This window comes from Stenella coeruleoalba (genome assembly GCF_951394435.1).
Source record: "Stenella coeruleoalba genome assembly, chromosome: 4".
Classification (NCBI taxonomy): Eukaryota; Metazoa; Chordata; class Mammalia; order Artiodactyla; family Delphinidae; genus Stenella; species Stenella coeruleoalba.
In genome coordinates, this window is record NC_137149.1 from 112,092,228 (window position 1) to 112,668,943 (window position 576,716).

At 37.6% G+C, this 576,716-nt stretch overlaps 2 protein-coding genes, 1 long non-coding RNA gene and 1 pseudogene across 12 annotated transcripts; 2 read left to right on the forward strand and 2 right to left on the reverse strand.

Moving 5' to 3' along the window:
* Positions 1-15,413: 15,413 nt before the first annotated feature.
* CDS1 (CDP-diacylglycerol synthase 1) lies at positions 15,414-83,954 on the forward strand. Of its 3 annotated transcripts, XM_079919190.1 has the most exons (14): positions 15,518-15,543; positions 35,585-35,649; positions 38,877-39,004; positions 44,794-44,890; positions 49,809-49,906; positions 52,330-52,469; positions 62,235-62,293; positions 64,007-64,089; positions 65,854-65,941; positions 68,553-68,621; positions 71,394-71,546; positions 73,127-73,246; positions 75,317-75,420; positions 80,912-83,954. In XM_079919190.1, exons 2-14 carry the CDS (start codon positions 35,617-35,619, stop codon positions 81,039-81,041), a joined length of 1,302 nt encoding a protein of 433 aa, XP_079775316.1. In that variant the 5' UTR covers positions 15,518-15,543; positions 35,585-35,616; the 3' UTR covers positions 81,042-83,954. The 3 variants fall into 3 exon arrangements, with proteins under 3 accessions (XP_079775314.1, XP_079775315.1, XP_079775316.1); XM_079919188.1 differs by lacking the exon at positions 35,585-35,649 and having other exon boundaries at positions 15,414-15,543; XM_079919189.1 differs by lacking the exon at positions 35,585-35,649 and having other exon boundaries at positions 15,414-15,543; positions 68,568-68,621.
* Positions 83,955-95,049: 11,095 nt separating this feature from the next.
* WDFY3 (WD repeat and FYVE domain containing 3) lies at positions 95,050-361,693 on the reverse strand. Of its 6 annotated transcripts, none has more exons than XM_079921132.1 (67): positions 361,486-361,693; positions 329,247-329,340; positions 273,681-273,891; positions 262,435-262,558; positions 251,109-251,218; positions 247,147-247,308; positions 243,089-243,281; positions 241,593-241,779; positions 239,717-239,883; positions 231,154-231,621; positions 230,146-230,247; positions 226,420-226,613; positions 222,543-223,000; positions 220,614-220,697; positions 215,990-216,167; positions 214,967-215,181; positions 212,778-212,890; positions 210,361-210,592; positions 208,770-208,870; positions 208,401-208,619; positions 204,048-204,229; positions 201,934-202,165; positions 200,414-200,574; positions 198,448-198,559; positions 195,776-195,966; positions 194,501-194,653; positions 190,359-190,432; positions 190,114-190,275; positions 188,657-188,751; positions 185,552-185,672; positions 185,117-185,334; positions 180,708-180,943; positions 179,372-179,506; positions 176,742-176,921; positions 175,132-175,365; positions 168,066-168,165; positions 166,322-166,482; positions 165,081-165,310; positions 163,866-163,975; positions 162,071-162,253; positions 160,560-160,717; positions 159,385-159,462; positions 157,448-157,675; positions 151,312-151,365; positions 148,923-149,091; positions 146,372-146,535; positions 143,683-143,831; positions 141,851-141,971; positions 141,252-141,337; positions 139,652-139,732; positions 131,932-131,986; positions 131,554-131,673; positions 129,590-129,707; positions 128,426-128,532; positions 126,741-126,894; positions 121,210-121,301; positions 120,773-120,985; positions 117,997-118,144; positions 116,130-116,284; positions 115,042-115,200; positions 112,573-112,752; positions 109,605-109,787; positions 108,348-108,444; positions 105,757-106,080; positions 105,029-105,140; positions 104,381-104,578; positions 95,050-100,671 (listed from the first exon to the last, which is right to left on the reverse strand). In XM_079921132.1, exons 3-67 carry the CDS (start codon positions 273,858-273,860, stop codon positions 100,548-100,550), a joined length of 10,584 nt encoding a protein of 3,527 aa, XP_079777258.1. In that variant the 5' UTR covers positions 273,861-273,891; positions 329,247-329,340; positions 361,486-361,693; the 3' UTR covers positions 95,050-100,547. The 6 variants fall into 6 exon arrangements, with proteins under 6 accessions (XP_079777258.1, XP_079777255.1, XP_079777253.1 ...); XM_079921129.1 differs by having other exon boundaries at positions 180,753-180,943; positions 361,486-361,508; XM_079921127.1 differs by lacking the exon at positions 361,486-361,693 and adding an exon at positions 279,844-279,931 and having other exon boundaries at positions 329,247-329,323.
* A 23,983-nt stretch (positions 361,694-385,676) lies between these two features.
* Positions 385,677-386,100, reverse strand: LOC307185825 (tumor suppressor candidate 2-like; annotated as a pseudogene). The gene has a single exon. The product of its transcript is annotated as a tumor suppressor candidate 2-like (transcript).
* Positions 386,101-468,500: 82,400 nt separating this feature from the next.
* LOC307186186 lies at positions 468,501-484,137 on the forward strand. 2 transcript variants are annotated; one of them, XR_013828265.1, is made up of 5 exons: positions 468,501-468,581; positions 469,845-469,960; positions 476,694-476,725; positions 477,015-477,045; positions 483,946-484,137. It is a non-coding gene; the product is annotated as an uncharacterized lncRNA (long non-coding RNA). The 2 variants fall into 2 exon arrangements; XR_013828266.1 differs by lacking the exon at positions 477,015-477,045.
* Positions 484,138-576,716: the final 92,579 nt, after the last annotated feature.

Below are 576,716 nucleotides of genomic sequence, written 5' to 3' on the forward strand. Positions count from 1 at the left end.
TTGAGAAGAATGTATATTCTGCTGCTTTTGGATGGAATGTTTTATATATATATATCTATCTATTAATCCATTTGGCCTAATGTGTCATTTAAGACCAGTGTATTCTTATTGATTTTCTGTCTGGGTGATCTGTCCATTGATGTAAGTTGGGTTATTATTATTAACACACTACTATTATTGTGTTACTGTCAGTTTCTCCCTTTATGTCTGTTAATATTTGCTTTGTGTATTTAGGTGTTTCTATGTTGGGTGCATATGTATTTACAATTGTTATATCTTCTTCTTGGATTGATCCCTTGATTATATCATTATGTAATGTCACACTTTTTCTCTTGTAATGGTCTTAAAGTCTATTTTGTCTGATTCAAGTATTGCTACCCTGGCTTTCTTTTGATTTCCATTTGCATTGAATACCTTTTTCCATCCCTTCACTTTCAGTCTGTGTGTGTCTTTAGATTTAAAGTGAGTCTCTTATAAGCAGCATATATACAGGCCTTGTTTTTGTATCCATTCAGTCACTCTATGTGTTTTGGTTGGAACATTTAGTCTATTTACACTGAAAGTACCTATTGATACATATGTTCTTATTGCTATTTTGTTAATTGTTTGGGAGTTGTTTTTGTAGTTCATTTTTGTTCTCTTTTTCTTCTGTTCTTGTATGATTTGATGACTATCTTTAGTGTTATGCCTGGATTCTTTTCTTGTTTTTGTGTGTGTATCTATTATTGATTTTTGGCTTGTGTTTACCATGAGATTTATACACAGATATAAAAAAATCACAGATATTTATATCTATCTGTCTATCTATCCATCTAGCTATCTATCTACATATGTATGATTGTTATAACAATCATATCTATATATAGCTCTGTGATTTTTCTAAGTTGATAAACTTTTAATTTCAAACACATTTTATGAAAACTGTGTTTATACTCTCCTCTCCTCACAATTACTGTTTTTGACAATATATTTTACATCTAATTGTTTTGTGTATCCCTTATCTGCTTATCCTGGATATAGATGATTTTACTACTTTTGTCTGCTAACCTTCCTACTACCTTTGTATGTGGTTGATTTTCTAACTTTACTGTATATTTGCCTTTACTGATGAGCTTTTTCATTTGTAATTTTCATGTTTCTCATGGCCTTTACTTTTTGCTTAGAGAAATCCCTTTAACATTGCTCATAAACTCATTTGGTGGTGCCAAACTCTTTTAGATTTCATTTGTTTGTTGCTCTCTCCATGAAATCTGAACAAGAGACTTGCTGTGTAGAATATTCTTTGTTGTAGGTTTTTCTCTTCCATCACTTTATGTATATTGTGACACTCCCTTCTGGACTTCAGAGTTTCTGCTGAAAAGTCAGCTAATAGCCTTGTGGGAATTCCTTTTTATACAACTTACTGCTTCTCCTTGTTGTTTTTAATAATCTCTCTTCATCTTTAATTTTTGCCATTTTAGTTGCAATGTATCTTGGCATGTTCCTCTTTGGGTTGATCCTGTATGGGACTCTGTACTTTCTGAACTTGGAAATCTGTTTCCTTTCCCAGGTTTGGGAAGTTTTCAGCCCTTATGTCTAATATGTTCTCTGCCCCTTTCTCTCTTTCTTCTGGGACTCTTATAATGTGAATGTTAGTATGCTTGATGTTGTCGCAGAGTTCTCTTAAACTGTCCTCATTTGTTTTTATTCTTTTTTCGTTTTTCTGTTCACCTTCAGTGATTTCCACTGTCTTCCAGCTTGTGGATCCATTCCTCTGTATCATTTAATCTACTGTTGATTGCTTCTAGTGTATTTTTCATTTCAATTACTGTATTCTTCATCTCTGTTTGGTTCTTCTTTATATTTTCCAACTATTTGTTTAAAACTTCTAACTTCTTGCTCTGTGTATCCTCTGGAGTTCTTTGATCATCTTTACCCTGAACTCTTTCTTGGGTAGATTGTCTATCTCCACTTCACTTAGTTCCCTTCATTTGGAATATTCCTTTGTTGACTCATTTTGCCTAACTTACTGTTATTTTCTTTTCTATATATGCGGTAGGTTGGTTACATTGTCCTGCCTTGGAGAAGTGGCCTTTTGTAGGAGATGTCCTGTGCATCTCAGCAGTGCACTGCCCTCTGGTCATCAGAGTTATATGTTATAGGTGCCCCCTCTTTGGGCTGTGTGGATCCTTCTGTTGTGGTGGACTGACAATTGTGTTTGGTTTGGTAGGCTTGGTTGGCCCCTGGTCTGGTTGGTTGCCAGGGCATGCCTCATGTGGAGCCTTCCAGCTGCTGGCTGATGTGCCAATTTGGGGTCCAGGAGATCCCAGGGCTGGTGTCTGCCCACCAGAATGTAAAATCAGACCTGCGTCTAGTGCCAGCCCACTGGCAGAGCCAGGTCCTGGGGTCTGGTTGCAGGGCCCAGGGGTCCTAGAGCTGGTGTTGGACCACTGATGGGGGGGTGTCAGCTCCTGATGCAGCTGGCTGTAGGGTCCAGGGTATCCTGAAACTTGTTTTGGCCTTCTTGTAGGTGGGGTCAGGGCCCAGCCAGTCCCGGGGCAGGTGTTGGCCTGCTGACTGGTGGGCTGGGTCTGTGGGCTGTGGAGCTGTTGTTGTCCTGGAGCTGGTGTCTGCCTGCTGGTGGGTTAGGCTGGTCCCAAGGCTAGGCATGCTTCATGGTGGTTGGGGCTTGGTATTTTGGGGTTGATACCTGCCCACTGGTGGATGGAGCTGGGTCATAGGGTTTCTGGATGCAGGGCCCTAGGGGTCCGGAGTCTAGTGCCTGCACACTAGTGTGTGGGACCAGGTCCTGGACTCTCTGGTGGGCAGGGCTGTGCCCAGGGGAAGCTGTGGGCTGAGGGAGTTTTAAGGCAGGCTCTCTTCTGGTGGATGGGGCTGTGTGCCTGCCCAGTTAGTTGCTTGGCCTGAGGTGCCCCAGTACTGGTGCCTACAGGTGGTAGGCAGGGGAGTGGGGCTGGGTCCCAAGGTCAGTACGCTAAAGGGAGGATTCCAGAATGGTGCTTGCCAGCCCCAGTGTCCATGTGGTAGAACAAACTCCCAATAATGGCTTCTACCAGTGTCTGTGTCCCCAGGTTAAGCTCCAGTTGCCTCCTGCTGCTCTTAGAGACTCACCAAGATTAGCATGTAGGTCTGACCCAGGCTGTTATCAAATTACTGCTTCTGCCCTGGGTCCCAGAGCATGAGATTTTGTGCGTGCCCTTAAGAGTGGAGTTTCTATGTCCCACAGCCCTCTGGGTCTTTCAAAAGTAAGCCCCGCTGGCCTTCAAAGCCAAGCGTTCTGAGGTTCATCTACTTGGCACAGGACCCTTGGGCTCGGTAACCTGATGTGGAGTTAGACCCATCACTCCTTAGAAGGAACCTCTGCAGTTGTAGTCATTCTCCTGTTTGTGGGTCACCCACCTGGCAGTATGGGACTTGACTATACCTCAACTCTGCCCATCCCACTTGTCTTGGGGTTCCTTCTTTTTTTTTTTTTTTGCAGTACGCGGGCCTCTCACTGCTGTGGCCTCTCCCGTTGCGGAGCACAGGCTCCGGATGCGCAGGCTCAGCGGCCATGGCTCACGGGCCCAGCCACTCCGCGGCATGTGGGATCTTCCCGGACCGGGGCACGAACCCGTGTCCCCTGCATCGGCAGGCGGACTCTCAACCACTGCGCCACCAGGGAAGCCCTGGGGTTCCTTCTTTATATCTTTAGTTGTAGACAGTCTTTTCTGGCAGGTTCCAATCTTCTTCACTGATGATTGTTCTGTGAATAGTTGTAATTTTGCTGTGCCCATGAGAAGAGGTGCACTTAGGGTCTTTCTATGCTGCCATCTTGGCTGATCCTCTGCAATCACATTTCTTTCTGATTAGATTTTTAAAATAGTTTTATAGATAAGGAAAAGGGTCTGAAATTAGTATAGTATATAGAGAGTGAGAAAGTGGGTAACCCAGTAGACAATTAGGTTACCTCAAGACTTAAACCGGATGCTTAAAACTAAAAACGAAAGGCTCTGGAGGGACTTCAAATAGTTATTTACTTGATTTAAATAAATTCGAAAATGTCAGAAATGACCGTAATTTTCAATTAGATAGATTTAGCCAGTGAATACTCAAATTCACTATGAAACCAGACAGCTGCAAGTCACCCAGATTCAAATTACAGCACAAATAAAATTTCATTCTATGTTAGCTGCATCTCCATGCTCCTTTGCCTGGGGAATGTGGGCGTCCTTGCACATAGCATCAGAGTACTCAGGAAATGTGGTTTATAAATATCTCCAGGTGAGTTCAAATGGAACAGCCTTTCAGATGCACCATTTTGCACCATTTCTCATTTTGTACCATGAATTACTGGGTTGTATTAATTTGAATTGCCAACTCCAAAAAAAATGACCTGAATTCATAGTCTGGTATAGTTGCCAGATAAAATACAGGATGCCTAGTTAAATTTCAATTTCAGATAAACAGTGAATATTTATTTTTAGTATAAGTATGTTCCAAATACTGCATGGGACATACTTATACTAAAAAAAAATTATTTTTTAACTGAAATTCAAATGGGCATCCTTTATTTTTATTTGCTAAATCTGGCCACCCTACCTTCTGCTCATAATAAAAACATAAAATTTCCCTTTAACCACTGCTCCCGTATCCATTCATGGATGAGGGGAGGAGAGAATACTAGTTTAAGAGGTGATGGAAAATATTTACTATTTGTCCTGGCTTTGAGCAGACAGAAAAGAAATAGAGAAGGAAAAAAGTAAAGAATACCTACATGACTGACAGTTTTGCCACATTAAGGACAGTCAGCTATTTTCTAATATTAACTAAAATCTGCTCAACGAAGACTATTGGGACCTTCAGAAACTTTAACTTCCCTGCAATGGTTGAGAAGAACAAAAATGAGAAAAGGCAGCAGGAGACCATGGAATGGATAAGATGTTAGGATTTTCTGAGAGGCTGAGCCTGCAAGGTGGACACAGTGTAAGGAGACAGCTGACACAGGTTAAGACGTTGGCTTTCAAAGTTTCATCCCGTGGAATATATTGCAGAGTGAGAAAGGGCTCGATGTTTCTTAACTGCTGAAATGGAATAATGGCTTCCCTCCACCCCCTTAACCTTTTTTTATATAAACTCTGGAACAGAATGACAGAGTTCAAATCTCAGCTCCATTACTTAACCATGTAGTTTTGGGTGAGTTACATAACACTTCTCTATATTTTATTTGGGGATAGTAGACCTTCAGAGTGTGGAAAATTCAGTAAGTATATAAAAGACACGTAACAGAGCCTGGTATGCAATGAGGATTAAATAATTGCACAGAAACTCTGGATTCTCAAATGCATCCTGTAGAGTAGTGTGAAGGAACTTGGATTTTTAGGGTCCTAGTAGTCTTGATTTGACTACCAGCTCTATGACTTCAGACAAAATTATGTAAGCTTCCTAAGTCAGTTTCCTCATTAGTGAGAAGAGGTATAATAACAGTACTTCAATCATATAGTTATTGAGAATTTCAACTGAAATAATGCATGCTATTATTAAAAGCTCATAAATGTTAGCTACTGTTTTTGTTGAATGTTTTTCTTGTTTGGCTTCCATATTGCTGTAACATTCTGATTCTCTTCTTACCTCTCCGTCCTTTCTTTGCTTGTTGTTGTCTTGGATTCTTTCTCTTTGCCCTGCCTCACTCAATCAACATTTTGCATGTATTCTCTGAGGGAGTCTCTCCAGTCTCTCTGCTCCAGCCCACACCTATATGCTGTCAATTCCTAAGTCTTTTATCTTCAATCTTTTTCCCTCCACTTATACCACACTCATATACAATTTCTACTACCCTAATGTTTTACTTCAGAGTATTACTATCATCTCAAAATGTGCATGTCCAAAATAAAATTCTCAGTTCCCACCCACCACTAATTTCCATTGGGATTAGGGAGGAAGTAGCAGCTTTTTCCAATTTCCCTGTTTTTGGTGAACATGACCATTCTCTTGTCGTCCCCAATGTCAAGACCTTGTAGTCATCCTTGACACATCCATTCCTATCATCCTTCATATCCAGTCAATCACCAAAGCACTAAGCAACCTCCCAAATACCAGGAAAAGAGAAGTAAAAATCCTTGAAAAACAAAAACAAAACTAACTTACAAAGACACATCTTATAGGAAAACAAAATTAGTTATTATTTAAAATTACCCTCCTGCTCCATACACACACTTCCAACCACCCTTCCCAGGAGGATGAATATTGGTTGGTAATTGAAATATCTTTTGCTTGTCATCTTCAGGATAAATGTTTTTGCATATTTGAAATAGTAGGAGTAGGAAGGACAACTGAGACAGCTGGGACAGAGCTAAGTTGTACTGTATGAAAAGGAGGAGAGATGAGGGGGTCAAGAAGGTGATGATGGGGAGGTAGAGACGCTGCAAGGGAAGGCTAAGGAGACCACTTCAGCAGCACGTAGCTGAAGATGAACTGCAGGAGAAAACAGAAGTAGTGCTGACAAACTCTTCCATTAAGCGTGGGACCTGGTTTGGTCCCGGCTGTACCACTGTGATGGTTAATTTTATGTGTCAGCTTGACTGGGATAAGGAATGCCCAGACAGCTGGTAAAACATTATTTCTTGGTGTGTTTGTGAGGGTGTTTCCAGAAGAGATTAGCATTTGAATCTGTAGACTGAGTAAAGGTTGCCCTCACCAATGTGGGTAGCATCATTCAATCCTTTGAAGGCCTAATAGAAAGAAGTAGTGGAGGACGAGTGAATTTGTTCTCTTGCTTGAGCTAGGGCATCCATCTTCTCCTACCCTTGGACATCCACACTCCTGGTTCTTGGGCCTTCAGACTCAGATGGGGATTTACACCATTGGCTTCCCTGGTTCTCAGGCCTTTGGGTTTGTACTGGAACTACATCACCCAGCTTCCCTAAGCTTCCAGCTTGCAGACAGCAAATAGACAGTAGGACTTCTCTATCAGACAAAATTCACTTACATTGCCATGAACAAGAACCATATGCATGGTTATCAGTTTTCCACAGATTAACTTTCATCCCTACAGAGTTGTAAAATAGCCTAATTAGATCAAAGGCAATTGCTATAGACTGAATGTTTGTGTCCCCCCCCCACCACCCAACAAATTCAAATACTGAACCCCTACCTCCCATGTGATGGTATTAGGCAGTGGGGCCTTTGGGAGGTAATTAGGATGAGATGAGGGTGGAGTCTTTATGAATTGGATTAGTGACATTACAAGAGTCATGTGAGAGCTGGTTTTCTCTCTCTGCTCTCTATTATGTGAGAATACAAGGAGAAGTCAGCAGTCTACAACATGAAAGAGGGCCCTCACAAGAACTCAACCATGCTGGCACCCTGATCTTGGATGTCCAGCCTCCAAAACTACAAGAAGTAAACTTCTGTTTATAAGTCACCTGGTCTATGGTATTTTTGTCATGGCGGCCTGATCTAAGACAACAAAGGTGCATCCCTCTTTAGTATCAGATAATCCTCAGCAGGACTGCTAGGTAATGCCTAACGCCTACTGCAAGGACAGCCAGGGACCCTTTGCTCATTACTGAAGCTTTGTCAATTTTTCCTGACATTGTTATATTAACAATTTTCTTGGTGTTTTGAAGCACTTATAAACCTCTTTTCTAGTATATGTCAATGATTGCATAGTTTTGAGTAATTTCTTTAATCTATATTTATGCAGAGTGATACTATTCATGCATTCTCTTGACTGGATTGCCAAATGACAAGGTTGTCTAAATTTGCTCCGCAAGTAAGCTAATTGAAAGTCTTGCCTTATAAAAAACTCAGTGTCCTTGCACTGGATTTTTAAATCAATAAAATGTTTTCATTGCACCACTAATTCCTCCTCAAACATACTGGAAATAACTTGGCAGAACCAGTTAGTAAGTCATTTTGGCATTTCTTCCCTGAACACAGCAGTACAGTATTTACCGTCTGAGTGGTATGTTGCTGAAGCCACGTTTGTTGAGAAAAAAACACACACTGCAGTATTAGGTCCTTCTTAAGCATATTAGGTTAACAACCTCTTCTGGTCCACCCAAAGATACTCTAATCGATTTCCTGCTTTAGGCTCTTCCCAACTTCCTGGGGGGCACAGTGAAGGCCACAGCCCCTTCCCACTCCCATACATCAACCCATACCAGTTAAATGCAGAAAATGCATCAGATACTAAATGATCAAGGCACAAATTATTGTTATTAAGAAGATGGATGAGATTGATTTATGTCCATGATAATTTAGGATATTAATATTAATTCGGGGAGCAAATCAATTAAATCTCTTAATATATGATAAATATATTTTTTCTAAATCAAACTGTGAGAAAAGAGGAGCAACAGACAATAGGCATTACTAGAAATACATCTAATTTTAAAAGCCTTTTGTAATATGCGGGAATAAAATAGATTCACTACTGAAATAATCTTTTTTTTTTTTTTTGGGGGGTGGGGTACGCGGGCCTCTCACTGTTGTGGCCTCTCCCGTCGCAGAACACAGGCTCTGGACGCGCAGGCTCAGCAGCCATGGCTCACAGGCCTAGCCGCTCTGAGGCATGTGGGATCTTCCCGGACCGGGGCACGAACCTGTGTCCTCTGCATCGGCAGGCGGACTCTCAACCCCTGCGCCACCAGGGAAGCCCTGAAATAATCTTTTAAGCATGCTTGCTGACGATATTTTCCAAACCAAAAATTAGGCTTCATAAAGTCTAGCAAAATGTATCTTTTGTTTTTGTTTTTTGCTATGAGAATATAAAGACATGGGAAAGTTTTGTAGATTTTTTAAAACCATTGTCATACATGGTTATATATTTAATAAATACACTTACTGAAAAAAATACATATAATTGGGACGATCTGGAAAAATCCAAGATGTGTAATCTTCCTGACCAACAATAGTCAATCTTTAAAGTGCTGTATTTCATTGACTCAATTAAACCATCATCTAAAAATCTCACCATTATTTTATGTACTGCTAAGAAAAATAAAATGGCCAATTAAAATATAAAACAATGTTTTCTTATTACTTATTATTCTTATCAACTGTAAGACACACTATGATTTCAGAGAGGTTAAAATGTAAATTAAAAAGGGTGTCTTAGAAGAGATATGGTATTTGATATGGCTTCAACAGACATGAATCGTTTAGCTTTTATTTCTCTGATCAGTAAGGCTTTTTTCACAAAGAGATCTTATGGCTATTATTGCGTCTTATAAGGAAATGATTCCATTGTAAAAGTATAAGTATACAAGAGTTTGTAAAATAAAACATAAGTGGGAAAGGTGAGCTATGGCAACGGTGGCACCCAGTGGCTGGCGCCCTCACAGTGATGGTGCAAGCTGTGGTGGTCTGTGCCAGTGGGTCTAGCAATGTGGGCCCTAGTTGGCTGGTATGGGTATGGCTTTGACTATGGTCCTTGCTGCTGCTGGGCATCCTTTGTTTCTGCCAGTTTTCTATGCTGGGTCCTCCAGCTTTCCAAAGAGTTCTGTGAGCTTCTTATTAACCTTTCAATAAATTCTTTGCCTAAGTCAGCCAGACTTGCATCTAAGGACCTTGACTGATACTTCTGGATTTCAGCCATTTGTTGAACAGAGATAATTGATATAATTTGAAGCAAATCAGTGATTTACTCTTCTAAGGACAGTTACCAATCTCTTCCACTTCTCTAAATGACCATCTCCAAAAAAGATATAAATCCAGCTATATTCAACATTTAAAAAATAGTTGAATCATGCAGTATCAAAAGCACACATACACCCATTCTTTTAGAATATAACTTACAAAGTCCTAGAAGGAATAGGGACTTCCCTGGTGGTGCAGTGGTTAAGAAACCACCTGCCAATGCAGGGGACACGGGTTCAAGCCCTGGTCTGGGAAGATCCCACATGCCGCAGAGCAGCTAAGCCCAACTAAGTCCACAACTACTGAGCCTGTGCTCTAGAGCCCAGAAGCCACAACTACTGAGTCTGCATGCCTAGAGACTGTGCTCTGCAACAAGAGAAGCCACCGCAATGAGAAGCCCACACACCGCAACGAAGAGTAGCCCCCGCTCACCGCAACTAGAGAAAGCCCGCACGCAGCAACAGAGACCCAATGCAGCCAAAAATAAATAAATAAGGAATATACTACCTATTTTACAAAGGAATTAAATCACCAAAATATAATTTGCTCAGATTTACTATGATTCAGTGGAGAAGCTAGAAATGGAAGGAATTCTGCAGTCATCATAAATATGCAAACTACATGGTAGTAAATTGATTCTAGTTCTTACTACTGCTGAAGGATAAAGCAAAAATTAATTAATTTGATAGGCTGATGATTTCTTTGCAATTATTTGCAAAGTTTCCCTACCTCATTTCATAATTTCTATGCACTTTACCAAAGCAATGTCAGCATGTCCCTTTTTCTTCAAAGTCTTCTGGGGTGTTGCAGCTTTAGTGAGTTTAGAAGCTGAATATTGCTCTCCTTGAGACATGCAGCTTTTAATAATATATTGATAAATGGTAATAATAGGTAACACCTGTATAGTGCTTCATTAGGCCCAAGCATTGTTCTAAGTACTTTACGTATATTAACCAATTCAATCTTCATAAGAATTCTGGGAGGAAAATAGTATCTCCCTTATCCTCATTTTTTTTTTTTTTTTTTTGCGGTACGCGGGCCTCCCACTGCCACGGCCCCTCCTGCCGCTCCGCGGCATGCGGGACCCTCCCGTACCGGGGCACGAACCCACATCCCTCCCCCGCCTCGGCAGGCAGACCCGCAACCACTGCGCCACCAGGGAAGCCCACCTTTATCCTCATTTTATGCATGAGGACACTGAGGCACAGAGGGGTTAAGTTACCTGACTGGTGACACGGGCCAGTAGGTGGCAGAGCTGGGACTTGAATTCAGGCAGGTTTGCTGATGAATTCCTGTGCTTAATTGTTATAACAAGTTGTCTTCTCTTAGAATTTACTTGTTTTTGCTACTACTTACTTGCAGTACATAGTGAACCTGACAGAATTTAAAATACAAAAAACCTGGGTTTCAATTCCAAATTTCCTTGGCAAACCTGGGTAGTTTACAGGCTGAACCTCATATTTTTTTCCATGTAAAATAAGAATAGGGCTTCCCTGGTGGCGCAGTGGTTGAGAGTCCGCCTTCCGATGCAGGGGACACGGGTTCGTGCCCCGGTCCGGGAGGATCCCACATGCCGCGGAGCGGCTGGGCCCGTGAGCCATGGCCGCTGAGCCTGTGCGTCCGGAGCCTGTGCTCTGCAATGGGAGAGGCCACAGCAGTGAGAGGCCCACGTACCGCAAAAAAAAAAAAAAAAAAAAAAAAGAATAATAATATTTGTCTTGCCTACTTAATAGGTTGTTGACTAGAATAAATAAAATCATGTGAAAATGCTTTTTAAAGTGTTACATAAAGAGTTATTACTTAAACTTTGGGCACGTCAGTTAGGATGTACCTTCAGCTGTGTGTGATCAAATGTTCTATAAATTTAATTGGGTCACACCTAGAAGATGGCGGAGCTATGACTTGAAACCAGGGTCGCCCGTATATAAAACCGTGCTTCTTACTATATCACTGTACTTGCTCCTCTGATAGTCAGATGTAATTGATGGTACACTGTTGTTTTCCTGTGCAGTTTCATTGAAAATAAGAATGTAAACATAAATTGTCCTTCAATAATTTACCACAAAATGTTTCTCTGGTTGGCCTAAATCATAAATTTCTATCTCTGACTTACAGATGGAACTGGACGGAGGGCAACAGAGGAAGATAGGTCAAGCGACAAAAACTATAATGCGGGTGTCCAAGCAACCAGAAACGCTTGGCTGAGGAAGATTTCTTCTTTCCCTGGCAGGCTGGGGACATTCCAGTTGAGCGCCTTTGAGCCTCTGATGTGGAAAGCAGCTCAAATCCCCACACAAGAGGGGAATGTTTATCACTCTGGGAACATTTTGAGGGTACTCAGGGAAGAGGGTGATAAGGGGTCTCTCCATCTCATAAGCTTACTACTTCGGGCAAGGTCCCTCCATCTTTGGGCAAAAGCGGAGGTAAAAAAAACAATCTAATAAAAATCATATAAATAGTTAGGACTTTCTCTTTCCTCTTTAGCAAATGCCTTGCTAAGAGTTACAAATCATTTCAATATCACTAAAGTAGAAAATCTATAAATCAACCAAGAAATGTTGGCCGAGTGTCTCCTGTGATTAGCCTATGCATGTGCTTTGAGTTTACATGGTGCCCTTTAGCAGATTAAATTCTTTTTTTTTTTTAATTACTTATTTATTTATGGCTGTGTTGGCTCTTCATTTCTGTGCGAGGCTTTCTCCAGTTGCGGCAAGTGGGGGCCACTTCTCATCGCGGTGCGCGGGCCTCTCACTATCGCGGCCTCTCTTGTTGCGGAGCACAGGCTCCAGACGCGCAGGCTCAGTAATTATGGCTCACGGGGCTAGTTGCTGCACGGTATGTGGGATCTTCCCAGACCAGGGCTCGAACCCGTGTCCCCTGCAATGGCAGGCAGATTCTCAACCACTGCGCCACCAGGGAAGCCCTAGCAGATTAAATTCTTATAAACCTAACAGGTGAGGCCTTAGAAACCATTACGTGCCAGATTTTGTGTCATCGAACATAAATGTAATAAACTTTGAGAACGTAAGCTCTCTGAATGAAGAAAAATGAAAGATAAAAATGAAAAAGAAAAGAAGACGTTAAAAAAGTTTGAGACTATAGGGCTCAGTAAGGCCAGTTCTGGTTGACTATATCATAATATACCTTAAGTAAACTGCACCAGTCATTACTGTAACCCCGTTTTAATACATCTTAAAATCAATCTTTCTCCTTTTCACATAAAGTGAAAACAAAGACACGTGAGTACCTTTCTAAGACTAATATAGACCTTTTTAGTTAAAAAAAATACAAATACTATATATCTTTCCCTGGTTATGCTATACCTCTGCCATTCATTCATTCCTTCGTTCATTTTTTCAACAAAAGTGTTGACTGTATGAGAGTGGGGACCAGCCCTGTGGCAAGGGATTGGGCTGTGAAGATGAATAAACAGTGGTTCCGTCTGTCTGGGTTCAGTGTAATCACTCAACGAGTGGCAATAACTATAATGAAGGCAGAAAGAAATGACCATTTCCACTGAAATACAGAGCTTAAAGAAGGGTGAGATAAAGTAGTAAACCACTCTAGTCTGGCAGTCTCTGCCCTGGTCCCACATTTCCTGGGTCAGGGAATACTATTTCGCGTGGCGTGCATTCCTGTCCTCTGTTGTTCCCTCCTGCCACTTTTCTCATTACCACTTTTTCTCCTGCAGCAAAGGGTGGAGAAAGTCAATGGAGCTATTGGGTTTACTAGGGGAAGGGGAAGGAGGAAATCATTCAGGTGCAATGCTAGGTCCCCTTTTCTTGAGGCATGGGAGAAAGGAAGGTCTGGGTTCTGATAGAGAGAGGCTTTAGTTGCAGAATCGTGTGTAAGCTGGAAGGGACCACAGAGGCCATCCTCCTTACTATCCACTTCATAGTTGGTGACATTGAGGCTTAATGACTTATCCAAGGCCACACCCAGTTAGTGGCATTGGTGGAACTAGGACTCAGGTGGGAAACTCCACCACTGCCTTCAGCAGTCTCTTCAACCTTATGTTCCTGACCATCAGGCAGTGTTTCATCTCTGGTCCTCCAAAGAAATGAAGAACAATTGATTAAACTAGTCACCCCATAGTCTTCTGTTCCTTAAGGAAAACCGCACCATGACTGTGACTCAAAGGACTTATTTGCATATCTTTTGTCATTTTTGTTACTCTTCCCATAAGACTGACTGATTCTTCTCTCTATCCCTTTGATAATATGGTGACCTAATCTGAGCTCAGAGCTTTAAAGATTTGTTTGATGAAGTAAAATAATGTCTTTGTGCTCTGCTTTTCAATGCCTCCTACTTTGACTTTCTGTTTTTGCTTGTTATTCAATTTTCGGAACAACCTTACTTATTTTCAGGGTGTCAGTAATGACCTGAAGAAATTTCTATTGTTGATTTATTTCTATAAGGGTGCTTTCCTGAACGTTGTCCTGTTTGTATGACGGCCTGTCTCCTCCCCCCGCCTCCCATTTGTCAGCTTGTCAGTAATGACCAGGTGGTACATACATGTCAAGAAAACTAATCACCTTCTAACAGGATTTGGAACGGAATTAATGCGGATCTTGTGCCCTTCCTGTTCCAACTTTAGCAGCCCAAGGTCTATGACTGCTTAGAGATTAGCTGGTTGGCAACTGCATCCCCTGGCACCTCAGGGTCTTGGTTCTCTCTTCAGGCCCTAGGCAGTGAATTTTGAGAGATTCAATACTCGAGTTCCTTGGAGACAGAGTTTGGGTATGTGGTTGAAACTGGCCAACCCGGGACGCCCAGTGAGGCAAAGGCATCTCCTATTTTGCAAGCGATGCCACTGGGTCACAATGCCGCGAAGTCATCGAGTTCCTCCTGCCAGACAAGTTTCTGCTTCTGGTCGCCTCTGAACCTCCGACACTCCGCGGTGTATCAAGCTGCGGCGGCCGCGGAGCCGTTCGAAGGGGTAGTGCTGAGTGCTGTCAGTATTGACCAGGCGTCTTCGAGTAGTTCTTTCAGCCCAGTTGCTCCGTGACGAGTCCACAAGTTCTCACGCCTCACTTCTAAGCAAGCTGCTCATCCCTCCTCCACCTCCCTGCTCCTCACCTTTGTTCCAGCCCGCACATTTTCTCAGCGCCGCCACCTGTGTGCTCGCAGAGACCCGGGCGGAGCCTCGGTCCGGACCCATGACGTCACCCCTCCGCGATGGAGGCGGGGCTGTGGGAACCGCAGTGCAGCGCAGAGGGGCGGGGTGGGGCGGGGCTTGCGGCGCGTGACCTGGCTGCGGGAGGCAGCAACCCAGAGAAAGGTGTAGGGGGGCCGGGACCTGCCGACTCCTGAGTCTGGGGGCGGGGCGGGGAGTGGCAGGGCCCGGGCGGCCGGAGCCCGGTGAAGCGCTAAAACGGGTCACGCTTCCTCCTTCCCTCCCCGTCCTTTCTTCTCCTCCCACCTGGGCCTCTGCGTGGGGACGCGCACCTGGCAACCAGCGGCCGCGCTCCGCCGCGCCCCCACCTTCTCCGCTCGGGCCGGGCGCCCCGAGCCTGCCCCGCACTCCGAGCTCGCCCCCGGCTCCCGCCCCTCTTCTCTCTACCGGCCCCGCGCTCGCAGGGGGCGGCCTCGAGCGCTCGCTCGTTGATGCCGTTTTGGGGGTGACCCGGCGCGGCAGGAGGCGGCGGCGGCGCCTCCACGGTGGGGGCGTGTTAGTGGCCGTGGCTTTGCGGGACGTCGGGTGTGTAGCTGCGGGGTGGCAGGGCGGCCAGCCGGCGAGTCCGCGCGTGCAGCTCGGGTTTCGGGACGCTGGAGGAGAGCGCCACGGCCGCGCGGGAGCGGGACATGTGGGAGCTCAGGCACCGGGGAGGCTGCCCCGGCCCCGTGGGAGCGGTGGCGCCGCCACCCCGCGAGGGAGAGGCGGCCGGCGGCGACCACGAAACCGAGAGCACCAGTGACAAAGTAAGTAGAGCCGCGAGAGGCGCACACCCGCGCCCCGGCTGGGTCCTGGCTGGGGCCGGGACACCTGGGAGGGAGGGTGGGGCCCCACTGAATGTCAGGTGAAGTTGCGGGCTGCGCCGCCCTCCCGGCCTGGCTTTGTTTCCTTCTCCCTCAAGTGGGACCCGGACCCTAGCGATGGTGCGTTTCCCAGTATGACCTCGACCGCTGCCAGGGTAGCTGGATAATTCAACTTGACTCTAATTTAGTTTCTGCCCATTCCAGTCGCCCTTCCCGGGATCTGGGGCCGACGCTAGAATCGGGATGGAGCCTGCCACCCTGAGAGCTGCAGCTTTCTAGTAGCTGCCACTTCACACCTCTTCTCGGGAGAGGAACACAGTTAGTAAGAACTAAACTTAAGTCATGCACCTTCGCTTCTAACATGTCATTGGATCCTGACGCTGGAGGCTTGGCTTCTCGCGCTCCCCCATCAGCACTTTCGTTTCCTCTATCCTTTTTCAGTATAATAGATTTTGGACGTTTGAGAGGCTCCTACACGTGACCCAGTTGTGACCCTCCACGGCCGACAGTGCAGCAGTAGATTTCATTTTACCTGACACGTTAATTCATGAGGACTTTTAAAATTCCCATTTCTGTAGATTGCCTTTGTAAGCAGATGTAATGCCACTATTCTTTTTAAAGGTAGAAGAAAGTCAAAGTGCAGCTTATTTGGTAATAAGTTTAGGAAATTGGGCCAGGCAATAGATTGTTTTATGAAATCTTCTGTTTATAAAATTCCATTTTATCTTAGAAACTCAAAGCACTTAAGCTATTCCTAGAAGCATTCTTTTTTGGAAGCAGGTATTGCAGTTTGAATTACAGAAGTGAAGTAGATTGCTCAAGGTCAAGTCGGTGGCCTTTTGGAACTAGAAACTGTTTCCTGATTCCCTTTTTTCTGGTTTGCACTGTTGCTGAGACTCACTCACTCATCAGAACTCAGAAGTTCTGATTTGGGGGAGGTTCCACCTGGAACTTGCTGTTGATGAACTTGAGGTCACCCCTTATAAAGCTCTGGCAGGAACATATCCCACAATATCATGAAATAATAAATTTAACAGTGATTTTAGGCATGAAACTTTAGAATCAATGGGAAGACAGATCCTATTTTTCCCCCTACCCTTGATAGGCAGGTGGAATACAATGAGTCTGTGATAGAACATATGTATCAAGGAATTATACAAAGTGTAACAGTTTCTAGCTTCTGAAGGTTGATGTTACAAAGCTAAAAAGAGTGGGCAAAGAATAGTTTTTGTGAAAACTGCCTTGGAAACTAGAACAAAAATAGAATTAATTAGGTTGGGGTTTGTTTTGTTTTAGCACTGATACAGTTTAGAATCAAGGAAATACCAGCTTCCCCATGTTCACTTCCTTAACTGGAACAAGCTTTTAATAAGAAAAAACATGTTCAAGGAAGCCATCCATAAAATAACTTTTGAATTAATTAGTTTCTTAACACCCTAATATATTTAAAATGGAAACTACTTCTCTGGTTTGATTTGACTCATTAGAACTGTTGTCTCTAGCTATCTGTGAGTGGGTTACCTCACTGCATATTTATTTATTTATTTATAGATGCCACACTATTGGTTTTCATTAATACATACCCAGCGGGATTTTTTTCCTGAGAGTAGGTGTTGCCATGTGTAACCTGTTCTGTTAAGATTTCTTAGACAAGGATGAGCATTTTCTAAACCATATCTAAAATAGTGCATACTTTTAGAGTTTATTGCAAGGAACTTTTGACTTGGCAAGCTTTGTGTCACTGAACTCTATCCTCTGTATGTCCTTTCTTATCAGGGTGTATATTTGAATGCACCTGTATTTCCAGGTCAAGGACCATTATAAAATCAGTTTGCACATCGGAGGCTGGTTAATATTTGGTCCATTGAAATTCTTTTAAGTGCCTTCTCCATTCAAGTTGCAGTAAAGGCAAAACTCTTATGGAATTAATGAAAGAAGTGCAGGAAGTGTGTTATATTCTGCTGTTATGGTATACTCCTGTGCCATTTTGTAGTCTTTTCTTATAACGGCATTATTAACATGACCTTCTCATTGTTTAGGACCTGGAGACATACTGAGAGAAAGTTCTGTGGTCCAGAGAATTGCTTAGAGGATATTCTCACTAGTATTTAGAAATGAGGAAGGGGCAGAGAACATGGAATTTAGCAAAAGATCTTTTATATTTTTATAATACTCATTCATTTAATTTCCCTCTCAATTTCTTTCTTTATTTTTATTTATGGCTGCATTGGGTCTTCGTTGCTGTGCACAGGCTTTCTCTAGTTGCGGCAAGTGGGGGCTACTCTTCGTTGTGGTGCACGAGGTTCTCATTGCAGTGGCTTCTTTTGTTGCAGAGCACGGGCTCTAGGCGCGTGGGCTTCAGTAGTTGCAGCACACGGGCTCAGTAGTTGTGGTACACGGGCTTAGTTGCTCTGTGGCATGTGGGGTCTTCCCGGACCAGGGCTCGAACCCGTGTCCCCTGCATTGGCAGACGGATTCTTAACCACTGTGCCATCAGGGAAGTCCCAGCAAAAGATCTTAAGAGAAGCCACGTTTTAGGCCGAGGAATGTGAGATGTAAAATATTGGTAGTAATTGTAGGAAGTGCCGGTGGAAGGGAGTACAGGATAGCAGCTAGAGAGGACTTGGAGGATCAAGTGAAAATATCCTTTTTCAAAGAAGGGAAGATAGGTATTCATATAAAGAAGTCAGTGGACTTCTGGTGGTGCAGTGGTTAAGAATCCGCCTGCCGATGCAGGGGATACGGGTTCAAGCCCTGGTCCGGGAAGAACCCACATGCCCCAGAGCATCTAAGCCCGCGCGCCACAACTACTGAGCCTGTGCTCTAGAGCCTGCAAGCCACAACTACTGAAGCCTGCATGCTGCAACTACTGAAGCCCACGTGTCTAGAGCCTGTGCCCCACAACATAGGCAAGCTACCGCAATGAGAAGCTCGTGCACCTCAACTAGAGAAGGCCCGTGTGCAGCAAAGAAGACCCAACGCAGCCAAAGATAAAGAAAGAAAGAAAGAGAGAGAGGGAGGGAGGGAGAAAGAAAGAGAGGAAGGGAGGGAGAGAGGGAGGAAGAAAGGAGGAAGGAAGGAAGGAAGGAAGGAGGAAAGAAGTGGGAGTGCAGATGCTGATATGAGGGTGGGCAGTCCCTAGGAAAAAGAAAGTAGACATGGTGTGGAGAGTACAGGTGGTTGGAGTATTCAAGGAAAGGAAAGAAGGAATCGAGGTTAGATACAGAAACATTTTGAAAAGCAGAAGAGGAGAGATCAGTGTTTGATGCTTTAAATTTTCCCAGTAAAGTAGGGTCTGAGAAACACAGAGCTTCAAGAGATCTTAGAAACAATTTAGTTCAACCATACATATATACATATATATGTGTGTGAGTGTGTATATATATGTGTGTGTGTGTGTGTATTTTTAAATAATAAACTTGCCCTAGACTGTGTTTGTTATTGCCCGAAATGACCTTAAATGGGTAGCAGAGCTGGAACTAGAGCTCATCTCTGACTGGGACACCTTTGGAATGTCATTTTAGAGAGTGTGATGTAAGATGACCAAGAGGCAACTGGCAGAATTATCAAACTCAGTGAAGCTTCAGTTGAAGTAAAATAACACAAATTTGTTACGTATTGAATTAGCATGGTTCTTAACTCAGTAGCAGTAGTAGTCATAATAGTTGATGCTTGTAGAGTGATTTAGAGAAAACAGTAATTTCACATCTTTCTTTTTTTGTTCCTCAGCTATATGGGTTAGGAATATTTCCCATTTAATAACTGAGAATAAGAAAGGCACTGGGAGTGATTGTGGTCGGGAATGCCAGGACAAGGATGCCAGAGAGGAGTGAGTGAGCCAGGGGGGCCAGGATTGAACACAGTTAGGGTAGGCAAGAAAGTGGACGGAAGCTCAAAGAGGGCTGTTGAAGCCCTGGATGGATTGAGAGAGATTGAGCAATTGAAGTGAAGCTAAGACCTAACTGACTGGACCGGAAGTGGGAGAGAAGGGGGTGCACAGGGAATCGTGGCCAGTACAGGGAGCACAGGTGGAATAGTGCACTGGTCAGACGAGGACCCCATGTACTCATATGTGGGGATGCTACTCTGATACAGATTTGGGTTTGCGAAGTTGAGGGTGAAACAGTCTGGAGGTCAATTAACTTCTGTCCTTCCTCATTTGAGATGGGTGTAGTTTCTTTCAAAAATATTCTAATATTTAAAAAATAAATTTTTAATTTTGGAACTTGTATTTCCATAAATTCTTCACTTTGGTACACTTCACTGTGAGTTGTCTTGGTGTCACTTGAAGGTGTACTAAACATTTTCTATATTTTTTCCATCTAAATATAGGCCATTAATAAAATATGAATATGTAGATCTAGATGTCCAGAATAAAATGTAAGTTGGTATTCCCCAATTGTTCATCAATTGTTAGTCACTGTTATCACCCAAATAAGTTTCCATGTTGTCATTTGCAGCATATTCATTTTATTTAACAACAGTTTTTGAATGCTGGCTCCCCAGATATCACCAACCCACCAGCTGATAAGACAAAGTTGAGTTTATTGCTTCCTGTGGTGAGGAAAAACACCACCTCAATACTAAGCTTTGGCAGAGCTTGGAGGGGGAAAGGCAAGGTTGGATTTTATTGAGAATTGGAAGTTTGGTTTAAGGCAGGTCTTTCAATGCAGGGTCTTGATCAGGACTGGGTAAGGATCACAATGTAACAGTTTGGGATTGGTGGCAATTGCCAGGCAAGGACTTTGAGGCAAGGGATCAAAGAGTTTTAGGAGGAAACTTGTTCGTTGGTGCTTCCTATTAAAGGATTGATGTTTTTCAGAAGTTCTTGTGATGAACAGTTAGCTCCAGAGCAAGCATCTGGGAATAGTAAAGCTATGGTAATGAAGATGATTGGATTCTAAAGTCATGTTCATGGAGGCAGTAAGCTTTGTGGGGTGAAGGCATGTAGTTTCTTTCTCACATCTTTAAAATACATGGAAACAATGAAGAGACTGAGAGAAAATGCTGAAATGAGTAGTATAACCTACCATTCTTTCAAGTAAGACCTGTTTAGCTTCAAGATTTTTAAAAGGCCCCCTCCTTTTAGGCACAGAGCTCTGTGTCATTTGAGGGTTTCCTTTCGCTTGTTTGCAATTTTAATGCTGTACTAGGTACAGCATGGGATCAGTGTGAACCTCAAGGGACCTAGAGTGGAGAAGCTGACCCTGATTGACTCACTTTTTATGGGACCAGGTGTAAAAGGGGTGGAAATTGTGATTGATTTAGTACGTTATCCTTTGTTTCATTCTAAACTGCTGCTTACCTTCATTAGTTTAGAGACTTTGGAGCCATCATCTTGAATGGTCTGGAATCCCATGCCCTTGTTCTTCCTGCTTTCCATTCTCCAGTATTGAGAAGCACCTCAGTCCTCTTTCCTTGTCCGCTGGCTCCTGCGCACTCTTCAGGAGTCACCATAGCTACAAGTGACAAACACTAAAGTGACCATACTTACACTGTGCAGTTGGACATGTGCAACACTGATGAGTTCATCACTGCAGTAAAGATGATGAACAAACCCTGTCACCACTAAAAGTCTGCTCCTGCCCTTCTGTAATTCCCCTTCTACACCTTGATAACCACTGATCTGCTTTTTGGCACTATAGATGAGTATGTATTTTCTAGAATGTTATATAAGTGGAATTCTAAACATACGTGTATGCATATACACATATGCATATGTATGTTTACATATACGTACTATATGTACATTTTGTCTGGCTTCTTTTATTTGTTTATTTTTAATTTATTTTTTGGCTGCATTGGGTCTTCATTGCTGTGCGCAGGCTTTCTCTAGTTGCAGTGAGCAGGGGCTACTCTTCATTGCAGTGTGGGGGCTTCTCATTGCGGTGGCTTCTCTTGTTGCGGAGCACGAGCTCTAGGCGCATGGGCTTCAGTAGTTGTGGCTTGTGGGCTCAGTAGTTGTGACTCGTGAGCTCTAGAGCACAGGCTCAGTAGTTGTGGTGCACGGGCTTTGCTGCTCCGTGGCATGTGGGATCTTCCCGGACCAGGGCTCGAACCTGTGTCCCCCGCGTTGGCAGGCGGATTCTTAACCACTGCCCCACCAGGTAAGTCCATGTCTGGCTTCTTTTTACTGAGCATAATTTTGAAATTCATCCATATTGTTGCATACTTCAATAGTTCATTTTTGTTGCCGAGTAGTATTCCACTGTATGGATGTAGCCCAATTCGTTTTTTTCAACATTTGAGTTGTTTCCAGTTTGGAGCTATTACAAATATAGCTGCCATGAACATTGTGTACAGTCTTTGTGTGGATATATACTTTCATTTATTTGGGGCAGATACCTAGGAATGAAATGACTATGTCATAGGGTGGATGTATTACTTAACTTTTTAAGAAACTGCCAAACTGCTTTCCAAAGTGGTTGTACCATTTCACACTTCCACCAGCAGTGTGTGAGAGGTCCAGTTTCAACACATCTTCTCTGAGACTTGGTATGTTCAGTTTTAAATTTTAGCTATGCTAGAAGATGTGTCATAGTATCTTACTGCGGTTTTGATTTGCATTTCCCTAGTAACTAAGATGTTGAACATTTCTTCATATGCTAATTTGCCATCTGTGTATTGCCTTTGGTGAGATGTCTGTTCAAATATTTTGCCCATGTATTTTAATTGAGTTGATTGTTTCCTTATTGAATTTTGAGAATTCTTTATGTGTTCTGGACACAAGACCTTTATTTGACATGTGATTTGCAAATATCTTTTCCCAGTCTATAGCTGTTTTTTCATTCTCTTAACACTGTCTTTTTTTTTTTAATAATGATTTTGGAAATCTTCTAGGATTTACTATTTATTTATTTTTAAAATTTTATTTACTTATTTTTGGCTGTGTTGGGTCTTCATTGCTGCATGCGGGCTTTCTCTAGTTGCAGAGAGCGGGGGGCTACTCTTCGTTGCAGTGCACGGGCTTCTCATTGCGGTGGCTTCCCTTGTTGTGGAGCACGGGCTCTAGGCGTGCAGGCTTCAATAGTTGTGGCTTGCGGGCTCTAGAGCACAGGCTCAGTAGTTGTGGCACACGGGCCTAGTTGGTCTGCAGCATGTGGGATCTTCCCGGACCAGGGCTTGAACCCGTGTCCCCCGTGTTGGCAGGTGGATTCTTAACCACTGTGCCACCAGGGAAGCCCAACACTTTCTTTTGAAAAGCAGAAAATTTTAATTTTGAAGTACTTTTATTTATCAGTTTTTCTTATATAAATCATACTTGTCATATTTAAGAAATCTTTGCCTAACCCTAGGTCCCAAAGATTTTATGGAATTTTTATATCTTTATGTAAATGTCTATGATTTGTTTTGAATTAATTTTTGTAAATGGTGTGAAGTACAGATCAAAGTTTTTTCTTCTTCCTTCCTTCCTTTCACATATGGATATTTAATTATTCCAGCATCATGTATTGAATTTACCTTTCAACTTTGTTGAAATCAGTTGGCCATAGAAATGTGGATTTATTTCTGGACTCTGTCTTCTGTTCCATTGACATTTTTTTTTCTTTTATGCCAGTACCGCAGTAACAACTTTATAATAACTTTTGAAAACAGGTAGTGTAAGTCCTTCAGTTTTAGTTCTTTTCCCCAGGTGGTTTTCGCTCTTCTAGGTCCTTTGCATTTTCGTATAAATTTTAGAATCAGTCTGTACATTTCCACACACAAAAAAAGCCTAATGAGATGATTGCGGTTGCATTGAATTTGTAGATCACTTTGGAGGAAAATTGTCATTTTAATTTCCTTTCTGCATCCTGGCTACATTGCTTAGAGCTGTGTAAACTTGGACACTTTACTTAACCTTTCTGAGCCTAAATTTTTTCAGTTACAAAAAGGATGTGATTACTTATCTGTAAGGTAATGTGAGGTATAAATAAATCAATATTTGTAAAGTACTTTTGCTCTTATTTTCTAAGTACATTTCACTGTAGGAATTAGATTTACAGGGTAATAAAGAAAATTTAATTTTTTCAACTTTCATCCACCATTTACCAGAAATATTTTCATTATCATTTTACATTTGGAAAAGAGTAGTCTTTCATAGTCAGAAGCCCTCATTTTATGTAAGTGCTACTGAGCTCCCAAGCAAGGTGACTTGGCCAAAATTACTCACCTAGCAAGAACAGTTGAGAACTATTTTAATCTTAAATGTTAGCATGAGCTGACAGACTCAGTTCATTCAACACATATTTACATAGTGCCTAATAAATGCCAGCCACTGCGCAAGGTCGTCTGCCAGCCTCTTGTGAGTCAAAAGTGAGGCCAATAGTATTTCTTCTTCTCACAAAGCTTATGAACTACTGGGGAGGGTTGTGGCACATCACCATTATTGCCAAGTGGACTTTGAGGTGGTGTGCTGAAAGTCCAATGGCTTTATTTTTTAAGGAAACCAAGGGCTGAGTTTCTTTAGGGTTAAGTGTTTTGCCTTTTGTCATAGTGCTAGTTAGAGGTGGAATCAGTACTGTCAGCCCTCATATCCGTGGGTTGCAAATCTGTGGATTCAACCAACTGTGGATCAAGATATTTGAAAAAAAAAAAAAAAATCCTAGACGGTTCCAACAAGCAAAACTTGAATTTTCTGCATACTCACAACTGTTTACATTGTACTTACAACTATTTACATTGTATTGGGTTTTATAAGTAATCTAGAGATGATTTAAAGTGTATGAGAGGATTGTGTAGGTTATATTCTCTGATTTTTGTATCTGAGGGTGTCCAGGAACTATTCCCCACCCCCCTTCCCCTACTCCCACCAGGTACTGAGTGATCACTGTACTTGCAACTCCTGACTCCTAGTCTGGTGCTCTTTCTGCAACCTGGTCATGTGCCCTTATGGAGCCATTTCCATTAGTCACTGTCTCGACTACCACTCACACTAAGTCTGCAACGCTCTGGGTTACTGAAGGTGAAAAAAAAGAGAGCAAAGCATAGAAAAAAATGTGATGTGTTCCATCATTCTAGATGTCAAAAACCTGCTGGCACATCCGACTAACAGCAGGTTCCCTGATGTTTTCAGGAGATGTCCTGTCTGGTGGTTTACTAGTCAACATCTCTCTTTGTTTAAGTTGCTGTGGGGCCAACTGACTCAGTGTCACAGTGGAAATGTGACATTTGTTTCATTTGTCATTTTTGGTATAATGTCACATTTAATTTTATAATTGTTTAGTAAGAAAGTTGTAGTTAGTAAACAAAAGTTTATTATTGCTTTATGAAAACTGATAATACAGCCTCAAGGCTAACATTTTATTTGTTAAGCCACTTAATGAGGAATTGGATTCGATAGTAATAATAGCTTACTATTTCATTGACTTAACTGAGTCCTTGGCATTATATTAAATGTTTCCATTTTATGGATAAAGGATCAGTTAGAAGGGGTGATGAAATTTGCCAAAACCTTGGTGCTAATAAAGCCTGAGTTCGGTTTGAGATTCCTAAACGTTTTGAATCCCTAGGCGCTTTCATTCCTAGTATCACTTCTGGCCCAAGATTCTGCTCAATGCTCCTTCTGCCTGTATTCACCTCCTGTGAATATTCTCTTCCCTCTGACCCAGTTCAGTCCCCTTCCCCCAATTCCCCCCTCAGTAAACCACTCTCCCAAAGCATTTGTGTGTGTAGCACTCTTTAATGAAGGTTGCTGCTAGGGGTGGGTATAGGAGACGGGAGGACATAGGAGTGGAGGCTGTTCCTTACAGCAGAATGAACAACTTCAAAACTGAGCATGAGGCAACTCTTTTCTTAAAATTCCTTAGCCACTCTATCCCTGGAGGTTCTACAGTGACCATCTGTGTGTAACGGCCCCAGCATACACACATAGTTCTTGTCCATGCACTCTTAGAAGTCAGTTTGGGTTTTAAATAACTTTATAAAAAATCACACCACCAGAGCAAATGCTTTTGATCACAGTTTACCTATAAGTAAAACAGCAATGATAGTGTCTGTTTGACCTGTTTCATTAGGATTGTCTCCTTTTTTGAAAAAATATATTTTTTTTCTGTACCTTATATCCTTGTAGTTATTTACTTTATACACAGTAATTGGTACCTTTTATCCCCTACCCCTATCACGCCTGTCTCCCCTTCCCTCTCCCCCCTGGTAACCAGTAGTCTGTTCTCTATATCTGTGAGTCTGTTTCTGTTTTGTTAGCTTCATGTTTTTTGTTTTGTTTTGTTTTTGTTTGTTTGTTTTAGAGTCCGCAGGTAATTGATAAGATGCACTGTTTGTCTTTCTCTGTTTGACTTATTTCACTAAGCATAATACACTCCAGGTCCATCCACGTTGTTACAAATGGCAAAATTTATTCTTTTTATGGTTGAGTAGCATTCCATTGTATATATATATATACACCACATCTTCTTTATCCATTCATTGGTTGATGACACCTAGCTTGCTTCCATATGTTGGCTATTGTAAATAATGCTGCTTTGAACATTGGGGTGCATGTATCTTTTTTAATTAGTGTTTTTGATTTTTTCAGATATATACCCAGAAGTGGAATTGCTGGATCATATGGTAGTTCTATTTTTAGTTTTTTCAGAAACCTCTGTACTGTTTCCACAGTGCCTATACCGATTTACAATCCCACCAACAGTGCACAGAGTTCCTTTTTCTCCATATCCTTGACAACATTTGTTATTTGTGGTCTTTTTGACGATAGTCATTCTGACAGGTGTGAGATGATATATCATTGTGGTTTTGATTTGCATTTCTATGATAATTAGTAATGTTGAGCACCTTTTCATGTGCCTTTTGGCCATTCCTATCTCTTCTTTGGAAAAATGTCTATACAAGTCTTCTGCCTATTTTTTGATTGAGTTGTTTAGATTTTTTGATATTGAGTTGTATGAGCTGTTTATATATTTTGGATATTAATCCCTTATCAGTCACAACATTTGCATATATTTTCTCTCATTCAGTAGGTTGTCTTTTTGTTTTGTTGATGGTTTTCACTGCTGTGCAAAAGTCTTTAAGTTTAATTAGGTCTCATTTATTTATTTTTGCTTTTATTTCCTTGCTTTAGGAAACTGATCCAAAAAAATACTGCTACAATTTATGTCAAAGAGTGTTCTGCCAGTGTTTTCTTATAGGATTTTTATGATTTCCAGTCTTACATTTAGGTCTTTAATCCATTTTGAGTTTATTTTTGTATATGGTATGAGAAAACGTTATAATTGCACTCTTTCACATGTAGCTGCCCAGTTTCCAGCACCAGTTATTGAAGAGACTGTTTTTTCTCCATTGTATATTCTTGCCTCCTTTGTCATAGATTAATTGACCATAAGTGCCTGGGTTTACTTCTAGGCTCTCTATTCTGTTCCATTGATCTATGTGTCTGTTCTTGTGCCAGTACTATACTGTTTTGATGACTGTGGCTTTGTAGTATAGTATGAAGTCAGGGAATGTGATGCTTCCAGCTCCATTCTTCTTTCTCAAGATTGTTTTGACTATTTGGGGTCTTTTGTGATTCCATACAAATTTTAAAATTATTTGTTCTACTTTTGTGAAAAATGCCATTGGTATTTTGTTAGGGATTGCATTGAATCTGTAGATTGCCTTGGGTAGTATGGTCATTTTAACAATATTAGTCTTCCAAATTCATGAACATGGTATATCTTTCCATCTGTTTGTGTCATCTTCAATTTCTTTCATCAGTGTCTTATGGTTTCCTGAGTACAGGTCTTTTATTTCCTTAGGAAAGTTTATTCCTAGGTATTTTATTCTTTTTGATGTGATTGTAAATGGGATAGTTTCCTCAATTTCTCTTTCTGGTAGTTCACTGTTAGTGTACAGAAATGCAATAGGTTTTTGTATATTAATTTTGTATTCTCCAACTTTATCATCATTGATGAGCCCTAGTAGTTTTTTAGTGGCATCCTTAGGGTTTTCTGTGTATAATATGTCAACTGCAAACAGTAACAGTTTTACTTCTTCCTTTCCAGTTTGGATTCCTTTTATTTCTTTTTCTTGTTTGATTGCTATGGCTAGGACTTCCAATACTGTGTTGAATAAAAGTGGCAAGAGTGGGCATCCTCACCCTGTTCCTGATCTTAGAGGAAACGCTTTCAGCTTTTCACTGTTAGGTATGATGTTAGCTGTGGGCTTATCATATATGGCCTGTATTATGTTGAGGTATGCTCCCTGTATACTTACTTTGTTGACAGTTTTTGTCATAAATGGGTGTTTTACATAAAAATTTTTGTCAAAAACTTTTTCTGCATCTATTGAGACAATCATATGATTTTTATTATTCAGTCTATTAATTTGTTGTTGTATCATGTTGATTGATTTGTGGATATTGAAAAATCCTTGCATCTGAGACAGATCCCACTTGATCATGGTGTATGATCTTTTAAATATATTGTTGGATTCAGTTTGCTAATATTTTGTTGAGGATTTCTGCATCTATGTTTATCAGTGATATTGACCTGTAATTTTCATTTTTTGTGATATCTTTCTCTGGATTTGGTATCAGGGTGATGCTGGTACCATAGAATGAGTTTGGAAGCATTCCTTCTTCTGCAAATTTTTGGAATAGTTTGAGAAAAATAGATGGTAACTCTTCCCTAAATGTTTGGTTAGAATTCACTTGTGAAGCCATCTGGTCCTGGACATTTTTGTTGGAGTTTTTTTCAAATAAATTTATTTATTTATTTATTTATTTTTGGCTGCATTGATTTCTTCAGTGAGCCATTGGTTGTTTAGTAGCATATTGTTTAGCCTTTTGTGTTTAGCCACGTGTTTGTGGTTTTTTGCATTTTTTTCTTGTAATTGAAATAGTGTTGTAGTCAGAAATGATGCTTGATATGATTTCAGTTTCCTTAAATTTATCAAGGCTTGTTTTGTGCCCTAACACGTGCAGCTTGTGATCTATCCTAGAGAATGTATTCTACGTGCACTTGAAAAGAATGTGTATTCTGCTGCTTTTGGATGGTATGTTCTATATATATCTATTAAATTCATTTGGCTTAATGTGTCATTTAAGGCCAGTGTTTCCTTATTGACTTTCTGTCTGAATGATCTGTCCATTAATATAAGTGGGGTGTTAAGGTCCCCTACTATTTTTGTGTTACTGTCAATTTCTCCCTTTATGTCTGTTAATATTTGCCTTATTTATTTAGGTGTTCCTATGTTGGGTGCATATGTATTTGCAATTGTTATATCTTCTTGAATTGATCACTTGATAATATCATTATGTAATATTCTTTGTCTCTTATAACAGTCTTTGTCTTAAAGTCTATTTTTGTCTGATATAATTATTACTTCCCTGGCTTTCTTTTGATTTCCATTTGCATGGAATACCTTTTTCCCTCTCCTCACTTTTAGTCTTGTGTGTGTCTTTAGATCTGAAGTGAGTCTCTTATAGGCAGCATATATACAGGCCTTGTTTTTATATGCATTCTGTCACTTTGTGACTTTTGATTGGAGCATTTGGTCCATTTACATTGAAAGTAGTTATTGATATGTATGTTCTTGGTGCCATTTTTTAAATTGTTTTTGCAGTTCTTTTTTGTTCCTTTCTTCTTTTGTTGTCTCTTATGATTTGATGATTATCTTTAGTGTTATGTTTGGATTATTTCCTCTTTTTTTTGTGTGTGTCTATTTTTGATTTTTGGTTTCTAGTTATCATCAGGTTTATACATAGCAATCTGTATACATACATGATTGTCTTAAGTTGCGGATTTCTTAATTTCAAATACATTTTAACAACAGTGCATTTGTTCTCACCAACCCTTACAATGACTGTTTTCAACATTATATTTTACATCTTTTTGTTTTGTGTATTCCTTGACTCCTTATTACAGACATAGATGATTTTACTAGTTTTGTCTTTTAGCCTTCCTACTAGCTTTGTATGTAGTTGATTTACTACCTTTACTATATATTTGCCTTTACCAATGAGCTTTTTCCTTTGTAGTTTTCATGTTTCTAGTTGTGGCCTTTTCTTTTTCTCTTAGAGAAGTCCTTGTGACTTTTCTTGTAAAGATGATTTGGTGGTGTTGAACTCTTCTAGCTTTTGCTTGTCTGCAAAACTTTTCATCTCTTCATCAAATCTGAATGAAAGCCTTCCCAGGTAGAGTATTCCTGGTGCTAGGTTTTCCCCTTTCAACACTTTAAGTATATCATGCCACTCCCTTCTGGCCTGCAGAGTTTGTGCTGAAAAGTCAGTTGATAAACTTATGGGAGTTCCTTTTTATATAACTTGTTGATTTTTACCTTGCTGCTTTTAATATTCTCTCTTTATCTTTAATTTTTGCCATTTTAATTATGATGTGTCTTGGTGTGTTCCTCTTTGGGTTGATCCTGTATGGGATGCCCTGTGCTTCCTGGACCTGTATGTTTGCTTCCTATTCCAGGTTAGGGAACTTTTCAGCTATTATGTCTGCCAATATGTTCTCTGCCCCTTTCTATTTCTCTTCTCCTTCTGGGACCTCTGTGATGCAAATATTAGTATGCCTGATGTTGAAGTGGAGCTCTCTTAAACTGTTCTCATTTCTTTTTGTTTGTTTTTCTTTTTTCTGTTCAGCTTCAGTGGTATCCACTATTCTGTCTTCCAGTTCACTGATCTGTTCCCTTGTATCATTTAATCTACTGTTGATTCCTTCTAGTGTATTTTTCATTACAGTTATTGTGTTCTTCATCTCTTTTTGGTTCTCCTTTATATCTTCTAACTCTTTGTTATGAACTTCTAACTTCTCACTCATCCATTCTTCTTCCAAGTTCTTTGATAGTCTTATGATCATTACCCTGAACTCTTTCTTGGGTAGATTGCCTATCTCCACTTCACTTAGCCTTCTTCCAGGGTTTTATCTTGTTTCTTCATTTGGAACATGTTCCTCTGTTGCCTCATTTTGCCTAATTTGCTGTTATTATTTCTGTGTATCTGGTAGACACATTTGACCTTGGAGAAGTGGCTCTTTGTAGGAGATGTCCTATCAGCACATTCCCCTCTGATCATCAGAGCTATATACTATAAGCATGCCCCCTATGTGGACTGCATGGCACCTTCTCTCATGGAGGGCTGTCTAATGGGGGTGGTCTGGTTGGCATGGCTGGCCCCTCGTCCAGTTGGTTGCTGGACCCTGCCATGTGCACAGGCTGCCAGCTGCTGTTTGGCAGGGCTGGGTCACAAGGTCACTGGGTGCAGAACCCCAGGGGGTCCCAGGGCTAGTGCTGGCTCACTGATGAGCAGAGCGAGATTCTGGGGTGGGAGGTTGTGGGGCCTAGGCATCAGAACTGGTGTCAGACTGCTATTGGGTGGGACTGGTTCCTGACATAGCTGGTGTGGAACCCAGGGTGTCCAGAAGCTTGTGTCAGCCCCCTGGTTAGTGGGGCCAGATCCAGGAGTGACTGGCTGAGGGGTGTCTCAGAGCTGGTGTTGTCCTGCTGGTGGGTGTGGCTGACTTGTCCTGAGGCTAGAGGTGGCTCACTGGTGGGCAGGGCCTAAACCCATAGCATTTGGGGGCCAGTGCCTGCTCACTGGTGTGTGGAGCTGGGTTCCAGGGTCTCTGGCTGTAGGGCCATGGGGGTTCTGAGTCTAGTGCCTGGGCACCGGTGTATGGCGCCAGGTCCTGGGCCCTCTGGTGGACAGGGATGTGTCCAGGGGTGGCTGTGGGCTCAGAGGGGCTGCAAGTAACATGCTCAGCTACTTACTAGGCTTGACGTATCCCAGTACTGGTGCCTGTAGCCTGGTGGGTGGGGGTGGGGTGGGGTGGCAGACGGGGTCCCAAGGCTAGTAAGCTAGAAGGAGAATTCCAGATGGACATTTGCCAGCATCCAGCATCACTCGACAGCATCAGAATTCTAGATGGACACTTCTACATGGTAGAAGGAGCTCCCCAAGATGGCTGCCACCAGTGTCTGTTTCCCTGGGGCAAACTCCAGTTGTCTCCTGCCTCTACTTGAGACTTGCCAACATTAGCAGATGGATCTGATCCAGGCTCCCTTCAAATTAGTGCCTCTGTCCTGGGTCCCAGAGTGTGAGAAGTTTTCTGTGCACTCTTTAAGAATGGAGTTTCTATTTCCCACAGCCTCTGGGTCTCCCAAAAGTAAGTCCACCGGCCTTCAAAGCCAAGTGTTCTGAGGGCTCGTTTTCCCCGTGTAAAACCCCCAGGCTGGGGAGCCTAATGTGTGGGGCTCAGACCCTTCACTCCTAGGGGAGAACCTCTGCAATTGTAATTATTCTTCTGTTTGTGGGTTGCCCACCTAGTGGTATGGCTCTTGACTATACCACAACACTGCCCCTACCCATCTCCTGTGGTTCCTTCTTTGGATCTTTAGTTGTAGAAGATCTTTTCTGGTAGATTCTATCACTCTCATCAGTAGTTGTTCTGTTAATAGTTGTAAAGTTGGTGTGCCCATGAAAGGAGGTGAGCTCAAGGTTTTTGTACTCCACCGTCTTGGCCGTGATTGTCTCTTGAGGGTCTAATAAAATGATGGAAGTTTAAACACTTAAAAAAACTATATATGTGTGTGTGTGTATATATATATATATATTCATACATATATATATGTGTGTATATCTATATATCTACATATCTATACCTATCTATCGATTGATACAGAGCAGGGCCCTGTGGGGCTCTTGGGCACAAAGACTTTCTGAGTCCCCCATTTCTTTGATTACAGGAAATAGCCTTCATTCAGCCTCCATGACTTTCCCTGAGTTCCAGTGAGCAGATTCAAGCAGTTGTTAATTAGGGAAGGGAAGGGATGTGAGACAAGAGAGAAACAGTCAAGAGACACAATAGTGCAGGCTTGGGGCAAGGTCCTGGTTCCCCATCAATGGATACACACAACCATACCTTTGAGCTGTTTTGCAGATACTGAAATCCCCTCCAGGTGGGAAGTGCTAACAAGTAATGATGGTATGCTTCCCACAAGCATGTAGACCCCAGACCAGTTGGAACCTGAAGGTTGATGATGCTGACTCCTACTTAGCTCACTGCCAACCAACCAATCAGAAGAATGTCCACAAGCTGATCACACCCCATTACTGTAAAACTTCTCACTACCCTCTCCAAGTTGGGACACACGGTTTTGAGGGCATTAGCCTGCTGTGGCCCCCTTTGCCTGGCAAAGCAATAAAGCTATTCTTTTCTACTTCACCCAAAACTCTGTCTCCAAGATTTAACTTGGTGTCGGGGTACAGAGGCCGGATTTGGCTTCAATTTTGGTGTGCAGCGTGGGACTGACTTAGGGACAGTCCCAGGTCGGGGTGGGGGGGTCCCTTGGCTTGATTGGACGCTCCGAGGTTTTCTCCATGCCAGCCTCTTTAAAGAGAGCAGAAGGTTGGAGAATTCCTTTAGAGGCCAGATCGCCTGGGACTCTTGCCTGGAAAGGCCAAGCCCCAGTTTATCCTGTCCGCCATCCTGGCAGCTGGAACTCCAAGGCGGGAGTAGGGCAGAAGAGGGACCACCCTAGCAGCTGCCAAGGCCATCTCTGCCTTGAGGACATTCCTCTCTTCCTCCCCCCTCACTGCCCTGGACTTCCTACTCCAAGGAATTGTTTTGGGGAAGCAGAAAAGTAGCGTTTGGGATGTTACGACACCTCTGCCAGTGTTTTGGTAAGCCCCCTCAGCTTGCATGCTGAGGCCACTTGGTTTGGTCTGTTTGGCGAACCTCTGGTTCCCGTTTGGGGATTTTTCCATTAGGAAGATCCAAGGCCACCGGGTTAGTGGGAGTTGGAAGCCAGTTTGAGCCTTGGGCTGTTTGTTTCTTTTTGTGTGTGTGTGGCTTCTGTTTGGCGGCAAGGATTCTGGTTTTGCTTTCCATTTTGTGTGCGAGGCTGTTTAATTTGACTCAACATGGGAAGCACTTCTTCTTGTATTCCATCTGATAGCCCCCCGGGAAAATGTTGGCAGATTAGTCGACCTATAACTATGAATCTATGACTAAAAAGAATAAGGTTCTATTGTAATTCTGTTTGGCCAAAGTATATTCTTAAAAGTGAGGAGAGGTGGCCTTTGCATGGTGGCCTAAATTATTATACTATTCTTCAGGTAGAATTGTTTTGTCACAGGAATGGAAAGGCTGGGAATTCTCTCCACTCCATCTGGGCTAGCCACTCTGGGCTCCCTGAGAGCCACCTCCGGGTTTGTTCTCGTTCAAGAACTGACCCAATCTATTTGCAAGCCTTTCTCTGGGAATGGAAGTGGAATTTTTAAACTATACCTCCTCTGATATTCTGTCTGTGTGGCCGTAGTTTATCTGTTGTTTGTGTTTTTGTGGATATTGTTTTGGGGTAAGCCACTCAGGCTTGCACAGGATGGGAAAATTCTACCCAATCATTGCAAGCCATTTTGAGTTCTCAGTCTGGGAGTGGAAATGGAATCTTTGGGCTACACCTTGTCTGATCTTTTGTTTGTGGGACCGTGTTTGTTGTTTGTATGTATGTGTGTCAGTACTTATATTGACTGGTCGAGATGTCTTTGCTAAATAACAGGGCTCACATGAGACAATACCAGGGAATCCTTCCCTGTAGTGTCAGGCTTTGCCTGTGGCAGAATGCTGGTTGGGATTTTCCCTTTGGGACAAGCCTTGTTATGGGTAACCAGAGTTCTGTTCCATCTTGTAACCGCCCCCCGCCCCCCAGGGTATTGTTACAAAACTTCGAGAGACCACTGTGCCCAGACCCTCAGGAATACTTATCTTATCTAGACTATCTGTAGAAAAAAAAAAAAAAAGATGGGGGGCAGAGGGGGGAAGCCTTTTTAAAATCAAGTGGAAAAACTGAGATTCTGGTTGTCTTTATGTAAAAGTTAACTTGTAAATGAGCTCTATTTAATTCACTTAAAATTGAGCACTTACAAATTAAATCTAAATGTGTAGAAAATGGCCAAGATAAATTTTGGGACCACATGATCTGGGGATTATTCAGTACTGAACTGATATTTGCTATTGAAGGTGGCTTAAGCTTGTTGGTTTGATTAATATAGACATTTCTTTAGAGTTATCAATGTTAAGTAATGCAAGTGAGATAAGAGCTTTTGGGTAAAACTCTTTAGGAATAATTGTTTTAGGAATGTGTACTTAAGAATAATCTTTTCAGCTGCTTGGTAGCTTAATAATTTAGAGTTAAGTTAAATGATGGAAGTTTATTGAATAGGTAGATCATTTCCAAATAAAATATTAAGATACTGAAACATTAATTAGTGAATGTTGGCTTCCCTTGGCAGAGAGGAGACTAAAGGTATTTAGGAATCTAAAGGTATTTGGTGCCACCCTGGGATATTCTCCATAAGAAAGCACATGTTTTGAGAATTGTGCGCGGTCAGGATTTTCTAAGATTGGATTATTAAATCTAGTTAGGTAGATGGATTTTGTTGGGAGTGGGCTAGAGCAAGACCAGATTCAGATTCGGTTTCTCCCTTCAAAGTTTTCTTAGAATACTGCTTTTGACGACAGCTCGTGAGTTTCTTTGCCTTTAAGCGATCTATATTTGCTTTTGAAGTCTCTTCACTTTGGTTAAATGAAATAAGTATTGTGTGACAGATTCTAAAAGTTCTTTCAACCTCCAACTAACGTTAAGATGCTTTAGAAGGCCGAGGCATCTCAGAGAGAAATATTTAATTAGTATGTTAAATTACATGGCATTCCTAAAAATCTAGTATGTCCTTGTAAAATGTTATCAGTCGTAATTCTAGTTATTTAAAAATGTTGCACGTTACAGCAATAACTAAGTTTCTTTTTGTCAATCCCATTGTGATCAAATGTTTAACCATGACTTTTTAAGTCTATGATTTGTAGACAGTTATTATTTTGTATTTTGATAAATCTCAGGTTGTACTGGGAAACTGGGTAAGAAATTAAAAAAAAAAATCCTAAGGGAAAGCTTGATGGTTTCATAAAAAGTTAACAAGAGGATTGGTTACTAAATGAACTGGTGAATATGGTTATAATTTTTATGGGTTTTGTCTGAAATGTTACTGGCTTTGATCTGTGTTTTCCAGATATAGGAAAAAAACTTCCCCTCAAGTTGGTTATGATTTGCAACAATTTGGTAAATTACACCTCTGTGAGTAAAATTGAGATATTTTTCTTTTCCCTCTGCCTGTTCCCTTCAAAAATTGGAGACTCTTGGGTTCTGAGCAGCCTTATCAGGCGAATGAGAAAAACTGTCTCCTGGCATGTGCAGAAATCTTGATATTTTGGGGACCTCTAAAAGAGAGAAATCAACCTAGGCAAAATCTGATGGCAGGCCTTTGATATGGCTTTCTTGGCCTTGAGAGGCCTTTTGGAAATTTAGTCTGAGACTTCTTCTGAGGAATTACACCAGAGTCAATGTGGAAGAACCTATGTGGTCAATGGACCAATCTTATTTTAGAAACAAATTAGTCTTGGCTATACTTGATGAACATGGGGGCAATTTTAGAAAAAAATTATGTTTCACTGAATATTAAATTCTAGTTTTGTTAATTAATGTCTGTGCTTACCAAGACTTACTTCCCAGATAGTTCCTTGTGGTTATGTTATATTGTTCCAAAATTTAATTAAATTGTCAGAAGAACACTCTAAGTTTGTTTCTGAAGCCTAACTTTGTAATCAGTCTTTGGATAAAGATCAGATGCTCCATGATCTAGGAGATTAACACCAGGAGATTAACACCAGGTTATGTTCATTCAAATTTAAAGGGTCACTTATGTTGGGGACAATTAAACCCATACTAGGGATAACCAGACTAGTAACACTAGGAAACTGGGCTGGGTGCCTTATGGATAATGCCAATATATAATTTCCCTTAAAGATGAGGATTGGTACAGAACAGACTAAGTCAGAAGACCTGGGATATACTGGGCTGCACCTAATGGAAGTTCTTAACTTATATTCTGAATTATGACCTTACTAATCTGCTAGCTATATTGTTTTTTATATTGCCTGTTTTGCAAAATTGTTGTTTCTTGCATTACCAAATGTGTGACTGAGCCTCTGATAAAATGATGATGTATAGTTCCATATGAGATCAATGATTGTAATAGTGTAACTAGATATGGGAAGAAGCAACAAGAGGGAATAGTTTCCTGGACCATAAGAGACTAGTAAGACAGGTGGCCCAGAGACTTTTGGTTACTAGTAAGGCCTAGTCCAGTAAGTAAGAGCACATTGAGTGGCCTATCAGCAAAATCTTTGCCAGACCTGGGAATGAGCATTCCTAGCACTGTGGGACAAAATGGTCATGAAATGCCCCCCAAACCATGGTCAAGTTTATGATCCTGAAGGGGCTCTGCCAACTGCAAATTGCCATCTGCCTCTGCAAGGATTAGACCAATGGCCACTGTGGCCACTGACCTTCAACACCCCCTGAAAGGAATTCAGGGTGGAGATCAGGAATGAGTCACTCTGCTCTGAGAAAAACTGGCAGAACAGGGCTTTAGATAGTTAGATATTTTCAGAAGATTTTATGAGCCCAAATTCTTGCATCTTCTCATATCTAGAAAAGCACCGAAATCATTAACGGTGACATCTGCTTTGGCCATTAAGAAGAGAAATGCAATTGGAAGTCAAAATGGAGGAGCTGTTGGTTCAGACATATGGATGTGATTTCAGACATGTTCCTGTATTGCTGAGAGCTTGAATTTTCTGAGCTGTGTCAGACCTAGGGGATGGCACCAGCCAATCTCAAAACAGTGTCCACTGGTACCTGCAACCTTATGGTTTCAAGGTATCCCCTTGTAACTATTAAACTTTTTAGACAATAAAATTGCTTTAGATCAGATATTAACAACAAACGAGGAGACATATTTAATGGCCAATGGCTCCTGTTATATATATCTGAATACCATATCAGAAGTTAAAACCTAGTTAGATAAAATTAGACAACTGGCTACCTGGCTACAAGTCTCCCTTAAAGAGCCAGGTCCAGACTGGGTTTCAGGCTTAAATTCCCAGGGGATTGAGACCTTAATCATACTAAACTCAGATCCAGGACTTGGAACTCAGTAATATTTCCAACTCGGTGTCCCAAATTGAGGCAGGACTATGCCCCATTTCAGCTGGAAGTAGTCAGAGCGGTTGTCACCCTATTCCCTAAAAGATTCAGGGAAAGTTAAAAAAGGGAGATTAAAACCAAGTCCCCTGAAACCAAGTTCCTCTGCTGAGTTTATGATTAATGTCTCTATCCAAAACAGTTATTCCCTTCCTTGTCCAACATCTGTTCTCAAGATTGAGGAATATCAAAGAAAAGGGGGGATTGATACTGAGCAGGGCCCTGTGGGGCTCTTGGGCACAAAGACTTTCTGTGTCCCCCCATTTCTCTGATTGCAGAAAATAGCCTTCATTCAGCTTCCATGACCTTCTCTGAGTTCCAATGGGCAGATTCAAGCAGTTGTTAATTAGGGAATGGAGGGGATGTGAGACAAGGGAGAAACAGTCAAGAGAAACAATAGTGCAGCCTTGGGGCAGGGTCCTGGTTCCCCATCAATGGATACACACAACAGTATCTTGAGCTGTTTTGCAGATACTGAAACCCCCTCCAAGTGGGAAGAGTTAACAATTAATGACAGTATGCTTCCCACAAGCACGTAGACCCCAGACCAGTTGGAACCTTAAGGTTGATGATGCTGACTTCTACTTACCACATCAACCAACCAATCAGAAGAATGTCCACAAGCTGATCACACCCCATTACTGTAAAACTTCTCACTACCCTCTCCAAGTTGGGACACATGGGTTTTGAGGGCATTAGCCCACTGTGGCCCCCTTTGCCTGGCAAAGCAATAAAGCTATTCTTTTCTACTTCACCCAGAACTGTCTGAGATTTAACTCAGGGTCGGGGTACAGAGGCTGGATTCGGCTTCTCTATCTATCTATCTATCTAAAATGCTATGCCAGTGTAAGACATTTCTCTTGTTGTTGATGCTTTGATTGTAATCAAATAAAAAAAGAGACTATGTACAGTTGATCAGAATCTATGTGGCATTAACACCATATTCTTTGTTAAGTAGAAAAACAATGAATGTTTGATTCTGTGGAAAATTTCTGATTTGGATAATATAAGAGTTTCTTTTTGTGTCTTTTGTTTAAATTAATCCTTTATATTGATAGACTTTAGCAAAGATAATCAAACTTTCCTAACTAGGATGTACAACAGTGCTTGGATATTCAAGGTAAGTTAATAGTTATTTTTTTGTTTTAAGTTATGTAAATGAGAGTTGGCACACTGAGCAATAAATAAATGCATTGGCAAGCATGTGCTTTTTCTTCCTTTTATTTTGCAAAGTGATTTTCTTTTTTCTTTAATTTCAGGAAACAGATATTGATGACAGATATGGAGATTTGGATTCCAGAACAGATTCTGATATTCCAGAAATTCCACCATCCTCAGATAGAACCCCTGAGATCCTCAAGAAAGCTCTATCTGGTTTGTCTTCAAGGTATGGTTGGTTGAAGATGAATCTAATGGGTACACAGGATAAACTGTGAGGTTATCCTGGACCATGTCCAATGTAATAAATTTCACTTTTGGTGAGTTTTAGAGCTATGAGAGGAGGCTTTACACTTTTTCACCATATATGAGCACAGTATTAGAGGCTTGATGTACATCCTTTCGTTCATCCTTAAAATCTTGTTAAGTGTGAGAAAACCAAGTCTGAGAGGTTAACTGGTGAAGGTTACAGAGCTAGCAAGTTGTGGACCTGGCATTTCTGCCCTTGTCTGACAGGTTTCTGAAGCCAGTGACCCATTTACCAAATCAGGTTGCCTTTTCTGGTATTGGAACATCTAAAAAAGAAAATTCTATATTCTCTGTTCCCTGTTTTTCAAATGCCAGATGGAAATAGGTATTTTTTTTCCTTTTAACAGAGTTTAAAATCATTGTCCAAAACTCTACAACCCTTTACCACTTTATATTTGTGCTATACTTTTAAATGTTTGATAACCACCCAATTTCAGCTAATTTTATATTGCCCTTCATTGTAGTCTTTGTAATATGAATTATAAAATTTATAAAAGCAAAATAAATACAATATCCAGATTAACATATGAAACCTGAAATATTGGTACAGAACACTCTTTTTTCAAGTTTTTAATACTGTTACACACGGTAAGAGGTCCATTTTACACCATGCCCCAAGAGACACACAAATGTATATTTTAACTGCTGTAAAAATGTTATAAAGCAATTCTTGCCATTGCTATGTGTGATGCTCTCTGATTTCTTTTATTTTTGATAGCTGTTCTATGTTATTGAACAAAAATATGCTGGATTACTAAATTGATTTTACTACCCATGGGTCATAAATTGGAGTTTGAAAAATACTGATTTAGTCATATCTAGTGAATATAATGTGAGCTTTTCTGATTTTTAATTTCCTAGAGGATGATCATAGTAGAATAAATTGGTTCAAAACAAAGTTTTCATATTTTTTAGCCAATAGATATATAGTTTTTTGCTGTCCATTATTAAAAGCATGGTTATCATTTTAGTAGTTCTTGTTCCCAGTTGTTTTCATGACCTAGTTCACAGATGTACCTTTTTTTAAAAATCTCACCTGGTCTTTCTCAGATCTGGATTTTTTTTCATATTGATGTTATATAAGAATAATGCTGGATTCCTTTGTGTCACTCATAACAAGATTTTCCTTAATAATTTTTTTTTCCTGGCATAAAGCAACAATGGCAAGTAGTAGTAGCTGGTATTTATTGAGCATGTATATTTGCTAGGTGCTGCTCCAAGCACTTTATATGTGTTGACTAATTTATTCTCACAACAACCCTGTAACTGTATAAATGGAGAAACTGAAGCACAGAAATGTTTTATATCAAGGGTCGTGTAGCTAGCAAGTGATAGAGCCACATTCTGAACCTAGGCATTGTGCTCTATTTATGAAAGAATTGGTTTTAACAGCAGATAATATATGACTAGTTTCAATCTTTTCGAGAAACTTCTCTGTAAAGATTAAATAAATGTTTTAAAATCTACATTTTACACATTTTAGCCTCTTTTTAATATCCCAAATAGTCTGCCTTACAAAGATTTAGAAATTGTAGATGCATAGGATTAAAAATACTAATTATATAAGGAATGTACATGGTTTGTCGAAGAAAACCCTATAATCCTCCTACCAAGACATTAATATTTAAAATACTGTGATGTTTATCTTTGAAACTTTTTTGTTTTTTACATTGTGTGCATGTGTGTGCCTGTGTGTGTAATGTAAAAATAGCACTGTACTGTTTTCTGCCTTGTTATTTTCATTTTCATTCCATGGTATTAGGAGCAACATCCTGAAATATGTGTAAATATTTTAATGACTGTATGATATATTTCTTTGTAGAGCTATAGTTCAACTTACTTAACTTAAACAGCAACTGCTAGACATTTAGCCAATTTCTAAATTTTCACAAAACCAACTCTGCTTTAAATATATTTCTTTATAGCTAACTTTTATTTAGAATCAATAATTATTTTCTTAGTATAAAACTTTAAAAGTGAAATTCCTTGGTCAAAATTTATGTTCATTTTTTAAGGCTCTAATATATAATGCCAGAAAGAGCATAAGCCATTGAAATTGGAAAGAGTGTGAAAGGTCTTCAGTCACTTGGCAGTTGTCCCAGTCTGTTTCTTGACCCGTGTATGGGTCTGTGGAAATGAATATTCATTAGCTAGTGAAGTCTGGCTGTCTCCTTTAGTAAAGAGCTTCTTCAGCAATGAGTCTAACTTAGTAGTTCTCTCTGGAAGGGGCAATGCCTTGGATTTTGTACCTTCCCCCAACCAGTGAACATTTGGCAGTGTCTGGAGACATTTTAGGTTGTCACAATAAGAGATGGTGCTGCTGGGGCTTCCCTGGTAGCGCAGTGGTTGAGAGTCCGCCTGCCGATGCAGGGGACACGGGTTCGTGCCCCAGTCCGGGAAGATCCCACATGCCGTGGAGCGGCTGGGCCCATGAGCCATGGCCGCTGAGCCTGTGCGTCCGGAGCCTGTGCTCCACAACGGGAGAGGCCACAGCCGTGAGAGGCCCGCATACTGCAAAAAAAAAAAAAAAAAAAGAGATGGTGCTGCTGGCACTTAGTAGGTAGAGGCCAGGGAAGATCCTACAGTACACAGAACAACTCTTCACAACAAAGAATGATCTGGCTCAAATGTTACTAGTGAAGGTTGAGAAACCGTGGAAATACCCAGGCATAGTCTTGCTGGTGCTCTTGTACTCTATAATGCCATCTTCTTTGTCCCTGGGAACCTGCACACATCCCGTTAACTTCCTTCTAAGGCTGGTAGATAAACTTTCTCAAAACCCCTGCTCTTTGCTAGATGGCCCACCAAGTTCTTGTTTGTTCTTGAAGAGTGCTTCTGTGCCCTAATTCTTGGCTCAGGTGAACTGCCTTGCCAACCTAGGTCTTTCTCATTATGCTTGTACCACTAGGAAAATTTTTTAAAAAATTTTGTTACTTTTGGGACTTCCCCAGCGGTCCAGTGGTTAAAACTCCGCATTTCCACTGCAAGGGGCATGGGTTCGATCCCTGGTCGAGGAACTAGGATCCCACATGCTGTGTGGCATGGCCAAAAAAAAAAAGCCAATAAATTTTTATTACTTTTTTTGTTTTTGCGGTACGCAGGCCTCTCACTGTTGTGGCCTCTCCTGTCGCGGAGCACAGGCTCCGGACGCACAGGCTCAGCGGCCAGGGCTCACGGGCCCAGCCGCTCCGCGGCATGTGGGATCTTCCCGGACCAGGGCACGAACCCGTGTCCCCTGCATCGGCAGGCGGACTATCAACCACTGCGCCACCAGGGAAGCCCAAATTTTTATTACTTTTGAAATAAAAACCCCTTAAGAGTTGTAGTAACAGTAAGACATTGTGCATCACATAACTGATTTGAGCAATAAATGTGTAACCACTTTAGATAATCACTTAAAAGGACGCTGCTTAATTATATACTTTTTAGAAATTTCATTTCTAGCTCATATAGGTCCTGGAAACATGAGACTTGAATGGATTTCTCTACTGATTCTGAGTTCCTTTACCTAAAACAATCTGTGAGGTGATGACTTGGACTCAAAATTAAGGCTTACTCTAATGTGATCATGGTGGCATGGTAAAGGAAATCAAGAATTTTGAATTCGGAACCAGACTTTCCTCTGGATTTTAGTTACAATGGTACATATTCTTTTACGTATCAGTGCTCTGTAATATTCTTTTACGTATCAGTGCTCTTTTACGAACTCAGTGCTTCTCCCCTGAGAGATAACTTTGGGTTACTGTATCAATGGATATATATATTAAGTTTAAGTGTGTGCTTTTATGTGCTTAACTTTGTGTTAGGTATTCTTGGGAGATTTGGGGAGTCATTTAAATTAAAATAAGGCAATTAAGTCTTGTTGGGGAGGGGAATTTTTCTGCCTGGAGTAACATCTGTATAATAAAAGAGAGTAGGTCTTTGTTTAAATCTCTGGTTCTCAGAAGCTACCGTTCTCTGCTGGTCAGAGCCACCCCTTTAACATTAGAGGTACACTTGGCCCTTTCAACTCCCACCAGAGTCTGATTTCTGACACTTGGGTAGTATCCTCTTTTCTAGAAGAGGTTCTCAGTAATTCTGAGTCTGAGAATCAGTTATGAAGGAGGGCTAAGTACATTTCTGAGGTTCGTGCAAGGAAGACAGGATTATTATCAGGAGACTGGCTTATGGTCTTTTATTTACCTCTGACTAGCTGTGCGACCTAGCCCAGTTTCCTAATCCATTCATTCATCCTCAAAGAGTTCGTTCTATTAAGTCAAATAGAACCTTTCAGCTGTAGCATTTTTGATTCTGCATTCATTTCAGTTCAGCCCCAAAGCTTACAGTCTCATGAAAAATGTATGAGTCTACATACTTATAACAGTAGAGGGAAATAAAGTTGGGTAAGTACAATTTGACCACCATGTGAAAAACCTTGGAAACTATATAAAAGAGTTTGGACTTACTGTTGGCATTTTAGGTCTTGTGTGGACATGATCAAAGGGATATTTGAGGAAGAGTAGTTAGGGGTATCTAGGCTATATAGGAGAGTGATTGAAAGCAGGGAGTGTAATCAGTATTCGATAAATGGATGAAATCAGCTAATATTTCTGTTACAGAGAGGAGAACGAGGGCTTGTGCTTAGAATACAGTGCATATATGCTACTATACGTTGGGTCAAAATCTCTTGTGATATAATTTAAATGTTAGCATTTGAATTAGTAGAAATCAGAAAATTATTTAAAAACTTTACTGTGAGTATAATGTAAAATGAGTGTAGAATGAATAAACTCAGAGGGCAGCAGTTTTAGATTCAGAAAGCATCATGCTTCTATAGGTGTTGTTAGAACGATCTGAGGTGTTTCATACAGTGGCTGCTGACATTTCTTATGACGTAGCCACATAAAGAGTGAAAATATTTGTAAGGTACACTGGGGGTGAAGTGTGAGGCTCCTGCGATGATGGAGGGCAGGCAGATGGGCTCCCCAGGCTCTTACTGACAGCAGAGGGTCGAGGAGGTCAATTCTCAGTCTACCGGGGACCAGCCAGGTGTGCCTCAGGGAAGCTGTGCTCTAAGCACCAGCAGAGGCCCAAGGAGAAGAGAATACTTTTCTACGAAAGGCTCTGTCCTCGCAGGAAAGCAGGCAGCACACGCTGAGCAACAGAAAGAACTGACCTTCAGTCTGGCCTTGCCCTCAATGACGGACCTCCCCACACCTTCCTCATTTCCTTGAAATCATGGTGCTTTCCAGTTTCAGTTCCGCATTTTCCTTTCTTTACTTTTTCTCACTGCAAGGCCGTGCTCTCTGTTCTACACCACCTTAAAATCCGTACTCTTTTTATCCACCACACAGAAGGACAGACACCCTTTGGGAGGGCTGTGCACCTGGCCCCTCCTTCCCACCTGAGTGGCCCCGGGCAGACACGTGCGCACACCTGCGTTGGCCACCTCACCTCCCAGCCTCGCGATTCATCCTGTTCACATGGAGCAAAAACTAGTTCTTTTCTTCGGCTAACAGGATTTTTACATTTCCTTTAGCTCTCAGTGAGTGAGCGAATGCTATTGGTTTGTTTGGTTGGTTTGCGTTGTTGTTATTGTATAAGGTAAAGTATAGGGGATTCCTAAAATATAGTTAAGGGAAACCTGTAAGTCTGGCAACTCATTACTATAACAACACACAGAAATTTAAGAACACGTTAATGCTAACTCTACAAATATTTCCTTTTTAGGTGGAAAAACTGGTGGATTCGTGGAATCCTTACTCTAACTATGATTTCATTGTTTTTCCTGATCATCTATATGGGATCCTTTATGCTGATGCTTCTTGTAAGTGTTTGCCCAAGTGTCTCTTCTTTGTTTTTCAGCACTGATATTGAAGTAAATTTGAGCATGTCATGAAAAAGAAGGTGGTTCAAGACTTGACAGCAACAAATTTAGTTCCTTTAAGCATCTTCTAGTTCATGAAATGACCTGGACTAATCTTTTCCATTTGCAAATTGGCCATTCAGTGTGTATCAAGTATACGTGATATTCAGTAGATACACAACTTTGTGTCAGACATTGCACCAAGCATTAGGTAGAACAGAAACACACGACTTCAACGTATATGACTGTTAGCTAGATCCCTGACTTCAGGGGACTCATTCTAATGGCAGAGACATGTAAGTAACCATATGAATAAATGGTGTAGTAAATGAGTGGAATAAACCCCATGATAGATCTTGTTGGAAGAGCACAGCAAAAAAATGACCTCATCCAGTGTGAGAGAGAGATGAGGGAAGACTTCCAGAGGAGGTGATGTGAAAGCTGAGTCATAAAGAAGCACTGGATGGGGGAGGGCATTCCAAGTTGGGGATATCAGGGGCAGGGGTGTAGTAAGGAGAGATTGTGGTCCGTTGGGGGGTTTGTGAGTTATACATGTGGAGAGTGTCTAGGGATGAGACTAGAGAGGCAAGCAAAAGCCATTCTGGGAGTTGGATTTTGTTGTATATGGGAAGCCCAACAAGTTATGAAGTCAGACACATTTTTTCAGCTTTTTAATTCATTCATTTAACACATGCTTCAGGATGCCTGCTACATGCCAGGCAGTTCTGGGGAATGATGCAGTCATGCTGAGAAAAATGCACCTGTGTCTGCCCTCATGGAGCTTACTGTCTACATATTAAAGAACTGATCAGATATGTAATCATAAACTGCAGTAAGCATTTGAAAACAAGAATTGGATGCTATGAGAGCAAAGGAGGGGAGCCAGGAGACTTTCCAGACTTTATCCAGTGCCCAGCATCTGCACTGCGGTCTTGAAAGTTGAGTAGGATTCACTGGGGTGAAGGGAGACCTTGGAGGAAGGATTTTGCTTTTTGCGGTACGCGGGCCTCTCACTGTTGTGGCCTCTCCCGTTGCGGAGCACAGGCTCCGGATGCGCAGGCTCAGCGGCCATGGCTCATGGGCCCAGCCACTCCGTGGCATGTGGGATCTTCCCGGACCGGGGCACGAACCCATGTCCCCTGCATTGGCAGGCGGACTCTCAACCACTGCGCCACCAGGGAAGCCCCTGGAGGAAGGATTTTCACAGCAAACGATTCCCTGTGTATAAAAGCCTTTATATCTAAAGAAGTATGAAACACTTGAAGCCCAAAGTGATAGAAGTAAGAAGGAGAAATACATTCATGACAAACATCACGCATTTCCTGGGTGCTGAACATGGTTTAGCAGTGAACAGCGAGGGCCTGCTCTCGGGGATATGTACAGTGTCCCTCCTTTTTATTATTTGTCTTCATCCATCGCAATTGTATTTATGATGTTTATGTTAAGGGAATATGAATGGATATACACACACTTGGTGCTCAATTGATACTACCTTTATGTGTTTTAAGGTATTATTTACATTCACAACCCTGACTAGGTCATTTATATTTTGAGAAGTACATTTTGTACCTAGCTTGCATTTGCCTTATAATATCAGCACTCAAAAATGACGAATTCAAGAGAGTTTTATTAAAAACTTACTTCTAGCAAATGATAGTTACTATTTTAAGATGGAACTCATACTCATATTCCTTAAAATAAAAGGAGTTTTTTCCCTCCAACCTTCTATTTATAGTGCTTTAATTGTTGCAGTCACAGCTTGGAATCACGCTTTCTAAGTGATGGAGTTGCTAAAGCGTATTTTGATTTAAAGGTAGATGTGAACATATAAAAGATATGAGGTTCCCCCACCCCTTCCTGGAACTCCTATAATAACTGTTTTAATTCACATTATTTAACTTATTTTTAAATAGTGCATTAGTTTTTTTCCCATTGTGAGAGTTATAAAAGTATATTGAAATTACTTTGGAGAAGAGATAATTAAAAAAAAAATCACCCCAACCCTATCATCAACCACCACAACTCAATTAATACTGCCATTTGATGTATTTCCTTTCATCTTTTTTTTCTTTTAAAAACCATGATTGTAATTATAGTGTGACTAAAATTTTGTATCCTTTTTAAACTAAATATTGAATGTTTTGTGTTGCTCCACGGTCTTTATAGCCATCAACTTTAATACCTTCATCTACTCAATGAAATGTAGTACATCATAAGTTATTTAGAGCAGCGTGTTATTTTTAGACATTCAGGTTATAGTCTGGTTTTTATTTATTGTGAATGACATTATCCTAAACATATTAGAATATAAAGCTTTTTCATATGCAGGATTATTTTCTTCAAATAGATTCCTAGAGTGAAAATAGGCACTTTTATTTGGATAACACATAGTTCCAGCTCAACATATCTAAATCTGAACTTCTGTTCTATCGCCAGCCATTCTGCATAACTCTATCTACTTTTCCAAGCCTTCCCTGGTGTTGTCCTGCATTTCCCTCTCTCCCTTAGCTCCCCAGTTTCCTCAAGCACCAAATCCAGTCAGTTCTACCTCCTTGATGTCTCTCATTCCTTATACTCCACCCTCTTCTGGCACTTATCCATACTCACCTGGATGGTGGTATCTTGCCTGCCTTACTGTCTCTTCTCTTGCTGCTTCTCCAGTCAGTTCTTTCTACCTCTGTTATCCCCAGAAATTCACGTCTGATCACGTCCTTTCATGATCGGCACCAACTCCTTTGTGCAGCCTTTCATGCTGTTTCCTGTGGTGCTGTGACCAGACTCATCTCTCTCTACTTCTCACCCCAGCTTTGTGTTCCAGCAGCTCTGGACTACTTGTAGTTCCCTTAACATCCTCCTCCTCTCCTATGTACATGACTCTGTACATCCTTCTCCTTCACCCCAACTGGGCCCATCCCCACCCTTACCACAGGTTTTTTGTCTGCCTGTGCTTATATCCATGTGGCTGTTTCCATGTAGCTGGTAAGCTATAAGTGACAACCATATACATGGATGTGTGTGATATTAAAAATTCTTTTTTTCTTCTTTCAGTGAAACACCATATATAGTGCTAATGGTTGCTCTTGAACAAATGTATTCATAGAAGTAGCATCAGTTTATTTGATATTCTAAAAGCCCTTGGTTCTATAAATAACATGACTTTGCCATTTTATCTTAACATCTAGCATTGTCCCCATTCTCGGATTATTATTGTTAAAAAAATGACTTGATGTTATACACAAAGGCTATTTGAAGGACAGTATTTAAATTTCCTCTTGTGTTTATAATATAACACATTTATGAGTTTTTCTTAAAAGAACTATTTGTAATAGTTAGGCATAATATTTTCTTACTGTATGGCTGAGGGGACACAACTACTTCTTTTAAGTATGTCATTGGACATGTACTAGGTATAGTGGGAAAAAATAGCTTAAGAATATCCTGGGTAGTAGGATTGGGAAAGCTGGTTTGTGGCGATGTCAAAAAGAAATCCCAAAGTATATTCTTTGGCAGACTTTGGTTAGCTCTTTCTGTAAAGGACCAGATTGTTGTATTTTAGGCTTTAAGGAGCCACATATGTGTCTGTCATATAATCTTTGTTTTTTATTTTTAACTCTTTAAAAATATAAAATCCAGGGTCTTCCCTGGTGGCGCAGTGGTTGAGAGTCCGCCTGCCGATGCAGGGGACACGGGTTCGTGCCCCGGTCCGGGAAGATCCCACATGCCGCAGAGTGGCTGGGCCCATGAGCCATGGCCGTTGAGCCTGTGCGTCCGGAGCCTGTGCTCCGCAACGGAAGAGGTCACAACAGTGAGAGGCCCGCGTACCGCAAAAAAAAAAAAAAAAAAAAAAAAAAAAAAAAAAAATATATATATATATATATATATATATATATATATATATATATAAAATCCATTCTTAACTCCAGGGTTGTACAAAAACAAGCCCTTGGGTATATTCTCTAGAGGTTGAAAAAGTCTGCTATATTCACAAAGCTGTTAGTTTACGGTGATGAGTGTTCAGCTTGCCATTTGCTCTTTGAGTCTTGGAATTGTCTTAAGCCAAACACTGGATATGATGCTACAGTCTCAGAAATTACCTTTACCCAGATTGGTGGATTTAGCAGTTTGAAGGACAGCTACATAGACCATCAAAAAGGGATTCTTGAATATAAACCCATTTACTAGGCATGTGTATTGGACACTATTCAGAGAGAACCGCATGGACTCACTTGACTGGCCAGTGGGGCTGCAGATGTAGAAGGCTGCTTATAATTTGTCAAGGAAGCACTGCTTGGGTTGATCAGAGATGTGTGTAGCTGGCTATGGGAGAGTTGGCATGGAGGGAAGAATGAAAAGCTCATGCCCAAACCCCTGGGTGACTGGGTAAAGATATTTTAGCCATTTGTCCTGATAGTATCTTTATCCTTGGCAAGAATACCAGGTTGAACGGTTAAAAATATATACAAGCAAACTTTCACTTATGATCATTTTCCTAGGATAACTCAAGAAACAAATGGACAGAAAGACCATCCATCTTGAGATGGACAACCACAAGAAATGAAGCAGTAATTAGGGATAAAGCCTAGTCAGCTGTGATCCCAATCAGACTACACCCCTCAAACTCTAAACTACAATGCCACCTCCTACCCCGGGAAGGATCTCTCAAACTTTTTGAATAAAACATTGTTTTGCTTGCCTCTTTGGGATATCACTTGATTATAGAGAAGTTGAATATTGAATTTTTGCTGCTGATATTTAGACTAACTAAAAGTGGGTAGGCTGAAGATTTTTAAAATACATGTGACAACAAGCTACTTATTAAATAACTAACCATAAATGTAAATATTGAGAAATGTATGTTAATGTTTTCTCTTGGTTTCAGGTTCTAGGCATCCAAGTGAAATGCTTCCATGAAATTATCACTATAGGTTACAGAGTCTATCGTTCTTATGACCTACCTTGGTTTAGAACACTAAGCTGGTAAGTGACTTAAAACTGTTTCAGATATGAAAATCTGATTCTTTTCTGAAGTTTGTAAGGAAGCATCCTGATCAATCAGTATCTACATGGTTGACCTTATAGATTGATTTTAAATAAATATAAAAAAGAATGAAATTGAATTTTGAAAGAAGGAAATTACCTTTAACTCTCCCATTTCAACACAACTATTTTCATATCTCATCTTTCACTCTTTGTAGAGATACCTGATTTAAATTGAATATAAACATTATTCTTGTGCCCTTTTTAAAAACCTCAGCATTATATTCGACACATTTTTATATCCTTTATAATTACAATTTTAACAGAAAGTTTCATTTTGTAAAATGTTATGAATATGTGTAATCTTTTGCCTTATTTCCCCTCAGTTGATATGAGACCACACACAAAATCTGATATTTCTACAAAGACTTGAAGATGAGATATGAAAATAGTTTGGGGTTTTTTTGTTTTGTTTTGTCTTTTTTTTTTTTTTTTTTTGAGTGATCAGTGGTTTATTCAGAACGGGAAAGCCCAAGCTGAATGTCTGTCTCCCTCCTCCCCTCCCATCCACCCCTGCAGGCTGGCCCACCTTCTCCAAAGCCCCCATAGGCCCCAGGATGCCGTTGGGGGGTGAGGGGCAGGGCAGTGAGAGGAGGGATGACCTCACCTTTGCTGCTTCTGGTTTGGTCTCCTCCAGGCCCTGGGCCCTGTGACATGCAACAAGGAGGGTAGTCAGAGGGATGAGGAAGACTCTGGGGTCAGTGCGTAAGGCACCCTGCTAAATATTTCAGGGCAGTTACCAGCCTCTGAAATATTGTATATGTACAGATGCATGTAAAATTAGTAAATAAAAATCACCAAATAATTTTAATATTTAAAGCTTTATATATTTTTAAAACTTTCTAGGTTTCTTAGTTATCAGGACCTTGACCATGAAACATGATAATATGATAGTTCATAATTAACCTAACAGGCCATGTCTTTGAATATAGTTGTTTGATTAGTATCAGCCAGAGGGGCCAGTGTCTTATTATAACAAACGTATCACTTTTTGGGTTTACAGTAGTCAAAAACAGTTTCTTGGTTTTGTTAACACTTAATTTTTCCTTCTGGAAAGTTTCTTCATGAGTGGCAGTGTGTACAGGGAGTGTTAGGTAGATTAAGTAGTCGGAGAGTAATTAAAAGCTAAACTGTGCAGGATTGATTTTAAGTGTAGGGGGAAGAAAAAGGTAGGTCAAGATGGGCTCCAGTGATTGTAGAGGCTTCTTGGAGAAGGTGAGAGAGAAACTGTTACTTGAAATAAAGACAGGCTTTGGCTAGAGAAGAGTGTTCTGGGTTGGGGAAGCAGCATCCATCAGGTTTCAGATGCGGGACAGAGGAGGCATGTGCCACAGATGGTGAGATCTTCCTGGCCCTCCTGAGCAGAAGGTGTATATTTATTAGGAAGTAGTGGCCAAAAAGTTGGATTGGTGGCTGGAGTAGGCTTTGACAGCCTTACAGAGGCGACACAGACAGTTTCCATTGTAGGAGAGAGAAAAATGGTAATACAGCTGATAAAAATTAAAATACTTCCCTTTGGGAACAGTAGGGTATAATTCCATTCATGAGAACCAGAGGGAAACCACCCCTTTCATCTTCTACTGCCCTCCTGGCTGCCTAGGACTCTGCCCTTCTAAGGAGGATTCCGGGAGGAACCCTAAGGCAGTGTTTCTCAGCCTTTTTTTCTGGCTCACACATGCTCCCATCAGCAAAATCTCACGGGTTCAACTTCTCCCCGGGGACAAAGATATACCAGAACTGGGAGAAGGGATAGGCCATTTATCAAGTTTTTAAAGTTTTTCCAGAGATTTTTACCCGCTGCTAGCTCCGTTCCCCACAACTACCCTTTTTGAGTCACTGCTCAACTAGAGTGCATCTGGAGCATTGAGAAGAGGGGGCAAGACCCCAGTATGTGCAGGGCAGGAGGGTGAGGTTAGAGGTCAAATTACCTCTACCTTCTTTTCCTGTTGATCTTCCCTAGGGCAGGTGGGAATTTGGCTTAGGATCTTTACAAAGCATTAGACCTGTGAGTAGCTGGGAGTGAATTTTCATTATAAACTTAATGCTGTGTGTGTGTGTGTCTGAGAGTGTATGAGAGTGAGTGTATGTCTAGTATTTTCTACAATGTTTCCTAATTATCTGTTTCTGGCATTTAGATATTGAGCTAAATAAAGGCATGAACTATTCAGTAAGTTTTTATTGACTGATAAGTTTGAAATTAAGTTTAAAACAGGAAAAAAAGCATTTGGTGGAATATATCATGAACTGGTCTTCTCGACTTGGTTCTGAACTTTTTGTCATCATCAAACTGTAGAAAATAGTTTTGTTGAGTTTGAGGGGGAAAAAATTCAAATCTAAAGAAGCTAATTGTTTTAAAATTATAGGTACTTTCTACTGTGTGTAAACTACTTTTTCTATGGAGAGACTGTAGCTGATTATTTTGCTACATTTGTTCAAAGAGAAGAGCAACTTCAGTTCCTCATTCGCTACCACAGATTTATATCATTTGCCCTCTATCTGGCAGGTAAGTTAAGGAAAAGTCTTTATTGATATGTAGCCAATATATGTTACATGCTTATTTTTATTTAAATTTATAACATCCTTTATTTGTTACATTTTAATCCAGCTTCTCTTTGTAAAAAGTCTCATATATAAAGCTATTTCTTTCATCACAGTCTTAAGCAGTAGTCACTCCCTAACGGTGGTTTAAAAAAAAGTACTTGCTTAATAGTCACTCCATATATTTGAAAATTTTCTTCACAAATTATAGTAAAGGCACTTTTAAATATATGGGTTATTTACCAAGTATAATTTACAAAGAAACTTTCACATATGTATTGCTTTATTTGTTCCTGGGAAATAGAGTTTTCATATAGAATTATTCGGGGTACTTAGTTTTCCTGACATGGTTTATTATATGTTCATTTATATATATATATATATATATAAAATATACATATTTGTTTATAGTAGGCTATGCCACATGTTTTTATGATTTTAGATTAAGAATCAGATAGTTAGGATAACATTAGAATTAATAGATTTGTTTTCCATTTAAAGTTTACCAATCATAAAAGAAATTTCTGAGAAATTGATTTAGATATGTACCGTTTAAAAATCAGATTGCCAGTATGAATCCTGGTTCCACCCTTTACTAGCTGAATAAACCTTGGGAAATTTAATTAATTTACCTGTGCCTCAGTTTCTTTGTCAAGCACTTAGAACAGTACCTGGTACTATTTAAGTATTTATCATTATCATTATTTCCACTTTTAAAGGAGGAAATGAAATTTATTTGTGAGTTTTCACTTTAGCTTTTAATAGTTACTGTTTTAGCTCTTAGGAGTTTCTCATAAATAAATTCTTCTCCAGTTAATACAATTCTGGAAACTGAATATAATATGGATGACTTCCATTTCTCATTAAACAAAAAATATACAGAATATGTGGGGAAGAATGTCCAGTCCTTTAAAAGTATGTCATTTATATTCAGTAATTATGATCTTTTTCATGGTGTTCAATTTTAATAAACATCTCTGCAGATCTTGGTCTCTATTTTATTTCTGATTCTAGGAAGCCAGAGCATGAAATACAATCTGAAATGATAATGGTAATTTTCAGAGAATCATTTTTGGGGCAGGGGAACCTACATTTCCCAAAGAAATTGCCTGTTTTACATTCAGGTTTTTTGTTAAGTCCAGTTTTCTCAGTCCATTACTTAATTTTTTAAAATTATAAATGATATGTCTAACATACATTCTTGGAAATAGATATTGAATGTAGGTATCTTCATTCTTGGAAATAGATATTGAAAAGTATTTTTGTTCTTTCAAGGGCAAAAGAAGTTATTCATTCTAAGGTAGCTATTTCATTTTAAATTCTAATCAGTTTAGAAGAATCATGATTATTAGAGAGATTAATTATGACTGCTAACAGCTAAAATTTTGGAGAATAATATGCTTGACTCTGATTTTACGTTCATTAAACATCATCTGTGACATTTTTTTTCATGGTAGAAAGAAATTTTGCATAGTTTCTCTTATCAAACAAACACGTTTGATTCATTTTGTTAAATGTAAGGTAAATTCTGGGATGGATTCTTTACTATTACAGGAGAGAAGCATACTGTACCTTCTTAGTCTATATTTTTACAGGCAAGACTTCTTATTAGCAAGAAAAGTGTCTGTAATAACAATAACTTTATTTCATATATAATTCTTATAATTAATAGTAAAATTGTGATTAATTAAAATATAAATCATTAACATATGTGCATTAGTTAAAAAATCTGATATGTCAAAAGAATCTGATAATGTTATTGTTAATGTAAACAATAACCCTGCACCCCAACACTTGCAGATTGTTTTCATTTTTCTAAGTAATATGCCTATTTCTTAATTTATTTAGGCATTATCTATTGACTTCCTGTAATAACCTCTGTCTCTTCTCCATACTCAGTTTTTTATTGTCATTATTTATATTATTAAATAGGTACCTAAAATATCACTTTCTATAGAGCCAGATAGTATCTTTGATTACATTTCCATTCTTTTACGATTTTTTGCTTTTCCTGCCCTTAATAGCTGCTCTTTACCTTTTCTTTTCCACCTTCATAAATTTCTGTGTAGGAATCCTTAATTTTCCTTTTGAGTCTGTCCCACGTCTGTTGGTCATTTTTTCAGATGTTCACAGAAATCAGAGAGTTCATTAGTTCCCGTTTTTCCTGGTGACCTTTATCCCAGGGACGTCTGGGCTCCTGTTCCTGTTTGGACTGGCTGCTTGTAGGCCTGCTGTCAGCTGTCCCCTCATGATTTGGCTTTTCCTGTGTCTTCCAATTTCTAGGATAACACCCTCATTCTGCTGCAGCATAGCCTCTAATAGTTTCCTATGAAATGTGCTTAGAAGGTAAATATTTTATGTTCATACATTTCTAATAATATCTTTGTTCTGTTCTCACAATTGACTGCTTTGGCTAGGGTTCCACTTACTAGTAGTAGACTTGTACTTAGTCCTCTAGTTTAGAAGCCCAAGCCTTAACCTTGCCTTCCAGTGAGCCTTTCCTGTTCAGTTTACTCTAGAAAATACTTCTACTTGTCCCTGATTTCTCAGATCTGCTGAAAGTCATCCAGTTGGTTTTCCAGCTTCCAAACTTTGTAGCCATTTTTCTTCTTTTTTCCTTGACATTTCTTCAATTCTCTTTGCTCTGTAGGTTTTTGCCTTAATTTCTTTTAACATGATTTAGTGGGCTACCAGGACGGAAGAGAAAGAAATGTAATACATGAACAATCAACCATTTAAAAACAGAAATCCTTGATTAGTATTTTATTTTTCCCTTGGCTTAAAACAACAACTAATTTTTTTCTCCTGGTCCTGTGGATTGACTGGGCTTCACTGGGCAGTTCTAACTTAAGACCTCCCCTACAGTTGCAGTCAGATGGCGGTAGTGCTGGTCATGTGTGTCCTAAGTGGGCTAGACGTCCAAGGTGGCTCACTCTCACGGGCACGGTTAGTTCTGGCTGGTGACCCGTAGTGCTGGCTGGTGACCCGTAGTGCTGGCTGGTGACCTGGGCACCCGAGTGTGGGCTCTCCATGGGGCTTGGCTCTCTCAGCACCACGCCTGAGTTCTGAATAGGGAGGGCACCAAAAGCCAAGCATCTCAAGAGTCCTTACCTAGGATGTTTTGTTTTGTTTTGTTTTGTTTTTGTGGTACACGGGCCTCTCACTGTTGTGGCCTCTCCCATTGCGGAGCACAGGCTCCGGACGCGCAGGCTCAGCGGCCATGGCTTATGGGCCCAGCCGCTCCACGGTATGTGGGATCTTCCCGGACCGGGGCACGAATCCGTGTCCCCTGCATCGGCAGGCGGACTCTCAACCACTGCGCCACCAGGGAAGCCCCCTAGGATGGTTTTTTAACACTAGTTTTTAAAAATGAAAACATAATACGTTCCCACAGTAAAAATTCGGGCTGAAAAGGAGTATTCCATGATATCTCCCTCCCCGCTCAGAGCCTTACTTACTCTTTCCAGGGGCTTCCTACCACTATTCAGACATTATCTGAGTATTCAAGCTTATATGTTTATATCCTCCTTCCCTCATTTTTGTACACAAATGAGAGCAGACCATCCTGTACCTGTTTTTTCCCACTTAATGTAGCTTATTTTTGGTTTTATATTGGCACATCTAAACTTATCTCACTTTTTCCGTATCTGCAGTTACATCTGATGTGCATACAGCAAAATTTGATGGGTAGCATGTCAGAAAATAAGGCAACTACTATTTCCTTGCTTTGCATTTGCTCTAACTTATACTTGAAAATAACTTCTCAATTGAGAGGGTAAAGACAATATAATTTATTTTCTTTCTTGTTTCTTTTTATAACATTGTATACATGATAGCCTCCCAACCAACCCTTTTCAGTCATTGTTTCTTCATTCCCTAAAATTTCTGACTCTACTTTTATAAAACAAAATCAGTATTTCTTCTTTTTTCTAACTGATTTCCACCATGGACATAGCTTACCACTTGCTCTTTTATAGAATCATGGAAGCTTATTGAAAATCATCAGTGTTGTTCCTTCAACAAACATTTGAGTGCCTTCCAAGTGCCAGTACTGTACATGGTGTTGAGGATACCAAGGGAAATAGGCTGGTAGCGTGCCTTCCAGGGTATTGCAACTGCTGAGACACATGTCCCCTAGTTCATTGCTGGAATGTGAACAAGGACCTCTAAGAGCATAAAGAAGGGGAAGGAGGGCCTTGCTTTGCGGGGGTGGGAAGGCCATAGAACACCTTGAAGAAGAGATGACAGGTGTCGTGAGAAGCAAAGAACAATCAGGTGTTTGCCAGGTGGACAGAAGGAAAGGGCATTCCAGGAGGAGGGAACAGCTGTACAGTCTTGAGAACGAGAGAGGGTGGCGTGTTCAGGACCAGTGAGAGGCAGTGCAGGTTGCAGAGGTAAGCAGGAGCCCCGTCTTGAGAAGCTTTGTGTATTCTGGGAAGAGTTTGGGCTTTATCCCAGGAAAACTACTGGAGGATTTTAAGCTAAGAGATGATATAACCAGATCTGTAATTAAATGAAGGATGAGTTGGATAACGTTAATAGAGTGACAAGATAGGAACCTGTTGCTCTAATTCATACTAAATATAATGTAGGCTTGGCCTGAGGTTTATATTTAATAGTAAGAGGGTTATAAATTTTAAAAAATTATGGGACTTCCCTGGCGGTCCAGTGGTTAAGACTCCGAGCTCCCACTGCAGGGTGCGGGTGTTCATTCCCTGGTTGGGGAACTAAGATCCCACATGCTGCGTGGCACAGCCAAAAAATTAAAAAAAAAAAAACCTAAAATACTGTGGGCTGATCTTAGAAACCAACTGCTATTTATGATAGTCTATGAAAAATTGCTTTTGTATCCCAAATTATTGGCTTGAAATGTACTTTTTGTTGAGATAATTATGTATTTCCATGTAGTTTTAAGAAATAATAGAGAGTCCTTTATGCACTTTGCCTAGTTTCCACTAATGGTAATATTTTGAAAAATTACAGTGTAAGATAACACCAGGATATTGACATTATTACAGTCTTACAGAAGTATTTTTAAAGCAAAACTTTTTTTTGTTTTAAAGTGTAGTTGATTTACAATGTTGTGTTAGTTTCTGGTGTACATCAAAGTGATTCATATATAAATTCTTTTTCATGTTCTTTTCCATTTTGGTTTGTTATAGGGTATTGAATATAGTTCCCTGTGTTATACAGTTGGCCCTTGTTGTTTATCTATTTTATATATATTTTATAGATTGCATCTGCTAACCCCCAAATCCTAATTTATCCCTTCCCCACCCCTTTTCCTCTTTGGTAACTGTAAGTTTGTTTTTTATGTCTGTGAGTCTGTTTCTGTAAAACACAACTTTGTAGTAAGCTAGGAGCTACTGGGATAAGAGATGAAACTTCCAATATAAATTATTCATAGTATTCTATATCTGTTATCATTTTACACGTGTCCTAAATATGGTCCTATTAAATGACCATAAGCACTCACTTTATGTTTCTCTTGTTTTTTTAATTTCCAGTGCCTAGCACAGGGTCTGGCATTTAGGTTCCCAATACACATTTACTAGATGAATGATCAGAGGCTGAGAACATGCACATCCACACACAGTGCTTTTTAGAGAGATTTTTTTTCAGCATCAGTGTTTTGGTTGCTGGGTCTTGAGGCCTTACTGGTGATTCTTGAAGTGATTAGCAACATTCATGAGCTTAGTCTAGCAAATGAAGGTAGACTTTAAAACAGGAGTAAGGAAATAGAAAGTGTGCTCTGTTGAGAGATTTGTACCTTTCTCTCAAATTATGCTGATAAAAATCTCTGGAATTCTTCTCGTTAAACAGCATTCCAAGGGTCCTGCCCAAATTTTAGTTCTGCAGTGGTCAAATGACTTTTATAGGTCTTAGCAGATTTAAAAACCAGAGACAACACAAGCTCTTTCATTGACGTTGAATTTTATTAAAATAAAATGTATGTATATCCAGGTCTGACCCACTCACCAAGGCCCACCACATTAAATGACGTATTTAATATTACACCAGATGACTCACTGACTAGGACCTGGAAATCATCCTGACACTTAGATAATTTTGTTGTAAAATGAATTTGAGTGATAGCAAAAAGAAAATTATAGGAACAACATTTTCTCTAGAGTCTGGATATATTTTAAAAAGATCTTGGGGCCTTGGATTTGGGGCTCTTTAGAAACCAGAGCAACTATGTGATTACATGTCTAGTAATGATGGGTGAATAAGCTTAAGATGTTGGACCCTTAATATCATCACCTTAAGATCTCTTTATCCAACCAGTGATAGGCATATTAAAGGCGTATTAAGTTCAGTGGTTTGGTTGTTTTGTTTTGTTTTGTTTTTGCTTGTATTTGTGCATGGCTAACTGTTTTGACTTCTTTTTAAAAACCCTTAAGGGTAAGTTATAACTTGAATATAATACTTTGAATTCAAGAAAAATCAATGGACTTATAAGATTAAATTATAGCTAAAATTAATGCATGATTAAGAATGTTTTTCCAAATATCCTGAATATGTTTTATCTCAAAGGATGGTGATGAAATCTTTGAAAGATGTCACAAACAACTGTTCATAAAGGACTGTATCTTCAAAACCACTTACAGTTTTTAAATTCAGATGATTAGAATCTATACACATATCAGTCTTGTTCTATACCTTAAACTCACCGTGCAGATTAAGAGAAAACTTTTCTCTATCTTAGCCAATATAATGGTTGGTTTGTGTGAATTTCTACAGTGCACGTTCAAACTTTTTTAAAACAACTCAGTTGTATTCTAGTGGCTGAATATGGGCACACATAATGCAGTGTGCTTCTGAATTTGTTGAACATGATGTTTGAAATGTTTTGGAGTTAGATTAGCTAGGGAAGTGTAATGAAAAATACAGCCATGTGAAAGTAAAGGATGAGTCAGTAAGCTCCAGTATTTAATCCTGGGTCCATCTTTGTTTTTTGAGTTAAGGACTGCATGTGTTTACTGAATTGGTTAATCACCAATAAGAAATTTTAAAAATAACTTGATTATTTCTTTATATTTTCCTGTCTCTTCAACTAGATTATGAGCTCCTTGAGTGGAATGCCTATCTTATCCATTTTTTTGTATCTTGTGTCTAGTGCTCCATAAATATTTTTTGATTGTCCATTTTTTCGGAAATTTCCTCTATCCCATCTTTTGGACTTTTCAGTGTCTTTTTTTTTCCCTTCACTTCTCCTGACTGCTTTAGAAATCTCATTCTTTTTTGTTCTTTTTGAATATAATTGTCTGTAATCTGTTGGGTAACTGGCTCTCCCTAACCACCTGGGAACTCCTTGATACTGGGCAACAGGATATACACATCTTTGCATGGACAGCACAGTGCTGTTTATATAAATGGTGATCAGTAAGTGTAACTAAACATAATTATATATCAAGAACTGTATGTTAGGAAACTTTTTCAATGAATACTTTTGTTTACAATACTGTAACAAATCCTATGATTTTAATTGGAAATATAACCGTACAAATGTTCTTTGTTAATTGGGGAAAAAGTAAAACTATGGATCTAAATGTATAAAGTTATGCTTTCCATAGATTTATTGAAATATAGCATGTATGTATTTTTACACGGTTAAACATAAAATATACACATAGCTAGATGGTTGTGAATGAAAAAGTAAACTTATGTTTCTTTTTTGGATTCTTTTTCTTTGAAAATAATATTTAACCTTAGATATGCTAGGAAAACACTTTACATCCTCCTCTTCCATATTCAGAGAACTGTATTATTTTAATGTATCTAGGAGTCAGATAATTATATCCTTTATTAGAGCACCCTAAACAGCTGCATTGCTACTGGTTGATTTAACAGTGAAATTGGATCAGGTAAAAGTGAGTTGCCAAGACTGTCCTGGATAAAAATCATCATTAGGAAAGTACTGAATAAGTCTGCTGGTAATTTTATTTGAAGAAGTGCTTAAGGGTGAACGGTATTATATAATTTCAAGAAAGAGACCAACCAAACGTGTTGTACTAGTATTTGTGAAGAGGTAATTCATAGTTAATGATGTTGAGAGGTTCCCGAGGCTGTGCAGGGAGAGCCAGAGAGGTCCGTTTGGACAGAAGGGGAGGGTCCAGAGGCATCTGTCTTGCCTCTGCTTTGCTTTTACCCTATTAGCCTCTGAACCAAGTCCAATCTACCTTTAACCATGGACCAATGGCATAAAGCAGCATAGAAATTTCATTATTCCTTAAGCAAAAAAATAAATCTACCTGCTATTGAAGAGAAATTTAAAAGCAATGATTTTTAAAGAGGTCTTTTATGCTACTGGTGATTTCAGTGCCATGAATTCCATGTTTTAATCTCCCCCTGCCCCACCTTGCTTTCTTTTTCTCAAGAAAGTGACATATGGCTGTCAGTTTGCCTCTACTCAGAGAATGTTTCCATATTTCTTTTGCAGTTCAATCAGTTAGATTCTATAGGTGACAAATAGGAGGTGAGGTAGGATCTGGGAGCCAGTGTGCATTCTCTTCCTTTATCATTATCCTTTACACTGACATTACAAATCGGTCATCAAAAAATAGCTGCCGGCAGCTGCTGTTTGATTCTTTGCTCTGGTCAGAGTAGTATCAACCTTGCTTACTCCAGTGGGTAGAATTGCCTTGGTAAGTATAACTTAGATATACAAAGTCTAGTACTTTATTTCATATGGGATAGATTAGGTGACAGTTCGTTTTCTATCTTAGAGAACTCTCTAAAGATATTGCAGAATAGAATGCATGAGTAGCTGTTTAGCTGAAATTAAACTTGGCTTATGCATTTCCAGTATCTACTTCTGTAAAAAAATAATTATCTTTAAAACTTCACAGATATATTGGGCAAAAAGTGCTTCATATTGCCTCCCATTACTTAGTATATAACTATTAGATTTCATTTCATTAGGTAGAATTTTTATTTAGTAAAATTTTATGGTAATAAATTTGTAGGATATAAACAGAAACACAAATACTGTTTGTACATCATGAAATTATTAAGAGTATTATGTTTTACTGTAATTATTATAACATGGGTCTGAGAAATTTCAAATCACTCTTAACCTGAATCTTGCTGATGATAGTTTATGGAACCACAAGACTCTTGAGAGTCATTAGGATCTAAGGGTTTAACTCTTTTCTAGCGCTGTGATCCCCAGTAAATTAATGAAGTCCTTTGTGTATTTTTCTTCATCTGTAAATTGGAGATGATAATGGGTACTTACATCATAGGAAGGTTGGAAGGGTTAAATGAGTTAATGCTTCTCAAATGCTTATACAAGAGCCTGGAACATAGTAAGTGTTCAGTAGATGTCAGCTGCCATAATAATTATTATTAATTTTTATATTATATAGAGATTGAAACATTCTACACAGACATTTGATGGATTGACTAGCAAATAAATTTTAGTGAACTGAAATTCAGGATCTGTTTTTCCATGTCCACACATTAGCAAGGGACTAATTCACTTAATTAATGTAGAAGATGTTTATTGAATTTATGCCATGGACTATATTAGGCATTTTGAAGAATACAGGGTCATTTCCCTCTAGAAGCTTTTACTTAAAATGCTTAATAGAAGAGCAGGAGAGCGTATGAGTGAGTAGCTAAAGCATAGCTAGATGTGGTGTAGAAATTTGGCTTATATGAGCTCAGTGAATCTTAAACTTTGTAACAAATTATACAATAAGCCATGTTTTTTGTTCTTGAACAGGTTTCTGCATGTTTGTGCTGAGCTTGGTGAAGAAACATTATCGTCTGCAGTTTTATATGGTGTGTATTAACCATGATTCTGTAGTCACTGTATGTAATAAAAACCTTTACCTTTATTTTTTTCTGTGGTGAGAAGATATAATCTAATCTTCTAGTTGCCTAAATGTGAGGGATATTTGAATTTTGGATTACTATTATATATAAAAAGTTGAAGTTGAAAATTTTTTGAGGATTTAAAAATTTTAACTGTTTCCAAAGTTTTCCTAAAAACTTTTTCTTTGAATATTTTCAAAGGCTATAAAATTAAATTCAAGTATTTGGGTTCCCTAAATTTGTAGAAATTTGAGGTGTTTCCACAGTCTCCTGGACAGTTAGTAAGTCTTGGAAACATCTACCATCTTTTTGTATGGAAAGTAGCTATGTTTACTTGCCCTTAGCCTGGGCATAAGGGGAACAGAGCTTACATTTTCTTGGCAGCTATAGTTAGTTATACAGTCACATGATTCTTCGTGGCCAAAGATACTTCATTCAGTGTATCATTGAACAGTGTTCAGTGTTTTATGAAGTTTATCATTGTACATGATGACCTTCTCTTATTTCCTTAAAAGGTAGCTAATTATAAGACTGTAAAACGCAAAATGTAGTATTTAGATCTGTGAATTCATGTATTAGTAAGGCTTGTTTTGGATTTGGGGTATATTTCCTATTTTTCATGCTGTGCTTTTTCCCATTAAGACATCCTGCTGAGCACCATAGCTGGGAAATTGTAGTATTTCTTACATTTCTAATTTCTGGGGGTCTTGAGAGGAAAGAGTAGAATTCTCAGTGAAAATCTAGAAACCATCAAGACAATTAGAAATACTAGAATCTGCTATGAAAATATAAATGGTTCCTACTGGAAAAAATCATTTATGCATTTGGAAGCAATCAGGGTAGAAGAGAATTGGATTGTATAAGCAGATGAAAATTAAAAAAAAAAACCCAACCAATATAATATATTTTTTGCTGAAATGGAAAATAGGTTTATTTTGAATAAATCAAAATCCTAAGAATTTTGAAAAGTCATAACTTCCAATAAAAATTATGAGACTAGTACATAGAAATGTTAGCGCTTTTTGTTCACAATTTGCTTATACTAATGATGCTAAAAGTGGTTAAAGTGGCCATCTCTCAGGCTAGATGGAATTGATGAAACACAGAGGACTTTGAAATTTGAAATGGAGTACTGTCATTGCACAGAGCTGTGAAGATCAACTTTCAAGTATGAAAAGATTGAGTTTAAGGGCAATTGATTCCTGCTGGTTTGAATCATTTGAAGTTAGAAATAACTCTTTATTGGAAAATGGTACCATAGTGAACTCAGAGAAAAATCGTTTTTAGCACTTCTAATAACTAGAGAATGCAGCCAGAGTAGAGTTTTAGCTCCTATCTAAATGCCATAGCAACAGCATAAACTTCTCATTATCATTTTAATCTCATGATTCAAGATTATGTTTTTTTTAATATGTCTTTTTTAAACTTAGTAGTGTATCTCAATATTATTAGCATTCGATTTGTGTATAAATTAAGGTTACTTTGTTAAATGTGTTCATGGTTTTCAGATCTCAGTAGGCACTAAAATTAATATAATTTACTAACGGCATTTATTTTGTATGACCTTATCTTATGAAATGTGACCAACAGTCATGCTAGAAATTTGTGTTTCAGAATTGCTTCCTGGGCTGCACTGATCCGTTGTGTTCACTAATTGTTGTATTGTTGTGCTATTAACAGTTCGCATGGACTCATGTCACTTTACTGATAACAGTTACTCAGTCACATCTTGTCATCCAAAATCTGTTTGAAGGCATGATATGGTAAGGGGACAGTATTATGCTGCTTTATATTTAAGTCATAGCACTTTTAAAGCTCTTTTACATTCGACAATGTCTTACAGATTTCTACTAAAATGTACTATTTGTTGTTGCTCTATTCCATTAAAATAGCTTACTGAGTTTTGCTTACTGTTTGACAACTGAAGACAAATGCTTTGTTAACAACTGGAAAGCTTCCTTATTCAGGTTTCAAATAAAATGCAGGAAGTCCTCATAAAAGCACCGAACAATTAATTACATTTTCAGGTGTTACTACACCTTAATATGACTTTTTTTAAAAAAACAAAGAATTGTGTTTAAAAAGAGTGTATTGTTTATGTGGGATGCAAAAAAAAAAAAAAAGAAAAAAGGGAAAGTTTGCTTTTCGGCAAACAATGTGAAAGTTGGGTAAGTTCTACTCTGCCTTTATAATAGGAGTTGGTGTCCAGATTTCGGGTATTTGGAGTTACTTGCTATATAAGCAGTGGGTTGCAGATTCAGAAAGCATTTTTATCAGTTAAAAATTAACTTAAATTATAACAATTATTATAAATTAAAAATAAGAGTGGAGAAAAACTTAAGATTTTAAGAAATCTGGCTATATTTTCTCCACATTCTTTTAAAATACAGTAATTAAAATCTTCTATAATTGATGGGTTTATTCAAGATAAATTTGTTCCCTTGACAGGTTTGTGTTTTTTTAACCAAGATATGTATGTGTGTGTAAACAATTGGAATCATTTTAAGATTGTCTTCCATATACAAACTTTTAGTTGATGGGAGGCAGTTACTGAAATTAGTAGGTTCTGTACAGTTAGTAGGGTTTTAATGCAACTACAGGCTAAGATAGTATTAAAATAATTTTTCCTGAAGGAGTTTGTATTAAGAGCTTGGTGTAAGTTTATCAGATTATACTGTCTGAACAATTGACTCATTTCTCTTTTGAAAGGCTGTTTTTAAAAAATTATACCATTGTAACTTGTTCCTGTCAGCTGAAAAAAATGCACAACGTGAACGTTGTGAGTTAAGTTTTATTTGGAGCCAAATGAGGACTATAGCCTGGGAGAACAGCCTCTCAGATAGCTCTGAGGACCTGCTGCGAAGAGGTCGGAGGGGAGGTCAGTAATACTTGGTTTTAGTGAAGGGGGCACGTGCCAGCAAGCACACATTTTGGCAGAAGGTTGCTGCTGGTCATGGGGAGCAGACGCTTCCGTTAATGATTTTAGTGCTTTTCTAGATATGAGAAGATGTAAGAAATGGGGCTCATAAAATCTTCTCCTAAAAAATATCTAACTCTCTGAAGGACTGTTCTGCCAGTGTTTCCCAGAGCACACAAGTGCCTCATTCCTGATCTCAGTGCTGAACTCCTTTCAGGGTGTGTTGGAGGTCAGCGACTGCAGTGGCTAGTGACCTAATCCTTGTAGAGCCAGATGGCGAGTGACAGTTTTTAGTTGGCATTCCTCATAAAACTGAAATTTGAAAGTCCATAGCTATAGAAATTGATTGTTTAATTTTAAAGTTAAGTTGATTATTTAATATTTTCATTAGCAATATTCTTCTCGTATGTTTATAGATTTTGCTCTGCTTAATTGCTAAATGGGCAAATTTGGTTGGTATTTATTGTGTCTGTTAATTAATCTTTTAGTACGTGCTGTGTTCTGGGCTAGGCTGCAATGTAATCCAAAGGATTATTGCATTGGTTCATTATGAGTCATAAGCTGTAGAAATAGTTGCCACTTAATCATACGGACTTTTTTTTTTTTTAAGGTTCCTTGTTCCAATATCAAGTGTTATTTGCAATGACATAACTGCTTACCTTTTTGGATTTTTTTTTGGAAGAACTCCATTAATTAAGGTAATGGAAAAATACCACAAGCAAACCCTGACCATAACTTAAAAGATTAGCCACTGGAGAAATTCCCAGCCATTTGGTGCTGTTGCACATTTTTGATTTGTGAGGTGCTTTGATTTTCCTTAGTTGCCCTCAGCAGCCACAGTGCAGAGGCAGTGATCTGTATTTCCCAATGATTCCGTCTGGTTCTTCATCAGATACTCTCTTGGCTCCTTGGTCATTTCCCCTCTCTCGTGAAGGCTCATGTCATCTTTTTGCTGGTTTCTTTCCCTTGGCTGTTGTGCGGTTCTTTATTCTGCTTCCCAACAACCCTCTAAACAGGCCTGTCCTTGACTCTGCTTTCCTCTCAAGCCATCTCATTTGTCTCCTCCTTCACCAGATTGTTTGAAAGTGTATATTATACCATTGTCACATACTCATGTCCATTTGAAAGACTTTTATACCCAAATTTGTTTTAAGAAAAAATTTGAGGTCCTACAATAAAACACTGATGAATGATGCAAGTGATAAGGAAAAGTGAAGATAAGGGACAGGAAAGTACACATGAGGAGACCATGTAGTTTTGCCTTAGATTTGGTTCTGTTTATAGTCAGTGGAGGCAAAGAAGAAAATGAAGTAATTTATACAGTTCCCATCTTGGGAAAGAAAGAAAGAAACCAACTCCTCATGGAAAAACAGACCTTTTTCTAGAACTGATTTCTTTTAAAAATAAAAATAAAAAAGCTTTTCACGTTGGGGCTACATAGAGGATTCACTCAGTTCAGATATTGGGCAAAGTCTTTTATAACATTCTGACAAATGCATTAATTGGCTATTTTGATGTAATCACATGAAGGCATTTATGGAGGGACTGAGACAATTGTTGAGATAGAAAACCTGTTTTGTTCAGAGTGATGTAAGGATAGTTTATCATTCCTAGAGGAGTGCGTGGACGGCCTGTCCTTCAAAAACACCTTCCTTAAATTCTTCCCCACATAGGAGTCCAGCACACAGCATTAAGCTGAGCTGTGGGGATACTGGCCAGTAAGCTATATACATTTTTAAAGTCTCTAAAGCTTATTTCAGCACAAGAGCAAGTGGTGAAGTAGTCAAGGATTTTATACCAGCTGAGAAGTTGTTGGCTTAGGAGCCCTCAGAGGCTGTAGAAGAATCTCACTGTCTGATTTTGAACATCAATTTCTAGTGAATTACCAGGCTGGATTAGTTGTATAATATACGCAGATGTAATTAAGCAAGTTAACCCCTAAATCAGTATGATATGGGGGGCTTCCCTGGTGGCGCAGTGGTTGAGAGTCCGCCTGCCGATGCAGGGGACACGGGTTCGTGCCCTGGTCTGGGAAGATCCCACATGCCGCGGAGTGGCTAGGCCCATGAGCCATGGCCGCTGAGCCTGTGCATCCAGAGCCTGTGCTCCGCAACGGGAGAGGCCACAACAGTGAGAGGCCCACGTACCACAAAAAGAAAAAAATTAAAATAAAAAAATATATATATATATGATATGGGTCAATTTAATTCGATGAGCTATCTTTAAAATAATCAGCAGGCACTTCTGAATTTGAGTCAACTCCTACTTCATGACAATAATATTGAATTATCCTAGGAGACATTGTATATCAGTCACTTCTCTATGGCGGAATTGTTGTCAGATTGGTCAAGAAAGCCTTGGTACTTTATAAACTTCAGGACAAGCGCTCATGTAGTTTAGCATATCACCCATTTCTATCTCAGAAACTTCCCTCCGATATTTATTTGGCTTCTGTTCCCATTGATCCACTGAAAGGAACATCACAGAGGCCGTCACTGATCTCCTGACGATCATAGCCCTGTACTGAGTCCTTATCTTACAGAGCACCTCAGCCAGTTAGCACTGTCTACTCCTAAATCTTTTTCTCCTGCCCCTGCTTCACCAAGTTCTAGACTTTCCTCCAGATTTCTCTCCCTGAATGCTCCATGGACTAATAAACAATAGCCGGAATTTGAAACAAACAGTATTCTCAGAAGCCCAATATGTTTCTTCATGGAGAAAGACATATATAGTGACTAAAGGAGGGAGGATATGTGCATACTTGTGAGGCAAATACTGTACCTAGGGCTGTGGAGCTTTTTGCCATTTCAGAAAGAGGACTGTTGTAAGCTTGGCATTTGGGAATATATGAAAATCTGGGGTGCTGCAGAATCCATGTTTTGTTATACTCATTCTATTTTTGATCAGTAGTAGGTCAACACAGACCATGTATACTTAGAATGAATGAATATGTCTCATCCTTATTACATTATTCTGGGGGTTTATATAAGCATGAACATTATGGGACAATTATTTCAGCATAGAGTTTATAGTCCTTTGAGTGAAAAAAGCAAATTGAGGCTATTTACAGAAACAAACATATTCACAGTATGTAGGATGTCTGAAGGCCTAATATGTGTTCGACTCTACTAGAGAGATTTGCACAAATAAATCACCATCATGGACTGAAGGAAAAAGGGTTGCAAAGCCTTTCCAATATGAAAAAAAGAAGGAGAGAGGTACAAGGTATTATGGGAATTTATTGAACATATGTATCTGTGTGTTTTGTGAGTGCAGTAACTCTTTCTAATTCTATTTGGCCTTTTTCAGTTGTCTCCTAAAAAGACTTGGGAAGGATTCATTGGCGGTTTCTTTTCCACAGTCATCTTTGGATTCATTGTGAGTTTCACTAAGATTTTTATTTTATTTATATTTTGAAAAGTGGTAGCAAGTTTATTAGTCTATTCTGAACCTAAAAGAATTAAATCAGAAAATGCTAATAATGTATTAACTGAAGCCCACTAGACGGAATCCACAGGCATACCTCAGAGATATTGCAGCTTCAGTTCCAGGCCACCACAATAAAGCAAGTATTGCTATAACGCAAGTCACGTGAATGTTTTGGTTTCCCAATGCATATAAAAGTTACAGTTACATTATACTGTAGTCTATTAAGTGTGTACTAGATTAAGTCTAAAAAAAACAGTGTATATGCCTTAATTTAAAATATTTTATGGCTAAAAAGTGCTAAGCATCATCTGTGCCTTCGTTGAGTCATAATCTTTTTGCTGGCGGGGGGTCTTGCCCGGATGTTGATGCTGCTGACTGATCAGGGTGGTGGTTGCTGAAGGTGGGTGGCTGAGGCAGTCTCTTGAATAAGACAGCAAGGAGGTCTGCCACATCGATCGTCTCTTCTTTCATGAAGGATTTCTCTGTAGCATGCAAGGCTGTTTGATAGCACTTTACCCTGCTCAGTAGAACTTCTTTCAGAATTGGAGTCAACCTTCTCAAACGCTGCAACTGCTTTACCAACTACGTTTATGTAATATTCTAAATCCTTTGTTGTCATTTCAACAGTCTTCACAGCATCTTCACCAGGAATAGAGTTCATCTCAAGAAACCACTTTGTTTACTCATTCATAAGTAATTCCTCATCCGTGAACGTTTTATAATGAGATTGCAGCAATTCATTCCCCTCTTCAGGCTCCACTTCTAATTCTCTTGCTATTTTACCACATCTGTAGTTACTTCCTCCACTGAAGTCTTGCAGTTGGAAGAATGGTGCCATTAGACTTGTTTGAGGCAGGGTTGCCATAGACCTTCAATTTGTGAAAAACACAGTACCTGTGAAGCACAATAAAGTGAGTGCAATAAAATGAGGTATGCCTGCATTCTATAGCCCAGTAACTCTCATCGTGGCCTCATAACAGAACCACCTGGGGAGCTTACACAACACCTATGTCCCAGCCCTCTTCCAGGTCAATTAACTCCCTCAGCTGATTCTCATATAAAGCTAGGCTTGAGACCTGCCGTTGTGTTTTGGTAGTTTCTAACAGCTGTTCTGCCTTGTGGGTGCACAGGTGCTGGGACGGGTGGTGGCTTTGAATAAAAGCAGAGAATGCAAATGATATTGAAGAGTTCTGTCTCTTTAACACGTACCAGCTGCTTGGCCTAGTGGGTGCTTACTGCTGTGAGTCCAGTTTACAGAAAAAGCTTGTTAAAAATAATTGATGTTTACTTTTAGCTATGAATAATGGATATTGTTAATGTTTTAAAAATTAGTGTACAGTTATGGAATTTATGTTTTTATTCAAAGGTGTCTTGTGAGAAATCAAAAAAGGTACAGAAAAATGGCTGGATATAAGATAAATATACCAAAAAAAATTACTGTCAGGAAGTTTAATTTTTTAAGAGTCTTGTCCCTAACAGTTCTAGAATATATTCTATAGCCAAATATAGAGTGACTAATAACAACATGGAGCTTTGAGAGGGAGCAAATATACGAATAAATGGAAATGGGCCAGGCTGGAGGGGAAAACCACCATAATTCCTGTGTATCAGTGTAGTTCATTCTCAATGAAAATTGCGATAGAATTAAAAAAATTATTCCAGTGTTTATTTGTTAGAATATCAATGAGGTAATAACTGATGAACAGAATAATGAAAAGGGATCTGGTCCTGTCCAATGATTATACATTACGAAGAAGGGATTATTAAGTTAAATACTACTACAAGAATCTAGTATCATTAAAGACAATTTAGAAATACTACAAGAACAGCCATATCATTGGAAGAAAATAAAGAGCTATCCTATAAGAATGTAATGCATGATGAAATAAGCAGGAGGGAGCTTATATATTTTTTAATAAGTAATTTTGAGGAAACTGGTTGTTTGGAAGCAAAATCAACTTATATCCATTTCTAGTGTCATATTTGCACTTCTATCAACCATTTTTGAGCAGTATAATGGTGTGAATGTCTGTAAAAGAAAGAAAATGAACTATTATATAGCAATTTAAATTTGTAATAAGATATTTTGTTTTTATGTATCTTCTTCCATGGCTGAGGACAGCTAGTTTTAAAAATTGCAGTGATGTGTCCAGGGAAAGAATAATTTAGTCAACATTGTCTGGGTTGGTTAAGAACAATGGTGTTTTTCACCTGTGCTGTTTTCTTAGTAATTTTGAATCACTGTTTATTTTTTTAATTGATGAAATTAATATAACCTTTATGCAAGAAACTTTAGTCCTGTACTCTCCCATACCTTTATAATTGTTAGCTTCTGCTGACATTAAATGTGTTCTTAAAAAAAGTAAAACCTTGCTATAATTCTTGTCTAAATGTTCAAATCGGCTTCTTTTTCTAACTTTCCCCTTCCCTCTTTTCCTATACTGAGATTATAATTATACGGATTTCCAAAAAGTTTTGTTTTCTAATGGCTTTTTAAAGTTTTTTATTCCATCAGTTATGGTCAGTTAACTTTGAAAATACATGGCAGGATGTGAATGCGAGGAAAATTTGGCATTCTGTTTCTGGCCTTTCTGACACATAACATATATACGTTTAAAAAATTTTATATATATACACACACGCGCACACACACACACACACACACATACACATACATATATTTTCATGCAATGTTTTACAAACGCTTGCTTTGTTATTTAGGCCGCTTACGTGTTATCCAAATACCAGTACTTTGTCTGCCCAGTGGAATACCGAAGTGATGTAAACTCCTTCGTTACAGAATGTGAACCCTCAGAACTTTTCCAGCTTCAGAGTTATTCACTTCCTCCCTTTTTGAAGGCATTGTTGAGACGGGTAAGATAAACATGGTGGGGATCCTCCCTCCCAAAAATTAAGCTTCATTTATTGCAAGAGATCGATTTCTGCAGAATTTTTAACTCTGTAATACAGATCACTGTCTGCTTGACATCAATCATATATTCTATCCCCTTGTGATTTCCCTTTTTTGTATATAAAGTGAATATTACTGTCACAAACCAGTTGTCTGTTAGAAACTTACTTGCCTAATGGTTTGAATACTGGTGGTAATTTATCTTGAAAACATTTTTAAATGTCTCTTAGATTTCTACAAATCAAACGAGTTATAATGAGTTTCACGTGTAACTGGTATAAATTGACTCAATTTAAAACTTAATTAAAATTCACCAGCTCAAAAATTACTTGATTTTTAGGGGACTTTTACTAGTACAGAAAGCTGCTGTTTCTAAAAATCACTTTCCCTTCCAAAAACACTGCTGCCATTTAAAGGTAACCTTGAAGGATGTTGACATGCTGTCCAGTAGATCCCTGCTGATCTATGCTACCAGGACTAGTGGGTGGTTGGTTAAAGTGGGGAATCAAATAATTGTGTGTGTGTACACATGAATGCATCTGAAACATTTATTATTTATTTATTTATTTGGCCGTGCTACACAGCTTGCGGGATCTTAGTTCCCTGACCAGGAATTGAACCCTGGGCTCTGGCAGTGAAAGCACCAAGTCCTAATCACTGGACCTCCAGGGAATTCCCTGAAATATTTAACTTTTAACTAAAGTTACTTTTTAAGAAGAAGGTTAACCAACAAATTATTTCTCTACTTGAGGGCTCAATACATTGATTCCAAGAATTTTTTCAGTGTCCAAGCCATCTATTATCTGCTGTAAAACTCTTTGATACTGCTAATCTTTGATTGGGGCAAGGCCGTTCCTTTGCGAACAGGTCCAAAGATTGGAGTTCTTAGTGATCTTTCTTAAACCACACCCATTATGCACTCTCTACAATTTGTAGTTTCAGTCTATTTAAAGTGGAATAAGAACTAAGAATTTACAAAATAATTTGGCTGCAGAATTCTTCTCAACTTTTCATAATTGTCTTGCTGATGTTAATTTTGGTAGAAAATAAAGCATTTTATTTTCAGGTGTTTCCACAGCATTTAACTTAATTTTAAGAGAAAGACCAACTTTCCCATCATTTGTCATATAAAATTAAAGTGAAATAAAATACAAGTACAAAATACATTATATAATTACAAAAACAAAGTGCTACTGGTAAAAAACAATGTCAGAAATTAACTGATTCTTGGTAAGCCTATGACCCAAGTGATGTAGAAGTTTCTAGACAAATTAGAAAAGTAGCCTATCAGATTTTAGCACACCAGGCGCTTTCAGTACGCTTACACAGGGAATAGGGAGTGCTGGCTGAATAAGCAGAGTGGTAACGAGAGCTTACACATTTATTTTTTCCTATGATCTTGAAAGTTTGTGAAATTAACAAAAATATGGCATGTGCTTTGACTTAGTGTTTAGATATAATGGCTCTGAGTTTAGGTGGCGTGCTCGAATACATTTTTCATGCAGTTAGCCCCAACCCCTCTCCTTTTTTCTTCCCTCTTTAGGAAACAATAAGCTTGTATCCTTTCCAGATACACAGCATTGCTCTTTCCACATTTGCATCTTTGATTGGCCCATTCGGAGGATTCTTTGCCAGCGGATTCAAAAGAGCTTTCAAAATCAAGGTGTGTGTTTTAGATTCTTTGTTACAGTGTTACAGAATATAATTAGAGAATGTAATATAGTTGGAATTTGGTTCTCTTTTGGTCTCCCGCATTAAGCCCCTGGGCAAAAACTTTTCCACCCTATTTGTGTCAGCCTCACAGAGTATATATTCTTTCTTGTTAGGTTTTGGTCATGCCGTGTTAATACATTTTAAAGTGGTATATCACCCTTTTTTCTAGAAATGGCATGTGTCACTTGATGCTGGGACAGACACAGAATCTTGGTCCTTCAAGTGTTCATCCAAGAATCCAGCTATGAATTGTCTAAGTTTAGTGTCCTGTCACAGTCTCAAGTGAAGGGAAGTGCAAGAGTGCCTTTGGATATGTAACTCTCCATTCTGCTGGACCAGGGGTCAGCAAACTCTTTCTGTAAAGGGCCAAATCATACGCTAATAGCAGCAATATCGCAAACTACTCAGTTCTGAAGTCTTCCACCATAGTGTGAGAGCCCCATGGACAATACATCAATGAGTGAGTGTGGCTGGGTTCTAATAAAACTTTACTTACAAGAAACAGGCAGCAGGCTGGAATTGGTCTGTGGGACATAGTTTGCTGATCCCTGTTCCAGATACTTAAAATTAGCCCTATGTTTTGTTTACCTTAAATTCTCGTAAAGTGAGATATATTTGGCCTATTATCTCAACTCTCCTCACATGGCTTCACTAAGTTAAGACTGAATGTGTGCCATTGGGAGTTAGAGAGTGTCTACTGAAGGTGGGGTGCTCAGGGCAAGCTTCTCTGAGGAGGTGGCGTTTAAGCAGGGATACCAGGAAAGGAAGAGAATGAGTCCTGCAGAGAAATTGAAGGAAGGGAGTTCCAGCAAGTGCAAAGGAGTAGAGGAGATCAGCTGCTGGAAGGGGAAGAGGAACACTGTGGCCATGGTAGGGAGTAGGTGGTCAGACTACAGAGAGTGGTGGCCAGATCCCAGAGGCCAGGGAAATAAATACGCGAACTCAGCGAGCACTTGCAATGGGGAAGATACTACCTTAGGTGGAATGCAATATGCAAAAGTGTACAAGATGTTGTCCCTGTTCTCATGATGCTCACCACCGACTAGGGGAGATAATACACATCCACAAAGAATCGTAGCAATAGCTATGCAAGACGAGAAGCCTGTAAAGGCTGCAAACAGCCAAGTGGGATGGAGTTACCACGGCTCTATTGTGCTTGGGTTAGTAGGGAAGAGAAGGAAGGAAATGTGTTGGCAAAAATTAACCAAAGAGTTTTTCAATAGTTGTTTTAAACAGAGAAATGTTATGTTTAGAATGGTCTTTAATGGTCTCCAATCCAAGGTTTCTTGGTGAATGGTGAGGTTTCTTTTCATGTCTGAAATGAAGGTAGAATCGCTGTTGCATTTTAGAGGTTTTTAGGCTGCTTGAGTAAACGAGAAGGACAATTAGTCATTTACATTTCCTGGGCCCTGACACGTGTAGATGGATCTATACAGGGTCAATCTGCAGAGGCTTACTAACCATTCCCTTAATTTGGCCATTTAATGGACTAACATGTCCCAAATGAACTATCTATTTTGATTTCCTTTTTACCCCAACACATAAAAAAAAGAAATATTTATCACAGTAGTAAAATATTTATTTCAGAGTAAGAACCATTAGGATAAACATGAGCTAGAACCAGTTGTATATCTGTCAACAACACTAAAATAGCTCCCCAAATAGTTTCTGATTAAACAGAAGAGCCAGCTATAAGATTAGATTAGTAATAGCTGATAGCATTTTTGATTTAGAAAATGTTTTATTAACTAAAAAAAGTTAGTGCTAGATTTAATTAATATTTAATTAGTGTTATTTGAAAGCTGTGTGTCAATTCAATAGTCATTCTAACATAGGCACATATTCCAACATGCAGTTTTAATCTGTTGGACATGTTCTAATAAGTTTGTATTTAGTGGGAAAATCCAATAGTAAAGTATTTTCCTTCAAGTCCATGATGTCAAGGAGACATTTACAGGTAGGAATTTTAGAGCAGGTGATTTTTTTGAAAAGTTACTAATATGTTTGTTTTTTTCTGAAGGATTTTGCAAACACCATTCCTGGACATGGAGGGATAATGGACAGATTTGATTGTCAGTATTTGATGGCAACTTTTGTGCATGTGTACATCACAAGTTTTATAAGGTACTTCTAGATTTTTAAAAAATGTTTTATTAGATGATTTCTTGGAGTTCTCATTTCGATAGGCATTAGTTTGAATTCGTTACTTTTTTTGTCATTGGTAATCTATAATAGCGAAGGGAACGGTGGCTCCTGGAACCGTGTCACACTGTAGCCTTGGGCAGTATGATTAAATTATAATTATTTCCCTTACATTTGAACAAGTTAAAAAAATAGTATATGTCATAGTCTAATAGGGCTGAGTTAAGATTCAGTTAGAGTGGGTGAATGGTACTAGATTTGGAACAGCAGGAGATTTAATTTCTCAACTGTGGACATTGTGGTGACAGTGAACCCTAAGAGTTACTTAAAAAGGAGGAGGACATAATGATTCATCCAGTCCACCAGTTATTGCTTGAGTGCCTGTTATGTGTTGGGGCATGTTCTGGGCATGGATATAGCAGAGAACAAAACAAACCAAGTTCCTGTCCTCAGGGCTTATTTTCTTCCTGGGGAGTTGGAGGGAGAAGGGGCAGAAGTGGAGAACAAACAAATGTAGCTTGTCTGGTGGTTATAAGAGCCATGGAGAAAAACAGAGCAGTCCGCAGGATTATGGGTGTGTATGTGGTGGGGGTGGGGGGTGGAGAGGCGGGGAGGGGTAGGTGGAGGGTGTTGCTGTTTTATATGGGGTGCTTTATTCTCATTACTAAACTTTAATGTTTTGGATCTGCCCTGAAATGCCAGTTTGAGGTGTGAAAGCTAACCACATCAACCACATGTTTACTTTATATGCCATGGCCTCTACTGGTGTCTGAGCCTAGAAAACCTGTATTTCCTTTAGAGTTATGTGGATTGAAACTCATATTTATAGGTCTCTAAATATGCATTTTAAATATATACTCATAGTAGTGTGAGCATTTTTGTATTAACTTTTATTTTCCTTGAGCCGTCTTGTTAGGAGTTTATCTATTTCATTAATCTTTTCAAAGAATCAAATTCTGACTTCACCTTTCTCTGTTGTGTATTTGTTTTCTATTTCATTGATGTCTACTCTCATCTTTCATTCCTTTATCTTTTTTAAAAACTGTATTGCCGTATAGCTGATTTACAATGCTGTGCTAGTTTCAGGTGTAGAGCAAAGTGATTCAGTTTTACAAATATTCATTCTTTTTCAGACTATTTACCCATATAAGTTATTATAGAATATTGAGTAGAGTTCCCTGTGCTATACAGTAGGTCCTTGTTGGTTATCTATTTTATATATAGTAGTGTGTGTATGTTAATCACAAGCTCCTAATTTATCGGCCCCCCACACCATGTTTCGCCTTTGGTAACCATAAGTTTGTTTTCGAAATCTGTGAGTCTGTTTCTGTTTTGTAAATAAGTTCATTTGTAAAAATTAGATTCCATATATGAGTGATATCATATGGTATTTGTCCTTGTCTGACTTACTTCACTTACTTTACTTAGTATGATAATCTCTAGGTCCATCCGTGTTGCTGCAAATGGCATTATTTTGTTTTTTTATGGCTGAGTAATATTCCATTGTATATATGTACATCTTCTTTATCTACTCCTCTGTCAATGAACATGTAGGTTACTTCCATGTCTTGGCTATTGTACCATAGTGCTGCAGTGAATATTGGGGTTGCATGTATCTTTTTGAATTATGGTTTTCTCTGAATATATGCCCAGGAGTTGGATTGCTGGATCATATGGTAGTTCTATTTTTAATTTTTTAAGGAACCTCTGTAGTGTTCTCCACAGTGGGTTTACCAATTTACATTCCCACCAACAGTGTAGGAGGGTTCCCTTTTCTCCACACCCTCTTTAGCATTTATTGTTTGTGGACTTCTTGATGATGGGCATTCTGACTGGTGTGAGGTGATACTTCATTGTAGTTTTTTAATTTTTTAATTTTATTTTTTTATACAGTAGGTTCTTATTAGTTATCCATTTTATACATATTAGTGTATACATGTCAATCCCAATCTCTCCATTCATCGCACCACCACCACCACCACCCCACCAGTTTCCCCCCTTGGTGTCCATACGTTTGTTCTCTACATCTGTGTCTCTGTTTCTGCCCTGCAAACCGGTTCATCTGTACCATTTTTCTAGGTTCCACATATATGCATTAATATACGGTATTTGCTTTTCTCTTTCTGACTTACTTCACTCTGTATGACAGTCTCTAGATCCATCCACGTCTCTACAAATGACCCAGTTTTGTTCCTTTTTCTGGCTGTACCTCACTGTAGTTTTGATTTGCATTTCTCTGATAATTAATGATGTTGAGCATCTTTCCATGTGCTTCTTGGCCATCTGTATGTCTTCTTTGGAGAAATGTCTATTTAGATCTTCTGCCCATTTTTTGACTGGGTTGTGTTTTTTTGACATAGAGCTGCATGAGTTGTTTGTATATTTTGGAGATTAATCCCTTGTTAGTCTCTTCATTTGCAAATATTTTCTCCCATTCTGTGGGATGTCTTTTCGTTTTGTTTGTGGTTTCCTTTTTCTGTGGAAAAGCTTTTAAGTTTAATTAGGTCTCATTTGTTTATTTATTTTTGTTTTTATTTTCAGTACTCTAGGAGGTGGATCCCAAAAGATATTGCTGCAATTTATGTCAAAGAGTGTTCTCCCTATGTTTTCCGCTCAGAGTTTTATAGTGTTCGGCCTTATATTTAGGTCTTTGATCCATTTTGAGTTTATTTTTGTGTATGTATAGTGTTAGAGAATGTTCTAATTTCATTCTTTTACATGTAGCTGTCCAGTTTTCCCAGCACCACTTATTGAAGAGACTGTCTTTTCTCCATTGTATATTCTTGCCTCCTTTGTCACAGATTAATTGACCATAGGCGTGTGGGTTTACTTCTGGGCTTTCTATCCTGTTCCATTGATCTATATTTCTGGTTTTGCATCCTTTATCTTTCTTTAGGTTCAATTTTCTGTTCCTTCTCAAGCTTCTTGAGATAAAGCTTAGATTACTGATTTTCAGCTTTCTTGTGTAATATATTTATCTAACATTATATATTTCCTCTTAACTACTGCTTTTTGAGTGCTCTTTTTAAGTACTTTCAAGTATTCTCATCCCACATGTTATATGTGTAGTTTCATTTTTCAGATACAAATATTTTCTGATTTCCAGTTCTATATCTTCTTTGACATGGGATTATTTAGAAGTATATTAGAAGTATATTGATTTGCTTCCAAAGAAATGGAGATTTTCTCATTCTCCTTCCTTTTTTGATTTTTGCTTTAATTCCACTGTGGTCAGAAAACATACTCTTTATTACTTCAGTATTAATATTTGTCATGACTTCCTTTGTGCCCAGGCACATTGTCTACTCAGATATACATTGTATGTACACATGAATCAAATATGCATTGTGCAGTTTCAGGATTAGTGTTGTAAGTCAACTGGGTGAAGTTTAGCTAAATCTTCTGTACTGAATTTTTTGGTTTGTTTTTCCATCTGCTTGTTCTGTATCAGTTACGAAGAGAGCTTTGTCAGAATCTCCCAGTTTTTGCTTTATATACGTTGAGGTTGTATTAGGTGTCCACACATTTAGAACTCGTGTCTCACTGTTGAATCACTCTTAGTATCATTCTATAATGCCCATCTTTATATACTACTTGTTTAAAGCTTATTTTGTTGAATATAAGTATAGCTACATCAGCCTTCTTCTTAATTGTGTTTGCATAATATTTCTTTGTCTATCCTTTTATTTTTTGTGTGCCTTTTTCCTTATATTTAAAGTGTGTTTCACTCTTTTCTTCTCACAAGGATTTTCTTTTTTTTATAACCCAGCTGACAATCTTTGTCTTTTTAATTGGAGTATTTAATCCATTTGCATATGATTTATTTACTGATATATTTGAGTATTAGTAATTAGTGGCTTTAAATCCTTAGAACTCTTTATCTGCAGAAGATGGCAGCTTTTAGAGCATTAACTCATACTTTTTTTTTTTTTTTTGATCTGCTGTTCTCTCAGTAGGGAAAAGTTGTGCTGAGCCATGTTGTCCTCCATTTGAAAGTACACATTTAGACGATTAGAAATACAGTGCTAGAGCCAGAGTGCAACTAGCTGGAAGCCCCTGCTGACAATTTTGCATTTAGCTGAAGTTGCTAGAATAGCATTCCTTTTCTCTGTGGGCCCTACTCTGGGTTTATGTTAGGAAGTTGCTGAATCTTTTGAAGAAACGTAAGGCAAGTTGTGTCCTGACTTGAGTAGACTGTAGCTGCGAGAGACATATGGCTTCAGTTTCTGGCAAATGAGTTGAGCCACGTGTACAAAGGTGACCCATGGGACAGCTAATCCGTGCTATTGTGCAATAAGTCATAAATTTAATTACCCATGTAGATGTCTTTCTCAGAATTCTGTGCCATTCTCCATCTTGCTTTTTCTCATTGGATTTCCCTAATCCCTCTCCACAAAATGTAAGCCCACTCTGCTTTTCCTATTCAAGTGGATTGTAGAAATTGCAAAGAACAATACATCTACATCACAGTTTGAATTAGGTTCATTCTGAATTTAACAAAATAGCACTTTAGCAGTGTAAGTGCAGAAACACAAGTGATCTCCAGCTTATAAATGGGTTGAGTTCTAGTGTGCAAAGATAGGAAATTGCAATCCCCTTACTGTCATGGTGTCTCTGGAGGGTGGGAATCCTGGTTGGGGTCTTTTCTGACCCAGAGTGCACCATCAGAAGGTGCAGAGAGAAGGGCTGGCATGGGGATGTTGGAGGAGCTTCCCCAGAAGGAGCCACCCAGGGAGAGGCCCCTGCACAGGCTGGTATGATACCTGTTGGAGAGCAGTGTCACTGCCCAGTGGATACTTTACTTAACAATGCCTGGGCTTATTTCCTCCCCAGTGGGGATGCTGGGCAAGACGGGCAGGGCTCTCCACCTGCTAAAGGAGATCCGCTTTTATTTTGTTTCCTATATTGGGGTTTACCTAAGACCTTCTTTGAAAAAAGGCTGTTGTTCCCATTGTAGATCCCAGGTGGGGGCTTCAGGGCTGGGCTCGGGAAGTGTTCCCCGATGGTATTTCTTCAACAGGGTACCTTCCCTGTCTGACGTTTCTTTGAAGCTAAAGACTTAAATTATGTCTTCATGTTCTCTTTTAGTTTATCCTCATCAGGAATGGTCCTTTTTTTTACAGAATGGTTTCCGTGTCTTGTCCAATCTCAGGATTTGCCTTTTTGCAGATTTTTGTGGAACTTAGATCTGCACTCCCTAAATTGCCTCGTGTTCCTGTCTTCTGTGTTTGCACATTCTTCCCACATCTAGACTGTATGCCTCTCAATGCAGATAGTTCTAGGGTTTTTTTTTTTTCTCCCTTTGACACTAACGTTGGGCATTAAAGTGGGCTCTGATCAAGAGCTGTTCCGATTCTGTAAAGATTGATCCTCTGCACTTAAATGCATGGTTTATTTTAAATTACAAGTATATGCTTCCTTTAGCTCTCTTAAAATAATAGTGTGAACTTTGTCTTTTCTGCTCTGTTATCAGGGGTCCAAATCCCAGCAAAGTGCTACAGCAGTTGTTGGTGCTTCAACCAGAACAGCAGTTAAATATATACAAAACGCTGAAGACTCATCTCATTGAGAAGGGAATCCTACAGCCCACCTTGAAGGTATAACTGGATCTGGAGAGGGAAGGACTGACAGTAAAGAATTCTACAGGAAAGCACCGACAGATGACATTTTGTAATTGTACAGAAAAGTGTCGAAAATGCAATAGATTGAAGTTTTACAGACATGAATGTTTCTTCTCTGAAATTACTGTGAATATTTAACACTTACTTGATCTAAGTTATGAAATAAGTAGCAAATGCCAGGCAAAATATCCTGTACTTTTTCTAAGTGTATTTTCTGATGTTAACTTCCTTCCCATTACTTGCTAGGTTTCATCACTTAAAAGACTTGTGTTTTAAAGAGTCACAACACTATGAGTAAATTGAGGATGTCTTGAGATTGCACCTGGCAAAGTGCCCTTTGCACAAATATTTACTTTTGTAGTCGGAGTGGCTCTTCATTTCAGCAAAATGTTTTATGTAAGGCACGATAGGAAGTTAGTTCTCCTCTACTTCCTCCTCTTTCAGTCTGAAGTATTTTCTGAAGGGCTGAGTTGGATCCAAAAAAGAAAGACTGTCCACTTTTCAAAGAAGTAAGTAATCATTTGCCAGCGAAAAACATTCCACTTTTAGGTGAGTTTGAAATTCAAGAGAGAGGCTGAAATTTCTACCATTATTGGTTTGCCAGAAAGAGCAGACATCAGACTCTACTTTGATTGAATTGTCTGGAAAAACATAACCTTCTCAAAAACTTTCAAGAGAAACACAGGAGAATTCTGCTATGAAGAACATATGTTCCCATCCTCCACCCATGATCACAACAGACAGTAGCTCAGGAGGCAGCACTGGATGATGACACATGCATAGCCCACCTCTTGGTTGAGTTCTCCACTTTTGTTTCCCTGTGAACTGGTTTCCATAAGTTCTGTAGCCACGAGCATCAGTACATAGGGTAGTGAGTAGGGGTGGTGAATGAGGCAGAGAAGGGGGTGCTCAGCTGAGCCAGAGTGACCCGTCCCTGGATGCGGCTCAGCACACCTGGGTCCTAGGCACCTACCTCTTGGTTCCCGTGAAGCCCACTGGACCCTCACCTGGGAAGAAGCGAGATCTGCCTGGAAACCCATTCCCAGACTAACTCCATGGTAGCAGCTAATTTTTATCACATTCTTCTTTCACATCATGTCAGAAAATCTGAGGCCATCAGCTGATTTTTTTTTTTTTCTTTCAACAATGAAAATCAAGCAGAAGTGATTCCCACCAAGAACAAAAAGCACACGAATGCCAAACCTTTCCTTTGGGGGACTGGACACTGTAACCAGATGAGAATAAATTTCTTCTCAGTGGATGTAAATAAGCTATTGTTGCTGTGTGCTCTCTACAGCTGTATTTATTGTATTGTACAGTCAGCACTGAAACCTTCAAAAATTGCCTAGTGCTCCTTGGCTAAATGTTCAGAGGAAAAATAGATATATTTTAAAGAATGTTTTGCTAATGAAAAGAGTAAATATTTTTGTTTAAATCAGAAACAAATTTTAATTCTTTTATATTTCTGTTCTATTACTCAAAAAAAAAAAAATTGCAGATATGCCTGGGTTCCACAGATGTCATCTATAACTAGCAGCCTCATCATGTGTACTACAGGATTATGGTGGATATAGTTAAAGTCAGTCCCAAGAGTCTCATTTCTTGGCGTGGCATGCACTCAGTCAATTCATCGCCACTGGATGTGTGCAGTCAGCATTATTTCACACTATTCCATAAAAATTTAGAATTGGCATTGGAGGTATTATTACAGAAGGAAGTGATTATTTTTAAAATCAGGCTACCTTTAAGTTAATTTTCAACATTGCTCATTTTTACTTGCTGCATTAAAAGCTCCAAATGTAGATCATAAAAGAATTTACTTACCAAAATTTAAAAAATAAAATTAAAATTTTGTAATAGGAACTTATGTTGAAAACATGGTGAATTGCACCGTAAGAACTTGGAGATATGCAGTTCCCTCTGCATTTTTCTTTAAAGTGATGAGTGAGGCACTGCAAAACAGAATTATGAGCACATTACTGAATACGTATTATAAAATCAATATTATGGTAAACAAAATATGAAGCTAGAAATATTTGGGGTCACAGTAATAGCTATCCTCAAATACATTTAGAGTTGGATGATGTATATTATTCTATATGTAAAAAAGTAAATTCTTAATTTTAACAACACTCTAAAGGTTGACGTTTTTAGTGTACTTTTATAGCATGTATATTAAAATAGAATATATTTTATCAAGAATATACTTTAGGGCTTCCCTGGTGGCGCAGTGGTTGAGAGTCCGCCTGCCGATGCAGGGGACACGGGTTCGTGCCCCGGTCCGGGAAGATCCCACATGCCGCGGAGCGGCTGGGCCCGTGAGCCATGGCCGCTGAGCCTGCGCGTCTGGAGCCTGTGCTCCGCAACGGAAGAGGCCACAACAGTGAGAGGCCCGTGTACCGCAAAAAAAAAAAAGAAAAAAAGGAAATAAAAAAATATACTTTAGCTAAGATTGCCATAAAACCCTGACTTTGATCATTTTTATATTTGCACTCTGAAGAGGGTTTATATTCCAGTGTAGCAATGTGATGGCAGAAAAATGAAAGACTAGGAACTTCCTTTACAGTAATGGCTAATTGTTCCAAATTTGCTGTTTGGAGAGGTACTCTAATGGTACTAACTGCTTAGTACAAATGTTTCCTCAGTGCTTTTCCCCTTGTGGTGGTGGGTATACATTTTACTGTCTGAGAATAAAAAGACCACACCCACACACACGCACACACCACTGTTTTATTCTCTTTTATAGTATCTCTTCATTTGTAATTTGGTTTGAACAAAGATAGTACCACCTTGTTCAGGGGAAAAGAAAAAGTGGAAACAGTGTATACTGTATATGGGTGGGAGATAGCTTTTGATATGTGTCAATCAGTTCGCTGAACCTTTTACTGAAACTGAGATAGGAAAATAAAACTGAAACAAATCACATTTTGACTCTGTTGTGCCATTTTCTCTTTGGAGAGGAAACATTCATTCAACTAGTGTTTACAAAATGACAAATACAGAAATACTGTATGCTGTGTATATTTCATCACCGATACCTACAGTGACATCTTCAGGGCTGGGAATAAATAAGTTCTGGTGATCACTGAACATGTGTGTTTGTCTAGAGGTGATGTCCTCTTAATTGAAAGAGCACCGAATTTCTAGGGTACTTTTTAGTTTATAATTACGTATTTATTTTTGTGAATCTTTGATCCAGTCACCACTAGAGCTTTAAGCTACTTGGACAGTGAGAGGCGTCTGTTTTGATGGCCACTGTGTTCTGGCTCAATGCCGGCAACTCCCTAGGCCCTCAAGCTTCTGAACAAATGAAAGGTTTGGGGTCTGAAGACCCAACTGTGTACATTCCCATTTGTGTCTCTTGGACAGCCCCTCCACACTCATCCCAGTTTTCAATTTTGTGTGGTTCTAAGACAGGCTTCATTATTCTTAGTTCCTAGGGTTGTTTTAAGGGTTAAGTGAAAACTCATATGAATGTGCCTTTGTGTTCAACATAGAGGAGTTGATCCTGAGTTCCTTCCTTCTTCCTATCTGCTCCTTTCCTGTTGTCCGTCTCCACTGGGAAGAGACAGTTTGATAGGACCGAACAGAAAGGTAAGCACGTCTCTGGTCACATCTGATTTAGGTAGTGTTAATGTAAGTGTTCCTTGAATGGACACCATCATTCTGACCTCCATGGAGGAGCTGTCTGTCCTACAGAAAGTCCACAGCCAGATCTTGCCACTGGCTCCTGAAACTTAAGAGCTTACAATTCACTCCTTGGGCGGAGGGGGGCTCTATTTGGGAATCTGCGTGTAGTGGCTGCAAATAAAAGCAGATCTAGACAATTTAACCAAAATCAAAAGCCTGTCCTACCTTAATTCCATTGTCTTCCTGCACAGAAGGGGAGAAGGTTTTAGAATCATCAGATAACAAGGAGAGTCATTTAGTAAGGGCCGATAAACGGAATGTTATCTGTTGATGGCAAATTGAGTTTCCAAAATGAGCTGAGAGAATACAGTCTGGTCCTCTAATGTGTACAACGGACATGGGCGGTAAAGCAGCCTTGTTTCCCAGAGAGAGAAAATCATTGAGGGACAGCCTGCCCAAAGATGTCCTCTTGGGGAGAGAATGAAATGTCAAACTGCTCTGTCAAACTTACAGGACGACAGGTTATGGATTTGGGGTTTAAGCTCTTAGACTCTCCTTTTCCACTGTGTGTCCAGCTTGAGTTTAATGGATCCAGGTGGTTTTCAAGAAGGTTCATTGTCAAACTTTAGACAGGACTTAGAAAAGTGATAAGTTTGGAGAACATTCTTGAGTAATAAGTATATTTTTGATCAGTTTTAATAAATCTCAAAACTTTGTGAAGGAACCAGAAGCTTCAGCTAGTACAGGTAAGATAGACACATTTGAATCATTAGCAATTCTGTTTTTTTTCAATAGCTTTATTGAGATATAGTTTATGTACCATAACACTGTGCAACTATTACCACCTCTGATTTGAGAATATTTCCATCACTCCAAAAAATTCCCTGATGCCCATTTGCAGTTAATCGTCACTCCAACCCCCAGCTTTAGGCAACCACTGATTTGCTTTCTGTCTCTATAAATTTGCCTTTTCTGGACATTGCGTGTAAATAGAATCATACACTATGTAGTGTTCTGTGTCTGGCATAATATTTTTGCATGTATCAGTACTTTGTTCTGTTTTATTAATACCGTATTTTGATGACCCATTTTCCTGTTGATTATTTGGGTTATTTCCAATTTTTGGTTCTTATGAGAAATGCTGCTGTAAATACTTGTGGACATGTCGTGTGGGCATGTCTGCATTTCTGTCAGATTTCTAGGGTGGAATTCCTGGGCCGTATAGTAAGTTTATGTTTAACTTTTAAAGAAATGGCCAAACTGTCCAAAGTGGCTATACAATCTTACATTCCTACTGCAGTGTACAAGGTTCCAGTTTCCTTACATCCTCACCAAAACTCAGCTTTGTCTTTTTAAAGATAGCCTTTCTAGCTGGTGTCCAAGGTGGTTTTAGTTTGCATTTCCCCAATGGCTATTGGTATTGAGCATCTTTTCATGTGCCACTTGTATACCTTCTTTGATAAAATGTTCATATCTTTGCACATTTTTACATTTGATGTTTTTTCTTAAGTTGTAAGACATCGTTATATATCCTGGAATATAAATCCCTTATCAGATATATGACAACAAATATTTTCTCCAAGGCTGTGGCTTTTTTCTTTTTTCCTTCATTCTTAAGACAATTTAGAGCAGTTTAAGGTTCATGGGGAAACTGGGGGGAAGGTACAGAGATTGCCCATATACCCTCTGCTCTGCCCCACCCTCCAGCCCTGCCTACCACATGCAGAGCCTCTCCCACTGTCAGTATCCCCAACCAGAATGGTACGTTTCTTACAACTGATAAACCTACAGTGACACATCAAAGTCACCCAAAGTGCATAGTTCACATTATGGCTCATTCTTGGTAGTGTACATTCTTTGGATTTGGAGAAATGTATGACATGTACCCATCACTATCGTTCCATACAGAGGATTTTCACTGCCCTAAAAATCCTCTGTGCTTCCCCTATTCATTCCTCCTACACACCCCCAACCCCTGATCTTTTTACCGTCTCCATTGTTTTGCCTTTTCCAGAATGTCATACAGTTAGAATCATACAGTATGCAGCCTTTTCAGATTGGCTTCTTTCACTTAGTAATATGCATTTAAGATTCTTCCATGTCTTTTCATGGCTTTAACTCATTTCTTTTTAGTGCTAAATGATATTCCATTGTCTGGATGTACCATAGTTATTTACCCATTCACCTACTGAAGGAATCTTGCTTGCTTCCAAGTTTTGGCAAAAATGAATAACGCTGCTGTCAACATCAGTGTGCAGGTTTTATTTATTTATTTATTTATTTATTTATTTATTTATTTTTGCGGTACGCGTGTTTCTCACTGTTTTGGCCTCTCCCGTTGCGGAGCACAGGCTCCGGACGCGCAGGCTCAGCGGCCATGGCTCACGGCCCAGCCGCTCCGCGGCATGTGGGATCTTCCCGGACCAGGGCACGAACCCGTGTCCCCTGCATCGGCAGGCAGACTCTTGACCACTGCGCCACCAGGGAAGACCAGTGTGCAGGTTTTTTGACGGACATAATTTTTCAACTCCTTTGGGTAAATACCAAGAATTGTGGTTGCTTGATCACATGGTAAGAATATGTTCAGTTTTGTCAGAAACCACCAAACTGTCTTCCAAAGTGGCTGTACCATTTTGCATTCTCACCATCAATGAATGAGGGTTCCTATTGTTCCACACCCTTGTCAGCATTTGGTTCTGTCAGTGTTCTGGATTTTGGTCATTTTATACATAATGTAATGTTTTAACTTGCATTTCCCTGATGACATATGGTGTGGAGCATCTTTTCATATGCTTATTTGCTATCCGTATATCTTCTTTGGTGAGGTGTCTGTTAATGTCTTCAGCCCATTTTAAAATCAGGTTATTTTCTTACTGTTGAGTTTTAAGTGTTCATGGTATATTTTAGATAACAGTCCTTCATCACATTTGTCTTTTGCAAATATTTTCTACTAATCTGTGGCTTGTCTTCTCCTTCTCTTGACAGTATGTTTTGCAGGACAAAAGTTTTTACTTTTAATGAAGTCTGCTTTACCAATTCTTTCTTTCATGGATTGTGCCTTTGATGTTGTAACCATGATGTACCAACAATTTTAATGTTGTAAATCACTGCCATACCCAAGGTTATCTAGGTTTTCTGTTAAATTCTAGTTTTATAATTTTGCATTTTACATTTAGGTTTATGAACCATCTTGAGTTAATTTTTCTAAAAGGTGTAAGGTCTGTGACTAGATTCATTTTTTTGCATGTGGATGACCAGTTGTTCCAGTACCATTTGTTAAAAGACTATCTTTGCTCCATTGTGTAGGCTTTGTTCCTTTGTCAAAGATCTGTTGACTGTATTTATGTGCTTCCATTTCTGGGCTCTGTATTCTGTTCCATCGATCTATTTCTCTGTTCTTTCACCAATACCACACTGTCTTGATGATTGTAGCTTTATGGTAAGTCTTGAGGTCAGGTAGTGTCGGTCCTCTAAGTTAGTTTTCCTACAGTATTGTCCTGGTATTCTAGGTCTTTTGCCTCTCCATATGAACTTTAGAATCAGTTCACTGATAGCCACAAAATAACTTGGGATTTTGATTGGGATTGCATTGAATCTACAGATCAAGTAGGGAAGAAGTGATATCTTGACAATATTGAGTTTTCCTATCCATGAACATGGAATCTCTCTCTCCATTTATTTATTCTTTGATTTCATATACAGACACACCTCATTTTATTGCACTTTGCAGATTTTGTGTTTTTTTTTTTTTTTACAGATTGAGGTTTAGTGACAGCCCTGCATTGAGCAAGGGTTGGAGCTATTGGAGCTATTTTTCCAACAGCATTTGTTCACTTGGAGTCTCTGTATCACAAATTGGTAATTCTCGTGATATTTTAAACTTTTTCATTATTATATTTGTTATAAATATCAAACTAATGGATGACGAGTTGCTTCTTATGGATGAGAAGTGGTTCCTTGAGATAGAATCTACTCCCGGTGAAGATGTGAAGACACAAAGGATTTAGAATGTTACATAAAGCGATTCATAAAGCAGCAGCAGGGTGTGAGAGGACTGACTCTAATTTTGAAAGAAATTCTGCTAAGGGTAAAGTGCTATCAAACAGCATTGCATGCTACAGAGAAATCGATTATGAAAGGAAAAGTCAATCATCAATGGGGCAAAATCATCATTATTTTAAGAAATTGCCTCAGCCACCCCAACCTCAGCAACCACCACCCTGATCAGTCAGCAGCATCAACACTGAGGCAAGATCCTCCAGCAGCAAAAAGATTGCAGCTCACTGAAGGCTCAGGTGATGGTTAGCATTTTTAGCAATAAACTAGTTTTCTTTTGGCTGCACAGCATGCAGGATCTTAGTTCCCCAAACAGGGATCAAACCCCCTGTGGTGGAAGTGCAGTCTTAAGCACTGGACTGCCAGAGAAGTCCCTATACCTAAGTATTTTATTTTGGGGGTTGCTAATGTAAATGGAATTGTGTTTTTAATTTCAAATTTCACTTGTTCATTGCTGGTATATAGGAAAGTGATTGACTGTTTTATACTACCCTTATAATCTGCAAACTTCCTATAATTGCTTATTAGTTCTAGGAGTTTTTGATCAAGTTTTTGGGGGGTTTTCTACATACGATCCTGTCATCTGCCAACAAAAACAGTCATGTTCCCTGCTGTATACTTATTTCTTTTTTGTGTCTTATTGCATTAGGTAGAACTTCCAGTATGATGTTGAGGAGCAGTGAGACATCCTTGCTTTGTAGCTGATTTTAGTGATAAAGCTTTGAGTTTCTCACCATTGAGTACAATGTTAGCTGTAGTATTTTTAAAGATAGCCTTTATCAAGTTGAGGTGGTTCTCCTTCTATTCCTATTTTACTGAGAGTTTTTTTTTTTTATCATGAATGAGTTGGATTTTGTCAAATGCTTTTTTATTTTTGCATATGATATGACCATGTGATTTTTCTTTTTCAGCTAAATGATGTGATGGATTACATTAATTGATTTTCAAATGGTGAACCAGTCTTGAACACTTGAAATAAATCTCACTTGGTTATGGTACATAATTCTTTTTATACATTGTTGGATTTGATTTGCTAATATTTTGTTGAGGATTTTGCACCTATGTTCATGAGAGATTGGTCTGTAGTTTTCTTATAATGTCTTTGTCTGGTTTTGGTACTAGGGTAATGCTAGCCTCATAGAATGAGTTAGGAAGTATTCCCTCTGCTTCTGTCCTCTGAATAAGATTGTAGAGAATTGGTGTAATTTCTCCTTGTTTGGTAGAATTCACCAGTGAACCCACCTGGGCCTGTTGTTTTCTGTTTTAGAAGGTTATTATTTCTTTGATAGATATACGCCTATTCAGACAATTTCTTCTTGTGTGAGCTTTGGCAATTTGTGCCTTTCAAGGAATTGGTCCATTTCATCTAGGTTATCAAATTTGTGGGCATAGAGTTGTTCACAGTGTTGCTTTATTATCTTTTTAATTTCACAGGATCTGCAGTGATGGCCTCTATTTCTTTTCTAATATCAGTAATTGGTGTCTTCCCTCCTTCTTCCTCTCTTTCTCCTTTTTTTCTTTTAAGGTAGACTGGCTAGAGGCTTATTGATTTTTATTGGTATTTTCAAAGAGCCAGATTTTGGTTTCACTGATTTTTTGGTATTGATTTCCTATTTTCAATTTCACTAATTTCTGATCTAATTCATATCATTTCTCTTCTTCTGCTTACTTTGGATTTAATTTGCTCTTCTTTTCCTGGTTTCCTAAGGTGAAACCTTAGGTTATTGATTTTTTGTCTTCTCTAATACATGCATTCAATGGTATAAATCTCCCTCTATGCACTACTTTCACTTACAAATTTTGGTAAGTTGCGTTTTCATTTAGCTCAAAATATTTTAAAATTTCTTTTGAGATTTCTTCTTTGGCTGATGTGTTATTTAGAAGTGTGGTGTTTAATCTCCATATATTTGGGGATTTCTAGTTTAATTCCTTTGTGGTCTGAGAGCGGACATTATATGATTTCATTCCTTTTAAATTAAGATGTATTTTATGGCCCAGAATGTGGTCTATTTTGGTGAATTGCATGGGAGCTTGAGAAGAATGTGTATTCTGCTGTTGTTGGGTGTATATGGGTGTCAATTTTATCCAGTTGATTGACGGTGCTGTTGAGTTCAACTATGTCTGTACTGAATTTCTGTCTGCTGCCTCTGTCCATTTCTGATAGTGAGGTGTTGAGGTCTCCAACTATGATAGTGTATCCATCTGTTTCTCCTTGAAGTTCTATCTCATCATTCCCAGGGTGCTAGTGCAGGCTGTTGCCGTCAGCTACTTTCTTAACAGATACCTTCTTGAGAGTATATTCAAAAGTGGCCTGTCTCTAAATCAAAGAAACATTTTAAAGAGGGCTTGTAGGTGACCGAGAAAGGAGTGAGGGTTGGTTGGTGCTGTTCCCTGAGAATAAAAACCAGTTGGACGCATTGCTGGAGTGAATGTAAAACAGTTTGATGGTTCCTCAACATGCTAAAGATTTACCATATGATCCAGCAATTCCAGTCTTTGGTATATACCCAAGAGAAATGAAAATGCCCATCCACACAAAAACCTGTACATGAATGTTTACAACAGCATTACCTACAATAGTAAGAAAGTAGAAGCAAACTAAATGTCCATCAAGTGGGAAATGGATAAATAAAATGTGGTATATCCACACAATGGACTAAAGTACTTGGCAATACAAAGGAAGGAAGTTCTGATACATGCTACAATATGAATGAATCTCCAAACTACTATGTTCACTGAAATGAGATAGTTCCTAAAGACCACATATTACACAATTCCATTATACAAAATGTCCAGAATAGGCAAATCTATAGACAGAGGGTAGATTAGTGGCTGCCAGGGGGTGGGGAAAGAGAGAATGGGGAGTGACGGCAAAAGGTGTGAGGTTTCCTTTGGTGTGATGAAAATGTTCTGAAATTAGACGATAGTGATAGTTGCACAACTGTAAAGATACTAAACCCATTAAGTTGCATACTTTGATGAATTTTACAGTATGTTAATTATATCTCAATATAGTTGTTTAAAAATCTGACTAGAGAATCTGTAATGGTAGGATCTACAGAGGAAGGTGTTTCGGGTCTGGGGAGGGGTGGGAAAGGGATGCCAGTTGACTCTGCCACTGGGGACCCCACAGCTTGTTCAGTCTCCCATCCTTGCTATCTGATGGGCAGCGCTGAGGGATGGGTGGCTCAATACTGCAGGGTGGTCAGGGAAGGCTTCCCTTAGAAGGTGACCATTGAGACATGACTGAAACGGGTGAGGGGTTGGGGGAGCACAGCTGGGTTAGGAGCCACAAGGCAGAGGTTACGGTGGGGCGGGGGGGGGGGGGCGGGTGCGGGCGCAGGCGTGGCAAGTATTCGAGCAGACTAGCAGAGTGAAAGAGGGGAGGAGGTGAGGAGACCTGCAGGGTTTTAAGCAGGGACTGACAGGATCAGGTATCTTAGTGGGCTTGCCTGGCTGCTGAGTTGAGAATGGACCATAGCGGCAAAGGCAGAGGTAGAAAAATATTCACTTTGCTGTACAGCAGAAACTAACACAACATTGTCAATCAACTATACTCCAATAAAGACTAATAAAAAAAAGAAGCCCACAGCCAGCCCCAAACTAAGGATGAATTCACTCACACTTTATGTCAGCAAATGCAAAGTCTGGGTTGGAGTATCCACATTTAAAAGGAGGAATATGCAAATTAATGCTATGACACCAACACAAAACAAAGGCAGGCAGGTAAGAAGGCAGGAAAGTATTCACACATGACCAAGAACCCAGTCTGGAGGGAAAACAACCCTAAAAGAAGAGAATTTTCTGGAAAGCCTTTGTATTATGTAACTTACTGAAAACATATATGAATTCAATAAAGGATCAAAGATGAGATGATATAAAAATACAATGATATGAAAATGAAGATCACAGAGCTAAGAAAACCAGTTGTGATGACAGTGTCCTTCTTACTGAATTAGACACGGTGAGAAATGTAATAGACTTGCTGAAAATTCAGTTACAGATACTATACCTACATGAAGGCAAGCCCCTGGTTTATAGGCTAGACAGTTCTTGAACAGGGTAGTTATGTCATTTTTATATTATCCTCAAGGCTCAGTGTAATATGTATCATCAAGGACATGTAAATTGCTACCTTAAGAGAAGGGAAAATAAATCTACGTGGGTGGATCCAAACTTGAGCCACAAGCATACTCGATAACATTGCTGGAGTCTGTCTGTGTTCCTTCCTCTTAGCAGAATCAGCCCGCAGGGCCAGACTGTAATGATCCTTAAGTTTACAGCCAGGCTCCTTAGGTTGACCTTTGCTCCCTGGTTTATTTCTGTCTAAATCAGTTTGCAAAGGAGTGTCTGGCTTTTATGAACAGAAAGTGTTTTTAGGATATAACTTTTGTTTGAAATGGACAGCAGTGCTTCAGAGCAAGATCAAGAAGGATTTGTTTTCCTTTAATGGTCCTCTGTTCTGGAATGCAGCTTGCAACTTTCCTTTGTCTTTGTTGAGCAGGAAGTGTAATACTGCAGTTGAAGGCCAAGGTTGAAGTTCCAACCCTTTATCTTCATGATAAAGCAGGGCAGGATGGTAGGGAAATGATATCCTAAGTACATTTTCATTGTAGTCCCCACTCCTACAAAAAAAAAAAAAAAAGACCTGGAAGCTGTTTCTAAAGATCATTGGCCTGAGAGTCCGAAGTTTAGGGGTAGAGCAGGGAGTTAAACTTAACAAGCAACAGGGCTTTGGGAATGTCAAAACATCTGAGTCCCTTTCCTCTTGTGCTAAATGAGGGTTTGGGCGGCATGATTTCCCAGGGCTCTTTCCAGGCTAACATTCTGCCTGCTGTGTACCTGACTGAAGACAAACTCCCCATCAGTGGATTTAAATATTTAGGCTTTAGGAAATGTTCTAGTGCACCACTTCATGTTCATATTTCTAAATTAATGCTACAATATATTGAGAACATCTGGTCAAGCACTACATGTCCTACATATATTACCTGATTTAATCTTTGTAACAATTGTCTGGAGGCAGGTATCATAATACAAAATTTACTTATGAGGAAGCTCAGATGTGGAGAAGTGGCCTAATATCACACAGTAAGTGGTAGAACGAGAACTTAAATCCCAGACTGACTCTTGGTCATCAATCTCCTGATCAGTGCACCATATTAGGTAGAACAGTATCCAGTATCAAAGGATTACAGTTTTTTTTTTTTTACATTATCAAAAATTTGGAGTCTTGACTAGAAGAATGTTACTATAAAAAGACCTTCTTAGAAACTCCAGCACTTCAGAGATGCACTCTTGGTCCCTGTGTGCTTTGGGCTGGGGAGGCAGTATTCCAGCAGATGGCCATGGCCCCAGTGGCGAGCCCAGTGAGGCAGGGCCTGGTCTTGCACTTGGCAGGTTTCAACAGGAGCCCCGCTGAAAGCCCTGGGTCTATGATTAGGAACACTGTTCCCTGATGAGATTCAGACCTGCCGCTTTACAATTTAGGGATCATCTCACGTATCTTCTCCTTGGACCACTGCTTCTCAAAGTCTGGGAGTCCCAGACCCCTGGGAGTCCTGAAGATCCTTTCATGGGGTCTACAAGATGAAGACTATTTTCATAATAATATTGAAATGTTGTTTGCCTTTTTTACTGCATTGATATTTGTACAGAACTCAGGTGCAACAGCAACAGTGAGTAAAACTGCTGGAATCCAAGCATGAAATCAGGCAGTGGCACCAAACTACTACTAGTCATCATCAAGCACTCCCAGTAGAAAGAAGGCTCTGTTTCGCTTAAGCATGTCCTTGGAGAAGCAGTAAAATTACTACTTTTATTAAACCTTGAACCTTAAGTTATGTGACACAAAATGAGAGGTACCCACAAGGCGTCTGCATCCTTAAGTACAATGTTTGTCTCGAAGTACTTGTGCAATTGAGTTGCGGCTGGCCTGCTGCTTTTCTCACAGCACATCTTTTCGCCCTGAAAGAACAGCTGACAAACCACGGTTCTTTGACAGAAATATTCTTGAAATTAACAGAGTGAGACTATTGCTTCAAAGAAAACAGCAAACAGTGACTGGTGCCAATGAAAAAATGTTAGGTTTTAATCAAAAATTCTAATTTTGAAAAACCTGTGATATCCACAACTGTTTGACTTAGAATTTTCTGAGACTGCTGGAGATATTCTGATATTATGTATGATGTGATTTTTTTGATGTATTACAGAATAAAACGTCTTGGAAGATGTACACACACTGTAGTAGTAGTAATGATGTAGTGCTAAATGGCCAATGGGTGCTATAAAATTACATATTGGTGGGGCTTCCCTGGTGGCGCAGTGGTTGAGAGTCCGCCTGCCGATGCAGGGGACGCGGGTTCGTGCCCCGGTCCGGGAAGATCCCACATGCCGCGGAGCGGCTGGGCCCGTGAGCCATGGCCGCTGAGCCTGCGCGTCCGGAGCCTGTGCTCCGCAACGGGAGAGGCCACAACAGTGAGAGGCCCGCGTACCGCAAAAAAAAAAAAAAAAAAAAAAAAAAAAAAAAAAAAATTACATATTGGTAAAAGATAGATTCAATGTACCAGACAGACTAATGGAGTTTAAAGTAGTAGAGTATAAAAAGTTCACTGATGTAGTTTCAAATGCCACATAGTGATCAATCTTTAAGAAACTGAAAGCTATTCAGAAACAATGACCTGCATAAGGTATTAAAATATCCTTCTCCCCGCCCCCTTTTAACCACATACCTGTGTGAGACTGGATTTTCCTCATATGCTTCAACCAAAACGAAGAATCACAAGAGACTGAATGTAGGAGCAGATATGAGAATCCACCTGTGTTCAATTAAGCCAGACATAAAAGAGATTTGCAAAATCGTAAAACCATTCCACTCTCTTCACTAATATTTTTTGTTTATTTGGAAAAGTTTTTTTTCATATAAACACGTAATTGATGTTATTGCATAATAGTTTCATCATTGCTACTTCTAAATAAATTATTTTTAAGATCTCAGTTTTGATCTCTAATACAATGACTACTTATAGATGCAGCCCCTATAAACAAAAATGGTTGGAGGCCTCAAGTTTTTAAGGATCAAAAGGTCTTAAGACCAGAAAGTTGAAAAAGCATTACTTTAGTCTCATCCCATTCTCAGGGTCAGTGTTGACACAGGAAACCTGGTGCACCAAGAGGGATCACATGAGGGGCTTCGGAAGTCCACAAGCTGGGGAGAGCTGCAGGCTCCATCTCTGAATTACTGTGCCAGGGCTCTCCCAACACCATGCTATCTCTGAGTGTGGTAGCTTGGTTTGGTGCCATTTCTAGCAAAAGTCAACAGGAACAATAAATAAATAAAAAGGAGCTTTGCAATGGGTGGGAGAAAATGAGAATATTGATAAGACAAAAAAGGCTAAGCTAGTGCTAAGCCAATTCCATTGGACTGCTTCTTCAACACTCCAAAAGGGCCAAAATGAGGGCTGAAGAGGAAATTTTATTAAAGATGAGAAGCAAATGGCAGAAAAGGGACTCACTGAAGATCATTTGCACATTTAAACCCTGAAAAGAATTTTTGCAAGCCCGTATTTGATAGCAACTCTTCTTGAGGTCATTAGAATTATGAGTAGTATTGCATTAAAACAATGAGAACTGCCCTAGGTTTTCTCTCTTACCACTGAGTTATTTTTGAAGAAATATCTACTGTCATAGAAGTTGTTAGCATTCTCTATCTTCTGCCTCTGAAGTGGAGTTGCACTGGGGTGGAATTTGTAATAAGCACAATATCCTCAAATGTGGAACTCTGCTGATCATACTTAAAATGAACTGGGAATTTTGTTAGTATCTTTAGAAAGAAGAAAAATCACTAAAGCACCCTAAATAAACTTAAAAATTGTTTTCTACATTCTCCTGTTCTGGGAAGTCAATTTTCAAACCAAATAAGTGAGTAACTATAAAAACGGATGTAAGTTGCTAACACTCTCAAAGACTGAAATGGCAAATTATCTAGCTAATGACAGTGGGGCACTGTGCTTCCAGAAAGGGGGGGCAGGACACCAGAGTATTCCTGATGTGAATATGGCAGGGGCGGGAAATAGACAGTTAGATGTATAATTTATTACTGCTTACTTTCCACAATATGATGGGTAGAGAATAGGCTCAGGGAAAAGGAGCCCAAACCATGCGATGCAGTCCTTTTCCACAGGTCCATTCAAGTCTGAGGGTTGTGTCTCCCAGAAGCCACTTGCCTCTCCCTGCGGCTGTGCACACAGCCCCAGGAGTCCAGCACAACTGGGAAGCTCAGGATGCAGAAAGCCTGGTTTTTAAAGATGGATCGCACTAGAACTGGAACCAGACCCTAGCAGCCAACAACTCTGCAAGCAGAGACTTTAAGCAGGCACTTCTGAAAGATATATTCACAACTAGAAAAGAACTACACAAAGTTTTATTAGACCTCAGTTTTGTTTTGTTTGTTTTTCCTCCCCTGAAGAGCTGGCTTAAAAACTTTCCTTTTTCTTTTCTTTTTTTTTGGGAGGGGGGTGAGAAGGGGTGGTGGTAGATAGTAGGTATTTATTTGAAATGAAAAAAAAAAAGTATCTGGACTATTGCATTTAATCATGTATTGTAATTGTGTTACTCTACCTTTTTGCATCAGAGACAGATATACAATGAACATTCAGTTATCACAGATTGCACACTAGATAGTAATTCTTCAGGCCTTTTACATAACCACCAAAGAACAGATATTGGATTCTGCAATATAGTACAAAAGTCCACAATCAATCCAGTCTTAGCCAGTATCTTCAATTTACTTCTGTTGCTGTACAAATAATTGGCCATTACTAGGGCTTACAAGTTAATAACAGGACAAAAAAATATACATTGCACTGACACAAAAAGTCAGCTGTGTTAATAGTCATGCAACAAGTAACCAAACTTGCTGAAATTAAAAATACTTTCTAAAAACAGTTTTAATGGCATAAATATTTTATACACAGTTCATTTACCAAAACAAAATGTATTTAAATGATACAAAGGAAAAATAAGTTTCTACCAACTTTATACATAAGAAAGTGCAAAATAACTTATCTAGAGTGTTTTGCTATCATTCAGATGGATGGCTGCTAGGGGCAGCTATTCTTCTCTTCAAAAGCATGACATTACAGTTGCACAATACACACGAATGTTAGAGGACATGGATGGATGGATGGATGGACAAACTACAAAGATCAGGCAGAAGCCCTGTGAGGTACTCTCAGAGAAAGAATATGGACCACACAAAGGTGGATGTACATGCTGAGAATATATGTTGGTAAACAAATTTACATGGAACAAAGAAGGACATTCAGAGGAACGATTAGTTTACGTGAGTGTACTTGTATGTGTGAGTGATTAGTGATTTCTACATTAAAAGCAAAAAGAAAAGAAACCCACTGAACAAAACAGTTGCCCACAGCACCAGCTGCCAGAGGAAATACTATCATGAGGGTTTTGGTTTCCACCTTCTAGTTATGGAAGTTGTGTTGGAAAGTTTAAAAGTGTTCATCCCATATAACTTCATATCACATAGAGGAATAACCTTTAAATAGCTACATACAGACATTCATATATTCAAGTCTTTAAAGAACATCTCTGCCATTGGGTTTGGGGTAAACATGGTTTGTGGACACAAGGAGGACGCCTCTTTTAAAAAGTGTAGAATAACACTGCTACAACTCATCTCTAGGGCCGGACAGGGGCAAAGCCCATGATTATGTGAGAGCACAAGTCCTGCAACTGTTGAACATCCAGCATTATTTATTAGAATTGAAGAAAGAAGGTGAGGGGGGAAGAGGAAGGTGGGGAGGAGTGAGACACAGAAAGGAAAACAGAACACAACTTTTCTTCAAGTTAAAGTATTAATGCCAATAATCCTTTTATTAACAAGTATATTTGAACTTTTAGAAATGGAAGTGTTTTAATCAATTTTGATATGTAATCATAAATAGACTGTAGGCTCAAACCTAGGTAAATAAAGGTTTAAATTTAGTAAGCATAAGGCACTAAAGCAGCCTTTATATTTTCTCTTGGAGACCTAGTTATCAGGAAGAACAAATTTGTTCTTAAGCTGGTTTCAGCCCATTAGGTACAAGATTACTATTGTACCAATGCCTATTTTTGAATGCATGTGCATATATGTGCATTTTAGTGCATAAGTGTGCCTGTCACCAGGGCCTAAAGATGAAAAATCGGGAAAGCCAAAGCCGCTGTCCTTCATATGATAACTCCATGAGGTGTGAAGGCCTCTCCTTCCTTTCTTGGGCCATAAATGCTTCTACATTTTCCAAATCACAGGGCTTTTAGAATTGTTCGTAATATTATCACTAAATATCTGAAAATGTTAAAATCTAGATTAATTGTTTCATTTGTTTTATATATATATATTTATATATGTACATAACACACATTTAAAAAAATCCCACCACCAAAGCTTTTTTTCTGTAAACTAATCTCTTAGCCCCCACCAGCTTTAGTCTCCCTGGATTTGTGTGTTCTGTATCCAACTAGAACAAATTAAATAACTAAATATTAAAATACTGTAATTATATTCATAGCAAAAACAAAAAAATAGACATTGATACAGTATAAATCTCACTGTTTTCAGGTAGATGGCATTAAATGGTAAAGGTTAATTATAAGCAGTTCTGACATGATTCAGTTTTACAACAAGGTTTATATGTTAATTCTGTACACTTCTTTTTTTAACCCTTTTTTGAAAATAAGCTATAGTAGAACATTAGTGTCACCAAAGACACATACCTCTTATGTTCTATGCAGGAGAAGTTAAAGTGGGTTACATGCAAATATGTTTCCATTAGCTGAGGCAGGGCTGTTTCCTGCACTGCGTCGATTGCCCGACCACCGCTATGTAGTGCTAAGAGGGGACGCTATGACCAAAGGGCAGTCCAAAGAGAAGTTTACAAGGGGCCTTATGACATTAGAACAACACTGAGGTGGTGCGTAGCCACGTGTGAGATGTAGCCACGTATGACATGCCCAAAGATTTCCAGGGTATCTCATGACCAGACTCTTATTCTCCCACACTGTTTCCTAAAGAAGGTCCACATGACACTGTTTTGGTTACTAGCTTAGGTTAAGTGGAGATACTGCGGGCAACTTGAAAGAAATGACATCAGGCACATGGGCTGGGTTTGAAAGGGGGGGGGGGCGGAAAGACCACAGATAACGTCTCTGAGGATTAAAAAATAAAACATATTTATAATTAATTGGTAAGCAATGTCAGACAAACCATACGTATTTCATTGAGTTAGTGGTTTAGTTTGAAGTCTCATGTTACAGGCAGTTAAGTCCTTATTTAGAAAAAAGGCCTTTGTACCTATTTACAATATACACAGTTACTTGCAAAGAAGTCAGATTTACAACTATTTTCTAAAAGCCTTTTTTTTTTTTTTTTTTTTTGTAGTCGTTGGTTTTTCCAAATAAGGATGAGGAGCTCTACAAAAATGAGACGCAAGAAAAGGGCAGTTAATACATGAGGATTTTCTCTTGGAGACAGCTATTGTTAAGGGAGAATCGGATATTGAAATGTTGCTCCTAGGAACCACCTTGTATTCTTCTTGTGCTGTTCACCTGAATAGTGTCTGCCCCATGACTGTACTCTACACCCGTTTATTCAATGTTCCCTTTGAATCCCACACTTCAAACACGTGGTATGAAGAGATGTGTAAACGGAGACTGTTTTGATGCCTTCCGAGCTGCGAGTTGTGACAGGGGAATAGGGAAGGGGGTCTACAGACCGTGGTCTCCAATCGGCTTGTTGAATCTTCAGCAATTTCGAGGCCCATCTTCTGAACCTCTCTCATGCTGTAAATTGTAATAACAGTTCTGACAAACACGTACCGGGGATGAGATTTTCAAGCGTTTGATTTCTGACTGAAATCGGCTGCACCTAAAGGAAAGGCAAAATGAGGTAGTTATGGGTCTTCTCCATGTTTGATCACTGGGCTCAGAAACACGAATTTAAAATCTGAATGGACAGCTTGCGGTATAACACCCAAGACTGTACGGGGCCAGAAGAATGCCCAGAGCCATACTGGTTTGGGTCATGTGGTTTGACCAAGGACCAAAATGAGTGCTGTATTATTTGTGTCATTCTATGAAAAAAAGTAACATTAAACCAAGGCAAGCCATTTATTTGACTGCAGAGAATTTAAAAAAAAAAAAAAAAAGATTTTTCTACAGGATGAAGCCAAGGAAGTGAACATCTATGAGGCTACTCTTCCTGTGCAGGATGGAAATGCATTCTTCCTCATGCCCTATAAACTTGGGCAGTATGCCAATGTCTTTACTTGGAGCCTTTTTTCTCTTGGCAAGAGAGGACTTACCACCCATTTCAAAAGACACTTTGGTCACTATCAACTTCCTTTGGGCTTTTAAACACTTTGGTTCACTCCTCAGTCATTTCTTAAACAGGTAGTTTGGCTTTTCTGTCTGGCCCAAATTTTCTCATTTTCTGTTTATCTTGACAGAATTCCCTGAAGTGGACTATACTTAGCGATGTCAGAGTCCTTCATAGAAAGCACTCCTATTCCCAGCCTAAGGCAGGGTATGACCTTGGGTGTGGCACTTCATCACTTTGACCTTGGCTCTTCATAAGACTGAAACAGTTTTATTTCTTCCATTAGACCAGTAAAAGTAGCCAGAGAATACATGAAGTGCAAGCAGCCTAGGGGGTTTAAGGAACTGGACTTTGAGGAGACCCTCAAGAATGAAGGCTGGCAAGCTCCCTCAGCAACAGAAGGGCACAAAGATCACGGTAGAGCTACGCCCTCCTGGACAGCATTCCTGCTGTGCCTGCTCTGTCATAATCAATCACTTGTTTGGTTTGTTTTTCAAATAAAGCCTCCCTCCCACATTTGAGAGCAATAGCTAATTTAAAGAATTACCTACATTTAAACAGTACTTTACAAATTAAACTCTATAAAGAACAGATGTGTGCCAGCATGCAAATGGAGGTGCTATCAGAAATTATTAGATTGGGGACTTCCCTGGTGGCACAGTGGTTAAGACTCTGTGCTCCCGAAGCAGGGGGCCCTGGTTCAATCCCTGGTCAGGGAACTAGATCCCATATGCATGCTGCAACTAGGAGCTTGCATGCCACAACTAAGGAGGTGGTGAGCTGCAACTAAGGAGCCCACGTGCTGCAACTAAGGAGCCTGCCTGCCACAATTAAGACCCGGTGCAATCAAATAACTAACTAACTAAATAAACATTAAAAAAAAAAAGAAATTATCAGATCACTAGGCTTTACAGAGTGGGTGTCTCAAAGCACAGGACCGCAAGACAGAATCCTCTGCCAGCCTCATAGAAATTCCTATAAGAAACGGCTGGCAGCAACATTCTGCTGCTTCATCTTGAATAAGAATTCCCAGGAGAAAAGGAAGACATTAGTCTGAAAAAAATTAATAATTATAATAACACTTCTTACTGAACACCTATATCACCAGACTTTGCACCTGGTGCTTTACAAAACTCATACACGATTTCATTTAATTCTCTCAACACCTCTATTGGGCAGGTGTAATTATCCACATTTTACAGATGAAGAAACTGAAGCTCAGAGAGGTTAGTAACGTGCCTGAGATGGCACAATGGACAGCAGCCCAGGGAGCATTTGTCAGTGTAAACCCAAGGCCACCCCCTTTCCAATAAGCCAATGCCCCTCAATAACTAACTCAGAAGCAATGATATAATTTGCGTTTTCTGTGAAAGCATCTCTCTAGTAAGGCAATATAAGCATTAGAGGGTACTGCCCATGGGATCTTTTCTGTTGTCTGCCATGGAAAGGACTGTACATGCATATGTGGGACCCCAGGGTATAACAGAGAAGGTATCCAAATCAATGGTGATGGGACAGCTGACTCTTCATACTGGGGAAATATAAGTGATCCCCACCCCATGTCATACTCTCAAATAAATTCCAAATGGATTTGGACCTAAAGACCTCAACATGAAAAACAAAACTTTGAGGACTTCCCTGGTGGCGCAGTGGTTAAGGATCTGCCTGCCAATGCGGGGGACATGGGTTCGAGCCCTGGTCCGGGAAGATCCCACATGCTGTAGGGCAACTAAGCCAGTGTGCGCCACAACTACTGAGCCTGTGCTCTAGCGCCCGAGAGCCACAACTACTGAGCAGCCCGAGTGCCACAACTACTGAACCCTGCGTGCCTCGAGCCGGTGCTCTGCAACAAAAGAAGCCACCGCAATTAGAAGCCCGCGAACCGCAACAAAGAGTAGCCCCAGCTTGCCACAACTACAGAAAGCCCGTGCATAGCAACGAAGACCCAATGCAGCCAAGAATAAATTAAAAAAATAATAATAAAAAAATAAAAATAAATACCAGGTGCTTTGCACATATTAGCAAAAAAAAAAGAAAAAAGAAAAACAAAACTTTGAAACTTTTAAAAGAAAATAAATAAGGCTATCTTTATGACCACAGGACAGGGAAAGATTTTTTAAGACCAAAAAACAGCAAAAGTCATAAAAAGCAATACATGCTACTACATCAAAATTAAAAACTTGTGTGACAGAAAAAACATACATAAAGTTAAAACACAAGCCACAGACTGGCAGAAGGTATCTGCAAGACATGTGAAAGACAAAGGATTAGAGCCCAGAATACATAAAACAACTCCTCAAGTAGGGGGAAAAAAATCGAAGAGCAAACGCAAAAGGAAACTGGGCCAAGTTACCCAAGAGGAAACTCAAACTGGCAATAAGCATATGAAAAGATGTTCAACCTCAGAAGCACTGCAAGTTAAAACAACAAAGCACTACTGGCTATCAGATTGGCAAAAGTGGAAAAGTTTGGCAATACCAGGTGTGAATAAGAACAGGGAGAATTTGCATATCCTGCTGGCGGTGGAGTAAACTAGCACTACTGTTCTGGAGAGTATTTTGAATACCTAGTTAAGCTCACGAGTATGTCTACCATCTTCAAGTCCGTTCTGTGGTATCTCCTCTAGGGAAACTCTGGCTTGTGTATTAAGAGGGCATTTATACGGGTGTGCATTGCAGCATTGTTTGTAGTACTGATAAAATGAAAGAAAATCCTTTAACAGTCCATCAAAAGGGAAGGAGATAAATACTGATATATTCATACAAAAAAATATGACAGCAGTTAAGATGAAATTATTAGAATAATAGTTATTTATGTGAATGAATTTCAAAAACAATGTTGAGTAAAAAAAAAAATAAGTTACGGAGGGGTACAGACAGTATGCTACATTTATGTAAAACTGAAAACACAATAAACAATAATATAGTGTTATCTATGAACACAACGTATGCACTCAAAGTAAAAACACATGGAGAAGAGGGTGTGATGGGTGAGGGTGAAGAGAGGACCTAAAATGAATCTGTACTGTTTTATATGCAAATGTGATCAAATGTTAGCACCTTCCCAGCCTGAGTCACGGGTGGCCATGTGTTTGTGATGATTACCTCTGTATTTTCCAATGTGACAAATATTTCACAATGGCAGTAAAAAAGAACAAGGAGGAAGTGAAGGCTGGTTTAGACAGACACAGCGTATGGGCATAACGCACATCCTCAGAGCTTAACCCACAGACACTCAGGAAGCTTGTATCTCATCTTACTTCTGGCAGAAGAGCTGACCGCAGTTCCTGCAATGGTGCCGTCTTTCCGTGAGAGAAAACCGCACGGAGCAGCCCGAACAGCTGTCCCCTCCTTCGTCCTTCACCCAGTGGTCAGCGGCGGAACGGCCCGGCTGGTCACTCACAGACCAGCTGAAAACCCGGCCTCGACTATCGCCCACGAGGATCCTACTGTGGTCCCTGCAGGAGACACGACGCAGAGTCACCGCATGGAAGGCCCCGGCCCCCAGCCCCGCCATGCGGCCGGAGAGCTTCCGGTGACGCCAGTTCCCAGGGGGCGTGTGCGCTGGGGAGGGGGTCGTGCGTGCAAAGGGACAAAAATGGGACTGAGCCCGAATGTGCGCTTCCGTTTCAGCTCCCCTGGAATCGAACCGTGCCGTACCTTTGAAGAACACAGAAGGTGAAGTTTTCGTTTTTGTTTTATTTTTTTTTGAAGGCAAAGCTTTTTGGTTTTTGACATTCGGAAGTGAAATCCACACACCGGCAGGTTTCTTCTTCTGATTCGTCTGTTGGAGCCACACATGATGATGCAGATGAAACCTGTGCTCCCAGAGACTGCCTGAGTGTGTGCGCCCAGGCTGAGCAAATGGCCCCGTGGGGAAGAGTGGCCAGAAGAGCTTGGACACTTACTTGGAGACGCCCAGGGCAGTGATCTCGGCCGGGTGTGCGTTGTCCTTCCGGTCAAAGGCCGTGTGCATAGTCAGCTTACTCCTGAACACCAGCTGCCGTTCCCACCGGTACCCTGGGGTGGAAAAGTGCGACGTGTGACTGACAAAGTGAGGGGAGCCAGCGTTTGTTAGGTGCACCCTAACCTGCTGCCCTCAAACGTCAGGGTGCTGCAACACACAGCTCCGGCAGCCTCTCTGTTCTTGGCAGCTGCTGCCTCAGTTAGAGGCACAGAAGTCTGGCTTGACACTGACCATGGACCAGTTCAGGCCTTCACAAAGACACACACGGAGAAGGGGAAATCCTCAGTGCAAGAAGACACAATTTCTCCGGTTGAGGACCCTGCCCCAACTCTATCATAGGCAAAGTTACCCGTGAATACAATTTTATCTATTTATCTATAATCAACAGCTTGCCCATTTTCAAAGGCTTTCATAATCTGTGAATGAACTAAGTTTTGGTCTGAGGTGTTATTCTTTAAAAAAATGCCCAACGTATTGCAAACACCATGGTAGGAGAGAATGCCCAAGGGCCTTTAAGTCTGCCTTACACAAGAAGAAACTTGAGGCCCTCTTTGTGGGGGGTCTTTGTCACAGGAATGGGGCAAGGGAGAGCTACAGCTCACTGCCTCTGTCCACCAACCCTCGCGCCACCCACAAGAGGTGAGAAACAGACACCAGGCTTCAAGTTACCGGGCTTCAATCTGCTGAAATTCCGCGCTTCAGCGGGATTGGGGTGGGGGTGATTAAGGGGAGCCTGCAGGTGAGGTCTGGTCTGGCCCTCTGAATAGTTCACAAATACGAAGCCGTCTTTCTCATCGAGGCTGAGCTGGTCGGACCAGCGCCTGGAGTCATCGGAGCCACTGTCATTACACCAGGTGGCCGTGGCTCGGCAGGAGGCCGCCCGGGGCCTGTGGCTGGTGCTGCTGGGCTGGCTGGGAGTGTCCCCGGGGTCCTGGATGACGCTCTGCTCATCTGCTTCGGAGTCGCTGCTGTCCTCTTCCTGGGCTTCTGGCCCTGGGTATTGCGGTGGGAGAATTAGAGAACACACACACATTAGAGTTAGACCCAGTGTTGTCCCGTTGGTATTTTTCCTCTACTAGTTAAGACACAAGAGACATACTATTTTAAGCTCAATATTACAGTAAGAGAAAATAAATTGCCAGAATTTCCAGCTAGGTACAGATATCAAAACGGTAGAATTCCGGAGTTCACAGAATGCTTCTGGCCAAAATCCTTAGCTTGGCATTCATTCTTTCACAATCTGGCCCAAACCTGCCTTTGTGGATTCTCACTACCTGCCTCACATTTCTACCACAGTTCAGCTGGATGGTGCCAACTCTGCTCTCCACGCAGCCTGGCTGCTCCTCTGTAGAGCTAATTTTGCACACTCGGGTTGGCCCTACCTAGACTCACCTTCCCAATCTCTGTGTGTTCCGATGTTACCTATCTTTGAAAGCACAGCTTAAATACTTCTTTCTCTAAAATCTTACCTGGTTCCTGCAACAGAAAGTAACTCTCTCTTCTGGACTCCTTTAACAGCTGTATGGCTCTCACATATTTAAAATTTTCACCCCAAACTATTACTTTCCGTCATTCTTTCTACAACACAGTGGTCAGTTGGAGAGAAGGGGTCCCAAGCACAGTGCCTTCCATACAGCAGTCAATATAAATGACAACATAGATGAACGAACTGTGGATGTAAGCTTTAATTTAGAGCTTTGTTCTTCCTCCTCTTTCCATTGTTACTGTGCATTTCTTCATCTCAATTCCCTTGCAGTAAAGTCTACTGCAGGGAAAATTTATGGGAAATAAATATATGTAACTGGAAAAAAGGAGAGCAAGAACAAGTGAGCAAGCACCAGCCCACTACAAGTATTTTTTAGCAAGACAAATACTTAATTTGGCTTATGATCATGAAAGTCTTCAAACAGCAGTCTTTGAAGCAGCTTTGATTTCCAGAGAACCATTAGCTTATCTTCCCTTTCACCCAGGCCACTGTCCTCAAGTCCCACCACTTCGACACCGTCCCAAGTCATTCCTTCCTGTGGGCTGCTCTCCCCTCTGCCGCTTCTGCCAAACTTCGTCCACAGTGTGAAACATAAGGAAGACGAAGACATACAAATGTCTCTCCTCCCCAAATCCAACCCCTTCTTCTATCTCTCTTATTCATCTTTCGCTGTTATCTACTTAACACGCTTTGTTAAAAGGAAGGGAAGGGACCCACTTCTCACTGGACCACACAATCCAATGTCTGACACACAATAGCTATTAACCCCCAAATACTAACTGAATTGAACTGAATTTTTAGGTCCCCAAATGCCCAGATGACTTTCTCAGTGGAGCTACATTTGACTATGGAAATTTACATGCATTAAAGTAATACAAGCTTTAAAATGTTCTGTCCACCGGTTCTGGCAAAGAAAGTAAAGACTACTTTCAGCTTACGAGGGCAGGGGATTTGTGTCTCTCTGATAATGAGCCTTTTTCCTTAACAACTCCCTCACATCGTCAAATTCACGCTGAATTCCCAGTGTACAAAAATTAACCATGGAGAGACGATTTAGAGGTTGAACTTAAAAAAAAAAAACCCTGTTCCTTTCTATGAAGTGTCTTACACCAACTGTTCTAAATTGATGAGGGGTAACTTCTCTGGAATTCAGTAACCCAAAGCACATCTTAGCCTGATTCTCTGGCATTGTTTCCAAACATTCTGCATAAATATAATCTATCTTTATATTTCACGGGAAAATTTTAAAGTGCTTCACAAATAACAGATAGCAGAATACAGATCACCAAGCTTCTGTTTGATGAATGTTCTTCTTGAGCAGGTCCAGGGCGTGGACCCTGGTCTGCCTCTGTGAATAGTTTATAAACACGATACTGCCCTGTCACTCATAGGGAGCTGTTCAAGTGAAGGGTGAGACAGATGTGGGACTGAGGTGTGGCCCTCTGACTCATCCAACACTGTGCCCTCTGGATCTGCTTTGTATTTTTCAGAACTGAAAGCCCAAGCCTCTGGTATTCCAGGAAGCTTGTAACTGTATTTATTATGGGATGTGGAAGCCGACCACAAAGACACTACCACAAGGGTTGCTGCCTGGTGAACCACACAGAACTTTGCATGCCTGCTCAGCTGGCTTACTAGGCAGTGATCCTGCTTCTGACAGCAACGCCCAGCCTCAGGCTCTTGCTTATCTTGGTTGATGTAAGTTTACGCATAATGACTTAAAAAAAAAGAAACATGAAAACTATTGAAAAACTTTTTAGAAAGTATTAAATACCTATTTGTGCTTCTGGACAGTCTTCCTGCATTTCTAGGACTTCAACAGTCTCAGGAGCTGGTGTTTCAGGAACTTGCAAAAATTCCATTCTCCAAAACTGAATTTAAGTAAGTATGGAAATGAAAAACAGTTGAACTGATTACAGAAACAATTTACCAGTTACTGGATGAAGATTGGTTCGCAGGGTTAAACAGATAACTTAATTCCTATTATTGTGTATAGTTAATTTCCCTGTATCTTGAAAAATGTGGCAGGGACTGCTTACAAATAAACAGTTCTCCCCAAACCGTGTTCCATGAGATATGAGTGGGTGTTTCATGGTCGACAGAAAAGGACTGGGGTCAAAGAGATTTCAAAAACATAGTTCAACTAAGTACACGTCTTTGGTTCTGACAAAGAACCTTGCATATACTAACATATACTCTAGATCTCCAAGAAGGCATACAGGAAGCAGGATCCTCAGACATATTTGGCTACGGAGCTCTTCACGATGCCCCACAGATGGGGTAATGTGGAATGCTGCTCTGCAGACTTTAGGGTGTGCCTGCTGTCTGAGGTGCAGGGTGTGGCGTGGGATTGGCCGATGGCCTCATCGTTGCTCAGCATGTGACTGTGATTACAAGGGCAGCAGCCAGCTGCTCTCTGCTTTTATAGAGTGCAGTTAATGAAGAAAGACACAAAGAAAAATCTCCCGAGAGAAAAACCCAAATATTAGAACAGGCTACAAAGGTAAATACTCTGTGGATTTCATTTTCGGTAGAGGCCCAAGGCATGAAAACTAAGAAAAGGATAAAGTATCTAGGATTCAGGTGAAATCATACAGGATCCTAGACAGGGAATGAATGGATGACCTGAGGCCCCTGGAAGCATTTTCTAGCTCAGTGATTCTCTGTAGAGGAGACACAGTCCCCGTTTTCCCTAAGAAGCCGTTTGACAAGCTAAAAAGCCAATACTTATGCAAGTGACATTTTTAGCAATCCCGAGGTGACATGGAAATCGTGTTTAAGTGATCTGCTTGTGTCAAGCTGTCAAGTGGTTAGCGGCACTAATAGATCTACTTAATGGGAAGAAAAGAAGCTGAGTCACTGATGTTCTCTGCGTCTGATAACCCAATGGACAATGTTTCTTTCCATCTGAGTGAGAGTTTGCTGAGCAATACGACAACCTCCAGGTGTCCTTCAACTGTGGACAGCTTCAGAAGTTTCAGGTGAACCACGGCAGCAAATACTCTAATGCGTTTCCTCACGGCCGACTTACCCGGACCACACCGTCTGAGTGTCCTGTGACTATGACATTCTGTGTGTCCCACTCGTTCATCTCCGACACGCAGCAGCAGATGATCTGCTGGCTCCTGCCTGTGAATGTGTTCACACTCACGACAGGGTTCCCATTGATGCTCCACACATGGATGTACGTGCCAGCGCAGGACACAATGTCCCCCTGAGAAGGTGAAGAGAAACTTCACTCACTCCAGATTACATTCTAATTTCAGAAGCAAACTGAATCCTTGGCTTTGCTCTTTGGAACCCTCTCAGTCCTCTGACTAGTGACTGAGGAATTTCTGAGGTAGACAGGAATCCAGTGCTTGCTGACTTAAAAAACAGAGGCCTCTTTAAGAATCTAAGGTTGCATGGAGGCTGCGGCTGAGGTGATCTCGCGTGGAGATGGGGCAGGAGCCCTTCCACGCTCCCAGCCTATGCCCCGACGCAGTGCTGAGCCCCGCTTCATTCCAAGTCAAAGCTACCTGTAATCTGAGGGTTGATGAACTGCTCTTTTTCCTCCCAGTATTTACAAAATCTATTTATACCTTCCACTGAGAGGTAGGAATCCACTTAGTTTTATCAAATGAGCCAAATCACCAAAACCATAGGGTAGAAGAGAAATCTGTCAGTCCATGTACAGCTGTAACTCTCTCCAATAAGTGCAAAGATGAAATCCTGGTAACACCGTAACACCCTATTAAAAAATTTGTTATTCACAATAAGAGTGGGGGAATGAGGAAAAAAAGAAGAAAACTAGTATATAGGTCATTTCTTGGCAAACTGAATAAACCCTAAGAACTCTCTCAGCTGATAGCTCAGGTTTTCATGAGTTCTAAAGATGGGAAAAAAACTAACCTTTTCCTTCAAATTCTACCAGGTTGGGGGGAATACAACCTGGTGAGAATACTATCCACTACTGTTAAAGGAAATAAGACACTTCCTGAAGCATCTACTCTGTGTCAGTTAGTGTGGTGGACCCTTTAGACATCCCAAAACTTATTCACCATCTCATGCGGCCTCCCTTACCCCTGAGACAGCCTGACTGGCCTGATGCTAGGTAGTGACTTCAGAAATGATTCGGTGAGTTTCAGTACATGTAGTAGGCACATGAGAACCTACAGAAATTGGCAGATGGTCATCAAAAGCAGAGGGAAGTTAGACACTGAACAGCAGTGCTAACACAAGAAAGAAGGTAAAGGGGAGGCAGGGGTGGCATGATAAGGCGGCCTGGGGCTTTTCCAAACCACTGTCTGTGCTGGTCTTGCTACTGTTTTCTCCCCCCGCCCCCACCCCACCCCCCTCCTCCCTCTGCCCTTAGTCTACCAAGGTGGCAAGAAGCAAACCAAAACCCAAACAAAAATAATACTTAGCAAAGCACTGCTGTGTCTACCTCTGTATCAGCCCTGAACCACCTCTGACAATGCGTGTCAGCAGCTGAATTTTAATCAATGGCCTCAGTCTCTGCAGGAGACAGGAGAGAGCCACTCCACGGTGCACTATGCAAGACCTTCTGCAATTACTCCAGGGTGCCTCCATTAGAGCAAACCCTGTGCTTATGAGGGCTGAGAGTAAGAAGAAGAATCAAGGGCAGCTGCAATGTAGCTTACGCCCAAAGTGCAGAATGAAGTAAAGTAGGCTTGACAATGGCTGAAAAAACATAACAAACAGAAATCTTTTCATGAGTTATGAAGAGATTACAAAAGCATCTTAAAAGGGAAAAATCAAACACATCCATAGTGTCCGCAGCAACTACTAAAATCCAATGGGTGTATGCTGGCTCAAATAACAACTAACGATAAATAAAATTGTCAGCATTTGAGTTAAGAACAACCCCAAAACAGAGTGCTTGAAATAGTACAATTAAGCATTTGACTCAGAGCAACACAGCGGGGATCAGAGTGGTTCCGTTGCACTGACATTTCCATAAACCTCTTACGTGCACTCGTAGGACCAACCCAAGGTGCTGTTCTAAAGACATTTTAAGCCTTTCAAATATACCAGAAGCAAATTTGACTCTTTTTCCCCACACGCTCCCACTCATTCCCAACTCTGATTACTCTTATTATTATGAGACATTCCAAGTGCCATTAACTAGAACTCAGTTAACTTCCCTTTTCCTTTGAATGACTACAAGGTATCTGACTAAAAGCATAGTACTTAGCATCTTCTGGTAGAAATTAAAGATGTAGCCTCCCTCAAAAGGAAAGCTGCCTGTGGGTGATGATACGACATGGCTAGAACTACTCTGCGTCATGTAGGATGATCCCAGGCAGGGCTAAGGGGAAGAGTTGGAATGGATATTTAGAGCTAAGAAGTGATGAGGCTGTGGGGGAGCTGGTTGATTTGCAAGACTGATCTGCCTATGTGATCATCTGTCCCTTGGACACAGAGACCTCAGTCTCTCAAAACCTATCATTAGCATCCCCTGTTTACCAATACGACTTGCAATGACTATCCTCCCCTCCCTGCTCAGTCTGCATGGGGGGTTTCTACACCAGTGCATTTATTTTCTTCTGATTCACTGTATTTGAAAAAAGATAATTTCTTTGATAACTTTGGAATCTGTTTAGAAAACAGTTTTACAAGAATTTTTCTCGTTTGGGTACCCAAATGTTACTCTTTTCACTTTATATAATAATTACTTTGAGTATACTTCATAAAACTTCAACAATTTTGACAAATCCCACAAATTCCTCACCTTAAAAAAAAGCGTATTCTAGAATGTTTAATTTTGTAATAAATCTTGCTCTTTAAAGTATGTTGCAGTGACTGGATTTGAAGACAAAATTGCTCTCTGGGGTACAAACTTTAATATCCATTCGCTTTTGCAAACAACATCTAAAACAAGTGGCTTTTATAAAATGCATGCCTATCAACTTAGAAAACAGAGTCATTTTTTATTTATGTAGGCCAGAGCTATTTGTCTTCCTACATATAAACCAAGTGGCCAATTTACTACTTACTGTTAATTCATTGATACAGAGAGCAGAAACGGGAGCCCGATGGCCTCGGAGCTGGGTTAGGAACGACAGTTTGTTCAGATCCCAAATGATGCAGGTTCGGTCACGGGACCCGCTGACGATGATGTGATAGGCTAATGATGCGGTGGCACAGGTGACAGTATCAGTGTGGCCAAGTAAGGCCTAAAAGGAGAACAGACAAAACCAGGCTGACCACAGTGGCAGTGCTCCTCACGGGACTCCAGGAGAGCCGGACGCGCTGGGAGCTGACAGGTGCACGTACTGGGAGGGGGTGCCTTGCATAGCAGTATCTGGAAGGTCTTCATTCTCTTCTTGCCACTGTCCCTGCCTCATCCCACCAGGGGGAAGGGAGAAGTCTGGAGGACTCTGGAGGCTCTAATCTCCATTTTTATATTACTTCTCTCCTGGACTCGGGCCAGTACCTTAGAAGGAAAGGAGAATGGCAACTGCAACCCAGCTGGGGTTTCTTCATACCTTTTACACATGGAGATGTATCGATTATGGCCCCCAAATTCAGAATTTAAACTCAGAATCTATTCTTTTGTGCCATCAACTCCTCTAAGTCCATTCTAAGGAACTACAATTGGATGGATTTTTAAAAATCCTAGTGCATGGGTGTAGTACGTGGTCCCAGAAAGATACAGGAAAATGCAGTCCTGATGCGTCTGCTGAGCGTCTGTTACTGAACTGGAGACACCTGGACATCTCCTGTGCCTGAGAGGGACCCCTTCTTCAAACTAGAATAAAAGCTTCTCTTTTGCTGGAATATGAAGAGAAACAGGATCCAGGGAAATGGCAACGTGGGAAAATAAACATTTTGAAGGAAAAGATTCAGATTACTGTTACGAATTCCTGAGTATTTACTATTTACTTAATGAGCTGGCTTAAAATTTTGGTGATGCAGACACCCTTACTGTATACTTAGCAAACGCCAGAAGGCTGTTTTAAGTAAGAAGTACTTTCTACTGAGGGGTTACAGGCACACTAGCTTTGAAGTCCATTTTCTAAACTGAAAACACTGGAAGCAGGAGCGTTTGGATCAGCAAACTGCACTGTCAGCCTTTTACCTGTTCACGTCGAGACCGTGTCTCTTATGGGCTTCCCTTTTTTTTTTTTAAATCTTTTTTGTCTTTTTTTGCGGTACGCGGGCCTCTCACTGTTGTGGCCTCTCCCGCTGCGGAGCACAGGCTCCAGATGCACAGGCCCACGTACTGCAAAAAAAAAAAAAGCTTGGGGCTTCCCTGGTGGCAGAGTGGTTGGGAATCCGCCTGTCAATGCAGGGCACACGGGATTGGGCCCTGGCCTGGGAAGATCCCACATGCCGCAGAGCTGCTAAGCCCGTGTGCCACAACTACTGAGCCTGCGCTCTAGAGCCCACGTGCCACAACTACTGAGCCCACGTGCCACAACTACTGAGCCCACGTGCCACAACTACTGAGCCCTCTCACCACAACTACTGAGGCCCGCGCACCACAACTACTGAGGCCCACGCACCTAGGGCCCGTGCTACACAACAAGAGAGGCCACCGCAGTGAAAGGCCCACACACCGCAACAAAGAGTAGCCCCCGCTCAATGCAACTAGAGAAAGCCTGAGTGCAGTGGCAAAGACCCAATGCAGCCATACATACATACATACATACGTACATACATACATAAGTAGAAACCTTTATGGTAAATTCACATATCAAATATTAAAAGATGATGGCTTAATTATAAAAGGATTCTTGCTTTGATTAAAAATTTATAATAGTACATAACAAGTGATCAAAAATATTTGTTAATAATATCATCAGTGTTTCTTCTGAATACATTCATGAGTTTGTCAGGTTCTTAAGCATTACGATAAATGAAGAAACAGAAAAACAAAAGAATCAAAGATTGAATGGTCTAGATGAATGAAAATCATCCAAAAGAAGTTATTATGAATCAATAGCAAATATAACTTGGTTTGCAAAAATTTAACCTACATATAACTTCTGAGAAACATTTATATTACTTAAATATATTAAAAAAATATCACCTAAAGACAACTTACTTCAGATTTTTAAAAAGGACAGCTTGGATCATTTTCAGAAATAGTATCTTCTGATTTCATTTCCTTTTTAAATTATTTATTTATTTATGCAGTATGCGGGCCTCTCACCATTGTGGCCTCTCCCGTTGTGGAGCACAGGCTCCGGACGCGCAGGCTCAGTGGCCATGGCTCACGGGCCCAGCCTCTCCGCGGCATGCGGGATCCTCCCGGACCGGGGCACGAACCCGCGTCCCCTGCATCGGCAGGCAGACTCAACTACTGCACCACTAGGGAAGCCCCATTTCCTTTTTTTAAGACCCACTTCTAGCAAAAGAACATACAGTGTTTGCTTTTGTCCATTTATGTCTAAATCACCTTGGAATTAACGACAGTTTTCAGTTTCTCTAGAGTGTGGGCAGCTGGGATGGACTGTTACCTGTTTGAGAGTGAGGGTCTTAGCCTTTTCTTTTGAGGCACCCATCTCCCACACACACACGACCGTGCTTGTTCCACCTGTGATGACCAGCTTGGGGTTGGGGCAGATTGCACAGAGAATCTGGGCCCACTCTGACAAACATTCATAAACTGTCACTACCTGTGAAATAGAACAGATGTGAGACACGCATGCCATTAAGCACTACAAACTCCTGGGACAGAACGAGCATACCAAGCAAAGGAGAACCTCTATGTAGGTCCCCGCCAGGCAAATAGCTGCGCATGTGCTGGGCTGGCTTCAGCTTAGCAACACTTTACTGAAACTCTACTCTGAACTCCTCCCTACAGCCTCCCAACTATAGTTGCTGTTAAAAACCATAATAAGAACTTTGCTCATAATGGGGGTCTCCAGTTTCTCCAGTCTGGGAAAATGACGTTCAGATTGTGTGATGCTCTGTGAGATGCAGGGGGTGATCTGGTGAAAGGATGCGTCTGCTGGAGCCAGGTAGAATATAAAAGGAAAGCATGAGTGCTGCTGTTCATGACAGCGTGACTAAATAGAACTGTTACTGACTTGCACAGACTATGCCCCTCGTGCGTTCAGGAGAGGACTGTCAAGGGCAAACAGAGGGCACCAAAGGATCACTACATGCTGCCTCTCCAAGAGATGCTTATGGGACTCAAAACAGTAGCTGCTGCTTCTTGGGGGAAGGGGGGCAGGTATTCTGCCAGCCATTTAAGAGTAGTGAAATGATTAGAGGGCCGGATGGTGACTCAAAAGGAAGCTCTTCTGGTTGGCAGAAATATTAAATACCTGGTTGGCTAGGACCTCCTGGAGGAATTCTTTGAGTGGGGGGAAATTGCTAGCCCCTAGTACACAACCTTCCAAGAGAGGCTTTTCTGCAGGAAACATGACTTGTCCACTAGCTCCTTTATCCTGATCTGATGCAGTGAAGCTCTCCTTTCCTCTGGGCTGTGGAGAAACAGCTGAGAAGCCCTTGGCCTGAGCTCTCCCCATCCCCATTTAAGCAGGATATCCAGACCACGGAAGAGCAACATTAAATGAGCGAGCCAAGAAACAATGCAAACCTTGTCTGACTCATAGGTTCCTAGCCTGCAGCTGAGGTCTGCGTAGCCCCATGCAAAAGTTTTGTTCCAGGTTGGTGGGATGAGAACCTTATTCTGTTCTACTGCAAGAATGCCTTTGTCTGTGCAGACGATTTGTCCCACAGGCTCTTTGAGTTCTATAAAAAACAATCAACACATTAGAACAAGGACAGGGAAAACTAACTTCATTATCCCATAGGGGATGGTAAAGGGATCTCAAATATTCATACAAATGAAGCATCTTGACACCTACATTAATAAAAAATGACCTTAGAAGTAAGTAGGGCTTGCGTTTTGAGTCTTCTGCAGACCTGCTGGGCGGACATCGACCCTGACTGGTGTCTCCAGTCTGCCTGTTTCTGGACACTTGCTTGGGTTTGGTTCCCAGCCATCAGGGCCGCCTTCTTGATCTTCAGGACTGCCAGAGTGATGTGGGATGCTCCCCAGAATGCTGTACAGACCGTCAATCAACCTAGGCCTTCAGGACCTCCCAGCCTGAAGCTTCTTGAAGGAAGGCTGTGACGTTCCCCAAGAAGCCCGACTCTGCCAGAGGACTCTGCCGACTGACCACACCAGTGTTCCACAACCATCTCTGGGCAGTGGCTGGAGCTGGCATGGGGCAGAGTCTCTGGAATGAGACAAATGGCAGAGAGCTTGTAGCCAATCCAATTAACCAGACTTTGATGCTCCAAGTTTTGGATTTAAGTGACAACTTCAAGACTCTGTAAACCAGTTTTTCATTCTAAGTGAAACGGAGAAGAACCCTGTGGTCCTTGCCCCCCATGTCCTCTGCCTGCCTTTTGTCTGTGGAAAAACTTTAGCCAAAGAATAAGTTTAATCAGAGAAGTGAGAAAATACAGAAGCAAAGGAAAACAGTCAAAGGAAACCAAATAATAATAGTCTAGTCATTAAGCATAGTCAAGGACCTTTAGTTCCTCCTCAAGGGCTCTAGATAATGTTCTGAGCCGTGTCCTGTGAGCTGTCTTGTAGATACTGAAACCCACACCCAGTGGAAGAAGTTAACTACACGATGACCAGACTGTAGCCATGACGTAAGCTGCCAAAATTCTGAGAACTGGCCCCAAGGAAACGGGAACAAACCAACCTTGGAACTGAACTGATTAACTGTACTTAAAACAATCAAGATGATGCTGGTCAGACCACTGCACAAGCAATTTCAAGATGACTGTCAGAGCTGACTGTGCTATTTCTGCATGTAGTCCCCTCCCTCCATCTACAAAAGCTCTTGCCCACTGGTTGTCAGTGCCGGGGTTGGGGGGTTGCCTTTGGACAGGAGTCCCCCCCGGGTCCCCACAGTTGCTGGCATCCAAAACAAAGTAAACTTCCCTTTCCACCAACCTTGCCTCTTTATTGGCTTTTGAGAGGTGAGCAGCTGGACCCCACTTTCGGTTACACAAGGGAAAAAAAATCTACTTGGAAAAGTAATTTAAGATAACTTAAGATAACATTAGATAAAAGACAGAGGCTTTTAGTTGGCATATTAAAAGCGTAGTCTTCTTACTGCTCTAAATTGGTGGAACGTGTGTAAATGAAGATGACAGAAGTTTTTCTACATGTAGAATATAAAGTTGAACTATAAGGTTTGGTATATTAGAGTTTTTACTATCCTACCAGAGAGGAGAAACTTGTTGGGTTCTTTTTGATGCAAAATCCAATAGGCCCAAAGAAGAAAACAGAAAAGGAAAAAGAGAATCTAACAAGTATTTGGTGATTTACCACTTATTACAAATTATGCTATTGTTGAGAAGCAAATTTATTATTCCTAAACTAGGATTATTAAATATTCCCACAGAATCATGAATCAAAAGCTTATTTCCTGCCATTTTACCTTTTACAGGTGTTAGAGAAGGCCTCAAGTTGTCTAGATGATGAAAAAAGATCTTGTCACTGGTAGATCCTGGTGGGACCAAGATCCCTGCATTGTCTCCGTTGAGTCGACTCCTGACTCGCTTCGGTGGATGAGGTTTTTTAAATAACTGGTATGAGAGATAATGACACATTTTATACCGAAGCTAACATTTATTAAGCCCTTTTATATGCCAAGTATTTTGTTGTTATTTCACTTAAGCTTCACAACAACCATTAGGTATCACATTATCACATTTGACACTGGAGGAAAGAAATTTAAAAAGGCTCAGAAGGTTGCCAGAGACCTCATGCCGCAGTCAGTGGGGACAGGACTCCTACACAAAACCTTGGGTTACCAGCATGCTCTATGCTACACTGAGCTCATAAGAATTTTTCAAAAGGAAATTAATCTCCTCAAATGATAGTAGGTTGACAACTATTTTCCAGTGATGTTTAAAAATTAACCAATTTCTTAGAACGCGATACCATTCTGTGCCACTGAGGGCAGGCAGCCATTCTCTCTAACCGGGTTACTTCTGGCTCCAACATGGGCTTTCTGTATGTGACATCATTTCTGTATCGTTTAGGTGCTACTAATTTGCTGACAGTGTGAGCATTGTTGTCTTCTTTTTACTTTGCAATGTTGTAAAGGAAAAAAAGAAAAGAAGATCTTTGGCATTTCTGTTCAGTATTTCTAAAGAACTGAAAAGTCTTAATATACATTTAAGATAACTGTTCTTAAAATACCATAGATCGGGCTTCCCTGGTGGCGCAGTGGTTGAGAGTCCGCCTGCCGATGCAGGGGACAGGGGTTCGTGCCCCGGTCTGGGAAGATCCCACACGCCGCGGAGCGGCTAGGCCCATGAGCCATGGCTGCTGGGCCTGCGTGCCTGGAGCCTGTGCTCTGCAATGGGAGAGGCCGCAGCAGTGAGAGGCCCGCGTACCGCAAAAAAAAAAAAAAAGAAAAAAAAATACCATAGATCATCAAAATAGGCAGACTCTTTTTCGATGGACAACTGATATTTGAAGAAGTTATCTGTAAAACCTTAGATGAAATGAGATTTAAGATGACTACAACACCATCACACTCTGTGAATTTGACATTCTGGATTTCCAGGAGAAGTAACAGAAAAAAATGCTTTGTATAGAGAAAGATACACATTTTAGGCTCCCAAAACTTTAAACATATAACTCCCATTTTATCTACATACAGGGCTTAGGATCAGGGTTCTGCTATTTCTCATAAATGATAATAATGAGATAAGACTCTGAAGTTCTATAAAAAGACTCACATACTTTAAAGCATGTTCATGAAAGAACATTTACCAAAGAACTTTACAAGGACCTGAGGACAGAGCAGGCCAGGCTAGCGTATATAAGGATATATCAATATGGTGATCACAAAGCTTAGCTGTTTCTAGGATGGTTACACTTGGAAGTACTCTCTATTAGTTCCTGTAATGTCCTACAAATATGTTAGTATCCTAACTCTTCTATCTCCCAGACTATTTGTCTCTTAAACTCAAAAGTGGAACAAAAATCCTGCAACAGTGCATGTGTCTAGATTTTTTTGTTCAGAGTATTTGTTTCCCAGAAGGTATGAAACACGGTTCCCGCACTTGTAACCCTCAAAAAATGGCTAAGGTTCTTCTGCTATGATTAGAGTTTATCAACAAACATTTCACTTTAAAAGTAAACATGGTTCCTGCATTGGGGAATCAGATTACACTGTAAGTGGTGCAGTTACAGGGTGTCCCGCTGTCTATCATGGCTTTTCCACGAACAAAGACTTGCCATTGTTCTGTGTTTCCAACTGTCAACCCCGGAAACCTCAAAGTTGGTTAACCTAAGAAAAGGGATTCCAGGAGAGATGTCTGAAGCAGGAACAAAGAAGGGTAGCCAGGGCCAAAATGCAGAGGCCAGGGCACTAGGGAAAAGGTGGTGGTCTAAACGGGCGGCAGAGCTAGCCTTCTCCACTGTGCTGCAGTTTCTTCTGGTGCACCCTGCCCTCCTGGTGTGCCTGAGACAATGAGGATGGAGGAAGGGACGAACTCCCTTAACAGAGGTTCGCTCATTGCCCAAGGTGAGAGATCTACAGCATCTGGGTGCTGAGGGGGTCTGGGTCTTCCTCGCCAGGTTCCAGATAGTGGTTGGAGCAGCTGGTGCAGGGCCGGGCCTAGGCGTTACCATGGTGTGCACTCTCACACCCCAGCACCTGTCAGACCTACACCAATAATCAAATCCAAACCGCTCCTATCTGTCTGTTCCCTGAACCACTGTGAGAGCTTCCTGCTCCTCATTTGGCTCCCCTACAGCATGTGCATGTGTAAGATTGTGACCAGAGGGATCTCTAAAGTCTAAATATGACTTTATATGACAATGCTTAAAGTCAGCATTGGTTTTTTACTGGCCGTGGGATGAAACCCCATCTCTGTGTATCCTGTGGCCTCCAAGGCCACATCTGCTTCCCTGACCATGCTCTTCCCGTCTTCCTGCCAGGAATTGTGTGGGTAAGCACTAGCCTGTGAGGAAAACTGCTCTTTGACCAGCAAAGTTTCTGTTTATCTAGACTGTAAAAGGGAGGAGAAAGTAATAATCTAGGGACCTACTGAAACTATTGGGTGATATTTATGGTTCTTAATTAAAAACTCTGTCTAAACTTAATTATTATATGGTCATCTACCATCTATAGAAATATTACAGAGCTTAAAAAAATGTAACAGAAAATATCAGTGATAAGGAAAAAACATCCATACCTGTTTAGGGATCTGACCAAAGTTATTAATGAACCCTATGGTGGCTGTCTCCTTTAGTGGGTCATTTATGTTGTAGATATCCACTTGACCCTCGTAAAAAAGATGATGGAAGACATTTACAGCTTCTACTGCAGCAGGACCTTGCTGTTTATAGCCGAAGATTAAGTCAATCCACTCATGCAGATGGGCACTCACATAGTCACATTCCAAAGCCTGTAATTTCAAAACACAGGTTCAGTCGCTGGCTGGCTTTTATTACTTCCTTAGAAAATAAAACAATTCATCAGTGGTCTATAGGAACCAGAATAACTAAAATTCATACGAACAACATTAGTAACTTAAACACATGGGGGATACATTGCTCAAGGTCTTCTCTTTGTACTGTGGTCAGTGACCCAGTGAGATCTCAGTTCAACTGTAGAGCGTACTGCCATTACCTCACGGTGCACTCGGATGAATTCTCGTGGGTCCCCTTTTGCCCAGGGTGGAAGGATAACATCTCCAAGCTTGGTGCCATTTTGTTTACAACCTGTGTAATTGGATATATTAAAAAGAAAATAAAAGAATGAGAAAAATAGTAAAGTAACAGAGAAATAGTGGGTTAGTTTCATTACCAGGACTATAAAATTTTACCACAGAAAGGACCCTCAGAGATATCTACTCTGGTATTTCCCCAAGACGACTCCTCCGAGCACTCCCTCAGAGAAATTAACTGAGTGTCAGCAAAACTGAGGGGCTCCCGCTGTCAAATGACTTCAGGGAATGCTGAGCTATGCAAGCTTAAACATGTTTCTTTCCTGCAAGACTCCTTGGAGGCACTGCTCTTCTCTAGGAAGGACATTAGATACAACATTTCTGAAACTTAATTGAGGACAGGAATGAAACATTTTATGGGTCTACTGTTTTGAGTTTGGAAAAACTGCTCAAATCAATTTTTAAGCCCCTTAAGACCACTCATTTGTAAGACCATTAGCAATTTCTCAAAAACTGTTCATTTAGGCTTTTCCAGAATGCTTTAAGCTTGGTGAGTCAATAGCAGTTACCTAGTACTGAATTTCTTGTCTGGTCTGCCATTCACATGGAAGAGGTTATTGAAAGGATATCTAACTCCTCAGCCATTTTCAGTCTGAATGCTCTCTTGGCTTAAGGGAAAATAAAAGTACCACAGTCTCCTAGAAATATTTGCAATACATGTGTTCACTCATATTTCTGATTCTTAAATTCTTGAGAGAGCTCTGTAGAACCCACATGTATTTTGCTGTAAGGATTCTCATTAATAAAATAAAATAAAATCTGAAACAATATAACTTTTGGCTGTTATATCATTTAACAGAAAAAAAATTGGGGGAAGACTATGTGGCTACGGGGGGAATTTTAATAATTTATAACAAAGTAATATTTATTCCACGTAAACTGTTATTTTAAGTCATAGCCAGATAATCTCTAAAATATTAAAGAAACCGTTTGCTATGAAATCTATTGACAACAAAACACATTAAATGGGACTGGTATCTGAGGAAATAGGTTTTTTTCTTCTTTTCGAAATAACATCAAAAAGTTAATTTTAGCTTACAGAGTTTTCCTAGGCACAAATCAGACGGTCACTGTAAAAAAATGGCTCTATAAATAATGTTGACTCATTAGCTTAATGGCAGATGGTTAGATAAAAAGCTGAATTATAAATTTTCATAGGGAAGTATAATTGTTCACATTTTAGAACACAAAAGGCAGTTTCCAAGTAAGGGCCAGTAAAAATATTTCCTTTAGAAATAATCTTGTTTTCATCATTGCAATTTGATGGCTTCTTTACAATGTGATATAAGTGAGAGATACAAAAATCAGTTTATTGTTTAAAGGAATGTCTTGACTTAGTTGGAAAAATTACCATATAACTTAAAAAAAAATAAAACAATCAAGTTATTACAGCCCCTCCCCTCTCTCTCAGGCCCTTACCCCACCTCCCTTGAAATGCCCTCTAGGCCTACAAGAATAAGAAGCAAGTAATAATTTTTTTTGATAAAAAGAAGCAAGTAATAATCCCCAGGCTACCTGAGATATAATCTACTTTTCAAAATTTTGCTCATAATCCCTAAATACTGTGTGATATAAGTTTATTTTACCAGCACTATCTATAATTTAAAAATGTCATTTAAAGGGAACAGTCTGTAGAAAAGTCTTGGTCTGATTCTGCTACTCTGCAGTTCCCCTCCATGTATATCCAAGGGTACAAAGATAAGAAGACCAGACAAAAAAACCTAATTGCTCCAGAGCCAGGGGAAAAAACCTAAGTGCTTTCTTTTATATCATTTACCATCTTTTCTGGGTGGAGAGATCAACAGTGTTTTGTTTGATTTTCTTTATATTGAGGTAAAGTTCACATAACATAAAATCAACCTTTTTTTTTTTTTTTCCTGTATGCGGGCCTCTCACTGTTGTGGCCTCTCCCGTTGTGGAGCACAGGCTCCGGATGCGCAAGCTCAGCGGCCATGGCTCACGGCCCCAGCCGCTCTGCGGCATGTGGGATCTTCCCGGAACGGGGCACGAACCTGTGTCGCCTGCATCGGCAGGTGGACTCTCAACCACTGCGCCACCAGGGAAGCCCAAAATCAACCATTTTAAAGTGAACAATTCAGTGGCATTTCGTACGTTCACAATATTGTGCAACTACCATTTCTATCTAGTCCTAAAACATTTTCATCACATCAAAAAGAAATCTTAGGGCTTCCCTTCCCTGGTGGCGCGGTAGTTGAGGGTCCGCCTGCCGATTCAGGGGATAGGGGTTTGTGCCCCGGTCCGGGAAGATCCCACATGCCGCGGAGCAGCTGGGCCCGTGAGCCATGGCCGCTGGGCCTGTGCGTCCGGAGCCTGTGCTCCGCAATGGGAGAGGCCGCAACAGTGAGAGGCCCGCGTACCACAAAAAAAAAAAAAGAAATCTTAAAAGAATCAAACAGTTGTTCCCCATTCCTCCCCACCCCTGCTCCCATTCCCTGGTAACCACCAATCTGTGTTCTGTCTCTCTAGATTTACCTATTCTGGACATTCCATGTAAGTGGAAATCATACATTATGTGACCTTTTGTGTCTGGCTTCTTTTACTTGGTGCAATGTTTTTGAGGTTCATCCATGTTGTAGCATTTATCATTATTTCATACCATTTTATGGCTGAATAATATTCCATTATATGTATATTCCACAATTTGTTTATCCATTGATAGGTATGTGGGCTGTTTCTGCCATCTGGCTATTCTGAATAATGCTGCAATGAATGTGCATGTACAGGTCTTTGTTTAAGTCCCTGTTTTCAGTTCTTCTGGACAGTTCTTGGAGTGGATTTGCTTGGTCATATGGCAATTCAACATTTCCTACCAAACTGCTTCCCACAGTGCCAAACCATTTTACATTCTGACAAGAAACATACAAAGGTTCTACTTTCTCCATATCCTCACTAGCCCTTGTCATCTTCTGTTTGTGTGCTTTTTTTTCATCACAGCCACCCTAGTGAATGTGAAGTGGTACCTCACTGTGGTTTTGACATGCATTTCCTTAATGACTAATGATCTTTTCGTATGCTTATTGGCCATTTGTATAACTTCTTTGGAGAAATGGCTATTCAGGTCTTTTGCCCTTTTGCTTAACCTATTGCTGTTAAGTTGTAAGAGTTCTTTATATTCTGAATATTAGACCCTTATAAGATACATCATTTGCAAATATTTTCTCGCATTCTGTAGGTTTTCTTCATAATGCCCTTGGATGCAGAAGTTTTAAATTTTGATAAAGTCCAATTTATCTTTTTTTGTTGCTTTTGCTTATGCTGTTGATCCAAATCCAAGATCATGAGGATTTACCCCTATGTTTTCTTTTGAGTTTTATAGCTTTAGCTCTTACATGCAAATAGTGTTTTTTAACGTGTGTGATTTCAAGGAGGGAAGATGAAGGTGAGCATGACAAACATACATGACCTTTCTTTTATTTACTTATTTAAAAATAGATGATTTGGTTGGGTTTGTAAGTAGTCTGGCTAGAACATTTCTGCGACATAGATTATTATAACGGACTGTTTCTGGAATATTGAGGGTATCTCTTTCTTTCTGCACCTCTCCGTTATCTGTCTCTTTGAAAGTGATGTCCTTAGGGAAGAAAGTAGCATTCTCCAAAGGTGAATTATAAGTGAACATAATAAAACACTAACGTGCATTCATATTCAAATGCTGTGCACACATTTGTTGTTTTTCCCTGTTCACCATCTACTCTATTTCTTTGAGGAACTGCCACTCCCTTCGACTCTAAGTGTTAGAACTTGATGTCTTTAGCTGCTCAAGGGTGAGCTCCAGGCCCAATCAGAGGTAATGAGACTCAGTTTCAGGCCTTTTGCTGGGGTTATTGAGAGTCTTACTGCCTTTCCTATTGCACCTAGACCTACAATTTCACAAGGTTCAAGCTGCTGATGAACAATTAAATAAAAATTATATTACAAAGAAAAAACACTCAAATATATTGGATATGAATATTCCTTGAATTTTCCATTAATGAATTTTATGAGGTAGTATAGTAATGGTTTATATGTTGAACTCTTAAATACAGTATGATACAGAGCATGAAAAAAGTATGAAAACAGAACAATATCTGGCACTAATATTCTAAAGTGAAACAACGGAATTTTGATATGTCGTAAAAATAAATATTCAGAAACATAGATCAGCAAACTGTCTTCCAAGAAACTGTAGTCAAGGTCAAATCTACTTCCTGAAACTGCTGGACAATATAAAGAGAGAAGAGTACCGAGGAAATTTCTCTCCTTTTTGTAAGTGTTGATTTGGTTCTGTTTTTCTAGAAAATAGTACCCTAACAGGATGAAGAAAGGGATTTACCTAAAGTTATTCTGAAATTCTAACTTTAAATTTTATTAGCATGTAAGCTGAGAATGCTTCAGGCAATACAAAAGATTTAAACAATACATGAAAAATATGGATATGCCACTCTTGGCTGTGAGTTTCAATCATATTAATTTTCAAACAAAATTTCACCTCACCTTTGTTTTCACTGAAATAAATAATGATATTCTGACCATTAGATGTAATTTGTTAATTCTTAATTTTTCCCCAAACTATAGGTTTGAAACAGCTTATTTGGGGGCATAAATCTATTTTCCTTTGTTATATTTACTCTCATACACCCAGTTGTAATTAGCAGCAGCTAAACTCACAAGGAAATAGAAACCAAGCAGGAACCTGCAAGGCCTTCCCAAGAACAATACTCCCTTGCCCCCCAACATGTCCCCTGCCTCTTGTTTGCAGAAAAGCTTTAGCCTCCTAGGCCTACCCCAAGTTCCAAAGAGTAAATTTAATCAGAGAAGTAAGAAAATGCAGAAACAAAGGAAAACACTCAAGCAAGACAAAATAATATTAGTTTAGCCATAGAGCAAAGTCAAGGATCTTTAGTTCCTCCTCAAGGGCTACAGACAATATCCTGAGCCATGTCCTTGAGCTGTTTTGCAGATACTAAAACCCCTACCAGGTGGACAAAGTTAACTACACCAGCACACAGACCCCAGACCAGTTGGAACCAGAAGGTTGATGACTGATATTCCCGAAACATCACCCTGTTACCCTCACTGTCAACCAATCGTAGACTTGTGCACAAGCTGAATGCATATCATGTGACCCTCTCCCTCACACTTTTTAAAAACCCTCCTCTGAAAGCCATCACTGGGAAGTTCAGGCCTTTTCAGCATGAGCTGCCCATTCTCCTTGCTTGGCCCTGCAATAAGTGCTGTCCTTTCCCTTCACCATGACCAACCCAGTGTCAGTAGATTGGCTTTGCTGCATGTTGGGTGAGTGGATCCAAGTTTGGTCTGGAAACAAAATCTTTTCTTGTCAGTGTGTACTACAGACAATCGTCAGAAAACTGACTTATTTCTGTTGGTCTTTTCCTGGCTAACGATCCTAAGATAGTGCCATAGTGCTACATACCTAGATCAAAGTTGTTGGAATTGAACAGGAATTCTGGTAAGTAAAAAAATTCTGGGATAAGTTCCTTTACATCTGCCATGTTGTGCTTTGATGCTGAATACCAGGCCTCGCGTACACTGTGAAACATCCGGTCAGCCAGGTCAAAATGGCCTCCCTGTGGGCAGAACGAGAAGGCACCTTTCTGTTAGAGAACCACTCCCACCTCACAGCTTCCAAGTTCAAGGGCTTGAAACCCAAGTAAATATGTTTGATGACAACTCAATTTCCCATCATCCTATGTTAAATACACAAAATTTTAAATAATCACAGAAAGAAAATTAATCTAATTCTTTTCGGGGTACTCCTTACCAAGGGTGCTCTTGCTCTGTATCAAAGTGAAATCCAAGTACAAAGACTTTAAAAAGTCATTAAAAAAAAAGATCAGTTTTTAGAGAGGGCAAGACTATAAGGAAATTGAGGAGTTCCTCCATTGTTTGATAATGCTCTCCTAAAAAAAAAAGATTCTAATGTAGCCATCTACAGTTGGAAATATTCAGTTTATATATGTATTTGACTAATTTTATAAATTAACATGACATTCAGGTTCTCACACCAATGAGAATTAAGTGGAGAACTCGGAAGGTGATCAAAAAGTTATAGATTGATAAAACAAATTTAAATAGAAAAGGGATTTCTTTTGCTTACACAGCCTCACAGATAACACCACTCCCTTCCTCAGTCCAACTCCCTATGCTGCGTTTGAGTGAATACAGTGTGTTTGTCTTTACAATGACGTTCACTGTGTAAAAATGCTGAAGTCCATACAATGGCCACCAAGGCCTACCACCATCTGGCCCCTGCTACCTCTCTGACCTCATCCCCTATTGCTTTCCCCTGCAGTCACTCTGCTCCAGACATACTGGCTTCCTTGCTGTTCCTCAAGCATCTCAGGGATATGCCTGACTCAGGGCCCCTCATAGGCCGTTCTCTCTGCCTGGAACATACTTTCTCCAGATATCTGCACCAGTAACTCCCTCACCTCCTTCAAGTTTCTGTTCAGACATCACCTTTTCAAGGAGACCTACTCTGACCATCATGTCCTCCTCCACCTCCCATTCCTGTACTTCCCATTCCGTTTCCCTGACCTACATTTTTCTGATAGCACTTATCACATTCTGAAACATTTTACAATATACTTATTTTGTTTGTCTGTCTCCCTCAACTAAAATATATAAATTCCATAAGGCAGGACTTTTGTCTTTATTCACTGATATCTCTAAGCACGTAGACCAGTGCCTGGAATACAGTAAGTATTCAACAAATATTTGCTGAATAAATGAAAGAGAATGTGGAGAAAGGCAATTATAATACAGAAGACAGCAAATGAGCTAGACAGTATTACTCTTTTTTAAATGTTTGTTGAATTCAACCAGTTAAGGCTGAATTCCATATACCTGGCTGGAAAGCATATGTTACTTGCTTATTTGACTAAAGGACCCTGGCACTTGTTTAGTGTAAACAAATTCTAGTTTATTTATCAATTTTGGTCCAGTGAAATTCCACTTTCACTATGTTTTGACTACTTTTGTGACTAAAAACTTCACAGGGCTTCTTGTCAGGCAAGGTAACAACATTAAAGAAAAAAGCAACAATCTTAAATAAAAGGCTTGAATAAAATGCAAAAATTCTAAACTTAAGAGTTTTACCTGTAGCCTTAGGAATATCTGTGTGAAGGGCTCCATCCTTACTAGGTACGAAGCCACAATCATTGCAGATGAATAGTGTGTCCCATAGTGGTAGGCTGGAGTTTCTCCTTGCCAAGAAAATTAAAGCATAATTGAAAATGAAAGAGTAATATGAAAAATAAAATTTGCATTCATCAATAGACTTGAAAATGCTAACGTATGTGATAACTGTGACACTAAGTGCAATTAGCACTGGCATTTGCAGCATGAAAACTTTATGATGACACTGCAACCTCTCACTTATATGTTTGGCAGTTATCCAGTTTAGTATAATTCTGTGCCTTTCCCCCAAACTGAGCACATCTAGCAATTCATGTTTTGAGGCTAACTGTAACAGGTAATCCTTAATAGCAAACCATCTTTGACTGAAGCAAGATAATGAGCAACTTTTTATTAGGTTCTAGCTTTGCAACAGTATAAATTTCTCTAAATTGTTGTCTTCGAATATTATGCAATTTTTATTACATAGTCTCCTTGCAGGAAAAAGAAAGGATTCCACACAGGGAATATAGTTAGGCTTAGTTTTTTTCTCTTTTGTTTGTTTTGCCTGTTTGAAGGGGATACATGATAAACATTAAACATAAAAAAACATAAGTAGGTAAACTGTAGTATTTTAGAAGGTAATCAACTATAATTTTTTAATGCAAAAGGTTTCTAAAAAGTGCCTCAATAAAATTAAAAGAACCTATAATGGAAAACAATCTGAAAAAACTGAATGACTGAATCACTTTGCTGTACACCTGAAACACTGTAAATCAACTATACTTCAATTAAAAAAAATTAAAAGAGTCAATAAAGGAAAGTTTAGTTTCTGGCCTAAATACGATTAGAGATAATGGCATATTATGATGGGAAATTTCCACCCTAGACAAAGCAGACATACTTTGCTTTCTGCCAGTACCTGACAAGCTACCTAAAAAATGCCTTCTAAGCATGGCCATCAGTTGGCATGCAAAACCTCATTCTTCTACTCTGATAGTTGTGTATTAAGTGTGCATACGCAACATATATAGATATAATGATATATAAGCAATCTGGGGAAAGATGGAAGGGCATCAGACCGCTAAATAATGGCTTACTTTTGAAACTTGGGTACAAAGTCCCATGACAGGAAAAGTTACTTACCATTAGGATCTTCCCAGTCTTTATATCGCTTCTTATACTGAGCTAATCGTTCATCTGTCTGTGCTCCCATTGGCTTAGCCAGGTTTCTAAATGTCTTGGGATTAGTAAGATCTACCTCCTAAAATACAAAACGAAACCCAATTCCAAATTACTATACATCCTCTATTCTCACCAATGTAGACACAGTGGCTATAGCAATGATGATCTGTAAATGTGCTAGTATCTATGGGGTCACACCAGCAGAACTGGACTCCAAGACAATGCCATGCACCTACTGGTTATCCATATTTTATGGACAGGCACATGGCAGTTTGTTAATTGGTTTGGCTTGAAGACAACTGTTTTGGAAATTAAGTGTTCACAGAGGAAGGCACTCAGGATCCAGGTTTGGAGATGAGGAATAAGAGGGAAAACTGTTCCCAGTCTTGGCAAGGGCACAGCAGGAGACTTTGGACTCAAAAGCTCCAATTCATCTTTATCCTCTGTCACCCACATAACTGGAGGATCAAATCTCCTTTTTGTTCTCTTCCCCTCTCCCCCATTTCACTCCAACTTCACTTCTGAGCATTTTCTTCCTAGAGGTGAAAGGGAAGTGAAATAAACTAGAGCACTCAGTAATTTGTTCACCTCCAAAAGACAACATCATACCAGATCAAGTGACTCCAAATGAGATGGTTTCTTTCAGTCTACCAGAGATTATTTTAAAAGCTCATTTCTAGCTGACCTAATTCATGTATTTAAAAGGAAACCAAAATTTACCTCCTGAGGGTTTTAAAAGTAGAAATTTGAAGTACATACCCATGGGATACGTAATTTGTGTCATTTCTATAGGGCATCATGGCCCACCAATTTTGCCAACTTATATTTTAAAAGTCTTGAACAGGAGAAACTGATCCACATTACCAATATAAGTCAAGTTAGTATTTGTCCTCTGAAAATCTACATGTAAAATACCTCATTCACACTTTTTTTGGTTATTTCAACAAAGATTAAAAGTATTTACTAAGAACCGGGCATTGCTCTAGAGCAGCGGTCCCCAACCTTTTTGGCACCAGGGACCGTTTTCATGGAAGACAATTTTTCCAAGGCCCGGTGGGGGGGAGGATGGTTTTGGGATGATTCAAGCGCATTACATTTATTGTGTACTTTACTTCTATTATTATTACATCAGCTCCACCTCAGATCATCAGGCATCAGATCCTGGGGGCTGGGGACCCCTTCTCTAGAGGTTGGAACTTAAGAGCTACATAAGATAGTCTTTGTTTTTAAGGACCTCATAGTTGAGTACGGTCAGACAAAAATCATGACTACAACATGCTGTAAAAGAAAGCAGCATGATACAGCTACAAGGCAGTGTGGGAACAGAGGAAGAAGGAAGAGGACAGAAGGCTCCCCGGAGGTATACTGGAGTGTGTCCTGCAGGATGAAATACAGCTAGCCAGAGGAACCTGTCAGCAGGAGAGAAGATGGGCATGGGCATGGGGAGAAGTGCAGGCAGGGAGAGCAGCACAGGCAGAGCTGCTGAGAGAGAACGGGGTAGCCCAGGACAGCGGTTCTCGAAGCACAGGAGGGAGATCTATGTATCAGCTACTTTGTGAAGGGTGCTATACCGAGGTTCTAAAATTCTCTCCAAATTGTGATGATGATTTATGCAATAATTTAAAACTGAGGAATGACTCAATTAGATTTGTTCCTGCTGGCTGCAGTGTAGAGGACAGTGACATCCTCCAGTGGATACAAATTTATTAGCACTTTAGGAAATTCAATAGATATCATGAATCCAAGAAGTTCATCAAGTATCCAAACTTTGTACAAGTCTAAGCTAAAGCTCTTCTCATCTTCTTGGGAGTAAGTCCCCTTTGAGAACTTAAACTATAAAGCATATAAATCATTTCAGCCACTGCATTATCTTTTAATTACTTTCGAGAATGTGTTCCACTTTCACAAAATGATTTGAAATTTACCTCTGAGTCGTAATCTGCAAGGATCCAGGGGAAGACAGGATACTGCATGAGGTCATTATATGATCTGCCAGCCAAAGTGTTCAAGTGCATCAAATACTGAAAGTTGCTGATTTCACCTCTCTTGGGAAAGATAAATAGATTCATTTTAAAGCAATCAAATATTTCTGCTACATTCAATTTTAAAAATTTATATGCAAAATGAGGTAAAGGATAATTTCTTGCAGATTTCAGAATAAAGCATTTTTTTCCCTTAAAAACAAAAACAAAACTTTTTTTCTATGGTATATATTTTATAAATTATTAAAGTACTTTTAACTGTATGACTTATACTTTCTAGCTACAAATTACGAAGGAAGCTTACATTTTCATTGAACTTACCTCCCATCTCTGAGTCACAGACTTCTCTCCAACCAGAGTGCTAAGCAACCCAGATCTAAAAATGATAAATAATAAATTGTAGGCAACATAACTTTAAAAATATGTGTAATTACAAAGCTGAAAATTTTAAGTCAATGGTCCACGAATTTTTCAAACTATGGAGGACAACCTATTAGTGGGTCATGAAATCAGTTTAGGGGGTTGTGAACAGCATTTTGAATTATGAAATAACAGAATCAAATAGAAGAAAATAGAAAACATTGGAAGGCACTACATGCAGGAAGGAAAAATCTCTTCTGTGAATTTTATTGTACTATTTGTAACTAAGTTTGTGTGAGTTGGGATGCAATGTAGTATTTTTTTTTTTTTTTTGCGTTACGCGGGCCTCTCACTGTTGTGGCCCCTCCCATCGCAGAGCACAGGCTCCAGACGCGCAGGCCCAGTGGCCATGGCCCACGGGCCCAGCCGCTCCGTGGCACGTGGGATCCTCCCGGACTGGGTCACGAACCCATGTCCCCTGCATTGGCAGGCGGATTCTCAACCACTGCACCACCGGGGAAGCCCACAATGTAGTATTTTTTACCGTGGGTTACAGAAAATGAGTTTGAAAAACATTGATCTAGTTCAACTTTCTAACCTTTACAATAATTTCTATATAAACTGATCTAAAGACATTAAATTGGAATAACTGATAAGAGTATACAATATTTTGTACATAGTAGGTGCACAGTACATTTCCTAAAAGAGGTGTTGAAAAAGTGAATGAAAATATAAATATTTTATGACAGGAAAGTCACTGCTGTTCAGAAAATTATAGAACATTTTCTATAGCAGATTTTCTAGAATGCTATAAAACCTTAAGGTTATAATATTGATAATTATTAATCTGAAGATTGTGAGTTGACCACTGAACAAGTAGGAAAGCACTTAACTATATATTTTATTGTCTGAAAGGAAATTAAGAGATTTGTAAACCTTAGTTCATAAACATATCTAGGTCAAAGGTACAGATACCACTTTTCACTTCCAGATAAATTCTTCCCTTCAGGCAAATTGAATGCATAGGGTACTCTCCCTGGAAAAAGAGCTATGATCATTCCTCAACATTGTAGGAAAGGGAACAATTGAAAAGAAGATTAAAGTTGGGAATGAATTTCTGCTTCTTGTCTTTGAGTTTTCAATAGTTCTTCAAGAACTGCCAACTCAGCACAGACAGTAGTAAGAACAATGAAATAGCAAGCTGAAGATTATCTAGGCAAGCAAAAGTACTAGCAATTTGCTTACAACTAGAAAAAAGGCTTAGTATGCTTTAAGGGAGCCTTTCACTTCCTATATTTATCTTAACAGCAACACAAACGATTAGGAATAGAACAGGTTTCTAAGGTTAACAAAAGCATATAAGCAGCATTTGTAAATCTCAGCTAAAGAAAAATAAAAGCAGTAAGTTAAAGAGAAATACACAAATTAATATATTTAGACACATATAGATTGAAATAAAATTTTATTTACAAATTACAGAATCCCCAGAAGTTTTAAGTTATTTTCTTGCATGTTGTTAATAATTAATTTGTAGCCCCAAAGCACTGCTTCTTTTTCTTTTGAATTTTATTTATTTTTTTATACAGCAGGTTCTTATTAGTTATCTATTTTATACATATTAGAGTATATATGTCCATCCCAATCTCCCAATTCATCCCACCCACCCCGGCTCTGCCCTCTTGGTGTCCATACATTTGTTCTCTACATCTGTGTCTCTATTTCTGCTTTGCAAACTGGTTCATCTGTACCATTTTTCTAGATTCTACATATATGCGTTAATATACAATATTTGTTTTTCACTTTAGTTTGCTTCCATGTCTTGGCTATTGAAAACAGTGTGGCAATGAACACTGGGTGCATGTGTCTTTTTGAATTAAGGTTTCCTCTAGGTATATGCCCAGTAGTGGGACTGCTGGGTCATATGGTAGTTCTATTTTCAGGAACCTCCATAGTGGCTGTATCAATTTACATTCCCACCAACAGTGCAAGAGGGTTCCCTTTTCTCCACACCCTCTGCAGTTTTTCTTGTTTGTAGATTTTCTGATGATGCCCATTCTAACTGGTGTGACGTGATACCTCACTGTAGTTTTCATTTGCATTTCTTTAATAATTAGTGATGTTGAGCAGCTTTTCATTTGTCTGTTAGCCATCTGTATGTCTTCTTTGGAGAAATGTCTATTTAGGTCTTCTGCCCAATTTTTTGATTAGGTTGTTTGTTTTTTTAATATTGAGCTGCATGAGCGGCTTATATATTTTGGAGATTAATCTTTTGTCTGCTGATTTGTTTGCAAATATTTTCTCCCATTCTAAGCGTTGTCTTTTCATCTTGTTTACAGTTTCCGTTACTGTACAAAAGCTTTTAAGTTTCACTAGGTCCCATTTGTTTATTTTTATTTCCATTACTCTAGGAGGTGGGTCAAAAAAGATCTTGCTGTGATTTATGTCAAAGAGTGTTGTTATTCCTATGCTTTCCTCTATGAGTTTAATAGTGTCTGGTCTTACATTTAGGTCTTTAATCCACTTTGAGTTTATTTTTGTGTATGGTGATAGGGATTGTTCTAATTTCATTCTTTTACATGTAGTCCAGTTTCCCCAGCACCACTTACTGAAGAGGCTGTCTTTTCTCCATTATATATTCTTGCCTCTTTTATCAAAGATAAGGTGACTGTATGTGCATGGTTTTATCTCTGGGCTTTCTATCCTGTTCCATTGATCTATATTTCTGTTTTTGTGCCAGTACCGTACTGTCTTGATTACTGTGGCTTTGTAGTATCCTCTGAGGTCAGGGAGCCTGATTCCTCCAGCTCCATTTTGCTTTCTCAAGATCGCTTTGGCTATTCGGGGCCTTTGTGTTTCCATACAAATTGTGAATTTTTTTGTTCTAGTTCTGTGAAAAATGCCATTGGTAGCTTGATAGGGATTGCATTGAATTTGCAGATTGCTTTGGGTAGTATAGTTATTTTCACAATGTTGATTCTTCCAATCCAAGAACATGGTATATCTCTACATCTGTTGGTGTCATCTTTGATTTCTTTCATCAGTGTCTTACAGTTTTCTGAGTACAGGTCTTTTACCTCCTTAGGTAGGTTTATTCCTAGGTATTTTATTCTTTTTGTTGCAGTGGTGAATGGGATTGTTTCCTTAATTTCCCCTTCTGATCTTTTGTTGTTAAGTGTATAGGAATGCAAGAGATTTCTGTGTATTAATTTTGTATCCTGCAACTTTTACCAAATTCATTGATTAGCTCTAGCAATTTTCTGGTGGCATCTTTAGGATTCTGTATGTATAGTATCATGTCATCTGCAAACAGTGACAGTTTTACTTCTTCTTTTCCAATTCGTATTCCTCTAATTTCTTTTTCTTCTCTTATTGCCATGGCTAGGACTTCCAAAACAATGTTGAATAACAGTGGTGAGAGTGGACATCCTTGTCTTGTTCCTGATCTTAGAGGAAATGCTTTCAGTTTTTCACCATTGAGAATGATGTTTGCTGTGGGTTTGTCGTATATGGCCTTTGTTACGTTGAGGTAGGTTCCCTCTATGCCCACTTTCTGGAGAGGTTTTATCATAAATGAGTGTTGAATTTTGTCAAAAGCTTTTTCTATGTCTATTGAGATGATTATATGGTTTTTATTCTTCAATTTGTTAATACAGTGTATCAAATTGATTGATTTGCATATATTGAAGAATTCTCGCATCCCTGGGATAAATCCCACTTGATCATGGTGTATGATCCTTTTAATGTGCTGATGGATTCTGTTTGCTAGAATTCTGTTAAGGATTTTTGCATCTATATTCATCAGGGATATTGGTCTATAATTTTTTTTTTTTTGTAGTATCTCTGTCTGGTTTTGGTATCAGGGTGATGGTGGCCTTGTAGAATGAGTTTGGGAGTGTTCCTTCCTCTGCAATTTTTTTGAAGAGTTTAAGAAGGATGGGTGTTAGCTCTTCTCTAAATATTTGACAGAATTCACCTGTGAAGCCATCTGGTCCTGGACTTTTGTTTGTTGGAAGATTTTAAATCACAGTTTCAATTTCATTACTTGTGATTGGTCTGTTCATATTTTCTATTTCTTCCTGGTTCAGTCTCGGAAGGTTATACCTTTCTAAGAATTTGTCCATTTCTTCCAGGTTGTCCATTTTATTGGCATAGAGCTGCTTGCAGTAGTCTCTTATGATTCTTTGTATTTCTGCGGTGTCCATTGTAACTTTTCCTTTTTCATTTCTAAGTTTATTGATTTGAGTTCTCTCCCTCTTTTTCCTGATGAGTCTGGCTAATGGTTTATCAATTTTGTTTATCTTCTCAAAGAACCAGCTTTTAGTTTTATTGATCTTTGCTACTGTTTTCTTTGTTTCTATTTCATTTATTTCTGCTCTGATCTTTATGATTTCTTTCCTTCTCCTAACTTTGGGTTTAATTTGTTCTTCTTTCTCTAGTTGCTTCAGGTGTAAGGTTAGATTGTTTATTTGAGATATTTCTTGTTTCTTGAGGTAGGACTGTATTGCTATAAACTTCTGTCTTAGAACTGCTTTTGCTGCATCCCATAGGTTTTGGATCATCGTGTTTTTGTTGTCAGTGGACTCCAGGTATTTTTTGATTTCCTCTTTGATTTCTTCAGTGATCTCTTGGTTATTTAGTAATGTATTGTTTAGCCTCCATGTGTCTGTGTTATGTTTTTTCCCTGTAATTTATTTCTAATCTCATAGCATTGTGGTCGGAAAAAATGCTTGATATGATTTCAATTTTCTTAAATTTACCAAGGCTTGATTTGTGACCCAAGATTTGATCTATCCTGGAGAATGTTCCATGTGCACTTGAGAAGAAAGTGTAATCTGCTGTTTTTGGATGGAATGTCCTATAAATATCAATTAAATCCATCTGGTCTCTTGTGTCTTTTAAAGCTTGTGTTTCCTTATTAATCTTCTGTCTGGATGATCTGTCCATTGGTGTAGTTGAGGTGTTAAAGTCCCCCACTATTATTGTGTTACTGTCAATTTCCTCTTTTATAGCTTTTAGCATTTGCCTTATGTATTGAGGTACTCCTATGCTGGGTGCATATATATTTATAATTGTTACATCTTCTTCATGGATTTATCCCTTGATCATTATGTAGTATCCTTCCTTGTCTCTTGTAACATTATTTTAAAGTGTATTTTATCTGATATGAGTATTGCTACTCCAGCTTTCTTTTGATTTCCATTTGCATGGAATATCTTTTTCCATTCCCTCACTTTCAGTCTGTATGTGTCCCTAGGTCTGAAGTGGGTCTCTTGTAGACAGCATATATATGGGTCTTGCTTTTGTATCCATTCAGCGAGCCTGTGTCTTTTGGTTGGAGCATTTAATCCATTCACATTTAAGGTTATTATCAATATGTATGTTCCTATTATCATTTTCTTAATTGTTTTGGGTTTGTTTGTAGGTCCTTTTCTTCTCTTGTTTTTCCCACTTAGAGAAGTCCCTTTAGCATTTGTTGTAGAGCTGGTTTGGTGGTGCTGAATTCTCTTAGCTTTGCTTGTCTGTAAAGCTTTTGATTTCTCCATTGAATCAGAATGAGTTCCTTGCTGGGTAGAGTAATCTTGGTTGTAGGTTCTTCCCTTTCATCACTTTAAATATATTGTGCCACTCCCTTGTGGCTTGTAGAGTTTCTGCTGAGAAATCAGCTGTTAACCTTATGGGAGTTCCCTTGTATGTTACTTGTCATTTTTCCCTTGTTGCTTTTAATAATTTTTGTCTTTAATTTTTGTCAATTTGATTACTATGTGTCTTGGTGTTCTCCTTGGGTTTATCCTGCCTGGGACTCTCTGTGCTTCCTAGATTTGCTATTTTCTTGCCCAAGTTCAGGAAGTTTTTGACTATAACCTCTTCAAATATTTTCTTGGTTCCTTTCTCTCTCTCTTCTTCTGGGACACCTATAATGCAAATGTTGATGCATTTAATGTTGTCCCAGAGGTCTCTTAGGCTGTCTTTATTTCTTTTCATTCTTTTCCCTTTATTCTGTTCCCCGGCAGTGAATTCCACCATTCTGTCTTCCAGGTCACTTACCCATTCTTCTGCCTCAGTTATTCTGCTATTGATTCCTTCTAGTATATTTTTCATTTCAGTTATTGTATTGTTCATCTCTGTTTGTCTGTTCTTTAATTCTTTTAGGTGTTTGTTCTTCAATTCTTCTAGGTCTTTGTTAAACATTTCTTGCGTCTTCTCGATCTTTGCTGCCATTCTTTTTCCGAGGTCCTGGATCATCTTCACTATCATTATTCTGAATTCTTTTTCTGGAAGGTTGCCTAGGTCCACTTCATTTAGTTGTTTTTCTGGGGTTTTGTCTTGTTCCTTCATGTGGCACATAGTCCTTTGCCTTTTCATTTTGTCTATCTTTCTGTGAATGTGGCTTTCTTTCCACAGGCTGCAGGATTGTAGTTCTTCTTGCTTCTGCTGTCTACTGCTTCTTTTCTAATGGATTATAAAGGGCTACCAGTTCCTGAGTACCCGAAAATGAAGCTAGGTATACAGATTCTTGAAATGGCTTTATCATCCAAAAGACTTCCTAAGATTAAAAGCAGCTGAAAAGAGCACAAAGGAACCACTGATAGGTTTGAACACAAAAAAACAGAAGTTTATTTTTAAATGTAAGAAAAAAAAATTAAGAGAAAATTTGGCAATTTGTAACAAATATGACAAGCAAAGGGATAATATGCTATTACCAAAAAATCTCATGCACATTGATAATAAGGATTCAGAGGAAATGTTAACTAGACTTACTGAGGTGGTCATTTCACAATATATACAAAATTGAATTATTATATTGTTCACCTAAAACTAATGTAATGTCAATTATATCTGGAAAAAAAAAAAAAACTACAAAAAAACCCAAACTGCCACCACCACCAATAAAGAACTCAGTGGAAAAAAATGGGCAAAAGTTACAGATAACTCATAAATGATAATTTTAAATGGCTAACAAATATATACAGAGCTCAAGATTTCTAATATGAAAAGAAATGCACATTTAAAAACAAAACATCTTTAAACATCGGTAAAAGTGAAAAAGTAAATATAAAAAGCTGGTATCTATTGAGATAAGCTAACTTATCCACTATCGGTGGAATATAGATGTGTATAATTTTTATAGAAATCTAGTTGGTTTTGCATATTAAGAGTCTTAAAATTCATACTATTTTACTACGGGAATTTTATCCTAAAAAAATAATGAGGTATCACATTTCCATTATTATAACAGGGAAACCTGATAAAGATGAAATATCCAAGAACAAGAGAATGCTTTATACATATGATGAAGGGCTAGTAAATAAAGGCAAAGTTTCTAAAGAATTTTTTTAAAACCAGGAGGCAATATTTACATATAAGACTGAATAAAAGACGCAGAATAAAAATCTGTGTTTTTAGTATGGACTCAATTGTGCACATAGGAATATATGCATGCTTAAAAGATTAAAGGGAATTGATCAAAATGTGATCAATTTGACACTGATCTGACATGAGCCACCATGCATACATTTTCTTTTTTTTTTTTCTAGTTTTCAGTAGTTAAAATTTTTTGCAAACCCCTGGGGGTTGGGGTGGGGTGGCAGAACACTCATTAAAAATATTAAATAGTACTGTCCAGATAGAAATGATCCAACTGCAGTATTAAACTATAATGTGCAAGAAGCAAGCAACCTACCCCTGCTCCACGCTTGTGTTTGGTCGTTGCCCAGACACAGACTCTGAACTGTCAGTTAGAGATGGCACTACAGCCAAAAACCTGGAAAATTTAAAAACAGTATAAAATTGCAAATGATGTTTCAGTCAGGATCTAATGGGAACTTACAAAAGCATGATTCATTTAGATCTTAATTGCTGCATTTACCCCACCACTACTCAGTAAATGGCAGGCAAAGGGAATATACAATAATTAGAACATTCTTTAACAAAAAAGGGTAGGATGACGGCTTCCAAAGCCAAATATAAAGATCCATAGCAAAATCTGTCATTTTGGATTTTTACATATGCTGCCACATTACTTGAAGAAAAGCCCTGACACACTGAATCACAGGAATTAACTCAACTTAATGATGTCCTAAAGAGTGATTAAAAGCTAAATATTCACATGACAGTCAGTAGTGCTAACAGCTAAACAAATGATAGGACAGAGACATCTCTAACAAATGAAAATATATACATGATAAGAACCTTTATGTGACACTACTATAATTATTTTCAGAGTTGCTCATAATGTCAACATACATTTTTTAAGAGCAAAAAAGAATTGTGGGAAAATTCTTGGAATGAATGTGGACCTTGAACTTGGCATATACACAGACATTTCTCATATAAAGACAATCTCATCTCCTTGCCACAGGTTCTAGTTGGGAAGAGCAGATAATTTATTAACACCGAAAGCAATATCACCTTTAGAAATTCATAAGATAGGTAACTAAAATTTCAGTCATTTACTTAGCTCTTCCCAATCAACATCCACAGGCACTTTATTTGAAGAAACTCCCTCATTTCCCTCGTGCTCACAGGTAGTATTACTGTACTGCAATGATAAGCAATGTTGCTTGGTATTAGTTATTCCTCACTTGAAATACAAAACTTCTCTAATAGAGGGATTGCCAGGATCTACACCACTCTTCAAAGAATAAGAGGGCTCTCCTATTATATTATGATAAGTTCATAAAAGCCTTACTATTCACATGCCAACAGAAGTATTTTGAAGCACATGGAAATATACTATTTTTCTTTTATAAGATAAAATTTAAACACAGTTTACCAAAAATGAAATATGGTTAGATTACATCATCTGCTTTACTTGGCTATGCTACTTTTTCAAGAATGAAGGTATCCAACTTCTCTTCCAAAGTCAGCAAAGTTTCATATGAATACAAATTCTAAGGAAACTCAGGCTCTGCATTCAATAGCAAGGTATGACACTGTCTTCATTTTGGTAAATATGAAAGAAGCCTATTTTGAATCTGAAGTATTATTTTTTTAAGCTCCAGTTTCATCATCCTTTTACACTGAGAGACATGGGACTTTATCACTAAGGTGGCTTTTGATGATATCTACTACAAGTTACCAGAAAGAAAAATGTGATTTCAAAATAGAATAGCATCAGAAGAATCACATTTCAAGAGGCTGGCAAAAATGAAACAAACATTTTCTTCAAAGAAGTTAATTCATGGATTTAACAGATTTTTAAAAAACTAGCTGAACTGGCAATGCTTTACCTCCCATTTCTTCCCATGACAGCATTATGAAGTATTTCTAATAAACAATACCTTTGATAGACTTTGTTTCTAATTCCTTTTTGAAAAGCAAGGAGGTAATTCCGTCCATCTCCAGAGAAAACTTCCACAGCAATAGGCTGAAATGATCAGAGAGAAAAACATTAAGAAAAAACACAAATAGGGTTATATATTAACTTTTCCACTATGAATTTCTATAATGCTGAAGAATTAACTTGTTGACTGAAGAACATTTTTAGAGTCATGAATTCCCAGCAAATTAAATTACACAATAAACAGTGCCAGTTTATTCTGCTCAATTTGTTTCTAAAAACGTTAACAGAATAATGGTAAAATAATTATAAAATTTTGTAAATTTATAGTGAGAATGCAATTTTTATATACAAAGAAAATTATAATATAAATTTGGATAGCTATAGGGAAAGATGGATAACAACATATCACTCAAAGTTTTAGGTTTTTTTTTTTATTAAGAAGGGGGATGTATTGTAAAGTTATGCACCCATGTGACATGAGCTTGTCTATCATACAACCAAATCTAATACTCTAAGGAATAATGTGGATCCTATCATGTATACATCCTCTAAGTAAAGGAACCTGACAAAACATTGTTTACTACTAAATCAACCCACCTGTAGGAGATACCTCCTTTTATGAACTTCCTTGATATCTTCATAGGCAAAAATGCTGCATGTTCTCTTGAGTTGACTGGGGCCTTGCCTGGCTCCTCTAGGGATAATTGGCTCATGCATACTATAGGCAGCCCAGAGAAAGGAGATAATAAAAACACAGCAAGAGGTAAACTCACTGTTCAATAAAGAGTGTGTTATTTTCAACATGTGAAGAGAAGCAGGAATCGATATATCTGAATATTTAGTTCAAAAAAGACTTACCTTTAAGAGAATAATTTGGTAGCTATTCAGTATACCAGAAACCCCCTTTGATGAATATAACTTTAAAAAAATACTATTCATGCTGTCAGGGCTTATTTTTCAGGCACAGCTGGCAAGTGCCAAGGCCTATATTCTTTTAGGCGGGCCAAGAAAATGTTTTAATTTCTTTTAAAATCAAGAGAAAAAACAACTTTTTTTTGTTGTTGTTGTGGTATGCGGGCCTCTCCCTGCTGTGGCCTCTCCCGCTGCGGAGCAACAGGCTCCGGACGCGCAGGCTCAGCGGCCATGGCTCACGGGCACAGCTGCTCCGTGGCACATGGGATCCTCCCGGACCAGGGCACGAACCCATGTCCCCTGAATCGGCAGGCGGACTCTCAACCACTGCGCCACCAGGGAAGCCCAAAAAACTGAATTTTTAGGTAGAAGAAAATGTTTAAATATATAATATGAATATATTCATCTTTAAACCAACACAGTCAGAAAAACATCATTTTAGGTATCTTTATATGTAGGAAGAGGACCGTAAAAGTCATAATGTGGCCCTGACTGCTACTGAAAGTAATTATTTGAAATATCTCCTAGCAATGAAGATGACCATGTCCACATTCACAGTGCATGTTAGGTGTTCAAAATGTTAAAAGAAGAGAAGAGCATGTTGATTTTCTAAGCTTTAAGCTTTTTCATCTTCCTTTGGGCTTTGTCTGTCTCTGGGTTTTCCATTACCCACTATCACGTCCATCATAGGGCTGGCAGAAGAAAAGGAAGATGGATAAACTCAGTTAATTCCTGCCTGTGCTTCAGTCACACTGCTTCTAGGGTACTCAGAGGACATGGATACTTTTACATTTGTTAGAGTATTATATAACTGCCTGTATGTTCTCTACAACTGTGTTCGCACTGAAATTTGAAAAAAAGAACAATTTACAAATTCATAATAACTTTATAAATATATAGATTATAATACAAGGAACTTGTATTATATCTAGTGCTATTAAATGCATAGCAATAAATTTTATTTAGTTTTCGTTTTGATAAATAAGGTAAATTTGTCTCTTATAGCCTTGAAATAACTATTACTCTGGTGAATATTTAATGATGGATGCACAAAAACTGAGAGATAACATTACTTGAAACACAATTTTTGCATTAAAAAAAACTATGTAGGACTTTCCTCGTGGCACAGTGGTTAAGAATCCGTGTGCCAAACAGGGGACGCAGTTTTGAGCCCTGGTCTGGGAAGATCCCACATGCTGCAGAGCAACTAAGCCCGTGTGCTACAACTACTGAGCCTGCGCTCTAGAGCCTGTGAGCCACAACTACTGAGCCTGCGTGCCACAACTACTGAAGCCTGCGCACCTAGAGCCCATGCTCCGCAACAAGAGAAGCCACTGCAGTGAGAAGCCTGCGCACCACAACGAAGAGTAGCCCCCGCTCGCCGCAACTAGAGAAAGCCTGCGGCGCAGCAATGAAGACCCAATGCAGCCAAAAAAAAAAGAAAAAAAGCAAACAAACCCATGTAGATGTATTGCTTTCTAAAGATAGCTGTACTTTGTATCTCTTCATTCACTTACTTTGGAGGTAAGGTTTCAATATCTCTTATTTCCCTGGTTGCTGTCATTGTAAATCCGTCAATCACATAAAAATGCTCTTTACCAAAAAGAAGTAGCCCTTCACTGGTATCTAGGCCCTGGACTCGAGCACAGCGGTACATGTGTTGGATCTAAAAAGAAAACCATAAACATTCATTAATATAGTTTTTAAAAATCAGGTAATTTCTGTTTTTGATATAAATGAAGCAAAATGTCTTTAAACATGGATTTAATGGGCAAACAAGATTTTATGAAGATGTCACTCTGTGATGGCATCCCCTGAGCTAAGCATATTAACCAGAGTTTAAGCATATTAAAAAGAATAGCTAAGATTGCAGTCTGAGTTGCAGCTGACTTTAGTAAAAGGAAACAACCATTACTCATATCCATCCACCCAATCCACTTATCCTAATATTCACTGATTACTAACTCCGTGCTAGGCACATGTGTACTAGGCTCTACAGTCAATGAACAAGTTAGAAAAGGAAGGAGACAGACACAAACTTTGCAGGAAAGAGAATTGAGGCATACATGCGAGGAGATTAGGATTGTGCCCTGGGCCAGGCAGGATGATACAGAGTGAAAAAGGTATGCAGAGCCTGACAATCCTGAGTGAATTCCCAGTTCTGTTGTTTAACTATAGATTTGGTCAAATTTCTTAATGTTTCTGGGCTTCTGTGTCTTCATATAAGTTTCAAATATACTTCATTGGTTTGTCATGAGAGTTAGTGAGACAATGTACATAATCACGTTAGGAATTGTTGGCTGTCTTCTCTTCCACATAGCTTACTTTCCTCTTTTTCCATAACAACCCCTGGAACTGGAGTTGTGGAATTTGTCTCTATTTGCTCTCCACTGGAGTCTGCCTGCCTGGCAGCCTGTTGTGCCATTGTAAAAAGCCAAACTTGGCAGAAGTTGCATTTTCCTCATAGAAGGAAGGACTTGCTAAATCTCTCAACGTTAGCAGTGTTTTCTTTCCAACAGGCAGGATCTAGTCCTTAGTAAAAATTCTTTCTTGCACTCAGTTCAACACGAATCAAGGAAAAAAAATCAGCAATTAAATCAGAGTCAAACAAATGTCAAATAAATGTCAGTCTAAATACACCTCCTTCACTATTCAAACTTAAAGCAATTAGAGCAAAACCTGTACTCATGAGTTTAAAAAGTTAAAAAAATGACAGCATCAGAAAATAGATTTTCTAAAATATGCAAATATAAGTTAATTTTCATCACCACATCTGAACTACTTCAATAATAAAAACTTAGAATGTTACAGGAGAAAAACTGACATACTTTTCAAATAACTCTATTGTAATAATACACACAGAAAAAAATGTTTATTTCATAAGTGCATAGCTTGATGAATTTTCAAATGCTTAAAATATGATGCAACCAGCATCCAGATCAAGAAACAGAACATTCCCAAGACCCTAGAAGCCTCTCTTGTACTTCCTTCAGATCTAATGGACTTTTATAGTTACATACTTTTTTCTTTTTATGTTTTCATTTAAGATTAATCAGGCCATATATTTGAACAGAATTTAAAAAATTAAACCCTAATTTCTAGTTACTATTTCTTAGTGGATAAGATTTCAAGTGTTATACCAAGATCTAATATAATAGGCAAAACAACCTTTAAAAAGGTGATACTCACTATACATTCAATTCATTCATTCCTTTACTCATTTATCCCTTTATTTATTCAACCAATCACTCCTTCATTCAAGGTTTACTGAGTTTCTATCAGGTGAGTGAAACTGTGTAAAGCACTGGGACAGAAATAAGAAACAGTGCCTGCCTCAAAAGAGCTCACTATCTAGGTGAAGAGACAGACACAGGAACAAATAATAATAACATGATAAAATGAGTGATATATATAAGGTGCTATAAAAGCATAGAGGAGGGTGTCTAACTAAGCCTGAGCTGGCAAGACAGTGAAGGAAAGCTTCCTCTGTGTGAGCGTTAAAGACATCCAGATAAATGATGTTGTATCAAATGGGAGTTACTAGGACAGAGGTTATGCAAGTGATGGAAAGAGGGGCATTTAGGCAGAGAACACAATGAGTAAAGCGCAGAGTAAAGAAATATCATGGATGTACCGAACTGCAAGGACAAAATGCAAGGGACAAAATGCAGGGGGCTCAGGCTACATGGCAGAGTCAGTAAAGTGAGCCTGGAGGGGTCGCAGGGTATAAGAGGCTGAGAGAAACAGGAAGGCAAAGCAGTCTTTTGTGAATGAAGCAAAGCAGGGGTTAAGTACAAGGCTGGGGATGATGGGCTAGTTGAAGTTGCTTGTGTGGTTACTGGAATTACAGAGGTATAGGAAAAAATACAGGGCCAAATTACCGAATGGGTTGTGTACATGGGTTTGAAACGAGAATTATGGCAAGAGTTGCAGCCTAATGAAGGGTTTAGAGGAAGACAGTGAACTAGGTGTCAACTGTTAATACTATATCTGATGCAACTTCTTGCTGTTCAGCGTGTTCAGAGAGGTCAGAAAACCCTACAGATGACAGACGCAGAGTTTTGAACCCAAAAGGGCACCTAATACTGATTTCACTGCAGAGGCTAAAATACTTACCTTTGGCTGCCAGATAAATACCCTTCAACTAGTCTTGTAAAATGGAAACAAACCACTTAATACAATCCCTCCTTTTCAGAAGTAAGGTACCTTTTCTCCCTCTTCTAATAGGCGCAGCAGGGTGGCATTGTCCGTCTTCTCCTCCTCTTCTATAGAGCTACCCTCAGCAATCTGGTCTTGTAGCTGCTCCTGGGTCTCCTCATCTCCTCCATCAGGTGCAGATCGAGACCGTTTTAGAGGCGGCTTGACCAGTCCTGCAGGGTAAGAGCCAAGAGGGTCATGTGGTCTTGCTGGGGTCATTTGAGAGCCGTTTAGTCTCATGTAGTCCCTCCTCTACATTTCCAATTTGAGATAGTTCTGAAAGGTATGGGGAGGCAGCACAGTTCAGTGGTCAACAGCACAGGCTCTGGAGTTAAACAGCTGCATGACCCTGGAGTATTATTTGTCCCCTCTGAACCTCAGTTTCTCATCTATAAAACCGGGACAAGAATACTATCTATCATGGATACCAGGAGGATTGTTGGAGGACTAAATGAGGTAATTCATGTAAAGTGTTTAGTATCATGCATAATAAATAGTAAATTCTCAGTAAGTGTCAGATGATGATGATAAACAGAGGTCTTATCATAATTAATGGTAAAAGTGGTGATGCTAATGGGCAGGTGTCATTGAGGGGATATCCTCAATAAATGATCAGTCATTATCAGAAACAAAAATTAGGACAGCAAGTTATAAACATGATTATAAGAGATTCCACCTACTTGGAGGGCCCATGAGGACTACTTCAAGACTCATATTACAAGTGGCAGTATGGTCATTCATACATGAATGAATTTGATTAAATCATCAGGTCATAAAGAATAAGAAAACAATTCTTTTAAAAATATAGGGCCAGACAATTTAATGTGCCATGTAAGTTATCATTTTACTGCCTACATTTTGATAATTTTATTGATAATCACAGATGAAATTAAAATCAGCTGATGAAAGTAACCACTGATAACCCAGAGTATGGGAAGCACTCAAAATAAACTCTAAATCTCACATTTAATTTCATATTCTTTAGTTCTGTACCAAAAAAAGTAATGTTGTATCTACCAACGATAGTTACACTAAGAATTTTGGATAAACGTAAATCAGCCTGTTAGAATCCTAGCCTTTGAACACAAGTTATCAGAGGTTCTGCTCTGCCTTGGGAAGAACCTCATTTTCACATGTGAAAGAGTATAATAAATAAACAAGAAAGATCAAGTCTTGCTGAGAATATCCACAAGGCGAAAAGCTTCCAGCTGCTTTATTTTTAGTTTGACGAATCAAAACCTCCAACTCTATGTCTAGCATAGCATCTTGCATATCATAGTAGTGACACCAAAATTTGTGGTTTTAGCTCAATTAGACATTAGGAAAATGAGGCCAAGAGAAGTTAAATGCCAATGACCCAAACACAAGACATCACAAACTCTGTGAATTATACACCTTGGTTATAGCCAGGAAATACAACTTTGGACCCATCTCAATAACTTTGCTGATGCAGTGTCAAGAAATGATAAGGCTGAAAACTTTGTTCAACTAATAAAAGTTTCAGTGATTCTATGAAAATGTTAGATGGATTATGAAATCTTTAGTAATTCATAGTTATCACAGGAGAGAACAGGTATAATGTAATAGGAGAAACCGATCACAACAGCAGATAAATTTTTTTGTTGACATGGTCATATACTGTTAGTTTTTTATCAATGAGATCTGAAAATAATTTTTAATTTAGAGTTCTTAATTTATATTCTAGGGTTTTATCTATAGACTATGCCAAGACTTTTGAATTTATGATAAATCAGAGGCTTAAAAAATTAAAACAATGTACTGATTTACTTATTGAATATTGACTGAATTCCCATTTTGTGCCAGGCATGTGCCAAAATCTATAGAGTAAGAGGAGAAATAATCTCTGCCCCTGAGAAACTTATAATTTAGGAAAACATAAATCAGTGAAAGAAATCACCGAAACTGCTATAAAAGATATGAGCAAAGTGCTACTGGAGGACAGCGGAGTTGGAAAAGCCTTCAGAGGAGGACAGTTTGACCAGTATCTTCAAGACTGGGTAGGTCCAGATCACAAAGAAGCTGTAGCAAGAGGGCAGGGGGCACACATATGCAGAAGTACAAATCAAAAAGTCCATGGCCATTTTAGTCCAATTCATCACCATATGCATGTCTTTCTAGGCTCATAAAGTATAGCTTTGGAATAATCTGTCTTAGCTCATTAGAAGAAAGACCATTATTTCTTACTGTTAGCCAACATGCACTAATGACACATTTAGTGGTTGTTTTAGTTTTATATATATTTATTTAGTTTTCAGGGCCTTAACTTAAATATCAGGCACCACTGAGAATTCTGCCAGATACAGTGAAAAAAAATTATCAAGCCAACAGGCACATTACATTCATCTGTAGGCAATAAAGAAGAGACAGTCTCTTTAGTTCTGATATAGAAATCAATCTTTAAGAAGGATGTGATAGTAAAATATGTACGGATACTTTTAGGTTGACCCTACTGTTTATAGTTGCTAATATTTTCATATAGATTCAAGTAAAAGGAATGCTCCCAAATGGTTTTTAATTAAAATCAGAGAGGAAGGCTGACCTTTGACTTTAGCAATAGTGTCTTCACCATGCTCTGGTTCTTGTTGAGTAGCTTCACCTTCCGAACTCTCTACGATGGCATCTTGGACAATGGCTGGGTTGCCAGAGGCTAGTCGCTTGTAGTATTCTTTACTGTCATAACTTACAGCTCTTCTGTATCGAGCAGGTTTCTAAGAAACAACAAAAGGAAAGGACTCAGATAATTTATCTTCAAGAATTAATAGACTGTATTTATACAGGGTAAATCCACAGTCTTTTGGGTTAAGTTTCTCTATTTTTAAATTGCACTGATTTAAAAAAAATATATATAAAACAATATTAGAAGTTTTGTTCCTCCCGAAAAAAGAAACACATCATCTTTAGCCAAATGTTTCCATGTTAGTATAGTACAGCCTTACTGATGCATCAGTACAGTAGAGAGAATGCCCAGTGTCGGAGAGTATCAAGTTGCAAGGGGATGTCTAGTTTCTGAGGAGCCTGAAACCTTGCTTCCACCCCAAGTAAATAGGCCTAAAGGGCCATCCATTCAGTTGGAATTACCTGTGTGAGTGTTTACTTCAGATATTTGGAGGTAGGGACCCAGAACTGCCCTGTTCCCATATTCCCATGTCTCTCTGGAACTCTGGAAATGGCCCAAACCTTCAGAGAGTCCTGACCCAATATGGAATCGACCGACTTCAGGCCAGATGACACTGTTTGGTTGGCCTGCCACTCCGAGCTGGTATGTCTAATTTGCTAAAACATCCTGTTGTTTGTGTGTAAAAGAATGTGATCCATAAACTTACTAACTAAATGAGTATATCAAGAACATATAAGTCCATTCTGAAGAAGAAATTAATTATGTAGAAACATTAGAAAAGATTTACCTTTTTGGTGTATGATACAAGAGCATTTCCTTTTCAGAATAATTTTTATCCTAAAAACAGGTTCTCCAATTGACCCAAAGTTTTTTTTTTCTTAAAACAATAGTTAATGAAAAATTAAGGTCTAAAATTTCCTACAAAAATGTAAAACCATAGGGAAAAATTTATATGTATACACGTTGATCATAATGAGACCCAGACTTTAAATTAACAATTAAGAAAACGACAGGGTTTGAAACATGCTTAAAGACCTTCCCTTTCTAAACATTATCTTACCTTTCTTTTCCTATGAATGTCTAATTGAAAGTATTCTATCAGCCTAACTCTTCGACTCAGGTAGTTATATGTATTGTCTACAATAATGCTTATTTTAAGCAAGACCTTTTTAAAAAAATGATTTTCAACTAAAGTAGAAAACAAGTGTCCAACAGGAATATTTAGACTAAAATAGTGAACCAATTTTGAGATGAAAAGATGCCTAACTCAAGCCACCATTACCCTTCTTTTAACTTCAGGTATAAAGTTAGAGAATGAAGAGAGCTGCAAGCTACTTTGATGAATGATATGCAGCAAATGGAAACTGAAATACATAACACAGGAAAGTACTGAAATGCTATTTAAAAAAATTACAGTTATGGAAGGAAGGATCTGATGAACCAACTAATAATACTGCAATATTTTTGAAATGAAAGCAGGGTAGTAAATTTTGTACTATAACAATTCTCTACATGAGATCTAACAATTATCTTCAACTCATAACTGTTCATTTTTAAAAAGATGAAAGCATAGTTAGTGATGGGCAAGACAATGAATTAACAGATGTGGGACAACATCTTGGTTACTGACTTCATACCTGACTTGAACTTGGAACTATAAGCATTTTCCCTTAAATATTTTGAGGTATATTTCTGTGACATTTCTGAACTGCATTTTTTTTTTTTTTTACTTTATTATGTACTGAATCCTTCTGGAAAAAGAAAACAATTATATAAATTTAAATTAATTAAAATAAATTAAAATTGTATTTTAAAAAGTGGTCATATATGCTTAGTTTCCATTTAGTTCCTTCTGATTGAAAAAGTAATTTTAAAAGAGAATACACCTGCATTCTCAAAATATATACTGTTTAATATCTAGAAGAATAAAATGAGTAATTGAAAAAAAAAGTTGGTAGTGTCAGGCTGCCCATTACTAACATGCCTTGGGACTTGTTAGTTTAAGTGTGAAGCAGTACACATTTCATGGTGAGAGCAGTGAATACTCAGCCTGTTAGTGAGCAACATACAGACCCTACAAAGCTAATCAGAACAAAGCAAGAGAGACGAGGACATCTCTCAGCATGAATGAAATTCACTTTTCAACTCTAAGGAACTTATAGAAACAACAAATCGAAAGTCAACCCTTTAGGTTAGTCTAGTCTACCATGCACTAAAATAAAACAAAATAAAACAAAACAAAATAACACAAAGGAAAAAAAAAACAAAACTGCAAGTATTTTGCATTCTTTTATGGTATTTTGTGTTTTACCTTTTGAGGAATGATATCATCGGGTGTCTCAGGCTGTTTACTTGGGATCTCAGACTGAAAACAGGGTATTAAGTATAGACACATCAGAAAAAAATAACAAAGAACAACACAAAAATAAAATATTCTTGAGGACTGTATGGAATATGGAAGATACACTCACACAAAATTAATATGATATCCTAAGCTGCTTGAAATAATCACTTAGCATCTTGTGATTATTTTCTCACTTATCCAAAGTAGTTTTAAAGTAAAAGAAACTACACTAAAATTCTCAAGGCTACTGAACAGGACAAACTTAAAAATCACAGAGACAAAACTTCACCACAGGCTGCCAGTGTCATGGATGATTTACAGGCAACTCTTTATATGGCTTCAAAGGAAAAAACAGAAAACCAGATAATAGAACCTAGTGCTAGCTATCACCTTCCACCTACCTTTTACTGTGTTTATCCCTAGATCTGTTTTGTAACAGAAGCAACTGGTTTAAACTATTATCTGCAATATCCCATACCACAGAAATCACTAAGTGCTTGTTAGTGAAAAAACACCTTCCCCTAAAAGCCCAAGGACCTATTTCCTTTGCTACCTTCACAGCTATGACCTCAGAAAGGCTGAAAGCAGAAGGAAGCCTGGATCATCACCTTCCAAACCAAAAGTTTTTGTAAAAATTACTTTCTAAAGAATTAGGTAGTTACTCTATATTTTATTCTCAATAAAATCTCGACTAACAAGAAGGCAGTAACTGTTGAGCTGGAGTGTGTGACTTGTGCGTGTAAACACACAGACAGCTACAGACAGACAGTAACACATCCAAGAATCATTCCAATTTTTCTTCCTTTTCACAGTTTGTACCTGGAGATGACTTCTAGTACCTTTCCCTAGAGTAAATATGAGCAAGCAAAATGCTTTTACAGATGTTTGCTTCCCCTGGCAAAACAAACATTGAACTACTGGGCATACTTTCAAATACTTAATATGGTTTTAATAAACCTCTCTCCTTAAAAGCAAACTTTTAAAAGCATACCTTATGTTGAAGGATAATCTTGAAAATATACATCTATGTTCTCAATCTTGGTAAAGATTTGGGTTACATGAGTATTACTACACGTTTGTTAAAACTCACTGAACGGTACACTTAGAATTTATATATTTCAATATATTAAAATTTATGTCAATAAAAAAGAATTATGAACAAATGTTGAACTCTATTGATATGCATGGGGAAGTATTTAGGGGTGAAGGGTACTGACTCTGCAACTCATTTTGAAATTAATAAAAAAACAAGGTGGATCACTGGATAGATATGTGATAAACCAATATAGCAAAATGACCAATTACTATTGTCAAACCCAATTCTGATGTCCACTATATATCCCCAACCAGAATGTGGGCAGGGTCTGAACATGTACACAATTGTATTTTCCATGCAGCACAGGGCACAGTGCTAGTTTAATACATATTTGCTCACTGAACCACTTACTGACTGAGGATCTTATTTTACTAAAAGGTACAACATTCATTAGCGAAGATATATGTTATACTAATAATTTTAGTATTATCATAGCGCTCTTTAAACTTTTATAACTGAATTATTATTATAATTATGTTTATATAGAAACCTAAATTTTTCAAAGTCAGAATTTGTAGAAAATAATTTTATATTCCCTTTACTTCCAATTTTTCTATATTGCTGGCAATGGAATTTCTTGAATGAGTTGCTTAGTTCCTATGAGTCCTGTGATATCTATATATTATATAAAAATATATGTGGAGGCACCCACATGAGACTCCCTTAATTAGAAAAGGAACTTCAGGTAAGTCATTTACCCTTCTGCCCCAAGCAGTCCAACCCAACATTAACAGGAAACGGTGAGGTCTTTGCCCCAATGATATTTGCAAAGAATAGTCAATTTGTTTGAGATTATTATTCTGTGATTATTATTCTGTGAAAATAAGGGGATTACAGAACTAAAACCTGGTTTTAGTACTTAAATATAACTTCTTAAATGGCAAGATATGGAATTTTAGTCTCATTCCTTAGGATTCAGAGTAATTAGACAACTGCTTAAAAACAACCATATTTTGTATTTTCATCATATCCCAGGCTCACATCTTAATATTTATAACTAATACTACCACTTAAAATACAGAATTACAGTGCAATTCAGTATAGCTATTTTAGTTTTGAAAATGGTCCCCTAAGGAAAGTCCCTGTGCAAAGGGGATAAATTATTTTTTTGTGAGATAGGAGAATTTTCCACATGTATATAACTTTTCTCAGGACAAAAAAAATATTGTTGTTCTCATTAAAACAATTTTAGTTGATAAACTTTCAAGGCTTTTAAGTCGGTGGCAAATGAAACACTCACATATGTTCTACATTCTATAAATAAACAACTAATTTAAAAATAAAATTCAAAACTAATAATAAAGGGTAAGCTATTTTTTAATACAGTATGTAGCATTATCCAGGTTTAAGAAATAAAACTTTAATAACGAAAGAAATAATCACTTGATTCTAACACATCAAAGATTTTAAAACAAGAAATAACTTTTAAATCATCACTCTATTTCTTAGTTCAATTAAGAGGCCTAAAGATTTAAATTTTACTTAAAACAATAATTGTTCTTCATAAATAAAGCAAAGATCAAATCATTTGTCCTTACTCCTGGCAAAGCCTGTTTTACCTATCAAGAGGCCTTAAAAGCAATTTTCAGTTTGTACCTGTTATACCTGAAATACCTGTAACGTCGCAAAAAGTACTGCCTATATATTTTATAAACATGGGTGCAAGGAGGGCAACACGTTTATGGGAGCTGAAAGGGAAGACGTGACTGATCTCTAACTCTGGGAGGCAATATTTAATACAGCTCAGACCACAGGAGGATTTATGGTGAAATTAATGAAGCATATACCTCAACAGCCGTCACTTCCCATGGGCTCCTTTCAAAGTCCTGGAAGTGGGGCCCTAGTAATTTTGTATTCATAATTTTGTACTCTTTTTCTTATAGTGCCTCCCCAAGTTATATAAACTTCACACCCCATAAAATTTGACTCTAGCCCTTTTTAGTGGAAAAATAGGAAAATTCTATAAGCATGCTGAATGGGAAGCAATGGATAAACTCTAACTTAGGAAGAAAGAGTGCTGGTAAGTCCATTCACTCAACATTAAGTTCTAGATATTCTTTAGCATTAGAGAGACAAAACCTAGTATTGGGTTGGCCAAAAAGTTCGTGTAGGTTTTTCCATAAGACATTACGGAAAAACCCACACGAGCTTTTTGGCCAACCCAATATGTGGTTCTGTCTGGAAGAAATTCACTGTCCACTGACAACTTCTCAAAACCACCAAAGATTGGAATCCTTTTTCAAGAGTGAGGAACGTCTGAGGAACTGTCAATCTATAGTCATTATATCTTGCTCCAGTACTTAGCATGACCTAGAAGGTGTTCCTTAATTTTCTAGGCTTCTATTTATCATCTGTGGAATTGGGATAATAATATAATTATACTTCAGAGGGCTGTCATGAGACATACAGGAAACTGCAAGTGACCGCTCTGCAGACTATCAAGGCTCACTGTGCTTCGTTAAATATCTGCTCTCCTTTTTTGATTTCACAACAGAAGTTAGTGGGATAGCAGCTGCTCTACTTTTTGGAATTTTCTTTGCTGTTGATATTGCCAGACTGCATATTCCATAAGAAAAAAAGTGGACATTTAATGGGGTTTCAAATTTACAAAAGAGTTTGAACGAGCAACACCAAAATCATTATTCATTCAGAAAACTTCATCATAGCAGATTAACCTTGACTTGTGCATGAACTTAAGCAGCAGCATGAATTCTACAATCTGTAGTCATCTCCCCTTCCCACCTGCTTTTTCCTTTTTTGTAAACGTATCTCTAACATTTCTTGACTGCCTTGTATTTCCCAATATGTAACCCATCTGGTTTAAAAAAAAAAAAAAGTTCCGTATGGTTCATACTTATTTCTGAGACTGTCTGTTGAGATTTCACAGACTGATGAACTCCTTGGCTTAGGTAAAATGCTAATGATATTAAGGTTGTAAGTGTGGACTCTGAATAGGTTATTTTGTTTTTATCTGATACAGAACTTCAAATATACTTTTGTAAAACAAATGACACTGTTATAAAGAAGGAAAGATGTAGACACAATAAAAAAAAATACTATGGTTATGTAACTCAAAAAGTATATGCCTCAGTTATATAGAAATAGTGAATGGTCACGTATTTAGGAGAGCACATCTTCTATTTTCCTATCCCTGAATGGATTCAATTTGAATGAGTGTTGACTCAGTAAGAAATATTTTATCAAATTGCTACAGGCTTAAACTCTTATTCAATTATTTATTTGGGGAAAATGGATGAAGAATAGAGATTATATTGCTAGTCTGATCTGACAAATGTAGGTGCTATTAAAAGGCTGCAAAAATATGGGTGGATTTTTTTTTCTACATAGTGTGCTAGTATTAGAAATTACAGTGCTTTAAATTAAAATTTATCAAGTATGGCATTCTTTTTTTATTTTATTTTTATTATTTTTTAAAAGTCTTTATTGAATTTGTTCTTCTGTTTTAAAATTTTACTTTATTTTTTATTTATTTATTTTTGGTTGCATTGGGTGTTTGTTGCTGCACACGGGCTTTCTCTAGTTGTGGCGAGCGGGGGCTACTCTTCGTTGTGGTGCATGGGCTTCTCATTGCGGTGGCTTCTCTTGCTGAGGAGCATGGGCTCTAGGCACACAGGCTTCAGTAGTTGTGGCTCGCAAGCTCTAGGGCCCAGGCTCAGTAGTTGTGGCACACGGGCTTAGCTGCTCTGCGGCATGTGGGATCTTTCCGGACCAAGGATCGAACACATGTCCCCTGCATTGGCAGGCAGATTCTTAACCACTGTGCCATCAGGGAAGTCCCGATATGCTTTGGGTTTTTGGCCACAAGGCATGTGTGATCTTAGCTCTTTGACCAGGGAGCCAATCCACGCCCCCTGCATTGGAAAGCGAAGTCTTAACCAGGGAAGTCCCCCAAGTACGGCATTCTTGACAGAACGGAATAATTTTGAGAAAAGTAAACTTCAGGGAGCTATCTTAAAAAAAAAAAAACTTAAATAACTATATATTAGCAGGTCTAAGGCCTATATTCTAAGTAGCATCAGGACAAATGTATAGTCAATTAGCACAAGATAAATGGAGCCAGGGTTTTGGTTGGGAAAAAAAGAGACACTGGAACAATGCAAGTTGTCTCATGTTATATGATCTGAACTACTTACTAGAAGACACATGTGTCAAGTCTTCTTTATAAATCTTAGTTTCTTCAATTGTTGAGAGAATCATATTAAAGTCAAGTATGTGAAAGTACTTAAACCATGAAGGGTTTCTCTTCCAAATTTGCAGTGACTTTATTGGGGAAGACTGTATTTTCCCGAACACAAAAACATGATTCCTAGATCATGATTATTTCAGACAAAATTTTTATGGTCAGTGCAAAAACCTGAATGAAGGCTTTAGGAAGGGCAACCTGTCTGAATAAAAAGGAACTTGAGGGGCAAATGTTGTTTGTTTTATACCCGTGGAGCCAGTGATGAAGCTTCTCAATATAAATGGGAAGATCTATACACTCAGGCTATCATTATTCTTTAACTGTGCTCTGTATTTCTTCAAAGAATATTGCTTAGTGGCAATGTTTATTTTATTAACACTCACTTATATAGTGCTTATTCTGTGCCAGACACTATTCTAAGTACTTTATTAATTTTAATTAACTTAATCCTCCCAATAGCTTCTAAGATGGAACTGTTATTTTCTCCATTTTAGGCATAAAGAAAGCAGAAGCTGAAGAGGTTAACGTGGCCGGTACAAGGTCACCAGCTAGTGAAGGGGCAGAGGCAGGTTTCAAACCTGGCAGCTGGCTCCAAGGTCTAAGATCCAAATCACTTCACTGTGAAGGCTCCCTGCTGCACCTTTTCATTCCACCGCCAGCACCCTGGCATTATCAACTTATTATAGTTCATCAAATCTTCTAAATTAGGTGTTTTTCGTAATTAACCAAATAAGGGAAAACGCTTACAAAAAAGAAGAAAGACATGGAAGCGTCACTACAAACGCTGAATTCTGCGCACTCACCGCCACATTTGTCTCTTGTTCCGTTTCCGGCACGTAAGGGTAATGGGTGTAAAACATATCATTCCGCACCATTTTCTTCCTCATTCTGCAGGGCCCTTCCGTCATCTCCAACATCCATTTGTCGAGATGGGAACCAATAGGGGGGCCCCAGAGCCCCCGCTCCCGCAGCAGCTCGTACTCGATTTGGCACCACTCCTCCGTCACGTACTTCAGGGCATTTTGCTGACGCTAACAAGAGGGAGTCCAGGTTGGTTTTCAAGCAAAAGCACAAGCAACAATGAACAGTCTACAAGTACCTTGAAACCAAGTTATTCTTTGGAAACAAAAACCAATCCAGGTAATTTCAGGCAATATTATAAAAGTAAAGTTACATTTATTTATGGTTAAAGTAAGCTGCCGATCTTGTGAGAAGGTGGGGTTTTAGTGATGGCTCGATTATTTTAGCACCAAGTATACAATACATGGAAGATCCCTACAGGGTAGCGTGTGCAGTACACCTGACCAGAGTGCTGAAGGAACTTGTAGCTCAGGGACAGGGACGATGGTAATATTACTTATGAAAATACATGGAAATGGTTTGTCCAGTGTGAGTTAATAAAGACAGTAATTTAAGGATGAAACCCCTTCCCCACCCCCAATTGTAAAACAGTTACTAGAACATGAATAAAAGAAAATCTAGAAAGCCACATCAAGAAATATTGCCAACACACTAGATTCCTGGTAATCACCGTAACATTTCCAATAATTTTAGGTAAAGAATATACACATGCATCTCTGATAGGGAACTTAACATTCATATAAAAATTAAAGGAAAACCATTGTTACTTGGCCCTGGTATAGATCCAAACCACCTTACTTAAATGGAAATTTATGACTTGGAATAACTTCTTTCTATTTGTCAAATGTCAAAATGTGTAACATTTCAACAGTAGATGCTTAAAACTAAGCACCTAATGATTAGATGCTTATCTAATAATTCATGGAATATAAGTATACAATTTAAGAATAAAGATCCCTTTATACTGTACAACTAACACTAATGATTACTGAAGGAGTAATCTTGATATTATAATGATACCATCATAGTACTTATGTGTTCCTGGCAGGAGGAAATCCCCTGTAACAACTAAGTATCTAGTATCATGCCCATAAAATATTAGCAGCTTATCATTCAGAAATCTTTAATAAGATATAACTCAGCTGCCATGGAAATAAAATATTTCGAATAAGTTGTTGAGTAACTATGAATTCATCAAGAGGATTTCACTGAAAATATTTCTTACTGACAAAATCACCAAGCACTTGTAATAAAAAATACCTTTATCTTTTAATTTTTTAGAATTTTAGAGACTTCTTAGAGATTTTGATGCACATTTTCATGGTCTCCTTGTTAAGTATGAAAGAAAGGGATCTTTCCAATATTTTAATTTTTATTAAGAACAGACACATGCAATATGTTGGTAGTGAATGTCATTAGGATTCAGCTGTGCTGATCTCCAGTCTGTCACTTTTTAATGCAGTTTGCCTGTAGGAAGTTCCAGTCTTTCTATGTTAAAACCAATGGCCAAAGTAGCTGCTGGCAGGGATAATCAAAAACATTATCTGGGCTTCCCTGTGGCGCAGTGGTTGAGAGTCCGCCTGCCGATGCCGGGGACACGGGTTCGTGCCCCGGTCCGGGAAGATCCCACATGCTGCGGAGTGGCTACGCCCGTGAGCCATGGCCATTGAGCCTGCGCGTCCGGAGCCTGTGCTCCGCAACGGGAGAGGCCACAACATGAGAGGCATGCGTACCGCAAAAAAAACAAAACAAAACATTATCTCATGATAAATTCAGTTCAGCAACTTATTCTTAAAAGCAGGAGGAAGATACCAAGGGAAACAATCTTTTCTCACTCAAAGAATGCAAAACAAACCATTATTATGATTATGATTCTTACCTCCTGATATTCCTTATATTGTGTGTCTACTAAGTCACGAACAACCGCGATGTGTGTAAACATCCACTGAGAAATCTCCTAACAATGAGTGGAAAAAGTCTTAATATTTCATGATTTCCTGGAAAAAAATGTTAACTAGCCTTGAAATAATGCCCCCAAGTTAGTTAAAATTCTATTAAAGTCATCACAACAACACCCAAAAAACCCCACAGAAAACTCTGAAAAATTAATTATATAATGAATCTGATAGAGGCTTATGTGATGGACACAGATCCATATACCCCCCATCCCCCAGTGCCCCTTTCAAGGAAGGGCTCACTGCCACAACTTCTGGGAGCGCTGTCAGTATTTCAGGGATCTCCTCAGCTGCAGAGAGCTGTGGGCACCCCACAATCACTGGCTGATTTGGAGGCAAGCAGGCTCAGCCATTTCAGCTCAGTAAAGGTCAACTCTGACAGGTCATTTTGGTACCAAAGCTCCACCTGGGTCACAGCTGGGTCTGTTGCCAGACCTGCATTGTAGCCTGACATTTCCCTGTGACCAATCCTGCTTCCTTCTTCTCCCATCCACAAATATCAAGGGCACCCCTAATAAACATCCTGCACACTAAACTCCCTCTCAGAGTGTGCTTCCTGGGGAACCCAACCTGACACATGGAATGACTCATACACATGGTTTCTCCCAGGCCCTTTTCACAGCTGCCACTAATATTCTGCGATGGCAAAGACAGTATGATGAGGAAGAAATTAATGCTGGAGGTAGATGAGTTAAAAAAAAAAAATCAATCTCAGGCATGTACAACAAAATTATAAAAAATAAAAAGCTATTTTGTCTGCTGTTGCTTTAAAATTTATATAACTATTAATAAAATGGAAGGTTTGGGAGAGCTGAGAAAAAATTATCCATAGTCTATCATATATCAATATCTGAATCTCATCTTATGTCCAGTTATGCAATGGATGTAAATACATAACACTCATAGTGCAATTTTATAATAAAATGGGAGAAGGCTCCACAACCTGAGTTACTTCTCTCTTCTGTCTAAAGCAAAAATGCAGAAAAGTTCCATTTCAAATCATATGCTTGCACGTATTCAGTGTATTATATAAAACACTACAACTAAACCTTGAATTACAAATTTCTAATCATATCATTAATAAAACGAAACAATGTACCTGGGTGGAAAGACTGTGTTTATGAAGCCCACTTTCCTTTCGATTCCTTCTCGATCCCGTTAACTTGGAAAGACCAAAACCACTGCTGACACGGGACAATTTGGATTGTGTGGTGGGCGCTAAAGCTTCTCCTCGACTTATGCATTTCTTTTCATGGGCTACAAAATTAAAATTAGAGTATTTTACAGTTTCTCCATGTATTTATTAGCCTTACTTTTAATACTTTGGCATAATAGTTACAAACCACAATTCTGTAGTTATCAAAAGCAGCTTATGTTACAGATGCAGACACTCTCAGATATTATATTTACTTATCTTGTATAAGGATAGCTGCATGACATTTATTGTACTAGTTGAACTCACATTTGCTTGAAACCTCATAGCTCTGCAGTAATATGCAAATTTATTTTAACTGTAATCAGTTTCTATGTTAATAACAATTCACAGTCCCCTACCTAAAATCTTTGGTGTTGTGTATACTTTGGAATTTAGAATTTTAAGAAAGTGATACACTGGCTTCCCTGGTGGCGCAGTGGTTGATAGTCTGCCTGCCGATGCAGGGGACACGGGTTCGTGCCCCGGTCCGGGAAGATCCCACATGCTGCGGAGCGGCTGGGCCCGTGAGCCATGGCCACTGAGCCTGCACGTCCGGAGCCTGTGCTCCGCAACAGGAGAGGCCACAACGGTGAGAGGCCCGCATACCGCAAAAAAAAAAAAAAAAAAAAAAAAAAAAAAAAAAAAATGGTGATACAGTACATGTACTGTATCACCCTAGACCACCAGAAGGTCTAAGGTAACAAACAATAATTAATAATATAATAATTAATATTTCTGCAGCAAAATGTATTAATATTAATGCCTAGTAGGATAAACAAAGATAGGTTAGGTTTTGCTACCAAGTGAGTTTTGGCATCAAATTAATAATAACACCTTGGGTTTTCAGGGCTTTTTGAATTTCAGAATTATAGATAAGGGATGTAGACTCATAACCAAGATGGTGACCATACTAAAGTTGTGAGCAATGTATTATTTACCAAGCTCATAGATGCCTGATGTATAACACATATAAAAAAAAAATTTTTTTTTTAAATTAAAAGAGGGCTTCCCTGGTGGCGCAGTGGTTGAGCCTGCTGATGCGGGGGACATGAGTTCGTGCCCCGGTCTGGGAAGATCCCACATACTGCGGAGTGGCTGGGCCCATGAGCCATGGCTGCTGAGCATGCGCGTCCAGAGCCTGTGCTCCACAATGAGAGAGGCCACAACAGTGAGAGGCCCGCGTACCGCAAAAAAAAAAAAAAACAAACAAAAACAAAATAAAATTAAAAGAAAAATCTAAGAAGAAAAGCCTAATCTCAGCATAATCATTCTAGAATGGGCTATACTGTATTGATTTTCATTTCTATTGTCATAATATCTTTCGGGGAAAGTTTTAATTTCATATCCAAAGTGCACCCATGTATGATAGTTGTATGTAAGTCCCTTTGTCACATGATATCTGTAAACTGTCTTACCTAGATGATTCTGCCAACATTTCAAACCGGCTTCTTCAATGAGCGGCTTTGCTATAGCTATGTCCACATGGCCTCTTTCATTCACTGGTAGAGTGACTTTGAAAAGCTCCTCCAAGGTTTGTTTCTTACTATGAATCAATTCAGTCCAAACTCTGTTGACAGCTTTTATGAGAAGCTGACGCCCTAGGAAATAAAAAACAGCAACTGATCAAAAAGAATATAAAGGTAGTTAGTATTTTTTTTCTTTTTTATTGAAGAATTTCAACTTAGATGTATAGTACTTAATTGTCCAAAAAATGCTTCATATCATAGCCAGTTCAGTAAAAAAGGATTATTCACGGCTTCCCTGGTGGCGCAGTGGTTGAGAGTCCGCCTGCCGATGCAGGGGACATGGGATCGTGCCCCGGTCCGGGAAGATCCCACATGCCGCGGAGCGGCTGGGCCTGTGAGCCATGGCTGCTGAGCCTGCGCGTCCGGAGCCTGTGCTTCGCTACGTGAGAGGCCCGCGTACCACAAAAACAAACAAACAAACCAAAAAAAAAAACCAAAACAACAAAAAAAGGATTATTCAGATAACCAAAAATGCGATTGGCTACTTGGAAAACTTAAAAAAAAAACCAAAAAACTTTATATCAAGCAAAAAGACTACATATTTATTTATAAAACTGGAAATTACATATATATTTCATTGTCTAGCTTCTTCTATAAAAGAAAAGAACTTATTCTCCACTTAAAAGTAAATTTTAGATCTAAATATTTAAGGTATATTCACAAATAAGTTAATTGTTCTTGATGATTTTGCAAAAGGAAAGAAATAGTAAACAAATATTTTTAGAGCTTTTACTATTAAATTCCATCTTGCTTTGGACTCCTTGCTAATTTGTCCGACTCCTGCTCTAGGCCAGTCCATCTTTAGCAAGCATCAAAATCACCTGGGAGGTTGTTCAAACAGATTGCTGGTCTTCATCCCCCAGAGTATCTGAGTACTGAGTACTCAGTAGATCTGAATGGGGCCAGAGAATCTGCTTTTCTAACTAGTTCCCAAATGATGTCAATGTTACTAGTCTGAGCACCTCACTTTGAGAACCAGTGTTCTAGACTGTTAGTTCCTTGGGGGGTGAAAACAATCACTGTGTCCTTAGTGTCTGGGGTTTAAGAAATTTTAGTGAAAGAACAGAGAACAAATTAATGCTTAAATGAATGAAAGAATGAGTGCTGGACCTACAAAGGATAAAATCATATGCAAAACTACCACACTAAATATTGCTGGAGAGACAAACACTTCTGTAATTATCTAATCTTTTCAACTGAACAACGTTGGAAATTAGAAATCAATCCACCCAAAGACTCTCATATGCACGATAATTACAAAATCAGTGGGAAAACTAGATTTAAAAAAGGGAGAAAGAATAAAAATGGTAGTACTGACAATCTGTCTCAAGCAATATTTGCCTCTACTGTGATTGGCCTAATACTATCAATAGCCAGCTCTCTTAATAGTAAGCGCCAAGTTAGTATCATATTTACACTACTGCTTGTGCAAATGTAAGTATCACCAAGTTTCCTGGTGTTACTATAAAATGTGGAGGGCGAGCAATATCAGGGGTTTACTCATCCTGGCATAAGGAGATGTACAGCTAGCACGTTGGTATATGCTGGCGGGCATATTGGTATATGTTCAGGTATGCCCTATGGAGAGATTGGTTGTCAATGTTGGCGGTTTCTGAAGTCGGATTTTTTGGTTATATCTTAGAAATGAGTGGAGAGAAAAGGGGGAAAAAATTGAGATAACTACCTTCACTAATATCTTGGCTGTAACCACCATCTGGTTCAATGTCCGAGGGGATCATAATGTGCCATGTAGTCATGCGGGCTTCTGCTTCCAGTCCAAACCCATCCACATTGCTGAAAAATTCCAGTCAGTTTAAACTATATGAAGGAAATTACTGCAGCTGTAAACTGTGATGACTAAGTACTACTCTGCCGACACAAGTAAACGCTGGCTCTGTCACAGAGCTCCATAAGTGGCAGACATTTGGCAGATGCACAGAACAGAACTTATAGTTTATCATGAAAATGCCATTTTTAAGCAATGATGTCACAAATCCACTCGACTGAATGTAATTAAACTAAATTACAGCATTAAGAGGAGAATCGTACTATTTAAGACACTTTTTTTATCACTATTAACATTTTTACCTAAAAATTACGAAAAGTTCATTTAAGAACATTCTCCTCCTATGACTGTGCCCCCTTTCCCATATCTTATCTCACCACTCTTTGCTCCAGCAGCAGTGAAATACCTGCAGTTTCCTACATGTGCCATATTCTTTTTGCCCTCTGGGCAATCGCATAGATGACTCTTTCTTCCCACATCACTCTTCCCCATTCTCGTTGGAGGATTAACTTCATCCTCAACCAGGTTCAAGCTGTAACTCAGCAGGTGTCTCTCCCAGGCTAGGGGCACCTGTTATGTGTTCCCAAAGCACCGTGCTTGTAGCAAGAGCACATTGCTTAGTTATGGATCCTCCCTCGTAGACTGCATGCTCCAAGACCTGCCACAGGGTCTGTCTCATTCACATTTCATCCCAGTCCCTAATCCAATGCCTGGCCCCCAGCAGACACCAAAGAAATACCTTGCAAAGCAATCAGTGGCAAAATACTAATTTTACCCATTTAACATATATTGCATTTATTTACTGCATTCTTATCTTTTTACCCCTCTTAACCTCCAACAGTGTGTATCTAATTTACTTGAAAAGCAAACTCTTATTTAAAAATTATATATGTGACATGTGATTAACAAAAAATTTAAAGATACAGAAAATTAAAGCAAAAATATACTCATTATTTCACTGCAGAAATTCAACCCTTGTCTTTTACCTTCTCATGAAGTTTTAAGTAAAACCGAGATTAAAGAAAAAAGAAATGTTATAATCAGAAAAGTAGAACAAAGAGTTCTGGTAGAAAAATATCAAAGACAAATTCAAACTGAACCTAAAAGAGTTACCTTCCAACATGCAGGTTAATGAGGCAGTGAGCCAGACAGCTAATGAATTCTTGGTCATGGTTCCCAGGGCCCAGGATCAAGTTCCTGTTTACAGTCAGGACCCTGAGTGAATCAAGGAGAGCTACTTGCTGCGGGACTGTTTTGTGTGCCCGGGAGAACTGGTACAATATGGTCCTATTGAGGCAGTGATAAACCGCATCCAGTGACAATCCCTGGGATCTTCTTTTTGACTAAAGATATGAGAGATACTTTAATAAAATGGACAAAAAAAGTCTGCTTATCATTCACACATGAACATTTATTAGGTTTATTATGTATCAGACACCATGCTAAGTACTGGGGTGCTAAGATAAAAAATACAAAGCTCTTGCTATTATGAGGTTCAGAACCCACGAGACACATAAATGTAATGAGATGAGTGCTGTGTGTATATACAGCTGTGTTCAGAGCAGCCTCCCTCAGAACACGGGCAAGTGCCATCTGGGTAGAGACTCCTACCCCACAAGTTTTGTAAGGGTGATCAATCGCTACTCAAAATTACTAAAAAAAAAAAAATTACCTAAAATGTTAGTAAAGAACTTCTGACGTTGTTTCATCTCACGTGAGAACTTTTCTCTTTGGCTTAAATACAAATTTATTCTTAAAAAATTCTTGGGTGACATGTGTGTGTCTAATAACATGACAACAGTATTTCCTACTTTCTACATCGTGTGTTGAATAAGATTTATCACTTGTGCCAAACCGGAAAAGGTACCACAAACACACACTAATATGACATCTTCAAAGGAACAAGGACTACAGTGAACTTTGTAAAGATTCAATTACAAGAAGAGAATACTCCTCTAATATCAACTCTTCATGCTCTGTTAAATCTTGACACACTGATGCATCATACTATGAAAATCTATCAAATCGTATTAACTTAAGGTCTTTAAACCAACAGGAAGCTGTCCAGCTATGTGGTTAGCAATGAGCAATGCCAGTGAGGAAGGCAGTGGGAGCCCACAGCCTGAGAGAATGAGGAAGCTTTACATATTGGACACACTGGCACCGGGCCACGGGTAAGGGGGGGAATGGTTACAGACCTACGTTTTATTCACTTCTAATAAGCTGAACTTTACATTAAAATGTCAACATTCATTATCTTACTAGTTACACTTATTTCCAACAATTTTGACACCCGAGGCAAAGTTTTTCAATAGGAAAACATGTACTCTACAACTAATGTGACAATGGATTACCTGTGCAATTAGTTGAATTATAAAATCTATAAGAAGTTTAGATTCTTTGTTGAACATGCCTTGCCAAAGCTTGTCCACCACACGTTGTGTGAAATAAAACACATTGTTCACCAATACTTGGTAGCTCCCTCCACTGGTAATAGGCAGAGATGCATCTTCCCCTAAATTCCAGCAGGAAAAAAATGTCTTAAGAAAATTGATGTCCACCAGCCTAAGACCAGACCCTCCAACAAATCAGGCTAAGGCAAGATGAGTACATCTACTACCGTTAGAAATAAGACCATTAGCTCTTATGTACTACTTTAAGCAAAATGATGTTCATGGCCAGAAGTCATGATAAATGTTGGAAGAAATAATTTCTGCAGGATAAAAGTGTTATGGATGGAGACTGAAGTTTCTTACTGACTTAAGACAGTCTGTGATAAGCAAACAGTTCGTCAACTGTCAGTGACACATAGCCTCCCTTTGAGAGAAAAATTAAGTCAGTTTATTAGTTGTAAATTGATTCTGTCTAACTACTAAAGGGCAAAACAAATCATCAAACAAAACTTTAAGCACAATGAAGTAATGGAGGCAAAAGAGAGGTCCAAAAGAACTGTAAAACACAGAGTACCATCAGTGGTGGTGGTGCCATGGGGTACCTCTCACCCCTTCCATGATTCCCATCAGCACTGTTCTCTTCTACAAGCTGCCCCGGTGGCTTCAGTGTGCTCGCTGTGTACATACTGCCTCAACACTAATCCTCCTGGCTCCTCCTCCAACAGAATGCCCCCTTTAAGCCCCTCCCTCCTTTCTAGAAATTAGGAGCCTTAACTGACTGTAATTATTATTCCCACCTAACTCTAAATCACTACACAATGCAAAACTCTTCGTTTTGTGTCTTTATGTAGTAAGTCTGATGTTACTTAAGATTCTCAAGCGATAAGAACAAATACAAAAGTCTGACTTGACACCACAGTTTGAGAGTTGCATGTTATGACAACACTAAAGATTTTCTTGGCAAACTTACTTTGTTAAAAAAAAATGATAATGTAATAGCATGGAGGTTCTATGATTTATATAATTACCAGAAATTCAAGTAGCAAATATGCTAAATCATTACTTTTCCTTCTTTAAATTTTGTCATTGTTTTACATATAAATGTTAGCTCCACTGTAAATGTATCAAGTTTTGTAGTTTTATTGTAACTAGAGACATACAGGAAAAACATTTTAATGTGCTTTGAATTTACATCCTGAAAGCCATTCTAAAGAATAACATAGATACCTATAACTGAATAATTCCACTAATAGGTATAGTTTCTGAGGGTGCTGGTAATGCATTTCTGAGTGCTCTTATACAGGCATGTTGCCTGGGTGGTAATTCAGAGTGCTACATTTGTAACTTATTTGTAAGTATATCACAGTAATTTTTAAAAGTATTAGATAATTCATAAAAATATACTGTTCACATAATATGGTTTTAAAAACATTTTTTCTCTTTCCTTGTCCTCTTCCTGCCACCTCTGAGCATATGAACGTGGACAAGCAGCTTAAGTACTCCCTGTTGTTGATCCTTTATCCCAGGTTCAAAGGAAGGAGATAGATGGGCCTTTTCCTCATTATAGGAAAATACCAATAAGGGGAAAATGCACAGAAAAGAAGGAAAAAGATGAAGTTAAAAAAGTGGTATACTTGGGGTTTAGATAGAGAAGGGAAGTGATTATAGGTACTTTTAACAGAGTGAAAATAAAACATGATATTACCCAATAAAACATCAGCTGCAAGCAAATGGTCCATCACACTATCCAAAATATAAGTCTGAAATTCTTTTTGCTGAGTTCTTGTCGATCTTTCAGGGGAAGCCTAATCAATAAAATTTAGAATTAGAAACAGAACCCAGTAAACAAAGGTAAGGCTCATCAACCATAGTTATATTAAAAAAAAACTACTGGTAAGTAGTAGAATATGTCACAAGAGATGGTATATATGCTTATACTCTCTTATTTTTCTGACCATAGATTAAAAAACAAATAGAAGCAAAGGTGAAACAATACCTTCTTTTGAATCCTTTCCTCCAAAAGCAGTATTCTAAACATTTTAAGTATTTAATAAATATTTGATATCTATTATCCATCTACCTCACTTCCAAAAGAGATCTGGCAGTTTCTAATGAGATACAGATAAAATAAATCATAAAGCCATTTAAACAAACACAAAAGCTCAGGAGTCTAGTAACCAAGAAGGTAAAGTCAATGGGGAGGCAAGTATTTATATCAAAAAAATCAATTAAGCACACAATTTTGCTTTGAGCTTCCTAGGGTCAAGAAGGAGAAAAAATAATAATATGACTTACAAAGCCTTTAATTATCTATAAAAAAGGAAGCATACTATATAGTCAGCAAAGATGTTTTCCTAAGATTGTTCTGAGAAGAATGTTCCCTGTGGGTTTTTATAAAGAGGACAATGAACAGCCCTGTAGGTTGTACCTTTGATAATGGTTTTATACAGTACAAAGACGATTTTTAAAATTATCTTGAATAAAAGTTTAGGGCACAAAGTTAAACTATAGTTCTCTGATGGCAGTTCTTTTGGTAATTAGGGTGGTATGATCCAGGTGCATAACTTTCAAGTCTCTAGCCTGAGAGGTGGTAAAGCACTGGGAACACAGGGATGAAAGGTAGGAAAGATCTTTTTGTCATTCTTCTCAAATGCCAGTCATGTTAGCTGGCTTTGGATAGGAGCTGGATATTGAACGATTCAATAAACTGACATAAATTTGTTTCTTAAAAAGAGATCTGGATGTTGTAGTTACAAGCAGAGTACTGATGCTTTGCAAGTGAAGTTAAAGAATCTATTTCTTCTCGCACAGACAGGTCCAGGACTATGTTTATGACCATGCCGCAAAAGTGGGCTATAGAACACTGTTCTGCTTTATGCATTTAAAGTTAAAATCTGTTCCACTGGGGAAAAACCCACTTCTTTCTATTCTGATTTTCAAAGTGGTGCTGGTGAAGATTTTAAAAAAGCAGTTAAAATTGGAATCCTATATTCAGATCAAAGATATTATTCTAAGGATTCAAAAACCAACCAAAGTTGTAATGAACGTTTCTCTGTTTTTCTGATAAAACATATTTTGTTTTAAAATGAAAAACATGGGCCTAGCAACAGTTAAAAGAATATTAGTTCTTAGGAGTTTGGTTTGGCATTAGAATAATTTGGGAAAAAGTGAAGGTCATGACATGTTGTTTATAATCTTTTTTTAGAAAATTTATTTATTGATTTATTTTTGACTGCGTTGGGTCTTCATTGCTGCGCGTGGGCTTTCTCTAGTTATGGTGTGCGGGCTTCTAATTGCAGTGGCTTCTCTTGTTGCGGAGCACGGGCTCTAGGTGTGCATGCTTCAGTAGTTGTGGCACACAGGCTCAGTAGTTATGGCACACAGGCTCAGTAGTTGTGGCTTGTGGGCTCTAGAGAGCAGGCTCAGTAGTTGTGGCACACAGGCTCAGTAGTTGTGGCTCGTGGGCCCTAGAGCACAGGCTCAGTAGTTGTGGCTAGCAGGCTCTAGAGCGCAGGCTCAGTAGTTGTGGTGCACAGGCTTAGCTGCTCTGCGGCATGTGGGATCTTCCCGGACCAGGGCTCGAACCCGTGTCCCCTGCATTGGCAGACGGATTCTTAATGACTGAGACACCAAGGAAGTCCTTGTTTATAATCTTAATACATTTTCCTGTGTAGAACAGACTAATACAATGGTCAGCAGAAGAGTTGGGGCCAAGGCCTGCCTATTCCTCATGCTGACAGTACATCAAGACCCCACCCCTGTTAACGGAAGGAAAGCGAGGACCTTCAAGTGGTTAAGTGACAAGACAGATTGATAGGTCTGAGGACTACCCTGCAATCAGATAAGAGACCATTTTCAAACAGCTTGAGTGATCAAAATTTACGAAGGAGTAAGGCTCTCCACTCACAGGAGGATTTAAATACCCCTGAGGATGGCAATACTCATTCAGGATTATAATCAACTCAATGTGGCTAATGGGATAAGTAATAATGAGTAGGGTTTACAAAATCTTAATTAGACAAAGTTTTGGAGTATGTAAAACAGGGAACATAGAACATAGAGAAGTAGTTTGATCTGTCAACAATAGTTATTTTTACTTAATTAGAAAGTATTCTTTTGTATTCTATAAGGATTTAAGGCTGGCTCAGTCACCAACAGGCGTATTTAATCCTCTGATTCCTCTCACTGAAACTGTTTCATGAATGATCATGACCCAGAATTAACTCTGTTATTGGCTCTAACTGCCAAGTTCAAATGTTCTTGCTGATACTCATAGTAGCCTAACTTTTAACGGACTTAAGACTTTATGAGTGCATGCATAGTTTTCTTGGGTGTTTTTTTCTTTTTTTAAAACAATTCACTGGACTACAATTATGTAACTACACAGTGCTTAGTTTTATGTACCTTATCTCATTGTGCACAATATCCTTTTGAAGTAGATACTATCATCTCCACTTTAGAAATAAGGTAATTGAGGCTTTGAGAGGTCAAGTCACTTGGTCAAGTCACAACTAGGTTTCAAACGTCAGTTTCTTTGACGCCAAAGTTCAGCACTTCACCTGCCATTCCATACTCTTCCAGCCCTACTAAAAATCTCCATACTGAAGTTAACAAATGCACAACAAGAGCAATTCAGCCACAAGCTCTCCATTTTTTTAGATAAACCTGGTTGGCCCACCAGACAACCAGGATGAATTCAGGGTCGAAGGAAGAGAGGGTGAGCCCTATGCTCTGCTCTGCCTGTGAGATCTGTCTTCCCAGAGAAGACAGTGAAGCCAGTCAACAACACGAGTCTTCAAAGACTCAAAGCGTCCTTTTTGAGGCCTGGGAACACCATGCAGAGTCGTCGTGGGCACATGTGCTGCCCGTGGCTGAGAGCCCTCTGGCTCTGCGGGGGAGGCCTTTAGTGCTCCGTAACAGGAAAAGCCTTCAAGGAAGAGGGGTTTGCGCTCTGTCCTTCTGACTGCAGAAGCCTGACTGGCTTCTCTTCTCTCAGTTATTTCATAGCACTCTCTTTGCCCACTTTTGCCACTTCTTTTGGTTTGTTTATTGCTCTGCAGGGGGCGCTGCACTCTGATGGGAACGGGGAGGTCTTTTAGAAGATGGCGGGAGCAGAAAGCAGCGAACTCCTCAGACAGGCACACACTCCAAATCAGCCTCCTTTGTTTCATCATATTTCTTTCCTTCAGGTATATACAAGTACTTTTTGATCTGTTCTCAGGTACTTTCCTTCCGTGGCCACATGCAGCAAATTCATTTGGCCTTTCATTAGATGCCTGGTGGTGACAGCAGAGGACGCTGGTGATTGTATAAGCCACCACAGGCCATTTGATTTTTGAGCAGGTCTTACGTGCCAGGCACTGTGTTATGAATCTTATATATATTACCTTACTTAATTCTCACAACAGTCCTCAGAGACAGGTTCTATTTTTATGCTATCTTAAAGATGGGCAAACTGTAAGGGGTGAGGAGAACTAAGCTGGGCCAAGGTTACACAGCTATAAGCAGCACATGTTTAATTTCTCAAAATAGTTTTGCTGGGTGATTTATATATATTTAACTGTCACAAAAATCATGCAGGGGAGATAGTATATAACATCATTCTCTAGAGGATGAATTTAGCTCAGTGAGAATAAAATGTTTACATAATAAACCACAGGGCCAGAATTCAAACCAGGTCCTTCTATGACACCACACTGCTTCCCTTGTATTTGGCCTGACTCACACTCAAGCCAGTCTATATGAATGGGAAGCTTTTATTTTTATAGACTGCTAATAAAGATAACTTCACACATTCTTTTATAGATACAATCAAGTAAGTAGACACTCTTACGATGACATCCCAACAATAAGACTGAAAATGGCCTGGCTTGAGCATATCAGCCCAAAAATCAGTTGGTTCAAACACCTTCCTTCACGTAGGTAAATGGTAAATATATAGGATAGTTCTTCTGTTGACTTTCTTCAGAGATAGACTTCATAATTGTAACATTCAGAATCATATGCTTGTAATTTATTATTTTACACCATGGGAAGACATGGAATGCAACAGCATTTCCACTAAATATTTTTTGTATGTGTATTCTGTGTTTGTGTATTAGATTTGAAGTTCCTCAAAGCACTGATTTTTAAAAGCAAATTTCTCTCTTTCTTATTAGATGGTATCATATCTTCCTGTTTGGGAACTGCCAGGGATATAGTTATAGTTAAATAATTCAAAAAAACTTAAAGAACACACCAAGGCACTGAGCTAACTTTGTGAGAGACAAAAGGACACATGAAAGTTGGTCCCTAACTTTAAAGAGTTGATAATCTATTTGGGAAATTCAATCTTTACACTCCCTGGTTCTTCCTAAAATACTACCACCCCTGACTCCCTAATGCAATCAGATAAAATTCCACTTCAGGGCAAGTTAGTGTCCACAATAATGAGAATGTTATCTCAAGGTTAATACATGTCATATCAAACTTTCCTTACTGAAAAATACAGAAAACCAAAATAAAAGACAATTATACAATTTACCCGTTGCTAGTTAATTAGCTATTAGGATTCCTACAAGACTGTTATTACTGAATACATACACTTACCCCATTTACTCTACATATGTGTATTTTATTTTTTGGCTCAGTTATGCTTTCTTACACACACCTATTCTTAACTTTATCCTGTTATTTTCTGAAAACCATTTTATTTTGCACAGAATGCTTCAAATTCTTACCCCATGCACTAAAACACTAGCCATCTCTCTTCTTAAAGTTTCCAAAGAGGACAAGCTCCACCAGGCAGGCTTTTAAATTCTACCAGATGAATTCTTGATGAAATCAATTATTTTTCTGCCAATATTGAACACTGTGGTCCCGGTTAACACGCTTTGCATAGGACTTCCCTGGTGGCGCAGTGGTTAAGAATCTGCCTGCCGATGCAGGGGACTCGGGTTTGAGCCCTGGTGCAGGAAGATCCCACATGCCGCAGAGCAGCTAAGCCTGTGCGCCACAACTACTGAGCCTGCGCTCTATCTAGAGCCCGTGAGCCACAACTACTGAGCCCGAGTGCTGCAACTACTGAAGCCCACGTGCCTAGAGCCCGTGCTCTGCAGCAAGAGAAGCCACTGCAATGAGAAGCCCGCTCACCACAACGAAGAGTAGCCCCCGCTCGCCGCAACTAGAGAAAGCCCGCACGCAGCAACGAAGACCCAAAGCGGCCAAAGATATATAAATAAATAATAAATAAATTAAAAAATGCTTTAAAGTGCTTAGCGTGACTGGTACCTAAATTACACTGATTTCTTTTAATTGATCAAACAGGTATTTTCACATGAATAAGATAAAACATTTGCTGGGATTTTAAGGTTTCAAATAAAAAGTTAACTGTTTTCGCCACTAGAGGGAGCAGAGAAAGTGCAGGTTCAGTTGTCAAACTGCTGAGGGCGGCATGTGGAAAGCTCCTCACAGAGAGAAGCAGTTAGTCTTTTACACTGATTGAATCTTTCATAAAACATTATTTTCAGAGCTCTGGCATGTACTGCTTGACCCTATTTATATGAATTGGCCAAAAGAATGAATGTATAGGCAACTAATTATATATTAGATCCCCTTCAATGATCTTCTATTTTTTCTTGAGATTTTTCTAGGTGAACATTTGGTTTTCAGGGATGGTCAATTTCTAGAGCCAGCAGTGTGACCACTTTAGGGTTTGTTTTCTGATGCATCAGCTAGTTCTTATCACTTATCAGGAGAATTAGCAAGTGCAATGGACTAAATGTTTGTGTCCCCCCGCAAAATTCATAAATTAAGCCCTAACCCTCAATGTGATGATATTACAGAGGTGGAGCTTTCTGGAGGTAATTAGGTTTAGATGAGGTCATGGGGAGTCCACATGAGGGGATTCATGCCCTTATAAGAAGAGGAATAAGCACCTGAGGTCTTTCTCTGCCATGTGAGAGCAAGGCAGCCATCTGCAAGCCAGGAAGAGGGCCCTCACCACAACCTGACCAAGCTGGCATCCTGACGTCAGACTTCTCAGTCTCCAGAACTGTGAGAAATGACTGTCTGCTACTGAAGCCACCCAGTCTATGGTATTTTGTTATAGGAGCCTGAGCTCAGATACCAAACAACCTACAAGTTTGCTGCCTTGGGGAAAATTCAGTAAGTGCATATTGAGCACCTATTATGTGCAATGCACCACACCTTAAGCCCCACAGGACACTAAAAGCAATAATACCGGAAGTGATAAATAAGAGGGACTGAAGTAGGAAGTTATAAGCTAAGGAGACAATGCTGCTGTAAATGACTAGGGAAGGAGCTGTAACACTAAGGTCCATGGGCCAAATTCAGCCTATAGTTGTTACTGTACATAAAGTTGTACTGGAACACGGCCACGCTCACTCATTTATGTATTGTCTGTGGCTGCTTTCTCATTAATGGCAGAGTGAAGTAGTTGTGAGAGACTGTACAGCCCACAAAGCTGAAAATATTTACTATTTGGCCCTTTACAGAAAACGTTTGTCAATTCCTGGTCTATCCAGGGGAAGGGTGATAAAGGACTAAATTAAGGACATACCAAGAGGAATAGAAAGAAGAGAAACAAATTGATAGGGTGTATATTAGCACATTTGTGATAAAAAATTCCCATAGCTCATGATATGTTCTGCCTTTACAACCCAAAAGAATTAGAAATCTGAAAGGTATGTGGCATAAAACTTGCTTGGTTATTAACGCTCTCATTATAAAAACAAATTGAAAGAGATGTAAATGCATTTCTTTGTCTTTACCTCCAACAAAAGATCAATTAGTGGAGTCTGCTTGCTGGCAGGGGTAAGACAGAGGTTGTCTATTATTAAGACCCGCATGAAGTCAAAAACGAACTTTTTAGCAGGGTGATTGGTCAGGTATGTCTTGACACCCACGTTGCAGTACTCTGATTGGCTTCTGTTCATCCCTGTGTCTGCTGCAAAGGCTTTAAACTCTTCTGCTGGAGATCCAACTTCATCATCAAGATCAGTCACCTAGTAAAATCAAGTGGAAATATATCCTAGTCACATTCGATTTCATTTGATATTTTTACTTCCACCAAATTGTAGCAGCAACAGTATTTTTGTTCAGTGTTTCCCTCCTATTAAGCTATTCAGTGCATTACATCGTTCACTTTGCTTTACTTATTTTCTCTTTTCAGGGTGGTAATTGGGCACCATATGTCACGATTACTCAACACATGCTCTTTCTAATATTAAACTACTCACTGGCCACTAACCATATAACTGCTTTATGTTGAATTTTATCTCTATTGTGGATAACTGAACTTGAAATAAATGAAATAATAAAATGAGAATGACTATATTTGCTTATTTAAAACATACCTACTGAGAAGTCAAGTGTTATAGACTTTCAGATAAAGATCTGGCATAATGATTGCACCCAAGGGCTGACCCATTTTTGTAGGTTAAAAAAAAAAAAAAAACCCAAATAAGTAAGCAATACAAAACTAGTACCAAGTTTGAGCCAACAGAAAAAGAAAGAAGGATTAGAAGACAGATTACAAGATGCCGACAAGGAAAATACATCGAAATATTACTAAAATCTTTTTTTACCAAAAATGTGGATTCTAAAATTATAAACAAGCCATGGTGTTAAGGTTATGTGCTATACTTGCTTTTTTCCTAAAAATCGCCATAATTTTAGAACGAGTATTTCAACATTATACATGAAGAAAAATTAGTATGAAGAAGATACCTTATTCCAGCCTCTTGAGTAAGTGGTAGAAGTAAGACAAAACATCATGAAATTCTGAAGTTCTATGGAAGAACAACTGTCTTTTGGGTTCGTTTTAAAGGACAAAAGAAGTATTTATACTATGTATGATTACAGTCTAATAACTTTCTCTTTAGTGCAAAATATGAAAAATAACCGTTGAACAAAATAGAAAAAGTTGAACAGAAGGGACAAACACACATGTCATTTCTTATAAAGACAATCAATCCTGTAATTAATTTGCAAACACTAAATGCAGGAGATGCCTAATTCCTGAGATAAATGAAGTGGAAATAAATTTGGCCTGACTAGAGTTCTGTAACCTGATTTCACAACTATACAGCTATCATTAAATATAAGAAGAAATGGATCAACAACTGCATGAAGATGGAATTCACTAATGAGGGACTTACAAGAATATGGTAAATGAAAATAGGAAGTAGAATTCACTGTTATTTCAAGGGAAAGCAGAAGGAGCATGTGGGGAGCCAGATACCAGATAATGATGTAAGAGATGAAGCAGAAAGTTATGAAACTGTAACTTGGTGAGAAGCTTAAAAGATTGGCCAAAAAAATCTGCTAACCATTGGAGCAGACTAATTCCAGTTTTGATATTTTCCTCCCCCTTTCCTACCATCTCTGAGTAAGGGCGAATGTTGAAGGGGAAGACCGTGGCTGCTAATGCACACAGGAAGTCGGGGCTCATCCACATGGAGGCCAGGTCTGGGACATTGTGATACAAGTATCTAAAGAACTGCATCAGGGTCACAGGATATTCCCGGAGCCAAGATCCCTCTTCTTCTGACTGCCAAGGCTGTCATGGGGACAAGAGAGGAAACAACATGTTAGAAAAACTGACACTACTAAAAGTTACTCACTACTCTTCTAAAAACGGATAAATTGATGGTCCAGAACTCTTGTAAACCACACACAGGAGCAAACACACAGGCCAACAAATCTAGAAATAAGCTAAAACAAAGGTGATACCCCTAGAAACTGACAGGATATTTTTCTATTCATTTCAGTACTCACAGCTCAGTAACTAGAGTCAATGGTTTTGATTATTCATCGTTATCAACATGAGTATGGCTGGAGCCAGTAGTGGCTCTATTCCCATCAAAGTTGCCCCATCCTCCATCACGCCAGAGAGTTAGGATTAAGATAAAAATGGGGAAGTTGGGCTTCCCTGGTGGCGCAGTGGTTGAGAGTCCGCCTGCCGATGCAGGGGAAACGGGTTCGTGCCCCGGTCCGGGAAGATCCCACATGCCGCGGAGTGGCTGGGCCTGTGAGCCATGGCCGCTGAGCCTGCGCGTCCGGAGCCTGTGCTCCGCAACGGGAGAGGCCACAACAGTGAGAGGCCCACGTACCGAAAAAAAAAAAAAAAAAAAAAAAAAAAAAGAGGAAGTTACTTGACCTTTCTGAGCCTCCTACTGTCATATAAAAAATGAGAACAGTGCTCTTAACCATTATGCAACTGTGATATTGTGATTCATAATAAGAAATATATATTTAGTCTTTGTTCCATTTCAGGCACAGAGATCCTAAAACCCTTGGCATTTCCTAAGTGATAAAAGAGCCATAAATGTGTCTTTTTGTTAATCATAACAAGCTGCTTTCCACCACACTTGAGTTTATGTTGATGGGCTGTCTTGCCAGGGGAACCAACCATGGCACTAGAAGGCTGGAAGTTAACCGAACCTGTTCCCCACAGCCCCCAGGGACGAAGAGGGGCTGGAGACCAGGCTCAGTCACCAGTGACCAATGATTTAATTAATCATGCCTGTGTAATCAAGGTGCCATAAAAATAAAAAATATGGGGTTCAGAAAGCTTCTGGACTGATGAACACGTGGAGGTGCTGGGAGAGTAGCAGGACGGAGAGGGCATGGAGGCTCCGTGTCCCTTCCCACCTTGCCCTATGCACCTCTTCCAGCTGGTTGTTCCTGAGATACGTCCTTTTATAATAAACTGGTAATCTAGGAGGTAAAATGTTTTCCTCAGTCACGGGAACCTGAAATTTATAACTGGTGAGTCAGAAACACAGGTAACAACCTGGACTTGTGACTGGCATTTGAAGTGGGGCAGGGTTGGTGGGGGGGAGGGGTATCTTGTGAGACTGAGCCCTCAACCTGTGGTACCCGATGCTACCTCCCAGTAGATAGTGTCAGAACTGAATTGAACTGTTGAACACCCAGCTGGTGTGGTGAAACCTTCCACATACTTGGTGACCAGAAGTGTCAGAAGTAAAGTAGCGTTGTAGTAGAATATTGAATAAAGTAGACACATAGGAGTTGTTTTTCCTTAAAAGCCTTACAACAATAACAGTGATGATGATGATAAAAGAGTAACAAAAAAAGAATATATTTCAACAATGCTTATCTTCTGATACTTCCCCAGAGAGTGGCTTCTTTTTCAGCTTAGATTTTTATAATTGTTTATGAATAAAAACCAAAACAAGAATGGCAAAGCATTCTAAATTAACACATTTAATAGTAACATTCTTTTCTTAGATGGCATAAGAATAGTTTTGACTAAAATCAGATTTATCAGGTACTTGTAATCCAAAGTGTCTGGTTAATAATTCCTCTTACAATGTGATCCTAAATCGTGTAAACAAATTAAATCATTATTCACGGTATTCCTGTAAGAAAGGTAGGAACATACATTTTGTCATTTACTCTTTCAATTTTTCATATCTAAGTTAGAAATAATTAGAATAGAAAACATAAAAACAAATACAAAATAAAACTTGCACTGATAACATTTTAAATCTCTAAATGAGAGTGATTTTAAAAGTTCAAACAACATATTGCAATGACATTCAGTACAATATATATTCGTTATATACACTTATACATTGAAATATGTATTTTATAGCGCTAACAGCATCAGTTAACACTTATGAAGTGCTTACTCTACACCAGGCACTCTTGTAAGTGCTTTGTGTATATACTAACTCATACATCCTCACAAGAGTCCTAAGAGATAAATTCTATTATTACCAGCATTTTATACATAAGGAAACTGACGCACATGAGGTTAGTATGTCTGAAGTACCAGAGTAGGGATTCTGAACCTAGCTCCCGAGCTCAGGATCTTAACAACTGCATGGTCTTTCCTTACACTAAAGATAACAAAACACAGAGGCTGAGGTTCCAGAGACCACATAGTAAATAAAGAGTTATGACAGCAAAGGATTCTTCTATTTTAAAAAATATCACAGGCAGGAAGAACTACCGACAGGTATCAGTATCTCAGGAACTTACTGAATTCAGCATGCTGCGGAGCATCCCCAATAATAAAAAAGCAGCTTCTGTGCATACGTTATGGATAGAAGAGACCACAGTTCCACTGGAGGCAGGCACTCCAAAGATAAATGTCCAAATGGAATCTAAATCAAACTGCAGAGGTGAAAGTGAATAAAGATTAGCCATTGCCAATTTTTTTCAGTAGAGACCCTCAAAAGTTCTAATATTCTAAAATTTCTTTCAAATTAATTAGTTTTTTCCAAAGTTTTCTTTGGAAAGTTTTCTCCAAAGAGATAGAGACCTAGCACTCCTCCCTCCTATATTTTAAAACTCATTTTTATATTTACAAGGCAAAGTGAATATTATGTATCATCCCGTCTTAGATCTATGTTAAAAACATAATTTTCTTTTTTTTCCCTAAGGAAAACAAACAAAAATAAAATACTTGCTAATTAGCTAGGCGATGAAATTAAAGAACTGATGGTCTTAAGCAGGATCTTTTTAAAAAGCACATTGAACTTACTCTTTCCCCCACTCTCAGCAATGTTCTAATTCACTTTTAGGTTACATACAGATGAAGATTTGATGAAATAAAAATCAGTTTGAGGAGATTTATTCATAGTAGTTTTATATAACACTTTATGACTATGGTGTCATGCTTATTTTGAAAATTACATAACCAACCAAACTCTGCTAAGCATGAATCTGTACTGTGACTTAATGTATGGGTACAGACTCAGCGTTTTCATTTAAAAGGTTTTGTCAATGACTAGAGTTGATTTGAATAGCATTTTGGCATTATTATGGAAGTATAACTGAGTTTAAAACTAAATTCCTATGTCTTTGCAGTGCCACAAACATGAACTATATAGAAATATCCATGACGGTCTCAGATTAGAAATCAGGTAAAGCCTTATTGTTTTCCTAACGTGGACATTATCTATCATTGAGAATTTAAAAACATTTTTCTAATCAGACTTGTACTAAGAATCCTTTCATACCCACCCAATTTATGGTATGTACACTACTCCATTTTTAATTCTACAGAAATTATATTTCTAGATAAAATCATGTTACTCAAAAGAATTCTTTTGATCACCATTAAAATATCATCCAAAGTCTTCACGCATATATAATCATATAGAGTAACCATAAAGAGAAAAAGACCAAATAGGTACAAAGGACTTCTTTTTGGGAAAATTGTCTATGGTACTTTCCGATTTTTATGTTCCAAATCAAATCCCAAACGTGAGAAAGGGATGGAACCAGTTGATTTTAGTGTGATTAACCCATCACCCTGCGGTGACTTTCTAACAAATGTAATTACACTTACACCCTACTAGATAATTCCTACCTGGCAACCCTGCTTACATCGGCTGCTGATGACAGGCACACTGACCTGCAGGTTCTCAGGCAGCTCACTAACTGGCTGCTGCAGAAACAATGCCATGAGGAGAAAATAGAGGGCAGGGACATTAGTGTGTTTAGGAAGGAATGACTGAAGAACTGGAAAACCAGGAAAATGACAAGCATCCCGGTTAATCTCCCTGACAGTCGATCTCCCACCAGCACTCCTGCCCACGTTGAATCCTAAGAGAAGAGGAAACAACGATAAGGACAAAATTAATAATCGATTACCATGCTACATTAACAAAGAAAGGAGTAATTCAGCATATGTGACATTTCCATCCAGAACATTCACATTAATATAAGTAATTAACTATTCAACTGTTGAATTAATCTTTCAGTCAAAAGTTTTACTTTACTATCTCTTTGACTTTGGCAAGCCTGTCTATTAGGATACATGTCTCAAAACACAGCTGAGGCAGTCAGATACAAGAGGTAGTATAAATTCTACTCATTAAAAGAATGACCTCCAAAGAGCTCTAACATTTCCCTAAGAAGAAAGTAATATTCAAAACAGCCAGAATTTAAGATGCTACAAAAAAATGTAACTTAAAAATATAGTTAATATATTTCATTTGTCCTGAAAATCATGATAAACTAATTACCTTAAATGATCTATGAATCAAGAGACAAGACAAAATGAATATGCAAAATAATCTTTCCTCACAACATGATCTGTAACTCTGCTGGAAAGCTGTCTGGCAGTGGGATAGCAAGTCTGAACCCACTGTCACTGTGGTTATCTGAACATCCAAAATCTGTTCTAGAACCACAGCTCTACCAGGAGATGATCACTGCTTATTAATGTGGCTTACAGCACCAGCCTTTCTATCAATCCTGTTTCCTCCTTTATATAACTAACTAACTAACTTTGGGAAACAACTCAAACATCTAGTTGTTTTTGTTTTTTTTTGCGGTACGCAGGCCTCTCCCATTGCTGAGCACAGGCTCCGGACGCGCAGGCTTAGAGGCCATGGCTCACAGGCCCAGCTGCTCTGCGGCATGTGGGATCTTCCTGGACCGGGGCACGAACCTGTGTCCCCTGCATCGGCAGGCGGACTCTCAACCAGTGCGCCACCAGGGAAGCCCTCAAACATCTAGTTCTTTTGCCACCCCAAACCTAGTACAGTGCTCAGTACAGAAGAAATGTTGGCTAGAGATTCAATGGAAAACTTCTGCAAACAGCAAGATGAAAGATTGACTTTTACTCTGAAACAATTTTTATTTCAAATTAATATTCACATTTTTTTCCAAGTTCTTTTTTCTATGATGAAGTAAGCACATACTTGTTACTACTTAAAATAATGAAAGAGAAATTTGTATCTAGGTGGCTTTTTAAACAGTTCATCCAAATCAATTGCTCAGTGTGATATGAATTAATCTTCTAAAGCATGCTCTTCTAATTAACAAAAAATTGGACAGCAAATTACCAACCTCTTTCATGTATCATCTCATTTCTTAGACAATGGGCATGTAAGAAACTGCTATTATCCTTTTTATAATGTAGAAAATATGCGATTTGTTCTAAGTCATAAAGTTAATGAGTGGTGGCACCAGGACTTGAAGCCTGTAAAGCTAAACTGTCTCCGTTGGCCTTCTCAATGACATTGTCACATTTCTGAAAAACTGGCTGCATTAGGATGCTGGGTGATTTTTGTTTGTAGTAAATTCTAAATGAAATCATGAATATAAAAACGTCTGAGCCTTAAGAAATCAAAAAACATAAAGTGGTATTTTATACATTAAGTAGGAAAAGAAATTTTGATCAAATTATATGTCCTAAATGAAAACCAATACTAGCATTAATTTTCCTTTCCAAATTTTCACACTCTATTTCCACCCCATAATTGATATTAAAGAATATCTAATATGTTATTAGCAATTAAGCATTCATTTAGATTCAAGTTACAGCTACATGGAAGGTATTTTTATAAAGAAAAATCTGACAAAAAACTAAGAAATATGAATAAAATATTCAAAAACTTTAGGTTGTTCATCATATCAAAGAGAAACAGAATCAAATGAGATGATATATCTATATATATGTAGATATAGATATACATCCGTATATATACACAAGTATGTATGTATCAGATATTCAGGGAAAGTTATATTAAATTTAATCAAATTTAAATTAAACTTAAATACCTAGATTTCTCTTTTAGAACCAAAGCAGCATATGCAATATACAAGCAGGTATCAATGAAGCACAAATAAATTCTAAGACATGAAGTCAGGTAGGTCAGATAAGTTAAAAGCACCTTTTCCTGATATTACTGAAGTGATGTAGGACAGAAAAAAGGACAGAACTGACTGTCAGAAGACAGATACTCAGACATATTACTGTCTGACACAGGAAGCTTATGTATTTAACAGTATTATTTTCCTAATTAGAGAGAAATTAATTCTTAATGTATACTCATTAGGTTTATTTCCTATAATATATAACTTATATACCATAAAGTACATACACCCGTATCTGGAATCCTGAAGGCAAGTGAGATGACATATGTTAAATAATTTTGCAAACTGCAAAGTCCTAGGTATTATTTTGGCCTTCAGTGAGAAGCAGTGCTGTCAATTAGCATTTAAAACTCTTACATTCTCTGAACTCACACTGAATTGTGCCTTTCACTGTTTATTCTCTTAGTAGCTACTAGCTACTATTAAGGTCAAAAAGCTAAATTTCTTGCTACGAAACTGTTTATGACACTTGTTGGCTATATCTTTCTCCCAGAGTCAATGCAAAACAGCAATCTATTTTTCAGATCATAAAGTCTCTATAATGATAATAATTTAAAATGCATTTTTTTTTTTTTTTTTGCGGTACGCGGGCCTCTCACTGTTGTGGCCTCTCCCGTTGCAGAGCACAGGCTCCGGATGCGCAGGCTCAGCGGCCATGGCTCACAGGTCCAGCCGCTCCGCGGCATGTGGGATCTTCCCGGACCGGGGCACGAACTCGTGTCCCCTGCATTGGCAGGCAGACAGACTCTCAACCACTGTGCCACCAGGGAAGCCCTAAAATGCATATTTTAAAGCAGACAATTTTCTTGAGAAATCACTTCACAGTGAATTTCTTTCTTCATCACAAAGTTCCTTGAGACGTTTTTCACATGTGAAATAACAATAAAATAATCCTATGGTGTAAGCTCTATCTTCCTACCATTTGCTTTAACATTTGACAAAGTAGTGCAGGTTGCACCTAGGTATTGATACTTGAACATTTTTTTTTTAACAGATAAATTACATATTAAATTCTGATACCTAATTTTTCCACCTGACAGGGTAAATAGTTATTCTTAATGCTCATTGCAGAATACAATTATATATGATTTTAAACTGTAATGTTATAAAGACAAATATATTTTTTAAATACTTTAAGAACTGAATGACTATAATTTTCAATAGAAACATTATCTTAAATATATATTTTCCAAAATAAGATCATTAATATGAACAGAAATATATACCAGTTCAAATAAATCTAACACAGGAAACTGTAATTTTCTAATATTGTTTAAATGCTCAGTTCCGTGTTGAAAACAGCATAGAACCAGTAAGCAGAGAATAAGGAGCTTTGGCTGAAACTTCAATGAGCTTAAATATTTGTGTGGCAATATAACATAACTATTAAAAGCATGGGTTTTGGATTGAGCGACCTGGATTCAGATTTTTTTTTTTTTTTTTTTGAGGTACACGGGCCTCTCACTGTTTTGGCCTCTCCTGTTGCGGAGCACAGGCTCCGGACGCGCAGGCTCAGCGGCCATGGCTCATGGGCCCAGCCACTCCGGAGCATGTGGGATCTTCCCGGATCGGGGAACGAACCCGTGTCCCCTGCATTGGCAGGCGGACTCTCAACCACTGCGCCACCAGGGAAGCCCTGGATTCAGATTTTGACACTTCTTACCTGACAAGTGACTTCACCCCTATGCCTTGACTTTCTCATCTGTAAAATGGGTATTTATATATCATAGTGTTACTGTGAAAATGAAATAAGTTATTGTGAAACTGAAAAGTGTTTGTAACTGGTACAGAATAGATGCTCAAAATATTATTATTAATTCAGTTCTGATAATTTGCAAATTATTTATAGATCAGAAAGAGGACTATACAACAAAAAGAAATCATAAGAAATTTACTTGAGTTTTCACATCTTAATATCCTGTCTCTGACTTCAGTTTGATTTGCAATTAAAAAAGCCAAATTTGAAACTTTTTATTCTTTTTACTCTATCATTAATCAAAATTCATGACTCAATGGTTGTTAGACAAACTGAAGAGTATAAGCTTATATAAGATTTAAAAACAAAACACAAAACAGCTTATTTCAAAGCAGCCGACTGTAAAAGTCCCATACCTAATACAGTCCCGATCTTATTGGTTAAGACGGAATCTGTCTGTTCCAGCCACCCTCCACCACTGAGTCCTTCCTTGAACTTGATGAGAATAGATTGATTACTCAGTAGGACGACAAGAATCCTCATGGCTGCCGTAACTGTGGTGGAATGCAAGTGTTCTTCCATAAACATCATAATCCAGTCAAAACCCAGCGTCCTGACCAGCTCTTCGCAAGCTCTATTCAAAGATAGATGGATTGAACAAAACAAACATTAATTTAAAGGATTATGATTTCAAATTAAAAAAAATAAGACTAGTTTCATTCTTGAGATACAATAAATTTCAGGGTTTAAAAAAAATCTATTAAAAGTCAGTGGCAAATCTTTCTTTTGTCTACCATGAATTAACTAGTAGTAGCAACTATTACCATCAATGCTCAAAAGATTTTACTTACTGCAAATTAATGCTTGTCTTTTCTTTAGATGTGTAAACCAGTTTTAGTAAGATATCTAGAAGTCTGTTCCTCAAAAGTATAAGATTGGCAGATACAAGACCTCCAAACTCTTCTTCAGTTCCTACAATGAAAATAAATACATTAAATTGCCCTAGCTGATAAACTAGGATAAAATATCCAACACTGTTCTAGGAAATCTCACTGAAACACACCTTTCAGAAAACATTTTCTCTAGGAGTACTTTCCACTCAAGTGAACAAGAAAAAGGGTCCAACATTTCTCTTTAGAATCCTGAAAACTGTTCATTTACTTATGAAATTATCTAAACAAGTGATAATAAAGACTGTGAACCCTTTTTTATATTAATATTCCCTTCTCCTACCAACAGGGGTAAAGTAATCAAACGAGGATCACACGAACAAAAATAACAATGCAAACCCTTAATTTCTAGTCTTTTTGAAGGACTTAAATGGTTAAAATTTCCAGATTTAAAAATGAAAAGAGGAAGCATAAATTATTCAATAATTATAATACATAAAGTAAAGTGAGAATTAAATAGCACAGACAAGAGGGAAAGGCACACAAATGCACAGGAGAACTTGGGGAAGAAAGGAAGGAAGACATAAAGCTTACGGTTCTCAATGGATAGTACTGGAAGCACAAGGGACTGGGATCAATGGCCTAGTGTTGCAGGCCCAGCTCTGCCACTAAGAGCTCGGGGTTAGTAAGTCACAATCCACATGCTTTCTTTCCTTTATTCTATAATTGAAGCTCAGGCTAAAGTTTAATGACCATGGTTATATGCTTTTACTTGTTTGGGCAAGGGACTATTTTTACTTTTAAATAGTATCTTTTAAAATGCTAACTTAGTGCCTTAATCATTGAGAAGGGTGCTTTAAGCTTACCAAGGGGAACTCAAGATTCCCTCCCAGGCTAACAGGCATAGGACTGGTAATTTACAAATTGCCTTGTGACAAATGGAATGGACAACCTAAATTGACAAATGAATTACTTCCTTTCAATAAAATGACAATCCACATAGAAATTAAGAATTCTCCTTAGTTTTTATGCCTATTTTTTTCACTGTCAGTTATGTCCCGCTAATTTTCAAATACAGTTTAAAACAATTAACTCTGAAAGAAATTTCCAGGTTAACTTCTTTCCATTCGAACTGATGCTTTACTCCACGTTGCACTGTGCTTTCATGCAATTTATTTTATTTTGCATTAATTATTGTATCACCGTTCACCATTATTCAAGCCATTTTTTTGGCAGGTGTATCCTGAAGACTATGTAAGCTACATGAAAGAAAAAATTATGGTTTTAATTTTTTGGAACATCCTGTTATACTTAAGACGGTCCAGTCCACACAATTAAACAATCAAGGTCATATACTAACAAGATCAGCAATATGCTCCTGACTTTCTCTATTCTTTCAAATGGCAATAAATTGATGAGGAGACTAGTCTAATCAACTTGGCAGATCAAGAGAAAATTTTCCTAATTTATACATCCCTGCTACTGTGCTCTTGTCAAAAAAAGTTTACAGCACTAGTTGTAGTTATTGAATTCAATAGCCAGCAAGAAATATGGAGACTAGAGAAATATTTTTCCCATATCTTTTTTTTTATACTTGAAATAAACATGTTATACAGTTCCAAAGATTTTAAAAGGACTTTCCTTTTTTTTTTTGGCCGCATGGCACAGCATGTAGGATCTTAGTTCCCTGACCAGGGATCGAACCCGATCCCCCTGCAGTGGAAGTGTGGAGTGTTAACCACTGGACTGCTAGGAAAGTCCCAGGACTTCCCTTTTTAATTCCTATTTACTTGGCTTATATTAATTCAGAACTTAGAAATAATCTTTGTATAAGGTAGAATAGTGCAGTGGTTTAGAATGTTAGTATTCAGGATGGCTTAGAATGTTGGACTACCTGAGTTCAAATGCAGTAGTACGATCTCAGGTAAGTTTCTCTTAAACCTTCTGGGCCTCAGTGTCCTCACTTTTTGTAAAACTGTGATAACAACAGGACCAATTTCATAGGACTGTTGTAAGATTATATAGAGCACTTAACAGTGCCTGGCAAATATTAAGCACTAAATAAGTGTTATCCATTGATTTGATCCATACGTTTCTCACCCACTGCTAATTTGCTTCACCAAAGAAATATCAACATTCTTCCAAATGGTAGGAAGTAAGTGGTTACTGGCCTTATATTTTGCTCTATGATTAGTAGAAGTCAGCCTCTCAAATCTCTGTTTCACCTTTGGAAAACATAATTACACCACTTTCTCTTCTTATTCATGAAGCACCAGAGAGGCTGTGCTCTGATTGATATAGCCAACGTGGAAGAGAACTCCCAGATGGATAGGGTCATAAGAGTTTTAAAGGAAATCATTTATGTGACATAATTTGGGAATAATGTAACAGGATAATAATGTAAATAATGCTGAACAAATATAAAATATTGTGAATTTAATTACAGGTTAATCTAAAGGTCCTTTTGATGTTTTCCAAGCAAATCTCCTGCTCTAGAATACACAACTGGAAAAATACATTCTAACAAGAGAAAAATATGCTTCAAGGGAGGAAAGTTTTTTTTTCAAAAAAAAAAGTGGTTGTCATGGGCCCAGGAACTACAACTTAAGAAAATTTTATTCTACACTTACATAAAGTGAGTCTAGTAAAATGTTCTTTCCCTCAATGACTATTAAATATTTAACAGGGAAATAAAAATAACCGCAATATAGATACAATTCACTTTAGCAAGAATCGATGTTTCTGAAGAGTTTTACATAAATTAAAAAAAAATGTTCAAAAATTAACTGGAAGAGTTTATTATTTAAAGGAACATTGCTATAAATCCTGTAAAAATAAGAAAGATTTTATTTTTAAAGTAAATTCACACCCTATTCAATTTGTAGGTAATTCTGTACTTCTGCATATTGTAGAGCCTTGGTCTAAGACAAATACATCTGTGAAAGACCAAAAAAAGTAATGTAAGGAGAAAAGTAATATAACAGTGTCACATATAATTCAGGTCTAACTTGTGTCAGAAGAAAACAGGGTATAGTAATTAGGTTCCAAGCTCCAGAACTGACTCACCAGTGTCAGGCTTCTCTTCATGGTTTATTTCCATAACTACAAATTTCTCACAAACTGCGAAGGTTGGTAAAGTAGAAGAAATAAACTGGCCAAACCTTTAAATACAAGAAAAAAGAGGTTATAGATTTTATTTTTTCTCTCTCCGAAACAAACAATACTAAGAAACAAAAAGCAAAGAAATGGAAACCAAAATAGTACTTCTTATTTTAACTAATCTTTTACAGACCTCACATGATTGTATTTCATTTGCTTCCCCTCGAACTGTTGCAATTAACATTATATGTTATAATGTTTTAAAATACGTATAGGGAAAAATACACTTCATCAGAAATATGAGTCCTTTAATGCACTAATCTAAATTTCAAAAACCAAATGGTATGATCCAAATTAAAATGTCCTAACATTATTTATATGGATCTACTGTAGCCTAGTAGTCAAGTACTTGGGTTTTGGAAACACAGGTAAGATCAAAATCCTAGCTCTATCAGTTTTTAATCATGTTACTTGGGGCAAGTAGCTTAACCTCTCTGGGCTTTAATTTCTTAATTTGTAATGCAGAGAAAAATAAAAGCCTTGATAGGTTTCAGTGGTAATTTCAGCAAAGTGATCATCATAACACCAGGATAAGACCTAAATAAATATTGTTAATAATAATGACAAGCTCCAAAATAATTTTTAAACTCCAGTTTTAAATCTGTCACCAAGTTAAAAAAAAATGCTTTCAAGATAACTGTATATAAAATGAGTGATTTATGTGCTACATCAATTAGAGATTAGTTTACTGGGAATACTCTAGCAATAATGTGTGATTTCACCTGTAATACCTGAGCAATTACATGACAAGCAGTGATTAAGTCTAATTTAAGCAGTTATCTACTTGGAAAATATCTTAGGTAGTTTTTTTCCTTCCATTTTCAGTCAAGATGAGAATTATCATGTGCCTATTAGAACAGTTCTACATACACTCCATAAATATGTCTTAAGCCATATTTCACACTGGCAGCAAAATAATACTCATATAAAAGGTCTGAATATACAACAATAAAATACCACCATCAGTTTGGGTGATAGAGAACAAATACAAAAGACATGGCATGTCCACTTTGGGTGTACGTGCATGTGTATATGTGCTTCTGCACGTACATTTGAGAAGTAGCAAGGCTTGGGGAAGAGGGCTGTGGACCAAGAATTCCTACACTGAACGTTTTTATGTCCAGGACAATCAGCCTCACTGGGCTAATTTTAACAACTTTTCTCACCAGAATTCTATTATTCGCTAGTGACAACAACTGGCTTTGCAAGATACATTCATGTTTTCCACGCCTTACAAATATCTTGAATAGTATTACTTTTACACGTGTTACCTAGGCATAGGAACCAATTATGTTCATCTCAATCATCTTAACCTCGTTGGTACTTTTAGTTAACAAACAAACAAATACAGAAGTTTTCACTACCTGAGCAGATCATTGCTGTTGGGAAAACCTTGCAGTAAGAAGCTCAGCACATTACTAATAGCAGCAATTGTAGGCTGGGATAAAGACATATCTCGAAGAGTCAGTAGTAGCTTTGGGATTAGCTGGAATTCCCTCATTAACTTGGCATTCTTTGAAGCTTCACTATAAGAGAAGGAAGATTTTATACACTGTACTAGTATCTCTTCTATAACTGAACAGCTAACAATTTAGGTATCAACTAATACCTGGACTCTGTGAGCAATTCAATGAAGTGTTCAAATAAGGAAAGGTGAAGTTCATACGGTGCATGGAGCCAGACCTATAATAAAATAAAGACCAGTGGTATATTTAGGGTTAAAAATACCCCAAGTTCCAATCCAATAAGCGCAAATGCAGCACATATAACTTATTTCACTTAATTAATTGAATATAACCACTTCATTAGTTTTTATTTATTGTAGCCCTTTAAAACTGCCTGTATATAGGACTTCTGGTTCTGTTCATAAAGAGATAATTGCTGTGGAAATTACCCTCCTAGAGTAAACAACTAGAAAGGCAAGATCTATAGAAAATTTCTCTGGAATCAATGACTGAATACTATTAGTGAATACTGAATACAATATACTGAATAGAATGAATACGGAATACAAAAACTGAATGACAGGAATCTTGTGTGGGTCCAAAACTGGAAATAACCACTGCAAACTGGCACAGCAAACAATTCCTAAAACTCACAAAGGGCTGAAACTACTTTGCACTCCCACCAACCAGTATAGAGACTTCAAAATACATGGGAAGGTTGGGTAGAGGTCTCAGAAGTGTAATACCTTAGTAGGGGGGCTAAATTACCACTAAAGATTAATCAAAGTCCACCCTAACAAAGCTTAAAAGCATGCCTCAAAAGAATCAAGATAACTGCAATACTAGAGCAAAGTTTAATACTCTTTAAAATAATAAAACAAAATTTAGCATTCAACAATGTAAAATTCAGCATCCAATCAAGTTCCCAAGAATGCAAAAAAAAGGGAAAATATGAGCCATAAGTAGGAGAAAAAAACCCAATCATTATAAATAGGCCCAGAAATGACAGAGATGATAGAATTATTGAGATCTTTAAAAAGCTATTAAATATGCTCCATAAGCTAAAGAATGTAACAAAAAATATGAAAATGATGAGGAGAGATATAGAAGATAACCAAGATCCAAAATGAACTTCTACAGATGAGAAATAAAATATTCAAAATGAAAAACAGAGGCTTCCCTGGTGGCGCAATGGTTGAGAGTCCGCCTGCTGATGCAGGGGACACGGGTTCGTGACCCGGTCCGGGAAGATCCCACATGCCGCGGAGCGGCTAGGCCCATGAGCCATGGCCGCTGAGCCTGCGCGTCTGGAGCCTGTGCTCCGCAACGGGAGAGGCCACAACAGTGAGAGGCCTGCGTACCGCAAAAAAACAAACAAACAAAAAAAAGAAAAACATACTGGATGGGACTAACAGAGGATTAGACACTGCAGGAAAAATGTTCGGTAAACTCAAAGACATAACAACAGAAACTATTCAAAATGAAGCATGAGAAAAAAATACTGAAAATAAATGACTAGACAGAGTATTAGTGACTTGTGGGACAACAGCCAGGAACCTAAGATACATGTTAACTGCAGTCCAAAAAAGGTGTGTGTGAGTGGTGGCGCTGGAGGGGTGCGGGTGTCGACCAGGGAAAACAGCTGAAGAAATGATGGCTAAAAAATTTCCCATTTGATAAAAATGAGAAACTCACCAACTTAAAAAAGTCAACAAAGCCCAGGCAGAAGAAACATAAAGACAAGGGAATAACTGACAATTTTAAAGTATGAAAAGAATAAAAATCATCAACTAGAATTCTATTCTATGCAAAAATATCCTTCAAAAAAGAAGGAAGAATACTTATTCAGATGGGACAATTTATCACCAGTAAACATGCACTACAAGAAATGTTACAGCAAGTTTTTCAGGCAGACATATCATTCCATTACAAGATGGAAGTCTGGATCTACACAAAGGAATAAAAAATGCCATAAATACTGTTTGCTGCATATACTATGTGGGCAACTATAAAAAATTTTTAATGCCTTTAAAAGATAATCGACTATTTAAAGCAAAAATAATACAAATATTCTGGGGATTATAAACATATAGAAGTAAAATGTATGACAACAATGGCACAAAGGACAGGAAGGGAGAAATGGAAGGGTACCATCGCAAGGTTTTTACACTATAGGTGAAGTGGTATAATGTACTTTGAAGACAGACTGAATTGTTATACATGTATATTGCAAATTCTAGAACAACCATTAAAAAAGAAAATGCTTGGATGCTATTACAATTATTTTACTTATATTGTCAAAGAGCTGTTCTAAAAATAGGGTAAATTAAGTATTTATTGACCACTACAGTTTGGGGTTATTAGGAATGCCATATGAAGCCACAAAGGGAGCAGAGTACTATAAAATGAAGCCAAAATTTGTCAAGCAACTAAATTTCTGATGTTTATATACTGAATTTCAGTCAGAAATCTGAAACTAAAGATAATGTGTCAATTACCACATGTATACAAAGCTAGGCTTATTAAGTAGGTCCCTTAGTACTCTCATAATCCTCTCTGCATACCTTTACCTCTGTGCTTTCACAAAATTTTTATTGTCTATTTGCTTTTCTCTTCTAATGCACTAAATGCCTTGAGGCATGGACTCTACCTTTTATTTTCACATCCTTAGCACCTAATACAGTGCTTGGCTCAAACATATTCAATAATTATTTTCTAACAGAATGAGAGGTCTGTGTATCAGAACTTTGCATATCAGGCTGAGAAATGTGTATTTTATTGTGTAGGAAAGAAAAAGCACTGCAAGTTTTTTAATAAGTTATATGATTATATCTCAGAAAGAATGAGGTTAAAAAAATATAAGGTAGATTGAGGAAAGGGAGAAAGAACTGATCATTATTTTAGTAAGAATAGAATTGATTAGGGCTTGGATTAGGATGTAGCAGGAGAAAGAGAAAACACAGACCACATGAAATGTGGAAGCAGAATCTATATGACTTAATATGGGCTGTTTATAAACAGTGAGGAAGGAGGAAGCTGATTTTTCAACTTCAAGCCTCAGTGAATGGGGGAATGGTGGTGCTATTAATAGAAACAGAAGTTAAAAGGAAGCTCTAACTTGGGGAAGGATGTTAAGTTCGGCGTAGGTGTTGCTGGGATATAAAAATGGAAATGTTGAGGAAGAAGTTAGAAATAAGCCTGGAGTTCAGATATCAAGCTAAAGATTTAGGTTTGTGAGTCACCTCTGTAGAAATGAGGCTGTGGGACTGGGTGAGAATCTAAAGGAAAGAAAACAACAAATAAAGGAAAGGATAAAGCAGCAAAGGTGGACACTTTTATACAAAGTAATGAAAAGTCTATAACCAGAAAATTATGGGGAAAGTAGTGAGCAAGATATATGAACCAGGAGAGTGATGCCTAAAAGCTAGTGAAAGAACTAGGAGATGCAAGAAGAGGGAAATGGACTGCATCAGATGCTGCTGAGAGCTAGGGGTACTGAGAACTGAGTAGATGCCATGGATTTTTATTTAGAAGAGGGCTGCTAATAAGCTTTCAAATAAAGTTTCAGAAAAGCAATTCGGGCACATAGTCTGTTTATTGGAGATTTAAAATAACTGACAAGATCGAGCTTATAAGAGTTACAAAGAAGAAGAGTGAGGGCCAGACATCACAGCAAACACCAAGTGCTAGGCACCATTCTGGGTGGTAGGGATACAAAGATGAAGATAGACATGATCTCTGCATTCATAAAGCCTTCAGCCTCACAGGGGGAGATTTTATACAGTGATGAGTATGCAAAGTGCTGTGAACAAGAAATGAAATGGAGAAAGGATATGCAAGATTAAGTGATGCCTTGAGAGGACAGAGTGGAAGCTGTTATGGTAATAAGACAGTAGAAATAAAAATTTTGCTATTTTGGCGAAAAGAATATTTTCCTATACAGCTACTAGTAACCAAAATTTCAGATCTAGCTCCTATTTATTGAGGAAAAGTTACTATCAAAATTTTTTGGTGAAAATATGTTTGCCTCTACTGTAATGCCAGTGGCAACAGCAAACTGGCTATAGTTAGGCATATGCATTGCACCATTTCACTTCTATACTACTTGTAAAATGGAATATCTTTGGGAAGAAGGAACCCAATCACTACCTTACTTTGTATATTTTACATTAACATGAGCATCATAAAATTTTAGAACATAAACACATCTTAGAGACAAAACTGTTCAATAGTTAACTCTATCAATATACAGAATAAGAAATCAGTTCCTTGATTATATATTACCAGTTAGTGTTTATATACATACTTCAAAATCACAAAGTAGATCCTGGAAAGCAGTTGAATTTGGAATAATGGAGGTCTCGTGTCCACTGTCAACAGTTCCCACCAAGGAAAAAGTTAGATGGAGAATGTGGCTGTTAAGAAGGGAACGTTTCTTCTTAAGCAGCATTGCCAGCAACTAAAAGAAAGCAACACCAAATGCCTGTCGGTCAATCATCATATACACATATACGCACACACACATACACACACACAAACACACATTGGAGAACACTAAGTAAAGCAATTCCTGAGACTTCTATGCTGGTTTCTAAATTTTTACTATGACAACGCAACATCAGAGAAAATCTGAAAAGCAGGGTAATCCCATCATCCTCTTATTAAAATATCCACTTTTACATAAACTATTCACACAGAAATATTTAAATTGTTGCCAACATGTGTATACAATTTTTTACTCTTGTTCTCTACATAACATTTTATCCAAAGGATTTTTTTTCTTTTGCAACCTAGTTTCCATAATTATAATTTTAAAAGGTTGAATGATATGTGAGATGGTTATAGTATTATTAGTCATTCTCATACTACTGGAACGTTTAGATTATTCCTATTTTTTCATGATAAACAATGCTGCAATTATCATTTTGAAAGTTTTGCAAAACAAAACATCAAATTAAAAAAAAAAACATCAAATTAGGTAATTAAATCTACAGAAAACACTACAGTAAACAGCTTATCTACTACCAGTGAACTACTGGCTAAAGTTAAGAGAAGAAGGCATTTGTACTTCATCTACACTAGAGGAATTTAATCTTGCTCCAAATACTTGTTCCTCTTCTTATAAGTAACTTTCTGCCTAAACCTAGTAGAGATTGTAAATACATGAACACAACATATTTTTTAATCCCACATGCGTTTTCAGGACTAGTAATGGCACACAGTGGCTCTCACATGCCCTAGGTAAGTAAGGGGGCGGGGCGAGTAAAAGATGACTGGGTGTGGAGGGGAGAGACGAGGGTAACGAGGAGAACTCTGGATCTATTAACAACTTGGCAGTCTCTAGAGCAGGTGGTTATACGACCCTATTTAATTTAATTCCTGTTTCCACAGAAAAAAATAACTCCAAACTAACAACTTATATTCTCACTCGAAATATGTTAGTTTTAATAAAAACTACCAACTTCTAAAGTTTACTTGGACAATACTATTCTTCCAGAGTTTGAAACTACATGAACTACAATGAAAATTAGAAGATTTTTAATGCAAAGTAAAGTGAAGACCAAGCTTTATGGTTACAAACCTGGTAGCCCTTGATTCTTTCCATCTCTTTGCTGGCTAGTGGGTTACTCTTGACCACACAAACCAGGGCTTTGACTGCTGCATATAGCCCTTCCACATCAGAAGCCATGGCCACCAGGCCCAGGATGGCTGCAGCTCCACCAATGTACTGCAAAGTAGTGGCAACAGGCTTAGGAACAAATGTTCTTACTCCTGATTAAAAGACAGTGAAAAATAATTAAAATAAATTCCCAACTGTAAACAAGAACTGAATAAATCATCTTAAGAAATATTTAATTTATTATAAATTATACCTAAAACCAAAATACCCTTCTATCCTAAAATAAAAATTCTAGGGCTTCCCTGGTGGTGCAGTGGTTGAGAGTTTGCCTGCTAATGCAGGGGACATGGGTTCGAGCCCTGGTCTGGGAGGATCCCACATGCCGTGGAGCAACTAGGCCCGTGAGTCACAACTACTGAGCCTGCGCGTCTGGAGCCTGTGCTCCGCAACAAGAGAGGCTGCGATAGTGAGAGGCCTGCGCACCGTGATGAAGAGTGGCCCCCGCTTGCTGCAACTAGAGAAAGCCCTCGCACAGATACGACCCAACACAGCCAAATAAATAAATTAATTAATAAACACCTACACCCAACATCAAAAGAAAAAAATTCTAAAAAAAAAAAATTCAGGGCTTCCCTGGTGGCGCAGTGGTTGAGTCTGCCTGCCGATGCAGGAGACACGGGTTCGTGCCCCGGTCCGGGAAGATCCCACATGCTGCAGAACGGCTGGATCTGTGAGCCATGGCCGCTGAGCCTGCGCGTCCGGAGCCTGTGCTCCGCAACAGGAGAGGCCACAACAGTGAGAGGCCCGCGTACCACAAAAAAAAAAAAAAAAATTCAAGGTAGAATTTGGGAGAAGGCAATAAATGCTGATATATATACTTTCAGAGAAGAGTTGGGAGTAAAGGAGCGAATAGAGAAGAGCGGGTTTGAGAGCAAGCACAAGTGTTTCTACTCTATAGCTTTGGGCATGTAAAGACTCAAGTACAGAGGCCTTGGGAATATATTTCTGAAGTAAGGGAGAATGCCTTACTAGGTACTGCTGGAGAATAAACTTGGGGAGAGCAAAAGCACTTCATCTCTGTGAAATGGGGAATGGGATGGAGAAGCCACCCTGGCAAGGATGAAGTATTCCCTATAGAAAAGCCAAACAGAGCGCATTCCTGACCACTGCTCAAAGCTTCTCTTAGTTATGTAATCTGAGTAACAGTACATCAGTGACCCTGAAGAGCATAAATATGTGGAAAAACAGTACTGGAACTAACTTTGTCAATTAAAAAAAAAATTCACATCTACATTCCTAATCTTGTTTTTTTTTTTTTTTTTTTGCGGTACGCAGACCTCTCACTGCTGTTGCCTCTCTCATTGCGGAGCACAGGCTCCAGACGCGCAGGCTCAGCGGCCATGGCTCACGGGCCTAGCCGCTCCGCGGCATGTGGGATCTTCCCGGACCGGGTCACGAACCCGCATCCCCTGCATCGGCAGGCGGACTCTCAACCGCTGCGCCACCAGGGAAGCCCCCTAACCTTGTTTTTTAAAAAAGACATTGAATGTCTTAATCTACCAATTAAGATTGAGTTTTTAAAAAATAAAGCTAATATGCATTTTATATTTCTGTGTGCTCTCTAGTATCCACAGTACTTTCATATATTATGGCACTGGATTTTGAAAGCTACCTTCTAAGGTAATTAGGGCCAGTATTACTAGTTTGTAGATAAGAAAATTGACATCCATGGAGCTCAATGTCTGGCTTAAATCCACACAGTGACAGAACAGGGGTTAGAACCTAAATCTCTGAACTCTTCATTCACTGCTCTTTCTACTATACCACAGTGCTGCTGTATTTTTGCAAAGGACATAGAGCAGTGCTCATTAAATATTTGCTGAATCGAAAAAAGAAAAACTACCATGTGCCTTAGCATAAAGGAAACTTTTATCAATGCAACATAGCCAAAAAAGAAAAACAAAGTTAAGAGATGTGCACATTGCTGGGACAATAATAATCACCTGATAAACATGTAGGATGCTGACCAGCACAACACTTTTTATTTTAAAAGGAACCAATATTCTGTACTGATTTGTACATTAAAATACATAATTGCTAGCTCTGAATTTTAGATGGCATTATTGGGTTATGCCTCAAAATTCTACCTAACCAAAACAATCAATTCTTTCTATGCAGACATTGGGTAAGAGGCTCTGCAGCTCTGACTTTTATTATAGTTGGATCCACAGTGCTCATATTCTGAAGCTATTTCTAGCTCATTTCCAAATAAAAAGCACCATGAGTGTCACCACTGCAGCACCAAACCATGTAACAATAGCAATCATCAGTTATTTCCAAGTCTTTACATCTGTCCCTAAGTGTAGTGTGATCTTTACCTTGAAATTATGTAGACGTATACAGTCAGTGCTCATCAGTGTTGACAAAAGAGGGGAAAAGTTAATGGAATTTTATAAAAGATTATAATTTTTAAAGTTGACTGGAGTTTGGGATTGACATTAATCTCTAAATATTGTAAGAACATTACAGGTCAGCACTATCGAATATGAACTTAAAACACCACACTCAAGTGAAGAAAGTGAACGCAGATTTGAAGGCAAATAAGTCTGAAAGACAAAGGCAATCTGACTCACCCAAGTATCCAATCAGAGTAGCCCCAACTGTCCGTGCTGGTCCATTAAGATGCCCTGCTGAGTTGTGTATCAACTTCACAGGAGTGGCATTCTCATGGGAGGAAATGCCTAACTGAAGAATAGGAAAGGGAAAAATGTAACTATACAGGAACAGTCTGAACATTTTGACTGGGAAAGAAAAAAGAACATGATGGGGAACATATCTTTTCTCTCTCCATAACAGAATATTAAAAACATGAGTATTCATTTTTTAAAAAATGTGCAAATACTTCCAAAGGTGTGGAAACTCAGAGGTACCTGAGTAGACTCAGTTAAATACAGTCTACTGAGAGAAAGATGGTGAGGGGGTCTTGGAAAACAGCCTCAGGGGTCCTTCTGAATGAGACTGTTGTGGTTTAAAGGTTCTTATCACTCGCTGCCTCACAGTATTTCTGATTAGTGAATATAATACTTGCCTTACTCCATAGCCAAGTAAATGTCACATAGATTATCCAAAAGTTTATGGATAAAACATGCCCTGTACACAAAATAAATGTTAAATTTTGCACATACATACACAGTGTGCTTTTAAAGCAAATATAAGGCATAGACTTAATTCTGTTGTTACCGGTAGAATAAATTTATGTAGTTAATATTCCTTAGGCAAACCTCTGCAAAAGAGCTTGTCAATACTTACTATTCCCAAATCCTTTCCCTTCCAGCCTCTTGATTTCCTTCCCCTTAGCTTTGCCTCCTCTAATCAGCCAAAACGTCTTGTCAAGCTCACTGATGACTTCTACCTTCCTAAACCCGATGGCCAGCCTTCATCTTTCTGACTGCTCTAACACATCTGCCACAGTGAATAAGACTTCTACAACACCAGATTCTCCTAGTTTTTCTCCATTCTTGCCGGCTCCATAGTCTTTTCTGCTGGTTCTTCATCATCTTCCCAACGCTGTCACACTGGAATATCCCAGGTCTCCATCTGTAAACCTTTCCTCATCTCCATCTCCATCTCCTCTTTGGTAAGTGTACCTAGTCTTGTGGCCTTACCACCACCTAATGAACACCCGTGGCATTCGAACCTCTCCCCTGAACTCAGATTCATATTTCCAATGATGTCCCCCGCTAAGATGTCTAATATGTTTCTCAAACTTTTGCAAAACTTAATTCTCAGTACCTCCTCCACCCCCCAACTACTCTTCCTATCGTTTTCTCCATATCAGAAAAAGTGACTCTACTTTTGCCTCACCTACCCCGCAGGCCTTCTCTTGTTTTGTTTAGCCACACCTGCCTCTGTGGCAGGCATGCACTTTCCTCAGGGCCTTAGCACTTGTATTTCTGGAATGCAAACCCCACCTGCCCATACATGCATCTTATTCTCCATATTCTCATGCTTTGCTGCCTCATCTGTTTCAAAGGCTGCTCCAATTTCACCTTCTCAGTGAGGCTTCCTCTGACCATCCTACTTAAAACTGTAAGCTTCTTTCTCTCACCTTTCCTGCTTTATTTTTCCACATAGCACTCTTCATCTTCTAACATACTCTATGATCAGGTTATTTCTTTAGCTATTATTGTATGCCTCTTCCACTAGAATGTAAGAACCTTAATAAAGGCAGGGATTTTCTCTTTATCTACTGCTATGTCATGAACAAAATGGTGCCCGGCATTTAGTAGGTTATCCAGAAAAAAATTACAGCCTTAAAAATAGCAATTGTTGCCTTTAGTTTCCTAAAGTTCGATTTCTTAATTGCCAATAAAAATATAAGAATTAATATAAACTATGCACTTGAATTCTCACTCTTCCAAATTAAACTATATATCTAAATATGTTTTGGCTTAAATTCAAAGGCAAATAAACCAAAACAATGTATGAAAGGCATTGTTTTTAGCAAGCACTCATACTTGTGTGGTGCCCAGAAGGAAGCTCTGCAACATCTTTCCAGTGAGAATCAGCAGCAGCCCACTGGGGAATCAATCTGCTTACCTGTTTAGCGATGGCTTTGCTGTCCAACTTGTTGTACACTTTCCGGATTCTTGCCACCGTTAGGGCGGACACAGACAGTGCATAAAGGCCAAATGACACCTTTTCCTCTGGCACTAACGACACAGGAGACGGGACCACACCTTCGGATTTTGCATCTTTACCTTCAAAAGAAGAATAATCCTTTTCAAAATCGTCAGTTTTTCTCCTGATCCTAACACAACTTTTTAATTCTTATTATCATTTTTAAATGGGTAGCCTTGAAAATCTTTTAAAGTGGAACAAGGGAGCTAAATTTAAAAACTGTTTTATTTAATTTCCAGCTCTTCATTTATTTCTTTAATTAGAAAATAAGGAAAAGCATCCAGTCATAAAGCTTTACATCCTAAGTTTTACTCTTCAAATATACTTAATATACAGCATAATGTAAAGGAAGAGGAAGAGTTTTAACTGTTACCAAACAAATCACAAAACACTTCCCCTTGGTTCCAAGGAACAAGGGAATGAAAATGAGTGGAATGTCTATGAGCTTTGTAGCACTAGGTCTCCTTCCCAATGAGAGCCCTCATATATGCCTCTCTTTATTCTTCCAGACAACATGGCAAAGTAGTTTTAAAGCGAGATGGTTTAAGTTTGAACCTCTGCTTTATCACTTAAAAGCTGTGTGACCTGTACATCGCTGTACCTCAGTTTCCTCATCTGTAAAATGGGGATGCAAACAACAGCCCCTAAGTCCCAGTGTTTTGAGGTGATGAATAAATACTTGTGAAGGGCTCAGAGTAGCTATGTCCTTCATGCATATTAACTTATTCAGCACACATTAAGTGCTCAGTCAGTGTTAGCTATTATCAGACACTCTGAATCAAGAACCTGAGTGAAAGAGAAATTACTTAGCCATAAGATTATTACCATTTACAACATATTTGTCCCAACTCTTCTGAGAACTTTGGCAGAATGAGAACAAGGGAATGGAAGACATCATTTGGAAAGAGTACTACAAAGGAACTGTAGCTTAACATCAACTCTCTGATTCTAAATTCCTTTTGGGAGAATGGATAACAGGAGTGGACTGCAGGAATAAAGACACGAGGAAAATTGATGTTAACTGGTCTAACCTAAAGAATACACGTGTGTATTTTCTAGACCCATCTTTCTTTCCTTTAACCAGAGTAGATATACTTTAAACTGCTTCATGTAATAGGAGAAATGACAGAGAGAAGAAGGCTGGGGTTAGACTGTTAGAAAGTATATACCCACATCTTGAAGCCAACAAGAGAAACTGGAAAACTAGCGACTAGGCATGAAGACAAGAAACAAGAAAGCATAGGATGACCAGTGGAGGACAGCATTTTGAATAGGAGTGAGTGGTCAATAGTATCATGCTGAAGAAAAGTGGAGGAGAAGGCCCTTTTTTTTGATAAATGTAATGTATAACCTAATCTACACATATGCACTTATTCATGCATCTATACCACAGGAGGTAAGTTTTATACAACTATATGAACAAAGAATATGTTACTCACATGGCATACATACGGCCTGAAAGCTTCCAACATAATTTGGTCCTAGTTCATAAATGGTAGTAACATTTGAAGGAGGTAAAACTTCTTCTAGAAAGTGCGTGGGTCCCAAGCGCCAAACCAACGAAGCGATTTGGCGTTGGGCGGGTGGAGTACCAATGTATGCATAGACTGTGCTAACCACCGGCGGATTGGCAGAGCCTGAGCCCCCGGGAGTACTGTGAACATAATGCAGCTGTAAAGAAAATGAAAGCAAATGTGTGAAATTCAACCCCAAAACACTTTCACCAGGAAAATAACCACTTTTTGTGTATATTTTCATTATCCCAAGACCATGCAACTTTATGAATGTACAAAAGCTGTTGAGCAGAGAAACGTAAGGGCAGGCCAAGATTCTAGAACCCGAACAGCAAGTTGGAAATTTGTAATCCAACTCTGTAATACAGATTAATACAGATAAACTATCTAACGCTAGAAAGGGCAACAGTCAAATATAGGGATTCTGTTACTATCTGGTTGGTTTGCATACCAAATTAACGATGCTGCTATGAAATTTTCAGGTTGATATAAAAACAGCTTTCCAACTATGATATTCAGGCAGTCTTGAAATTAGTTATGATACCTTCAGTATGAGTCTGTTAAATAAAATTATTCATGCAAAGTGTTTTATAATGCGTGAAGGGTTATAAAAGTATTAGAAAAATAGTCTATGTTATAATTTATACACACACGGTTTAATCTCAGTGAAAAATATATTCTCAGATTTGAAATTACACTGACAAGATGCTTAAATTATCATTCAGTTCATTACAATAAATAGATAATTAGAGCGTAAGAGGTTAGGAAATCAAGTTGCTTCTTGCGGTACAGGCAGCCTTCATCGCTTGACAGAATGAGTAACATTCCCATAGATTGTTTTGTCATAACACTGTCCTAGCTTCAGATCATATTTATTATTCCATATATCAAAGAACAACTCCTTGTGATGTTAATAGTATGAGTATGAAGACCAACGTTTGACGTAAAGTTGGTTTCACAGGACTGTGACTTCTCACAGGCACAGTAATGATGATGATGTAAATATATTAATAATAAATCTCCTACGTCTCAATTCTAGAAGTTGAGGACATTTTTATTTTCAATGATACTAAAAATAATGAAGGAGCAACCTACTAAAGAATCTACAAGCCCATTTCAAACACAATCCTGTATACAAAGAAAATAAATGACTATTCCCAGAGTTCATTTTAGGGTTTATCATACTGAAACACAATGTCACAATAAAATATCATTAAGGAAGGAAATGTATTCAAAAAGGCTGCCCATTTCACTGCTTTTAAAACTTCAATTCACACAAAAGGTAGACCTTTGCTGCTTCTTTTAAGTGATATCACTATAAAAATGGATACCATCTTTTAGAAGTTAAAGAATTTTAAGAGCTTGCTAGCTCAATTCGGTAGAAAGTAACTAGTAGCATTCATCCTGATTCACAAAAAGAACTTGATTCTTTACTGGTTGCTTTAATTCTGTTGCCTCTCCTCTGAATACTGTAGTATAGCTATCTAGAGTAATATTTATACATTCATTTATTCAACAAACAATAAGGGAACACCTTATTACTATTATTATCAGGGACTAATCTGGGTGATCTGAAAACAAGGATGAATAAAAACAGTTCCAGCTCTAAAGGAGCACAGAATCTACTGGACTGCATACAGTAATAACAATGAAGTGACAAAATACTGTGTTCATCATTTATTTAATTTAGGCATCCATCTGGTTTCCAACCATCCAACTGGTTTCTCTCTGGTGAAAAAGCACTTAACAATCTGGCTCAAGCACTGACATATTCGCTAACATCTTTAGTACCCTGTAACCCCTCCTTTCGAGTCTTTTCTTTTTTTTTTTTTTTTTTTCCGAGTCTTTTCTAATCAAGTGACTTGAATTAACCAGCCACATGACTCTCACATATTGTTTAAATGGGTACTGAAGGTCAACTTAAAATTAAGACAGCAATTTAAAACAATACCCCTGCAAACACACATACAGGCAAACACACCCACCCCTAAACTGTCTTATAAAAGCAGGTTGAGATTTATAAGCACAAGTATGCTCACCTTCACGGTGCTAACAAGCTGTCCATCAATGTAGAGGGCTGCAGTGCTGTTCTTCAGCATCCCTCTGCTCATCACCAGAACCAGATGATGCCACTGTCCCTCAATGATCAGTTCTCCACAGCGGAAGCGAGCGCAGCATGGCAGAATCTCATAAAAAGAGGATTCTTCACTAAAATCATCAACTAAAATGAAGAGGGGAAAGAAATTAAAAACTTAACATCATCCTCATTCTAACAATTATTCACATCTAGACTTTGACTCTATGTTAAAATAATATGATGATGATGTAAATGAAAATACCCTATTCATTCAATAACTACCTAAAACCTGGGATATATTGTGCTTTGTTCTGTTCAAGATACATATAGTTATAATCAAATAAAGTTATAATAACTAATGAAATAAAAAATAAATAAAATAGACAGTAAAATAAAGTTACAATAGACAACAACAAAAAGAGATTAGTTGATTATTACCTGTCATGGTCTGTTATAAAAGGTCTTTTAAAATCCTAGTTTGAGATGAATTTGATTATAGCACTGGTTAGACAAACAACAAAGAAAATCAAAAATTTTATTCTTACTTTATGCTCTCAATGATACAAGGGGGCAACTATCTGCTTTTAGTTTGTGGTTGTACCGCCCTGACCCTTGTCTAACAATAGCTGGTAGTAAGGAGGTGATTTATGGAGTGGAAAGGTTATTTTTTTGGTCCAAGTTTCCTGTTTTACCTGACAACTCTGGTGATTTGCTAACATTTGCAATCACTATTGACTCTAATCTGGCTTGTCTCTGCTACCCTGTATGTTGTCAAATCATGCCAGGAAATAATGGGTTAAGTATTAACTTAATGTTAAGATAGTTAAAAATTAATTTATCTTTAATAAGAATTCAAGAGAAGGTGGGACAGCAGCAGAAATCCAGATGTTAAAAATTAATTCCTTCCCCCACCCCAAGAAAAATTTTTTAAAAAGAGCTAATCTTAACCATATATCTTAAAGCAGACCCACCAGTTTTCAGTACAAGCACATATAATATACTGAAAGTTAAAAGTTTAAATTATTTGAAGAAAGAATCACAAAAATATTCTACTTCTGGAATCTTAAAATATTTGCATATACTGAAATGTCAAGATTATTATTATTTTTAAATTAATTAATTAATTTTTGGCTGCATTGGGTCTTCGTTGCTGTGCTCGGGCTTCCTCTAGTAGTGGTGAGCGGGGGCTACTCTTCGTTGCGGTGTGTGGGCTTCTCATTGCAGTGGCTTCTCTTGTTGCAAAGCACGGGCTCTAGGCACATGGGCTTCAGTAGTTGTGGCACACGGGCTCAGTAGTTGTGGCTCATGGGTTCTAGAGCACAGGCTCAGTAGTTGTGGTGCATGGGCTTAGTTGCTCCGCGGCATGTGGGATCTTCCTGGATCAGGGATCGAACCCATATCCCCTGAACTGGCAGGTGGATTCTTAACCACTGTGCCACCAGGGAAGTCCCCCAAGATTATATTTTTAAATGACAATTCAGAAGATACATCTACTGATGAGTTAAGACCACTACAAAGACAGCATCTTATCCATAGGTGACCTAATTAGGAAGAGACTTGAATAAACTAGGCAAAAAGCAGGGTCAAATAGCTTTGAAAGGTCTAGTGTTATGGACCAAGGGATGTGAATGAAAAGATAAAAGGTTATGGGTGAAACCAAGAACTGTTCCCTCTCCCTTCCCCAGTTATTAGACTTAATCTTCTTGAGAACTATAGAAGATATTACTTATGAAAATTTTCTGAGGGCTTCACATTCTGACTCAGGCTTAAACTAAGATATACCCAGCATTCAGTGGTGTGTCAGGATATTTGGTAAGCCAACTGGTTTCTGACAGCTTTTAGTTACCTAGGCATCTTAATGGACTATAGCTGTTCAGAGGACAAATGCTTGTAATAGTAGCATCGTTTGTATTACTAAGGTATATGTTACTATAATTTCTAGTTATATATAGACTATCGTAGTCTTGAAAATTACATTTAGTGAAAATGATATAGTTAGAAAACATTTTTTATTGAAATATCCCTAGATCTAATCCTAACTTTTCCATTAAATTCTATCTTCTTTCCAAATTCTCCATTATTATTCACTTTTCTCATTATTTCCCTTTCAAGTCATCTGTGTTTTTCTTCCTTTATTTTTCCTTCTTCTCATTCATTCATTTATACTTTTATATAATATTTGTGGGCCTAATATATGCTAGGCACTATTTTCGGTGGCAGGGCCTAGATTACAAAGATAGTGACATTGTGTGTGGGAACTTAAGAGTTCTAGTAAGGTAGACAGACAAAAACAAAACAAAGAATTAAAATCCAGATAAGTGATAAAGAATATTAAACAAAGGCTATGACAGTGGACATAGGGAGGAAAGGAAGATTCAAGAAATGTTAAGGAGGCATAATAAAGTAAGACTTAGTAGAAGGGGTGGTATTTTCAAGGATGACTTGAGGTTTCTAGATGGGATAACAGCTAGTGAGGGTGTCATTTACCAAGACAGGAAAATAGAAGGAGATACAGATTTTATGAACAAATATTACAGTTTGAAGTTTTTCAGGAGGACTATTCATATTAAGATATTTAATATGCAGTTGAAAATATGAGGACAAAGCCTGGGACACAGACATACTAAAATTTTTTAACTTCAGAGTCCCTGAGGGTAAAAAGACCTAATGCTAAAAGAAATTGATGTTTTCTCATGAAGAACAGGTTGAGTACAAAGACTAAACATAAGAGCTTGAAGAATACTAATTTTAAGGGGAAGATGGAAGAGAAAGCTGTTGAAAGAAATTGCAAGAGAGGTCAGAGAAATAGTGAAAGAACAAGGAATGGGTATCTCAAATTGAAGACTGCAGATAGTTTTAATTAGGAAGAAAACATCAATAGGATCAAATGCCACAGAAGGGGCAAATAAAGCATCCACTAGGATTTTAAAGCACTTACTGTATTGATGCCTAACTCTGTGCTGATTGTGATGAAGAATCCTAAGTAAGACAAAAAGCCTTACAATCAAACTGAGGAGCTAACATTCATATTCAATTAATATGTGAATACCAACCACAGGGGAAGCAATATGTGCTATTATTTTATTTAGTCAGTTAAAAGACAAAAATCAGATGATAAAAAAGAGGTATATATATATATATATATACATATATATATACACACACACATACACAAATGCTTATATTCGGAGCAAAGAAAATTCAGTGAACTGAGATTTCTATTTTATGTTACTCATATCATTTAGGAAGGTATTCATGAATGCCTTGAGTTTGAAGTTCTATTGCATAGTAACATTAACATTATGGCACATTGGAGGGAATTAGTGAATTAGGATTATTAAATGGACTGTATTAAGTCTTGAAGGTAAGTGATGAATAAAGTAATTAAAATGTTATTGTGTCTAGCACAGAGTGGCACATATGGTAGGCAGGTGCTCAATGAATATTCATTAGTTAAGCAGAATTCACAGCCAATGAAAATCCCTACTAAAATATATTAAACAAGCATCCTGCATTCCTAGCAAAAGCTGTGATTTCCTGGCAAGTAGAGATGAATCCTTATTTTAGGAATTCTCTCCACTGTTTTCTATCTAAGTCTCTTTTGAAAGTGAAGGTGCCTTAAAATTTCACTGGTAAACAATATTCAAGATTTTATACAACCTGTTCTTTTCTGTAATAATTTAAATTAGAAAAGAATTACCAGCTGGACCTTAAAACCAACCATTAAAATGAAGTTTGCTCAGCCATAAAAAGAAACGAAATTAAGCTCTTTGTAATGAGGTGGATAGACCTAGAGTCTGTCATACAGAGTGAAGTAAGTCAGAAAGAGAAAGACAAATACCGTATGCTAACACATATATATGGAATTTAAGAAAAAAAAGTCATGAAGAACCTAGGGGTAAGACAGGAATAAAGACACAGACCTACTAGAGAATGGACTTGAGGATATGGGGAGGGGGAAGGGTAAGCTGTGACAAAGCGAAAGAGAGGCATGGACATATATACACTACCAAACGTAAGGTAGATAGCTAGTGGGAAGCAACCGCATAGCACAGGGAGATCAGCTCGGTGCTTTGTGACCGCCTGGAGGGGTGGGATAGGGAGGGTGGGAGGGAGGGAGATGCAAGAGGGAAGAGATATGGGAACATATGTATATGTATAACTGATTCACTTCGTTATAAAGCAGAAACTAACACACCATTGTAAAGCAATTATACTCCAATAAAGATGTATAAAACAAAATTAAAAAAAAATAAAATGAAGTTTGCTACTTTTAATAGTCACAAGAAGCAAAAAGAAAAAGACAGATACTGACCATAGTTTTGGAGTAGTTCCTCTTTGGTGGAGACAATCAGCGATCGGTCTTTTGCTGATAGAACTATGGCAAGGCACACATAATGCTGCTCGGAAGAATTCGCTCGGCGAACAATAGTAAGAAGTCTGACAGGGTGGTTATTTGGAGGAGAACTGAAATGTTCAATGCAAAACCAGCTGGAGTAGCTTAAGCCAGATGGAGGAGGGAAGAATCTTTCACCTAAAGTGAAAATAGAAAAGTAACAATGAAAGAGCTTGTGTTGACTCATATTTATATTTTAAAAAGATGCCAAGAAAAGCAAAATCTCTAAATAAAATATAATCTACTGGGGGAAAGAAAAATCTCATAAGCAGATAAAGTAATATTTACCGGAACCAATGCCACTGACCACGGCCCCATCAGTAAGACCTGTTGTGACGGCATTGTTTGTAGGGGCATTATGAGGGGCCAAACTGGGCAGAAACAGGCAGCTGTTAAAGAAAAGAAAATGCACATATTAGAGAGCAACTGTTTTCTTCTCTTATTACTATGTACTTACCACAGTGGAATAAACTACCATTATTTAAGGGTAACCAGAGATAAGAGATCATGGAATAAGTTTGGATGCCTAACAAAGTCTTTCCTTTCTTTCAATTGTGAGTACCAAAAGATATATTTAAAAAATCTCCATTTTAAAAAATTTAAATTAAAAAAGATCATAGTATAATTTGCACATGGTAAAATGCACCAAAGTATAACCTTGTTCAAGACATTGGAAATTTTTCATCACCGCAGAAAAATTCCCCTGTGCCCCTTTCTAGTGAGTCACTCTCCTCTGTTACACTGTCCTGATTAGTTTTGCCCAGTCCCAAATATGTTTTAATTCATTGTTCGATACTAACCCACGACAATGTTCTTAAAATACAATTTATAGTTTTAGATCAATGTAGAAGAATCCCACAAACAACCAGTATAGACATAGGTCTTCTCTCTTAGCGTTTATGTCCATTTTGAGGACGACAGACTTTATAAATATACTCTTCTAGATTCGCTGTAGATTTTTTTTAAATGATTAATATACTTTATTATAGACAGACTTTATAAATATACTCTTCTAGATTCGCTATAGATTCTTTTTTTTAAATGGTTAATATACTTTATTATAGAGCTTTTTTTAACTTATTTTTTATAAGCAGAGGAGAATCTCTCTCTCTTTTTGTTTTTCGCCATGCGGCTTATGGGATCTCAGTTCCCCAACCATGGGTTGAACCCGGGCGAAGGCAGTGAAAGCCCAGAATCTTAACCACTAGGCCACCAGGGAACTCCCTAGATTCTTTGTTACTTCTGCTGTTTAAGTTTTTCTGCCACTTCAAAGTATTTATTCATTTAATGTGATAGTAACTGAATACTTATAATGTATAAAATACTAATATTTATAATGTATAAGATACTAAGTTAGGTAATTTGAGAGAAAAAAGGACAAAACCTAGCCAAAGAGCTTTTAATCTAATTTTAATTTGCATATTATCTGTAACTTTATTGTACTAAATCAGAAGTTGACAAACATTTTCTAGAGTGGGCCAGAGTATAAATATTTTATGCTTTGCAGACCAGATAGCCTCCATCATGACTTTGCAGTCTAGCATGAAAGCAGCCATAGATAACACATATACATAAATGAATGTGGCTGTGTTACCATGAAACTTTACAAAAAGAGAAAAAAAGAGAATTTACAAAAACAGATTTGGACTGTGCACCTTAGATTGCTGACTCTTATACCATATCAATTTATTTAGTATAATAAACAATTAAGAACAATTAAATCCAAAAATCTTAACATGCTCAAGGAACTCAATCATTTGAAAATATATAGCATATACTAAATTTTAATCAAGTAGATTTAAAACCAAAGATCTATTTCTCAAAGGCAAGACTGAGGCATGAAATATAATATAGCTTGGCTACCTGGCAAATTTCTTACCCAAACCCTTCAAGGGATGTGTCAAATTCAACAAAAGTCGGAGTAACTGATGACCCATGAAGTCTGATGTCATGTGGGGTTGTCATGGAGACCAAGCACTTCACCCTGGTCAGGGGTACAGTACTTCCTTCTGCAGATTTCACTAGGCTCTTGCTTATGCGGTAATGGTGATCTTCATGTAAGCTGAAGACACTATCAGAACCCAGACCTTCCATAGATGTGATCATACTACCTGTAAGTCAAAGAAAATCTCTTGAGAAAAATATCATATAGATTTCTAAAATAGTGACTTTAACAAGGCTGATTAATTTTAAATACACTCTTCAGTTTCAATATATACAATAATTTTATTTTTAAACTCCAAAGCTAAATAATTTTTAGCTTTTAATTTTATTTTTAAACTCCAAAAAAAACAGTTGTTTTTTTTTTTTTTTTTTGTGTACACGGGCCTCTCACTGTTGTGGCCTCTCCCATTGCGGAGCACAGGCTCCGGACGCGCAGGGTCAGTGGCCATGGCTCACGGGCCCAGCCGCTCCACGGCATGTGGGATCCTCCCGGACCGGGGCACGAACCCAAGTCCCCTGCATCAGCAGGCGGACTCTCAACCACTGCGCCACCAGGGATGCCCTCTCCCCATTTTTAATTCTTTCCATATAGCTATTAAAATTAGACACGTGATCACAAAAATACTTGAATTTTAAATTTCCTATATGCATGCAAATGGTAACACTTTTAAGAACAAAAAAATAAAATTTAAACAAGCTATTCTATTCTTTCAGGAATACATTATAAATGTAATGGAGAAAATATTCCCTCTCAAGATAAACCACATGAATTTAATTATTTCCCTCTTAAGTGTGCTAAGCAGTCAGGCAACCATAAAAATATTTCAATATTCTTAGAGAAAGGAACTATTTTTTGTCAATTCTAAGGAACTGCGTAAAGTACAAAAACAACAACAACAAAAATATATACATGCAGGTGATGTATATTAATTGATAAGAAAAATTGAAATACTGTTTTCCAATAAAACTGTGTTGGAACTCAAAAGGTCTTAGTGTTTCCAAAACACAGTATTCACTTATCACTGATAATAAATTGTAGGAGGAAATATTGAGGTTGAAATAATGGTTGAAGGTTGTTTAATCTCTTTGATTCTCACCTGAAAAAAAAAAAAGCTTGAACTAAATGATTACTATGTGCTTGAACAACAGGCATTCTACTCTTCTAGGTTCCATTCTTTCCTGCTTCACTAGTAACGGTTATTTCAATCCATTAACACAAATGCCTTAACTATGGCTAACAACAAGACAAAACAAATTGTAAAGTTAAAACCCACCAAACTATAGAATTAACACTGGGAGGAAATCCAGGGCATCTGAGCTCTCTATTGAGAGTACTCTTTCCCCACAGCTCTTGAGTGGATGGAATCTGACGCTCCTCCATGGTCTATGCCGGATGGGTAGGCAGTGCCTACATTCTAACACACCCCTCTCCATCATCCTTGCATCAGCCTAATGCAAAAACTTCTCTTCCTTGGAGGTTCTGCATCAGCAATCCTATCACACACCTCTCTATGAAACTGCCACCTACTAATGCTGGCATTTCATTCTCACCTCTTCCTTGTACTAATTCTTACCAGTGCACTGGGGGATCTCAAGGTCCACATGAACAACCTATCTAACACCTCCCTTCTATGATCACCTTTCCTCCAATAAGCTTTACCTCTACTTTACTCCAGAGCCAAATTTTGGGCACAGTCCTTTTCTTTGCTTTTTCTCACCGCTCCAATTTTGATTGCCATTACCCTACCTCATTCCTCCAGTTTACCCATTCTTTTTCTCTCACTACATTTGCTTTTTAGCCTAGCCATTCTTCTCCAGCCCAGTGATCTATCCCTTTTCTCCCAGCCTATCACTAGCTGCTTGACTTTACTTCTTCCCCTATCTATCCTATACTCCTTGGTGTTTCTCTTTGACTACTTTTATTAGTATTTTAAATTTCCTGTCCTCCATGTCCTCCTGCACCAACTGTCCTGCAAAGCCACAGCCTGTGAATAGTCCAGTCAACCACTCTAGTTCAGGCAGCAAAGGCTAACTGAGAAAGGTAAAGAAATTACAGATCTTCTGAGAAAGAGGTATTCCCCCTTCCAAGCCAAGGGTTATTCTGCACATAGTTCTCACCTCCTCTGGATCTTGCTTGTATCACTGATTCCTTTGCCACCCCCATCTGCCCGCTTCTCCAGTCAAACAATGAGATCTTACGTTTTTCTATTTAAATAACAACAAATGAAAAACAACAACAAACCCTTCCCTTTCTTTTTTTTTACAGTCGAACTTCTTGAAATAATTTTCTTCCCTTACATGATTTTCATTTATAAGATAAACCAAAAAAGGGAACTTCAAAGGTCAACTTACTTCTCATCTCTGGCTCATAACTCAGTGAACTTGGTTTGTGGACCCGATATTGTTTTAGCAGTTTTTTGTCCCAGGCACCACAATTTAATGGACTTGCCAAACGTAAAAACTCCCTGAAGAAGAGACAAAGCAAAGTTATTCCTTGATTGGGAACATTATATAATTCATAAACTAAACACACAAAAAATGTGACTTAATGAATTATAACAGACTAATTAAAAATACTAAAGCAATCTGAACAGTTACTATAATATACAATGCTAATTTTATGTTTTAATTCATCAAGCAGTGAAAAGAGCACCAAGTATTGTGAAAAGTTACAAAGGAAACCTGAGGAGCATGTTCTCCTGGAATGTGATGGGCAGAAATATAGTGAATTGTCAAGGGGTTACAAAAATAGAAGCCCTTTATATCCAGTCATTTACAGCATCATGTAAAAGGAAAAAAATAAAAAAAAGAATACTTCTCTGAATTTTCAATTACCTACAGCAGAAAAAACAAATATTTAAAGGTCAGGTACCCTTTGCCAGTTTTTCACATAGAGTGTGATATACAATTAGCTCATAATCTATGGCTTGCCAGCAGCTAGGTGCCTATACCATCATGTGACCTTTGCATTCATCTAATTCATTCACTGTGAAAACTGAGCATGTCCAAATGGTTGGTTTCCATTGCTTCCTCTGTTTACCTAAGTAGCCGGTACAAGTTATTTAGTAAAATACAAGCATTAGGTATGAGATAGTCTCTTTTTCTCATTCAGTCTCTCTACTTTTAAAGTAGCAGATCATCAAAAAGGATCATGGGAAAATCTCCATGCTGTTTTCAAAACTTTAGGTCTCTGAATACATTCATAATGTGACAAAGTGAGCAGAGACTGTGTCATTCATCTTCATATTACTAAGGCCTGGCACACTGCCCTGTACAATACTGTTTAACAAATGTTAACCACAGAGGTTTTTCTTAGCTTGGAGTCAGTTAAAAAATATAAATTACAAATAGAGTCCAACCATTCTTAAGAAAGTTCCAAAAGTTTTATGAAAAAGGAGTACTTTAACAGCAGAAAAAAATTATTTTATTTATTTAAAAATATATATATTTATTTATTTATTTACACTGGGCCTTAGTTGCAGTAGGCGGGCTCCTCAGTTGCAGCTGAAAGTAACAAGATATTTGAGAGTATTTTTTTAAGGAAGGACAAGATGATTTAAACATTAAATCTGTTTGGCTAGGTAATTTCAAGGAAAGTTTTTTTTTTTAATGTTGTTTTATCCCTAAAACACAGAGCACTGTTTCTCTTATATTAAAAAAGGTTATTCAAATATACCTATTTCTCAAATGGCTAAACTGTGCAAGGTATATCCACACCATGGACTACAACTCAGCAATAGAAAGAAACAAACTCTTGATACATAACAATCTAGATGCATCTCAAAGGCGCTATAACGAGTGAAAAAAGCTAATCACAAAAGGTCATATACTGTATGATTCAATTTACATAACATTTTCAAAGTGACAAAATTACGGAGATGGAGAACAGAGTTGTTTCTAGGGGTTAGAGATGGCGGGGGTTAGGGAAGTGGCTATGATAATAAAGAGGGAGCACTGGGGAGGTCTTTGTGACATCTTAATTGCGTGATGGCACATCAATCTGACACAAGTGATAAATAACAGGGGAACTGTAGCATACGTGGATACATTGTACCAATGTCCGTTTCTTGGCTTTGATACTGTCCTGTAGTTACATAAGATGTAACCACTGGGGGAAACTGGATGCTGGGGACACAGAATCTCTCTGATCTACCTTTACAACTTCCTCTGAATCTCTAATTATTTTAAAATTTAAAAAGTGTTTCTTAAAAGAGTTCGTCCACATAAAACGTTCTTATCTATAAAGTAGATGCAAGTCATACAAATATAACATGACTCCATTTTTAAAGGGAAGTGAGAGTTTGCTGGATTCAAGCAGAAGAAATGACCAATGGACAAAAACATCCTGTTTACTAATAACTAGATTGATCTGTTTCTAAGTGCGATATTTTGGGCATTTTGCCCATTTTCGTGGTGTTTTGGTTTTGCCCACAGATAACTGAATATATGTTTATTAAAGCAAGACTCTTGACTATAAAGACTCTAGAAACGGCCATTACTAATGGTGGCTTATTTGAATGTGAAGAAGAGAACATACTGACCTCAGCACCATGGGCTCCAGAGCCTGAGAGGCTAATCGTTCAAACATCCGCTGGAGGGGCGGGTGCAGTGAGTGGTCCTCATCAGCCAGCGCAGCACTGCACCGCTGCAGCAGTCGCGCATGGAGACCAGCTTCACACATGACTTGCTGGTTTCTTTCTGTGTGCACCAGTGATTGTAAAATATTTGCCACGGCAAGTTGAAGGTCCAAAGCATGCTGGAGTTAACAAAGAAATTCATGCCACCAGGGCATTCTTAATAAGATAGGTGATAGTTCTCTCCTTTTAAGAGTTGAAGCACACCTTTAATTTTAATATGAGGTCTCTACATGCTTCAAATTACATTCAGATGAATTAAGTAGCTGACTTAGAGGGACACAGCAACTCCAGAACAGGGCCAGGGAAATATTTCTGGTCTTCATTCTGTTAGAAGCATACCTAGCTCAACTCCATTTTCTTCCAAGTCTTTCATATTACATGACTATATGTAACTAATAATATTTTTATTTTTATAGAAATAGTGGGTATAAAGTAAATATTTTTCATGGTAAGTAAATAATCAGTTTAAAGAATGACCTATTGTTAACATTTGTTACACTTTAGGCCTTCGAAACCATACAACATTTTAAACAAAACTAGTCACCCAAACTCCAGTTCACCCAAACTCCTGAGTGTTACAAATGAAAATACATAAATAGCCTCAAAATGGTACCTTCAGTCATTTTTCTTCCTGTATTATTTATTAACAACTTCCACTGCTGAGCAGGATTTACAAGGAGAAAGGGAATTATTTTAGTACCAGAAGTAACTGCATTTTAACAAATGAGTTGTATTCTAAAACATACGTATCTACTACTCATTAGGAAAGTTAAGACTCAAACACGAAAATCCTGTTTTTTTCCTTTACCTACTTCAGTATGTGACACAGAAAGGTTCCATGTTACCTTCTTGGTCCCACTCCCTTGCTCATGCAGTCACACCTTCCACTCATTAAAGACGGGAAGGAACCAATCTATCCAAGCTTACTTCTGGTTGTGTCACTGACCCAACAGAGGCCAGGAGGTCCAGCATAGAAAGCATGGCTCCAGGATGGATGATGACAGCATCAGAACTCTGGAGAGATGAAGTTGCCACATGTAGTTTCAGGTCAGCAACATTTTTAGGAGGGTAGACAGGGGGAGTTGAAACAGAATGATATGCATGCCTATGAAAAGAAAGAAGGGTAATTGGGTATTTAATTCAATCACATTCTCTGTTCATTTTCTTCATCTTCTACTACCTTTCTCCACTGAGTAAAAAAAAGCCTTATAATTAGGGGTTGGGTAACAAAACACCTTAACGTTGGGAAATTAAAAAACAATATATTATCAATTCTTGAGTCACATATAGACAACTTATCAAGTCTTTTAGGCTCTTATATGTTTTTATCACTTACTATTTGGAGTGTTTCATTAAAGAATGGCACATGATGACTAGTTAATATTACTCTATGGTGTATTTGAAAGTTGCTAAAAGAGTAGATCCTAGAAGTTCTCATCACAAGGAAGAAACCATTTTTTCCTTGAATCTATGTAAGGTGATGGATGTTAACTAAACCTACTGTAGTAATCATTTTGCAACACATGTAAGCCAAGTCATTATGATGTACACCTTAAACGTTATACAGTGCAGTATATCAATTATATCTCAGTAAAACTGAAAAAAAGAAAAACAAAAAGAATAACATACATGACAGCAGATATAAAGAATAGGTGAAATTACAGTGAGTCAAAGCTCTAAGAAAGATGATATTTCTGATAATTTGTGATGAGAGTACAAGTTATATTAAGTGCCTCAGTGAGAGTGTTTTCTTTGAAATTTCCTACGTGTTTTTAACCTTTCCTTAAACCATGGGTAATATAATCAAGAACAAACAAGATCAAAGCGGCCTACTCTATAACTGGTTCAACTGAGTCAGAGTTGGCTCAGAATGCTGGCCACATGTCAATAAATGTATTAAGAATCAAGGGAGTTCTCCTTTCGCTTATTTGGAACTACATTCATGCTCTTTTGCATTATCCTCCCTACCACTGAGAATATTCACAATTTTTAAAAACTTGGGATATTTTACGTAACAAGCTTCCATGAGTTAGAAAGCCTAGCCATGCCCTTGAATGCACAACATTTCTTCTCATCAATGATCTCCACCGTCTATTTCATACTCTTCTTCTGCAATTCATGAGTTTTGCACATTTTGTATCTTGGCACAAGGAAACAGATGCTTGTGGGTTCAGCCTATGGGAGCTCTTTGTTCCAATGAATTGGTTTCAGCATAATTTGTCTAATGTTGAGCTCTGTCACTGACAGCAGCGCAGTTTCAGCTCTCTGGCACAAGAGCAGCTTGGGAAACAGATGCTTTAAGTCACTGATTTAGTAGCAAAGAATTGGCACTGCCTTTTTTTTTTTTTTTTAAAGTACCATTCTCTTTTTAACAGAGATTCTAGGAAAGTATTCAGCTTCACTTAAAAAAAAGAAAAAAAAACACACGTGCGCTACTGTTTAAAGTCAGCATATCCTCCACCTACTCTTTTCCACTCCCTGTTTTTTTTTTCTGTTTTTGTTCAGAAAGATTTAATTTCTAAACTTACTACAATAGTTTTCTAAATGTTTATTAACAACAGGTATCCTCCTCCCATGTTTCTCCCTTTATTCTTTAAAATATTTTGACCTAACTAGAAAAAAAAAAAGATTCCTAATTCCTCTATTGTGTAATAGGAACTTCAAACCATTAAGAAATTTCATAAAAATTGTTTTCATTACACATAAAAACTAATGCAATTTTGAGAAAAAACATCAATTCTAATTGTATATTCTAGTTACAGGCCTTCCGAAATTATTTCTTAGTTGCCTGATTTAATATACATTTGAACTTAAATTACTGATATGTATAGCTAGGAAGAAGTCCTTTATGTCTTTGGAAACTGAACTCTACTAATATGTAACTATTAAAGTAGTAAACTTTTAAATCTTATATAGAAAAATATTCTAATGTAGGAATTACATTATTCTTCTCAAACTAGTAAAATACTGCAAACATTGTAGAAATCTAAAGTATGGTATTTATTAAGTAAAATTAGGTCTATTTTAACAGCCATTATATAACATTAATTCTTACTAAGTCACTTAGGTATTACCACTTTTTACATTTAGAGACTGTGGTAAGCTTATTAAATTGGTAACTACCAACCAAGACCTAACCATTTGCAAAGACAGGATAAAATGACATTGCAAAATTTAGTTAATTTTTATGTTGCAGTTACTTTTAAAGCTTAAAGAAATCGCTACTTAATATTTCAATCTAAATTCTCATATATACTTAAGACTTATCTACCTCTTTTGGGAATATATACTGAAATATTTAAATTCTGAATTTGCTTTGCCTTAATTATCAAGCATGTATAGGCACTAAGTAATGGACACCATGTTCGAAAGATAACTAGTACTCGCCACCTATTTTGCAATTGCAGATATGTTCTGAGAGTCTTGATTACTACTTTGTATTTTGTTTTCACCTCCTCTGACTGTGATTGAATATTGTTCAGCATAATTCTGTTCCATTATTCCTTCTGAATAATGAAAAAAATTTTGAATTTTAGTTTTCCAAAATAAGGTTTCCTAGTTCTTCTTCCTCCGAGTCTTCAAATAGAGAAGAATCTCCAAGATTTTACTTGCCAGACAAGTATCACAAGTTGAAATTTCCTTAGTACCTTAATCTCCACAAGCCATAAAACTAACACAATGTTGGTTTTTCCTTTTGCAAACAAAACAAGACAAAACATGTTTTGCCACAAGAAAAAAGATGCCCATAAGCTGATGTAATTTGAGATGTTCTTGAGATATTCTAACTTCAAAAATTACTATACTGTGAAGTAAAAAAAGTTTTTATTAGCTTATGATTCTTATCACTGAGCAAAATGTATGTAACCTGACCAGAATGGCAAGCTACACTGATCTTATTATTAGCATGAACAGCACTGGGAGCTTCCTTGGGGTAACATCAACTTGTAAGCCTGATTAGAATTCCCATGGATAAGATACACTCAACTACAACTGCTGATTCAGTGACAGTTTCCCCTTAGGTCAAAGACAGGACATCCTTATATGTAGCTATGTTGCAAAAGATGAAAAAATGTTTTTGATCGAAGGCCTTAAATAACTACCATATAGAATAAAATGCTGTTTTCCCTTTGTCAAACTACTATTTAAATAAATAATAGGTTCTAATAGATTTTTAAATATTTGTCCCCTTAATCTGTGAATCCCTATTGAAAGTATTGTAATTTTTGGTTAATACTTAATGAATTTAAACACAGCAATTTTTAAGCCTTTACCACGTATGACAGAATCATAAATATGATTTTTTTAATGATTAAAACTATTTAGTAATTGAAACTATTTTTCTAACATCCAGTAGTTCTCTGGGATAGTAAGCACACATGAATCTTGCAACACAAAGTATACCTTTTACCTTATTCATTTTAGCAACAGAAAAATATACTAGGTCAACTCAAATTGATTTCATAATATCTTGAATCAAGAACTGCTCTTACAAAAACAAAAAAGAAACAGTAGTTTTTAAATACAAATACATTGAACAATACTAAATTGATTTACTAGAAGAAAATGAGCTGTAAGCCCCAGTGTAAATTTAAAAGAAAAGGAAAATATAAGCCCATATACCTAATGAATATAACTCTTAAAATGTATTGAAATACCAATTTATAACAAATACTTCAAATTTAGTACTAAATTAACCACAACTGTGTTCAAGTTTCAAAATCTGAACAACAGAAATAAAATTAAACAACAACATAGCAGAACCTCAGGATTCATTTTTAAAAAGCCATAGTGGGAGAAAATTAATACAAGACTTAAGGACTTGCACTTGCTTATGAGGAAAACAGGGGCAGGAAGAGTATTTGGTGCCAAGTGCACAGACTATGATCATTTTAAGTACAGGTCGCAAATGGAATCTCAAATGGATCTTAATTGTACTCTTGTCAATCAACTGCTGGTTCTTTATAGTCATAAGCATTATATATGAGGTAGACTACATCAGTTTAGAAAGAGATTTACACACAACTGATGAAAACAGGAGCTAGGGGAGATTTTTTTTATTCACTTTTTCAAAGGTTAGCCTGCATCACATTTCAACTGGTTGAACCCGATTGAGAAAATACACATTTCCTCAGCCAGTGCTGGGATGTTCATTTTGAAGTAATACTAAAAGCCAAAGAATGATCCCAAGCACATTTAAAGTGAAAAGAAAAGGGAGAAAAGTATTCTAGTTAAAGAGTAGAGGCATTACATCCTCATTTCTAAATTAATTTTAATAAAATACATGCTGGCTCTAAAATGCATATTTTAGTCCAAATAATAGAGTTGGATGACAAAATGCTACATGTCCTTCATATCTTCATAGCATCAACACATTTTACTCTCATAAATACACTCGGCAGAAGCTGACAGTTTTAAAAAACAAAAACAAAGATATCAAATAGAAAGAAAATAATTAAAGTTACAAAGCACAAAATCCACATTAATATATAACTGAACACAGAAGAAAAAAACCCACACAAGTAAAGATTGACTTCTGTTATTAGATCAGTACCTTTTCCTGGACAAAGCTGGTGTACCCCAAGGAGAGGGGAGAGAAGACTCACTTGTCAGGCAAGGAGGGATCTGTTCTGCACGACTACAGACAACAAAACAGGGTGGTTTAGAAAGGTTAGAACAGGACACAGTTGGTTGGCAGTTGGTTAGTTTCACAAGAAATACCAGTAAAAGTTTAATAGGGAACATCCTCCATACTCAGCGGGAACAAGGAACAAGACTACAACACATGCACTGAGGGAAACAGAAAAGCATGCTTAAGGCAGATGCTTATTCATTAATGTTAACATGTAACATATTTGAAAACAGAGTACTATAGGCCTTGTTTCTTGAGGAAGCAAACTAAAAATAAGGTATACTAACTAGGATAAGTTAGAAAACAAGGGAAAAGAGGTTGAATCTAAATACACAAAATTTAATTTTAAAAAACACCTTGTTCCCTCAACACTACACTCTCCCATGGTTTCTATAAGTTAACAATATATATCCATTTTTATTTTCAAGGCAGGGAAAATCTGCAAACCTTTTTTACATTACCTGTGTTTTCTATCTGAATACTAAGGCCAAAGAAATAATAAGAAACAAGAAACATCTCAGTAGGTATTTCAAAGTAGATAATTTTATAGTTAAGGATATAAAAGCTTTTAGCTCTACCCAATAGAGTTACTTGCTTTATTTATGGGGCCATTATAGAAACGATTCACTTGTTTTATGAAGTAAAACTATGGTAATGGTTAAAAGTGATAATGCTTGGGGCAAATTAGCAGCATGATCAGCATGATCACTCTCACATTATTTTCAAAGTGAGAGCTTAATTGAAAACACACTTTAAGAACTGAAAATAAGTGATTTAGGTAAAGCAGACTTATGATCTTAGAACCCTGGATTTTCCACATCATAGATTTTATCACAATATGTTATTGTTTATTCATGTGTTTGTATTTAAGGTAAAGGATGGATATAACCAAAGTAGCCTTGTGCTGAGTTGCACCCTCAATGCCTAGCATGATGGCATGCGATAGGTGTTTGTTAAGTACTTATTTAATGAAGGAATGAGTAAATTAATCTGATGGATTCTTGAACTATCAATGTCTCCCAGGGAGATATATCATTTTTTGAGGATTATAAAATGTTAGGAATGATTATGAATGTTGAGACTACATCATCTGTCTGAAAATACATGTAATCATAACTATGTTCTATTGATAACTAATATCAGTAAGTCTGGATGTACCTAACGTTCTTGAGAATAAAGAGGAAAAAGAAAACATAGGAAACACCACCATGAAAAGTAAACTTCAGGGACTTCCCTGGTGGCACAGTGGTTAAGAATCTGCCTGCCAATGCAGGGGATATGGGTTTGATCCCTGGTCTGGGAAGATCCCATATGCTGTGGAACAACTAAGCCCATATGCCACAACTAGTGGGCCTGTGCTCTAGAGTCCACGCACCACAACTACGAAGCCTGCGCACCCTAGAGCCCGTGCGCTGCAACTACTGAGCCTGCGTGCTGCAACTACTGAAGCCCGTGTGCCTAGAGCCGGTGCTTCACAAGAAGAGAAGCGACCACAATGAGAAGCCCACGCACCGCAACGAAGAGTAGCCCCCGCTCGCCGCAAATAGAGAAAGCCCCCGCGTAGCAACTGAGACCCAACATGGGGGGAAAAAAAAGTAAACTTCATTGAAACTGCTCCGTTAACTGCATAGAGAGCTTAACTCTAACCTGGTTTTACAAATAATACACAGATGTCCATGCTGAAAAGCTTAAGATCAGAGCAATAGTAATATTCACAAATAAAGTGATAAGTAAATGAGAGAGAAGATTCATTTGTTTTCATTTTCTTTCAGATTAAATTATAATTTAAGCCTTAATGTTGAAGTCATACATAGTATACCCTTTAATTCAGAGCACAGAGCAGAGCCATACCTGTCAAAAGAATCTGTGGCTACTTTGTAGAGATAAATAAAGAGTTTACTGCAGTGCCGTAGAGTGGGTGACACTGAATCCATCAAGATTACGTCTTCCTCTAAAAGTCTCTGAAATGGCTGTGTATTTGAGGGGAAGACATTCATGGGGCTTATTTTTCTTAGGTCTGAGAAACAGCCAAGAAATCGAACGGCATCTGCCAACTTCTCATACTGAATCTCTGTTTTGAAGAAATGAGAGTTGGCCGGCTCATAGCGCATTGCTGCAGTCAATGTGCAGAACACAGTGTGGAGAAGTTCAAACACTTGATTCTGGTTCACTTTCTCCCAGCCATTCTTGGGTGGTGAGCTCAAAGATCTTTCCATAGCAACAAGCAAGGACGTAATGTACACAAATCCTCCAACTTTCCTAAAAACTGTTCTTGAACGATGGCTTTCTCGAAGGACTGACAGGAGCGCCTACAGGGGACAAAGAAACAACACAAACAAACACAAACTTATAATTCAAATTAAAGAAAAATAACTGTACATGAATGTCAAAGGGGAATGCCATTCTGTGAACATCTGATATGAGTATTTTTGTCATTTACCGAATAAGCAGTCTTATGAAGCACGCCAAATATTTTGCTAATTAAAAAGTGCCATATTAAAAGCAGAAGATCGTTTTAGAAAACACTATCGCATACTGCTTTTGACAGAATAATGGATATATCCAAATCCTGGCCGAAAAACTTTTCCTATATAGTTGATGAATAATGACATCAATGAATTCAGTGATTTTTACAAAGTAATTTTATTAAATAAGTAAAATACATATTCAAGTATAATTTTACACAATCATGAAAACTTACGACTGTGTGTATACAAAATGATTTATTCTAGAAAGGATCAGAGAGATGATCAGGGAAGCCAAGAGCTGAAGTATTCCGATTCATATAAAATGACCATATCCCGATGCTTTGGAAAGAGCAGTCACTTCAGAGGAGTTATTAGACATTCTCTCTTGCAAAGTGAACTGCGGCCTGAGGGCTGAAAGCATGCTCTCCCAGAATAGCTGTTAAGGCCAAACAGGTAAAACAATCTTTTATAACTATAAGTTATTTTCTGAAGTGTCATACTTTTAACATAGTTTATTATTAAAAATAACACATTATAAAATTACTTAACATTTTATGGGGCACTTACTATGTATTAGGTATTTCTTTAAGTGCTTTAATACATTAGCTTATTTAATTCTCGGAACTATTATTATCCGCACTTTAGAGATGAAAAATTGAGGCCCCACGTGGTTAAATAATTTGCCAAAGGCTTATACAATGGCAAAGATAGGATTTAAATCCAGGCAGTCTGATTCCCCTACTCATGCACTTAACCACGAAGCTATACTGCCCCAAACAGCAATTCGAAATCTGTTTGCAGATACACAGGCTCCTTTTCCCTGTTTCAGCAACTGAAACACCATGAGAACTTAATTTTGCTTAAGATACAATTTACAATCTTCCCAGTCATTACATTTGAAAAGGCCATTTTATTAAAATATCTCATACATTTCTAATAGTATTTGCAAAAGGGAAAAGCTAAATATTCATATATATAATTACCTTTTTCAAATATACTATTGATACTTTAGAAATTATGAGATTCCACTGTACATACCTATACCTTATTATTTTAAAAGACAGAAAATGTACAATCTGTATATGTAAATAAAATTTAGAAATACAGTGTATTTCTTCCATTATTCTGCAGTTAGTTTCGTTTCCGTATCTTCTCAAATTTAATAAACTGTACTCATAATATCAACTCCTATTTACAACAAGACTTCATAAATTTTTGTTATTTTTAAGCATCTTATAACCTAGCCTGAAGGTTAAATGCAAGGGCTAGAGTTAGAACGCTTGGGTGGAAATTTTGACCCCAACATTAAAAATCATTTCACTGTGGTCAGTTGCTTAACCTTTCTGTGCCAGAGTTTCCTCTTATGTAAAATCTAGACAATAATAAGAACTTACTTTACAGGAAATATATGTAAAACCCTTAGCAAAGTGCCTGGCATAAAAACCCATAACCATCATCATCTTCAAAAACACACTGGGGAAAAACTGGACATGTATTATTTTATATATGAGGAAGCACGAGTTAGGAGTCAAAGTAATATGTACAAAATTGTATCGCTGGTCAGAATTATGATAGGGGTCAGAAAAACAGTGCTTATTAATCCTTAGTCCAAAAGTACTCTATGTTGTGTGTTTCTGGGTAAGTTCACCTCCTACTGCCTCAAAACTGGTTACTCTGTTGGCACTGTGACATTATCACAGCATAATCTCGGTATCTGAAAATTTCAGATACCATGAATAACTTAATATCCTGCTTAAATCAATAATTAATGATAATGTAGCAAATGCCAAAGTTACAAGGAGATATAGATGCGAGGTGGTTAATTAGGCAAAATCATCAGCTACATATTCACTCCATTTGCATAAATCTAATGCTTACAATTCAAATTTGTACATTGGCAGAATTATAAAATACTACATATTACAAATTAAACTACATAGGTCTGTGGTTGTCTCAACTGAATGGAGAGAGTGAAAAGCAATTCTGAATGAAGCAAAAATGGAAACTGAAACTGGAATCCCAAATCCTCCTCGCTGCTTTCCAACACTACTTCATGCCCTCAAAGCAGTGGAATGCTGGAGCCAGCTCATACTGGTCTGGAGAGCCAACAGTTTTATTTTTGGAATTCTGCATACCAGTTGTTAAAAACATAACCATAATTAAAAATTAAGTTCTATAAATTTAAAACTAAATTAATTATTGCAAAAACAAAAGTGGTAAATACTCAAAACTGTACTTCTTAGTTATTTTCTATATTTTATTATTATTTGTGCCCTTGAGATATTATACAATGGGGTGCTACTGTATACCTCTTCCCAAGCCACATTCAGTAACACATTAGCTGCCTGAAACAGGTCACAGTGGGAGTATTGACACCATGGAAATCAGTAAATGCAGCAATATCAGGACCCCCTCCTGTCTTCCTCCTGTCTCAGAGTCAGTTACCACCATTTACCAGAACAACACTGTTTCAAAATTACAGGTCAGTTAATTGCCTCTTGTTGGCTTTATCTACCAATATTTTACAAATCCAATTACAAAGGTACCAAGAAAGGAGGAAAATGTATGTTTAAAAAGCTGGCAACCTTAATGACTTTTGAAGGCACTTGTTTTTACCCCACAATCCCCTCAAATATACAAATGTTCCTCAATATTGATATGCATGTGGATGTCTTCCTTGTCTAAGAGATAAATTGTGGTCAGATTATTCTTGCTTTTAAGTTAAAATGCACACTCAAAACTGTCATTATGGGAATTCCCTGGCGGTCCAGTGGTTAGGACTCCTGGCTTTCACTGTCAGGGCCTGGGTTGAATCCCTGGTCGGGGAACTAAGATCCCACAAGCCATGCAGCCAGGCCAGAAAAAAAAAATTGTCATTATGCTCAAAACAGGGTGAAACATACAACAGCATAAAGAAAAACACACAAATTTCTCATTATTGATGAGAAATTAACTGAATAAAGCAAAAGTTTAATAAAAGAAATACATGATTCTAGAAGGGAGCTATACTTCCTGTCATGTGTGTGCCAGGAACAGGGTGAGGGTCCCAGGAGAGGAAGTCAGAGGGAAAAGAGATAGCTGTCATCCCCAGGGCCCTTGGAGGTCAGGTTAGAGACACTGGCTTTTCTTCAATTATTATTTTGACATAATTTTAGACTTGACGAAAAATTGCAAGAATAGTTCATAATAGTTTTAAGTCATTTAAAAACAGCCACAGATTTTAGTAGTAAAAATCATACCAACACACTTATCAAACTTACTCTTAGGATGTCAGTCTTCAGCTGCAGTTCTGTTGGTGGGGCTGAGTGCATCAACCCCAGGAGCGTGCCCATGTCATCATCCCCATTTGGAGAAAGCACCAACTGCTGGATCATCATCAGGGCATGCTGCCGACATTGTGGGTACCTTACTATATTATGTGCACATCTTGCACCTCCAAATTCTCGAAAAATTCCTTGGAGGAAGGAGAAAAAAGAACAATATGGGCTAACTTAAAACATTCTAAGCCAAATGAATTAAAACCTGATCTTTTTGTAGAAAGAATAACTCTGAAGAATGCACATAAAATCCACCCAGCTATTTCACTTTTCAAATTACAATAGAAAAATCTCCTTTTAAATTTACAATTACAATACAATACAAAACTGTGGGTTGTCAGCAAAGGCATATACAAATTTTCGTAGATTTCCTTTACGCAAGAATACCCTGGGGCTTCCCTCGTAGCGCAGTGGTTAAGAATCTGCAACTAAGCCCACGCGCCACAGCTACTGAAGCCCGTGTGCCTAGAGCCTGTGCTCTGCAACAAGAGAAGCCCACACACCTCAATGAAGAGTAGCCCCCGCTCACTGAAACCAGAGAAAAGCCAGAGCGCAGCAACGAAGACCCAATGCAGTAAAAAATAAAATAAATAAATTTGAAAATAAAAGAAAAGGAGAGAGAGGGAGCAACTGTAAAAAAAGGAAAAAAAGAAAAAAAGCATGTCCTGGTATGATCAACATGTCCAACTTCTCCAAATCCAGACTATTCGGAAATTTCATAGGTAGATACCAAAGAGGCCAATATTTTTATGTAGAGGCTTTACTGAACAATACTTGAAATCAGTTTAGTAAAAGGCTTTTAGGGGCTTCCCTGGTGGTGCAGTGGTTGAGAGTCCGCCTGCCGGTGCAGGGGACATGAGTTCGTGCCCCAGTCCGGGAGGATCCCGCATGCTGCGGAGCGGCTGGGCCCGTGAGCCATGGCCGCTGAGCCTCCGCGCTGCAACGGGAGAGGCCACAACAGTGAGAGGCCCGCGTACCGCAAAGGTTAAAAAAAAAAAAAAGGCTTTTAGATGAACAATATTCCAAATAAATGAGGTTTAAACTGAACAAGGCTTCTAAAACAGTAGCAAGAAAACAATGGAATAAATTATTCTGCAATGAGAAAAATTACAAGGAACCAAATTTTATTAGTTAGTAGAGCACACAAACAAAAAGAAGACAAACGCTATAAACAGAAAGCATTAGGCACTGCTCTGTCCCAAAGGCTTTACGTAGATTGATTTATTTAATCCTCACCCCCTACTACACAGATGAACATATGAGACACACAGAAGTTGAGTAACTTCTCAAGAAGTTGAGTGGCCAAGGTCAGCCATACAGCTAGCAAACAGCCAGCAGGATTTATGCCTATATAGGCGCGTTCTATAGCCTGTGCTTTTGACCATGAATGATACTATTCTTATGTCAAATACCATCTTTTGAGTATATAAAAAAAATGGACCAAGTGATCTAAATCATCAATTAGTATTTCCTCCAAAGTAACTGTTCTATCCTTTATACTTTCAGAGTACCTTGTATATGCCACTATTGTAATAGTTTGTATCAAACCGTCTTAATATTATTTGCTTATATATTTGGTCCCCCGTTAATTTGATATCTTTTTTTTTTTTTTTTTTACATCTTTATTGGAGTATAATTGCTTTACAATGGTATGTTAGTTTCTGCTTTATTTCCTTCTGGTCTGTGTTTCAAAAAGTGTTTCCTGAAGGAATAAATGTCAAGTATATTTTGTGGAAGTGGCCACTGTTCTCTCTATTTAGTGACTTTCTATTTGCTAACTTCATAAGAATTCTATAACCTTGAAGTGAGTGTAAGTCATGTGCCTGAGAGTTAGCACATGGAAGGCCAGGTTTATTTACTTCCTGGTGGTCAAGTAGTGCCCATTAGACAATCATAATAGCTAATAATTTTTGAATACTTACTATGAGTGAAATACTATTTTAAGTGCTTGAGATCACACAGCTAATAACATCGCTCTTAAGAAGGAAAAGACAGTCAATAAGCAAAGAACTTTGTGAAAATGTCTGGCATGCTGGGAGATGGATTAAGCGACATTTGGTCTTATAGGGTCAACTCTTCAGTGGAATTGTTCAGTCTCTTCCTATGTAACTCTAGATCATGTCATAAAAAGCTAATTTGCGAAATAAATTGTTAGTACATCCTCATTACATTTCTATTTCAGCTAACTAAATTTAGTTAGTGGAAATAAGGAGATTATGATACCACAGACAAAATGTTAGTATCATACCCATTAAATTTTATCACACTTATTGTTTGTATTACCTTCTAAATTCATTCAACTCTGTACTGGCATTTACCAAAACTGTACTTAAATAATTACTTATACAATTATGTGTTTACATCTTTCTTCATCAGGTTGTAATTCCTTTGGGGCAAGAATTATCCTTTTTTGTGAGGCTGCCTTGGGTCTTTGTTGCTGCGCGCGGGCCTTCTCTAGTTGCGGTGAGCGGGGGCTACTCTTCGTTGTGGTGCGCGGGCTTCTCATTGAGGTGGCTTCTCTTGTTGTGGAGCATGGGCTCTAGGCGCGTGGGCTTCAGTAGTTGCCACACGTGGGCTCAGTAGTTGCAGAACTAGGCCCTAGAGCGCACAGGCTTCAGTAGTTGTGGTGTGTGGGCTCAGTAGTTGCAGTGCGCGGGCTCTAGAACACAGGCTCAGTGGTTGTGGCGCGCGGGCTTAGTTGCTCCGTGGCATGTGGGATCTTCCCAGACCAGGGATCGAACCCGTGTCCCCTGCATTGGATTCTTAACCACTGTACCACCAGGGAAGTCCAAGAATTATCTCTGCATTTTGAACGCCTAGCATGGTGTCTAGGACACATGATATATTTTATATGTTGCATGTTGGGCTCCTCCGCATTCAGGCAAATAGGCATGCATTTGTGTGTTTGCTAGTTCATTTATTTGTTCATTAACTCATTCATTTCTAGCTTGCCATAACACTTAAAATACAATTCAAGTTCCTCAGCATGGCCTAAAAAAGCTCTATATGATCTGGGCTCAGCCTACTCATCTGAACTCACCTCCTCATCACTTATTCCTTTCAAGTTGTATTGACATTGGTGCCTGGGAGGTTTCTGACATTGGCTGAAATTTTAAGTAAACTTTTTCAAAAGCAAGTGTGATATTTTATGAATACAGTTGGACCGTTTATTAATGACAGGTAGAAAAAGAATGAAGAAAAGTTGAGATTAAAGATAAACAAAAGATTTACTGAATCCATTTTTACCTGGGAGAGGCAAGTTTTATTCTTTTCAGTATTTCCCTAAGGTTGTAACATTATAATACTCTGACTTGAATTACTAAATAATTAAGAGAATCACCATGTTTTGGAAAATATTTAAATAAGCAAAGTTATTTGATGAAGAGTCTGTACTATATAAGTAAAAAAACAGAAAAAGAATACTTCAAACACAAGGCATACAATAAAATATAAGAATATATTTTGAAGTAATAATAATGTTATATATTTTGCCATTCATAAACTTAGGAAGGTCAAAAGTATTGCATTTCTAGAGATATGATAGTGCCATCACTGAATCAGTAGTTTTTCCTCTAAGAGACAGGAGCATTTCAGAAGCAAGAATCATTACAGAAGACAGACCAGAGGTAATATCCTCCCAAAGCATTTGCTAGAAAATTTTCTAATTACCTGCATTTGTGTTTGATCCTTGAAGAAGCACTGTCAAGGTCTCCATGACCAACAAAGCCAGGTGTTTTTGGTCTTCAAATGAACTATTATTTCTTGAGTCCCCTAGGAAAAAAGAATTAAAGGTCCAAATCACAGAAGTTATAAGCTTACTTTTTTCTGGATTTAGCATTTTTTAAATAATTTTAAAAATAATTCCTATCACTTTTACCATCAACACAACTTACATAATACAGCCTTTAAAAACGATACACATGTCTACCAACTACCAAAAGTGAAGTCAAAATCAATGTTCATAGATTTCATTTTGGTGTGGCTAGAAAGCTAGAGCTACCTAACAAATATTAAAAAGGAAAATGCCAATCAAAGTAAAATGTATCCTTCTCACAGGTGCTTTCCTCATCAAGGAGGTCAACAGAAGAATGCTAGATTTTAATGCACCAAAGAGAATGAAGAGTTTATGAATAGTGCTGTCTATTCAACTTGCATTAATTCATTCAACATGTTTAATACTAAGTGCCAGATACTACTATGCTTTAAACAGATTTATCAGGAAGGACGAAAAACATCAAATTTAAGGTACCTAATGATAATACATATGTGTATATATAATATCACTAAAAAGATATATTTATTTGCTCTCTATAATTAATAAAAACATTTCAAGGCACCTAAACATCCCAACTGTTTCTAGAAGCATTTTTTTTTCCCTCTTAGAAACAAAGTAGTAGACATTGGTCACGTGGATCATAAATGTTTTCCTCAGTTTTTACCTTAAATTCTCTTCCACCCCGACATACTTCTGTACCCCCCAACCCCCTGCCTTTCCCCAATTCCCTAACAGAGGTTGAATGAACAAGTTAACCTGTGGGAAACATTCACAAGGATCTCATAATAAAGCACATTATTAAGTAATTCAAATCAATAACAAAATGACAGGCAAAACATGAACAAAACACCCTGCTCAAACCCCTTTGTCAAATAAAAATAAAATTATGGAAAGTGCTTTACCTTGTTCATGTAGTGCCTGAGTTGGATCCTTCAAGAGGGCAGCATATTTGTGCAAAAGGTTTACCATGACCTCCAGAAGGCCCACCTCCCTGAACACGTCTTTAAATATGTAGTCATGTCGTGTAAACTTAAGAAGTGTTTTCATTGCAATAATGCTACAGTGGTAAGAAGAGCTAGATTTTAAGAGGATGCTAACACTAATAAGTTCTTTACAAGGGATATAATTTAAGCTAAAAACGACAAACTCCAGCATCTCGAAGTATTTGTTTTGTACTTCTGGGAGTTTAGAAATCTTTTCTGCAAACTGTGACAGTGTGTGCTGTGACTCTAGGATGAAATAATTGGCATTGTCAGCCATGTAAATATTTGTGATGGCATCAAGAATGATGTGGGCAAGGAAGTTGGTTTTTGCTTTTAAAAATGCATTCTGAAGAACTGCAAAGGCCTGGACGTTTCTCACACTGTGACCTAAAATAGAAAACAAGAACACAAAAGTCAGTGCTATGTGATATTTTCAACATGGCAAACAAGTCTATTTATTTATTTTTAAAATATGGAATTTAATAAATTTATTTATTTTTGGCTGCATTGGGTCTTTGTTGCTACACGCAGGCTTTCTCCAGCTGCGGCGAGTGGGGCCTACTCTTCGTTGTGATGTGCTGCCTTCTCATTGCGGTGACTTCTCTTGTTGTGGAGCACGGGCTCTAGGCGCACGGGCTTCAGTAGCTGTGGCACACGGGCTCAGCAGTTGTGGCTCGCGGGCTCTAGAGCACAAGCTCAATAGTTGTGGCGCATGGGCTCAGCTGCTCTGAGGCATGTGGGATCTTCCTGGACCAGGGCTTGAACCCCTGTCCCCTGCATTGGCAGGCAGATTCTTTTTTTCTTTTTTTGGTAAGCAAAATAATATCTTTATTAATTTAATTTTTAACACCTTTATTGGAGTATAATAGCTTTACAATTGTGTGTTAGTTTCTGCTTTATAACAACGTGAATCAGTTATACATATACATATGTCCCCATATCTCTTCCCTCTTGCATCTCCCTCCCTCCTACCCTCCCTATCCCACTGCTCTAGGTGGTCACAAAGCACCAAGCTGATCTCCCTGGCAGGCAGATTCTTAACCACTGTGCCACCAGGGAAGTCCCAAAAGAAGTCTATTTAAACAGATTATGAATTGTAACATCTATCAACTATTTACTAAGAATACATCCTGTTTTCACAAAAGGTCTTCTTTGTCTTCAACAGGTTCAGTCATTTAATTAAAAATAAATAACACTAATTAAGCTTTTAATGCAGCATTATGAATATTCTGATTCCAGAATAGTATATATTGAAACATCAGACTGTTTTAGAAAAAATAAAGCAAATTATACAGGTCTAGGCTTCAGAGTTTGGAAATGTGCAGGAGTGTTACTTTTTATTATCTGTAAGATTGACCTTGACTATAAGAACAGTTACCTCTCAATGTGAAAAGACTTTCAGGCTGAAGAGGTAACAGGCATGAGAACAGCAAAAATGGCAGCAGGAAAACAGGAGGGGAAAAAAATTCTCTAAGTTCCAGTTTTACATTTTTAATTATAACATTAGAACTTTCATGAAATTTTAATTCGGAAATTTATTTTGTTTTCAAGCTGGAAGTGCAATTTGTTTACATACACATTTGTTAAAGCAATTTATGGCCAGCTACTAGCTATATTTATAAATATCTGATTTTCAAACACACCAACTAGAAAAAACAAAAATCTGTATATAATAGCTCCTGTGAGGCAAATTAGTGACAATCATTATAAAGAAATTAACATAGGAAATATGTGAGGCAAATGAAAACAAGCGTTTGTCTATAAAAACTGTCCCCAGGTTCACAACCATTAGGAATATAAAGCATTTGCAAGAGTGACCAAACAGTTAACACAGAGCCTTACAGAATCAGCTGCATTTTAGAAATAGGATAAACACAGAACGAGGAAAAATATAAAATGGGTTAGAAAGACTGCTCAGAAATTCTGGTTTGGACATTATCTGAAAAATGCAAAGATTTAAAAAAATCTTCAGTCTATACGTGACTTTAAATTTGTTTGTTTATAACATACAAACTTATTCCATGTGTGCCAAATATCAAATCCTTACTTCCAGTTCCTTATTAATGTGATGCTTGCTCTTTTTGAGTACATCTTTACTTTTTATTACCTGCAGGTAGTCAAAAACCAAGCTTTGATAGACTGATGAACATACAAATGTACAAGTCTGACTACGTGTGATTAATAAGGTTAAAGAATAACTCTAATCAATATTTTGCATCTTTGGGCTATATGACAATATCATTTCTCACCATAAAGAAAGGAGTTAGAAAGAGCTGAACTTAGGGTAATGTGGGAAAATTTAGATTTTTCCGAGTTTAATTTTCGTGATCTGGTTTTAAGTGATGTCACTGACAAAACATAAGGCATGGGGCTTCCCTGGTGGCGCAGTGGTTGAGAGTCCACCTGCCGATGCAGGGGACACAGGTTCGTGCCCCAGTCCGGGAAGATCCCACATGCCACGGAGCGGCTGGGCCCGTGAGCCATGGCCGCTGAGCCTGCGCGTCCGGAGCCTGTGCTCCGCAACGGGAGAGGCCACAACATTGAGAGGCCCGCGTACCGCCAAAAAAAAAAAAAAAAAAATGGATAAGGCATATTAACCACCAACCCCAAAGAGCTGAACTGAACACAATATGTAAAAATACACACAATTAAAAGTCAAATGTAAAATGTGGTAATCCTCGCATATAAAGATAACAGTAGAAATGCAGTGGTCAGAGGAATTTTGGCTCTTTGTAATTTCTTTTTACTTACAGTAAGTAAGTAATGAATCTGCTCTGATTCATTACTTACTCCTTAATCCCCCTTTTTATCCAATTCATCTAGGGGCCATTAGCAAGTAGTTAAAGTAGGTTGATCAGAGTAAATGACCAAGGAACATCAAGACTAACTGGTCTCCAAGACCAGCTTCAAGAGCAGAGCATTTTAACCAATGCAATCAGTCTTATAGTAACATGTAAAATTCAATCATTCCTGTGACTAATCCAGAAAAAGATTCTGTAATATTATTTCCAAATTTAGTACACCTTATATACAATGAAACTAAACAGAATCTAATAATTTGGCTTTCTATCAGGAAAAACGATCTAAAGGAATGTCAGAACTCTAATTCCAAAATTAGTGGCATACACATTTGAAGTGTTGATGGTATCAGGAGTAATTATTCAGGACTGTCATAGCCATTAAATTCCTACAATATTTAATTGGGAAGGGAGCATAATTAAATCTAAAAGATAATTAAAAGATTGCTCTATATGAGACAGGAATATCCCCTAAATATTGACACATAAATACTCTAATATTTTAACTAAACAGATATATCCTGTATAAGTTTCAAAATTTGCATTAACTGACTAAAATCTGTTTAGCACACAAATAACTAAAATAAGAGTAAAGTAAGGAAATCATTCTTACAGATGACAATCACCATCTCATTACTCTCAAGTCTATATAAGCAGAAACAAAAGAAACTAATTATTCTAAGGTTTAGAAGAACAAGTGTATATACAACAAAGAATAGAGCTTTCCTATTTTCAGAATCTAATGTAAAAGTGAACGCTTGAAAAAAGAGCTTATATGACACAAGCATAAGCAAAATGTAAAATGAAGTAAGAATAAAGGTCTGAATAAAGAAATGCAAGCATTCATTCAGTAAACACACACTGAATATTATTTTTCAGATTCCAAGTCACCAGAGTTAGATTCCATGCAACACTGCAGAGGACGGCTCTGAGGAGTAGAGATGAATAGAAAGGTGAACAGTTACAAAGACACCTATGGTAATCCAGGTCAGTGATCTGTACAGCCTCAACTAAGGTAGTGGCAGTAGGGCTGTTACCAGAAGGGAGGAAATTAATAAACGTTTAGGAAGTATAAGACAGAAAGTAACGAATGAATTACACATGTGAGTGACCAATCAGAATGACAGCTGGCTATAAACAATCCTCAGGGTTATACTCCCGCAAGCCAGCTGAACATCAGCCCTGGCCACATTGGCATCCAATATAAAGTGAACCAGAATAGATAACAAGCTCTCAAAAGTAAACCCATGGGGCTTCCCTGGTGGCGCAGTGGTTGAGAGTCCGCCTGCCGATACGGCGACACGGGTTCGTTCCCCGGTCCGGGAAGATCCCACATGCCGCGGAGCGGCTAGGCCCGTGAGCCATGGCCGCTGAGCCTGCGCGTCTGGAGCCTGCGCTCCGCAACGGGAGAGGCCACAACCGTGAGAGGCCCGCGTACCGCAAAAAAATAAAAAAAGTAAACCCATGATGAACAACGCAAGGCACTTTGGTTACTAGCGTGAACAAAAATACGAGAAAGGAAAAAATACATTATCCTTTTATATTGGTTAATGTGTTATGAGAATTAATGTGTTACAAGACAATGTTTGTAAAGGTGAAGCCACAGAAAAGTTCTGAAAAAGACAGGTATGGTCTTTTTTTATGAAGAGATATATTCTCTATTAAACATGTATTAAAAGAACTCGCTGTGTTTAGGGAACAAATTTGGAAGCTATGAATTACAGAGTACAACCTTGCAAAGATGTTTCTAGCATAGTTAAGGTAAAAAACCACCATGGCGTTGTTATTAAACAGAAGGACTGCTACATTTTTCTTTAATTTCCTTCTTTAGAAAAATCTATCTGCTGGTGAGGATACAAAGTTTTATAAAAAGCATTTTCTATATAATATAGAAACAGGAGTCATTTTCAAGCTTTAACATACACACACAGATACATTTACCAGCTTCACTAATAACTCAGTCTACTTTTTCTTTTAAATTTTATATTTCTATACTGTTTCACTTGACCTAAAATCAGCAGTAAAAATAAGGTAGGTAAACTGTATCTATGTATAGAGCAATATAAGGCAGATATATTCATGTTTTCTCTTTTAAATGTAATTATCAATGAATGGGTAAAAATTCCTTGGTAACAGGAATTTTCTTTTCATAGATAATGAAAGGGAAACCAGTGACGTCAAAGAAAATATTCCCCAAAGTACCGCTAGGAAATAACTGACAAAAAGTATGATAGTGTCAAATATATCAGAATATACACAGCTCCAACTTATAAATAATCCAGACCAAAGAGTTAAAATCTGTAAAGGACTATCACTGCCTCATTCTATCAATGTTTAATAAACATGGCCTCATCACAGCTGGATTTCCTCATCTCCATTCCTGTGCAATAGTCCATTATCTCTTCTATAAACTACAACAAGCAATCCAAAATGAAATTACAAAAACAATTTTATTCACAACAGTATCAAAAAGAATAAAATATTTAAGAATAAATTTAACAAAAGAATTTAAAGTTCTATACAATGGACACTATAAAACATTGCTGAGAGAAAATACTAGGACTCAAATAAGGGATAGTTGTATGCTCATGAATTGAAGGACTCAATACTGTTAAGCTGTCAAGTCTCTCCAAACTGATCTATAGATTCAATGTACTCCCAACGAATATCTCTACAGGCTTTTTTTTTTCGTTTTCAATAATTGACAAATTATTAAATTCATATGGAAGTTCAAAGGACCTAGAATAGCCAAAATAATTTTGAAAAGGAAGAACAAAATTGGACAACTTAAATGACTCTATTTCAAGACTTTAAAGATATAGCAATCAAGACCATATAGTATTGGCTTAAGGACAGACACGTTAATGGAGCAGAACTGAGACAGAGTTCCAAATGTATCGTTAAATAATCTTTTTCAATAAACAGTCCTAGCACGTGTGCATATCCGTATCGGGAAAACAAACAAACAAACCTTACTTCCTACCATATACAAAAATTAACTTGAAAGGTATCATAGACCTTAGTGTAAGAGTTAAAATATGAAACTCCTAGAAGAAATCAGGAGATCTCAGTGAATTTGGGTTAGGATTTCTTCAGTATGAGGCAAAACCCACAAAATATTTTAAAAGTGATAAATTGGACTTCATCAAAATTAAAAACTTGTGATCTTCAAAGATATTACCAAGAAAAGGCACAACAAGACTAAGAGAACATACTTACAAAATGTATGTATCTTATAAAGGACTTATCCAGAATATCTGAAGAACTCTTAAAATTCCAGTAAAACAAACAATCCTACCAAAAATTAGACACAGAGATCTGAACCAAAGTAGAGACACAGACAGCAAATAAGAACATAAAAAGATGCTTGAAATATTTTAGAAAAAGGCAAATTATATTTTAAAAAAGATACTATTACATACTTGAATATCTAAAATTAAGACTAATAACACCAAGTGTTTCTGAGGATGTAAAGCAAACTTTCATACATAGCTGATGTGAATGCAAAATGGGACAGCCACTTTAGAAAACAGTTTGGCAGTTTCTCATAAAGTTAAACATACATCTACCATATGAATCAGTAATTCCACTGCTTGGTATCACCCCAAAGAAATGAAAACATATGTCCACACAAAGACTTGTTTTATACGAAAGTTTCTGGTACATTTATTCATGACAGTTAAATAAACACCATCAACTGCTGAATGGATAAACAAATTGCAGGATATCTAAACAATGAAATACTATCCAGAATTAAAAAGGAACTTCAGATATATGCAATAACATGGATAAATGTTGAAAATGAACAAAGCCAGATACAAGAAACTACATAATTTATGAGTCTAGTTTATGAAATTCTAGAAAGGGCAAAACCAAAGCAGATCCGTGGTTACCAGGGCAAGGGGATAATGAGGGGGGGCACTGAATACAAAAAGGAACAAGGAAACGTTTAGAAGGATGGTAATATTCCATATCATGATTATGGTGGTGACAGCACAACCACATATATTTACCTAAACTCATCAAACTCAACACTTAAAATGTATACATTTTAATATATACAACTTATACCTCAATACTGCTGACAAAAATAAAATATATTCCACATTCCCTTTATGTGGAATAGAACTATCTACTTTAGCCTGTATAATAACTCTACAAAGTAGGTCATGGGAAAGAGATAATTTTAAGTTATAAATGAAACTTAAAATGATCTAGCTTGACCCATTCATTTTATAGAATATTACATCAATGTTTCTGAAGAAGAAATTGATATCTAGAAAGGTTACGTCACTCATGATTACCTGAATTCTGACTCTTAGGGCAACGTCCTTTCTAGCTAACCTTGTTTTCATAAACATGTCACTGAATTCTCAAAATAACCCCCAGAGGTGCTAGGTTATGTATGTATCATCCTTGTTATGGATCAGGCAGACATATGAAGAAGGTTAATTTAGATGCATTAATTATCTCATTATAGTAGTGTAATTTCAAAATTATACTCTGTAACTAAATATTATGTCAGTGTTACAAGCAGATTGAGTAACCAAATGAAACAATGAAATCTAAAATAGGATATATATTGCTGAGCTATTTTTAGTTTGAACTCATAGAAAGAGTTAATTGTAGAATACTCAAGCTAGAGTCTACGAATTAGAAGAGTTAATTTAATATTGTTCCTTAATATTAAATAAAATGAAGCCTTGAACTGCTCAGTAAGATATTCCTAGATTTTGCTTATTTAAAAAGTTCTGTATAACCTATACACTGACAGTACATCTTATGGAAGTTTGACAACTTCAATCTAAGTTGTGACTTTTCAATATAATTTTCTCCAGTAAATTAAATTTAGGATTTTCTAGTATATCTATTTATTCTGACTTAAAAATTTATAACTGCTAGCTTCTATGTCATAAAATACATAGATAATGTACTGTGAAATTTAAATAACCAGACATACTGATATTTTTTGGCTAGTTAAATTTTACATGCAAATATCATAATTGTATTGAATACTTAGTATGTAACAATAATGTGAAAGGAACTATTAGAGGCCTGTGGGCTCAGATTCTTTCAGAATGGTTATTATGCATTTAAAAAGTGAAAATAAACAATAAAACTAGCTTGCACTCTTACATAATTGTTATTAATTATACAATAAATTTTCTTAGTAAAAGATCACTAGATGAAGAACCAAAGTTAGGAAATCTGAACTATAAAAATTATTCTCTGACCCGAAAATATGTAATGTAACTTCTCTGTACCTACGTTTGCTTAAATAAAATATAAGCATGTACACCTGTGTTTTCTATATACCTCTTACATAAAGACAGGTATAGAGATCAGAGTGTGAATCAAGTTCCATCCACATAAATTGGAAATGTGTGAGTGTCAACATTAGACAGAGGCATGTTTGGATTATTAAATCGTTTGAACATTAAAATGAAATACTAAAATATAAATCTTACTGCTTTAAAAAATATTTTCATATTATATTCAAGTATTTGATCTGCTAAAGACTGTCACTCAAGAAATTATACCACAGAAAGCACCAACTTTAATGAAAAACAGCATATTACTTTTCTATAAATAACATAAATGAAGAGCAATCAAAATCTGACTAATTCATTCTTTCTCTATTTCTTTGAGTGGCTCAGAATGGGGGGAAAAAAAAAAAGACTCACCTTTGCCTGCAGGCTGAGGTACTGCAAATCCAGGCAATAAAAAGGGTGCCCCTGTGGTAATACCAGCTGGTTTTAGTTCACTGACACCATATGTTGTTAGGGAAGTTATCAGATTAACCAGATCTTTCAAGGCATCTTTGGATTCTGCCTCTTTTGCTTGTTCCAATCTAGGAAAAGTATGATTTAGCAAATATATTTTCTCTTGTGTTGTATTTTCAAATTTAATAAAGAAAATTTCAATTTTATATGCAATACATAAATGTATAGAGTACTACAAGAAGTTTCTTCTTACATTTTTTTCCTATATGAAAACATACTATTTTTATAAATCCACAAATTTTATTATAAGATATGATGGTGCATTTGAAAGAAATTATACCAATAGTCGGGACACCTGATAAATGCTGATTTTGCCACTAACAGTATTATTTTAGGTAAATCACTAATCTTTGGTATAGAAAGTCTCTATAATATAAAAGGATTAGATTAAATATCTCTTAAGTTCCTTAAGGCTCTAAGGTTATAAAAGTTTCACTGTTTATAACCAAAAACCTTATCTACCATTTCTTTCCTAAGAAATTTTCTCTGTTAATTTTTTTTTTAACATCTTTACTGGAGTATAATTGCTTTCCTCTGTTAATTTTAAAAAGTGAATTCCTTGGGAAGATTTGTAAGACTTTACCTGTATTTCATTAATTAATTCAAATACTCGCATTAGAATACATTTAAATAAACTTCTGAGAGTCTCTAACAATTTTTGAAAAGTCTTAATTCCTTTAAGGTTGTCTTTTTTTAATGTGAAAAGTTTTAATAATATTTTCATACCATACACAGAATGTTGTAACCTGTTTCTTTCATTAACTAGTGTTATGCACATGCCTGTCCGTGTTAGTATAAACTCGCAATAGATATGTTTTTAATGGCTATAGAGAGCCAACCGTAGATTTGGGGAGTGGAGGGTGGGACAGCTAGTAGATACCAGAATTCAGGAGCACTAACATGCATAAAACTTTGTGTGCCTTAGAATTATATCTTTAGGATCAATAAACATAAGTGAAATTATTTTGTAAATGAGTGTAAGGCTCTTGAATTCTCAAAGGACTGCATCAATTAGTAATGTGAATTAGTTATTTCATAAACTTTCATATGTCCTCGTTTGGAAATTAGGATATATATGCAAGATTATATTCTTGGGGGTTGCCTAGTATTAAGTAATGGCAATGAGGTCAAACTGGTGTTAGAAATAAAGTTTACAAAATAGTGCTGGTTTACAGTAAATCAAATGATTTAAAAATAATTAATGGCCCAGGAACAACTATCAAGACAAGAGTATCTTCTTCCTAATAAACTTGTAACCAGCCATTTTCCCAGTATATACATGGAACATTTGGGATGAAAAAGAAGGCTAGTGAAACATTTTTAGACTGACATTTGTTTTATATATATATTTGTAATGTCTCATTCAATCTACAAAATTACTCTTGTTATTAACTACATTAATAGTAACACTGGAGTTACTGGTAAGGAAAATCAAAAATATAATTAAGCAAGAAGAGTTTACACTTCAGGAAGATGTTAATTAGTTCATTCAAACTCTTCTCCCTCAGCTACTAAAGAAGAGCAGATTTCTTCTTCACATCTAACTATTGACTCCACGTTTGCAGCCTACATTTTCCAAATTAACTCTAAATTCGTACTTTGAACTCTCTTGACAGAACAGGAATAAAAAGAAGTGATTAAAGCTAAGAGGATAAAGTATACATTAAATAAGTGATTGGTTGATTTCTTCTTCCCTATAAGCCCAAACTACATTGTTTCCTTTGATGAAAAGACTAAGTAGAAATTTAAAATATATTCTTAAATTATGGGGTTTTACCTAAGCAAGAGATCACAAAGGAAACTGTATCCTTGCCATATCCGAAAATCATCCAAAAGAGTTTGGGAAACATCACTGGAATCTTTGAGGAAACAAGAAAGTCCAGCAAACATTTCAACAATTTCTAGGGGAGACAGGTCATCTGATTGCTGCATATTCTGAACACACGTAGATAAACATTCTTTTTCTGTAAAAATAAAGAACTGAATAAGTATATATATGTATAATTTGTCAACTGCTTAAGAAAATTTCCTTCATTCTTAACTGGTGTTTAATAAAACATTAAATTTTAGTGTATCTATAAAATATTGTAAGATAAATGTTACACATTCTAAAAGCCAATGTAAGATTCAAATTGACTGAGGAAGCTCTACCTCTAAGTAGTAAACAAAGAGTAATACAGGAAGTGTTAAAAATTAGTTGACATTTATTACAGTTTTTACATCATATTTAGATGTTTTACTATTCAACAAAATGACTGCCTGCTGACATGACATTTTTGATTTTTATGAATATAGTAAAAAGTGGAAAAAATAAAAAAACTATCTTCTAAGTTTAAGAAGAAAAATCTACTAATTAGTTAAAAGTTATAATTAGAGTGAATATAGACTACTGACATACAAAAATACTTAAGGAAATAAAATTTTAAAAATTATGTTTGTACTATATATTTACTACTTTAAAACACAGTTATACCCCATAATAACTTTTGGGATTGGAGGTGTTTCAAAGAAGACATTCCTCTCTTACCTTTAATGAAATTTATTTGTCTTAAGAAACCCAGTGTCACGTAACAAAAGCTAACAAGATTTAACATAACAACGGAGGCAAGAAACAATGAATGACTCACTGACCTCAGGTAAGTGAATAGTTGTACTAAAAATTATTTTGAAAGATTTTTCAGTTTATGTGTATCTATATCTGTATCTATATAGAGAGATATATATACACATCTATATATATATACGTAAATGGACTATTTGAGATGCTACAACTGTCTATTTCTCCTAATTAGACATTTTAAGGGATAGTTGACACATATTTATATATGAGTTAAACAGAATGGACAATTTCTCCTCAGTGCTGATAAAGAATCTACCTAATTTTATTTATGCTGCATTGGACAGGTTGTCTACTTATGAAATATCTTCAGAAAGACTTTAACTATAGTTTCTCAAAAGAACTTTTCATTCAGCAAAAAAGGAGGGAAGAATAGGCTATGACATAGAACTTACATTATATTACAATTGACCATTTACATAACAAAGCAGTTATTTTAACTCTTGTAGATATCCATCATTTGGAACATGAGAATTTCTTATACCTGAAATGCTTCACAAATAAAAAATAAATTTTTTTCTCCTGGTAAATATACTTTTAATTTAAAATAGAATCTTTGGAGAATTGAGAGATAAAAACAAATTTCCCATCATATGAGGAGAGAAAAGTGGAGGAAATTCAGAGCACCTAAAATGAATACATTACGAGATATTCACCGTGAATATACTTCACCACATTGACACTGAGACCATGTCGGGATATGGTCATAAGGACTTCTCCGGCACTCTTCCTCCAAGGCAGGTTATAGGGAGGGCACCAAGAGGTTATTGCACTGAATAAAAGCTGGAGATCGTCTTTTTGAGCCAGCTCCTCGGCCGGAGAAACAAAACTGCAGAGTTTCACTAAGATCTAAAGAACAAACAAAATAAGTACATAAATAAATGAATGGTTGGGGAAAGGGAGGAGCTAGAAAAGGACTAGATCTGATTATTAAAAACTCTGAAAGTTCAGGGTTAGTACTGAGCGATATCATTAAAGCCATAATGATGAGTGCTTTAACTTAGGCAACATTAAAAAAGACACCTACAATTTAGAAGTGTGTTATGGTAAAACAGTTAATCACCTCTACTTTTATCAGCTTATTTTTTTAAAAAAAATGTTCTATGTTTACCATCCTCTCTTTACCATGGTATTTTTTTTTTTTTTTGCATTGCTTCACCCTACCATGAAACGGAATAAATCAAAGGTTAACTTTCAAGATCAGCACTCTAGTTTTCTATCGATAATTTGGTTCCTTAACTCTTAGTTTGTCATAAGTGAAATGTAATTTTCTTCTCTAAAAGGAACAGCTTTAGGGAGACAAGAAAGTAGAAATAGGTTTTTTAAAAGTAAAAGTATTCTCAAATTGTTCCAACTTCTATAAAAGTAGAAGGGGATATCAGAACTAAAAAATCATCTTAATTCAGAAGTATCAGTTATGTCTAGTAGCCAAAAATCTTCTAAAGCATGATTCAACACTTCTTAAACCCTGGAATGAGAACTTATTCCTTACCTATGGTTTGCAAAATACACACTGCACAAGTGTTTACAGCCCTAAGGGCCTGCTACTTGGGGAATGCAGCTATGGTTTCTGCCCTCGATGGACCTTTTTCTTCTAATCTCGATTTGGTGTCAGAAAAAGTTAATTTTTCTTCTCTGTGCTAAATTTTCTCATCTAAATATTTTTTAAACTTTATAAAATAAATAAAATAAAATTGGAGTATTTTAATATTTGTGCGGAAACTACTAAACAGAAAAAAGTATTTAAAGTATAATGTTTTGTCCGAGAAAGCTAGGTCTTCCTTTTCCTATTTCCTTCAATGCAAAATTTTACTTAAATACAAGAATTTCTAATTCATAGCCCCCAAATACCAGGGAAAAAAATTAAGAATTCAGAGAAACAACAAAATATTTATAAAATCTGTAAGTGCAGGCAATCCCCCCCACCAAAAAAATGTCTGGAGACACTGTTGGATACCAAATTTCCATTCATACGTGTAACATGTGTATCTTTTTCCATATGTGTTAAATGCAACAAAAAAGATATATGAAAAAAAGATAATCAATTGCAGCAAAAAAAAAAAAGCTCAGAAGAGTGTATTGTTGATTATACTTTTTGTTGGTTTTCACACTACCCTTATGTGATTAGAGGGACAGATGTCATTTCTCTAATCTGTAACATAAAAACAAACCTGAAAATAAAATACTTTTTTCCAAATCAAATCTTTGTCCTCAAAAATAAGCTAGATATAATTCCTTGATGTTGACTCTTACGATAACTAGTTCTTAATCTTCAAAGGCAAAAGCTTCTTAAAATAATCTAGTATAATCCGTTCATTTTACAGAAGAGAAAACTGAAGAGTCTACTCATTCCTCTTCGGCCCCTACACTAACCACTTCTATTTGTAGGGACTCTGTTATAAAGTCCAGCGAACTGTGGCAGAGCAGTAATTGGCCACATCAATGCAAATGCAAAGCAAAAAAAAAAAAAAAAGCCTACATGAAGCAGTACCAACTGCTAAGGTCCCAGGAAACCATCTGTCACAAAATATAAACATAGGGATTTCATCTATCATAAACACTATGTGTTCTGAAAACATTTAATAAGTTGTGCCCATTGTTTTTCTAGACAAAATGATGAAAACAATGTCCAGCCTGCAATGAGGAACTAAAAAAGGTAAGTGAGACACTAAAGGAGTACTGGACTAGGTGGTGGGAGAGCTGGGCTCTAATCACTGCCATGCACCTGCTGTGGATCGGTTTCCATAACTGTAAGTGAAGCGTTTCATTTAAATTTTCTTTTGAGTTCCTTTTGGCCTTTAACATTCAATGATTCCAATATGCTAAAGTGAATCTCACATTTAGTTCAAAGTCAGCACCCAGTGTTTTCAGATATAGAAAAAATTAAGTTTTAGGAAAAAAATCTCTGCTACTTATTTAGTGTTAAATATATAAAATTCAGCTTCCTCACTTTGTGTCTAAGTGAGATGATGGATGTTCACTAAACACTGTGGTCCTCATTTCATGATGTATGTAAGTCTAATCACCATGCTGCACACCTTAAACTTCAACAGTGCTGTAAGTCAATTATAGCTCAATAAAAGTGGAAGAAAAAAAAATTCAGCTTCCATTTATTGCCTAAGGTATTAATTAGTTCTACAGAAGGGATTTATTGAAACAGGGCTCTAGTCTGATTACCAAAGACTAACCCACTCCATTCATCAATGTCTTAAAATAGCTTTAATTCCTATGTGATTTACTCTTTTATTTATTCCCACTGCTCTTCTCATCCAATCTAATTGAGGGGTTAGATAAACCTCAAGTCTAATCCCATTTCTGCCATCCACTCACATCATCATTTTTGAGGAAAACAGAAGCTCTGAAGTCATGGATTGTCTTGTAAATTAACACGAGATAAGGGATGCTAAACACCAGCACAAAAGTATCTAATAAATCAAGTGTTGAATAAATATTTTTTGAATTAGTATTTTATTGATAATCTTGTCTTTTCCTTTCTAAACCATCTTGGTCTCCCTCTTCCCGATCTTCATTGCTAGACCTCAACAAAGCCTGGAGCATTCCTGGAGCAACAACCCCAGTTACACCAGGTGTCATCAACATGGGTCCCCAACTCTACCACACCTACTGCAGATCCACTGTCGTCTCTGTTCTCTCTTCCTACTCTCACAGATTATGGCGCTGGTGGTGGCAACAGCAGGAATCACATTTATTTATTAAAAAATAAATATTTTTATTTCATGTCTACTATGTCTGAAGCAGAGAACCATAGCTTTGGTTATTATTCATTTAATCTTTCCCAAAATCCTTGGCATCTTATTTCAGAAAACGGGACTCAAACAGGTGTTGGTTTTTTAAATTGAGGCATAAAAACACATAACAAAATTTAACCATCTTAAATCATACGCAAATATAGAGTACAGTAGTGTTAACTACATGCACATTATTGTGCAACACATCTCTAGAACATTTTCCTCTTGCAAAACTGAACCTCTGTAACACGGAACAACAACTTTCTTTTCCCCACCTCCCAGCCCCTGGCAACCAACACTCTACTTTTAAAAGTTTGACCACTTTACTTATAAATGGAACCATGCAGTATTTATCGTCTTGTGTCAAACATGTATTTTTACATGGACAGATTATATTCTAAATGTTTGTAGTTTGTTTGTTTTGAAAATTTTCTCCCAAGAAAGGATATCAAAATGATGATAATATCTCCAGGCTAGCTAACAAAGGTATACTTAATCTGCTAATGCTATTAAAAGAAGAGTGGCAACAGTGGGAAAGAAGGGCTTTATAGGCAGGGAGCAGAGGAGGTGGCAGCAGCCACTAAAATAAACTGTCTTTTCTAAGCTAAATATTTATAGGCTAAGGACTTCCTATATATAGACAGCAACAAAACAGAATTTCTTGACATTAGAAGAAATATTATGCAAAACTTAATTATATTGTCAATAAAAGTTTTCCTTGCTTAGTTCATTTTAGAGATGTTTTTGCTATATCAAAGGTAACCTCTGTTCAGAGAAACAAATTTGTTAATCCCTCATCTAAATATTCTTCAAAAGAAATGTGACAGATGAGATAAAGTGAACTTATAATAAACAGCATGAAATACTATAGAAAATGGAATAGGCAGGACATCTATTTAAGGAGTGTACCTGTTACACTTTAAATAGAGTGGTATAGATGGCCAGGCAAATAGCACCTTCCATACCTGTACAAAAACTTTCTGGAGTAGTCCACGACGTTCTGCTAGAGGTAGCTCATTCTGTGCACCTCCAACTGCCTCAGGCACATGTGGAAGGTCAAAAAACAGATATAAACATTTAACCAGGGTGGAAGGCACTGACATCGTTGTCATGCAGTCCACGGTTTTCTGGAAAACAAACCGATAAATAAGTGAATAGACAGATAGACAGATAGACATAACTGTACTTGGTGTAGCTAAGTAAGCTCAAATTTTAAGCCAGAAAATTATATATCAAAATAACTTTTTAAATGCCTGAAAAAAAATTAAAATGACTCCATGCTGACAAATACGTATTTCCTATTTGGACAAATTTGCTGTAACCAAATATTGAGAAGTTTGTTATTTAGTAAGGTATTTATTAGGTTGACTATTAAGAGGCAGCATGTTACAAAGAACATAAACTTAAGGATTTAGAAAAGATTTTAACCATGAACTTATTAGGCAAACTAATTTTGTTAGACCTCACCTTTCTCTCCTATAAAATGGATATAATAGTACATATCGCTTAGGGTTAATATGAGGGTTATATAACAAATGCAAAGATACACTGGGTACTAAACTATATACTAGTAGTTGCTTTACTATCACTTTTATTTTTATTGTAGATTCTTAGGGTTAGAAGGGCACTTGAAGGATATAGCCATCACTGACACAAAAAAATTTCTACATTATTTTCAAAGATTACTAAAGGAAGAAATTTTAGACATTCTTATGGTGAACATTTCAGCACTGTTAAGAAATATGCTGTAATAATTATAAAAATCTTTCCATGGTACAGTTTGGAACAGAAAGTTCTTCCATGCTGGAGATCAACAGGTTAGCATCATCTGTTGATCTGTTTATTAATTTTGACATTAAACATTTCCTGAATGCCTAGGGTATGTCAGTCAGTGTGTTGGGAGCTCGGCATGCAATGATGAAGGATCCCTGCCCTTCAGAAGACTGTAGTCTAGAGCAGAAGCAGGTTTGTTAATAACTATGATTTAATCTCTTATGTGTAACAATGGTAGTACATTCAGGCTAATATAAAAGGGAATGATCACCACTGGCAGGAGTAGAATGGAAAAGTGTCGGAATTAAAACAAGAGGGGAAAGATCACCTGGAAGATACACAGGAGTTTAGGCCACATGGTACAGAATGTTTCAGGAACCTGAGTCCAAAACTGCTGACTCCTGAAAAGCCACAATAATAATGTCTAATCTTTAATGAGTGTTTATTATATAACAGGCATAAAGCTAAGCACTTTAAATACATGCTCTCACCTATTTCTCAAGTCATCCCTACAAGGTAGATTTTATTACTATATGCTCCTTACTTTACAAAGGGAGCAACTGAGGCTCATCACTTATATACCCTGTCTGGGGTTAGAGAGCGGGTTAAGTGGCCCATGGTTTATACATGCTCAATGACCTATGCGTGTGGTCTCCCATTTTACTTTTACTTTTATTTTGCTGGGATTGGAGACCCAATGAAGTGTTACAAAGGAGTTATAGAATCAGATTTTAGACAATTAGCTGGTGATAGTATAGACCATAGATTAAAGAGCAGGAAGGCGAGAGCAATTAGGAAACTAGTACTGTAAGAACGGCCGGGCTTTAACTAATGCAGTAGCCGGGTGACAGGGAGGAGAGAGCGCCTAAGGAACAATCCTTTCCAAGATCTGGCCCCTTTCTACATATCCACTATCATTTCCCTCTTCTAATACTCAAAAGCTCTCTGCAGTTCTCATCTACCATTTATTGTTTCTAGACACCCCATGTCTCCATCTGACTCTCAATTTAAACGTCTGTTCATGCCTGAAACTTTCTTTAATTCCTCATCTTTCTTCCTACCCTCACCTACAAAATTTACAACTCCATTTCTATTTTCATAGTACTACATATAGCCCATTATTGCATTTTATGGTATTATCTTCATCCACTTCATCTCTGTCATCTACATGTTGATTCAGGACCATGTTTTTGTCATCTCTATCTCACTACTGCCAACAGAAGATAGCATGCAAACAAGAAAGTCAGCTCAAAACATAACACTGGGGCTTCCCTGGTGGTGCAGTGGTTGAGAGTCTGCCTGCCGATGCAGGGGACACAGGTTTGTGCCCTGGTCCAGGAAGATCCCACATGCCGCGGAGCGGCTGGGCCCGTAAGCCATGGCCGCTGAGCCTGCACGTCCGGGGCCTGTGCTCCGCAATGGGAGAAGCCACAACAGTGAGAGGCCCGCGTACCGCAAAAAAAACCCACAAAAAAACATAACACTGAATTTTCTTTTTAAAATGTCTTTTTCCAGTTAGACTATTACTAGCTATCCTTTCATATTAAGCAAAATGATATGATTTTTCATTTTCATCTTATAACGGATAGATTAAAAGTACAACTGGGTATCCAAACCGGTAATCGGCAACATTTGTAATTTTTTTAAGTGATTCTTTTCTCCTGATTCTTTTCTTATGCTTTTAAATTGGTCTATCCATTTGTGCACATTTAAGTTAATACACATTTACTGATTTTCTACCATGTTCTAGGTGTTATGGTATGACACAGTCTATGCTCACAAGAGAGAAAGAAAAATAGTGCATCTACAGAAAACATGAATAAAACTTAGAAATATTCCAATTAAACACTATTATTTTATGTATTATTCTAACCCAAACCAAACTTTGGTACAGTAACGTAGAGGCATTTATAGTTACCATCGATAGCAAGTAGAATTGGTATTTTGATAGTCACTTGATATGGCCATAGATACATGAAAACAATGGTCTACTTTAGGACTATCTGAAGGTTACTTAGTACTTAGGGTGAATAAACATCTCCATTTGCCCAGGACTGAGGGGTTTCCTGGGATGTGGGCGTTCTATGCCAAAACTCAGATAGTCCCAGGTAAATCAGTACAAGTTGGTCTTATTCGTTTTCTGATTTAAAAAACAAAACGTAACACAATATTGTAAATCAACTATACTCCAATATAAAATAAAAATTTAAAATATAATAAAATAAATAAAAAACAAAACGAAACAAAAATCCAGCAAATTAAAAAGGAAACAGGCCATTCCAAAGAAAAAAAATTCTAGTGCTGCTTACTTTAGGCTAGTAACTGGTTTCAGGATATGGTTACTAAGAAATGTGCACTGTTTCTCCTGTGGCCTGTCACAGTAGTATGATTGGTGTCACATTTACTTTTGTAAATTCCATGAGGTATTTGAAAGCCCATAGTAATTTAGACAATAGTCATTCTCAAGATTCGTGTGGACTTTGAAGGTAATTATACTCTGGATTTTAGAAGGCTGAATAAACTTCCTTCATCCCCAAGACATCACAGGTCACAAATCGGGTATTCAAACAGCACATAAATGACTACATGCCATATGTATCATGACAGATGCTTAAACCTGATTTAAAGGGAAAAAAAGCAATCTCCAGAAAAAATCAAGTAGGAAGGAAATATGTATTATCCTGAAAATGACAATATTTCCTTATTTTGCATAAAAGTTAGAAAAATTTTAAAGTATTTTCCATGTCACTTATTCCTTATTAGCTAAGTGACCTTAGATGAATCTTAGATGACTCTTCCAAGTCAAAGTTTCCCTAACATGGTTACAGAAATGCAGTTCCTGGGCTACTTCCCTCCAGCCACAGGTAGCCCATCTTTTTGCCCAGTGTGCTGTACAAATGGTACCATGCTCTATGTGTGCTATGATGTGACAAAGATGGAAAACACTGTTCTAATTTAAGCATTTCCTCATGTGTAAAATGGAAACATTAACCTCCTTATAGAGATGTTGTGAGAAGCATGAAATAATGTGTAAGAAGAATTAGAAGAATACACAGGTTATCATAAAATCTTATTTGGATATGATGATAAATTTAATTTCACAAAATCCCAAGAGGATAAAAAGACGCTTCAAACATGAAAGCCAAGAACTTACCTGACCAGAGGATGCTAACAAATTAATTGTTGTCAGAAGCATCCAACCTCTACTGGCTTCTTCACTCTGATTGATTTCCAAGAATTGGACTATGGCCCGACTTGCAGCCTCTATAAAACCAAAGGAAAGTCATTAGGTGGAGAGAAATCACGTACAAAATATGTTAAAGAGAGCAATGTTTTAATGGTATATGTAGATGTCATCATATCAATACAGAAATGTAAAAATCAACCTATATATTTTAGGAAAAGGTACGTCACAAACTAGTCAAAAAGAGTCATGGAACAGGGGAAATTTGAGTGAAACCTGCCTGTAAAAGAAGTCTCTCTAGAAACTGGGAGGGAGGGATGGAAACAGAGAGATTAGGCACACTGTATTAAAACAAAAGTGTGGCTAGAGGAATGATCAAGAGGAACAACTGTAATAACATAGGGTTCACATTCTAGAAGAGCATATGCTGAGAATTAGAGTCTAATATCAATAGTAGTGACAGAAAATGCCTACTTACGAAGGAAGGTAAGCTAAGGGCTGTCTGTATTTGACTCTTTGGGCAAGAGGGAGCAAATGTAGTTTCTAGAGCAAAGTAGATGTTGAAAGGATTATTTTAAGACTATTAATTTAGAGTGATGTGTATGACAAACTTTAAGGGCAAAGAGATTGATGGGGGAAACAAATTAAGAGGTTGGCTCAGTGATACACACAAGGGGTGACCTGAACAGCTGACATTAGGAAGAGATAAACAGTGAGGGAGTCATTCATAGAACTGTAGTGTTGGAAGAATCTTTGAAAGTCAACTTAGTTGATTATGTTTTTAAGGATAAGGGAAAATGGATAAATCCTTAACCATGCATTTAATTTTATCAGCACAGAGTTCATCAATTTTTACATTGTAATAGTAGATGAATTAAAGTCAGAAAATAAGTCCAATCTGTTCACTGTAAACCAACATGTTAAGTTACTAAACGTATACTTAACACACGTCATAAAGACACAGGATGTAGAATAGAATTTAGGTTACTTTAGAGGTATTCTTTCCTTTAAGACATTTAAGACAATCAAGATAAAAGTGTTTTATTCAATAATTGAATGATACAAAACTTACACATGATACTGTGCTGGACATATTTCATCTTTATATACTTCCATTTGAAAGAACATGTTAAAGGAAAATTTTTTAAGATACCTTATTTTTACTGAGTCTTAACTGTACAACAAGCACTGTTTTTTTTTTTTTTGCGGTACGTGGGCCTCTCACTGTTGTGGCGTCTCCCGTTGCGGAGCACAGGCTCCGGACGCGCAGGCTCAGCGGCCATGGCTCACGGGCCTAGCTGCTCCACGGCATGTGGGATCTTCCCGGACCGGGGCACGATCCCACGTCTCCTGCATCAGCAGGTGGACTCTCAACCCACTGCGCCACCAGGGAAGCCCAACAAACACTGTTTTAAGTGCTTGCAGATTCAACTCATTTAATCTTTATGTAGAACCCTGTAAGTTATTTTCTATTCTTAGACCCCTTATTATAATATAAATTGAGAAATGGAGAGGATAAGTAATTTGCCTAGAATCAGGGACAGAACTTATATTCAAATCCAGCCTGCTTAGCCTGTACAAGATAGTGATAAAAAAATTTTACTGGAAAAGAGAAGTCAACAGAACCCTGGCTTACTTCGGGTATTCAGTATCTGGTAAATGTTGAAATTACTGTATTCATGCTCACTAATTTTACAGTCTCTTGCCCCTCTCTAGAAAACAAACACCGTGGGAGCAGACTTTGTCAGCCTTGTTCAGAGCTGATCCCCAGTACGGAGCACATCACTGGCAATAAGTGGGCACTCAATAAACATCTGTTAAATGAGTGAATAAATCAACCCAGGGAGATCAAAGAAGGACACATTGAATTCAACTTCTCAAGAACATCAGGAGGTTTGCATTTATTATGGGTAACAGAAATTCCTGAAAGTTTTGAAAGGGGAGTAATACAAAGAAAGCAATGTTCAAGGCTGATTAAATAGAGAAAGAAGAAAACAAATAAAAGAATGCCATTGAGAAACCATCTTTAGCAACCATGGTTTAAGATCATTGGCAAAAACTAACCTGCAAATTTTTCCTGCAAGCCTACAATGGACCCCAGCCATTTGCTATATAACACGAGCAGTCTTTCCTTGATAGTAATTAAACGCTCATGTAAGGAAAACAGCTCCTTACCAGTTGGCTAAAATTCTTAATCAAAGGCTGACATGCTATGTTTTCATTTCCTAGGCTTCTTCGTAACCAGGCGACTTTGGTTTGAAATTGTGCATTTCCAATTTCGTAACTCAACATCTTAAAAAAAAACACCTGCAGTCTTCAAATTGCTTTATTTTACAATTACACAAATGTAATGAAATTCTATTTCATTAAAAAAAGAAACATTGATTGGTAAATCAACTGATCAATACCACCTATGTCTGTCACAGAGGGAAAAAAATATTTTGAAGAACTAAGCCTACTTTAAAAGATAAACGAATTTATCTCCCTGGTAGAGAATCTAGAAACCTACAGATAAGACACATTTTGAGTGACTCCAGATTCCACCCATAGTACTTAACACTATTAACATTAAAAGAAGTTTGGACAAATATGTTTTTTCACTGCTATTCAACAAGTTGCCAATTATGAACAATGAATGCCAATGGTTATTTTGAGAACCAAAACACCAAAAATGTACTCTTGGTTTGAAACAGTTCCATATATCTATCTGATCAATGGCATTTACAAAAGTGTGTGGTTTCTTTCGTTTTGGTTGACAATGAACATTAAGATATTCCTCAAGATAAGAAAAGACAATGTATTTTCAAAAATGTCCTATTTGTTATTAAACATTACAACAGTTCAGTAGATTGCTGAGCTGATTAAATGAGATAATACGTATGAAAATAAACCTTGAAAAGGATCAAGACAGTATAATTATTAATGGTGTCCCTTTAACAATTTTACCAACTTAATAATAACAACTGCTCTTTTTGAGAAGAAGATAGAGACTTCAGTTACATCAGCAATAATGTATAATTATGTTATCTGGCTTTGAATTACAGGTGCACACAAAGAAGTCTTGACAATAGTTGTGGCTGAATAATACAGGAGAGATTGGAAACTCTCATTGATAAAATAGACTATCTTTACATATCAAACATATTCAGAAGAACTATTTTACTTTCACCTACTAATTTCAGTAGGTTGCCATACAAAACAACTTGATGGGATCTCCGAGTTATCATTTTAAATAAATCAAGAAGCTCATTGTAAAAGTATGTAACATTTAGTGCTATCTTTAAAAAGTTATGTAGACAACATATTAAACCTCCATAAACCACAGAATTTCTTAAAACTTTGAAAAACGCTCCTAGTCAAAAAATAGAGCATTATGATCTTTTATTTTCACCAATTTTTAACAAATACAAATTTAAAGACTGATTTAACTTAAGATTATAATAAAAAGAACATATTAATATCAGCCCATCTTGAGAGTTGCCAATCATTTTGATTTAAGCTTTAGCTTTCATGCTGCATTACAGTACACATAGTTAGGCCAAAAAAATGCAGAAATGAAGTTAGTAGAGCTCATTATTAGATTAAATAAGAATATGTAGACGGTTTTAAAGGAAATGTTAAGTTCCCAGTCTACACTGAGAGAGTGTAAGTAAATTCAATTAGACTGCATTCAGAACAACCAGAACACAAAACGTATTAATAATAAGTGTAATACAATATTTTTTCCTTTTGCAAAGTCCATTTAAAGCATAGTCATTTTCAAACTTATGCTTCAGGATGATAATGTGAGACACATCAATAGTACTATTACACTTTTTTCATTAACGAAGAAACCAAGCCCTAAACGCCCATTCCCACCCCTCCCTTCCAAAAAAAACCACTTCCACGTTAGTGAGAAAAATAGTATTAGGACTCATAGCTTCCATGCTTCTTTCAATTTGATAATACATCATCACACCTTGGGAATGAAATTACCTGAAGGTGTTGTGGCTTTGAAATCCTTGGAGGACAGCGGGGCACACTGTTTTTCTGTTTAAAAAGAAAGGCTGGGTTGTCTAACTGGGGATTCACTACATTATACTAATCCCACCACAAGATGCTGCACCAGGTGCCAACTGTGGTCAGCATCATTTGGCTTCTCTATCACTGGGCCGCTGCCCAGTGGGCATTACAGCACTGGGCTTAACAGTGGTACCTAGCATGCAGCAAAGTCATTAACAATAAACTGAAGATACTATTTTTACACAGGTGGGAATTTTCTCTTTCAATGACGTAAAATCGACCATGTGACTGACCTTAGAATTAAACAGACTGCATGGCTGAACTTAACAAATAACTAGAAGAGATAGGGAAAAGTCTTAAGCCATGTCCTGTACACAATATGGCTACAAAATTATATATTTTTTCAAATTAGTTGAAAGTCACTATAGATTTTTAACAAAACCACAGGGAGGCTATAACCAAGAGAATTAAGAGAGACAGAGAGAAGAGGACTACTGTATTACAAATCAGCCCATGTACCCACTTTGCACATTGACCTACCTAAAATTTTCCATTTTTACTAACTTCTGATGGATAGATTTAAACAATATAATTGCCAATAAGCATGGTTCCTACTGAGATATCTACAGTGAATGTTAGAAGTGATCTGGTAAAAAGACTTGATATGTGAATGGTGATTAGGTAACAAACAAAGTAAGTATTTCACACCGAATTCAGAGGAGCTCTGGAAAAATAATCTTTCTCTGATGCACAACAGATAGAGCCAATTTTCAAAAGAATAATAGAGGACTCATTCCACCTGCTTCTTTTTGGAGAAAAATTATGTTCATGTAAATCATAACAAAAATTACTTTCAATGAAAACTTCCTATAAAATAAAAGGTTATGTGAGGTATTGAAAGCAGCCAAACTCATAGAAGCAGAAAGTGGAACGGTGGTTGCCAAAGGCTGAGAGGAGGAAGAAATGGAAAGTTGCTGATAAATGTGTATAAAGTTACAGTTGTGTAATATGAAAAAGTTCTAGAGATCTACTGTACAACACTGTACTTACAATTTACTGTACTGTACATGTAAAAGTTTGTTAAGAGGGCAGATCTAATGTTAGTGTTTTTACCACAATAGAAATCAATTGATCAATCGGAAAACTAGAATGGGATATGCAAGAAGAAAGATGATTCAGCATGTACCTAGATCCTCAACATCTAGAATTTTTTACTAGAAAAATCAAAATATCAAAAAATCTCCATGAAAGTACTTTTGATAACAGCACTGATCAAAAGAAACTTCCAATGTTCAAAACTAAAAATGAAAGAAGAGAACAAGGATTCCAAAGGCCAGAGTTCTTCAAGGCTGACAGAGGAGACACTCCAAAACTATGCTTTTCTCTCTTAAACATCAGTAAGCTGGCTTTTCTAACACTCTTCTAACTCTTAAAGCATAATGGGGTAGGGGGGAGCACAGAGAAATCCTATGTCAAAATCAGTAAAAAATTTTTTGAGCACCTAATCTGTGACAAGCATTCTTTTACAGGGGTGAACACAAGAGACAATAACATTAAATAAGTAAATAAACAAGGTACTTTCAGATGACACCAAACCTCTAAAGGAAGTATTTAAGGTGACTGAATAAATACTCACTGGTGTGGAGATACAGGATAAAAGATCTATATTTGAGATAGGGTGATTTGGAAAGGTTTCTCTTGTGGAGGTAAAACTTACACAAAATTGAATTGAATCTCACTGGATTCTGAAGTTAACGAATTTCAAAAGTTTAAAACTAAAACTTACATGGAATCACATGATATGAAAAAATGTATCTTAAAATACCTGGCAAACAGTATGTCACCAATGGAAGAAGGAAGGGCACAAGGGGCTCCCTCTATGTTTGCAACTTCCTGTGAGTCCATAAATATTTCAAAATAGAAAGTTTAAAAAAAAAAAAAACGTATGTAACTATTATTGTAATTAACAATGAGACATCTCCTCCATTTAAGATACTCTTCATTATTTCCCTATGGATATAAAACTGTAAAGAGATTTAGGAAAACAAATCTCCAATGTAGAAAAATGTTTTTCTACAAACATGCAGATTAGGTATTCATAAAGACAGCAACAGTGAACAGAGTATAAATAAGCTTTGGAATTTTTTTTTCTAATCTAGGGCTGTCACTCAAAAAAGAAAATGCAATGACAGGAGTCAACATGTGACAAAGAAATTTCCCTTCATACTACCTATTTAAAATAGCTAAAAAGGCATAAAACACAGAAATCTTATATTTAAGACAAACTTTTCACTTGTATAGGAACAACTGGAATCAATAAAGATAAAAAAAGGATGCAATCCCATTCTGGTGGAGAAGGGAAAAGACAGGAAGTTTACCTTAAACTATCTTGACCATCTCTCACCAGACTTGCTTCAAGGACTACAAATATAATTAAAACTGCCTCATTTTAAAATCCATACATCAATTCATATAATATACAGCTTCTGATTAAGAGATTTTGTCCTCAATCTAAAAATACTTTAATGGCTGTTGCTCCAAAGACTCCATAATGGGTCCCCCGTTAAAGATGGAAGGTTGAGCACATGCATTTATCTCCTCTGTCCTGAAACCTCACTGCTATAAACTGAATTGTGCCCCCCCAGAATTCATATTTGAAGCCTTAGTTCCTAATGTGATGGTATTTAGAGATGGAGCCTTTGGGAGGTAATTGGGTTTAGATGAGGTCATGAGGGTGTGCCCCTCATAATGGGATTAATGCCCTTATAAGAAGAGACACCAGAGAGCTCTCTCTCCTGGAGGTGAGGCCACATTGAGAAGGTGCCATCTGCAAGCCAGGAAGAGAGATCTCACCAGAAACCAATCATGCTGGCACCATGCTCTTAGAATTTCAGCCTCTAGAATTGTGAAAAAAAATTCCTGTTTTATACTGGTCTATGATATTTTTGTTATGGCAGTCCAAGCAGACTAATACACCCACTAAAATTGTTGTTTAAGGATTTTTTTTAAAAAATCATAAACCCGTAAGTACAAAGAAAATAGGAAAGGTGAAAACAACAACGTTTTGGATACTAAAACAGCAGAGAAATTAGTGGGAACTGATTTAGCAGACTCTAGAATCTTAAAGCAAGTACAAGGAAAACACAAAAAAGCAGCTAACTACAACACAACCTCCAAGAGGTTCAGGAATTGGTGGCACTAAGTACCTTTAGAAGCAGAAGTAAATGTGGGACTGTACACAGAAGGACTGGTGAAGTCTGTGTAAGAGCAGCTAGACCCCCAGATCCCCACTACTGTGTGGGTAGTAGACTAGAGATTTATTCACTAAAAAGAAAAACAGAGGATGTTTGGATTGGGGTGGAGGGGGGACAATGACATTAAACCAGGCACAGTTGTGGGCTCATCATGAAGATAAAATAGAAGCTTATGTATTGATACTAAATGTTGAGGGTCCTCAGACACTGGCTTCTAAAATGTTCAGAGTCAGACATATACTGTCTAAGTAAACACTGGACATTCCTCTCTGGGGACTCTGTCTAGCTCAAGGGAAAGATGGTCAACAGAATGGCTCAGCAAAATGACCCTAGGCTGAGGCCCAGGCAAGCTCCAGCCACAATTACAAAGCTACCCAGCAACTTTCCAAGATTCCATTCTTATACAGCAGTAGAGGGCCAAGGATGAGACACAGGAGGACATTCTCCAATATAAAAGAGACAAAAATAAAGTAACAAAAAAGACTACCTGAAAGAAACAGACTGTGGAGGAAGATAAAAATCTGAAAAGAAATTTTAAAAAAAGAAAAGAAAAAGAAACCTCAGAGAGTTAAGAGAAGCCATGAAAGGAAAGCAAAAGACATCAATAAAAAAGAAAAAAAAATATCTTAGAAATTAAAAGTATCGTGTCACAAATGGGGGGAAAAAAAAAAACCCATGGAAGGAATATATGGTAAAACCAAAAAGCTCTCCTAGCAAAGAGAGTAAAAAAGCAAAGACAGAAAATAAGAGAGGAAAGATAAGAAAATGAGAGGGACAGTCTTAGGGGTACACGTGATAAGAAAGAGAAAACAGAGGGGAGGATATTATTATATAAACAATTCACAAACCTTTCTCAAAATTAAAGGAGATGAATTTCCAGACTAAACAGGTCCAGTGAGTACTCAGCATAATGAATAAAAATAGGTCCACTCCAAGGCATGTTATCATGAAATTTTAGAAGAGGAGGGCCAACGAGAGGATTCTAAATGCTTTTATAAAACACACACACAAACACACACAATACAGGCCACAGAGAAAGAATGGAGAATTTAGGTAGCTTCAGACTTCTTACTAGGAGTATAGGAATCTAAAATATGATGGAGAAATTATTTTTAAATTCTGAAATAAAATGATTTCCAATCTAGGACCTTATATCCACCGAAAGGAGGATAAATGTAATGTGAGCTGAGAGATTTTCCAAAATAACCTTGGGAGTTCAACCTAGGCTGCCTGGAGAAGGACCCACTGACCATGTTCCCAGAGGTGCTGCACCCAAGCTTAATTTTCTATGACACGCGTAGCTTCCACTCCCTGTGGGAGGGCCTGTAGCTTCCCCTGAGCCCCCAAGTCTCCTGGAACTAAACAGTTAGCATTCTCAAACAACTCCTAGAAACATCCAATAAGAACTCAGATTCAGTACTCAAACAGCTTAGATCACAAACGGTGTTTCTTCACCATTATGATTGCATTCATGCTCTGGGTGGGGAATATCCCAAGCACACTTCTGTGAGATAACGAGGGTGATGGATCTGTGCCTTCTTTTCTCTTGCTGAAGCCTGGTTCTACAAGTTCCCCTTTCTGCAATAAAGCCATCCTGTATGATGTGATAAAGTTTGTTCTAAGCCCCGTACCTGAAAGCTTGTCACCTTCCATGGTTAAGGGGAAGGAACTCATTTTATATAGCAAGAGTCAAAGGAATTTTCACTCACAGATTTCTAATTTTTTTTTTTTTTTGGTGATACGCGGGCCTCTCACTGTTGTGGCCTCTCCCGTTGCGGAGCACAGGCTCCAGACGCGCAGGCTCAGTGGCCATGGCTCACAGACCCAGCCACTCCGCGGCATGTGGGATCTTCCCGGACCGGGGCACGAACCCATGTCCCCTGCATCGGCAGGTGGACTCTCAACCACTGCGCCACCAGGGAAGCCCTCACTCACAGATTTCTAAAAACAAATACAAAATCCAAAAACCAAAATAATAACTGCCCTGCATCCTTTTTCAGGAGGCTGCTGGAAAAAATATTTTACCAAAAATGAGGAAGTTAATTTGAGAAAAAAGATGACATGAGATTTTGGAAACAGAGACTCTATCCCAAAGAAGTGGAAAAACATCCCAGGATGAACTGAGTGAAGATGAAAAAGTGACAGTTGTCCAGCTGGCCTAGAGAGCAACTACTACAGATTAAAGCAGAACAGAAGGTTCTGGAAGAGCTATTTGCAAGAAGATGAAACTGACAGAATATCTGATGTCTTCAATGATATTGGAGGAAATTCAGAAAAACAGAGGAGTAGGGGAAGAATGCATAATGAAAATGTAGAAAACTAGTTTTTTTAAAAAAAGGCAATTATTAACTCTGATTGATAAAGGGGGAGAAGTTTTCAAGAAAGAAAGAGTAATCAGAGTATATCATATGGCTCATCTTTGTATAATGTTTTCAGTCACAATAATATAATGACTACTGATCTAATCAAATTATGATAGAATGATATGGGGATATAGAAGTGAGAATCTGTGGGATAGTGGTGAGCTTAAAAGTCTCACTTCTCTTGTGGTAAGCCTGGAGATGGTATCTAAATATGAAAAATCAAGGGCACACAGTATAAGCACATTAGTTAGAGACACAGAGGTAAATATCAAAAAAAGTTAAGAGACGTAAAAAGTCAGTGTATCTTAGGAGTGCAAAATGAGGATGAACCAGGATGATGGAAGGGAGATACTGTTTTTAATAAACCTATAAACTATTTGACCCTTAAAACCATGCACCTATATACTTTTAAAACTAAAAGTAAAAACTAAATTAAAAAATAGGATTATAGGGCTTCCCTGGTGGCGCAGGGGTTGAGAGTCTGCCTGCTGATGCAGGGGACACGGGTTCGTGCCGGGGTCCGGGAAAATCCCACATGCCGCGGAGCGGCTGGGCCCGTGAGCCATGGCCGCTGAGCCTGCGCTCCGCAACGGGAGAGGCCACAACAGTGAGAGGCCCACGTACCGCAAAAAAAAAAAAAAAAGTATTATATAACAAAGGCATTACCGTTACAATTGGAAAGATAATAATTCAATGGGTGGAAACGATAAGTGATTTTTCAAAGAGACACTAGAAACAAAACTTAAATTATTGATTTCTTGGTCTAATGCTTCAGTAGGAAAGCTATCACTCAACCACTAAAAACCAAAGCAACAAGATAAAAATTAAGATAAAATCCTTCAAACATATTGCTAATTTAGAAAATGAGTAATGGTAATTAAAATCAAAAAGTTTTATTTTAATCTTGATTAAATGGGATGATACTTTATGAAGTTTAAAATTACCTAATTATGAATAAGAATAGTTATTCAGGCAGCATTTATAAAAGGCCTACTGTGTAAAGCACTGTGGTAAATAAAGACTGTAGGTTATACAAAGACTCATAAATAGTTTATGGTCTAATAGAAAGATAAAGATACATATATAAACACCACTCGTGAAGCTGAGTAGTTAAGAAGAGAAAACTTTTCCTTTGATTAAGGAAATCAAGAAACATTCTATCTAGGAAGTGTGACTTAATCCAAGCTGAGAAGATTTAGATGTACTAAGACGGGGGGAGATGCTCCTTCCTGAATGAAGCATCACAAGGATAGAAAAAAGAGCACAGAAATGTCTGGGACTATAAGTAACTCATGATTTGGTTGAAATATAGAAAAAGGAAACAAGAAATTAAAAAGGGTATGCAAAAATGGTGGGTATATATATGTATTTCCAGGTCCTGAGTTTGTGTTGAATGTCATGCTAGGAATTTGGATTTTGTTCAGAAGGAAACAGAGTGCTGTTAAAAGGGTTAGGTCAGGGGTGGTAGTGGTCCAAGGAAAGTAGTCTTGGGTAGAACTACTCCACTTGAGAGTAAAAGGTGCTGACAGTAAGAATATGACAGTAGGAATGGGAATGGGGACTGGTACTGAAATCCATGTGCTTAAAATCAGGTCAATTTTTTGTTAGATTTCGACACCACTTTTACCAAACTGTCCATTCAAATAAATCAGTTTTTGCTGGTTTCTGTAAAAATACCTGTGGATTTGTTTGATGCTCTCCTTCGAATTTCTGTCACCATCAGTCGTGAGACTTGTGTTGTGAACTGCAGAAGATCAGAAAATTTTTCTGTCATTGTATTTGGCGGAGCATTTCCAAAAACCTGTGATGAGAAAAACAATTTTAATACAGCATTGTCAACTTTTTTCTTTCATTATGTGCTTTTCAAAGTGTGGTATGACTTGAACATCAAATAAAAGAAAGTATGCTTGCATAGTTACTTCGATCTGAATAAGTTTAAAACATATCTCTTTCAATAAATGCCATCTAACCACATTTTCTTATACATGTAAAATAATTTGTTGAATGAATAATTAAATAAACAAAATCTAAAAGCCAAAGACCAGTTATCTATAAAATTTAAATCAAACTTACTAATAAACTTTAGAAAATATAATGTAAATATATTTTCTAAAGTTTGTATTTAGAAAATAAATATAAACTTCTAAAGTTTATAAATAAATATAAACTTTATATAAACTTTATATTTATAAATAAATATAAAGTTATAAAAAATATAAACTTCTAAAGTTTATATTTAGAAAATATAATGGTAAAAGCAGGGACTTATCTAATGCTAAGTCCTGGGCTGAATACAGAATTTACTAAACTCATCTTATACCTCAGAATTTCTGAATTCTAACCATAATAATTCCCAAAACAAGACTTAACGAAAAGACTAGAATAAAAATGAATGAAAGGGTCATGAAATACACTTGTCTTTACAAAAATCTACACTAGATGAACTTTAGAATAAATCATTCTTAAACTGGCATAGGTTCAGCAAAGAGAATGAAAAAACTAAAACCTGGACAGACTGTCATAGGAAAAGAAATAGTATATTATAATAGCTATATAACTAGATGCATCCTGGAATATTGTTTTAAAAATGTTTTTTATAGTGGGACATCCCTGGTGGCACAGTGGATAAGACTCCATGCTCCCAATGCAGGTGGCCTGGGCTCGATCCCTGGTCAGGGAACTAGATCCCACATACATGCTGCAACTAAGAGTTCACATGGGGCAACTAAGGAGCCAGCAAGCCGCACTTAAGAAGTCTGCCTGCCACAACTAAGGAGCCGGTGAGCCGCAACTAAGGAGCCCACCTGCTGCAACTAAGACCCAGCGCAACCAAATAAATATTTTTTTAAAAAAATGTTCTTTATAGCTAAAAGAGAATTCTGTGTCTCCTAAAACTATTATGATAGCCCTCTACTGTAATATTAACTAAACAATATTTTATATTCTTGTTATCTGTTCAAATGTCACTGCAAAGGGAGGAAACGTATCTTACCCGTCATTGTGTTCCTTGCCAAGCTAGCACCCTGCCTTTTACAGGGATGTTCCCTGAATATGGCTGTTTGTTTGTATGCTGCCTGCCCCCACAACCAAATTCTAGAAAATGTTTAGGTAGCATGCAAGGACACAAATTATAATATGAGAATATAAACAAAAAGTAAGAACAAAACCAATCAAATAATAAAACCAAGGCTAGGGAGGTAGACTGGGGAAAAAAAGTCTATATTTGCCATATTTAGTCATGAATTTTGGCTCAAACATACAGGAGAGAAAACCTCATGAACTACATGGTTCTCAATGTCCTTAGGTAAGGAAAACATATATTTAACGAAGTACCTCTATTCTTCATACCATAATGTAAAGATTTTCTTCCAAGGATCCTATTAAAAGGATACAACTTATAATATCCTTGTAATAGGAATGTTTCTTACATTCTTACAATAGACAACATGTTTCTTACAATCACCCTCAAATTGAGCTGAAAGTATCAAACAAATGATAAATCAGTTCTACAGCTTATACTTTTAGCCAGGTAGTCTGTTCTTTAACTTGACACACAATTTTAAATTATCTCAAAGAACAAACAAACTGTTCTTTTCAGGAACTCCTCAATAAATTGTTTTTCTGCTGAGATTTTGATAAATGTTATGTGCTTACAGTTAACCTATGTCGCCTGCTAAATACCCATAGTCTTTAATAAACAAATTGGAGATAGATTAGAAATTGAGAAGCCTCAATTTTAAATTTGAGCATACTTTCAAGGAGGAGAGATTTTACCCGTCACTCTCTCTTGAAGTTTTTATTAAATAATTTGTGTCTTAGAAAAATAAAAAGAATGGCCAATTTATTGACCAAATTTATCTCACAGACTTAAAAAGTATGCCCAGTAAGCACAGCCCTGTAAGACTACATTAATATCAAACCAAAGCAATTTGGTTACTAAAATCAACCTCGCTTGAAGTTCACAGTTGATTATGACAAAGTTTATTCATTCCTTTCTTTCCTCCTTTTTTAATTTTTTGGTCCATATAAAAATAACATATTGCAACTCAAAGTGCATCTTTTAAAATAAACCATCAACTATCTTTATCAAATAAAATATCTACACCATTTGGTTTCTAGTGAGGAAGGACACATGCTTGAATAGCCATTCTACTTCCACCCAGAGATGAGTATGTAACTGCCTAATGAAGGTGTTTACAAAGCAATTGTATATTTTGCTCAGGCAATTATTAAGCCTTTTGACAAACTGATTTAAAGTAGATAAGTATTCCTATTATTCAGAATATACTGATGTATATTTTGCTCCTAAGAATTATTAAGCACTATGTTATCCTAAGAGTAAGACAACTTCATAAAATAAATAGCTCTTTTCTTAGCATAAACATATGGTTATTCAAGCAGTCTTCACGCTGGGTGGATAATACACTGTTAAAAATGCAACTAACTTTTCATACAAATCCTGATATTTACAGCTTTATTTTCATAAGGAAATTTTTTTCAAAAGCTGTGTTGTTTGAGTTGACCAAGCCAAATGTTACAGAAAAAGGACCATGTCCTACTTGCTAATCTGAAATGAACTACTGCTTCTTTAACGTAAACAATCTTTAATCTAGTGATCCAACACTACTGATTGATTCACTCTTTCATTTATTCACTCATAAATATTTACTGGTCTACTATATATGCCAGGCAATATTTGGAACCTTGAATACAAAAGTAAATAAAGAACTGTGAATACAAAGGCAAATAAAGCAAATATAATTCCAGTTTTCACGGAATGTACATTTTAGCACAGGAGACAAAAGTTAAGCTATTTTAAAAATGAAAATTATGTTGGATAGTGATGCATTATAAAGGAAGTAAACAGGGTAACTGAAAGGGAATGCCTGGAGTGAGAAAAGGTTATCAGAAACGCTCTCTGAGATGACACTGACCCAGAAGGATGATACTGAATAATGAAAAAAGGTCACAATTCAAACAGCCAAGGAACGAGGGTTCCGGGCAGTGAGAAGAACTGTGCTAAGACCGTGGGCAAGAGATTGGGAGCTTGAGAGATCAAAAGGCGTGGGTGAAGCTGGAGTGTTTCCAATGAGAGGGGAAATGCAGCAAGAAAAGGCTGGAGAAGTACAGGGACTAAAACATGTATCTGGCATTTTAGATAATACTGAATGTGTAAGGCAGTAAAGAAAAGAGATTTTTTGGTGACTGACTTCAACAATTAAATCTAAAAATATTAGGTATGTATTCACCACCTTCCACAAATAGTGGGAAATAGTGCTTCAATCATGCATGTAAATGTGCACCACAGAGGATGGAGCACAGAGCTGGGATTCACCTTCCCACCCACAGGGACTCTGGTCAAAATTTTCTGGTTCTTAGTTCCCTCATCTGTTAAAGGGGAGAGTTGAGCAAGAGAACTGGTCGGTAATACACTCAACTCAGAGGGATGATTCTATAATAGACATGTGACATTCATTACCCAGATGAAAAAAACAGTGCTGAGGAACAAAAAGCCTTTTAGCAAACTTAATAAAAATAACAACAATTATCATATAATGAGGCTTTACAGTGTGCCTAGCACTATTCAAATACTTGACATAATGTCATTCGAATCTCATGAAATCCTACACATTACTCCCATTTTTCAGAAAAAGAAATTAAGGGTTAGAGAAGGTAGATGCCAGGAGGTGGTGGAGACAGAATTCAAAACTAGGTCTGATTCCAAGCTGTGCTCTTAGTCACCCAGTAATATACTGCCTGAATACTGCCTGCAGGAACCCTATCACTATACCTTTGCACAGTGTTCACCTTGCGAGGGAATTAGCACAGCTCAACTTGTTTTTAGAAGGGTCATTTTAAATATCCACCTAAATAAATTTCAGAAAATTTCCTGGCTGCTCCTCAACTAAAATATTTTTGGTATACTCAGGGGGAACAAATGAATGGTGTTGTATAATGGCATGCAGGAAGCAGCGGCTCAATATATATTTGTTACCAAATGAAGCTATTCAGTAAAATTTTATTAAATATTAGTAAAAGAGAGGTAGGAATTTTTACAAAGTTTTCTAAAATGGTGTCTTTTTCCCCCTAAATATACGTAATATCTAAAATTAAGTTACAGAGTATATGAATAATTTGATATATCTAACAGATTTTGAAAATTGACAGTGAAGATGTAATTGCATTTACCAATTAATATAAATCATTACATTAACACTTACAGTCTTCTTGTTCTAAGGACCACGAACTTGCAGGAGAAGAAAATGAGAAGGTGTATCTCAGTCCCTCTCTCTCCTTCTAGGGTACACCCGCCTCAAAAGAACATGTACTCTCATCTGCTCTGAGTGTGGCTTGCCCACTTTTGCCAATGACTGGGTAAGTAAGCTTAACCATATCAAGGGTGAAACTAGGAAGTCCTTTGTTGCACAGACCTAAGCTCCATTCTCCAATATTGGTACTATGCAATAAGTAACAAAGCTGTATATTTGTAAACATAAGTCTCATATATGTAAATAGTTCATTTGTCTGACCCTTGATCTATCTCGCATTTGGTTCTGAACTTGAGTATCCTTCCTCTAAAGCCAACAATTTAAAAAGTAAAGGTTACTTGTGAGGGATAAAAAAAGAGACATTGGGGGCTTCCCTGGTGACGCAGTGGTTGAGAGTCCGCCTGCCGATGCAGGGGACACATGCCGCGGAGCTGTTGGGCCCGTGAGCCATGGCCGCTAAGCCTGCGCGTCCGGAGCCTGTGCTCCGCAACGGGAGAGGCCACAACAGTGAGAGGCCTGCGTACCGCAAAAAAAAAAAAAAAAAAAAAAGAGAGACATTGGATTCAACTTAGATGTTTCTTGAATATAAATCAGAAGCAAATTCAAAAACAAGAGGAGTCTCTAAAAGAAGGTCCAGTTAGTAAAGATTATATTTTAACATACACAATTTAGTATGATAACATACACCAAGGTAATTAACAATGGCAGTTAACTTTCAGATGACTAAAATGCTATTCATTTTTTAATACGTTTAAATGAAGTATTTTTTTTCTGTAAGCTTTTGTTCTTGGGACTAAAGGTTAATTATTTTTAAGAATGCTGATTAAATATTATCCAGCTATTCTCAGACCTCACCATAATCTTTCAGTTTGAGAGAACTGGTGAGAAGCAGGATACCAGCAGTGCCCTTGCAGGACTGTGATGAAGAGCACAGGAGGCAGCTGAAGAACCCAGCATGAGTCCTGGCCCAGAAAAAGGGGCTTAACACATGCCATTTCTCAACCTCGTGTCTCTTAAAGGCCAAAATCACACACTGAAATAACAGTATGGAGCACACTTTAAAAACGATTCTGTAGATGGATATCCATGTCTAACTGTAATATGGTTTATTTGCCATTTGGCATGAATCAAACAAAGTCTCAAAAATCAACAGTACAGTTCATTTTTGGCAATCGTGGCAGGATGTCTGGAGCCATACTGAGCTATTCATTCATCTAAGCTATTTCTTACTAGTGTAGAACGTTCAAGTATAAATTGTCAAACCATTAAATAAATATGGTTATCTATATCAAAATTTAATGGATGTGATGTCTTATCTAAGGATAATTTTAGTTTGTTAATGATAGGCCAATGAATATAATTTATATATTTTTTAAATTGGTCACAATAGTACAGAAATAACTTTCTTTTCATTAGTTAAAAGTTGATAAAGGAAAAGAACCTGAAAAAGAATAAATATATGTATATATGTATAAAAATATATATATATAACTGAATCACTTTGCTGTACACCTGAAACTAACACAACATTGTAAATCAACTATACTTCAATAAAAAAATTAATTAATTAAAAAAAAACGCTAACCATCATCTGACAATGCAGGGTTGCCACAAACCTTTAATTTGTAAAAACTGCAATAAAGCGAAGCACAATAAAACAGAAAAAAAAAGTTGAATGAAACTTTATGATATTTAAATCACTCATTGTATTAGAGGTTTAGGCAATGCATATGTATATGCTTTTAATCAGCCAACTAAAAACTTCTGACTTGAAAGAATAGAGACTCATGGCAACACAGAACACAACAGAACTAAGACAGTCTAAGCAATAGAGAATAATCACTAAAGCAACTTAAATCTTCTTAAAAAAAAAAACCCCCAAAACCTCAAGTATTTGTTTGAGTCTTCTAGTCTAAGACTCACTTGAATTGACTGTGGAAGCTTAACTGATGAAATACATGGGACACATATGCAGGATATTAGTTATTAATCTATATTAATAGCTGAGAATAACAATTGTCCTAACTACTCTTAACATTATCATCACCTTTTCAGTGTTTATGAATCTGAGAGAAGGAAATTATCTCAAACTACTTAATAGCTAATAGTACATTGTGACATTGAAGTAAAACAAAAACATTAAAATAAAAAACAACCAACTTCCCAGGACTGGTTGCAATAAAAATTAATGACTGTTACCTCAACAGGGCTTGAAAAAATAGCTTGTCCATAATCAGTTCTCTCCCAATTTCAAAACAGCTGTCTTAAACCTTTCCCTACCTCTCCTCATATTCCTACCCTATCATCCCCTCCCCTCCCTCACTCTCAGCCTTTTTATCTCATAGATTAAAAAATGAACATCCTCTGCTCTGTTCCCATGGTATCCCACCCAATTCCACGAGTGATATGTGAATTAGTCTCTCTAACTATGCTCTGTCCCTCTACTCCTGCCCTTCTTGCTTTACCAGCCCAGCAAAACCTCAGTCCCAATATAACGCATCTATCCGTCTTTTCTACTTCTACACACACGCTGCTTTGTAACTGAATGAGAAAAATCACACACGCCTGCATGGATAAGATCCAGTACAAATTTACTATCTCCAACCTTCGCTGAGCCCTCAAAACTCTTTAAGCCCTTTATTGTCCCTTTCAACTATCCTTCTTGATTCCCTTTCATTAATATTCCAAACCATCACCATTCCCTAAAGTCTCCTACTCGACCTGCTTACTCCAGACTCTTAACAGACCACATCTTCAGTTGATAACTATAAGAAACTGAGGTCATCAAGCAAGATCTTATTCAACTTTCCACTACCTTCACTACAAATCTGTGCTCACACCCAACAAGACATGCTCTCCTGCAGCATGCGGTGTCTCTTGTTCAAGGCTCACTCACCCACCTGTAATTTGACTCTATGCTCAATTTCACTGTCTTAAAAATTTCCAATTTCCCCCTCTGCTGGTTTCTTTCCTTCTCTTCATGAGCATGCCTGGATCTCTCCCATTTTTAAAAACAAAGTAAAACACCAGAAATATACAAACACAAACCCCCTATTGCCAAATTCACCTCCATCAATCTCTTTTGTCCCCTCTTCTTTCATATTTCTACAAGCGGAGTCCATACTGTCTCTTCTCATCTCCCATTCACTGCTCAACTCACTGCTTTCTCGTGCTTCCATTCTAGTAACTTTCAAACTGGCAAATCTCATGTACATTTTTCAGTCTCCATCTTACTGGGTCTCTCTAATGTACAGGATGGTGTTGACTGCTCTCTTCCTTCTTGCAACTTTTATCTCTTGAGTTCCATAACCAGCCTCTCCTGATTCTTTTTGTACTGCTACTGACCCATTCCTGTTCTGTATCCTTTATGGGTTCCCCTTCTTTCACTAAACATTCATATTCTCCATGGTTCATCCTTAGCATACTACTCATGGGGCAGTAGGAGGCACGAGTAATGTCTTATCCCCTTCCAGGGTTCCAACTACCACATATCTGCAGTAGTCCCCACAGTCCCTCACCTGAGCTTTCTAATTGCCTACTGAATACCTCCACTTGGGAAGTTCACAAATATCAACAGTTTGGACTCAATGCCCCAGACTGAATCTGTCCCCTATATCTCTCCTTCTCAGCTACTAGGAAAAATATCCACCCAGTTTCCCAAATGAGAAACCTAAGAGACAGCCTTGCTTTGGTCCCTTCTCCTTTCTTATTCTATTGCTTAGAATACTTCATTGGCTCTGCACACCTCGGAGAAAAAGTATTAGCACTTAATATGATATAAAACCTGTCATGATGTGCCTATTAAACTTAACAGTACCCTTCCTCGACATAATGTCAACTTCTTGGACCACTTATAGATGCTAGCACACATCAAAATGTTTGTAGCCTTTACCTTGATTCATGCTTTAACTTCTTACTCTAATTACCTTCTTGGTTAATTTAGCCCAGTTAGTTCCAAGCTGGCTAATGCATATCTTTTAAGGACTCAAGAATCACATCCCATTCTCAAGGGAGACGCCCCTTCCCTGATCCCCACAGACTTTCCGATAACTTTCTTCTCAGGGGTGCCATAATACTCTGCTGTGTCTCTAATACTACATTTCTTTGTTATTCCATTATCTGTTTATGTGTTTATCTCTTCTCCAACAGAAATACATGTTTATCTTCCTCATGACACTTCTGATTTATAAAACTGGACTATCTTATCTCAGAACTCCAATGTATAGCACAATGTCTATTTGTTTGACACATATTTACTGAATCAGTAATGCACAATAACAGAATAAATGAAGAGATAAGCAAACAAATAAACATAGAATATGTAGAGTCTATCCCTCCTCTCTGTTGTCTAATTAGCCTTTGGCTTGGTGTGAATAACACATAAACTAGATGTATTTCAGCATATATTCAATATGAAATTATTTCAGCATAAATAGTTTATAATCTTTGCTTCACCTTGTAATGTCTTTATTTTTAATGCCATAACAACAGTAACAATGATAGACACAAGTTCCCTAGGACAAGCATTTGTTAAGTGCTTTAAGTACATTATCTTACTTAATCTTCATACCAACCCCACAAGGTAGATATTCTTATTTAACAGCCCAGAAACTGAAGGTGACTGCTCCTCCCAAGTGCAGTACACACCTGGAGGTCTAACCCTTAGAGAGGAACAACCAAGAACACTGATAGGTGCAAACTGGAGATTAAGTGAAAGTCAATCTACTGAATATGAAACATCAGTCTTGTTCCTCAACTTAGCTTTAAGAAAACACTAGCAAGTATATATGCTCCAGGCAGGAGACTGGAAAACATCCCTTCCTGGAATATCAACATACCCTAGGTTAACGAATCTCTGCATTTTATCCAGCCAGATCATCTTACCACTGGAAAAGTCTAACCCCTGCACACGTACTTTCCAATTAGTGTTTCAATACCTCATTCCTAAATATCAGTGTATAGACAATTATCACCAGACATCTGGAGACTACTCTAATATGAAAGAAAATAATATAAACAAAGAAAAAACAGTAATCTGAAGCAAATAACAATGAAAGAAGCATAAGAAAACTTGAAAAAGCTTTAATATTTTCAGAGGGATGAGGAGATATTACAGAATTTTAAATTAATAAAGAAGAATTCAAGGACGTTAAAAATATGACAGCATAAGGTTAATCCAAAAGAGTTAATATTTGATTGACAGAGCTGCAGAAAAGGGGAAGAATATTAACAAAGAAATATTTCAAAATATTTTCCCAGAATTGAAAAGTACAAGTTTGCAGATTAAGAAGGTTCATCATGAAGCCTCAATAAAATTTCAAAATATTGAGAAGAAGAACCTAGAAAATTTCAGACAGAAAGACTAACAGACACAGAGAACAAACAATAAAGAGATCAAGTGAGACTTTGGGAGGGAGACAATGAGTCACAGATGCAGGGGAAAGAGAAAGACATGGGAGGGGAGAAACAAGGAAAGAGAACTGGGGGGTCGGGGGGGAGAGACAGAGACCAAGAGAGGGGAACAGAGAGAGGAGAGAGAGATGGGGAAGAGAGACACAGGAAAAGACAGGCAGAGATGGGGAGAAAGAGACAGAAACAGGAAGGGAAGGAGAGAAAGATAGGGGAAGGACAGAGATAGGTCTAAGGAGAGAAAAAGAGAGATGGGGGAGAAAAAGAAAGAGACATGAGGAAAGACAGAAATTGAGACAGTTATGTTACAAAGTCTGAGGAAAACAAGTTCTATAAGAGTGGCAAAATAGTGGTGGTTTGCTATCAGGTTCATCTATGAATAATATTTACAGCAGGGTCAGTAGACTGTAAGCACTGAATCTTATTTAAACAAATGGGATTATTGTATGGGAAGGACAAGAGGAGGGTAGCATGTATGAGTGAATGTATGTGTGTGCATGCTTTGGAGGCATGGGGAGTTTAAAAAAAAAGCTAATTCTCCTATTTCTCAGTAAGAAGTCAATTAAAACTGAACAATCACGACAGCAGTATAAGTATTGTTTGTTATGTAAAAGCTGAAATAGCTAAAAGTGGCAGCAACAATTAGCAGTGGAGAGCAGCAGGGCCCTATAAGCCTGCGGAAGTACTTGACTTTTTAAACTATGTACATATACATCTTTGATAAAAATTTTTAAAATCCCCATTAAGATTGCTACATGTGATCAACTTGACAAAATACATTAAAACATTAGCTCTATTTTGACTCTCTAGAGCCTATAACTATCCTCTTACAAGTTCTTTTACAGAAAATCCACCAAACAACAAAATAAACTGAGATGATTCTTCAAAGTGTAAAAAGGACTTGGGCGACTGCACCATTTGATGCCATAAATCATCACTTCAAAAGGTAATGGAAATAACATAAGTGGTAATTTACAACCTATCCCTCTTCCAAGTATCAACCATTAGAGGAACATTTTACAAAATGCTCGCAATCTTCCTTTTATCTGCTAGAACTAAGAGGAGTTCATTCTGACCAGATCTCACATCAAATCACCTTATAGCAAATTGAAAGGAAGGAATCAGCTTCTTAAAAATTCATTCATTCTATCATTTTTTTTTTCCCATCTGTGACTTATTATAACCTCAAGACTCCTGCAGTACCACCCCATCACAAAAGGCATGTGCTTGGCAACCTGGACTCACCCTGTTAAACACTGGCAGCATCATGTACAGTTTCTCTTCTTGTTCCTTCTGAGTCATGTGCCGGGGAGGATGGCACAACTCCGTGAAGAGTCGGCGGAGGTGCATCAGTCCTAAGGCGTTGTCTTGCGGGCTGCACTCCTCCTGCCTCGGCCGCCCCATGATCCTCTTCACCATATTCATCTTGGCTGGTTGGTGATAAACACTTCTAATTCTGTAAGAAGATGTTCATACAGTCAAAATGTCATTGTCTTGACCAGGTCAAGCATGCACGGAGCTCATTAAAAGCCAGAAAAACAAAAAAATTCTGCCTAAAATATTTTTTCTACTTTTTTGAACAGAAAAGGTAGAGAGGCAAAGCTAATTTTGATAAATCTCCCTAAATGACAAGTTACAAATTATGCCACTCAGTGTTCCTTACCGGCTTTGCCACAATTTGTATAAAATGTAAAACATTAAATGTAAAAAATTAATTGTTGCTGGACGAGCAACAAACATTTCCAAGTTAGTCATAACAAAGTTCAACAAATAAAGGGATCATAAATCTTATAATTAATATGTTGCTTAATAGTTGACTATATGGAAAAAGAATAAAAGCACAGAAAATTCACCCTCACTTCAAAACATCCAAACAAGTGAAAAAAACAAAAATCCCCACAAAGTTTTCTGTTTTCAATTATTTAACTTTTTTTGTAGATGAAGGATTACACTTGGGATAGTCCTCACTGAAGACTTGTAGTTTGAAAAATGCAAATTAAATGAAATGATACCCTCAAATATATTATAAATCATAAGAAAAAAGTGAAAATTATCATATAACTTAAGACTGTTTTTTCAAACTACAGTTTGAAACCCTTTGGCAGGTCATGTTAATTCATTTAATAGATCATGACAAGCAATTAAAAAAAAGAAGTAAAATATAATATTGTAAATCAACTATATACCTCAATAAAAATATTTTTAATGAAATAGAAGATATTGGAATACATGTAGTAAGGGTAATTATTATTTCATGAAACTTATTTTAGGTAAGGGTGTATTCATGTGTATTGAATCACAATGTAAAATGTATGTATCCCTGGCTAGAACTGCAGTTAAGAAATAAGTAAACCAATCACTGGGTTAGAACATACACCAGAATCAATAACGCTAAGCTTTCAGAAAGCATCATCAGCCCTTTTCAACCACCATGAACTGTGCCTGCCAGCAATTAGCTAATTTCAGACACAAAAACAGGATATCTTACAAAAAGAATCAGGAAGGCTGGGAGGACACTATGGGATATACTGAACTTGAGTAAAAGGCAATTTTGCTTTCTAACCTGTAGAAAAGCAGGAGTAATCTGAAGATTAATTTTTAATTTTGCCACATAAGCCAGCATGGCATTTCTTAAGAAATGAGAGACCACTGCAGAGCTAGATGTTTATTTACTAAACATCTATTGATTTTTTTAAACCATTAAGAAGAACTAGCATCTTAAATATGCTTGCCCTTGAGAATTTTGAGTGGATTCCGTGTTTGCCTGCGGGCGCATGTTTATGCATTCTAGCTTGACTGCAACAGGAGGCCACCTGCGACTCATCACAGGTGAGAAGCAGGAAAACACCCTGCCAAAGGCTGGTCTGCACCAAGGGACCTCTGTGCAAAGAGCACTCAATACTGCTAAGGTGTCCAGTAGTGGGGAAGAGTGCTCAGACCACAGGCACAGGGCCGAGGAGACCCTCTGAACTACAAATGACAAGTGAAAGTCAGTCCGGTTCAAACTTGTTAAACATATTTCATTCTCGGAAAAACGTGTTAAGTTCCCCAAGTATACATTATAAAGATTTCAACAAATACATTCAAAGAGCCTACTATATGCTGGTATTTTTCGTCCTGGAAACCCCCAGGACAAATATAAAATTTGAAGTTAACTATAAAACTTGCATAAATTAGCTAACACTTCAGATTATACATAGATCTGCTCTTTTTCCTTAACCCATAGCTTCAGTTCATAATCTAAAGCTTGTGGATAGGATTTACAGGATTCATGATCCCCTAACACTTCAAAAAACATTTTAAATAGATCTCCAGCTTTCACAGGGGTCTAGGTCATTAAAAAGCCAAGCATCAATCCTTATTTATAGAGAGTCAAAGCACTTTCAGACCATTCCCTTTGGTCCTCATTCCAACTTAAGCAAGGGGACTGAGGAGGGGATTAATTCTACCTTTTTGTGAGGCCTCAAGACAAGAACAATTTGCTCAAAATCTCACAATGAAAAAGAACTGAATGAGAATCCAGGACTCCCACCTACTGGTTCAGCCCTTCCTGCTTACTTATATTCATGTGCCTATTTTAAATTACAAAATTTTTGGCAACTGTGACTCTAGAATATTTATTTAGCTAGCATCAAGTTGCAGTTAGAATGCAAAAGAAATGTTTGACTTTTCTGAAGATACACTAATCAATTATCAGTAAACACACACACATAATCACACAAAGACATTCGCTAGATGTAAATCAAGCTATCGTACCACCATTATTTTATATTTGTCGGATACAAAGGGATATATTGGGTTCGCCAAAAAGTTTGTTTGGGTTTTTCCGTAAGACGGTATGGAAAAACCTGAATGAACTTTTTGGCCAACCCAATATATCAATCAGCTAAATGGATTTACTGGTATTTCTCGATTACTCAGATAATCTCAGTAATGGGGAAAAAAATTCAGATTCCTCCTTTTCTCCTAATTTAGCAAGAAACACTTAAGCATATCAGATTGCTGACTCATTGCTTTGTCTGCACTTCAATGTCTGTAACTTAAAGTATAATTCAGACCAAGAACTATCATGTTTAAAGTACCCTTCAGCAGTGAAAGAGCAGAAAAGAATGGGTACTTCTTGGTGAAATCTGTACCAACATGTCCATATAAGATAGGTAACTTCAGGTGAAAGTCTCTTAATTCCCTTGAATCTTGGGTTTTTCTCACCCGTAAAATCTTTCCTCATAGGCTTTTTGTAATGCATACATAAAATAACATCATTTATATAAAGTGCCAAACACATTAATTATGTTCAACAGTTTTTATACTTCTTCCTTCAGCTTGATCATGAAACATTTAATTTCTTTTCGTTTACATTTTTCGTTATTTAAGCAAGTAAGGCAAAGGAAAGAGTGTGGGCTCTTACAGTACTATGTTTTAGAGACTTACAAAGTGATAAATAAAAAATTAAGGGAAAATTTATTTCTTAGATACTCAATAAGAGGTTTCTAAAGCAATACAGAAGAGATAGGCAAAATTTAATAATACTGAGGACAAATCATAGAAGGATTATTTTGGGGGGTAATGTTATCAGGGATTTTCAAAATATTTACAAAGATTATTGTGCATAAGAACTAGTTTTCTAATGCAAACTCTATTTTGTTTCACAAGAGAAAAGTGTTTGTACTGCCAACAGGGGGTTATTTAAATAGCAATGAGATAATTATTGCAATGAGCCCAGACAGTAGTTCTTATTCTAATCTCTTGTGTTAAAGCTTAAAAATCCTCTGGAAATGCCTGAAAAACTGTTTAAGTCCTTTAAACAGTCTGCCATTATTTAAATTATAGAACAAGTAAATAGCCTAAATTTGTAAACATATATTTGCCAAGTAACTAATGGCCTTTGAGTAGCTCAGCTAAAAACGTAAAATAGCTTTTCTAAGTAACTCCTTAATTCCACGAGAAGAAATAAATAGCTCACAGGACTCAGGGAAAATCTTATAGTTTCATCAAATAATTATATATAATTCCTCAGGTTTTTAATTTTTTCTTAAACTTTCTGGGGAAAAAGATCCTATTTATTTTCTTACATTGTGAAGAGCAAAGGCAAAACTTCTTACACTTTTTTTTTTTTTTTTTTGCGGTACACGGGCCTCTCACTGTTGTGGCCTCTCCCGTTGCGGAGCACAGGCTGCGGACGCGCAGGCTCAGTGGCCATGGCTCACGGGCCCAGCCGCTCCACGGCATGTGGGATCTTCCCAGACCGGGGCACTCCCGGACCGGGGCACGAACCCGTGTCCCCTGCATCGGCAGGCGTACTCTCAACCACTGCGCCACCAGGGAAGCCCTTCTTACACTTTTGAAGAATGAAAGCAGAACTCTGAGAGGCTCCCAAAAAACTGTGTATATAACCCAGCAATCTAACCCATACATTGAAAAAGAACTACTAATACAGTCCTGAATTAGAATTTAAAATTTCTACCTGCTGAAACATTGTTTTTGCCTTTCAAGAACAGTCATATCAGATTTTAGCCCCACCTATGAGACATGACAAGATCAGCCATCTCATTTCTATGGCAAAATACAATTACTTAAGACCTATTCCCAACATCCTTCACCCTTCTGACCCCATCGGTGAACTCATCATCCTACACATATACTGAACTGGACAATTTCTCAAAACATCTTTTCCATTGTGCTTAATTTTCTCTTCTCACAGATGAAAGGATATTGCTTCCATTTAAGGACACTCCATTTAGATATGATTTCCAATCATGGGTAGCCACTACTGACATCTCTCTGACACCTTTCTCAAACCCCTCCTTCTAGGGCCCTTGCTGCTGTTTTGGGAGCCCCAAAGGCACATTTACCCCAATAGTTACATGACAGTTATTTGATATGATTAAAATAGTACAATTAAATTATATTATGGGATAAACTTTTGTAGGCTGACCAGAAATTCTCCAGCATTCTCTGAAAGTGTATCTTTATAAGAAAATGTGTTCAAAATTTTGTATGAAAGACCTGTAAAAGAATTTTTGTAGCATGATGCTTCTGTTAAGTTGTGACTGCTTTCTACTGACACATTTTGCATTATACCTGTATCTCCACTAACCTCTAGCTCAAGTCATTCAGCTCTGTGAATGTATCAGTATCCTCAGTGGATGGATGGCACACAGCAGGGAGACTAACCTCAGGAGTGAAGTGCATATAAGTAGGCCTAGAACTTTCAGGGCCATATCCTAGACCTAACAGCACTAGGAATTTCTCTATTTCTGAAATTTCAAGTTTTGAAATCTTACTGTGAGATCTTAATTTTCAATCCACCTGCCTCTCCCACTTCCTAAATCTGTGGTCTTCACTGGAATCGCTTATTCCTCTTAACTTTTCCCAGTTCTACTCCTCAGATGATGTTCAGTCTCTTCAATACATTAACAACTGTACCTTCAGTTCTCCTGTACTCCTGCCTATACATATTTCCAACTAGTACCCATGCCTGGATGAATTCAACCACACAATTTCTCCACGTCTAATTTTGGGTTGCTGGATACTGTGGAGAAAATTCTACAATTCTGCAGACCTCTTACAACATAAAGTTTGATTTTTCTAAAATTATTATTTTCATAAATAAAAATAATTCCAAATGGATTAAAGATCTAAATGTAAACAAACAGTAAAACACTGGAAGCAAATATAAAAGGAAACACTTATAATTTAGGGTAAATTCTTCTTAAAAGGAAAAAAAGACAGATTTATAGCTAAAAATACCACAAAGTTAAAAGACAAGCAAAAAAAACACAAAAATAATAGCAACCTTATAACAAAGCATTAATAACGAGATTATCCATGGAACTCTTAAAATCAACAACACGATAACAAAATAAAAATTTAATAGAAATAGACTATCCCCCGTAAAAATACTATACACATGAAATGCAACACAATGCACATATAAGAAGGCACTTAAAAATCTCTAATAATCAGAGAAACGCAAATAAAAACAAGTACAACTATTTGCTCAATTTGGCAAAAAATTGATAGGACTTACAAAATATATACATAGTAAGAATAGAAAAAATTGAAATGTACACACCTTGTTGAATTAGCAGCCTTTTTAAGGGCAATCTCATAGTATCAACATACCTACTCTTTCATCTAGTGATACCTCTTCCAGGAAGCTGTCCTAGAGCAATACTCACAGTACAAGACAGTTTACTGCATTATATGTTATTATAATTGTTTACAATAACAAAAAATCAGAAATAGCCTAGTCCTTTAATAGATGAATAGGCAACTCATGGTACACCTGTATTATGGAATAGTACAATTCTTAAAAGTTAGGAGGAAAAAAGAAGTTAAATTTTTAAAAATCAGGATTTCAGCACCAAAATGTAAGGAGATTAGAAGTCATCATTCCTGTACTTACACAAGAAACAGCTGAATAAACTGGAAACCAAGGATTTTTCTGGAACCCTCAGGGAACTGAGGTTGCAGGGCAAACTAATCCCTGAAATCTGGAGAGACAAGCAAATCCAGAAATTCACAGATGAAATATGCTTATCTATTAACAGTAGGCTAGCATGAGAGGGAGAAACTCCTGGGGGCCACAGCCTTCAGGCTCTCACCACAACTTTCCTGGGTTGCACTTCTAGGAACCCCACCAGATTCTTTCTCACAGAGATGTGGGAAAGATCCCCTCCTCCTGGCTCTGGCAAGAGGGAAGGGAAGCACAATCACTTTGAAATGTTCCCAGAGGATACTCTATAACAAAGGCTGACTTTCCAGAGTAAAAGACTATCTTAGCCTTGTCTCACCTGAGGGAAGGGCATCTCTCCCACCCCACCTCTTCCTCCCCCCCTCCCCACCAACCTTCCAGTCTCACCTACGGGGGCTGAGGGAAGAAACAGCCCTGGAGAAATACTTGTGAAGGTCACAGCCCAAGAGTTACAGGCCCACTAAAACAATGAGATTTAATCACAGGATTATAAAACAGTTCCCCTCTTCCACACTTTACAACCACCAACTGTGCTCTAAGAAAGAATCAAAAGGAAATGCAAGAAATCAAAAGCACTGTAACAATTATGAAGAATGCTTTGATGAGCTCAGTAGTAGACGATATGGCCAAGGAAAGAATCAGTGAGCCTGAAGATAAATCAGCTTCCAGAAGAAGAGAAAAGGGAGGAGTGGCATATTTGAAGTAATAATGTCTAAGTACTTTGCAAAATTAATGACAGACACCAAACCACCGATACAGAAAGCTCAGAGAATATCAAGATTAAATACCTAAAAGAGTACATTTAAGCATATCATATTCAAACTATAGAAGGTCAAAGATAAAGAGAGACTCTTGAAAGGGACTGGGGTGAGGGGGTGGGAGGAGGAGGAAAACCTTACCTATAAAAGGACAAGGACGAATATTATAGTGGACTTCTCATCCAAAACGTTCAAGCAAGAAAAGAATGAAAGGAAATATTGAATATTTAAAATGTTGGAAGAAAAATCCGCCAGCCTAGAATTCTATATCCAATGAAATTATCAGGGACCTCCCTGGTGGTCCAGTGGTAAAAAAAATCTGCCTTACAATGCAGGGGACGCGGGTTCGATCCCTTGTCGGGGAACTGGGATCCCACGTGCCACGGGGCAACCTCAGCCCACACGCCACAACTATTGAGCTCACGCACCTCAACTGGTGAGCCCACGCACCTCAATTAGTGAGCCCACATGCCCTGGAGCCTGCGTGCCACAACTAGAGAGAAGGCTGTGTGCCCCAACGAAAGATCCTGCATGCCTCAACAAAGATCTCACGTGCCACAACTAAGACTTGATGCAGCCTAAAATAAATAAATAAATAATACATAAATCTTAAAAAAAAAAAAAAAAGGTGAAGAAAGAATAAAGAATTTCTCAGACACTCAAAAAATGTGAAAGTACTGTGAGGTGACATGCCATACCAGAAATATTAATAGCTGTTTGGGGAGAAAAAAATGATATAGGTCAGAAAATTGTACAGGCATACTGTGTTTTATTACGCTTCACAAATTGAGGTTTGTTTTTTCTTTGTTTTGTTTTGTTTTGTTTTTACCAATTGAAGGTTTGTGGCAACCCTGTGTTGTTAGATGATGGTCTTTTAGGAGTAAAAGATTATTTTACTCTTTTAGGAGTAAAAGTAAATTAAGGTATGTATACTTTTTTAGACAGAATGTTATTGCACACTCAATATACTACAGTATAGTGTAAACATAAATATTATATGCATTGGGGAACCAAAAAATTGGTGGGACTTGCTTTATTGAGGTGGTCTGGAATATCTCCAGGGTATGTCTCTATCTAAATAATAAAGAGAAGAGTGTCAGAGAAGGAATAAATGAAGGTAAAATAAAATTGTTTTATTATCCTTAACTGATCTAAAAGATTGTTTTTAAAGTAATAATAGTGATAATGCATTGGGTGCTTAAAGTTTCTGAATTAGTAAGATGAATAACAGCAATGTCATAAGGAACTGGGAATACTTTTATAAGATACCCATACCATACCTCAGTAATAAAGTGTTATTTGAAGGTAGATGAATATTAGTAAAAAAAAATGTTCACTCTAGGGCAACCACTAAATTTTTTTTAAAAAAGTTTAATTGATACACAGAGAGAGGAGATAAAAGGAAAACATGTAAAATGCTCAGTTAAAACCAGAGAAGACAGAAGGGGAGTAGGAAGAACCAAATAAAAAATGCAACAAATACGAAAGTTTTAAACAAGACAGATATTAATCCAACTATATCAAAACTCACTTTAAATGTGACTGGACTAAATGCACCAATTAAAAGACAGAAGGTCAGAGTGAATTAAAAAACACATCTCAACTATATAGTGTCTATAAGAAAGCCGCTTTAACTAATCAGATAGACTGAAAGTAAAGAGATGGAGAAAGGTAAACCATGCTAACTCCAGTCAAAAGAAAGCTGGAGTAACTATATTAATTTTAGACAACAGTCTTTACAACAAGGAAAACTATCGGGGATAGTTAGAGGTATTACATACTGACAAAAGGGTCAATTCTCTAAGAAGACTTAACAATCCTTAACATGTATAAGCCTAACATGAAAATCCCACATGTGGCAAGCACTGATAGAACTGAAGGAAGAAAAAAACAAATCCACTTTGGAGTTGGGGACTTCAACAGCCCTCATACAATAACTGATAGATCAAGTGTGCAGGAAATCAATACAGTTTACTGAACAGTACTATCAACCAACCAGAACTATAGTTGATATTTTCAGAACACTCCATCCAACAACAGCAGAACTCACATTCTTCTCAAACTCACATGGAACATTCACCAAGACAGATCACAGGGACTTCCCTGGTGGCATGGTGGTTAAGATTCTGCCTGCCAATGCAGGGTACACGGGTTCCATCCCTGGTCCGGGAAGATCCCACATGCAGTGGAGCAACTAAGCCCGTGTGCCACAACTACAGAGCCTGCGCTCTAGAGCCCATGAGCCACAACTACTGAAGCCCGCATGCCTTAAGCCCGTGCTCCGCGACAAGAGATGCCACCCACCGCAATGAGAAGCCCACGCACCGCAATGAAGAGTAACCCCCACTCGCCGCAACTAGAGAAAGCCTGAGCACAGCAATGAAGACCCAACGCAGCCAAAAAAAAATTTAAAAAAAGACAGATCACATACTGAGCTGTAAACACACCTTAACAAATTCAAAAGAATAGAAATCATACCAAATATGCTATCAGATTACAGTGGAATTGAACAGAAAATCAGTAACAAAAGACAGCTGGAAACCCCCCAAATATTTGGAAATTAAACAACATGCATCTAAATAACATGAGACAAAGAAGTGTCAAAAGAAATTTTTAAACATTTTAAACTGCATAAAAATATAACTTATCAAAATGCATAAAATGCAGTGAAAGCTGTTCTTAGAGGAAAATTTGTAGCACTAAAAACATATACTACAAAAGATATAAAAAATAGCCTAACCTTCCACCTTAGGAAACTAGAAAAATATGAGCGATTTAAGCTTAAAGGAAGCAAAAGAAAAGAAATAAATGAGGGCAACAAATCAATTAAATTGAAAACGAGCAAAACAGAGAAAATCAAAAAAACCAAAGCCTGGTTCTTTGAAACGATGGATAAAATTAGTCTCAGTCTCACTACCATATGACCGGTGCCCCTGTCTTGAGTGCATCTTCCCTACAGCTCCTCAGTTTTCTTCTGAAAAACAAAGCAGATATACCATTTCTCTGATTGAAAACCTCTGCTGATTCTCTATTGCCTAAGAATAAACTGAAGCATCTTAATCTAATATCTAAATTCTTAGACATTCTGGCCCCATTTATATTTCTAGCCCCCTCTCTCACTAAGCCACCTTCTTTGCTCTAAATTCTGCTCCACTGAAAGTATCTCCCAGCCTTGTTGGTTTCTTTAGCCCTCTGTGTGTTTGTGTATGGTGTTCTCTCTGCCAAGGAAGGCCCCTCTTCCACTTTTCCTAGCAGCTAAGCTCTCAGTCCGCCTTCTCAGAGAAGTCTTTCCCAAACCTCCAGGCAGAATTTGTTGTTTTATCCTACCATGGTACTTTAATAGTCTGGCATAAAATATTCATTAAGAGAGACAGTATAGTATAGTGGTTACAGAGGCTTTGCAACTAATTGCCTGGATTCAAATCCTAGCTGCACCATTTACCAGCTGCGTAACTTCAGCAGGTCAGTCACCATCCTTGTGTATCAGATTCCTCAAGTGTAAGAAGAGAGTAACTATCAGAACCTAGGCCAGAGTGGCGGTGTAGTGTAATTCACCAAATGCGGTACTACGCAGAAAACGCTTTAGGGTAATGTCTGGCACTGGTGCTCAGTAAGCGACAGCTATTCTTACTGCTATTCTACTGTAACAAACATATACCAATTAGTGGTTATTTAATCCCACTAATTTATCATGTCTTCAGTGGTGGGAACCAAATCTTATTTAACTTTGTATCCCTAGTTCATAGTAGGTGGTGGGTAAATAAATGTTAAAAGGCTTACATATGGTCATACACCTACTATATGGTAGCATCATATTTTATGTACACACATTCTGAATTCCGGATGTGCTACTTTTACTATTCCTCACAAAAAATTACATATTACACATAAAAATTTTAAAAAGTTATGTCCTAGTTTTCGTCGTATAGAAAGTCTTCACAGTTCATAAATGTCGAAGTTCTTAAACATCTCCAGGAAAAAAGTACATTGACAACCATTTGTTCTTAGTTGAAAAGTTACCAAGTTGCTTAAATAAAGATCATTTCTTTCTGCTTAATTATCAGTATCTCTCATTAAATTACGAATTCCCTAAAAGCAGGCTATGCTCTCCAAATGCTTAACAACTAGCTGAGGATTTAGTACAGAGTAGAAATGAACAAATGAATGTAGCAACAATTCCCATAGCTTTAAGGGAAAGTACAACTTTCAAGGCTCTTCATTACCTGGCCCCTGGATCTAACCCTCCTCTTTATTCCACCCACGCTTTGTCTCCTGCACATCTCCCTGATGTGCCTTCACAGTTCTGTGCCTTCATATACCCTTCCTGGGGTGGGAGTGGTAGGCCTTCCCCCTGCAATTCTACATTTAGCTAATTACTAATCATCCTGCAAATCTCAGCTCAACTGTCCCCTCTTCTAGAAAGCATTCCCTAATCTCTCAGTTTAATAAAGTTGCTCCCTTCTTTTCCCATACAATCCTGGGCATATTTTTATTATAGCATTTCTCACCTTGTTATGTAACTGTTATTTTGTTTATCTTTTTCCAACACTAGACAAATAAGATTATGGAAGGCAAAGATCATGTCCTATGCAACTTCTTCCCTCAGTGTCTAACACAGTGCCTGGCAAAAAAGATACAAGCAATACATGATTAACAAATGAGTAAAAAGTGATCAATAAAAGTTTAGACAATGAATGAATTAGAGGCAGCTCAAGCCAAAAATAAGTTAAGGTTAATTTAAAACAGGCCAAAGAGAAAGAATTTTCTCTAAATTCCTTATCTGTTTATTTTAAAACAAAGAAGGCTTAGATGACTACTTTCTTCTTTATGGTTTGTTTAAATTCATTCTTATTACTTGAAAAAGTAATAAACCATTACCATATGACTATTTTTATTGGGAGGTGTTAAGTACTCCATAGGAATAAAAGTATTCAGGGAAAACTGGTATAAATTTGGAAAGTAAGAACTATGAATGTGAATGCAGGGGCAGAAGCAGAAAAAAAAATCACTATTAATAGTTAGGGTTGGTTGGTAAGCAGAGGATGACAAAACAAAAGGCAATAAGTGGAATCCTCCACAGGGAATTGGTGCATCAACAACAAAGGAATATCAAAAAGAAGAGGTCAGCTCCCCAGTATTGATAACAAATCATCACGGAATGAGCTGGAATATATGCTGCGGTCTGAAAGCAATGAAAGGAAAATGACAAATGCAAAAGATTATGCAGAATTATATTAGTAAAACCTCACAAATGAAAGAAAAAAGTAATAAAATAATGATATCAACAAAAATAATAATGGTAATGAGGGTTTAAAACTGTGAGTTCCTATACTTTTATTTTTATAAAAACATCAACATTTATACATTCAGATAAATTTTGCCCCACCCATTAGTTATCTTAGAAGGTTATATTCACAAAATGATGCTGACATGGTTCAAAATACTTTTAAAAATTCCTCTTTAAAGATTGCTTTCAAGGCATTTTATAAGCTATATCTAAAACTTAGTGTCATCATGTATCATGTTTTACCAAAAGTGGAATTACCCAGCTTGCTCATTTGCCTTAGTTTCCAAACTTCCCCCAAGTAACTTCTGCAGATTACTAAATATCAAATCCTTTCAAAAAGACTGAAAATTCACCACTAATATTCAAAAGAATGCATTGCAGACTCTGAAGCTGATTATGGGGAAAAAATTCTAAATAGTTTCTGAGCAATGCCATTGTTGAAATTTCTTAAGTGTCTGCTTACTATATGCAAGTTGCTGTGGGAGTACCAACTCCAGTTTTTAACCACCTCCATGGAGTGGCTGTACTTTTTCTAAAATTCCAAACAGATCAGTATATAACTTTCCTTAAAAATGACACAATCGGGGGCTTCCCTGGTGGCGCAGTCATTAAGAATCCGCCTGCCAATGCAGGGGACACGGGTTTGAGCCCTGGTCCGGGAAGATTCCACATGCCACGGAGCAACTAAGCCCGTGCGCCACAACTACTGAGCCTGCGCTCTAGAGCCCGCAAGCCGCAAGTACTATGCCCGTGCGCCACAACTACTGAAGCCCGCATGCCTAGAGCCCATGCTCCGCAGCAAGAGAAGCCACCACGGTGAGAAGCCCGCGCACCGCAAGGAAGAGTAGCCTCCGCTCGCCGCAACTAGAGAAAGCCCGCCACAGCAACGAAGACCCAACGCAGCCAAAAATAAATAAATAAATTTATTAAAAAAGAAAAAAGACACAATCGCCTGCAATGAGGTAGAGTCAAAACCCTTTGCAAGGTATAAAAGGCTCCTCAAAATCTGTTGTCCATCTAATTTTGAAGCTCCATCTTCTGCAATATCCCTCCTCTCAGCTTCGGCTCACACCACATCACCTAAGTTCTGTTCCCTGAACAGGCCATGCAATTTCAAACCCTTGTTGCTTTTCCCACATGGTCTTTCCTCTTCTGGAAATGGCCTACTCAGATTTTTTTACTGCCTGGCAATCTATCATGAATAGTTCAGGACCTTATTTAATTCCAAAACAATTTAAACCTAACTCTGCAGTAGCAACTTGATCACTGATTCAAAGAAATATTTATCAAGGCACTCCCCATCCCACCTGAATCTCTCTCTGCTCCAGCCACGTAGCTCTGCTTTCAGTAGCTTATATTCACCATGTCCTTGCCACCAAAGCAATTAAGACATTAATTTGAAAAGCAAAACTTTTAAAATATTTAGAAGAAAATGTTGGAAAATATCTTTATAATCTCAGGGTGAGGAAGAATGTCTTAAAAAAAAGAACCACACACACACAACCTTATCAAAACTAAAAACTTCTGTACATGAAAAATTAACAGAAAACACAAGCCACAAATTGGGAATGAAATATTTGCAACACCTATAAATAACAAAAAAGCATTAGATCCAAAATATGTAAAGAACAGCTACAAATCAATGAGAGAAAGGCAAACCATCCAATACAATAATGGACAAAAGACAAGCATTTCACAAAAAAAGGAAAATGAATGACCACAAATATACCAAAGGCTGCATAACCTCATCAGTAAATAAAGGAAATGGAAATCAATACACAATTTTGTCTGCTCTTTGTTCCTTGTTGTACGGATGTTTGTTCATTTACCCTGTATGTCTGATGCACCCCAAATCCACAAATACTCATTCTCATCCCCTAGAAAAACATGCACTTAATATCCACATCAAGCCTCTCCACAAGGGTTATGCTAACAGTCAACAGCCAATAACCTAGTCTGACCCCGTATAAGGGTATTTCTCAACCTACCCCAGGTACAGTAAAAACATCCTAGGATTTATGGAGGGTATTTCCAGTGAACAGAAAGCTTTTCCATCATTCCTTGAAAATGAACCTAGTGTGAGGTCAGTGACGTGTGTTTTTTATAATCAACTTTTTGGTATCTGCCACAGTACCTGAAACACTTTAGATAATTAATAAATGTATTATGGATGGCTGGGTGAATAGTTGGATGGATGGAGTGAGGCAGGAAATCTTCCTACTGACACCTTATTTGTTAACTTTTCCAGAAACTCCTCTATCATAATTATTTTAAATACTCTTTATTCACTTAATAGAGGTATATGAATGAAAACAATTAGGAAACTTATGGAATCTTTAAAGAACATACTTTAAAATATCAAAGGTGGTACTGATATAAATCTTAAGGACAAAAAAATTATGTGTTACCAGATATAACCCTTTGCTAATCAGTGTTATTGCTTCCTTATAATTTTGGCATTAGATCTTCTACAAATGAAACACAAAAATGTCTCATGGCTAAGGGGTACAGGTGCATTCTCACTAAAGGGGTTGAAGGATGGGGGTTGAAGACTGAAGAGGCTGAAAAGAAAGGAGGGGAGAAAAGAATAAGAAAGCTATGTTTCTCTATTCTTCCACCAGAGCAAAACATAAGAATGATTACCACAAATAGCCATGTCCCAATTATATCATTTCACTGTTGTTCACATGTAGCCTATTTTAAAAAATGCCTTTGGGGAAGAATGAGAGGAAAAATGCTATTCTTATCAGTTTGTTATTTAATAGATTTTATAAATCCATCTGAAATATTAACAATAATATTTAAAATATACTGTCTGTTATTCTTGGGAAGTAAGTTACTAAAGTGAATAATCCTGCATAGTACAACCCAGTTTACCATATTTTTCTTATAGTAGTCTCTCTTCCTCTTAGAAGGAATGCCATGTAATAAAATACATAAAATACTACCTTGAATGAACTGACCCCCTGACACTGGGGAGATGGCTATTTCCTAGGTTTGTTTATTTATTTTAAACATTCTATAATAAAGCCAAACTCTCATTATTTGGGGGAACAATTTAAAAAAGCCCTGATTTTTCTTTCAGGACTGAAGGATCAAGCACATTAGCTATTCTTCTCATTCTGCTCCTTTTATATTTCACAATTAACATCTCAACTAGAGCTGAGGGACAAGGGTAAAGACCTTACAACTAAAATCTCCTAGTTTTGATATCTGCTAGCAGGTTTAGCACTGGAGGTTAAAATTAAATGCATCACCTAGTTATCTTATCTCAAATGTCTGGGCTTTTGAATCCAAAAGCCTAAACAGAAGAGTTGCTTAAACAGAAAATATAAGCTATAAGAAATAAAATTTTCAATAAATAAAGGGTACAGAGTTTCATGTTTCTAACCGCCTTCCACCTACAAAGCACATACAACATTCTAAAAATTACAATTGGTTTTAAGCAAAATTTACTAGGTAGGGAACAGCAGCAGGCAAAGACTTGAGATTCAAGAAAAGATAGATTATTTTTCATATTTATTTTTCTTTTTGAAATTACATTCAGGAAAGTTATCCTGTGGTCAAAAGTGAGTCATCCCAAGACATTTTCGTTTATGCATACATTTATGTTCCTAGTAGAACATATATTAATTCATTCAAAAGTACTGAGAGCTACACCAACTTTGATTACTTGAAATATTTGGACCTGTTTTTCAAAGTAACTATTCCTACAATGAAACTTGCTATTATATATCCAGGTTTTAAAAAAATTTCACTTATTTTTAATTTTTGAATGATTAAAAATTTTTTATACCATTTAATATACTCTTGAACTTCAGATAACAACTCATTTAATTTCAAATCGATTGTTCCTAAAAAGCAAAATTTAACACTTTAAACAAAATGAGAAAAAAAGAGACCCATGAAACAATTATATTTAATTATATTTTTTAAGTGGATTTTGAATTGGAATACAATAATATTTAAAGAAATTGATCAAGAATTTCCAATACATATGTTTCAAGGATCATAACAGTTACTAGTTAGATTGTTAAACATAACATAAATGTCTTTAAGGAAGATAAGAGGTAACAGTGAAACTTGCTGAAACTTCATGAAGCTTGAAAATTAAATCATATAATTTTAAATTTCAAAGACAGTCCTCTACCAAACCATGGTAATAAAACCAGTGGCTGACTGACATAAGAACAAACAAACCAAAGTACAGATGAGAGAGCTCAGAAACAGATCCTCATATGTATTGGGAACCTAATACATGATAAAGGTCACAGGAAAAGGGTGTGATTGTTATGTAGATGGTATTGGGAAAGTGACAAACTCTTAGAATAAAATATATTAGACTCACACCTACAGCCACACACAAAGGTGGGTAAAACTACAAAGTTAAGAGAAGAAAATATATAAGGATATCTTTATGAATCACGCAAAAATTTCTTAAGCATAAGTTCAGAGCTGCATGTCATAAGCAAAAATAAAATGAATGTGATTACATCAAAATTAAATACTTTGGCTCAGTAAAGAACATTGTGAACCAAGCAAAAAGAGAGATAACACAATGGGAGAAGATATTTGAAATGTCTAAAACTGAAGGGATTATAACTTAGAATTTACAAGGAATTCCCAAATCAACAAGAAAAATATAGCAATCCCAATTTAAAAGGATATGAACAAGCAAAATGGAAGGCTATCAAACGTAACAAGAGATATTTTAATTTACTTGGTAATCAAAGAAATGCAGACTAAAATAAGGAAAGGCCGCTTTATACCTACTAGATTAGCAACAAGCAGAAAGCTGGAAAATGCCCTGTGTTCTTGGAGATGTGGACAGGACCCACATATATGACTGACGGAAAACAGACAGAGGATCTAAAGGGCAGTGTGTATTACTCAGTATTGCATTCTGCTCCTCAGCATATATCCCAAAGAAATTCTTAAGGGTGAGAACTTGTAAATGTATGTATACTGAACTGTTATTTGTGGTGACTGGGGACTTGTAGGCTATTTGGAGGTCCATATCACTGCCCATCACTAACAAACTGAGTAAGTAAAACCAGGTTGATGTACAATCATTCATATTCATTTAAAAGTATATATTTCACATGAATGCATCTTAAAAACATAATGATGAGTGAAAGGAACTAAGAAATAGGATGAAATATATATTACATACCAGTTCTTGAATATTAGATATACATACACACAAAACAAGTATTTTTCAAGAACACATATAAATGAAAGACAATACCAAATGCTTCAGAAGGGTTGTGCCTGTCCCTCACTAAATGTGCGGCTCTTTAAAGGAAATAATTAATTACCTTCCAGTACTTTTGAATTTAGTTAAACTAAGCCCAACAAATCACTGTTTTATATAAGAACTATGTATTTATATTAGACAACTAAAATTACTTAAATAACAACTTTTTCATTTCTTGAATGACTCTCAATGAAACCATATTTAAATCAGATACAAGTAGGGTTTTTTTCTAAAGCCATTTCCTCAATATAGCCTTTTTATTCCTCTGACATTAAAAAATTTCCTTTGGGCTTCCCTGGCGGCGCAGTGGTTGAGAGCCCGCCTGCCGATGCAGGGGACACGGGTTCGTGCCCCGGTCCGGGAGGATCCCACATGCCGCGGAGCGGCTGGGCCCGTGAGCCATGGCCACTGGGCCTGCGCATCCGGAGCCTGTGCTCCGCGACGGGAGAGGCCACAACAGTGAGAGGCCCGCGTAGCGCAAAAAAAAAAAAAAAAAAAAAATTCCTTAAAGGAAATTTTATCTGCTCCATAAGCAACAAGAAAAAAACTGGTATCTGTAGGAATATTTGGCTAAAAGTTTCCTGGTTTTTGTTTGTTTTGTTTTGTTTTGTTTTAACATTCGTGACTGTTAGAATGGTATAAACAAAATAAAGTCTGGATCGACTCGTCCATCCTCTTGGGGAGGAGGGAATAACTCTCTTGGTTGGCCAGTGATGATAACTTGCCACCTATCATAAGCTATAAGGAAACAGGACCTGACTCAGAGAGGGAAGAGCCAAATCAGTCAACTTCCCTCAGATCCAGAAAGATTTCCACTATCGGAGAAAAAAAGGGGAAATAAAACTGGGTTCTTTATTATGTCAAAATAAATTGTGCAGTTTTTAAAAACAAAATAAATCTGAGCTTCTTCCAATCCTCAGAGAAGCCTACCCATGGTTTTCGTCAACAGGAAATCACATTGGGAATACCAAGATGGTACTGTAGTATTCAGTAACTTAATAAAAGAAAGCAATTTTCAATTAGTATTTTGGAGTCATTACAACTTTGGCATAATCTGCCATTCTTTCTATGGAATTATGGTTGAGGATGATGACTTCTGCACTATAATATTCTGAATCAAGAGTAAAGCGTAAAATGTCAGCCACTGTTGCTCTAGGTGGATCCTTGGGATACAGTGGTGAATACCAACAACTAGCAAATGTAACATTTACCATTGGTTATGAAATGACAACTCTTTTAGGATATCTGATTTCATGGAGCTTAGAGTCCATGGTGTGATATAGGTGTTGCATGTTATACCATGGAAGTATAAGACACTAGGAGAAAGAAAGCACAGCAGGGAAACCTAATCTATCTGCAGAGTAGCCGGGCTGTGGGGAGGAAGAGTATCAGGGAAGATTAAGCACATTTTTTGAAGATTTTTAACAGCAGAAGAAAACAAATAGACTTCACTGCCCATCCACAGGCTATTCTAGACAATCAGGTTTTTGCAGCTTTGTTTTCTGTATGTTAACGCTTCACGCACAAACTTTTCTATACATGATTTGTAATCAGTTTTTCCAAGTGGAAAACACCAGCCGTTCCGCCCTTGAATCATTTTAAGAGTCTACAGGGACAGCATCAGCAATTAGCAGCCAGGGCTGGAGTTAATTCCTAAGGAACTCTTGTTTCCTGCTTCTGTGTCAGTTTTTGTCTAGGAAATACAGAGTTAAGATCCATACCCAAGTACAATGCTAGTTATTTTTACAGAAATGTATTCATTTATACCCTACCACAAGTGGTACAATGCCGACTTTATTAGATTAAGAAACTGAAGTTCAGAGAGGTGAAAGCAACTTGCCAAAAAATCCAATAACCAGCATTACGTGAAATTTGAATTCAAGACAGGTAACCTGAAGACCAGTGCTCTTCCTATTAACTGGAAGCTGTCTCTTTGTCTTTATGAAATAATTTTATTTAGGAAAGCAACTGTGATTTTATTTTCTAACTATTCCTAGCAATGATAGTACTATTTGTTCTTCTCTAAAAACATTTGGACAAAATTAACCCAAGTATTTTTGTCCCCAAGAAGTTAACAAAAAAAACACACAAAACCCATGTTTACTCTGTGTATCTCCCACCAAGGGTGTAACCAGACTAGCAACAGGAAATATGATTCATGAGTAATATCTTGGCTGAGAGTTCTTAGTATCTCGACACACATCTGACAGATCAAGGGAATATTATATACAACTAACTATATTTTCTTTTCCTTTGAATTTTCTGTTCTCTCTCTTTTTTTTAATATTTATTTTACTTATTTATTTATTTATTTTTTGGCTGCGTCGGGTCTTCGTTCCGGCACACAGAATCTCTGTTGCGGAGCGTGGGCTTCTCTCTAGTTGTGCCGCACAGGTTCCAGGTCGCATGGGCTCTGTAGTTGTGGCGTCTGGGCTCCACAGCGTGTGGGCTCTGTAGTTTGCAGCATGCGGGCTCTCTAGTGGAGGCGCGCAGGCTCAGCAGTTGTGGTAAACGGGCTTAGTTGCCCTGTGGCATGTGGGATCTTAGTTCCCCAACCAGGGATGGAACCCACATCCCATACATCGCGGAAGGATTCTTTACCACTTGGACCACTAGCAAAGTCCCCCCTGTTCTCTTTGGTTCAAGTCTTTCCCAATCCTCACACCATGCACTCAAACACATAGCCCCAAATATAGAACAACAGTCAGAAACAGTAAGGAAATAATTTCTTGGCAGAATTCATTGAAGTAAAATTACAAATAAAAATATATTACCAGCCATTAAATATAACAATGTATTATGTATGTACTTTAACATGTTCTGAGCAATTTTTTCCATTAAAGAAAAATAATATGAGATAATAACCTTAGAAAAAATTTACTCCAACATCGACAGGAACTATTCATCTTATTCTTCTATGAATAAAATAATATACTTTTATATTATCCTTATAAAATGATTGCTTTTGATGTAAAGAGAAATTCAGGTTTCATGGAATATTTTCCCTGCATATTCACTATAAATGTAAATGTCAACTATTTCAGCCTCTACTGTTCCTTACCTTGGTCTTAGGCAAAGCTAAGTGGTGTGGTGGATCCAGCTCATACTAGCTCGTGAAAGCTGATGGCCAAATTTTCAGAAATTGTAGAGAGCCAGTTGTCAAACCTTAATAGCCTGAAACTAGCCATGGGGATACATTTATATCAAAGAAATCAACAAACACTAAAAATGGGGGTTCCTTGGGGTCTTTTCCTGAATAGCCGGTTGTTAAACATTTATCAGCACACTACTGTGCTTAGGCCTCACTAGCACTTTAAAAGCTTATATTTTATTTACTTCATTATGTCTCTTCTTTTTCTCTTTAAGCTCTGACTCTGCCTTTCTATTTAATTTTTTCCCAAAGCCTACCGTTGAAAATATTTAGACTTAACCTCAGAGAGTTACAAGATTATGACTAAGGATCTAAATTAAAAATATTATTTCACCAAAATACTCTCATAGGAAATGTTTCCCTGAATCCTTATCTGATTGACCTGATTTAGCATACTCTGCTACTTTAAAGGCAAAGTCTATTCCTTGTGAGGTTGCTAAGACTAAATTTTTATTCTGATATAAATATTATGCTTGAAGCTTATGCATATGTTCCTCATAAAACATAAATGTATATAATATCAATACTAAAATTTCTACAGTTTTTTGTCCAAGAAAGTAATAAATTATACAGTGTTGAACATCACAGGCCTTTTGCATTAAGTATGAATCCATATTAAACCAAAAAGAAGAGGATAAAGTCTATTAGTCTTTTACTGAAGAAATGAAGCAAGAGGTTATAACTTCTGTAAAGGCATTGAGAACTGAATTAGGCAGAATGTTTACATTATAGAAGCTGTAAAGCAAAGAGCAGGGTTTCCACAGACTCATGTGCAAATAGGTTCTTGCTGCCACTTAGGTTCAGCCAATCAAACCCACTTGCCCAAATTCTGAAAGGCAGAAGTGAAGGACTCTGGATGACATTTACATTTTTAAGCTACAGAGATTTCAGTAGTAATTACCCTCCTGTTTGCTTGAGAGGCAGGGTGTGACACATACATTTGGCTGCCCACAATAATGTGTGTATTCTAGAGCAGGGGTTAGCAAACTTTTTTTTTTAAGGGCTAGATAATAAATATTTTGCCATGTGTTTTCTGTTGCCATCGTAGTGTGAAAGCAACCATAGACAACAGGTAAATTAAAAACTATGGCTGTGTTCTAATAAAACTTTATGTATGGATACTGAAATTTGAATTTCATAAAATTTTTAGGTGCCACAAAACATTCAACCCTTGTGTACTGTTGGTGGGAATGTAAGTTGGTATAGCCACTATGGAAACAGTATGGAGGTTCCTCAAAAAATTTAAAATAAAGCTACCATATGATCCAGCAATTCCATTCCTGGGTATTTATCTGAAGAAAATTAAAACACTAACTAAACGCTAACACTAACTAAACACTAACACCAGCTAACACTAACTAAAGATATATGTACCCCCATGTTCACTGCAGCATTATATACAACAACCAAGATATGGAAACAACCAAAATGTCCACTGACAAATGAAGGATGAAGAAAATGTGTATATATACACAATGAAATATTATTCAGCCATTAAAAAAAAAGAAGGAAATCTTGCCATTTGTGACAACATGGGCGGGCCTTAAGGGCATATGCTAAGTGAAATAAGTCAGACAGAGAAAGACAAATGCCATATGATCTCACTTATATGTGGAATCTAAAAAAAAAAAAAAACCAAGCTCATGGGTACAGAGAACAGATTGGTGGCTGCCAGAGGTGGGCCGGTGGGGGAGGGAATGGGCAAATGGGTAAACGGAGTCAAAAGATACAAACTTCCAGTTATAAAATGATTAAGTCATGAGGATGTAATGAACAGCATGGCAACTACAGTTAATAATACTGTATTATGTATTTGAAAGTTGCTAAGAAAGTAAATCTTTAAAGTTCTCATCATAAGAAAAAAAATAAAACTATGCATGGTGATAGATGTTAACTAGACTTTTTGTAATGGTAATATATACAAATACTTAATCATTCTGTAACCTAAAACTAATAAAATGTTGGATGTCAATTATACCTCAATAATAATTTTTTTTAAACCCTATTATTCTTCTTTTGATTTTTTCAACCATTTAAAAATGCAAAGTCATTCTTAACTGGAGGGACACACATATATTGTTGAAGCCAGATTTTGCCTGTTGGCCATAGTTTGCTAACCCTTGCAACCGTATCCTGATCCATAGAGAAAGTAGGAGCTCCCCTGAAGGCCCAGCTCTGTGGTATAGCACTAGGAGATGTTTATAAAAGGTCAACCATGAGCCTAAAATCTGTTTCTTCAGCCCTTTCTATCCCTTCATAAACCACGAATACCCTGTAATAAGTATCTTTCTGCTTAAACAGGCTAGAATGGATTCTGTTCTCTGCAACTAAATCCTGACTGATTCATACTGCTACTATATATTCTTTAATATCAAGTATCCAGTGTTTCAATGTTCAATTACTTTATAAATGTCATTTTTTATAGTTATTTTATATCAATCAGGATCAAAATAGGGACCAATTATTGCTATTGGGTGATGATGTCCTTTAAGCCTCTCAGTGTGGGATTCCCCAGTTTGTACAGGGTACATACTGCTGCCTACTGGAAGACCTGTGTGTTCATTTATTAAGCAACCACCATGTTCCAGGCAGTGTTCTAGGTCCTCAGAATACAGAGGGGGAATATAGGCATAGTAATAAGTATGTGTCCCTTGGGAGCTCAGATTCTAGTGAAGGAGGGAAAAAAATAAACCAATATATGTCTAATGGTAATGGCTATGAAGAAAAACTAAGTAAGCTTTGAAAACAGAACATTCCCAGGTTGCTTGTTTGAGTCTGCACAGTCAAGGAATGCTTTTCTAAGGAGTTAACACCAGAACAGAAACTTGAATGAATGAGAGAGTAATCCATAAGGATTTCTAGGGGAAGAATCTTCCAGGCTGAGGGACAAGCAAAATCAAAGGCTGGATGGAAGAACGTGCTTAGCATGGTTGGATAACTGTAATGAAGCCAGTAAGGCTAAAGCAGAGAGAGAGGGGGAAAGTGTTAAGCTGTTGATTGTCTGCACTGTGATTCAGTGTTTACTTCTCTTCAGCCACTTTGAATCAACTGATACCAAGGCAACAGCTCTGTACACTGTCTCCTCCACTCTGCTCTGTCTTCCCACTGTTTTCTGCATAAAAAGTACATGTGTCTTTTCTTGCAGCCTCACCAAGCATGCCACTCTATAGCCCCTATGCCACCTACTTTGGGAGAGCTCTGTGCCACGTTTAAGATGTTTGCACACTTCCTCAATTTGCTCTAAAGTTTACAGGTCTTCTTGCAGTCTGAGGATTGGGATTGTGGCTTTCTACTCATTTCACTAAAGTTAAAAGATTTCTTCCCTAGTCTTCATCCTTTTAGTTATGGGCAGAACTTAAATTTCTCAGTTCCTACATTTTCTACTTCAGTCAACAGATTTTCCTATTTGAAAATCTGAGAAATTATAAACCACTGAGATCTATAAACTGATAACTCTTGTTCAAAAAAAATTAGCACAAAATTAATTTTAAATATATACTAAAGTATCTAAATGGAATATAAAATTGTGAACTATAGTAAATTTCTACTATGATACTTATATTCAAGCTAAGAAATGATAAAAGGCAAATAAATGGGTATCAATATCCAAATGAATATGCAGTGAAAAGAGAATAAGTAAACGCTGAAACAACAGAATATAAGTTAAGTAAATATAGCATTATTACTTTCAAGAACATAAGCTCCAGTTATGTTAATAAAAGCTTACTTTGGTTTCTGATTTAAATAATCATCAAAATGTCTTGTACTTACCATAAATCGATTTGCATAAAAAGTATTCTTCTGAATCATCTAAAGGTACTTTAAAAATGTCAGCTCTTTTAAACGGGTAAACATCTTCCTCAATCTCAGTTATTCGACTTAATAGACAAATCTTTTCTTCATAAATGCAAAGTTTAGGTTAGCTCTTACTAAGTTATTAAAAACATTGAATTAGTGAGTTCAAGTGATTATAAACAGTACAAAATTTTGTATGTGTTAACTTTTATTTCCTTGTTCATTTCTAACACTTTTTACATCCAGGTACTCTGCTAAGTGTTAGTAACAGAAAGATAAACAGACCATGTTCTACCCTCTAGGGTCTCACAGTTAAGTTAAAGATACAGAAGTAATGTGATAACTACTATAACAAACAATAAGTAAACAAGATGCTATGAGAACACAAAGGAACAAGCATTAGACGATCAACAGAGAAAATGACATTTGAACTTTGTTTTGGAAACTGAATAGGCGTTCATTCAGCTGACAAATAGGCCCGACCTTATTTCTGGCAAACAGACCATATGTATACTGAAGAGAAGGCACAAGACATGCTGCTGTGTCTTTCTAGTAGGTTAGCAGAGCTGGAACACAGGGTGAACATGGCGAAAAGCTGGAGATAAGGTTTGCATAGAATAGGTAGACATGGGCAGATCAAAAAAGGCCTTTCATACTAGGATAACAATAAATGCCCATTAAGCAGGAGAGCAATATATTTCTAAGCATAGTGTGAAGTGTGAGATGAATATTTTAATTATCCCTCAGTGATAAAATCAGTGGCAGTGGAGGTAGGGGTGAGGAGCAATGGTATGGGAAAATGTCACCAATACAGGATTAACAATCTGGGAATGAGATGTCTTTCGGGATCAAACAGAACAGACAAAGAATAAGATTTCTAGCCTGAGGTACTGGAAGAATGGTAGTGTCATCGACTAAGTAAGGAAACAGAGTAAAGGAATAAGAACTAATAGGAGGGCTTCCCTGGTGGCGCAGTGGTTGAGAGTCCGCCTGCTGATGCAGGGTACACGGGTTCGTGATTCGGTCCGAGAAGATCCCACATGCCGCGGAGCGGCTTGGGCCCGTGAGCCAGGGCCGCTGGGCCTGCGCTCCACAACAGGAGAGGCCACAACAGTGAGAGGCCCGCGTACACCCCCCCCCCAAAAAAAAAAAAAGAACTAATAGGACAGATAAAAATAGAGACAAATTTAGCTATGGTGAAATAAAAGAGCCATGAGAAAATGTAAAGCAAAATAAAAACCCAGGATGTGGACTCAGGAGAGAAAAAAGCAGATATATACCTAAATAACACATCTAAAACAAGAGGTAATATACCAAATAATAAGCAGAGATCTTCAATTTAAATGACTGTAATGTTATTTTCTATTTTACAAATAGAAAAAACTATAAGCATATTTGTAAAACTTTTTTTTAAAAAAGCATTTCTATCTATTGAAAAAGATTTTCTGAAACTTAATATATATCTGGGGTTAAAATAAATACTGCAAAGAAGAAGATACAGTAAAAGTAAGTATCCCACCACTGGGCCCTAGTTGGCCTTCCCAGAATCGATTACTGTTTTCATTTCTTGAATATCTTTGCAAAGCTATGTTACATGTGTATAAGCATAAAGATAGATAGATATTATATGTATGCTTATTTAAATAGCCTATTAAAAATAAACAATATGTGAAGATACATTTGTATTTCCTAAACATGGTATTATATCAAGCAAATTTATAATGACAGCACTAAAAATCTAGTCAATTAAAAAAGACACTTCTACTCACAAGTAATGTGCAATCTTAATTTGCTAATAAACTTAATGGTAGTAAAGATTAAAAACAAAACCCCACTAAATTCTCTTCCCATACACTGATCTTTAGGGGATTCCTTGGATAACAGGTTCTGAATGTGTGAGCACAATAAGGCCCATTTCCCTGACGGTATTTTTAACTCAAGACTTCAAATCTGGGCTCCAACTGGAAAGAGGGGCGGGGAAAGATTATGAATTAGTCTCTAATTCAGAATATTTTACTCGACATGGCTAGCCCAGGTCCACTAATTATGTTATACATGAGGGATTTTCAACCTGGCTGGACCTTATACATGAGGGATTTTCAACCTGGTTGAAAATCTGATTCAAATCTGATTCAACCTGATTCAATCAGAATCAAGTAAGGGCCCTGAAAAAAGATTCTGATGCCCAGGACCCACCCCATTCAAATCAAAATCTCTGGGGCTGGAGCCCAGGCATTGCTTTCACAGCTTCCCCAGTTGATTCTAACATGCACCCAGGGTTGAGAACAGAAACGTAAGATCAGATTTTATGGAAGGCACCCTTAACCTTTTTATCTTGTTACTAAATAATGTTCTAGTGTGGGAAATGTACTTTTAAAACTCTTGGGCAGGGCTTCCCTGGTGGCGCAGTGGTTAAGAATCTGCCTGTCAATGCAGGGGACACGAGTTCAAGCCCTGGTCCGGGAAGATCCCACATGCCGCGGAGCAACTAAGCCCGTGTACCACAACTACTGAGCCTGTGCTCTAGAGCCCGCGAGCCACAACTACTGAAGCCCACGTGCCACAACTACTGAAGCCCGCGCATCTAGAGCCCGTGCTCCACGGCAAGAGAAGCCACTGCGATGAGAAGCCCACGCACCACAATGAAGAGTAGCCCCCGCTCGCCGCAACTAGAGAAAGCCCGCGCGCAGCAACAGAGACCCAACTCAACCAATAAATAAATAATAAAAATGTAAAAAATTAGAAAAAAAAAACTCTTGGGCAAAGGTGGTTCTAAATCATCAGTGTTCCTCATATTGGACAAAGTGACATGGGAAATCTCACAGTGCAGCACTCAGTAGAGCATCACCTCACATTCTCTGGACAAGCCCAACAGCCCAGTACAAACCTGCTCCGAGTAACTGCATTATGGAAGAAACAGGATCAAATGGTGGAAATGCTTTTAAATCTCCCTGATTTACAAAGAAGTTTCACACTTAGAGACAACCAAACTTATATTAAAATTTAACAACCAAACAGCCAGAGACAATTACTACTGCTTGACTGCAAAAATTCAGAAGTGAAGTGAACAAATTAGACCCCCAAGAAGTTGCATACTCAACATCTCTTTTATAGGGATTCTAACCTAGGGGACATGGAAGAGCTTAAGCCTGTGATGTCCAATATGGCGGTCACTAGCCATACTTTGTAACAGGTACCTCCTATAAAAAAAGCATATATAAACAGTAGCACTTCCCACCCACGGACATAACCTTTCAATCATCACATCAAAACAAGTAGGACTATGATTAGTACCAAATGTTCTCCTACCTCTTTGATGTTGTCATGGTCCTGGGGCTTCACTGCTTTTTCAGAAGAGCATAACTAATCGTAAACCATAACCAGAAAGATACACCTCCTTTGCTTTATTCACCATCTCCAATTTCATTAGCTGGTGGTACATCCAAGATTCTTTGCCTTCCCTTTAACCCCACACCCCTGCTTTGTGGCAATGGGAATCACAACAAAATACTACTAATGGAAAGCTAATTCTGCATCCCACAGAAAAAACAAACAGAAACAACAACTTTCCAATAGCAACTGTAGAATGCTGTTCCTTAGAAGAACTCCAAGGCATGAGCATAAACCCAAGATTTAATGCCTAATTTGTCATCAGGAACTTCACAAAATAAAGACAATGATCTCCCAGATGGACTCCCATTATGGATAAACAATCTGGGTTTGAAACTGAAAAAATGAACAAACACACATAAAGAGACTGTATGTCATGGTGTGATGGCGGTCTATTCAGTCACACTCAATTTATAGGAAAAAAGTCAACTGTTTGATTTTTAAATCTAGCAGCTCTCACTCTGATTCTCTGTTCTTAATACATCCCTGAAAAAAACAACCTCCCTGCAATATCTCATCATATCTTAAGTAAGTCAAATAAAAATTACTGAAATTTGGGTATGTACTTTATCTGAGAAGACAAGATTCCTCTAAGCAAAAGACCTCACATAGGGCTTCCCTGGTGGCGCAGTGATTGAGAATCCGTCTGCCGATGCAGGGGACACGGGTTCGTGCCCGGGTCTGGGAAGATCCCACATGCCGCGGAACGGCTGGGCCCGTGAGCCATGGCCGCTGAACCTGCGCATCCGGAGCCTGTGCTCTGCAATGGGAGAGGCCACAACAGTGAGAGGCCCGCGTACCGCAAAAAAAAAAAAAAAAGACCTCACATGAACATGAATACAAGTAGAAGGCAAAAAAGAGTCACAGTGTAAGACAAGACCAAAATCTGTCTTACCATAAATTATATAGGCCTGATGTGTGAACTATAAGGTCTGCGTTCATTAAAATTCCATAATTCAAATATTATTAAACTAAGTATTTAAAAAAATCAATAAACCAGCAGGTTCTTATCAAGTTAAATATATTGATCATGTAGCTGGCAATCCTGTTCTTAGACATTTACCATAGAACAGGGGTTGGAAAATTATGGCCACGTGCCATACCTGTTTTGTAAATCAAGTATTATTGGAACACAGCCACATCCATTCTTGTTTGTATTGTGTATGGCGGTTTTCATCCTACAAGAGCATAGCAGCTGCAACAGAGATCATATGGCCTAAAATACAGCCTATCTAGTCCTTTACAGAAAAAGTTTGCTGATCTGTATAACTTATGATCATATAAAACTTATACACAAAAGTTTACAGCAGCTCTATTCATTATGGCCAGAAAAATGGAAACAACCCAAATGTCCTTCAACCAGTTAATGGATATACAAACTGTGGCACACACGTAACTCAACAGTAAAAGTGAATAAACTTGATACACACAATAACTTGAATGATTCTCAAAGGCATTATGCTGACTGAAAGAAAGCAGTCTCAAAAGGTTACACACTGCATGATTCCATTTATATGGCATTTTTAAAAAGAGAAAACTTTATTGATGAAGACATATTAGTGGTTGCCAGGGGCTAGAGGTGGAGAGAAAGTGTATAAACAGATAGGACAAGGAAGTTTTAGGGGTGGTAAAAGTTTTCTATGTCTGTATTGTGGTAGAGGTTACACTAATCTGTGTATCAAAGTTCATAGAGCTGTACTCCAAAGAAAGATAAATTTCACTGTGTAATAATTAGAAAAATAAAAATTTTATAAAACAGTATGTTAGGTTAAAGAAAAACAATAAACTAATAAGGAAACAGACTCCAAAAATTCAGGCCAAAGAATGAGAGTTTACCAAGAAAGATCAGATCAGCAAGTGTGGTCTAGGTCGCTATACTCTTGGGTTTTATTCCTGGTTTTTATCATTGAATCACTATAAAGCATTACATCACAGAGAAATACTCTCTGTGATTTTTGTGCACACAGTTTGACAGGTGATATCTGAGGGTGAACATAAAACCCTCAATGCAATACTTCCCCTGTCAAATATGACATATCACATGAAGAAATACTGCAATCCAAGTTATCTCAGAATACCCCCACTGTGCTCTCCAGATTAGCCATAAATGTACAGGTATGTTTTATATCATAGTTGTCAGCCCTTTTTCCACACTCCCTCATCTCCAAGCTGTCTAGAAAATCTGACATCTTATTCCATACACACATCGAAAGATTCTACCATATATGTTTTAGTTCTGTACAAGGTCTCTAACTTTCTTTTCGGCAGCCAGACCTGCAGACTGCCCATGAGCAGTGTGTAAACTAACTGCCAACCACATTTAATCAAAAGATAAATGTGGCAAATACAAAATAATTTTCAGAGAAAACAGAGGTATGGGAATTAGTTCTTTCACAGACTCAATAATAAAAACAACTTTTAAATTAGTTATATATTTTGTAAATCCAATAAAATAGATTAAAAAAAATCAAACATGAAAAACTAGAAGATTAAGATCCTTGTACCAGTAAGAACATTCAAATTGATTGCTTCCATTGTGTATAATTAACAGACCATGTCTCAAGTTAAAATCTGGAAGACAAAGGACTCAGGAATGACCACTAATTGTAAATCATTTACATCGACATCAAAGAGAAGAAAAATTTTTCATCTTGACAGAAAACACATCCAAAAGTCTCTAGCTTTTTGCGGTGACTTTAAAATGTCAACAAATTCTTAGATACCTTCAAAAAGAGGAGCCTATCTCCCTTCCTCCTGAATGGGGACTCCTAACAAACAGGATGCTGGGAGTTAACACTATGCAACTTCCAAGACTAGGTCATTAGAATGAATTCAAATCCTAGCTCTGCCATTTACATTAATTCCTCTTTCAGGTCTATTGTCAGGATCAGAGATAATGTGCGTTAAGCTGTTTACGTGATGCCAGAACATTAAAAGCTTAACATATAGCTTCTAACTACCATTTACATATAGTTCTCAAAGGCTCCTGGAAGGTGTGTATTATCAAAAGTTAAAGATGAAAAATGTTTATTATGTTGTTAAATGAATGAAAGTCACAAATTGCTGAAATCAAATGAAACTACAAACAGCATAAGACTTTAGAAAAAAAATCTTGCTTTCTATTAGGTTGGGTTATGTAAAATGCGATTTTTGTTAGGTCAGAAACAGTAGACTACCAGCAATTTTATATGGTTAAACCTAATGGTAGTTACACAAAGAAAATACAGGTAGGCATAGAAATATTATGGAAGAGGCATTTTCTTATTACCAAAAACTGAAATAAATTTGTATCTCACAAGTTATGGCATAAGAAAAACTGAAGCCAAGATTGCTATATAATGAACTAGTCAGTCTTTTTTTCACAGCCATTTTAATGTCAGTTGTTAATCCAGCCTATTCTGAGATCAAACAAAAGTTAACTATATTTGTATATAGTTATAGCAGTCTCTATCAGAAATATCACTAGGAGGCATTGAAAGTGAGGGAAATAATGGCTTACAGAAATGCATTAAGAACAATTAATTCAAAGATTTTTAGATTATAGTGAAATATAAAACATGTTTTTCAACAAGCAAGAGACTACTCTCTCCAAATCAGACAAAAGATGGGTCTTATAAAAGTTCGGAAAATAATTGGAAAAACAGCACCTTGAAACAAAAACACAAATTCCCATTCATTTAATTAACATTCACTGAAAGCCAGATGCTGGATGTTGCCATGGAGGTAAACACAGAGAAAACACTGATAGTTAAAATATGTTCATGGAAAAAAGGAGAAAATACTGCTCATTATGAGCTCCTTTTAATTTATCATTTTAAATTGCAAATATTCTGACAATTAAATTCAATAGTAATGGAATTATTTCTAAAGATCATATATCTTATGCTTAAAATCCAATTTATTTATGACAGTTACGTTCTTGGCACTCATTTAATATTCAAAACAACCCTGTAAGTACTGTTATTATCCTCATTTTAAAGAAGAGGAAACTGAGGCATAGAGAGGTTAAGTAAGCAGCCCAAGGTCACAAGACCAGTAAATGGTAGAGCCTAGATTTAATCAGGCTGTCTGGCTCCAGAGTTAGTACTCTTAATGACTTTATTATGCTACCTCTCATATTCAACTTCATTAGGTTACTGCTCAGATTCAACTTTATTAGCATGGATCCAAAGGCAGCTGACTTTCTGATACCAACTCTGACAAGCAAGGCAGAGGAATGAACTAAAATAAACTATTATTCTCAGGCACAGTATTTAAAAATCTCTGACTCATTAATCTGTTAATAGCTTTTCACTGCACAAACTGGCAAATTATTTGTCAGAGTGGGTAACAAATCTGAACCAAAGATCACTCACATGGACAAAGACAAATATCTACTGGTTCATGAACCTAAGTATGATGACCCTGATTTAGACACATACAGATGGAATAGATCAAACAACCAAAAGAAACAAAAAGAAAATTTTAGGTATAGAATACAGGCACAAAGGCTCAAAGATGATCCAGAAGTCATATTTTGGGGAGTGAACGTTCGAGAAGTTGTTTGATCATTACAATGTTCTGCTATGGACTGGCAAACTACAGCTCATGGGCCAAATTTGGCCCACAGCCTGTTTTTGTAAATAAAGTTTTATTGCAACAGAACTATTTTCAGATGTATTGTCTAAAGCTGCTTTTGTTGGAACAGCAGAGTTGAACAGCTGCAACAGGGACTGTATGGCCCACAAAGCCTAATATATTTACATTGTGGCCTTTTACAGAAAAAGTTTGCTGACCTCTTGTGTTATACTCAACAAATCAAGTAGAAAACAAATGTAAAAAACATGATCAGTTCTTAAAAAACTGATTCTTACTTTACATAAGCATTAATTAATATCAAATGTATTCTATGGCTAGAGACTTGCAGTTGAAGGGCTACCAAATTTCATCAAATCCAAGTTACCATCAATTATAAGACTACTGTTATTTTACGTACCACCAAGAAAAAACACTGCCAATTTTAAAAAAAACATAACTTCCTATTATATCTACTGTAAGATGATTCTAGTTTCAAAATTCTGCAAATGAGATAAAAGTGCATCTTAGAATTGATGAAATACAGTACATCATTCTACAATGATTTAAATTCGTAAACGAAAGGTAATAAGGTTGTAATAAATCTACTAAACGGGATTTCTTATCACAGGGTACCTGAAGGCACAAGGAGTTTCTCTGTAATACTGTGCCAACACCTATAAGTACCGAGAAATATTAATAAAGAACAAAGGGCTAAGGTTTTGCAGGCTGTCCCACATGTAGGGCACTAGATAAGGAGGTCTACTGTAAGCCCCACTGTACAATGCATGTTGGTCTTTCCAAAACATTGGTAGCTGTATTGGGTACATTTAGGTGACAGAAGACTGAAATAACACATAAGGAATACATGTTTTCCTTTTGATATTAAACACATGATCACTTATTTCAAAGCAAAGGGACACCTCTAGAGAATTTTCCATAGCAGAGCATACATGAAGAGAGTTTGAGTCACTGCTTTTACTTGGAAGGAGGGAGGGAGAGAAAGGGAAGAGACAAAGAGAGCAGGAAGGAGGGAGGGAGGAAAAGGATGAATTAGAAGCAGACCTCATAGATTCAAATTTAACACTTTATTTTTGCCTTCAAAGTATTAGATTATCCAATTTTATATCTGACAACGAACAATTTAATATGCAATTGAGAACTCTATGTTAATAATTACAAAGCTTTAATACATAAGAGTGAAAATTTTTATAATACTGTTTTAATTCATTCTCATACTCATTAGATTTCATATTTCAAAACAAACCTTTAGGGCTTCCCTGGTGATGCAGTGGTTGAGAGTCCGCCTGCCGATGCAGGGGACATGGGTTAGTGCCCCGGTCTGGGAAGATCCCACATGCCGCAGAGCGGCTGGGCCCGTGAGCCAAGGCCGCTGAGCCTGTGCGTCCAGAGACTGTGCTCCGCAACGGGAGAGGCCACAACAGTGAGAGGCCCGCGTACAGCAAAAAAAAAAAAAAAAAAAAAAAAAAAAAAAAAAAAACACCTTTATCTTAGTATCTCATTATTTAAGAGATAATCTTCTTTGAAGGCAGCAGAGTTATGACAGTCTAAGAAAAGCAGGACAAAAACAGTGTATGAACATTTAGCAAAGAACTGTTTTCAGATATTTAAGAAACTATGCTACACACCCACATGTGTTACATGTCTGTATCTACCTTTCTCTCTAACACTGCATGAGAACAGGGGGAATGGCATTAAATATAACACCTGTTTCAGAGTGGCTCACCTGCTCACAGACACACATATAAACAAATTAAAAGCAAGGAAAGGGAAAATAAAGAATATTGAGTATTTACTATATACCAGACACTGTCCTAGGCGCTTTGGATAAATTAATTCATTTAATCTTCAAAATAACTCTCCTCTTACTTCCTTTAGCAGATAAGGAAACAGAGGCTCAGAGAGGTAAAATTCCAAAGTCATACAGCTAGTAAGTGGCTTAGTTATTCATTCAACAAGTGGCTGGGTGGAGCTTTAAACTTTTTTCTCATATACTACACTACTGTCAAATTGAAGGAAAGAAAGCATATGTATCTTCAATATATATTAGATAGAAATAAACCAAATTTTCTGTGCTGTAGTTTTGCCTTTTGTTGTTTCACAAAATAAAGCAAGAATGTTGCCCACACATGCAAATTCTAAAAGCTGGAGTTCCTAGGGCATTTCCTCCCTAGAAAGGATCTCAACCATTCCACAACTTTAAATACCATCTGTATATCTCCTCTTAAACCTCTGAGCTCCAGGACTGCATAACTGTCTGCCACCTGACATGTCCACCAAATGACTTGCAGACATCACAAAATTAACATTGTCAAAAAAATAAACCCAATTTTCCTTCTCACTGAGCTCCAATCTCATTTAAGGATATTACCATTCACTGGTCTGCTGAAGCCAAAAACCTGAGTATTGTCCATACTTTCCTTCTCCCTCACACTCCATGTTAAGTCCCACTGGTTCTACCTACAAACTAGACCTCAAACCCATCCTCTTCTCTCCCATCACTCTAGAACAAACCTCCATCATTGTTCATGTGGACTACTATCAATATAATGACCTCCTTACCATTTTCCCACTTCCCCTCTCTTCTCTTTTTTTGCAGGCAAAAAATCTTTCTTTGGGGGGCGAGGGGGTTAGCATAAATCATAACTTCAAAATCCTTCAATGGTTTTCAATATGCTGAATAAAATCCATATTGCTTATCATGGACTCTTAAACTAGATAATATGATCCCTTTCTACCCCTCAAACTTCATTCCACTTTCCCCCCAGTGGACATCTCCAGGCATCCTTTCAACTCCTCATATACCAACTGTTCACACTGCAGGGCGTTAAAGCTCCTGGCAAGGATAACTCCTTCAGTTTTCAGCTTCAAGGTCACTTCCCCTGACAATCTTTTTCTAACAATGTGGAAGTATCTGTCTTCCCACAGTCCTCTGTCACTTTGCTTTATTTCCTCCATAGATATCTATTTATCTATTATCTGCTCTCCAACAGACGAACTCCAAGTGGAAAAAATATGTCTATTCTATTCACCAGTACATACCCAGCACCTAATAAAATGCCTGGCACATATTAGGGACTCCAATTTTTCTTGAATGAGCAAGTTATATATATTAGTCTAAAAAGACTAATTTTTGTACAATTAACTTAAACTGTTTTAAGCTACAAGTTCAAAAGATTATCATTTTCTCTTAAAAGTATGTAAATATGGCTCACAGATAGAGATGTTTGATTTTTTGAAGACCTACAATAAGCCTTAAAGCAGTGAATACTGTGTCACATTCATTTTACAGACAATACAAAACTTAGATGACTTTCTTATTTTATTTCCAGAATCTAAGTGAAAAAGCTACAATAAAAATATGAATATTTAGAAAATTAGCTCATTTAAATAACTGTATTTATGTGCAATCTAGTTATCATCACAAATAAGTAAAATATTAAATGGGAAAAGAATTTGAAAAAGAATAGATACATGTATATGTATAACTGAATCACTCTGCTGTACACCTGAAACTAACACAACATTTTTAATCAACTATACTCCAACATAAAATAAAAAGTTTAAAAAAATAAAATATTTTAAAGGCATACATTTAAAATTTATTTCCATTTGAACAAATGCATTTCAAAAGGAGGGAACATGACCTATTTTGGTCACGTCCAAGGGAGAATCATAAATTACTGTTCCACTCTGTGGTGGTTAGTTGTAAAATATAGCCACAAATTCTTTGATACTCCTCCTTTCAAAGGTTGAGTCTCAAAAAAAAAAAAAAAAAAAGGTTGAGTCTCTTCTTAATTGTGAGTTAAATTTAGTGACAGAACAGAATGTAATGGCAGTGACTGTGTGATCATGTTATAAAAGGCACTGTGGCTTCCTCCTTGTTATCTCTCTTGGATCACCTGCGTTGTAGGAAGCTGACTTCCGTGTCATGAGGATACCCAAGCAGCCCTATGGAGAGGGCCTGACCAACATCTTGATGACTACAGCCTCATGAGAGATTCCAACCCAGAACGACCCAGCTAAACCAATCCTGAATGGCTGACCTACAGAAACTATAAGATAATGAATGCTTGTTTATTTTTTTTAAGCTTTAGGGTAACATATCATAGCAATAGGTAACATTCATTCATTTATTCAATAAATATCAATCTGTGCCTATTATGTCCCAGTCACCAGGCCCCAAAGATACAGAGAACAAATAAGACACTATATGTATCACAGAGGGGATGAAATTAAAAAGGCTGGTAATAAGGTAAAAGTGCTTTTAATTAAAAGGTAACTAACAAGACTCTACTAGTATACCCAGCACATAATACCAGATTTCAAAAGAAGAGAGAGGAAGATGAGAAGTTGTTGCAGGAGGCAAGAATGGTTATGGGTATAAATATCTACACGTAAGGGGTGAGGAAAGCACAAGAGACAACACCTGAAGGCACTGGACATAAAAGCTCCAACTGGGTAAAGAAATGTGTGATATACCATACTCTGGGCTTTATCTAAAGGCAGTAGGGAGGCATTGAGAATTTCCAAAAGGAGAGTAAGAAAATTAGATTTGCATTCTACAAAGAGGACTCGGGCTGCAGTATGGAAAAGGGCTCCAAAGGAGCGCTTTCTAGTGAAGACAGTTAAGAGGAAATTGCAGGGACTTCCCTGGTGGTCCCGTGGCTGAGACTCCACGCTCCCAATGAAAGGGGCCCGGGCTCAATCCCTGGTCAGGGAACTAGATCCCACGTGCATGTCGCAACTAAAGATCCCGTGTGCCGCAGCTAAGACCCGGCGCAGCCAAATAAATAAATAAATATTTTTTAAATTATTTAAAAAAGAGGAGATTGCAGCCATTCAGTTTAGGCAGGATGATGGCACTGAAAAATGTTAGCAACAAGAAAAAGTAGTAGGTGAAATCAATAGACATTAAAAAGGTACAAAAACAGAACTTTGGGATTATATTTGAAAGTAAATGTCATCAACATCTCAAAGCTCTAAAAAAGGAAAATTACAGTACTATAAAAAATATTTTGAACAAATAAAAGAAAAATCTTAATTGGTATATATTGTATACCTTCTAAATTAATAAAAATCACCAGTACATTCTAAAAATGGAAATGAATTTTAAAATTATGACTGTCCAAAAAAAAGGAGGTATAAAGTCAATATGATGAAAGTGTAAGTGGTTCTGCATCATTCTAATTCACGTAACCTAAAATTTTAAGTCATTTATAACTGATAAGCCCAACTCTATATATTTCTAACATTTTTTTTATTGCTGATATCAAGTACAGTTTTATTTTTTCCCCTTTTAAGATAAAAGGACTAAAAGGATATGGCATTACCTCTCCTTGAGTATGTGAGTCAGGTATGTCAGAATACAGCTCACTGTTCTTATTTGGCTCAAGAGTTCTATTTAGTTTTTCTAAGGCTGGACTCAAATTCTTCAGGACTTCAGTGCCCACAAATTTTCAACTTAGGAACTGGCTCAAAGCTATAAAGTAAGCTCCTCTAGGACAGAGATGATGACTTCAAAATTTTTCTATCCCCCACTGCATCTGGACCATAGTAGAAATTCAAAAATTATTTAGTGAATGGATTTGCCCTAAACTGTATACTAGCAGTCTGTTTGTACACACATACACACACACACACACACACACACACACACACATGCACACAACTACTAAAATATTTACTGATGAAATGATGTTTGGGATTTCTTTCAAAATAATTCAGGGGTAGAATAAGTGTATGAGGATACAGATAGAACAAGACTGGCCATTATACAACTTCTAAAAAATTGTGAGACCTATTAGAAAAAAGTGAAAGTAATCAATTGAGTTATTGAGGAGGGGTATCTTTTTAATGTATGGGACAGAATTAATTACTTTATAACAAACTTTAAAGAGGTTAAATTTACTTTCTTAGAGGCTTTTGCTTTTAATTTATTGCCCAGTATTCTTGTTACAAAATATTTTTACTTCATGGTTCTAAATCCCAAATAATTTATTTAAGAACTATAGTTAAAATATTGGGGGGAATATTCTTTTAAGGGAAGGGGATACAAACCTACTCTGAAAAAAACTGATGAAAATAAAATTTGTATATCAACAGAGAAGGAAAATAACAGCTGATGTTCAAGTTTTCTAATCTTTGTTGCAGTCTGAAAGGACCAAAATTAAGTTGGATATTTGTAACATAAAAAAAAAAAAAGTCTAGGGCTTCCCTGGTGGCGCAGTGGTTGAGAGTCCGCCTGCCGATGCAGGGGACACGGGTTCGTGCCCCGGTCCGGGAAGATCCCACATGCCGCGGAGCGGCTATGCCCTTGAGCCATGGCCGCTGAGCCAGCACGTCCGGAGCCTGTGCTCCGCAACGGGCGAGACCACAACAGAGAGAGGCCCGCGTGCCGGGGGGGGGGAAAAAAAAAAAAAAAAAAAAGCCTAATAAACAGTTATTTGGTTCTGGCTTAATAATTAAGAGTCATTACGAGTTCCTTATTGAAAATGTCCCTTACAAAATGCCAATATTTTCTTTTATGAAATTCCTGAAGAGTTTCATTAAGTAGATTACTTCCAGAACTAAAATAAAAGTGACATTTAACATGAAATTAAAGGATAACTTAATAGATTATGTGAATAATTGGTCTTTCCCATTCTTTTTATTCTTTCTGTGAGCAAATACAATTAACGTTTCATTTTTTGTCTTTATGCTTTTCCTTCTAATTTCCAAAGAAAGTGCAATATCAGTTAAATAACCCCAAATTTGCTTGCTTTAATATTAATTTTCCTGGTAACCTAAATCCAGCAGAACTCATTATAAAGTTGATATTTACAGTTCTTTTTGGAGTACTATCAATTAAATGAAACTATTAAGTGCAAAATTTAAAGATATATTAGAAACCTTTTAAAAGGCACACAAGAATGATAAGTCAGTTAAAAATAAAACATTTGATATAGTAATCAAAACAACATTGTTCTGGCATAAGTATGGACATATAGACCAATGGAATAGAACAGAGAGCCCCAAAATAAACTCTCACATATATGCCCATTTGATTTTCAACAAGGGGGCCAAGACCATTCAACAGGGAAAGGACTTAAAAAAAAAAAAAAAAGTGATGGGAAAACTGGTAATCCACATGCAAAAAAAATTAAGTTGGACTCTTACCTTACACCACATACAAAAATAAACTTAAAATGGACCACAGACCTAATCTGAAAACTAAAACTATAAAATTCTTACAAGAAAACATAAGAGCACTTTTTCATGACCTTGGATTTAGCAATTGTTTCTTAAATGACACCAAAACCACAGGCATCAAAAGGAAAAACAAATAAATTTGACTTCATCAAAGTTAAAAACTTTGTGCATCAAATGGCACTATCTAAAGAGTGAAAAGACAATCCACAGAAAGGAGAAATATCTGCAACTCACATCTCTGACTAGGGTTTAATATCCAGAATATATAAAGAACATCAAAAAGACAACCTAATTCAGGCTCCGCAACGGGAGAGACCACAACAGAGAGAGGCCCGCGTGCCGGGGAAAAAAAAAAAAGACAACCCAATTAAAAAATAGGACTTAAACAGGCATTTTACCAAAGAAGGTATACAGTAAATAAGCACATGAAAAAATGCTCAAAATCATTAGTTAGCAAGAAAATGCCCATCAAAACCACAATGAGATACTACTTCACATCCACTAGGATGGCTATTGTAAAAAAATAACAAGTTTTGGCAAAGATGTGGAGAAATTAGAATCCTTGTGTAGTGCTGGTGATAATGTAAAATGGTGCAGCCACCATGGAAAACAGTATGGCAGTTCCTCAAAAAATTAACCACAGAGTTACCACATGACCCAACAATCCCACTCCTGGGTGTGTGTGTGTGTGTGTGTGTGTGTGTGTAGAAGAACTGAAAGCAGAGACTCTAACAGGTACTTGTGAGCCAACGTTCATAGCAGCAGATTTCACAATAGCAAAAGGTGGGAATAACCAAAGTGCTGTCAATAGATTAATGAATAAACAAAATGTGGTATATACATACAGTGGAAGATTACTGAGTCATAAAAAGGAATAAGGTTCTGATATATGCTACAACATGGATTGAACCTTGAAAACATACTAAGTGAAATAAGTCAGACACAAAAAGAAGGACAAATTTTGTATGATCACACTTACATAAAATATCTAGAATATGGACATTCATAGAGACAGAAATAGAGGTTACCAGGGGCCAAGAGAAAGGAGAATGGGGAATTATTGCCTAATAGATACAGAGTTTCTGTTTGGGATGATGAAAAAGCTCTGGAAATAGATAGTGGTGATGGTTAGACAACATTTGGAATATACATAATATCACTAAATTGTACACTTAAAAGTGGTTAAAATGGTAAATTTTAGGTTATGTATTTTACCAGAATTTTTTTAAATTAAAGCATTTAAGATTCAATATTATTCGTGAAACACAAAATTTAATTACACCTAAGCCTATTACAACAAAAATTTCAGATCAAGAAAAACTGATGCAGTACTACCTTCAAGATATATAGCCAACATTAATATCAAGCATGCAACTCCACTGGCCATACTAAAAAAGAAGCTTATAAATTAACCCAAAGAAACACATTCTTGTTTTTATAGAAAGAACTTGGCATTCAAGACAAGCTAAACTCAGAAATACTGCATGGAAATAAAAGCTAAGTTCATTGCAGGCTTGAAGTCTTTAGTTGTCTATTTTCACTTTGTTTCTATTTACACATGGACAACTCTCTCTTTAAACTTGGTTAAAAATGGGACTCCCAAGAAAAAATATGTGCATGTAAATTTTTAATAATCAAAACTATATAATTTCTTGGTAGTAGAAACTTTTTTTTTTTAAGATTTAATTTTACTTATTTTTGGCTGCGTTGGGTCTTTGTTGCTCCATGTGAGCTTTCTCTAGTTGTGGTGAGGGGGGGCTACTCTGCATTGCGGTGCGCAGGCTTCTCATTGTGGTGGCTTCTCTTATTGCAGAGCACAGGCTCTAGGTGTGCAGGCTTCAGTAGTTGTGGCACGCAGGCTCAGCAGTTGTGGCGCACGGACTTAGATGCTCCGCGGCATGTGGGATCTTCCCAGACCAGGGCTTGGACCCATGTCCCCTGCACTGGCAGGCGGATTCTTAACCACTGCACCACCAGGGAAGTCCAGTAGTAGAAACTTTAAGTGTGCAAACCTCAATTAACAGAAACTAGGAGAAAAGGTCTTACATGCTTTTGGCAAGCAGCACAAAAGCAATCACTTAACATGCTATTTTCTAATAAGGAATGCTACTATTTTCCAAAAACTAATAAAGAATTTGTTTCATAATAAAGTAAATCTTGAAATTCCATTTGATGTTCCTAATTCACAAAAGTAGAGCCTGTCATATATTTAGGGGTAGATATTAATCATAAAAATGTTTTAATATCATGTTGGATAGGATAAAAAGACCACCTTTTTGTGGACAAGCTGTAATTTTAGAAGAGGGATGAAAAACATCACAAACTAATGCAAAACAGAAAGACAAAAAGGACAAGTCAAGAAATGTAAAATACAAGCAAAAGATAACATTTAGTCCATAGAGGCAAGTTCACAGAAATGGGCAGAGGAAAAACAGTGAATACAGACATATGCAGCAACATTCCCCTGTGATTATTACCAGTCCTCTTCATCCACTTCTTGCCAGAAAGCCTTCTGTCTTGCCATGCTCACTACCATTGTTATCCTCAGTGAAAAAAAGAAACCAAATGTGGACTTTACTTATGCAAATTATTTACAGTCATTAGATGAAGAATTTACTGATTTTCCTTCCTGCCTCTGTTAAAGTATTTTTAAAAGAACAGTGATATTCTCAGAATATGATTACTTGCAAGTAACTATTTGGCTTCTATCTGAGAAGATAAAGCTATTCTAAAACTCTAAAGCTGTAATTCAACTGGGTTTTGATGTATCAAGAATGTTGTGCCAAATAGGATACAGACCCTTAAACTAAAATGAAATGAAGAATCCCAGAGCTTTTGTGATCTCCAGGCATTCTCTGACACTAATCATTGCCTCTCGATAAACTGAAAATGAATATACTGAATTAATAAAACAATTTCCATGGAGGCTATCAAATGAAAACAATATAATTTCAGTTTAAAATAACTGCAGTACAAAGAAAATTCCATTAAGCAAGTTAGAATTTTTGAGTGTTTTCTGTGTTATGTTTAGATTCTAGTAGCAAATTTCTGTAGGTTATCTTCTTAGATGCACTGATAAAAGATATTTGCTAGTTCTACTCTAATAACATTGAACCACGAAAAACATAAATACACTATATATGTAAATATATATGTACACAGTAAACAGTGTTTACTTTGACCTGAAATAAGAGATATAACTTTAAATGCATCGATCAAGCGGACCTCTCTTGAGTTACTCCACTGATCCATGGCAACATTACTACTCTCTGACTTATTATCTTTCTCAACTTTTTTCTATACAATTCAGATCTGTGGAGATGGTGGAGGTACAGAAGCCTGAAAGAGGTCAGGTCTGGTGTCAAGATCATTGAAAAGAGGCCAGAGAGCTTGAGAGGCCAGTTGGCCAAAGTCTACTAAGCTAGTCCAAACTTTCCTCTTTACAAAGATAATTCACAATAACTGAAAACCTATAAATCTAGATCATTTGGCCCAGTAGCTTTAAAAGCTATACTGAAGCTATATGATAGGTATATATAAGTGTTCATTATATGGATGTTTAAAATCTTCTGTAATAAAAAGTTAAAAGTAAAATAAATATATTGGCATATTCTATGTATGAAATACCAGATTATTATTATTATGGTTCGGGCTTTAAAATGTAAAATTGTGAGTCAGTGAGAAACAGGGCACAGAGAATTATCTCTGTTTCTCTGGTATAGATTACTACCTCATTCCTTCACTGTGAAATACACCAAATTCATTATGTTTTCTAACTAAAACTCAAAAATGCCAGGGCAATAGAAGAAATCAATTATAAATTTGACTATATAAAATTTGTTTTTAATCTTTGAATGGCAAAAAAACACCATAAGCAAAGTCGAAAGACAAATGAAAACACCGGGAGATATATTTCCAAACATACATTACAGGTAAAGAACTAATATCCCTAATATACGAAGACCTTAATAACTGAAGGAAAAAAAGACCAAAAATCTTAGCAAAAGATGGAAAAAGACATGTATAAATGTCCCCATATATCTATATATGGCTCTTACAGATCTGAAAGATATAAACTCAACTCACAGGAAAAATACACATTAAAACTATACTGAGATACTATTTCTTTGCACTTCAGATTGGCAAAACTCAAAGGCTTGACAATATACTCTCTTGGTAAGGCTGTGGAAAAATAGGCAGTCTCATATACATTGCTGGTGGGAATGCAAAACAGTACAACAGCAGTGAAAGGGAATTTGGTGACATCTAGTAAAACTACATACATATCCATTTTACCCTTTGACCCAATAAACCCGCTCCTATATTAATCCTGAAGATACACCTCCAACAACAGAAAAAGACATATGCACAAGGTTATTCACTGCAGCACTCTAAAGTTGCAAAATATTACCTGGATAGCCAAACACAGAAGACAGGATGAATAAACTGGCAAACATACACAGAAGAATGATGGCAATCTCTATGAATTGATATGGAGTGATTTCCAGGGTATATTTTTCAGTGAAAATCACTACGTGCCCAAGTACTTATATAGACAGTATGCTACCTTTTGTGTTAGAAAAAAGTGAAATAAGAAAACATAGAGCTTCCCTGGTGGTGCAGTGGTTAAGAATCTGCCTGCCAATGCAGGGGACACGGGTTCGAGCCCTGGTCCGGGAAGATCCCACATGCTGTGGAGCAACAAAGCCCGTGTGCCACAACTACTGAGCCTGCATGCCTAGAGCCCGTGCTCCACAACGAAGAGTAGCCCCCGCTCGCCGCAACTAGAGAAAGCCCGCGTGCAGCAACAAAGTCCCAATGCAGCCAAAAATAAATAAGTAAAATAAATTTATTAAAAAAAAAACCATATCTGCTCATCATTACCAAAAGAAAAATCAGAAGGATAAACAAGAAACCAATGAATGTTTTACCTACAAAAATGGAGTGTTGCTTTTGTTTTGTTTTTGTAGTGGTATAGATGAAACAATTCTGAAATTATTTTAGGTGATACTCATTTAGAGCAAATGCGTAAGAATGTTGGTACTGTTAGGAGCCCATGTTCTCACTACAGAACAAGGGAGAATTGGAGAAATCAGTGTGAATTCATATTCTAAAATATACATCCAGGTTCAAACATACATCCATGAGCATATGCATGCAAATGTGTATATACATACGTACGTGTGTACATATAAAGACATATTTTCTAGCTCTGTCCCCTCACAGGGCTCAGAAGTAAATACATCAAGTAGCAATGTACATACTGTGTGTCCAGATCTTGGTTCCTACTGTCATTCCCCATTCCCCACTCAAAGGGGCCAGGGCTTCTAGGAGAAATGACTGACTCTAGGCTAGGCAGAGAAGATAAACAATGAGTTGTCTTATAAATGATGAAAATAATGAAGTGATTAAGAAAAAGTGATGGGGACATGAAAAACGAAAGGAGGCAGCATGAAAAGAAGAGGGTCCCACTGGTGAGATCTGAGAAAATTTGAAGGCCAAAATATTTAAGGACAGTAATGAATTATTAATCATCAGGGAAAAAATAGGAATCCATGAGTTTAATAACTAATAATATATATAGAAAAATAAAAGGGCTCTTATTACAGTAGGATGCTGAGTAATGACTGGTAAAAGTAGGAGTTCTGGAGTTAGAAAAAACCATCATTTTAGAACCATGGTTCAAGCAAGCTATCATCAATGGATCCTACATATAGTGGATGACATTTTGATGAAGAGTGGGTTTAATTGTCTTAAAGTATCTCCTCACGGATTGCTTATTAGTTGTAAGGGAGGAGAGTAACACAGTGGAGAAATCAAACAATGAAACAGGTGGTTAAATTTTATATCACAAATAAACAGCAGATGGACATTGAAAGAATACACATATATGCATATGTATTTATAAATATATACACAGAAACATTCATTTACAAAGTGAATAATAAAGCATTTGAGGACAAATGGTTAGCAATAGGTGAATCTGGAGTGAGGGTACATCGATGTTCTTTATATTATTTTTGTAACTTTTCTGTAAGTTTGAAATTATTTCCCCCTAAAATCATTATGTTCAAAATATAACATATTATTTTTCTCCCTAAATTCTATTTTTTTAAATTAAACTTTATTTATTTATTTTTGGCTGAGTTGGGTCTTTGTTGCTGGGCGCCGTCTTTCTCTAGTTGCCGCGAGCGGGGGCTACTCTTGTTGCGGTGCACGGGCTTCTCATTGTGGTGGCTTCTCTTGTTGCAGAGCACAGGCTCTAGGCGCATGGGTTTCAGCAGTTGTGGCACGTGGGCTCTAGAGCACAGGCTCAGTAGTTGTGGCGCACGGGCTTAGCTGCTCGGCGTTACGTGGGATCTTCCCAGACCAGGGATCGAACCTGTGTCCCCTGAATTGGCAGGCCAATTCTCAACCACTGCGCCACCAGGGAAGTCCACTAAATTCTATTTTTTCTTCTATAATTTCTACATAGTGGAACAGGACCACTGTCAACCAGTCATCCAGCTAGAAACTTGGCAGTTAACCTAGATTACCCAAGGGTTTCAATTCATTTCCTTCCTTTCTTTCAACTCCCAAACCCAAAGGGACATATCCTAAGGGACTATCTTGTATATCTGTCCTGTTTTCTCCAATCATACCAAACTGGTTCAGGTCCTAATCATTTAGCATTTCTCCTCTGATTTACTGTTACAATCTACTAATGATCACCCTTTCTCCAGCCTTGGCTCTAAATCTCTCTAACCACCGCTACAGAGTGCCCTTTCCCACATGAAACCTGATCATGTCAGTCTCTATATTTCTCAACTGGTACTGAACATCGGCAGGAAAGAATGCACTGGGTCAACTTAAAAATCCCAGTATTGATAAAATACACTGCTTTGGATCTGGAGATCCAAATAAGCAAAAATGATTGCCCAGAGCCTTAAGAGCTAGTCTAACATAATTGTAAACTTAGTCATGAAACAACTGCAAGAGCCATCTTGGACCCAATCCTAAAGCAATTGCTATTGAGCAATATATTCAGTGCCCGTTTTACACAAATAACATGAGATGGGACCTCTGGAAAAAGAGGTCATTAAAAGGAAAGAATGGAAAGAAAAGGTAGGGAATAGAAGGGAGGAAGGGTCAAGTATTGAAAAGTGAGCAGGGAAAAATAGAGAAGGTAACAGAAAGAAAGGGAAAAGAAAAAAAAATCTATTCTCTAGGATTTCAGGATAAAACATAGATCTGTCTCATGGTAAGATGTCAACCTTTTGAGAATTAACTAGCCCTCTTAATTGTTACTAATGGAACAATTTCTTTATGAAATTCTACGTTCTTTATGAACAGTTGACATTTTATCAGAAGTTACTTGAGAGCAGTATTATTCATAATCAAAGTATATTCTACAAGCACTGAAAAGTATAAGCAGTTCAAGGAATCAATATAGACCCATATACTATATAAAACTATATACATATATAATATATATGCATATATTATATACAAAAGCTATGAAATATATATTTGTATCTCAATTCTAGGATCCCACTTTTATACCCATATTGTAGATTTTAGATATCAGTAATAGATTCAAATAATTTTCATGTGGCACTTTAAGCCTCACAATAAAGATAAATAAAACATTTTATTTTATAAATATAAAATTTCTTTATATTTTGTACTAAGAATATAAAAAAAAGATAGCAAATATATATTAAAGAGTTCATTAAACAATTTAGTTCCTCAGGGCAAAAATCTTACTTCTTATAGCTTTTTTCCAGTTTATAGAAATTATCATCCTCTTTTCCTAGAACTGGAACGTTTTTATGAAACTGTACTTTTAGGCAGTGAAAACAAAATCAAAAGGAAGAAAACTAAATATAAGTACTGAAGATTAAATAAGTCTTGGCATGGTCTGCTCTCCCCACAAAAATTTTGTTTTCATCACCATATTTACTCTTTCAGTAACAAGTAACATTTGTCCTTCAAACTTTAATTTAAAAATCTTGGGACTTCCCTGGAGATCCAGTGGTTGAGAATCCGCGCTTCCGGACTTCCTTGGTGGCGCAGTGGTTGCGCGTCCGCCTGCCGATGCAGGGGACACGGGTTCGTGTCCCGGACCGGGAAGATCCCACATGCCGCGGAGCGGCTGGGCCCGTGAGCCATGGCCGCTGAGCCTGCACGTCCGGAGCCTGTGCTCCGCAACGGGAGAGGCCACAACAGAGAGGACCGCGTACTGGAAAAAAAAAAAAAAAAAAAAAAAAGAATCCGAGCTTTCGATGCAGAGGGTGTGGGTTCGATCCCTGGTTGGGGAACTATGATCCCACAGGCCGTGCGGTGCGGTGAAAAAAATAATAATAAAAAAATTTTTTAATAAAAATCTTAACTGTTTGTGCATGCGTATGGAGGGGGTGGGATGGTGGGGGGAGAGAGAGACAGACAGAGAAGTAATACCAAAGGTCAATTCAGTTGACAGATGGTCTCTTTTGCTTGGATTTCTATAGGTCTAAGCATGTAAATATACTGTCCAATAGTACAGTAAAAACTTTTATATGCCACAAAGTTGTTTAATTTACTCTCCATACATATTGCTTAAAGAATTAAATGACAGTTGGGGCTTCCCTGGTGGCGCAGTGGTTGAGAGTCCACCTGCCAATGCTGGGGACACAGGTTCGTGCCCTGGTCCAGGAAGATCCCACATGCCGCGGAGCGGCTGGGCCCGTGAGCCATGGCCGCTGAGCCTGCGCATCCAGAGCCTGTGCTCTGCAACGGGAGAGGCCACAACAGTGAGAGGCCCGCGTACCGCAAAAAAAAAAAAAAAAAAGCTTTCCTTCAACCAACTCTGGCCGAAAAAGGAAGCCCTTTTTCCAGAACGCCCACTTAGATACAGCAAAGCACAGGATAATCTACTGATGTCAGAGGAAGGTAAAAAATCTTTAAAAGATTTTTTTTAATTATAAAAGATTTAAAAAATAAAACAAATAGTAACTGCTCTCATAAAGTATGAATTCTGATTGGTTCAGAGGTAACTACAAAAATTCACTCATCTGGGGTTTTTTGGACTAGGCAATGATACAGTTAAGAAAGAGCTAGGGATACCATAAGGAGAAAAACAGCTTCCTACAAAACATGTGGTTAAGACCAAATATAAAAGAACCAACTGAAAGGTCAAAAAGTATGTGGAAGGAAACAAGGAAAGGAAGGGAAGGAAGATGGAAGGAAGAGAGAACAGACTATGACAAATAATTTCAGCTATCTAGAAGAGGAAAGAACCAAAATATCCTAATCTGTATTTAAAGACCCAAAATGATTATGTAAAAAATTAAAAAGCAAACAATTAAATCAACTTAAATTAAAAGGACCTGTACTTCCTTCCCTATACATTTTGAAATCAAATAATTCTTTAACTCACCTTCTGCTTCAGCATATAGACATATTCACGACAATCCTTCATTCAGTCAAGAGATACTGAATCTTTACTTTCAAAATATGATTCTGGGTTAGGCTTTTTAAAGCTCCTCCCCGACTACACACAAAGAAGATAATAAAACAGCTTTAGAGCTTATATTTCAGAATTCCCCTCCCCCATTCCCTTTCCTTCTATATCATGTATGTTGTATAACACTTTCCATTTACAAGCTCTTAGGAGAGCAGCGGTCTTCTTTGTTTTCATTTATATAAAGCACACACACAACAAAAATGTCCTCAGGCGAAGATAGAGCTGATGTTTGACCAAATTAGGAGCAAATGTACCTGAGCCAGAAACTTCCTCCTAAATTCCCTATTTCCCCCAACTTAGGCATAGATCCTATTTCTAAACGGAGGAGTTTAGCTTTCTTAGGATGCTACGAAGCAGCCACAGTCATCTCACAACCAGATTAATATACTTAAAGATACCTTTTAGTAGAGGTCTTCATAAAACTGAGGTGCAAGGGACATTCCTACCACTGGGAACACAAGACCCAAAGGATATATCCTTTGTAAGACTAGGAAAAAAACAGGCACACCTTCTCCCACTCTTTTTCCCCAGGTCAAAACAAAACAAAACAAAACAAAAACCAGAACAGAGTGGCTAACAGTTAAAGTTTAAAAAGAAAATGAAAATGAAAAGCTGACATCCTAGTGTTTCCAATTTTTTTAAAAAACTGTTGTTAGTGACTACAAAATCTCTCCTCAGACCTACAGCAAAAACAGCACACTTACCTGCTCCATTCCCTTTTTCTCCCCCCTTTTAAGTCAATAATTTTGGTGATGGCTCTAAACTCATAACCTTTTATGTAAACTCTATTCTACTTTTCAAAAATAAAGTCTATATGCTAATAAAATATGTAATCAATCAACTGAATACTAAGGGATATATATTATCATTAACATGACATCATTTTGCTTATATTCTATCCTTCAAAAACATAAGTAAAAATGACTTAAGGCCGATGCTTGTAACAAGAAATGGCAGCTAACATGAATTTAGCTTTTACTTACTATGTGCCAGACACAATATTAAGCACTTTACAAGCATTATCTCATTTAACTCTTATGAACGTCCATTAAATACTATCAATAAACCCATCTAACAGATGAGGACATAAGAAATTAAGAAATTTATACTAGGGCAAACAGCTGTACGCAATGACACCAAGATTTAAACCAGGAAGTATGACTAAGTTTGGAAACTGAACCTTAATACATATTACACACTGCAGTTATCCCCTCTTATATCTACTTTTAATATTTTATACAGTTTTTTAACATATTGTCAATAAAGACTGATGCATAATTTGACCTCAAAACAAGAGCCAAATAAGTGATATTCAGGATCAAAATCAACTCAATGATATAGTCATAGAAACGGTAAGCTCTAGACAATAAACCAAAAGTCTAAGGGAAAAAAAAGAAAAAAGTTTCACAACATGGGTTAAAGTATGATTAAAATGATTCATATTTTTAAGTCGCAAACTTTAAGTATTATTTCTTAAAATAAAGAAAAATTGAATTAAATTTTTAAATCTCAATTCTCCAATTTGTAGTGCTACTTTACTTTTCAACTTATTTTTTCTGATTATAAAAACCTTTTAAATCTGGTAATTTAAGCTTCACATTAAGTACATCTGCACTTTTTATACTGCACTGAGTTCCCTTCTTTGAACTTTTTAAACTCTCTTAATATATGTTTCTAGAAAGAATACATTCTACAGACTTTCATTTGTGGGTAATAGTTTTCTAAATGACAAAAAATGCTATACTATTTTTCTCATATATAGTCTAAAGCCCAAAATCTAGTCATAAATCTATTCCCAGAAGTTTTCAAACAAGGGAGTAAATTATAAACAAAACTCTTAGCTCAATATCCTCGTAATGCAAAATACTAAGAGTTTAAGTTTAAAACTTCCTCTTTGCCATATCAATGCAACATTGCTTTTTTTCTACGAAAAACCATTACCATTTGTTCAACTATAAGAATGAATTCCCCAGTCCACTCTATGTGTGTCAAAAGGAAGTTTTAAATCAAAAATTTTGTATGGTTTCTATTAAACTACATTCCCCTAACAAGTATAAAGGGATATCACATAGAAATTCTATTGAATTCATACTCATTTAATTTCTGTACAGTATGAGGGAACTTTGAGTTCCAAACCTACTGAGATTTAAAAATAAGTCTCATCATTTCTAATAATAACTAAACTAAAATGTATGATATATATTTATAGTAATTCACAAATAATTATAATTTTAAAACTCCTTATAAAATTCAGTCATGTAATCAGATGCTTTAGAAGTACATGCTCAATCTACCCTAAAGGAGTTAAGACAATCTTTTCTCAATGAATTTGAGATTTTCTTAGACTAAATTTACTAAAACACTGTTATTCCATGTGCTAAACACACACACACACACACACACACACACACACACACACACCCCCATTAGATTAACTTATATAGATAATGCCAACTAGGTCAAATCTTGCTTCCAGAAACACAACTATACCGCCTTCCAAAACAAAGATTACAAAAATGAATCCATAACACTTTCCAATTATCTTTCCATCAATACAAATATTGAGAACTACTAGCTGGTAAATGAAGTATACATGATTGTGCCACTATATTCTGTAAAAGTAACTGTAATTGGGCATTTCCCTTAGCCAATTTGGTATACTAAATATCTTCACAAATGTCTGATAATTTCTCACACTTTATAACTTAGTTGTAGAAAGTGACCACAGAAAAGCTGATAAAATTAAAGTACTCAATAACCTACGACCCTTGCTCTTAACTATTTTAGGGAAACGAGGGTAGGCCTTTGGATATTTTATGAGAAATACCAGGTTTTACTCAGCAAAGTGAAAATTCAGGTACCACTTGAAGAATTCTACATAGGATTAAAAAAATAACAAATTTGATGAAATGGAACAAAATTAACTCCTCTTTGCTTTAAAAAAAAAGGAAATGATAAGAGATTTTTCCTTTTTTTAAGGGTGAGGGGGTACTTTCTGATTACAAAGCTATATGGCACAAAAGTGATAAACTTCTGCTTAGAGTTTAAGACTAAAGCTTCCTGAATATTAAATAATTTATATATTTTTCCACTTAGCATATTTTCTTCTTTCTTCATTCTTATAGTCTACGTAGGGAGCTTCAAAATGGCTTCCAATAACCTCCCCTCCTGGGATACACATCCCTGTGTAAGTGTGTACTGGACCTCTCCTTAAGTGTGGACTGGACCTAATGACTCACTCCTAGTGAATGGAATAGGGAAAAAGTGATGGGTTGCCACTTCCAAGACTACACTACAAAAACCAAAGGCTCACACAGCAAGGACTAGTAGGTTGCTGGCAAACAGCCAACATGAGGAACTGGGGCCTTCGGCCCGACAACCAGTGAGGAACTAAGTACTGCCAACAAGCATGTGAGTGAACTGCAGGCAGATCCCCCTCTAGGATTTTCAGATGAGACCAGCCCTGGCGGACGTGTCAAAGGTAGCTTTGCAAGAGACCCTGAGCCAGAGGACCCAGCAAACGGCACCCAGATTCTTGACCACAAGAACTGTGAGATAATGTTTGTTGTTTTAAGTCACTAACTTTTGGGGTAATCTGTTATGTAGTGCTATGGCTTGAACTGTGTCCTGCTCAAAATTCGTATGTTGAAGTCCTAACCCCCAGCACCTCAGAATGTGACCTTATTTGGAGACATGACCTTTACAGGGGTAATCAAGTTAAACTGAGCTCATTAGGGTGGGCCCTAATCCAATATGACTGGTATCCTTATAAAAAGGAGAAATTTGAACAAAGAGACAGACACACATAAAGGGAAGACAATGCGAAGAGCTATGGAGAAAACGTGGCCATCTATAGGTCAAGGAAAGAGGCCTGGAACAGATCCTTCCCTCATAGATCTCAGAAGCAACCAATCCTGCTGACACTTTGATTTTAGACTTCTAGCCTCCAGACTGTGAGACAATAAATTTCTGCTGTTTAAGCCATTCAGTTTGTGGTAATTTGTTGTGACAACCTTAACAAATTAATACATGTAGCAAAAAGAACTAATACATACACTGAATTCAAAATGACTTTTATTGGCAATACCAAAATTAGCCTCAATGCAGGACTCAAGTAGATGGACAAAGCTTCTAAGTCTTTATTCTGAAAAAAGACATAAGGTTGTATCAGAAAATCTTAGACCACAGATTTTTTTTTTTAAGTTAGCTGGGACTCCTGCAATCATATAATGTAATTGACTCATTTCAAAAATTGACGCTGCTGCTGCTGATGCGCCAGGAATTGTTTTGAACACTTAACATATATTAATTCCTCACAAGAACCCTCTGGGGCACCACTATCATCAATTCCATTTTTAAGATGAAGAAACTGGTGTAGTAAACCGAGCTACACAGAGAATAAGTGATTTATCCAAAATCATAGTTAGTAGTTGAGGTGGGACTAAGCCTAATGATCCTTTCTTCTACCTTCAAATCTTTTCTCGAAAAAGGCAAATAGAAAGGCTTTTCTTTTACTTGCTGTATTCAATCTTTGTAACACTGCTACCTTAGAAGTATATATTTGACTATCTACCTGCCCTCCTCCTCTACCTACATAGTTACTCATTTTCTTCCACTCCCTGAAACCTAAAACACTACCTTTCAATTCCTAATACTTTTCTTGCATCTAGGTTAATCATTTTTATATACTAGAACACAAGATTTCACTTCCACACAGTTTGGAAAAACAGCTTTAGCTTAACATTTAGAAAAACACCTTTAGCTTAACAAATACACCTGGAAGGAGTAATACTATATTATTGGTCATCTGCATTTTACTAGGAGTAAGTCAGATCCTTTTCAGAGAACAGGTCTTGAAACAAAGATGGCAAGACAGCCACTGCAAACTTGTGCAGGGAATCAGAGTTTTTTTCTGGAATATTTGGGATTAGGTACTTAAGAGTAAGCCTTTCTCTGGGAGTCTGAATTAGAAGATATAAATCATGGGCAGTGGTGGCGACCACGCTTCCCATGACAAAGAATGGAAACATGGAGAAAGCCAAAGAGAGTGAGACATGCACAGGAGAGGCATGCCACTGAGAGCTTGAGAGAGACCTGACTACATTTGATTCCTGGGTTCTCCTTGCACAGCCCAGCTGCATTTCTGCCCTGGATCCTTTGGTGTGCCCAAAAGGCTGATAACTTCCCCTTTCTGCTTAAGCTAATTTGAACTGAGTCACATGCAATCAATAGAGAACTAACATGGTCAAAAAGATACCCTCTCTACAGCTCAAGAACATTATCGAATGACTAGTAATTCAAAAAAAAAAAGAGGAGAACAGAGCACTCCATGTAGTACCATGGCTACAAACAAAAGAACTGATTAACAGAAGCCAAGGTTTAAACAGCTATTTGGAAGACTTTCCAGACATTGGTGGAACAGGAAAAAGAAGTTGCAATTACAAAAGACTATACCCTCTATCTTCCATTTGGGATTTTTTAGTTCTTCTAGTTAAAAAAATCCCATCATCTATATACTTGCTAGGGGTGTGTAAATTATTACAACCACTTTAGAGATCAATTTGGAAATATCTAGAAAAGTTGGAAGTGCAGATTTCATACAACCCAGCAATCTTACTACTAGGTGGCTACTATGGACTGAACTGTGTTCCCCCAAAATTCATATGTTGAAGCCTTAACCCTCAACATGACTGTATCTGGAGATAGGGTCTTTAGTAGGCTATTAAGATTAAATGAGGTCATAGGAGTGGGGCCCTAAACTGATATGATAAGAAGAGGTAAAGGGAGATCTCCCTCTCTTTCTCCTTTTCTTTGCCTTGTGAGGACAAAGCTAGACGGTGACCATCTACAGGTCAGAAGAGAGCTTGCACCAGAATCCAACCACACTGACACCCTGATCTTGGACTTCCAGCCTCTAGAATTGTTGAGAAAATAAATTTCTGTTGTTTAAAAATAAATAAACTTTTCAGTAACAATAGAGCAAAGTAAAATACTAAAACTCAGGCAACTAAGTAGCCATAGTACTCTCAAGTGCCTCACAACATAGTTCATTATTCAAACTAGTCACTCAAAGTTACTATAATACAATAAAGAGTTCCAAAGCCTGTGCTTACAACTAGATTTTTCCAGGAAAAAAAGGAAAAACTTTAATAACATGATTTTATTCTATGTAGGTGTCTACAATAAAAGTATGATGCTTTAAAGCCAGAACTGAAACTGAAATATATTCCAATATATCTTTTTTTTTTTTTTTTTTTTGGTGCAAAAAACTAAAAGCCATCCAGGAAAGGAGGTTTGTCTAGTTTACCCAGTCATCAGTGGTAAAGAAGGATTAAAACCCAGCCTTTCTGAGTCACAGTTCAGTTACAATGCAACGAGGCAGCAAAGATTATCATGATTCTGTTTCTGGCTTCTTGTTCAACAGACAAAACAATCCTAAAACTGACCTGATTCTATGTTCTGGGCTGGCATGAACCTGCGTAGAAACAATAGGAGTGGCAGGCACTTTCTTCCTGAAGCAGACGTGGAGAAGTATTATACCTGTGATGAAAGAAAAAAAAAAGAAAGCCCAGTTTATTTTCAGAATGTTTTTTATGAGTTGTTCATTTCCTACTAATTCTCTCTTTACCTCCTTATTTCTTGCCAATGGCTTCATACTGGAACACAAGACAATACTTTATTTAAGATAGATAAAATCTGCTATTCAAACTTCAAAGGAGAATATAGAGTCATTCAAAACTGATCTCTACAGACCATCTGGTTCAGCTTTTTTATTTTACTGGTGAGGAAGCCGAGACCAGGAATAGTTATGCAAAGAATCAACGACAACACAGTTATTTAGTGGCAGAGCCAGGTTCAGAACCTAATTCTTCCCACTCTAGTCCAGTATTCATCTGTACATCATAGATCACAATGTCTCTTTTTGGAGAACCAAATATGAGCAAAAAAGAAAAAAAAATCATGTTATTTCTCTAGGAGTAGTTGAAGATAAATGTGGTATAGAGCTGAATCGATATGTTCTAAGTTAAAATAAAAAATAGGGCTCCCCTGGTGGCGCAGTGGCTGGGAGTCCACCTGCCGATGCAGGAGACGCGGGTTCGTGCCCCGGTCTGGGAGGATCCCGCATGCTGTGGAGCGGCTGGGCCCGTGGGCCATGGCCGCTGGGCCTGCGCGTCCGGAGCCTGTGCTCTGCAACGGGAGAGGCTGCAGCAGTGAGAGGCCGCATACCGGAAGAAAAAAAAAAAAAAAAACAGTGCTTCCTCACTCAATGGTTATAATCCAACCTCGAGTTATTTAGCATGTCTCATATAGGATATTTAACTATTTCTTTTATTTACCATTCAATATTCCAAAATGAAAACACCAGCACACGAATGATGAGATATAGGTTCTGGTCTTTCTTAACTTTGCTCTTAACAAGTTCTATGCCCTTAATCAATTACTTCTTTGGTTCCAAAGCTCCTTTATTCAAAAATGAGGAGCTTGGGGACTTCCCTGGTGGCACAGTGGTTAAGAATCCGCCTGCCGATGCAGGGGCCATGAGTTCGATCTCTAGTCCAGGAAGATCCCACATGCCATGGAGCAACTAAGCCTGTGTGCCACAACTACTGAGCCTGTGCTCTAGAGCCCACAAGCCACAACTACTGAAGCCCATGCACCTAGAGCCTGTGCTCCGCAGCAAGAGAAGCCACCTTAATGAGAAGCCCACGCACTGCAACCAAGAGTAGCCCCCACTTGCTGCAACTAGAGAAAGCCCGTGTGCAGCAATGAAGACCCAATGCAGCCAAAAATTAATAAATATTTTTTTTTTAAAAAATGAGGAGCTTGGATTAATCCCCATGGGCTTTCTAAGTCTAAAAAGTTATGCCTAAGAATAGATTCATCTTTTAACGACATTCTGCTTTTCTGATCAACTATTTGTTTTTGTGATATGTTTGTTAATCTCTGTAATCATGTTAGTACAATAGTTCAAACATCAATATTTGTTTTTGTCATGTTTGTTAATCTGATCAACTGATCAACTATTTGTTCTTGTCATATGTTTGTTAATCTCTGTGATATTAGTACAATAGTTCGAACATCAATAATATTGCCCTCAAATATACAGTTAGTTCTTATTCAAAAACCTAGTTTCGCAATAACCTAGTTTTGCTGTCTATCTCACTACTTATGAAAAAGTATTTTTAAAAATCTACCTCTGGTGGTCTTCCCTGGTGGCGCAGTGGTTAAGAGTCCGCCTGCCGATGCAGAGGACACGGGTTCGTGCCCCGGTCAGGTAAGATCCCACATGCCGCGGAGCGGCTGGGCCCATGAGCCATGGCCGCTGAGCCTGCACGTCCGGAACCTGTGCTCCGCAACGGTAGAGACCACAACAGTGAGAGGCCCGCGTACCGAAAAAAAAAAAAAAAAAAAAGACTAGCTGGTCATGGTTTGTGCCCCGGTCCGGGAAGATCCCACATGCCGTGGAGCGGCTGGGCCCGTGAGCCATGGCCACTGAGCCTGCGCGTCCGGAGCCTGTGCTCCGCAACGGGAGAGACCACAACAGTGAGAGGCCCGCATATCTCAAAAAAAAAAAAAAAATTAGTTACAAATGATTACTGTTTTGGCCTTTCTCACCTTCTGAGATGACCCACACTCTGTCTGTGGAGTGTGTTTCTCTCTAAATAAATCCACTTCTTAAAAAAAAAAAAAAATCTACCTCTGGGACTTCCCTGGTGGTGCAGTGGTTAAGAATCCGCCTCCCAAAGCAGGGGACACAGGTTCGAGCCCTGGTCCGGGAAGATCCCACATGCCACAGGGCAACTAAGGCTGTGCGCCACAGCTACTGAGCCTGCGCTCTAGAGCCCACAAGCCACAACAACTGAGTCCACGTGCCACAACTACTGAAGCCCGTGCACCTAGAGCCCGTGCTCTGCAACAAGAGAAGCCACTGCAATGAAAAGCCTGCGTGCTGCAACGAAGAGTAGTCTTAGCTCGCCACAACTAGAGAAAGCCCATGCACAGCAACGAAGATCAAATGCAGCCAAAACGATAAATAAATAAGTTTATTTAAAAAAGAAATCTACCTCTTAGGTGGTTTCTAAGAAAAATTCTGAACTATTTTCCCAAATCATTCATTCAGTTATTCAGCCAAGTTGTTATTGAGTGGCTTGTCAGATGGCAGACACATGCTTAATGAGATATAAGATTTTAAAACAAGATCCCTCTAGTGAAATTCTGAGTGATGTTTGGGATTCAACTGGCAGTGAGAAAGTAGGCAGAAATGATGACATGTCTCCTAAATCGTAACATGAGAATATACCTGCACTGTTTTTTTAATATATTAACTACCAACTTACGTAAAACATGTTGGTTGTCACCCAACACGAGAACCTAAATATAAGTTGCTCATGTTTTACTGATTTGCTCTTCCCTGTCCTATACGCCACCTCTCTCATCTTCAGTCCTCTGTAATTGCTATCCTATGTTTTGTGTTTATCATTCCTCTGATTTTTAGAAAGCATACCACATATGTACATATCCTTCAACAACACTTTCATTGTTTTTCATTCAATATTATGTTTTCAAGATGTATTCATGATACATATGCAACTAAATGTTGCATATAGTTGTAGTCCATTCATTTCAGGACAGAATAACTCTACATTGTGTAAATACACCATGACTGAATTATTCATTCTCTTTATGATAGCACCTTATTTTCTCCCCAGGTTTTGTTTCGTTTTGCTATTATGAACATTACTGTTATGAAAGTTCTCATACACATCTGTTCCACATGTGCCAACGTTTCTCTTAAGTACTTGCCTAGGAGTTGAGGAATATATGTGTTTTCAATTTTTTCGTGAGGTCGCCAATTTTTCTTTTTCCCAAAGTGTGTTTAGCAATGTATAATCTCATCAGCACCAGGTAGTTCATATTGATCTACATGCTCTCCAACATTTAGTAATGCCAACTTCTTAATTTGGGGGTGTAAAACCATCTAACTGTAGTCTTAATTTGCATTTTTCTGTTGATTAATGATACTGAGCATTTCTTCAGGTTTAGTGGCTAACTCATGTTTCCTCTTTTATGAAATGCCTCTTTATTTCTATTGGCCACTTCCTCCTTAGTTTTTTGCCCTTTACTTATTATTTCATAGAAATTATATATGTATTTTGGATGCTGATTATTTGGTTTTATCCATTTTGAATTACCAGGTACAGCCAAGTATTGAGATAAAGAAGCAGAAAGAGCAGAAAGCCAGACAGAACTGGAAACAGCAAGCTAGAATACCACTGCTTTTCTCAACCCATTTTTGTATTTTATTACAATCTACAGATGTCTTAAAGTACCAGAAATTTAAAATGGTGTATTACTGATCCTGTTTTGTAATCTTTTAATATAAATTTAGCCAAGGGCAAATGCTTTGATATGATTTCAGTGCATTCTAATTACAATATGCAATATAATATAATTTCAGGTATCCATTTTATACAAATCAAAATTTAAATCACATTTTAGACAGAGTTACATTTTGACTCTGACATTTTAAGTGTTTTTATTTCATGCTTTGGTTTGCTCCAATTTAGAATAAGTTAGCTTTATTGTCAAAACGTTGAGTATGAATGTATATGTACATAGGTATAAAAATTGAATTTCAAAACTAAATTATATAAACAAGAACAAGAGACCTGTATTCCAGGCTTGGCTAGACAATTAGCTGTACCTCCTTGGCCTAACTATGTCTTTAAGTTGGTTTTCTTATACCTAACATGAAAATTGTGCTGGTAAATTCTAAGGACCTTTGAATCATACACTTTGAAGATCAATGAGAAAAAAATTTTTTTCCAGATATCCCCAAAAGAGTTTTAGGAATCTCTTCCCGAGTGTTAAGTAAACTGGAGAGAGTAACAAAAAGCTAAATATCTGAAAAACAAAAGTTAACAAGCAGGGCTATAGCCCTCCTATGGCTTCTCAGGACTCTTGGCAGATCACCTGATGAACAGCATCACACAGAAAAAAAACATTGGAAGCCACATAAAATCCGAGATCACTCTACAATGCTGGCGTTGACTCCTATGTACGCAATCAGAAAAGAACTTATAGAACCACACTCACCCACTTACCTGAATCTGTACCCTTCTACTGTGCTTAAACTTTCTGAAACCACATCAAAGTCTAACTCTTTCACTTTAATACTAGATGTTATGTCCCTACTATTCAAGGAAGTTGCTCTAGTAAGTCCCACTTCTCTTTCCTTTGTCATCAATTTCTTAATTTTGCCCTCCCAATAAAAGCAGAACCACTGGTGTGTGTGTGTGTGTGTGTGTGTGTGTATTTCCAATCATTAGAAAATAAACAACATCAGCAGCAAAGCTTTTGACCCCACACACCCCTCTAGATTATGGCCAATTTCTTTGATTCCCTCTTCAGTGAGAAGTCAGAAAAGAGTTGTCCTTACGGTCTTCAAGTATTCTTCAGTTCGAACTGAACATACTCCAATTAGACTTTTGATCCCGAACACAGCACTGAAACTCCAAAGTCACCAGTTACTTACATATATATTGTAAAATCCAAAAGCCACTCAGATCTCATCTTTCTTGCCCTATCTGCAGCAATCGGCATGACTCATCAAGCCCTGATACACTTTCTTTACCTGGCTTCCAGAACAAAGACTCTCCTAGTTTCTCCTGGTTTCATCCTATCTCACTGGCCACTCCTCAGCTTCCTTTGCTTATTTCTCCTTTTCTCCATGATCGCTGAAGTTCAAGTTCCGACTCTTCTTTCTAACCCATCAGCAAATACTACTGGCTCTATATACAAAATATATCCAGAATCTGACTACTTCTCATCATCTACGTAGAAACTGTAGTAGTAACTATCATCTCTCACTAGGATTTTTTTCCATAGTTTAGTAACTGGCCTCCCAACTTCTACCCTTGCCCTATTTCAGCCCTTTTTCATCAAAGCAGCCACAGTGATCCTGATAATCTTACATAAATCATATAATGTAACATCTGTGCCCAAAATCTCCCAATGGCTTCTCATCTCATAAACGCCAAAATCTTTAAAACGGCAAAATAGAACCTACATAATTTAGCCCCCATTACCTCTGACCTCATTTCCTACTGACCTCCTTGCTATTCCTTATACAGGCTAGGCATACTTCTGCCTCAGAGCCTTTACACTTACTGTTCTCTCTGCCTCAAAGCTATTCTGAGATGATTATCTCCACCTGCCTCACTCCCTTGCTATCTTCAGATCTTTGCTCAAATGTCTGAGTTAACTCTTTCCTATTCGGTCTATTTTAAACTGTAACTATTCTGCTCCAAGCATCCCTAACACACTTCCCTGATTTATTTATCTCCAATGTTACTAATATTCGTTTATTTCACTTCTACTCCTGTTTGTGTATTTCCTCCCCCAAACACATAAAATCCACAAGGGCAAGAGCTTTGTTTTGTTTCCTGCTACATCTTCAATGCTTAGGAAGGGGTCCAGCACATAGTAGGCATTCAATAAACATTTTTTGAATGAAGAAATGAATAGTTACACTCTTAGGGCTAAATATGACAATCTTTCTGAGTTTACAAAAGAAAATAAATAATCAGGAGACAATAGCTAGATTCTTGATGTAAAAGAATCATTCTAATATTTCTTCAATAGTTAAGTGATAACAACAATAACTCAAAGACTTCAGTAGATGTTGTAGCCAATACTTCCATAAACTTTAAGTAACCACTATAATAAATGGTTCCCCGCCCCCCAACCCCCGCCAGATTAGGTTTTAGTCTCTGGCTGTCCACAGGGTGACATTTATTTCCCATCTGTTATCATATTCAACAATGGTTAGTTTGCAGAGCCGCAACACACATAGGAAAATATTATTAAAATGTTCATTCCAAACTTGTTCCAGATAAATAACTGAGCTCTTTATAAATAAAGAAAGTCTAAAAATAAAGGACAGATATTTTTAAGTGTTTCAACTATTTTGTTTGGAAATAGTTTCAAACTTACAGAAAAGTTGCAAATATAAGAATACAAGAATCACCCTTATACTCAAAGTCACCAATTGTTAACGTTACCTTCTTTATTTTGTCATTTGTGCTCATAAACTTTCTTTCCCTTCACACAGACACACTTGAGCTGTCTTTTTTTTCCCTAAAGCAACTGAGGATAAATTATGTATATCATGGTTCTTTGAGCCTTTGCTTCAATGTGTATTTCCTTAGAGATATTCTCTTTCATAACCACAGTACAGTTATTGTCAGTAATTTGAACATTGCTACAATATTTGTATTTAAGATCAGTACTCCAACTGAAATTTCAATTAATCCAATGATAATCATTTTATAGTATTTTTCTCCCCACCCAGTATAGGATCCAGTCCAGGGTCAGGTATTGCAGTTCATTCAATACCTAGGCTTATCTTTCTTAAGCCTCCCATAATTTGAAACACTTCCACAGCCTTTATCTTTTATGACATTGTTTTCTGTTTTGTTTTGTTTTAAGAGTACAGCCTCCTCCCCTTTTTATTAAGTAGAATGTTCCTCATGTGGGGTTTGTCTATTGTTTCCTCCAGATTCAGGTTATGTAGTCTTGGCCAGAATACTACACAGATGACGATATATCCCCTCAGGGCATCATATCTAGATTCACGTAGTACCCATGTTGTTGTTGGATTTCACCAATGCATAATCCCTATTTTATACCTTGCAAATAATACACAGGTGGTGGGGAGACACTTTAACTCTATGGAAATACCCTGCTCCTCATCAATATTTCCCCCCTAGATTCTGTTATGATTCTTGCCCTGCCTAATAAGAGCTGCAAAATGATGATTTTTCCAACTCTAGAATTCAGAATTCTACTGTAAGCATGAGAGCTCTCTTCTTTATTTGTCCATTTATTTACTAGTTTATTATCTTATGGGTAATGGATTCCTATTTTTAATGGTTCATAGTTCATTACTAATCTGATGACTAGACCAGTAGGACCTCCAACAGGCTTGTGACATGCTCCCATATTTTTCAAAAACATTTTATTTTCTAGCATTAAAAAAAAGGTACAGATTCACCTGGTATATACCCTTGCAATCAGCCATTCCTCTGAGGAACTCCAGTTCCTTTGTGTTGGGAATACTATTAGAGATCGAGATTGGGGGGTTGGTGTGCCCACTGCTCTTTGCCTTTTACTTGGACAGAACTACTAGGAAATACATGCATGCATATACACATATGCATGTAAATATATATGTGTGTTCATACATACATATGCATGTGCATATGCGCATACATACTGGTTTCAAAAATAATAAATTTAAGCTGATACCTTCAATTCCAATCCATCCCCACAGGATTCATTTTTCCCTTCTCCCAATGCATATTTGTATGTCCCTCCTTCCTCAGGTCCTAGCTTCAACAACCTGAAAACATTTACTCAATCCATAATACACCTAAAAATGACCCAGAGTTGCTTTGTCCATATCACTACAAAAAATAAACTCTAGAGGAAACAGTTCAGGATTTGTTTGCAATCCCTCTCTCTTACCGCTACCCAGGATGAGGGTAAACAGTCAAATATTATGTTAAAAAATTACTTAGAGTCACTCTTTCTTCCCCTTCAATGTAAGTATAGTACTAATTTATGGTACAATCAGGTTCATTTGTTCTGGTGGTTTAGGACTTTCCCCATTCCCATCTTTATTTTCAATATGGAAGATAATATGCTTTGAAAACTCAAAACTATATAAAAAGGTATATAGCCTTAAGAAGTGTCATTCTCTCCCATAAATCTTTGTTCCCTACTGCCCCTTCTTTTTGTAAAGTTAAGCAGATATGAGTGCATTTTACCACCCCCCCCCCCGCCATTTTTTCACGAAAGATAGCGAACTAATATGTGTGTTTACACTAACCAGCTCAATCGAGACTGGAGGAAGCTCTTCCCAAATTAATTTATAAGACTAGCAACACCTTAATACCAAAACCAGACAGAAACATTAAGAGAAAAGAAGACTAGAAATCCAATATCCTTTCTGAATACAGATGCAAAAAATTTTAACAGAATATTAGCAATATATAAAAGGGATATTATTACATCATGACCAACTGAAATTTACCCTGGAAATATAAGGCTGGTTCAACATTCAAAAATTAATCAATATAATTCACCATATCAACAGAATAAAGAAAAGCCCATACGATGATTTCAATAGATGCAAAAATAGCATTTGACAAAATTCAACATTCATTCATGATTTAAAAAACTCTTAGTAAACAAGGAATACAACGGAACTTAAGCTGATAAATGGCATCTTTAAAACAAATACAGGGACTTCCCTGGTGGCACACTGGTTAAGAATCTGCCTGCCAATACAGGGGACACAGTTTCGAGCCCTGGTCCGGGAAGATCCCACATGCCACAGCGTAACTAAGCCCGTGCGACACAACTACTGAGCCTGCACTCTAGGGCCTGCATGTCACAACTACTGAACCCGCACGCTCCAACTACTGAAGCCCACGCACCTAGAGCCTGTGCTCCACAACAAGAGAAGCCACTGCAATGAGGAGCCCATGTCCCGCCACAAAGAGTAGCCCCCACTCACCCCAACTAGAGAAAGCCACGTGCAGCAAAGACCCAACACAGCCAAAAATAAAAATAAATAAATAAATAAAACAAATACAGCTAACATCATACATAATGGCGAAGGACTGAATGTTTTCTGTCTTTAACATTATACTGGAAATACTAGCCAGTGCTATATGGTATGAAAAAGAAATAAAAGGTATACATTACTATGGAAGAAATAAGACTGTCGTTATTCCAGGCAACATGACTGTCTATATAGACAGAAAATCCCAAAGAATCTACAAAAAACAACAACAAAAAGCCTACTAGATATAATAAGGGAATTTAACAAGGTTGTAGTATACAAAGTCCAATATATAAAGATCAATCATGTTTCCACATATCAACAATGAAACACTTGGAAATTACATATTTATATTGGGTTGGCCAAAAAGTTTGTTTGGGTTTCTCCATTAAGATGTTATGGAAGAACCTGAATGAACTTTTTGGCCAATCCACTACATTGCCATTTATAATACCACCACCAAACCATGAAATTCTTAAGGATAAATCTAACAAACTATATGCAAGATTTGTATTTTGAAAACCATAAAACACTGATGAGATAAATCAAAGATGATGTGAGTAAATGAAGAGATATCCCATATTCACGGACTGGGAGACTCAACATAGTTAAATTATCACTCCTCTCCAAAATTTATCTACAGATTCAATGCAACCCCAATCAAAACTCAGGTAGATTTTTTTTTTTTTTTTTTTGGAAACCATCAGAATGATTCTAAAATTTACATAGAAAAGCCAGGAAACTAGAATAGCCAAAACAATTTCAAAACAAAACAAAACTGGAGTACTCATATTACATGATACCAAGATTTATTATTATAAAGCCACAGTAATCAAGACAGTGCAGTACTGGTGAAAGGACAGAAACCTAAATCAATGGAAAAGAATGATTTCAGAAACAGAGATAGACATACATGGTCAAATGACTTTTGACAAAGATGTCAAGCAACTGAATGGAGAACAGAAAAGCTTTTCACCAGTGCTAGAACAATTGGACATCCACGTACAAAAATCCAAAACAAAACAAAAAAAACTCAATCAACCCATACATCACATTACATCCAACCTTTAACTCAAAATGGATCACAGACCTAAATGTAAAACCTTAAACTTATCAAACTTCTAGAATAAAACGGTGCTAGGGCTTCCCTGGTGGCGCAGTGGTTGAGAGCCCGCCTGCTGATGCAGGGGACACGGGTTCGTGCCCCCGTCCAGGGGGATCCCACATGCCGCGGAGCGGCTGAGCCCGTGAGCCATGGCCACTGGGCCTGCACGTCCGGAGCCTGTGCTCCACAGGAGGAGAGGCCACAGCAGTGAGAGGCCCACATACCACAAAAAAAAAAAAAAAAAAACGGTGCTAAATCAGTGACTTTGGGTTAGGCAAAAAGTTCTATGGGATATAAAGCACAAACCGTAAAAGATAAAACTGAGAAACTGGATTTCAACAAAATTAACTTCTGCTGGGGCTTCCCTGGTGGCGCAGTGGTTGAGAGTCTGCCTGCTGATGCAGGGAACACGGGTTCGTGCCCCGGTCCAGGAAGATCCCACATGCCGCAGAGCGGCTGGGCCCATGAGCCATGGCTGCTGAGCCTGCACGTCCGGAGCCTGTGCTCCGCAACGGGAGAGGCCACAACAGTGAGAGGCCCGTGTACCGCAAAAAAAAAAATTAACTTCTGCTCTTCAAAAGACACTGTTTTAAAAATGAAGCCACTATTTTAAAAATGGGAGAAAGTATTTGTAAAACAAATACCAGCTTAAAAGACCGGTATTTCCAAAATATATAAAGAACTCTTATAACTCAATAATAATAAAATAAGCAGCCTAATTTTATTTATTTTTTGGCCGCATCTTGTGACTTGTGGGATCTTAGTTCCCCAACCATGGATTGAACCCACGCCCTCAGCAGTGAAAGTGCGGAGTCCTAACCACTGGACCACCAGGGAATTCCCAAGAAGCCTAATTTTCAAAAGAGCAAAAGATGTCAATACTTCTAAAATAAACCAGATGTAGATGGTAAACAAGCAGATGAAAGGATGTAAATATCCTTACTCATGAAAAGCAAATTAAAACCATTTTTAATAATGCTGCTATGAAAATCAGCTTTTTTGCAGACATATCCTTTCAGTTCTCTTGGATATATACCTAGGAATGGAATTTACAGCTCATAAGGAATAAGTTTAACTGTGTAAGAAGCTAACCAACTATTTGCTAAAGTGGCTATACCATTTTACCAGCAATGTATGAGAGGAAACTTCTAGTTGCTCCACATCCTCATCAATCTTAACACTGTGAGACTTGATTCTTGGACATGCTAGTGGGTGTATAGTAGTATCTTCATGTTTGTTTGTTGTTTTTAATATATCTTCATTGGAGTATAATTGCTTTACAATACTGCGTTAGTTTCTGTTGTACAACAAACTGAATCAGCCATATGCTTACATATATCCCCATATCCCCTCCCTCTTGAGCTTCCCTCCCACCCTCCCAATCCCACCCCTCTAGGTTGTCACAGATCACCAAGCTGATCTCCCTGTGCTATAATGCTGCTTCACACTAGCTATCTATTTTAAATTTGGTAGTGTATATATGTCGATGTTACTCTCACTTCAACCCAGCTTTCCCCTCCCCTCACCATGTCCTCAAGTCCATTCTCTACATCTACGTCTTATTCCTGCCCTGCCACTAGGCTCATCAGTACCATTTCTTTTTAGATTCCGTATATATGTGTTAGCATACAGTATTTGTTTTTCTCTTTATGACTTACTTCACTCTGTATGACAGTCTCTATGTCCATCCACCTCACTACAAATAACTCAATTTCGTTTCTTTTTATGGCGAGTAATATTCCGTTGTGTATACGTGCCACATCTTCTTTATCCATTCATCTGTCGATGGACATTTAGGTTGCTTCCATGTCCCGGCTATTGTAAATAGGGCTGCAATGAACACTGTGGTACATGACTCTTTTTGAATTATGTTTTGCTCAGGGTATATGCCCAGTAGTGGGATTGCTGGGTCATATGGTAGCCCTATTTTTAGTTTTTTAAGGAACCTCCATACTGTTCTCCATAGTGGTTGTATCAATTTACATTCCCACCAACAGTGCAGGATTCCCTTTTCACCACACCCTATCCAGCATTAATTGTTTCTAGATTTTTTGATAATGGCCATTCTGACCAGTGTGAGGTGATACCTCCTTGTAGTTTTGATTTGCATTTCTCTAATTAGTGATGTTGAGCAGCTTTTCATGTGCCACTTGGCCATCTGTATGTCTTCTTTGGTGAAATGTCTATTTAGGTCTTCTACCCATTTTTTGATTGGGTTGTTTTTTTGATATTGAGCTCCATGAGCTGTTTGTATATTTTGGACATTAATCCTTTGTCCGTTGTTTCATTTACAAATATTTTCTCCCATTCTGAGGGCTGTCTTTTCTTCTTGTTTATGGTTTCCTTTGCTGTGCAAAAGCTTTTACGTTTAATTAGGTCCCATTTGTTTATTTTTGTTTTTATTTTCATTACCCTAGGAAGTAGGTCAAAAAAGATCTTGCTGTGGTTTATGTCAAAGAGTGTTTTCCTCCAAGAGTTTTATACTGTATGGTCTTACATTTAGGTCTTTAATCCATTTTATTTTTGTGTATGGTGTTAGGGAGTGTTGTAGTTTCATTCTTTTACATGTAGCTGTCCAGTTTCCCAGCACCACTTATTGAAGAGGCTTTCTTTTCTCCATTGTACGTTCTTGCCTCCTTTGTTGTAAATTAGGTGACTATATGTGTGTGGGTTATCTCCGGGCTTTCTATCCTGTATCATTGATCTATATTTCTCTTTTTTATGCCAGTATCATACTGTCGTGATTACTGTAGCTTTGTAGTATAGTTTGAAGTCAGGGAGCCCGATTCCTCCAGCTCCGTTTTTCTTTCTCAAGATTGCTTTGGCTATTCGGGGTCTTTTGTGTGTCCATGTGAACTGTAAATTTTTTTGTTCTAATTCTGTGAAGAATGCCATTACTAGTTTGATAGGGATTGCACTGAATCTGTAGATTGCTTTGGGTAGTATAGTCATTTTCACAATACTGATTCTTCCAATCCAAGAACATGGTATACTTCTCCATCTGTTTATGTCATCCTTGATTCCTTTCATCAGTGTTTCATAGTTTTCTGAGTACAAGTCTTTTGCCTCCTTAGGCAGGTTTATTCCTAGGTATTTTATTCTTTTTGCTGCAATGGTAAATAGGATTGTTTCCTTAATTTCTCTTTCCGATTTTTCGTTGTTAGTGTATAGGAATGCCAGAGATTTCTGTACATTAATTTTGTACCCTGCAACCCTACCAAATTCACTGATTAGTTCTAGTAGTTTTCTGGTGGCATCCTTAGGATTTTCTATGTATATTATCATGACAATTGCAAACACTGACAGTTTTACTTCTTTTCCACTTTTTATTCCTTTTATTTCTTTTTTTTCTCTGATTGCCGTGGCTAGGTCTTCCAAAACTGTGTTGAATAAGAGTGGCAAGAATGGACGTTCTTGTCTTGTTCCTGATCTTAGCGGAAATGCTTTCAGTTTTTTACCACTGAGTATGATGTCTGCTGTGTGTTTGTCAAATATGGCCTTTATTATGTTGAGGTAGGTTCCCTCTATGCCCATTTTCTGGAGAGTTTTTATCATAAATGGGTGTTGAATTTTGTCAAAAGCTTTTTCTGCATCTATTGAGGTGATCATATAGTTTTTATTCCTTAATTTGTTAATATGGTGTATCACACTGATTGATTTGCATATATTGAAGAATCCTTGCAACCCTGGGATAAATCCCACTTGATCATGATGTATGATCCTTTTAATATGTTGTTGGATTCTGTTTGCTAGTATTTTGTTCAGGATTTTTGCATCTATGTTTATCAGTGATGCTGGTCTACAATTTTCTTTTTTTGTGATATCTTTTTCTGGTTTTGATATCAGGGTGATGGTGGCTTTGAGGATGAATTTGGGAGTGTTCCTCCCTCTGTAATTTTTTGGAAGAGTTTGAGAAGGATGGGTGTTAGCTCTTCTCTAGATGTTTGATAGAATTCACCTGTGAAGCCACCTGGTCCTGGACTTTTGTTTGTTGAAGGATTTTTATTTACAGTTTCAATTTCATTACTTGTGATATGTCTGTTTATATTTTCTAATTCTTCCTGGTTCAGTCTTAGAAAATTGTACCTTTCCAAGAATTTGCCCATTTCTTCGTGGTTGTCCGTTTTATTGGCATATAGTTGTTTGTAGTAGTTTCCTATAATCCTTTGTATTTCTGCAGTGTCAGTTGTGATTTCTCCTTTTTCATTTCTAATTTTATTGATTTGCATCCTCTCCCTTCTTTTCTTGATGAGGCTGGCTAAGGGTTTATCAATTTTGCTTACCTTCTCAAAGAACCAGCTTTTAGTTTTATTGATCTTTGCTATTGTTTTCTTTGTTTCTATTTCACTTATTTTTGTTCTGATCTTTATGATTTCCTTCCTTCTACTCACTTTGGGTTTTCTTTATTCTTTCTCTAGTTGCTTTAGGTGTAGGGTTAGAGTATTTATTTGAGATTTTTCTTGTTTCTTGAGGTGAAATTGAATTGCTATAAACTTCCCTCTTAGAACTGCTTTTGCTTCATCCCATAGGCTTTGGGTCCTCGTATTTTCGTTGTCATTTGTTTCTATGTATTTTTTTAATTTCTTCTTTGATTTCTTTAGTGATCTCTTGGTTATTTAGTAGTGCACTGATTAGCCTCCATGTGTTTGTGTTTTTTACTGTTTTTTTCCTGATATTGGCTTCCGATCTCATAGCGTTGTGGTCAGAAAAGATGCTTAATGTGATTTCAATTTTCTCAAATTTTCTGAGGCTTGATTTGTGACCCAAGATGTGATCTATCCTGGAGAATGTTCCATGTGCACTTGAGAAGAAAGTGTATTCTGCTACTTTCGGGTGGAATGTTCTATAAATATCCATTGAATCTATCTGATCTATCGTATCATTTTAAGTTTGTGTTTCCTTATTTGTTTTCTGTTTGGATGATCTGTTCATTGGTGTAAGTGAAGTGTTAAAGTCCTCTACTATTATTGCGTCACTGTTGATTTCTCCTTTCATGACTGTTAGCATCTGCCTTATTTATTTAGATGCTCCTATGTTGGGTGCATAAACATTTATAATTGTTATATCTTCTTCTTGGATTGATCCCTTGATTGTTACATAGTGTCCTTCCTTATCTCTTGTTACAGTCTTTATTTTAAAGTCTATTTTATCTGATATGAGTATTGCTACTACAGCTTTCTTTTTTTTTTTTTTTTTTTTGGCTGTACACAGGCCTCTCACCATTGTGGCCTCTCCCATTGCGGAGCACAAGCTCCGGACGTGCAGGCTCAGCGGCCATGGCTCACGGGCCCAGCCGCTCCGCGGCATGTGGGATCTTCCCAGACCTGGGCACGAACCTGTGTCCCCTGCATTGGCAGGCGGACTCTCAACCACTGCGCCACCAGGGAAGCCCCCAGCTTTCTTTTGATTTCCATTTGCATGGAATATCTTTTTCCATCCCCTCACTTTCAGTCTGTATGTGTCCCTAGGTCTGAAGTGGGTCTCTTGTAGACAGCATATATACGGGTCTTGTTTTTGCATCCATTCAGCCAGTCTGTGTCTTTTGGTTGGAGCATTTACTCCATTTATATTTAAGGTAATTATTGATATGTATGTTCCTATTACCATTTTCTTAATTGTTTTGGGTTTGTTTTTGTGGGTCTTTTTCTTCTCTTGTGTTTCCCGCCCAGAGAAGTTTCTTTAGCATTTATTGTAAAGCTGGTTTGGTGGTGCTGAATTCTCTTAGCTTTTACTTGTCTGAAAAGTTCGATTTCTCCATCAAATCTGAATGAGATCCTTGCTGGGTAGAGTAATCTTGGTTGTAGCTTTTTCTCTTTCATCACTTTAAGTATATCCTGCCACTCCCTTCTAGCCTGCAGAGTTTCCGCTGAAAAATCAGCTGATAACCTTATGGGAATTCCTTTGTATGTTATTTGTTGTTTTTCGCTTGCTACTTTTAGTATTTTTTCTTCGAATTTAATTTTTGTTAGTTTGATTAATATGTGTCTTGGTGTGTTTCTCCTAGGGTTTATCCTGTATGGGACTCTCTGTGCTTCCTGGACTTGGGTGACTATTTCCTTTCCCATGTTAGGGAAGTTTTCCATTTCCTTGATGATTAGTGATGTTGAGCATCCTTCTATGTACTTATATCTTTCTATGGGGTACGTATTGGCCATTCATATACCCACAGTGAAATGTCTGTTGAAATCCTTGGCCCATTTTTTGACACAGTTCTTTGTCTTATTATTAAATTATGAGAGTTCTTAAGATATTGCGGTTCAAATGCTTTGCTGGATATATGTTTTGCAAATATTTTTCCCAGTCTTTGGCTAACCTTTTCATTTTTTTAATGGTACAGAATGTTCATTTAGAAAAAATTCATTGAGCTGTACACCTACAGTTTCTTCATTTTTATTTATGTATATACTCAAAGGAATAGGTTTATTTAAAAAGAGAAAGAGGGAGCTAGATAATGGATGGTTCTTTGAAAGGTGACAAAATCATCAACTAGTAGTCTGAAGATGATACAAAATGGTCTGCAAATACTAAAACCTAGAAAATATATCCATATACTTTAAGATCCCTTCATAGCATAGGTCCGGGTCCTATCAGATGCCCAGGCATGAAAACTAAAATTAGCAAAGGAAAATAATGTGTTGAAGGTCTCTCTTCTGCAATTCCTTATTGCAATTTGACCTCTGAATTCTAGGCATTTCAGATTAGGATATATTATACTTTTTGTCAATTACAGTTTGTTTTGTTTTGTTTTTGTGGTACGTGCGCCTCTCACTGCTGTGGCCTCTCCCGTTGCAGAGCACAGGCTCCGGACGCGCAGGCTCAGCGGCCATGGCTCACGGGCCCAGCCGCTCCGCGGCATGTGGGATCCTCCCGGACCAGGGCACGAACCCGTGTCCCCTGCATCGGCAGGCAGACTCTCAACCACTGCGCCACCAGGGAAGCCCTCAATTACAGTTTTAAGTGGAAACTTTATGTTGATGAGAAAAGCAAAGAGATTCAACTTTAGTGTAATTACATAAAAAACTAATTCATGCAATGCCTTTCAAAAAGCATCTGATTGTCAAATACATATGCTAAAAAAAATTTAAAACATTACATATATACTTAAAATAGATAAGCAACAAAGATTTACTGTATAGCACAGGGAACTATATTCAATATCTTATAATAACAAATAATTGAAAATAACCTGAAATATGTATATATATATATATATATATATACACACAGGTGAGTCTCTTTGCTGTACACCTGAAACTAACACAATATTGTAAATCAACTGTACTTCAATTTAAACAAAAATTTCATATGCTTTTGTTGGCAGCACAGATAGCTTTATATGTAAGTACTATTTTTTAGTCCTTAATCATCCCAAAATTATCTCTCCTAACATTATAAGAAACAAAAATCATATGTTGGCATTTTTCATATTAATAAAAATACATGCTTAGTAGAATATGAAATGTCAAGTAGAACACATTTTTTGAAGCGAAACAATAATACTGCTCTCCACCACAACACCAACTCTTCTTTTTCCCTAACCCATGCCCCAAATATAGTTTTTAACAGTCTTTAGACATTTTCTCTGCTCAAATGAGTATATATAGGTACACACACACGCCATCACAAATACAGGATATATGACATTTTAAAATTCTATTAACCAAAATTTTTTAAATGAGGCTTTTATGACTGAGGAACTGTAAAACATGAAATCAAAAGGGGAAAAGATTTGAGTCAAGTAAGACAAAAATAGGTTAAAATTTAACACAGCCATTGGATGTGACTTGAAATCTTGCTTAAGTTTTAGGAACTTACAGAATATATTATTATTTCTGTTGTAGACACTTCTTAAGAGTAGCTAGAGTGCCTACAATCCTTCCCTTTTCTGTGCCATGATCAATGGCCTTAAAGAAAAAGATCAGAGATAAAACTAATAGGGAGATTTAGGGAATGGCTATTTGAATGAACCTCTCACAACAGAACCACAGTAAAAAGATTCCTCACCAGAACCCTGCCATTGCCAATCAATGCAAACAAATCAAAATATAAAGCCTGTTAATAATTGGGTGGACAAGATGACTGTCATCATAGATCAAATCATACTTCCTCTCTAGCCAGCCTAGTCCTTGCTCAGTGGTTTCATGAAAATAACCACAAGCAGCTGGCAGGAGAAGCAGTTATGCAAGGGATCAATTACATTGACTCACTAAGACTGACCTCACTGCCTCTACTATTGAGAAGCCAATTGCCTGAGTCCCCCACAGGCACTACCTCTTAGCAGGCATCAAGCCCCTTGGATTACAGAAATGGTGACAGCGATCCTTGCTGTAAGAGTCACCAATTCTGAATTTGCCTCTGCCAGCACCACTATGCAGGATTAACTGAATGCTTCTTATAAATCACATGGCGTCTGATCCAGGAATTCACTTCAAATGGCAAAGGGTAGATGCACATGCCCTGATTAATCTTACCAAATACTCTTATTCAGACACAGGTGTCCCCACAGTAGGAAGCAATGATTATAGAAGCTTGATGTAAGAATTACTGCCAGAGCTAAAAACTTCTGAATTTTGGGTGCTGTCCTGCAGGATACAAAATGGGCTCGGAACCATCTACCAAAATATGCTGTCTCCCATCTCCAGAATATACTGGATGTGGGAACCAAACAGTAATAGTGGAGTGGTGTCTTTTCTGCTCTCAAAGTTTTGCTTTTTATCTTATGAACTCTGGAATCTGCTGACCTAGAAGTTTTAGTACCAAAAAAAAAAAAAAAAAAATACTTCTACCAGGAGACAGAATAACTGTTTTACTCCACTGAAAGCTGAGCTTATCATGTTCAGTTTGATTTCTTCATGACAGTAGAAAAACAAGCAAAAATGAAGGCTACAGGATGGGTTAAGAATGACTGTCCATGACTATCAAGGGGAAGAGAGGTTGCTACTCTACCTTTGGGGGCTAGGAAGACCATGAGAAGAACTCAGGGGAATCCACTGGAGTAAGTTCTGGTAGTACTATGCAGTGTTAAGGTTAGTGGAAGCCTATCACACCACCATACAGTCAGAGCTACAAGGAGCTCAAACGCTTTCAGGAATGAAGGACTGGGTCAGGTTGTGAGAAAAAGAACCCTGATAAACCGAGATGCTAGCAGAAGGTATGAAATCTGAAGTGAAACAGGTCAGGGTGTGTGCACTAATACAATATTAAGGATTGTAGCCACGATTAGTTTCCATACTAGTCACTGGTAGATGGTAAGTACCCCCGTCTTTCCCTTTAAATACATTTTCTTTTTATTTCCTTTCTCCCAATCATGAAGATGGCAAGTTAGCAGGAATTAAATTTACGTTGTAAAATATCAAGATAGAATCACAGTGGAACCAGGGGCAGCATGGTATCATCCCGAATCAGTAGCCCTATGGTACTGCCTCTGAATATGGCACTTCAGCTTGCATTTAGATTTTCTCCCACTGGAAAAGTTGCCTCCATGGATGGCATATAGCAGGGTTATCTCAACATTTATACAAGTGGGGAGGGAAGTGAGTGGAAAAAAGAGAAGGGAAGGAAAAGGGGTAGTTAAACTACTAATGGGTGAGATCTTCTAAACGTCCCGTAGGAGGGCTGCCTGGCTTTCCATTTCTCTTTCTGTGGGGATGGTCCCCACCACACAGGGGCAGACTCCTGGGGTTATGACTGCACATCATAACCGTGGGTCCTCTGGCTCTAGGAGACAGATCCCTGAGCTGAAAAGGGCTAATCTAATAATTTCTTGTTGGAATATAAAAATTGAAAAGGCAAGGCAGAGAATAAATCTTTACAGTGAAGTCACATTAATGGCAGGGGTCTGGAAAGAAGGTATAAAAACTCCTGCTGATGAGCTCCCAAGAGCTGCTCTGGTTTCTTCTGTTCAAGCCCCACTCATTCCATTCATCAATTTCCAGTATGGGTTCCAAAAATGCCTTTTGGTCCCCCTTAAGCTGGTGAGTATCAGCTGACTGAAACCCCAAAATGCTACTGACTTCTTCTAGGAAGTAAAAAGGTATGCAAGGTTCTCATTTTAACGTCAAATTATCACAGTCATACATTTTCCTTGCTTCCTCTTAGCCCGCTCAAAAACTAAACTAACAGTGTACTTTTGCCTTCAGAATTGTGACATTAGAACTCTCATGCCTAACGTGCTTTTTCATATCCTCCTATTTTGCAAGAAAGCACATTTACCCCAAAGCTTCAGTCTGTTCATTTTAGCATCAGTTCCGTGTTAAGACATTACTCTGAAATGTCAGCAGTTCTCTGCATCTCGTGATCCCATACTAGTGCCAACAAAGCAAAGTGAATGATTACTGATTAACAATGGAAATGAATTCTGTCCTTAAAAGACAATAGTATATTAAAAAAATTTCAAGTCTAGTCTGTTTGTGCTCTCCATGTGCCTTGCTTCTCCGGTCACTTATAACCTAGATATAGACTTCTGACAAGGGATGCTTAAGCAGTTTCAGCCCTAATCTTCAATTCTGGATCAAGTCACTATTAACATTAATTCACCCAGCCTTTACATCCCAGATTAGATTACTAGGGTTCCTAGCTTGTTCTGATACCCACTGCGTTCTACTCTTACCCTCTCTGCTGTTCTAGCCCTGTTTATACCTCAGTTATTGTAATTAGGCCTCTGTTCTAACACTTCTGGAGATTCCTAGTCTGGTCCCTGCCTGGTGTCATCCTAGTACTGGGACGCCTACTTTCGATTATCAGTCCCAATCCCAAGGACTGGTATCAGGCCATTATCTAGAGTCCAGTACCCAGACAGAATTCTCTGGCAGCCAATCATATAAATATATGTATAAATTTATGAACTCACTCATTAATTTCTCTCTCTCTCTCTCAATTCTATGTGCTTCTTCACCTTGAATTCCCATTAGCAATAGATTGTGCAGATTGTTCTCTGCCTGTTCTATCCCTGACATGGGCTACCAAAGAGAACTTTTTCTCAAACACCTGTAGTTTAGGTGAGATTGGCTCTAACATGCAGCAAACTTTCAAATGTGGACTCATTCTAGTCTGTCCTGTATAACAGTAAGCTCGGCCCTACTCTAAAACTTGGCCATGCTCTGTCATATCACAAATACAATAAAACTCTATCAAATCTTGAGATATGGTAAAAGTATACAAACGTAACATAATTTAGAAACAAAACAAACAAATGAGAAATTTTTTCTAAATGGTATGAATTGGAAACTTTGTAGTACAGTGATATTAAAATAACATCATATGAATCCTGGACATTTACATGCCAAAATTTTTTTTTAAATCATCAGATTATAATTTCTAAAACTAGAGGAAAAAAAATCACATTTTATAACTATATTCTATTATAGCATACAGAAATGACCATTTCATTCCCAAGAGTTCAAGCAGAAATTTCTTGACACAAAACAAATAAGGTACATCAAAACAATAAAGTATGTACATCTAATCATATAAATTAGTATATCTTTTGATCAATGCTGAATTCTTCTTTATGAAACATGATTAAATTTCTAATTCCATCCATTGCCAAAAAATGGGATTCCCATTATTTTCTCCAAAGTCTAGCTTTGTTATTAATAGTATATCCTCATTAAAGGTGTTTCCCCTCCTGGCTTTCTCTACCTTGATTCCTAACTAAAGATCAAGTTACAAATGGGATCATTATGGACATAACAAAAAACTGCAAAATAGCCCAAGATTCAAGGAAAAAGGTGTGTGTATTTACCTCAGGCCTCTTACAAGCCAAGAGGGCTGCAGTAAGAACAAGTACAATGGATAATAAGGAACTCCAAATACTGTGGCTAGAAAGAAAAGCCAATAAAACCTCAAAGCAGATGTCGTTACCACATTATTTAATAATTATCTGTTCATAAACTAAACTGGTTTACTAGCTCTTTGAATGGAGAAATAGTATCTTATCATCTTATTATTTTCAGAACCCAAAGTAGACAGTTAATGTTCTCTTGTTGAATGAAAAAAAAACAAAAAAAATCAAGGATTCAGATGGCTAGTAAAACAGTGTCAAATGTACTCATCTTACAGTGTAATAAAGCCACTGTGGAATGACAACTGCCAGGCAGGACCTTACTCGAAGAAAACCAAGTATAATGTGAGTCCTAAGTCCCATTTCCCCAAAACACTCCGTACTAGTCGATAAACACAAGGCAAAATGTAGCTCACGTGATGGATTAATTTCATCTGCTTTTAACTATTCACCAGGTAATTATTTCCCTCTATTCTAACTTAATATTACTATAACACTTTCCTCAAACACTATGTTTAATATTTATCTTTTAAAAATTCACCTTACTACTTGTTTACATTGGTAGGACTTCTCTATTTCAGTCATCTGGCCAATTTATCTTCTAAATTGCTGTTCATAGACATTTTCTAGTGATTTGAAGTCCCAAGAGGAAAATAATAATGAAATTTAGTTTTAACTGTAACTCCAATAAGCTATAGCATTTTTTACTAGTCACTCTGCCATCTTTAAACTTTTTTTAAATAAAAACAGGACTTTCTTATTGATCTCTTAATGATAATTGATGACAAAATGCAAGTCTAACTCAAAACCTGTGCATAGTACTTAACTCTGCTACTTAGAAAAATGAGATAAAAAAAATTTAATACAAATCAGTGTCACCATTACGTTAATCATGTAAGAGCATTTCTAAACTTTAACAAAACACAAGAAAGCACATCCAGGTGTGATTACTATCTATAATGTATGCTTGCTTAATGTTAAATAACAGGACCAAATTAACAATTAGGTCCTGAAATGCAACCAGTCTTCTTCCATTAAAATAGCACTCACTGGCTTCCCTGGGGGCGCAGTGGTTGAGAGTCCGCCTGCCGATGCAGGAGACACGGGTTCGTGCCCCGGTCTGGGAAGATCCCACATGCCGCAGAGCGGCTGGGCCCGTGAGCCATGGCCGCTGAGCCTGCGCGTCCGGAGCCTGTGCTCCGCAACGGGAGAGGCCACAACAGTGAGAGGCCCACGTACCGCGAAAAAAAAAAAAAAAAATAGCACTCACTGAACAGAACTTCACTGGACTGGAATGATGCTTTGTTGGATGACATTAGGATATGCAAAGCAACTATTAAATTCTGCACTAAAGTGGGCGTCAACAAGCAGAGTAGCAAGAAGAAAGGTTAGAATATGGGGATCCTTTTAAAGATCTCTTAATGCCGGCAAACAGCAGTCAAAAAATGGCTCATTTCTGATGAATGCATTAGGCTGAGAAAAATCAGAGTTCATGAAAATCCATAAAGAGAAAACAGAATAAGCTTTCTAAGAAAGACACAATACCCCTAGCTACGAATAGACATCACTAGTATTATCATCTCAGAAAGGCTATTCAGCACATTTTCCCCCTGCCCTCTCCCAACTACACAAGTGCATGTTGGTGCAATGGTGGCCTTAATGCCTTTTCCACAGCTGCCATGTCGTGTCAGGATTCCCCACATCCTCCTTAAAGTATAAACACCTATGCCAACGCATGTGGTGGTTATGTAACCTAACTCAAGCGGGGAATCACTGAACTTATTTACTCTGGTGATTCAGATTTAAATCTAGGTCTCTGTGGAAAAGGAGGCAAAGAATACAAATGCATGTTATGACACCATTTTTCATTAATATTTATTGTATAACTGAAGCAAACTCAACATTTTCTGCTCTTTTATAAGTTTGACGAAGAAACGAGCTTTTGGAAATGCTCCAGGTTTGACTAGGTATAGGTCAGCATCTGCTAGACTGAATGACCTGGGCAGAACAAGTCCCTTTTACAGGGAACTCTTTATTTTCTCTCTCTCTCCCTGTTCCCCCCTCATGGTGTTTCCACTCACCCACACTGTCCTTTCCCTTCCTTCTCCAGCCTTTGCTTTAAGCCCACCACCAATAGCTACCTCTTAGCAATGCTGAAGTTCACAATGTCAAGATAATTTTTTCAATGCTACTTCACTCCGAGATAATAAAAATACTTTAAACAGTGGTCAGACTTCAGAAATAATAAAACAGCAACAAATCAGTTTTCATCTTGACCAAAGAGGTAACTCATCTAATTTATTTCTGGACTTAGCAAATGAAATGAAATACATAAAGCATGTCTGTCATCAATCCAACAGATCAAGTTATCTTTAAAAAGAATACATGCTAGGGAAGTCATATTTAGTACAATTTTCATGGTGACCTAGTTGTAAAATGCTTCAGGAGCAAAGCTAAGGTTTTCATGTTAAAAATATGTTTTCTTCTAAATGTTTTACTTTATCCTTATTCCTTTTCTTCATTACTTAAATAATAAATTCAGACTAATTTTTTCCCAAGAGACCTCATCTGATTCATTGATGGTGAAATCGATTGATTTTATAATTTTCTGTAATTCTGATATAAGTAAATCTCACAGTTTTCACCAAGGAATTTCTACCAATCCACCTGATATTCAGATCAAACCTCATCTTAGGGTTACCCTAAGCATTTCAACTAAAAGTAATCTTTCTACTCTCTAAGTATCCATAGAACTTCTGTACCCCTCAGACAGACTAATCACATACTGTTCAATTATTTATGCATCCATCTTATCTCCATTATATTATAAAGTTATTGAGAGCAGGACTATCCATGTCTTAAAACATCCATGTATCTACCAGAGTACTCAGGACAGCACACAATAAAACATTTAATAAATAATTAGGAAAAGAGTATAGAATTATTAATATACATTATAGCATCATTTGAGAATCTACTTACAGTGTATTATCATTTTGGGAAATAAGAAGTAGGCTCCCAGAGCAAGTTGAATATAATAAAATTATTAGGCAATCAATCGACAATGATATTTCTAAAAATAACTGAGTTTATTTTTATTTCATACTTGTTTACTTAACTGTGGCATTTATCATCTAAATCACTGTGTTTTAATGAGCAGTGTGCCACAGGAAAAGAACTTGGGCTTTAGAGTCAGAGAAACCCAGGCTTTAATCAAGAAGAACTGATTATGAATTTACTGAGGGATTTCTAGGACAAAGAGAATAAGGAAACATAAAAAAACATATTATCATTCTTTCACTTGATAAAGAAGTCTTAGAATTCCTAGGAGTGCCAGTAAACATTTATTTTCTTAAGACTTACAGCCATTTGCGTAGTTACCTGCTGCCCTTTTCACAGAAAATTAAGGGAAGGAACAGACCCTTGGTCTGCTGGCCCATGGAAACAAAGTATAGAATCTAACCTCTTCACTCTCTGGGGAGAACAAAAATATCAACATTCTTGTATTTGTCAACATTTTTCAAGGCTAGCAAGATCACTGTGCTTTTAGTAATAAAGTATATAAATCAGTATTGTACTATAGTCATGTAAGATATTACCACTGGTCAAGAGTGATAGGTGAAGGGTACATGGGCCTCTACTATTTTCGCAACTTACTGTGAGTTTATAATTTCTTCAAAATTTAAAAAATATATCAGTAAGGTAATGCAGTTTGAACAAATGTTAGGGAAATTAAAACAAGTAAGCTGCTTTTCTAAACTCAAACACTCAAAATGTACTAAGAAATCTGGATATTTTGAGAAGATACTTGTGGGATTCTTTTTAAAGTGTTGAGTCCTATATATTTACAATAATTAATCACCTCCTAAGTTATATAATTTATAAGCAAAATTTTACTTACATGCTTTTTTTTAGTGGATGCTTTACTTAGGGGAAGGCAATAAACCAAAAGATTCTGTGCAGATAAACTAGTTGTCCCCCCTAAAGAAAAAATACAAAATAATTTTGGTATGACTTTCTAATATTAGATAATGACTGTGTACCAGATTCCTACTTTTCTTAGGCTAATATTAAATTAATTGGCCTCCGTGAAGTCCATACTGGCTGGAGAACAGAGGGACACAACTAGGAAGAAACATTATACAGGAAGAGGAAGCTGGGCCTGGCAGATTCATCAAGTGTTGAAGATATACCTATCAAAGGTATGTCAAAGGGCTTCCCTGGTGGCGCAGTGGTTGAGAGTCTGCCTGCCAATGCAGGGGATGCGGGTTCGTGCCCCGGTCCGGGAAGATCCCACATGCCGCGGAGCGCCTGGGCCCGTGAGCCACGGCCGCTGAGCCTGCGCATCCGGAGCCTGTGCTCCGCAACGGGAGAGGTCTCAGCAGTGAGAGGCCCGCGTACCGCAAAAAAAAAAATGGAGGGAAAATGACTCATATCACTAAAAAACATTACTTTAAATATTCTTCCTCAAGTCTTTACAGCTTCTGCAGATGCAATACTTAGCATCTCCCAATGTCCTTCTCCTGCAGGTTCAAACACATGCAGGTACTGGGGAATCAGACTGAACGAGGAAGGCTGAGATGTAAGGACGGAGGGATTCGCAGTTACCGTTAACAATTCTAGGCTTAAGATGATAAACTAGATGTTCCAGTGTTGAGCGTGTCTGTGCTGGAGCCTGACATTTCTACAAACTCAGTGGTGAGCACAAAACCCCAAAACTCTGCATCCATACAGTCGAATAATACAGCAGCTATGACTGCCTGTTCAACCAAATGAAACACTACAAAATATCGGCTTTATTGCTATACTAGACTTTTCTCACTCTGCAGCGCTTCTGCTTCAGTTGTTTATAGAAGTGATATTCTAGACCTTGTGTCTTGTTTATTAAATAATCAGTGTCATGTTTATTAAAGATTCAGGGGCCCAGTAATAAAGTAACCTCAAAAATTCCCATTAAAGAAAGGAAAACAGAAGTGTGAATGAACAAAAACATTGTGCAATGAATCCTATTTAGCTTGGAGAGAAATTATCTACATTTCTTTATTATTACATTTGTTTAGAATGAATGAATGAGTGAATTTCCTAAGTATTTGGCATTTCTTGAGCATGCAGTTAAAGGAAGGCCATAGGGAAACATGTTAAGGGATTTGCCCATGGTAAACATGTTAAGGGATTTGCCCAAGGGAAGCAGAGGAAAGAGTGAGCAGAGGCTGGCACATGGATGTCCACTCAGTCATTCATCAAGTATTTATTGAGCACCTATTATGCACAGCTCATTGCCCCAGCACTAAATATACAGCGGTCAGCAAAACAGACAGAATCCACGTCCACATGAGCAATACTCTTGGGAATCTCATACCCAGTTTTTAATGATTAACACCATTTTCAGCAACATAATTCCACAAGCATTCATCCAATGAAACAGGAATTCAGAGGTTTAAAAGAAAAATCTAGGACCTCCATCTAGGGGGAGGAGACAGATAAATAAAGCAGCTATTAAGTAAAGGTATGACAAAAGGTGCTAAGGGAACACATAGGGGAGGGACAACCAAGTACTACTTCTGGTAAAAGGACCAGCTTCCAGGAAGGAGAGGGTAGCACACTTCAGAAACTTCAAGCAGGAAACAGAACACTTCTCTGTCCATGCAGAGGACACGCTCTAGGCTCAAACTGAGATCAGAAGTCCTTACACTGCCTACAGGGTCCGTGGGCCTCCACTACCCTGACCTCAGCTCTCACCTCCCTCCAGCCAACCCCCTACTGTTCTCTAAACACTTCAACACCCTCCTGCTTCAGGGCCTCAGCACCTGCTTTTCTCCCAGATCTAAAACTCTCTCACTCCCTTAAATGCGTTAAACCTCTGCTCAAAAGTCACCTTAACAGAGGGGAACACACATTGTAATATTACATGAAAATCAGCTTTCTAAATATTGAAAAGTAATGCTGCAATTATTCATGGATTAATGCTCCTTACAAGATCTGGGATGACTTCAAAGACTACTTGACTGAATTATTTCAGTCTATTGTTTTCCCTTTAAGTCCAAGTAAAAATCGAAGAAATGCTTTATCATTTGAGAATTTTTTAATTCTAAATTTTTCTTAAAGAAACAAAACTTTACCTAGTTTTTTCTAAAACCACATTAAAAAATGTTAACAGCTAAGTATCAGAATTCTCTAATGATGCTTTCTTTTATAAAAGCAATTTTAATAAATGAAAGCCAACTGTACAATAAGAAACTCAAAGAAACATCCTTTAAGTGCTATTGCCTTCATATTGAGATCATGACCAATGACCAGGCCAAAAATTATTTAGCAATGTCTGTCATAAACTTCCTACGCTGGTTCAAATACTATTGAAAGTAAGAATTAATAAGTCAAAAACATTAAAGGAGACCACTAGACATATAACAAACAGCTAAAGTTTTAATAACTGACAACACTAAGTGTCAACAAGGGTGTAGAGCAACTGAAATTTTCTTACGTTGCTTCAGATAAGAATGCAAAACAGTAGTCATTTTGGAAAACAGTTTGGCAGTTCAATACCAATATTGATAAATATACACTTTTCATAGGACCCAGTAACCCCACTCCTAGGTACAACTCAAGAAAACTGAAAACATTTGTCGTACACACAGACCTGTACATACAGCAGCTTTATTTATAATCGTCCAAAACGGAGAACTCAAATGTCCAACTCATGAACGGATGAACAAATCGTGGTACCTCAATATAATGGAATGCTACTCAACAATACAAAGGCACAAATTTAGTGGCGTGCTAGGGCTGACTGGTACAGCTTATGAAAGCCCACTGTTAATTTTCAGGAGTTTTGCAAGCTGATTTAGGTAGCTTAACACGGGCCATGATGAGAGTATACACACTGCAATAATTAGCAGATGCTATCAATCAGGGATTGTTTTTTCTTTTCTGGAGAGCAGGCTGTTACAATGTTTATCAGCACACCATTTAAAAAACTACTGATACATGCAACAACTTAATGAATATCAAAAGTATTATGATATATATATGGAATCTAAAAGAAAAAATGGTTCTGAAGAAACTAGGGGCCAGACAGGAATAAAGACACAGACGTGGAGAGTGGACTTGAGGATACGGGGAGGGGGAAGGGTAAGCTGGGATGAAGTGAGAGAGTGGCATGGACATATATACACTACCAAATATAAAATAGATAGCTAGTGGGAAGCAGCCACATAGCACAGGGAGATCAGCTCGGTGCTTTGTGACCACCTAGAGGGGTGGGAGAGGGAGGGTGAGAGGGAGACGCAAGAGGGACGGGATATGGGGATATGTGTATATGTATGGCTGATTCATTTTGTTATATATAGCAGAAGCTAACACACAATTGTAGAGCAATTATACGCCCATAAAGATGTTGGAAAAAAAAAAAAAGGATTACGATAAATGAAAGAAGACACCAAAGACTACATACTGTACGATTTCATTTATGTGATATTATAAAAGACAACAGGGACATTAATTTGATTAACAGTTGCCAAGGCCTGGAGGTAGAGGGAACAGATTCGCTACAGAGGGGCATGAGAGAACTTTTTGGAGTGATAGAAATGTTTCATATGTTGATTGTGGTGGTGATCAGCCAATTGTATACATCTGCCAAAACTTTTACCACATGTAAATTGTACCCAGTAAACCTGACTACAAAAAAATTATAGAGTAGAAGTCATTTATCTCTTAATTCTTTTATGGATGACAAATGCATCACACATACAAAGAGGGAACTGGAACTTAGTGGAAATAGATAACTCACATAAAGAGAAAATGGTAGGAAAAAAAAAGTGAACTTGTAATCACAGGAAGTAAAAAAACAGGGTCGGGATAATCCTGCCAAGAATAATGTAGAAATGGCCCTACTTTGAGTGTCATTCCAGACTAGTATCATTAAGAGAGGTTAGTGTCACTAAGGTCTCTTCCTACTCAGAGTCAGTGGCTCAAAAATCCCGTGATATTTTGTGTTATGGCAATGTCAGATCCACTTTTCAACTACAACGAAACATCAATTACTCATTTTAACATCAAGCAAATGCTGTCATTGACTTAGAGCCAAGTGCAGCCTTGTTGTTAGGAGTGCTGGCTCTGACTTTAGACAGTCTGTGCTCAAATGCTGGCCCGCCAGTGGCTATGACTTTGAACAAGCTTCTCTCGATATCTATTTCCCCATCTGTAAAATGGGATTAACATTTTCCTGAGGTTTCAATAAGAATGCATGAAAAATGACTTCTATGTGCTAAACTGTCAATAACAAACATTTCTTATGTATAATTGGAAGTGAAAGATATAAATTATCAAATCTAATCCTAAGAATTTTAATTTTCCTAACATAGGAGATTTATTCTTTAATTATATATCCAGTGGTTCATAATTCTTTGCATACATAGCCAGATCTTTTTGAGAATGTGTTGACTCCATGGACCCTTTCCCCAGAAGAAAATGCAAATATATGCTACATTCATATGATTCCCAAGGATTCAAGGACCCTCTGAAGCTCATGCATGAAATTAAAAATGCCTGATGTAAACTCTTAAAATTACAAAGTTGAGCAGTGGATTTTAAGAATTGTCAAAGTAGAGAATCCAACTAATATTGAAACAGCACACTGTCATTTACTTTTTTAAAAAAACTTTTCTTTTCCAAGTAAGACCAGAACATCATGTTTCTAATTCATATCTCCTTTCTACAGAAATTTTAAATTAGAAGCATAACATTTTTTACATGAATCAATTTCAACTCACAAAAAGACACTAGTAGTAGAAACCTATATTTCTACCAGCCAGAGAATGAATGGTTCATAGTGTAACATGCACCACTGATGCTCAAATATCATAGGAAGGGTTCCCAAGTCAGTCTAATGCAGTATGTATTTTTAAATATCAAAAAAAACTGATTCCTATGCTTAGCGTCCCATGTTAAAGTTTTATTTTTCTTTTCAAGCGAGACTTATATTTTCCTAGACGTACGCACTACTAGCACATCTAGTTTATTTATTTTTTTAATCAAACATATTTTTGGTTGTTTTATGTTGTTTATTTGTTACCCCGTCTGATGGTGGAAACTGTTCCAAACCTGCTATCAAATAATTCCAACCTGGAAATATGCTGCTATCTCAAAGCAAAAGGTTTTGTTTTTCTTTAATTGTTTCGTTTTCATACTACAATAACCACTTGGCACTGACCAACTCATGCCCATCACTGAACAAAAAATAGTTTTTCGCATGCAGTAGCACCATTTTCCCACAGGAAACAACGATTTTTAAGGCACTGGAAGTCGAGGCAAGGGTTCACATACATAGTAAACATCCTTTCAATCGGTTTTATCTGATTATTTCAGTGAAAGGAAAACCTAACACCGTAGATCTCGGAATTCAATGGTAAAAATCAATGAAACGCTGCACCTGAGGATCACACACTGGCCAGGTCTGCCGAATGGCTTTTGGTCGGAAAGGTCACATCTGCTGTTTAAATCCCACAGTAACCGTGAATGTTCGCGATGCCACCACATCCCCCGTACAAGAGAGAAAAAGGGCAAACACACTCCGCGAAAGCATCTCTGGTTGCTTCCACAAACGAAGGTTTCCAGCACAGGGCGTGGGGGTGGGGGGAAGAGCAGGGCTCGGGAATAAGCCAGGAGAGGCCCGCAGTCAGCGGAGACAGCGCCCGAGGGATGGAGGCCTCGCTCGACGGCGCCCGGGGGCGGGGGGCTCCGGAAGCCGAGACCCCGCGGGGTCTGGCTGAGGGACCCGGACCGGACCCCGGTTCCTGTATCGCCAAGTTACGCCCCCACTGCTTACAGGAGGTAGCGTCCAGCCCCCTCCTCCCCCACCCCCCGAACTACCCCAGCATCGCTCCCCACCGACCGCAGCCCTTGACCCCAACCCCGACCCGTCCGCTACGGCGCCCTCTCCAGGCCGCGGTGGAGAACACAGGCCAGGCCGCCAGCCCTGGAGACGGCGGCGGTGGCTCTGGGGCAGCGCTGTCCCGGGGGAGGACGGCAGCTGGGCCGCGGCCTGTCCCCAGGGGCAGCAGGCGCAGGGCCGCGAGTGGGCAGCGCCTTCGCCCCTTACGAACAAAGCGGCCGTGGCGCGCCGGGCGCAGGGCTGGGGGTGGGAGGCGGCGGGCAGGGGGCACTACTCACCGGAGGGCGGGTGGGCGCAGGCTGGCCTGACCCGGAGCGGGACCGGGGCGGGCCGGGCTCCGCGCCGCAGGCGCGCTGGCGACGGGGAGGGGGCGGCGGGCGCGGCGTCCACGGTGGGGCCCGGGAGCCCCGCTGAGGGGGACGAGGCTTCGGGCCGGGATCGATGCTGCGGCCGTGGGGTGCGGGAGCCGGTCGGCCGAGGCGTGCAGCGGCGCTAGGCGGCCAGGGTAGCGACGCCGCCGCCTCTCCCTTCTCCTGCCCCTCTCCCTGCTCCCCTGCGTCCTCCTCCTCGCTGGGTCCCCGCCGCCGCCGCCGCCTCAGCCTCGGCGCTTCTCGGGCTTCTCTTCTCCATCAAGGCCGGGCCGCCCCGCAGGGACCATCCCGGAAAGTGAGGGGCTGTTGCCGTTTCCCGCAGCTGTTGGTGGCCATCTTTAATCCTCCTCCTCCTCCTCCGGCTTTCTCCACCTCCCGCTGGCTGCCTGACTGACTGACTCTGGATCCTCCTCTTTCCCTTCCTGCCCCTCCTACTGAGCCGGCCGCAGAAATTGCAGACGCTCTTCCTCTTAACCCTTCTGTCTTTCCTTCCTCTTTCCTTACTTCCCTTCCCTCTGCTTCCCGCTTTTACCCTTCTCTTACTAGCTGGCTTCGCCCGCTCTTGCAGGCAGCGGGCTCCGATTCTCTTAGCCTGAGTTTGGCCCCCCTTTTCACTCTTGTCCCTCTCTCCCTTCCCTTCCAAGAGGTACACACCCCAGCTTCCTTCCTTTCCCCCGTCCTGCTCTCAGCTGCTCCCGTTTCCCTCTCCCAATCCCAGCCCCTCTCCCGCGGTTCTCACCCTCCTCTGTCCCAATTAGTCCAAAGACTCAGCTAAGAAAGGACAGCTGGGTTCTGCTCTCCTTAACCCTACACCCATTTGCTGGATGCTGTCAGGCAGCGATGGAAGAACGGGAGGCTGGGTTAATTTTACACAAGCTGGAGTACAAAAGGACTGCCCACGCTAGCTGTTCTACTACGCAGCTTTGAAACTCCTGGATGGTGTCGTGTTTGGCTCCGGCCCAATAAAGGACCGAGGCATTGAAAAGCCCAGTCTCGGTTGCCTTCCCTCAGTGACCTTGAGCTGGTCACCTTAAGATTTTAGGGGTTTTTTTTTCCCCTTTCCTGTAAAGGGCATTACTTATACCTTTGCAGTCCTAACAAACAAGTGTTTAGACCCAATTAGCACGCTTTGGTAAAGCTAGAGATGCTAGTGATCATCAGTTTGCCCCTCTGTTGTTTGTTGCTAATCAACCCAGTGGACAGTTTGGGGCATACTGTAGTTCTGGCAATGGAGGCAAGCTGAGCCAGCAATTGTGAGTGGACTCCCTTAAGCAGGCTTAGAGTGGGGAAGTGGTAATATCATCGTTCTAATGACAAACTTGTTTTTCCTAACACAGCAATCTACAGAAGCTTGTGAATTTCCTCTACTAAAGATGAAGCAAGCTGGACTTGCTGTTTGCTTCTTTTCAGCCACTTGGCCTTTGGCAAGTTGGACCCATTTGTAAGGATTCACTCACAGATTACTTCAAGATCCAGCATTGCTGACAAATACAGGGGATATTATATGTGAGCACTTTGGGAAGGGTCATAGTGGCTATCAAAAAAAAGCACCTTGCCCTTGAAGAATAAGATGAGTAGACGTGTTCAAAGGTTATTCCCTTCCATAGGCCAATTATAGAGAGAAATGTTTTAAAATGTAGTTTTATATTCTACTTCAAAGTGAGTAATTTTTTTAAGTTCAAATGTAAAATTTTGTTATAAATATGTGTTTCAAGCTGTTTGAAAAGGATATGTCAAAACAAACCTAAAAATATGTTTTAATAAAAAACATTGGTATACTGTGGGAGGCAGGGAGGTGGGGTTCTAATCTTTTTCTTTGATCCTCACAAAGTAACCTGTACCTAGTTCGGTTCCAGATTTCAGTTGCCATCTTTCAATACCAGTAATTCTTCTATTTGAAATCAACAACCTGTATCAACATCTAAAACTCTTTTAAACCCAAATAAAGTCTTTGAGACGGCTTTGTATAATACATTTTAGAATAAATTATTAAAAACAAAGCACCTGGGCTTCCCTGGTGGCGCAGTGGTTGGGGGTCCGCCTTCCGATGCGGGGGGCGCAGGTTCGTGGCCCGGTCTGGGGGGATCCCGCGTGCCGCGGAGCGGCTGGGTCTGCGTCGGGGGTGGGGGGGGCGCAGCGGTGAGAGGCCCACGTGCCGCAAAAAAATTTAAAAAATAAAGTAAAAACAAAGCACCTACATGGTGTAAGGCTGTGTGTGTGTGTGTGTGTGTGTGTGTCTACATGTGTGTTTTCTTTCTGGCCTTTAGGTGTTTATTCTTTATTTAGATTTTGTGTTTCTCCAGTTTATTACTAGACAAAATTACCACAAAATTCTTGATTCTTAAGTATTTCCTTATAAAAGTGAATATTTTCAGAGAAAATAAAATGGATAACATGAACACAGAGTAAGAAAATGAGTTGACTTAAACACTGTGGGCAGCATGGGTTTTAAAAGGATTTTCAGTTAAATATGAGGTTTCAGGAAACTTATTATGATTTTATTTACACCGAAGAAAGAAGAGTTCTACATTTTTAAAGTCATTAACACTTTAATTAGAAACGTTTTTCTTTTGAAGAAAATACACTGCAATGAAGTGCATGGATAGATCAGTATGCAAATGCAGCCCTTTCTTGTTAATGTCTTACAAACTAAAAATCTCACATAGTTTCTTCAGTGATATAAATATTGACAGGGGTGTGATAGGGAGGGTATTGGGGATATATGTATGCATATAGCTGATTCACTTTGTTGTACAGCAGAAAGTAACAACATTGTAAAGCAATTATACTCCAATAAAGATGTGTAAAAATAAACTAAATATTGACAAAAAGATAAAATATTAAAAAAGTGATAAAAATGTAGCAAGCTTTTTCTGTTTTTACTGAAGCCATGTAAACATAAGCACTGTAATAATGGACAGTACCCAGAAAAATCAGACCCTGCATATTCACTTTTTTGCAGCTCTGCTTCAGATCTGTCATCATTACAGCCCTTACCTTCTTTAGTCTTTGTTGCTGGCTAAGTGTAGTTTCTCTGTCATCTTAGGGTTCGGGGATAAAAATAAAGGTCAGATCAGGTTCTCCAGCAACATGGTTATTGTTTCATATGTATTCACTCTCAGATAAACTCAAGGTCCTCTATAAAACAAAGAATTGTGTTAAACTCGGGTAAACCCTTTGTGCAGAGGCCAGATGGAAAAGGATCGAGACATGTGCAACAAACTCCTCTGGGAATAGAGGAGCAAACACGAAGGGCTATTTCTAAGCAGAGTCTGGTCCCGAAATTACAATTCATGAATAAAATGACTGTGGAGAATAACGATCAAGAGAATATCTGTGACAATAAACAAAACCCATATTTGTTTTTAACATGATTGAGAATTCTATGAACATGAATAAGCAAAGCATAACTTTGGCTCATGAAGAATATTGAAATGTAAGTGGAAGAAAATAAAAAATAGTAGAAAATAACAAATTTGGAAAATTGTTAGGATAAATAATATGTATTGACAATTTGTTATTTAAACAATTATTTTCTTTACATTTACATTTAACACTAAGAATTTAAAGTTAAACAGGTAGAATTATCTCACAGATAAACATAAGTAAGTTATAGAATTTTTAAGATATTTATCACCAGGATACAGAATGCTAAATTATGCTGGAACACAAAGATTAAAAGGAATTGAAACTTCAATCAACATATTTTTAAATTACATAACTATTATTTTTGAAATATGTGTCCATTTTCCCAAGCTATTAGGTACAACAATAGAAATGCCATATTGTTTTCCCTTGCTTGACAGAGCCAAATGGAAAATAAACAGGGCAAGCAAATGAAAGTCTCTGGGGATCATGGGAATTGAATGACTATAAAAAACATACTCCAGACAAGAATATAGTCTTGGATAAATATTCAGTTTTATTCTCATAATCTCTGTTCTTTTAGAAAAGACAGTTAATAATATTTCTGCTCCACCTCTTCCTCTTTAGATGGACTGTCTAAAATATCAAGTGAATAATGACAAGCCATATTTATCTGCACTGGTTGAAATTTAGTATCATTCTTCACTCCTCAATTTAGAGAACTCCATATAATTAACTGATGAGCTGTCCTCCAGACAGTGCCATTTAGAGTCATTACTGCACTCTAATTGGGGAGAAATGCTTTTAGAAAGTTCTAATTAGAGACTTTTTTTGTTCTTCTTATACATACATTCAAAAGAGGTACTGTTTTGTGGGGGTTTTGTTGGGGTGGGGGTGGGGGGAGGTTAGGTTGTAGCTTGGTGTATTGTTTTTGTATTTTTACTTAAGTAAGTGATACAAGGTAAAGCTTCTTCAGATTTTGAAGAGTAAATGACCACATGAGGAAACTGAATACTAACAATTTTGCTTTTGCTCATCATAATGATCATGATTATAATAGAAACGGATTTTTGAACAATTCATTATTAATGATTTGTATTTCTACTTAAAGTTTGAAGGTTCTCTTAACTTTCAATTCCTTATATCAATATTTCTTTATAGAGAGTTCAGACTTTTAAAACAGTACCTTGACAATGTTTTTACAAGTTAAATATAGTAGTATGCAGACTAGATTTATTAAACTCATTTTAAAAATTTGGCAAAAAATTCAAATGGCTTATTATAGGTCACTTTGTGTATATTTGGGGGTACTCTGAATAAAACCAAGATCTCCCGACTCACTCTCAAGTTCAAAAACTTCAGAGTTGAAAGGATTAATCCTACAGGTGAGAAACTGAAGCCCAATGAAACTTTTAACTATGCCACATTAAATATAATTTAAACTTTATTTCCAGAAGTACTGTTCAACATTGACCTTTCTCAGAAATAAAGCCAAGGAACAAAGTAAAATAAACTGGGTTTTCCTGTTGTTTACAAAAATGAGAACAATTTTTAAAAAATAAAAAGAATTTAAGAAAGTTCAAGTTGACTAAAAAAAAAAAGTGTGAATTATTTTTTAATCTGGACCAGCCCCATTCTATAATATTTATTTTTAGATCAAAAAGTGTAAAGTTGACTCTCAAAAATACTGTGTAATTTAATAGGTTGAGTCTAAATTGTAAGAGTCTAAAGGACTCAGGAGAGAGAAAGAAAACAACAAAAACACCTCTATTACCTAAATAAAGTAAAACAGTGCCATCTGCTGACCAGAATGAAAAAAGTAGTTGGTCTTTGACTCATCTATGAGAAAATAAAGGAGTTCAAGCAATAGATATTAATTTATTCTACGTCTTTTCTTTTTTCTTAATTTTTTTTTTTTTTTGGCTGCATTGGGTCTTTGTTGCTGCATGCGGGATTTCTCTAGTTGCAGTGGGAAGGGGCTACCCTTCCTTGCAGTGTGCGGGCTTCTCTTTGAGGAGCATGGGTTCCAGGCTCACAGGCTTCAGTAGTTACAGCAGGTGGGCTCAGTAGTTGCGGCACGTGGGCCCTAGAACGTGCGGGTTTCAGTAGTTGCGGAGCGTGGGCTCTAGGGCTCCTGGGCTTCAGTAGTTGTGGCGTGTGGGCTTAGTTGCTCCGCGGCATGTGGGATCTTCCCGGACCAGGGATCAAACCCATGTCCCCTGCACTGGCAGGCAGATTCTTAACCACTGCACCACCAGGGAAGTCCCTCCACACGTCTTTGAATCATGCTAAAAAGTACTATGCTGGTGATGTAAAATTAATCAGCCTCCTATAGGGAAATTTCAGATTATATTCTGTACTAGCTTGTGATTGTTAGTATTATTCAAAATCCAGCCAACAGTTAAATCTGATCATATCAGTAAATGTGGCCATTTGGCTAAAACCACATTTAGTTTTATGGATAAAATGCAAATGAGTACATGAAGTTATTAACCTGTAATTTTGAATTTGATAAATTTTATATAAAGATTTTTGTTTCTAAATGTATAATCACTCTAAAAATAATTTGGAAAATAGAAAAATTTAAAGTTTGATTCTTGACCTAAGTATTTCACTTTGCAAATATGTGAGGGACTGCTAGGCCATAAACTTGATTGCCTGCAGGAGATATAAATAAGATCTAGTATATGCCCTCATTTAGTTCACCATCTAGTGAAGGAGACAGAGGTAAACCTGAAATTATAATGTCTTAAGAACTATAGCAGAGCATATACAGGATGGTACAGAAATACCTCATTCTACGCTAGTGAGACACACAAATCATTATCAACAATTCATATAAACTGAAATATAATAAGCATTTGTTCTTGTCGTCAACTGCTATGACTAATCCTCTGACTTGTGCAAGAACTTTATTTTAAAACTTTCTCCCCGCATGGTGTTTTTGTTCTATTGCTTTACTCCGAAACCTCAAAAGGCTAACACATCCTTAACACTTCAATTTCTCTCGTTTCTTGCATCAAGTCTACTGCCAGATACAATTTTACTCCCTAAGTATCTCTTAAACATTAACCTTCTTTCTATTTTCTCTGGCACTATCCTAGGCTCACTATCACAACTGCAATAACCTCTTATCTGATCTACCAACATTCACTTGGATCCCTTCCAATCCATTGTTCCCACTTAAAAATTTCAGTGCCTCTCAGGACCTGGCATGGTTGGTTCACCAACCACCTCTCTAGCATCAGCTCACACCATGATTTCTTGCAATTTCTCTGCTGCTGTCACCCTGGCCTGCTTTCAGTTCCTATGTCTTGGCATGCTCCCTCTGCCACAGCTATTCCCTATCACTCTGCTCTTTACTACCTTAAATAAGCCTTCACTGAACTACCTAAGTCACAAAATTCCACCATTAAACATTTTCATAGAACCACTCAGCTTCCTTCATACCACTCATCACAGATGCAGCTTTGTAGTTTTATATGTTATTAAGTGACTTATGTCTGTAAATTCAATGAGGACAATGACTGTGTCTGTTTTGGCTCTTTATTGTTCCAAACTTATCAACATCATTTTTCATTACAAAAATTTTCCAATTCATATAGAAAAGTTTTGAATCAAGCAATTAAGAACTATCATAACTCAATAAAGTATACTAATAAAAAGGATGAATAAAATAAGCTGGATTATTGATGATTCCAAATGTACACTATTTTCTTTTATTGAAACACTAATTTAGTTTATTATTTCTCCTGCTTCTTTTCTATATGTCACAATAAGACTAGAAAACATATTTGTTTTCTTTAAGATTTCCCTACTGAGTCTAGTTATCTTAATCAGAATGCTTGCTAATTTGGGGGTGCACTATCTTCAAGACATTATTATATTGGGGGAGGAACTACAAATAAAGTTAAACATGGACCTAATATTTTCTAGATCTTCTCCATCATTGAAATGTTTTGTGCTTCCTCTTTTGTTCTTTCTTATCTCCTGACACTTCTACTATCATTATGTGCCTTTAAAAATCAAGTTCCTTTTTTACTGTACTTTTGAAATTTCCAGCAAGTGGGATGGGAATAGAGGGACAAAACAACAAACAAATCAACCAAAACACAACCTACAGCTTCTTTGTTTTATTTTTAAAATTTTCTCAGTAGCTTGAGTTTTCAGATAGAACCAATCACTAATAAATAGATTTCTATTTTCTTACCTTGTCAAGAAATTAAATCATTCTGAATTTAAATTGAGATTATATAAAATCAGTTGAGGTTATATGGCATCAATCGATGCAATAACAAATACTAGTTTTTCTTTAAATAAACCAAATTTAATTTAATAATATACTGATGGCTAATTTTATGTATCAACTTGACTGAACCATGAGGTACCCAGATATTTGGGTAAACATGTTTGATGTGTCTGTGAGAGTGTTTCTGGATGAGGTTAACATCTGAATTGGTAGACTGAGTAAAGCAGATTGCGCTCACCAATGTAGGTGGGCCTCATCCAATCTGTAGAAGTCCTTAATAAAATAAAAAGGCAGAGTAAGGGAGAATTTGCTCTCTGTGTGACTGTCTTCAAACTGGGACATTGGTCTTCTCCTCCTTTGGACTGGAACTTATACCATTGACTCTCCTGGATCTCCAGCTTGCTGACTAAAGCTCTTGGGACTTCTGAGCCTCCATAACTGTGTGAATCAATCCCTTATATTGGATCTCTTCATTTTATCTATATATATAATATTATATACATTATATTATATATATTATATATTATATTATTATATATTATATTATATATAATATATATATTATATATATATCTCCTACTGGTTTTGTTTGTATTGGTCTGGAGGACGCAGACTAATCATGTACCATGACATTAAAGAACGACTATAGGTACCTGGATTTTACACTATTTAAACATAGTTATGTTGATTGATTTTGGTTTTAAATTCCATTCAATTTCATCTTGCATATCCATCAGTTTATAAAATAAGATTGAATACACACACACACACACACACACACACACACACACACACAATCCTTGGTCCTTTAATTCCAAGTCTCTTCATTGTTCAAATGTGGGGGAATATCTCCCAACCTCTTTTCTTTTCCCTCCAAATTTTGCAAAGCGGTGGCCTATTTATACTCAATTTCTCCACTCAAATCCCTAATAGTCATCAATTGCCTGACTTTAACACTCTGTTGAAACTACTCTCACCAAAATCACTAATGATCTCCTAGTGCAACATCAAATGATTTCCATTTTAAACTATAGGTTCTCTATCCTTATTTTGGAAATGCTGATATTGGTTTGGCCAAAAAGTGCCTTCGATTTTTAAGTAAAAATAAAAGACACACTTTTCATTTTTACCAAGAGCTTTATTGAACAACGTATTCACCATTTTGTTCCACTACCTTCTACCATTTTTCAGGCAACTTCATAATTCCATCTTCCCAAAACTTTTTATCTTTTGAGCAAAGAACTGTTCCAGGTGCCTTTTACAGTCTTCCAGGGAATTGAAATTTTTTCCATTAAGAGAATTTTGTAAAGACCTAAATAAATGGAAATCCAAAGGTGCAATATCTGGTGAATATGGTGGTTGAATCAGAACTTCCCAGCCAAGCTGTAACAGTTTTTATCTGGTCATCAAAGAAACATGTGGTCTTGCATTAACCTGATGGAAGATTATGCATTTTCTGTTGACTAATTCTGGATGCTTTTTGTCAAGTGCTGCTTTCAGTTGGGCTAACTGGGAGCAGTACCTGTTGGAATTAATCATTTGGTTTTCTGGAAGGAGCTCATAATAGAGGACTCCCTTCCAATCCCACCATATACATGACATCAGCTTCTTTGGATGAAGACCAGCCTTTCGTGTGGTTGGTGGTGGTTCATTTCACTTGCCCCACAATCTCTTCCATTCCACATAATTGTACAGTATCCACTTTTCATCACCCATCACAATTTGTTATAAAAACAGAATGTTTTCATTATGTTTAAGTATAGAATCACATGAGGAAATATGGTCAAGAAGGTTTTTCTTGCTTAACTATGTGGAACCCAAACATCAAAGCGATTAACATAACCAAGCTGGTGCAAATGATTTTCAATGCTTGATTTGGCTATTTTGAGTATGTTGGCTGTCTCCCGAGTGGTATAACGTTGATTGTTCTCAATTAATGTCTCGATTTGATCGCTATCAGCTTCAACTGGTGTACCCGACTGTGGAGCATTGTCCAGTGAGAAATCTCCAACACGAAATTTTGCAAACCACTTCTGACACATTCGATCAGTCACAGCACCTTCTCCATACACTGTACAAATCTTTTTTCGCGTTTCAGTTGCGTTTTTACCTTTCTTGAAATAAAGCATAATATGCCGAAAATGTTGCTTTTTTCTTCCATCTTCAATATTAAAATGGCTACACAAAAATTCACGAATTTTGATAAGTCTCTTTTTAAATGCCACCTGTTATGGCGGCTGTCACGTACAATCTAACAAAATTGTCTCAAGTGAAGTTAAAGACAACTAGATGCTATTAGAGCCATCTTATGGAAAAAAAAATCAAATGAACCCTTTGACCAACCCAATACTTTCTCTCCCTGCTAGTTTCTTTAGTTTATGTGACACTGCTTCTGGATTCCTCTCAAATTCTCTACCCATTCTTTCTGTTTCCTTTACCAAATCTATTTCTTCTGCCTGATCCTTACAGTTATTGCTTTCCAAGCTGACACTGTCATTCCACTTGTCCTGTCAGTAATTCTTCTGAATTCATTTCTATACACTGATTACATAACTTGATATCCCCAACCTAGACCATTCCCCATACTTTTAGTCTCATATCCAATTACTTGTTAGATACTTTGTATTCAATCTCTAAAACTGAAATTATTATCTTCCCCTAAACCTGTTTCTATTCCTATTTCCTATATTTCAGTTGTAGTAGTCTTCATTTGTTTGTTTGTTTTGTTTTTTGCGGTACACGGGCCTCTCACTGTTGTGGCCTCTCCTATTGTGGAGCACAGGCTCCGGACGCGCAGGCTCAGTGGCCATGGCTCACGGGCCCAGCTGCTCTGCGGCATGCAGGATCTTCCCGGACCGGGGCACGAACCCGTGTCCCCTGCTTTGGCAGGCGGACTCTCAATCACTGCACCACCAGGGAAGCCCAGTAGTCTTCATTTGACCTTTTTTTTTTGAATGAATGAAAATGCCAGCATAGTGGGGCAATCTCTGTGACATATGGAGGGTGTAGTAAATTGCATTATTGTTTACTCTTTTGCTGTTGATCCGTGGTGGACAGTTGTACTTTCCTGCCTTAATGACAGCAGATTTGACCATGAGACTTGCTCTGGCTAGTAAAATGCAAGCATAATGACTGTGTCACTTCCCAGCAGATACTTAAGAGCCAGAACACACTTTGCCATGCTCTTTTTGCCCTATACCAGGACAATCAACAATATTCTAGATGCTTCATCAGCTCAGGTGCTGGCATGAAGGTGACGCCATAGTCGCATGACTGAAAATAAAACCTGAAGATTACAGTCACTGAAATTTGGGGGTCATTTGTTAACATAATAAATCCTAGCCTATACTGACTGATCTAGGACTGGAGAAGTTTTACCCAAATAATTTTACAGTTATCCATGTAATTAATAATGTACAAAGGCAACAGAAAGATGTTCTCAGATATGCAAGTCCTATCAGACATCTTTATATGATTTTTAAGAATGAATACCTTAAATATTTCTCCAACAACTGAAATATGAGAGCCAATGAGAATGAGGGTTTGAAATGACTGTCTGAAACCAATGAAACTAGGTAAAAGAGTGATATCTGAAAAAAAGGGTTGCAAATCTGCTTACAAACTGAATGCAAATATCATAAATAATTCTTAAAAAGGAGATATAAAATATTCATATAGTAACACTTTGGATCTAAATTCCATATTGTATTAGCAAAACTGATAAGGAAAAGAGAAAAATTTACAAAATTCACTGTATCAAATAGAATTAGAAATATATCATTTTACTCTGAACTTTGAATATTAAGTAAAGTTAAATAATTATGTTAAAATTCTTAAAGATAGTTTAGTAGAAACTTGTAGTTAAGATGGAAAAATAAAGATATTTTTATTTCATACCCCTCCTTGATACCTACTAATTGTTAAAAAATAAATTAAAAAAAAATGCAGAAGGGGAAAAAAAAATCTCTCATTTTCAATGAAATAAGGAAATGATACAACCCTAAATTACAAAACAGGAAGCAGGTTTACCAAGCAATGAAGTGAAATGCGGGAAGAGGCTGAGTGCTGAGAATCAAAGCATGCCTTCTCTAGCCTTGAGCAGGACACAGATTTCTCACCAAGAAAGAGGAACAATCCTGAAAAACTGTGACCTGAATAGCAAGATCTGGGCCTGGAGGAGCCTCGGGAAAAGTGGAATGTCTAGTTTGATGGGGAAATGGAACTAGAGAAGACACCAGGCTGGCATGCCATCTTTACAGCCTCCAGCCTGTTGGTGATTGCTAGAGCTAAAGCAGAATGAGGAAAGGAAGAAAGGAGCCAGAAATTTCATATCACTCCCCACCCCTAAACAGATTTTTGCCAATAACTCATTGATGAGTACTCTGTGTCATGGCAGCCACTAGCTCTAAGGAAGGCAGGGAAAACACACAACTATTACAGTTTCTGTGGTACAGACAGGCAATGGAGAAGGTAAGTGAGTCTGCAATTTTTGCCACTACAAAAAAAAAAAAAATCAGGATGGCAACTAGAAAAAAAAAAAAGAAACAAAAAGAGAAAGAGAAGATAAATGAACTATGAGAGAGAGAGAATACAGTGCAAGATAAATTACCTAATAAATAGACTGAAAGTTAAAATATGCATTTCCTCATAGTCTCTGTAGTGGGCTGAAGATTGTCACCCCCAAATTCATGTCTACACAGAACTTCAGAATGTGATCTTATTAGGGAATAAGTCTCTGCAGATGTAATTAGTTAAGACAAGGTCATGCTGGATTAGAGTGGGCCCTAGATCAAATGGCTGATATCCTTATAATAAGGGAAGAGGACAAGCAGAGACACACATAGGAAAGAAGGTCATGTATTAGTGGAGGCAGAGACTGGAGTGATTATCTACAAGCCAAAGAATACCAAGAATTTCAGGGAGCCACCAGAAGGTAGGAGGAGGCTAGGAAGGATCCTTTTCTAGATCCTTCAGAAAGAGCATAGCCCTGCTGCCACCTTGTTTTCAGCTTTTTAGCCTCTGAACTATGAATCAATAAATTCCTGTTTTTTCAAGCCATCCAGTTTGTGACTTTGTTATGGAAGCCCCAGGAAACTAATACAGTCTCCAAGAAATTACATACAGCATGAGTGTGGTAGACAGACTCTAGGGTGGCCTTCATGATTTCTGCCTCTTGGTGTTTATACCCTTGTGTTAGTTCCTCTCACTGAGTGAAGGTAGGACCTATGATGCTTCTAACCAATTGAATTCAGTAAATGGATAGGATTATTATATGTGATTACATTACATCACATTGTAATCCAACCTGTTAGGAGACTCTGTCTTGCTGGCTTTGAAGAAGTAAGCTACCATGCTGTGAGCTCCATGCCATATGGAGAGAGCCACAAAGCAAGGAGGTAAGGTTACAACAGCAAGAAAATGGGACTCTCAGTCTGGCAGCCTGCAAGGAACTAAATTCTGTAAACAACCAAATTGAGTTGGAAAGCAGATCCATCTCCAGTCAAGCCTCAGATGAGACAGCAGCCCCAACTGACAAAATGATTGCAGCCTTGTGAGACCTTCAAGCACAGGACCCAACTAAGCTGTGCTCAGACACCTGATGCACAGAAACTGTGAGATAACAAGTATGTGATGCTTTAAGCCACTAAGTTTTTGGTAATATTGTTATGCAGCAATAGATAACTAGTACAACACTCTGTAGAACTTGGAGAATCAATAGTTCAAAATAATAATTTAACGCATGAGAGGAGGAAATATTGAGATGGAATATCTCAGAAAATAAACTAAATAGGTAAAAACTACATTAGACAAATACAGACCAGAGGGCAGACAGCAGAAGCAAGAAGAACTATAATCCTGCAGCCTGTGGAATGAAAACCACATTCACAGAAAGATAGAAAAAATGAAAAGGCAGAGGGCTATGTACCAGATGAAGGAACAAGATAAAACCCCAGAAAAACAATGAAATGGAGATAGGCAACCTTCCAGAAAAAGAATTCAGAATAATGATAGTGAAGATGATCCAAGACCTTGGAAAAAAGATGGAGGCAAAGATCAAGAAGATGCAAGAAATGGTTAACAAAGACTTAGAAGAATTAAAGAACAAACAAACATAGATGAAAACAATACAATAACTGAAATGAAAACTACACTAGAAGGAATCAATAGCAGAATAACCGAGGCAGAAGAACGGATAAGTGACCTGGAAGACAGAATGGTGGAATTCACTGCCGGGGAACAGAATAAAGAGAAAAGAACGAAAAGAAATGAAGACAGCCTAAGAGACCTCTGGGACAACACTAAACACACCAACATTTGCATTATAAGGGTCCCAGAAGGCAAAGAGACAAAGGACCCAAGAAAATATTTGAAGAGAATATAGTTGAAAACTTCCCTAACATGGGAAAAGAAATAGCCACGCAAGTCTAGGAAGCACAGAGTCCCAGGCAGGATAAACCCAAGGAGAAACACACCAAGACACATAGTAATCAAATTGACAAAAACTAAAGACAAAGAAAAATTATTAAAAGCAACAAGGGAAAAATGACAAATAACAAACAAGGGAACTCCCATAAGGTTAACAGCTGATTTCTCAGCAGAAGCTCTACAAGCCAGAAGGGAGTGACACGATATATTTAAAGTGATAAAAGGGAAGAAACTACAACCAAGATTACTCTACCTGGCAAGGATCTCATTCAGATATGACAGAGAAATAAAAAGCTTAACAGACAAGCAAAAGCTAAGAGAATTCAGCACCAACAAACCAGTTTTACAACAAATGCTAACGGAACTTCTCTAAGTGGGAAAAACAAGAGAAGAAAAGGACCTACAAAAACAAACCCCAAAAAATTAAGAAAATGGTCATAGGAACATACATATCGATAATTACCTTAAATGTGAATGGATTAAATGCTTCAACCAAAAGACACAGTCTTGCTGAATAGATACAAAAACAAGACCTATATATGCTGTCTACAAGATACCCACTTCAGACCTAGGGACACATACAGACTGAAAATGAGGGGATGGAAAAAGATATTCCATGCAAATGGAAATCAAAAGAAAGCTGGAGTAGCAATACTCATATCAGATAAAATAGACTTTAAAATAAAGAATGTTACAAGAGACAAGGAAGGACACTACATAATGATCAAGGGATCAATCCAAGAAGGAGATATAACAACTATAAATATATATGCACCCAACATAGGAGCACCTCAATACATAAGACAACTGCTAACAGCTTATAAAAGAGGAAATCGACAGTAACACACTAATAGTGGGGGACTTTAACACCTCACTTACACCAATGGACAGATCATCCAGACAGAAAATTAATAAGGAAACACAAGCTTTAAATGACAAAATAGACCAGATAGATTTAATTGATATTTATAGGACATTCCATCCAAAAACCGCAGATTACACTTTCTTCTCAAGTGCACACAGCACATTCTCCAGGATAGATCACATCTTGGGTCACAAATCAAGCATCAGTAAATTTAAGAAATTTGAAATCATATCAAGCATCTTTTCTGACCACAATGCTATGAGATTACAAATAAATTACGGGGAAAAAAACCCATAAAAAACACAAACACATGGAGGCTAAACAATACGTTACTAAACAACCAAAAGATCACTGAAGAAATCAAAGAAGACATCAAAAAATACCTAGAGACAAATGACGACAAAAACATGATGATCCAAAACCTATGGGAGGGACTTCCCTGGTGGTGCAGTGGTTAAGAATCTGCCTGCCAATGCAGGGGACACGGGTTCGAGCCCTGGTCTGGGAAGATTCCACATGCTGCGGAGCAGCTAAGCCCATGTGCCACAACTACTGAGCCCATGTGCCACAACTACTGAAGCCTGCACGCCTAGAGCCTGTGCTCGAAACAAGAGAAGCCACCGTAATGAGAAGCCTGTGTACCACAGCAAAGAGTAGCCCCTGCTTGCTGCAACAAGAGAAGGACCACGCAGCAATGAAGACCCAACACAGTCAAAAGAAAAGAATAAATAAATAAGCAAATTTTTTTTAAAAAAATACCAAAAAATCTCTGAAACCTATGGGATGCAGCAAAAGCAGTTCTAAGAGGGAAGTTTATAGCAATACAATCCTACCTCAAGAAACAAGAAAAATCTCAAATAAACAATCTAACCTTACACCTAAAAGAACTAGAGAAAGATGAACAAACAAAACCCAAAGTTAGTAGAAGGAAAGAAATCATAAAGTTCAGAGCAGAAATGAATGAAATAGAAGCAAAGAAAACAATAGCAAAGATCAATAAAACTAAAAGCTGGTTCTTTGAGAAGATAAACAAAATTGATAAACCTTTAGCCAGACTCATCAAGAAAAAGACGGAGAGAACACAAATCAGTAAAATTAGAAATGAAAAAGGAGACATTACAATGGACACTGCAGAAATACAAAGCATCATAAGAGACTACTAAAAAGTGACACTATGCCAATAAAATGGACAACCTGGAAGAAACTGGCAAATTCTCAGAAAGGTATAACCTTCCAAGACTGAACCAGGAAGAAATAGAATATATGAACAGACCAGTCACAAGTAATGTAATTGAAACTGTGATTAAACATCTTCCAACAAACAAAAGCCCAGGACCAGATGGCTTCACAGACGAATTCTATCAAACATTTAGAGCAGAGCTAACACCCATCCTTCTCAAACTCTTCCAAAAAATTGCAGAGGAAGGAACACTCCCAAACTCATTCTACGAGGCCACCATCACCCTGATACCAAAACCAGACAAAGATACTACAAAAAAAGAAAATTACAGACCAATATCCCTGATGAATATAGATGCAAAAATCCTCAACAAAATACTAGCAAACAGAATCCGACAACACATTAAAAGGATCATACACCATGATCAAGTGGGATTTATCCCAGGGATGCAAAGATTCTTCAATATATGCAAATAAATCAATGTGATATACCATATTAACAAATTGAAGAATAAAAACCATATGATCATCTCAATAGAGGCAGAAAAAGCTTTTGACAAAATTCAACACCCATTTATGATAAAAACTCTACAGAAAGTCTTCCCTGGTGGCGCAGTGGTTGAGAGTCTGCCTGCTGATGCAGGGGACACGGGTTCGTGCCCCGGTCTGGGAAGATCCCACATGCTGCGGAGCAGCTGGGCCCGTGAGCCATGACCACTGAGCCTGCGCGTCCAGAGTGCTCCACAATGGGAGAGGCCACAACAGTGAGAAGCAAACAAAAAACTCTCCAGAAAGTGGGCATAGAGGGAACCTACCTCAACATAACAAAGGCCATATATGACAAACCCATAGCAAACATCATTCTCAATGGCGAAAAACTGAAAGCATTTCCTCTAAGATCAGGAACAAGACAAGGATGTCCATTCTCACCACTCTTATTCAACATAGTTTTGGAAGTCCTAGCCATGGCAATCAGAGAAGAAAAAGAAATAAAAAGAATACAAATTGGAAAAGAAGTAAAACTGTCACTGTTTGCAGATGACATGATCCTATACATAGAGGCTCCTAAAGATGCCACCAGAAAACTACTAGAGCTAATCAATGAATCTGGTAAAGTTGCAGGCTACAAAATTAATGTACAGAAATCTCTTGCATTCCTATACACTAACAATGAAAGATCAGAAAGAGAAATTAAGGAAGAAATCTCATTCACCATTGCAACAAAAAGAAGAACATACCTAATAATAAACCTACTTAAGGAGGTAAAAAAAAGAAAAGAAAAGAAAAATACAGTAAAGAAAAGAATAAAACTTGACTGAATATACAATCTCAAGAAATCACATAATGCAAAATGAAAAAGTATAGCAATATAATAACAATTAGATTTGGTATGAAGAAAAGAAAATACCATATAGGCATAAAGAAGAAAATAGATTTGAGGAAGAAATTTGAGGAAGAAATAGAAATTGAGAAAGAAAATAGAACAAATGAAGTTAAATAAATAAGAAAAAAAGAATTAGATGATATTTACAAGGATTTAATAGTTCCTCTTTCTTTCTTTTTTTGTTACTTTTTATTTGTCTAGATTTATTGCACTATGATCAGAGAATACGGTCCTCTGTCTTTCAGAAATTTTTATAAATTTTTTTTCACTTAATGTACAGTCCAATTTTATAGATGTTCTTCAGCACTGAAAAATGACAATATATGTTTGTAGGGTACAAATCAATCTTCTAATATTTTGTATATTTTAAATTCTTTTTTTGTCTACTCTAAATTAAATCTTCTCATTTATATTTCTGCCAATTTCTTCTTTTATTCAAATAGCTTTTACCTAAAATACTATAATACACATGTAAATAATATTTTGTAAAGAATCATGGGTTAAAAGAGGAAATGAAACTTGCAATTATATACTAGTTAGATAGTAACAACAACACTACCCATATCAAAATATGGGTTGAACCCAAAGCTGTTCTCAGAGAAAAATGCATAGTGTTTGATGTATTTACTCTTAAACAAGAAAAGAAATAAAGGAAGGAAGAAAGATAATAAGGAAAGAGGGAAGGAGTGAAGAAAGGAAGAAAGGAAAGAAAGAAAAAAAGGAAAGAAGGAAGAAAATGAAATATATCTAAGAACAAATAAAAGTAACAATAGACAACTATATAGGGAAATGGAATGAATAAAGATAATCAGAAATTAGTAAGTTAGAAAATAGTAAGACTATTAGAAATAATTAGGTTTAGGAAACAGAAACCATTCTACTTTCAATAGAAATTTAATACAGTAAATTTGGTACTTACAACATAATTGGTACGTCAGGAGAATCAGTCTTTTGTCTGGGTATTCAGGGATTAATGAAAAAAGATTGCTGAACTGCACTGCCAGTGTCAACTTTGCATCTCAAGAAGATGGAGGTTTAGGAGGCTACAACTGCAGTGATTGAATTCAAGAAGACAATAGCAGACTTTATACAGGAATCAGGAATCTCGGTTCATAAGCTACCCCTGCTACCATTGCTGTTTCTTCTTTGCTCTTCACCACTGGGCTTTGTTCTTGAAGAAAAACTCAATGTCTCTATGATTGGGACAGGCTGCAGCTGCAGCTAGATTAGATGGGACCTAATTTTTACCCAGAACCCTGACTCAAATAGATCTAGAAAATGTGGTTTTCAGATGCTACAGTGTAGAATGCAACGTTTGGAACAGGCTGGAGTGGATGCTGCATACCAGTTACATATAACTACCACAGTAGCTAATATTTCCTGAGCAGCAACATCAGGCACTGTTTTAGGCATTGTACATGTCTTAATTGATATGATCTACACAATATCCCTATAAGTTTGGTACAACTATTAACCTCTAGTTTACAGGCAAGAACAATGCATATAGAGATCAAGTAACTTACTCCAAGTCTTATGGTAAAGGGCTGAGTCAGGATACAAATACAGTTAATCTCTGACTCTAGAAGTTGTACTCTGAACTGTGACATACAACACTTGTTTTCTGTTCTTTCTTTTATAAAGATGAATAAAAATTTAGAACTTTCATCAAAGTTAATAGAGAAAAAAACCTAGGAAACTGAATGCATACCATTAGCAATTAGTGATTCTACCACTGAGCAAAGGAGATGACAAATGCTCCATCATGGTACCAATGGTACGTACCTTGATGGTATTAAATTTGTCAATCTTAATGAAATAGATATTTCTGAGAAACTATAATAGTCCAAAACGGATGCAAAAATGAATTTGGAAATCTGATTGTATCAATAGCCATGGTGAAAAGCAGCCACTCCCCAAAAAAGTATAAGACTGAGTTTAATAAACCACTACTGTAAAATCCTCAAGGAACAGAGAATTCTATATCATGCCTTTTATAAAATTTCTGAGCTACATTATCAGGTATAATGAAAATGTCACATTGTTTACCTGTAGTTTAACTTAACCACAATGAAAATAAGCACATTATTTCAGGGCCGCTATTACAGAGGAAAAATCACCATTGTCAGGTAAACATAATTCCCTTCGTTCTTTTCCCCCTTCCCCTCCCCTCCTTGGCACAGCATTTACCTTCAAAGGGCTTAAGCATAGTCATAATACGGTGGTGTGAGCGGCCTCCAGCTCTTGGCTTGGCCTCTGCCGGGTGGTTCAATTCCCAGTTATAGCAGTCTCTCATTGTCATCTGCTGGGTCCTGGTTGGCCTTATCTGGTTTCCTGTCACGTAATTCTAGTACTGTCTTCGGCTTAATTCCCTCTCTCATCCGTGAGACCTCTCCAGTCTTCACAGCATTCAGACTACCAAGGAAGAAAAACATTTGGCTGCTCTCTCATTCCTTCTTAGGATGTAAAGGGCTCTCTTAGGATGTAAAGGGCATCTTCTTAGGATGTTAAGTGAGTCTGTCTCACTTCGGGCCTCCTAGACATTGGGGAGAGGTCTTACCTAGCTATCTCATACTATGTAGGGCTGAAGAACTCTTTTGTGCTTAGTGTCTTTCAGGTGCAACCAGACCTGAAGCTTTGTTTGTTCTTTTTCATATTCCTTTAAATGCATATGTAATTGTTTATTTTAGAATTTTCTTATTTCTTGAGGTAGGCCTCTATTGTTATGAATTTCCTTCTTAGAGCTACTTTTGCTGCCTCCCACAGATTTTGGACAGTTGTGTTTCCATTTTCATTAGTCTCAAGGTATTTTAAAATTTACTCTTTGATATCTTCATCAACCCAATAACAATACATTGATTGATTAGTAGCATGTTGCTTAGTCTCCACGTGTCTGTGTTTTTTCCAGTTTTCTTCTTGTAGTTGATTTCTGGTTAATACCATTGTGGTTGGAAAAGATGCTTGATATGATTTCAGTCTTTTTAAATTTATTGAGACTAGTTTTGTAGTCTAACATGTAATCTGTCCTAGAGAATGTTCCATGTGCACTTGAGAAGAATGTGTATTCTGCTGTTTTTAGGTGGAGAGTTCTGTATATATCTATTAAATCTATCCAACTCTAATGTGTTGTTTAAAGCCAGTGTTTCCATATTGATTTTCTGTCTGGGTAATCTATCCATTGATGTAAATGGGGTATTAAAATCCCCTACTATTGGGACTTACCTGGTGGTGCAGTGGATAGGACTCTGCCTCCCAATGCAGGGGGCCTGGGTTTGATCCCTGGTCAGGGAACTAGATTCCACATGCATGCCGCAACTGAGTTCAGATGCCATAACTAAGGAGACTGTCTCCTGCAACCAAAGAGCTCACATGTTGCAACTAAGAGCCAGCGCAACCAAAATAAATACATAAATAAATATTTTAAAAAAGGAACCAATATATACGAAGTTTTAAATATTGAAAAAAAATCCCCTACCATTATTGTGTTGCAGTCCCCTATTTCTGTTACTATTTGCTTTGCACAGTTGGGTGCTCCTATGTTGGGTGCATAAATGTTTACAATTGTTATATCCTTTTGTTGGATTGACCCCTTTATCATTATGTAATGTCCTTCTTTGTCTTTTGTTACAGTCCTTGTTTTAAGGTCTATTTTGTGTGATCTGCATGTTGCTACTCAGCTTTCTTTTCTTTTCCATGTGCATGGAATATATTTTTCCATCCTTTCACTTTCAGTCTATGTGTGTCTTTAGATCTGAGGTGAGTCTCTTGTATGCGACGTATAGATGGGTCTTATTTTTTTTTTAATCCATTCAATTATCCTATGTCTTTTTTTTGTGTGTGTGGTACACGGGCCTCTCACTGCTGTGGCCTCTCCCGTTGCGGAGTACAGGCTCCGGACGCGCAGGCCCAGCGGCCATGGCCCATGGGCCCAGCTGCTCCACCGCACATAGGATCCTCCCGGACCGGGGCACGAACCGCATCCCCTGCATCGGCAGGCGGACTCTCAACCACTACGCCACCAGGAAAGCCCTATCCTATGTCTTTTGATTGAAGCATTCAGTCCATTTATTGATACATTTAAAGTAATTATTGATAGGTATGTACTATTGCCATTTTGTTTTTTTTTAAATTTTATTTATTAAAATTTTTATTGGCATATAGTTGATTTTGTTAATTGTTTTCTGATTCTTTTTGTACTTCTCTGTTTCTGTCTTCTTCTCTTGTTTTTTTCTCTTGTGTTCTGATGTGTTCCTTTAGTGTTTTGTTTAGATTCTTTTTATTTTTTGTGTGTCCATTGGAGTTTTTTGGTTATCATGAGGTTCATATATACCAACCTGCAAATATAGCCATCTATTTTAAGCTGATAGTCATGTAATTTCAAATACATTCTAAAAGCACTACATTTTCAGTCCTTCTACCCAATTTTATGTTTTTGTGGTCATATTTTACATATTTTCATTTTGTGTATACCTTAAATACTTATTGTAGTTATAATTGATTGTTGTACTGCTTTCGTCTTTTAACTTTCATACTAGCTTTCTAAGTGATTGATTCACTGCCTGCCCTTATATTTGTCTTTGCCAGTGAGATTCTTTTGTTTCATATGTTTTTTTTATTCCTAGTTGTGGCCTTTCCTTTTCTGCTTAAAGAAGACTCTCTAAGAAGCCGCCTGCCAATGCAGGGGACATGGGTTTGAGCCCTGGTCTTGGAATATCCCACATGCCGCAGAGCAACTAAGCCTGTGTGCCACAACTACTGAGCCTGCGTTCTAGAGCCCACGAGCCGCAACTACTGAGCCCACGTGCCACAGCTACTGAAGCCCGCACACCTAGAGCCCGTGCTCTGCAACAAGAGAAGCCACTGCAATGAGAAGCCTGCACACTGCCACAAAGAGTAGCCCCTGATCACTGCAACTAGAGGAAGCCCGCATGCAGCAATGAAGACCCAAGGCAGCCAAAAAAAAAAAAAAATACTCTAACATTTCTTGTAAGGCTCGTTTAGTGGTGATTAACTCCTTTAGTCTTTGCTTATCTGGGAAACTCTTTATCTCTCCTTCAATTCTGAATGGTAACCTTGCTAGATGGAGTATTATAGGTTGTAAGTTTTTTCCTTTCAGCACATTAAATATATCATGCCACTCCATTCTGGCCTGTAAAGTTTCTGCTGAGATATCAGCTGATAGTCTTATGGGGTTTCCCTTGTATACGATTAGTTGTTTTTGTCTTGCTGCCTCTAAGAGTCTCTCTTTATCTTTAACTTTTGCCATTGTAATTATAATATGTCTTGGTGTGGATATCTTTGGGTCCATCTTGTTTGGTACTCTCTGCACTTCCTAGACCTGGATGTCTGGTTATTTTTTCCTCCAAATGAGGGAAGGTATTATTTCTTCATATAAGTTCTGTGACTTTTTCTCTTCCTCTTCTCCTACTGGAACCCTTACAATATGAATGTTAGTATACTTGATGTCATCTCAGAGGTCCCTTAAGCTCTCCTCACTTACAAAAATTCTTTCTTTTTGCTATTCTGATTGGGTGATTTCCACTATTCTATCTTCCAGATTGCTTGTCCATTCTTCTGTATGATCTAAAATGCTGTTGATTCTCTGTAGTGTATTTTTTAATTAAGTCACAGTATTTTTCAACGCTGGTTGGTTCTCTCTTACATTTTCTAAGTCTTTGTTGACATTCTCACTGAGTTCCTCCATTCTTCTCCTGAGTTTGTTAAACATCCTTATGACCCTTTCTTTGGATTTAGTTTCCATGAATTAGGTGAAAAAATTACTTCTACTGGTCTTGAAAAAGTGGCCTTGCGTGGGAGACTGCTTTGTAGAGACTATGTAGACTGCTTTGGCAGATTGATTGGAGCTAGAAGTGTGGTTTTGGGGCAGTCCCTGGGGAGTGCCACACTGAGGCAACATTGGCAGGATGGCTGGTGCTGGCATGGGCCTGGAACAGTCCTGGTGGGAAGTCAAACAATGGTGCTCACTGGCACCTTTTACCCTGGAGAGAGCTCCAGCAGTTCCCTGCCCATTTGGCAGAAAACTTAGGGTTAGTAAATGCATTTCCTTCCTGCATTTCTAGGTGCCCTTTTAACTGCTCGGTTTTTTTTTTTTTTTTTTTGCTGTGTCCCAGGTTGGCGAGTCTGCTCCCAGCTTCTGTCCAACACAGGGGGAATCAAGGTGGCAAACGGCTGAAATGCTCCAACGAGAGGGTAAAGGAAGTGAGGGAAAGGAAGTTCCCACCTGTGCACAGCTCCTACACCCTGGGGCTGGAAGAAGGCAGACCTTGGTTGTAAAGTGCTGTAGCCGCCAGCAGGGCTGGGCACTGGGCAAGCTTGCAAGAATGCAGGCCAGGCAAGGGCACAGGAGCTAGGCATTCCTGACCAGCACATGCCCTGCCATGCTCCTCGGAGAGATAGCTGGGAAAGGGGGACTGGTAACTCCGCCATCAGCCACCGGTCACCTCTTGTCCACATACAAAGCAACACCCAACCAGCACTGCGGGACGGCCCTGCTCACAGCTGAAGGTTCCGGGCCACGGGAGTTTATTGATGTTATGGCCTCAGCCTAGGTTCCTCAATGGAAGCCACACCTGGAGCCTGGGGGTTTCTTGCTGGGGCAGGGGGTGTTTATGCCTGCCACCCCCCAGGCTCACACCTCAAAGAGGATCACAGGGAAATCCACGTGGATGCGGGGTGGGGTGGGGGGTGGATCCAGCTTCACGATGCCCTGAGGAATCAGGTTCTCATGCACTTGCCTCTGCTTGGCCTGCTTCTGCCCGTTCTTGGTGATGACTGTCTCCTCATAGAGCTCGTGAGCCAGATCCCCATCCTCCTCCTAGAACATGGAGCCACAGCACTCCATGATAGAATACGAAGGGGGGCAAGACTCAGCCTTGCGGTCACACCAAAGCTTGCTCAGCAACAGAGCCTCCAGGCCGCTGCCCTCCGCCGCCAAGGCGAAGGGCCGCAGGCCCCGAGCTTTGGAGCCGTGGGTGCCCATGTCAGGGCCGCCGGCGCACGGCGGGCCCCGCGGCAGCTTCGCTCTCACAGGGCCTATGCTCGTAGGTGCCGCCGCCTCCGCCACCTTCCACAGGCTCCCAAAAAGTTTTTTTAACAATCGAGAATAATATTTAAAATAGAGATTTACATCCACTGTCATTATTCATGAATATCACATGAAGTGTATATTTTCCCTTGATACACTGGTTAATGATCAGCAAGCCATTTTAACACTAAGTATCTAGAACATGAAGACAAATTCTATAACTCTTCATCAATGTTTGAAGTTATACTCAATCCAGAACTTTATAAAACTTTGCTAAAAATTAATAAAAACATTGAGAGCCTCCTTTAACATTTCTTATTTAATTGCAAAGGCAACAAGCAGTTGTTCACGCTGTTACAGTAAAATGCCTGAAAGAATCCACCAAACCAACAGGCACTCCTTTTACATAAAGAATTGTCAGGAGATGCAGAGTGAACATTGCTGAAGATATGAAAAAAGTTACAACAAATTACACAGTAAAGGAGGACATGATATATAGTAAAATACCAATATTTCTCCAAAGTTTAAGCTTGTGGCATTTGCTAGGTTCTATTTCAATAATTAAATCTACCAAAAAGTTCTACTTTTTGTGTAAGCCACCAGGTAACTTTATCCATAAATCCTTTAATATGTACCACCAAAAAATAAGGATTTGTTTCTGACATAAAGACACTGTTAACGTCATATTAAGTTCAATTAACATATTTTCTTCATATCATTTAATATGTAGTCCACATTTAAGTTTCTCCAATTGCATAAAAAATGTCTTTTTTTCATGGATGATTTATTTGATTCAGGAAGCACATGAGGTTCACAGTTATTATCACACTTATTATATTATTTGCTCTATTTTAATCTAGAACAGTCTCACCTCCATTTTTCCCCTTGCCATTGATTTATTGGAGAAACTGGGTCATTTGTCTCAGGTCTTGAGGAATGATTAATATTCTGCATTTGTCTGCTTATTTCCTGTGGTATTGCTTCCTTATGGTATTGTTTAACTTGTCTCTATCTCTTATATTTCTTAAATTAGAAGTTCGTTTGAAAGCTTTGATTAGATTTAGACTGAATTTGTTGACAAGACTACTTATGCTGTTTACTCCATATTGCATCATACTTAAAGGCTCATAGTAAGTGGCTGACCAACTTTTAGTGATGCTTAAGTTGGATCATTGGTTTTGGTGGTGGCAAGTTGATCCTCCCATTGTTAAGGTCTGTCAGAAAAAACTGATAGTTTTTTCTCTTAATGTTTTTTTCCCATTCTACCATTTCTTTTACATATACTTTCTGCAATTTTTCTCTAAGTAACTTTCCTTCATCAACTAGGTCTATTTTAAATAAATTGCACAGGACTGATGAGATAAAAGCTTATTTCTTTCTCTATAATTGTCATTTTCAAAATAAAAAGTCAGTGCTCTAACTACCTCTAATGATTTCTGATGAGTTCTTGTTAATTTTTGTTTTTGCTCTCTCGTTCTCTTTTGGAATATCATTATGACTCATACATTTTTATACAATTATTTTCAGTGAATTGAAATGATTATTTTTATGTTCAGATTATTCCATCTTTGGCCAAGCTGGCTCTTATGTCCTTTTGACATAACCCTATTATAGTTTGGTGGTTTCTTTGATTTTTGGCACAAGATATCTAAGGCTCATCTTATAAATTTCCTGAACTGAACCTGAATCTGGCCATTTCTGTAAGGACCCCTAGTTTTTTTTTTATTGGTGAATGATATTTAGAGCTCACAACCTGACACTAGGTGTGGTCACTGATTTTAGACCTTTTCAGTAGACAGAGCTAACTTCTTATCATAGAAATATTTAAACATAGCTAAAAGTCGAGAGAGTAGCATAAGAAATCCCTCTTGTGCCATCATCCAACTTCAGCAGATATCAATATTTTGCTCACTTGGTTTTATCTATTTCCAACACTTTCTATAAAAAGCCCTTGAACATCTATGATAGAAAAATGAGCAAGGGACAAGAAGTAGAACTCCATAACTGAGGAACCACAAATGGAAATCAAAAATAAACAAATAGGACTACATCAAACTAAAAAGCTTTTGCACAGTGAAGGAAACCATCAACAAAATGAAAAGGCAACCTCCTGAATGCGAGAAGATATTGGCAAATGGTATAGATAATAAAGGATTAATATCCAAATTATATGAATAACTCATACAACTCAATATCAAAAACCCCAAACAATCTGGTTAAAAAATGGGCCAAGAATCTGAATAGATATTTCTCCAAAGAAGACATTCAAATGCCCTGCAGACACATGAAAAGATGTTCAGCATCACTAATCATCAGGGAAATGCAACTCAAAACCACAATGAGATATTGCTGCATACCTGTCAGAATGGCTATCATCAAAGAGACAACAAATAACAAGTGTTGGTGAGAATGTGGAGAAAAGGCAACCCTCATGCACTGTTGGTGGGAATGTAAATTGGAGCAGCCCCTATGGAAAATTGTGGGAGGGTCCTCAAAAATTTAAAAATAGAACTACCATATGATCTAGCAATTCCAGTTCTGCGTAGTTACCCAAAGAAAACAAGAATACTAGTTTGAAAAGATATATTCACCTTTATATTCAGTGCAGCACTGCTTACAATAGCCAAGATATGGGAGTAACCTAAGTGTCCATCAACAGATATGGTATATGTATGTACACACAATGGAATATTACTCAACTGTAAAAAAGAATGAAATCTTGCCATTTGGGACAACATGGATGGACCTAGAAGGTATTATGCTAAGTGAAATAAGTCAGACAGAGAAAGACAAATACCATATGGTTTCACTTATATATGGAATCTAAACAATAAAGCAAATGAACAAACAAAACAAAACAGAAACAGAGTTACAGATACAGAGAGCAAACTGGTGGTTGCCAGAGGGGAGGGGGGGTGCAGGTTTGGGTGAAAGGGATTAAGAGGTACAAACTTACAGTTGTAAAATAAATAAGTCACAGGGATGCAATACATAGCATAAGGAATATAGTCAATAATACTGTAATAATTTTGTATGATGACAGATGGTTATTAGACATTATGGTGATCACTTTGCAATGTATTTAAATGTTGAATCACTATGTTGTATACCTGAAAGTAACATAATATTGTACATCAACTATACTTCAAAAAAAGAAACGAAGATAAATTACCATATGGAAAATTATAGGCTCTGTATTTTATGGATTTATTGAAAACATTAACATATTTACCATTTATACATTTTAATCTAATTTGCTTTTGTAATTCTTAATATGAGATTAAGGGATAAGGAGATTTGGAGGAAGACGTGATTGGTATTGAAATCAGATATCCATGTAGCAGGACTTTCCTGGTGGTCCAGTGGTAAAGAGTCCACCTTACAATGCAGCGGACACAGGTTCGATCCCTGGTCAGGGAACTAAGATCCCACATGCTGTGGGGCAATTAAGCCTGCACGCCACAACTACTGAGCTCGCGTGCCTCAACTAGAGAGCTTGAGTGCTGCAAACTACAGAGTCCATGTGCTCTGGAACCCGCTCACCACAACTACAGAGCCCACGCACCCTGGAGCCTGTGCGCCACAACCAGAGAGAGAAAACCTGCACACCACAATAAGAGAGAAGCCCGTGCCTCAACGAAAAGCCCATGTGCCACAACGAAAGATCCTGCATGCCTCAACAAAGATCTGGCGTGCCACAACTAAGGCCTGATGCAGCCAAAAATAAATAAAATAAATAAATAAATAAATAATAAATCTTTAAAAACATATTTAGCATTAAAAAGAAAAGATATCAGTGTGGCATTTGTGCTTTGATTTTTCTAACATACAGAGGGGAAAATTCTCAAGGAATGAGACTTGTCATGAGAAGCCTTCAAACTTGATTACCATATGCACAAAACAACCACATTGTTTTGCCTAATCTGCATGAAATCTCCCACAGTGGTAATAATATGAGCCTCTTAACTGAAATAGCATGTTATATTTTTGGCAAGGAAACAGCAAGACAAAAAAAAAACAAACAAAGAAATTAGAATACGAATTAAGATATAGAAAAGTCATTTGAAAAAATAGCTGTTAACACTTCTCAATTTCAGTAGCAATTCTGCCTCTGAGGCAATATAAATCATGTATTAGACTTTCAGCCTCCTCAATAAATTCTTTATTGGCACCACAAATTTAGAACATATAAAAATATCAGCACCATTATCCCGTGTTAACCAGCATACCTTGGTTCAGCTCTCACAACTGTAGTTCTGTAAAAACAGATTTAGAGAATCACCAGAACAAATTAGCAATGTTGTTTAATAGAAGACATTATTAAGGTATAAAATATATTTTGTTAGGGAATAGTTACTTATAATTGACAAACAATAATTTGTTTGCAGGCTTTCAATTTTGGATAGTCCAATTTGTCTAAAATCATCTTTCTTTAGTATTTCCTTTTGTCAATTTTATTTTCCTTATTCTATTATTTAGTCTTAACATAGCATTATCTCTGATTTGTTCCAGTGTTATTAAATGTCTACAATTTGCTAGGTGCTGGATAGGAAAAGGAAGGGATAAGAAGATAAGCTATTTTTCTACATTTGTAACATAAATACAGACAAATTGCTAAAATGTAAGTAGTACTTTTAGAAATAATGTAAGTGACTAATAATTTAGAAATAATCCATCAACATTTTTCTAGTTTATTAGATCTGTAATTTTAATGTAAATTTTTAGAATTTATTCTCATCATAATGTAAAAGCATGTTCTTTTATCTATAGAAAAAGTATCACAAATTATTTATTATATTTTAAGACAAAGTGTGTGACAGTTGAATAAAAAAAAGTTTATTAACTTTTTAAATTAAATCAAAATTATAATTCAAATGAACTTTGGAAAACACTAACTCGTTTGATTGGTTATTTTAATCGAGCCTCTACAATAACCATTGCACTTTAATATTCAAAATTGATAGTCATTCTCTCATGTCACACAGTAGTATAAGTACAGAGACTATTCCTCAATACCTTCTGCAGAAACTATGACCCTACTAATGCGAAAGGGCAAGGCTGTTGATGACCAGACAGCAGGTAGCAGGGAGTCAGGCTGCCCTCTTTTTGAATGCTACCTCTCTTCTAACTATTGTATTGTGTTCCATGGTGTGGGAGGAGGTCAGCAGGAGGACGTAACTGCCGGTTGACCTGTGAACTGGACCTGGGCAGTGGAAGGCTCCTCGCCCCCTCCCCGTCCTTGGGATGAACTTCTGCCTACCGTTCCCACAGTGGGAGCCGTTTTCAAGGATGCAGCCTTGAGAGAGCAATGTGTTGCCAAGATCTTCTGGACAGAATATGTGACTGAACCCCGTTAAGGCCTCTATAAAAACTCAAGATTCTGGCGGGCAGGTGCGAAGATGTACTGGTCTAGCAGCCGCCCAAGATAAGCCTCGTATGTAATTCCCTAGCTTATTAAGCTCGCCACCTACCTGGCACGGCTGCGGCTTTCTTCGGTTTCTCCCCTACCTCCGTGAACAGGGGCCAGTTTCAGATTTCACCTGGGAAGCTCCTGAGGGTGCCAACCAACAACGGAAGGGTCTGTTTCATTCTTTTTTGTTGTTGTTGTTGGGGGTAGGAGTTTATTAATTAATTTATTTTTTGCTGTGTTGGGTCTTCGTTTCTGTGTGAGGGCTTTCTCTAGTTGCGGTGAGCGGGGGCCACTCTTCATCGCGGTGCACGGGCCTCTTACTATCGCGGCCTCTCTTGTTGAGGAGCACAGGCTCCAGATTCGCAGGCTCAGTAGTTGTGGCTCACGGGCCCAGTTGCTCCGCGTTATGTGTGATCTTCCCAGACCAGGGCTCGAACCCGTGTCCCCTGCATTGGCAGGCAGATTCTCAACCACTGTGCCACCAGGGAAGCCCTGTCTCATTCTTCTGTCTCTCCTTGCCCTATGTGTTTTGGGCCAGTTTCGAATTTCATCTGGGAGAAGTCCTGAGCTTGTGAACCAACATATGGTAAGACAGTTTTGTTCTATTTTGTTTCATTTTTTAAGCTGAAATGTTTACCCTAGAGTATAAAATTGGAAGGTGGGAGTTTTAACTTTAAATGTTTGTTCTCCTATGGTCCATGGAAGAGTGATGAAACCTTTTTCTGACCCATTCTCATCTTCATTCCCAATTTGCTCTCCTCTCACTGTCCCCTGCCCTCAGTCCCCTCATCAAGTACTCCCTGGGGAGACTCCAACTCTCTCCATGTGCCAGGAGAATCTTAAGGGGGTCTTGGCCCCAGAGCTTTTCACGCCTCTTATCAGCTCCCCTGTAGCAGATTTCAGCTGCCAAGGGCCTTACTTCTGCTTTGAGACTCCTGGTCTGAAGGGGTAGGAGGGAGGCTGCTCTGCAGAGCTGCAGTGAGTTGGGGGATGTCTGACTTTGTTTCAGGCTCTCCACCAACAATAACTGAGGCTCTTTTCTTCCAGAATTTATCTAAGTACAAATATACTTTACATACCTTAGTTTTCTTCCAAAAACCAATCTATTCCTAATGTGAAGAATATTAATACAACACTAATACACACCCATTAATACAACACTCCTGTTAAGCTTCATAAAGTTGTAGTGTTCAAGTAATTAACAAGGAAGCCATTAGACCAAGGTGTCTCTAATGCCTGGGCTGCCTATGTAAACAAACCAAAACCTAAGCCAGAGTCAATTTCTGCAGATGCCTCAAGGTCAAGAAATGGAAACCTGAGAACAACCAATCACAAAGAGCCAACTAGGCTTTCCCAGATAACAGCAGGGTTTAAGCTACAGCCAATCAAATAATTTCCTTGCATTGTTTCTTAATCTGCTCTCTAAAAGCCTTTTCCTGGCTCCTGTTGGGGAGGGCACCTAATCATTTTCAGTTTGGTGCTGCCTGATTTGAATCACTGTATGCTCAAAGAAACTTTTCAAGAGTTTAATTTACCTTAGTTTATCTTTTAACTATAGTATGTTATTATTTTTAATAGTGTGCAATTATTATTGTGTTAAAGGAACACAGAGGTGATGGATTATTTATGTTGGTATTTAATAGTGTTGGATTGGGTCAGCAATAATACCAATGCTTTAAACCTGGGTGCAGTTTTCCTCCTAGTAGCGTGTGATGAATTTCAGTTCACCTCCCAAGACAGAAACCTGGGAGTCAAGGCTCTTTTCTTGTCCAGTCTAATTTGCCATCATGCCCAGTTAATCCCACTTCACTGTTATCTCTTGACTCTGTTTTCTTTTCCCCAGCCCCTTTCTTATACTATAGGACTGCAGGATAAATTATAAACTTTGAATACAAGGCACTTTATCATCTGACCCTTGCCTACCTACTTTGTGGCCTCATTTGTAGCTACTACTCATTTGTGGTCATAAAAATACAGCACTCATGTTTCCTTCCGCAGGAAGCATAATTGACTGATGGCCCCAGCTGCTGTCCTTCTGGATTCACTCTTGTCTTCATGTAAAGGCCATGTTTCCCAAAGCCTTCTCTCAGCCAAAGTCTGAGTAGCACGGGGATTTGTTCTAATGTGTACCCATTCTTATAGTTACAGGAGTCCTTGAATAGGTGACTTTGGCCAGAGGACTCCCCTGAGTTCTGCCTGGTGGAGACTTAGAACTGTGCCACATCTGAGACCCTGCCTATACAATCCTTCTCCATTCTCTCTCTCACAGGGCAGATGTGCATCATGATTTGAAGGCTTTTCCTACCTCCACAAGCTCCTTCTCCTTCACAGGATTTTCCCCCAATAAATCTTTTGTACATCTAATCCCATCTTGGCATTTTCTTTTTGGAGAACCCAAACTAACAAAAGTGGTGCCAGGAATGATTTGAAGAAAACTACAGGGACAAGAGGGGCTTTATAGCCAAGGAGCAAGGTGGGGGTCAGTGTATGGAAAATTACTAAGAAGAAACATCAGGAGTAAGGAAGGATTCTGGTTAAACTGACTTGACAGGATTCTTGCTGAGGACAGGCTAGGGTGATTAGATATCACCTGGAGGATGGTGAGAAATGAGGAATTTGATCAGATACGGAGGGTGGAGGATTCTGTCTAAACTGACTTAATGGATTCTTGCTGAACTGGGTGTGCAGGCCCAGCCAGGATGGACACTGAAGCCCAAGGTCAAAGCCTAATTGAGAAGGGGACTTAGAAGAGCCTGACTAAAGTTTGGCCAAATAGAGAGTTTTTGTCCAACAGGAAGTGATCACATATGTACTGCTACCTTTTTACTGCTAACCTGAATAGGAAATATTAATCTTGTGTAGAATGCAGGGTCCAGAGAAAATCACACTATGATTTTATTCAGAGACATTAGCATTACGTGGATCTTAAAGGCAATCTTAAGGGGAAAAGAAAATGTTATAGGAAATCCACATGCATTTTTTTTGAAGGAGGTATAAGAAGGAGAAACAATAAACCAGTTATATCTTCAATACCTTAATCACCGAGGAAGCAGTGGATAAGTATTTTCAGAACCAGTAAAGGCTCCACTTTATTCTAGGAAAATGAATTATGGTGCTTGCTGCATTCACAACCCTTGCACAACTCTACCCATCTCCCTCACCCCCATACTCACAGCATATACGAAAAAGATAAGCCAAAACAGTCATATAATATAAAATAGCACCCTTGGCTACAGGTATTGGATTAGGAGCACTTGATCTAATGGCAGCCAGTGCATAGATATGTCTGTAATCTATGACATGCATGACTTAGCATGAAATGATGATCTGGGCCAATCATATTCTTACTCCCACATATATGACTGAGAAAAGAGAGAATCAGACAGTTAATAGTGAGTCTGAAGCCAAAGATGCATAGAGAGAAGCTCTTGAGATAGATTTGGGGCTATATATGAGGGATTAGATTTAGGTCTATGAAAAGTCAGGGCAATCTGAGTTATAAGCAGAAGCTTCAGGTGGAGAAAAGTTCCAGAATAAAGAGAGAAAAGAACTGGGCTAGTTGGTATAGTAGAATAAGATGGTTGCAGATTCTTTGACACTTTGTCAAAGGTGAGGCAGACTTTTTTTTTTTTTTTTTTTGAACACTTGACCACTGCTTAAAATACAGTGGGAGTGATCCTGTGCCACTTTGGAATCTCAAGAGATTGTTAGCTTCCAATTCCCATTTCTTCGAATACTTACTCTGGGAAATAAGCAACATGCTATGCCACCAAAAGGCTCATGGAGAGGCCTATGTAGAGAACTAAGGTCCCTGATCAATAGCCTGGGGTGAGCTCCCAGCCAACAGCAGCACCAGTTTGCCAGGCATGTGAGTAAGCCATGATGGAAGTGGATCCTCCAGGTGTAGTTGAGCTGCCCCTACTGATACCATGTGGACCAGGAGAGAGCTATCCACGACCAGCTCTGCCCAGATTGTGGGTTCATGAGCAGAATAAATGACTGATGTTGGTATTTTTACTTATTATTTTTAATTGTGGTGAAATACACATAACATGAAAGTTATCATCTTAACCATTTTTAAGTATACAGTTCAACGTTATTACATGTATTCATGTTGTTGTGCAGCCATAATCACCATTCATCTCCAGAACTCTTTCCATTGTACAAAACTGAAACTCTATACCCAGTGAACAACAACTCCCCATTCTTCTTTTCCCTCAGCGCTGACAACCACCATTCTACTTTCTGTCTCTATTAATTTGATTCTTCTAGGAACCTCATATAAGTGCAATAACACAGTATTTGTCTTTTTGTGACTGGCTTATTTCACTTAGCATAATGTCCTCAAGGTTCATCCATGTTGTAGCATGTGTCAGAATTTCGTTTGTTTTCAAGGCTGTATTAAATTCCATTATATATGTATATCACATGTTGTTTATTCATTCTTCTGTTGATAGACACTTGGGTTGCTTTCATCTTTTGGTTATCGTGAATAATGCTGCTATGAACATGAATGTATTAATATCTGTTTGAGCCTCTGTTTTCAGTTACTTTGGATATATATTCAGAGGTGGAATTGCTCACTGCCATTTGTTTCTGAAAAGTGAAAATAAATTAAACTAAGGAGTACCATTCTACTTGTTATGAGTGAACCAAACTGGTCAAAAGAAAGAAATTCCTTTAGTATAGGATACATAGCAAACAAATCATTAAACATACAAATATAAATTTTCTAGATAAAAAATTTGACAAGGTATGGCAAATTAAATGTTTTTACAGGATATTATGGTGCCTTGTTCTACAAATTAAAGTTCTTAGTCAACAGGTATGGTCAAAACAAGACAACTTTTTCCAAAGCCATTCAAAAGTTTATGAATTCCTATAAGTACAGATGTTCCAGAGCTTTATAATATTATAAATATATTTTCACAAATGAGTTTATTTTTAGATAATTTTTCACTTAAAAAGACACACTTTATTTTGTCTCTGACTTGTATTAGTCTTTGGATTTTTTTGTGATTGTCCTAAGATTCACAGGTTAACAGAGCCATTGATTTTAACCATTAGCTTCAAGCTCCTATTTTATCTAACGTCTCATCAATAGTAAAATCTCTACCTCCCATGTGCCTATATTACTACCTTCATAAACTCTCTGAAAGGGGAAATTAAGAGCATTGAAATAACTCGAAGATAGCAAGGATCTCAACCATTAAGACAGAAAATTGTCATAGCTAACCATTTCCTGAATATTTGAGTTAGAAGTGTGAATGATCATGAAGAGTGTTGATATGTGAAGGGGTTTAATGTGTGTGTATGTTACACGTGTTTTTGTGCATCACTTGGACTGTCGGAGCTCAGAGAAATCTTGACCCCAGCTGCCAAATATTAGCATCACCTGGGGAGCTTTTATTTTTTTTTTGGTTAATTAATTAATTTATTTTTGGCAGCATTGAGTCTTCATTGCTGCGCACGGGCTTTCTGTAGTTGCAGTGAGCGGGGGCTACTCTTTGTTGTGGTGCGCGGGCTTCTCATTGTGGTGGCTTCTCTTGTTGTGGAGCACGGGCTCTAGGCACGCGGGCTTCAGTAGTTGTGGCTCGCGGGCTCTAGAGCGCAGGCTCAGTAGCTGTGGTGCATAGGCTTAGTTGCTCTGTGGCATGTGGAATCTTCCCGGACAAGGGCTTGAACCCGTGTGCAGGAGGTGGAAGATTTTCTGAGCCCGCTGCTGGGGAAAACACCTATCACCCAGGTCAATGAGGTGACAGGTACCCTTCGGGTCAAGGGCTACTTTGACCAGCAGCTCAAAGCCTGGCTCCTGGAGAAGGGCTTCTGAAGCCCAGCTGAGCAGCCTGCATGCCCAGCATCCCCCTGAGACTGGAGTCCTGGGGATCTCAGGAGGAAGGAAGTGGCTGTTGGAGCAGCTAGGAGAAAGGGGTACAGAGACCGGGGCTGAGGGCCTTGGAGCAGGCCTTGTCTGCATAAAGGAGGAAATGGGACTCTGTATAGGTGCCAGCACTGGGGGAGGGCTGTCTAATATTGGAGACCTACCGGGAACAGCCAAGCTAGGGGGGAGCATTAGTCACCCCCCCAACTTTGGCGTGTTCCTGCTTTCCCTTCATTGGAGCTCCTTGGACTCAGGTATTCAAACTGTAGAGGTTGTTGACTGCCCCTCTGTTGGAAACAATAGCCCAGCCTAGTTTACAGGAGGGTAACACAGGGCAGACCCATTGGGCACATTCCTTCCTTGGCCTGCAGACCCCCACTGCTGCAAAACATCACTGCGCCCTTGCTCTAGGTCAGACCCGACTTGGTAGAGGCTACAGAGAACACAACATGACTCAGACGTGGGTCCTGGAAATCTTCAGTTCCAAATGTAGTGCACGTCAGCCCCTCGGCTCATTCCTTTTACCCATGGAGAGGTAAAAAGGCCAGTCACCTCTATTCCATTCCATATTAGAGTTGGGCCTGACTGGGTTTCCAGCTCCAGGGAATTAAATGGTTAGCTTTAGCTGTTCTGCCCACAAGGGGCTCCTTGAGAGCTCCTAGCAGCCCAGCACAGAGCCATCCTTCCCAGGTTGCTGACCTAGTATCAAGGCTGGACAGGGGTTTTGCAGGCAGGAAGATGCTGACCTTTTGTCCCTGCCATCCTATCCCACCCCAGCTAAGGAATCTTCACACTTGCCCCATCCTTGGGAGTCACAAGGGCCAAAGGCCTGAGTTCGCACCCCACTCAGCAACAAGCTGGCTTAAGACAGGGTTCAGAGCCTGGCTCCCCTACTTGCTCTGACCTAAGGCAGGGTATGTAACCTTTCTGGGGTTCAGTTTCTTCATATGTAAAATGAGTATATCTTCCTAATACCTTAATATTCAATACTGTGACCAAGAACAGTGCTGGCTTGTATAAGTAAACCCTCACTCCTGGAGATTCCAGGCCACTCTCGAGTCTACGGCCTGAATTGAGAAAAAGGAGTGTGGCACACTGATCATATCACACCAGTTCCACAAGTCATTAATGTAAGTGTTTACTTGGCTGTATATACAATTTAAGCTATTAAAATTTGTGCAATATTTACAAATTAAATAATCATCTGAAACTGTCAAAAAAAAAGTTCTCCAGATGATTCTAATGAGCACCCAGAGTAGAGAACAACTGGACAATAGGAAAGAAACTATGTTTGTACATTTTGCCCAAGGCCAAATACACTTTGAGTGCTTATTAAACATTAAGGGTTTCTCTATAGGGCTAGGTCATTTAGTAAACAGATGAGGCTTCAATTAGATAGCCAGTCACTCTATTTTATAGGGCTTTCAGTTTTCGAGTTCACATAGATAAGATGAACAGTATCCATGACAATGGCAGATGTGATTCATCCATTCCTTAGCTTTCTGTTTCCTTTAGGACATTCTGTTCCCTCAGATGACATTTGGGGCAGCTCAAACACTCTAACAGCCTTCTGGCATAGCTGGTGATTTGAGTTTTTCTTCATCTATGTCTTTTTAACTTTATAATCCTAAGGCTCTGCCTAATGTATATCAGTTCACATATGCTTTAAAAAATGACACTATATTTTCATGTTATGCTAAAATATACTGATTGATTAATTTATTCTTGAAGAATTTACTGAATATGTGTTTCATGGTCAATACTTAAAGGTTGATCCTTGCCCTCAAAAATCTTATATTCCAAGTGATGTTAGTACCCTATTTTATACCATCAAATCTATTTTATGATTTAGGTTCTCAAACTTGTATATGGTGCTGTATTAATCAAGGTTCTCCAAGGAAACAGAACCAACAGGATGTGTATATATAGAGAAAGAGACTTATTGTAAGGAATTTGTGCACAGGATTACGGAAACTGGCAAGTCCAAATCTACAGCGTGGACCAGCAGGCAGAGACCCAGGAGAACTGAAGTTCCAGTTCCAGTCCAAAGGCTGGCAGGATGGAGACCCAGGAGAGCTGTTAGTGCAGATGAAGTCCAAAGGCAATCATCTGGAGAATTCTCTGTTGCCTGGGGAGGCAGGCCTTCAGCTGATTGGATGTAGTCTAATTGGAGGGCAATCTGTTTAAAGTTCACTGATTTAAATGCTAGTACCATCCAAAAACACCCTCCTAGGTAACACATAAAATTATCCGTCACAGGTGCTTAGAGCCAGTGATGATGATGATGATGACGATGCGTACACTATATTGTGTCCTTAGCATGTGCCAGACACTGTGCTACTCAGTGTACACCTTTTAATCCTCACATCAACCCTACGAGGGAATTACTGCTACTATTATCATTGTATAGACAAGGAAATTGAGACTTGTTAACAGTTAAATAACTTGTCCAAGCCACAGTTTGTAAGCCTTGGTTCTACAATTTAAACCCAGGTCTGCCTGGCTCATAGCCCTTGCCCTTAACTACCACAAAGCTCCACAAAGATGTTTTTGGAAGTTTCCTTTCTGCTCTCCTCTGAAGTATACTCTTAAGGGGGAAAAGACATTTTGTTGACCTTACAGAGGAGAATTTTTCATTATTTGCAATGTTTTATTTAATACTAACTTGAAATACTGTAGGCAACAGCATTCTAATGTGTTAAATTCAGAGTGAAGACCTATCACTTTCCACTGGAAAATTTTTATTAAAATTAAGTATGCCTCCGCTTCTTCCTATTAAAATGGAGAGGAGATACTTATCACTAAGGGTTTATAAAGTGCCTTGAGATCCTCAAGTGAGAAATACTTCAAGGGGACGTGTTGCCATGCTGAGTTAAATAATTGAGTCAATTAACTTCATTTCCTCTGATCAATGTAAAATATCAATATTGCTTCTTGGGTCTTCTGACTGAATTGCATAGGTCATATTATGAGCATAAAAGTAATGTTGTTAGTAGAGCTGTGCTGAAAATCTGTTAGAATGGGAAGCATAGTTTTACCCTTCATAAGAATGGAGAAAACTGGCTGAGTCACACAAATTATCTTTCAGTACAATATCTTTCATGTCCCTGGTTCACTTTGCATTAATTTTAACTAATTATTTAGTTAACTGACAATTATTCCTTCAAAAAACTTTTATTAAGTGTTTCTCATGTGACTGGTGGCTAACACCTATTTAGAACTTTATAAAGCAGCTTTACACACAGCTCATTATTCTTGCCCCTGTTCTAAGGTGGAGAGTATTAGTTCTTTTCCCTAGGCACTTATTATTTTTGTCACGTTCCCACTCCTTTTCAAAAGTTAATTTTGTTTTAATACAATTTTACTGATGAAGCTGAAGATCCAGTCTCCCTTCAGAGACAAGTTTATAACTGCTGATGTCCAAAGTGTATGGCTTTCACTGACATCTTCCTGCTTGATCCTCCCATTTCAGTCAGTGAGATTAGTTTTTACCATCTGTAATTCTTTAGCTGAACGAATCAAAGTATATTGGTTCCTGTCATTTCCTTCAAAACGTATCAACGATCAGAGTATCAGATTTTTGGAACATTATTTTTGAGAAAATGTTATAGGATGAGAAGAAAAACCTTATTATGTTTTATATTTGTATTTAAATGAAGGGTTGGACATGAGAGGATCATATTGTAAAGACACATGATAGTATTTGGAAAAGGAATTCAAATATGATCAGCCAATGCTTGCCAAGCCTAGGCCCTTTATGTCGCAAAAATAACAGTAGCTAGAAATGTCAACGACAGGTATAAGGCCCCTTTCTGAACTGGATTTCCCTCTCCTCTTTAACGATAAATATTGTATTCACCATTTCTCACTAATCATACTATGCTTTGCTTTGGAAAAGGCTGTCAATTAACTGCCGAATCATCTCCAATATGCTGGACTATGGATTGTACGTTAACAAGTCATGAGATCATTATGACTGTGGACATAGCAAGGTTTCAGTTAGTTCTTTAATCTAGTAGGTTGACTTCATTTTTATTGATACTTAACATCAGTGTTCCTGGAGCCCTGAGCGTCACTATCTACTTTAGGATTACATAGAGATATCTATCTTTCCATATTTTTCTGCAAATGCAGTGATCATAAACACATTAAAATTAATTCATATGAGCTGAAGGCTTGTAGATCCTCATAGTTTTATTTTATTAAACACTTTAAAGTTAATGAGAAAACCTCCTCCTAACCTTTTGGGGAATATTTTCTATATCCCCCAGCTGAATGGGATTCATCAAAACATTATCCAAAAAAAAAATAAAAAAAAAAAACCAAAAAAAAACATTATCCAGGCCACATTTTTAGAGTGAAGTTTAATCAGGAGGGTATGAATAAGACAGCACGCTCTTGTCCTCCCTTCTCAGCTTTCTGTATAAAATTGACAAAATAAGATCTGAGACTTGGACTTGATTTTGGAGTGGAAATAAATGAAGCAGACCTTCTGATTCAGGGCTCCTTAGGCCTATCTAGTGAAGAAAAGGGGTTTGTACTTGGTCTAATCTAGAAAATTGGGGTTTAATATTGGAGCCTGTGACAGGACCCAAGCAGTAATAAAGTGACTTTGTTTTGATTCATCATATGCTCATATACCTCCTTTACAACATTGTGGGGAGAGGTAGGTTAAGGAAGGTTTGGGTATTTGTGTGTGTTAGCAAAGACCACCATAATGGATCTTAATTTTATCTTAATGGCATCCAATCAATTAATACTTTAATCTAGCATTTTAATGGACTATCATACCTGGTATAATAACAGAGCCTCAAATTAAGCTCACATGGTCCATTTCCACCCCCAAACTCAAACCAGAGTCTTGAATCTCACTGTTTCAATTCAATGAAAAGTCATACTTGCCTTCTTCAGACAAAAAAGAGGGAATGGGGAAGCATTATGTATTTAGTAGAAGCTTAGAGTAATGGACCAAGCAGTAAACCCGGACTCTAATCTCTGGGGATAGATAAGGGTAGAGGTGATAAGGATATATAACAATTAAATTTAAATACGCTCAGAGAAGATATAGAAGCAAAATATTTGATAACATTTATTGAGTACTTTCTATGTTCTATTTATTCTATTACATCCTTGTTTAACTTTCATCACCACTATGTGACTAGCTAAACTTTACAGATTAGGAAAGTGGGGCTTTGAGATGTTAATATTTCAGAGGTCAAACAAGTAGTTAAGTGATAGCCCCTGATTCTTTCTGTGTTCTGTGTACTCAAGAGCCAGTCTTCCTATTTGCTATGCTATTCTATCTCTATTATATACATCTATCAGTATAGCTTAATTTTTCTAGTTTAAATATTTGGTTCTGTTATGAAACTATTGCTATGCTGGGCCAATGTCCTCCAAAATATTGGCATTCCAATTATACGCTATTCACTAGGACTCTTTGTAAGTGTGGTACTATTTGGATGCTAAAGTATTGTGAAAAATAATTAAAATTCTTTTTTCCCCCTACTGAGAAGAAATCTCTACAGTTTTCCTGCTTAAATGTCTGTACAAAACAATTATTCTGTGATTTTTTCTGTATTTTTTTTCTGGAGTACGTGATAGTTCTTAGATACTAACATTTCATTTAATTTGAATCAGAAATAGAGCCAATCTTGAATATAAGGTCTTGTATCTTAAGAGCTTGATTACAAGATCTAAAGCTTAAAGTCTTTCATGTACTCAATTTGGAAAATAGTTCTATATGGCTGGAATAGAGAGTCCATGAGTGTGTAGAGAAATAAAGATGTGGTCAAAAAGGCAGACTGGGGTCCAGTTGTAATATGGCCCACATGCAAGCGTTGTTGGAATAGTGTTGCTTTTAGCTGTTGGACTACCCCACTCTTTGGAATTAGTCTGCACTAGGCACAGTACCTGGCATATAGTAGGTGCTCATTAACCCTTGAAGGAAAACCAACTCTGGCAATAAAACAAAATTTTAATAGAACATCATTAAGAATCACAGCTGGATTAACGTTTAATATTCTTATTTTTAGTAGCAAAACTAGTTTTGGGAAGAAAACATAAAGGAATATTAGAGAAAGATTAACTTTAAATTGGATAATACTATGAGGAAGAACAAGGTTTCTGGAATAACATTGAATGCAACGCCTACTGCACAGGGAGAGGCTCAAGAAATGTTGAATAAATTAATGAAGAATGATTTAAAAGTGTACAGTGTGTGTTGTATGTGTACACATGCTCACAGATCATACCAGTAAATGGTAACTGGACTTTAAAAATGAAAGTTTAGTGTATTCAAATATATTCACATAAAACTCAAATTTCAACTTTGGAAAAACCTAATGGGAGCACACATTTAACAAAGCTTATTTTTTAATCTTTATCCACTGCTATTAAGCCTTTTTACAGCTTCATTAAAATCTCAAGTTCCGCAATGCAATACTATTAGAAAAGAAAATTTGAAAGATGGTGTTGAAGAGTAATTAGCATTTAACTGGCTGTGAATACAATCATGAAACAATGTCCCAGGGGTAGCAGATAGGAAAAAGACTTGAAGAAGAAGAAAGTAATGATTATCAAAACAACAAAAGAAAATGCTTTTTAGACTTCAGGTTGTAACATCTTTGAAATACCATTGAAGGTTTCAGTAACAGAGAGTGGCTTGTGGGACATCTGAACACTCCTGCTTTATTTGTTTGGTTTTGGGAAACTTAAAAGTAATCTTGGGCCTACAGAGCAAGTGTGGCTTTGTAAAACAATAATTTTAAACCATACCATCCTTTTCCTGCTTCCTCCATGTTTATATGATCTCATTCCATATGAATTCCCTCCTATGTGAGTGCCTCAAGCCAGTCAACTTTAGAGGCTGAGTCTAAAGTTAAACCTCAAGTGGGTAGAATTTTGTAGAATCATTAGGAGTATGTTAGAGTTTGCTTTTGTTAGAAATATCAAACACAAAGAGGGCAACATTTTAATTTTGCCAAGTTATTAATTCAGTTTTAAAATAACACCATCTTTGGTGAGGAGGATATTGAAATTCTTTATCTCCAGCTTTGATCTTTTGTGAATATTCCAGTGCCACTTCTTTTGCATCTCTATAGGACTTTTCTTCTTTTTCTTTTAACTAATGTATTTATTTTTGGCTGCATTGGGTCTTCCTTGCTGTGTGCTGACTTTTCCCTAGTCATGGCGAGCAGGGGCTACTCTTCGTTGCGGTGCGCGGGCTTCTCATTGCGGTGGCTTCTCCTGTTTTGGAGCAACGGCTCTAGGTGTGTGGGCTCAGTAGTTGTGGCTCGCGGTCCCTAGAGTGCAGGCTCAGTAGTTGTGTCGCACGGGCTTAGTTGCTCCGTGGCATCTTCCCGGACCAGCGCTCGAACCCCTGTCCCCTGCACTGGCAGGCGGATCCTTAACCACTGCGCCACCAGGGAAGCCTGTACTTTTCTATTTAGGTGTTCTGCTAAAACTTTATACTTTTCCTCCAACCAATTTTGAACTGTCCCAATCAACACCCTGTTAGTGAATTTTGGAATAATTTTTCCTTATCTTTCCTTGTCTGTTCACAATTTATTACCTTGTCTAATTTTCTCTTTGAAAAATTAAATATTTAAAAATTAAAATTTGATATTTAAATACATCTACTCTTATTGCTATAGACTGAATTATCCTCACTAATTAATTGCTTGCCCAAAATATTCTTCAGGAAAATGAAGGTAACAACAGGGCTGTTGTAAGTTTTAAATGAAATAATGTATGCAAGAGTATGTAGCATAGAGTAGATTCTTAGAAACGATATTTAATAATACATTTTCCTGTTAAAAACTTTTCATTATTTTGTTGCCTCCAGGATAAAATCTAGAAATTCAGACTGATAGTCGAGATCATAAAAGTTTGGCTCTAACTACCTATATCAAATTATTTCCCACTAATATCTAATTGTTATTTAATTGCACAAATCTCTTTATGCCACAAACAGGCCATATTCATTTCAACATCAATGCCAACATTCCTGTTCTTTGTTGGTGGGGAATACTAATTCCTCTATTTAATCATATGCTCCTAGTATCAACTCCAGTTTTGCCATATCTATGGAACTTCCTTTAATTGTTCTAGGTGTAAGGGATACAGCAATGAACAAAGTAGAAAATGTCTCTGTTCTCAGGAAGCTTACAGACTAGCAGGGGAACAGATAGCCAGATTGACCGAGAAATTAACAAAATGTGGCCCATACATACAATGAAATATCATTCAGCCTTAATAAGTAAAGAAATTCTGCAATATGTTACAATGTGGATGAAACTTGATATTATGTTAATCACAAAAAGATAAATACTGTCTGATTCCACTTAATATGAGCTATGTGGAGGAGTCAAATTCATAGAAACAAAAAGTAGAATGGTGGTTTCCAGGGGCAGGGGGTGGGGAAAAAGGAAGTTGTTGTTCAGTGGATTTAGAGTCTCAGTTTTGCAAGGTGGAAATATCGATGTCTTGTACAATATTCGTGTAGTTAACACAACTGTACTGAGTACTTAAAAATGGTTAAGATGGTAAATTTTATGCTTTGTATTTCTTAACACAATAAAAAAGAGAAATAATTGAGATAATCTCAGCTAATTATAAGTACTATTAAGACAATAAAGCAGGATAAGAGGAGAGCTCCTGAGAGGAAATGCTACTTTATAAAGCCCCTATGAGAGAGTGACTTTGAGCTGAGGCCTGAATGATGGCATGTGTCAGCCATGAGCATCAGAAGGAATGGTAAATGCAAAGGTCATGAGGCCGAAACAGATTTGGCCTATTCAAGGAAAAGGAGGAAGGCAGCGTACAGAGTACATGCAGTGAATTTGTTGAGGAAGGCAGACCCTATATTCTGTAGGGACTGGTGGGCTGCAGAAAGGAGAGTGAATTGCATTTAAGTGCAATAGAAATTCATTGAAGAGTTTTAAGCAGTGGATGATATGGTCTGATTTACAGGTTTTAAAAACTCAGCTAGCTGTAATGTGGAAACAGACCCATAGAGGTAAATATAGAAGCTGAAACACCAGTTAGAATGCATTTACATCTACATATAGGTGATGGTGACTTGGACTAGAGCTGAGAAGGAGTGAGGATGTCAGAATTGGGACATATTTTGAGGCAATGACAATTGGATTTGTGGATGGATTGGATGTGGGAATGTATAAAGAAGAATCAAGGATGACTTCTATGCTATTGGCCTGGACACTTAGGGGAAAACTGGGAGAGAACCAGCTTTGGGTTTGAGGGAGTAAGCAGTTAAGGGTTCAGTTTTAACCTCGCTAAGGTCTTTTTTTAAAATATCTGTATTGAGATATAATTCACATACCATATAATTCACACATTTGAAGAAATTCAAGGACTTTTCAGTGTATTCACAGAGTCATGGAATCATCATCACTATCTAAGTTTAGAATATTTTATCACTTCAAAAAAAAAACCCTTTACTTATTCCCCTGCCCCTAGGCAACCATTAACCTACTTTCTGTCTCTATAAATTTCTCCAATTTTGGCATTTCATATTAAGAAATGCTACAATATGTGAGCCTTTAGTAACTGGATTCTTTCATTTAACTTAATGTTTTCAAGGCTCATCCATGTTGTAGCATGTATCAATCAATCAGTACTTTAATCCTTTTTATTGCTGAATAATATTCTATCATAGAGATATACTACCTGTTATTTATCCGTTCAGCTGTTGGACATTTGTGTTGTTTCTACTTTTGGGCTGCTATGAATAATGCTGCTATGAATGTTTGTGTACAAGTTTTTGTTTGGATATATGTTTTCATTTCTCTTCAGTAAATAATCAAGAGTGGAATTGCTAGGTTATGTAGTAACTCTGATTAATATTTTGGGAAACTGCCAAACTATTTTCTAAAGTGGCTGCACCATTTTTTATGCCCCTCAACAATGAATAAGGGTTTTAATTCCTCCGAATTCTTGCCAACACTTGTCATTGTCTGTATTTTTTTATTGTAACCACCCTAGTGGGTGTGAAGTGGTATGTCATGGTGATTTTGATTTGCATTTCCCTAATTACTAATGATGTTGAGCACGTTTGCATGTGTGTATTGGCCATCTGTATATCTTCTTTGGAGAAATATGTATTGAAATCCTTTGTGCATTTTAAAATTGTGTTGTTTTTTTTTGTTGAGTTGTACAAATTCATTATATATTCTGGATACCAGCCCCTTGTCAGACATATGATTTGCAAATACTTTCTCCCCTTCTTTGGGTTGGATTTTCAACTTTATGATGGTATTGTTTGCAGCACAAAAGTTTTAAATTTTAATGGAGTCCAATTTATATTTTTTCTTTTGTCATTTTTGCTCTCAGTGTCATATCTAAGAAATAGCTACGTTAAATTTTAGTAACATATTAGACACCAAATGGAGATAGGCAGTTGAAAGTGAGTCTGGACTTTAGAGGAGAGATCAGTTGGATAGAAATTGGGGAGCAATCAGTGTACAGATAGTATTGGGTTGGCCAAAAAGTTCATTTAGGTTTTTCTGTAACACCAAAAATGAACTTTTTAACCAACCCAATATTTAAAACCCTGGGACTTTATGAAATCACTTAGAGAGAAAGAGAGAGCAGAGGTAGACAAGTCTTGAAAGATACAATTTCCATTATACATAGCATGGGGTTCAGTGTGTGCCTGGAGTTCTGGGGTAAGCTACCAATAAAGAGAAGCTAAGTTACTGAGTAAACACTAAGACTGCCCAGTTAGGGGTAAGCAGATATCCCCCTGGAAGAGTTTGTGAAATAGTTTCCACTCTGTGGCTGCTATAGTCAAATTGAGTTTTCTAAATAAACTGGATTAGAATTTTCTTCACATGTTCTTAACCTCCTAAGAAGCTGATCAAATCCCTGTATAGGATGTCCATACTGGTCAAAGAAGCAAATGGAATCCATTCCAGCTTGTTTAAGCTAACAAAGAATTTAGTAGAGAACATCAGGTAGCTCACAGAATCCTCAGCAGGGCTGAAGAAGTAGGCACTAGGTCAAATACCAGCAACCACATCCAGAACCAACGACATACTGGCTGGATAAGCATATTGTTGCAGCTGCCTCTGGCCCCAGAAGCACGGTGCAGAGCTTGCCTAGTGTGGGAACTGCCACTGTCATTGCTACCACAACCCATACTTTAGATGCCAGGAACTCAACTTCCCTCAAATTGCTATACGTATCTCTAAAATTGCTTTAGATGCCAGGTAGTCAACTTTACTGCAGGTTCTACTTTACCCTTTAAAGAAGCTACTCAACTGCCACTGGCATTAGGAAAGTAGATGTCCAACATTTAGCTTGTATCCTCTTGTTATGAACTGAAACCTCATGTGGGTGACCCTGATTGGTGGAACCAAGGTCATCTATTTGCATCCTAGATGCCTAGGATGGTGGGAAAATAGATTTTCCGAGTTTTATCTTGGGAGGGCAAAACTCACAATGAAGAAACATAAAATATGGAGGATATTATTGAAAAGATCATGGGAGGCCATGTGTGAGAAGTCTTCACTATAATGGGCCATGCACACTTACCAATTACAGCATTTCACTAAATACCTGTGAGAGTTTCTTATCCAGATCATATAATTGATAAAGATTACTGTAGGGCTTCCCTGGTGGCACAGTGGTTAAGAACCTGCCTGCCAACGTAGGGGACACAGGTTCGAGCCCCGGTCTGGGAAGATCGCACATGCCGCGGAGCAGATAAGCCCGTGCGCCGCAACTACTGAAGCCTGCGCACGTAGAGCCCGTGCTCCGCCACAAGAGAAGCCACCACAATGAGAAGCCCGTGCACTGCAACCAAGAGTAGCCCCTGCTCACCGCAACTAGAGAAAGCCCGTACGCAGCAACAAAGACCCAATGCAGCCAAAAATAAATAAATTTATTAAAAAATCATAAAATAAAGGTTACTGTTAAATGTCCTCCATTTAGAAGTGACAATTTCTCCATCTAAATATAACATATTTAGATGAACTATATTTGTGAATTCACAGGTTTATCAGCTATTTGCTTTTCTTTTAGAGCAGGCCTCAGAACTGGATGGTAAGTTGTTATACACATGGAATGTTATACACATTTTAATATACACATTTTAATATACATGAGCAACTCAGTGACCTTACATTATTGAACATTAATAATTTCTCTTCATAGAGAAAGACGTTTTATTATGTTATTCATTTAATGAGATCTATGTGCATTATTTTTGTTTGTGACATATCTGGCAAAGAAAAGTCACCATAAGATATAGAACTTATCATTAATTTATTATAAATATTCAAAACAATTTAATGGGGCTTGAACAAAATAAGAATTTTGCATTGCTTAGCTACTGACTTATTTTTACTCAATTTCACTGAGGTATAATTTACATAAAATTAAATAAACCCTCTTTCAAGTGTGATAAATTTTGACAAATATATCCACCCAAATAATCATCAGCCACAATCAAGATATAAAACATTTCTATAACCCCCCAAAACTCCTTTATGATGCTTTATATCATCCTCACTTCCCCAGCCCTATGAAAACAGCAATCTACTTTCTGTCACTACAGATATTGATTTTTGCAAATTACTGAGGCATAATTTACATACAAGATAATGCATTCATTTTAAGTGTGCAGTTTGCTATAGCTATTGATTTTCAGAAAGTAAAATTACTCTCTCTATATGTTTTTCTCTTGAATTTTCAGCTGTAGTTATTAATTAAAAAAACAAACTTACCAATCATTTGGTTATATAGGAACGCATTAAATAAAGTTCTCTTTGTTTTCTATACACACAGACTCACACAGAGTACCTCCATACTTTCTGCACACAAACTGTGTGATATCACAGTATTCTTGATCCAAAAACTATTCTTGAAAAATTGCTGATACAAAGGCCAGTGAAAGCAGACATAAAACTAAGCTACTGATTTAGAACCAAGCTGTTATTAGCTACTGCAACACACATATGCATCATAAGGTCCCTGAAATATCGACATTAATGGTATTCCTAGCTAATCACTCCTATAAAATTATGTTAAGGAAGGTAGAGTATAAATCTTAAGTAAACAAATGAATAAATAAATATACATAGTTGGTGATTTAATGCTTGTGTGTGGGAGAGGATGGATAGAGAATATGTTATCCAGCGACTTCCACTAATTGATGCTATTAGCATGTTTTATGAGTTATTGATTTCTAAATGTCTTCTTCCCAGTTTAGCAAGAGAATCAGATCTTAGAGGACCATGCCAGCTAATCTTTTTTTTATCAGGTAGGATGGATAATGGTTTGAATGTAATCCAGCTTCCTGAAAGTGAATGAATAGAATGACTTCCCAAAGTGTGGTATCCCAATTTGCATGTGAGTTACAGTAACAATTTCTGGGAGCAAATTCTTGTAATTTAGAAATTTGGAGCTCCTGAGAAAATTTTGAAGGAAGGGGCACCTGAACCATTTTAAAATTCACAAAATAAACAAGAATAGCCATCATATAATCAATCAATAGCCATTGTACAATTAATCTATCACTTCATTTTGACAAACGTGTCATGAATGTATTGTATATGAAATACTACTTAAGGCCATGGCGATACACAAACAAAGGAGGGCTTCTGCTCTCGAGTTCCCACTTTAAACAGGCAGGAGAAAGAGAACATTAAATTAACAATTATAACATAGAGTGCTAAGTACACTTAGAAGTGTGTCCAGAGTGCCATGGTAGCAGGGATAAAGAACACTGGATTTAGGTCAAGAGAATCAGAGAAAAACTTTCTAAAGGTGATGATATTTTTGTTACCTCAAGGAGGAGCAGAAATTAGGCAAATTAGAGGAAGTAGAGTTTGGCTGCATTCCTAAGAAATCTCTTGTTATTAAAAGTCACATTATAACTTCTTCAATGAAAAAAGGTAAGATGCTAGAGAACTTCGAAATTGTAATAGTAAGGTTTTTTCTCCTGCAGAAATTTCAGTAATAAAGATATCTCTACTGTTATAAGGGTATTTTTATATTATAAACAGCAAAAACAAAAAAATCAAAATGGGCAAAATCAAAACTAAACAGTTTCTCATTTACTCTTTGGTCCACGCAGCCTCAGTTCCTTTTTTGCTGAGTCCTGACCTCACAATTGTGCTTGCTAGGCTTATCGCAGCTGCCAAAGGTAAAGAAAACAGCCCAAGAACAGAAATCCATGGAAAGATGTTTGCAGAGCATCTGGCCATGCAGTCAAAGCAGTCATGTGTTTCCATGCACTGTCTGCATGTTTCCCCCCCTCTACTAGTGAGCTATTAATTCCTAATAGAGACTGGCTTATAATCAATAGTAGTTTACACAATGCAAAGTAGGTTTCATAATTAGTTGATTGCATTATATCTAATTCCCATTATAAAAGCTTGTTCTGTTGGAGATATGCCTGAAGTTTGGTGTGACTGGAGCACAAAATGTAACTGGGGGTAGTTTCCTTCAAAAGTGAGCCTGGAGAAGTACCTAGATCCTGGAGGCCTTTGTGTGCCATGCTAAGGAATTTGGATTTTATTCTGAAAGCAATACGGGAGATTGATTAATGAATTACAGGGAGGGTTGAGAGAGAGCCTAAGATTTGAATTTAGAAAAAGCTCCCTGGCAGCAGTGTAAAAAATAGATTGTGTGTTGGATGTTGGTGAGAGAGACTATTTATTAGGATAATGAGGACCTAAAGTAAGGCAGTAGGAAAGAAAAGGAGGGACTAATTTAGACAGATAAGAAACACTGAATGATTTTACTTAGTGACAAACTTGATGTAGAGGTGTGTATACATGTGTGTGTGGTGTGTGGTGTGTGTGTGTGTGTGTGTGTGTGTGTGTGTGTGTGTGTGTGTGGCAATACTTGCAACTGTGTAGAGGGAGTTTAATGACTATCTTTATGTCTTAGGGCTACCAGGTGAGATAAGAAAGACAGTAGGAGAATCAGGAACAGGATTTCTGGAGGGGATCGATGGAGGAGGATGGCTCATTCATAAATTTAATTTATGTATGAAATATAAGAGGAAATACTCAATAGGTAGGCCTGAAAATCTGGGAATTACATTACAGATAAACAGGATTTTAGAAAATAAAATTCTACTTAAAATTTTATCAAAGTAAAACATACATGTGGTTAAAAGCATCAATTTATCAGTAATGGCTTAGAAAGAAAAACCATGATTAATTACAGTGTGGCAGTTATGGATTGGAGCCTCTCGGCTCCAAATCCATCTGCCATTGTCAGCTCTGGACCCTCGAAGCATTTCCCTTTTGCAACAAGCACAGTGTTACGCTTTTACAGCAGAGGGCACTGGAAGGACACTGGAAAAGGAAGGGATTTCTCTTACTGATTCCTGATGTTGCTTCAGTCGGCTCCTGAAGCATGGGTGGCTTCTGCAGGATCCAGCACCAAAAGCCTGAGTGGCCTTCTGCAGATCTAGGCCTGGCAGCGTGCACAGCTTCTCCAGCACACAGTGGTCAGCAGCTTTCTCAGACACCTCCTCTGGCAGCTTTGTGGCAAGTTCCTAGGTGTAACACCTCCCTGTAAAGGGCTTACCTATGAATGCCCTCCTCTGGCACCTCGGAGGGTGGATTTCCAGCCAGCTCCAGGTGACAGATTTCCAGAAAATTCTGCTGGCATGGCACCATGGCAACTCCTCTGTCATCCAGTGAGCCACAGCTGTGCCCTCTCCTGGAAGGTCTGGATATCAGCTCTGAGGAAGAGACTTTCCTTAAGCACTCTAGCTCAGACCTAGGCGGAGGGGCTGCTCTTTTTTTTATACGTTATTCCTATATTCTTCAGAGTCCTCTTCAGTTCTTACTAGTCAATCGTTTGTTACTTCAATTCTGTTTTAGTTAGTAGCATTTTGTATTTAACTTTCCATCTTCAGATTACTGGGATGTTTCTCTCTTCTGATTGAACCCTGACTGATACATCTTTTCTACTTCTCACAAAACTAATGCCACCCTCCAGAGGCAGTAACTTTTTACTATTTTTTTTTTTTTTTTTTTTTACTATTTCTCATTTTAGCTTTCCTGATGGTTTTATGGGCTATTCTAAGATAATGAGGATTTAGTGTATTTCGATATCACCCCCCACCTCTGTCACTTCCATCACTTTCTCCCTTTCTCCCATGCCCTTTCCTCTTCCCCTGGATACGAATATCACCTTTCTCAGTTCCTCCACTGGTCACTCTGCAAAATGTCAAACTATGTACCTAATTCTCATTTCTTATTCTATTACCTAAGGAAAGTATATGTTTTTTCCTACTAATCTTGTAATGTGAGAACATTGTCATTCTTTCCCTTTGCTCCACCTTTGTCTCCCTTTCACCTCCATATATGTATCAGCCCTGCTTTTATTTTCTTAAAATTAAAAAAAATATGGACAAAATTTAATTTGGAAAAATTAAAAACGAAAGACATCATATTATAGGTAAATTCTTAACATTGAAGGCCAACACACAACATTCAGAGTCTTTCAGCTGTTAAAAAAAATATTGCTCTGTGAGGCAAGTAATGCACTCTGATGATACTTCCTTCTCTAAGTTTACAAAGTCAGGATCCAGTGTTACGTACCAGAGAATAAAACTAATATCAAGTTCAAAAGATTTCTTTTTATCATTTCTTCAAACTTACGTTGTGTTTTAGTTTCCTTTAAACTTAAGCTGCCTTTCTTTTATAGCTTTTTTTCTTCCTGTTTGCTGATTTATCTCTCATTCTTTATTTACTTGCACTATGTGCATAAATGCACATAGTCTTGTGCTTTTTCAAGCTCTCGTCCATACTATCAATTATGTTGAATTCTCCCCCATCCCTTTTTCCCTTAAAGATCTCCTGGTACAGTTTTCCACTCTTCTTTTCCAGCTTAAGTTCTTTATTTTCTATGCCTGCTGAACAACTTGAAAATTCTCTTAACTGTTGTTTTTTCCCAATGGTTCAATTTCTTCTTTTGTCATGGTTTATTTTCCTGTTTTGTTGGACCATATCCTCAGACAACTTCCTAAAAAAAGTTTAGTGTGTATAAATTTTGAGTTCTCACATGTTTGAAAATGCCCATATTTTGTCTCCACATTTTATTTGGCTAGGTTGAGTACACCAGGTTAAAATATTTTTTTTCTTGAGAACTTTGAAGACATTGCACCATTATGTTCTGACACCCAGCACTGCTCATGAGAAGCCTACTTCTATAAACTTTTAGGATTTTCCTTTTATTCTTGGTCTCATGAACATTCATAATGATGTATTTCTGATGAAGCAGGGGGGAGGTGATATAACTGTGTGTGGGTACTTTTTCACTCATTCTTCTTGAAACTCAATTGGCCCTTTTATTCCTCACTACTTCATCAGTCACTACCCCTCATCTATTTTCTGTCTCCTATAACTTTGTTGAACTCTATCATGTGTTGGCCCCTGTGCTAGATAGTCTCCATTTGTCTCTGCAGATTCACTTTCCACTCTTCTTCTTCCTGCTGCATGCCCCAGGAGGGTGGTTTTTACAGATGGCAGCACAAGCTTCCTGGCTTCCAGAAGTTGGGTTTGAACAATGGGCGGCATCAGCAGGTTATTGGAATGTGGAAGAAGGTACAGTTGATGTATTTATTCCTATGGAAACCTCCCTGCTGAGCCATGTAAGGGCAGTGGTTGAATTTCTTTACAGAGTGTCATAGCTCTTGCGAGGCTTAACAAGTATTAACAAGGTATAACAAGTAGGTTCTTGGAACTGCTCATTCTTCTTGCCTCTTCAGACAGAGGGATAGTATTTGCCTCTCACTTTTGCTAGACTCATTAGTCTGTACTGGATTCCCCTTATCACTGACCACACTTTTGTAAGTTAGGTATGTATTAAGCTCTCTTCAGTATCCATTTTGGGGGTGCTATTTGATGTTTATGAAGAATCTGACTGATACAGATCCCCAAGTTGTTTTCTTGGTAGGTGAATATATGCATTGAGAAGAGATCATACTTCTGCTTAATCTCCTGTTATTTGAGAATATAAGTGAATCAGAATCAGAACATAGGTAATAGTTGAGGCTTGGATAAGGTTACCCAAGATTATGCTTTGTAGCACATGTTGCATTTTCACCTATCTTGTCAGTGCCTATATTAGTAATTAACTTTAAAAAGTTAATCAACTGAATGTCAGCACATTTAGTTTAGCTCAAACTGAGTATTATAGGAAATATTTTTTTAGTAACTTATTAGGCTTGTTTAAAATTAGATAAAATCAGTCGTTCCTTGGTGTCTGCAGTTGCTGATGTCTCATATATAAAATGGTGTAGTACAGTTGGTCCTCCGTATCTACAGATGCAGAACCTGTGGATATGGACGGTCGACTGTAATTCATTAATTTAGAAGACTTTTCATTCATAAGTAGGTGAATTCTATTTTTGGAGATTTTAGGTTATTTCCTATCAGCTTTTTGTACCTTCAGTGTTTGTTGTTACAATGCATAAAGTAGAAAATAATTTCGCTTACACTGAAAATTTTAACTGGAAGTTTTTATTATTGCTTCTGCTGTAATTAACAATATACATATGTTCTAAAGGGCTAGATACATTTCAGAATTGCATTCCTATGGTTATTTTAGGAAGAGATTAGGAAGCATGGAATTTATATGTATGGAGAAAAATGCAAGAGATCCCAGAGACTTCATAGAGCAGGATAAGTCAGGGTTCATCCTACTAGAAATTTAAGTGCACAGTCACAATAGATTGAGGGGTACACAAGGCAACTCTCTTTGATCTAAACTTTTATCCTTGCTTGTCTGCCATGACATCATTTTCCATTCTAATTTTCTCAAAATTCTTTTTATCTGAGTCATTACTTTGGTGAGCTAATGAAGTTAGGGAGGGGAAAATGGAGAACAAGCATAGCTTGGTGTGGTAACTGGCTACTCCAAAAACCCTTAAGTCCATCCATAGGGGTCAAGATGATGATATAGGCTTAAAATAAAATTGCCCTTTCCCCAACAGAGGCTAAGAGAGAAATGGTACATTAGATTGTGATCATTTTACCTCTAGCCTTCTATTCTCATTGTTAGGAAGACCTAGAAATCCATCTTTCCCTACCCACCAATACTCATAACCTGTCAGCATCCGCATCATGGCTACTGGGAGTACTCTAATATTCCATTTATGTCAGCCACCAAAGGAGTCGCTAGACATCCAGGTTACCTCTTCTCTCCCACACTCTAATCCCCATTGAATTCCATATACTTCCATTCTGGTCTCTTTCCCTACCCTAAAATTCTTCCATGATGCCCTCAGGAATCCCAGTTCCATTAGAATTAAAATCTCCTGTATCCTCAACCTATTCTCTGAATAGTCCTTTCATCTTCTTGCTGTAAAAGAAACCTGGGGGCTTCCCTGATGGCTCAGTGGTTAAGAATCTGCCTGCAGGAGACATAGGTTCGAGCCCTGGTCCAGGAAGATCCCACATGCCGTGGAGTGACTAAGCCTGTGCGCCACAACTGCTGAGCCTGTGCTCTAGAGCCTGTGAGCTACAACTACTGAGCCTGTGTGCCACAACTACTGAAGCCCACACACTTAGAGCCTGTGCTCCACAACAAGAGAAGCTACCGCAATGAGAAGCCCGCACACCACAATGAAGAGTAGCCCCCCTGCCGCAACTAGAGAAAGCCCATGCGCAGCAACAAAGACCCAATGCAGCTAATAAATAAATAAATTAATTAATTAAAAAATAAGAAAAAGAAAAAGAAACCTGGAATTCTTCTGAAGTTTCTGCTTCCCTGAGAGCTGTCTCAAGTGATGGGTGTTTTTCTTATTCATCTCTCCCACCTCTGGGCCTGAGAGTGGAGAAGTTCTCCTTGTACCTCATTGCTGCTTCACACCATTCTCTTTTTCCTCCCTCAAACTTTTAAACATTGAATCTCATGCCATCATATTATATCATTCATTACCCCTTATTGTTGCCATTATCTACTGATTCTCTAGCCTTTTCCTCTTACCTTCTACAGTTTTTCTCCTGGCTCATTCTTGCTATCTCTAATACACTCACAATTCTTGCTAATTTAATGTGGACTAAAGGAATCATTGCAACAATCTGATCTGTTATTTCCTCGGACTCTTCTTCAAAGAACTTGTCTCCAGCTTAGTGCAGCCCCTCACTCTCTTGGTTATATCCTAGACCTTGAGATTACCATAAATGCAAACCCTACATAATCTCAATATATATATTTTTTAACATCTTTATTGGCGTATAATTGCTTTACAATGGTGTGTTAGTTTCTGCTTTATAACAAAGTGAATCAGTTATACATATACATATGTCCCCGATATCTCTTCCGTCTTGCGTCTCCCTCCCTCCCATCCTCCCTATCCCACCCCTCTAGGTGGTCACAAAGCACCGAGCTGATCTCCCTGTGCTGTGTGGCTGCTTCCCACTAGCTATCTATTTTATGTTTGGTAGTGTGTATATGTCCAATCTCAATATTCTCATACCCCACTCTCTAACCAGTACCTCTCCCAGCTCACATCCAGCCATACTTGACCTCCACTGGGACCTACAGTTCATTAACCTAAATTGTCCCTCTCCTTGTAACATCTTCATTACCCTCTTACCTGGATTCATCTGTAGGCAATCATAATAATCTCCTTCACACTTGCTCTTGTCTTCCTTGTCCCATTTCTCCCTTCTTTGTACTGCTTCATGAAACTACATTTGGGTTAAATCCTTCCTTGTCTGGGCCATGCAGCTGAGTATTGCTGGAGAAAAACTTGCAACTATAATCATAGTGTCACTTTAAATGAAATATACAAACCATAATGCTACCAGGCAATTGTTCTGGCCCATTCAGTCTCTCATTTTCGTAGACAACTACTTCACATTTTTTTCAGAAGCAAAGGAACGCTTTATTCTTATTCTTTGATCAGAGAATGGAGAGGTGCAGGCTCCCGGTCTAGAGCACTCACTCCCCACCACAGGCCATGGGTGGGGATGCTTTATAGGGATCTTGTGAGGGTGGGGCAGTGGGGGGTGTTCTCACAGGATTGGAGCAGAGTCTCTGCACACGATCTGCTGCTGCCATCTTGAATTGATGTGTCACACTCAGCACTTCTGCACTCAGCCAGCAGATTTGGTATGTCACAGCAGCAGTTCTGCATTGGGAACTCTAATCCAATGTGTTAGGTGCAAGGCTTCTGCACACGGGCTCCCTATAGGCAAGTGAAACCAGACTAAGCACAAAAGGAGAGCTTAGACTTTATCTTATTTTTCCTAGATATTATCTTATTTTTCCTGGGGAGCCCTGTGGGCTTTGCTGGTGACATTTACAGGTCATGAAATGGACTTTGCATTTCATTCTAAGTGTTATGGGGAGCCATTTAAGGGTTTTAAGTAAACGAGTGAGATGATCTGATTCACATTTTCAAAAGCCTCCCCTGGTGGCTTCGTGGAGAAAAACATGAAAGGGGGATGAGGGGCAAGCCTGGAAGCAAGGACACATGGGCTTGGCAACTGTGCTCCACGCTCCTAATGTTTTCATGTTACCCGAAGCTCTCACTTGAGAATCTGAAAGGATTATGAATCAAGGGCAAAGGGAAAGGAGCTAACAGATGTGGTGAGGGCCAGGAGAAGCAGGAAACGTTGAGGCAGAAACCACAGAAAATTTCAGAGGGTTCCAGCAGGATTAAGTTTAATGGCTGTTACCATCTTTTGTCTCTAATAAATGTAAAAGTTCACCACAAATAAAGCTTTCACAAGTGGCAATTTCCCCTGAAATTCTGGGAATAGGGAGAAGGTCCAGAACCCTGGAGCTGAACAACAGAGTGTACAAAAATCTAGTCAGAGACTCCCAAATGAACAAAGAATGCTGAAAGGAAGGTGAAAAGGGTCAGCAACATAGGGTCTTGAGATGAGCACAATTTTGCCATCTGAATCTGCATTTGCTGCCCAACCTGCTAAGCTTTGCTACTGTCAGCCACTGAGCACAGGTGAGTATACTGGAAGATAGTAACCCCAATTTCATGTTTATTACTGATTCTCCTCCAACGTGGCAAGGATAAACGATGGAAATCAGTGTTCTCATCCTTGACTCCTCTCTATCAAGCTTCCCCATGTTCAGTTTTCTGTGAAAATGCAAAGAGCTCAGGTGTTTTTTGTGTCAATGAAAAGAGCTGATGGCATCTTTTCATATCTAAAGTTGTGAGAGCACTATTTCAATGCATATTTCATCTTGACACTCTTCTGCCCCATGGCTGCACTTCATGGGAAAGGACTACTGCTTTAGTCATGATTAATCAGTAACTGACTTACTCTGTAACTGGAAATGCAGCACAAGCCTGAGAATGATAATGCAGCTTCAAAGTCCTTTGTTTATGAAGTGTTTTTATCATAATTTAAAAATTCTACTTGTTTTCACGTAAAGCTATGAGGTAGGTTATCGTCACTGCCATTCTAAAGATGAGAATGTGGAGCTTGGATGACTCCTACAAGGTCATAAGAGAAGTTATTTGCTTAGTCAGGATGGAACTCACAGTCCTGTTTCACCAGATTATTGTCCTTTGAGTCACATAATTACAGTGACAAATAGAGTGACCAGAGATAAAATTTTAAGTGAGACAAGCATAGAAGTCCATTGATGCAAAAAGCTGGAAGGCAAAATGTGCCATTTTTCATGCAAGAAACATAGTCTGTGCCATGCTTTTAAGCCACTAAGGAGAAGTAAAATAAAGTTATATATTTGCTTTTTCTTCATTGTTGTTGCTATTTGTGCTATCTCTATTCCGTGAATACTGTCCTTGCTTTTAGGTTTGTCGAATGACTCTACTGTGGCTCTTGTCACTGGTAGAAACCATAGAAGAGAGCTTGATGTTTCCATGAAGTTCGATGTTTCCATGTTTCCTACTCAAAGGGCAAATGGTGAGTGCAATATAAAATAAGATCGAAATCCAGTAGAGGTTTTGACAATCTCATTCTGCCTTTCCTTTTTAGAATCTTATGAGATATATTGCTCTGCTGAGAGAGAAGGATGTTGAGGGTGAGAACAAAAGAGAACGGTCTATCGTTGCACTCAATTTTTTTTTTTTTTTTTGGTACGCGGCCCTCTCACTGTTGTGGCCTCTCCCGTTGTGGAGCACAGGCTCCAGACGCGCAGGCTCAGCGGCCATGGCTCACGGGCCCAGCCGCTCCGCGGCATGTGGGATCTTCCCGGACCGGGGCACGAACCTGTGTCTCCTGCATCGGCAGGCGGACTCTCAACCACTGCGCCACCAGGGAAGCCCTCAATTTCTTGATGTAGTGATTAACAAAAGGAAGTCTTTACATATTAAGTATGTTAATCATAGACGAAGCCTGAGGTGGGGTCAAAAGAAAAGGTCCAGCTTTATGAGCTGGAGAAGGGAATTATTTTATTCAGATCTGATGCTGAAGATTTAAAAGGAATGTCCTTATCATTCCATATCAATTGCCATCCCATCCAGGAGTGATAGGCATAAGCAAGGGCAAGTTGAGTGGTGACAGCTCTAAACAAAATAGACTTAAGGGTGGCTTCTAAGTGTGGAGAGTAACACAGCTTGTAGACAGACACGGGCAGGACCAACCTACAACAGAGGAACAGCATAGGGAACCATTTCTCACCTCTGCACATCAAGAGGAAAAATACTTATCAGTAGGAGAAAGAGTGAATGCAGTGAACATGTGGAAAAAGCCTTGGGAATCCCACGTCAAGCCAAGAGGTGCAAGGGAAAATTGTCCAGCCTGCTTTCCTTTCCTTGGGAGAAAAATCATCTATGAGATACTCATGATCAGTTGACTATTGTGGAATTTTTCCTGCACTTCAGGACAATTAGTAACTGAATATTTTGGAGGAGGGAGAGAAAACTGGCCAGGGTAAGCCCCTTCCATTGTTTCCCCAAGGTAACTGCGCTTACAATATTGTGATTGTCTATTTTCTCATTTCTATCTCTGCACAGCTGAAGGCTCTCCGAGGGCAGGGGTCTTGTCTGGCTTGTTCAGTGTGGTATCTCCAGTGCCTAGCACATTGTACTTGGCACTTAATACATTTGATGGTTGTTGGTTGTCCAAAGGAGTGAATGGTGGATCAAGTAAAGGCAGCGTACAGACAGGAGAAGAAGTAAACTTTTGTTTTCTGAATCTAATCCTACTGGTAATCTTTAAGGAGATATATAGCATATAATTAAGAACCAGGCTGCCTAGTTTCCAAATCCAGTTTTCTCGTCTCCAAGCTGTGTCATTACAGGATGTTTCTTAACCTTACCTGTGAATGGGGACAAAGATACCCACTTATATCAGTGGTTATGTCAGGATATCAGAGTTTGGCTGCATGTACAGAAAACCCAAATAAGAGTAGTTCAAATAGGATAACGGTTTATCTTTTATTACCTAATAATGTCAGTTGGAAGAAAGGTAGTCCAGGGCTGCATGGCAGGTCTACTATGAAATCAGGACCCAAGTTCTTTCTACCTTTTCTTTTAGCCAGCCTTGGTGTGTGCCTTTTACAATGGTCATGTGGTGGTTGCTGGAGCTCCAGCTATTGCATCTGCTTTCTAGGCAGGAAAAAGGAGATGAACAAAAGCAAACTCCACATGACACTGAGTCTCCGCCCTTTAAAGAGATTCTGAGAAGACTCAACCAAAAACTTTCATTTATAACTCATTGGCCAGAACTGTGTCACACGTTTGCCCATCTGGGAAGGAGTCTGGGAAATGTATTTTTTGTCTTTTAGCTGGGCATATTGCTAGTCTTAAAATAAAAAGGGTCATGTTGGTAAGGAAAAAGTGGAGATTGGATATTGGATAGGCAACTAACCGTATTGGAACAGGTAAAGACTCACACAGTAGGCACTCAGGAAATGTGTTGTGCTCACGTTTAAATTAGACTTGTGATTGTAATTGAAAATGTATTAAAATATATAGAAATGATGGATATGTAGACTTGAACATTGAATTTATAGGACGTATCTTTTGGGTAGCTTCCCAGCTCATGGGTAATGATTAACGCTGACACGGTATTTACTGTGAACCTGGATCCTGATATATAATCACTCATTTAATCCTTAACCACAACTCTGAGAAGTAGCTACGGATATCATTTTCACTTTGTGGATGAGAAAAACTGAGAGTTAAGTAGGATGCTACCACAATCATCAAATGGTAGAACTAGGTAACATTTAAACTTAGACAATCTGCTTTCACGGTCTGTGCTCTTAATCACCAGTGTAAGTGAGAGAATGTCTTCCAATAAAAGTGTATTTAAAAGACCTCATTTCCGGGACTTCCCTGGTGGCGCAGTGGTTAAGAACCCGCCTGCCAATGCAGGGGGCACGGGTTTGAGCCCTGGTCCCGGATGATCCCACATGCCGCAGAGCAACTAAGCCCGTGTGCCACAACTACTGAGACTGTGCTCTGAGAAGCCTACGCACCGCAACGAAGAGTAGCACCCGCTATCCGCAACTAGAGAAAGCCCATATGCAGCACTGAAGACCCAACACAGCCAATAAGTAAATCAATAAATAATTTAAAAAATAAAAAAATAAAACACTTGGAGTTTTTTAAAAAAATAAAATAAAACACCTCATTTCCTTCCTCTAAAAATTTTCCAGTTCCCTGGCTGGAATAAGCTAACTATGAAACCTTACAAATATATTTAAATTTATTGTGTCTCTTTGATGCCATGTTCGAAATAAGGAGAATAAATAGCAGATGGTGATATCTGTTAGAATATAAACCAAATAGGGAAAAGACTGCCATTTTTTTCTGGCTGCAGGAAGTGCCTAATTTAGTGTCTCAAATATTATGAAAGTACTTGGCAAATCACATTTTTTAGTGAAGCTCGCACTTTGACTTTCCCAGCTACTGAGGCTCACCACATAAAGATGCTGCAATTTAAGAGCTTCCTTTACAGATGGACTCCCTGTGCTATGCGGCTGCTTTGCACTAGCTATCTATTTGTGACCACCTAGAGGGGTGGGATAGGGAGGGTGGGAGGGAGACGCAAGAGGGAGAGGATATGGGGATATATGTATATGTATAGCATAGCTGATTCACTTTGTTTTACAGCAGAAACTAACACAACAATGTAAAGCAATTTTACTCCAATAAAGATGTTTTTTTTAAAAAAAGAGTGCTTCCTTTACAGATGGAGCTAAAATTCTCATCTTTAGTCAACATGAAAATATGCTGTTTATAAAAACATTTAAAGCCGAATGATCAGCAACCAAACAGTTCATAAAGAAAGGCACAAGGGCTTCCCTGGTGGCGCAGTGGTTGAGAGTCCGCCTGCCGATGCAGGGTACACGGGTTCGTGCCCTGGTCCGGGAAAATCCCACATGCCGCGGAGCGGCTAGGCCCGTGAGCCGTGACCGCTGAGCCTGCGCGTCCGGAGCCTGTGCTCCGCAACGGGAGAGGCCACAACAGTGAGAGGCCCGCGTACTGCAAAAAAAAAAAAAAAAAAAAAAAAAAAGAAAGGCACATATAATCAATTTGCATGCATATATGTATACACACATACGCATATGTACATATTTTGCATGTATATATTATAAATGCTCATGCTTATAAAAGAAAACACTACCCTGATTATTTTTAGAACATCTGTTGGGAGAAAAGGATATTACCCAGGCACCCTTCAAGGATGACACGGATGGTAGGTAGTGACTGATTATGAAGAAGTGCATGTCATCTATACAAGGTCAGGCAAAACAAAGCTTTGAGCCATTTCGGTGTTACCATGAAGGCAATTGCAATGCAATTTGCTAGTGACCAAATGATTATCAGTATTAACCCTGTCTGCAAAGGCAGGAGAGGGGGTGGCACTTAGCTCCTGTTCACTTTCTATTGTCAACCTACAAGGCATCAGTGGTGGGATGGGTGGCACCTACAACTGCATCTGATTGGCTGCTTTCACATCCTATGAAAGGAGAAGGAAGGGGCATCAGCAGGTGGGTTTACAGGAACAGTTTCATAAGCTGGAGACTGGATGCTATTTCTACTGCAGTAAACCTCAGGGGGCTGCTTTTTCCCTTTCTTCCCTTCTTTGGATTTTGCTAGTTAATACCCAAAAGGTTGACCCTTCACTCTGCCCTCAAAGAAGCCCTTCTGCCAGGGCTGGTGGCTATAGCTTTCAGCCACATGCACTCAGAAGTCAGTAAGTATTTCTCAGACTAGTGTATTTCTTTTCCTGTGGGCTTCATTGTTTTGGTGGTTGTTCTTTCCTTCATGTTTCAACATCTACTGTCATAAAAGTGACTCTGAGGGCCAAAGGAAGGCTGACAATTCTACTCGAGCCCTCTGTGGTACTTGTTGCCTGTTTCAAAAAGTGCCATTGTTTTCGGGTGGTTGGGGGATCATTTGCTGCTCTTGGGGTAGGGGAACCCTATAATGAAACAAATCTCCATAAAGAATATCACCTCTTGTAACATAATATTAATGTTGTTACTTTTGAAATTATTAGAGCAACAATCTTAGCTAGAAAATATCATTGAAGTATAGGAAATCAACTGCCTTTTGATTTCAGTAAAGGAGAAAAGGTTTTTTATCTTGTTACCTTGTCATTGCTTTGTAGTTTTTGAAAATGTGTGTAATTTCCAAGAAAGTGCATATTTCCTTAAGGCTAGCAGGAGATGAATGAGTAACAAGAGGACAATGATACCTACTTCTTTTAATAGAAGTTTTACTTGGTATGCTTTTTTAAAACTTTGTAAAAGATATACACTGATGTTTGGAATTTTAAAAACATCTACTTTTTAAACTGTTTATAAAAATTAGTTACATGGATTAGGGTTTTTGTGCGAGACTATTCAAATGTATTTACATGGTAACAGGATAAAAAATGTGGAATAGATTAGTTAAATCTGATTATTAAAAGAAAACAGCTACTTATGTATTTTGTGGCACCCCAGTTCTTAGTATATCTTTTCCCCTTAGAAACACTCATACCTCATTAATTTGGATGACATTCACTAGCAATTTGTCATAGTTTAGGCTGGATGAAATTTTTCTAGCCAGGTCTTAAATCAATGGTAGAGTAAATAAGTTGAGAAAAGAAGATCATAGAAGTCATGTTTCAACACTGTTTTTTATCTATTCACTCATTCTCTACCCAGAAATAATTTGGAAGCATATTTGCATTCAAACAACCCAGTGGTTATAGGCTTTCTACTTTACCTACAAATGAGTGATACTTCCATTCACCAACTACGTACTGAAAATCTATCTTGTCCCAGGAACTGTGCTAAGCACTTGAGATATCAGAACGAATCAGAGAGGTCGCCACCTTTGGAGAGCTCAAAGACTAGTGACGTGGTAGACGGGAAGTAAATAAACCACAGTGAGAGTCGTCAGTGCTCTTGTATGTGTATGAACAAATTGTGTGTGGATACAACAAGGTGTTAATGTCAGTGGAGCAGCAAGAGACAAGGCTGGAAAGGTAGGTTGGGACCCTCTCTCTACCTCTGCCCTCTGAGGCACTGTGGAGGTTAAGAAACAGCAGGCCAATGGAAAAAGCACTGAACTTCATCATTGCTGAAGCTTTCTGAGCTAGTTTATGTAAAATGGTGTAATAATACCTGCTTCTCAGACTAATGGGAAAACAAAATTAGGAAAAACATGAAAAGTGCCTAAAAACCTACTTGGTTCATAGTTAGCTTGGGTACTTCCCTTTCCCTCTTAAAATGCTATTTCTAGGAATCCTCCAAGAACTGTTTTTGTAAGTGAACAAACCCCCTAACTGAATCTTTTTGTTTCTTTGTCTGTTTTGTAAATATGACCTATGGCTTGTATTGTCTGTAAATTTTAATAACCTTCCAAATTTCTTTGATTATAGAAACATGAGTACAGAATCTGGAAATTAGAGGATTTGGATCTTTAGGCTGAGTTAGATCTATCATTCAGATGCCAACCGGATTTAAACTCACTTAAAGTTTTGGCAAAATTTCTTTCTCCTAGCCTTTTTGTCAAGAAGTAGAAATAATATATTTCTGAGCTAGTTCCTATGGAAATCTTTAAAGGATACATTTAATAATGTATGCAAAAGTGATTTGAAGAGATCCATACAAAGTAATAATAACAATATCTTACAAAATCTTTCATTAGGTAAATGTGGGTTATTTTAATTCTTTTATTTTATTTTATTTTTTTTTAGTATCTCTCCTGAATATTATTTCCTTTTCATTCGTTCTATAGTTTATCTGCATCTTCTCTTTTTTCAGATTAGTCTTACCAAAGATTTTTTTCTCATTATTTTTAATATTTTTTTTACATCTTTACTGGCGTATAATTGCTTTACAATGGTATGTTAGTTTCTGCTTTTTATAACAAAGTGAATCAGTTATACATATACATATGTTCCCATATCTCTTCCCTCTTGCGTCTCCCTCCCTCCCACCCTCCCTATCCCACCCCTCCAGGCGGTCACAAAGCACCGAGCTGATCTCCCTGTGCTATGCGGCTGCTTCCCACTATCTATCTACCTTACTTTGGTAGTGTATATATGTCCATGCCTTTCTCTCGCTTTGTCACAGCTTACCCTTCCCCCTCCCCATATCCTCAAGCCCATTCTCTAGTAGGTCTGTGTCTTTATTCCTGTCTTACCCCTAGGTTCTTCATGACATTTTTTCCCCCTTAAATTCCATTATATATGTTAGCATACGGTATTTGTCTTTCTCTTTCTGACTTACTTCATTCTGTATGACAGACTCTAGGTCTATCCACCTCATTACAAATAGCTCAATTTCGTTTGTTTTTATGGCTACTATTCCACTGTATATATGTGCCACATCTTCATCCATTCATCTGATGATGGACACTTAGGTTGTTTCCATCTCTGGGCTATTGTAAATAGAGCTGCAATGAACATTTTGGTACATGACTCTTTTTGAATTATGGTTTTCTCAGGGTATATACCCAGTAGTGGGATTGCTGGGTCATATGGTAGTTCTATTTGTAGTTTTTTAAGGAACCTCCATACTGTTCTCCACAGTGGTTGTATCAATTTACATTCCCACCAGCAGTGCAAGAGCGTTCTCTTTTCTCCACACCCTCTCCAGCATTATTGTTTCTAGATTTTTTGATGATGGCCATTCTGAGTGGTGTGAGATGATATCTCGTTGTAGTTTTGATTTGCATTTCTCTAATGATTAATGATGTTGAGCCTTCTTTCATGTGTTTATCGGCAGTCTGTATATCTTCTTTGGAGAAATGTCTATTTAGGTCTTCTGCCCATTTTTGGATTGGGTTGTTTGGTTTTTTGTTATTGAGCTGCATGAGCTGCTTATAAATTTTGGAGATTAATCCTTTGTCAGTTGCTTCATTTGCAAATATTTTCTCCCATTCTGAGGGTTGTCTTTTGGTCTTGTTTATGGTTTCCTTTGCTGTGCAAAAGCTTTGAAATTTCATTAGGTCCCATTTGTTTATTTTTGTTTTTATTTCCATTTCTCTAGGAGGTGGGTCAAAAAGGATCTTGCTGTGATTTATGTCATAGAGTGTTCTGCCTATGTTTCCCTCTAAGAGTTTGATAATTTCTGGCCTTCCATTTAGGTCTTTAATCCATTTTGAGCTTATTTTTGTGTATGGTGTTAGGGAGTGATCTAATCTCATACTTTTACATGTACCTGTCCAGTTTTCCCAGCACCACTTATTGAAGAGGCTGTCCTTTCTCCACTGTACATTCCTGCCTCCTTTATCAAAGATAAGGTGACCATATGTGCGTGGGTTTATCTCTGGGCTTTCTATCCTGTTACAGCGATCTATCTTTCTGTTTTTGTGCCAGTACCATACTGTCTTGATTACTGTAGCTTTGTAGTATAGTCTGAAGTCAGGGAGCCTGATTCCTCCAGCTCCGTTTTTCATTCTCAAGATTGCTTTGGCTATTCGGGGTCTTTTGTGTTTCCATACAAATTGTGAAAGTTTTTGTTCTAGTTCTGTGAAAAATGCCAGTGGCAGTTTGTTAGGGATTGCATTGAATCTGTAGATTGCTTTGGGTAGTAGAGTCATTTTCACAATGTTGATTCTTCCAATCCAAGAACATGGTATATCTCTCCATCTATTTGTATCATCTTTAATTTCTTTGATCAGTGTCTTATAATTTTCTGCATACAGGTCTTTTGTCTCCTTAGGTAGGTTTATTCCTAGATATTTTATTCTTTTTGTTGCAATGGTAAATGGGAGTGTTTTCTTGATTTCACTTTCAGATTTTTCATCATTAGTGTACAGGAATGCCAGAGATTTCTGTGCATTAATTTTGTATCCTGCTACTTTACCAAATTCATTGATTAGCTCTAGTAGTTTTCTGGTAGCATCTTTAAGATTCTCTATGTATAGTATCATGTCATCTGCAAACAGTGACAGCTTAACTTTTTCCTTTCCGATTTGGATTCCTTTTATTTCCTTTTCTTCTCTGATTGCTGTGACTAAAACTTTGAAAACTATGTTGAATAATAGTGGTGAGAGTGGGCAACCTTGTCTTGTTCCTGATCTTAGTGGAAATGCTTTCAGTTTTTCACCATTGAGGATGATGTTGGCTGTGGGTTTGTCATATATGGCCTTTATTATGTTGAGGAAAGTTCCCTCTGTGCCTACTTTCTGCAGGGTTTTTATCATAAATGGGTGTTGAATTTTGTTGAAAGCTTTCTCTGCATCTATTGATATGATCATATGGTTTTTTCCTTCATTTTGTTAATATGGTGTATCACGTTGATTCATTTGCGTATATTGAAGAATCCTTGCATTCCTGGAATAAACCCCACTTGATCATGGTGTATGACCCGTTTAATGTGCTGTTGGATTCTGTTTGCTAGTATTTTGTTGAGGATTTTTGCATCTATGTTCGTCAGTGATATTGGCCTGTAGTTTTCTTTCTTTGTGACATCCTTGTCTGGTTTTGGTATCAGGGTGATGGTGGCCTCATAGAATAAGTTTGGGAGTGTTCCTCCCTCTGCTATATTTTGGAAGAGTTTGAGAAGGATAGGTGTTAGCTCTTCTCTAAATGTTTGAGAGAATTCACCTGTGAAGCCATCTGGTCCTGGGGTTTTGTTTGTTGGAAGATTTTTAATCACAGTTTCAATTTCAGGGCTTGTGATTGGTCTGTTCACATTTTCTATTTCTTCCTGATTCAGCCTTGGAAGGTTGTGCATTTCTAAGAATTTGTCCATTTCTTCCAGGTTGTCCATCTTATTGGCATAGAGTTGCTTGTAGTAATCTCTCATGATCTTTTGTATTTCTGCAGTGTCAGTTGTTACTTCTCCCTTTTCATTACTAATTATATTGATTTGAGTCTTCTCCCTTTTTTTCTTGATGAGTCTGGCTAATGTTTTATCAATTTTGTTTATCTTCTCAAAGAACCAGCTTTTAGTTTTATTGATCTTTGCTATTGTTTCCTTCATTTCTTTTTCATTTATTTCTGATCTGATTTTTATGATTTCTTTCCTTCTGCTAACTTTGGGGGTTTTTTGTTCTTCTTTCTCTAATTGCTTTAGGTGCAAGGTTAGTTTGTTTATTCGAGATGTTTCCTGTTTCTTACGGTAGGATTGTATTGCTATAAACTTCCCTCTTAGAACTGCTTTTGCTGCATCCCATAGATTTTGGGTCATTGTGTCTCCATTGTCATTTGTTTGTAAGTATTTTTTGATTTCCTCTTTGATTTCTTCAGTGATCACTTCGTTAGTAAGTAGTGTATTGTTTAGCCTCCATGTGTTTGTATTTTTTACAAATCTTTTCCTGTAATTGATATTTAGTCTCATAGCATTGTGGTTGGAAAAGATACTTGATACAATTTCAATTTTCTTAAATTTACCAAGGCTTGATTTGTGACCCAAGATATGATCTATCCTGGAGAATGTTCCATGAGCACTTGAGAAAAATGTGTATTCTGTTGTTTTTGGATGGAATGTCCTATAAATATCAATTAAGTCCAACTTGTTTAATGTATCATTTAAAGCTTGTGTTTCCTTATTTATTTTCATTTTGGATGATCTGTCCATGGGTAAAAGTGGGCTGTTAAAGTCCCCTACTATGAATGTGTTACTGTTGATTTCCCCTTTTATAGCTGTTAGTATTTGCCTTATGTATGAGGTGCTCCTATGTTGGGTGCATAAATATTTACAATTGTTATATCTTCTTCTTGCATCGATCCGTTGATCATTATATAGTGTCCTTCTTTGTCTCTTGTAATAGTCTTTATTTTAAAGTCTATTTTGTCTGATATGAGAATTGCTACTCCAGGTTTCTTTTGGTTTCCATTTGCATGGAATATCTTTTTCCATCCCCTCACTTTCAGTCTGTATGTGTCTCTAGGTCTGAAGTGGGTCTCTTGTAGACAGCAAATATATGGGTCTTGTTTTTGTAACCATTCAGCCAATCTGTGTCTTTTGGTGGGAGCATTTAGTCCATTTACATTTAAGGTAATTATTGATATGTATGTTCCTATTCCCATTTTCTTAATTGTTTTGGGTTCGTTATTGTAGTTCTTTTCCTTCTCTTGTGTTTCTTGCCTAGAGAAGTTCCATTAGCATTTGTTCTAAAGCTGGTTTGGTGGTGCTGAACTCTCTCAGCTTTTGCTTGTCTGTAAAGATTTTAATTTCTCCATCAAATCTGAATGAGATCCTTGCTGGGTAGAGTAATCTTGGTTGCAGGTTTTTCTCCTTCATCACTTTAAATACGTCCTGGCAGTCCCTTCTGGCTTGCAGAGCTTCTGCTGAAAGATCAGCTGTTAATCTTATGGGGATTCCCTTGTGTGTTATTTGTTGTTTTTCCCTTGCTGCTTTCAATATGTTTTCTTTGTATTTAATTTTTGACAGTTTGATTAATATGTATCTTGACATATTTCTCCTTGGATTTATCCTGTATGGGACTCTCTGTGCTTCCTGGACTTGATTGACTATTTCCTTTCCCATATTAGGGAAGTTTTCAACTATAATCTCTTCAAATATTTTCTCAGTCCCTTTCTTTTTCTCTTCTTCTTCTGGAAAGCCTATAATTTGAATGTTGGTGCCTTTAATGTTGTCCCAGAGGTCTCTGAGACTGTCCTCAGTTCTTTTCATTCTTTTTTCTTTATTCTGCTCTGCAGTAGTTATTTCCACTCTTTTATCTTCCAGGTCACTTATCCGTTCTTCTGCCTCAGTTATTCTGCTATTTATCCCATGTAGGGTATTTTTAATTTCATTTATTGTGTTGTTCATTGTTGTTTGTTTCATCTTTAGTTCTTCTAGGTCCTTGTTAAATGTTTCTTGCATTTTGTCTATTCTATTTCCAAGATTTTGGATCATGTTTACTATCATTATTCTGAATTCTTTTTCAGGTAGGCTGCCTATTTCCTCTTCATTTATTAGGTCTGGTGGGTTTTTATCTTGCTCCTTCATCTGCTGTGTGTTTTTCTGTCTTCCCATTTTGCTTATCTTACTGTGTTTAGGGTCTCCTTTTTGCAGGCTGCAGGTTCGTAGTTGCCGTTGTTTTTGGTGTCTGTCCCCAGTGGCTAAGGTTGGTTCAGTGGGTTGTGTAGGCTTCCTGGTGGAGGGGACTAGTGCCTGTGTTCTGGTGGATGAGGCTGGATCTTGTCTTTCTGTTGGGCAGGTCCACGTCTGGTGGTGTGTTTTGGGGTGTCTGTGGACTTATTATGATTTTAGGCAGCCTCTCTGCTAATGGGTGGGGTTGTGTTCCTGTCTTGCTAGTTGTTTGGCATAGGATGTCCAGCACTGTAGCTTGCTGGTCGTTGAGTGAAGCTGGGTGCTGGTGTTGAGATGGAGATCTCTGGGAGATTTTCACCATTTGATATTATGTGGAGCTGGGAGGTCTCTTGTGGACCAGTGTCCTGAAGTTGGCTCTCCCACCTCAGAGGCACAGCACTGACTCCTGGCTGCAGCACCAAGAGCCTTTCATCCACACAGCTCAGAATAAAAGGGAGAAAAAGTAGAAAGAAAGAATTAGTAGAAGTAGAAAGAGAGAAAGAAAGAAAGAAGGAAAGAGAGGAGGGAGGGAGGGAGGAAGGAAGGAAGGAAGGAGGGAAGGAAGGAAAAAAAGAAAGGAGATAAAGTAAAATAAAGTAAGATAAAATGTAATAAAGTTATTAAAATAAAAAAATAATTATTAAGAGATAAAAAAAGAAAAAAAATTAAAAAACCAAAAATAAAACTGACAGATAGAACCCTAGGACAAATGGTGGAAGCAAAGCTATACAGACAAAATCTCACACAGAAGCATACACATACACACTCACAAAAAGAGGAAAAGGGGAAAAAATAACAGATCTTGCTCTCAAAGTCCACCTCCTTGATTTGGGATGATTGGTTGTCTGTTCATATATTCCACAGATGCAGGGTACATCAAGTTGATTGTGGAGCTTTAATCCGCTGCTCCTGAGGCTGCTGCGAGAGATTTCCCTTTCTCTTCTTTGTTCTCACAGCTCCCAGGGGCTCAGCTTTGGATTTTGCCCCGCCTCTGCGTGTACGTCGCCGGAGGGCGTCTGTTCTTCGCTCAGACAGGACGGGGTTAAAGGAGCCGCTGATTCGGGGTCTCTGGCTCACTCAGGCCGGGGGGGAGGGAGGAGCACTGCGTGCGGGGCGGGCCTGCGGCGGCAGAGGCCAGCGTGACGTTGCACCAGCCTGAGGCGCGCCTTGCGTTCTCCTGGAGGAGTTGACCCTGGATTCCGAGACCCTGGCAGTGGCGGGCTGCACAGGCTCCCCAGAAGGGGGGTTTGGATAGTGACCTGTGCTCGCACACAGGCTTCTTGGTGGCGGCAGCAGCAGCTTTAGCGTCTCATGTCCGTCTCTGGGGTCCGCGCTTTTAGCCGCGGCTCGCGCCCGTCTCTGGAGCTCCTTTAAGCAGCGCGCTTAATCCCCTCTCCTCACGCACCAGGAAACAAAGAGGTAAGAAAAAGTCTCTTGCCTCTTCGGCAGGTCCAGACTTTTCCCCGGACTCCCTCCCGGCTAGCCGTGGTGCACTAACCCCCTGCAGGCTGTGTTCACGCCACCAACCCCAGTCATCTCTCTGCCCTCCACCGAAGCCCGAGCCTCAGCTCCCAGCCCCGCCCGCTCTGGCGGGTGAGCAGACAAGTCTCTCGGGCTGGTGAGTGCCAGTCGGCCCCGACTCTCTGTGCGGGAATCTCGCCGCTTTGCCCCCCGCACCCCTGTTGCTGTGCTCTCCTTCGCGGCTCCGAAGCTTTCCCTCTCCGCCACCCGCAGTCTCCGCCCACGAAGGGACTTCCTAGTGTGTGGAAACATTTCCTCCTTCACAGCTCCCTCCCACTGGTGCAGGTCCCGTCCCTATTCTTTTGTCTCTGTTTATTCTTTTTTCTTTTGCCCTACCCAGGTACGTGGGAGGTTTCTTGCCTTTTGGGAGGTCTGAGGTCTTCTGCCAGCGTCCAGTAGGTGTTCTGTAGGAGTTGTTCCATGTGTAGATGTATTTGTGGTGTATCTGTGGGGAAGAAGGTGATCTCCGCGTCTTACTCTTCCGCCATCTTCCCGGAAGCCCTCCTATTTTAATTCTTAATAACTTAACACGTCAATAATCTCTTGGGATAGAAATTTCTGGATAAAAATGCAGGTGTCTAAAAGTTTTGAGTATTTCCTTAAAGATGATAAGTAGTCAATTCCATACCTAGTTTAGAGATTATTCTTTTTCATTTGGTATAGTTATGCTATGTGGTAGAACTAGAACAGTGCTTTTCTTTCTTTCCTTTTTTTTTTTTTGCGGTACGCGGGCCTCTCACTGTCATTGCCTCTCCCGTTGCGGAGCACAGGCTCCAGACGCACAGGCTCAGCGGCCATGGCTCACGGGCCCAGCCGCTCCTAGGCATACGGTAGCCTCCCGGACCAGGGCACGAACCTGTGTCCCCTGCATCAGCAGGCGGACTCTCAACCACTGTGCCACCAGGGAAGCCCAAGAACAGTGCTTTTCATATTTATTTTATTGAATCTCAGGACTCTTAGTATGTTGGCCAAGATTCATTGGTCAGTTCTATAGTCGTTAGTATTGAATACATCTTGTAACAGCTATTTTCAAGATAGTCCTAAATTCTCAGAGAATTATGTTAATTGTTTATCATCATACATAAGGGTTAATTTCTGATTTGTAATCTTAACGTAATAATGAAGGTTGGTAAAGTCCACAGTTACTGAGATGGAGCTTTTCCTTATGTTACATGTTTACCTGGGTCCTTACCAGTTACTGTATCTCATTTGATTTCATGAGTAGCTGATGTTTTCTTTCTGGTTGTGATTTTAGTGGGGTTTTTTTTGTTTTTGTTTTATGTGCGTTTTTTTTGGCCATGCTGTGCAGCATGTGGGATCTTAATTCCCCGACTAGGGATTGAACCCTCACCCCCTGCAGTGGAAGCATGGAGTTTTAACCACTGGACTGCCAGGAAAGTCCTGATTTTAGTGTTCTTGATTGCTGCCATACATATGTCTGTTAGCCTCATGCAATTGCTTGTGTTACTGTCAGGCTATAACCAGTGCATTTTACGATGTAAACTGTACTTATGTCCAGTGATCAGTTTATAGAGGTAGTAATCACCCAGGTTTATACTTGACAGCCATATGAATGGCTCATGTGAACAATTCTTTTTTTACTTTATTATGTGATATGCAGAGTATTTTAGTTGTTAGGTTTAGATGTTGCAGAAGAAATGTTGCCATTTTTACACGGCCTCAGTACCTTTTAGAATTTGCTTGAAACTTTTAGAATGTAGTAAAATAGTAACATGGTTTATGTATTCCTTTAACTTCATTGCTTTAACTGAGAGGTTTTAATGTTATCTCCACAGGAAAACAAAATGTTTTTCAAGAAAATGATAATAATATTAGTAGCATTAGTATCAACAGTCATCATTGTTTTTGTAAAAGTTTAGTGGCCAACCCTAGCCATCTAATTTAGCACATTTTGTTGTAACATAAAAGAGAAACTATGAGGAAAAAAAATCTCAATAATTTATATGCAATAGATTTGTTTTACTATTCACCTCTGAGGTCTCTTGTAATTTGACCTCTGTGGTAACTATAAAATATTACAGTAAAATAAGATCATACTAAGAATATTTACCTAAGGCAACACATAATTTTAGAATCAGTTTTAATGTATACATTATAATAATAAAATAAGAAAAATCTCCTTGTTATGGTGATGACTTCAAATGCTAATTACAAACATTAATTATTGTTAGCTGCCAATTAATTCTAGAATTTAACCTAAATTTTTCCACTTCATGTTCTTAAATGAAAACAACTGTCACTTTAAGGGATTCTATTCTGTCTCCATATGATTGTGATAGAATTTCCTAAAAGGAAAGCAAAAATTTTCTGAAAGGAAATTGATTGCTAAAATATACATTCAATAACATTGAATACTTATTTTCCCGGTCCTTGACAAATCATGAGGGAATGAATAATAACTGAATGTCTTCTCTGGGTCCAACCCTGCTCTAGGCATGGAGGCTGTAGTAGTAAACGAAGCAAAGTGGCTGCTTTTATGAGCTTCTGTTCTATAGCTAAATGGTTTACTGTCTAACACTTGCCAAAACTCCAACTGATGGAAGTGTTGTTTAAACTACTCTAATGAGCAGCTGTTTTCCCAAGGGGAAACTCTGACCAATGGCTGATTTCAAATTGCTGCATTTTTAATGACATGAAAGTTGCATTTGGAATTAGATCGCAACCCGGTGGTCATGATGGAGAATCTCCATGGATCCCTATGGAATGAGTTTCTCATCAGAGCTCTAGATGGTCTACATCAGTGGTTCTTAAACTTTAGAATACATATGAAACAACTTTGGAACTTGTCAAATTCAGACCTCACCTGGAGAAATTCAGTTTCTTTAGATTTAGAGAGGTGCTTAAGAATCTGCATTTTTAACAAGCAGCAGGTGGTTGTGATGATGGTGGTACCACGATCATATTTTGAGAAACACTTGTATTTAGATTTTATATATGTGGCATTTACTAATATTATAAACTTAATCTAATTTTACTAATTACTACTAACATTACAAACTTATAGACAACCTTAGCTGTTCATTGGTGTAGATGAGATATATGACCCATGTGAGAAATTAATTTTAGCATGAGATGTAGGAAATGTTTATTTTCCCTGGAGAATTATTTTATCATAGTGGAGAATTATTTTATCATAGTGGATAATGTTAAATGTGTAACTTACCATGCTTCCTTTTCCATTTTGACATTCAGGTAGCTTTGTATTAAATTGATAACTGAAAAATAGTCATAAATTTGATCATCATAGGTATTCTGATTTCTCCACATCACCCTCCCTTAATGCCACCAGTTTCTAATTGTCTCTTCCAACTCTTCTCAGTGGTTCTGATGATAAATGTTTATTCATATTTAGCAATTACACTCCATAAGGAGCTGCAAATACTCTGTGATAAATGAGATATATTATAAGCAAGACACTTTGTAATTCAGACTTTCATTAATACAGACAAGTATTTCTTCCAATTTAGTTTAATTTATGTATCACTCTGCTAAAGAGAAAAGCTTGTTTATTCATTTTGCAGTAATCATATTTTTGAAATTTGTATTCATTTAGGAAATACTGAGAATGTGGATAATAAATATTAGCAATTTTAATAACAATCATGCCTGGGAATACTTGATTATGCAAAAGTGATATGAAACAGGCAGTACGCTGAAGTGGAGTCCTGGACCAAGAGTCAGGAGCATGGGATTTAGTCCTAGCTCTATTTATTTTAATGACATGAAAGCTGCATTTGGAATTAGATCACAACCATGTGGCCATTCTGATTATATAGTCATAATAATCACCTTATGACTCTGGAGAAATTGCAACCTCTTTGAACCTCTGTTTTTCCCTCCATGAAATCACATGGCTTTGAGTAAATAATCTCTGGGCTCTTTTAAGGCTTATTTGCAGATTATTATAATTTCCTTAAGATTTATATGATATAAATTCTCTTTAAGTATGGCTTTAAAAGAACAGATAAATGCAAATATCTAAATGGGATATTTTTTAAAGTTGGAAAATCCATCCTCAAGAATTGATTCTGACATTAAGAAATGGGCCAGACTCAATTTTGTGTAAGATGTTTCTTACACATGAGACTGAAAGTGCAGATAAACTGTTGGTGATACCCCCTCCTCCTTTCTTTTTCACAGTAGCTATACAAAGGAGGATATAGGTATGTGTACATATGCTATCAAGAAAATTAAATTATATTCAGACAAATGTAAAGTTTTCATCTCCAGATTTGTCTCAGTACCTTTCTGCCCACTTCCCCTATATCCTGTCTACCTTTCACGCACTTTATTCTCCTCACTCACTTGATTCTTCAGGATAGACCTGAGGTGGAGATGACAAACTACCGACATGGTGATTTTCTAATGCTAACTTCTGTAAAACTAAAATCAGGCTGGAGAATGTTTATCTCTCATAATTGCTCACTTAAAAGATTAGACTTTTAAAAACATTTTTGGATGACTAAAAAATACACTTCCATTTTGCAGTGTTATAGCCTTGATGAGAACCTCAAAGTATTGTAAAATTCAGGGCCTCCTGATAGAATTTGCTGGACACACGATGCAATCTTGTTGCCTAGAGAAGGAGAGAAAACACATTTTCAGCACTTATAATGGCTGGAGCATCCTTTTGTTTGTTTCTTCTATGATAAACCTGCAGCAAGTTGAAGCTGTCAGAATATGTCCAGAAGCAGCACAGTTTTTAGACGTCTGGTGAGTAAGAATATCTCTAATCATGAACACACAAACCAGAACCAGCACTAATTAGTCTTTTTTTTCATTGCACTGGGACAACAGGAATTATCATCAACAAGAATGGCCATCAGATATTGTATTAACATGTGCATGTTCTTTGTCAAGCTTATAATTTTTAAGAAATGTTTGTCTTAATGTAGTCCTAGGGACCACATTAGAGGAGTACAAATAATAGTGGCTGAAATTTATGGCCCATTTTTTTCCATTTCATAAAAGATATTCATCAATGATTAGATAGCAGACTTCTCCTTAAAAACTGTCAGGAGTTGGCTTTTAGCGGACCAGCAGGGACAAACACAACTTTTATTCAAAAATTATTTTGAGCCTATGTATCCCCTATTGCACTGTGTACAAAGATTTGTAACACATGGTCTCAGCCCTTAGGGAACTGGGAAGACAAGGTATCAGTTCATAAAAGTGTGACTAGTTTGTTAAAAAGAAAACTACAAAGGATATCTTCAACAAAGATAGTGTAGGAAGTGCTAAAAGAATGGTTTAGACAATAAATCCTGAATGTACAGGATGGACAAATTACTGTGGGTAGGAGAAATCAGGAAGGCATTATTGAGGAAGGTGAACTTCAGCTGCTTGTGATTTTATGGCCATTGAGGAAGGAGTGCGACATTTCATACAAACAAATAGTTTGTGTAATATTAAAGTGAGGGCAAGTAGAACTCTAGGAAATAGATTAGACCCACTTATAGAATAGGGTTTGGTTACTGTAGACGGTTTCTGGCAGACAACATTGGAAAGATAGATTGATGTCAGAGAATGATATCTTCTTTAAAAGCTGGCTCAGTAGTTGGAACTCTGTAATATAGGTGATGGAGAACAATCAACAAGCAATCATTTAGGAAAACCTAATTGCAAGATACAGGAAGACTAAAGGAACAGTTTTCAAAGTATGGTCCACAGACCCCTGGACATCCCTCAGATTTTTTTAGGGATCTGTGAAGTGAAATCTAATGTTCATGATAATACTAAAATCTTGTTTACCTCTTTCACTATGTTGACATTTGCACTGATATTACAAAGCAGTGATGGGTAAGACAGTGGTGGGTGGCATCTTTGCATGAATCAAAGCAGTGACACCAAATAGTGCTAATAGTCAGTAGATTCTTTGTCACCACACACTTGCAGTGTGAATTTTGCTTAAGAATGTCCCTGACAAAGCTGTAAAAATGATTAATTTTATTGTCTCACTCTTGAGTACACATCTTTATGTTCTTTGTGACAAAATGGAAAGTATGCATAAAGCACTGCTGCATACTGAAATATGATGGTATTCTTAAGAAAAAGCACTTGCTTTGAGGTAAGCTGACCTAGCCACTTAAAAAAAAAAAACAACATCATTTTCATTTGAGATAAAGGCAACCTGTGGTCATTCAGAGGAGGTACTTGGTAGACATGTTCTCAGAGACAAAATGGATGGGTAGGTTAGTTAGCTTGATTGGCAGAATCATTTCACAATGTACATGTACTTCAAAACATCATGTTACATATCACGTTTGTTTGTAAATCATACCTCAGTAAAGCTGGAAAAAATAAAGTAAAATTGGTTAATCAAAACAAACAGACAAACAGAGTGAGCCTGTCATCTCAAAGAAGACAACTGACAACATTTGTTGCCAATTACAGAATTTGACCTTTCAGGTGAAAATTAGACTTTGGAAAACTTTTGTCTGCCACACTGAGATCGACAGCTTCCCAATACTTGGACACATTTCTGTTGAGATCAGTATCGATATTAACTAGTGTGATTTATATTATGTAGAATGAAAATTGTCAATATTTGGAAGACCTTTATAACTCACTGAAGTAATACTTTCAGTGGCTAGTGCATGTTGTTACAAAATAATGCATGGGTAAAAAAAATCCATTTAAAGTTCAAGACAAACCAATGAAGTTTAGTGTATTCAAGTTAAAAAAATTGATATGATTTCAGATTCCACATTACAACTAACCTTCAGGAAACTACCACTTTTTGAATTTTGCTGGTAGTATTAAGGTAGTATCCACAATTGCCTCCTTTTTTCAACTGCTTATCTGTGTGAGGATGGATTTTCTTCATATATTCAACCACAACAGCATATTGCAGCAGATTGAATGCAGAAGCAGACGGAAGTGTACAACTCTCTTTTGCTAAGTCATTCGCTATAGAGATTGGCAAAAATATAAAACAATAGCACTTAAGACATTTTTTTTGCTTGGAAAAAGTAATTATTTTCATAAAAGTATAATTTGTGTTTATATATAATAGATCTATTATTTTTTAAATGAATTAAATTTTTTAAAATGAAAATTTTATACAATTCTCAGTTTTAATTTCCTATATAATAAATATCAATAACTATCACCTAAATAGTAGGACGTACCCCAAAGAGTTATTGTAAGGGTTAAATGATTTAATATATGTAAAACCTTAAGAAAATGATGGTGCAGAGTAAAGACTTCATAAATGTTTTAAATTATTATTATGTCTCTTTTTACTACTTGATCAGCTCCTTAAGAAATGGGTAATTTGCAGACAAACTCTAAGGGATTCATGTCTTTCAATGGTCATGTATCTGCCCACATAAATAATAGAGTGAAACAGTTGCTTCTGTTTTTCTTTTGCCTTCTAAATCTCATGAGAGCATCTCTCCCTGGTGTATTATAACCCAAAACCATGCCAGCAAGGGATTCTGCGAAATATTGTTCCCTGGCCTTCAGACCCTGTTGTGTAGGAGAGTGGGGAATGGTGCTGAGTTGCTAACAGATAATATGAAGCACAAGGGTTAACAAAATTAAACACAATTAAAATAATTAATTTGGGATTTCTTAAAGTCTTAACTATGCTAATAGGCACTGTAAAACTCCAAAGGAGATTAGCTTAGGTTTTCCAAACATATTTGACACAGAGCTTTTTTCTCCAGATTACTTATTTTCCATGGAGCACCTGGGCCGGGAAGAGTCTATTGTTTTCTCTGAACATACTGGGCTCAATAAAGCATTATGACACATCTTGGCATTGATGAACTAGTCATTAAGGGCCAAATGTCATAGAATCAGTGCTTTAATTCTTGTGATGCTATCAGTTTCCTAGGAACATAGGACATTTCAACACTTGGAACCACTGGGAAACTGCCAGAGTTTGTAAATAACCTCCCATCCCCTGAAGTTTCTCAACTCCAAACTACCCTGTTCATCTTTGGTATGTCATGTGCAAATTTTAGAACAGTCAATAATAATATAGAAATAAATGAGAGTCAACTGATATAACCTTCATAAAATATGTTACTACAATTGTGAATTTTGAATAGTCAGAGGTGCTTTATCTAATTAGTGAGTTATCAGTATGAATCAATTATCAGTGTCTTCATCCTTTCAATCCTCAATTGATGTAATGCATACATACATGTTTGTATGTATGTATGTGTGTATATAGAGAGATAGAGTCCAGGTATGGTGCTAGACATGGAAACATCACATTAGTAATGAAAACTTATCTTTCTCTCAAGGACTGTACAGTAAAGTTTAGTGGATTTCCTTTTCTTTTTCTTTTTTAATTAAAAATTTTTAAAATTTAAGTATAGTTAATTTACAATGTCGTAATAGTTTCTGGTGTACAGCAAAGTGATTCAGTTATACATACACATATATATATTCTTTTTCATATTCTTTTACATTCTGGTTTATTACAGAATATTGAATATAGTTCCCTCTGCTATACAGTAGAACCTTGTTGTTTGTACCTGCTAATCCCAAACCCCTAATTTACCCCTCCCCCACCCCATTTCCCCTTTGGAAACCATAAGTTTGTTTTCTATATCTTTGTTTCTGTTTTGTAAAAAAGTTCATTTGTATTATATTTTAGATTCCACATATAAGTGAGATCATGTGGTATTTGTCTTTTTCTTTCTGACTTACTTCACTTAGTATGATAATTTCTAGGTCCATCCATGTTGCTGCAAATGGCATTATTTTATCCTTTTTTTTTGCTGAGTAATATTCCACTGTATATATATACCGCATCTTCTTTATCCATTCATCGGTCAATGGACATTTAGGTTGCTTCCATGTCTTGGCTATTGTAAATTATGCTGCTATGAACATTGAGGTGCATGTATCTTTTCGAATTACAGTTTTCTCTGGATATATGTTCAGGAGTGGGATTGCTGGATCATATGGCAACTCTATTTTTAGGTTTTTAAGGAACCTCCGTACTGTTTTTCACAGTGGCTGCACCGATTTACATTCCTACCAACAATGCAGGAGGGTTCCCTTTTCTTCATACCCTCTCCAGCATTTATTATTTGTAGACTTTGTAATGATGGCCATTCTGACCAGTGTGAGGTGACACCTCATTGTAGTTTTGATTTGCATTTCTCTAATAATTAACGATTTTGAGCATCTTCTCGTGTGCCTGTTGGCCATCTGTATGTCTTTAGAGAAATGTCTATTTAGGTCTTCTGCCCATTTTTTGATTGGGTTGTTTGTTTGTTTGATATTAAGCTGTATGAGATGTTTGTGTATTTTGAAAATTAAGCCCTTGTCAGTCTTATCATTTGTAAATATTTTCTCCCACTCTCTAGGCTTTCTTTCCATTTTGTTTATGGTTTCCTTTGCTGTGCAAAAGCTTATACGTTTGATTAGGTTCCATTTGTTTATTTTTCCTTTTATTTCTATTGCCTTGGGAGACTGACCTAAGAAAACACTGCTATGATTTATGTTAGAGAATGTTTTGCCTATGTTCTAGGAGATTTATGGTGTCGTGTCTGTGTCATGTCATTTCTTTTTTCTTTAAACACTGTTGATTTTGTTGTTTATTGAAAGTTTAGTGGGTGGACCAGAGGACTCTCAAAGTGTGACTAAAGTAAAATTCCTTATAACTTTTTTTTTTATACGTGGAAAGATTAGCCATTTTCATTAAAGCAATATAGAAATCCATCGGGGAGACAATACAAAATTATTGAATGAAATAATTTTTTTGCTCCTTTATTATGTTACTTATCTGTGCTTTTCTTGTCTCCTGTTGCAACTGATATGAACTTCATTTTTTTAAAGAGTCAAACAGGTCATTTTCTACTTTTTATTACATTAAAATTACTGTCATGAGTTAGTGCGTCTATGATAGCATGATAAATTCTGTTGGTGTTTGTACCAGTAAACTTAAAACTCAAGCTGTATGAATTATATTCCTTCTACAACTATATATCTACAACTATATGGGTGCACATCTGTAAGAAAATTTTATCAATGGGGCTGTTATGGACTGACTCGTGTCCTCGCAAAGTTCTTATGTTGCAACCTTAATCTCCAGTGAGACTGTATTTGGAATAAGGAAGCAATTAAAGTTAAATGAGGTTATGGGGTGGGGACTGGATCCAACAGAATTAGTGTCTTTGTAAGAGGAGACACCAGAGAGCTTGCTTTTTCTCTCTCTGCCATTGCCATGTGAGGACACAGTGAGAAGATGGCTGTTTGTAAACCAGGAGGAGAGATCTCACCAGAAATTAAATCTGCTAACATCTTGATCTTGCACTTACTAACCTCTAGCACTGTGAGAATAAATTTCTGTTGTTTAAGCCATTCAGTCTATTGTATTATGTTACGGCAGCCCTAGCTGGCTAATACAGATTTTGATAGTGACAAGTGGAGGTGCTGCTGTAACAAATACCAGGGATGTGGAAGCAGCTTTGGAACAGGGTAATGGGTAGAGTTTGGAGAAGTTTTGAGGTGCATGCTAGAAAAAAAACTGGATTGCTGTGAAGGGACTGCTGGTAGGAATATGGATGTGAAAGGCATTCTGGTGAGGGTGCAGAAAGAAGAGAACTTCAGAGAAAGCCTCCATCTTTTTAGAGAATATGTAAATAATCATGAACAGAATATTGGTAGCAATATGCATGGTAAAGATCATTCTGGTGAAATATCAGATGGAAATGAGGAACATATTGGAAACTGGAGGAAAGGTGATTCTTATATAGTGGCAAAGAACTTGGCTGAACTCTGCTGTAGTGTTTTGTGGAAGGTAGAACCTGCAACTGATGAAAGTGGATATTTAGCTGAGTAGATTTCTAAGAAAAGTGTTGAAAGAGGGGCTTGATTCCTCCTGCCTGCTTGTAGTAAAATGTGAGAGGAGAGAGGTGAATTGAAGAAACATGTGCTAACAAAAGGGAGCAGAAGTTAACGATTTGGAAAATTCTCAGCCTGTCTGTATTACAAAAAATGAGAAAGTATGTTCTAAAGAACAACAAGGTTGTAGCTGGATTATCCTAATGAAGAGCTCATAGGATTATGCAAACAGAAACACTGCCAGTTTGAGAAGGAGACAGAGAGGGGTACAGTGAAGGAAGGCTGTCAAACTTCTTGAATTATACAGGACAAGATTATAGAGCTATTTGGGTGTGAATGTGCACTATTCTTCAAAAAAAGGGAAAAATGATTCTGAAGACAATTTGGAAGTCATCAGGGCTACCACTCCCATCACAGGCCCAGGGGAGGCTTTCCTCTTCAGTTTCAGAAGACAAGGCCCTGGCAAAGCTGTATAGGTGGGGGGGCCCTTCTGAGTCAAAGGGGTGGGGCCACCCCAGTAAGCTGTAGAGGTGATGCTGTCACCCGGCAGGACTGGAAGGCAGGGCTTTGAGCCAAATAGGATTATTCTCAAGCCTTAAGATTTAACTGAATGTGATGTTCTAGGTTTTGAACTTACTTGGGACCTGTCATCCCTTCTTTCTCTATTTTTCTCTTTTAGTTTGGAGATGTCTATCCTATGCCTGTCCCACCATGGTATTTGGAAGCACGTAACTTGTCTGATTTCACAAGTTCATAGCTGGAGATGAATTTTGCCTCGGGATGAATAGTATCTCAAGTCTCTTTCATACCTGATTTAGATGATATTTGATAAGACTTTGGACTTTAGACTTCATAGAGTTAATGCAGGAATGAGTTAAGCCCTTTAGGGTTGTTGGGATAAAATGAACGTATTTTGCATTTGACAGGGACATGGATTTTTGAGGGCCAGGGCTGAATGCTATGGACTGAATTTTGTCCTCCCAGATTCATATGTTGAAGTCCTAACCTCTAATGTGATTGTATTTGGAATTAAGAAGTAATTAAGGTGAAATGAGGTTTTAAAGGTGGGGCCCTGATTCAATTGGATTAGTGTCCTTATATGAGGAGACATGAGAGAGATCACTCTTTCTCTTTTGACACGTGAGGACAGAGTAAGAAGGCGCTTTGCAAACCAGCACCAGGAAGAGAGCTCTCACTGGTAACCAAATCCCCAGCTACCTTGATCTCTGACTTCCTAGCCTCCAGAATTGTGAGAAATAAAATTTGCTGTTTAAGTCACCCAGTTTGTGGTGTTTGATTATAGCAGCCCTATCTGACTAATACAGGGGCCAAATAGATAAAATATTTACCTGTGAAGGTTGAAAACAAGGAAATCTATAATCTTGTTTATTCTAAGAGCCAATGCCAGTTTAAAAGGGATTATTATTATTTTTATTGTGGTAAAAAACACATAGTATTAAAATTACCAACTTAACCTTTTTTTTTTTTGTGGTACGCGGGCCTCTCACTGTTGTGGCCTCTCCCATTGCGGAGCACAGGCTCCGGAGGCGCAGGCTCAGCGGCCATGGCTCACGGGCCCAGCCTCTCTGTAGCATATGGGATCTTCCTGGACCGGGGCACGAACCCATGTCCCCTGCATCGGCAGGCGGACTCTCAACCACTGCACCACCAGGGAAGCCCAACTTAACCATTTTTAAGTGTACAGTTTAGCAGTGTTAAGTATGTTCACACTGCTGTGCAAAAAATCTCTATAATTTTTTCATATTTCAAAACTGAAACTCTATATCTATTAAACACTAATTTTTCCTCCCCCCCAAGCCCTTGAAAACCATCTTTCTATTTTCTGTTCCTATGATTTTGACTACTTTAGGTATTTCATAAGAGTGGAATCATACAACATTTGTCCTTTTGTGGCTGTCTTATTTTTTTTAATATAATGTCCTCAAGATTTATCCACATTGTAGTATGTGAAAGGATTTCTTTATCTTTAAAGGCTGCATAATATTCCATTACATGTGTACACCACATTTTCTTTATCCATTCATCTCTCAAAGGACATTTGGGTTGCTTCCACCTTTTGGCTATTGTGAATAATGCTGAATGCAAAGGGGATTATTTATCTCTTTATTCCATGAGATGATTTTGGAGAGTATGCTATTTCTAAGGGCAGTAGATTATTTTACGTTTTCATGTCAGTGATAATGATGTATAATAAATGCCTGTCAATACTATGATGACTAAATAATTGGAGGTGTGAAAGAGGACTTTATAAACAAATATAGAGAAGAAACTGCAAAGATTGTATTTATTGGCATAATTGACATAAATCAATTATACATCAGTTCTTGTCATATAATTCATTTGAACTTTTGTAACTGTTGTCATAGACAAGCTCCCAATGTTTTTCTGTCAATGATAATATGATTACTATAATGTATAACGTCATTTATACATTATAGTAATCATAGTTCTTTTCTGCTAGTTTTCTTTGGAGACATTAATTGGAAATGAAAGACTCAGTTATTTGCATTCTTTTGCTTCTCTCTCTGTCTCTCTCTCATCTTTGTTTTATCCTGTATTATACTCAAGTACATTTTTCTTATAGGGGTCCTTTTGACATGATGGAATACTCCAGACCCAGTCTTTTTTTTTTTTTTCATCTTTATTGGAGTATAATTGCTTTACAATGTTGTGTTAGTTTCTGCTGCATAACAAAGTGAATCAGCTATATGTATACATATATCCCCATATCCCCTCCCTCTTGTGTCTCTCTCCCACCCTCCCTATCCCACCCCTCTAGCTGGTCACAAAGCACCGAGCAGATCTCTCTGTGCTATGTGGCTGCTTCCGACTAGCTATGTATACAGACCCAGTCTTTGCACCTCTTTTCCATCTTCACTTTCTCATCCAGTCCCATGGTTTTAAATATCATACATATGGTAATAACTTATATATCCTATTCCTGCCTCTCCCTTGAACTGATACCCCTGTATTAAATCTCTACCTCAGTTTCTGTAGCAACCTCCTAACTGGTGTCCTTGCTCCAAACTGTTGCCAGTTCAATCCTTTCTTAGTTTTTTTTTAAATAGACTTTATTTATTAAAGAAGTTTTAGGATCATAGCAAAATCGAGCGGAAGGTACAGAGATTTTCCATATATTTATTTTCCTGTTTGGAATCCCCCATATCATATATAGATTAAAAGCCACACTTCTCACCTACAAGGCTCTTCATGACCTGAACCCTGGCTACCTTTTCAACTTCCTTTCCTGTCATTTTTCCTTACTCTCGAGCTACTCCAGCCACATGACTAGCTATTTCTCAAACACACTAAGTCCATGCCTGTTCCTGGACTTTTTATTTGCTGTTTGTTTCGTGTGGACTGCTCATTTGCCAGAATTGTACATGGCCCCCTACCTCACTTATTCAGGTATCAGCTCATTTGTCACGTTGCTCATTTGTCATTTCTTGGCAATCTTCTCTAAAAGAGCAACCCCTGTCACTTTCTATCCTCTTCCCCTCACTACCTGACATTATATTATATGTTACTTTGTGTTTATCTGACTCCCCCAGTAGAATGTAAGCTACATGAGAGCAGAGACGTTTCCAGTTTGTTTTCAACTGAATCCTCAGTTGCTGAAAACAGTGCTTAGCACGTAGAAGGTTCTTTATACCAACTGGTTGAATGAATGAATATGGATAAATTTTGTGCTGTTGTTTGAATGTTGATTAGTTCCATGTTTTTATGCTCAACTGTTCTGTCTTCTGCTCTCCCTTTTTACTCTTATAACAAGTAGTTAGATTTTGCAGCAATGGGTTTTGGTTCATTGGAATATTTCTTTGTAATTTAACGGCATGCAATTTTGATATTCTTATAGTTATCTCTAATGACTTGCTATTTCATTCCCTCTTTCACTACCCATGATCAACACTTCCTACCTTTATATTTGTGGATTCCTTAACCCATCCAACACACTTCTTAGAATATTTTCTCACGTATCCAATGAGAATATAGGTGCTCTTATGTATGAATTCCCTCATGTTCTTTGTTCTTTTAAACCTCAAATTGTATTTACTCCTTATTTAAACTTTCTTCTTTTCCTCTTACAGCAGAGAAAGAGGGCTCCAAGCCTTTTTCGAAGTTTAAGCTTTCTTAATCCTTCTTTTAACTCTCTTTCTTGCCATCTCATCTCCACTGCTCTTTCCCTTGAGCTCAAATATGTTTACCAAACTTCTTTGTATCAACTCTTGTCTGTTTTCTTTTAAGCCACTGCCGTAGCTTACCTTCCTCATACCCATATTATTTTATCATAGGATATTGAATATAATTCCCTGTGCTGTACAGTAGGACCTTTTCGTTTATCCATTCTATATATACCAGTTTGCATCCTTTAATCCAAACTCTCAATCCAATCCTCTCCCACCTGCCTCCCCCTTGGCAACCACCAGTCTGTTCTTATGTCCCTGATTCTGTTTCTGTTTCATAGATAGGTTCATTTGTGTCATATTTTAGATTCCACATATAAGTGATATCATATGGTATTTGTCTTTCTCTTTCTGACTTACTTCACTTAGTGTGACATTTATACTGTTTTTTTATATCCACAACTTTTATCTCAAAATCAACTGTTATCTTCTAATTATCAACTTTAATCATTTCTTCTTCATCTTCATGTCATATGACCTTTCTTTGACATTTGACTTTTTTGATCCATCCTATATCTCACAATCCCATCTCATTTCATAACTTTCTTTAGCTTCATTGTTTCTCTTCACACATATTTGGCTATCATATGTAATTTATTTCACTGGTTCTTGTTTTTCATATTCAACAAAAAAATGGGTGCTACCTGAGGTTATATACTCAGATATTAGTGATAAAAACCCAACTCAGACCAGTCTAAGCAATAACAGATTGTGTAGATGTGGGCCTGACTACGGGCTCTAATATTGTCGTTAGAATCTCTCTATTCTGTATTCCTCCATTCTGTGGGCTCCACGTGGTGGCAAAGTTGACCACTGATAGCTCTAGCTTACAGTATTCTTATAGTTAACAATTATGGTGTAAAGAGAATGTCCCTTTTCTGATAACTTTTTATATATCTAAGATATGATACTTACTGGCCCAGCATGGATTCTGGGATTATCCCTGAATCAATCGCTACAGTCAAGGAAAGGAAGGACTGGAATTACTAGGCCTAGATCACAAACGCCTGTAAATTGGGATTTTTGTCATATGCCTGCCTGAAGCACATGGCGTAAGAATGGGAGAGAGAAATACTGAACATCTTCTCTTCCTATTCTTTACATTGTGTCCCTGTGCTATCATGTCCGCTGTTACAAATTCTGCTATCTTTATGCTGATACCTTGCAAATCTCATAATACAAATAAGCCTTTCCTGTAAAGCCATTGGAAAATTAAATGAAGCTGGAGTTACTGCTCTAAATGCAATGGCTGGTCCTGATGAAGAAAACTAAAGGCACAGCATCCAAAGTGAATGCCACGTTCATGCCTGGTTTGTAAAGTATTGCTACCCGGATCTGGCAAATGAATTAAATAACTGAGTAGGTAGGTATTACTCAAATCTAGGTAGACTTGGAGGACTTCTTTCCAGTCTCATCAGGAAGCCCACCCAAGGCAGGTATGAAGCAGGATCTGACCCTGCAGCTGAGGGAAGACTGGCAGTAACCAGATGGGGCTTCAGGGCCCTACTCAAGCAGGTTGGTTTTCAGTATTACACCCTAGTGCTGAGGCAGACTAGCAAAGTATATAGATTCACTGGGAAGAGCATAGGATGGTGGCAAGCAGGAGTCTAATATGGATGGGACCCGTACAAGGCGGGGAGGGGAATTGGGAAAGCAGTGGCTTGGCATCTACACCCAGGTCTTATTCTTGTATAACAAGTACCAGGTGTGGTTGGAAATAAAACTTTGCTTTAAACCCAAAATATTGTGAATGCTCAAAGATAGGTTGTTTTTTTTTATTTGTTTGTTTGTTTTTGCGGTACGCGGGCCTCTCACTGCTGTGGCCTCTCCCGTTGCGGAGCACAGGCTCCGGACGCGCAGGCTCAGTGGCCATGGCCCTCGGGCCCAGCCGCTCCGCGGTATGTGGGATCCTCCTGGACCAGGGCACGAACCCGCGTCCCCTGCATCGGCCGGCGGACTTCCAACCACTGCGCCACCAGGGAAGCCCAAAGATAGGTTTTTGAGTACTTCTGTTCCTACCATTTGCATTTGTATTTTCCTCTTTGTAAATAATGAATTACAAATGAAACAACTAGGTTGAATGAACTAATCTCTATCTTCCCAACTATACAAGTATTGATATCTTCCCAACTATACAAGTCTATTATTCTAGGAGTATTCAAGAATATAATTAATAATTTAAGTAAAGGCAGAGATTTTGTCTGTTTTTCCCCATTAATTCATTAACCTAGAACAGTACCTTGCAAAAAATGATAAATATTTATTGAATTTGAAAGAATGTTGTACATGGAAAAATAAAATGTAGTCTACTTCTTTCACTCTGTATCTTGGAATTGAAGAATATTAAAAAATTTTTTTTTTTGCAGTATGTGATGTGAAAGGGAGATGCTAACAATTTGACTGGAAACATGGAGAATTCATCACTATTATAAGAAAACTGTGGGGCTTCCCTGGTGGCGCAGTGGTTGAGAGTCCGCCTGCCGATGCAGGGGACTCTGCAGGGGACCGATGCAGGGGACTCTTCCCCGGTCTGGGAAGATCCCACATGCCGCGGAGCGGCTGGGCCGTGAGCCATGGCTGCTGAGCCTGCACGTCCGGAGCCTGTGCTCCGCAACAGAAGAGGCTACAATAGTGAGAGGCCCAAGTACAGCTTAAAAAAAAAAAAAAGAAAAAAAAAGAAAACTGATAGAGACAGGTCAATTCTTAATGTTGATTTTCAGACAGGTTTGCTTTCAATTTATTTGAATAGCTCTTGGACTTACCTTAAGGGAAGAAAGGAGGTAGTTAGATTCATAAAACAAAATGTTTTTGTTTTAATATTTATTTTCAATTAGCTTTAATTCTAAAAAATAAGACCTTTATCCAGTACCATTCTGTGGAAGACTTTTACCATATGATGGCATAAAGTGAGAAATTTCCTCAGAATCATTAATTTAGGTAGGAAACTAAGAATTTCAAGTTGTCTTTTTCAGAGCTGAAATCATTATTCTTGGTATTGTCAAGCTGTAAGACCAAATTATATCACTAGGTGGCATGAGTTGCAAATTGAAAAGCTGTAGTGTTACCAGATATGAAGTATAATAGCTGATATTTACCTGCACCCTAGCTTATCTTTGTGTGTAGGTATATTAATCTTGGAAACTCTCACCAGGGAGAATATACATTTTGTTTGGATCTTCACTTACGAGCTACATATAATAAAATAGAAAACAGGCATTAAGCTCTTAGTTTAAGAACAATTAAAGAATACAAGAGCTATAGTTTTTATTAATCAAAGTCATTCACTACTGAGTTAAAAAATGAGGGGGCACCATAGGGTAAGTAAAGTTATCCCCAGGCAAAACTGCAGAGTGGTGGATTAATCCCTCTCTCTGTATCCTGTAGGACCAAAATAGATAGTTCTCTTTTTTCCCCATTCGCTTTTGGAAAGTCCCTTCTCCCAGCTGCTGCTCTTCTTGCTGTCCCAGCTGCTCTATGTTCACCACTGTGGGCACTCAGCAAACTCATTTTACTCGTACATTTATCAAAACATGCCTATTCTATGTCTCATCCTCTTAGAGTCAGAACTTTGAGTTCTTTCCATATATTTGCTAATCAAGAAACAAACCCATGCCCATGTATGAACGGGAATTAGGTTTTAATGGGAGAACTGGCTCAGCTTTGTTTCATTCTCCTCTCTTAGATAAAGTGTATTTTCATAGAGGTTCTAGTGGTCAAGATTTGAACGGGAAACAGAAGGCATACTCAAATGGGGTAAGTGGAGAGAACATCAAGTAGTGGTAGGGACCCACTCTGGGACTACTGACAGTGATAAAACTATTACTATTCCCTTTGCCATGGACTAGGGGCATCCCACAAGGAGCTGTGGACATAAATAAGACAGTCGCTATAGACTCGAGGCTCCAGGCTGCTGCTGCTGGTGTGTGTAGGGGGAGGACCAGGATTAAATATTCGGGTTTTTCTTTCCTTTCATAGTCTAGTTTCCTGATGTTGCTTCCCACTGGAGAGATCTTAACCAGAAGCCAGAAGTCAAGGGAGCCTGTGAATGTGGTACATAGAGGTCAACATCTCAGGTCGCAGAATGGGGCAGAGAAATTGGAAAGTGATTGTGGAGTGGCAAATGAAAGCATCCAGCACAGGGGACTTCTGAAAACAGTACTTCTTTTTCTAGACAGGGTCTCCAGTTTGGGAATTTCAACTAATCAGCTTGTTGGCAAATGGGGCCTTAATGTATTACTCAAGTTCCACAAATATGCCTTTTTTAGTCGTGAACTATACTTGCTAAATGTCACATAGCTAATATCTATTTATTCATGATTGTCTTTGTATATCAACAAACAACTAGATAATTTATCAGGATATTTGATTCCCCAAAGAGATATTTTTGGAAGTGCTTTCTTCCACCTTCATTAGTGTTTCTTAGTATATCAAAGAACATAGTGCCATATACTCCCATCTTCTAAAAAATAGTCTTGAGAATACTAATACAAGCATGTATTTTGTACCACAAAGATTTTACAGTTCCAGTTTTTATACAATATGCCCCCAACTTTTTCTAAAGTAAGAAACCTTTAGGCCAGAATATGTTTTATTTATATATGTATATATATATCAATACAGGCAATTTCTACTGTGCTAACTCAAGCTTGCTCAGGTGGCTGAGTTGTAGTTTGAGCCCCCTAATAGGTTAATTCTTTTTTCTCCCCATGCAAAATAGTCCTGGCACTTTTACAGTGAGGAAATAACATGGCCATGAGAGGGACTGAAGCAGGGAGGAATTTGCCTGGGACATCACCCAGGATTGATTTGGAAGATTCCATAAAGGATTGAGCCCAAACACAGTTCAATATTCTGCATACAACAGGCAGTTCTGCTCTGCTGGGTCTTAAATAAAAATAATTAAAACACAAAGTGAATTTTCTTGTTCTTTTTTCCCTCGCCCAGATTGCTTTTCTATGAGAAAAGATTAGAATGCCCCCAGAGAATCTGGTAGCAAAGATTTAGAAATGCTGTACCACCTCAGACTGCTAGTTTACTGAGGAGAAATTGTACAAATGATTAGGATTTTGGTCACCCTCTGACTTAGATCCTTAGATTCTCCTGGTACTTCGCTCCAGGTTGCTAAGCATCTGAGGTAAAACTAGGTCATCCTTGGCACTCTTATTCTTTTACTTTAAACATTCTCCAGGCAAATTTATGTGAGCCCATTGCCCCAGCTACCAAATATACACAGATGATCCTTAGCTAAAACATTCTCCTCAGATTCAAACACAACTGCTTTATAACCTACTTTCTAATCTCCTTTTCAGATAATGCCACTACAATCTACCTGTGAGTAATCCTGCACGCCACCTCCTTCCTTGCTTCTCAGTAAGTTACTAATTTCCCTTGACTTCTTCAGTACTGCTGGAACAGTCTTTCCTCTCTCTACTCTTTGCCACTGCCCGTAGGTCAGATCATCATTTCCCCACATGGGTCCTGTGCTCTGGTCATTCTGAATTACTTGCTGTTCTCCAGACTAGCCACTAATAGTCTCTCGTGCCTTTGTGTTGGCCTCTCAATCTTATTTTATCTGCTTTCATTAATTAGCTCAATTCTTCTGTGATAAGTGTCAGTTCCTCTGTGATATGAGGCCATGACTGAATTAGTTTCTTTCTCTTGGTTCTTATAGTGCTCTGTACATATTTCCAATATGTTATAGCAACTACTATTGCACTATACTTGCTTATTTCTATATATGTCTTCTCAAAATCCTGACACTCTTTGAGAGTTAGGACTTTGTCTTAATATCTAAGTATCTCTAATCATAATCAGCATTCAATAAATGTGAATTACTAAATAAATGATTATATGTGGTATAGAACCATCCCCTTGTCATGGAAATGAAACACTATATTCTATTGGTGAGATCTAGTCAAATGGCCTCACTTAACATAGGGGAGGGCTAGAAAATATAGTCCGACTGTAGTCCAACATTTGGTGAATAGCTGGCCTGTCTGCCATAGGAACAGTGTTATTGGGAGGATACATATTTGGAAATATTGGATGCTCCTTTATAATAAAAAAACTTATTATGTAGTGAATCTTGATTGTTCTTTTTACCTTAAGATCTCTCTTTGTCTGATATTAATATAGCCTTACTAGATTTCCTTTGAGTGATTTTTATCTGTAACATGTTCTTTATTATTAAAAAAGCTATATCTTTATGTTGATCATATATATATATGTCTTGTAAACAACATCTAGCTGAACAATTTTTGTAAACCTAACATGACAATCTTTGTTGGTAAACTTAAATATTTATATATGAATTTTATACTTAATGTAATTTGTGACATATTTGGATTTAATTCTTCCATGTTATTTTATAGTTTTTTTTTTTTTTGCGGTATGCGGGCCTCTCACTGTTGTGGCCTCTCCCGTCACGGAGCACAGGCTCCGGACGTGCAGGCCCAGCGGCCACGGCTCATGGGCCCAGCCGCTCCGCGGCATGTGGGATCTTCCCGGACCGGGGCATGAACCTGCGTCCCCTGCATCGGCAGGCGGACTCTCAACCACTGCACCACCCGGGAAGCCCTATTTTATAGTTTTTATTTGTCCCTTTTATGTGATTCTTTTCTCTTTTCCTACCTTCTTTTGAATAGATCAAGATTTAAAAAATTCCACTTTCCTTTCAACCAGAGTACGTGCATCATTACTTTCCTAGCTGATGCCAAACTGTTTTCCAAAATGACTTTACCAATTATATTCCCACCAGCAGCACATGAGAATTTTCTTTGCTTCCATTCTCACCAGCACTTGATATTGTTCGGCTTCCTTTATTTTTGGTAATCTGGGAGGTATGCAATGGTATTTCAAGGTGCTTTAATTTGCATTTATCTGATGCTAGTGAGGCAGATTATCTTTTCATATATTTAGTGACCATTAAGATCCTTCTTTTCTAAAGTGCTTAATCTTTAGCCCATTTTTTCTATTAGGTAGTTTGTTTCTTTCACATAGATTAGTAGCAGTTCTTTATGTCTTCTTTATACTAGTCCTTTGTCGATTATATGTGTTGCAAATGTCGTTTTCCACTTTTTTGCTCATCTCCTCTTTCTGTGGTGTCTTTTAATGAAGAGTTTTTAGTGTTAATGTCATTAAATATATCATTCTTTTTTTTATAGTTAGTAATTTTTGTATCTTTAGATGTCTTTCCGTCTCCTGAAATCTTGAGGATATTTTCCTATATTATCTTCTGAAAGCTTTCTAGTTTGTTTTCCTCATAGGTCTCTAACTTACTGTGAGGTGACATTAGTCTGTGGCAGGAGGCAGAGCTTTTTTAAATGAAGGTACCCAGTTACCAGTACCCAGACCCTTTATTTATAATTTGTAAAACACCTCTGTCATATGACCCATTTCCCTCAATTGGTAATAACCTCTCCCTCAATTTGTAATAATGCCTCTGTCATTTATATATGTGTGTAATTTTTGGATACTCTTTTCTGTTCTATTGATAATCTATTTATCTATACCTGCAGCATTACTAAACAGTCATATTTATCTAGCTATATAATAAAAGTTGTTGTCTTGTGGCAAATTTCTTTCTAATCCATCCAATGTAGCCTTAACACTTAAGGCTCTAGGTTCCAGGGGTCAGCACGTATCCTCAGGACCGAAATCATTTGAGTACTAGTTTATCACACTGTATTTCTGCTTACTTTTTGGATTTTTAGCTATGTATTTAAAAGAATCTTTAGTGCAAGTCATCTCGCATTGATGTTTCGTCTGGAAGGATTTCTCAGGATATCTTGTTCTCCATATTGCCAGAGGCCAAAGCCTCCTTCATTTGGCAAGGAGAAACAAAACCTGCTTTAAAGAGCATTTCCAGATTTTAAGAGGAAATATTGCTCAAAAATTTTTGTGTGAATATGAACAGGGAGAGGAGGATGGAAAAGAGAAGTTTAATTTTATGACTTATCCCCATCATCATGCAATCAGTTATTTTTAGGTCTCTATAGGCTCTATAAATTAAAATATTACATCTAGCATTAAATATTTTCATAGAAATATTTAGTAGCCTTAGTAGCCTACCATGACTTTTTTTTTCTATAACAAATACTTAGTAAATTCTTCTTGGTTGACTGATGGTAGTATCTCAGAAAACAACTTAAAAAAAACATTTATATAATCCTTAGCATGTGCCAGACACTATTTTAAATGGTTTATAAATATTAGCTCGTTTAATACTCATACAACTTGGTGAAGTAGGTAGTGTTATAACAAACGAATTAACTAAGATATGGAGTAATTAGTTAGGTTGCCTCACATCAACAGCTGGCAAGTGGTGGAGCAGGGATTTGAATCCAGACAGTCTGGCTCCAGAGTCAGCACTTTTAACCACAATACTATGCAAAATTCAGCTCATGTTTCTATGGAGTTTGTTGTCTCTCACAGGTGATAGAAGTTTTAATGATAAAACATGATAGTAAACTCTGAAGAGAGAAATAAAAAATCATCTAAAGTTATTTCACTACCTGTATTTGACATGATTTACAATAATTTGGCAGTGAGATGTCAAATGCAAGCATGATTTGGAAGTGGACCATAGCATATTTTATTTTTTAAATAAATGTATTTATTTATTTATTTATTTATTGGCTGCGTTGGTTCTTTGTTGCTGTGCGCGGGCTTTCTCTAGTTGCGGCGAGCGGGGGCTACTCTTCGTTGTGATGAGCGGGCTTCTCATTCCCGTGGCTTCTCTTGTTGCAGAGCATGGACTCTAGGTGTGTGGGCTTCAGTAGTTGTGGCACATGGGCTCAGTAGTTATGGCTCACGGGCTCTAGAGCACAGGCTCAGTAGTTGTGGCACGGGCTTAGTTGCTCCGTGGCATGTGGGATCTTCCCGGACCAGGGCTTGAACCCGTGTCCCCTGCATTGGTAGGTGGATTCTTAACCACTGGCATCAGGGAAGCCCCACATTATATTTTACTCATCAACATTTTTGAGTACCAATTATGTGGCAAGCATTTTGCTACATCCTGGGGTTAAAAATATGAATAAGATATGCCCTTCCTCTTTCAATTCTCACTTCTAGAATCTAGCAGCAATTTCTCCAGAATGGCAGAAATGGGTTTCAGTGAACAGAAGTACATCTCTGTAGGAACTTTCTTAGATAAGTACAGTTTGGGGTGGGAAGTGTAAGAGAAAAAGGTAAATATATATAAAAGAAACAAATAAATAAAAAGAAGCAAGCAAGAAGATGGATTGATGACCACTGACGGACTTGTTCCTATTTTACCTATACTAGTGGCCTATTTCTAGGTTTCTGAGACAGTACCCAAGGATTTTTTTCCTCTGCTTTGAACATTACAGATAAGATATGGATGTGCTAGGTAATTTTGAGCATGTTAGTTTCCTTCCATCTTAGTGAGGAAGGAAAAAGATGACACATCTCAGAGTTCACTAATTGTCATTTTTCCTGGAATGTGAAACAGGGAAAGCAAAATTGCAAAGTGTTATAAGGTACTAAGGCAAAAGATTATCTGCAATGTGATTGTGGCTGCTAAGACTTCTCATTCCAGTTGAGTAATCAACTTGTATGTGACCTTGAACAATTTGTGCTTGGGGATTTTTCACTACCTAATTCTCAGAACTGTAAAATAAAAGCAACACCAAAATGGAATTCAATCAAAGTATCAAAAACCAAAGTTGATAATTAAGTACAGTTTCTCTGAGTTTTTAAGTTATTGTTTAGTTGCAAATTTTGTATTTTTATACTACTTTGTGAACACTTTCAAGTCATGTAAATACTTGCAGAAAAATCCACACAATATATTCTTTATATAGAGCTAGCTCTACTAGTCCATGATTGGTAATATAGTTTCTTGGGTTCCTCTTCAAGCAGGGAATAGTTCTATATTACTCTTTCCATTGTTTCCTTTCTCCTGGCTCCCTTCCCCTTTGTGACAAATACCATGTAGAAGACCATTTACGTGGTATTCTGGTGAGATAAAGCATTTATGTAAATTGATTTAATTAGAACATAATTACTTTATTGATTTTTGTACTAAAGAAAATGTTTTTATCATTGCGTTTGTTACATGTCATATTAGAAACCATGTAGAAAACTTCTAGAAAAATGAAGAATTAGGCCAAGGCTTTCAAAGAAATATATATTAAAATAGCAATTCTTTAGGGGATATTAGTAAGAAGATTTATAGGTGAGATGAAACAAAAAGAGATCAGTAGCATCTTAATAATCAGGACAGTGAATGGAACTCAGGTACACATCATTATAAAAGCCTTTTAAAGGGCTGGGAAGCTATCCCACTTGGAGCTTTGTGCTTGATTCCGAACCTTATATGATAGGTATAGTAACGAAACATCAATAAAGACCGCCATGATGATAAAGGATCTTTAGGTCATATGTCCTTGTGGAGACCAAAAAAATGAGATGAGTGTTCATTTTTGAGAAGGAAATGAAAGGTGAACATGACTAATGCAGATAAAGTTTCATGTGTAGGGCTTCCCTGGTGGCGCAGCGGTTGAGAGTCCACCTGCCGATGCAGGGGATACCGGTTCGTGCCCCGGTCTGGGAAGATCCCACATGCCGCGGAGTGGCTAGGCCTGTGAGCCATGGCCACTGAGCCTGCGCATCCGGAGCCTGTGCTCCGCAACTGGAGAGGCCACAACAGTGAGAGGCCCGTGTACCGCAAAAAAAAAAAGTTTCGTGTATAAAAAAGGTATATAAAAGGAAACTCTTCAAGGATATAATAGTTCAAAAGCAAGAGGGCATGAAATAGAGTACAAGGGACTGATGTTTGAAGAATGTTATTAAGACAGTGCAGTTCATATGTGGAAATAATGGCCAAAGGACCATGGAGTTTACCATTTAGGGAGAAGGAACTTATTAGATAGGTAATATCGTGAAACAAATTGGAGGGTGTTGCAAGTATGACCTGGATGTTCTTTCATGAAGAATTTTTATTTTTTTAACCTCTTTACTGGAGTATAATTGTTTTACAATGGTGTATTGGTTTCTGCTTTATAACAAAGGGAATCAGCTATACATATACATATATCCCCATATCTCCTCCCTCTTGTGTCTCCCTCCCACACTCCCTATCCCACCCCTCTAAGTGGTCACAAAGCACCGAGCTGATCTCCCTGTACTATGCAGCTGTTTCCCACTAGCTATCTATTTTATATTTGTTAGTATTTTAAGTCCATGCCACTCTCTCACTTCGTCCCAGCTTACCCTTTCTTCTCCCCGTGTCCTCAAGTCCATTCTCTATGTCTGCATCTTTATTCCTGTTCTGCCCCTAGGTTCTTCAGAACCATTTTTTTTTTTTAGATTCCATATATATGTGTTACCATATGGTATTTGTTTTTCTCTTTCTGACTTACTTCACTCCATATGACAGACTCTAGGTCCATCCACCTCACTACAAATAACTCAATTTCATTTCCTTTTATGGCTGAGTAATATTCCATTGTACACATGTGCCACATCTTCTTTATCCATTCACCTGTTGATGGACACTAAGGTTGCTTCCATGTCCTGGGTATTGTAAATAGAGCTTCAGTGAACATTGTGGTACATGACTCTTTTTGAATTATGGTTTTCTCAGGGTGTATGCCCAGTAGTGGGATTGTTGGGTCATATGGTAGTTCTATTTGTAGTTTTTTAAGGAACCTCCATACTGTTCTCCATAGTGGCTGTATCAATTTACATTCCCACCAACAGTGCAAGAGGGTACCCTTTTCTCCACACCCTCTCCAGCATTTATTGTTTGTAGATGTTTTGATGATGGCCATTCTGACTGGTGTGAGGTGATACCTCGTAGTTTTGATTTGCATTTCTCTAATGATTAGTGATGTTGAGCATCCTTTCATGTGTTTGTTGGCAATCTGTATTTCTTCTTTGGAGCAATGTCTATTTAGGTCTTCTGCCCATTTTTGGATTGGGTTGTTTGATTTTTTGATATTGAGCTGCATGTAAATTTTGGAGATTAATCCTTTGTCGGTTGCTTCATTTGCAACTATTTTCTCCCATTCTGAGGCTTGTCTTTTCATTTTGCTTATGGCTTCCTTTGCTGTGCAAAAGCTTTTAAGTTTCATTAGGTCCCATTTGTTTATTTTTATTTCCATTTCTCTAGGAGGTGGGTCAAAAAGGATCTTGCTGTGATTTATGTCATAGAGTGTTCTGCCTATGTTTTCCTCTAAGAGCTTGATAGTGTCTGGCCTTCCATTTAGGTCTTTAATCCATTTTGAGTTTATTTTTGTGTATGGTGTTAGGGAGTGTTCTAATTTCATTCTTTTCCATGTAGCTGTCCAGTTTTCCCAGCACCACTTATTGAAGAGGCTGTCTTTTGTCCATTGTATATTCTTGCCTCCTTTATCAAAACTAAGGTGACCATATGTGCGTGGGTTTAACTCTGGGCTTTCTGTCCTGTTCCATTGATCTATATTTCTCTTTATGTGACAGTGTCAGACTGTCTTGATTACTGTAGCTTTGTAGTATAGTCTGAAGTCTGGGAGCCTGATTCCTCCAGCTCTGTTTTTCTTTCTCAAGATTGCATTGGCTACTCGGGGTCTTTTGTGTTTCCATACAAATTGTGAAATTTTTTGTTCTAGTTCTGTGAAAAATGCCATTGGTAGTATGATAGGGATTGCATTGAATCTGTATATTGCTTTCAGTAGTGTAGTCATTTTCACAGTGTTGATTCTGCCAATCCAAGAACATAGTATATCTCTCCATCTGTTTGTATCATCTTTAATTTCTTTCATCAATGTCATAGTTTTCTGCATACAGGTCTTTTGTCTCCTTAGGTAGGTTTAGTCCTAGGTATTTTATTCTTTTTGTTGCAATGGTAAATGCGAGTGTTTCCTTAATTTCACTTTCAGATTTTTCATCATTAGTGTATAGGAATGTAAGAGATTTCTGTGCGTTCATTTTGTATCCTGCAACTTTACCAAATTCATTGATTAGCTCTAGTAGTTTTCTGGTGGCATCTTTAGGATTCTCTAAGTAGAGTATCATGTCATCTGCAAACAGTGACAGCTTTACTTCTTCTTTTCCGATTTGGATTCCTTTTATTTCTTTCTCTTCTATGATTGCTGTGGCTAAGACTTCCAAACTATGTTGAATAATAATGGTGAGAGTGGGCAGTCTTGTCTTGTTCCTCATCTTAGTGGAAATGCTTTCAGTTTTTCACCCTTGAGAACGATGTTGGCTATGGGTTTGTCATATATGGCCTTTATTATGTTGAGGAAAGTTCCCTCTATGCCTACTTTCTGGAGGGTTTTTATCATAAATGGGTGTTGAATTTTGTCGAAAGCTTTTTCTGCATCTATTGAGATGATCATATGGTTTTTATCCTTCAATTTTTTAATATGGTGTATCACATTGATTGATTTACATATATTGAAGAATCCTTGCATTCCTGGGATAAACCCCACTTGATCATGTGTATGATCCTTTTTTTTGTTTTTTTTTTTTTGCGGTACGCGGGCCTTTGACTGTTGTGGCCTCTCCCGTTGCGGAGCACAGGCTCTGGACGCGCAGGCTCAGCGGCCATTGGTCACGGGTCCAGCCGCTCCGCGGCATGTGGGATCTTCCCGGACCGGGGCACGAACCTGCGTCCCCCCTGCATCGGCAGGTGGACTCTCAACCACTGCGCCACCAGGGAAGCCGTATGATCCTTTTAATGTGCTGTTGGATTCTGTTTGCTAGTATCTTGTTGAGGATTTTTGCATCTATGTTCATCAGTGATATTGCCCTGTAGTTTTCTTTCTTTGTGACATCTTTGTCTGGTTTTGATATCAGGGTGATGGTGGCCTTGTAGAATGAGTTTGGGAGTGTTCCTCCCTCTGCTGTATTTTGGAAGAGTTTGAGAAGGATAGGTGGTAGCTCTTCTCTAAATGTTTGGTAGAATTCACCTGTGAAGCCAACTGGTCCTGGGGTTTTGTTTGTTGGAAGATTTTTAATCACAGTCTCAATTTCAGTGCTTGTGATTGGTCTGTTTATATTTTCTATTTCTTCCTGGTTCAGTCTCGGAAGGTTGTGCTTGTCTAAGAATTTGTCCATTTCTTCCAGGTTGTCCATTTTATTGGCATATAGTTGTTTGTAGTAATCTGTCTTGATACTTTGTATTTCTGCAGTGTCAGTTGTTACTTCTCCCTTTTCATTACTAATTATATTGATTTGAGTCTTCTCCCTTTTTTTCGTGATGAGTCTGGCTAATGGTTTATCAATTTTGTTTATCTTCTCAAAGAACTAGCTTTTAGTTTTATTGATCTTTGCTATTGTTTCCTTCATTTCTTTTTCATTTATTTCTGAACTGATTTTTACGGTTTCTTTCCTTCTGGCTAACTTTAGGGGTTTTTTTGTTCTTCTTTCTCTAATTGCTTTAGGTGTAAGGTTAGGTTGTTTATTTGAGATATTTCTTGTTTCTTGAGGTAGGATTGTATTGCTATAAACTTCTCTCTTAGACTGCTTTTGCTGAATCCCATAGGTTTTGGGTCGTCGTGTTTTCATTGTCATTTCTTTGTAGGTATTTTTTGATTTTCTCTTTGATTTCTTCAGTGATCTTTTGGTTATTAAGTAGTTTATTGTTTACCCTCCATGTGTTTGTATCTTTTACAGATTTTTTCCTGTAGTTGATATCCAGTCTCATAGCATTGTGGTCGGAAAAGATACATGATACGATTTCAGTTTTCTTAAATTTACCAAGACTTGATTTGTGACCCAAGATATGATCTGTCCTGGAGAATGTTCCATGAGCACTTGAGAAGAAAGTGTATTCTGTTGTTTTCACGTAGAATGTCCTATAAATATCAATTAAGTCCATCTTGTTTAATGTATCATTTAAAGGTTGTGTTTCCTTATTTACTTCCATTTTGGATGATATGTTCATTGATGAAAGTGGGGTGTTAACGTCCCCTACTGTGATTGTGTTACTGTTGATTTCCCCTTTTATGGCTGTTAGCATTTGCCTTATGTTTTGAGGTGCTCCTATGTTGGTTGCATAAATATTTACAATTGTTATATCTTCTTCTGGATTGATCCTTTGATCATTATATAGTGTCCTCCTTTGTCTCTTGTAGTAGTCTTTATTTTAAAGTCTATTTTGTCTGATATGAGAATTGCTACTCCAGCTTTCTTTTGATTTCCATTTGCATGGAATATCTTTTTCCATCCCCTCACTTTCAGTCTGTATGTGTTCCTAGGTCTGAAGCTCGTCTCTTGTAGATAGCATATACAGGTCTTGTTTTTATATCCATTCAGCCAGTCTATGTCTTTTGGTGGGAGCATTAAATCCATTTACACTTAAGGTAATTATCAATATGTATGTTCCTATTACCATTTTCTTAATTGTTTTGGGTTTGTTATTGTAGGTCTTTTCCTCCTCTTGTGTTTCCTGCATAGAGAAGTTCCTTTAGCATTTGTTGTAAAGCTGGTGTGGTGGTGCTGAATTCTCTTAGCTTTTGCTTGTCTGTAAAGATTTTAATTTCTCCATCGAATCTGAATGAGATCCTTGCGAGGTAGAGTAATCTTCATTGTAGGTTTTTCCCTTTCATCACTTTAAATATGTCCTGCTACTCCCTTCTGGCTCTCAGAGTTTCTCCTGAAAGATCAGCTGTTAACCTTATGGAGATTCCCTTGTATGTTATTTGTTGTTTTTCCCTTGCTGCTTTTAATATTTTTTCTTTGAATTTAATTTTTGCTAGTTTGATTAATATGTGTCTTGATGTGTTTCTCCTTGGATTTATCCTGTATGGAATCTCTGTGCTTCCTGGACTTGATTGACTATTTCCTTTCCCATATTAGGGAAGTTTTCAACTATAATCTCTTCAAATATTTTCTCAGTCCCTTTCTTTTTCTCTTCTTCTTCTGGGACCCCTATAATTTGAATGTTGGTGCCTTTAATGTTGTCCCAGAGATCTCTAAGACAGTACTCAATTCTTTTCATTCTTTTTTCTTTATTCTGCTCTGCAGTAGTTATTTCCACTATTTTATCTTCCAGGTCACTTATCTGTTCTTCTGCCTTAGTTATTCTGCTATTGATTCTTTCTAGAGAATTTTTATTTCATTTATTGTGTTTTTCATCATTGTTTGTTTGCTCTTTAGTTCTTCTAGGTCCTTGTTAAATGTTTCTTATAGTTTCTCCATTCTATTTCCATGATTTTGGATCATCTTTACTATCATACTCTGAATTCTTTTTCAGGTAGATTGCCTATTTCCTCTTCATTTGTTTGGTCTGGTGGGTTTTTACCTTGCTCCTTCATCTTCTGTGTGTTTCTCTGTCTTCTCATTTTGCTTAACTTACTGTGCTTGAGGTCTCCTTTTCGTAGGATGCAGGTTCGTAGCTCCCGTTGGTTTTGGTGTTTGCCCCCAGTGGCTAAGGTTGATTCAGTGTGTTGTGTAGGCTTCCTGGTGGAGGGGACTAGTGCCTTTGTTCTGGTGGATGAGGCTGGATCTTGCCTTTGTGGTGGGCTGGACCATGTCCAGTGGTGTGTTTTGTGGTGTCTGTGACCTTATTATGATTTTAGGCAGCCTCTCTGCTAATGGGTGGGGTTGTGTTCCAGTGTTGCTAGTTGTTTGGCATAGGGTGTCCAGCACTGTAGCTTCCTGGTTGTTGAGTAGAGCTGGGTCTTAGTGTTGAGATGGAGATCTCTGGGAGAGCTTTCGCCATTTGATATTACTTGGTGCCGCGAGGTCTCTGGTGGACCAATGTCCTGAACTTGACTCTCTCACCTCAGAGGCACAGGCCTGACACCCCACTGGAGCACCAAGACCCTGTCCAGGTACTGGGGAGTTTCTTGCCTTTTGGGAAATCTGAGGTCTTTGGCCAGCATTCAGTAGGTGTTTTGTAGGAGTTGTTCCACATGTAGATGTATTTCTGATGTATTTGTGGGGAGGAAGGTGATCTCCACGTCTTACTCCTCCGCCATCTTGAAGGTCTCTCAGAATTTTTATTTTATATTTTGGAGTATAGCTTATAGTTTGCTCAGAGGTAAAAGATCATGTCTATTGGGCAGCAGGTAGTATGTTACGTGCTGCATTTAATTCAATGCAATCAATTATTGTAATGTGAAATTACATTTTAAAGTTTTTATTTACAAGCACATTTATATGCTGGTATAAAAAGAAACCTGTCAGTGGAGAAAGCTTTAGCTTACTAACAATATAATTATAGGAAGACATACATAAGGGCTACTCAGGTAGATATGGGAGGAGACCGAGGTCAGTTTTTCCAATTCAGTAATACTGGATGTACATGAATCTTATCTTTTCCTGAGTTAATCCAGCTTAAAGGTATAAATGTACTTATGTTCATTACAGTAAATTGTGCTTTTTTTCTGGATATTTTACTATTTAGTATTCCATTGTTTACATAACCCCTCATATCTCTTCTATACATATCGAGGGTATATAGGTACATCAACAGGGGGTGTCTCCTGTGACCTCACAATTATTTCAATTATTTGTTTTAGGCAGTGCTACTTATGTAAGGTATTTAGCTAGTTGTTTCTGGTGCCCATGGCCTGCTACTCGGCACTGCCACTGGGCACCACCACCAGGTGCCACTGCTGCCCTGGGATGTCCTAAGGCAGCACCGTGCTATGTGAGACCTCAGTGAAATATAGGGCCCTCATCCACACTCAGCTTCCCCCTGCCAAAGTAAGAGGGTGTCTCTTTTCCATGTTGGGTTTGTTTCGTCATGTGGATGTCAAACTGGTGCTGCCTTGGTCTAGGTGCCTTACAAGTTTTAGTGAAAAGATTACACATTAATGTAAACATAACTGGGACTGAGTCAATGGGTCAGGGCAGATGACTTATGGTATACACTTTGCTTTCTCTTTGTTGGTGACTAAGGTTTTCTTATTGGACCAAATCATTTATGTTTTTTGAACATATTCCTACCCCAGGTGCTTGCTTCTCAGTCCTGAATGTAAATGGATTTCTATATTTCTCTCCTTCACCCATTTCCCCGTCTGTCAGAACCTTTAGTAATGCCTGCAGCCTAGAAATGAACCATTTAGGTAAGAGCTGGGAGATGGGGTTGAATGAGGAATCTTCAAAACAAAAAACAAACACACAAGAAACAATAAGGAGGAGAAGAGGTAGAGAAGTAGATGGAGAAGGAGAAAAGGGTAAAAAAGAAAAAAAATAAGAAGGTGAAGATACTCCATTTTTCCATACTTGGTCTTTCATTAATACTCTGACTCTGATGTTCCTTAGTTTAATATTCAACATTTCCCTTCTATTGATATTAAAATCTGATATTTCTTGTCAGATAGGATAAGTTAGATCCCACCAAAATCTTTACATTTTACACTTTAGAGAGTAGATGCAATTTCATGGTTCAAACGAAATTCAGTTTTAAGCATTGGCTACCTTACCAGCATCTAGCTTGATTCTCTTTTTATTTCTGAGAGAATGCCAGAAGTGTACCCCTTTGGTTACTGAAGAGAAATTCTCTTTACAGCTCTTTCCAATTCTCATTACCCCCTGCTTTATGCCAGAATATTTTCGTTGGTGGCTGGCTGCATCTTTTTAATTTTCCATGGCATAAAATATTTTTTCCTTGGAATGTAAGTCACCGTTTCAACCCAGTCAGACAGATCCTTTTCACAGATGTTTCAGTGACATCAATAAAGCTGTGAGCCATGGAACACTGGCAGGGCATGCCATGTGGACTTTGATTCTTTTGATCTCTGGAAGGTAGGGCTGCACAACCTTGCAGGCAAGGTGACGCAAGCCTCCAATACTGGGACACAGGCAATTTCTAAAGCCAGAATAGCTTTCTGTTCTCAAAGAGTAGAAGCATGTCCCGTTCATTTGCTGATGACTTTAGCTGCAGAGTCAACATTGACTGTAAACAGCAAAATTAAGAGGGTGATGGCAGGTTTCTATGGCGTTAGTAAAACCTGTTGGAGAATTTAAGGTAGTCCGGTTTTAAAATTGAGATAATTATAATTCACATGCAGTTGTAGTAAATAATACAGAGTGATCTCTTGCACATTTTGCCTATTTTCCCCCAGTGGAAAACTATAGTGGAATAACAACCAGGACATTGACATGGATACAATTTGACAATCTTAGATTTCCCCAGTTTTACTTATACTTGCACACAGCATGCTCTTGAATGAATGCGTGCATATTAAGTCCTATGTAGTTTTATCATCTGGTATCCACCACCACAGTCAAGACACTGAACAGTTCCAGCACCATAAACATCCCTCGTGTTGTCCTTTTATTACCACATCCACCTCCCTCCTGCCCCCATGTCCCCCTTAACCACTAATCTCTTCCTTATTTCTATATTTTGTCATTTAAATAATGTTATACAAATGGAATCATACACTAGGTAGCCTTTAAAAGAAATAGACTTTATTTTTTAGAACAGTTTTAGGTTCACAGCAAAATGGAGCAGAAAACACAGAGAGCTTCCATATACCCCCTGCTCTCCCACATGCACAGCCTCCCGCATTACCAACATCCCTCACCAGAGTGACACATATATTACAGTGGATGAACCTACACTGACATATTATCACCCAAAGTCCGTGGTTTATATATAAGTCCATAGTTTTTATATTTTACATAGCATTCACTTTTGGTAGTGTATATTCTATGGATTTGGACAAATGTATACTGACATATGTCTATTATTATAGTATCACACAAAATAGTTTCACTGTCCTAAAAATCCTCTGTGCTCTGCCTATTCATCCCTTCCTTTCCCCAGTTCCTGCAACCATGGATCTTTTTATTGTCTCTATAGTTCCGCCTTTTCCAGAATGTTATATAGTTGGAATCATAATATCATAGTTGGATTTTGTAGTTGGCTTTTTTTTCACACAGTGAAAGAGAGTCATCCAGGTTGTTGCATGTATGCATAGTTTCTGTTTTTTTTTTTTTTTTTTTTTCCGGTATGCGGGCCTCTTACTGATGTGGCCTCTCCCATTGTGGAGCACAGACTCCGGACGCGCAGGCTCAGCGACCATGGCTCACGGGCCTAGCCGCTCCGCGGCATGTGGGATCTTCCTGAACTGGGGCACGAACCCGTGTCCCCTGCATCGGCAGGCGGACTCTCAACCACTGATCCACCAGGGAAGCCCTCTTTTTTTTTTAATTGCTGGTAGTATCCCACAATTTATTTGACCATTCATCCGCTGAAGGACATCTGGGCTGATGCCGTTTTTTGGCTGTTATGAATAAAGCAGCTAGGTATGTTCGTGTACAGGTTTTTATGCGACTGTGTTTTCCTTTCTCTGGGATAAAAGCCTAGGAGCACAATTATTGGATTGTATGATAGTTTAGTGTTTAGTTTTACAAGAAACTGCCAAATTGTTTTCCAAAATGTATGATTGTAATACCACCAGCTATGTATGAATGATCCAGTTTCTGAAAACAGCTTTGCTAGCCTTTGGTGTTGTCACTTTTTTATTTTAGCCATTGTGTCAGATGTGTAGTGAAATTACATTGTAGTTTTGTTTTGTTTTGTGTTTTTGGATGCTTCTGTTTTTTAAATTGAAGAATAGTTGATTTACAATGTTGTGTTAGTTTCAGGTGTACAGCAAAAGTGATTGCAAAAAGAATCTGAAAAAGAACATATATATTCTTTAACCATTATAGGTCATTGGTTATTACAAGATATTGAATATAGTTCCTTGTGCTATATAGTAGGTCCTTGTTATTTATCTATTTTATATATAGTAGTGTGTATCTGTTAACCCCAAACTCCTAATTTAAATTTGTATTTTCCTAATAGCTGATGATGTTGAACAACTTTTCATGTGCCTATTGCTGTCTGCTTATTCTCTTCTCATGGGCTTTCATAGAGAAAAATTTTAAATTTTGATGAGGTCCTATTTATCGGTTTTTCTTTTTAGGGATTGTGCTTTTGGCACCAATTCTAAGCCTACCTCTAGATTCCAAAGGATTTCTGTATATTTTTTCGTAAATGTTTTACAGTTTCAGGTATTATATTTAAGTCTATGATCTACTTTGAGTTAATTTTTGTATACTGTGATCTCCTTTGAGTTAATTTTTGTATAAGGTATAAATTTAAATCAAGGTTTATTTTTCTTTGCCTGTGGATGTCCAATTGCTGCATAATCATTTGTTGAAAAGGCAATCCACTGAATTGCTTTTGTAGCTTTGTCAAAAATCAGTTAAGCTTATTTATGTGGGAGCATTTTTGGGTCCTCCATTTTGTTTCATTGATCTATGTGTTTATTACCAAAGTAGTCTATTTTTGTCATCTAATTTAGAGATGAGTGCATGCACTTTAAATGAATTCACTCAGGTCATTCCAGGTTTTTCATGTTTTTAAAAACTGATGAATCCAAAAGCTGAGAAAATGAAAATGACTAAAATTGACTGGGAGTGTATTATTTGCCAGGAACTACTCTAAGTAAGTTTTTTCTTTTTTGTATTATTTAAGTTGCACAACAATGCTAAGCTGTAGGTACTATCTTTATTTTATAGATGAAGAAACTGAAGCAGAGAGGAGATAAAGGTTATACTGCTCTTAAGTCAGAATATGCCCTATGATTCTGGAGATAAGACGGTTATTCACAGTGTTTGACAAGTTCTTACAGAGGGTACGTATTTATACCTTGTAGAATCGCAGATGATATTTCTCATGAAAACTAGCTTTTAATGCCATTATGAAAATTTGCACCTATATTTTGCTAACAAGCTGACCTACCATAAGAATGAGGATGTAGTTTAAAAACAAAATGTGACTACCTGAATAATTTTCTGAAAGCCACCTTTGAATGACGTTTTAAAAACTTTGTTTACTTTCCCTTGCTATTTGATGACCTTTACTTTGATAATATCCACCCATAGTTATACTAATTATAATCAAAAGACATGAAGAAAAACGTTATCATCTCTGGGACTCTAGGCAGTGTATTGCCCTACTGTGATTACTCCATGGCTTTATTTAAATTACGCCTTGTATACGTAGAAATTGTTACATTAATCTTTTTGTAAGTGAGGTTAGATTTTTTTTTTTTCTGTGGTACGCAGGCCTCTCACTGTTGTGGCTTCTCCCGTTGCGGAGCACAGGCTCCGGACGCGCAGGCTCAGCGGCCATGGCTCACGGGCCTAGCCGCTCCGCGGCATGTGGGATCTTCCTGGATCGGGGCACGAACCCATGTCCCCTGCATCGGCAGGCGGACTCTCAACCACTGCGCCACCAGGGAAGCCCAGATTTTTTTTTAATAGTGAAAAGAAAAGTGACTTTTCATGGAGCCCTTCCCACTTGGGTGTTTAAAGAAAAATTTATGAAACTCTTTAAATGTAGTCAAAGAATTGTATTGTCAATATTATGAAAATATTGTTATTTTCTTAAAAAATAACTCTTTTAATGACTGTTTTTGTTACCTTTTTATTGTGACTATAGTAGTTTCTTTCACTTTCATGGTGGTATTGACATATGGCATTTTTCTGTTATTATATACTAGGGGCTGTGGTAGGCCAAATAATTCCCGACCAAAGATATCCATGTCCTAATCCCTGGACCCTGTGACTGTCACCCTATATGGCAAAAGGGCCTCTGTAGATGTGATTAAGTCAAGGATCTCCAGATGCGAAGATTATTCTGGGTTATGTGGGTAGGCCCTAAATGTAATCACAAGAGACCTCATAAAAAGAAGGTGGAGAGGGTTTTGTGAAGAAGTAAATGCAATGATGGAAGCAAGAGATTGAAGTGATTCAAGGGACAAGTCATGAGCCAAGGAATGTAGATGGCCTCTAGGAGCTAGGAAAAAACAAGAAAATGAATTCTCCCCAGGGCCTCCAGAAGGAATCAGCCCTGCCAACACCTTGACTTTAGCCATGTGAAACTGATTTCAGACTTCTGGTCTCCAACACTGTCAGAGTATAAATTTATGTTGTTTTAAGTTATCAAGTTTATGGTTACAGTAACCATAGAAAACTATAATCATCTTACACACAGGTAGAGTGATGGAATATTGCAAGCATAGTCTGATTTGAAACACGTCGAAGCCAGAAATTCCTGAAATTTAGCTTAAGGTGGTTGGTTGATTGCACTCTTATTTCCCTTTTGATACAGATATCTTTAAAAAGGTGGTCTGCTCCACCTTTGAGTCCAGGAAAACCAGTGAGAGGAGAGCCTATGGGATGCTATCCAAGGGAAAAGTTGGCATGGCAGGGATCAGGACAAGCCAAGAAGGAACTTTCAAGATGCAGTTCAGGTGAAGAGTTCTTTATGACAAGTCAAAGTCTTAAGGAGGAAGAAACCTAAAGGGCAAGGTGAAGATGGAAGAGAAACACAAAAAAAGACTAACAGGATCAGTGGAGGGAAAAGCTGAGCTAGGCAAGGTTATGAAAGTTGGTGTTAGTTAAAGACCCACCAGAACCATGAAGGAAATGGCTCAAGGTTACTTTCACTTTGATTGCCTAGATGAACTATGTAAATTATGTCCACCAGAAAAGTACACAAATGAATGTATGCAATCACCTGATGCCTCCCTTGTTACTTAAGGATCTGCCACCTAGATCCTGTGATCAGTGCTGCCTATGGGGAATTTAAAAGCCACCAGTTTAGAGGAGATGAGAAACCTCAGGCCTTTCTCTGACTTTTAAACACTTAGTCTGGGTGTGGGGACACGAAACATAAGTGGTCCACTTACTGCTGCTAAAGACATTCCTACCTGTACCTCAGTCACATATGTCTGTGTTTTATTTCTTGTTGTGTTTTGGGCCTCTAGCAGACATGGACATGACCTGCCACATAAGATTTCCAAGTGTTAAAGAATAATATTTAATAAAATTTCCATTTCACAGTCTCATTTATTTTTTAGTAATTGAGTCTATGTTGTAACTTTCTTCCTTTATTTACCGATAAGGGAAAGAGGATCTGTTCACTTTTGAACTTGTCTGCAGTTCCTGTCAGACAAAAAAGGAAAGTTGAAAACCCTCTGTTATGGGTTGAGAGGGAGAGGAAGAGAGAGCAAGGGGTAAAACAAGAGTGTCTTGTTTCTTCCTTTTCAGGGTGTATATTAGGAAACTCTCAAGCCCCTTCTCGCATTCTGCGTGGTACCAAAATGACATGGCACTGTCATAGTGGGAGATTAGAGCTGGTTGAGGACGGTGTTGGGGGCTAAGGATGGAACATACTCAGAGAGAAGTCTGATGTTATCAGGCTTCATATGGGGGATAAGGAAGTCAGCTGTAGACTAGAAGAGCCCTGTGGTTGAGGCAAAGAGGATGCAGTGTGGAGCCTAGAGATGCTATAGAAAAAGTCATATTTTATCAGATACCAGTGCAGCAGATGTAGCATATCATGTGAAATGAAGGACATTTTTCGAGGAGGTGAGGAAGATCTGAAAAGCAGAGACAAGAGTATGTCAGACATCCCTGTACTGGTGCCACAATAATAAGTAAGGTCCCAAGATTTAGATCAAGCAGAAAAGGGAGGACCTAAACAAGTGATCCCTGAGATGACACCCCTGAAGACTAATCTGAAAGAGGCTGAATTATTCTAAAGACTGAGATAACTTAAGTGGTCAAATGAAAGTTTTTGTTTTGTTTTGTTTGGCTACTGTATAGGAATGGGGGATCAAAACAGAATAAAGTTAGTTATAAAAATAAATTTACATTAAATTTTTTCGTGCAATTGAGTGGGAGGGTGCAAATTTTGACCCTTATCACCCAAGGTTAATCCTTTAATTTGTATTCTTAAATCCACTTTCCCTATCTGCTCCAGGACTGTATGCTTTACCTCTCTGCCTTCTTCCCCACAAACTCTAAGTACTTCTTAGTTATCTCAAGATTAGTCATCATTGACTTCATACTTGCCAAACCTAATGTTCTCTCTATAGTCCTTTTCTATATAATTCCTGTGCTTGTCCAGGGACTATCTGTCCTCAGATTCCTTCTCGTTCATACCTGGTCTGTGTTGTAAGCTGGGGTCTGAACCCTATAGGCTGTTTTCTAGTCTCCCATAGGACTCATTTATGGCTGGGTTGAGACAAGGGGAGGTGATGGCTGAAGACTATAAGGGAACATTTCTGCTAATTCCAGTATCTGAATCATCCCTGGATCTGCTCTGATTGTGTTTTTTATTCTCTTGGTTTTCAGACACATTTTATTTTTTTTCCAAAGATCTATAAATTTTTATTGTTGCATTATGTTACAATGGACTATTCACTGTCTTCTCTATCCCCAACCTAAAAAGTATGTTTCTTAATGATTGCACAGCACTTCACTTATAGAGAACAGACTTTAAATGTTGATTGGCTGAGACATGGAAGCAACCTAAATGTCCATTGATAGATGAATAGGTAAAGCAGATGTGGTACATATATACAATGGAATACTACTCAGCCATAAAAAGGAATGAAATAATGCTATTTGCAACAACATGGTTGGACCTAGAGATTATCATACTAAGTGAAGTAAATCAGAAAGAGAAAGACAAATACCACATGATTTCACTTATATGTGGAATCTAAAATATGACACAAATGAACTTACTTACGAAACAGAAACAGACTCACAGACATAGAAAACAAACTATGGTTACCAAAAGAGAAAGGGGGTGGCGGAGGGATAAATCAGGAGTTTGGGATTAGCAGAACACACTACTATATATAAAATAGATAAACAACAAGGTCCTCCTGTACAGCACAAAAAACTATATTCAATATCCTATAGTAAACCATAATGGAAAAGAATGTATATATATGTATAAGTGAATCACTTTGCTATACACCAGAAATTAATACATTGTAAATCAATTATACTTCAATTAAAAAATACATGTTGATTGGCTAAATGAATAGGTAGAAGAATGGAATGAGATAATAGAGACACTCCCTCCCCCCTCCTGAGGGAATGATCAGTCAGCTATTTGCCAAGATTCTGACATCCTGCTGAGAATCACTCTCTATAAGTGTTACTTATGGAAGAGTGTCTTATCCCCAGGTGTATTCATGCAGAAAAAAGGTAAGAACCATTGCCCTATGGAAATGAGAGCTTCCTATATAGATCTGTTTCTTGACTCATTGGAAAGTAGTAGGACTGGACTGAAAATTAAATTCATCCCCAAATAGTACAAGTATGGAGATAGTACTTCTCAAAGTTTTCCTCCTAAGCATCCATTAGGGTAGAGGAAGGTAAATATATACATCTGGCACTTCCCTGGTGGCGCAGTGGTTGAGAGTCCGCCTGCCGATGCAGGGGACGCGGGTTTGTGCCCCGGTCCGGGAAGATCCCACATGCCGCGGAGTGGCTGGGCCCTTGAGCCATGGCCGCTGAGCCTGCGCGTCCGGAGCCTGCGCTCCGCAACGGGAGAGGCCACAACAGTGAGAGGCCCAAGTACCACAAAAAAAAAAAAATAAATAAAAAAAAAAATAAATAAATATATATATATATATATATATATATATATATATGCATCTGGACCTGACCTGGAGGTGGTATGGATCAGGAAGCCAATCTGCCCTGAACTGAGAGTTTATCTCTAGAATTAATTTTAAAGTAGATACTCTGCTTTTGTGTTTATTTTAATAGCAAAGTCTTCTACTTTGAATCAAGTTGACTTTCTCAATGCATGGCATGAGTTTTACTCTGAGAGTTTCTCTACCCATAGCTACATTGTTCCCCAGCAGCTGCTCCATGTTCTTTGTTGAAAAGTACAGATAGACAACTTGCTGGTAGCAGATCTCTTTCTAAGAGAACATTTTGATAGAGAAAGAGAGCTGGAGGCCATTAGGTGCTTGTAATGAGGGGCAGGAGAGAAGAGTTTGTCATGGGGGTGGGAGAGGTCATTGAAAGGTTAGGGTGGATTCCCTTTGGGTTTTTTCTTAACCTAGTCCCGATGTCTTAGAATTGGGATATTGATTTTGATTAATACTAGTCACAACTTTTCCCTTCAGTAGTTCTAAATGCTCCATCATCCTGTTGAAGATACTGCCAGTAAGAGAAAATCTTGCTAGATAACCTGTGTGTCCTGCCCCAAACAGCAACTGTGAATCTAACTGCAGCTTCACCATCTGCTTAAACACTGTTACTGTGATCCCAGAGGATGACAGAAAGTCACATATATGTTCCTTTTATTAAGGCTGACATTCCTTGCTGTGCACTTTACCTTTGCTCTTACCAGATATGTACAATCTCATTTAGGAGAGAAGTGCTGAGATGGGGGAAATAGAAGCTTTGAATACACTGTAAAATCTGATATGAAAATTTTATCACAGTTGCACTATTTACTAAAGTTCATTTTGAGGCACTCTGAGATGTGCCTGAAATTTTAAGGGGAAAACAGGATGTTGTCTACTGAATTTAGAGGCCCTGCAGAATAAATGAACCTGCTTGTTTTCTTATTACCAAGGGAATTTTAAATATAAAATGGAAGCATAACAGTTAGAGAAGAACATTGTAGTATATTGTTTGTACTGGGGCATAAACTATACTTGGAGATGAGCTACAGGGTAAATGGGTCTATTGCAGCATAGGTCAAGCTAATAAAATAAAAAGATGTTAAGTTCTGTCTATTTGTACTCTTCTGTACAAGAGTGCCTTGTACTTCTTGGAGAAAAGATTATCTTATTTCTTTCTATCTACCTACCTATGTATCTATCATCTATCTATCTATCTATCTATCTATCTATCTATCTATCTATCTATCTTTTCAAACTCTTTGAGATTTCCCCAGCCATAATTTACTACTTCCTTATCAAAACTCATATTCCATAAATCTGCAACAATTATTTGGCAATTGGTCTTATGTTATTTTAAAACTGATATTTAGATTATGTATTGATATTGTTGCACAGCTAGTATATTTTCTTCCTAACTGGATCATAAGCCTTCAGAGAGCAGGGACTATGATTTCCTTTTTGTATTACCCAAAGGTGCTAATGTAGTGCTCAGTGAATATTTTATTGAGTTTCAGTTATAGGCATACCTCATTTTATTGTGCTTTGCTTTATTGTACTTCACAGATACTGCGTGCTTTACAAATAGAAGGTTTGTGCCAACAAACCTTGCATTGAGCAAGTCTATCGGTGCCATTTTTCCAACAGCATTTGCTCACTTCATGTCTCTGTGTCACATATTGGTAATTCTTGCAATATTTCAAACCCTCCACCAGGAAAACGATTATGACTTGCTGAAGGCTCAGATGATGATTAACATTTGTTAGCAATAAAGTATGTTTAAATTAAGGTACCTATATATATTTTTTAGACATGATACTATTTGCACACTTAATAAACTACATTATAGTGTAACATATATGCACTCGGAAACCGAAGCATTTATGTGACTCATTTTATCGCGACATTTGTTTTATTACAGTAATCTAGAACTGAACCTGCAGTAGCTAAGAGGTATGTATTGATATATGGCACATTTTTTAAACCAATAAAACAAAACAGAGTTTCTAAATATTTTGCAATTACTTAGTAGCCAAGTGTATGAAGTCAGATTATTTTCCTGTTCATGGATAACTACCCATGCCAATTCATTTCATGAATATTGCTGAGAATTTAGCTTTTAAGCACAGTTATGCATAGTGGCAGGTAGCATGGGTAATTTTTTTTTTTAGTTCATGAAATTATTTTATATTTACACTGGGCATACAGGAAGACATATTTCCCTTTATTTTCTTGACTCTAGGGACTGTGTCACTGAGCTCTTCCAATGGAGGGTGAGTGGAAATGATGTGCCACTTCCAGGCCTGGACATAAAAAGTCCCTATGCAATCTGCCTTGATTTTCCCCCCAACCATATAGTAGGAAAAGGAGACTTTTGAGATGGTGGAACACACAATAGAAATATCCTGAATCCTGAGTTGACTGCTTAAAGAAGCCGCCCAGGAGATCTCCTGGCCAGGAACTTCAGCTCTGGATTTTATAAGAGCAAGAATATTGTATTGTTGTATAAAGCTGCTGAGACACTGGGGTTAATGTTGAATAATACAGTAGAAAAATCAGTGATAGAGATTGAAAGGTTAAGGGCTGAAATTAAGGACTTCCCTGGCAGTCCAGTGGTTAAGACTCCATGCTTCCAATGCAGGGTGCCAGGGTTTGATCCCTGGTCAGGGAACTAAGATCCCACATGCCGTGCAGTGTGGCCAAAAGATTAAAACAAAAGAAGAGCTGGAATTAGAGGAAAGCAAATGAGAGGAGAGAGGGAGGGAGAATGGAACCAAATAAGGTGGTCTTCAGTTGGGCTCCATGGAAGGGATGATCAGAAATAAGACATTGCAGGGACTTCCCTGGTGGTCCAGTGGTTGAGACTCTGCACTCCCAATGCAGGGGGCCCAGGTTCGATCCCTGATCAAGGAGCTAGATCCGGCATGCATGCTGCAACTAAAAGATCCTGCAGTCGGCAACGTAGATCCCATGTGCTGCAACTAAGACCTGGCGCAGCCAAATAAATAAATTAATTAAAAAAAAAAAAAGAAATAATATATTGTTGGAGGTGTTAATGTCTGTAGGAACTTTAAGAATGGAGGTGCCAAATATTTAGTTAAAACGTTTTTAGAAAGTAATACTTGATACATATAAAAGAATATACATACAGTGATATATAGTTTAATTTTTGAAGGATAATAATAAAAGGAACACTTGTGGACCTATCACCCCCTGCCTAAGAATCAGAACATTATCATTATTGTTGAAGCGGCAACTGTATGGATACATTTTAGAAACATGAACTAAAAAAGCAAGTCTCAGAAGATTATATACTAGATAGTAACATTTTTTATAAAGCTCAAAAAGTATAACAAAATAATGAGATATTCAGGGATACATACATGTTTAGTTTTTAAGTTGCTATGCTGTGGTATTTTGCCCTAAACCTTCAGCAAAACCTTTTTTGAATTTTATTGGTACATTGGGAGGATAAATTGTGAAATTTAATGAGGGAAGAGAGATACATAAACAACTGATTATGGTTTTATTTCTCAAAGTATGTTCTGTGGACCTGCAGCCTTGGCATAACTTTGGATCCATTAGAAATGGAGAATCTCAGCACCAATGAGACCTACTGAAACAATCTGCATTTTAACCAGGTCCTAGGTGATTTGTGTGCACATTATATTTGAGAAGCTCTGGACTACAGCACACTCTCCAGAGTCATCATTGTTTCCCTTCTTCTGAATTGGCTCCATATATGATGTTCATCAGATAGTTCCACAGGGCACAAAAGAATGGGGCAGGAGGAACTAATGTCTATTGAGTACTGATCTAGAAATACAGATATATCTAGGGTTATCCTTCTTTTCTCTTCCCCCACAGGCTGATTCTCTATTATAATCAGGCTTATGGTAGCAGGGGTCACTGACTCAAGTAAACCCCAAATCACTATAATTGCTGTTTAGCCATATGTCTGTGGCATGCCTACTTCCAGGGAAATAGCAGTTGGAGTACCTGTTATTGGTTATACTCCCACCGAATGACATACTCCTGAAGAGGATCATGTGTTACAACTTGGGTTAGGGTGCAGGAGTGATTGGGATGAAGCAGTAGTGTGTTCCCTTCTCAAGTGGCACCTCTGTCTATTTGAAATGCTTCGTGTATTTCAAACACTAGTGAATGACATTGCTGGCTGCTAATGAATGCCAGAAAGCATGAATTTGATCCAGTTTTTACCACGTGCTGATGGATCCTGTCAGGAATGGGGCTAAAAGATGAGATTAGACATTTCTTTAACTAGATTTTAAAAAAGGACACTCTCTTTAATTCTGTAAAATGAGTTGACATGTGACATTAAATTCATGGCTGTTATCTGTCATTGGGTTTTCTGAGAAGAATAATGAATGCTAAACTTTATTAGAAATATAGCTCAATCTTAATATCACAAATGTGTTGGTAGACCAGAAGGAATGTAATTGTTTTATCAGAGTAACTTTGGTTTGTGGAAGTATAATTAATGGAAGGGATAGTTTATACCATCAGAATTTCCCATTTAGGTTTTAAAAATCTAACAAAAACCTAACAATGAAATATGCCAAAAATAAATCATACTTCAGAATATAAAAGAGATTGAAGAATAAATGAGGTAACTTATCATTAAGCATGTTAGATAGCATATATGCATTCACTACCACCTCCACTGAAAACTTTGTAGAGATTAAAAAAAAAAAAGTTGTAATCCTAAGGACAAAAAGACTAAGAGAAGGGACAAGTACAACATAGTTTGGAAGCGAGAAGCAGATGGTTCTGGTTATCTATGTCTGCAAAATTAACTATCTCAAAAGTTAATGGATTAAAACAAAAACTATCTTGTACTTCACAATTTTCTATGGTCAAAAACTTGGGCAGAGTTAAGTTGGGTGATTCTTCCATTTCATACAGCATGACTATGAGACCTCAGGGCTATTTATCTGGCAGCAGGGCTGATCTGGACTATCCAAGATACTTTACTCATGCACCTAAGCAGAGGCAGCTGGGAGGCTGGGCTCAGCTGGATCTCTTTCCCTCTCCGTGAAGTCTCAGTCAGGGCCTTGCACATTGCCCCTCCTGCAGGGTGGTTGAATTGTTCAGCTGGCAGCTCAGGGCACCTACAATAAGTTTCCAAGAGATAGGATATGGAGGTGTCACACTGTTAAGGCCTGTGTTTGACAAGTGGCACAGCTCCACTTCTGCCATATTTTGTTAGTCGAAGTAGTAGTCTCAATAGAACAATGAGGCAAAACTTCATGACCATCTTTAATCTATTACCTAGATATATGAATAATAACAGACTTAGGAGACAAGAGGAATCTGAAACCCAAGGTAGCAGTGATGGAAACACAGGGTCAGCTGAGTCTGCCACAGAGCCCTAGAAAGGTTTAGGTATTTCAGGTACTTCTGAAAAGAGGAAAGGGGTACAAATAGGGTTGAAAATATAAGGATTGGTTGAAAGTCCATATAAAAACAGTTGGATCCCCTGATCCCCTCTCACAGTTTGCTGAGCCCCTTCTCCATGCTGATAGAAGACTAGAGGTTTAATTTCCAGAGAGGTTGGACCAGACTCTTGACTTGGGCACAACTTAAAGCAGAGGAAGCATACAGAAAACAAATACATTGAATTAAAATCTACATATTGTGCCATGACATTCCCTTCCTCTCATTTCCTAAATCAGCTCTGATAATACTGCCAGACTCTTAGGTGAACTGGAAGTTCCTCTCTGCTGAAATTTACCAGTCCAAGAGAAAATGTCTACAGATGTTGACGGTTGGAGGCCCAGTGAAATGGCACCATGAGATCCACATCAATGAAGCAGTCAACAAGTCCCATCTACACACAGAGTGTCTATCAGCTTTTAGTGCCTCACTCTTAAAATGAGCAGGCAATCAAGGATTGATAGACATTTGAGGCAGCTCTTAACATGCAGAGCCCAAACCAAATAAGCAAAAATAAAGAACATAGGGTAAATAAAAAATGTAAAGAAGAAAGATAAGAAAACTGTAATTAATATCCCAAAATAGGGGTCTTCCCTGGTGGTCCAGTGGCTGAGACTCTGTGCTCCCAATGCAGGGAGCCCGGGTTTGATCCCTGGTCAGGGAACTAGATCCCACATGCCTCAACTAAGACCCAACACTGCCAAATAAATAAAAAAATTCTTTAAATACATGACAAAATATATTCTATACATGAAACAAAAAGGGACATTGAGTAGACAAACTAGAATTCTTAGAAATAAAAACTATGGAATTAGAAATTAAAAATTCAATAGAGGGCTTCCCTGGTGGCACAGTGGTTGGGGGTTCGCCTGCTGATGCAGGGTACACGGGTTCGTACCCCGGTCTGGGAGGATCCCACATGCCGCGGAGCAGCTGGGCCCGTGAGCCATGGCCGCTGAGCCTGCGCGTCCGGAGCCTGTGCTCCGCAACGGGAGAGGCCGCAACAGTGAGAGGCACGCGTACCGGAAAAAAAAAAAAAAAATCAATAGAATGATTGAAAGGTATATTTGAGGAAATTTTATGAGTAAAACAAAGAGGTGAGAAATAGTTAAAGTATAAAAAAATTAAATAGTAAGTCCAAGGGGTTCCCTATCTAGATAATAGAAAAAACAGAACAGAGAAGACAGAGGGGAATAAACAATTGGGGAAATATATCAGGAAAATATATCTGAAGGATATGAATTGCCAGATTGAGAGGGACCACCAAGAGACCACAGAACAAAGGTTGAGGCAAAGATCCACATTATGGTACATCATCATGAAATTTCAGAAAACCAGGAATAAAGAGAAACTCCCAAAAGCTTACATGGAGGAAAAAAAATTGACCAGGATTCAAAATTGCACACTTCTCATGAGCAACACTTAGATGCTAAGAGGTAATGGAGTGGCATTCAAAATTCTGACTGAAATGATTTCCAATTTGGAATTCTATGTTCAGCTAAGCTATGAATCAAGTGGATAGAAAAAAGGCATAGTGCTTTTAGCTGGTTAAAATGTGATAGAATGTGTTCAGGATCCCTGAAAGTTGAGAGTAATTATTTCTCTTTAGTATGCATTCCCAGCCTCAATTAGACTCTACGGTTCCCAAGGCATAGAATTTTAATTTTTAATTTGCCCTGCATAACGTCTGTGTAAGGTAGGCATTTATGAATGGTGTTTATGAATACATGGACTCTGCTCTACTTTAAGTCATATTTTTTTGAAGTGCTGAATAAACAGCATTGCTTTGAAATGTATGAAAGTAACTTATTTCCTTAGTTGCCATTTTTGATATCATATCTATTATTTATTCTCAGATTTTTTTATCTCTGTTTAGGAAAAAAAAGATCTTTTGTTTTTTTATTCTCTCATTTGGTCCAATAGCTTAAAGGATTTTTTTGCTTGACTCTTCAGGAGGAGGAGTAGAATATGATGCTCATATTTGTTATAATGAAATACTTTCAGAGCCTTTTATTATGATCTTGACCTGAGAACAGCTAGTACCAATAAACTAAGGACAAAATATGAATTTTTCCCATTGTAATTACTATCCAGACCAGGAAAATCAGGTGTTTAATTACTCCCAGCATTATTGTTGTTATATATTGGTATATATACCAATAGGAATATATATAACCAATAAGAATAGGAGCTGGTAATGAATAAGGGAATAAACTGATTGGTTTATATAGTAGAGACAGATGGTTCTGGACCCTGAGAAATGGCTCAGCGAGAACGTGGGAATCTGTATGAGGACCTGGAAATCAAAAAAAAACATTAGCTAGAGTTGTCCAAGAGGGATAAGGAAAGGGAAAGTCAACCTGGATCAGATGTGGAAATATTTTGGGTTTTGAGAGACTGTGGACTTCAGAATGATAGGAAGTGAAACTGACCTCAGGTGGCTGAGCAGAATCAAAGAATATAGGAAATCACTCATTAACCAACACACACCCATTTGTTTTTATTCTGCATACAGGTAACTGTGTATGATTCTTTCTTTTTGTAGTAAAGTTATTTATTTTCCCTTGTGTGCTTTTAGGAAGCCTGACTTATGAATGTGGGATATTTGCTTCCCATTGAGATAATTATAGAGGATGTGGCAAGAATTTTACCAAGAGTCCAAAAAAGAGAGTCTTCTGTGACCTCACTTATTACTTACAATTCCAAGGCCATGCCAAGGCTGATTGTTAGCACTGTGTGTTCACCCCTGAGTTAATCATTGGCACATGCTTGGTGTGCTGAGACCTGTCCAAGTGCAAAGACTGGAACATGTGGGACGTGAAGAATGAATGCCTTTATGGTGGAGATGCCAATCATCCTTTCCCTACACACACCCCTTCCTTAGGGAATCTGGCTTCCTTTAATCCCTGGAAAGGGTAGCCTTCTGTACCACATGAGTTAATTCTCTATGCTGTGGCTGATTGGACCGTAGATGGACCTCTGACCCAGACTGAGCCTGGAATTTGGAGTTGAGCAACAGAGCTTGATTCAAATAGACAGTGGTAGGCACTGGACCCAGGAGATCATGTAAACTTGGGACTTGTTGCCTTGTTGGCCACATGTAGTCATGGAGAGGGAGGGAGCAGAAGAAAGAAGGAAAGACGAAGCTAATGCTTGTGTGACTGCTGCCTGATGGAGTGTGTGATAGTGACTGGCTTTTCAAGTCCAGTTCTTATTCATAGGAATCCTGACCTACTTAGATACTTTGAGGATGTAAACTTAAAATACCCTCCAATCCCCATAGCTTGAGTGGGATCTGTCCTTTCAACAGTCAATTCACATTCATTATTCCATTCAATTTTTCTATCCCAGAAATAAGGCTGACTCACCTGCAGACCAGTTAATATATGTTTAGAGAATGCCCAGTTAATTGCAATCACACAATTTCATAATTACTTGGGTTTTATGTCTCATTTGGATGATTGTGAAGTTCTTGAATTGCTTCATATAATAGGGGGTAATTGCTTTTTGAAATTGGGCATTGATGAACTGTAGTAAACTTAGCTTATGAGAACATGCTTTCTCATAAGGGAACAATATTCCTAGCACTAACTATTGGCATGTTTTCAATAAATCCCCTTTAAAGTTTTATTTATAGGAAAAACTAAGGGTGTGTGTGTGTGTTGTGTGTGTTACAATGTGAACATCCTCTGACCCAAACTATTGACTGTATTAAGGATATCAGGTCCTTTGTGACTCAAGGAGGAATCAGTTCTGAGGTCATCAGCCTGCCTTTCAACAGCAGGAGTGAGGAGGTGAGCCTGGCAGTGTATAGCCAGAAGCCTTTGGTCATTATGGTTCCCAAAGAGCCGTTCTGATTCCAGATGGTGTGTATGGCAGATGGTGGGCTTCTCCAGCTTAAAGAACATTTGGATAAGTATGTATCACTGTAGATATAATTATTTGGCAATTGTTGAGTAAAATCATATTTAGAAAATAAACTGTCTTTAGAGCTAGTTTTCGCATTTCCAAATTAAAAAAAATAGCCTAGACAGTAACACAAGTGTAATATCATTTAATTAGGCTGCCTATTGACTTTCCCAGGAGACTTTTTTCTGGCTTTTCCTGTAATACGTTATAACATTATCATAATGGGACTTTATTATTTATTTTCCACATACATTGCTCTTATAAGTGGAAAAAGTCAGAAAATTCAGCTATTGAAATAAGTGACCTTTACATTTGGAAAAGTAATTTGTTCGACATAAATATAGGAACTCTCATCATGCCACTTAAAATACATAGAATTAATGGTCAGTTTAATTTTTTTTTTGGTTTGTAATTACTAAATTTTAATCAATCAATTCCCCTGAGTATTCTGAGACTACTGTTAAAATACTTTTTGAATTTTATTATATTATTTTATACAACAGGCTATTATTAGTTATCCATTTTATACACATCAGTGTATACATGTCAATCCCAATCTCCCAACTCATCACACCACCCCCCCGCCAACGCCTTCCCCCGTTGATGTCCATACGTTTGTTCTCTACATCTGTGCCTCAATTTCTGCCCTGCAGACTGGTTCATCTGTACCATTTTTCTAGGTTCCACATATATGCGTTAATATACGATATTTGTTTTTCTCTTTCTGACTTACTTCACCTTGTATGACAGTCTCTAGTCTCTTATAAAAGGAAATTGTTTACTTAGTCAAAATATGCATAACATATCTTTCTCTGTTTTCTTTCAGTCACTCATTCTATTTTTTTGTCTCCTCCTTCCCAAGTTTAATATGTTTTCGATATTTATTTTTGCATTTGAGATTTTAAAGATTCCAGATATAAGCAGTAATAATGTCCAGGAAATTAGCAGCAAATGGGTTATAATGGGTATAGGTTGGAGAGAGAACATGATTTATTCACCTTCTAACCCAAGTTCCTCCCAGACTTACTATCAAGAAGCACAGTCTTGGGCTTTAGGAGGTCTTGTTCTTTTCTTCTTCTTTTTTCTTTAAATTGCAAATTACATCAATTTGTACATTTAGAAAGCAATAGTGTCCTAGAACTGGTTCCTTAGTATTTCCTTACTTCTATTTTAGCCTCTCAGGCCCTAGGTTATTGCCTTGTTTAGTTTTCAGCCTAGTCCTTGGCTATTTTGATGAGGGGAAGATAGCATTTATCTATAAAAGGACAGCCAGACCTGAAGGCATTACTTCGACCTCTCCAGCTGTGGGCGGGAACCACTGAGAGCTCCTGGAAGCCAACGTCTCTTCCCATGGGCCTGAGCTGAAGGCTCCAGGAGTGCCAGGACTAGTTCCAACAAGCATTCCTGCCCACCTTCAGCTTTACCATTAAAAGATGAGGCCTCCCAGATTATCCATCATTTCAAAACAATTCTCCTCTTCTTCCTCAGGACATACCCTGGTTTGATGCCATCTCCTGCCTTTCCCTGTCCATCCAAACACTCCCACTCTTCCCTCAGGAACCCAGGGTCTATCATCTGGAAACTGCTCAACATCCTCCAGCCCTTGTCTGATTGTTCCTATCACATTCTTGTTCAAGTGACAACAGCTTGTACTTCCTCTGCAATCACTTCAGGGGCCACTGTGTTTTCTCTCATACTCAGTGTGAACTTTAGGGTCTGACAGTGAGTAGATGGCCTCTTATTCTTCATCACTGCCTGCAAACCTTCCTCTCTTTCTCATTTCCTTCTTAGCTCATGGCTTCAGATTTTACCATAGCCCTCCTTGCAGCTGCTTCCTCTCACTCCTGGATGAACATAACCATGGCTTACTCCTTTATGTCTTCCACTTCCCTTGTGGCTATGCTCAGTTGCTTTTGACTTTCTTAGCTCCAGGAATCTCTCCTTCCTCTCCAACTTCCTGACTCATGCATACAGTTATATGCACACCGGGTATCACTACTGACTTTATCACCTCCAACATCCCATTTTCCCCTCCGACTTTGCCTCCCAGCCTACTAACTCCCAACTCCTGTACTTCCACTTTGGTAATTCTACCCCTTAAAGATTTCTTATCAACTGACCCTCCACATTTTTGTTATTCATAACCCCTTAATGTCCTCCTTCCCCTTTTTACCCAACTTAGATTCCATATTTTGACACCATAACCATTCTGCTAAAATCTTTAATTCTCCTGACTTCCCTAATCCTTCCATTGTATGCACCTGACCAAACTTCAGCCCTCCTTAAGCCTGGTTATCTGTGCATCCTGGCCCTATACTGGAGCAGCTGAACAGTGCTGGCTAACAATCACACTACAATGCTGGTTGGCCTCGCTGCAAATTTATGACCCCAGGTCTCAAAACACTGAACACTGTCAGAAAATCCTGTTTTCCTTTTCTAGTAAATTCACCTTCATCCTCTTTAGGTGACTATTTGACACCTTCTCTTCTCCCCTCCAACCTCAAAATGTTGCTTATTCTTTCTTACTCTCAATTGATGACTTGGTCTTATCTTTCCTAGAGAAAATAGATGCGATCAACAAGAATTACCTATTTTTTCTACTACCTGCCTGTCTTTATATCCACATACTCTGCCTTCCTCCTCTATTACTCTTGGCTTGTATTCTTGATCAGTTTGCTTTCTCAAATTGTTCTTAGGTTTGTCATCTCCATTTCTTTAGCACATCTCTAAATGTTAGAGTGCCCCAGAGTTTATTATTTTTTTTTATTTTTTGCGGTACACGGGCCTCTCACTGCTGTGGCCTCATCCATTGTGGAGCACAGGCTCCGGACGTGCAGGCTCAGCGGCCATGGCTCACGGGCCCAGCCGCTCCGCGGCATGTGGGATCTTCCCGGACCAGGGCACGAACCCGTGTACCCTGCATTGGCAGGCAGACTCTCAACCACTGTGCCACCAGGGAAGCCCCCATGCACAACTTTGATGATACTTGACACCCACTGTTTCCAGTTATTATATCTCTTAGCCCAATGCTGTATGAACGTACGTGTAATTTGGAATCTTATCTATCTGTATTTGTATAATTTTCTTTCAAGTTTTTTTTTTCTTTTAGTTTGTGGTACTTTTTTCTCAGCCTGACCCTCATTTTGTATCACTTGATTGTACTCAATCATTGATTCTAGTAATCTCTTTAGCTCTCTTGAAATAAAGATCTTATCACTGTTGCTGCAGTGACTACAGTCCTAGATTTAACTAATTCTAGCCATGCTTATTCTCTGGTAACTGTGAAATTTAAGTGACAGTATCCTGCTGAAGTCTGACAATGTCTGTGATAACATCACCAGGATTGGGGAACACAGACAAAGATCCTGATCATCAATGTTCTGGTCTGACTTTTGCAATATAGTTGACACAAGAAGATTTCTCATGTTTGGGATTTCAGTTCACGTTTTCTCCTTGACTTCCAGTAAAAACTTTTGAGGAGGTGAGAGTGGCTTAGCAATTATATTTTTAGTTATTATCCAAGAGTTAGCAACTGTGCCACCTGACCCGTATAAAAAGAGTACATTTCCCCCAGTTTTGCTCCAAGTACCAGTAAGGTCAATGCATTTTAATGCATGTATGCTATTTATTACATGGATCACTCATATGTCAGAAATAAGCTGATATTTTTCAGAGGCAGTACCATACAGTAGAAAAGGCCCAGGCATTCAACTCACTTATTGTTAGTACGGTTTTTAACAATTACATTGTACTTCAGTTTTTACATATTTAAGATGGGAAAATGTTCTCCTCACAAGCTTTTTGTGTTAAACGGGATGCTAAATGTAAAGTTCCTAGTGTAGTGCTTGGGACAGAGTAGTATTTTTACTAAATTGTATTACTACTGGCTTGATGATGTCTACTATCATCATCATGCATCCTTATCACCACCACCACAACCACTACCCCTGCCTGGGAAAGCACTGTTCATCTTTACCATTCTTCCCCAAGGAAGAACCTAACACCATAGCAAAACCCCAAGTGGTTTATAACAGATCCCCAAAAAAGCTTTAGGCTCAGCTTTTGGGTACTCTTGTAACATGGACTGAGAAGGTTAATAGAAGTAGATATCTTTACTAGAATTGTCTCTCCTTATTTTATTTATCTCAAGGACCTTCCTATCTAAAAGCTAGTAGAAGGTATTCACCACACACACACACACACACACACACACACCCACACACACCCCTACAATCTTTTTGTTCTGTCATTTCAAGTTGAACTTGTGCCCCTGAGAAGCTCTCCTGCTACAGACAATGTTTAGAAACTGTCCTGAATAATTGGCTCCAATCCTGGAGAAAAAAACCTTATAGTTCAGAAAAGATGGTCTAAATCATACATCTGTGTGTCCTAAATTATAAACTGATCTGTTTGTTGAATGTTCATGCAAACCTTTGAGCAGATTTATCATTATTGAGCTAATTTTGTTCTCTTTGAAAATTGAAACTTTTCCAAACTACTTTACACAGGAAGATTAGATTGGGGTGATGGGTATTTTGGAGGAAGACCACAGAGGTGATGTGCCATTTTCATCACATAATATCAGGAGTACCTACTATCAGCACGACTTATTACTGTTGACATTGGCCTTGACTACATGTCTAAGGTAGTATTTGTCAGGTTTCTACCCTGTAAAGTTGCTCTTTCTTCATCCCCCTTTCCATATGGTACTCTTTGAAGAAAGTCATTATGTCCATCCCACACTTGAGGAATGGACAGTTAGCCTCCATTGCCTCGAGGGCAGAGTATCTATGTACATTATTTGGAGTTTTTCTGCGTGGGAGATGTATCTAATTTCCCCCATTCATTTATTTATTCAATCGTTTCAGTTGTATTCATACTGGTACTCATGCATATTATATTGAATTTTTACATTATTGTGAAATAGAAGACCCAGGGTAAAGCAGGAAAGATGAAATTAAGAAATACCTAGTAGTCTCACTGCAAGTTTATTCTCACTTTAAGTACTAATGAGCAAAAGTTCAGAAATATTCTCTTTTTTCTCTACCAGTCAGGCAGATGTGTGTAGGTAATTTTCACTTTACAAAACTTAAAGTATATGTAGGGAGCTAGGATTTGTGTTTTAAAATAAAATACTTCTGAGGACTCATCTCCTTAGACATTCACTGTCAGAAAATATTGGGAGCATAAGACAACAGAATATAACAACTGTAATTTGTATCAGAATCTTTGATGTTATCTTAACAAAGACAGTAAGAAGTTTTGTATATCACCAGGTACAGTAGACATTTCCAAGCAAGGGCAATTTGCTTCACTACTCCTGAAACAAAAATCTAGTAATTGCTTCATAATTTCCCTTTCAAGTTAATTCTCAAAGGGGAGACTTATAGTTCTGATTTCATATTTTTTTTCACACATGCACACTGTATTTTATTTTTACAAGAGATAAATAAACTGACACCAAGCATTGTAAATGGATGGCCACAACAAAAGCAACGATTGCAATTACCAAACACGAAACACACTCATACTATATCATAATATTGACATTCAGTCCAGTAATCCTCCACTGTAACAGCTCCTTTACTTTGCAGTGAAAATTGATTTGTATATTTTTTGCCTCTGAGTCCTTGTGGGAGTTTTTTTTATTCAAACAGAAAGTCACAAAAATTATAATCATCCTCATCAGTTCACTCAGTCCCATGTAATTAATTTTTTTTATCTTGATCTTTTGTTAGCACTTTTGTGAATTCATCAGTTTCCCATTAGAGTTCTGAAAATGCTTATTCATTCAGTTCAGCAGTATAGTCAGTTACCAGAAACCTGTACTTGTCAGAGTCTTTTCCATGAATTCCTTGAAGCTGAAACCCTTTTATAGGAACATTTTTACAAAAGCATCAGAGTACACCCAGAACTGTCTGTAAATGACAAAAGACTTAAAAATGACCACGGTTAAAGATTTGATGAAAGTTCATAATAATGCAATTGACAAGGAAATTTAGTTATTTCTGAGATATACATTTTAAAGTAATAACTAGAATTATGACTTATAACATTATACCAGAACATATAAGAGTTTTAGAAATTTCATGTAATGTCTGAAACATTTATATTAACATATTTCCATACAAATAACCCAAAGAAAGTTTAGTATTAGTTGCTTTTTTGTTTGTTTGTTTATATTGCAGGTTCTTATTAGTCATCAATTTTATACACATCAGTGGATACATGTCAATCCCAATCGCCCAATTCGGCACACTACCATCCCCACCCCACCGCGGTTTTCCTCCCTTGGTGTCCATACATTTGTTCTCTACATCTGTGTCTCAATTTCTGCCCTGCAAACCGGTTCATCTGTACCATTTTTCTAGGTTCCACATACATGCGTTAATATACGATATTTGTTTTTCTCTTTCTGACTTACTTCACTCATATGATAATCTCTAGATCCATCCACATCTCAACAAATGACTCAATTTCATTCCTTTTTATGGCTGAGTAATATTCCATTGTATATATGTACCAAATCTTCTTTATCCATTCGTCTGTTGATGGGCATTTAGGTTGCTTCCATGACCTGGCTATTGTAAATAGTGCTGCAACGAACATTGGGGTGCATGTGTCTTTTTGAATTATGGTATTCTCTGGGTATATGCCCAGTAGTGGGATTGCTGGATCATATGGTAATTCTAGTTTTAGTTTCTTAAGGAACCTGCATACTGTTCTCCATAGTGGCTGTATCAATTTACATTCCCACCAACAGTGCAAGAGGGTTCCCTTTCCTCCACACCCTCTCCAGCATTTGTTGTTTTGAGATTTTCTGATGATGCCCATTCTAACTGGTGTGAGGTGATACCTCATTGTAGTTTTGACTTGCATTACTCTAATAATTAGTGATGTTGAGCAGCTTTTCATGTGCTTCCTGGCCATCAGTATGTCTTCTTTGGAGAAATGTCTATTTAGGTCTTCTGCCCATTTTTGGATTGGGTTGTTTGTTTGTTTAATATTGAGCTGAATGAACTGTTTATATATTTTGGAGATTAATCCTTTGTCCATTGATTCGTTTGTAAATATTTTCTCCCATTCTGAGGGTTGTCTTTTTGTCTTTTTTATGGTTTCCTTTGCTGTGCAAAAGCATTGAAGTTTCATTAGGACCCATTTGTTTATTTTTGTTTTTATTTCCATTACTGTAGAAGGTGGATCAAAAAAGATCTTGCTGTGATTTATGTCAAAGAGTGATCTTCCTATGTTTTCCTCTAAGAGTTTTATACTGTCCGGTCTTACATTTAGATCTTGAATACATTTTGAGTTTATTTTTGTGTATGGTGTTAGGGAGTGTTTTAATTTCATTCTTTTACATGGAGCTGTCCAGTTTTCCCAGCACCACTTATTGAAGAGACTGTCTTTTCTCCATTGTATATCTTTGCCTCCTTTGTCATAGATTAGTTGATCATAAGTGCATGGGTTTATCTCTGGGATTTCTATCTTGTTCCTTTGATCTATGTTTCTGTTCTTGTGCCAGTACCATATTGTCTTGATTACTGTAGCTTTGTAGTATAGTCTGAAGTCAGGGAGTCTGATTCCTCCAGCTCCGTTTTTTCCCCTCAAGATTGCATTGGCTATTCGGGGTCTTTTGTGTCTTCATACAAATTTTAAGATGATTTGTTCTAGTTCCATAAAATATGCCATTGGTAATTTGAGAGCAATTGCATTGAATCTGTAGATTGCTTTGGGTAGTATAGTCATTTTCACAATGTTGATTCTTCCAGTACAAGAACATGATATCTCTCCATCTGTTGGTATCATCTTTAATTTCTTTCATCAGTGTCTTATAGTTTTCTGCATACAGGTCTTTTGTCTCCCTAGGTAGGTTTATTCCTAGGTATTTTATTCTATTTGTTGCAATGGTAAATGCGAGTGTTTCCATAATTTCTCTTTCAGATTTTTCATCATTAGTGTATAGGAATGCAAGAGATTTCTGTGCATTAATTTTGTATCCTGCTACTTTACCAAATTCATTGATTAGCTCTAGTAGTTTTCTGGTGGCATTTTTAGGATTCTCTATGTATAGTATCATGTCATCTGCAAACAGTGACAGTTTTAACTTCTTTTCCAATTTATATTCCTTTTATTTCTTTTTCTTTTCTGATTGCTGTGGCTAGGACTTCCAAAACTATGTTGAATAATAGTGGTGAGAGTGGACATCGTTGTCTCATTCCTGATCTTAGAGGAAATGCTTTCAGTTTTTCACCATTGAGAATGATGTTTGCTGTGGGTTTGTCGTATATAGCCTTTATTATGTAGAGGTAGGTTCCCTCTGTGCCCACTTTCTGGAGAGTTTTTATCATAAATGGGTGTTGAATTTTGTCAGAAGCTTTTTCTGCATCTATTGAGATGATCGTATGGTTTTTATTCTTTAATTTGTTAATATGGTGTATCACATTGATTGATTTGCGTATATTGAAGAATCCTTGCCTCTGTGGGACAAATCCCACTTGATCGTCGTGTATGATCCTTTTAATGTGTTGTTGGATTCTGTTTGCTAGTATTTTGTTGAGGATTTTTGCATTTATATTCATCAGTGATATTGGTCTATAATTTTCTTTTTTTTTAGTATCTTTGTCTAGTTTTGGTATCAGGGTGATGGTGGCCTCATAGAATGAGTTTGGGAGTGTTCCTTCCTCTGCAATTTTTTGGAAGAGTTTGAAAAGGATGGGTGTTAGCGCTTCTCTAAATGTTTGATAGAATTCACCTGTGAAGCCATCTGGTCCTGGACTTTTGTTTGTTGGAAGATTTTTAATCACAGTGTCAATTTCATTACTTGTGATAGGTCTGTTCATATTTTCTGTTTCTTTCTGGTTCAATCTTGGAAGGTTATACCTTTCTAAGAATTTGTCCATTTCCTCCAGGTTGTCCATTTTATTGCCATAGAGTTGCTTGTAGCAGTCTCTTAAGATGCTTTGTATTTCTGCAGTGTCTGTTGTAACTTCTCCTTTTTCATTTCTAATTTTTGACTTGAGTCCTGTCCCTCCTTTTCTTGATGAGTCTGGCTAAAGGTTTATCCATTTTGTTTATCTTCTCAAAGAACCAGCTTTTAGTTTTATTGATCTTTGCTCTTGTTTTCTTTGTTTCTATTTCATTTATTTCTGCTCTGATCTTTATGCTTTCTTTCCTTTTGGTAACTTTGGGTTTTGTTTGTTCTTCTTTCTCTAGTTCCTTTAGGTGTAAGGTTAGATTGTTTACTTGAGATTTTTCTTGTTTGTTGAGGTAGGCTTGTATTGCTATAAACTTCCCTCTTAGAACTGCTTTTGCTGCATCCCATAGGTTTTGGATTGTTGTGTTTTCATTGTCATTTGTCTCTAGGTATTTTTTGATTTCCTCTTTTATTTCTTCAGTGATCACTTGGTTATTTAGTAATGTATTGTTTAGCCTCCAGGTGTTTGTGTTTTTTACGTTTTTTTCCCTGTAATTCATTTCTAATCTCATAACATTGTGGTCAGAAAAGATGCTTGATATGATTTCAATTTTCTTAAATTTACTGAGGCTTGATTTGTGACCCAAGGTGTGATCTATCTTGGAGAATGTTCCATGTGCACTTGAGAAGAAAGTGTAATCTGCTGTTTTTGGATGAAGTGTCCTGTAAATATCAATTAAATCTATCTGGTCTATTTTGTCATTTAAAGCTACTGTTTCCTTATTTATTTTCATTTCAGATGATCTGTCCATTGGTGTAAGTGAGGTGTTAAAGTCCCCCACTATTATTGTGCTACTGTCGATTTCCTCTTTTATAGCTGTTAGCAGTTGCCTTATGTATTGAGGTGCCCCTATGTTGGGTGCATATATATTTATAATGGTTATATCTTCTTCTTGGATTGATCCCTTGATCTTTATGTAGTGTCCTTCCATGTCTCTTGTAACATTATTTTAAAGTCTGTTTTATCTGATATGAGTATAGCTACTCCAGCTTTCTTTTGATTTCCATTTGCATGGAATATCTTTTTCCATCCCCTCAGTTTCAGTCTGTCTGTGTATCTAGGTCTGAAGTGGGTCTCTTGTAGACAGCATATAGTTGGGTCTTGTTTTTGTATCCATTCAGCCAGCCTGTGTCTTTTGGTTGGAGCATTTAATCCATTCACGTTTAAGGTAATTATTGATATGTATGTTCCTATGACCATTTTCTTAATTTTTTGGGGTTTGTTTTTGTAGGTCCTTTTCTTCTCTTGTTTTTCCCACTTAGAGAAGTTCCTTTAGCATTTGTTGTAGAGCTGGTTTGGTGGTGCTGAGTTCTCTTAGCTTTTGGTTTTCGGTAAAGCTTTTGATTTCTCCATCGAATCTGAATGAGATCCTTGCCAGGTAGAGTAATCTTGGTTGTAGGTTCTTCCCTTTCGTCACTTTTAGTATATCATGCCACTTCCTTCTGGCTTGTATAGCTTCTGCTGAGAAATCAGCTGTTAACCTTATGGGAGTTCCTTTGTATGTTATTTGTCTTTTTTCCCTTGCTGCTTTCAATAATTTTTCTTTGTCTTTAATTTTTGCCAATTTGATTACTATGTTTCTCGGTGTGTTTCTCCTTGGATTTATCCTGTATGGGACTTGCTGCACTTCCTGTACTTGGGTGGCTCTTTCCTTTCCCATGTTAGGGAAGTTTTCGACTATAATCTCTTCAAATATTTTCTCTGGTCCTGTCTCTCTCTCTTCTCCTTCTGGGACCCCTATAATGTGAATGTTGTTGTGTTTAGTGTTGTCCCAGAGGTCTCTTAGACTGTCTTCATTTCTTTTCATTCTTTTTTCTTTATTCTGTTCCACAGCAGTGAATTCCATCATTCTGTCTTCCAGGTCACTTATCCGTTCTTCTGCCTCAGTTATTCTGCATTGATTCCTTCTAGTGTAGTTTCCATTTCAGTTATTGTATTATTCATCTCTGTTTGTTTGTTTTTTAATTCTTCTAGGTCTTAAACATTTCTTGCATATTCTCGATCATTGCCTCCATTCTTTTTCTGAGGTCCTGGATCATCTTCACTATCATTATTCTGAATTCTTTTTCTGGAAGGTTGCCTATCTCCACTTCATTTAGTTGTTTTTCTGGGGTTTTATCTTGTTCCTTCATCTGGTACATAGCCCTCGGCCTTTTCATCTTGTCTATCTTTCTGTGAATGTGGTTTTTGTTCCACAGGCTGCAGGATTGTAGTTCTTGCTTCTGCTCTCTACCCTCTGGTGGATGAGGCTATCTAAGGGGCTTGATGGGAGGGACTGGTGGTGGGTAGAGCTGACTGTTGCTCTGGTGGGCAGAGCTCAGTGAAACTTCAATCCACTTTACTGTTGATGGGTGGGGCTGGGTTCCCTCCCTGTTGGTTGTTTGGCCTGAGGCAACCCAACACTGGAGCCTACCTGGGCTCTTTGGTGGGGCTAATGACAGACTCTGAGAGGGCTCACACCAAGGAGTACTTCCCAGAACTTCTGCTGCCAGTGTCCTTGTCCCCCCGGTGAAACAGAGCCACCCCCCTTCTCTGTAGGAGACCTTCCAACACTAGCAAGTAGGTCTGGTTCAGTCTCCCCTGGGGTCACTGCTCCTTCCCCTGGGTCCCAATGCACACACTACTTTGTGTGTGCCCTCCAAGAGTGGAGTCTCTTTTTCCCCCAGTCCTGTCAAAGTCCTGCAATCAATTCCCACTAGGCCTCAAAATCTGATTCTCTAGGAATTCCTCCTCCCGTTGCTGGACCACCAGGTTGGGAAGACTGACGTGGGGCTCAGAAACTTCACTCCAGTGGGTGGACTTCTGTGATATAAGTGTTCTCCAGTCTGTGAGTCACCTACCCAGCAGTTATGGGATTTGATTTTTACTGTGATTGCACCCCTCCCACCATCTCATTGTGGCTTCTCCTTTGTCTTTGGCTGTGGGGTATCTTTTTTGGTGAGTTCCAGTGTCTTCCTGTCGATGATTGTCCAGCAGCTAGTTGTGATTCTGGTGTTCTCGCAAGAGTGAGTGAGAGCACATCCTTCTTCTCTGCCATCTTGGTTCCTCTCCTGATTTCATATTTTCTATCTCAATTAGGTGGCTTATGCTACTGTGATTCCATGATGATGACCAAGAGTAATTGTATCTGTTCCCAAATCTGTTTATGCTGGTTAAACTTGTGCTTTTAAATTCTATACTTTAATTAAATATTATAAAAATCTATCTGAGTGTATTGAAACAGTAGTTGTTCTTATGAAAACTAAACTTAATACCGTGGAAAGACTTGTTAAATGTAATTTGCTGAATTAGGTAAAAGATTAAGCTGCATAAAAGACTGAGAAGAAAACTGTCAAATGAATTTATAATTCATGAATTGTGAAAAAATTATGAATTCAGATTACTTAGCAAGTATTTAACTTTTTACTCTGTTTAAAAAACCCTCAAATTGAAAATCACAGACATCATATTATAGATAGGATGACTACACATCCTGTCTTGTCTGGAACCGTTTGTTTTATGGTTGGTGATCCAGCATCCTATTTAATTCAGCATTTTTACTGAAACTAAGTATTATCATTAATATTTGCATTGAAGTAAGCCAGGGTGGGTCAGACCTCTGTTTTGTATTGGAAGCTTCTGCCATGGCCTTTTTACTGGTGTGTGAGATGCATGTGCAGTAAACAGAGATGACTTGTTTAACAAGTTTTGTCTTATATAAATACTTACTGAAGAAAGGCACCCTGAACGTAGGTAAAAAAGCAATATTCTGAAAATATTGTGTTGAAATATTTACAGATTTCTAAGTGAAAAATTACTGTGTGTAGGGAGTAAATATTTTTTAATTTAAAAAACATTATGCCTTCACAGAAAAGTTCATTGAAAGTGTCAATATTTTAAAGTTTATTGGCTATAAAATGCAATCTTGAAGATGATTGTAGGCAATTTTGTGGGAAAAAAAACAAGAAAACAAATCATTAAAAGCATATTAGAAAAATTACATCAGAAAAATACCAGTGACCTAATATTAGACAGATATGGCTAAGAAACTGATTAAAGCATGTGAATGCATATCAAGACTACTTAATTATTCTGCTTATTGTATTTTAAAATATTCAGATAATTAACATGAAGATTTTTAAACATTTGTTTTAATACTTGTATACATACATTATTTTTTAGCAAGAAATAAAATTTTTTAAAAAGCTGTTTGTCAATAAGTAAATATTTCAAAAAATTATACAACTTTAATTACTTTAGTGACCTCTTTCACTTTCAAGAGTCCTAATTTGGATGATAAATAATATGGTCACACACAATATTGATTTGAACTCCAGTAAGTGATTTCATAATCAAGGAAAAGTCCTTTGGTCCTCATTTCACAGATTGGTGAAAAATTGTACAATTCTATTTCTAAACAAGTATACAATGTTTAATATATCTCTGCATCCTTTTTTTTTGCTTGTAATTATCTGTTTCATTGATTAATGGACTCAGTTGGGATTAGTTTTAATTGCATAGAACAAAACCAGTTAGAAGAAACTAGCTAGAAGTTTATTTGAATCTCAGTATAAAAAGTAGTACATGGTAAAGATAGGATTTGATTCAAAATCTGTGCTCTTGTCCATTGCATGGTGTATAGCAGTTACAATGTGTTCAACTGTAAGTAAGCCATGTTACCACACATGCAAAATGAGTCTTCTATGGGAATATATACAGTTGTGTTTGAGCTTCTTTTCAAAATAGTCTCAATTCTCTTGTATAAGTTAGATACATGCTCTACTTCCATAGTGTTAATTTAAGTAAGTATTAATGCACACCTAATATATGAAAAGTAATCCATGAATTATAGTGGGATATAGAATGAATAAAGTATGATTTCTGTCTTTAAGTATCTTAGATTATAATAAGCTTAAAGATAATTATCATCATTTAAGCCTGTGACATAATTTTATTTTGTAAGTAGAATAAGTTTCAAGAAGCACCTAGATCTATCAGCCAGTAATTCTCCTAGGGAGAGAAACACCAATTACATGAAAATTTAAAAATTTCCAATAGTGTATGTCCTTTTTTACAGTTAAAATAAAATCCCAGTCCAAGTTTATTTAATAAAGATGCTGTCCTAATTGGCAATCTGTGTGGAAGAAAACAAAGTTAGATCCCTTCCTCACAACGTGTATCAAATTCCAGATGGACCAAAATTTTTTAAAAAGGAAATATTAAAGAAAACAGGAAACATGGCAGAAAACAAGATAGGAAACTTAAGCGCATAAAGGGAAAGGCAAATGTAATTCATCATAGAAAAATAAATATAAGTTAGTATGACAAAAGACAACAGAAATGAAGTCAAAAACACAAACGGTAGTGTGAAAAAACAATAATGGAAATCACAGATCAAGGGTTATATCCCCAATATAAAAAGATTCCTATAAATTGTTACATGTGCAAGTGCTCTTATGCACTATACAACCAACATGTACGGATGCTTAGAAAGTTTTCAAGTCCTTGTTTAATTAGCTCAATTTGGGGAGGAGGTGTCTATCTCTGTACATACAGAGCAGGTTAGCTTCCTGTCTAGGCAAAACACCAGGCATGCTGGTACATTTTTCACAACATAACGAATAGTTTACCAACTTTATCTCTGATATCTAAAGCACATATTTTGAACCTCAGCTGACATTACAGTCTAGATACAATACAAATGCAGTTAGAGAAAGCAACTTATACTGACCAGAAAGCTGCTTTGCATAAAGTTCCCTTAAGACATCTGATGTTTGAGAAAGAGTTCATTCCATTCTTTGGTGAAATCATCAAGCAACAGCATTTCTAGGCCACAGTATCTCATCCTAGTATCCTTTTAAGTTTTGCTATGTCTTTATTGAGAGGGTTTATAATTGAAACCTGCATGTGAGTATCATTTCTATGCCATTTATAAAGCTGTAATTGATTAAATGACACATTTTTACAATGTTAGCCAGACTATTATAGTACAGAGATGAATTAGTTCCTATTTATTTCCAGGAATAAGTTTGTTTTTGCTGATGAATTCTTTTTTCTTTCAAAATAAACATTCTCACCATGAAACTTTTTATCAAATACAGTATCCCAATCTAGCAATTAGTTTCTTTCAGAAATCCTGTAACAGCTAATCCCATTTATCTTTTTAGATGGTCAACCTTTGACTTTGAATTTTTTTAAACTAGAATTCTCAAGTTTTACAATATTTTAAATTTATAAAGTCATGCAAATCATTTCAGAAGCAGAAAGCACAAATCCCTCATCTTATAGCAACAAAACTGAGGTTCAGAAATGCTAATTGGCTGGTCTATTCTACTGTTAATTTACAGTTGAACAAGGGCTAGAGACCCAGTCCCTTGACTATCAGTATAGAACTCATCTCAGGTTGCTTTCTAATTTTCTGGCCAAGCTTTCATGAGATATTATTCTTCCAGAATCAAGCCAATTGGAGATTCTAAGGTTTAACAGCAAATCTCAATTTCTAAGTGGGTCTTAGAAGACATTTTTAATTTTTAAAAAGCAGTTCCTAATGTGGTTTAATATCTTTTTAAAGGTATATAATAAGAGCAAGTAGAAATATATTTAGATTTCTAATTGTATTTTTATGATTTTGACTTTGAAAAACCTAAATGTAATATGTGCTTATAATTGTAATATATAGAATGTCACATAACATTTCTCCTAAAATAACTCGTGAATCCTATTTTGTAAGTGTTCCTACCCAGAAAAAACACCACTCGATATATAACCATTGGAATATGTTTTACGTTTTTTCTTTGTAACCTCTTCAGCTTCATCTCCATTTGATTCTCAGACTAAGAATTCTTAAAAGTGGCAGATGTTCTCCAGATTTTCATAATGCTCTATTCAAAACAACCAATTTTCTATAATTTCCTTTTTAATGGTACTGCATACCATATGACCTAACCTCTGATATCTGGGTTACTAGTCTCCCAAAGGCTGTTGGAGCTACATACAGCATCCAAGTATTTGCCAAGTAAAAAAAGTGTTTCCGTCTGAGGATTGCACAAAAGGAAGCCCTGCTTAGCCATAGCTGCCAAACTGTCTGACCGTTTCTCCCTGATACTTTCTACTGCAGATGAAGAATGTGCACGGTTGCCTTTCCCCAAAGAAAAAAAAAAAAGACTTTTCAACTAAAGTACATCGCTGGTTACACTAAAATAAACATTCTTGAAAAAACAAAAGCCAAATTATTGGGGAGTATCTTTTTCTTTGTATTGAGCCCCTCGAAGTCACTGGAAACTATGTGCAGAAGAATTGAACGAGGGTGGGCAGTGGTGAAACGCTGCCAAGTTTGTAGTGAGTTATCATAACCACCACCAACACATGTTTCCTAGAGCTTTCCACAAGTCTGGATGGCACCAGGGTGGTTGCTATGGGAATTATATTTTAGTTTCATACTGTTATGCAGGGTTATGGGTGACAGCAGGTCATGGGTTTGTGGCAGGAAGAGTGGCTGCCTCTCCACTCCCAACCTCAGCACAAGTACCAGATTTTCAGCTGTGAGGCAAGTGAGAAAGGTGATCATAAAGTCTTGCCTTTTTATTTGCTTTTTGTTCTAAAAGGTAGAAGCTGTCTGTGGTTATACTCAATATTTCAAAAAGGTTATTTAAGTGAGAGAATGTGTAGTTAATAGACCTGAGAAAAAAGGTGACCACTAAAAATCATTAGGGATAAAGATTAGCAGGCAAGATTACAGAGTTAGGCAAATAACAGGAGGAAAAAAAAAAACTGTAAGCAATCCTGGTTCTAGGTAGGCAGGTTAAATTTGGAGGGTCTCCATGGTAAGCAATATTTAGGCAGGTTAGGTAGGTCTAGACAATGATTATCCAAATGTGGCAATGTGACCTGAGGCACAGATTCTGTGACATAGATATTCCAAATATTCTTGCCAAAAGGGAGACCAGTATGATAGCCAAGATATAGAAGTATATGAAAGGTGGAGGACAAAGTGAGACTTAACAAATTAAAGTGAAGAAGATTTTCATGTGAACAGAATCAGCCAGTGTATCAGAGACAAGAGGAACTTTAATAGTGTTATAAAACATTACCCCAGAAAGAACTCTGTTTTGCTCTTCCAGCCATATCATGCATGAGCCTATCTAGATTTCTAGAGATGGGGACGCAACTGGTTACTGCAATGCTACTCCTCACTCCTCACAAGGCCTAGAAAATTCATTTTATGTTACAGAGATATCATTTTCTATAAACTTTATTAGGTAATCTGCTTTATCATTCATTGTGGAAAATTTACAATAAAAGCAGAAGAGAGAATATAAAGAACTATCAACCAGCTTCAACAATTGCCAACATATGGCCAACTTTATTTCAACTATAATCTTTATATTCTCCAACTTGCTGCCCTCTCCCCATGGATTATGTTGAAGCAAACCTCAGCTAGCCTATTATTTTACCTGCTAAAATTCAGTACCTATTGTAAAAAACTAAGGACTGTTTATAACATCATCACACCCATCATAATTAACAGGCATTTCTTTTTTTAAAAAATAAATTTATTTATTTATTTTTGGCTACATTGGTCTTTGTTGCTGTGTGCGGGCTTACTGCACGTGGGCTTTCTCTATTTGCAGCGAGTGGGGGCTACTCTTCATTGTGGTGCACGGGCTTCTCATTCTGTGGCTTCTCTTGTGGAGCACAGGCTCTAGGCGCGTGGCATTCAGTAGTTGCAGCACACTGGCTCAGTAGTTGCAGCTTGTGGGCTCTAGAGCGCAGGCTCAGTAGTTGTGGCACATGGGCTTAGCTGCTCCGCGGCATCTTCCCGGACCAGGGCTTGAACCTGTGTCCCCTGCATTGGCAGGCAGATTCTTAACTACTGAGCCACCAGGGAAGCCCAGCATTTCTTAATGTCACTAAATATTTCTTAATGTCACTAAATATTCATTCAGTATCCAAATTTCCCTGATTATCTCATAAATTTCTGTTTATGGTTGGTATTATTTGAATTGAGTCCCAAACAAGGTCCACATTAAGAGCACATATAAAGCATATAAAGTGCAAATTAAGACTCTTTAATAACAGTTCTTCCTGTTTATTTTGCCATTTACTTGTTGAATAAAACAGGTCACTCGTGTTTAGAATTTCCTACATCCTGGTTTTAGTTGATTGAATTCCAGTATGTGTCATTTACCATGTTCCTCTCATTCCCTGGACTTTACGTGAAAGAGTGGGTAGGTCTAGAATCTTGATCAGATTCACATTTGCTTTTGTAGCAAGAACACTTCATTACTGGTACTATGTATTTTTTATTGAATCATATCAGAAAACTCATAATGTCTTGGTTATCTCTTGTGATAAGATCGATTGGTGGGTTCAGATGTTGTCAGCTGATCTACCATTATAATTTCCAAAATAGCCCTTCATCTAATTGTTTCAGTAGCCACTGATGATTATTGCTTAGATTATTTCATTAGAGTTCCAAAAGGGTTATACTCTAATCCTATCATCCTATCTGTATTTATTACCTAGAATTTATCCATAAAAACATTCTAAAGTCTAGAAAAGTTTGTATAGCAAAGGCAAGGCAACTATTTGATTTTTTATCTTCTGTTTTCATTTTATTTATTTACCTCATTATAACTTTGAGGAAATTATTAAGCCCTCATCCTAATACATTATAAGAAGGTACACACAAACCAGAGAAGCGGCATAATACAATGGGAAAACCAGGGGTATAGACACATGAGAACTAAGGACGCTTATCTTGCTATCGTATGGCGTGTTGAGGTTGGTTTGTACGTGTGACATTTCTGATATATGCAGTTCCTCTGTAGGCTAAAGAAATATCTTTAATTATGAAGTTCACGTTTCTACAAAGAAATTTAATTCTTTCATTCTCATAATTTCCAGCATTATCTGGACCTCTGTCTGCTGCCTTTATTGATACATGCATTCTTAGTTCTGATAAATATATTTGTAATCCCTCTTGTTGCTCATTCTGTTTCCTGTCATCTTCTGTTGTTTATTATAGAAGCATCCACTGAATATCTGGCTCCATTTTATAGAAATAAATTTCCTATTTTGTGTTTTTTATCTCACTTTTCAACTTAATCCATCCAGTCATACTACTTTTATTGAGTTATCAAGCACTTATTTCTGACAGAATACTTATGTATTTACCTACTATGTTTTTCACTTTGATTCTGCTTCTTATTAGTTATAAGAAATTGGGCAACTCACTCCTCTAGACTGTTTCCTCATTAGTAAAATTGAGATCAAGAAATCGAACTCCAGGGGTGTTCTGAAGATTAACAAAGATAATTTATAAGAAATTATCAATCAAAGGACCATTCTTACATTCTGATCTGATGAGTACTTGGTGAGCTCTTTTTGTAGTAGCCACTGTGCTAAGTTCCAAGGATTTGCCAACTAAAGCAGATATGGGTCTTGCTCTCATAGAACTCCAACTAATGGTTCTATGACGTTGGAATACCAACATCAAAATATAATTGCATTTATTCCATAGATGTTCTGCAAATGTTGCTGAATTTGACTATTTTGTCTATTCTATTGGTGATTTATTTCTATGTATTCCCAATTATTAGAAGTTGATGTTTAGTTCTGGTTCACTGCTATTTTCACTGTGCAGATGTCATCTTGGTTTTCTTTACTGGGTTCCAAAGATTAATATACTACTAAGTCTTACTGTAGAACTTCCTAAGTATTAAATATGTAAATATTATGTAGGGAAGCAGGGAATTTCCATTTCATTCATGCATTCATCCATTTATCAAATATTCAATTAGACTAAAATATGCAGAATGATTTCAGAGAAGATAGAGATGCTCAGACCAAATTGTTTTATAAGGCAACAGAAATGAGTTAATCAGAATTAGACAATGTCTCTTCTGTGTTTGACTGGCCATTACTGCCTGCAAATTGAATCAAATATTTGAGACGAAAGATTTGGATCAATATGTCTGATTTAATACACTAGTAAGGCACTAATAACTTGACATAGATTGACCATACTTTAAAAAATAATTTCCTTTAAAATATAGGTAGGACTATGAGATAAGGAAATGAATAGGGAATGTCACCTGCCAGAACTGAACCATGGCTTCCTGTCTGTCCCTTTATAAGCAAAGTTGTTCAGTCTTTTTCTCATTGTCCCCACCCTCACCCCTATTTCCGTTTAAAAAATTTTTATTAATTGACAAACATATCTTTGGCTAGCTTGTTCTGTGCCCTCAGTAATATATTCTCTGTGTTGATATGAGTTATTCTACAACCTGTAGTTTAAAATATCTAAATGTGTGTGTGCATGTGTGTATGTGTGTTTAAGATATTCATTGAGATGATTCAGAAATCTAATTTCTATTCATGTGTGCTAATGGGATTCAGGTCATATCTTTTCATTGAATTCTTAGCTTTATTACATTTTTTGGTGGTGATCAAGGAGAGTGTATAATCTCATCGATACTTTGGTTCTTTTACTCTTTTCCATGATTTGGCTACAATTTATTTCCTTTTAAATTTGTCATAACTTTCTCATAATATTCTCTTAACATTTAGTTTCCAAGAGTGAGGTATTCAAATATATTATTTTTCTCAATTATTTTTTCCCCTTTTCTGTTTGAACGTTATACTTTCTGACCCCACTGATATCAGATTTGTTCAGTTGACTTGCTGGGCCAATGGGATGCAAGTGGAAGTAACATTTAAGGGCCATCATTTAGTTCTACCATTATAGGCATATCTCAGTTTATTGTGCTTCACTTTATTGCACTTCTTACAAATTGAAGATTGTGGCAACCCTGTGTTGAGCAAGGCTATCAGCACCATTTTTCTAACAGCATTTGCTCATTTTGTATCTCTGTGTCACATTTTGGTAATTCTTGCAATATTTCAAACTTTTTCATTATTATTACATTTGTTTTGGTGATCTGTGATCAGTAATGTTTGATGTTTACTATTATGACTCACTGAAGTCTCAGATGATGGTTAGCATTTTTTAGCAATAAAGCATTTTAAAATTAAAGTATGTACATTATTTTTTAGACATAATGCTATTTCACACTTAATAGGCTACAGGATGGTATAAACATAACTTTTATATGCACTGGGAAACGAGAAAATTTGTGTGAGTCACTTTATTGAGATATTTGCTTTATCATGGTGGTCTGGAACTGAATCCACAATATCTCTGAGGTATACCTGTATTCTTTTCCTTCTGCTATGACATCAAAATAAGGGCTGCTCCTTCAGCTTGGGCCCCAGGATGAAGAAGTCATTCAGCAGGAACTGAGGCTGACACAGACATAAATGATGTTATTATTAAAAAGCTCAGATTTTCAGGGTCATTTGTTACTGCAGTATATAACTAAGCTGATTAACACAAAGGAACATGGTAGTTTTATTACTATTAAGAAGTAGGGGGATGAACTGTTACTGTAACACAGAAGACTGAACATATGTTTTGGAGTTTGAGAGTTATGGGTTTGACCCAGGTTTGAATGTAATTAGTTGTGACTACTTGGAGTAGTTATTAAACTATTTGAACTTCAGTATTTTCACTTCTAAAATGGGATCAACCCACATAAACTTACAACTTTGCTGTGAAGATTAAATAACTGCATTTAAGGTAATGCTTACTGCTGTAACTAACAATTGAATGCAAAACTGCATAATGACTCAGAATGTATAGAAGTTTGTTTCTAACTCACTTAAACTGCAAAATTCGTGATCCTGATTATCCAATGTTTTCTCTCCAAGCAATGATTCAGGGACTTGGCTCCTTCCTTCCATTTTGTGGCTCTGCTATCTGCAAAACACGGTGACCAAGGTTGCTTGGGAACTATCTCCATTCCTGTCATCCAGAAATGGCAAAGGAACATGGAGGATCTCAAGAGGGAGGTTTTCATAGACTAGGTGTGGAAGTGCTAACACATTGCTTCTGCTCATTTTCCAATGGTTAGAACCCAGTTACATGGTCACACCCAAGTACAATGTAAGCTGGAAATGTAGTCAGCTATGTGCTTAAGAAGAAAAGGAAATAGATTTGATGAACAGTTAGCAGTCTCTGCCACAGTGATATATGTTAAGGGCAAGATTACCTACAAGAACCTAGTAGATGCTTAATAAACATTCTTTCCTGTTTGCTTTCTCTAGGTTTCTTCAAGCCTTATGTAACTATCAAAAAATTTTTATCTACTGGGCATCAAACACACGGCTTTAAGATGGAATATATAAATCTTGCAGCCATGAAAAAATGATTAGTTCAGGAGTTTTTCTTGCCTGATAATCCTTTTTTTTAAACATCTTTATTGGAGTATAATTGCTTTACAATGGTGTGTTATTTTCTGTTTTATAACAAAGTGAATCAGCTATACTTATACATATATCCCCATATCTGCTCCCTCTTGCGTCTCTCTCCCACCCTCCCTATCTCACCTCTCCAGATGGTCACAAAGCACGGAGCTGATCTCCCTGTGCTATGCGGCCTGCTTCCCACTAGCTATTTTACATTTGTAGTATATATAAGTCCATGCCACTCTCTTACTTCACCCCAGCTTACCCTTCCCCCTCCCCGTGTCCTCAAGTCCATTCTCTACATCTGCATCTTTACTCCTGTCCTACCCCTAGGTTCTTCAGAACCTTCATTCTTTTTTTTTTTAGATTCCATATATATGTGTTACCATATGGTATTTGTTTTTCTCTTTCTGACTTACTTCACTCTGTATGACAGACTCTAGGTCCATCCACCTCACTACAAATAACTCAATTTTGTTTCTTTTTATTTGCCTGATAATTCTTGATATTCATAAAGCAACATGCTTAGTGAAAGTATCTTGGTTCATTGCCTGTCAGAACTAGAGGTAAAGCTAGAAGCATTCAATAAATGTTTGTTGAATGCCTAACTGAGTAAATATGCCTCTTTTGATTTAATAAAATATCATGACTGAACAAGTGTTATACCCTTCTGTAAGGCATATGGTAAAATATGAGAACTAAACTGGCTCTCCAGGGACTTTGCCAACGGAGAATTGGTATCTGACTTTTATTTACTATGGAAAATGCTTGTATTTCTAACATAAAATTAAAAGACTTTACACAAATTTTCAGTTTTTTATTATGTTATTGAATAATTCCTTTGGGTTTACACTTTCATGATTCTGGATACATGTGAAAGCTACTGGTAATTTCTGCTAGTCGAAATCAGTTTTGTAAGTCTTTGCAGACATATGAAGATGGGCTTGCCCCTCAATTTTTCTTTACCTCTTCCTAGGTACTTGACTTTGGGCAACTTACATTACCTATATGGGCCTCAATATTTTCATCCAAAGCAACAGGATGAAGATAAATCTAGGTTATATATTTATAGTGAGTTTTAAAAGAGGTGTAAGACATAAAACAATGAATACATTTTCTGTAATATAGTAAATACTCAGTAAATGGCAACTTTTCTATTAATATTAATAGCAGTGATGATATTAGTAATATCATAAATAATAATAATAGAATAATAACAAACTATTACCATGGAAAGGTATATCTTTCTCAGAAGTACACTATATATGTGAAATAAGAATGATGTTTAAAAATATTTTCCTTTAAAAGCCATCATCCCTAGAGAAAACATGGAATGAGGTTGGAATATACATCCTATAATGCCCAGACCAGGCTTTTGTTCTCACCTGAGTATTTTGACATTGCGTAATTGCATAGTAAACAGTATGTCACGTGCTTGGCATGTACTTCTTAATAATTTTGAAAAGCCACTAGAGGGTGCTACTTTGTTAGGAAAATAAAAGCACTTCCCAACAGTAGTGTTCAGTCTGCAGCAGGGACGTCTGATGTTAGGGGCCAGAACTGAGCTCTCTGCTGTGAGTATCCGGATACAATTTATTCATTTATCGTTTATGTCGGAAGTAAATAGCAATAGTTTAGGCAAGCTACAAAAGTTGATACAGATAAAATCCTAGTCTTTTCTTTCAGTAAATATTTATACCAGTTCTGTTATGCAAAAGCTGTGAATATTTCTTACCAAACAAAATTCTGAGGCTATATGACTTTCTTATGGGAGATAAGCTGGCTTTAATTATGTGTGTTGGGTTTTGACTAGATATCTGTTGCTCTAAGTTTGGTGTAATGATTTTCTTCTGTCTTTGGTAGTTTTTATCATAAAGATTGGTGAAAATGAAGATCCTGTATTATTTTTGCCCTCTGAAAAATAACATTTCAGTGATCCAAAGGTCACAGATATGTTCAGGTGGGTGAGCTGCAGATAAACTAAGTATATGACCTTCGTTTTCGTAACTCTGAGTTTAAAGTGAATGTTATGCTGATGAGAGATTGTATGAAGTGTCAGCCTCAATAATGAATAAAGCCTTTAGTCTGTAGTTCTTATTCAGTGGCAAAAGCATCTTTGTGAAGCCAATTACCTAAGGATGAAACACAGTCAACATGGGTTTAGTAAAAAGATTTCTGCAGATTAACTTTTGTCTTTTCAGCCAACCATGAAGTAATGATAGAGATGGAGAAAGATTGTCAGTAGTTGGAGGAGAGGAAGAAATAAATGGGGAAACCTAAAAAAACCCTAATTCTCCAGTAGAAGTGAACTGCACAAAAACTGGGTGTTCTCAGTGTGCACATTTTTGATCCCTGATAGAGGAGTTAACTTCCTGAGGGATTTTTTCCTACTACATATTACTTCTGAAATATGAGTGGGGGGAAAGGGTTTTGGTTTGACTTGCATTAATAAAAGGAACAACTAAAAAATCTCAGAGAAAATTATCTGGAAGAGTCTAGCTCCTCAAGTCTTCCGAGATTCCCCAGAGCCAAAGTAACTGCTCATTAGTCCGGATTGGACTTGATGATTACACAGAATATATTCAGGTTACTGGCTCATGGTGTGTGTGTGTGTGTGTGTGTGTGTGTGTGTGTGTGTACGCACTCCATACACACACATACACTTTATCACAACTCTAAGAGGTCATGTCAGTCAAGAGCTCACTCTTACCCTACTCTAATTTTTAATGTTAATTCAGCTTCTATAGCTTGTTTCTCTTTTGGAACAGCTGACCCCTCCCCGTGGTGGGAGCTGGGAGGGGTCAGGAGGCTCTGATTATTATTCACTGTTGAGATGTTTTAAATCCACCTTCAAATCTTTTCCAGAGAATTTGAGACTGGGAACGCATGGGTGGCACTAGAATATGAAAAAACTATTTTTCATCTCTCTTTTTCATTAGTGTCGATCATGTGTTTCTTTTTGTAAGTGCACTGGAGAATAGTGATGAAATGGAATGGGGTTATCCCATTGTCCATGTTAGGGGTGTAAGGAAACTCTAATTCACCCTTCTCTGATCAGAAAGGGCTGAATTTTTACTGAGAAGTATACCTCTGCTTTAATTTGCCAGCTGTGTGAAAGCATGGATTACAGAAAATAATATGGAACTAGAAGGGAGATGTCTGTTTTAAGCCCTCTGCTTCTGATCTGCTATTCTTAGTTGTGGCAAGTGGGTTTATCTTAAACCATGAACATGACTAAGCTTTAGTTTAGTTTTTAAATTAAAATCTTTTTTTTTTGGTAAGAAAGAATATTGTCTATTTGGTTTGCGACAGAAAAGTGCCCTCAAACTATAGAGGCCAATAGAAGTGTTGTCATGGTCTGTGACAATATGGTAAAAATTAGGCTTTACTAGATTAATTGAACACTATTAAGAAAATACCCTGTTTGCTTTCCCATTCCTTGATTTTCTTTAGCGTTCCAATTTCTCATTCTGTATACTGCTATCTTGCAAATGACTATATTGAATGGTTCAGCCTGAGAGCAGATGTTAAAGGTGTAATGATGAGGGAAGTAGAAAAGGTAGTTTATCTTCTCATGTAATACACAGTGTCACTGCCAACAGCTGTGCTTTTGCTTTTGTTATAACTTTTCTATGACCCAGTTCCTGCTTTAAGGCATATTGTACTCTTGTCCTTTTAAGTGTAGATGTTCAAATAATTCCATGGAATCCCCTTTACTGACTTAAAACCTGAGTGGATGTGAAATTTGAAATACTGTACTTGAAAGTTTTTTTTTTTTTGCTCGATTTTCTTATTTGGAAACTTGAGGGGAGCAAGTTTTTTCAGTAGCTTTCTTTGGTATAGCTCCATGATTCTCAAACCCTAGATTGAGGCTTCCCTTCAGTCCCTCACTGGACTGAATTTTGTGAGGGAGTCCTCTTCTTTTGCTTTGTACATCCCTAAACAAACCTTGTTTAAGTAAAAAATAAGTGAAAGTCTTGGTTTCCCTGCTTAAGTTAATAACACACATACCTATATGTATATATGTCAGTCTTACCCATAAGGATTGGGTAAGACAGATGGAGATCAAAGAGATCAAAATATCACCTTTATCCTTTATGATTGATAAAACTAATATTGGAGACTGTGATTTGGAGAAGTGCAATAATGACATCTTAATACCAAACTCCAAGCTCAGCCAGGGGCAGGCAGCTGGGAAGATACTGGGTGGAAGTCTGCCTTTGTTCCACCTAAAGGCAGGTAGAGTGTGTATACTCTCTCAGGGCAGCTAGCTCCCTCCAGGATGTAGGGAACAGAGACTGAGCTGGGTCTACCTAGTTCTTCTCCCAAAAACTCATCAATCAGCTCCCTGACTTTCTGAGGTGAGAAACCTTGGAAATGCCTCATTACAGAAACCTGAGGGGAGGAAAGAATGTCCCAACCCCACTACCCCTCAAAATATTCTCCAGGGCTTTGTTTTCTTACTTTATGGAGCTTAACCATTAAGCTGATGAAAAGCAAGATTACTGCTGTTGTCTTAGTGGAGAAACTCTGCGGTCTGTCAAGACAGCCTGCCCCTACCACCGTGAGGCTGTTGTCCAACCACTGATCTCTGACTTGTTGTAGATCTGCCTGGGAAACCGGTGAGAGAGACACCTTATTCCCCTAGAAGTGTCCAAAAGGGTCAGTCTGTACTACAGCTGAAAACTCCTCTTTCTGTTCCCAACCCAAATTACTATCTAGCTACATTGTCCAAGTTTATTAGAGCTTTTGCAATAATATCCAGTGACCACATGGAGCTATTCCAATAATAATACGTCAAAAAGCTAGATGTCCCAAATATAAATATAAATCTCTGTCCACTATTAAATTCCTCAACAAAAATTAAAGCGCAAATTTAAACTCCCTTGAATTTTACAGTTCAAATGAATTAGAGCCCAGAATCAAATTATCTTACCTTTGTGATTTCAAAGAAATTAGTGAAAAAAAAATCATCCTTGCCAATTTCTTAGTCTAATCAGCCTCAACAGAGACTTCTTAGTGGCTGGAGAGGATGAGTTTCCCTCAGCAGCTGCAGCATAGCTTTTTTCTCATGGAAATAGATGTAATTCCTTCACAACTTTCAGAAATAGCATTAATTCATTGCCAAGTTTCTGATGTACCTAATTTTTTAGAAAAGTGTTCACAAGATTATTATAGCACTGGCCCCATTCTCACCAAATTTAGAAAAAAAATTAATAATTAATACTTAGTTCCTAGAGTAGTTTTTATGTTCCCCAAACTCAGTTTTCAGTGATGTTAAAGATTCTAGAAGAGACTTATTGAGATCTGAGAACAGGGTGGACAGTCTAGATTTTAGTCTGACTGAGATGCCAGACTTAGAGAATCAATGATTTGGGAACTTGAATTCAACTGGGAGAAATCACCTGTAAATACATTACTTTTGGCCCTGGGGAATTACCAGATCTTGAGAGAAAATGAATTTATGAACACAATCTCTTCTCCAAGAAAGGAACATTTGAGATGTGCTGGGCAAGCTTAGGACTTTGTCCAGGTTTCTACATTCTTATTTGGCATGCTTTTGGGCCTTTTTGGGAGGCATCCTGATGGTGATTTAGTGTGGATTCTGTCTAGTGACAAGTCCCCCACTCTTTTTCCGTGGTGGTTGGTTCCATTACTCTGGCTATAAAATTGCTAGAAATGAAATGAAATATCCTACAGAAACTTTCTTTCTCCTCTTCATCCTTCCTCCAGCTGGGGAAATATCTTCAGCAGATTCCTGAACTCACAATGTCATTGATATTTCTTAAAGCTTGTAGCCTTAGAAGGGTTTAGTGAGAACAGGTATCTCCCTGTGTCCTTCAAGAAAATGTTACCTGGCACAAAAATTTTAAACTAGGACCTCACCCATGTGTGCTCTGAAAGCACTCATAGAACTTAGGCATGCAATTAAAGACAATGCCTACATACATGGTTGAGAAACAGTCAAATAAAAATTGATTCACCTATTGTCCACACACAATAGATAGTTTAAGGTCATGTTGTAGCAGCCTCGTTCTGAAGGTCTCTGTGCCCCATATGACATTATTTAAGGTGTGGGAAGCCCTGCTTGTGTAAAAACAGCCTCTCGCTCTATAAAAATAGACACACATCTGCGGACAAGCCACTGTAAGCTGCAGTCCTCCACCAAATGCAAAATCCCATAGTGACCTATTCCTTTAAAGTACAAGATCTAAAGATGCTACTTAGGCTGCAGTGATTGTAAGCACACCACAAAACTGTGAAAGCTAGTTGCAAGATACAATATAAGCCCCTGCAAACCACCAAAGTCAACCACAGGCAGAGCCTGACTTCATCCAGTGCCTCATGATTCAATATTATTTTTGCTCTCCAACTTCCACTCCATGTATATTTCTCAATATTCCTGGCTCAAGGCGCCATATCCTAACAATCCCTTGAATTGAACTTCCAGATCTTGGGCAGAGGCAGAATCTGCCCTGTAAAACATGGGATTTGGAATAACAGAACTGAATGCCTACACTCCATAGTTACCTGGATCACAAGGGAGGGGAAGGCAGAAGGAGCTGGGCTACTCATGTCCAGTTCTTTTCTAAAATCCACCAGTCAGGTAACTCACTGTTCTTTGTGCACGAGTAGCTGGTGGTATTTAGAACATTTAGGGCATTTCGCCTCATAGAAAGCAGAGGACTAGAAAAGTTCTTTCCCCCTTAACAGAATTTGATTGGATGTTCCCCCTGTGGCCTCCTTTGATAGCTTGTTCTTAAAACCACTTCCACTCTCCAGAATAAAAAACCCAAACCGAACAAATAAGTACAAAAGACTTAGGTCTTCTAAGTAATTGAGCAGCTCAACAGCTAAATGGCTCAACTGATGCATCATCAATTTCAATTCTGCTGCAGGTTTTCCCATGTGTTTTACATATGTTAGCTGTAACTGATCTCTTCAAACACTCAATGTAACACATTTCTGGAAATGCTTGGTTAAGTCTGGTTTTCCAAAAGTAGGTTGGAAAGATTTCAAATAACACAAATGGGAAAAAAAATGGAATGAATAGGAAAATGATTCACAGTGCCCATTGATACAGGGAGATGTAATTACATTAAGTTAAATGAGGTAATAGTTGTGAAAGCACTTGGCAAACTTGTAAAATACCATATGAAGGTAAAATCTTAGCTGTTACATTCTGTGCAAATGGATTGCAATTTGAAGTCCACAGTTCCTATGGTAAGAATTTTGGTAGGAACTTTAAAATCAAGTTCCGCTCTCTCTTAAAGAAACAGAGGCCTTGAAGTGGTCAATTTCTCTAAGCCTTAGAGTCTATGGTCATGGTCACCCATTTAATGAATGGCCCAATGGGACCAGAAGACCATTTGGTTCTCTTAATGATTGGCGCCAGAGCTGGTGTTTGCCTAGATTAGTGTGAAATGCAAGCTGCCAGGGCGTGAGATGCCAACAAAGATAAAAACTTGACCATAAATAATGTTGGTAACATCAACTCTAGATATGAAGGAAAAGAGATATGTATATTTTGGAACCTAACAGGAATTAATTCCCTTTGTTTTCCTTTTTTTATAATGTCAGGAAATTATGTGATCAGTAGTAGTTTCTTTAAAATGTAGTAAAACAGTATTACAAAGACCACAATCTATGTCCTACTTCTATATAAGTTTAGTGTACATAAAGATTTTATCCAGAGGACTTGTTATTTTGCATTTTATTTAAATGATTAGTTCAATGATGTATTCTTTTATGTCTTAATGAAATATTCCCTTTCAATTAACAAAAAATCCTTATGGATCTACAACGTACAGTAAATTCTGCTATAATGCATGTTTTGAAAACGTGAAATTGTTCCAACACAACTGATATTTTAGGGAACTTTGAGCATGACACAAATTTTGTCTTTGCCTCTGCACAGTTTTGTTTATAAGAAACTCTAGGTGAATGCAGTGACCTGCAGCCGGCTGAACCCAGCTGCAGAGGAATTTGCATAACACACATGCATGCATCTCAAATTCTACCAGGTATCTCCTTTCACCCCATGTATTATAAGCCTCGCCCACCCACATCTGGTGTTAGAACTTTCAGACCCATTTCAGGTAACCCTCCTTTCATCACTTTACAATGACTTACAAGGTGCAACCCTTCTGTAAACTTCAGGTCTTTTTCAAGGTAAAGTGCCACTCTTATTGTAATATTTATATATTTTGTAACTATTTCACATGTGTAAAACTGTGCTACCATTTTTATTAGGTTCCTACCTTTAAAAAAAAAGTCACTGATGAGATTTCTAAGTGTTGTGTCCCCAAACCCATTTTCTCGTAAGCCCTGTGGTTTTTATTGTGTGATTTTGCAAAGCATGGTAATTTTGAGGAATGCAGATGTCGTGTTCTAGCAGAACTGACTGGATTTTAAATTCAGTTTTTCACTTTTATTTATATTTTGGAACAACAAGTAATACAATTATCTATTTCTCTTCTTCCCTCCCCCCAGCTTTTTTGGTAGTGCTGTTAGTTTATTGCAAGATCCCTGCAAAGTGTCTGCAGGCTAGTTTCTGTGGGAAGCAAGCATGTCTTCATTTGCATGGACTGTGAACAATTTTGTGCAAATATACACCTTTGAAACTTTAGGCTCAGAGATATTGACAACATGCATTCTTGTTTCTTCATGCTCTGAAATTGAGACAAACTTTGGCTGTCAAAAACTTCCATATATGATATTTAATAAATATGTGTATGAAATATACATAAGGAAAAAACACTTTTGCAGCATTTTATTTTTATTTTGTGCATCTGTCTCATGCCACATGAGTACTATCACATATATGGTGTATGCATCTACTCTACTCTGATATTTATTGTTGTATTTGTCTTTAGAAGCCCCTTTTTCTTTTCTTTTTTAAACTTTACAAGGTATAATTGACAAGTAAAATTGTAACATATTTAAAGTGTACATCGCGATAATTTGATATATGTATACATTATAAAAGGCTTCTTCCCATCTAGTTAATTAACACATCAATCACATCACATATTTATCTTTTTTTTTTTAGAAACTCCTTTGCTTTTCTATACTCCCTTTCCCGTTCATCATGTGATGTACCCTATGCACAGCCACAGTGCATAAAACATAAGTTTTAGACTAGAAGTTCAATGATGTGAAAGAAATGTACTTGTTCATAAAAGCTGAAAAGAGATATTAATATTTATTAACTTCCTTCTATGTTCCAGGAAGTTGGCTACCTTGTTCACTGATGATATATCTCATTCCATCTTCACAATATCCCATACAGTTTTTACTCTCCATTTTAACAGATGAAGAAACTAAACATCATGCAAGGTCATTAGTTATCCTAGTATCAAGTGGTGTTAGAGTCATGTGTCCTTTTGGGTCCCCTGATAAGTGAACACAAAGATGGGATTAGATTTGTAAGAGATTTATTGAGGGAACTGCCTGTGAAAGATAAAGGAGGGAGCAGGAGAGTCTTCAGACAATGATGCAGGTCTGAAACCCAGGAAAGGAGAGAAAAGAAAGGAAAAGCCACAAATTGAATGGAGTTCTGAGAAAGTCTCAGCCAGGCCAGTGCCTCAGGGAATCCCTGAACAAAAGATGTCCATTAGAGGAGTCCTGCACTGGGGAGAAGTGGCCCATTTCTAGTACTCCTGCCATATCAGTCATTGGTTGGGAGCAGCCCAAGGGAAGCATGGACTCTCTAAGCTCCATGTTGGGTCCAAAGGTGTGGACAGCAAGAGGCTGCCAGTCAGCTGTGATCCCATGCACAGATTCTCCTGAAAGATCTGAGCAGTGCACCTCTATGGCCACCCACAGTCATAACTCAAGAAGAGACATGCCTGAGTACAAAGTTCTCTACATGGGTAGCACACAGGGTTAGTGGCAGGGGTCGTTTCCCGCCAAGCAAAATAACACCCTCACTCGCCTCTAAATAATATAACCTAAGTAAAATTTGTCGGTTTGATAAGCAGACACAGCTTCAGGATATGTTTCTCAGTCCCCTAGCTTTTAACGGCTTGTTTCATCCAAGTCCCTCCTAAAATTTTGTAGCTGCCACTGAAGAGCCAAGAACAGAGAAGCAGTTTTCTAGAGCAAAGGTTCTAATGTTGGCAGCACATTAGAATCAGGGTGAGGGGATGATTAACCTTTCCTATGGCCAATCTGCACCTCCAGCCAATTAAATTGAATCTCTCAGGGTAGAGTCTAGCGATCAGTATTTTTTAAAGGTTTGCAGGTGATTTCAGTGTGTATTCAAGGTTGAGAGTTACTGTTGTAAAGAATATCTGCCTGAGGTAGAAGAATAGCTGTATCTTTGAACATTCTTCTAAATACTCAGTCTCTCTACCAGTTCCACTCATATCCACCCCAGGGATTTACCTAATTAGTTCAAGAATGTTCCTAGAGGCCATTAAGTTCAAAATTTTTTTTAGTCTTTGTGACAGTTATCCTATACAAAATTTTCCTATCCTTAAGTTATACTTGCATTCTCATTTCTGTTTTCACCATACTATAACTTGAGCATATCTGTATATTTTTATACAAAAGTATGATACAAATCATAACAAGAAGGAATCCTGGTTCTCTGGCTACACTTAGCAGTGTAGCTTTCAAAAGTGCTCAGAACTCTAAGAAATTCTGGAGGTAGAGGTAGAGAGAAGCCTTTTTGTCTTAACACGGGAAAGACATTGCCACATTTTCTCAAAATTTGAAAGGAAAACAGGAAGAGAGTTAAGAGTGTGGACTGAACCAAATGGAGAGTTCAGATTGGGTGTGTTTTATTTATACTCTTATTTTTATGTTAAATGAGTATCAGTGAAAGTAATATGTTCATTGTAAAACTTTGGAAAAAGACAATGTAGACAGATGAAAGTAGTATGTTTAATACTAATATTAGTTATTTGTTCAGAAATCCAAGTTGGTCAATATATTTGCCTCCAGTGAGCTCTACTTGTTAGATTAGGATGAATTGATCAAGGTGTAGCTGTTGGTACCTGACCTCCACTGTGGGATTAATTTTTCTCTGTTATCAAGAAAAAACAAAAAGCAAACAAACAAACCACCCCACCGTATGTCTATTCATCTGCAGTGGCAGATCAAGAGTAGAGTTGGAGCAGTGGAAATTACCAGAAACAGGCAATAAGGGGAGGCATGGTCTGTAGAAAAGTTAAAAACAGTAATAAAACTAACTTAAAATTGATTTTTAAAATTATCATCATGCATTGGCAACTCTAAAATGATGTCAGTGATAAAAGTACTCCTCTCTAAAAAAATATATTTTCTTGGTCTAAGTTCTAAATTTCAAATCAACACTTTTTAAAAACTTATTTTAAAATAAACATTGTATTCTTCATTGTATTCTCCATGGAATATTCCCATTTATATTATTGACCTCTGACATGTGAAATCATTTTATACCTTGCTTCCAGAGCTTATTTGTAAAGGTTTGGCCTCCTTCTGGCTTGCTTAAGGCATAGCTTGTCTCCAACCTTTTGACAACATATAGTCCGGCATTTAAACAATAGATTAAAAATAACAATAGTGACACAGAATGTGTAAGGATGATGATGAACTAGAACTTGAGTTACTTCAATTTTGTCTTTCTTTGTGACTAGTTGGAGTTTTCATATGCATTTAAAGTTTAAACAGTGAAATAATGCAGACTGAGAGATGTAATATTTTTGTTTGGTAAGTGCAAATTTTAGTGCTTACATGAACTATTTTACTGAATTCTTCTTTTTATGTATGTTAATTGCTTTAAAACTAAAGAAGTACAAGGGAGTAAAACATTGCATCAATATGATTTAGTAGGTTTAGCCATTTTGGTTTTATTAAAATTCACTTAAAAAACTGGCATGATTATATATACACAGAATTTAATAAAAGGAAAAAGTCACTATCTTCATATCTCTTCTGGTTATTACTCATTCTATTTCATATTATTACTGAAAATAATTTTGCTGTATAGAGTAGGATAGCACTGAGAAATGCTCCGCTCTCAGTGCCAAATAATCCAGGTATGGCACTGCTCAACTGCTTTTTCAAAGAGCTTGAAAGTCACTTAATGGGCCTTGTATTTTTTCCTTCATAGTGTCAGTTTTCCCCTTTTCTCCATTCCTATGTCCTTTGCTTGCTCTTAACATCCAATCTCCTAGGGCAGGAAATATCTCCTAGAAAAGTAGAAAGAAGTCATTAATTATATTTACAGTTCTGGCTTTCCTGTATTGTCAAAGAGGGTTAAAGTAATCCTGTCACAGACCTGGTCAAAGATTAGCTGAAAAAGCCTGAAGAAATCAATGAGATTGGTTGTCCAACCCTAAGGGAAGTGTGATGAGTATTCTATTGAGAAAAGTAATCTAATTTGGGTGGTCCAAAGGAGACTGCTCAGATTAAATGGTCACTATATACTACGAGTTCTGTTCAGCAGAAATGTTCAAACATTTAATTGCTCTTTAGTGGGTAAGCAAAGCTGACAACCTCTTCTTGAGGTGCATTTTGAGGGTGAAAGGAAAAAAAGGGTCTCCATAGATTTAGGCTATTAAAGTATGGAAGTAAAAGAAGTATAAGATTGGCAGAGTTATTTCCCCTGTACTCCTGGTTCCAAACAGAACGAGGTGCAGGAGTGTGTGTGGCTAAAATGAGTGGCCAAAGCCCCCAAAGGCAAGTTATGCCAAGAGGATCTGAATTGTCTGAAATGCCTAACAGGTGTCTGATGTAATTTCTATGGACTTGAGATGCAAAGCAGGGAGCAGAGCTAAAGCCACTGTCTACTAGGCTTAGATTTGGAAGCAGACAGTGACCTCCATCACATATGACAATGATAATCGCAAAATCCAGGCTGGTGTTTACTCCTAGGGAAAAAGGGAGAGGAAACAGGATCAGGAAGAAGTAAACCGGGATTCAACAGTAGCCATCATTCTTTATCTCTTCAAAAGAGCTCTGAGGGGAAAATGGCAAAATATTACAGTTGTGTAAAATTGAGCATTGGGTACATGAGTATTTGCTATATTATTCTCTTAACTTTTTGTATATTTGAAGAATAGCTTAATAAATAAAATTCAATAAATTAAAATAGATATTATCAAAGTGATACTGATAATGATACAGGAATGTGTTATAGGTATTTGAGTCCTAAAGTCATATGTTTTAGTTGAAGATATTCCCCTCTAGTTTATTTTTGTAAAAATTCAGTGTGATTTCAAGAATTATTTCTTGTTGACAAACATTAAAGGAAACAGTATACTTTTTTGTAGTACTTTTATAGCTCAAGTCAATCTTTAAGACACCATTAAAAGTAATCCAATCCATCTCTATTTTGACTCCCAAGAATGCATAGCCTTGGGCAAAGGCTAACTATTAGGTAGTAAAATCCCATGGAAAAAAATTAAGGGAAAGAGGAATGAGACATAGAAGAAGGAAAAACCAGTTCAAGGTATTTAGCATGACTGATAGACCATCTCATAAAACTGTCTTCTGAGAGGCTATATAAACAACTTCCCAATCCATGGAAAAAAAAGGAAGAATTTATCTGTAGGCTTCCATCTCCCGTTGGTTAAAGCTTTACTACACAGGTGTTTAACTCTTTCCCATCCACCACTCTCACACACATAATTCTCTGTTGTACATGCTTGGGACCACAGCATCACCTGCCTGTTATGAATGAGGATTAGCGGGGGAGGAGATAAGAGTGTGCACAGTGAATGCTTTTTACTTGCATATGTTTGAAGGTTTTTGGCTTCTCCAAAGAAGACTAATTGATTATATAAGTGTGGGTTTTTTTTCTGGGCTCTCTATTCTGTTTTGTGGATATATGTGTTTTGGGGCCAGTACAATACTGTTTTGATTACTATTGCTTTGTAGTGTAGTTTGAAATCAGGTAGTGTGATACCACCAGCTTTGTTCTTCTTTCTTAAGTTTGCTTTGACTATTTAGAGTCTTTGGTGGTTCCATACAAATTTTAGGATTGTTTGTTCTAGTTTTGTGTAGAATGTCATGGGTATTTTGATAGAGATTATATTGAATCTGTAGGTTGCCTTGGGTAGTATGATCATTTTAACAATATTAATCCTTCCAATCCATGAATATGGAATATCTTTCCATTTATTTGTGTTGTCTTCTATTTATTTATTTAAGTTGAAGTACAGTTGATTTACTATGTTGTACCAATCTCTGCCGTATGTGTTGTCTTCAGTTGCTTTCCTCAACATCTTATAGTTTTCTGAGTACAGGTCTTTTACCTCCATGGTTAGGTTTATTCCTAGATATTTTATTCTTTTTGATTTAATTGTAAGCTGGATTGTTTTCTTAATTTATCTTCCTGCTAGTTCATTATTAGTGTATAGAAATGTAATAGACTTCTGTATATTAGTTTTGTATCCTGAAACTACTGAGTTCATTTATTCTAACAGTGTTTTGGTGGTATCTCTAGGATTTTCTATATATAGTATCACATTATCTGAAAACAGTGACATTTTAATTTTTCCTTTCCAACTTTGATTCTTTTTCTTTCTCCTTCTGATTTGATTACTGTGTCTAGGCCTTCCAATACTATATTGAATAAAAGTGGCAAGATCAGGCATACTTGTCTTGTTCCTGATCTTAAAACAATCTTTTTAGCTTTTCACCATTGAGTATAATGTTGGCTGTAGCTTTGTCATAGATGACCTTTATTATGTTGAGGTATGTTCCCTCTATACCCACTTTGTTGAGAGTTTTTATCACAAATCAATGTTGAATTTTGTCAAATGCTTTTTCTACATCTATTGAGACAATCATATGATTTTTATTCTTCAATTTATTAATGTGGGGACTTCCCTGGAAGTCCAGTGGTTGGGACTTGGCGCTTTCACTATTGGTGGCCTGGGTTCAAGCCTTGGTTGGGGAACTAAGATCCTGCAAGCCATGAGGAGTGGCCAAAAAATAAATGATCAGTGTGGTGTATCACACTGATTGATTTGTGGATGTTGAACTATTCATGCATCCTCAGAATAAATCCCATGGTGTATATGTATTGTTGAATTTGTTTTACTAATACGTTGTTGAGGATTTTTGCATCTATGTTTATCAGTGATATTGGCTTGTAATTTTCTTTTTTTGTAGTGTCTTTGTCTGGTTTTGATATCAGGGTGAGGCTGGCCTCACAGAGTGAATTCAGAAGCATTCCTTCTTCTGTAATTTTTGGAATAGTTTGAGAAGATAAGTGTTAATTTTTCTTTAAATGTTTTGTAGAATTCACCTGTGAGGTTCTGGACTTTTGTTTGCTGGGAGCTTTTTGATTACCAGTTCAATTTCATTACTGGTAATCTGCTTGATCATATTTTCCATTTCATCCTGATTAAGTCTTGGGAGATTGCATGTTTCTAGTAATTTATCGATTTCTTCAATGTTGTCCATTTTATTTGAGTTTTATTTGTTCATAGTAATATCTTAGGATCCTTTGTATTTCTGTGATGTTGGTTGTAACTTCTCTTTCATTTCCAACTTTATTGATTTGGGCCCTCTGTTTGTTTTTCTTGATGAGTCTGGCTAAAGGTTTATAAATTTTGTTTGTCTTTGCAGAAAAGTAGCTCTCAGTTTCATTGATCTTTTCTATTTTTTCAAGCCTCTACTTCATTTATTTCTTCTCTAAATTTTATGATTTCTTTCCTTCTACTGATTTTGGGCTTTGTTCATTTTTTTCTAGTTCCTTTAGGTGTAAGATTAGGTTGTTTGTTTGATATTTTTCTTGTTTTCTGTGGTAGGCTTGTAGCGCTATAATCTTCCTTCTTATAGCTGCTTTTGTTGCATCCCATAGATTTTGGATCATTGTTTTTTGCTTATTTTTCCATGGGTATTTTTTTACTTCCTCTTTTTTTTCACTAGTGATCGATTGGTTGTTTAGTAGCATATTATTTAGCCTCTACATGTTTGTGTGCTTTTGCAGTTTTTTAAAGTGCAGTTGATTTCTAGTCTCATAGCACTGTGGTTGGAAAAGATGCTTGATATGATTTCAATTTTCTTAAATTTACTGACTTGTTTTGTGGCCTAGCATGTGATCCAGCCTGGAGAATGTTACATGTGCACTTGAAAAGAATGTGTATTCTGGTGTTTTTGGATGGAATTTTCTAAATACACCTATTAAGTCCATCTGTTCTAATGTATCATTTAAGGCCAGTGTCTCCTTATTGATTTTCTATCTGGATGATTTCTCCATTGATGTAAATGGGGTGTTAAAGTCCCCTACTATTATTATATTGTATTATTGTCAGTTTTTTCCTTTATGTCTGCTAAAATTTTCTTTAAATATTTAAGTGTTCCTATGTTGGGTGCATATATATTTATGATTGTTATATCTTCTTGGATTGATCCCTGGAACATTATGTAATGTCCTTCTTTGTCTCTTGTTAGAGTCTTTGTTAAAGTCTATTTTGTCTGATATAAGTATTGCTACCCTGGCTTTCTTTTGATTTCCATTTTCATGGAATACCTTTTTCACTTTCAGTCTCTGTATGCCTTTAGAGGTGAAGTGAGTCTTGTAGGCAGCATATAGATGGGTCTTTAAAAAAAAAATCTATTGAGCCACTCTATGTCTTTTGATTGGAACATTTACATTTAAAATAATAATAATTATTATTTTTAACATGTTTATTGGAGTATAATTGCTTTACAATGGTGTGTTAGTTTCTGCTGTATAACAAAGTGAATCAGCTATACATAAACATATATCCCCATATTCCCTCCCTCTTGCATCTCCTTCCCCCCTCCCTATCCCTCCTCTCTAGGTGGTCACAAAGCACGGAGTTGATGTCCCTGTGCTATGCGGCTACTTCCCACTAACTATCTATTTTACATTTGGTAGTGTATATGTGTCCATGCCACTCTCTCACTTCATCCCATCTTACCCTTCCCCCTCCACATGTCCTCAAGTCCATTCTCTACATCTGTGTCTTTATTCCTGTCCTGCCCTAGGTTCTTCAGAACCATTTTTTTCTTTTTATATTCCATATGTACATGTTAGCATACGGTATTTGTTTTTCTCTTTCTGACTTACTTCACTCTGTATGACAGACTCTAGGTCCATCCACCTCATTACAAATACCTCAATTTCATTTCTTTTTATGGGTGAGTAATATCCTAAAGTAATTATTGATAGGTATGTACTTATTGCCATTTTGTTAATTGTTTTGGAGTTCTTTTTGTAGATATTTTTGGTTCCTTATTTTTTGCTCTCTTCTCTTGTGATTTGATAACTATCATTAGTGTTATGTTTAGATTTCTTTCTCTTTTTCTGTGTGTATCTGTTATAGATTTTTGGTTAGTGGTTACCATGAGGTTCATATATAACAACATATATATGATATATATGATTATTTTAAGTTGATGATTTCTTAAATTTGAATGCATTCTAACAACTTTGCTTTTTTACTGTACCCCCTGTATTTACTGTTTTTGACATCATATTTTGCATCTTTTTATTTTGTATATTCCTTAACTACTTATTTTGGATATTTACCACCTATATAAACCACCTACTAGCTTTATAAGTGGTTGATCTGATTGATCATGCTTTTATTATGTATTTGCCTTTACCAATGAGATTTTCCTTTTGTAATTTACATATGTCTAGTTGTGGCCTTTTCTTTTCCACTTAGAGAAGCCCCTTTAACATCTCTTGTAGAGCTGGTTTAGTGGTGCTGAACTCTTTTAGCTTTTGCTTGTCTGTAAAACTCTTGATCTCTTCTTCAAATCTGAATGATAGCCTTTCCAGGTAGAGCATTCTTGGTTGTAGGTTTTTTCCTTTTATCATTTTGAATACATTGTGTCACTCCATTCTGACCTGCAAAGTTTCTGCTGAAGCTGATTGTCTTATGCAAGTTTCCTTGTATGTAACTGGTTGCTTTTCTCTTGGTGTTTTTCATACTCTTTCTTTATCTTTAATTTTTGCCATTTTAATTATAATGTGTCTTGGAGTGGACCTCTTTGGGTTGATCTTGTTTAAGACTCTCTGTGTTTCCTGGAACTAGATGTCTGTTTCCTTCCCCAGGTTAGGGAAGTTTTTAGCTATTATTTCTTTAAATAAGTTTTCTGTCCCTTTCTCTCTCTGTCCTCCTTCTGGGATCCCTATAATGCAAATATTACCATGTTTGATGTTGTCCCAGAGGTCTCTTAAACTGTCTTCATTTTTAAAAATTCTTTTTTCTTTTTTCTGTTCATCTTGGGTAATTTTCACTACTGTGTCTTCCAGTTTGCTTATCTGTTCCTCTGTGTCATGTAATCTACTCTTGTTTCCTTCTAGTGTATTTTTAAAATTTCAGTTCTTGTATTCTTCAGCTGTGTTTGGTTCTTCTTTATATTTTCTAACTCTCTGTTAAACTCCTCAGTGTGTTCCTCCATTCTTCTCCCAAGTTCATTAAGCATATTTGTGATCATTACCTGAATTCTTTATCTGGTAGACTGCTTATCTTCACTTTGCTTAGTTTTTCTTCTGGGGTTTTGTACTGTTTCTATGTTTTGGACATATTCTTCTGCCTCCTCATTTTGCCTAATTCTCTGTGTTTATTTCTATGTAGTAGGTAGATCAGTTATGTTTCTTGATCTTGAAGAAGTGGCCTAATGAGGAGATATCTATGGGATCCAGCATCAGACTCCCCTCTGGTCATGAGAGCTGTATGCTCTCGTGGTGCCCCCTATTGGGATGCATGCACCCTTCTATTTTGGCAGGCCAACTACTGTGGGCATGCTGGTCCCTGGCCTGATTGGATCCCAGACCCTGCACTGTGTTGTGGTGGTCACTAGCCTGGCCCAGCTGGTTATGGGGGTCTGGGCAGGTGCTGCCTGATGGTGGGTGGGGCCTGGTCCTGGGGTAGCTAGCTCTGGTGACTGGGGCATCCTGGGACTGGTGCTGGCCTGAAGTTGTGTGGATAAGCCTGTTGTATTAATAGGCTAAGGGGAGGACTCCAAAATGGAGCTTGCCAGCAACAGTGTTCTCATGGTAGAATGAGCTGCCACAAATGGCTGCTGCCAGTGTCTGTGTCTCCAGGGGGAGTCCCATTTGCCTCTTACTTCCCCAGAAGATGCTCCAAGGTCAGCAAGTGGGTCTGACTCAGGCTCCTTTCAGATTACTGCCTCTGTTCTGGGTCTTGGAGCATGTGAGATTTTGCATGTGTCCTTTAAGAGTGAAGTCTCTGTTTCCTACAGTCTTCTGGCTTTCCAGTACATAAGACCTGGTGGACTTCAATGCCAGATATTCTGAAGATTTATCTTCTCAGGGCAGGACCCCCAGGCTGGGGATCCTGATGTGGAGCTCAGACTCCTTGCTCCCTGAGGAGAACTTCTGCAATTGGGATCATCCTCTTTTTTTTATGGGTTGCCTCCTGTGGGGTGTGAGTCTTGATTACACTGTGTTCCTCCCCTCCTACCTTTCTTGTTGTGGTTCCTTTTTTGTATCTTTAGTTGTGGAAAATCTTTTCTGTTAGTCTTCAGGTTATTCTCATCAATAGTTGCTCTGTAAATAGGTGTAATTTTGGTGTGCCTGTAGGAGTAGATGAGCTCAGGTCTTATTACTCTGCCATCTTTGCCACACTTCTCTTTGCAGTTTTTCTTACTGAAAGACATCAACATTACTTTTATAGTTACCAAGAAATCTTCAGCATCAGTTATTCATACTTTTCCTGTTACATATAAAGCAATATGAACAAACTTTTAGCAGAGAGCCTAACATAGACAAGGAACAGGATGAATATTAATTCCATTCCTGTACCTTTTTCTAAAATGTTATTCCCAAAGGTCCCAGAACTTGGACAACATTTCCTATGCTTTGTAATTGTTTGCACTACAATAGATACCTCATGTTGGATTCTTTAAAAAAAATATATGTCTTTCTCTCAAGACTATGAACTTGAAGGCAGGAATTATATCTCATTCGTCTTTGTGAACAGCACAGTGGTTGGCCCAGTTGACTCTCAGTTAATGGTAGTCAAACAGACCTGACATTTGGTGTGTACATACGTAAGCAGGCATAAACATTTTGGGTATTTAATTGCTTCTCTCTTGATTTCTTCTCTGAACATAGAAAACTATCAGTAGATTGTTGGGAGTTCACTGTGGGGATGGCATGTGTGATTCCTGCTGCTATGTGCAGCTGTTGGAGCAAATGTACTCACTGATATGATAGTTTACCCGGAAAAGGGAATACTCTACAAACAGCATACTCCCAGACAAAACTTATAATGAGGATTCTATAATATCATAAGTGTCTCATTAGCAATAAAAACTATTAAAGCCACTGTTCTTAATGAAGAATTAAAATAGCATCCTTCATTAGAAAGGGTAAGAGTAATGCAATCAACGTCGTGGATGGAGAGTTGGTGAATGTTTGGATGTTGAGGGAGAAAAATAGCTACAATAGAAAATGATCCCAAGGTTTAGAATATTGAGAGTATGAAAGAATGACTATGTTATTTTATGAGTCAGAGAAATAGGAATAAAGAAAGATGTTTAAGGAAAGTAGATGAGCTTGATTTTTAACTGGCTTTAATATTAAGGAATGTCCATTATTTCAGGAATTAATACATTCCATTTATATTGAATACCTATTATTACCACACATTGTTGTAAGCTCTGAGCACAGAAATAATATTGTCTGTCAGGAATCTCATTAAAGAACTGTTTGTCAACAGATTTTCAAGTGACTCAAATACAGGTGGAATAACAATTCTGCTAGAAGAAATAATATGAATTTAAAATTCGTATTATGAATTGGCAATGATGGTACAAAATTAAAGAGATGAAACTTAATAAAAGTAATTTTGTGTGAAAAAAACTTGGTGTCTGTTAGTAGTATGAAATGGCTACCCTCCAAAATCAAATATATTCTTAAGCTGTATTAATACAAATGTACAATAAAACAAGGGGTATAGTACATGCTTGTAAAATAAAAGATGTATAAGTGATAATCCATTGTGAACTTCTCAGATCACATCTAGGGTACTGCGTTCAACTCCAGATGCTACATTTTAAGGACTAGTCAGCGAGATGAGCTTATTTCTGTTATGTGAAGGGGCATTAAAGGACCTGATCAGAACTAAGAGAAAAATTGCTTTGCAGTGTTTGGCTTGTCTACCCAATGTCAATGTCAAAACTGAGGCCATTTAGGTAGAAATGCTAGGCAGGAAGATTTGACACATTATCGGATGTAACAGTCTAATACCTGGAGTTATCTGGTGTGAATGAGAGCTGTTCACACCACAGATGGATGAAGGAGAAGTAGTAGAAGGCACTGCTGCTAACAGGCAGTAGACTTCATTTATTGTTGCATGAAGTTTAAAGCTATGCATTAACAGCTTAGCAGCCCACTGTCTACTCTAAGTCTAAAGAAAAAGAAACAAAAGTGTTCAATATTTTAAAAAATCAACCTAAAGACTAAAACAGGAGGAAGTAGATCTATAAAATGACTTTGTGATCCAATTCTCTGGGCATTTTTTTGTCAGTTGTTCTGTGAGGTGACATTATCATAGAAGAGGAAAATAAAAAGTATCTTAATTTACAAGATTGGTTGGAGAAGATGCTGTTATGGTTGCATACAGATAAAAAGGTCACATTTAAAGATTCTTCTGTCCCAGGATGTTAAAAAAACATGGAATTCCTTTAAGAAGAGTCTATTAGGGGAACAAAATGGTATATACATTTTAAGTCTTTGTATTCCAGTTGAATTTGCAAATCTAAATAAATAATTGTTTGTGGTTGGGTACTGCTGATGTTGCAATTGTTCATAATTATTCATTCATCTGTTCATCCATTCATTTATCAAACATCTACTCAGGTGCTACCAGAAAATAAGGAATAAATTCAAAAAGTAATGTCTGCAAAATAACTGAGACTGTAGTGAGGCAGACAGGAAGTAATCAAATGATTGAATGCAATGTGATGGGTCATATATTAGGGGCAGTGGTATCCCTAAGTAAGCATGATCAACTTTGCATGTGTATTGAAGAATGTAATTCAGATGGAGGGAAGAACATTTGCGCATAAGAAAGCAATATATGTTAGTATACCAAGATACAATACACTACTATCTGTTTTTCAGGGTTCTGTAAGCAATTCAACACAACAACAACAATAATGATACCTAACAATTATTTTGTGTGTATTATGTCCAAAGTACCAGTCTAAACATGTTATATGTATTAACTAATCTAATCTTCATAGCAATTTAGAATAGTCTGGCTCCAAAATCTTCACCTTTAACTTCCATGTTATATATACTTTCTTGAAGAGATGGTTTTGACAATATGGGAGATTAGATACCTTAAAACTAAGTGGAAATAGGAATCTGGGGGCATAGCTGGATTATGTGTATGCTGCTTCTGGGAGGGTAAATTGTTGTAAACACTTTGGAAAAGAATTTGCTATTGTTTTGTAAAATTGCTTTGGTTCAATCCTAGTTTAAACACAAAAATTTCACTCCTGGATATATTCCTTAGAGAAGCTCTTGAATATGTGCTGCAGGAGACAAGTAGAAAGAGTGTTCATGTCAGCATGTTTGTAATGGCACACACACAAAAAGCAAGCACCCAAAGGTTCATCATCAGCACATCATAAGTAACAGCAGAGTAGATAGAAACATTGTGGTAAATGTACATAATGGAACACTACTGGCAGTAAAAATCAATGAGTTATAGTGCCAAAATGGATGAACATCAGGAAGATTATACTAAGTAACAATAGCACATTTCAGAATACATAAAGCACACATTTGTATAAAGTTCAAAATATGCTAAAATAACATACTGGTTAGAGATAAAAGATATGTAGTAAAATATATAAAAGCAAGGGATGATTCTTTAAAAAAGTCAAAATAGTGTTTCTTCTAAAGGGAGAACAGAGGAATAAAATATGATAAAAGTGTAAACGTAGATGTCACAGTAAAGTTCAATTCACCGTGTTGTTATTCTTATCTTATACATATTTTATAAATATTGTTTTGTATCTACTCAATGATCACCATATTTCATAAATTTTTTTAAAGGAATTTTGCCTTTTTTAAAAAAAATTTAATTAATTAATTTATTTATGGCTGTGTTGGTTCTTTGTTTCTGTGTGAGGGCTTTCTCTAGTTGCGGCAGGTGGGGGCCACTCCTCATCGCGGTGCGTGGGCCTCTCACTATCGCGGCCTCTCTTGTTGTGGAGCACAGGCTCCAGGTGCGGAGGCTCAGTAATTGTGGCTCACAGGGCTAGTTGCTCCGCGGCATGTGGGATCTTCCCAGAACAGGGCTTGATCTCGTGTCCCCTGCATTGGCAGGCAGATTCTCAACCACTGCGCCACCAGGGAAGCCCCATAAATTTTTAAGCTAATATTTTTTCATGTTTTAATATTTCTTAAACTGAGATGCATCTTAAAATTGAAGCATTTTTCTTTCTTAGTTGTTTGCAGAAAATAATGCAGTACCTTATAATTGAGGACATCTGAGATCTAGTGAAAAACAAAACTGTGGGAATAATTCTGATAAATGCCCTTGAGACTGTGTGGAGAATATGCAGAAATATGGTAGGGTATGAGACCATATTGGTAGGTGGGGGCCAGATCATTGGAGTGGCTGCATGTCATTGCTGAAGTTGTAAATTCCATAAGAGATTGGAAGCTATTAAAGGGTTTCATGAAGGAAAATAACATGACAAATTTATACAAATTTGGGGGACTTAATTATGATATTGGTTTAAACTGATTCTTTGCATTCTTGCTTCAACTTTTAAACAGTAAAGATTATCCTAAAAAACAATGAACTTGAGTAACAATGAATGCAACAATGATTTTTAAAAATAATATCCCATGTGACAGCAAAGAGGTGCCACTCCCTCCTTTCTGGGGTGGTATCAGAGAAGGCCTAGTGAAGAGTCAAGACTTTCACCATTGCCCAGTGGTAATGAGGCCACTTCCATTGCAGTGTCAGTGTAGACCATATGGGGTGTTGTAACTCCCATCCTGCTTAGCAATAATGAAGAGCTGTCCTCCTCTCCTTTAATGTCAATGAAGGCTAAGTGATAACCTGGACTTCTGCGTCTACCTAGCAATAACAAGGCAGTGCCTCCCCTCTCCTCCCAATAGAGTGGTGTTATAGAAAGCTAACTAAAACAGAAGGTTTAAATAAGATCTAGAGTTTCACAACATATTATGAAAATATGCAGCTTTCAAGTAAGAAAAATACTCATAATATTAAGAACCAAGAAGATCTCAAACTAAATGAAAGGAGGCAATCAAAAGCTATAATATCAATATGGCAGTGATGTTAGAATTATCTGAAAAAGCCACTCTAATAAGAATGCTTCAGCAAGCAATTATAAATACACTTGAAACAAATGAAAAAACAGAAGACATCAGCAAAGAAAGAGAAGGTATAATAAAGAAGCAGGTGGAAACTTTACAACTTAAAAGCACAGTATCTGAAAAGAAAACTCACTGGTTGGGCTCAATATCAGAATGGAAGGAAAAGGGAAAAGAATCAGTGAACTACAAGATATTAATAGAAGAATAGAAACAAACCTAATCTGAATGACAGAGAGAAAATAGACTGGGAAAAACCAAATAAACAACCAACTAACAAAGCCTAGGTATCTGTGAGACTCTAACAAGAGTTCTGACATTCATATCTTTAGAATCCCCAAAGGAGAGAAGGAAGAGGATGGGGTTGAAAAAGTACTCTAAGAAATAATAGTTAAAACTTTCCAAATTTGGCAAGAGACATAAACCTATGGATTCAAGAAGTTGAGTGAATCCCCAAAAGGATAAAACAAACAAAAAGCTAGACACATCATAGTTAAAATTCTGAAAACCAAGGCAATAAAAAGTCCTGAAAGTAGCCAAAGTAAAATGATTTCTATCTTTAGGGAAACAAGCAAACAAAAATGATAGTAGATTTTTTATCACAAACCATGGAGGCCAAATGGACAAGGCATAATATTTTTCAAGTTGTGAAAGAAAAGAAATTTCAACCCAGCATTTTATACCCAGCCAAAAAACAACAACAACAACAAAAAACCCTGAATAAAGAGAATTCATCACCAGCAGACCTACCTTGGCTTAAGGAAGTTCTCTAAAGAGAAAGGAAACAATAAAAGGAGATAACAATAAAAGGAGATATGGAAGATCATAAAGGAATAATGAACATGATAATCAAGAATATTGCTAAGTAAAATAGCCTTTCCTTCTCCTCTTGAGTTTTCTGAATTTTATGATTGAAGCAAAAACTCTAATATGTATGTCTGATGTGATTTTAAATGTATGTAGAGGAAATATTTAAAATAATTGTAGTATAAGAAGGGGGAAGAAATGAATGTAAAGGTACATAAGGTCTCTGTACTTGGAATTATAAAATGACAACACCAACAGACTGTGAAAAGTTATGCATAAGTAACATAATATCTAGAGCAACCAGTACAAAAGCTATATAAAAAGATACACTTAAAAACACTATGGAAAATCAGAATAGAATTCTAAAAAAATGTTGAAATAACCAACAGAAATCTATGAAAAAGGATACAAATGAAAAACAGGGAGAACAGTCAACAAAAAATAAAACAGTAGAGCTAATCCTTAAGATATCAATAATTATATTAAATGCAAATATGCTAAATAAACCAATTAAAAGACAGAGATTGGTAGAATGGGTTAAAAAATGACAAAAACTATATGCTATCAATAAGAAACTCACTCCAAATATATGATATAGGAAAGTTGAAAGTAAAAGGATGGAAAAAGATACATCTTGGAAACATTAGGCAAAGTAAAGTTGGAGTGACTGCATTAATATAAGTTCAAATAGACTTGAGAGAAAGAAAACTATTAGAAACAGAGGGTCAATCCACTAAAAGACCCAGAAATGCTAAATGTGAATGTACCAAACAGTAGAGCTGCATATTAGGTGGGAAAAAAACTCATAGAACTGAGAGATAGACAACATCACTATTATAGCTGGTGACTTCAAGACACCTCTCATTAATTGATAGATAAAACAAGACAAAATCAGCAAAGGTATAGAAGAACTCAACAACACCATCACCTAACAGGATCTATAGAACATTCCATTCAACAACAGCAGAATACACATTCTTTTCAAGTGCTTATGGAACATATACTAAGATAGACCATATCTTGGACCATAAAATAAACTTCAACAAATTTAAAACAATTGAAATCATGGAGATTGTGTTCTCTAACTACGATGAAGCCAAACTAGAAATCAGTAACAGAAAGATGGCAGGAAAATCTCCAAACACTCGGAAACTAAATAATACACGTCTAAATAATCCATGGGTCAAAGAGGAAGTCTCAAGGGAGATAAAAAATACATTGAAGTGAATGACATTGAAAATATAGTATATCAAAAATTGTGGGACACAGCTAAAGCAGTGCTAAAAGGGAAATTTATAGCAATAAATGCATGCATTAGACAAGGGGAAAATTCTTAAGTCAATAATTTTAAGATCTCCTCTCGAGAACCTAGAAAAAGAAGAGCAAAATAACCCCAAAACAAGCAGAAAAAAGTAAGAGCAGAAATCATTGAAGGAACAAGGAACTGTTTATAAACATCTAAATGCAGTAGTATCATTTATTAAAATGGCAGTATGTTCTCCATTGAGTTTCATTCTCACCTTTGTCAAAAATCAATTGGGTATATTTACATGTGTCTATTTTTGGGTCTCTGTTCTTTGACCCTCAGTTCTCTTCTGATTGTTCCTTAATACTCATTATGCGGGAATTAAATTAACCTCTTACAGATAGTAATGGTTATAAAGATAAATACAAAAGATTGTAAAGGATAATATATAGCTTTGGTAAAAATAGGTGATTTATTTTCTAGGCATTGTTTTCTGACCCCCTTCTACGTCTTATGTAAAATGCCTGTAGATACAGGGGACCCTTTTCTCCTTTTTTAATACAGAATGCCAGTTCTATAATAAGCTTTGAATGTTGGTCATATGGTTGTTAGACATCAACCAGCCCATCACTCTTTCTAGAGGGGCCTCTGATGGGTTAGAATAGTTAATCCTCATGAACCATAAATCAGGTGACCTCCAGAGAGAAGGAGAGGCACTAAAGATATTTCACCCTCTACCTGAAGCCAGAGGCCTGAAGTTCTCCTGGTACGTTCAACTCTCATCTTCTTCTGTGGGATCACTATCTGAACTATGCTCAATGAATGTACAAGGATAATATTCTATGTGTGAAAGCATTCTGGAGCCCTGCCTTCAATTCAGATCTTCTTCATCTCTTTGCTAAAGAATGACTCTTTTCTTTTCCAGGAACTTAGTCAATTTTTTTTCTCTTTTTTTTGTGGTACATGGGTCTCTCACTGTTGTGGCCTCTCCCATTGTGGAACACAGGCTCCGGACGCTCAGGCTCAGTGGCCATGGCTCACGGGCCCAGCTGCCCCGCGGCATGTGGGATCTTCCCGGACCGGGGCATGAACCCGTGTCCCCTGCATCAGCAGGCGGACTCTCAACCACTGTGCCACCAGTGAAGCCCAGTCAATATTTTTTGAAACCAGTTTTTTTTAAGAACTATTTTCTAATGTTTTTCTTTAAAAGGCTTAAGCCATTTTGTAAGTAGGCAAGATGGAAAACTTGTTTGGATTGGATTGATAGATGACATAAAAATTTACGGGGGATTCATTTTTACCTTTGGTATCTACAAATTAAATTACCTTTCAGCCAAGGAATTTCACACCCTGCCTTCTAATGTTTGCTAGTGTGATATTGTTTTCCCTTGTGGTAAATGCCCACACAAGGAACAGGAGTCATGTGGATTACTCTCTCTCACTCTCTCTTTCTAGACAGACAGACAGACAGACAGATGACACTCATTTGTACCTAGGTCCATTTTACATGTCTACCTGACAAGGAGATATATACGACAGCTACTGTATTTAAAAAGAAACAAATCTAGGGCTTCCCTGGTGGCGCAGTGGTTGAGAGTCCACCTGCTGATGAAGGGGACGCGGGTTCGTGCCCCGGTCTGGGAAGATCCCACATACCGCGGAGCGGCTGGGCCCGTGAGCCATGGCCACTGAGCCTGCGCGTCTGGAGTCTGTGTTCCGCAACGGGAGAGGCCACAACAGTGAGAGGCCCGCGTACCGCAAAAAAAAAAAAAAAAAAAAAAAAAAAAATCTAATAATACAATCTGCTTTATGTTCTTTAATAAAAACCAATCCATTTGGAAAGAAGAGAAAGTCTTAAAAAGTAGCATAACATCCCCTTTCAGTTTATCATTAATTCATCCTCTCAATCTTTCTTAGTAAGTTTAGAAGCCTTCATTTCTTAGTCTTGTCCATCTCTGATAGATATCAGTATTTTTTGTCTCAACTATTGCAGTTAGAAAAGACCACACAAATAGCCACAGCTTCTCTGAGTGCTGACAGACACTAGTAAATAAATCAAATGGTATTAATTTTATTTCCCAGGGTGCATAATCACAGACTGCTTCTCTTATTTTAAATTACTTGGCTGGCATAGATATAAACTATTGGCTAAAAGAGAGTCCAGCTGAGAGTGTACAGATAACTGTACACAAATTTGTTAACACTGTCAGAAAAAGAACTGAAAATGAATATGTAATAGTCATATGGGGCAGTAGTGTCACATCTCATAAAACAAATAATTATCTTCTATGTTCCCAAAATCAATGCTTAGTTTTATTTCCCCTAAAGTTGCATAGTAGGGAGAGAGAAATGTGTCTTTGGATACCCTGTAATTTATACTACTAAATTAACAATTTATAGTATAAAGTAATTTTTAACAAGTGGAAAAATCAAATTCTTAAAGGTGAAGTTAATATTAACCATAAAAACAAATGAAATAATGCCATTTGCAGCAACATGGATGGACCTAGAGATTTTCATACTAAGTGAAGTAAGTCAGACAGAGAAAGACAGATATCATATGATATCACGTATATGTGAAATCTAAAAAAATGATACAGATGAACTTATTTACAAAATAGAAACAGACTCATAGACATAGAAAATAAACTTATGGTTACCAAAGGGGAAGGGGGGAGGGGTAAATTGGGAGTATGGGATTAACAGATGCACATTACCACATTACATTACCATATATAAAATAGCTAAACAACAAGGATTTACTGTATAGCACAGGTAACTATATTCAATATCTTATAGTATACTATAATGGAAACGAATAAAAAAAGAATTTAGATATATACATATATATGAATAACGGAATCACTGCTGTATGTTTAAAACTAACACAACATTGTAAATCAACTATACTTCAGTTTAGAAAAAAGATAAAGTTAATTTGGCTTTAAATTTCTTATATTAATATAGTGACTTTTCTGGTCAGCTTAGATTTGACTGAAGGGTGTTTGGGTTTTTAAAAATGCAAAGTGAGTGAGTCAATATAGTGATTCATTTTGTACTTTACATATTAAGCCTTTAGTAAGAACACCCACACATTTTTATTGAGTGCCTGTCTTGAGTTAAAAACGGTGCTTATTGGTGGTGGAGAGAGGGGGCTGTGTGTTACAGCTGCCCTCTCCTGATAGCTATGTGCAGGAGAAGAAAAGTTGTGATGTGTTAAAGCTTTGTCTATGGTCCTGTCTTACTGTGTTATCTCTTGGTTACCTGGACGCTTGGTCTCCTGGTGTGCCCAAGCTCTGGGTGGTTTCAGTTCTTACACCCACACTCTCATCATCAAAAACTACCTGTCCCATACCCTATCTCAACTGGTCGCTTTCCTCATTATCCAAAATGGCAGCCAACTATGTGATCAAAGGGTATGTATACACAAGCCTTCCTATGATTCTTATGTATTATATGTATTTTACAAGTCATCTTTGGGAAGCAAAACTTAAACCCAGGGAGTAATGGTAACATAGGAATTTCAAGTGTTGTGGAAGATACACAGGTTGGTGATTCCATGTGGCTTTCCTGACATCATACTCTGTGAATAGCTGCCTACATTTTCATAGGATTCAGTCTATACATGATAGACGAACATGTTTGTTATACTAGATTTTTATTGCAACAATTAAGTGCACAATCCTGAGATTAAAACATAATGAAAAGTGTTAAATTGATGACATGTTCATTTTTTTTTTGCAGTTCTAATATAAGTGTGGTAAATATATTACAACTAGAAATGCATGTAAGATAGGTTATGCTTTACAATTAGACCCTCAGTTTTGTGTAATATTCATTAGTACACTGGCAATTTTTAAATAATCTGAATCATTTAAATATTTGGAATAGACAGTTATTATTTGTACATGTTCCTAGGTTTTTAAACATTCATTTATTTATAAATTCAGGCACATTCCTTGAATTCGTATTGTGTTGCAAACTCTGAGTTAGTCTAGGGAACATGAACATTTTCATGAAGAGAAAAAGCACACTGATCATTTGGGATGTATGAGTGGTAACTAGGCATTATACAAATCTTATGCAACTTACGTGTTATTGAAATGAAAAAATAGAAAAAAACAAGCACCCACACACAAACAACAAAAACAAAACAAGCATCAGGAAAAATTTAACTCAGAGTGTATAGTCATCAGCTTTCCAAACTCCAAATCCCAAGCTGATCCTCTTACAGATGCCTACCTCTGCTGCACTGCTTCCTCATTTACAAGATCACCTTATGTACCTTTTAAAACAAGGTTTTCTCAACGTGTTCAACCTATTGCTCACCAACTCTGCAAGGCAGATGGCAAATTTGCATTTAACTACACTCTGGAAAGCAGTTTTTTTTTTGGTATCAAGTCAATGGTTTCATTTTATTAGTGAAACAGCATGGAGAACCTCTTAACTACAATGAAGTATTAACCCACTTTTAATTATTTTCCCTTTAGAAGTAGATTTTGTAATTTTTACCTGGAACATTGTGAAGGATTTCAACTTAGTGGTTGCTTGCAACTACAATATATAAATTTCTTATTTTCCATGTAATGTTGTATAAAACGTAAATCTCCAAGGAATTCTAGCCCTTAAATGAGCCAAATTTGTTTTCTTCTCTAAAGTCAAAGACCATGAGAAAATACATGTCTAGACAAATATGTTATCTAATTTAGAATAAAGTTAGGCTAAGAAATATAAAAATATTGCTGAGTCTACAAAATCTTCACCACCTTCCTGCAGTTACCAACTATATATATATATATATATATATATATATATTTTTTTTTTTTTTTTTTTTGCGGTACCTGGGCCTCTCACTGTTGTGGCCTCTCCCGTTGCGGAGCACAGGCTCCGGACGCGCAGGCTCAGCGGCCATGGCTCACGGGCCCAGCCGCTCCGCGGCATGTGGGATCTTCCTGGACTGGGGCACGAACCCTTGTCCCCTGCATTGGCAGGTGGACTCTCAACCACTGCGCCACCAGGGAAGCCCAAACAATATAGTTTTAAAATTTGTTTTCCTTGTGGTATTAATGCTATTCCAATGATCCTTTACTTATAGTCAGTTTAGAACTTTCACAGATATGTACAGAGCTGTTTTCCAGAGCAAATTATTTTAGTTCTGCTCTCCATCAACACACAGTATTTAATAGCGTTCTATAGTCTTTTTAGTGTTGGCTGTGTGTTGTTGGTTACTGTAAGGCGTTAGTCATAAATTGGTGTCCCTTGGACAGCAAACCATTTTATTTTGCCAACTCAGTGCTTTTATTTTTATTTTTTGTTCAGTTTGTGTTCTTTTAGGTGAACAGGCACTTTTCAATTTTGCTGTAAACCCCAGTAAACCCTTTTATATGTAGCCTATTTATTTTAAATGCCTGTACTTAGCTGGCATTTAAGTTTGTCATATTGGCTGTGTATGTGCTCATAAGACGAGGGATAAATGGTAAAATTGAAAGTGGCAAAAATAAAAGGTAAACATTGCATATAAATATAGCATATAGGATGAATTATTTCACAGCAGAAACAGAAAGAATAAGAATTGGTCATCTATTTTTGAGAAAAGTGTTGGGTGGACCTGTGCAATGATAATAGGAAAACTGATTGACAAAATTGAAAATCTTTGATTGAGAAGCTAGAGGATCAAAGTTGAATGTTTACTAGCATAATGTGCATTCAGAAGATGTCTAGGAGTTTGTTGGAAGAACTAAAATCCAAGCATGGTGAAAATGAGGTTAATGAGATTATTGCTGAAAGCTATGGCTAGTTCTATAGGTTCCAGGCCCATTTGAATCTGCACAACATCAAAGTGAAGTGAGAGGCTGCAACTGCTGATAAGGTAATTTTTTAGAAGAAGGAGAATTCTTTATCCAATAGAGATGAGATTGTTCAATTTTGGGAAAAAGAGACCAATAGAATATATATGTAATGAGGTGGTGAATAGTATGCAGGATTTTAAAACTTTGAAGGACCAATGCAAACCTCCATTGGGAGAATGCATCCTGGGATTGCAAATTTAAGCCTCCCTTATTTCAAACAGCTTTTCAGATTAGGACTATTTCATAATTCACAGAGTTTAAGTCCGGGGGAATGGAGGAATAGATTTGTCCATTGCTATAGCCCTAGTATTATCACATATGAAAGCAAAAATGAACGTCTATAACTTAATGTTATGAATGATACAGTTATGTTTTTGGTATAGGTTAAAATTTATTTTTTATTTTTAAAATTGTGACTCAATTATATGTAACATGAAATTTACCATTTTAACCATGTTTAAGTGTACAATTCTGTGGCATTAAGTACATTCACATAGTTGTGCAACAATTGCCACCATCCATTTTCCGAACTTTTTCATCTTTCCCAACTGAAACTCTGTACCCGTTATACACTAACTCCCTATTTCTGCCTCCCCTCAGCTCCTGACAACCACCATTTTACTTTCTGTCTTTATGGATTTGACTATTTTAGGTACCTCATATAAGTGGAATCACATAATATTTGTTCTTTTATGAGTGGCTTATTTAATTTAGCGTTAACGTCCTCAAGGTCCATCCATATTATAGCATGTGTCAGAATTTCCTTCCTTCTTAAGGCTGAATAGTATTCTATTGTATGTATATACCACATTTTGTTTATCCATTTATCTTTCCATGAACACTAGGATTGCTTCCATCTTTTGGCTATTCTGAATAATTGTGCTATGAACACAGGTGTACAAATATCTATTTGAGTCTCTGCTTTCAGTTCTTTTCGTATATACCCAGAAGTGAATTGCTGGATCATATCATAATTCTATTTTCAACTTTTTGAGGAATAACCATATCATTTGCCACAGCAGCTGCACCATTTTACATTCCTACCAGAAATGCAAAAGTTTCCAATTTCTGTACATCCTTGCCAACACTTGCTTTAATTTCTTTTTCTTCCCCCCACTTTTCTTTTTTTTTGGATAATGGCTATCCAAATGGGTATGATACCTCATTTTGGTTTTGATTTGCATTTCCCTAAAAATTAGTGATGTTAAACATTTTTTTCATTTACTTATTGTCCATTTGCATATCTTCTTTGGAAAAATATTTAAGTCCTTTGCCTATTTTTGAATCCTTTGTCTTTTATTGTTAAGTTGTAGGAATTCTTCATATATTTTGGATACTGATCTCTTATCATCTATCTGATTTGCAAATATTTTCTCCAATTCTGCTGGCTGCCTGTTCACTCTGTTGATAGTGTCTTTTGGTGCACAAAAGTTTATAATTATTTTTTTAATGGTAACTCTTTAATATATATATATTTAAAATTAACTTATTTATTTTTGGCTGCATTGGGTTTTTGTTGCTGCACACAGCCTTCTCATTGCGGTGGCTTCTCTTGTGGTGGAGCAGGGTTCTAGGCGCATGGGCTTCAGTAGCTGTGGCATGCGGGCTCAGTAGTTGTGGCTTGTGAGCTCTAGAGTGCAGGCTCAGTAGTTGTGGTGCATGGGCTGAGTTGCTCTGCAGCATGTGGGATGTTCCTGGACCAGGGATTGAACCAGTGTCCCCTGCATTGGCAGGCGGATCCTTAACCACTGCATTACCAGGAAAGTCCCAAGTTTATAATTTTGATGTAGTCCATTTATCTATTTTTTCTTTTGTTACCTGTGCCTTTGATGTTATCTGCAAGAAAGCACTGTTATATGTAATGCTATGAAGATTTTCCCCTTGATTTTCCTCTTAGAGTTTTATAATTTTATTTATTACTTTTGGGTCTTTGATTCATTTTGAGTTAATTTTTGTATAGGGTGTGAGGTCAGCATTCAACTTTATTTTTTTTTTGCATGTGGATATCTAGTTTTTCCAACAATATCTACTGAATAATTTTTATTTTTAATGGAAAATTCTGAGTTTTATCATGCTGTTTGGTCTATAATTAACCTTTGCTTATGTTCATCACTTTTTTCTATTAGTTTAATGTGAAAAGAGCTTAGTACATCTACTGCAGGAATGTCTGGATAGACACACACCACAGATACACACACAGACACATGCACATCAGTAAATTATAAACTATATGAGCTGTGTTTGCCTGAGACCCCACTAGGCTGCTTGGGAAAATTATAGCAAATAAGACATTGTGGGACATATAGACACCACTGAATTTTAAAGAAAGGCTTTTGCAACATTTTGAAGAAAACTAAAGATAAGTTCCTTGCCTTATGGTTTAATCTCTACTGTATATTTTTGTGATTATCAGAGAAAATGATTAGTTAATCACAATGTTCTTCAGATATTTAAGTAACAATGGTGGTGGGACATGTATAATGTAACAGCATAAGTCTAACCACCACCAACTCTGATGTACACAATTTATGATTAATATATTATTTATTTGAAATAAATTCATGATAATTATACCTTTGACAGTTTTTCTTTAATAATTTCATGTATACTTTTTAAATTAATAAATTAATTTATTTTTGGCTGTGTTGGGTCTTCGTTTCTGTGCGAGGGCTTTATCTAGTTGCGGCGAGTGGGGGGCCACTCTTCATCGCGGTTCGCGGGCCTCTCACTGTCGTAGCCTTGTCTTGTTGCGGAGCACAGGCTCCAGACGTGCAGGCTCAGTAGCTGTGGCGCACGGGCTTAGTTGCTCCGCAGCATGTGGGATCTTCCCAGACCAGGGCTCGAACCCGTGTCCCCTGCATTGGCAGGCAGATTCTCAACCACTGAGCCACCAGGGAAGCCCTCATGTATACTTTTGATTAAAATTTTTATCAATAGAATATAATTTAGTTATGAATAAGTATTTTGATAGATTAGGTATTCTGTAAATATTTTATGAATGTAAACTTCTAGTGAGAAACTTCAGGGCTTCCCTGGTGGCACAGTGGTTGAGAGTCCGCCTGCCGATTCAGGGGATACGGGTTCATGCCCTGGTCTGGGAAGATCCCACATGCCGCGGAGCGGCTAGGCCCGTGAGCCGTGGCCGCTGAGCCTGCGCGTCCGGAGCCTGTGCTCCGCAACGGGAGAGGCCACAACAGTGAGAGGCCTGCGTACTGCAAAAAAAAAAAAAAAAAAAGAGAAAAAAGAAACTTCAGATGAAATATAATCAGGTTTGCTATTATTTTGGTTTCCTATGGAGGATGAAATCTCTAGACTTAATCATTTATTAAGAAATTTTTTTATTTGCTAGGATTTTTATCATTATATATACTTAAAACATTTAAATAATTTAATAGAAAAATACCAGAGTCATAGAATAGGAGGTTTCTCTTTTGACTTTATAGAATTATAAGTAATTTATTCCTATTTCAAGAGAGATGGACTATGAACTTTGAATGTGAAGGGCTGAAAAAAGTTATAAATGAAGGATGTGATATGTATTGACCTTTATTTGGAGTCAAATTTTGGAAAAAATAGAACAAGCCTATATAATTTCATAGTTCGGATTTCAGATTTTCTGTCATATCCTTCCACTTACGTGTTGTATAAAATTTGTGAATAATAAAATATCAGGAAAAGTATCAATCTAGAGAATTAAACCATTTAAGTATAATATTTACCTTGAATATTTCTGTTGAAAAGTCAAACCAACTTCTGAGTTCAGGAAAAAAAAGTGAATGAAAATATTTTGAAGATTTTTTTCACTGGCATCTGCTAGGAGCCTTTGGGTTCCCTTTATTTTCAACAGATACTTGCTGTGATACTTCATTTAAATATTGAACGGTTGACTATTTCTAGCAGAATGAAATATTCAGTTGCTTTTAATAGGAATAGCACTTCATATTTGCCAAGTTTCAGCCACATTTCTTTATTATTTCTCAACACATTAAAACATGTCTACTTAATGTTTGGTTATTTTTGTTGTTCCTACAAAGTCTTGTTGAATTATAACAGTTTCTAAACAAAATTTTAAGCTCATAAATAAATGCAAAAAGAAAACTCCTCACTAAGTTATAAGCTACCACTAGACTATGTCTAGCACAAGCAATTAATTTGTTAAACATCTATATGCCAGACACTGTAAGTCTTTGGTATATAATGGTGAGAAACTTGGAACTTAAGAGATGAAGACAAGAAAGTAGGCAATTAAAATATGTTGTAATATGTTATTAAGGTTTTTAAAAACATTTTAAAGGATGTCTCATAGTTTCTTAGTGTTTGACCCAAATCATATCCATACCCATGCATGTATTGGATGGCAAAGAACAATTTTTGACTCTAAAAAATTAAAGTCAAAGTTTGTAAGGTAAACATTTCATTTTTAATAGGATTACATGTCTGTCTTTGATTAAGTGAGTTCTGCTCAAGAGCTGTATTTGGCTATTTGTGAAGAGGTCAGAATAAGGACATTTGTTTTGTAATGTTTTCGTATTTTTTTAGGATATTGGTTTTAGCTAGTTTTAATAGTTTTCCTTTTGTACTTTTCAGGAGTATAAAGAAAATTAAAATGGAGTGTTGAAAATTCCTTATACTTTCTAGTAATTACATAACCAATCTAGGTTCACAATTTAAAGAAAGAAAAGAATAGACAAATAAGTCAAGGACCAGCTTGTTTTGTTTTCTTTAAAATAAGTAAAGTTATTTTTACGTTAACTCCAGGACTCCAAGTAAAAAGATAAGCCAGATACCTAACAGCAAAAACAAGCATATAATGAAAAAAATCCTAGACAGTAATCAAATTACTTGAAATAGAAGAAATATTTGAATTTTTAAAATTCAGAGCAATGAAAGAATAAACCAGTGTTTTAGGATCTCATAACTGAGGCAACAAGATAGAAATCTGGATTATAAATTTAAAGATTATGAAATCTGATTTAAAGGTTATGAAGTTTCTGGTTGTGCTATAGGAAAACAGTGTGATCTTGTTTTCCCCCAGTTGAGTCATTTATAAAGTAAAGATAATACCTACCGTGGCTGCTAAGAAATGAAAATAAAAAGTCCAGTCAATTCTTGGTCTAAGTAAGGCATTACCTTAAGGACTGGGGAATTTTCCTGTTCTTTTGTTTCATTTTCACTTAATCTAAACTACCCATCTTCTGACTATATTGCCATTTGTTATTGATTATATTAATGTGGTCATTAATGAAAAGAAATAGAATGTAAAAGCATTTTTTCTCATTTTATCTTTACCTGTTTTTGTGTAGGTTATCAAAAAGCATTGATTAAAATAAGATTTGAGGTTGTTGGTTGAATGCAACAGTCTAGGGCTGTTTCTTGGGGCTGTACAATGGGCAATATCAGAGGGAACTGGCCTAAGTTAGTTGTAGAACCCAGGTTAGAGGCTACTTACATCTTCTACAGATGAAACCTTTTTCCTGACTTAACTGGTTTTGTAATTTATACATTCAATTTATTTTATTTTAGTGATTATTACTTTATAACATTTACATGTAACAAATTAAAATTGAGTCAAGAGCTCTACCCTTCTTCCAAACAATATAAAGAAATTAATTGCTTTAACTCTGAACTTCCATCTTTCAGCTTCAGTGCTATTGTTGTTGTGTATTTTAGTTGCATCTTGTTCTCTGACCCACCATAATCAGTGATAATTATTATTATTTTAACAATTAATATTTATTTAAATTTCCATCAATTAAGTAATATCTTTATTTAGTCTTGGTTCTTGCATCCAAAGCCTGCCTTCTTGATTCAATTTTCTTATTGCTGAGTTACTTACTTGGTAGTTATTTCAGCAAAGGTCTGTGAGTGACAAATATTTAAGACATTGTGCAGGAAAATGTTTTAATTTCACTGTTACCTGTGAATGATCGTTTAGCTGAATATAGGTTGACAGTAATTTTTCCTCAGCACTTTGAAATTGTCTTCTGGCAAGTATTAGTGCTTATGGTTTGCTATCAATATAGTTGTGCTTTTGTAGATAATTTGTATTTTCTCTCAGATATTTTGTAAAATGTTCTCTTTGTTTTGATAGCTTGCATTCCATTAGATGGAGATCTATATTTGTTTATCCTGTTTGGAACTTGTTGTGCTTCTTCAATCTGAGAATAACTCATGTCTTTATTTAATTCAGGACAATTTTCAGTTTTTTAAAATAAAATTTTTTGCCATTCTTTATCCTCTATTTTTTATTTTCATTTTTATTGAAGTGTAGTTGATGTACAATGTTTCAGGTATACAGCAAAGTGATTCTGTTATACATATATTCTTTATCCTCATTTTATTGGAAATTTCTGTCATACATATCTTGGAGCTACTCATTCTATCATCCATGCCACTTAAATAGTCTGTCATATTTCCCATCTGTTTTACCTCTGTTTTGTATTTTGGGTAATTACTTTCAATCCATTCCAATTCATTAATTTTTTTCCAGCTATTTCTAGTCAACTCTTCAACCTATCCATTGAATTTTTTAGTTCGATGACTCTAATTTTTGCTTCTAGCATAAAAAGTGTTTTTCAAATCTGTTTTTTTCCCTACCTTTCTGTTGTTACCTCATGGCTTCTACTTTTCTCTTTTATAGATTACTATATTCAGTTTTGAAGTGCACATTCCACCATTGCTTTAGGTGACTACTTCAAAGAGACTTATTTTCTTGTGTGGTTTGTAATCCTGTGAGCTAGTCTTCACAAGAAGCTGTTTTTCATGAGAATCAAGAGTATTCTGCACAATGGAAGTATGTCATCAGTTGTTTCAATTTTGTCTCTGTAGAGGTGCCAATAGCATTGTAGACAAGTTCACCCTGATGTCTCACAGATTCTTAAAATTCAGTTTCTCCACAAAGACTACATCATTTCCTCTACCCCAAACTTGCTTCTCCTGTTGTGTATTCCCTTTCTCAATGAAGGGGACTGTATTAGTTTGCTAGGGCTGCTCATAACAAAGCATCACAGACAGGGTGTATTAAGCCACAAAAATTTATTTTCTTACAGTTGTGGAGACTAGAAGTTGGAGATCAAGGTGTCAGCAGGGTTGATTTGTCTGAGGCCTCACATTGGCTTGTAGGTGGCCACCTTCTCCCTTTGTCTTCACATAGTCTTCCTTCTGTGTGACTGTGTCCTAATCTCTTCTTCTTATGAGGACACCTGTCATACTGGATTAGGGCTTACACTAACGACCTCATTTTGACTTAATTACCTCTTTGAAGGCCTTATCTCTAAATACAGCACTTTCTGAGGTACTAGGGGTTAGAACTTCAACATATAAATTTTTGGGGAGGGGAACAGAATTCCGGACACAACAGGTATCAACCAGTTACTCAAGCTAGAAATCTGGACATTGTGCTTTACTACTCCCTATTTACCCTCTTGCTTCAAGCAGTCACCATTGATTCTATTTCCTAAGTATCTTACAAATTTATCCAATTCTAAGAATTTCACTGCCACTTGCCAACTTTTGGCCATAATTATTTTTTCCCCGGGATAATAGCAATAATTTCCTTGCTGATTTCTTTCCCCCCAATATTGCATTCTTGTACTCTTTCTTCCACATGATTATAGAATAATTTTTTTAAAAAAGGAAATACTTATGATTATAGCTTTTTCTATCCCTGCTGAAAATTCTTTAGAAGTCCAAAATCTTTTCTGTGGTTAAGGAATCTTTGATGAATGGAGTCTACATTTCTTTCTATGTGTTTAGAAACATTTTTTGTCTTATGCTTTTTTTGTTGTTGTTGTGGCCTCTCCCGTTGCAGAGCACAGGCTCCGACGCGCGGGCTCAGTGGCCATGGCTCACTGGCCCAGCCGCTCCGTGGCCTGTGGGATCTTCCCGGACCGGGGCATGAAACCGCGTCCCCTGTATCTGCAGGTGGACTCTCAACCACTGCACCACCAGGGAAGCCCCTGTCTTATGCTTTTTACTAAACCGTTTTAAATTCCCTGCACAAGATATATACTCTCCAGCCTCTGGCCATTTGCATCTTGTTCTTCATACTTGGAGCAGTCTCCTCCCTCCCCTTCACCTCACTTTTGAACTCCTACTTATCTTTTAGATTTTGGCATAAAAGTTTTTTTTTTTTTTTTTATGAGGAAGAATTTCACCACCCTCTAAGTCAGGTAAGGGGCTCCTTAAATTGTCCCCCCATCATAGTGCACACCATGTTGCAATTGCTTATTTCCTGGCTGTATTATCCTCTATTCTGGAAGCTCCATTAGAGCAGGGATTATTTGTATGTAGTTCACAACTGTGTCAGTACTGCCTAACCCATAGTAGGCGCTTAGTAAATACTGACACTTGGCATACTCCATATTATTTTTTTGAAATAGTGGATTGAATGGTACCTCATTTTCCCGACCATCCTATTTAAAAGTTCAACCCTATTGTCCTTTCATGCTTTATTTTATAGAGAAGTATCCATATCTGATTTTCTATCTATCTATATCTATCTATCTATTGTCTTTCTCCTCCCTGTCTTTACAAGTGTAAAGCTTGTACTACAGACTAAACATACATGAGAACTGAAAAGTTTACTTATGCTTTTATATGTCTGATGATTGAAGAAATTTTATACAAACTAATTTCCTGCTTCTTACATTTCAAACCTTGGTGCCTTCCATAAGACATGTTCACATCACTATACTACCTCTGGCCCTACACCTTTGTGTCACGATGCTAGGTGAGTTGGCACAGTGAATGATGGGAGGATCCTGGAAGCCATCCCTGCACTGGGGTAGCTAGCAATAACTCAGCCATACACAGGCATGACTGTGACGCTCATAATATATCCCATGCCACCCCCAACAAAATCTGTCTTCAAATTTCTCTTTAACTTCATCCCCCAAAATGCCTGTGACCACTCCAGTGCCATATAATATCAAGGGAAATTAGAATGAAAAGAGATAGTGGCCTTAACTAATTGTGTCTGTTTGTTTTTTACTTTTGCAAGTTTTACAAAACATTCAACCATGTGAACACATCGCTAGGGGACTTGGAAAGGTCTGTGCAAGTGAGGGTCCTTGAAGCTTAACTTCATTCTGTTCAAGATAAACGTGCTACTGAAGGCAATGCTGCTCTGGTTAGAGTGAGGACATAGGTGGGATTGGGGGCTGGAGCCAGACCCTGTGAAATCAACTAATTCCTCCCTTCCCACTGCTAGGAAGACTCTAAGAGCCCCCCTAAATTATTTCTGATCACAGATGAAAACAACTGCCCTGTACCATCTTACTTTCCAGTGTCAATTCCTTGAACTTGCTTAAGAACCAGACTTGGAGTAAGAAACATTAATTTTTCAAACATGGAGATAAAGGACAATTTCTTTCAGCCGAAAAGCTCTTTCATATTGTTAAGACTGGTTCTGTCATTTACTATCAAAAGGATAATTCAAATCTCTACTCCTGATCTCTTAGAAAATAGCCAGACTTTCGAGATCATATCAAAACAAGTGGCAAATACCCTCTTTTGAAGGGGAAATGAAGAATCAGTGCAGAGAGCTGCTGTGAAGGCAGTGAGGGGTAGTTCAATCAGACTTTGATTATAGGTATATTACCTCTGTCAGCTGAGCCATCAAACCAGCCGTAGTGATTAAGGTGCACAATATAAATGCCTGCCCATATGAACACAATTTTGTAGGTAGCACATGAAAGTTTCCAGCCATAACCAAGTAATATTATTCAAGAAGAGATGACTTCAAGACTCTCCATGCATGCTATTGGCCCCTTACATGGAAACCGTTTTTAGATTCAGTGATATTCAGCCTCCTGCTGTGAACTCGCAGGCACACAGAGAAAAAATTTAGAATGCAGCTATCATCCAAGAAATGAAGGTGGTATGTAGTTTTGTAACCAAACTGTGGCAAGTGGTATGTAGTTTAATCCCTGAAAAGACAATCCCTGCTCTTTTGTTTTTAATAAAATGGAAACTGAAGTCTAATGTTTGTGAACATTGATAGAGATGATGACAAAGCACAAGTATATGGTTAATTTATATAGTGTAGAAAACTGAACTTTATTCCTGGTGTCAGGATAGGGGAACCCAATGAAGTATCTTCCAAGGACTCAAAAATTTCAATTGTCTACTAAGAGTTAAATTAATCAAGTCCAAATATAATAGATGTTATTATCTGTAAGAGTAAATATGTGGCCAACAAGTAAGGGAACAACTAAAATACCAACAAAGGTGAACTGGACGGAGTCATTTATAGGAGAAAGTAGGGGAATGAGATTACATCTGGGGAGAGGAAACATCACCAATTATTTCATGGTCAGTTTGGAGAATGTGTGACAGTGATGGGCCTTGGAGGCACTGATGGGGAATACTCAGAAGAGCCAATGTTGACAGTGTCCATCTAAATACTATCCAGTGGTGAGAATGACTTGGCCAAGTAGATATGTGTCTCTCAAGATAAACTCCATGAGAGCAGGAACACTGCATTTCTTGTTTACTGGCACACAGTAGTCACCCAATAAATACATGTTAAATGAAGTTGTGAAGAAATAATGGTGGCAAGCCTGTCCTTTCATTGAGTGCTGTATCTTATCAACTAACTCGCCTTGTTCTGAATCTATGCAAATTTATGATAATTTGTATTCTTATGTAGCTTGTTTATAGGGAAAAATCTTCTGATTTGGTCAAATTGTCATTCTAGTATCTGAGAGTTTAGTTAATGTTGTCTACTCCTGAGAACTTTATTATTCTCATTTGTGTTCACAAATTTAGGTATCTCTCCTGCACAGTTTATGCCTACAATGAACTTACAGTGGATAACAACCACCTTGGGAGTCTTTTCTGGGAGTTGCTGGTCTTCTTAGGTGACATTCCATTTCACTGACATCTTCTGAGAATGTGCGTTACTTTCTATTAATATTAGCTTTTGGGAGACCTTTTGTTATTTTTAAAGACATAGGCTTTATGATTACAAGGAATATTTTCATTTTGTGTTCATCAGATATAAAGCATTTCCTAAGTAGAATCAATTATGCTCTTGCAACAGGACCATGAAGAGGTGGCTCGAGGCTACTTTCTACAACATAAATAGCTTAAGGATTTAAAAAGTTGTAATAGAGCCTATTTGTTATTCCTCTGCTTATTAAAAGAAAAGACATCTTTCATCACTACTTTATGTTAAAGATGTGGTAGAAATATCAACAAGCCAGGACAAATAAATGTGCTAGCAAGATGTCCAGGCTAGGAAAGTATCACTATTAGCAGGAAACCACTGCTCCTGATCATGATTGCAATATCAAAGTAGAAAGATTATGTTACTGTTCTTACTAATCACATTTGCCAAGATGCTCACAACATAATCCCAGAGCCCTGGTGGTGCTGGGAGAATTGGCAGCAGTGGCAGAGGAGACCATTAATGCCTCTTGCCTTATACAGGGTTTTGTAATTAGAGAATATGCAAGGTGACACATTATCTTACTGGACATCAAAGGTTATTATTTAATTATTGCTCAAGTGTAAAAACATTGTTAAGATTGCTGTCATGATTTTATTTTTTCACATTGCAAATTAAATAAACAATGACTAAGAGACACTTTATTTCCTCATAGGAATTCAGGATTGAGTATTATTTTTATTTGCAATGAATTGTGAAGGCCACTTCTCTAGTTTAATATTCAGTTCATGTTCAGTTATATAGATTCTCATGCTGTAGTTTTTTGGCGTAGTTACAAATTGACTTGAGAGTTTTGACTACGTTTGAATTCATTCATATAATTCAGAACAGAGATACCACTTAGTGATTTGGATCAGAGAAAGTAAATGTAGTTGAACTCTGGGATACACAAAGAATCTCCATATCAAAAAATGATGTAATTATAGCATTTAATAAATATTTGTTCTGGAGTTTAGCATGACTCACTTCTAAGTGGGAGGAATAAATGTACTGAACTTCTAAAGTTATTGTTCTTTTTATCAGTTAATATTTTTATTTTTAAAATAAAATACGAGTTTACTTTCATTGAAATGCACATTATAAATTCAATGAATTTGATAAATGCATACTCCACTGTAACAACACTTTTATCAAGATAAAGACCATTTTAGGTTTGTACAATTATAAATAAAACTGCTGAAAACAGTCGTGTACAAGTCTTTTTGTGGACATACATTTTTATTCTATTGGTAAATACTTAGAAGTGGAATTACTGGGTCATAGCTTGGGAATATATTTAACTTTACAAGAAACTGCTAAACTGTTTTCCAAAATTATTGTCCATTTTATATTTATATATCCACAAGCAATGTATGAGAGTTCTGGGTGCTCTACATCCTGGTCAACATTTGACACTGTCATTTTTTAATTTTTCTCCCCATTCTAGTGGGTGTGTGGTTATGTCTCACTGTGCTTTTAATTTGCATTTCCCTATAATTAATACTGCTGAACATACACTCATGTCTCTATTGTCTATTAATATAACTTCTTTTGTGAGGTGACTGTACAAATCTTTTGCTCATATTTAACTGGGGTAAATGGAAATTTATCATTGAAATTTTCTTTCATTTCACAGGAAGAGATACAAGGTTGTGATAAGTTAAAAATTAATATTGTAATCTCTAAAGCAATCAAATAACAAAAAAGTAAAGCTAAAAAAACCAAGAGAGGAGATAAAATGGAATAGTAAACTATACTTTCTTCATCCAAAAGAAAACAGGAAAGGGAGGAAAAAGAAACAAAACAGAAAGAACAAATGGAAAAGGAATATCAAGATAATGGACTTAAACCCAACCATATCAATCAATTGCATCATCATTTATTTATTTTGACCTATTTTCTCTTTCTGAAAGTAAAATTACATGTATATTAATCTGCTTGATATTTTTCCACATATGTTTAATTTTTTAACTTTTTTTCCTTGGTTTTCTAATACCTTCCACTTCTGTGTGTCCTCCAGATTATCAATTGAGCTTGAAACACCTCACTAGCACTTCTCTTCTGAGCCTCTGCTAAACCTGCCTATCCATAGCTTAAAATACAGCTAAATCTCAAGATGACTATGCTCTTGCCTGTATCTCCTTTTCTGGATACAACATAGTCTTAAATGATTTCTTTTTAATATCCTTTAAAATATTATTTTAAGGGTAAGCAAGAGATAGAATAAGGAGTATCAGAATAATTTTACATAAATAGGGAGAAGCAGAGGAGTCACAAAATGATTGGAATTGCTGCAGGAAATACTGCAGTGAAAAAAAAAACAATTTTAATCCATTGTTTGTGATTGTTATAATTTTTTTGTTATCTGAACTCAATTCCTTCAAAAGTGGAATTTACTAATACTAGTTACTGAAATTCAGCAGCATATGCTGGTACGGCTGTGGTAGTTGTTAAAACACTGATAGCTTCTGTATATGACAGAATATAGCTGCTGCCTCCAAGCCCTCTGAATGCCTCTGCTGCCCCAGCTGCCCCAGTCACCACAGCCCCTCATCTCAGGAGTCTCTATAACTACCCATAATCCATGAATTTAAGGGTTAAGATTTAGACATTTTTCACAGAATGAAAAAAAAATCCTAAAATTTGTGTGTAATCACAAAAGACTCTGAATATTCAAAGCAATCTTGAGAAAAAATAACAAAGCTGGAGGTGTCATGCTCCTTGATTTCAGACTATAGCACAGAGTTACAGTAATAAAAACAGCATGGTACTGGCACAAAAACAGACACACACAGATCAGTGGAACAGAATGGACAGTCCAGAAATAAACCCACATGCTTATGGTCAGTTAATCTACAACAAAGAAAGCAAGGATATACAATGGGGAAATGACAGTCTCTTCAATAAATGGTGTTGGGAAATTGGAATGCTACTTGTAAAAGAATAAAACTAGAACATTTTCTCACACCATATACGAAAATAAACTCAAAATGGATTAAAGACTTAAATGTAAGACCTGAAATCACAAAACTCCTAGAAGAAAACATAGGTAGTACACTTTTGACATTGGTCTTAGTAATATTTTTTTGAATCTGTCTCCTTAAGCAAGGGAAACAAAAGCAAAGATAAAGAAATGGGACTACATCAAACTAAAAAGCTTTTGCACAGTGAAGGAAACCATCAACAAGATGAAAAGGCAACCTACTGAATGAGAGAAAATGTTTGTAAATTATAGGTCTGATAAGGGTTGATATCGAAACTATATAAAGATCTCATACTTAATATCAAAAAAACAAGCAACACAATTTAAAAATGGGCAGAATAGGCATTTCTCCAAAGAAGACATACAGATGGCCAATAGGCATGTGAAAAGATTCTGAACATCACTAATCATCAGGTAAATGAAAATCAAAACCACAATGAGATACCACCTCATACCAGTCAGAATGGCTATTAACAACAACAACAAAGAAACAACAGGTGTTGTCAAGGATGTAGAGAAAAGGGAACACTTGTGCACTGTTGGTGGGAATATAAATTGGTACAGCCACTATAGAAAACACTGTGGAGGTTCTTCAAAAAGTGAAAAACAGAACTACCATTCGTTCCAGCCATTCCACTCCTGGGTATTTATCAGAAGAATACAAAAATGCTATCTTAAAAAGATATATACACCCAATGTTCATAGCAACATTATTTGAAATAGCCAAGATATGAAAACAACCTATGTGTACACCAAGAGATGACTAAAGAAAATATGGTATATATATGCAATGGAATATTACTCAACCATAAAAAGAATGAAAATTTGCCATTTGCTACAACATGGATGGACTTGGAAACTATTATGTTCAGTGAAATAAGTCAGGCAGAGAAAGATAAATACTGTATGCTTTCACTTATATGCAAGATCTAAAAAATAAAACATGAATAAATACTAAAAAAACAGAAATAGACACAGCTACAGAGAACAAACTAGTGGTTACCAAAGGGGAGAGGGATTGAGGGAGGATCAAAATAGGTGAAGGGGATTAAGAGGTACAAATTACCAGGTATAAAATAAATAAGTTACAAAGATGTAATGTGCAGCACAGGGAATAAACTTTGTATGGTATATAATCTATAAGAATATCAATTGGTATGCTGGACACCTGAAACTAATAAGTCAATTATACTTCAATTAAAAAAAAGATTTGGCTTAATAGGGGGACTACTGTGACATATTCCAAACTATTGGTGTCTTATGCTATACTATTAGTGGTTAAATATTTCTAAGATCACCCTTACTTATATATACATTGTGATTAAGCTTCGCCATATTCATGGAATTGTATTAAGCTTTCAGCTGGGTGAGCTGATTGGAAAAATATAATAGCTGCAGTCCAAGTATTTGTCAGAGAATATTATCTTGATTTTAATGCCATGCAGTGCTTTTTGGAAGTTGATATTAGCCATCTTCTTAGCCTAAGGATTACATGAGTGATATGCAATCCATCCATTCCCCATTTTAGACATGAAAATTTATCCCTAGAAATTATCATACTAAGTGAAGTAAACCAGACAAATACAAATACATGGTATTGTTTTTATGTGGAAACTAAAAAAAATGATACAAGTGAACTTATATACAAAACAGAAATAGACCCATGGACATAGAAAACAAATGTATGGTTACCAAAGGGGAAAGGTGAGGAGGAGGAATAAATTGGGAGTTTGGGATTAACATACACACACTACTATATATGAAATAGATAACCAACGAGGACCTACTTTATAGCACAGTGAACTATACTCAGTATTTTGTAATAATCTATAAAGGAAAAGAATCTGAAAAGAAATATATATGTTTGTATAACTGAATCACTTCGCTGTACACCTCAGACTAACACAACATTGTAAGTCAACTATACTTCAGTAAAAAAATTAAAAATATAAAAGTTTATCCTTGAATTAGATTTCAGCAAGATCTGTATTTTAGAGTGAATTGTTTTATCCCTTTCTTGAATTGCTTTAACTAAATTGCAGTTGGTAATATACCATTAGTCTGCACTGAAAGATGTTTTGAGAAATAACATTCAGAATTTTCTTTCTATTGAAATGTATTCTTTATAAGAATTCAGGGGAGAAACTCTTCCCAGGGCCTAGTAGGGGAGAAATAATTTTGCTTCTTCACAGTTACTGTTTGTTTTCATGTAAGGAAAACTGTCTTTTGAGTAACAAATTGGGTTTCCCTTACTGGATCAAGCATTAACAATCTCAGATCCAAATTTGTTTTCTACCTTTAACAATTCTTCATTCTATCTTTATTTCTATTAAAAAATCTTATATGGCAGATACTTTTATAAATTTACATCAGTTTTAAGCAAGGGTGAGTACAATTAAGTAAGCAAAACATGCAAATGAAACACAATAAGCTTTCCACTAAAATATTTCTTTGTGTCCATGAAGCTGGAACCCAACAGCTAGATTGCAAGGGCAGGAGGCTCCAATATTTCTGTGACGTTTCATTGTCATCTGAGGCCTTCATGTTGTGTGTGTGTCATTGATGCAAAGATGCACATCTTTTCCACATTTTATAGTGAAAAATCTAGATGCACTTTACAATTGATAGTGCCTGAATTAGAGGGAATATGATATTTGTATGTATTTGTGGATGGTAAGGAAAAAGAGAGAAGTTGTCTTCATTTTCCCTTTAATAAACTAGCTGAAGCCTTGCCTTTTCTATTATGTATCACAACCTGCATCCCTCTTTCCCCATCCTCTGTCTGGCAAACCTGACGCACTTTTCAAAGCTAAGCACAAATATCCTGTTCCCTAGGAGACCTTCCTTGATGCTTCTGTTAAGGTTAGGGTACTTTTTTCATGCTTTTAGTATCCAGTTCCTCTTTGCACTTACTATACTCTTATAATTCTCTGTTCAGGTGTTTGTGAAGCAACATAGCAGAATAGTTAAGCACTTGGCCTCTGGAAGTAGACAACTTTGGATTTAATTTTACTATATTAACTTTTGGGTGAGTTGCTTAAACTCTGCTGCTCAGTTTGTTCATCTGTAAAATGGAATTATCGTGGTAACCTATCTCATGGGATTATTTCAAAGGTTAAATGAATTAACACATTGAGAGCACTGTTTGGAACAGTAAATGTTTCTCTTCTTCCTCCTCCTCCATCTTGTCTTTCTTCTCCTTTTTTTTTCTTCTTGTTATTACTATTTTTGTTGTCCTCACTGTAATGTGAGCTTGGGAAGCAGGAACTGCCTAAACTCCCTCTAAGTTTTTTATTTCTAATTTCATTTTCATTTCTAATTTCCCAGAACCTACAAGAATGCTTGGTACAAGGAAGTCCTTACTAGATGTTATCAGTAAATAAAATCCTGTATTAGAGATGAATTTTGAGTGATATGTCATATTTTAGTGAAAACTGAACTGTGTTTATGAAAATGCTTTATGAAATTGAGCTAGTGTAACTATCAGAATATCTTTCTAGATGGTATAAAATCATTCCCTTTATTGGGAAGGATTCAATTACCTATTTAATAAACAGTAAGTGAGTGCCACCTGTGTAAGAAACTGTCCTAGCTACATGGGAATGCAGAGGCGAAAAGAACCTCTGCCTTCAAGGAACTAATTTTCTAATGTAAAGAAGTGAGAGCATATGTTTTTTTTAACTGGACATTTTGTTTGTTATGAAAATGCCCTTAAATCTAGCAGTTTGTGATAGTATATACAAAAATAAGAAAATTTATTATTCCATAAATTTATTTTGTCCCTCAGGATAATATTGAGAATAATAATTTCTTCCCCAAAGTTTAAAAAAATTACTATTTCCTTATCTATTCTCTGATACATTAAAAAACCAGAATTGAGAGGCTAGCTGTTGATTTCTGTGATGTATTCTTTAGATTGAGGACCATTTATGGCGTTAGATATTGTCCTTGAAAAACCTTTTGCATTTCTTGGCTTCTTTTAGTAAGTTATGTTTGATCTTACTTAGAACCACTACAAGTTGTTATATTGAAATTTGGGCCCTTAGTTTCAAGTTTTTCCACTGGTATCCATTTAACTCAATTGCCCAGTACATAAAAGTAGCTCATTAAAATAAACCCAGCTCTCTTATGTTTATGTTGTACTTCTAAAACAGCAGTAGCTTATGAATCCTTTTTTTTTCAGTTGCTTGTTTCTTTTTAAAGAAAGTGCTTGGGCACCATTGACTTGTACAGTGAAAAATATTTTCTTGAGAGATATTCTTACACAGTCTCTCTTTCGTGAGAATTTTCTTTTTAACCTTTAGTTATTCCATGTGTTTTAGTGCCTACTCCCAAATTCTAGCTGATGTAATTTCTCCTATGGTACATATCTCGACAGATGATTCCTCCAAAATTTATGAGTACTATATAGCAATCCTTAATTCTGGGGCAGGATTCCATCTCCTGAATGTGGTTATCACTTATAGTCTTGCCAGTTTTGCTTCTTTTTACTTATTTTGTCCATCTGGCAGTATACTCCCAAGCCTTTACAATTTATGAATCACTGGCAATATTCACACCCAATTGTCTATGACTCACTAGGAATCTTTGCCAGATTTCTCAGCATTTAAAGGATATATTCCTATTTTATGTTCTCTTGTTTTAACAGGAACGGTTGGCACATATGCTTCTTTATACTGTAATTTCAAAAATGGATGCTAGGTTGAAAATCGTTCCCATATTTAAATCATTTACACATGTAGCCTCTTGTTCTAAAAACTCACAAATTAAGACCTCTTTAGGGGCTGCTTTTAACAAGTGTGGATGTCAGACTTAATGTGAACTTCTCTAGGTGAGACATTAGAGTGAATAAATTATTTCAGTTCTGTAGGAAAATTGGGAATGTTAACTCTCTTTAGATGAATTATAATTTCCAAGGATTTCGTCCTTGTTTCCAATAATGATAAAAGCATAGGCTCTGTTACTCACTAGCTGTGTGATTTTAAAGATATTAATAGCTTTTCACGTTTCCTCATTTGTAAATATTTGTGTCAATATCTATGAGGTTACCTCTTCAGCACTTTAAGAAATTCTTTACATGGAATTTGTTCCTTGGAAAATATTTTTATTGATTAGAAGTAGTTTAGAAGATACTTACATAAAAGATGAATATATGGAAAGAACTTAATATATTTTTTTTCAGACATGGGTATACCCACATATAATCATCTCACCTTTTTTTTTTTTTGTGGGGGGCAGAGGTGAATAACTCATTATTATCTTAAGTATATGAAGATAACATATAACTTAACAGAGAACAATACCATATCACTATAAAAATCCTAAAGATATGAACTAATAATTCATGTATGTACAAACACAAAAAAATTACAATTTGATTAAAAACATGGGTAAAATATTCAGTCTCTATAGTGATCAAAGAAACACCAAGTAAACAGTAAAATTTCATTTTGAATCCATGAATTGATAAAGATTTAAAATCATAATAGGTAAGGGTGCATGGTTTTAGAAAATGGATGTTCTTTTTTAAAAAATTTCATTGAAGAAAGAATATCTCAATACCTGTGATTTATTCCAGGAGTTCTGATACAAGGAAATGGACATTCTTATACATTTGTGGTAGAACTGTAATTATATTATTTCTAGAAGTCAACTTGGCATCATGTCTCAAAAGCCTTAATATATTTCTAATGCACTGTGAACCTACAATTTATTTATAGAAATGTATTCTATATAACCAGAAAAGCCCCCACACACATATGTATAATATATGCACATATGCATATTAATTGAATATTGTCATTAACAGTGGGAAATCAAAATAATCTAAATCTCCATCAATAGATTTCTCATGTCACCAACAAAACTGTTCCTCCCTTGGTTTTCCCCATTTCAGTCAGAGGACTTGCTTAGATAAAAAACTTGTTTCTTCTCCTTCTCTCACTTTCCATATAGGGTGAGTCCCAAGTCCACTTTTTGACATCCCAGAAAATAACAAGGGTTATAATGTATAAACTCATTTAAAACAATACATGGCTTTATGTTAACAGCATCAGAAAAGTAAAAAGAAGGACCATATACATCTGTACATTTACATTAGCTCAGAGAGAAGAAATACAGAGCAGAGAGGCTGGATATAACTTCTTTTTGGATGCTCAACTGTGTAAATAATTCTCTTCTCAACTACAAGTGTTTTTATATACCAACTTTAGACTTTGGGTGATAGCCTATTCCTTGAAAGTACCTTAGCTTAGGAGAGACCTTTCTATAAGGCACAAAAACAAGGAAGATGAAGCTCTATCTAATATACTTATTTACCTTCTGAAATAGTTAGAATAATCACTTCCCATTGTTTTTATTACTTTATTGTTGTTTTTATTATATTTGGATTTGAGTACATTTTGAACCGTCATATAAGACCTGTTCTTTAACAGCAATTGTCTTTAACAGCAATTGGAAGACATGTGACTTTCTTTCTTTCTACTGATATATGCTCTCTTGATAAAAGTTCCTTCTAGATGTTTTGGAATATTTTAAACAGAATTTTAAATTCTTGTGAAATATCACATACTGGCATTAATTACCTATATTTTTCCAATTGGAAAGATGTGGTGAAGTGAGTGCATTGGCTAAGTTTATTTAGCAAGAAAATCAATATATAAAAAAATGAAAGCAGATATACTGAATATATTGTGGTATTTGTCCAACTGGTCTTCCCCTAACTTTATATTTTCACTCAGCTTACATAAAATGGAGGCTGCAAGCAAAACACAGTGCTGTCTAAACGTAGTTGTCATTGTGGCCTAACAAGTTTGATTAGCTCCATTAGCAAGAATACGCTGCAGGGAACTTTAGGTAAAAAACATTAAAAACTTGTATTATCAACAAATTCTTAATCCTAGCTGAGTCTGGTAGCCAATTTAGAAATTGGTTGTCTCAAGCAGTTGGATTTACCGGGGTTACTGTATCAGTATCATATCTGATACTTCTTTTTTGTTAAGATACAAGTAATAGACTTCTGCTGCCTTCCTCATTATTCCATTTCCATGGGATAATCTGGATTGCCATTGAAAGCATTGTTCGGCAATGTGAAAAAGCATTCATTATAAGGCACTGGATATAGCCAACAGGAGTCCTTTTAATTTTTATTATTAGTTGAATTTATGAAAACTTCACAGGGAAAAGGGAATAAAATATCTCTGCTCATAGTTAGTGCCATATTCTCATTTTTATATTGGTTATATTTTTTAAAAGTTAATGCTTTATAGGTTAATGTGCTTTATATAGAAGTCAAAAAGAATCAGACTGGTTTTGGAGAAGAAGTAATATTGCCTTCTTTGTACCATTGCCTTCTTTGTACCATTCTCTGGTAAAAACATTTCAGAGATTTTATAGGTCATAATTTCAGATTCACATATTTAGGGAAAAATATTATTTTTCCCTAAAAGTTCTATTTGATTTATAAAGTCAATATGATCCTACCCAGATTCAGCCAGAGGTTTTCTCCTGGTCTTCAACATTCAGATTTCTCATCACACTAGTGGCAGATAACAACTTATCTTCCATAGAGTTCTTGAATGGACTAAATTAAATGAATATATGTTAATCACCTGGAACAGAAAAGGTGCTCAATTCTAAAAAGAAAAGAAAAAAGAGAGAGAGAGAGAGATGCCCATTTATCACCAACCCTTTCCCCCGACATTGAACCAGTTCTCCTTTCCTCTGAACTACTATGGCACTGGGGACTGTGCCATTTCTTTGCTATGTCATTTACTACCTCGTATTGCTAATGTTCTTAGCATTAATAGTTTGAATTCATCATGTTTCACACCAAATCTGTTCCTCATCCGGGATTTCTATCATGGTGAGTGGTAGAACACCATCCAAAGAGGTGTTTAAGCACAAACTGGACACCATGTGTGACTCTCCCATCTGATTCCTCAACAGTAAATGTGAAGTTCTGTGCCATCTCAATATCTCTGTTCTCTGCCACTTTTTGACGTCTTTCCTTAGCTCAAGGTTTGATCACCTCTTGCCTGGATTACTGCTACAACTTTCCACAGCTGGTTGGATTCCAGCATTGTTCACATTTAATCCATTCTCCCTCATGCAGCCAAAAATATATTTGCTAAAATGCATATATGACCTTATCACTTTCCTGCTTAAAATTTTTCATTGGTTCTGAAATACTTTTAAAGTCCAAATTTCCTACCATGGCATACAAAATATTTTATGATCTAACACCTACTTAGTTATCTAGCTTTATATCTGGGAACTCTTTCCACTGTCCACTCTAATTTCCTCCCATACTGAGGTGAACACAGATATTAACTATGTTGATGAATGTGGAATGGGACTTTTCCTTTTGTCTTAGAATTTCTGCTAAAGCCTCAAAGTTAAGGGCAGTAGGCAATAGGTATTTACGACTTCTAAAGAGAGCTGCTAGACATTTCTATAGAACAGCCTAAAACATAATAATGTAAGTTTGTGACTTATCATTTTCTATCACCCACATCCAACCTATACAAAAGAAAATTAGAAATGCAAAAGACAGTTTATTGGAAAGTAGGAGAATTACTAGTGGCGATGGTGCTATGGTATTTCCCTTCCTCTCACCATGGAAATCTGATGGACTTCATCCACTTCCCCCAAACGCATGAGGAGTCATCAGAAGTATCACTTACAGAGGTTGGAGTTGTCTGAAAGAGGGGAATTCATATCTCTTGTTGTATGTGTACTGTACTGTGTATTGCTAGCTTGGACTCTGGTATGTACTGGAGCAGAGAGTTGAGAGAATTCTTGGAAGAATTCTCCCCTAGGGATTTGAAACATATGAACACAGAGCCTTGTGATTGCCTTCCCCTGGTGAATTTGAAGTCAGGAAGCTGACTGGAGTACCAATGTGAAGAAGACAAGGCAACAACTGGTAGAAGAAGCATTTGTCAGAGCAAGAATATGGGAGTTTCCCATAGGCCAAGTGGATGTTATAGAGGGAGCACTGAACTGCAGGGGTGAAGAGAAGCCTGCTATATGTTCTGCATGAAAGTGTACCTCCAGCAGCAGGAGTTTGGAGGGTTTGCCAAAGATCTGTGGAGTATGTGTCTGTTTGGAACAAATGCAGTGCACAGGACCCTGCAGAGGCCAGGGATGGTCTCTAGAGAACATCCAAGCATCTCATGAAGCAACCAGCATTTGAACGCTCTCCATAGTGCAGGGCCTGATATCCAGCTGGGGTCAGCCAAGAGAGAACTACAAGCATACCTGCCAAATATGAAAACCTCTGCCATCTGTCTTCTAATCCTTTCTCCCCTTATTCCCTATGTTGGGGAAGCTTGGAGGGATGGAGAGGAGATAGAGCAGGAAGAGTGAAGAAATGGACCAAGCTCCCTACCCACCACAGGTCTGGGGGATTAAGCTGGGGAGAGGAGAGAAAGTATGCTTAACTCATTCCTTCAGTAAATATTTATTGAGAATTTATTGTGTACCTGCCACTTTTCTAGGCACACGGAATACAACAGTGAACAAAAAAAGAATGATCTTTGTCTTTATGGACCTTATAACCTAATAGAGGAAGAGAAATGATCAAATTAAAATGATAAAAATAAGTTAAATGTATAGAAGGTAATATGCGCTACAGAAAAAGGACATATTGGGAGGGGGAGAGGGTTAAGAGTGGAAGAGATGAGAAATGTTTGCTAACCAACCAAGACAACCACATTTGCTGAGGATTAGATGTGGGGTATGAGAGGCAGGGCAGACTAGCGTGATTTTTGGCATGAGCAACTAAAGGATGAAACTCTCATTAGCTGGGAAGTGTTCTGCTATAGGAGGAACAGGTTGGGAGCAGGCTGCTTTGAGACATCCAAGTGCAGATGTCATGGCAGGCAGTTGCAAGGGAGAAGTTAGTGTTAGAGAGAGAAATGTTGACACAGTCAGTGTGTGGATATCATTTAGAAGAGACTGAAGTTTTGATTTATATGGCTCTGGAATTTTTAATACCTGAAATTAAAACTATTTTTAGAGCTGAAAGTGACTGGAAAGCTATCAGGTTGGCCCAGGGTGGTATTAAGGGGCTGGCATTTGAGGAAAAATCCAAAGAAGTGCATTAAACTCAGTGATAGAAGAACGATAAAAGTTTCCTGTTTGTGTTCCGTCAAAAGCAGCACATTCAACAAACCCGTTACATCCTCAATGTACCTTGCTCTCTCAAATCTTCCCACATTTACACATGACTTTCTCTGCCTGGGTATTCTCCACAGTACCTTTACTTATCTTTGCCCGGAGAGCTAAAGTACATTTTTCTAAAGTGCACTTTTCTAATGCTTTATGGGAAGTGTTTTCCTATTCTTCTGGTTGAATCCATTTCCTTCCTGTGAAAGCTAAGACCCTTCCCTTTATGACACTGTTTCCTTGTTCTTTGTCCCATTCTAAACTGTAAGTTCCTTGAGGGCAGGGCACCTGTCTTATTACCCTTTCTGTCTCTTGTGTCTAATATAGGATCCTGAATAGTATATGCCCAATATATCATTATGAAACGTAAGCAAGCAGGTTAAGGGAAGAGATCATGCCTTATATGTTGTATTGTTTCCTATGGCACTTGAGTAACTTGTATCACACTTAGGAATAAGTCTGTCAGCATCAGTGTAGTGTAAGGAAGGCTGCTGGTCTGTTTTTCTTGTAATGGGTACTACACACTTGATAGTGTTAGACAGGCAGTGTCCCAGTTCCTTTAAATACTGGGGAGTTTCTCTCTAAACTTTATGAAGATGACAAAAAGATTTGTTGAGAATGACTGAACCAATGTTCTGAAATAAAACTGTATACATTTATCTTATGTGTAAATTACGATGCCTGTGAATTCTATATTTAGGTATTTCTCACCGACAACAATATATACCCAAGTTAACATCTTTTTTCTGGTCTGTGCTCTTCTTTTCCTCAACCATTTCCAATGGTGTTCACTTCTGGCATTAATGTCATACAGGTTCTGTGCTGGGATTGTTGTGATATAGTTCAGGATTAGGTGTAGTTGAATAGTACAGAACACCTAAACTAACAGTTACTTAAATAACATAATTGTTTATTATTATTTTTTTTAATGAAAATGAATCCAGAGGTAGATAGTACAGGGTGGATTTGATGTTCCCATAGTCACTAGGGACTCAGGTTTTTTTCTTAATTTCTGCTTCTCCGTGTGTCTAGCATGTGCCTCCAACTTCGAGGCCACCTCATAGTCTAAGAAGGTTTTTGATGCTCTAGTCATTGTGTCCCAGTTACAGACCACAGGAGGAAGGTGGGAGAAAAAGAATGGTAACAGGGAATTTCCTTCCAAAGGAGGCAGCTACCCTTAGGCTTTCCTGGAGTCCCACTCAACGTTTCTGTTTACATCTTATTTTTCAGAAGTAGTCACATGGCAACTGCTTGCTCTAACAGAGGCTAGAAAATGCTGTCTTTTAGCTAGAACTGGGGTTCTATTCTATACAAAAATGGAGATTGGTGGCAACTGGAAAATACAGTCTCTACCATGGCTGTATGCTTGTATCAGGTTTACTGTTTACTACTTTGTCCCTTATTTTACTCCATGTCTTCTTAAATACAAAATCTTTACTTATTGATTTCCACAAAATGCCACATTTCTCTCTAATCTGCTCTGAAAATCCTGGCTGACTGCTTTGCTTGTTCTCAGAGGAGTAGCTTTGGTTGGCCTACCTGGCCCTGCTGCTTTCTTTCTAACCTCAATGCTCTGTCTTATATCTGTGTTCTCAGAGCCAGCTGTGTTCTCCCTGGAGGGCAGGGACAAACAGCAGGACTTTATTCTGCTCTCTTTCTATTCAAATAATCTCTTTCTTGTCAGAATCTGAGCTGAAAATTGCACCTTGGCTTTGCAGTATTTTAATACTTCCTGTGGCCAAAGGATGAGTAAGTGGAGGGTCTCATTGTGACCTGAAGTGGCAGCAGACTGTTGCTCATTTGTGTCAGGTGCCCTTCCATGCTGCTTCCGATTCCTAGGTTGGCCACCTCTTCCTTCCCTACTCGTCCCATTCTGGCACCTGAAGTGGCAGCAGACTGTTGTGACCTGAAGTGACCTGAAGTGGCAGCAGACTGTTGCTCATTTGTGTCAGGTGCCCTTCCATGCTGCTTCCGATTCCTAGGTTGGCCACCTCTTCCTTCCCTACTCGTCCCATTCTGGCACCTGAAGTGGCAGCAGACTGTTGTGACCTGAAGTGACCTGAAGTGGCAGCAGACTGTTGCTCATTTGTGTCAGGTGCCCTTCCATGCTGCTTTTGATTCCTAGGTCGGCCACCTCTTCCTTCCCTACTCGTCCCATTCTGGCACATCTAGGCACACTCCCTTCAGTAGTTGCTGCTGCCTCAGTGAAGGGTCCCTTAGAAAGACAAGCTCTTGATACTCCACATCAGCATCACATAAAGCTCTATGAGCTTATAAGATTTTAATCAAAGATTTGGGGAACTATGTTGAATTCCAGTGTAGATGGTGGGCAACGGAAACTATTTTATAGACAGGACTTTTCCATAGTCAAGAGAGGACCATCACAGCCATTCAGTCTTTCAGAGGATGCCCTTCTCTATTGCTCCTGTGTATTAAGTTCTTTCTAAGTGAGAGTGCCTTTTCTCTGAACACCTTTGAAATAACCTCCTCTCCTAACCATAGGGACTGATTTCACACCAGAACCTAGTCCTACCCTGATTCCCCCAGCAGTTTATTTCTCCTTGTCTCAGTTACTTGGAAAAGGATAACACCCAGGAGAGTTCATAGTCACCCATTACATTCCAAGTCCCACAAAATAATCCAGAGTAGATACTTCAAGTTTCCCCACTAGTGTGAATTTATTTTGATTATGTAGTAGGTACTTGTACCCTTTCTTCCAGACACACACTCACACACATACAGACACATATGCATATATACACATCTCTCTACCAAAGAGGAACAGTATGAATCTACCCATAAGATGGTAAGCAAATTACCTGATATTTTCATGCCACAACAGGATTCACTGAGAAAGGCTTTGGGGAACTTTACCACTGTGGACCATGTGTCCATTTTTCATTCTGATATAGAGTTGCCATATGTTTTAAATAGTGAGCAGCACTGGAAGAAATCTATGTATGTGCCGGCTCTGTGGCCCAGCCATTTGTTTGTTTTGTTGATTTTGTGGCATGCTTGTTTGGAAATGAAGGTGTACTGATCTATAAATGGGAAATATTCTCAGAAAAGGCAGTTTTGGAAGGTTTTGTAGCTTAAAGTAGAATGTAAGCATCTGAAGACCTCAAATGGGAGAGATAGGATTGAATTATTATAAATTGTTTAACCATCCTATGGATTTGTTTGCATTGTTGAATAACATTTTATTCACACCACAAAATAACATCTTGATAAAATAAAACTTGATAGTTAACTTTTCTTAAATAGGCTTTATATTTTAGACCAGTTTTAAGTTCAAAGCAAAACTGAGGAGAAGGTACAGACCTCCTATATACCCCTGTATGGTTAACATTGAATGTGAAGTATTGATTCCTGTTCCTGCCACCTAATTATAGTGAAATTCACTTCTCTGTTGGATTTTAGTACTATTGAACTTAACTTACTAGTGATCACTGGGGATAATCATTAACTTCTAGGACATAGAATGACTTCAGCATAACAGTATTCTCTTCTGTTCAATGTTTATTATTTGATAACTTAAAATGCTGTTTTTGTATCATCTTTAATTTCTTTCATCAGTTTCTTATAATTTTCTGCATACAGGTCTTTTGTCTCCTTAGGTTTGTGCCTAGATATTTTATTCTTTTTGTTGCAAAATGTTCATTGCAGCTCTATTTATAATAGCCCGGAGATGGAAACAACCTAAGTGTCCATCAACGGATGAATGGATAAAGAAGATGTGGCACATATATACAATGGAATATTACTCAGCCATAAAAAGAAATGAAATTGAACTATTTGTAATGAGGTGGATAGACCTAGAGTCTGTCTTACAGAGTGAAGTAAGTCAGAAAGAGAAAGACAAATACCGTATGCTAGCACATATATGGAATTTAAGAAAAAAAAATGTCATGAAGAACCTAGGGGTAAGACAGGAATAAAGACACAGACCTACTAGAGAATGGACTTGAGGATATTGGGAGGGGGAAGGGTGGGCTGTGACAAAGCGAGGGAGAGGCATGGACATATATACACTACCAAACGTAAGGTAGATAGCTAGTGGGAAGCAGCCGCATAGCACAGGGAGATCAGCTGGGTGCTTCATGACCGTGCTTCGTGACTGCCTGGGGGGGTGGGATAGGGAGGGTGGGAGGGAGGGAGATGCAAGAGGGAAGAGACATGGGAACATATGTATATGTATAACTGATTCACTTTGTTATGAAGCAGAAACTAACACACCATTGTAAAGCAATTATACTCCAATAAAGATGTAAAAAAAAATGCTGTTTTTGGATTGAAATGATGCACTTATAATTTACATAGAAATGGCTTCATTCATATGCAATCCCTTTATCCATTTGGTGAGTGAATATTTTAAAGTGAAAGTAATTTAGTTGTCTTTACATTGTTACACATCAATTAAAATAATCAGGTATTTAATGAAAGGGAATACTATGACTTTGCTATTGTGGAAGGTACCTGTTACCTGAACCACTCTTGAAGTAGTGACTATAATCTTGATACTGCTTTATCTACCTAAATAAAGGTAGATAGAGAACTAGCTCTGCTACTGTAAAATGTACTTGGGCTGATGATTTTTCTGAAGATGTCCTAGAGGTTCCACTTATCACTAGGAAGTAAATGTTATGGCCAGTGCTCCTTGGTGAGTTCTAAAGCTTGCTCTGAGAGCTCAGAAACTTCCACTCCACCATTTTTTCATGCATGGGATGATGAGTTTGCTCTACGGAACAGTTTTTTTAATCTAATAAAGTAGTGATTTGCATTTTTCATACTTTTCTCCTTGAAGCTTCTAATTCTCTTGAGTGTTATATTGTGTTTCTGTGACTGAGGGGAGGAATGTACATAAAGATTATTTTTTAAAATATTCTGCCTTATTATCTTTTTGTGCTCATTTTCCCCTTTTGAGCTGTTATATTAAAATTTCTGGACTTCATATGTATAAATTAAAATTTTCTTTCTTTCTCTACCCTTTCTAAAATCTTCATAAAGATTCTTCTCATATCCCTTAAATGTTATCTTCTTAGGAGGAAGAAACTTGGCCTAAACTGTCACATACATTTTTCATGAATGTTTGCCTGGTGTGGAGAATGCCTTGCAAAGTCTAAGAATTTTGCCAAAGGTGACACATGCATTATATCCCTTCTTTCAACAATTCATTCACCAGCTCTGTATTGAAGAATACATTTTCCAGGCACTGTTCTAGACACTGGTAAGATAAGTGAGACAGATATGGTTGAGGCCTGAAGGAATTTACAGTCTAATAGGGGAGACAGATTTGTGAGTCAGCTACAGGCATATGTTGGAGATATTGTGAGTTTGGTTCCAGACCACTGCAATTAGGTGAATATTACAATAAAGCAAGTCACACAAATATTTTGGTTTCCTAGTGCCTATAAAAGTTATGTTCACACTATACTGTAGTCTATTAAGTGTGAAATAGTATTTTGTCTAAAAAACAAAATACATACCTTAATTAAAAAAATACTGTATTACTAAAACATGCTAACCATCATCTGAGCCTTCAACAAATCATAATCTTTTTGCTGGTGAAAGTTCTTGCCTCAGTGTTGATGCTGCTGACTGATCAGGGTGGTGGTTGCTGAAGTTAGGTGGCTGAGGCAGTCTCTTGAATAAGACAGCAAGGAGGTCTGCCACATTGATGGTCCCTTCTTTCATGAAGGATTTCTCTGTAGCATGCAAGGCTGTTTGATAGCACTTTACGCTGCTCAGTAGAAGTTCTTTCAAAATCGGAGTCAATTCTCTCAAACCCTGCTGCTGCTGTGTCAACTAAGTTTATGTAATATTATACATCCTTTGTTGTTATTTTAACAATCTTCACAGCATCTTCACCAGGAGTAGATTCCATCTCAAGAAACCACTTTCTTTGTTCCTCCATAAAAGCCAACTTCTCATCCATGAAAGTTTTATCATGAGATGGCAACAGTAAATTCCTGTCTTCAGGCTCCACTTCTAATTCTAGTTCTCTTCCTATTTCCACCATATCTAGTTACTTCCCCCACTGAAGTTTTGAACCCCTCAGAGTCATCCATGAAGTTTGTAGTAATCAACTTCTTCCAAACTCCTGTTAATGTTGATATTTTGACCTCTTTCCATGAATCATGAATGTTCTTAATGGCATCTAGAATTTTAAACCCTTTCTAGAGGTTTTTAGTTCAGTTTGCCCAGATCCATCAGAGGAATCACTATTTATGGCAGCTATAACCTTATGAAATGTGTTTCTTTATTTTAATAAGAAAATCTATTGAAGACAAGAATAATCTATTTTTATACTTTGGTGATTTCCATATAAAAACAGTAAATATTTATTTTGTTATAATGATTGACTAAATTATAATTCTCCTCTCTGTCATTGTCATTTAGAAGTGTCCAATATGCAACATATAATTCCTTGAAATTCTGCTTTTATTTTTTGTTGTGACTTCAAATGTAGTACTTAGAAGGATTTAAGAGTAGATAATCTGGTTGTATCTAGGTCTTGCAGCTCAAAGGTCTTGCTGATAAAGAACAGCAGCAGCATCTGCTGCTGGTAGAAATGCAAAGTCTCATGCCCCATCCCAGATCTACTGATTCAGAATGTGCATTTTAACAAGATTCCTAAGGGAATCACATTTATGAAATGTGTTTCTTAAATAATAAAACTTGAAAGTGGAAATTATTCCTTGATCCATGGGGTGCAGAATGGATGTTGTGTTAGCAGGCATGAAAACATGAATCTCATTGTACATCTTCATTGGAGCTCTTGTTTGACTAGGTGCATTGTCAATGAGTAGTAATATTTTGAAAGGAATCTCTCTCTTTTTTTTTTTCTGAGCAGTAGGTCTCAACGGAAGGCATAAAATATTCAGAAAACCATGTTGTAAACAAATGTGCTGTCATCCAGTCTTCGTTGTTCCATTTGTAAAGCACAGGTAGATTTAGCATAATTCTTAAGGGCCATAGGGTTTTCAGAATGGTAAATGAGCATTGGCTTCAATTGAAAGTCACCAGTTGCATTAGCCCCTACCAAGAGAGTCAGCCTGTCCTTTGAAGCTTTTGTCAGTCATTAACTTCTCCTCTATAGCTATGAAAGTCCTAAATGGCATCTTTCTCCAATAGGAAACTGTTGTCTGCATTGAAAATCTATTGTTTAGTGTAACCACCTTTATTCATTATTTTAGTTGTATCTTCTGGATAACTTGCTGCAGCTTCTACATCAGCACTTGTTGCTTCATCTTGCACTTTTATGTTATGGAGGCACCTTCTTTCCTTAAACCTCATAAGCCAACCTCTGCTACCTTCAAAATTTTCTTCTGCAGTTTCCTCACGTCTCTCAGCCTTCATAGAATTGAAGAGAGTTAGGGCCTTGTTCTGGATTAGGCTTTGGCTCACAGGCACGTTGAGGCTGGTTTGATCTTCTATCTAGACCACTAAAACTTTCTTTCTATTAGCAATAAGGCTGTTTCACTCTCTTATCATCCGTGTGTTCATTGAAGTAGCATTTTAAATTTCTTTCAAGAACATGTCCTTTGCATTCAGATTTGGCTAACTGTTTGGTGCAAGAGATCTAGCATTTGGCCTAACTTGGCTTTGGACGTGCTTTCCTCACTAAGGTTAATAATTTTTAGCTCTTGATTTAAAGTGAGAGACATGTGACTCTGCCTTTCATTTGAACACTTAGAAGCCATTGTAGGGTTGTCAATTGGCCTAATTTCAATATTGTTGTGTCTCAGGAAATAGAGAGGCCTGAGGAGAGGGAGAGACTTAAGGAAACATCTAGTCAGTGGAGTAATCAGGACAAGTACAGTATTTATTGATTAAGCTCTCCGTCTTATGTGGGCAGGGTTCATGGTGTTCCAAAGCAATGACAATAGTGACATCAAAGATCACTGATCACAAATCACCATAACAAATATAACAAAAATGAAAAAGTTTGAAATATTGTGAGAATTACCAAAATATGACCCAGAGACGCGAAGTGAGCACGTGTTGTTCGAAAAATGGTACTGATAAACTTGCTAGATGCAGGGTTGCCAGAAACCTTCAATTTATAAAAAAAAATTGTGTGTGCTTGTATTATAGTCCTGTGGGATAAATGCTATGATTTCAGAAATAGGCTGCCTTTGAGTTGAGTTTTGAAAGGGTAAGTAAGAATTAGCTTGAAAACAGAAAGAAAAAAAGGCATTTGAATGGAGGAGGGTCTGAAACAGTATATATGTTTAAAGCATTTTAAATCCATAGATGTGGACTAAGAGGAAGAAGCATGGGAAGGAGTGATAGAAGAAGTTACAGTAGGTAGGTGCCTGGTCATGAAGAGTTTGTGTGCAAGTGAAGAAATTTACCTCTAATGTGAAAATTATGGGGATATACAAAAGGATTTTTATTTACATCTTTATTGCAGTATACTTGCAATACAATGGTGTGTTAGTTTCTGCTTCATAACAAAGTGAATCAGTTATACATATACATATGTTCCCATATCCCTTCCCTCTTGCATTTCCCTCCCTCCCACCCTCCCTATCCAACCCCTCCAGATGGTCACAAAGCACCGAGCTGATCTCCCTGTGCTATGTGGCTGCTTCCCACTAGCTATTACGTTTGGTAGTGTATATATGTCCATGCCTCTCTCTCGCTTTGTCACAGCTTACCCTTCCCGCTCCCCATATCCTCAAGTCCATTCTCTAGTAGGTCTGTGTCTTTATTCCTGTCTTACCCCTAGGTTCTTCATGACATTTTTTTCCCTTAAATTCCATATATATGTGTTAGCATACGATATTTGTTTTTCTCTTTCTGACTTCCTTCACTCTGTATGACAGACTCTAGGTCCATCCACCTCACTACAAATAACTAAATTTCGTTTCATTTTATGGCTGAGTAATATTCCATTGTATATATGTGCCACATCTTCTTTATCCATTCATCCGTTGATGGACACTTAGGTTGTTTCCATCTCCGGGCTATTGTAAATAGAGCTGCAATGAACATTTTGGTACATGACTCTTTTTGAATTATGGTTTTCCCAGGGAATATGCCCAGTAATGGTATTGCTGGGTCATATGGTAGTTCTATTTGTAGTTTTTTAAGGAACCTCCATACTGTTCTCCATAGAGGCTTTACCAATTCACATTCCCACCAGCAGTGCAAGAGTGTTCCCTTTTCTCCACACCCTCTCCAACATTTATTGTTTCTAGATTTTTGATGATGGACGTTCTGACTGGTGTGAGATGATATCTCATTGTAGTTTTGATTCACATTTCTCTAATGATTAATGATGTTGAGCATTCTTTCATGTGTTTGTTGGCAGTCTGTGTATCTTCTTTGGAGAAATGTCTGTTTAGGTCTTCTGCCCATTTTTGGATTGGGTTGTTTGGTTTTTTGTTATTGAGCTGCATGAGCTTCTTATAAATTTTGGAGATTAATCCTTTGTCAGTTGCTTCATTTGCAAATATTTTCTCCCATTCTGAGGATTGTCTTTTGGTCTTGTTTATGGTTTCCTTTGCTGTGCCAAAGCTTTCAAGTTTCATTAGGTCCCATTTGTTTATTTTTGTTTTTATTTCCATTTCTCTAGGAGGTGGGTCAAAAAGGATCTTGCTGTGATTTATGTCATAGAGTGTTCTGCCTGTTTCCCTCTAAGAGTTTGATAATTTCTGGCCTTCCATTTAGGTCTTTAATCCATTTTGAGCTTATTTTTGTGTATGGTGTTAGGGAGTGATCTAATCTCATACTTTTACATGTACCTGTCCAGTTTTCCCAGCACCACTTATTGAAGAGGCTGTCCTTTTTCCACTGTACATTCCTGCCTCCTTTATCAAAGATAAGATGACCATATGTGCGTGGTTTTATCTCTGGGTTTTTATCCTGTTCCATTGATCTATCTTTCTGTTCTTGTGCCAGTACCATACTGTCTTGATTACTGTAGCTTTGTAGTATAGTCTGAAGTCAGGGGGCCTGATTCCTCCAGCTCCATTTTTTTTTCTGAAGATTGCTTTGGCTGTTCGGAGTCTTTTGTGTTTCCATACAAATTGTAAAATTTTTTGTTCTAGTTCTGTGAAAAATGCCAGTGGTGGTTTGATAGGGATTGCATTGAAACTGTAGATTGCTTTGGGCAGTAGAGTCATTTTCACAATGTTGATTCTTCCAATCCAAGAACATGGTATATCTCTCCATCTATTTGTATCATCTTTAATTTCTTTCATCGGTGTCTTATAATTTTCTGCATACAGGTCTTCTGTCTCCTTAGGTAGGTTTATTCCTAGATATTTTATTCTTTTTGTTGCAATGGTAAATGGGAGTGTTTTCTTGATTTCACTTTCAGATTTTTCATCATTAGTGTACAGGAATGCCAGAGATTTCTGTGTATTAATTTTGTATCCTGCTACTTTACCAAATTCATTGATTAGTTCTAGTAGTTTTCTGGTAGCATCTTTAGAATTCTCTATTTGTAATATCATGTCATCTGCAAACAGTGACAGCTTTACTTCTTCTTTTCTGATTTGGATTCCTTTTATTTCCCTTTCTTCTCTGATTGCTGTGGCTAAAACTTCCAAAACTATGTTGAATAAGAGTGGTGAGAGTGCGCAACCTTATCTTGTTCCTGATCTTAGTGGAAATGCTTTTAGTTTTTCACCATTGAGAATGATGTTGGCTGTGGGTTTGTCATATATGGCCTTTATTATGTTGAGGAAAGTTCCCTCTATGCCTACTTTCTGCAATGTTTTTATCATAAATGGGTGTTGAATTTTGTTGAAAGCTTTCTCTGCATCTATTGAGTTGATCATGTGGTTTTTCTCCTTCAGTTTGTTAATATGGTGTATCACGTTGATTGATTTGCATATATTGAAGAATCCTTGCATTCCTGGAATAAACCCCACTTGATCATGGTGTATGATCCTTTTAATGTGCTGTTGGATTCTGTTTGCTAGTATTTTGTTGAGGATTTTTGCATCTATGTTCGTCAGTGATATTGGCCTGTAGTTTTCTTTCTTTGTGACATCCTTGTCTGGTTTTGGTATCAAGGTGATGGTGGCCTCGCAGAATGAGTTTGGGAGTGTTCCTCCCTCTGCTATATTTTGGAAGAGTTTGAGAAGGATAGGTGTGAGCTCTTCTCTAAATGTTTGATAGAATTCGCCTGTGAAGCCATCTGGTCCTGGGCTTTCTTTGTTGGAAGATTTTTAATCACAGTTTCAATTTCAGTGCTTGTGATTGGCCTGTTCATATTTTCTATTTCTTCCTGATTCAGTCTCGGCACGTTGTGCATTTCTAAGAATTTGTCCATTTCTTCCAGGTTGCCCATTTTATGGGCATAGAGTTGCTTGTAGTAATCTCTCATGATCTTTTGTATTTCTGCAGTGTCAGTTGTTACTTCTCCTTTTTCATTTCTAATTCTATTGGTTTGAGTCTTTCCCTTTTTTTCTTGATGAGTGTGGTTAATGGTTTATGAATTTTGTTTATCTTTTCAAAGAACCAGGTTTTAGTTTTATTGATCTTTGCTATTGTTTCCTTCATTTCTTTTTCATTTATTTCGGATCTGATTTTTATGATTTGTTTCCTTCTGCTAACTTTGGGGTTTTTTTGTTCTTCTTTCTCTAATTGCTTTAGGTGCAAGGTTAGGTTGTTTATTCGAGACGTTTCCTGTTTCTTAAGGTAGGATTGTATTGCTATAAACTTCCCTCTTAGAACTGCTTTTGTTGCATCCCATAGGTTTTGGGTCGTCGTTTCTCCTATGTCATTTGTTTCTAGGTAGTTTTTGATTTCCTCTTTGATTTCTACAGTCATCACCTCATTATTAAGTAGTTTATTGTTTAGCCTCCATGTGTTTGTAATTTTTACAGATCTTTTCCTGTAATTGATATCTAGTCTCATAGTATTATGGTGGGAAAAGATACTTGATACAATTTCAATTTTCTTAAATTTACCAAGGCTTGATTTGTGACCCAAGATATGATCTATCCTGGAGAGTGTTCCATGAGCACTTGAGAAAAATGTGTATTCTGTTGTTTTTGGATGGAATGTCCTATAAATATCAATTAAGTCCATCTTGTTTAATGTAGAATTTAAAGCTTGTGTTTCCGTATTTATTTTCATTTTAGATGATACGTCCTTTGGTGAAAGTGGGGTGTTAAAGTCTCCAACTATGAATGTGTTACTGTCCATTTCCCCTTTTATGGCTGTTAGTATTTGCCTTATGTATTGAGGTGCTCCTATGTTGGGTGCATAAATATTTACAATTGTTATATCTTCTTCTCGGATTGATCCCTTGATCATTATGTAGTGTCCTTCTTTGTCTCTTCTAATAGTCTTTATTTTAAAGTCTATTTTTTCTGATATGAGTATTGCTAGTCCAGCTTTCTTTTGATTTCCATTTGCATGGAATATCTTTTTCCATCCCCTTACTTTCAGTGTGTATGTGTCTCTATGTCTGAAGTGGGTTTCTTGTAGAAAGCATATATATGGGTCTTGTTTTTGTAACCATTCAGCCAATCTGTGTCTTTTGGTGGGAGCATTTAATCCATTTACATTTAAGGTAATTATTGATATGTATGTTCCTATTCCCATTTTCTTAATAGTTTTGGGTTCGTTATTGGAGGTCTTTTCCTCCTCTTGTTTTTCTTGCCTAGAGAAGTTCCTTTAGCATTTGTTGTAAAGCTGGTTTGGTGGTGCTGAACTCTCTCAGCTTTTGCTTGACTGTAAAGGTTTTAATTTCTCCATCAAATCTGAATGAGATCCTTGCTGGGTAGAGTAATCTTGGTTGTAGGTTTTTCTCCATCATCACTTTAAATATGTCCTGGCAGTCCCTTCTGGCTTGCAGAGTTTCTGCTGAAAGATCAGCTGTTAACCTTATGGGGATTCCCTTGTGTGTTATTTGTTGTTTTTCCCTTGCTGCTTTTAATATGTTTTCCTTGTATTTAATGTTTGACAGTTTGATTAATATGTGTCTTGGCATATTTCTCCTTGGATTTATCCTGTATGGGACTCTCTGTGCTTCCTGGACTTGATTAACTATTTCCTTGCCCATATTAGGGAAGTTTTCATCTATAATCTCTTCAAATATTTTCTCAGTCCCTTTCTTTTTCTCTTCTTCTTCTGGAACGCCTATAATTTGAATGTTGGTGCCTTTAATGTTGTCCCAGAGGTCTCTGAGACTGTCCTCAGTTCTTTTCATTCTTTTTTCTTTATTCTGCTCTGCAGTAGTTATTTCCACTATTTTATCTTCCAGGTCACTTATCCATTCTTCTGCCTCAGTTATTCTGCTATTGTTTCCATCTAGAGTATTTTAAATGTCATTTATTGTGTTGTTCATCGTTGCTTGTTTCATCTTTAGTTCTTCTAGGTCCTTGTTAAATGTTTCTTGCATTTTGTCTATTCTATTTCCAAGATTTTGGATCATCTTTACTATCATTATTCTGAATTCTTTTTCAGGTAGACTGCCTATTTCCTCTTCATTTGTTAGGTGTGGTGGGTTTTTATCTTGCTCCTTCATCTGCTGTGTGTTTTTCTGTCTTTTCATTTTGCTTATCTTACTGTATGGGGTTTCCTTTTTGCAGGCTGCAGGTTCGTAGTTGCCGTTGTTTTTGGTGTCTGTCCCCAGTGGCTAAAGTTCATTCAGTGGGTTGTGTAGGCTTCCTGGTGGAGGGGACTAGTGCCTGTGTTCTGGTGGATGAGGCTGGATCTTGTCTTTCTAGTGGGCAGGTCCACGTCTGGTGGTGTGTTTCGGGGTATCTGTGGACTTGTTATGATTTTAGGCAGCCTCTCTGCTAATGGGTGGGGTTGTGTTCCTGTCTTGCTAATTGTTTGACATAGTGTGTCCAGCACTGTAGCTTGCTGTTCGTTGAGTGAAGCTGGGTGCTGGTGTTGAGATGGAGATCTCTGGGAGATTTTCAGCATTTGATATTATGAGGAGCTGGGAGGTCTCTTGTGGACCAGTGTCTTGAAGTTGGCTCTCCCACCTCAGAGGCACAGCACTGACTCCTTGCTGCAGCACCAAGAGCCTTTCATCCACATGGCTCAGA

Coding starts and splice junctions, on each gene's coding strand:
- CDS1 (XM_079919188.1), top strand. CDS start 15,427: ATGTGGGAGCTCAGGCACCGGGGAGGCTGCCCCGGCCCCGTGGGAGCG. Junction 49,907..52,329: donor TGGTTTAGAACACTAAGCTG/GTAAGTGACTTA, acceptor TTAAAATTATAG/GTACTTTCTACTGTGTGTAA. Junction 65,942..68,552: donor GAAGAACTCCATTAATTAAG/GTAATGGAAAAA, acceptor GGCCTTTTTCAG/TTGTCTCCTAAAAAGACTTG.
- WDFY3 (XM_079921132.1), bottom strand. CDS start 273,860: ATGAATATGGTGAAGAGGATCATGGGGCGGCCGAGGCAGGAGGAGTGC. Junction 198,560..200,413: donor GCAAAGCCATCGCTAAACAG/GTAAGCAGATTG, acceptor CCTATTCTTCAG/TTAGGCATTTCCTCCCATGA. Junction 128,533..129,589: donor AGACTGGGAAGATCCTAATG/GTAAGTAACTTT, acceptor TTTCTTGGCAAG/GAGAAACTCCAGCCTACCAC.